The 457,467-nt window shown below is 48.3% G+C and overlaps 2 protein-coding genes and 8 long non-coding RNA genes across 45 annotated transcripts in view; 6 read left to right on the top strand and 4 right to left on the bottom strand.

The window, feature by feature from the left end:
- Positions 1-33,303: 33,303 nt before the first annotated feature.
- On the top strand, positions 33,304-265,921 carry SMAD6 (SMAD family member 6). Of its 28 annotated transcripts, none has more exons than XR_015135382.1 (13): positions 33,304-35,310; positions 43,059-43,115; positions 45,307-45,402; positions 46,853-46,930; positions 180,766-180,920; positions 196,659-196,884; positions 234,636-234,727; positions 236,060-236,146; positions 236,902-236,968; positions 241,976-242,157; positions 261,521-261,654; positions 262,331-262,457; positions 262,558-265,921. XR_015135382.1 is itself a non-coding variant. In XM_086322862.1 (5 exons), exons 1-5 carry the CDS (start codon positions 34,494-34,496, stop codon positions 70,693-70,695), a joined length of 1,092 nt encoding a protein of 363 aa, XP_086178988.1. In that variant the 5' UTR covers positions 33,317-34,493; the 3' UTR covers positions 70,696-87,773. The 28 variants fall into 28 exon arrangements, 7 of the variants coding, with proteins under 7 accessions (XP_086178988.1, XP_086178989.1, XP_086178984.1 ...); XR_015135379.1 differs by having other exon boundaries at positions 262,110-262,457; XR_015135383.1 differs by lacking the exon at positions 241,976-242,157 and adding an exon at positions 197,743-197,932.
- Positions 97,478-101,779, bottom strand: LOC147365308 (uncharacterized). Its single transcript, XR_015135402.1, has 2 exons — positions 101,604-101,779; positions 97,478-97,672 (listed from the first exon to the last, which is right to left on the bottom strand). It is a non-coding gene; the product is annotated as an uncharacterized LOC147365308 (long non-coding RNA).
- Positions 111,303-128,605, bottom strand: LOC147365307 (uncharacterized). Its single transcript, XR_015135401.1, has 2 exons — positions 127,901-128,605; positions 111,303-111,563 (listed from the first exon to the last, which is right to left on the bottom strand). It is a non-coding gene; the product is annotated as an uncharacterized LOC147365307 (long non-coding RNA).
- LOC147365306 (uncharacterized) lies at positions 149,965-154,744 on the top strand. Its single transcript, XR_015135398.1, has 3 exons — positions 149,965-150,123; positions 152,225-152,415; positions 153,256-154,744. It is a non-coding gene; the product is annotated as an uncharacterized LOC147365306 (long non-coding RNA).
- LOC147365305 (uncharacterized) lies at positions 187,817-192,039 on the bottom strand. Its single transcript, XR_015135403.1, has 2 exons — positions 191,914-192,039; positions 187,817-187,988 (listed from the first exon to the last, which is right to left on the bottom strand). It is a non-coding gene; the product is annotated as an uncharacterized LOC147365305 (long non-coding RNA).
- Positions 230,016-233,115, bottom strand: LOC147365304 (uncharacterized). The gene is made up of 3 exons (XR_015135399.1): positions 232,660-233,115; positions 231,889-232,084; positions 230,016-230,637 (listed from the first exon to the last, which is right to left on the bottom strand). It is a non-coding gene; the product is annotated as an uncharacterized LOC147365304 (long non-coding RNA).
- Positions 265,922-278,206: 12,285 nt separating the features above from the next.
- On the top strand, positions 278,207-299,263 carry LOC147365302 (uncharacterized). 4 transcript variants are annotated; one of them, XR_015135374.1, is made up of 3 exons: positions 278,207-278,345; positions 283,482-283,578; positions 299,098-299,263. It is a non-coding gene; the product is annotated as an uncharacterized LOC147365302 (long non-coding RNA). The 4 variants fall into 4 exon arrangements; XR_015135371.1 differs by having other exon boundaries at positions 299,038-299,263; XR_015135372.1 differs by lacking the exon at positions 278,207-278,345 and adding an exon at positions 278,550-279,445 and having other exon boundaries at positions 299,038-299,263.
- A 66,887-nt stretch (positions 299,264-366,150) lies between these two features.
- LOC147365301 (uncharacterized) lies at positions 366,151-367,745 on the top strand. The gene is made up of 2 exons (XR_015135370.1): positions 366,151-366,311; positions 367,100-367,745. It is a non-coding gene; the product is annotated as an uncharacterized LOC147365301 (long non-coding RNA).
- A 2,779-nt stretch (positions 367,746-370,524) lies between these two features.
- On the top strand, positions 370,525-375,163 carry LOC147365300 (uncharacterized). Its single transcript, XR_015135369.1, has 2 exons — positions 370,525-370,932; positions 374,218-375,163. It is a non-coding gene; the product is annotated as an uncharacterized LOC147365300 (long non-coding RNA).
- Positions 375,164-384,610: 9,447 nt separating this feature from the next.
- The window catches only part of SMAD3 (SMAD family member 3), a 126,885-nt gene continuing 54,028 nt past the window's right edge, over positions 384,611-457,467 (top strand). The window contains exons 1-3 of one of the 6 annotated variants that reach the window (XM_086322844.1): positions 403,586-404,643; positions 405,180-405,250; positions 405,605-405,677. In XM_086322844.1, the coding sequence (XP_086178970.1) occupies positions 405,619-405,677 (59 nt within the window). In that variant the 5' untranslated portion in view covers positions 403,586-404,643; positions 405,180-405,250; positions 405,605-405,618. Of the gene's footprint in view, positions 385,372-385,427; positions 403,531-403,585; positions 404,644-405,179; positions 405,251-405,277; positions 405,678-406,851; positions 407,298-454,424; positions 454,549-457,467 lie in introns of those variants that run through there. The other 5 variants (XM_086322842.1, XM_086322847.1, XM_086322845.1 and 2 more) reach the window with 5 other exon arrangements.

Here is a 457,467-nt window from a genome sequence, read left to right as displayed (position 1 = left end):
AGATCTCCTGGAGAAGGAAATGGCAACACACTCCAGTATTCTTGCCTGGAGAATCCTATGGACAGAGGAATCTGGTGGGCTAAAGTCCATGGGGTTGCAAAGGGTTGGACGTGACTGAAGTGACTTAGCATGAACATAGGGGTGCCTGTATCTTTTTGAATTATAGTTTTGTCTGGATATATGCCAAGGAGTAGAATTGCTGGATTATATGGTAATTCTATTTTTAATTTTCTGAGGAACCTCCATACTGTTTTCCAAAGTGCCTGCACTAACTTGTTGTTCAGTTGCTAAGTTGTGTCTGACTCTTTGCGACCCTGTGAACTGCAGCACGCCATGCTTCCCTGTCCTTCACTATCTCCCAGGGCTTGCTCAGACTCATGTCCATTGAGTCAGTGATGCCATCCAACCATCTCATCCTCTGTCATCCCCTTCTCCTCTTGCCCTCAGTCTTTCCCAGCATCAGGGTCTTTTCCAATGAGTAGGCTCTTTGCATCAGGTGGCCAAAGGATTGGAGCGTCAGCTTTAGCATCAGTCCTTCCAGTGTATATTCAGGGTTGATTTCCTTTAGGGTTGACTGGTTGGATCTCCTTGCAGTCCAAGGGACTCTCAAGAGCCTTCTCCAGCACCACAGTTCAAAAGCATCAATTCTTCAGTGCTCAGCCTTCTTTATGGTCCAACTCTCACATCTGTACATGGTTACTGGAAAAACCAGCAGTTTTGACTATACAGATGTTTGTCAACATAGTAATATCTCTGCTTCTTAATGCACTGTCTAGGTTTGTCATAGCTTACATTCCCACAAACGGTGTAGGAGAATTCCCTTTTCTCCACATCTTCTTCAGCATTTGTTATTAGTAGACTTTTTAATGATGGCCATTCTGCCTAGTATGAGGTGATACCTCATAGTTTTGATTTGCATTTCTCTAATAATTAGCGATGTTGAGCATCTTTTCATGTGCCTATTGCCATCTGTATGTCTCCTTTGGAGAAATGTCTATTAAGGTCTTGTGCCCGTTTTTCAGTTGAGCTGCTTGGTTTTCTGTTGTTAAGTTGTATGACCTATTTGTATATTTTGGAGATTAAGTGCTTTTCTGTTGCATCATTTGCAAATATTTTCTCCCATTCTGGTGGTTGTATTTTCATTTTGTTTATGGTTTTCTTTGCTGTGCAAAAGCTGGTAAGTTTGATTAGGTCTCATTTATTTTTGTTTTTATTTCTATTGCTGTGGGACACAAACCTAAGAAAACATTGGTATGATTTATGTCAGAGAATGTTTAAACCCCATTTTATTAATTTATTGGCTGCTCTATGTGGCCTGTGGGATTTTAGTTCCCCAACCAAGAATTGAACCTGGGCCCTCAGCACTGAGAGTGCTGAGTCCTAACCACTGGATCGCCAGGGAATTCCCTTAAATGCTCTTTTAAATAGTAATATTTTTGTCCTCAACTTCTAATTCCAATTATTGACACTTCCACTTGAAAAAAAAATCCAGGAGCTTAATTTACCCTGCCATCTAAAACAACCAAAGAACCAGACAAAGTATCAAAAACAGTGATTCTCAAGATGTTGGCTATAAGTCAGTAGAGGACAGTGATGGAGACCAAATGAGATGAGCTATGATGGCCTCAGCTTACTCCCAGAGAGCAGTTCCATCCACGGCAAAAGGAGGGTGATTCATGCAGAGCCCAGCAGTCATCTTGAGAAGATGCAACTAAGAGTCCAGAGAAGCCAAGGTAGCTAGAATTCACAGGGAAGAATATTAGGGAGGAGAGAGCTTCATAGGGAGAGACAGTCACTGTTTCCTCTAGTATTCAATGTGAGAAAGCTACCCAAGGCCATCAAAGAACCCCCAAGGGTTAGAGAGCAGTACCTGGAGCTCCACAGGGCTCAGGATAGTGCTTGCTTCCAAAAGCCAGAGTGTAAAAGGTCATAAGGAAAGGAAAGTGAAGTCGCTCAGTCGTGTCCGACTCTTTGCGACTCCATGGACCATAACCTACCAGGCTTGTCTGTCCATGGGATTTTCCAGGCAAGAGTACTGGAGTGGGTTGCCATTTCCTTCTCCAGGGGATCTTCCCGACCCAGTGATTGAACCCGGGTCTCCCAAATTGCAGGCAGACGCTTTACCATCTGAGCCACCAGGGAAGCCAAAAGATCATAAGGTGTCCATAACTTGGCATCTGCTAGAGTGCTATGAAAGTTCTTATCTCAGTAGTGGGGACACTTAACCCTAGACTAAATGCTCCTTTTGTCCTGCCTAATGAAGCTTATTGGATAAGGCAATGGCACCCCACCCCAGTACTCTTGCCTGGAAAATCCCATGGACGGAGGAGCCTGGTAGGCTGTAGTCCACGGGGTCACCAAGAGTCGGACACGACTGAGCAACTTCACTTTGACATTTCACTTTCATGCATTGGAGAAGGAAATGGCAACCCACTCCAGTATTCTTGCCTAGAGAATCCCAGGGATGGGGGAGCCTGGTGGGCTGCCATCTACGGGGTTGCACAGAGTCAGACACGACTGAAGCGACTTAGCAGACTTAGCAGCAATGAAGCTTATAATCAAGACCTAGAAGGATCAAACTCTTTCCAAGTAACTTAACCATGTTCCAGAACTAATTTCAAGAATAATTTTAGGAATACAAAAGAATTTTACCCCAAAAGGTAAAAGTCACAATCCTTAATATTTCATCAAAATTACCAGGCATACAAAGAAGGAAAATTAAAAACTCAATGAAGAGAGGGTCATTAATACATAATTGAGAAAAGGTATAAAGACAGGTATTATACCCATATACCATAAGTTCTGAAAGAGATGGGAATACCAGACCACCTGACCTGCCTCTTGAGAAATTTGTATGCAGGTCAGGAAGCAACAGTTAGAACTGGACATGGAACAACAGACTGGTTCCAAATAGGAAAAGGAGTTCGTCAAGGCTGTATATTGTCACCCTGTTTATTTAACTTCTATGCAGAGTACATCATGAGAAACGCTGGACTGGAAGAAACACAAGCTGGAATCAAGATTGCCGGGAGAACTATCAATAACCTCAGATATGCAGATGACACCACCCTTATGGCAGAAAGTGAAGAGGAACTCAAAAGCCTCTTGATGAAAGTGAAAGAGGAGAGTGAAAAAGTTGGCTTAAAGCTCAACATTCAGAAAACAAAGATCATGGCATCCGGTCCCACCACTTCATGGGAAATAGATGGGGAAACAGTGGAAACAGTGTCAGACTTTATTTTTCTGGGCTCCAAAATCACTACAGATGGTGACTGCAGCCATGAAATTAAAAGACGCTTACTCCTTGGAAGGAAAGTTATGACCAATCTAGATAGCATATTCAAAAGCAGAGACATTACTTTGCCAACAAAGGTCCGTCTAGTCCAGGCTATGGTTTTTCCTGTGGTCATGTATGGATGTGAGAGTTGGACTGTGAAGAAGGCTGAGCACCGAAGAATTGATGCTTTTGAACTGTGGTGTTGGAGAAGACTCTTGAGAGTCCCTTGGACTGCAAGGAGATCCAACCAGTCCATTCTGAAGGAGATCAGCCTTGGGATTTCTTTGGAAGGAATGATGCTAAAGCTGAAACTCCAGTACTTTGGCCACCTCATGCGAAGAGTTGACTCATTGGAAAAGACTCTGATGCTGGGAGGGATTGGGGGCAAGAGGAGAAGGGGACGACAGAGGATGAGATGGCTGGATGGCATCACTGACTGGATGGACGTGAGTCTGAGTGAACTCCGGGAGTTGGTGATGGACAGGGAGGCCTGGCGTGCTGCGATTCATGGGGTCACAAAGAGTCGGACACGACTGAGCGACTGATCTGACCGTAAGTTCAAGAAGCTAAGGACTGAACGTGTAAATTAGAGATATATGAGACATAAAAATCAACTTTCTAAAGATGAAAATCACAAAGTGTGAAATGAGAAAAGTACTGGGTAAGATTAAGGAGAGACTGGAAGTTATAGAGGAAAAGAATAGTGAGTTTGAAGACATAGTTAAGGAAACTATCCAAACTGAAACACAGCAAGAAGAAGAATTAAGAATGATAAATGGAACTTCAGTGAACTGTGGGGGCAATTTAAAGAAGCCAAGTATATACCCAACTGAAATTTCTGAAGGAAAAGAGAGAATGAGACTGATAAAAGATTTTTAAAAATAATGCCTGAAGAATTTCCAAATATGATGAAAATCATAAACCCACAGATGCAAGAAGTTCCAGAAAGTCCAGCAATTGAAACATAAAAAAAACTAAACCAAAGCACATGAGAACCAAACTGCTTAAAACTAGTGATTAAGGGAAAAATTTATAAGCAGCCAGAGGAGAAAAAGACATATTACATACAGAGAAACAAAACTAAGGATAACAGCAACTATTTAATTATAAACAATACAAGATAGAAAACAGTAGAACATCTTCAAAGTATCAACAGAATAAAACCACTACCTAGCAAAAACATCTTTCAAAAACAGTGGTAGAAAGACTTTTCACAAAAGTCTTTATGAGTACTTTTAAAGATATATAAAAATAAAAAGAATTCATCACCAGTATATCTGTCCTACAAGAATTTTTAAAGAAAGTCTTTCAAGAGAAGGAAAATGATGCCTGATGGAAACCTAGATCTACATAAAGGATACATAACACTGGAAATGGTAACTATAATTATTACTATTTAATATATTTAAAACATAATTGAATATTAAGAGGAAAAATAATTATAACGTATTATTGAATTTATAGCAAATTTAAATAAAAAATATCTAGCAACAATAGCACAAAGGCTTAGAGGAGACAGATGTAATTATACTGTTACAAGATTTGTATACTCTAAAGTGGTACAGTATTATTTGATGGTAGACTGTGATAAATTAAAGAGTTACACACCAAAGAAACCACTAAAACATCACACAAAGAGTTATAGATAATAAGCTAGCAAAGGCAATAAGATGGAATCATAAAAAGCTATTTAATAACAAAAAAACAGAAAAGGGGGGAAAGGGGGAACAAATAAGAGTTGGAACAATTAGAAAGCAAGTACCAAATGATAGATTGAAACCAACCCTATCAAGAGTCACATTAAATGTGATTAAATGTGAACACCCCAAATGAACCCAGAATGTCAGATTGGATAAGAGAGAAAGAACCCCCCAACCTGTGTTTGTTATCTAAATTACTTTTTATTTAACTTTAACATAAAATATCACTGTTTAAAAATAACAGAAGAAAGACCCAACCATCTGCTGCCTGTAAGAAACCCATTTTAAATATGAAGAAAAAAATAGCTTAAAAGTAAAAGGATAGAAAAATATATACTGGGACTACCCTGGTGGTCCAGTGGTTAAGACTCTGAGCTTCCGCTGCAGGCGACATGGATTTGATCCCTGGTCAGGGAACTAAGATCCGACATGTCATGTGGCCCCCCGCAGAATAAGAAATAACATATATATATATACACCCCATACTAATATTAATCAAAAGAATATTGAAGTGGCTATGTTAATATCAAATAAAGTAGAAATCAGAGCAAAACAAATACCAGGGATAAAGAAGTTCACTTCATAATGATAAAGAGGACAATTCATCACAGTAATGTAACAGTCTTAAATGTTTATCCATCTAATAACCACATTTCAAAATACACGAAGCAAAGAGCAGAACTGCAAGAAGATATAGACAATCCACAATTATAGGCAGATGTCAACACTCCTCTTTCAATAATTCATAGAACAAGTTGACAGAAAATCAGTGATATAGAATGATATAGAAGTTTTTAACAGCACTGCCAACTACCTTGAATGGGCTTCCTAGGTGGCTCCGTGGTAAAGAACCCGCCTGCCAGTGCAGGAGACGCAGGAGACACAGGTTCATCCCTGGGTTGGGAAGATCCCCTGGAGAAGGAAATGGCAACCCACTCCAGTGTTTCTGCCTGGAAATCCCAAGAATAGAGGAGCTTGGTGGCCACGGCCCATGTGGGCAAAAAGATTCCGACATGACTTAGCCACTCAGCACACACACACACAAACTAACTTGCCCTAATTAAAATTTCTAAAACAATATATCCAGCAGCTGCAGAATATAAATTCTTTTGAAGTACATACAGGACATTTATCCAGACACACTACTCATTTAAACAAGTCTCAATGAATTTAAAATGACTCGTCATACCAAGTATGTTCTCTGATTACAGTGGAAGTACAGTTGACCCTTGAAAGACAGGGGTTTGAATTGTGCGGGTCCACTTATAAGTGGATTTTTTTCAATGGTCAGTGCTAAGGTGCTACACAGTCTGTGGTTGGTTGAATCTGCGGATGCAGAATTGTGGATACAGAGGGCTGGCTATAAAGTAATATGTAGATTTTTGACTATGTAGAGGATTGTCACTCCCTAACCCTTGCATTGTTCAAGGGTTAACTGCAATTAGAAATCAACAAAGAAAGATCTCTGGAAAATCCCCAAGTGTTGGAAGCAAAGTAACATACTTCTAAATGAACCGTGGGTCCAAGAAGAAAGCAAAGGTAAATTAAAAACTATTTTGAACGGAATGTAAACGAAAGCACAGTGTATCCAGGTTTGTGGGGTGGATCTAAGGCAGTATGTAGAGGACATTTTATAGCACTAGAATGCCTCTAGTAGGAAGAAAATGTCCCAAATCTATTATTTCAGTGTTTACCTTAAAGAATCAGAAGAGAAGAGCAAATGAAACTCAGAGTAAGTAGAAGAAGGAAAATAATGATTAGAACAAAAACCAATGAAATAAAAACGGAAAAGCAATAGATTAAAAATGACCAATACTAAAAACAAGTATCGCAAATTCTACAGATATTACAGGGATAATAGGGAATGTTATTAATGTGTACAACATGTGACAATACACTTGACAACTTAGATGAAGTGGACAATTTTTTTGGAAGACACAAACTTCCAAAACTCACTCAAGAAGAAATAGACAACCTTAATAACCCAGGATCTATTAAAGACACAATTTGTAGTGAAAAAGCTTCTTACAAAGAAAATTCTAGGCCCAGATGGTTTCACTAAAGAATTCTACCAGACATTTCAGGAAGAAAGCATTTAATTATACACAAATTCTAGAAAACTGAAGAGGAGAGCTTACTTCCTATCCCATTCTATTAGGCTACTATTATTACTCTCTTACAAAAACCAAAGACAATACAAGAAAATTACAGACAAATATTCCTCATGAACATAGATGTAAAAATTAATAGCAAAATTTTAGCAATTGAATGTAGCAGCATATGAAAAGGATAATACATTATGTCGTGGCAGGGGGGTGGGGGTTATCCCAGGAATGCAAGGTTAGTGTACTGTTAAGAAATCAATGTAATTCGTCACATTAACAGACTACAAGTGAAGAATCACATGCTCATTTTAGGAAGTGCAGAAAAATAATTTAGCTAAATCTGCCATCCATTCCTGATAAAAACTCTAAATAAATTAGGAATAGATGGGAACTTCTTGTCCTGATAAAGGGCATCTATGAAAAATATAGCTAACATCTTAATAGTGAAAGATGGGATGCTTCCTCACTAAGGTCCCTAAAACAGGATGAGTTTGTCTGCTCTCACCATTTCTATTCACTATCATCCTAGAGGTTCTAGCTAGTATCGTCAGGCAAGAAACAGAAATAAAAAGCATCCATATTAGAAAGGAAGAATCCAGCTGACTGCAGGACGACAGGTGTTTCCTGGTCTCTGGGAGGTGGCAATGTATGCGTGTGTGTGCACACGCACGCACATATATGTGCAAACAGTGTTGTGTTGGCACATCTAGCACCTTGCTTCTCTGAAATACCCCTTGAGATAGGGGAGCAGAAAAGATTTCACAGACATGACCCATGCAAACCCCACAGTTTCTCTTAGGTCCGTCTTTTTTTTAAAAATTCAAATGGTTTTTTCCCTTAATTTTATTTATGATTTTACCTAATAATATTTGTGTTATTTTAATAAAGAAGGCATGTGCTAGGTAATTTACGCTCAACAAAGCATCACAGTGGAGGAGAAAGGTCTTATTTATGTGATTGCCCGCACCCTGGCCACCAGGATGAGGCCAACACCCAACTGTGAGCAGCAAGGTTCCTGGAGAATGAGCGCAGATTCAGAGCCCGAGCTGGGAGGTGCATGTGAGACTCTGGGCTGGCGACCGAACTCTCCCACACTTTACAGTGGGGATGCGAATCGCCTCATGGCCTCCCACTGGGGATTAGCGAGCTGTGGATAACAGGTGGAAATGCTCTGAGGGGCTGCTCTCTTCTCGTCAACCAGTCGACTGCAAGTCCTCAGCCGACCCGCATGTGTTCTCCTCTTTGTGAGCTGTGAGGGACTTCTCTGGGGTGGGGGGCAGGCTGTTCCACTGTGCAGGCTTTGAGGGCTGCTCCAATAATTTTATGGGAAGGCAATGGCACCCGACTCCAGTACTCCTGCCTGGAAAATCCCATGGACAGAGGAGCCTGGAAGGCTGCAGTCCATGGGGTCGCTGAGGGTCGGACACGACTGAGCAACTTCACTTTCACTTGCACTTTCATGCATTGGAGAAGGAAATGGCAACCCACTCCAGTACTCCTGCCTGGAAAATCCCATGGACAGAGGAGCCTGGTAGGCTACAGTCCATGAGGTCGCTATGAGTCAGACACGACAGCGACTTCACTTTCACTTTTCACTTTCATGCATTGGAAAAGGAAATGGCAACCCACTCCAGTGTTCTTGCCTGGAGAGTCCCAGGGATGGGGGAGCCTGGTGGGCTGCCGTCTATGGGGTTACACAGAGTCGGACATGACTGAAGTGACTTAGCAGCAGCAGCAGCAGCAGTGTAGCCACAGGAGTCCTTATAAGGGGAGGAGGGAGGCAGAAGAGAGTCAGAGGAAGAGAAACAATGAAGGAAGCAGAGTCAGAGTGGAGCGACACCAGAATGTCAGGATCTGCTGTGGCTGTCTTTGAAGATGAAGAGGCCGCCAGCCAAGGAAAACAGGAGGCCTCTAGGAACTAGGAAAGGTGAGGAAGTGAATTCTTCCCCAGCATGCTAAGGAGGAACACAGCCTTGATGACACCTTGATTTTAGAGACCCATGTCAGACTTCCAACCTGCAGAACTGTAGCATAATAACTTGCATCATTTAAAGCCACTAAGTTTGCAGCAATTTGTGATGGGAGCAACAGGAAACTGCTGCCCTGCCAGCTCTCTCCCCTGTACTGGAAACCCCAGCAGATTCAGAGGTACAGGCTCCATATGCCAGGCTTCACGACCACCAGTGCTCTCTGTGCCAACTCTGAGGCCCTGCAGGCCTGGGGGTAATTGGGAAGAGATTCCAGTCAGCTCATGGGGAGGCCAGAGTTCTACCCCGGACCCCAGTGGGGAACAGGCCTGCCAGCTGCTGCATGTGGAAAAGAGCTCTTGCTTTGGAGTCTGAAGGACCTGAATCGAAATTCTGAATTTATACAAAGTGCATAACTGTGGACAAGACACTTAACCTTTTGCTGCCTTAGTTTCCTTCTGTGTAAAATGGGGAGGGTGGTACATGCCTTAGAAGACTGTTGGATTAAATAAGTTCACACAGCTAAAGTGCTTAGAACAGTGCCTGCTGCTGCTGCTGCTGCTGCTAAGTCGCTTCAGTCGTGTCCGACTCTGTGTGACCCCTAGACGGCAGCCCACCAGGCTCCGCCGTCCCTGGGATTCTCCAGGCAAGGATACTGGAGTGGGTTGCCATTTCCTTCTCCAATGCATGAAAGTGAAAAGTGAAAGTGAAGTCGCTCAGTCATGTCCGACTCTTCGAGACCCCATGGACTGCAGGCTCCTCCGTCCATGGGATTTTCCAGGCAAGAGTACTGGAGTGGGTTGCCATTGTCTTCTCCAGAACAGTGCCTGACACCTAATAAATGCTCCAAAAAACATGAGTTATTATTAGTATTATTTTTGTTACAATGACCATGACATAGTTGATGTCTTTAGGTAGTGAACAATCCAGTGGGAAGACACACTTGGGATAATAATAGTATTTATTGGGGCTTCCCTGGTGGTCCAGTGGTTAAGAATCCGCCTTCCAATGCAGGGGGCCCTGATTCAATCCCTGGATGGGGAACTGAGATCCCACAAGCTATGGGGCAACTAAACCACAACTACTGAGCCAGTGTGCCACAGCTAGAGAAGCTGGAACCCTGCGAGGAGGACCCAGAGCAGCAAAAAAAAAAAAAAAAAAAAGTATCTATTAATATCTATAGGGTTGTGGAGAAGATTGAATAAGTTAATACATGTGAAGTGCTTAGACAGTGCCTGGCACCTTAGTAAGGGCTGCAAACATTTGCTGCTTCTCCTCCTACTTTTCCAGAAAAGGAAACATCGAGGGTAAAAGCTGTGAGGTGGGAAAGAGCATGAAATGTTCCAAGATGAGCAAGTAGGTCAGGAGTAAACAAGGGAAGTGTGGCAAGGGACGGTTAGGAAGGCGGGGGTATGGGTCGGTGGAGGCAGCTTCCTGCTGCACATGCATGGCCTTTCATCATCCAGGTTCAGGTTTGCTGACCCCTTTACTGCTCAGAAGCCTACCATGGCTCCCGACTCGGGCCTCAGTCGCCAGGGCACCCGGCGCTCTGCACAGGTTTATTGGATACCTCCTCTTGGTCCACCCGGCCTAGAACTTTGCACAGCCATTTTGGGTTTGAAAACTGGCCCCCCAAAAAGGGGGATCTCTCCGAGGGAGCGAGGGAGTGACCGCGAGGCCCTGCAGAAAGCAGGAGGGCGGTGCTTTCCCGGAGATGTTCCACCTGGCGTCGGCCCCGCCCTAGCCCCGCCCCACCCAGGTCCTGCTCCATCTAACCTCGCCCCTTGCCGGCCTTGCATCCCTCTCTGCACCCCGATCTGGCGAGTGTGGCCGCCTGTCTCCGCTGGCCTGAGTTAGGCTTAGGCTACGGTAGGCATACTAACCCAGGACGGCTGGGCCTGGAGGCAGAATGAGCAGGAGAGGGAGGAAGGCGTGTGGCCAGGTCGCAGCCGGTCCACAGGGCTCCCCACGGGGGCATACTATTAAAGGGCTGGGCCGTGTTGCCTATGGGAACTTGCTGAGCCTCTCTGGGGTGCATTCATTCAGTGAAAGTTTACTATAGACCTGGTCTGTGCCAGGTGCTGGGGACGTGGTAGTGAGCAGGAGCCATGTGGCAGTACAAGCCTTGGTGAAATGTGATCCCTGAAGCCCTGCTTTCTATCCTACTGACCAGGTGACTTTGCACAAGAGACTCAGCTTCTCTATACTTCTTATCCCGATGTGTAATTTGGGAGTAAAACACCCATTTCATGGGGTTGTGACGATTATATGACTGCATACTTACAAAGTTCTAGGAATAGTGCCTATTAAGCTTTCTGATTAAGTGCATAACAAGCTTCATTACTAGCTATTGTTATCTGCACCTTCTTGGAGCTTATATTCACTGACTTTGTCTTATTTTTTTTATAATTCAGGACATTTAAAAAAACTAATATTTTATTTTTGGCTGTGGCAGGTCTTGATTGCTGTGCCGGGGGCCTTCTCTAGTTGTGGTGAGCAGAGGCTACTCTTGGTTTTGATGCTCAGGCCTCTTATTCCAGTGGCTTCTTTTGTTCCAAAGCACAGGCTCAGGAGCATGCAGGCTTTCAGTACTTGGGGAATGTGGGCTCAGTAGTTGTGGCACAGGAGCTTAGTGCTCCATGTCATGTGGAATCTTCCCAGACCAGTTATCAAGCCTGTGTCCCTTGCATTGGTAGGCGGGTTATTAACCACTGGACCACAAGTGAAGTCCACGACTTTATCTTTTTTATTTAAAATTTCCTTTTTCATTAGGAATTATTTGAGACATATTAAAAAAAAAAAGTAGAAACAGTGTCCCCATCACCCTATTTAAGAAATAAAGCATCATAAATACATTCTCTCTGCTCAACTAAAGTCAGAACTTCATATCCCATGCCCTGGAGGCCTCCACTCCCTCCTCTATGCTGCTCATGGTCTGTGAGAGATCCAGATAATACACAATCAGATCCTTCCATAACCCTCTTGAAAACCTCCACTTAGTTAGATAAAATCAAACACATCCCCTTAACATCCAGGCCCTTCGCTTCTGACCCCCCACTGACCCTTCCTGTTTGATCTCTGCCGCCCAAAGTCAAAATTCCCCTTGGCATTTCTTTTCTTTTTTAGAAAAAGATTTATTTCTTTTATTTTTTGGCTGTGCTAGGACTTCATTCGTACATGGGCTTTCTCTAGTTGCGGCAAACAGGGGCTCCTCTTTGATGCAGTGTGCAGGCTTCTCATTGGGGTGGCTTCTCTTGTTGCAGAGCATAGACACCAGGCCCATGAGCTTCAGTGGCTGAGGGGCACGGGCTCAGGAGTATGAGCTTCAGTGGCTGGGGGGGCGGGGGGCGCGCAAGGGCTCAGGAGTATGAGCTTCAGCGGCTGAGGGGCACGGGCTCAGGAGTATGAGCTTCTGTGGCTGAGGGGCATGGGCTCAGCAATTGTAGCTTACAGGCTTAGTTGCTCCGAGGCATGTGGGATCTTCCCAGACCAGGGATACAGCTGGTGTCCCTTGCATTGCAAGGCAGATTCTTAATCACTGGACCACTAGGAAAGCACCCTGTTAGCATTTCTTAAGTGTCCTTGCTCTTTGCATATGTCAGCTCCTCTGCTGGGGGGTTCTGTGTAATCCTTCTTCTCTTTCCTTCTCCGCCTCCAGGAGAAGCAGCATCCTTTAATCTCTCAAGACTCCCCGAGCACTGTCCAACTGGGATGCATGTGTGTGTCTCCCCTCGTCTGTAGGGTCCTTGCGGCAGGTCCATGACTGACTCATTTTCATCTGCTCCTGGTAAAGGAGACCCATACACTGGACTCCACAGTTGTAGTTGAGTGTGTTTGGGGCAACTTGCTAAGGTGCAGCATGGATGGTCATCCAGTGACTCCAGACCATGCTTTTCACTGGGAATTCACAGTCCATCAGCTTTGAAAGCCCTGGGAAGGAATCCAGAGGTCATTAAATGGGGGCCTCATTTTAAAGAACTCCAGCACAGTGTGATTTCCTGCAGTGCCTGGTTTCCCCTACTCCTTCCATCTTCTTTTTGTTTCCCCATTTCCTCTCTTTGAGCTCCTCGTGATGAGTGGATCATCCCTAAGACTGAAGATGTGAGACATTTAGTGACCATGTCATGGATCCAAGATACTTGTAGGTTTTGGGAAACCAAGTGGATACCAAGTCTGGCTCCAGACAATCTAGGAGCAAAGAGGCTGCTTCCAGAGCGGGGGCTCCTGGCCTGTTTTCATAACATCAGGTGTATCTGCAATGCACATTCTCTTCACAGAGAGAGGAGAGCCTGAGTATCCATTGAAAGTAAACGGAGACATGCACTCTGCCTCTAGGGAGGAAGCTGAGTGCCTCGCAGGAGGGTGGGGAGCGTGGGGAGAAGAGGGACACTTGCTTCTGTAGACATTTTGTTCTACGTTCATGTCTGATCTATTTTTTTTTTAATGAAAACATATTGGATGGTAATCAGAAGAGCTGGGTTCCAGTACTGCAAATACCAGTGACCAGCCTGTTCACCTTGGTCTCTCTGAGCCTCACTTTAATAACCACCCAGTTCTCAAGCTCAAAGAGCAGACATAAGGGAGACCTTTGTAAACTAGATGGGGCTGGGTGCACTTAATTATTATTTACTCTGCACTCAGTTCATCTCAATAGACAATCACTGAGGCCTCTCTATTGACCATAGTGTGTGGATCTCTATATACAAGTTTGGGTGTGTATGTCTGGGCATGAGGGTGTGGGTCTGGGTGTGTGTGTGTCTGGACATGTCAGGGTGGGGTCTGAGGTGACTATGAACTTGACCGTTACAGGGTTTCTGCCCCAGGGAGCTCCTGGTGCAGCAGGACAGGTGACCAGGTGAGCAGCTTTCTCTAACACACCTGAACTCTGTCGTTGTTTAGTCTCTAAGTTGTGTCCAGCTCTTTGCGACCCCAAGGACTGTAGTCTGACAGGCTCCTCTGCCCATGGGATTTTTTAGGCAAGAATACTAGAGTGGCTTGCCATTTCCTATTCCAGGGGATCTTCCTGACCCAGGGATCGAACCTGCATCTCCTGTATTGGCAGGTGGAATCTATACCACTGAGCCACCAGGGAAGCCCCTCCTGAATTCTGCTCAGGGCCAAATAAAGAGATGAAAATGTGGGTGCACAGAAGAGGCAACATGGACTCAAACAGGGGCCTTTGTCCTGGCTGTTCCTTCTGCTTGGACTGTTCTTCCTCAGAATCCTTAAGGTCCACCGCCGTGCCTCCTTTGACTCTTTGAGCAAATGTCACCTCCTCAAGGAGGTCTACCTGATAATCCCACTAAAGAGCAATTCCACCCTACACTCCCAAAATCCATCCTGGCATTTTTTTTTTTTTCTTTTAAACCTAAGCCCTTATTTTCAATGACAGTAAATTTATCTATAACGAAACTTACTTAAAGTAGTCTTATGCTTTACTCATTTTTGTTTAATCATCTGTTTCCATCCTTTCCTTCATCAGAATGAAAGCTCCTGGTGTGTCCCTCCCCAGGACCTGGAATGGTATGCTTGGTGCAAAGACGCTCAGTGAGCATTCATGAGTAAGGGTGGTAACAGGGCAGGTGTTCAGGGGTGGGTGGCAGAGACGCCATAGCCTCTGTGGACTAAAGGGGTGCCTCGTGATGTGGGATCTGGGGGCCCTGTGGATGCTGGGGGTAGGATACTCCAGTGGGCACGAGGGAGAAGACATGGCCTGGAGAAAACTTAAGACATTTTGGGAGCCATTCTGTATGTCCCAAATTCCAGCTCAGTGTCCATCTTTTCCCTCTGCCACCCTGAGAATCACAGTCTATGTTATGGGGGAGGGGAGATTCCAGGGCCCAGCTGGTATGTGGGGGAGGTGATGGTGGACCCATTCATGAGAATCAAAGGCAAACCTGGAGGTCCCTTGGCTACGAGAAGGCACCTGTAGGGACATGGGGGGAGGTGCATTTAAAGAGAGAAGGCAACAGAAGTCCCTGAGATGGTGATGGTGGTGGTTGCATTGTAGACTCAGTGAAAGTGGAGATGTTTTTGTGAGTGTTGGTAACAGAGAGCAAGGTCCAGGCAGAGGGCACTCCTGGGACCATGAGCCAGACAAGAGCTTGAGCGTGGACTGAGGACAGGTTGGGAAGGGCCTCAAAGCCAGGGGAAGGAGTCAGGATAGAATCCTGGGAGCCCCAGGGAACACACGAGGATCTGGAGCTGAGACTAGGAGATGGCAAAAGAAGGAAACAATTTTCAAGAAGATTTGCCTCTCAGGGGTCTCTACCACTGTGAGCTGCCCAAAGAGGAAGAGGAGACATGCTCTCTGAGCCTCATAGACAGAGAAGGGAGACAATTCCACTCTCTGGTAGTCCACTCATTGACTCACTCACTTTATCAAGCACTTAATGTGTGCTGGACTCCATACTAGGATTTGGGGATCCCATGAGAAATCAGTCCCAAACTTTGACCCCATGCAAGGGAGAGAATACCCCAGGAGAGAAGGGACAGCTCCAAGGAGGCTATGGTTGTGCCCAACTGGAAGACCAGAGAGAGGGATTCTAGGAACAGGAGGCATCTGAACTGGGCACTAAAGGATGGTCAGGGGCTTGAAATTCATCTGATCAGGAAGAGAAAGCATTTTAATCAGGAGCTCCAAACCAGAGGTTTTAATGCGTACTGTTTCATTTACTTCACCCAGCAACTCTTGGAAGAGGTAGCCGGGGCAGAGGAGGTGCCATATTATAGATAAGGAAGTAAAGATCTAGGGACCAAGCCCAGAGAGGGGAAGTGCCCAGCCCCACCCAAGTCAGCACCCTGAAAACTGCAGAGTTGAGACTGGAACCCAGGGTTTTGGGCTCCCACCTGGGTGCCCATCCTGTGGGTTCACAGCCGCACTGGTTGTTTTGGAGTTGGATTCACGGCTGCTCACTAGTGCTGTGAGTGCTGTAGAGAAGCTGTCAGTCCATCCCCACCCCCAGGATCTTGATCTGCCTCTGCCTGACCCCAGAAAGGATCCAGGACAGGGACCCAAGACCCAGTGCAGGCTCCTCTGCGGTTGGCTGTGGGCCCTGGTGGCTCAGAAGGTAAAGAATCCGCCTGCAATGCAGCACTCAGGTTCAGGTTAGATTCCTCGGTCAGGAAGATCCCCTGGAGGAGGGCATGGCAACCCACTCCAGTATTCCTGCCTGGAGAATCCCCCATGGACAGAGGAGCCTGACGGGCTACAGTCCATGGGTTCCCACAGAGTCGGGCATGACTGAGCAACTGAGAGCAGCAGCACAGCACAGGCGATGGCTAGGATGGAAAGGGATTTGTCCGACTTTGAGTCTGAGGGCTTGGTCCCAGCTGCGCCACACGCTGGCTGTGCAGCTTAGGCAAATCACCTCTGGGCCCTTCAGTTCCTGCCTCGGTCAAATGAGAATGCTGTTCACTCTAGTATTCCCCACATCCAGTCAGTGGAGAAACCGAGGACATAATAGGTGTGACCAGATAAAAGCTAGCTGTTATTATCTTAAGGCACTGGGGGTTGTCTGCACCACGAGAATGACGACAGGAACACTGCTACATTATGCCTCTGCAGGGTGAGTTTCTCTGAGTCCTTAACAAGCCCAGTGCTGAGCACTTGCTGTGTATTAATTCACTGAATGGAGTGTGGATGGGAAAATACTGTGGGTAAAACGATCATCAATATGAATGGTCTGTAAATATGATGATGATGAGGGAGAAGGAGGATAAAGATATCTTTTAAAGCCATGTAATTAACAGGTTCAGAAGTCTTGGCCAGCTCCTGGGGGCTTTGCAGACTCTGTGGCCTGGCCCCTTGACAACTCTGGGCCTTTGCTTCCTTCATCTGAGTGGCTAACGTCCTCAGAGCTCAGGCATCCAGCCTCCAAGCCCCAGGATGAGGTGTTTAGGCCCCAAGCCAGGCCAGCCCCAAGATTCCTATTCTGGGGCAGCCCAGCTACAGCCCCAGGAGGGCCGCCAACAAGGGGCCCAGCAGCTTATCGCTGCGCGGGGACTCTCCAGCGGGCAGACTGTCTCCACTGCTGCTGAGCCAAGCTGATAAAGAGGACAGACCCTTATGTTTACAGTGGCTGGGAGAGTGGGGCCTCCTGGGGGCGGCCCCATCTCCTGTGGGAACAGACTGTCTGTTTGCTGAGATACCATCGCATTCCTGCAGCCCCAGGATGGATGGGGGCGGGCTGGGGTGCGGAGATGGGAGGGGAGGAGGAAATATGACAGCTGCCTGCTCTCTCTCTGTTCCCTGGGGCCCCACGTTGAGAAGGCCGACACTGGGTCTTCTGGTGGGTCTATGGTTTCCCAGCCTGATTGTTAAGCACTTCATTACGGTCAGTGATACCCAACACGGGCACTTCTCTCTACAGTTTATAAAATATTTTCTCAACATTTATCTTTTTTTGGTCTTCCAGAGAACCTTCTATTTAGTTAGTTTGGGGTCATAACGTGTCACAGAAAAAGATGCCTTTCTTTCTAACCAGACTGGAGCAGAGGACCAGTGACATGACCAGACATTGGGGCAGGGGTCCTGCATGACACTCAGCTGACCAGGCCACCCCACAATTAAAGCTACACTTACGTACTGCTTGCTATGGGACAATGACTGTCAAAAGCACTTGAGATGCATTAAGTCATTTAATCTTCACAACAGCCCTCGTGAGATAGGTGCTATCATTATACACTTTACGGTTGAGGAAATCAAGGCATGAGTCACACAGGAAGAAAGTGAGCGGGCTGGGATTTGAACCCCAGCAGCACGACTCCAGCACCCCAAATTTAACCACTGGACTACACTGCCAGCTTCAACTCAGCTCATGATAGTTATTGGGTTGGTCGACAAGTTCATTCAGGTTTTTCCATAAGATGTTATATCTCTCCCATGCTTACAAAGGCAGCAAGTGTTTACAACCACAGAAGCAGGAACTGGCCTTGGAGTTGGGCCTGTGTTCAACTTCCAGCGCTGACACGAATGACCGCGGAGGCTGACCCTCGCCTGTCTCAGTTTCCTTCTCTGGAAAGTGGAAACAAGACCAGCCTAACAGCCTTAACTCTGACCAGGGTGTCAGAGTCATTGTATGTGAAGGGTCTGGGACAGGGTAGATTTTCATTAAATAACTGCTCTTATTACTTTGACAGCTGATGTAGGGAGGTGGCCTGCCCAAAACTGAGACTTCAGAAGAGTATCATTTAAACAAGAGAGACCCGCCACTCAGCCATGGAAGCACAGAGGAGGGGTGACTTCTAGTTGAACAGACCTGGTGGCTTCACAGGATGCAGCATGTTGGGGGGGCCCTGGCTTCAGTTGGACAGCCTTGAGTTCAAATTCCGACATCCAGCCCTTACTCTCTGGGTAGACGTGGGGAATTGCTTAACTTCTTTGTGAAATGAGAACACCAGGAGAACTATCCTCCTAGGGTGGTGAAGAACGGATGAGATTGTTCAGGAAAAGAAGCACTGGGCATGCTGGCAGGAGCGTGCTTGATAAATACTGCTGACATTACTGCTCCTGGCGTGGGAGAGGGGGTGGGAGACAGAGCAACGCTCCCCCCACCAACAATGTCTGTGTCCTAACCTCTGGAACCCTCAACTGTGTATCCTAATCGCTGGAACCTGTGACTGTGTTAGGTCACGTGGCAGAGGGGAATTCAGGTTGCTGGTAGAATTAAGGTTGCTAATCAGATGACCTTGAGATGGGGAATTACCCTGGGTTAGCAGTATGGGCCCAGGGTCATCGCAGGGCAGATGAGTCAGGATAAGTTAGACAATGCTGTGGTAACAAATATCCCCCCAATCCCAGTGGCTTTACTATAACCGTGTTTAGGTACTACCCGATGAGTTATCAGATGCTCTGTTCTTCAAAGTCACTCAACCGTCCAGCTGTAGCAAGTTCCGCGTTGATATGTTTCCATAATGACAGCAGGGAAAAGTGAATATGGCAAATCACACACTGGCTCTTAAATCACCTGCCCAGAAGTATCGCACATCACTTCTGGTCATGTTTTATTGGCCAAAGCAAGTCACATGGACACATTTGCATTCAATTGGGTGGAGACACACAATCCAACTATCTTCCCAGAAAAGAGAGAAATGACTATTTATCAAGTCTTAATACCTATCATCAATGGTATAGTCCAGAGTGGGGCTTGGGTTGAATGCAGTTCAGACATAATTTGTTTGGCATGTTCATTATTTTAAATAATTATATAAAGTTTCCAACATGTATGACATCAAACTATGTCACATACAAGTTCATATAATCTGGCTAAATTTGAAAAGTTGAACTATTGTGATAGTGAGCCCAGCTGTATTAATTAGAATCAGGTTGGGCAGATTATAATAGAAAATGTCAAAAAAACAGTAGTTTAAATAAGATACATGTTTCTTTCTCATATAAAAGGAGCCAGGAGATAAACTGGCAGCTCAGGCCTGGGTAGGTAGATTCAAAAAGCCATCGGGGCTTAGGCTTCCCTGTTCTGTTGTCTTCAGCGCACAGCTCCCATTTGCAAAGGCTGCTTCATAGTCCATGATGGCTTCCAGGGTTCCAGCCATCACATTCACATTCTAGGCCAGAGAAGAACAAGTTGCAGTCACATAGGGGGCCTCCAGATGAGCCAACTGTTTATGCAGCCTTCCCAGAATTCCTGCACAATGCATCTAATTACAACTTATTGTCCAGATAGTTGCATGGCTATACCAAGGGCAAGGGAGGATACAGATGGTCATGTGACTGTGCTCAAGCCAAAGTAGTCCTTCTCTCCCAGGATGAAATTTTCCCAGCTGAAAATAAATCATCTTTCTGCTGTTAAAAACAAAGAGGAAGAATTGGGGTTGCCGTTGGCACTTAACAGTCTCTGCCAGGAGCCTGCAGTCTTGATTGTCTGGAGTGGAATAGCAGATCCTCATTCACACTGGGCCTGAGTGCATCAGTTTCCCACAGACCCCACCACTCCCTGATGGCTCTCCAGTTCTCTGTTACTATTTATCATTGGGCTTGTGTTATTAAGAGGAGAAAGAAATATTTCTTTTATTTTGTTAAAAATCAGAAAGAGCAAAAAATATACCAAGAGAATTATGAGAGTAGAAGTATATTTCTCTGGCGAAGAGAAAAATATTCTTTTTAAAAAAACTAAAAAAAAAATATTAAAAACATTTTTTATTGGCTGCAGTATGCAGTATTTTTGTTTCCTGACCAGGGATTGAATCTGTGCCCCTTGCATTGGGACTGTGGAGTCTTAACCACTGGACGACCATGGGAGTCCTGCGAAAAATATTCTTAGCTGTGTATCATGCAAACAAAGTGTATCAAAAAGAATGCAACTTAATACACTGTTCTGAAACAGCTGACTTGCTTTGTTCACAGCTCCGGCCAGGCGTTTAACTGGTTGTATAGCTCTCTGGGAAGACAGTGGGCCTGCGATCCTCCTGGTTTTGCACAGCTCACCTTCTTTTTGGGAGGAGAACAGCCCCATTTTGTCCAACATCTTTTACCCCTTATTTGGGATGACCCTGCCCTTCTTTGTATTCGGGACTTATTTTGAGCAAGTTCAAAACTGTCTTGTAAAGTTCAAGATCATTATGGCAGGCAAAAATGCAGTGAAATAGCACACCACTGTCAGTTAATTACTAAAAATCCTTTAATAGCTGACATTATTATAAATTATATACCCATTATGACAGGGACAATTGAGCTCTCTGTTTTTTTTTGCCCTGCATTGGAACCCCAAACAATGCCATCTTGTTGGAGAATGACCTGGATGCTCTTGGAAGCAAGTTGGGAGTTTACATGGGCTACCTATGCTGACCACAGCAGCCTGTGGGCCTCTGAGGACACCCTGTTGCTGGGTGGGGATGAGGCAGCTACCTGAAAAAACCTCAAAAACAACCATTTTCCTGTTCTTACCTGCCTCCCCCACTGCTATGGCTGCAAGAGTCTCTTCCCCAGTGAACCTCCCAACTCCTTCTGCTCTGCTGCCCGTTCTTTCCCTGTTCTAGACCTAGCTCAAACAGCCCCTCTCCAGACAGCCTCCCCTGATTCTCCTTCCTAAACCTCCAGGCACATGGTTGGTTGGTTCTTTTTGTTTTTGCTTTTAGGTTGAGCACATAAAGTACACATACTAAATGTAAACCTTGAAGATTTTTTCCCTATGTGTACACTGTGTAGCTCCTCCTGAATCAAGACATGGACTATGGGTCCTCTCTTGACTCAGAAATGTACCTGTGCGTGAGAATTCCCTCTGGAGAGTGACAGATGCAGCCTCTGGCCTAATCCAGAGATGCCAATTCAGTAGATCTCCAGTGGCTCCGGAGTGCAGATGAATAGCACTCAGGTCTTCAAGTAGAGGGGACTTCCCTGGTGGCTCAGTGGCAAAGAATCTGCCTGCAATGCAGGAGACCCGGGTTCAATCCCTGGGTTGAGAAGATCCCCTGGAGGAAGGCATGGCTAACCCATCCACTATCTTGCCTGGAGAATTCCATGGACAGAGGAGCCTTGTGGGCTGCAGTCCATGGGGTTGCACAGAGTCGGACACGACTGAACTGACTAAGCAGCAGGAGCCTCAAGTGGAGTAGGTCTGTAGTCCACCCTGGAGAAACCTACTAGTGCTTGTGGGGGTAGGTCCCCCGTCTTCTTTGTTACCCGCCCTGTCAGATGGGGGCATGTTCTGGTCCCTTGTCTCAGGACCCAGCAAGGTTCTGAACTGAAAGAGGCATCCACAGGGGTGGATCTAGGCTGGGTGCTGCCTGAATCTATGCAATTTGGGAGGCTGGCCCAGAGAAAAAGAATACTCTGATGGGTGCAGGGCCTCGGAAGGGCCTCCTACAAGTTACTTTTACCCCACTTTCAGTCTCCCTCTGGCAGCCACTTAAGAGTTCATGGTCTTAGATGTTGTAAGGGTGAGAAGTTGTCTGCTGGATAAGACAGCTTTCTCCTTCCATCCACAGGAATGGCCACTGGGATGCTCCGCCTTGCTTCAAATTAGAATCACCTGGGGGAGCTTAAAAAACCCACATACCCAGCCCCCCATTAGATATTCTGATTTGATTGGTCTGGGGTAGGGGTTGAGCTTTAGTATTTTTTAAGCTCCCCGGTGATGCCAATGCACAGTCAAGGCTGAGAACCCCTGAGCAGAGGCCTGGCTCTGAATTTTAATCTTTATCTGCTCCAGTTATATACTGAGTACATAGCTTCATAGATACTGTATATAAGTATATAATGTATATATACTTGATATATATATTTATAGTCTTATATATTTATACTCAGTATATATACTTATATATAATCTTTTATGTCTAAAAGTCTATGTATATACTTATATAAAAGATTATATCCATATATAAGAGTTCATATACTAGGAGTATAATTAAAACCAGGTAAATGCATGTCCTCCCACCACCTCCCTTCTGCCTCTCCTGAAGGGGCCAGGACTTCTGACTGTGGTTGATGTCATCCAAGCCAACCTTGTCCCTGGGCTACCTTCAGAGCACCCACTTCCTCCTGGAGACAAATCAACTAATAATATTGGGCATTTGTGAAGCATCTTCTGTTATATTTCTAATCCTCATGGCAACATTGCATTTCAGCAGGAAGGAAACTGAACTGGGGAAACCTTAGTGATTGCCTTCAGAGCCTCATTGGGTAGGGACTGGAGCTGGGATCACACCCAAGCCTTTAGGGTTCCAAAGGCCACGTGCATTTCCCTGGCCAGGCTGCTCCTGGAAGCAGTGCCTGTTTACTGAACACCAGCCACGCCCAGGGCACAGGCCTGGGGCCCACTTACCCATTAGGCATGGCAGACATAGTGCCTAGGGCCCATGGTAATTTTAAGGGGCCTAGAAAATGTTTTAGTTTTCATTTTGTTTGAAATCAGAAGAAAAGAAATAATAACCATAAACACAGTGATGAATCCAGCCTGGATTACATTTGTCAAATGTAGTGTCAATTATATATGCCAAAGCACTTGTAAAATAATTTTTTTTTTTATGGAAGAAGGTACCCATGAAGACAAAAGTGTATAGGGACTGTGGAGGTCACAATGCAGCCCTGTGCAGAGTCCTGGGTCCTGGAAGTTGCTGACCATTGTGTCCCCCAGCCCTTCCCAGAGCACAGCGATGCTAGTGGGGACGGAGGCAAGAAATGTTTATTACACACCCTCTGTACACTGCTCTGGGAAGTAAACAAAAGCAACAAGTGTGCCCCGGTCTGGCTGGGAAGAGATGATGTGCAGACAGGAAGCCAAGAGCAGGACAGGACAGGATGCCGTCTCCCACCGTGGTCAGTTCTTACTTCTATCTCTTCTTCTTTTTTTTTATTGTTATTTGTTTGGGTCTTTGTTGCTGCGGGGGCTCTTCTCTCGTTACGGCAAGCAGAGGCTACTCTCTAGCTGGATTGCCTCCATGTCTTGGCTATTGTAAATAGTACTGCTATGAACACTGGGCTGCATGTGTTTTTTCCAATTAGAGTTTTCATCTTTTCCAAATATATGCCCAGGAATGGGATTGCTGGATTATACAGTAGTTCTACTTTTAGTTTTTTAAGGAACCTCCATACTGTTCTCATAGTGTCTGTACCCATTTACGTTTCCACCCACAGTGCGGGATTCCTTTTCTCCACGCTCTCCCGAACATTTATTATTCATAGATTTTTTCATGAAAGCCATTTGATTGATATTGGTTTTTTGATACAGACTTTGTGGTTGTGATTTGCATTTCTCTAATAATTTACAATGTTGAGCATTTTTTCCTGTGCCGGTTGGCCATCTGGATGATTTCTTCAGTGAAATGTATATTTAGGTCTTCTGACTATTTTTTCATTGGGTTGTTTGTTTTTAGTTACTTAATATCTTGATCTTTTCTTACTGAGGGCTGCCTCATTCTTTTTCAATAGCTAGATGATATACAGTAATTGATTTAACTAGATCCTTTATTGATAACCTTGTTTCCAATCTCTTTGTTATAAAGTCACCTTATGGAGCATAACTCCCACTCTTCCAACTGTGCATTAAATAACTGTATATATACATTATTTCCCTATGTGGAAGCACATGTGTATGTCTGCATATAAAATGGAATCACAGCATCAAGAGGTGCGGGCAGTGTGAGGGAGGGGTTGTTGTTTAGTTGCTAAGTCGTACTCAACTCATTGCATCCCCATGGACTGTAGCCCGCCAGGCTCCTCTGTCCGTGGGATTTTCCAGGCAAGAATACTGGAGTGGGTTGCCATTTCCTTCTCCAGGGGATTGACCCAACCCAGGGATCAAACCTGTGTCTCCTGCACTGGCAGGCAGATGCTTTACCACTGAGCCACCAGGGAAGCCTGTGAGGGAGGGGAAGTTGGGACAACTTCCATGGGGAGTTGAAAGTGGCCATATTTATCTACATTGAATTCCTTCTCCCCAATTTTGGGAGCACCTCCTGGGTGCTGGGCTAGGGGTACAAAGGGGAGGAGCATTCACACTGCTCTTGGGGGCTCTCAGATTGGGACGATCGCTTGCGTTCCTGGGAAGGAGGGCTGTACAGATGCCAGGATAGCGAAAGGGAGGCAGCCACGGGCCTGTCTCTCAGGAGAGAGAGGAAAAAACTGGCAGAAAAGAAGGAAGAGCATTGCAGGCAGGTGAACCAGCCTGTACAAAGGCTGGGTGTCAGTTGGCAGGAAACAGGGGAACTTTAGGGGTGTTCTGGGGCGCAGGCCTTCTCTTGTTCAGGGTCCACGTGATGGGAGGGGAGATGAGAGGGGACGTTCACCTAATCGGGCTCGGAAGTGACTCTTTGCCCTCCTGGGTCATGGGGCTTGAAGGGTTCTCAGTCTGGGAGCCTCAAGATGAGAGAGCAATGCTTGAAACCTTTTTCTGGCTGTGGTGTGGAGGAATGATTGAATAACAAGGACTATCCAGTAATCTCCCAGTCCCTGAGGGGCAGGCTCCTTGCACTAAAGGCCTTTGACCCATAGCAAGGGCCCTATAGAAACAAGCAGCTGAATTATAGTCAAGAACTCAAATGAGCCCTGCTCCCAGGCGTTGTCTCTGAGACGAGGGCTCCTGTATTTGGCTGAAGGCTAAGGAGAGTGAGCATCCTCCACCACGAGGCCTGGGCTCAGGCCGGGGGTCAGGTCTGGGGTCACAGTCCGGTGCTGCTCACAGCGATTGTGACATTCTTTAGGAATCTCTCATCTCTGTTCAAAGAAAAAAAAAAAAGCCCCTTCATTTTGCATACTCTTCCCTGATACATCTAGGTTAGCTTTAATAGTAAAATGGGATACATTGCAAATATAATGTAAAAGTAAATTTCTCCAACCTCTTTGAGTCAAATTAGCCCTTCAGAAAAATCCTTTGACTTCGAGGGATTCAGCTAGTTTGAGAAGGATGGATGAAGGCAATCCAGTTTCACTGCAGCGAAGCTACAGTCCTCACCCAGGTCTCTGTGTCACTACCTCTGGCCCTCTTAACAACCAGGCTTGTTGCTGAATAAGACTTCACTTATTCACGCCTCTGTTCATTCATTCACCTGGTATTTCTGAAGCCTGATAATGTTCAGGGCATTGCCCTCTCCTATGACACTCAGAAGGAGCAAAATAACAGTAGCAGCTCTAAATGCTTTGCATGTATATCAGTCAATACAATGACCCTACAGGGCAGGTACTATTATTATTAAATCCATATTACAGATGAAGAAACTGAAACTTGGAGAGGATAGGTAAAGTGACCGAGGCCACCCTGTAAGCACCAGAGCCAAGATTAAAACCAGGCAGTCTGACCCCAAGGCTGCCCTTTTATCTCCTGTTCTGTATACACTGCACAGTTAGGGTGAGAAGCCTTAGGCACCGGGATAAGGGGCAAAGAGCCCTGGGAGCTAGAAAACCTCAGGTCAACCTCTGACTCCCTCCAAGCAGCCCTGTGATCTTGGACAAATCACTCTCTTTTTCTGGTTCTAGAATCTCCTCTGGCTCCCCTCCCTGTCCTGTTCTGAGCTGTTTAGACTATTTAGATAGTGGAGGGTTAAGGGCAGCACAAGGGGTGTGACCAGCAGCATTGGGAAGGGCAGTTTCTCTAGGTTCCCAGGAGCTGCTGAGTCCCACAGGGTGCCAAGACTTTATTCCTGCCGCAGTTAAGCAGGCCCATTTTATCGATGAGGAAATTGAGTCTCCCAGAGGTTAAATAAAACAACTAACTCCTTGCTTATTTAGCTAATGTGCGTGCTCAGTCGCCGGAGTATGTCTGACTCTTTGCGACCCCATGGACTACAGCCTGCCAGGCTCTGTCCATGGGATTTCCCAGGCAAGCTTACTGGAGTGGGTTGCTGTTTTCTTCTTCACAGAATACTTCCAGCCCAGGGATCAAACCTGCATCTCTTGCGTCTCTGCATTGGCAGGCGATTATTTACCACTGCGCTACCTGGGAAGACAACATCTTCCACATGCTGAGCACCCATTAGGTGCCAGACACCGGACTAAGCCTTTGAATCTTCAAAACAACCTCCCAATATTATTAGTACCAGTTAAGTGTCAGGCCCCCCATCTGTAGTCTCTAATCTGGGAATAATAATAGCACCCAATTGGGGTTTGTTTTAGGAAGTTAAGGAGGTTGCCCATGGTCACACAGCTGAGAGGTAACTGAACAGGATTTGAACCCAGGTCTGTTTGGTTCGACAAAATGATGGTTAAGAACCATTACCCCGTGCTGCCGGCACGGCATTACCCAGTAAAGTCGGCATTTGATTCATAGAGGCTGTGGTAATAATAGGTTCCATAATTGTAGACAGGACCGGGAAAAGTCCTTCTGAGAGAAAGTAAGATGTGAACAAACAAAAAAGCCTAGAAGTAGGTGATATTAGGAATTCGTTAAACTGGTGTTCCCAACATTGCGTGTATTCAGATGGTTATTAGGATGATTCAGGTGATACACAGATTAAACTACCTATTTTTTAATGCATTATGCATATATGTATTTATTTTGTAAGAAATGCTTTATGTTTAAAATTTTTTTGGTCACACCGCACAGCTTGTGGGATCTTAGTTCCCCAACCAGGGAATGAACCTGGGCCCTCGGCAATGAGAGCATGGAGCCCTTACCACTGGACTCCCGGGGATTCCTGATTTTATATATTTGTTTCATTATTATTATTATTTAAAATTTGTATTTATTTTTGGCTGTGCATGCTTTTCTCTAGTTGTGGTGCATGGACTTGCAGTAGCTTCTCTTATTGGGAGCCACAGGCTCCCAATACATGGGCTCTAGGATACATGGGCTCAGCAGTTGCACCTCCCAGGCTCTGGAGCACAGGCTGGGTAGTTGTGGTACATGGATTTAGTTGCTCTGTGGCATGTGGAATCTTCCCGGACGAGGAATCGAACCTGTCTCTTGCATTGGCAGGTAGATTCTTTACTACTGAGACACCAGGGAAGCCCCTATCATTATATATATTTATATTTAAATTTGGCTGACCCAGTTTTTAGTTGTGGCATATGAAATCTCAGTTGTGGGATGTGGGACCTAGTTCCCTGACCAGGGATCAAACCTAGGCCCTCTGCATTGGGAGCGTGGCGTCTTGGCCACTGAACCACCAGGGAAGTCCCTTTATGTATTTATTTTAAAGTCATAAATTTAACTAGCACATTTGTGACTCCATGGCTATTACTGCTTGTGACAAGGCTAAATAAAAGTGGTGAACTGATTTTTAAAATTAAGTAAATAAACGTCAGTAAGGAGTCTACACTGTTCAGATGTTCTCTCACACTCTCAAGTCTGTGTAACAGCAAGTCACACTGGTTCTATCTTCAGATATGTCCAGGATCTGACCTCTTCTCCCCATGCCAGCATGGCCTCTCCTGGGCCATGGTCTCCCAACCAGGCTGCAATCTCTGCCCTGCCATCTGTTCTCCATGTAACTAGGGGGAGCCAGTCAAACAGAAGGCAGATCATGGCCTTCCTCACAGAACCTCCAGGGGCTCCCAGCTCACAGGACAAGCCAAAGACCCACCAATGGCCCAGGTACCCTATAATCTGCATCCCCCCACCCCCCACAGTATTTGTCTCATCTCATTACCTCTTTGGTGGTCCTGGGATATGCAAGGCACGCTCCCACCTCAGGACCTTCACATTTGCTGTTTTCTGAGCAACATTCATCTCCCAGATAGTGTCAGACAGTGTCACCATCAAGACCTTGCTCGAATGTTACCTTCCCAGAGAAGTATCCCCTGACCACTTTCTCTGAACCACATCCACTTTCTCCTGGCATTTGTCTCTTCTTATTTTTAACACTGGCACATTTATCTTCCAAGATGCTGGATACGATTATTTTGTTTATGGCCTATCTGTCCTCCCACTGGACTCCTTGAGCTCAGGAATTTTTGTGTTTTGCTTACTGCAGTATCCCCAGCACCAGGAACATGGCCTGGCACCCAGTAGGAACTAGATGAGTATGTGTCATGTGGGTGAATACATGCCTGTGTGCATTCTTCAAGACAGAAAGGGTCTGCAGCATTCGTCAAAGTCTCAGAAGGGTTATCCATCCCCAAAGGGTACCCATGCTCTCCCACTTGGGACCACGTTGACCAACGAGATTTAACCTTCTAAAGGGGCAGATGATACCACTTAGCCAGTTGTTGTTGGGCCTATAGTTGTTTTCCTGAGAATTAATAAGGGAAGCCTTGATTTATCCATTAGTTTTCTGTGAAGTGGGCTAGGATGACTCAGTCTCCCTGCCAGTCCATCTCACCATAGCAAGAGGCAGCCAGACTCTGTCTCTGACACCTCTGTTCATAAGCAGTAGCCTCTAGAGCCTGGCTCTTCCCACCACCAAGTTCTGCCTTGTATTCTTTTTGCTGTTTCATGCCTTGTGAATTCCTAGCTAATTTGGAAACATCCGGGCTTCCCAGGTGGCACTAGTGGTAAAGAACCCGCTTGCCAATGCACAAGACATAAAAGTTGCAGGTTCGATCCCTGGGTTGGGAAGATCCCCTGGAGGAGGCATGACAACCCACTCCAGTATTCTTGCCTGGAGCATCCCTTGGACAGAGGAGCCTGGTGGGCTATGGTCTGTAGGGTCGCAAAGAGTCAGACACAACAGAAGTGACTTAGCATGCAGAGGCATGGAAACATCCCAAAGGCAAAAGACCGTGTTTCCTTTTTTAGGGCCAGATACTAAGAAGAAGCACACTCAACTCAAGCAGCCCTGGGTTCAAGTCCCATTTCTGTCACTTGTTGGTTGTGTGACCAAAGACAAATTACTTAACCTCTCTGTCTGCTTTAAAAATGATTTTGTAAGAACAGGAACAAAATCTGGGGGGATTTGATGAGATAGTGTAAATAAGTGTTTGGTCCAGATGATCATGAGCATGGAGCTTGGTAAAGCAAGGGGTTTTAAACCAAGCATGTCACAGATATAAAATGCCCACTATGTGACAGGTGTTATGCTAAGGACTGGGGAGAAGAAATGGGGTAAGTGCTGTCCTGTGTGAATTAGCTTCTCTGATGGTACAGACAGAGTGAGAGTAAGAGTGAAGCCGTTCAGTTGTGTCCGACTCTTTGTGACCCCCTGGCCTACCAGGCTCCTCCATCCATGGAATTTTCCAAGCAAAAGTACTGGAGTGGGTTGCCATTTCCTTCTCCAGGGGATCTTCCCGACCCAGCAATTGAACCTGGGTCTTCCACATTGCAGGCAGATGCTTTACCATCTGAGCCACCAGGGAAGCCCGATGGTACAGACAGAGGGGCATCAAATGGCCTGTTTCTGACTCGCCCAGTGGGGCTGTGGGTGGCCTGTGCCTGACAGTTTCCCCATCTCTAACCATGTGGCACTTACATTCCAGAGACAGAGGAGAATTGTCATCAGGTTGTATGAGTTTATTAACTGTGAGAAAACACAGGGTACTTTGGGGGAATATTAGAACAACAGGGAAGGAGCAGATTTGAATCTGAGGGGTCAGAGTTACTTCTTTGTGAGTAACTTTGTGAGTAACCTGACTGTGGAAACCTGAGGAGCGGCAGCTAGGACCCTACATTTCTCCCCTCCCGCACCCCCAGGAAATTTGAGCTTGTTCTCCAGAGGGGCGGTTTAGAAATGTGTCCTTAGGCTGCTGGAGAAGACTCTTGAGAAAGCAAGATCAAACCAGTCAATCCTAAAGGAAATCAACCCTGAAGATTCATTGGGAGGACTGATGCTGAAGCTCCAATACTTTGGCCACCTGACGGGAGGAGCTGGCTCACTGAAGAAGACCTTGATGCTGGGAAAGCTCGAAGGCAAAAGGAGAAGGGGGTGACAGAGGACAAGATAGTTAGATAGCTTCACCAACTCAATGGACATGAATTTGAGCAAATTCTGGAGACAAGTGGAGGACAGAGGAGCCTGGTGTGCTGCAACAGTCCACGGGGTCACAGAGTTGGACACGACTTAGCAACTGAACCACCACCACCTAAGGCTGAAGCTCGGAGGCCCTGACCTCTGGGCACTGCCACATGCAGCCTCTAGTGGTCACAACGCAGGCAGGCGCAGGCCAGGCTGGACGGGCCCTGGAAATCCAAGGACAAGGGCACTGACTGTCACCATCCTTCCCTTCCTGATGTTATCGCTATGGAGATGTGGTCTTCCTGGAATGAGGCATGACTCTGGGACCTCATGTCACTGAACTTTGGTTACCATCTGTTGCACGATTTCTATTCCCATCTTACAGTTGAGAAGCCCAAGGCTTATAGAGCCGAGGGAGGTTAAGCAGGATCAGTACTGAACTCAGGCCTGGCACACTCCAGTTTCCGTGCTCTTTAGGTGTCATCTAGCTGGCACCTGAAGGCACCCCACCCCCAATGCCTCATCTCTGGGTGAGCAGAAGGCAAACTCTGTCCAAATTACTGCCCAGGGAAGAAGGCAGCCCACCCCAGGGAGGTTACTGCTTCAGTCTTTCCTTTGTCTGAGGCCCCAAACACAGACCTGACATCCCTCAGGGTGCTCCCCCAGGAACCCTTCAGAAAGGAATGTCCTGGTACCTCAGGGAGGAATTGGGGAATGGAGGGGGAAGGAGACATGGTTTGACTCCAGGGGTAGGTGTTGAGCATTTGTGGAAGCCCTGAGGGGTAATCTGTCTGCTTGCTGTCCTTTCCCTTCAGCTTCCAGTCACATACATCCCTTCCCCCAAACTGGCTGGGTTGAAATCCAGCCTCTGCCACTAAATACGAGCTTGTACAAGTTACTTTAGGTCTTTGTGCCTCAGTGTCCTTAACTATAAGTTAATGGTTAATAACTATGCCTACCCCCAAAGTGTTGTTAAATGCAGTCTGGGGCCTTACCCCACAATGCTTTGATTCAGCAGGCCACAGTGTGAAAAGCACTGTCCTCAAGGATATGCTCTGGCAATACAGACCCACATCACTTCCTTGCTGTTAGGGTGAGCACACATACCGGCTGATGCTTCTGTGGTAGCATTTTAGCACTTTGAAGACTATCTTCATGTCAATGATTAATTCCTGCTCTTCAGTTTACTTACCTGTGAAATGGAGGTAATAGTATCTACCAGGGCTGTTGTGAGAATGACTAAAATCTCTGTAATGCTTGAAACATGGCCTTGCCCACAGTAAGCGCAAGCTATTGTTGTAATCCACAGTCAAACCAGGATACCCTGATAAAACACTTTACATTAAATTTCTCCTATTTTAAGACGCACTAGTTTCCCCAGGGGCCAGAAGTGACTGAAAAGAGGCCTCAAGGTCCGTTGTCCTCTGTGTTGCTTACACTGGTGTTTTGTTCACTTGTGAAAATTCACTGTTTGCTTGCGATTTGTACACTTTACATGCACTTATCTCACTGGGGCTTCATGGTCCCGTGCAGAACGCAGGACAGGCATCATCATCTCCGTTTTTCAAACCAGAAAATGAGGCCAAGACAGCTATTCTGCCTTGGCTAACGCAGAAGGGGATGCGGGTGAGGAAGCTTCTAAGCCCAGCCCTCCATTCGCCAGAGTAACCGCCTCTCCCAGAGGGCGCAGACTGAACAGTCCAGGTAAAGCTCAGTAAAGGCTGAGCCCGTCCAGCAAACACTGCCCTTCCCCCAGCGCACACTTAAGTCGGGGCGGCCCCGGGGACTTGCACAGCGGCTGCCTCACAAGGCCAGCCCCACACGTGGGAACCCCTGAGCGAGACCCGCGCGCCGGCGCCCCCTTCGCCCCCGCGGGGGAATAGCGCCCAGCCCCGGGCCAATGAGAGTAGCGGAATTTATTTCATTCAGTGCGGGGCCGGGCTCCTGCCCGGAAAGGGGCGGGACGCCACGCCGGGGGCGGTGCCGCCGCGCGCCCGGGAGAGGGCGGTGCCCGCCCCGTGGCCGGGCCAATCGGCGCCGCGCCCGGAGAGGGAGGGGGGACCAGGCCTTTTTTCCCTCCGCGCGGGGCCAATCCCGACTTTACAAGCTTGAACTTTTGCCACCCTCGGACGAGAGAGCGCGCCCGAGGAGGTACCCCGCCGCGCCGGCTCCAGGGGCAAGAGCGGCCTTAACCCTTCCCGCGCCAGGCGGTCCGCTGCTGCCACCGCGCCCCCACCAGCTTGCCCAGGATCAGAAGGGATCTGGGCCCCCAACTCACCCCCATTTCCATGGTGAAACGTCGCTGGGGAAATCACGAGCCCTACCCACATCCCTCTTTGTGGTGCAGAGAATAAACTGGGGAAGGAAAGGGGGTGGAGGAGTCACCCAGCCTCGAGGGGGCCCGGACGGCTGGCGGCCCGCCTAGCTCTGAGGGAAAGACTTGGCGACCGAGAGGAGCCCGAGAGAAGACGTTCCCAGCCTCCACCCCACCCTCCGTAATTCCCTACCTCGAGCAAGCCTAGAGTCCCTCTGCGTGAGGTATCCCACGCCCCCCGGCTGGCCCAGCAGACTACCCCCGACTTTGAGCAGGGGGTGTGGAAACCTCGCGCTACCACGTTAGATCCCACCACCCCAACAAATCAGCCGCCCCCTACTGCCAAAAAACGTAAACCAGGAAAGCACACACGCACACCCATTTTTATTAGCCTTCCCTGGGATGGGGGTTTGTACCAATTCTAAAGTGCAACGTGCGTTTGAAGTTTGTGCACAAGCCAAGGAGAGGCAAAGCGCCCCGTTTGCGTCCGAGTCTCAGTGGGTCCACCAAACTCTCGCACAGCCAGCCTGCCTGTGGTTTGTGCAACCGTGTGTGTGAGTGTGTGTGCGCGCGCGCTCGCATCCGTGCCCGCGGCGCACGCGAGCCAGAGAGCCGGCCGTGGGCGCTGTCAGGCCCTGGGCGGGGGAGGGGGGTGGTGCTGGGGCAAGCGTGGGGCGGGGGCCGGGGCTCGGCCCGCCCCGGGAGCCGGCCCCTTGGAGCCTCGGGCCCTGCAATGGGACGTGTTCTCCTTTAAGAGTTAAGAAACTTGAAACCTTGTTTGCGCAACAATCAGCGCCGCGGAGCCGCCAAAGTGTCTAGACTGGCATATGATGGGAGGCAGCCAATGACTCCGCGGCGCTCCTCCGGGGGCCCTCAGTGTGCGTTTGAGGAGAACAAAAAAGAGAGAGAGAGAGCCGAGTCGGGGAGCGAGCGAGGGAGTCGAGCCGAGAGAAAGAGCCGCCGGGCGCTGCCTCGCCAGACCTCGCCGGGACCGCGGGGCCACCGGGAGGCACTTTTTGTGGAGGGGGAGGGGGGCGACCTCTGCAGCCACAGCGTCCTGGGCGTCCGAGTGGAGCGTGGGGCGGGCTATGACCTCTGCCTCGGTGGATTGCATTTTAATTAAGGATTCCCAGCAGCTCTTTGGGATTTTTACAGTTTCCACTCATGTGTTGACACCGCGTTCAGGAGAAATTCGCTCCAAGTGCATCTAGCGCCTGGGACCTGAGACAGAGTTGGCCTTTCGTGCATGCAATTCCAGGGATTTTGGTTTTGTTTGGGGTTCTTTTTCTTTCTTTCCTTTTTTTTTTTTTCTTTTCTTTTTGCAGGGAGTAAGAAGGAAGCCGAGGCTATCATCAACAAGCCTGCCTTTCGGATCCTGCAGGAAAAACCCATGTAGTGAAGCGCTTGGGTTTTAAAGGCAGGGCTTTCCAGACACATTTGGGGAGTTCAGCTCCAGCGCTTTGTGCTCATGGACCAACCGCGCAACTTTTGAAGGCTCGCCGGCCCATGCGGGGTCTTTCTGGCGGCGCGCCGCCTGCAGTCCCTCTAAAGCGCCGGGGCTGGAGTTGCTGAGCCTCCTGGCCGCCGGGGTCCATGTAGCCGCGGGCCGGGCGCGGACTGCGGATCGGCGTGCGCGCGTTCCACGCCGTCCAGCCCCGGCGAGCTCCCTCATGTTGCAGCCCTGCGGTGCCCCTTCGACGACAGGCTGTGCGCGGTTTGCACGGCGCCCGGCGGCAGAGCTTCATGTGGGGCTGCGGCCCGCGCAGCCGGCGCCTCGCTGAGGAAACGGACCCCCGGTAACCGGAGACCGCCTCCCCCCCCTCCCCCGGCGCCAAAGGATATCGTATGTTCAGGTCCAAACGCTCGGGGCTGGTGCGGCGACTTTGGCGAAGTCGTGTGGTCCCCGACCGGGAGGAAGGCGGCGGCAGCGGCGGCGGCGGTGGCGACGAGGATGGGAGCGTGGGCAGCCGAGCTGAGCCGGCCGCGCGGGCACGAGAAGGCGGAGGCTGCGGCCGCCCCGAGGTCCGCCCGGTAGCCCTGCGGCGGCCCCGGGACGCGGTGGGACAGCGAGGCGCCCAAGGCGCTGGGAGACGCCGGCGCTCAGGGGGCCCCCCGAGGCCCATGTCCGAGCCGGGGGCCGGCTCTGGAGGCTCCTCGCTGGACGTGGGGGAGCCGGGAGGCCAGGGCTGGCTGCCCGAAAGTGACTGCGAGACAGTGACCTGCTGTCTCTTCTCGGAGCGGGACGCCGCCGGAGCTCCCCGAGAAGCCGGCGAACCCCTGGTCGGGGCGGCCCAGGAGCCAGAGGGCGGCGGGCGGAGTCGCGAAGCCCGCTCGCGGCTGCTGCTGCTGGAGCAGGAACTCAAGACGGTCACGTACTCGCTGCTGAAGCGGCTGAAGGAGCGCTCGCTGGACACGCTGCTGGAGGCGGTGGAGTCCCGCGGCGGCGTGCCGGGCGGCTGCGTGCTGGTGCCGCGCGCCGACCTCCGCCTGGGCGGCCAGCCCGCGCCGCCGCAGCTGCTGCTCGGACGCCTCTTCCGCTGGCCCGACCTGCAGCACGCCGTGGAGCTCAAGCCCCTGTGCGGCTGCCACAGCTTCGCCGCCGCCGCCGACGGCCCCACAGTGTGCTGCAACCCCTACCACTTCAGCCGGCTCTGCGGGCCAGGTGAGCACGCCGCGCCCGGCGGGTCCTCGCGGTTCCCCTCCAGCCACCTTCCGTGGCCTTCTCTCTCCCCTTGACACTCGGGAGGGAGGACGAAGCTGCGGGTGTTCCCCTGGGTGCCCCGGGGCGTGGGAGTTCCCAGTGGAGGCGCCTCACCCTGGCAGCAAAACCGGGTAGTGGGTATGTGGGCGCATACATCAAATGGCAACTTCATCTAAGGCTTCAGCAAACTCATACGGGCGCGCTGCCGTCCATCGGGTCGCGAAGAGTCGGACACGACTCGGCGACTAAACAAACTCAGAAAGGTGCACGTTGCACTTTTCTCTGTGCAGCTTCAGGGACTTAAGGCAGACCCCAACTTTGTAGACAGTGGGAGAGAAGGGCAGGTCTAGGAGAGGCCAAAGACACCCCCCCCCCACCCCCCAATTCATTTACCCCTAGTCCGAGCCGCGGCCTGAGGCATTGTGTGCATAATGCCTATACCTGTGGTATACTTTGTTGGATCCAAGTAGATGCAAGTTGTAAATTCTGGTGTAGACCGTTCATGGCTGGAGTCAAAGGTGTTCGTAAATTGTCCCACTTGTTCCTGTCTATACTTTGGAGCAAAGCTTTTGCAGGGTAGCCTTTCTCAGAGTGAAGACCACCGTCTTCTTCAGATTGTTGCCAGCATCCCTTGGGTGTCAAATACCAGGGCCTTCTGTCATCATCATTCTCAATTCTGTGTCCAGCTTTTCTAGAGAATCAGGAGTCCTGGAGGTGTGTAGGTAGGGAAGGAAGCAGGCTATTTTAGTACCTTTGAGAACCGCTCCCCTTCTTTGTTCTGTTCCTGGGATTTTCTGTACACGTGATCTACCCAGTCCTGCTTACCTGAGCAGGCTCTGGATGCTGGAGCAGAGGGGAGGACAGATGGAGACTCCTGCATCCTCACCCCCTTCCCCTTGCACTACAGGGATCACACATTTTAGCCTGTAGCATCGTCTGGGTGTATGCATCTTAGGTGGCATGGAGGGGCGTTTGGGGTAGGGGGGAGAGGGGTGTTCTGCAGGGGTGTTGGGTCTGGGCAGGCCCTGAGTTCTTCCAGTCTGGCCCTTCTGGGGAGAGACAACACCCAGCCTGGGGGCATTTAACAGGGTCGGATCACACAGGTCTCCTGACTCCCGTTGTGGAAGGGAAGGGCGGGGTTGGAAGCACCGCTGTGTCCCAGGTGTCTTGTTTTTGTCTGGGGTGGTGGCTGGAGGGGAAGGACGGTGCTTCAGCAGTTGTTCCTGAAGACAGAGCCCTGAAGGGGGCTGGGGAGAGGCAGCGCTGATCTGATTGCCTGCTCCCCGTGCGGTCATTCGGATTGTCAGGGGCTTGGTCAGTCCCTTATCTGTGGCCCACTGCGGGCCTTTTGTGTTCCTTGTTCCTCTGACTGCTTCCCCTGGAAGTGGATTTTCCCACTCTTCCTCTCTGACTCCTCCCTGCCTCTGAGGAGTAGGACCTAATTGTGGTTGCCCTGTTCCTGGTCCCTTTTTTTCCAGTGGGAAAGAATATGTGGGGTTCCCTCTGCTCTTTCAGAAGGCCCCGCTGGGCATTTTCTTTCTCACCATGTCAGTCTGCTAGGGGATATTTGTTGAGCACTTACTCTGTGCCAGGGACCACGCTGGGTGATGTAGTGGGGAGAGTGGAAATATGAGTAGGATCCATGCCCTCAAGAAACAGAATCTTTGGGTAGGGGTCGGAGGAGAGACGGGACAGAGATGGGGGAAGTAGGGCCAGGCCGGGCGTCTGGGGTGTGCGTGTAACAGGAGCACCTCTAGGAGCCTTGCAGGATGGGTGGTAAAGGGAGATGAGTGTTGAAGGGGAGGAGGAGGGGGCCTGCTGAGAGTTAAAGTACCAAGCAAGTTCAAGTGCGTGGGTGGGAAGAGATGGGATGAAGAGATTGGAGACAGGCAGGACCCACCCTGCCCATACTTTTTGGATAAGTCAACTTGGGTCTTGGTTTGAATCTGGTGAACTTGAGCAGTTTTAAGTTAAAGGGCAAACTGCAGTGGAATGGTTCTGACCCACAGACCTGGTCCTAGGCTCTGTCCTGCCAGTATGACAACTTGACCTTGGAGGGGGAGTAATCTCCCCTCTCTGTCTACCTGTGGGTCAATGGGGTTGGCTTTAGAAAATTCTCAACATCAAGTTCCAGACTCAGCATTGGCACTTGACTCCTCTCCTTGTCCCAGAAGGAGGCGCTGTTGCAGGAGCTGTGCCTGTTCTCCGCTTCTTCACTAGCTCAGCGCTGCACCCGGCCCACCCCCCCACCCCCATTCAAGCCACTCCAGGGGCATTTGAGAGCACTGGTGGTCTGGGAAGAGTGTCCTATAGGCACCAGATTGACCCTTTTGCTTCATCCTCTGCCTGATGGCTTAGGCCACCAGGACTGAGAACTGGGGGTCTGGCGGGGGGTGGGGCGCGGGGGGGCGGTACCGTGCTCTTTGCTGCCCACCCCACCCCCGCCTCCTGGCCGCCAGCCTGACTCCCTGAGCTGGGCGGGTGCATAGCTGGAGCTCAGCCGTGCGCGTCCTGATAAGGAGACTGCTCCTTCCAGGCCCCTGGGGGAGAGGGCTGGGGCACCGGCGCAGGCAGACAGACTGACAGATCTACACACACAGCAGACACACAGAGAGTAGGCTGGAATACACAGCAGGCCAACTGAGGGACACCCACCCGCACCTCACTGCCCCCTAGCACAGGGATCCCTAGTGACAGGCGGTCCCTCTCTGGGCAGTGTGGCTCCCTGCTGCTCAGAGCAAGCGCTGTCCATCCTTCAGCTTGCTTTGGGGCATTGGGACCAGTTTTCCTTGGGCCTCTTTTCTCATCTGTAAAGCCAGGGGGCGAACAGCATCCCTAAGGTCCGATGGGCGGATTCCAGGTTACACAGACCTGCCCTCTCCCTCATGCTTGTCTCAGAAAGTGGGGTCCCCCATACCTAGCTCTGCCCTGGGCTTCCTGCTCCCATGGGACTCAAGCCCTGGCTTTCCCTCGTTCTGGTGTATCTTTCTGTCCCAGGAAAAGCCAGTTCACTGAGCTTGGTGCCTATGTGGACGGAAATGTGGAGAAATACTTTAATCACAGTTCTAACCTGTGTTTATAGAGCTCCTTTCTCCCGAAAGTATCCATTAACTTTGGAATAAATCTCCTGCTCTTTGCTTCACCACTTTTTTTTTTCTGTAATTATATTCAGTAAATTACTATTATCCAAATTGCGCCAGGGAAAGAGACAGAGTTAGGGAGAGAACTTCTGAACAACTGGAGGAGGCCGCCTAGGAAAACACAGGGTTCCCAGGCCAGGACTATAGGAATTAGAATGGGCTAGAAAGTTTTCCTTTTATTTGGCCTGGCATTATCCCTTTGAAATGAGATCAATTTCAAGTTGGGCTTCCAAGCCCCCGCCCCGCCCCTCTGGCGGCCCCTCGGCCTGCCCGCCCTGCTCCTCAGAGCTCCTCCTTGGAGGTGAGGAAGGGGTGATAATGTGCAGTTTGCCTCTTGCTGGCGCCAGCCGGCCGCGCTGTTTATCTGGCTGCCGGGGGAATCTGGGCAATTAGGCTCCGCCGGCCTTAAAGCGCCAAGAGCTTCTTTTCGGCATCTCCCACCCCAGGGCTTGGGGTTGATCCCTCAGGTTCTGGGGGTGGAGGGGACAGGCACCCGAGAGGCCACTCCTCCGGAGGGTGAAAACTGGGAGGCCAAGGGAGGCACGTGAACCTTTCCTAAGAAGATGCTAGGCTGCACAGACGGGGTGGAAGGTAACGTCTCCAGCTGAAACCTTACCAGGCAGTGGGAGAGGCTGTGAACTCTTCTGGCTTTGCAATTAGGGTCTAGATCCCAAAGGCTCAGTACCCCCTGGGGGCTAACCAGAGGCTCGTCTGGGCTGAGCTGAGCTGACCTGAACTGGGCTGAGTGTTAGCCTTCTGATACACTCGGCCCCTGGCTGACTGCTCTCACTTCTGAAGGAAGTTGGAGGAGATTCCTGAAGTTAATGTCTGAGGCTGGCTGTCTGCAGAGGCTGGAGTTTCTGATCTCTTTCTCTCTCTCCTCTCCCCCACTTCCTCCGTCCCTCCCTTCCTCCCTTCCTCCTGCCCATGATCATTTCTTTCCAAGGGGCCTGTAGAGCCCTAAGAGCGCTCCCCTTAAAGTTTAGAGCACAGAAGTTATTATTAGGAAATCAGCACAAATTTTCTAAGTACTAAGGTAGCTTCTAAGAGGGGAGTGTGGACAGAGGGCCTGGAGGCACCTTACACTTCCTCTTCGAACCTTCTGTCCCACCTGAGTTCCCAGCATGGATCTGGGAGGGTCGATGTGTTGGAGGTGCCAGTGAGAGATTTGTGTATAGCAGCATTTGTTCCCTAAGAGCCAAAAAGTGGAAACAACCTAATGTCTGTTGGCTCACAGATGGATAAACAAATTGTGGTATAGCCATCTAGTGGAATAGTATTCAGCCATAAATAAGAATGAAGTATGAGAGGACAACATGGTTGAGCCTGGAAATCAGTATGTTAAATGAAGGAAGCCAGATACAAAAGTCCTCATGTTATAGGAAGCCTTTGGTGTGAAATATCCAGAATAGGCAAACCCATGAGAATAAAAAGTAGATTTGTGGTTGCCTGAGGTTTAGGGATTGGGAGGAATGAATGACTGCGAATGGGGCAGGGTTTCTTTTGGGGTGATGAAAATGTTCTGTAATTAGGTGGTGGTATTGGTCTTATAACTCTGAATGTACTAAGAACCACTGAATTGTATATTTTAAAAGAGTGGATCTTAGGGTATGTGAATGATAACTGTTTTGTTTTTTTTTTAAGTAGCTTAGTGTTGGTCCGAAACTGGCCTCCGCCTTTGTTTAGTTGAAATAGAATAACGTCGGCCTTCCTGTGTGGCCTTGGATGGGCCCTTTACCTGCTTCTACCCCACTTGCCCCATCAGTTAAGAAGTTGAGTTGGGGGGAACCTCTGATATTCTAAATCCCGGTGTCTTGGGGGTGCAGTCTCTTTTTTTACTTGCCTAGGATGGAAGTTAGTGAGGTGCTTCCAGTCTCTGTGCAGATGGTTTTGCTAGAACGGAGGAGGATGGGGTGCCGGTAAAGTCCCTCCTGATAGCTTTGCAATTCCCAGGTCTGTGGACTTGCTTTCTGCCTCACCCATGTGTTAGATGCCCCCAGCCCAGGTGTGTCTGTGGGTGGTATCGTAACTCAAGGCCTAAGTGGCTTCCGTGAGGGGGATCTTCTTGAGTCCCTCTTCCCCTTTCCAGGTCCCAGGTTACAGCCACTGGAAGAGATGCTGGGGTTGATTACAGTGGCTTGACTCCAGCCAGCACAGCCCATTGCTGCCAGATTTCACTTTTGGGGACAGATCTGGGGGCAGATGTCCAGACTTCCTGACCACGTGCAGCCTGGGCCTCAGCCAATCAGGTGTTTGCAAGAGGAACCCTGACACAGGAGTCGGAGGCCTCCTGATAAGTTAGTGGGGAGTGGTGGGAAGGGCATGAGGCTGGGGGTCAGGAAACCTGGCCTCTGGTTCTGCCTCTGCACCAGCTCCCTGTCAGACTCTGAGGGAGTCACTTCTATTCAGGCCTCAGCCTTCTCCTCTGTACAATGGAGCACTGGCTTCAGTTCTCTTTCCCCATGGGTCTCTAGCCCTTCCTGTGTTTTGCTTCTTGTTCTGAGAGTCTAGTCCTCACTTGAGTCTGGTCTTTAGCTCTTCCAAGGTTGGTGGATAAGGGGGCTCCTACTGAAGGAAGCAGTTCCCCTCCCTGAGCCTTGTGTGAGGTCTCCCTTGGGTGACCCTTTGGGCCCTGTACATCCTCTTTCTCCCTCCAGCTTTACCATTAACCTTATCACTGTTGTCTTTGTCCACATTATCCTGAATGCTTTCTGTGCATGGGATGTACCAGACCCAGCTGGGATGAAGGAGTGGAAGACTGAGTGCTGCTTTTTTTTTTTTTTAACATGGACCATTTTAAATCTTTTATGAATTTGTTACACTATTGTTTCTCTCTTGTGTTTTGGTTTTTTGGCCATGAGGCATGTGGGATCTTGGCTACCCAACCAAGAACTGACCCTATGCCCCCCTGCATTGGAAGGCAAAGTCTTAACTACTGGACTGCCAAGGAAGTCCCAACAGGGTACTTCTTGATTGCCTGTCTCATTGGGGTGTAGAGTAGAGGCAGGCCTGGGCTCTGATCCCAGCTCCACCATGATTGTCTGGGGAGGCACTGGAAAAGTCAGTTTTCTCATCTGTGAAATGGGGATGATAATGGTCATCTTTATTTTTGAGAAAGGATGAAATGAAAGTAGGTACCCAATGAGCATGATTAACCACTCTGTACCTAAGGTCCAAAGGAATGAAATACAGTGAATGAAACGGAAAGGCCCCAGCACAGACAGAGACACAGGGTAGGCATTCAGCGAATGTTTGCTTCGCTCCCAGTGGCTAATCCATGATTCAGTTTCCTTCTCCCCAATCCAGTCCACAAAAGATTCCCTGTTTCTGGACTTTGTTGAAGTCATTTCTAGCTGGAAAAGCCGGGTTGGGGAAGAGGTGAAGCTGCCTGCTCCTACAACTAATTGTGCCTTATTATAATTGCGAAAAACACTTATTACCCCTGTGTCATTCCTGATACCTGCCTAATAATAGTTATTACCGCTTTACTACCACTGAGAGTTTGTTTTAGTTTGCGATTTGATGGTGTTTAGTTTCATTTACAGAAAATGAAGGGTCATTTCATTCATGCAAATTGTTACTTAGTTTAGCAAATTGTTACTTCCCAGAAAGCAAGAGGCTAAAGAATTCTTCTGAAGACAAAGTATATGTTTTTAAGGACAAGTATTTTAGGCAAATGAAAGGAAACCCAAAGAAAAATGCCATAGACAATAAGGAATCACACAGGGCCTGAGGTGGGCAGCCATGGAGGCTGTGCTTTGCCCCTTCTCTTTACGGAGGGGGAGACTGAGGCCGAGAGCTAGCGGTGACTGGGGTATGGTCTCCCATCTGGGGAGCTGGGTTTGGCTTTTTGGGTCCTAGCCAGTCGTGCCCGCCTCGCCCTGAAGGACGTTTGCTCTCGTGTAGCTTGTTTGTAAGTGAGCTTCCGTGTCTCTGTGGGCCTCTGCACTCACCCAGTTTTGGCTAGAGTTACCACACTTAGCAAAGGAAACACAGAATGCCCAGTTAAATTTGAGTTTCAGGTAAACAACACGTACTATTTTAGCATAAGTATGTCCCAGATATTGCAGGGGGCATACTTATACTAAAAGTGTATGCCATGTGTATCCAAAATTCAGATTTAACTGAGCAGCCTAGCTCTGATTTTACCTGTACCCGTGTTTCTCTCATTATAATAATAATAGCTGCTGTTTGTCTAGATATTTTTCCGCAGTTCCAAGAACTGTCTTGAGCATTTTACGTACTTTATTTGCTTTTGTCCTCCTGGCAGACCTGGGGAGTCTCTCTGATTACTTTCCCCATTTTAGAGCTGAGGAAACAGGCTCAGAGAGGGCAGGTGGCTTGCCAGCTGTCGCACAGCCAACGGTGACAGAGTGGGGACCGAGCCCAGGTTTGTGGCCTAAGACTGTGGCTTTCCCTGTGCTGCTCCATGGGCTTTGGGCAGCAGAGGTGCTGATTTCCTGGGGGCTGGGTTTATTATTTGAGGAAATCAAATCATCAAAAACATGTAGAACTCCTCTGTGTGGGCTTTCTCCTCCCAGCAGTGACGCATTGACTCCTGTCTTCCAGAATCACCGCCACCGCCCTACTCTCGGCTGTCTCCTCGCGACGAGTACAAGCCACTGGGTAAGTGTGTCCTCCTTCCGACCCTTGGGGAGGTGTGTCCATCCCAGGCTCCCCTGCCTCAGTGGCGGAGAGCCCGAGAGAGCAAGGGGAGGAAGGGATCCCCAGCCTGGTTGCCTTTGAAATGGGGTGGGTGAAGTTTTACAAACACTCCCAGTTGGGCCAGAGCCGACCCAGCCTCTGCAGCGGGCTATTTACATCTAGAAATTCCTCGCTCATCATTAACCTCTCTGTGACCTTTAAACATGAGCCTGTGGGAGATGAATGGGTTTTGACTTCAGCATCTCATTGGAGGTGGCTTAGGGTTTCTGTCTCTTTTCCTCTCCTTCCCTCCCAGCCTTAGGTGGTTCTCCTTTGATGTGTATTAATTAGCACCATGACAAATAGGCTGAGCATGAAGTCACTGTCGAAAGGAGCTATATGTGTCATTCCCCACCCCCACCCCCCACCTTTATTAAGCCAAGAAATTCACCTGGGCAGAAAGAGCAGTTGAAAAGTTTAGAAAGCAAGTGTCTTGGTACACTCAAGCATGGAGGGTACCCCTCAGTGGTAATGTCATTGTTGGCAGGTCCCATTCAGAGGTAGGACGTGTTTTCTGTAAAGCCTTGGGGCTGAATGCTTAGCCCGTATGCTGGGGAAGATGCATATGGTTTTAAAAGTAGAGATGGCTTGTTTTCTGACCCTCCTGGTTCCTCCAGTGGAGAATCCTTGTGTTGGGGTGAGTGAGTATGGCCTTAGTAGCACTGGGAGAGCGACTTGGTGACCCAGGCAGCTCCCATGAGACCTGAGCTTTAAAAGTCAGATGGCGTGGCAGTGATGCTAACACATTCCACCAGTGACCACAAAAAGTGGGTTTTGTTTTGTTTTTGGTAAAGGCCTCTTCCCGGTAGCGTGTGTCAGCACCATCTGGGAGGTCACTTCTGAGTGTCATAAACTTGCAGGCATCCAGTCCAGTTTTCCTTCCAGGCGCCCCCACTGTGGAGACAGAAGTGCCCACTGATTCCCTTTGGGAGTTGGTCCTCCTCTGTCTAGGACGACAGAGGCTGTCCCAGGATGGGGTATGAGTCAGTGCCTTAATGGTGGCAACTTCCTCATTGCTTTTCCTGAAGTATGGTCATCTCGTGGATGGAGGAGCTTGATTTAGTTCTCTGAGGAACTGGAAAGGTCGTCTGGGGGTAGCCTGTCACTTGACAAATAGCTAATCAGGCTGAGGGGCTGGGAAGGCTGCCCAGCTGATAAGCAGTGGGGCTGAGGCAGAAACCCACAGTAGCCCCTGTTCAGCTCAGCAGTATCCCACCCTTCCCTCCCAGGCCTGTCTCAGCATTTTCTGAGTTAACGTAACTGTACTAGTTGCGTAGAAGATCCCTAATTCAAAAGATGGGGGGAAAGAAAAACCAAAACCCTCAAATGTTCTTAGTAGATGTAGCACCTGAGTTTGAGTGTCGAGAACCATTTCTCTGAGGAATCGTGGGTCAGCTGGTGATAAAGCCACAAAAAATCAGGACCCTATCCAGCAAGGTAGAGTGACCATTTGAAGATGAACAGGTGTCCCTGTTAATTTACAAATGGGACCACTGAGATGGAGAAAGAGGAAGTGACGTTTGCTGGTGCTCAGGAGTCAGAAGACGACAGCCCACCATTTGTGTGTGGCTCATGAGCCGAGAATGGTTTTTACTTTTTAAAATGGTTTAAAAAAAATACAAAAAAAAAAAAAAAAAACCCAAAAACCCCACCCAAAGCAGAAGACTCTTGTGGCATGTGAAAGCTATATGAAATTCACATTTCAGCATCCCTAACGGTGTTCTGCTGGAAGCCGGCTGTGTTGTCTGTGGCTGCTGCCCCAGGACCACAGCAGAGGTGGAGAGTTTCAGTGGAGACTGTATGGCTCACAAAGCTGAAAATACTCACTTTGGGCCCCTGGCAAGCAAAGCTGGTGACCCCTGATTTGACTAAGAGTGGAGGTGGGACTCGAACCCTGGGCTCCAGCTTCCAAATGGGGTTCTTCCCTGGGACTTGAGCAGTGACCGAGGTGGGGAGTGTTCTTTTCCTATGGCGGCCTTGGAGGGCCTCACTAGAAGCACCAGATGTGAGGGGTTGGAGAGTGCATGGCAGGGACTTGTAGCTGCAAGGGATGGAAAACACCCATCACCCAACCCCTGGAAAGTTCACAAAGCTGGCTGTGTTGGCTCCACAGTGCTTCACGAAGAAACAGGGTTACAGCCTGGGATGTTACTGCTTCAGACAAGAAGTGGCAACAAGACTTGGGGACGGAACACTTTGGGAAGATTAGGTATGAAAAGCAAAATTGTTTTACGAGGGTCCTACTTAGGCATTAAGGTTATTATCTTTTTTTAAAAAGAGATTTTCCATCTGTCCCTATTTTCCTCCAAACCTGTTTGACCAGCAGATAACTTTCTCAGGCCCTGGTAAATAGTCTGAGTTATTTTTTGTATTATTTTCTTTTCCTTGCATTGTTAGTTTTTCATAAACAAAAAGTCAGTTCACTTCTAAGCTGCTGTGATCACATGAAACCAAAAAACAAAATAAAACCCAGAACACCCAGTCAGCATCTGGCAAGTGGGAAAAGAAAAAGGGAAAAAAAAAAAAATAGAGAAGGCCAAATTGGTTAATGTTTTATCTTCCCGCTCCCCAAGCCATGTGGTAAAAGGAAAAAAATTCCTCCAGGATCGAATGGAATTCTAGCTCGCGAGGGCCTAGGCTAACGGTTTTTGTCTCAGGGTTTCCCCAGCTTGGAGTGGCTCTCCTGAGCCAGTGGGACCAGCTGAGCCACACTATGCTGGGTGAGAAGATAAAAGATGCTCAGGCGTTCCAGGAGAAGCATGCTTTCTGACTCCTGGACAGACCTGTCCCTTAACAGAGACAACACCCCATTGCTGGTGGCAGAGGCGCAGGCCCAGGAAAAACTTCCCAAGTCAGTCTGTCCCGAAAGGCACCGGCTTGTCTCACTAGCAGCTCAGTGTTCAGGAGAAAACGGGCAAAAGAATTTCCCATCTCCCATCTAAATTGCACTGCAGATAAGGGAAAACAAATAGTGTGCACCGTATGAGGTCCTTAAAACTACTTAAACAACAAATGAATGCCTTGAAAAAAGAAAAAAAAACAGTCCAGACGTTGAAAGTTCCTCTGGGAGCAAGCAAGTTTGGATGTGAGAGAGTGGGGGAAGGGAGAGAGAAAACAGTTAATCTGGGAGCAAACGCTTGAGCCCTTAATTAGAGGGGTGTAAGCGGGACAGAGTGAGGATGGCTGGTAACTTGTTAAAACAGAGTTTCCCCAGCTCCAGCGGGAGGAAGGAAGGAAGGAAGGAAGGAAGGAAGCAAGAAGGAACAGCTTCAAGAATTTTAATGGTTGTAATTAAGTACAGCAGCTATGAATTGTTTAGGGGCTTAATTTAACCTTACCCAAGGAGGCTCCAAGTTCCTACTTGCTTGGTCCCCTGAACTTGGGTTATTTCTGTGGTCAGAGCAATTGAAACTTTTTCAGGTGCCAGGGCTGCAGCAGTCAGCATTTTCCACAAGAGTTCCAGGGTTGGCTGGCCTGGTCTCGTGTGATCGTGGGACGGGGAGTGGCAGCAGAAAGTTGTGAGGCACAGGCTGCCCTTTGCAAGCACCCGCATGCCCACATATGCACGCGTGTGCACGCACACACACACACGCATGCTTGAGAAATAAGAGAGGAACACCCCACAGCCAACTAAGTTCTCTTTCTCTTCCCTCCTGCAGATCTATCTGATTCCACATTGTCTTACACTGAAACAGAGGCCGCCAACTCCCTCATCACAGCTCCGGGTGAATTCTCAGGTTGGCATTTCTTTTTCCTTGCATGCTACTGTTATGTTGAATTTAAGGAGGGGGTCCGGTGGCAGGGGCCTGATGGAGGTCTTGTCGTTGTCCCTCCGCCTTTTCTTTTCCCTGGGCCTCCTACCCCTCAAGGAGAAGACGGCCAGTGTGTTCATCACTGGTGTTCTTGGGGTGAAGAACAGTCTGTATGAACGGGGCCTACGGGTGAGAACCTGTCCAGTGTCTGGCAATCCATGCTTTAACCAGTTGTCTCTTGTGGAAATGATAAAAACCCAGCCCAACTCTCCATCCCGATTTTGAAGGGATCCTTTCCCCCAGCTGCCGAGAGGCAGCAAAATGGATGTGTTTGTTTGCATTGTCTTTGTAGGTTTCTCTTATCCCCACCTCTAGGGAAGGACTGATGTGAAGGGTCAGAAGAGGAGAAAGTGGAGTGGGTAGAACATTCATGAAGTCTGAGCAGTGAGGAGTTTTCCAGAGGTTGTGGTTTCCATGTCTCTCTCTGGGCAGTGGATGCTGAGCTAGGAAGCAGAGAGAACTCTGCTGTAGAGCCTCCTCCCACCCCCAGCATTTAAGTGTTGGCCATAGGGTCTTTCCCATTCTGGGGAAGATGTAGATCAAGCTTTCCTTGAGAAATGACAGGTTAGCGGTGAGCCAGGGGTTTCAAGGGCCAGGAGAGACTCAGGTGTCGAGGTTTGTGGGGCCCTTTGGGAGCAGGGTGTGTAGGGGGCACTCTGAGGACAGCTGGGGCTCATGGCCTGGGTCTGCTGCATTGAGTGACAGCCCATTGGGCTGGAGATGCTTCCAGAGTGGGCATGGCTGGATCTCTGCAAGAAGGCCTCTGTCTGCATCTGAACCATCCTTCCCTGACCCCACCCCCATGTCATAATGGCAACAACAGTCATCGTAGCTATTTATTGAGTGTTTACTTCGGGCCATATCCTGTACTCAGGCCCTTTTATGATCATCAACTCACAACAGTAGGAAAGTGACTTGCCCAGGTCACACAGGAGCAGAGCTATCTGCCACCGTGCCTCTGTGCTCCTGACCACGGCTCTGTCCCCCACTTCTCTGTAAAGACTGGATGTACCTCCAATGAACATATTCCACGGACTTCTGTCATTGCTCGTGTACTCTGTCCTTGACTGAAGGGTCTCTTGATGTTGGCTGCTCAGGGCTGCTTGCTCAGTTCCTATGTCCAGAGCCCTTCCCCATCCATTCCATGTTCTGTCACAACCGCGGGAGAGCACAAGAGTGTGTCTATTTGGAAGACAGGGAAACTGGAAGCCAGAGCAGGAAGTGACTTGCGCATGGGCACAGAGGGGCTCATGACACAGCTGGTACTGCGGCCCGGGTCTTCTGGGCCCCACTTGCCTTCTGGTCTCTGGTGGCCCCTCTGACTGGGCCGCTTTGTTTTCACCCCTGCCTTTTGACCCTACTTCTTAAAATGTCTTGCCCTGAAAAACCTAACTAGAGCAGCACAAGAAGTTGTTGTTTTAATCCCTTCTTTGCCCTCTCTGCCTGTGTGGATGGAAGCCACATATATTTTGAAGCAAGAGGCTTAAAAGTATTCCTGAATGCATGATTCCATGTCTGTGCCAACCATCAGAGTGTATTTAATTTGGATGGATTGCACTGGCGTCAGTTGCATGGTCGGATGGATAGTTTTTCAGCATCCCTCCCCTTGTTAATGGTGGAAACTGCGTGTATGGAGGTGCCTTACGGGTTCATGGCATGTTCGCAAACGTCGTCTCTCTTGATCACTGTCATCCCAGAGCTGGCCTGGTGTGCGGCTCAGGCTGGAAGGAGCAGAGCCCAGAGAACCTGCTGGAGGCCCTTCCTTTACCGGGTTCCCGGGAGGGAGCACCCTCTAGAGGCTGGGAGGTCTCTGGAGACCCTGAGGCCGTTCGATCTGGCTGCCTTGGGGCCCAGTGGGCCCGTGTTTGGGGTTCCCACCCAGTTATCCCAGAGCGGTCTTTGGTTCTGACTGGTGGGGTAGCGCTGGTGCCCTTTACTGTGGATGAGGATCACGTGGTTCTCGTGAGCAAGTCTGGCACCCAGCGCCTTGGGATTCTTAGGGGCTGAAGGAACTGGGGAGGACATTTGGGATTTCCTGTTGGGGGGTGATTGGTCTGAGTTGCGGGTGGTCTCAGTAGGCGAGTAGAGCATTCCCTCCAGTGCGATCATCCAAGCCTGCCTCAGGGATGGCACAGGTCTCCTCCCGCTTGGGGGTCTCACGGTTCAGCTTTCCCAGCTTACTCGTGCCGTGGGGACCCCAGGACCAATGGGGTTGGCACTGCCCCTGCATGCTGGGAGCACGCAGAGTTGGGGCTTTGGGTGGCTGTCACCCTGGAGGATAGGCTCAGGCAGGGAGGCCCTGCAGGATGAGAAGAATGGCCAGAGAGGTCTCAGTGGATGGTAAACCAAGACTCATCCTATAAAGATGGGTGCAAAGGGCAGGGCGGGAGGTGAGGTGGGAAAGGTGAGGGCTCCAAGTGGGCAGAATGTGCTGGGCCAGGCCCGTAACGTTCAAGGACAGATGATAAGGATGCTGATGCTGACCTTCATTTATTTAACGTTTGACGTTCACAGTTAGCACTTTGCTAACTGCTGGTTGTTCTCTGTCTCGTTGACTCATTACCACAGCCCAGTGACACAGATGTGACCCCCCGTTTCACAGGTGAGGACACTGAGGCTCGCTGCCAGGCCACTGCCCCAAATTCCCAAACCGGAGGTGGCAGGCTTGGGATGGGAGCCTGAGCCGTGTGACTGCCCAGCTCACGCATCGTGTAGGGCCCACCCAGCTTCCCATGGCAGCGATCCCAGCCTCCTCCCCCAGCCACACCTGGCCAGGTAGAGTGAGCCACCTGTGTGGCTCACTCTAGAGTGAGTCTAGAGTGAGTCAGCCTCTCACTCTAGAGTGGGTCAGCCTGTGCTGATTGAAGCACCAGGGACAGGGCTGGGGCCTGGCAAGAGGCAGCTCCCTAATGGGTGAACCTTGCCAACCACCCAGAGACCAGCTCAGCCACCACCCCAGTCCCCTCTGTCTCTCTGCATCCCAGGGGGCGCCGCTGCCCCTGAGAGCCTGGCCTCTCTCAGCATCCTGGGACCCGTGTCTCTGGAGCAGGGTGTCTGCAGCCCGGGCCGGAGACCGCCCTTGTTTGCACAATGACAATGGCAGCACCCGGCCCGAGCCTGGCTATTTTTATCCAGCTCCAAGGTCTCTCTGCTTCTCTTTCCTGTCCTGTTGTTGAGGCCGCATTAGGGGAACAGGGTGGGGGTTTTGAGGCGCAGTCATAGCTGGGGCATTTGAGGACACATCGGTGGGTGTCGTGGGGGCAGCAGGACACACGTCTGTCTTGGTTCAGCCTTCTGCTGAATGCTTGACACTCTCTCATCTGATCTGTACGTCACCTCCCCATGTTGATACGTGATCCACACCATCGACAACTGAAGCTCATGGGGGCAGGTGACTTCACAAAGATCACCCAGTAAGGGGCCAGAATGTGGAGCTGCCACTGAGTAAAGGACCCTTACACCTAGAGTCTTCAGTGGGATTTAGGAAACACTGAAAGCCTAGATGTCCCTTCTGGCGTGCCTTTAGGTCCTTGACACTCTGGCTTCCTTGCCTGACTGCTGCCCCTTGACTGCCTAAAGCCCCCTCAGGTCATCCTCTTCTTTTCTACAACATCTCCACCCCTTTCCCATTCCCTTGATTTTGATTTAGTTTGGGGAGGAAAGCAAGATTTGCTCTAGTTAAATTCATACTAAAGTGTGAGTGGCTGGTAGGCAACTCTTTTTGGCAACCGAAAAGCAAGATATGTGATAATTCAAAGAAATTGTAAGATAAAGGGCCGCACGGGAATGACCATTCTGAGGGCTGGGTTCTCTGGGCTCTAGGTTAGAAGCACAGAATGAGCAAGACATAAGGAGCTTTTTTGCCCTGGATGAGGAGGGGCAGCCAGGCCAGAGTCGGTGCTGAGTGAACTCTGGGCGTGGACCAAGGCTTGTGGTGATGCGCTGCTTTCGAAGCCAGGCCTGCCTGACTCCAGTGCTTGGGGGCTGGGGTGTGGAGCACTGGTTCTGCAGGAACTAGTGACTCCCCTCTAGGATAGAATATCCCATTCTAGTGCCTACTGGATAACTGTTCAAGTGCTCTATTAAGCACCCACTATACGTGAGTCATGGTGTGAGCTGCCTGTCATGGGCACCAGGCAGTCCTTTGTCTGGTACCTGACTCTGTGTACCAGTATCTCATCTCTTAGAGCATGCTGGTTTCTTAGAGCATGCATCGGTGAGGATGAGCCTCTCATTTTGAAGAGAAGGCCCGGGAAGGAAGAGAGCTATGTAGGACAATGTGGAGAGCTGGAGGTTTAGCTGGATGTGGATGTCTTTTGCCTCCACCAGTCAGACTGTAAGTGCCTCGAGGGCACAGATCATTCTCTAGGACTTGTGCATTCTGCAGATTGGCAGAACAGAGGCTGCCTGTTCTGGACTCAAAGGCTCAGAAAGGTCAGGAGAGTGGCCGAGGGCCACACAGCAAGCATATAGCAGGTGGGGCCAGGTGACAGCTCAGATGGGTCCATGCTGCCTGCCCACCTGCCTCCTTTCCTGTCACTGGTCCCCGAGGAGGTTCCCCTCTGGGGTCAGTGCTGTCTGATATGTGTCAGTGCCTACAGAAGTCAGTAGGGGAGTGAGTTAACGCAATATCGCGTCCTCTGCTGTTTCTGGGCTCGAGCATGCTCGCCTCAGAGGCCCTGGTCCAGCACAGACCCTGGACCTCCTCGTTCTCCAAGGTCCTCAGCTCAGCTCCGTCAGTGTGTGCTGAGCCTCTACAGCAAGGCGGGCTGAAGAGCATGGGCTGCACACCAGCAGGCCCTGGGTTCAAGTCCCGGCTCTGCCATTTCCTAGCTGTAGGACTGGGGGCAGCCATTTAACCACTCTGACCCTCGATTTTCTCACCTATGAAATCAGGGTGGAAAAGACAACGTATCATCTACAGTGAGGATGAAATGAGGTGATGCCAAGTGAGTCAGCCAAGGCTTGGCATACATGTGGTAGGTATGGCTGTTACAATGTGCCAGGCACTGTGCTTGGGCTGGAGACACAGACATAAAAATTACATCATCTCTGCCCTCAAGGCGCTCACAAACTGGTGAAGACACCACTAGTAGTCGTGGAAAGTGGTGTCAGAGGCAGTCAAGAGGGAGAAGGGCTTGATGACTCACTCTTGGTGTGCGAAGTGGCCCGGGAAGACTCTCTGGAGGAGGTGATATCTAAGCTGGGTTTTGCAGGATAAATAGGAGTTTACCAAAGAAACAAGGTTTAGGATTGAGGGATACAGTCCAAGTAGAAGAAATACCAAGTGCAAGGGCCTGGAGGTGTGAAAAACAGTCTGATATTGAGAAACCTAAGGAGGGTAGAGGGTTGGAAAAGAAAGTACCTGATGTTAGTGGGAGATGAGGCATGAGGAGTCAGGGCCTGGGTAATATATATATATTTTTAAAAGACTTTCCTCTGTAGTATACCGAGTATACAGATCGGTGTCCAACTTGGTGAATTTTTACCAACCGATGGCACCTGGGTGACAGGCAGGGCCTGGATAGCGTTGTTGTACATGACTGTGCTCAGCCTTCACATGTGACAGTGCTCAGGGCCTGTGGGTCTCGGGGGCCATGTATTGAGTGAGTTTAAGAAGAGAGAGCAGGAGGGCAAGGGGATCTACTTTTAGTTGGAAAGAGGGTTTCCTTTGGCTTTGGAGAGCAGGAAGGATGTGTTACTAGAGTTTGGGGCAGATGGTGACCTGACTAGTTTGCCTTGGACCTAGATCGGAGGTGCCCTTGGGTGTGGCCCACTCCTGCTCTGCCTACCCCCCAGGTCAGGCACCAGCTTGGACATTTGTGGATGGGGACTGGTGCTGAGCTCCTGGGTCAGGACCAGCTTGCCATTTCCAGTTCCCAAATGGCCCCAGACTCCTTGCCTCCTCTTGGGGCGGGGGTGGGATGCACTCCCCTCTGGTTCCAAAATCAGCAGCATTTGGATCTTAACACCATATCTCTGCCATGGGTTCTTTTGTTTGTTTTTATAATTTTTTTTTTTAAAAGGTTCTAGAAGCTTTTATTTATGGCTGTGCTGAGGCTTTCTCTGGTTGTGACGAACGGGAGCTACTCCCTGGTTGCGGGGAGCAGGCTTCTCCTTGCAGCGGCTTCTTCCGTCGTGGTGCACAGGCTCTGGGGCACACAGGCTTCAGTCGTTGTGGTGCACGGGCTTACGCGCCCCACAGCACGTGGGATCTTCCTGGACCAGGGATCGAAGCTGTGTCCCCGGTACTGGAAGGTGGACTCTTAACCGCTGGACCACCAGGGAGGTCTGTCTGCCATGTTTTCTTCCTGTTATAGCTTTGATCTACAAAAGAAAAAAAAAAAGGCCTTGTTTCCTCCCTAAAGCTTCCCAGGTATCTCACAGAGGAACCCATTCTTCCTGGGCTGGTCGTTTGGGGTTAGAAGAGAAGCAGTGAGGGGGTCAAGGCTGGAGCAACAGAGATGATGCCAGCTGTCCTGGGAGGACCAGGCCGCGTGAGGAGGCCTGGCCAGCATCATTTGCCAAGAAGTGCGTGGGGGTGGTGAGCAGTGCGCCTCTGTGGGTCCCAGGCTTGGCCTTGCCCTTTACCCTTTGCCCTGTGGTGTGAGCTCTTGTAAGCTCCTCTCAGTTTGCTCCGTATACATTGGGTCCATTGGACCACTGATCTCAAGGGCTCCCTGGTACCAGCTCCTGGACCTTGAGGGGTTGTGCAGAGCTGGGACTTCTGGCCTGCAGCATCTTAGCTTCTCATCATTGTCTCATCAGAGTAAAACTATGGACTGGAACAAGGCCACGCAGAAGGAGATGGTTGGTGTCCTGGACTCCCCACCACTCACCACCCTGGCAATCCTAGTCCCAGAGTATGAAAACTTGGGAACTAGAGTTGGGGGTACACTTAATCCGCGATGAATCCAAGGCCCAGAGAAGGCAACTGATTCACCAGAAATCACACAGCTTTTACACCCTCCAGGGTCCCTGACAAAGGACCCCAGGGCTGGCGTTTCCTGACTGTAGGCTTTGGGATGACGAGTCAGTGTATTGAATGCATATTAAGAGCCTGCTGCATGCCGGTGCCGGAGAAGGCAATGGCACCCCACTCCAGTACTCTTGCCTGGAAAATCCCATGGACGGAGGAGTCTGGTGGGCTGCAGTCCATGGGGTCTCGAAGAGTCGGACACGACTGAGCAACTTCACTTTCACTTTTCACTTTCATGCATTGGAGAAGGAAATGGCAACCCACTCCACTGTTCTTGCCTGGAGAATCCCAGGGACGGGGGAGCCTGGTGAGCTGCCGTCTGTCAGGTCTCGCAGAGTTGGACACGACTGAAGTGACTTAGCAGCAGCAGCAGCAGCAGCAGCATGCTGGTGCAGGTGCTCAAAGTGAAGAAAGCCAGGACTTTTCCCTTAGGAGCTGATGGTCTAGAAGGAGAGGCAGATAGCAAGCAGAGAATGGTGAGTGGTGCTAAGCGCTGTGGAGATGTGGACAAGCCTTCGTACCAGCACAGAAACAAGAACGGGGGACTCTCTTGGGGTGGGAATGAGGTGTTCAGGGAAAGCTTCAAGGAGAGAGTGATTCTGAGCTGGGCTTTGTAGGATGACTCAGTGTTCGCCAGGAGGACGATAGGATGGAGACAGCCTGTCAGAAGGAATGAAGAGCTTGTGCAGAAGCAGAGGGATATGCAAATAGCATTGTGTGTTCTGAGTTTATTTGTGGTGGAAGGTTAATACATGAGAGATGGGGAATAGGGTAAGTTGAATCCAAAGATGTCCTGAATCTGGAAGAATGGCTGGAACAGAGGGGTAGTAGTTACTGGGGCTGGGGGACCTCTGGCATATACTTGGAACTGAAGGGGCTCTGGAGCTTGCCTAGCATCCAGCACAGGTCCTAGCCAATAGCCAGAGGTCATTGGCTTAATGACATGAATGAATTGACATGAATGGTCATGGCATAAATGAATGAATGAATGAATGGATTTTTGCCTGGGACAAAGAGAAAAGAGAGAGAAGACATAAAAATAAAGACAGATCGTAACACATTTAATAATCACATTTATGCATCCCAACAGGTCTATGAAGTAGCTACTTATGAGCCAAATTAAAGGACAAGTAACTGTGGCTCAGAGAGATTAACCAACTTCCGAAGGTTACCCAGCTAGAAAGCAGTGGACCTGGGATCAGACCCAGGCGGTCCAGCCCCTTTTGGGTTCCTTGGAGTCTGGCATGGTGTCCTCTCTGCCCCCTGAAAGATATAGGACTCCTCTGGTTGTTGCTCTTCTGGGGCTTCTGTGTTCCTTGGTCTCTGAGGTTCAACGTGAACAGCTGTCATCGGGTTTTAGAGAGCCTCTGCTCGTCAATGGTTGCTGGATGAGTACCTGAGTACATCAGAGAGACGGCGAGTAGTTGAGCTTGTGAGTGGAGGCCGCTGTGCCGAGGGGGAGCCTTGTGGCCGTCCGTCCAGCGCTGTGTGCCTCTGAGCTGGAGGCAGATGGCCCCTGCCCCTCACTCCACCTCTGGTGGCCTGTGTCGCCGGGGGAACCGGCAGGTTTTCTGAGGAGACCTGAAATTCTAGAAAACACACTTGGTTGCATCCAGCCTAATCACAACCATCTGTCTGCCGGGCCGCACGGCTCGCCCTCCTGTCCCCGCTGGCACGCTTTCCTCCGGTGTCTGTAACAATCGGGAGCCGTGCTCGAGAGTTTCCTTGTCAGGGTAGAGCGCCTGTTGCCAAGAGCTCCTTCTTTGATGCAGAAAATATATCCTGAAGGTACTTTGTCAGATGTTTTTATATTAAACATTCTCCGTCCATGGCCCTTGGCCGCCATGGGAAGCAGAGATTCATCGCTTTTCCAGTTGTCCTCTGTGGAAAGAATTCCTGGTGTTCACGGGCCCTTTCCCTGTGCCTTTCCCCCACCCCGCAATCAAGGCCTGGCACCCCCAGCTTGAGAAGGTAAAGCCCGGAGGGGACTGGCACCTCTGCAAAGCCGTGGCTGCCCTGGCCCGAGGGAGGGACGCTACCTTCACCCCGTGGTAGAAGTCTCTGGAAAAACAGAGGTCTCAGGTCTGGAGCAGACATCAAAGGCACTGTCCCAGACTGCAAGGTGAATCATCGCCAAGGCTTTAATTGATCTTTAAAAGGCAAGGGGTAGGCTCAGAGATAGCCTGGAAGCCGTTTTCATCTCAGAGTTGTCCAGGGTAGTGCCAGCTCTGGACAGAGCAGGAAGGGCCTGGGCTGCCTGGCCTTCTGGGCCAGGTTAGGGGAGACGGTGGAGAGTGGGCTCGGTCACACAGTCACACAGCATGAAATCCGGAGGAGAAGGGGCGGGTGGGTGAGGCTGAGCCAGGAGTGCAGCCCTGGGAAGCAGCTGAGTGGGGAGGAGACTTTGCTGGGGGCAGGCACGGTGAGTAGGTGTGATGGGAGAGGGATGGGGGCAGAGTGTGGCCGGTCTGGCTCCAGCTCCAGTCTGCAACCTCTTGGGGGTGAAATGGGGCACCCGACAAGCCCTAAGCGGGGTCTTCCCCCTCCACCCATCTCTGCCCACAGGCTCCCCAGCCCTGTTTTACATCCCGGCCTTCTTTCCCCTCAGCTGCTGTGTGGTCTTCCACAGACTGCTCGTCTGCTCTGGGCCTTAGGTTCTGCCCTGCTGAGCCGAGGGGTATGCAGGGTCCTCCCGGGGCCATCTGCAGGGTCACAGGAAAAGAGGGGACAGTGTTTGCAAAACAAGGCTGCTTTCAGAGGGCAGAGGTTGGGAATGGGGTTTGGGGGGCTTAGCTGTGAGGGCTGTGCCTGGCACCCAGCTCAGGGCCTGGCATACAAAAGGTGTTGGGATTGTTTTGTGATTCATGGGAGCGCTTCCTCCCCGCCCCCCACTGTCCCCTGAGATGGAACAGATTCCACAGAGAGGCTCTGGCTTCACGTCCTGGGACCCTCAGCTCATGTTGTCTGTCTCAGGTCCAAGGAGACCCTATTTGGGTTGAGGGGAGCCTTGTTTCTGGGACTTCTGCTGTTGTTTGACCTGGGAGAGGGGCCAAGGAGGGCAGAGAGAGTCCAGGTACTTGCAGAGACAGACCTGTCTCCTCTGATCTGGCTGCCCAGCTGTGTCTTTAGCTCCTTGCCCTCTTCCTCGCAGGGCAAAGGTCAGGCAGAGCCCCCAGGGCTTTCTTTGAGTCAAAAGTTAATGTCAAATTTCACCCAAGGGCCAGAAGATCCGGGTCCCAGTCCTGACTCTGTCCAACATCTCCTGGTGGTCTCAACCTGCTTCTACTTGACTTCTCTATCTGTAAGATGGGTCAGTTGGTCTCCCACATTGGTTCTCAACCCTCTTTTGCACATTAGTCTCCTGAAGAGTTTTTGAAAAGCTCAGAGCTCACTCTAGAAATGATTGGGGAGGGACTGTGCAACAGGGTTTTAAAAATTCCCCAGGTGATTCTAATATGCAACCAGGGCTAAGATCCCAGAGCTCGACAGACCTAGAAGGGATCTGAAGTGCCTGGGCCATCTTCCCCTCAAGTCTGGAGCCTCGATCACTTGATCACTCCTGGGATGGGCGTGCCTGGCAGCTTTGAGCAGCTGGATCCATTCGTTGGCTGCTCAGCTCTCGTCCCATCAGCTGCCACATGTGATCTGGGGGCCGGCAGCGGGAGAGTGCCAGTGCGTCACGTCTGACCCTCCCTCTGAAAGTCGCCAGGTGCCTGCACGTTGGAATCTCCACACAGCCTGGTGAAGTGGGCATTGTGACCTCCAGTTTTCAGGGGAGATAAACGAGTCTGGGAGATCGTTAATCCGATGCTTAAAGACACTTAGCTAACGGCGAGTGTCACCTCCATGAGGAGGTTGCCTGTTGCATCTTCTGCAGGAAAGTGGGCTCTGTGTGGTTGCTCAGGAAAGCTGGAGGCAGCCCCACCTGAGCCCTGAGTCCCTCTCCTTGTTGCCCTCATGCCTCCCTTGGGTCTGAACAGCTTCACTAAAAAATAAAATAAGCCTCTTAGTACTGCACTGTCCTGCTTCTAGACCTTGGAGTAGGGATGTGGAGTGGGGGGTATGAATGACTGGATGCTCGTAGACCCAAGAGGGCAGAGGTGCAAAGCCCAGGCCTTGGAGCCAGAACAGACCTGCGATTTAAATCACTTAGCCTCCCTTTTACAAGCTCACTTGACTCCACTTGACAAGTAGGCTTTGCAGCCCCTCATGGATGCCACGGAGACCCCACCTATACCATAGGTAGTGAGGCAGCTGGAGCACATTTAGCTTTCTGTAAAGGGTAATTAAATGAATTGGTAACCACATATTAGCAAGAGGGATAGGACTGTGTGAAGCACATACCCAAGGTAGGACCTTCCCAGGAAACCTAGAATCTAATTGGAAAGATTGGGGGGAAAATCACTTCCTAGAGAGGCGGGGAAAATGCTCTTTCCCAAGTGCGCAGTGTAGGCTGAGAGACAGCCGCTGCCCAGGGTGGCTGCTGGGGGTGTGTCGCCGGGCTGGGGGTGGGGAGGGGCAGCCCGGGCCCAGGGGCGTGCTGCACAACCGCACGGCCATGGGAAGATGCTTGTTCTGGGAAGGGAGCAGTCCTGGAGGGGCAGTAAGAAGTGAGGCCCACGGGGAGGGCCTTGAATGCCAATCATGGAAGTCCACAGTTGTCTCTAGGGTGGGCCATGGTTGCCAACCCCAGAAATACTTTTGATTGATGGGTGGATTGACCATTGCTTTAGAGAAAAGGTTTGTATGGCTCTGTCTTGACTTGGAACATCATTGACTAGTTTTCCTATTTTTGAAATTGTTGCAAATGGAAGGAAACACCGAAGGATCTTCCTTTTTCTGTTTTAATTGGGGTATAATCGGCCTATAACATTGTGAAACTTCCCCGGTGGTCCAGTGGTTAAGACTCCAGGCTTCCACTGCATGGGGGCATGGGCTCAATCCCCTGGTCAGGGAACTAAGATCCTGCATGCCGCATGGCAGGGTCAAACGAAACATTGTTTTAGTTTTAGGTGTGCAAGGTAGTGATTTGATACATATGTGTATATATTATGAAATGATTACCGCATAAATTCAGTTAGTCCATCGCCTCATAGTGACAAATGATTTTTACTTTTTCTCATGATGAGAACTTTTAAGATTACTCTTGGGAACTTTCAAATATATAATACTGTATTATTAACTGTAGTCACCATGCTGTACCTTACATCTCCAGGACTTATTTCTCTAATAGCTGCGAGTTTGGACCTCTTGACCTCCTTTATCCACACTCCCCGACCCATTTCTTTGGGAGCCTCCAGACCTGTGGGCTTTTCCTTATTCCGAAAATGGAATGTTTATGAGGCTCACCCATACTGTTGGGAACATCGATGGTCACTCATTCGTTTTGGGTAATAAATACTCTGGGCACAGCCAGGGTTCTGTACTCCTGATGGGTACTACGGCAGTTCCCAGTTTCTGGCTCTTACCTGTGATGTTACGAATAAATATCCTTGGACAGGCCTTCCTGGGGACATAAGGACATGCTTCTCTTGGGTATATACCTGGGAGTGGCCTTGCTGAACTCTCCATCAAATACACTGTCAGCTCTAGTCCACACTCTGCCCGACTGCCGTCCAAGACCAGGACACTCAGTCAGTCACTTCTAAGGGGGTTTTCGTTTGTCCCATCCACTTTACAGATGAGACCAGAGAGAGGGCCAGTGCCCGTCCTGGGCCCCACAGCTCCCAGGTGACAGAGCCGGGTCCAGACTTGGGGTCTCCCCACTCTGTGCCCAGGCCTCTGCCCACATAGGGAGAGAGGGTGCTCAGCCCACCACTCAGATAATCTGACTTCAGGGCCCCTTCCCCACCTCCCTGCTTCCCCTTAGGCAGGATTCTGGCCCCATATCCTTTCTGAAGGCCCTGGGCAGTGCACTCTGGGAAAAACAAAAAGGAGAAAAGAGTGAAAGGAAACCAAACATTGGAAAAGAAGTGTGTTTCCAATAAACTGGGCCTTTCACCAGTAGCCAAAACATTACATTCCTGTACCCCGGGAGCAGCCGGTCGGCTCTGCCTCTCCGGGCTGTAAATTTTGCAGGCACTGGGCTGGGACTCTCGCCTTGTCTGGGGACACAGATGGACAGTGTCCTTGGGGGCTTTGGATCCCTGGGCTTGGTGGGGGGACATGTCACATTTTCATTGGGTTGGCTTGGCCCCCGCGGGCCGGGCAGCCGGGCCCTTCTGAGGGAGCAGTGTGAGAGTTACCGTAAGAGATTTTCCTCGCCTGCCCGCCCCCTCTCTTGCTTGGGTGCTTTGATGGGTTGGAGGTGTTTATAGGCTTGATTCATGACCGAGTTACCAGGGTTTTCCACGGAAATAACTTATTAAAGGGGAGGTGCACACAGCGACATTGAAGTCTGGAGAGGGGCGTGTGCATCAAAGGCACCCGCGGCCCCGCCAGGCAGCCCTCCTTGGCCGGGAGCTCCAGACGAGGGCCAGGAGGGGCAGGGAAGGGGCTGGCCTGGGCTGCGGGAAAAACACTTGGACTTAAGCAAATACTCCCCAGACAAACCCAAATTCAAGTCCCTGGAAAAAAAGGGGGGGATGGAGTGAAAGCCTAGCATCCCTGGGCAACCCTCCGTGGGACCCTCCTGCTCAGATGTGGGGACACATGTGAGTGCCCAGATGACGCATGGTACCCGGACTGACTGCTGTCGTGCCTGCACCTCCCATTGGCCCAGGGCTGGTCCTTGGTAGGACATGCTGAGGCTGTGGGCTTCCTGTTGCCTTTTACCAGGAGAAAGGGTGAGAGGGGTAGAGAGAGTTTTCTCATTCTCCCCCTTCCCGATGGTGCCTCTCCTGTGGTTTAACTGCATCTGATTTGTCCTTTGAGGCTCAGTGGAAGCCTGCCTTTTCCAGGAAGACTTCAGGGATTGTGTAGTTCTGAGTGGCTTCTCTCTTTTCTGAACTTCCTGTAGCTTTCATCCCTACAGCCCTCTGTTGCTCTGGGTTGATTTTGCACTGATTTTGTCTGCTGTTTCCAGCCACACTGTGAATGCCTTCTGGGTAGGGCCTAGGCCTGCCTCTCAAGGGAAACTGATGGTGCTGGTGCTTGTCATTGCCCACCTCGTGCAGGAAGATATGGATCGAAGTCATTTCCTGCAACTCAGTTCTAGCTCTTTGGCAGTAATATTAATAGTAGCCATATGAAAAGTAATAATAATGGCTAAACTTTGAGTATAGCAAAACACGTTTGTTCTTCCTTAAGCTCATTCGGTCCCAGTAAGGGGGCTTCTGTTATGACTTTGCTCTCATTTTTCAGATGAGAAAACGGAGGCTCAGATGGGAGAAGCAGTTTGCCCAGGGGTGGCAAACAAGCTAATAAGCGGCAGCACTGAGGTTTGAACACAAATCCACCTGACTTCAGAGCTTGTGTTCTCGGGCAAGTCACTTTACCTCTCTGGGTCAGAGTAACCCCCACATTGATCAAACTGGTTGGAGAAACAAGACAAGCCCTCGTGAGGCTGAATAGGGTTTGTTTGGTTTGATTTAGTAAGATGCAATCTATGTAGTAAAACTGTTTGAAAGTGTACTGTCCTGTGAAATTTGACAGTCATGTAATATTATCATAACCAAGAGACAGAACATTTCCATCACCCTCAGAAGTTACTTGGTATTTCTTATGGTCAACTCTTACTTCTCTCCCCAGCTGCTGGCAACAACTCATATGTCTTCTGTCTTTCTAGTTTTGCCTTTTCCAGAACATTCTACAGATGTAATCACATTGGAAGTGGCCTTTTGTAACTGTTTCTTTAGCTCAGAATAATGCTTTGAGATTCATTTGTGGTGTTGCATGGATGGATATTTGGATTATTTCCAATGTTTTTGGCTATAAACATTTTGTACTCAGGTTTGAGATTATTGGGTATATGGCTAAAGGTATATTTAACTTTATAAAGAATTGCCACATGGTTTTCCATGGTTTGTACCATTTTACCATCTCACTAGCAGCATAAGAGAGTTCCAGTTACTCTTCATCCTCATCAGCTCTTAGTATGGGCAGTTTATTTTTGAGTTATTGTAATAGATATATGTGGGCTTCCCTGGTGGCTCAGAGGTTAAAGCATCTGCCTGGAATGCAGGAGACCCGGGTTCGATCCCTGGGTCGGGAAGATCCCCTGGAGAAGGAAATGGCAACCCACTCCAGTACTGTTGCCTGGAGAATCCCATGGAGGGAGGAGCCTGGTGGCCTACAATCCATGGGGTCACAGAGAGTCTTAATTCATATTTTTCCTATTGATGAGTGATGTTGAACTTCTTTTCATGTGCTTATTTGCCATCTATGTCTGTGATATAGTGTCTGTTCAGGTCTTTGCACATTTTTTTAATATTGGGTTGATCACTTTATTATTGAGTTTTGAGAGTTCTTTTATATATTGATTATCAGTCCTTTAAAAGATAAGTATTTTGTAAATGTTTTCTCCCAGTCTGTGGCTTATCGTTTCCTTTTCATAATGGAGTCTTTTAAAGAACAGAAGTTTTTAATTTTTGCTGACATCCAGTTGATTAATTGTTTCTTTTCATGTTTTTGTGCTGTATGAAGAGCTCTGCCAGACCTAAGGTCACAAAGGTTTTCTCCTATGTATTCTTCTAAAAGTTTTACATTTAGGTTTGTAATCAATGTTGGATTAACTTTTGTACAAATTGTGAGAGATAAGCGTCTAGTTTTTTTTTTCTTCTTTTTTTTTTGCCTATGGAGGTGCGATTATTCTAGTACCATTTGAGAAGACTTACCCTTTCTCTTTTGAATTATGTTGGCCTTTTCGTGAAAACTCAGTCGATCATTTATGTCTGTTCTCTTTCTGGACTCCATTCTATTTCACTGTCTATGTGCTATCCTTTTACCAGTGCCATACTGGCCGGATTATTGTAGCTTCATTGTGAGTTTTTAAAAATTTTTGTTTGTTTTGGCTGTGCTGGATCTTTGTTGTTGCGTGTGGGCTTTCTCTGGTTGCAGAGAGCAGGGGCTTACTCGTCAGTGTGGTGCCTGGGCCTCTTGGAGCAGGGGCTTCTCTTGTGACGCATGGGCTCTGGGGCACGCGGGCTTCAGTGGTTATAGCTCTGCAGCTCCGGAGCACAAGCTCAGTAGTTGTGGCCACGGGATCTTCCCGGATCAGGGCTCGAACCCACGTCTCCTGCATTGGCAGGCAGGTTCTTTACCACTTAGCCACCAATGAAGCCCCTTAGTAAGTTCTGAAACTGGGTAGCATGCGTCCTCCCACTTTCTTCTTTTTCAGTGTTCTTTTGGCTATTACAAACGATTGCATTTCTATATTAATTTTAGAATCATTTGTTGATTTTCTACAAAATCCCGCTGGGATTTTGGTTGGAATTGCATTGAATCTATACATCAGTTTGGGCAGAATTGACGGCTTGATATTATTGAGTCTTCCAATCAATGAGTAGGGTATATCTCTCCATATATTTGGGTCTTTGATTTGTCTCATTGGTGTTTTATAGCTTTCAAAATATGGATCATACACTTTATTATTAAATTTATGCCCATTTTGTTCACATTTCTCGTTACTATTATAAATTGTAAAGCATTTTCCTATTACTTATTACTAGTATTGAGTTTATGCATTGACCTGGTATGCAGAGAATTTTAATGGCTTTGGTGCTTGGTGCCATGTTGCAGAGGGAGAGTTGCAAAGTGGAGAATTATTTTCTCCTGGGCTCTTTGGAGCATCACCTATGCCCCATGATTTTCCCTGAGATAGTCAAGTGTGAATTTATCCTACCAAGATGCATGTGACACTGAGTTGCCTCAAACTTTGGGCATCAGGGTTCTGTCTATGACATGGAAGGCAGTGGAGAGGACTGAATCAGGCGACCTGGAGAGATCCCTTGCAGTTCTGAGCCTGCTGCTCACTGAAGCCACAGGCTGGGAGCTTTGGAAGAGGACTGAGTCCTTGCTTCAGGGAATCCTGCCCTGACTTCACAGAACGGAGTGGGCAGGGGACTTGCCTGGGGTTGCACAGTAGTTGATGAGTGGACAGGGCTCCTCTTCTCAGACTTGGACGGGGAAAGACAGCCCAGCACGGATATGGGGAGGGAGGGAGAAGCTGGCGAGGCGGCCCTCGCTGCCAGCAGCCAAGAGGCCGCCAGGAGCTGTGACCCTCAGAAGTAGCCAGTTCACGTTTGGCTGTTTTCAGAGTATAAAAGCACCGTGCTTGGAAATGCGGGTTTTGGCTGACCTCGCCTCGAGTGTGGAGTTTAAAGGCCTTTGTAACTCTTTGGTTTGGAACCGGGTCTGGGCACAGAAAAGGGAAAACGCTGGAACCCGTGAGTGTTCATTCCAGTCGCTCTGCCTGTGGGAGACGGAAGCAGCTTCCTCTCGCCTTCATCACTGCAGGCAGCCCCAGATCCTAAAGAGTACCAGCGGGGAGGGATGGGCAGTGGAGGGAATGGGCATCCTCTGCCACAGAGGCCCCTGCCTGGCCTGAATCTAACAGCCCCAGGAGCAGTTAAGCACTTTATCCCCAACAGCTTTAATTTTCATGGCACCTCTCTGAGTTCTCATCCCATTGTACAGATGAGGAAACTGAGGCTCAGAGAGGTTTCACTTAACCTGCCAGCGTCACAGAGTAAAGAAGTTGTGACTCAGACCCAAGTTTTCTCTGAACTCAGAAGCTGGCGTGAGGGGAAAAGCCACTAATGGGCACAAGGTTTCTGCTGGGGTGATGAAGAAGTCCTGGAACCAGATAGTGGTGATGGCTGCATAGCGTTGTAAATGTTCGTAATGGCACTGAATTGTATGTTTAAAACGGTTATAATGGTTAACGGTGATTATGTGTATTTGTAATCTTTCCCCCATCCATGCTGCCTCCCGCATAGCAGACTCCTTGGTGTGTCAGAAAGTGTGGACTTTTGCTGCTGTGCCTTCTGGCTGGTAGGACTGCCCGGAGTCCAGGCAGGAGGGCAGGTGGGGGCTTTGGCCAGTGGCTCGCCATGACTGGGCTGGCCGTTCCATGCCATCCCCTTCTTTAAGAATAGAGAGACACTTAAACCCTGGCGGCATCCCCGAGAAGGTGCTGGGACACTGTCCCAGAGCTCTTGATCCACACAAAAGAGGTGGGACCTGGGTGACCATGGCCTGCCGGCCACCAAAGCCACGCCATAGTCCAGGGCTGGGCTGGAGCCAGAGCCAGAATAGATGGCCTGGTGCCTGCCTGGTTGGCCTCTGATCTCTGTCCCTTGGCACTGCTGAAAGTTATGACTCTTTCCCCCACAAGAGCCTTCCCCTTTGGGAGGAAAATTAGGGAAGGAAGTCAAAACCTTAGAGGCTGACATTTTTTTTAGACACACATAATGAAGGATGTAGGGGGAAATGATGGGAGGTACTTTAGCCAAAACAAACACACGAATAAATAAAAGGGGCTAAATGAAGCAATCTTAATCATTGTTGCACGAGTGAGAGTTAGCTCAGGTTGGCTTCTGAGAAGCAGAGCCTGAGATGGGGATTTGGACACGCTCAGCTTACGAGGTGGTGTGTCCTTGGGAGAAGCGAGTGAGGGAAGTGGGATGGAGCAGTAAGGGTGTGGGCTCAACTGGGGTTTAGCCTCAGCCTGTTCCGCGGGGAGCTCTGGGACGGGCACTGCACCTCAGAGTTGGGCACACCTGGAGGCAGGGGGTCAGCTTTTTGTTCCCATCTCATTGGCTGCGGGTAGGTGTGCACACAGACACGCATGCACACACACTGGGAGGGACTGTAATTGCCTGACCAGGACAGTTCTTCCAGTAAGGGGCATCTGTGAACCATTAGCAGCCCAAACCTCCCAATAGCTGGGGACTAAGGGAATCTGGGCCGGGCGTGTAACAGCATCCTCTCCATAGGTATAGAGGAGTTTATTGTTACTATTCTTGCTACTTTAGCTGTGTGCTTGAAATTTTTCATAGTGAACATTAAAAAAAAAAAATCTGTTCTGGGACAAGGGTCTGAGAAGAAAGGAAGAAAAGGGTAACGTTCCCCCAGTGAGTACTGGCTTTATGCCAAGCATATCACTGCCTTCTTTCACCTGGGTTAATTCCCTGATGCACTTGGAGAAGTTGACTTGGGACATACTTACACTAGAAGTTATTCGTAATTCAAATTTTAAGCAGGCCTCTTGTATTTTACCTGACAGCCCTACCTAGAGCACATGTCTTGTAAGTGGTGGAGCTAAGATTCATCCTCATATGGGACAGACACCAAAGCTTATGTGTTTCAGCCTGGATGGGTACAGCACTAACGAGGATTTTGGAGGCAGTATCTTGCTAGGGCGTCAAAAAGGTCTTCCCTGGGACCTCCCTGGTGGTCCAGTGGTTCAGACTCTGTGCTGCCAATGCAGGGGGCTTGGGTTCGATCCTGGGTTGGGGAACTAAGATTCCAAATGCCACGAAGCATGGCCAAGAGATTTTTTAAAAAGAGAGGTCTTGCCCGACAGCAGAGCCCAGTTAGAATCAATCTGGGCAACTTTGAATAATCTTGATGATGCCTAGGCTGCTTTCATTATTCATGAGTGTGGAAAGGAAGACACAAAGACCGAGAGGGAACCGTGGTCTGGTACCTGGAAAGTACCCAGGGTCCCTGCCCTGGCTTGGGCCCAGGAATGTGCTGGGGTGAGGCAGGGAGTCGGGGCCCCCGTTCATCACCTTCCCAATTCAGCATCCTCCCACGGCTCCCTGCCACCAGCAGGCGGAAGTTCAGCCTGGCACACGGGCCCTGTCCCAGACTGCCAGCATGCTAGGCTCTTTCTCGGCCCCCGAGCCTTTTGCTGCGCCCTTCACTTGGACTGCACTGCCAGGCCGTTTCTGTCCATCGGGCCAGCTCCTCCTATTCCTTCCAAAGATCCAACTCATGTCACTTCCTCTCCGGCGCTTGTCCTGGCCTTCAGGGCAGAGCTGGTCATCCTATCCTTCATTGACTCATGGTGCAGACTCAGTGATAGCAGTTCATGTCTTAGCAGGAATGAGCGAGGGGTCTTCTAGCCCCTCCACTGCTAGCTCGGTACTTCTCCATGTCTGCAGGTCGTGCCTCGCATGGGGAGGAACTTGGTAAGTGGGTACTGAATTGAAGGCAGAAGGAAGGATTTTGATGAGGGAGTGGAGTTCCATCTTTCCTCCCCGTCCCATTGTCCCCAGGAAGGCCCCCCTCTCCTGACCCTCCTCGTCTTGGCTGGTCCCTGAGTTCACGTGCCTGGAGCCTGGGCTCCTTGTAGCCTAAAGGTAAATAGGTTTAAATGACTTGAGGGAGGTAAAAAAAAAAAAAAATGCAAGTGAGCCAGGAAGTTGAGTAGTGCCAGCTCTGGACCTGGGTAGGTGGAAAAAGGCCCCGGTGGCAAACCTGGAGCCTTGGAGCCAGGCCCCAGCCAGCCTGGGCTGAGCCTCCGCTGCCCAGAACTCCCCTCTGGATAAACACGGAAGTGAGGCGCACGGCCTCCCCGCTTTTGAGATGGGCTATGGCCCAGAAGGGGGCGGAGGAGCTGGGGAGGAGGATGGGGAGCCAGGACCCCTCTTAGACGAGGGAGCCCTAAGGCACTTGCTCTTTGAGCATGGGAAGAATGGCTCTGAAAAAAATTGTTGCAAAACACACAGAATATACAATTTACCATTTTAACCATTTTTAAGTGTCTTCTTCGGTGGCATCAGATACATTCACGTTGTTACGCTATGCATCTCCATCCATCCATAGACTGTCTCACAAAAGGAGAATGGCTGTTTTAAAGTCTTGTGTTAAATTTTGTTGAAAATACACACCTAGATGCTGTTTTCGCATCACCGACTGGGGACATGAATAAAACAGCTGCTGGCTCTTAGGGAGCTCTCTTTCTTATGGGACAGCTAGGACCAAGGAGCCAAGGGAGGTGGGCTCCGACGCGTGGTGAGGGCACGACGGGATGTGTGTGGTGGGGCGGACGTTGCTGGTCTTGGACTCTGAACTGGATCCTGGGTGATGGGGCACGTGGGCTACTCGTGGATACCCCTGTTCATGTCTTCCCATGAAAACGGCGGGTGGTGGTGCATGAAACGAGTGCCGTGATGACCCAGGAAGCTCAGAAATAAGGAGAAAAATGACTCTTAGCCACAAGTGCCATGCCTGTTTCCCCCTGGCCTTCAGGAGCTTGTCTCACGGGTGTATTTTCACACTGTTGCAGTGCAATGGCAAAGAAGAGAACATTTTCTGCCCTCCTCCACCTACTGTCATCTTGGAATCGCTTTTCCAATGGCGCACCCCCTCCCACCCCAGGCTTTGGAATGCTTATGAATAACCCTGCTTTCTCCAGGGAGCAGTTCTACTGTTCCCCCTCTGAGGGATGGGGTGGGAGTGGGGTGCTGCTCCATTTGGGGCCAGAGGACAAGCTCGAATGGAGGGGCTGAACTGTAGAAGGAGCAGCCCAGGTGCTTTGGCAGCTTGTGGGGCACCTTCTTTTCTGAGCAAGCTTATGGACGGTGGATGCTGGGACTGTTGGTGCAGCATCTTTGGGCCCTTGCATTGCACTCTCAGGCACCCGCCTCTCGGTCCTGTATCACCTGTGGGGAGCTACGGCCCCTATCTAGCTGCACACAGAATCCAGGTGTGGATTGCTCAACCCAGCAGCCTTCCAGGACACTAGAGATGGCTGGGAAATGTGCAGCTTGATGTGTCCATCTTTCTGGGGCTTCGGATCGTCACTCCCAGGGCCTCCAGGGGAAGAGGGCCTCAGCCAGGCTGTCTGTCTCCCAGTGCAGCTCCTTCATCCTCCGCACAGAGGGATGAAGGTCAGGGGTTAGGGGTCTGCAGTGGCATCATTTGGGTTCACTTAAAACACAGCCATTTGCTTTTGTTTTTCAGAGAAGCATATAGCTCATTAATGGAAAATGTGGAAAGCATAGAAAAGCTCAAAGAGGTAATCCTCCCCCTCTCAGAGATAACTACTGGGAAAGGTTTTGGCTTATTCTGTTTAAATTGTTTTTCTGTTAGAAAACGTAACTTTGTGTCCTGCCTTTCCCCCCTCAGCACTTTTCCTAAACATTGTTTTTGATGGCTGCTTCTGTTCCAGCCTATGGATCTCCCAAGGCTGAGTCACTCGCTCCTCAGCAGGACACCCGGCCTCTCAGGTGGGAAGATGAACCCAGGTGTGTGGAGGGCTCTGCTCACAGGGCAGGCAGTGGTTCTTGCTTCTTCCTCTACTGCTCCTCTGGGCTCTGTTGCTCCCTAACTGGGCCTGGCCCAGGGAGGTGGTCACCCTGAGTGGGTGGTGCTAACCACTCCCTCCTTTGTGCTTGGGCAGCCCCATATACGGATGGCATGCCTTTCTCAGTTCAGTTCAGTTGCTCAGTCGTGTCTGACTCTTTGTGACCCCATGAATAGCAGCAGGCCAGGCCTCCCTGTCCATCACCAACTCCCAGAGTTCACTCAGACTCACGTCCATCGAGTCAGTGATGCCATCCAGCTATCTCATCCTCTGTCATCCCCTTCTCCTCCTGCCCCCAGTCCCTCCCAGCATCAGGGTCTTTTCCAATGAGTCAACTCTTTGCATGAGGTGGCCAAAGTACTGGAGTTTCAGCTTTAGCATCATTCCTTCCAAAGAAATCCCAGGGCTGATCTCCTTCAGAATGGACTGGTTGGATCTCCTTGCAGTCCAAGGGACTCTCAAGAGTCTTCTCCAACACCACAGTTCAAAAGCATCAATTCTTCGGCTCTCAACTTTCTTCACAGTCCAACTCTCACATCCATACACGACCACAGGAAAAACCATAGCCTTGACTAGACGGACCTTTGTTGGCAAAGTAATGTCTCTGCTTTTGAATATGCTATCTAGGTTGGTTATAACTTTCTTTCCAAGGAGTAAGCGTCTTTTAATTTCATGGCTGCAGTCACCATCTGCAGTGATTTTGGAGCCCAAAAAATAAAGTCTGACACTGTTTCCACTGTTTCCCCATCTATTTCCCATGAAGTGATGGGACCGGATGCCATGATCTTAGTTTTCTGAATGTTGAGCTTTAACATTTTTTCACTCTCCACTTTCACTTTCATCAAGAGGCTCTTTAGTTCCTCTTCACTTTCTGCCATAAGGGTGGTGTCCTCTGCATATCTGAGGTTGTTGATATTTCTCCCGGCAATCTTGATTCCAGCTTGTGCTTCCTCCAGCCCAGCGTTTCTCATGATGTACTCTGCATAGAAGTTAAATAAGCAGGGTGACAATATACAGCCTTGATGCACTCCTTTTCAGTGCCTGTCTCAGGTCACCTTATTGGAAGCTTTCTCAGGTAACCCCACCTTGGGGTGGCCAATGGGTGCTTGCCCTCCTCTGTCAACTCCCAGGAAGGAGGAGCCTTTGCACACCCTGCCTAGATCGTGTGTGCTTCCAGAGTGGGCATCGACCCTGCCACGTTTAGCCGCTTTTCTTCCTGACTTTAGGGGAAGGCCTTAGTATTCCTGAGCTATGTACTTCAGGCTGGGTTCCTGAACGTTTTGGTTTCTTTGGAAATGAGAGTGGTTACTAAGGTCCTGTTGGCCTGGTTGTGGTGTAAATGAAGAGAGATAATATATGCCAGGTGCCTAGTATCGTCCTGGGGCCTACTGGGTGTTTGGTAAGTGGAGGGGGTTGTTCTGAGTGACCCCGAGAAATTGTGCTGTCCTGCCGTCTCCCCATTTGCCCGCAGGAATGAGCAGCCCTGGCGGAATGGTTGGCCTCGCCTGTGGTTGACTCAGCCGCAGTTGGATGAACTACACCCCTGTTCCCTGTTCTCCTGCCCACACTCTGGTTGGGGAAACTGAGGCCACCATGAAGTTCCGCCTACACTCGGTGTCTCTTGGCGGATCCCATGAGGGTGGCTTCGGAAACGGCTTTGGAGATTCAGGAACACGCTGGATGCATCAGTTGGTGAGCCAGGGAAATTAGCAGTAACGAGCTCATTTCGATAGCAATGAGCTGAGTCTCCCTCCAGCTGCCAGACATTTATGAGGCTGGCTGGGTGCCGGCGGCCGGAGGCCTCCAATGGCCCTCACCCCTCTGCCTTCCGGCTGGAAAGAATTCGTATTTAAAAAATAACAATAATAAAAAAATGGATCTCCATCTCCTGTGGCCTTCTGGTTCTTTTGGGTCCAGGTGGGGAGATGGTGGATGCCTTTTCCCCGTGAACTCTGTGTGGGGCAGTCAAGACAGGAAAGGGTCCTCTGCAGCCCCAATGCCTGGAGTCTCAGGGGCCTACATAGCATGTCTAGCCAGCCCTCTGGGCAGTAACTTTAATCCCAAGAATGGGACTCAGCCATGATGCTCTCACTGGTTGTCCCTTCCCTAGGGGAAGACTCTGTGGCACCCCCGCTCCATCCCCGCCATGCAGCTGGTGGGTCTCAGGTCATGCCTGGCATTTCTGACCCTCTCCACAGTCGGTGCCCCCTCTGGAACCCCGGCCTTACTTAGGGAAGCCCAGTGGGTTCTTGGGCATGGTATCCTCCGAGCTGCCCACTCAGCCCTCTGTCCCGAGACCTGCCTCTGCTTCTGGCCTTGGGGTGGGGGTGCATTTACTGAGTTCTTACCTGAATCCTCAGCCCTGAGATTTGTTTTCTTGGAGCCCCCCCACCTGGAGATCCTGCATTCCAGAGCTGCTGCCCCTTGATGGTCAGCACGCGGAAGGCCATGCCCTGGCAGCGTGACTTTTCCCTCTGTGGGCCTCAGTTTCCACCTCGGGACGTAACCAGGCTCTGCTCTTCCATGAGTCACCCTGGCTGTAGCAGCTGCCCCGGGAAGGCTGAGCGAATGGGCGGACGCATGCACCAGCCAGAGACCCTGCAGGGCCTACTCCCATGGCATTCTGAGCGTCCCCTGCAGTGAGAATGTAGCAGCTGAGAGTGCCGTTTCTCAGAAGGGTTGGTGGCTCTGCAGTGAGGCAGGTTTTCCCAGCCTCCCACCCCACCCCCTACTCCCAGCCAATGCTGCAGGGTTGACATGGGCTGTGTTCTCTTGGGGTGGCTGGTGGTGGGGCTTAGATGGTGAGCAGGGGGTCTGGCATGGAGTCAGTTTTCGTGTCTGCAAAGTGGGTGTCTTCCTGGAAGGGCTTTGTGTGGCATGGGAGTGATGTACAGTGGCTGTGCAGGGATTGTCCATCTAGCTATCAGTGTCACTGACGTCCTCCTTAGGCAAAGACGCCTACAGACATTAGATGGCTTGTTAGTGAAGGAGCTGGCCCAAGCCCCGCCCCAGCAGCATTTCCTCTTTCTTCCTTTTTGAGCATTTAGAAAACAAGAGAAGCACAGAGGAAAAATAGGTTACCCTTAGCTCTACCACCTGAAAGGAAATTATTATCATCTAACTAGCTTGAAATAGTATTTTTCTTGTCATCCTCTTTCTTAGCAAAAAATGGGAAGTATTATAGAAATCTGCTATATAGGTATATGTACATACTGCCAAGTGAAAAGAAGGGAGTTATTATTAGCAGCTGAACTGAATTAAAAGTATATATAGCCATTTGTAGTGCTCTGTTTTGCTCTTAGCAATATCGAGAACATTGGCTTAATTCAACATATATTCTGTAGGCTTTCTAATGTCTGCTTAGCGTTTTGTGTCATGGATGTACCATATTTCCTTACTAGTATCCTGGTTGTTGCAGTGATTTTTTTTTTTTTTGTAACTCAGAAGCATGGCCTCCTGGTAAGGGCCCTCGTGCACATGTGCACATCACTGGCTATTTCCTTAGAATAAATTCCTAGAAGTGGGACTGCTAGGTCAAAGGCCACGCACTTTTAAGGTCAGAGTGCTCTCCGGAAAGGCTGTACCCATTCTCTCTCCCAGCAGCCGTGAACGAGAGGGCCCGGATCTTGTAACTCACAACCCTTTGCTCTTTCCAAACCACGAGCCCAGAAAGAGTTGAGGGGGGAGGAAAAAAAACCACCGTGCTGGGAGCGACTTCCTGCCAGAGGAAGGGAGGCACTTGGTAAATAGTCCACTCCCAGTGTTTGAGTGGATGCTCTGCGGCCTGCCTTGGGAGCAGAGGAAAGAGCTGAGACCTGTCCATGTCTCAGGTGGCTTCTCCTCCCCCTGGATGGGGTGGATGCTGACCACCTGAAAGGCCACAGGAGCGTGAACGCAGGACGTGTGCCTGGGCTGACCCTGGTGTCTGATGCAGGCGTGTGGACCAGACCGATGGTGAATGTTTGTTGAATAACAGAAAGCAGCTTGCTACCGGCGGAAGCTGGCGTGAGCTCTTTGAAGTAGGGTTTGAGTCTTGTTCACCGCTGGCTACGCCCCTAGCCTAGAACCATGTCCCTTCTCCATAAACTCTGGCTGGGTGAACGAAGGTTCCCAGGGACAGATGCATCCAAGAACTTGTCAGAGGAATGGTCCAGATCTCCACAAGGGAACCGATGACCCATTGTGTGCCCCATACATCCCCTGCCCTGCTCCTGGGTGCTGGAAGGGGCCGGACAGGGAGTCTGGATGCCAGTTTCATGCCCCCCTCCTGTGTGAGCAGGGGCAGTTGCCTCGCTGACTGAGCCTCAGTGCCCGCACCCACCAGCACCAGCACTCAGTGGCATGTGGGATCTTAGCTCCCTAACCCGGTATCGAACCTGTGCCCCCTGCAGTGGAAGCTCGGAGTCTTAACCACTGGACCACCAGGGAAGTCCCTTAGCCTGTTTCTTAAGGGACTAGACTTTGTTCTCAGAGGCACCCTTCTGTGGTCAGGATGTGGGTGAAGAGGCTGTCAGTCGGCAAGACTCTGGCCCCACATATCCAGCCAGATGGGGTCCCCCAGTGACCTCAGGATGGAGGGTACCTACTGTCCCAGCCTGGTCCCTGCCACTGCTTCCTACCCACTGGTCCTCAGGGGAGGGGATATGGAAATGAGGTGATCAGGCCCTTCCCCAGCACCTCCATTTTGAATAAGGTTGTGGATTGTTTATTTGAGAGAAGAGAGGCCCCAGCCAAACATCCTGCTTTTAAAGTCTGGAGCTCCAGCCCCAGGCCATTCAGCCCCACCCTACCACCCAAGAGGCCCTGCTTTTGCAGCACTTTTGCAGCACCCACCCGACTGGCATGCCTTCTGCCCGTCAGCTTGACTCCCCCATCCCCTCCCCACCTCTCATCTCCCTGCCTGGGGCCCACAGTAAAACAGCTTTTGGGGGTCTCTCTTTTCCCTCCTGCTCTGTTCCCTTCCACTCCTTGCCCTAAACTTCCCCTTTGCTCAGGCTAAAAGAAGGGCTTCCTACTCTAGGAGGGACTGTTACTTTAGCAAAAGACTTTCCCATCTTAGATTTGTGTCTTCAAGTTCTGAGTACAAGATCATTTTGTTGGTGAGGACATAAGAAAAGCAAAGCCCTTTGCTCAGGGCACGTGGCCCATCAGCAGCCTAGCGCAGGACAGAGAATCGGGCTGGGAAAGCTGGAACTCCAGTGCAGCCTCTGCCTCCAGCTTCCTGTGTGACCTTGGACAAGTCTCATTCCCTCTCTGGGCCTTAGCTTGCTCCTACACAGTGTGAGTGGATGGTCTCTTGAGTTCCTTTCCACCCCTGCTTCTCTAAGTGAGAATCACGTGACATCAGGTGGGGAGGCCCCTTAGAGTGCCTCCGGAGGCCTGTGGCACCCCGACCCCTCCCTTGCGCCCCACTTCCCGCAGCCAGTTTGGAGCCAGAGACAAAAGCGTACTCTGGGCGGAAGGTGCGGCCAGTGGGGATGTGTGCTGGTGCCTGGCTGGCGGGCTCTGATAAGAGGCCGAGGCTCCCCATGAATCAGCTGGAGGTGCTGGGGGTGGGGGAGATAGGGCAGGCTGGCCCCTCTGGGACCTCATACAGGTGAGAGGTTTCAGGGCACAGGCAGACAGAAAGGGACCCCGGCAGCGGTGCCTCTGTGCTGACTCTTGTCCTGTTTAGTGTTTGCAAGCCTGGGATTTTCTGGCCCCAACAAACCTGGGAGCTTCAAACAGCCACGTGACCCTGAGGCTCTCTCCTGGTCGTGGGACAATGTGTGGGATGGGACGTGTGTGGTTTCTGGAAGTTAAAGGTCTCCCTTCCCGGCGAGCCAGCTCTTTGTTCCACATCCTCAAGGACCCTGACTTCAGCCTATTGTTCCTGCTGCTGACACAGAGGCTCCGAGTTCCTCTCTGGACTTGGGCTGGGGTGGGGGGTTCCTGGTGTTGGCAGTGAGGGCTGGGGGTTGGGATCTGTGCATACCTGCTTGTGAAAAGGCATCCTCTCATTCAGGGAAAACCTCATTTGGGGACACCCTCTTGCTGTGTAGCAGCCTGAGACAGCAACTGCCAGGCTTTTGTGTCTTTTGAGTTTTGTCAAACTGAGGCTTGGCGACTTGTGGCTGCAGCTGATTCCGCGCCCTTGGTGGGCATGATAATTAAACTGCTCGGGTGGCCAGTCAAGGACGAGGTTCAGTGTGACAGTAGCTGATGGCGACATTGTGGAGAGGACTCACTTCTGGATGTGAACGGTGACAACAGCCCACTAGCAAACCCAGCGTGTCCCCCCAGTGCGGCGTCATTTGAGTCACAGTTCATTGTGAGGAGCTGGGTTCTCCAGCGTTGGGAGGAGGATCTCAAAATGCAGAGACCTTGGTTCTGTAGGTTTAGTTTTGTTTTAACATATAAGAAAGGGAAAGGCGTCTTTAAGTCACTTTCAGTGAACGCTATGCAATTGGGCATTTATTACGTCAGTTATTGGTATGACAGTACTAACACAAAATTCTTCTGGCCTGATTTTCAATTTACAAAGAACAACCCAGTTGATCCACTTGATCTTCCGTGAGAAAATCCAGCCAGGAAGACAGAAATTCTTAGCTCCACTTGGCAGGTAGGGATACTGAGGCTTGGCAGGAGTTGCACTTTGCTGAGGGCATGTATCCAGCCAGTGGGGTGTGGACGGGCCCTGGGCCTCTGGCTGCCGAGGCTGGCCCTTGCCGCCACATCTGCCCTTCCCTTGAGAGCTTCTTCTGCCCCTGTAAGCCAGCTCGTCCTTGATTAGGATCCCTTTGGTCAGTGGAAAGTTCTGGCCAGATGCCTCAGCTCCCCTGTGGGGAATCCAGCCTGCCCATGCCAGCTGCTCTTTGAGGAACCCTGTCCTCATTTTCTTGTTCCTTGGGAGTGGGAGAGTTTCATGGTCAGGACTGGGGATGCTGTTGACAGAGCCCACTGGGCCAACGATACCGCCTCATCTGCCCACATTGCTTCTTCACCTGAAGAGTATATTCATAGGTGGTTAAGTCCAGATTACTTTCCCTTGGCAATGGGGTTCCCCCCTACTCATATATACTTAGTAGAAGTTGAAAAGTGAGCAGCGTAAACTTGATAGAGGTCAAATGAAACACCCAACCTTAGGATGCAAGGCGAACGCAGGTGGCTTGGGGATCATAAGACGTTGGGGTTATCGGTGGAGGCTCCAGCCACCTTTTCCTCAGGGGGCTGAGTGCAGCCACTTGTTCTGTGTAGGAACCACTAACTCACCCTTCTCACCCCTGCAGAGATGGCCTAGAGTTTCCCCTGAGAGTCCTTTGGGTTCTGCAGGATCACACAGCTGCCCCCGTCTCCTAAGTTGCCCCACTGCAGCCAGCCCCCTCCCCGAATCCTGCCTGAGCTACATAAATCACCCTAAGAGCACATTCCTTGGGGGATTTGTAAAATAATCAAAATATTTGGGGGAAAGACCTTAAGATTACTTATGGCTATTAGTGCGATCCATATATTTTGGCACCAAGCATGGCTTAATTGAAAAAATCTGTGCACTTGGTGATTTCTTTCTTTCCATCTTTTTTTTTTCTTTTTTCATAAGGAGTAGGTCCAGAGAAAAAGACTGGTTGAGGGAAAAAAAAAAAACAGGGAGGAATTGAATATCAAAAGGGTTTGTGTAGAGGCGCTGTTTACAGAATTTTGGAAAATATAATGCTAAATGGAAAGTAAGCCCTGCCTATATAGTCCGGAATTATTAATAGAACGGAGTTACCAGGCACATAATGAACCTTTTAAGAGACCTGGGACAACTTTCCCCATTGCAAAACAAGTTTCCTTCGAATAGCACCATTCACGCAGCTAAGGGCATTGGGTTACAACAATAAATAAAAATGAACAGCGCCCTGAGAAATTCAAGGAATGCACCAACGATTCAGTGATTTAGTATGAGAAAACACTACTTAAACATTTAATTGAATCGCATACTTTCATCTTTAAAACGCCAGCGTTTGAACCGCCACCTGAATCTCTCTCTTCGCTTCATTAGATGGCAAGGCTCCTGGGGGAGGGGTCGCGCTCCCGCCCCTTCACAGGTTTTTCCCTTCCCTGCTGTGCCCTAACTCGCTTTTGCCCGAGATCATCAGGAAAAGGCAACTGGATGGGAGTTTCCTGGTAAAGCTATAGAGAGAGGCCTGTGTGTGGGATGTGCTTTTTCACAAGCTTTATTTGCGAGGACTTGGTCTTAGCTTTGGGCTCCCCAGATGGCAGAGTGGTATAGAATCTGCCTGCAATGCAGGAGATGAGGGTTCCATCCCTGGGTCTGGAAGATCCCCTGAGGACGTCATGGCAACCCACTCCAGTGTTCTTGCCTGGAAAATCCTGTGGGCAGAAGAGCCTGGTGGGCTACAGTCCATGGGGTCACAAAGAGTCGGACACGACTGAGCAACTGAAACAGTGACAATAAGAAGGAGGTCTTAGCTTTGGAGCCCTGTCCGTCACTGCCCCTCCCCAGAGGCTGTTTCCGCCTCTGTCTAATGAGGGGCTTGGATCCGAGCCTCTGATTCGAGGCTTTGTCATGGTACGCATGGTACATGGTACACCAGTACTGTGCCTGGTGCCCAGTCTGACTCAGTAGCTTCCCCGCCTGCCCACGTTGTGCCTTTGATTAAGACTTTCTGGAGTAGGCGCGCCTGAAAGCCCTTCCAGGTGTAGGAAGCCCAAGGGCAGGGACACAGTGACGACAGGGCTCCTCCTGGGGCCAGGCCTGCTGCACGCGGCCTCCCTGGATCCTCAGGTCTAGAGACTTTGTGGTTTGAACTTCGGGGTGGGCTGGGCCGATGCTGGGAGGCCTGGACCCGGGTGACGTCCTGGAGTCAAGTCTGTGTGTGTGGACAGTGGTTCCAAGGTGCCGGGTCGGCAGAGCCGGCCGGGGCCTGCTGACAGACTGGGTTTGGCATCCAGGAGAGCGAGGGGAGACCCTGGGTCTGCAGCACGTTTTGCAGACCTGGCCGGGGGCTGTCAGTCAGGGTTTTAGTGTGTTCACATCGTGCACACCGGCGATCACTGCCTCAAACGTTCAGCGTGGCCGAGGCTCCCGGGCTCTCCTTAAACATTCACCAGTGGCTCTTTACTGACGGCTTGCCGTGTTCAGACCATGCTCTGAGCCGCTGTGCGGGACACAGGGTCAGGGGAGGCTGGCTTTGCTCACCCCTGCCCTTGATGAGCTCGTAATCTTTTTCATGCTAAGACAGAAGAGCCGTGTGACCTTAGGTAAGTCAGCTCGCAGTAAGACTTGTGACCTTTATCTTGACACCTAGGAAACCCCCCAGTACCAAATACTTGTTTTTTGTGTGAGCATCTTCTTGGACTGTTCTATATCTTATCTCCCACCTAGACTGGGGCCTGGTCAGGACAAGGATGAGTGTTCCATGTGACGGCCACCCAGTGAACGAGCCATCTCTCATGTTCATTCTGGTCCATTTACTGGCACCTCCCTGCAGCCCGGCCTGTGCCTGATGCCAGGATGCAGAGCAGAGAAGACCCAACCCTGGTTCCCACAGCACTTCTTGTCTCTCTAGTAACTTGGGCCTGGGAACAGCTGCTGTAGCTGTGATTTGTTTGGTGCTAAGGCAAGGTTTTCTTCTTTTGAGGGGTCCCGAAAGCAGACCGTGAGATAGGAATTTGAGTGCATGGTTTATTGGAGCAGGGGGTTGACCCAGGAAATAGCAGTGGAGAGTGGGGAAGGGATGGGGTGGGAGAAGCCAGGGCAGGGAGCATTGTATGAAGCCAGTTAGCTCTGTGGATGCTCGGAGTGGAATCCTCCTGGGGACTTTGGGAAACAACATGTAGTTCTTCACCTCAGGGTTATCCCAACTGAGCAGGGGGACCAGTCCATCACTCCTGGGGTGTTCATTCCTGCTACTTCGAGCTCTCAAGCAGAGGAAGCCCACAGCAACCTCTCAGGAGTGTCCTGGGACAAAAGCAGGTCCTGGTGTTTAGAAGTTGACCTGTGCACTGAACTGGTGCAGGCTGAGGGGGACATGGACAGAACACCAGCAGTGTTCATGGGCAGCCTCCATGTATCAGGCCACTGGTGGCCCCGGGACCCCACCCTTGGCCGAAGTTTGTTCTCAGCAAAGGAGAGCCTGACAAGCCCCTACCCTTTGCAGGGCCAACACTGAGACAGGCCCTGGGTTTGAGGTTCTCTGGGTGAAAGTGCTTTGCACACTGTTGAGTTCTATTCTGCGGGAGAGGGTGGGAGGATGGGGGAGCAGGGGTTGGAGGATGATGGTGGATCAGGTGATTAGGTGATCATAGCTCTGCATAGAGGGCTCAGACCACCTTACTCCAAAATCAGAAGACAGGGCCAGTCGGTACCCTATGGTCTTGGGGAAGCTACTGAACCCACCTTGCCAGCTTACCATGAGCCTGGAGTGGGAGCCAGTACAGCGCTCAGCCTGTTGCCCAGGATAAAGATGCTCAAGAAAAGGCCACTCCCACGCCCATCCCTCACAGACTGAGAGCTTGTGCAGCCCTTCCAGCGTGCTGGACCATGGCCAGTGGGAAGGGTTCTGTCACTGCCTCTTTCACAATAGGAAACTGAGGCTCGTAAGAACTAAGACTGAACCTGGTCACCGAGCCCCCTGGGTCACAGCGTTTTCCTGATGTGACAGGTGTGCGTCGAGGTCAAAGCAAACCACAAAGCCAACCTGGGAGCGGGGAGGAGATGGGCCAGCTACACGCTCTGGCCGCCGCGCTCACCTGTCTCAGGCAGGTCTTGGCATCAACATATTGCATTGGCCAAAAAGTTCATTTGGGTTTTTTGTAACATCATATGGAAAACCCCAAATGAACTTTTTGGTCAACCCAACATTTAGGCTCCCTGGGACTTGAGCCCCTGATCTGTGCACCCTGCCTTCTCAGTGTCTTGACCGTGCTGGGCATGGAGCAGGTTTTTAGTGCCAGAGGGGCTTTGGCGGTCAGCCAACCAAACCTTTGTTTTGTTGGGAAGAGGAAACAGTCCCAGAGACACCAGTGACTTCCCCGAGACACAGTGACTTATTGACGAGCAGAACCGCAGCCAGGCCCCGGATGGCTGGCGTGCTTTCTTCCTACGCCTTCCGTAGGAAGCGGCTGTGTAAAGTCCGTTTTATTATAGTTGCTTATAAACATAATAGAAATCCTTTACATTTAGTGGTGCCTTTAAGAAAAAAAAAAGCAGTTTACAACCCAGCTTTTCACTTGCTTCTTAGGAAACCCATTGAGGGACAAACAGGCATTGCCCGTTTGCAGGCTGTAATAACTGAGGCTCAGCAAGCCTGCCAGGGTCTTGAGTCCCCCACGGCACTGATCTTTCAGCCGTACATGGATTTTAGTGGGTCAGTGTTGGAAGTCTTGGCTGGGAAGTGCTCTCCCCACTTTCTCACAGATTATAGACATTTTGGGGTGGAGGGATTTGGGGAGGAAACCCCGGGCTGGTGTCCAGAAGGAGTTCAAGGCCACCTCTGGCCTGGCTTGCTGTGTCACTATAGGGAGTCCCCTCACCTCTGTGCTTGGAATTCTTTACACTTGGCTAGGTGGTCACATCACCCTCAGTACTCACAGTTTGATGGTAGCAGGCATGTAATTTAAAAGCCACATACAGAACTCTTTATTATAAAGATCTGAATAGATTGCTCTGGGATCCCAGTGGGGGTTGCCTAGGCGAGTGCAGGAGGGCTTCATGGAGGAGGTGACCTTTCGCCCTGGCTGGGGATAGTGAGGGACACTCCAGGGAGGACTACAAGGGGATGCCAGTGGCCTTTGCCAAAGGCGTACCACATGCACTGTGGTATTTTCATACATTGTCTTGTTGAATTCTTACAACACACTGCCCTGGGAAGGTTGTTTAATCATTGCCATTTGGCAGATGAGGTCATGGAGCCCCAGAGAGGGCGGGGAGCTAGTTGGGGGCCACATGAAGCAGGTTGTAAAGCCCCTTTGTCTTCTTTCTACCTCTCTGAACATTGCCACAAAGGCCCTGAGGCCCCGATCAGACTTTCTCAGCACTTTCAGGATCTGAGGTCTGCAGAAGGTGCTGAGGTTCAAATGGTGTGCCCAGGTGGGGAGTGGCAATCCAGTGTCCACCGCAGTGCAAGCAGCCTACCCAGCCTGCCCATGTGTCATCCCAGCTGTGGGATCTGGGCAGAGTTGAACCTTCTGTGAGTCAGGCATCCATCTACAAGGAGCCCCTGGGGCTCCTCCCTGCCCCCAGACCCCTCAGCACTGCCCCTCGGGTGCCTTCTCTCCACCTCTGCTGTCCTGCTGCCTTGGCTCCCTCCAGGTGCCTCCAGCATACACCAGGGGTGAGCATGTTGCCTCTGCATACCTGCTCCCCTCTCAGCTCTCTGGGCGGCCTTTTTTTTTAAAGGGTCCTGCGTTATGGGTGTGAAACATCGGGGTCACTCAGCTCAAGATATTTTTGTACAGATGGGGTAGCCCCAGCTCTCAGAAGGGAAGTGACTCGCTCAAAGTCACACTGCATTAGGGGCTGGGCCAGAACTCCTGGTGAGGCCTGGCCGGAGTGTCTGTTGGGGATTCTGCAGCCCTCCGCCACGGTAGGATGGCTCACGGGATTTGGTACACACTGCCCACCTTTTATGACTCTGGTGCCTCACCCTAAACAGCCTCGTGAACTTGAGAAGGAAACTTAGAACATTTTCCTCCTCTTGATGCAAGGGCTTCATTGGTCTTTTGGAGATTTGTGGGGACAGGGTGTTGCTGAGGGAAAAAGCCCCAGCCAGGTGATGCTTCCTGGCACTGCCTGCCTTCACCATCAGAGGGCCCAAAAGGCAGCATGCAGGGTGCTTAGGGATTCAAGCTCTGGGGTCAAATGTCACAGTCACCGTGGGTGGTCACGGGCTCATTTGTCCTCCTGTATAATAGTGGGGATAATGGGAGCCCTACCTCAGGGGCCTGATTTAATAACAGGCCTGTAGGAAGAGCTCCATGAATGGGTCATATTGTTATCTGGTCCTTGGAGACAAGGAGGGCACTTCTCATCCCTCCCTCTGTCTCCATCTGACTCTCTTGTGTTCTCTGAACTCGCTCACTCTTACTGACTGGCCTCTTGCTTGTGCTGTCTTTAAATCAAGGCAGGGGTCAAGTTCAGAGTCATACTTGCAAAAAGGTCGGAGTTTGCCAGGCTCCAGGTGACCCTGCCTGAGGCGTTGCCTCATTGCACTGCTCAGAGAGTTGGCTGCAGTTTGCAGTATGCAGGGGTTCACACCCACTTCTTCCCTGGCTGTGCTCCCCTAGCACAGGAACACACACACACAGTTCATGCAAATCCTCACGAAAGCACCGCTGGTGGCACGTGGGAGGAGCTCAGTAAATGCATGTGCCCGTTTTATTTTCTGTCCCTTGGTGGTAGTGTTACCAGGCGGGCACTCTGTGCTAAGCATTAGAGGGTTGAGCAGAATAAGTGCCTACTAGCTGTTCTTGCCTGGAGAATCCCAGGGACTGGGGAGCCTGGTGGGCTGCCGTCTATGGGGTCGCACAGAGTCGGACACGACTAAAGCGACTTAGCAGCAGCAGCAGCTGTTCAGCACAGAGTTGGGCATTTTTAATAAAGTGTTTTCCCATGATTCTTGTAAGCACTGGGAGTGGGGGCAGTATAGTTCATCAACCCCCATTTTACAGGTGGGTTCACTAAGGCTCAGAGAAAAGGCACATGTCCACTTAAGGCAGCAGTGCAGGGGTTAAAAGTCCATTTAATGATACAGATGCACTTATTTACAAAATAGAAACAGTCTCACAGATATACAAAGCAAACTTATGGTTACCGAAGGAGAAAGAGGGGGGAGGATAAATTAAGAACTGGGGATAAACAGATACATACTGCTATATGTAAAATAGACAAAAACAAGGATCTGATGTATAGCACAGGGATCTTGTAATAACCTATAATGGAAAAGGATCTGAAAAAGTGTGTGTGTGGGAATCACTTTGCTGTATGCCTGAAACATTGTAAATCAACTGTACTTCAATTTAAAAAAAAGAAACTCTTGTTAAAAAGATGATCTCATAAAATAAAGTCCATTTAAGACAAGAGGGCACAAAGGACAGGGTGAGCCTTATGGCTGCCTTCAGAGGCAGCAGTGAGGCGCTGGGGGAGGGAAGGGGAGCCCTGTGGTCTGGGGGCGCCGTGTGTCTCACCTTGTCCAGAAGAGAAGGCTTCCGTTGGAGCTTGGGATAGGCTGCTTTGTCCTTGTGCTTCGGCCCTCCTCTGCTGTTTGCTTGCTGTGTGACCTTAGGCAAGTGTCTTTCCCTCTCTGGGTCTATAAGGACTGCTCGCTCATTCACTCTATTTTTGAATTTTCTGGAAACTCGGGCAGCTAATCAAATGTGTTGGTTCTAGTGCTGTCCTTACTTTTCAAAAACTCCTTAGGACTGTGGGGGGGGTCATGGCCCAGCTCTGAGGGTGACCTTCATGTTGAGGAGTCATCATCAGGCTGGGAAGCTGTCAGAAAGTTCCCGTTTGCTCACAGGATGGTCCCAAACATGCCCGCGTGGATTCCCAGGCCCCTGCAGCGTGCAGGACCGCACTTCCCAGAGTCCCCGCCTGCCCTGAAATGAACAAACCATGGTCCATGACTGTTACTGGTCCTCAGTTTCCCCCTTTTGTACCAGGAGAGGGGACAGCGTGGATCCGCACTTTTCACACTTTTTCAGGTGCTGCTCTAAAGCATGAGGGAAGGAGTAGCTGTCCTTTTGCCTGTTTTAGATCCTGAGATTAACAGTAAGATTCTATATGGGAGACAAAGGGCAGTGAATGTTCCATTGCTAAAGAAGGATACAAGCATTAAGAACCGAGTAGATGATACCTTCTGGCTCAAGTCCATTGTGATGAGAATATTATTTTGCTAAGGTCATCCTTGGATGACCCCAGGGCCCTATGATCGCCACCGGAGCCTTCTGCTCACCTGCAGAAATGGCCTTACCTGGGCTCCAGGTGGAAGAACCCACAGCATGTCCCCGGACTTTGTGGGTACTCTGTGGCTGACAGGGTGCTCACCGCTGACCTCCTAGCACTAGTCCGGGTGAGGCAGCTGCTGTTGCCACTGCCATTTTAGGGATGAGGAACTGAGGCTCGGGGCAGGAAGAGCCTGCCTGAGGTGAGAGGCTGGGCCATCACAGTGGGGGCCGGGTGGTAATGTCCCGCTCAAGGGCCAGGCTGGGCTTGGCCCCCACCTCTGCATGGGGCTTCCAGCCAGCAGAACCCACAGTGGGGTTAAACAGAAAGGCCTCCTGGAGGAAGGAAAAGATTCCCAGAGTTCTGTGCTTCAAGCCATTTTGGTTAAAAAAAACCTAATTAGAGGTGACAATGGTGGCTTTGTCTGTGTGCTCACGTTTTCCTCCCTCTTCCCCACACCTCCCCCTTCTCTGTCCCTCATTTGTTATATCCATGGGAAAACTAGGTAACGTTATAATTACTGAAAATATTGTGGGTCCGTGGAAGCTAGGGGGTGGGGCCCCATGCCTGGGAGTGCAGGAGGCCCTTTTAAAAAAAAAAAAATTTTTTTTTTTTAGGCTTTATTTTTTTCCTTTCGTTTGGAAATGGAGCCCTTTGCAGTCATGCTGTCACAGTTAAAATAAGGTTTAAATTACAGGCCAGCCCGTGGCTTTTCCCCTTTCTTTCAGAATTTTTGCCAACTTGCAATTTACTTAATGAAATCCTGCTATTCCGTTTAACGGGGATATTTTTTGCAGATGTTGATTTAACTTAGCTTTGCAAAATATGTGAACTGTACCGTTTCTTTTCCTATTTTTAACGGTTTCAGGATTCTAGTTCAGCAACTCCGCCGGCTCTGCCATGCCAACCATGGTGTTTACTCCCAGCCCTTGAAAATATTTGTTTTCCATTGCGCTGGCTGCCCTCCCCTCCATCCCACATGCCCACAGAGGGGAGGGGTCCCATACACAGCAAATTCTTCCAGAGGCAACTCAGTCAGGTTCAGTCATGGGTGGAACTGGACTAAAGGGACACCAGAGTTTCTTACAGTCCAGCCCCCTTGTTTTGAGGGAATGGATGCTCAGAGTGGGGAGGTGACTTGCCTAAAGTCACACAGCAAATTAGGAGCATGGTGGCTTGAGGCATAAGCTGGGTCCTGTGGACAGAGGTGAGAGTGGGGGGGTCAGGGTGTTTTTGCCTTGTGGCTATTTTGGCTGGTTCTTCTCTTTAGGAAGAGATCTGCCCCCTCCCCCTCACTTCTGGGGCGGGGGTGGTTTGGGCTTGACTCTCATGTGCCAAGGGAAGTTCGGCTTCATATTTACCTGAGGTGGCTATAGCTAGTATAGGCATACCCTGAGAGTTCTGAGACTTGATGCTGTGGGGAAGGGCTTCTGCTACTTGGCTGTCTTCTGTGACCTGGGTAAATTGTTTCCTCTCCCTAAGCCTCAGTTTCCCCATGTGTACAGTGTAGGTGAGAGTCCTCGTCCCTGTCAGGATCTAATGGAGGAGGCCAGTGTGAGAAGCTCTGGCCTGAAGCCCAGCAGGTGTTCAGGGAATGCTTTTACAACATCCTCACACACTGCCAACTTGGGTCCCCACGGGAGGACACAGGAAGAGAGGTGTGACATGCGAGTGAACCGGGGGTCTGTGGGTACCAGGATCTGGGTCAGATATAGTAGGACACACCCCTTCTCTTCAGTGTGGGAACCCCCCCACCCCCGCCGCCCCCAGCCACCCTTTCTTTAATGAGGACTCACCCAGAATGACAAGGACTCCCATGGTGTCAGGAGAGAGTGGGCAGATTATTTTACTGAGTGGGGGCAGAGGCTCAGACTGGCAGGGGACTTGCCAGGGGCAGAGCTCAAACCCAGGGCATCACTCTTGCTGGCTCCTGTGGTGATGGGGTCGGAGGGTCAGGCCCTGAGGATGGGTCTCTCTCTGAGTCCCTGGGTTGGGGGCTGGTACATCTTGACCCTGGCCCCTTTCAGGGTCTTGCCCCCCGTCTCTTGGAGGGCTCGCCTGGCTCCAGCCTTCTGGAGTGGGCTAAAGGAGATTCTGGAGGTGGGGCCAGCCGGGAGCGTGGGGGCAGCGATTCAGTGCTGGAAGGCGCCTGGCTGGGCCTGCCCCGATCGCCGCATTCCGCACACACGCCCTAGATGCTGGAATGTCCACTGAGCTGCGAAGGAAGTGCTGGCAGAACAACAGAGCCGCGGGCGGGCGGAACGCGATGGGCCCCGGGCACTGGGGATCGGGCCCGCTGCAGACGTGGAGATGGCCGGGCTAGGGCCAGGGATGGAGGGACGGCCTCCTTGGCAGGCTAGGTGACCTCAGGGAGCAGTTTCCCATGGCCTCGAGGGGCTGGTTTCTGGTGAGGCTGACGGAGAGGACCAGGGACCCTCCTTGAAGCCAAGTCCACATTATACAAACCCCATTTATATAAAGTGGTTGTTGTCTTTGTGTATGTCTGCGGGTGGAGGTGGTGGGAAGGGAAGGGTGACTGGAACTTTTGTTGCCTGAAGAATTCATCACATGGATCCTTGTATATTCATGACCCTTGGTTCCTTAACACTCTCCTTTTTATTACTAAATATAAAGTAGCATGTCATCACACAAGCAATGTAGTTATAGCCTCTTTTTATAACACTGAAAATATACTGGCAAAGCAGAAGTCTCCCTCTCTTTCCCTGCGACTTTCCTTCTGAGGGTTAACCGCAGCAGGGTGAAAACAGCAACGAGACAAGGTAGATTAAAAAATAACAGCACGGCAAATCCGGACACTGGTGACAATCACAAAAGCATCACGGAAGCGTTCAGACTATTTTCATAAATCCAGCTACATGCTCAGTTTCCAGGAGAGACATAGCTAAACAAAATCATATAGGGAGGTTGAAACTGAAGAGAATTGGTGGAGGCGGGTGGGATAGGGAAGATAATCTAAGTCAGTGCTAAACAGAGAGAAAGCAAGTGCAGCAATGTTAACACAAGGTAATATAATTCCAGGCAAAAGAGCATTAGAAGGAACAAAGAGGCAAACTTTACAAAGATCAAGGGTTGGCAGACTTTGCCGTAAAGGGCTAGATAAACATTGTCGGCTTTGCAGGCTGTTCTGTCTCTGTCCCACTGCCGAGCTCTGCCGCTGTGGCATGCACACACACAGACACACACACACCACAATGCTCCTGGCATACACACACACACACACACACACCACAATGCTCGTGATTATGTTCCAGTAAAACTTCAGTACCCCAAACAAGTGGCAGGCCACATTTGGCATTTGCTGACCCCTGACATAGGTCAAAGCTGAAATGGCCAGAAAGATATAATAATCAAGAGTCTTTATACACTTAGCAACATAGTTTTGAAATCTCTAATAAATCAGAAGATGGATAGAGCTTCCCTGATGGCTCAGTGGTAAAGAATCCACCTGCCAAGCAGAAGATGAAGGTTCGGTCCCTGGGTTCGATCCCCTGGAGAAGGAAATGGCAACCCACTCCAGCATTCTTGCCTGGAGAATTCCATGGACAGAGGAGCCTGGGGGGGCTACAATCCATGGGGTCACAAAGAGTTGGACATGACTTAGCAACTAAACAAGAACAGCAACACAAAAGATAGGCAGAAATAAAAAGGGAATTTGACAGACCTCCAGAAGAATGGGAGTTTGTAACATGGCGCTTTCCGAAGTTGACAGATTCAGGAGACGAGTGAGAGAGAGAGGATTTTATGAAGACCACTGCAAACATTTTGCACTGTGTGCGTTTGTGTATTTCCTGGTGCTTGTCCCATTGTCCTATGCCAGGACCCTGTTCCTCCTCCAGGTTGTTTAGAGTGGTCTGTCTTGTCTCGAAATGGACTTGATGGGTCAAGATAAGGTTGAAAAAGCTCTGCCTCTTCAGCATTATGTGCTGCCACAGTTGTGGAAGCCCCACCTACAAAATCCACCTGTCTCCCAGTGTTAAACACACCCAGTTGTAGGCAGGGTCCCCGCCCTGAATGAGCTAATAGTCAGTGGGATGAAGGGATGTATGCCCTGACTCTCCTTGCCCACCCCCTTCCTGTGGCTCCTTGTGCCCCCAACACCCACGGGCACAGCCCTCACCGATGCCTACAGACTGTCTTTTCTCCATGAGCCCTTCCGTATTCTGTGATCTGGCCTCAGAAGGCTGCTCTTGCCTTGACTTTTGCCCATGTGCCTTTCCCAGCCCAGCCCTCAGCCTCAAAGGTCCACTCCACCCCTTCCACTCCTCCGTGGTCCCCCTCAGCATCCTTCTGAATGAATTTGATGGCCCAGCCTTCTTTGCCTCGCTGCCCCTCACTTAGGTTCTTGGTGGTCATGTCCTTTCTTCCCCAGGCTTGGAGTTTTGAGGGCAGAGGTGCACCCGGTCCCCTGACCCCCGGGAGACCCGCCTTGTGCCCTGTGGGGGCTCTGAGCAGTGACTGGATATGGAAAGGGGCGTCCATGGAGAGAGAGCCTCCCTGCCTCTTGCACGCCCCCTGGGAGCAGAGGTTAGACTGTGTGCTTGTGAGTCCCACCAACACCCCTTCACCATTGGGTGACCTTGGATGAGTCAGGAGGCCTCAATTTCCTCAGTGTCCAGCGAACAGGCGATTAATAATATTCCCCCCTACCGCCCGCCCACCCACCCAGAGTTGTTGTGGGAACTAGATGCCTGCCATGGGGTGAGCTGGCAGGATGTGTCAGCTCCTGGCACAGTCATTCCCTATCCCACGATTCTTTGTCCTGGATGCTCTTGATCCCATTTCACAGATAGGGAGCCTGAGGCCCAGAGAGGCTAAGGCCATTCATACCTGACACATAGCTAGTAAGTGGCAGAACTGGGATTCGAGCTGAGGCCCCTGACGCAGGATCCCACGAGGAGGTGCATGCTGTCCCCAGGGCCTGTGCTCAAACACGCCCAGATGCACTGAGTCAGGGCCATCCGCGGTGGCTCCAGAGTGTCGCCTTCCCGGCTGGTCTCCCGGCCTGGCGCTGGGGCCACCACATCTGTCTAATGCTAGGAAGTCGATTCGGTTTGGTCTCCTTCCTGCCCCTGTCATCCGTCCCCTGGGGAAGCCAGCTCTGTCACTACCATGCCAGGCTGCTGAACCCTCTCCTCATGGGATCGTGACATATCAGCCAGAAAGGGGCCTCTTAAATCTTGTGAAAAACATAGATTCCTGGGCTCCACCCAGGACCCATGAATCAGAATCTCCAGGGGCGGGGCCTGGGAATCTGGACAGAAGGGCCCAAAGCAGGGGAAACACTGGTTCTTTTAACCCTTTTATCTTTCAGTTAAAGAAGCTGGGCTTAAGAGAGGAGTCTGTGTTGCAGGGAGGGTCAGAGAGCCTGGGGGCCTGAAAAGCCTTCTCTGGACCCTTACCTGGGCCACAGCTGCTGCCCCTTCCCAGCGCTGGTGCCCTCCACAGCCCTCCCCTCCCCTGGCCCCAGCCCCAGCCCTTAGCCTCGGACCTCTAGGAACCCTGCGCAATGGAAGTGGTTGCGAATGGGTGTGCAGAGACCTTCTGGAAACTCAGGCTCTGCTTGGAGACTTCCTGTGTCTTACAATGTTATCTTCAGAATAGGAAACTTTGCCCCATTTTTGCAACGCACATCCTTTGCCTGAGAGTCTGTGGTGGTGCCGGCCAGCCGGGGCGGGTCACTTCGCAGGCAGAGGCAGGGAGTCGTTCTGACAGCCATGCGAGGAAGACCTCTTTGCCTGCTACCCACAAGAACAAACAAACAGACCCTTTTGCAAAAATAATTCCTGTTGGCCAGACTCATCAGGAGATTTGTTCCTTGAGCCCAGTGATACTGAGGAGCAAGTTGTTCCTTAGAGACAGGCTCCCTAGCCACGAGGCCCAGCTCTGCTGCCTAACCTCTGGCAAGTGATTTCTGCTCTCTCAGCCTCAGTTTCCTCTTCCGTAAAGGGAGGAGGTTGGGCTGGATAAGTTCTGGCGCTAACAGTGAACAGCTCCCCAGGTATCCTTTTGATTCCTCTACTTCCTCGGAGTTTCTCTTTGAAATCAGCATGCTTTTGCTGTTAGACAGTATGTTCTGGAGTACCCTGTAATTTTCCAAGTTTCCACCAATCCAAGACAGGCATGCCCCTCCTCACCCTCAACTCGGAGACATTCACATGACCCATTGGGGTGGTGGGTGGATTTCCCGAGTGACAGGTTCCATTTTGAACTGGGAGCAGGGAAATGCCCCTTGGAACTTAAAGGGAGCAGACTTTCTGCGGGCTTGCAGTTAGTTACACGCCCGGTCCAGAGCTCACTTCCTATGGGCCAGCTGCAGAGAATGTTTATGCAGTTTCTTTTATTCCCCTCAGACTGGAAGTCTTAAGGAGGACTCTTGGTTTGAGGGAAAAAAATGTGTGTGTGTAGCCCACTAAATAACTTGGAACTGACCAGAAGGACTGATGTTTACAGAAACTAGAGCCTCTCTGATTTCCTTTGACACACACTCCTTGCCACAGGACTGATGATTCCTGCTTTCAGGGAGTCCGGGTTGGTGCACCCTTGCACACAGTAGGCATGACGTGAGCGTGAGAGAGGAGCCCCACCTCCTGGGCAAATGCTGTTCTTGCCTCTCCGTGGCACTTCTGTTGGCTGAACCCCAAACCCACAATGAGTGGTTCTTGAAAACATCCTTCCCACTCTTTCCCCTCAGGGAATTGCTTTCAGGGTTTCAGGGTGGGGCCCTGCATATTCCAGGCCTGGGCAGGGCAGCTCTCGTGGCTGGGTGGGAGCAGTCGGGAGCGGGGGTGCCTTGGAAAGGTAGAGATGGTCAGACTCTGGCATGAGTGACCTGCTAGGATCCGGTTCTTGGTGGGTCTCTGTAAGTAAGTGAGTCGGTCTGCCTGTTTGATGGTAAAGACCACGAGGAGGGAGAGGGTCAAACCTCGAGGATGCCCAGATTCCAAACATGTGGGTGAAGATCCTTCTGGCCAAACTGTGGGTCAACTACAGAACCCATGGTGACCATGGCAGGACGTCCATCTGGGGGCAGATGCAGGCATATGGCAAGCCCCAGCCTTCATTGTTTTGTTGGTCTTACCTGATAGCAATATGTGAAGCCCAAGGAAGGGGTGCAGGAGTGCAAAGGGATTGGTAGGGACAGGGAGAAAAGCATCCCCCAGTGCACCTGGCTTCCCCACCCTGCAAGACACAGGATGCATCTTCCCCATGGGACACGGGCGAGAGGCCCTGCTAGCCTAAGGGGCACCTCTGAGGCTGGCTTCATCACCCAGTGGGTGCTCCAGAGTCTTGGTGATCCAGAAGATGTCAGGAACGTGCAGAGGACCGGAGCCGCGGGGTGGTGGTCTTAGGATGGGGGGCGGCGGCTCTGGATCTAGGAGGTGGGGGGTGGAGGGAGAGTCTTTCAGCCTCAAAGTTGAGCCTGAGGTCAGTGCCCCTTGGGGGGCGGGCTGGGGGGAGGCTCTGCCTTCCCCTGGGGTCCCTAGGCAGGCAGGCTATGGGGTAGCGCCAGGACAGGGGCACCCTGGGGAGGCTGGCGGCTCCAGGTCTCCCTGGCACGGCTCCAGCCCCCACGTGCCCAGAGACACAGGCGGTTGCTCCTGACTCGGTGGCCTTGGGGACCCGCCCGGCCGGAACCTGCCATTCCCCCGTCAGTGCCGCCTCCCTGACTTGGCAGGGCCATCTCCTCGAGCTGGAGCAGCCCTCGGTATTTCCAGCTTGGCCCTCTGCCCACCTTGCTGGGGCCTCGCAGTCTGTCCTCCCGGGCCAGGACCAACACACCCTCTCAGCTTGACGGCTTCCCAGCCGTGCCCGGGCCTCTTCCTGCCACCCCCGACTCCCTGAGCCGAATCTTTGGTCCCCTCACCTAGCCTGCCTCTCAGAAACCATCAGTGTCCACCCTCTACCCCCATCCCCCGGAGGTGAAATGCACTTCCTCCCAGGGAGAAATGTGGGGCCTGGCTCACTTAGAAATCACCGAGGAAGCCATAAACATCCTGGGTTCCCCTGCTGCAGTTGACGCCCGAGGGGTTTCCACGTGGGGTGGGGCCCCTGCCCACCCGCTCTCACGTGGAAACGCCCCAGTTGGCTGCGTCCCCTGGCCACACGCCCTAGGAAAAGCTGCTTCTTTCAGATGGGCACGGAGATAATTGGGTGGCACGTTGGTTTGCGGGAGCCAAGGGCTCCCTCTCCTTCCTGGGCGGCCGCTGAGCGACCTGGGGGTGCTAGAAGTATAGCCCCCCAAGTGGCTTCTTTTCCAGATGCACAGAAGGGGAGCACTGAAAACCCAGAGGCTCACCAGTTCAGGCCATTGAGGGGTGGGTGATTGGAAAGGTTAGCGTCTGGGAACCAAACTTTGTGATGTTCTAGAACCACAGATGATGCTAACTGGATAACGTTTCCCGTTAGAGGTCATTTGGAGATGTGCTTTAGTGCACAGATAAGAGTGATTTGTAATTGGTATGCCCATTGTTTATACAGCGCTAGTAGAATAAACAGTTCTCCTGAGCCTTATTTATATTTTGCATTTGTTTATCAAAACTTTTTTTTTTAACTTCAACCCAGCTGCTTTCGGAATTATTACAAACTCTGGATTTATGGGTCCTGATTAGTGATACTTTATGTATGTGTAGGAGAATTTATTTTGGCAGCATGCATGTTTTATCCAAGAGCTTCAGTGCATAGGGTAAGGGAAGCCGAAAGTGTCCCTTCCTCCCCAGAACGTCAATGCTGTAAGAAGGCTTGGGAGACAAATGTTTGTCTTATCTGATCAAAATCATGGAGTAGATAAAGCATGAGATTTCAAAGTGCCTTCCTAGACTAAACCCTGAGGGCTTGAGTTCGCAGAGCTTAACTGGGACACTGTGGGTGAGGCTGACTCCTGGGGGATGTGTATGTGGCCAGTGGAGGATAGAGGAGACGAGGTGACCAAAGGATACTTGGCAGCAGTTTCCAGCAACAACAGATATTTCTCCTTTATTTATGACCTGATATCTTGTCATTGTTCAGTTGCTGTCACATCCAACCCTTTGTGACGCAGTGGCCTGCCGCACACCAGGCTTCCCTGTCCTTCACTATCTCCTGGGGTTTGCTCAGACACACGTCTATGGAGTCAGTGATGCTATCTAGCCATCTCATCCTCTGCCACACTCTTTCCCTTTTGCCTTCAATCTTTCCCAGCATCAGGGTCTTTTCCAATGAGTTAGCTTTTCGCATCAGGTGACCAAAGTATTGGAGCTTCAGCTTCGGCATCAGTCCTTCCAATGAATATTCAGGACTGATTTCCTTTATGATGGACTGGTTGGATGTCCTTGCAGTCCAAGGGACTCTCACGTGCCTTCTCCAACACCACAGTTCAAAAGCATCAATTCTTAAGCGCTCAGCTTTCTTTATAGTCCAACTCTCACGTCCATACATGACTACTGGAAAAACCATAGCTTTGACTATACGGACCTTTGTTGGCATAGTGATGTCCTTACTTTTTTAATATGCTGTCTAGGTTTGTCATAGCTTTCCTTTCAAGGAGAAAGCGTCTTTTAATTTCATGGCTAACCTGATGTGTACTCTCTATCCTTTTTGTCCTTCACTGGTCTTACAGCTTACCTTTGACATTCACCCACTAGCATTGGCATCAACCCTTCAGCGTGACTTCTAATCAGGAATTAATGGTGCCACTTAGCCCAAGGCTTTGGCACTGGTCTCAGGAGAGCTTTGCTCTGATTTCACAATTGAACCTCACTGTTACAGGGGACTACATTTCACACTGAGGTTGGTCACCTTGTTCTGTTGATCCCCATTTTTCTTGAGGTGTTTGTCTGTATAAAGACCTCCCAAAGACTTGACCCAAAGAGGGGCTCACACTTCTATCCTCTTCCTCACGCCTGAACTCACCCGAACCACTTGAATAAACCTGAACACAGCTGTAGCCTCTCCTGCCCTCTGCTCACCCAGCTCCCATCATTTTTCTTCATCATTTAACCTTTTCCTGAGGCTAAAGCGAACAGGTGAAGTTAGAAGCACCACCTTCCCCCTACCTACACATACACACACACACGTGTGCATGCACACACACACGTTGAGGGGGATGTTGTAGCCCCATTTTACAGATGGGAAACTGAGGCACGTTGTGCTTTTGTACGCAGGTAGGGTAGACACTCTGGGATGGAGTTGGAAAAGGAGACTTCTGGGTGTTTGGGTTTTCTGCTGTTATTTTTAACTCTGGGATGAAGCATCCTTTCTTGCAGTTATGGCCACGACACAGGGCTGGGATGTTGTGAGACTCTTGATGTAACTGAAAGGGCCTGGCCTGTGAGTTCCTGACCAGGGAGGAAGTGGTTAGGTGGCCAAGAATGCAACCTGCACCTCCCAGATTAATTAATAATTGAGCGCTGGCCCCTGGCCAGAAGGAGCCAGGAGAGATACAGTGAACCGAGAGTGGTTAACTGCAGTGGGGGAAGGAAAAGTTTGACTTTGCCTGTGGCTAAAAGGGAAATTCACAATGGCCGTGATTTATGAGCTGAATTACTTCGGATCCTCCTTTGTGGGCCCAACTCGGGCCTGCACTCCAGGAATGCAGAGCCAGTTGTGCCCACGGGGAAGGGAGGTGGGAGGAGTCGGGGGTCAGGCGCCAGCCTCAGTGGAGGAGGTGTGGGTCAAACCCCTAGGAGAGGACCAGGAGAGAGGCTGGCTAACCGCCTGTTGGAAAGTGTGTAGGCTAGAAGCTGAGTGCCCATCAGGTCACCCTCTGCAAGAAGGATGGGAGGAAAAGTGGGTATGGAGTCTGGTTCTCCTGGGTTCAAATTCTGGCTGATTGGCTTTGTGACCTTGAGCCCAGGGCTTAACTTCAGTGACCCTCCACTGCCTCCACTGTAAGATTCTGCCCACCTCCTAGAGTTGTTCTTGGGGTTAAATGAGATGAGGTGTGGGGACAGATGGTCACTAAGAGCCCCTGAATTCCCATGGGATGAATGGAGGCCTCAGTATTGACCCAGCAATGGCAGGGTCATTACTTAGCAAAGTTCCGCTAATGTGTGCTGGGCCCGTGCATGTCAGGTGTGTGCCACTTGGTAAAGCAGACACGATTACCCAACCTCCTTCCCCCACTAGAGTTGCTTCAGACTTCAGATTCAGGAAAGGCACTCCTTCCCCGCCCTTGTCTGGCGGGTCCCTGTGGCTGCAAACAGCCCTATGGAGGAGGAAGAAGTAGTTCTAGAAGGCACTTGGGTGTTGCCATCTGTTGGGTTCAGCCCAGGTATCTACCTGGGCTCTTTGCCTTTCATAGATGACGTTAAGAATTATGAACTGGGAACTTCCCTGGTGGTTCAGTGGCTAAGACTCCAAGCTCCCAGTGTTGGGACCCAGGTTCAGTCCATGGTCAGGGAACTAGATCCCACATCCTGAAATCAAGAGTTTACATGCTGCAACTAAAGATCCACATGTCAACAAATATTGAAGATCCTGTGTGCTGCAACAAGAGCAGGCACAGGCAAATACGTAAAGATAAGTATTTTAAAAAGGATTAGGAATTGGATCATGGCAAACAAGCCTTGTACCCCTCTCTACTGAAAAGTTAGCCTTGGGAATAGGAGACCAAACAGAAGCACAGTTGACAGTTGTGACATGGCTCCCACATTTTGCTGCATTGACTTGAGTCGTGCAGCTCATGCGCCTATGTGTATCTGGACATAGACTAAAGAATTACTCTGAGGGACTTACTGAGCCGATGGCTCACTTTCCCAAGATGCTTGGCTGACAGTGGAACTGACAGTGGGAGGAGCACCTTTGGCCTCCAGAGACAGGGATGAACCCTGATCCTCCTTCCTCATTAACCCTGTGGGCAGTCACCCAGCCTCTCTGAACTTTATATGCCATAACCTAAAAAGGGGTCCTTTATGAATGGACTTGGAGAATTGGAAAACCCTCCACAGTTAGATGGAGAAGGCGATGGCACCCCACTCCAGTACTCTTGCCTGGAAAATCCCATGGATGGAAGAGCCTGGTGGGCTGCAGTCCATGGGGTCGCGAAGAGTCGGACACAACTGAGCGGCTTCACTTTCACTTTTCACTTTCCTACATTGGAGAAAGAAATGGCAACCCACTCCAGTGTTCTTGCCTGGAGAATCCCAGGGATGGGGGAGCCCGGTGGGCTGCTGTCTATGGGGTCGCACAGAGTCGGACACGACTGAAGCGACAGCAGCAGCAGCAGCCACAGTTAGAAACAGCATCCTACCATCACCACTGACTGGGGTAGACCCAACTTCTTGACTTGGGCTATAGGAGCTGTAAGAGCCAAGCTTGGCTGCCTCCTTCTGCTTTGGAAACTGACCCTGGACTTGGGATTGAGGCATGGGATGCAAGTCTATGGGTCTGTGTCCACCTGCAGGCCTGCTGTGATGGACAGTTGCCTGACTTGCTCCTCCTCCGCACCTCTAGCCCCATATCAAACAAGCCATGCCTTTCGAGGCAGCTTGGAGCTTGGGCAGGGACGGCGCCCAGCAGCTCCAGCTGCGCACAGTAGCGCGACTGCAAACAGGAGACCGACTAGCAGGGATGAGCTTCTGCCAAGTCCTAGGTCATTTTGCAACATTTTTGTAAGGAACCTTTAAATCTCATGTTACTGTGTTCTTTACAGCAAATATTAATATTTAATTGTGGCTTAATGATCTCTCCAGTCAATATTAGCTTTTTGCTTATTATAAAGCATCCTTGTTTGCTCCAGAAATGTGTAAGAATGATCCAGGCAAGCCTCACTTTCAGAAAATCCAGTATGTAGGACCCTGTCTTCACTAAAATTAGGTACCTTTGTGTTTAAAGAGAAGGTTTCAATGCAAGAATTATTTGGAAATTGAATGCCTCTGCCCCTGGGACTTTAATTTGGGGGTGTTTATCCCAAAGTGTTAGTTGCTCAGTCATGTCCAACTCCTTTCAACCCCATGACTGTAGGCTGCCAGGCTTCTCTGTCCATGGAATTCTCCAGGCAAGAATACTGGAGTGGGTAGCCATTCCCTTCTCCAGGAAAGCTTTCTAACCCAGGAATCTAACCTGGGTCTCCTGCATTGCAGGCAGATTCTTTACCATCTGAGCCACCCAAAACGCATCCCAAAGCATTTCTTTAATGTAAATAAGGCATATTTGACTTGCAGAGGTCACACGATACTGGCTCATGGGTAAATAACAACAAGCTGGTGTTAGATGAGGCATATCTTTGAGAGCTTTGCAAATAAGAAAATCAGCTCCCATCCTGTTCTTTGGCATTTCCATGGAGAGCCGTGCTCCCTGTTCCATTCACCCTCGCAGACCTAGCAAGCCTGAGAAATTAAGTCCACCCCATTGCCAAACAAGATGACTGTAGGCTTTAGGTGATTTTATTTTATTGAAACAAGCGTGGCACATAGCAAGCTCATCTGGTGTTCCATTGGCTGGGTTGCGTCATGAAGATCAGCAAGTAGGGATGTCGCTTCTCCCTCCCCGGCTCCGTGCCCTGGCTTCTAGACCTCCGTGGTGTCATCTGTTCAGTGGGAATGGCGTGGCTGCTGCCTTTTTTCCAACCTGGGGAAAATCCAATGATTTCCCGAGTGCCCGCCCAGCCCTCAGATGCGCAATTCCAGTCATCTGTTATTGACAGTGTCTTGGTCAGGAGGCAGGGTGCCTGGTCCCAGGGTGGGAAGGGCAGAGCCCAGGTGAAACCTCATCCCCGGCCAGCCTGCTTGCAGGTGGGTGAGGTGGAGACACACGCCCTCCTGATGAGGGCATCAAAGAGCATCATGGAGGAGGGGCTGAGTGGTTCAGACCCAGGGACTCAGGAAGGCTTTTCAAAGGAGGTGACACTGGGGCCTTGGTAGTTGAGTAAGAGTCTGATGTACTTTGGGGAATGGAGGAAGAATCTCACTTTCATCAAGGGCCAGTTACTGTCGTTAGGGCTGTCATGAACCCGCCCCCCAACTTGACCCCTTGGAGTGAGTTACACTGGCTTCATGGGTGTTCAGGGATGTGTGCCCCACTCAGGGCCTTGTGCAGAGAAGGGGCCTCTGCTCAGTTTAAGGCTCCGCTTTCACTACTGAAATTCTGGATACATTTTGAACAAGGAACCCTGCCTTTTCATTTTGAACTGGGCCCCCCAGTCCTGTAGCTGGCCTCGACACTCAGAGGTGTAGTCACCTGCTCACTGTAACACAGTCGTTAGGATCTGCACTCGTTCACCTCTCTGCTGCCTGTGGTCTCACGGAATTTTCCAGATCAAGAGAGAGTAGACAAACTACACATGGGGGGCGGGGGCGGGGGGAGGTGGCGGGGGAGGTGTTCAAGGCACAGGGAGCTAAAGGATCCTCCTCACAGGGGACGGTGGAGCCAGGGATTTGAGGGGCCTGGGTTGTTGGGGCCTCCCCTGATTACCCCCTGGGATGTTTCTGCAGCAGCATAGGTTCCTGCCTCAGAGACAAGTTGATTGAGGGCAATTTTAAGGTACTTTGCTTTTATGGCTTTACATTCGGTCCAGGTAGAAGTCTGAGGCAGGAGGTTTGCCAATAAAACTCATATTGTATTTGGGAAATAAAAGAGAAATGGAGGTGCCCTGAATTCCCCCGACAGGGCAGGAGCGTGTCCCCAAATGGGCTTCCTTGAAGCACATTGCCGATTACCAGAGACCGCTTCCCCCCACTTCTGACGCCTGCGCAGGCTGTCCCCATCTGAACCCCCAAAGGGCCGACTTTGTTCTCTGTATTCTCAGATTCAACAGGGAAGTCAAGGTGGGGTTGAGTCAGTGAACTTTGGTACCTGAAGGCTCTGGTGAAAACCCACTCTCCCCCAAGACAGGAACCCCAAAGAGCAGCCAGGGACCTGGCTCCTGTGAGAATCCAGGAGTTCAGCCATCAGCAAGGCTGACTCGCAGGCAGGGAGGACGGGGGGCCCCTTCCCTCTCACAACTGCTGCCTCTCTCCTGGGGATCCAGGTACCCAGCTTCAACATTGTACACACACAGTGCTTTTTTAGAATCTTTGCAGGGTTAAGATGAAGAGCCAGGCTTTCCCACCCCAGGGGGTCTCTGGCTAAGGAAACAAACAAACTTACTCAGAATCCTAACTTTGTGATAAAACAAAAGACGACCTGGAATGAGAGCAAAGTTCAGAGCCTTTTGTTGCAGAAACTGGTTCCTTCTGGAAAACGTGGGGCTGATTTTATAAGCTGCTTATCACCAGCTCTCCCCTCCCCTTGGAGACTGAAGCTTTTCACCGTCCTTCCCTCCAGGACACAGGGAACCAGAATTCTCCCACCTAGACTCGAATTTCTGCCTGAAGTCGGAGAGGTTCTCCCGCCCAGCCTCCTTGCTGTTGTTTTTCAGTCACTAAGTCGCACCCAACTCTTTGTCACCCCATGGACTGCAGCCCACCAGACTTCCTTGTCTTTCACTATCTCTTGGAGTTTACTTAAATTCATGTCCATTTAGTCAGTGATGGCATCCAACCATCTCATCCTCTGTTGCCCCCTTCTCGTCTTGCCCTCAATCTTTCCCAGCACCAGGGTCTTTTCCAATGAGTCGGCTCTTTGCATCAGGTGGTCAGAGTATTGGAGCTTCAGCTTCAGCATCAGTCCTTCCAGTGAATATTCAGGATTGATTTCCTTTAGGGTTGACTGGTTTGATCTCCTTGCTGCCTCTTTGGCGTCTTGTCTTTTCCAGCGTAGGGTGTTGGGGCTTCGTTTAGGACCGTCAGGCCGGGCCAGGTAGGCCTGCCAGTGTTTCTGGGGTACAGTCTGATGCTCAGCTCTGATGGAGAGTGATCTGATCGCAGCCTCAGTGTGGCTCTCAGAGCTGGGCCTGCCTGCAGAATGTTTTTAAGAAGGAAGCTTGGACCACAAAGCACCAAGGCCTGGGGAGAAAAGCCACAGCCCCCGGGCCCAGCGAACCTGAGAAAAGCTTACAGGGACAGCAGGGCGAGAAGGATGCTGATGGAAGTGATAGGTCCTGGTGGGCTCCGGGGATACTACGTGTGGAGGAGACCCTGAGCAGGCCTGTGTAGTAGGGCCCAAAGGAGAGCTTGTTTTATGCCAGGGTTGCAAGAGGAGCTCATCTTTTCAGGATCCATTCGCATACTGCAGGAGATTAAATAACAGAAACCTTACCCATCTCAGCCCAGGCCGCCACCTGGTTCTGCTGGAGACATGGGAGCGAGCAGGCAGGGGTCAGGGTGCCAGGGGTGAAGGAATCCCGCTGGGTCCAGCAGGACTGTTCTTAGAGACCAGTGACAGCTCGGCAGGCTGACCACTGACAGCGCATACTCCCTCTAAACCCTTCAGGGTGGCGCTCCCTGGGCCTCCCAGAAGAGCAGAGGCAGCGCGCAGGGCCCAGCAGAGAGAAGCAGGCTTGGGGTCAGGCCATCCGGTCAGGATTCCCACGCGGCCTTGCTCTGTGGCCTCTGTGACTTGGGGTCTGTCCTCAGAGAATGGGGGTGATCCTGCCTCCTGAACTGGGTGCAGAGCAGAGAGCGCCCGGCACCCCCCACACCCTCCAATTACTCAGCCAGGGTCAGCAGCCCTTTGCTGAGGTCACCCTCCATTACTGCAGTGTATGTAGAACACGCTCCTTGTGTCAAGGAAAGGAGATGGGAGTCCGTGGGAGAAGCTGTCCTGAAACACTGGAAAAATACATGTTTGCAGGACTGCATTGGGGTCTATAGATAGTTGTTAGAAGGCATGGTTTTTGAAAACCCCCAAAAGGTGGGCAGTGTCTACTGGGGCCTCCATATTGCCACATCTAAAGACGACTTTGAACATCCAGTCCTTATAGAGCCGCCAAGTGCCGGCTTGGAGTGGACATGGATGGGCTGTTACAACACAGACTCTGTGCCATTACCCTGCAGGCCTCTGGGGTTTTGCAGCTCATAGGTTGTAACCACGAGAGAGTAATGCCAAGTCTCCAGTCTCCACATAGACGTGAGCTTGGATCCCAGATTGGCAGCTTCCTAGCTGAGGACTCTGGACTCACTACCTGACTGTTAGACCTCAGCTGCTTCTAAAAATGGGAATTACTAAGAGAATGAACAGTATGATGAGACAGTGCATTTAAAGTGCTTCATACTCTGCTTAGCATTGGGTAAAAGTTCATTAGATGTTGGCTGGTATATCATCATCATTATCACTACTATTACTACTGGCTGGTTTATCGTTGTTACTACTGGTGCTCCTCTTCTCAGCATTTCCCCCTGATTCTCAACTCCACTGGCACATTACCTGACCTAATATGAATACCCTTATGAACTATACAGACTGAATCAATCTATTCAATAATTTATACAATATAGAGATAAGATATACAGTGGTAATAATACTAGTGAAAAAAAATAGCTGTTAACTTACAGAGTGCTTATTTTGAACCAGGCATTATTTTGCACTTGAAATTAATCCCAGCAGCCCGAGGCAGTAAGCGCTGATTGCATCCCCATTTTACAGTTTAGGAAACTGAGGCCCAGGTAGTGAAATCACTTACCCAAGATTTCACTGCTGGTGAGTGGCAGGGCTGAGATTCACACACATAGGCCGCTTTGTTCCTGGACCCTGTGCAGGAGACACCCAACTGGTCCTAGCTGCCAGTCTATTGTGAGTTTCTCCTGTAACCCTGGCCAGTTCCTTTCCCTCTTGGGGCCTCAGTTTTGCATCTGCAGAATCCTGAATTGTGGCCACACGGACCACGAATTTCCTGGACTCCCTCCTCCTGTTGTCATTTTCCCTTTGCCTGCTTCACTGCTGTCCAGGGGGTAACCCCCAGCCCTCCTGCCCTCAGCAGAGCGGCTAGTCAACTGTCTGGAAAGTGGTGGCCAAACAGTCCTTGGCCCAGAAACCAGCGGCTGAATGAGCCCCCAAGGTGGACCCCGTGAAGGCGGCGGTGGTGGCCAGACCGCCCGTGATGTAATGACCGATTAGGAACTTCCTCTTGGAAGCCTGGCTTCCTCCAGGGGCCAAAGGTGCGGGAGTTGAGGTGGGGGCGGGGAGGGGCGGGTGGGAGCGAATAAGAGGAAACTCCTGTCAGCTGGGCCCTGCTTTTGGAAAGCTTTCAGCGGAGCGGCTCGTTCTAAGCTGTTGACCATTAACATGGCCCTGTGCACATTCCTTCTCTGCTTTTACTACCGGATCCCAGTGAATAAAGGACGGGTCTCCCCCTCCCTTAACGAAGGAAAAAAAAAGAGCCTCTAATTAATGCTGCATCTTTAGACTTGCTGCAAAACCTGAAGCCATTTCTGCAGCTTAAAATGACAAAGGAAGGTTAAGTGGAAACTTCTTTTTACCCCTTTAGTTTGATAACAAAAACTACTTATCTAATGGGCAAACAAGGCTTTTAAAGGGGTGTTAGGTTAACCAGATGCAGGGCCACGTAATTACTCCCAGGCCTGGGAGCCTCAGATGAAAAAGCTCCTGGTTGGATGGGAACTTAAAAGCCGCGGGCATAACATGGGACAGAAGAAAGGAGTTTTCCAGGAGGGCAGGCGGCCCCAACAGGGCTCTGTGCAAAGGGGATTGGAAAAGCCAGCCCTAGGCTCCTCCTTGGCTCTGCCACCAAATTGCTGGGTGACCCTGGGCAAGACACTTAGCTTCTGTGAGCCTCCCTTCCCAGCTCTCGGTGGGGTCTGCCCTGGTTTCATTGTTCATTTAAGGTGTGGCTGGGCCAGCCCCCGGAAAGGCAGGGAGGCTGCTGTGGCCCAAGGGGGTGTGAAGCAGCAGCCAAAGCTTTGAACGTGGAGGAGCCTGAGCAGCCCAGCTAGGCCCTGGAGACTGGGGGACTCGGGGCCAGCTTCCTGTGAATGCCCTGAGCCTTCACATTTCCCTTCCTTGGAGTCTAAGCCATCCGGAGACTTTAATCTGGGCACTTCTGTGGTTCGCGTCCCAGGGTGGGCAAGTCCAGGGCAGTCTGGCGCGGTGGAAAGGGGAAGTCACGAGGGAAACAGGCTGCATTGCGTGTGTTCAGGCTTTTGGAGTGTGCGGCCCACGGCGGAGCACACAGGAACGTTCCTGCCCTTTGTTTTGACAGAAAGCTGCTGATTCAAAGAAGCTAAAGGCTTTCCTTGGGATTTCAGCTTTCCTCGCCTTCCCCAGACTACAGTGGGCCCCATAGGTGCCCCAGCATCCCCACAAAATTACACATTGGGCTTGCAGGACCCTCACTTGGTCAAGAGGCCCAGAGGAAGGAATGCCAGCCATTGGAGGGGCTGGCTGCAGTGCAGGGGAGAGGACCTCCCGCTGGGCCAGTCTCCTCCTGTCCATGACAGGCATCCACCACCCTCTGGTGGCAGGAATGTGGGCGCCACCCAGAGGCCAGGCCACCCTTGTCCGGCCTGTCCCCTGGGCCCCCTGGGAGCCCTGCTGAGACCACTTTTAGGACAAGCCACAGAGGGCTGGCCTTTGTTGTCATCCTTTCAAGGCGTCGTACCTACGATGAATTGCACAGCTCTTTAGCGCATAGGTCATGATTTTTGACAGTGTGTATACCCGAGTTCCTGCTGTTCAAGATAGCAAACATTTCCAGCATCCCAGAAAGTTTCCTCATCCCCATGGGTTACTCCCCAGAGGTAATCCCTGTTCTGATTTCTGTCACTTTACTTCATTTTGTCTACTTAAGAATTTCGTATCAGCAGAAACAGCACATCTTTTGGGTCTGGCTTCTTTCACTCAGCCAGACGCATCTGAGATTCACCCACGTTGGGGCGTGTTTCAGCAGTTTATTACTTTTTACTGGTGAATCGTGTTCCACTATAGTGCGTTCATGCTCAGTTGTATCTGACTCTTTAAAACCCTATGGATTGTAGCCCGCCAGGCTCCTCTGTCCACAGGATTTTCTCAGCGAGAATACTGGAGTGGGTTGCTATTTCCTCCTCCTGGGGATCTTCCTAACCCACGGATCCAACCTGAGTCTCTTGCGTCTCCTGCATTGGCAGGTGGGAATTTACCACTGTACCACCTGGGAAGCCCTCTTGTACTGAATGGATGTGCCTTATTTTTGTTGATCCATTATCATAGCCTGTTTGGGCTGTGATCACAATGATACCCTAAATTGGGTAGCCTAAATAATACATATTTATTTCTCACAGTTCTGGAGTCTGGGAAATCCAAGGTCAAGATGCTTGCTGGTAGATCTGGTGTCTAGTGAGAGCCATTTCCTGGTTCATAAATGGTTGTATTCTTGCTATAGTCTCACACAGTAGAGGGAGGGGGCTTTCTGGGGTCTCTTTTCTGATCTGTTCATGAGCTCCTCACGTCCCAAGGACCCTACCTTCTAATACTGTCACATGAGGGATTAGCATTTTCAACCTGAACTTGGGGAGGGACACACATGAGCATTTAGTCCACTAACATCCATCCTCCTGCTGATGGACATCTGAGCTGCTTTCCAGGTTTGGGTGATTACGGTTAGAGCTGCTGTGAACATTCATGAAGTCATAGATGTGTAGAGCTCACTGTGCAGAGGGGAAGACTGAGGCCGGGAGAAGAGAGAGCGCCTGCAGATCGGGGCCAGGAGAGAGGACACCTGGCTGCAGGACTCCTGGCCCCCGGTCTGGTGCTGCTCCTCCAAGTCCGCCCCAGACATCACGCCAGCCCGCGCCTCTCCTCTCCCCCTCCCCCCGGAACCCTTCCAGCCGGGACCCAGAGTCTGGCTGGGAACTAGGCCAGGCCCTGAGCAGGGGGTAGCGAGCAGGAGTTTCGGTCAGAGAGCGGTCATCTTTGATGTTGTTCACTCGGGTCTGACTCCCCGGTATTTATTTGCAATTAAGGAGCTGGTTCCTAATTAGGCTGATGGCGGGACCACAGCCTTGGAGCCATGAGAAGAAAAAGATCTTCTGCAAGAGGCTGTCCCCTCATATCCTGAGAGGCAGCTCAGGCTGCAGATGAGAGGCATGATGGGTGGAGTGGAGCTCTGCGTCTGAGGGGAGTGGAGAGGGGACCCTGGGTTTGGGGGCGCCTGCCTGCTCATTCTCAGAGAGCGTTGTCAGCTTGTGAACACGCAGCATTAGATGTGAATACACGTGTGTGTGTAAACAGAGCCGCAGGAGCACTCATCTGTGTTCCTCATGTTCAGCTATTCATCGCTTCACTTTGATTTCTTCACTTAATGAGCACCTTTTTGCACTTCAGGTACCAGGCTGGGAGCTAAACCTTAACATTGGTAAAGTGCTTTACAATTTGCAAAGGCCTCTGCTGTCCGTTGTCCTGTTGTAACCCCCCATGGTGGTGATCCTGGGTCATGACCCCCAACACCCGTAAGGAGCCCTGGCCTTTGAAGGGTTAGGCCAGCATGGGGACAGATAAACAGCTGCTTCTTTCTGCTCCAAATTGATCTGCTGCTGGAGTTGCCAGAAAGTTCAAAGAGGGACTGTGTAATTGAGGTACTCAATTATGAACAAGTCCATTTTACAGATGGGGAGATTGAGGCTTGGGGACATTTGGTGACTTGTTCATGGCCACATATCTAGTCTGTGGTGAGAGTTAGGTCTGTCTCACTCGGAAACCTTTTGGATCATGGGACAAGCATTGGTTAGAATTCTGGGGTCTCTAGTTCTGGTCCCACTTCTGCCACCCACTGCTGTATGTCCTTGGGCAAGTCACCTGGTACCCCCCAACCCCCGGGCACCATCTTTGGGGCACAAGGACACTGGGCTCAGTTGATGGTTCCCACAGGCCACTCTCAGGACTGAGTTTTCACTGGTCTATGGTGAAAAAAACAAGAAAATTTCTTACAATGTAAATATATTTTTAGATTTTCTGATTTGATTTTTTAAATACTCTATTTTTTGAGAATCAAATTATACTTTCTTTTGTGCTAGTGACAGTAGATGGTCTTGGGGTTTTTAATCAGTCTGTATGTGACAAAATAAAATTGTAGTGACCTTGTAATATTCCCACCCCACCCCCATTAAACAGTGTATTGGTTTGTGAAATTCCAGAGTATTGGGGCTCCCTGGATGAAATAGTGCCGTGGGACCCTCAAGCTCTGGAGCCCAGAGACCCTGAGAGCTAGGAGGAGACGAGGAGGCCTCAGGCATGGTGACAGGCTTACCTGCTGGGCTGCTGTCTCAGGATCAAACCTGAGACCCTAGACCTTGCCCAGCACCTTTCAGGCCTGAGGCCATCAGCCCCACCTACTGGGAAGGATTCCAGTAAGGGGTAGTGTGACGGCAGTGTGCCCACACTTGGCATATATTCTGTTTCCTTCCTCCTTCCCTTGCAGGGTGTTCCAAGAGCACCCTGGGGATACACGCAGACTTGGGACAGATGCAGAGAGGACTAAGACCCACCCCTTCCTCCTTGAGAGTTGAGGCCAGCCAGGGATGCTGACCAACAGCACAAACACCTGCTCAGGCCAAGAGCAAGGCTGCATTTGAGGCTCTAGGCACACAGGAGGGAGAGGTCAGAGAGGGCTTCCCAGGGGCGGCAGTCCATCCCTTGGAATTTGGAAGACCTGGCCCAGAGCCCAGGCTTGATGAGGTGTTACTGCTCATCCAGAGGCCACAGGAGGTGAGGCCCGGACTAGGCGGTGTCCCTGAGCACCACGGCTGGGGCCCAGGGCAACTCAGGGGCTGGGTGGTTTATCCCCATGCATAGGGTTCCATCCCCCGTGAGGAGCACCGACTGGAACAAGACCCGAGACACAGGTGTTGATCAGGGTTGGGGCGTGGTTAGATGATGAGGGCACAGTTGGTTTGGCTTGGCTGGGGTTGGAGGTGCTGAGAGGAGGGGGACAGGAAGGCCCACTTGGCCTTGAATTAAAAGCCTTTTAGGAGCTGCGAGGGAAGAAGTGCCCCACCCCTGGGGTCCCATTACTCTTCTCTCTGTTAAACTGCTTCTTAAGCTTTTATGAGTGGCTACACCCTGGGGCAGAGCTGCCCCTTTATGACTAGGGTGGCCCCTCTGTGCTTATCTGTAGAGGCGGACAGCAGTGCTCCCTCCCTCAGTAGGACTGTGTGAGTCTTCAGGGGATGAAGGCCTTTCGTTTGTGACTCACCAGCTTGTGGGTAAGCACTTCTAGGACTCACAGACCACGAGAGCTGTCATGGTTGCAGATAGGGAAACTGAGGCTCTGAGAAGGTGGGGGGCCTGTCTGGAGTATGGAGAAGAGCTCCCCTCGAGAGTGTGGCCTGGCACTGATGCCAGCCCCAGCACTCTTGAGCGTGTGCCCTTGGCCGGTTATGGCACCTCCCGGGGCCTCAGTTTCCACACCCGTGGACAAGGCTGGTAGCAGGTGCACCAAGGCCGTCGTGAGGAAGTCACCTGGCTTACGGAGGGCACTCAGAGGTGCCCGCTGCCTGTGTTGTTGTGCAGCGTTCTCCAGGCATGCTTCTTTGCCTCTGCACCTCTGTGCCTGGTGCACTGACGGAGTTCTCACCTAACGAGAAGGTTGGTTTCGGAGTTTCACAGCCAGGCTGGGACGGTGCTGCTTCTCTGCATCTTGAGAGCTCTCAGACCAGTGCCAGATGGATGGATGGAGAGAGGGACAAGGGCGTGGGGTACTCCTGGCGGCCCTCCTGCTGGGACTGGCCTAGTGCCCACTGGTTGAGGGGCAGGTCAGCTGAGAGCAGGGGGGCCTGTTTCCCCCACTCTGACCACAGCTAGAACCATGAGGGGTCTGCGTAGGGACCATGAGACAAAGTATACATCCTCAGGGGCTAGCCTGGGGCCCTGTGGCTGGGACCTTAATGCCACCCTTTGAGGCTGTGCCTAGCCCCAGGCCACAGCAGAGCAAGCAGCCTAACAGGAAGCCCTTAGGTGCACAGTTCCCTGCTGGGGGCGCCTCCCAGAACATAAGGGAATGTCAGGAGCTCGGTCACCCTGCTGCTCCGTCTAGGCGGGACTGGACTGAAGGCCGACAGAGCTGACCTCACCCAGGCTCCTGAATGAAGTTGTTGGCAGTGCTTTCTCCCTCAGGTGTGACTGGACTTTGCTCTGTTTCTCTGGGAGGAGCTGAGCCATAAAGGGCCTCACTGTGTCCTCATCAGGCCTCCAGCAGACCTTCTCCCCCTGCCGAAGCCCCAGCCGGGGGCCTGAGTGGGAACACTTCACCCCACCGGGCGGTCTGCTTCTCAGAGCGGTGAGCTCAAAGGAGAGCCCAGGCGTCGAAATGCTTCAGAATCTGAGGCCGGCCACGCCTGAGGGCAGGAAGGAGGGGGCTGCCCTTCAAGACGGGGCCCTTGCTATACCTGGAAATTGTTAAATTCACGCAGACGCATAGAGGTGCTCCCAGCTGGAGTGAAAAGGGATTCCAGTCTTCATCCAGGCCACATCTTTGCTGTCACTGGGGAAAGTGGGGTCTGGAGAGGAGCAGCTGGGAAACTGGAGCCCTTGAGGAGCATCTCCTTTCCCACTTAGAGACCCTTCATTTCTATGTCTCACAGAAGCGGCTGCAGTTCTGGTGAAGACCTGCACTTCCTGCCAAGAGAGCCAACCTGAGGGGCTGGGGTGGGGGCTGCTGGGAGACTCTGCATCACGCTCAAGGCTGAGGCTGGGAGCCATCAGCATTGAGCAGCAGTGATTCCCAGCTGCAAGAGATACTGGGGGCCATGTCCCCCACCCCACCCTATCCTGCCTTCTGATGCCTGAGTCCCCTCCAAGGGGTGATTTACACCCCTCCATTGCCTCACCCTGGTAGCTCACACAGTAAAGAATCCACCTACAATGCAGGAGACCTGGGTTCAAGTCCTGGGTCCGGAAGATCCCTTGGAGAAGGGAATAGCAACCTACTCCAGTATTCTTGCCTGGAGAATCACATGGACACGGAAGCCTGGCGGGCTATAGTCCACAGGGTCACAAGGAGTCGGAAATGACTGAGCGACTAACTTGCACTTCACCCCACTCTGTTCAAGTCGAGGCTTGGACTGACTGGGTTCAAATCCTGGTGGTGCCACCCGCTAGCTGGGTGGCCTTGGGCTGCCAAGTCTCAGATCCTCATCTGTAAAATGAGAAGGTGGCCTCCTCGCCATTTCAGGAGGACCCAGAGAATCACGTGTGGAGTGAGGCCTGCAGAGCACAGCACCCAGAACAATGTAGGTGCTCACCGTTCAGCCCCTCCCTTGGGTGTGTGGGTGTGTGTCCCTCTTCCGCAGGCTTGTAAAACTCTATGGGCCGGAGCCGGGTGTGGCTCGTGTTTGGGTGCCCGTGGCACCTGGCACAGTTAGGTGCCCTGCCTTTGTGTGTGTTTGTGGGTGGGGCTGGGCGAGGGGGCCTGCAGGTTAAGTTTGAGGAGAGCCTGGCCCGCAGTAGACGCTACGCATGTCTGTGGGGTGCTAGAAGCTCCACGCACCTCCCCTTTCTCCCCGGGCCAGGCAGCCATACCACCTCCGCTGCCCGGGAATAACAGCTGCGTGCCCTGTGCTTGCCCCGCAGACGCCAGCATGTCTCCGGACGCCACCAAGCCGAGCCACTGGTGCAGCGTGGCCTACTGGGAGCACCGGACGCGGGTGGGCCGCCTCTACGCGGTGTACGACCAGGCCGTCAGCATCTTCTACGACCTACCTCAGGGCAGCGGCTTCTGCCTGGGCCAGCTCAACCTGGAGCAGCGCAGCGAGTCGGTGCGGCGCACGCGCAGCAAGATCGGCTTCGGCATCCTGCTCAGCAAGGAGCCTGACGGCGTGTGGGCCTACAACCGCGGCGAGCACCCCATCTTCGTCAACTCCCCGACGCTGGACGCGCCCGGCGGCCGCGCCCTGGTGGTCCGCAAGGTGCCTCCCGGCTACTCCATCAAGGTGTTCGACTTCGAGCGCTCCGGCCTGCTCCAGCACGGCCCCGAGCCCGACGCCGCCGACGGCCCCTACGACCCCAACAGCGTCCGCATCAGCTTCGCCAAGGGCTGGGGGCCCTGCTACTCCCGGCAGTTCATCACCTCCTGCCCCTGCTGGCTCGAGATCCTTCTCAACAACCACAGATAGCGCCCCCGCCACCTGCCCCGCCGCCGGGGGGGGCCCCGTGCCCAGAGACACAGCCCCCACGGACGAACCCCCCCCCCAGATATCATCTACCTAGATTTAATATAAAGTTTTATATATTATATGGAAATATATATTATACTTGTAATTATGGAGTCATTTTTACAATGTAATTATTTATGTATGGTGCAATGTGTGTATATGGACAAAACAAGAAAGACGCACTTTGGCTTATAATACAGATATATTTTCTTTCTCTTCCTCCTTCCTCTTTATGTTTTTTTTTTTTTTCTTTAAAGAAAATGATACAGCAGAGCCAGGTGGAAAAGCCTGGGTTTGGTGTCTGGTTTCTGAAATATTAATGCCCAGACAAAAAGCTAATACCAGTCACTCGTTGATAATAAAGTATTCGCATTATAGTTTTTTTTTTTTTTTTTAACTGTCTTCTTTTTAACAAAGAGGGATGTGCAGGGTTTCCGTGGGTTTCTGACCAGTCAGGCATTTGAAACTTGATTTCAGTCTTTTAGCGGTTAAAGAATAGAGGGAATTACATTGAAAAGGAAGGAAGGACCTATGTTTGTTCTTAAGACCAGAGAAGGTTCTGTTGTTCCTTCCCTCCCTTGGCTGTGGGGTGTCCACAGGATTCAGGAGAAGGAGGGGGAGTTTGTGGCCCATCCATCCTGGGTAAGTGCTTCCAATCTGATGGGGAGGCTCATGCTCTGGCTTACGCCAGCTCTCAGTCTGATGTCCATATCTCCCATCTCTGAACTGTCTGCAAGCTAGAAGACTAATTCTCACCACTTTGGGGAAATGATCTGTGGAAGAAAGACTGAGATGGTGGGTGTTGGACCCACTTAATGGCCTTGTGGAAGCTCCCTGAGCCCCAGGGTGAAACTCCCTTTTAGGACCTAAATAAGCTACCCTCTGATCCCTCACCAAGGAGGTCAGAACCTGCCCATCTGGGGCTGTCCTCATGATTGATGCAAAGGCAGGTGGTTTCTTTCTTCTCTATAAAAGGGAAAAAGTTAAAGGTTCTGGAAGGGTAAATGACTAGCTCATGAAACTGACCAAGGTTAGAACTTACATCTAATTGTAGGACCAGAGCCATATTAAATCAGTTTCCTCTCTTGAGAAAACTCAAAAAAAGAAGGCCTTCTTGGCCAAATAACTAGGGAATGTTACATTGTATATCTTCTTTCTTGGAGATTTACATTAGCCTATTAAATGCTCTGAGAAGTCCTGTGTATTATCTATTGCTGCGTAATAAATTATCCCAAAACTTGGCAGCTTGAAACAACTACCATTTATTATCACACAGTTTCTGTGCTCAGGAATGTGGGAGCAGCTTAGCTGGGTGGTTCTGATTCAGGGTCTCTTGAGGCTGCAATCAAGCTGTCGGCCAGGGCTGCAGTCATCTGAGGCTTAACTGGGCCTGGAGGACCCACTTCCAAGCCTGCTCACGTGGCTGTTGGCTGGAGGCCTCGGTTCCTCACCACGTAGGCCTCTCCATTGGGCTACTCATGACGTGGCTTGCCCGAGAGCAACTGATCCAAAAGAGAGAGACCAAGTGTGAGGCTGCTGTCTTTCCTAACCTTATCTCAGAAGCGTCATTCCATCACTTCTGCCATGTTCTATTGGTCACACAAATCATTCTTGCTACAGGGTGTGTGTGTGTTGGCGGCGGGTGTGTGTGGGGGGCGGGGGGAAGTGTTGCTACACTAGAGTGTGAATGCCCGGAGGTGGGAATCATGGCCACCACATCCTCCAAGAACTACACTATTTTTACTTCATTTCCCAAAGTTCTATGCCAGTGGACTCCTTTCCACCCCTCTAATTCTGTCTCGGACCCAGGTCAGCCAGCCCAGTCCCTTTCACTCCACTCTGCCACCCCAGACCCGAGCTTCCCAGGAGTCCCCCCTTCCTCTGCTGTCCCCGCTGTCCAGGCCTTGGTCCTCCTGGGGCACAGTGAGCAGAACTGTGCTCTGTTGGGAGGATGGGTTCGGAATCACTGTCTGTCTGCTTTTCAAGTCAGTGATTACCGACATGAACTGTCTGTGAGTCCTTACTACCCGTGGAGCGAGAACCTCTGTGAGGGTGTTCTTGGCCAGTCCCCCTTTCCAGATGGAGAAATGGAAGCTTATGGGAATACTGTCCTGTGCCCAAGCTCCCTGGGGGACAGGACATGTCTCTGTCTCAGATGCAGGCTGGGCGTCCTGTCCAACGTCCTCTCGTGCTGGTTGTGACTGGCTTTGCTGGAGTGGGCCTACCCCCTGGGGACCACCCTTGAGTCTGGAGGGCTGAACTCTGGGGACCCAGGGGCCTCAACCTTGCAGCAGTCTTGCTCCCAGGCCTGCCCACTGCCCAGGCTGAGAACCTCCCTGAGCTCCTTGGAAGGCCTCAAATGCTGCAGAGAGGCCTCACGGCTGCCTTTCTTCGCAGGGGTCTGAGGCTGCAATTCTGGTCCCTCAGTTCACAGGGGGAAACCGAGTCCCAGACAGGACAGGCTGAGTTGCTGAGGTCACAAGTGACAGCAGGACCTCCATCCTCCCCCTTTCCCAGTCGTGGTGCTGGCAGAAACTTTGTGGTTTCCCCAGACCACCCAGGGATTGGTGACTCAGGCTCCAGAAGACACTTTCTAAACAAGGCCCTGTCTCTGGAGAGCCTGGTGGGAGCCGGGTCCTTGCAGGCTCTGGGAAGTGCGGTGGGTGGGGTTTACTGCCCCCAGGCCCAGGCCTAGGATGGGGACAGAGGGGGAATGGATTTCCTGCTATTGGCTAGATTTGTGGAGAGGGGTTAGTCCCTCCTCTGCCCCTCTCTCTCTACTGCACAGCCCACCCCTACGTCCTGTCTCTTCCCTGCCTTAGTCTCTGAAAGTGTCTGGGTGTGAGAGTGTGGAAGGATGGATCTATGAGCCAGAGAAGTACAGCTTGGTGAGTGAGGAGTCCTAGAAATCTTGTGTTCAGGCTTCAGCTGAGAAAACGCAAGGCTCAGAGAGAGCTATGAGGAGCCCAAGGTCACACAGCAAGTTCGGGGCAGAACTGAGCCTGAACCCCAGGTCTCAGAACGCCTGATCTGGCTGCTTCCTCAATGTCTGAACACAGATTCCCTCATTACTCCAGAGAGTGTGCACACACCTCTGTTCACTTCTGGGAACTCCCCCCATCCCTTCCCACTATCTGTTCCGGAAGCTTCCATCCCACACATTTCAGAGGGCTTCATTGTTCCGGCTGTCTTTGGCTGTAACTGCCTTGTTCTAATCCAGACTCTGCCACTTACCACATAAAGTGATCTGAGGCATGTTATTTAACCTCTCTGTGCCCGAGTTTCCTCATCAGAATTACAAGAGTATTTCCATCCTAGGATTGTCAGGAAGATTACATGAATTAATGCCTGTTATGCAATGGCAGCCCACTCCAGTACTCTTGCCTGGCAAATCCCATGGACGGAGGAGCCTGGTGGGCTGCAGTCCATGGGGTCGCTATGATTCAGACACAACTGAGTGACTTCACTTTCACTTTTCACTTTCATGCATTGGAAAAGGAAATGGCAACCCACTCCAGTGTTCTTGCCTGGAGAATCGCAGGGACAGGGGAGCCTGGTGGGCTGCCGTCTATGGGGTCACACAGAGCCGGACACGACTGAAGCGACTTAGCAGCAGTCCAGGATGCCAGGGCCTCCACCAACAGCTGCTGTGGCCTCTTGAATAGGCCTCCTTCCCTCTCCCACCCCTTTCAATCCACTCCTCACCCAGAGTCATGGTCTGCACCCAGATCTTTTTTTAACAAATAATTAATTTATTTGTTTTTGGCTGTGCTGGATCTTCATTGCTGCTCAGGCTTTTTTCTAGTTGCGGGGAGCAGGGGCTGCTCTCTAGTGGCAGTGCACAGGCTTTTCGTTTCAGTAGCTTCTCTTGTAGCAGAGTGTGGGCTCTAGGGCACGTGGGCTTCCGTGGCAGCTCCTGGGCTCTAGAGCACAGGCTCAGTAGCTGTGGTGCATGGGCTTCGTTGTTTCGCGGCAATGTGGGTTTTCCCCGATTAGGGGTTGGATCCATGTCTTCTGCATCGGCAGGCGGATTCTTTACCACTGAGCCACCAGGGAAACCCCGGCACCCAAATCTGACAGTGAACCTCCTCCATGTGATGGTGACCTCTCCGATGACTGCCTGTGTCTTTAGGATATAGAACTGCCTTTGAGAGGACCTAGCCCTGCCCTGAGTCTTCTTGGTCCAGTACCATCTAATGCCACACTCCAGACCTCTCTGTCCCCGCTAGGCCTTTGCCCAAACTGCCCCCTGCTCCTGACCATGCCCTGGCCTGCCCAGTGCAAGATCTGACCATGCTGCTGTCCCCTCTCTCCTCCCTAGGAGTCTCCTGGAAGCCAGAGATGTCTTATGACCTTGGTCTAGCCCAGTGCCGGACACAGAGGATGGGCTTTCTGGATGTTTGTGGAGTGAAAGGGTCATGGGAGTACTAGATGTGGGCGTGTTTTATAAACTGCAGGAATGAGCAGGCATCCAGAGGGGGGTATGTTTATTAGTACCATGCGTCTCCATGACAACCCCAGCTGACTTTTTCTAGGCCTCTAAGAACCTTCACGCCCTCCACTAGCCTCAAGCCCCAGTCCTATAGTCTTATTTTACCCTCTTGGGGCTGTGGTAGCAAGAATTCCTGATTTGAGAGGGGGCATCCCTTTAATGACTTAGAATACAGAATCAGAAAATGTCTAGTTCTATTACTGTCATAGAACTGAAGCTCAGAGAGGTCAGGCTGCTAACCAGGGTCACACAGCAAGGCAATGGCCAATGGAGGCCAAACCCTTGACCTGGGGCTCCTTTCAGAGTTGAGCTCTCAGAGATGCTGTAAAGGCTTCTGAGAAACCTGCATTAGTCTGACCAAAGCAGAGGAGAGGCAAGAAGGTTAGTGGTAGAGATCATTTTTTGGTTGTGTTTGTTTTTAATTGTGGTTAAAAAAAAGAACATATATAGTGTAAAAGTGACCAGTTGAACCATTTTGCAGTGGCATTAAGTACATTTGCACTGTTGCACAATCATCACCACCAACCCTCCCCAGAACTTTTTCATCTTTTCTATGTTTTTGTGGTTAGTGTTATTATTGTGGTAAAATACACATAGCAGAAACTTTGCAATTTTAACCATTTTTCAGTGTGTGGTTCTGTGGCATTAAGAATATTCTCCTTGTTGTGTTCCCTATGCTTTTTAATAAAAGGCAAATGAAGACAAAGTTTTACAATTCTTCACCCTGAGATTGAGGGTTTTGCTGACTTCCGGCAGCCTGGATAACCCAGAGGAAGCTGTGTGTCACCTTGGCCTGGGTGGGCTCGGTGGAGGATACTGGGAAAAGGGGAGTCCAGTGAAGGCTGACTGTCACCGGGAATATGAGTTGAAACAGCCTCTCAGCCTTGCTGTTTTCAATGCAGGTCATAGTGAGGCTAGTGGAGTGTAGATGAAATACCTAGAATTTCTGAGTGTGAGACCAGGAGCTCATGGGCTGAGCAGAGGATACAGATGGTTTTTAATGTGACCTCCTTGACTCCCTGGGGGCACTGTGGGAGACCTGGCTGAATGGCGCTAGGAAAGGCCCCTCCCTGGGCTTTAATTTCCCCTCAAAAATGAAAGGTCTAAACCAGATGTCTTGATGATGCCGTCTGGAGGAGCCCAGGGCTTCTAGAGATTGTTTGCTGCCCACCCCAAAACCTAAGGTGGACTTTCTCTTTTAAAAATTTCATATATTTGTTGATCTTCGGCCGTGCTGGGACTTTTTTGCTGTGCCAGCTTTTCTCTAGTTGCAGTGAGCAGGGGCTACTCTTCTTTGTGGTGTGCCGGCTTCTCATTGCAGTGGCTTCTCTTCTCACGGAGCCCAGGCTCTAGAGCACAGGCTCAGTAGCTGTAATACACCGGCTCGGTTGCTCCAGAGCACGTGGGGTCTTCCTGGACAAGGGATCGAACCTGTCTCCTGCTTTGGCAGGTGGATTCTTTACCACTGAGCCACCCAGGGAAGCCCTAGGGTGGGCTTTCATATTGGATCTGCTGAGAGGAGCTGGGGCGCTTGCTAGTAATAGAACCCTTACTTTGTTTAGCAATAACCATAACAGTTTTCATTTATTAAGGGACTTGTTATTAATATATACTAAAGTGTTAGTCACTCTGTCATATCTGACTCTTTGTGACACCATGGACTATAGCCTTCCAGGCTCCTCTGTCCATGGAATTCTCCAGGCAAGAATACTGGAGTGGGTTGCCATTCCCTTCTTCGGGGGATCTTCCCCACCCAGGGGTCAAACCTGGGTCTCCTCATTGCAGGCAGATTCTTTACCATCTGAGTGTTCTATACTAGGCACTTTGTATTATCTCATTTAATCCTTATCCCTGATTTATAGATGAGGCTCAGGGAAGTTAAGCAGGGTCACATAGCTAGTAAGTATCAGATGGAAGATTCCCACCCAGATCTCTGGTTCCAGAGCTGGTGTTCCTACCTACCCACCCCCACCCCCCTCATCCTTCGAATGAATGGTGCACTTCTGAACTTGACTGAGCTCACAAGCTTTGGAGGCGACTCCCGGGGCTCCAGGCCCAGCTCTGCCTCCAGCTAAGTGACTTCGGATAAGTTATTTAAGGATTCTGTGCCTCAGTTTCCTCATTTGTTAGCATGGACACCTTCTAGGATGGTTAGGAAGATGAAATTAAATGGGTTTCTATTTGTGAAGCGGTTAGAATAGGACCTGCTTATAGTCCCATTTAGCATTTGTTGAATTTTTAAAATACTATATTTATTGCCAGCTTTTGGGGGTCGGTTTTGCTTGAACCAGCACATTAATTGGGAATGTTTATTGATTGTAGTTTCACTTTCTAGTTCTCATCTCTGAGCAATGAACAAAATGGGGCTTTAGGAATGCCTAGGAAAACATGCATATAAACAACACTGCATACATGCACGCGGTCCAAGTCGGCTTTCCTTAACACTGCGAACCAAACACATCTATTCATGAGTTTTTGTAGAGAAGGGGGGAAAAAAGATCTTCTCTGTTGGCCATAGAATGTTGGCTAAGCTCCTTAAATTGTCTAAAATGGGCAGCATTTTGGTGCTTTCTGAGCATGTGTACTGGAAGCAGATCCTTCGGAAGTGGCAACCCTACCCCCACCTCGTTCCCACTTCGCTCTCCTCGTCCACCCGTGGAGCGACGATGCTTGCCGTTCCTGGCCCTCATGACAGCTCTTTTGACTCTTTAAGAATCCCCAGCTTTGTGCTGCCCAACATATAATGTCAATACACGTCAAAAACCACATCGGATCCCCAGAAAGCCGAGTGGCGCCTTGGTGACAGGCCTCGGCTGGCTCCCAAGCTCTCCGCACTCTGGGGCTCCGGGGCTGAGGTCTGACCCTTGGGCCCCTTGGCCCCATCTGGGCGCACAGCCCAGGTCTCTGCCAGGCCCTGGCTGTGCTGAGGGGTGTCCCTGCCACGACTTGCAGGGAGGAAGAAACAGCTTGAGCCACACAAGGATTTTTAAACTGAGGAATTAGTCTGCATATTTGGGATCCCATTCTATCCAAGTCTGAGGCTGTAGAGTCCCAGGGGTCTTCCACTCAGGGAGGGCTCTGGCCGGCCTGGCCCTAGCTTAAGCAGGCGATGTCATCAAACATCCCCTGGGACAATTTCTAAACCTCAGGGGTGGGCTCCCAAGTGACCAGGATAAGCCAAAGGCCTTTGAGGTAAGTCTGTTCTGGAATTTGTCATGGTTAGGGTGAGAAGAGCCACGAAAACCATCTCTGAATGAGAGATTTTGCCACCTTCTTGGTCAAGCCTTCTGTCTGAACTGCAGTTGCTGAGGAATTTGGGCCGGTTTTGCAGAGAAGTGGAAAGCTTTGATGTTTGAATCCTGGCTCCACCATTTTCCACTCTCTCTGAACTTTTCATCTGTTTCCTCTGGGCTGTGGTTTTCTCATACATAAAATGAGAATGATATCCTCTATCACGTAGGGACCAAATGAGAAAGCTTGTAGTGTGGGGAGATAATTCTCCATGGGACTCTCTAAGAATCTTGGCAGCAAAGGCACAGACTGCTTGTATTCCAGACTCTTTCTTCAAGGATATACGACAACCAAGAGCCTTAGAGATAGTGTCTCCCTCTGGTGCAAAGGACAGGCATTTAACTAACCCTTATAAAAGATTTGGGTTCCCAAGCTTAGGATTCTGCTCCTATAAAGCACTCTACTGGGTGTGAATTTGTCACTCGCCCCTCTTTGCACCACAAGAAAACCAATGCAGACATGCTGCCAGCAGTGCCCTGAGTACTGGAAACCCGTCGTCTCTGAACCAGGAGTCTCGTGTCTTCTGTCAGCATCCAGGAAACAGGGCAAGCTAACTTATTGTCTTACAAATTGGGTAAAGTCTCAGATCCTTTGATAGACTTTGACAGTGATGCAGGAGGGATCTTGAGAGAGACATGGCTTTCTGGATAAGGAAAGAGGAGGGTCTTACAAGCCAGTTAATGGAATTTTGAGGAAGTCCATGGAACTCAGTAGCAAATATATTGATCAAGATTTATGGCCAATCGGGCAATAAAGTGAAGTGAAGTCGCTCAGTCCTGTCCGACTCTGCGACCCCATGGACTGTAGCCTACCAGGCTTCTCCGTCCATGGGATTTTCCAGGCAAGAATACTGGAGTGGGGTGCCATTGCCTTCTCCAGGGGATCTTCCTGACCCAGGGATCGAACCCAGGTCTCCCGCAATGCAAGCAGATGCTTTACCCTCTGAGCAATAGATGTCCCTATATTTTATTGCCTTTTATCGAAGAGAGTTTCTCACTAGAATTTCTCCTGGGGGATGGAGGTTGTTCTTGCCTTTTAGGTAGCAGTTATGGAGATGGGTACTTACACTGAGAAAGGAGAGAAATTCACCACTGACATGGACAGGAAACCGAGGGATCCTTAGAACTTCAGCTGGTTCGCTTGAGACAAGAGGGTGGGACAGTCACGCTCCTTAGGGAAGAATGATGACTCAGCCCCTCATCCAGTGTGTCCTACTGACTTTAGATCCAGGCAGAGGTGACAGTCGGGAGTCTATAAGTGGGTCCTGGCTGCTCTAAGGTAATTTTGACTTTCTTGGGGAAATTTCCCGGAGACAAAATCCAGGAGGAAACCATAGGTGGAGAATGGACTGGTATCGGGGCTCTTACTACTGCAGGTTGGGTTTGTCCTGATGGGGTCCACTGGGCGGCGGCATCTACTCCGCATCAGTGTGCCAGCTCTGCGAATGGGCACAGCCACTGTGCTCAGTGGGCAGAATGACTGTTCTCATAGCTCCAGCCAACAGTCCTCTTGATGGAGTTTGTTATAGTTTTGTTGTCTCTTGGATCTAACCAATGACCTGGCTGTTTAATTTGTCACTAGGAGAACTACAAACTGGCAAATTAAAGACACCTCTCTGCTGCTGCTAGGTCACTTCAGTCGTGTCTGACTCTGTGCAACCCCATAGACGACAGCCCACCAGGCTCCCCCGTCCCTGGGATTCTCCAGGCAAGAACACTGGAGTGGGTTGCCATTTCCTTCTCCAATGCATGAAAGTGAAAAGTGAAAGTGAAGTCGCTCAGTCGTATCCGACTCTTAGCGACCCCATGGACTGCAGCCTACCAGGCTCCTCCATCCATGGGATTTTCCAGGCAAGAGTACTGGAGTGGGGTGCCATTGCCTTCTCCAAAAGACACCTCTCTATAGGGTCATAAACTGTTGCCACTAATTGAGGCTGCTGATTGAACTTTGTTGGTCATTCCTGCAGACACCTGTTGGAAATGGTCTGTTCTCTTATGAGACTGACTGGCATGCCTGCCCTAGCCAGCCTGCCCCCTGTAGCTGCCTGAACCTATCCCCTACCAGACATGACTACCCTCAGAGACCTGAGCAAGGAAAGGATGGCATGTTTCTACACAGTCCGCCAAGCCTGAGACTGCTGCCCAAAGTTGACCTGTAAGCATGAACCGTGGCTGCTTATGGGAGATTGACTGCTTCAGACCTCTGACCCCGTCTTGGGGCTGTGGATGTATGCTTCCATGCTGTTGACACATTTTTAAGTTATGTTGTCACTGGCAGTCAGATCAGCCAATTCCAGCCACAGCATTTTGGCCCCGAAGCTGATCTGGGTCATGTTTTCACATTCAGGGCCATTTGCAGTTTAACAACGGTGCAAACTTACTGCAGAAGACACTTGACAATGGGCTGCTGGTCAAAGTGTTCATGACCGTCCCTGCTCCCTGCTGTTCACAGGGATGGTCTAGGTTGGGTCAACATTCCCAACTTTCTCTCCCTCCCCTCTTCTTGGTCCACACACCTGAATAAGGCAGCTTGGTTGTTGATTGTGACTGTCCCCAGAAAGGGATCACCCAACTCTGGGTCACCTCCTGGGTAATAACCAGGATGAAAACGGTTGGGGAGTGGATTTATGGAGATTCTGCCCTAACCATTCCTGGGCCAACGACTTAGTTTCCCTGAATGGCCAGCCTAGTGAATGCACCCTATGCTTGGTAGTCTTGACCAAAAGGGGATTCCGATGGAGTTCTCGTTAGTTTTTATTAAAGTCCCTTGCCACTCAGTGTACCTGGCCCTTCTGGGTGAAAGGTTTGGGTACAAGTAAAGGGTGAGTGTGGAAAAGATAGATACTGGGAGAGAACACACAGCTTTTGTGGCAGTGGAGGAAAAGCAGCAACCCAGCACCTGGGAAGGGAACACCTTGCCTATCAGGACCTTCTTCACAATGGGCAGCACCCCGTGCAGCTGCCACATTGGTGCGCATGCCTTAAATGCACTGCTGGATTAGCTATCTACCACCAAATAGCACTGACCATGATTTGATCACTATTTCTCTTAACCTTCGCAAACCAAGAAGTTATGGGAAACAGCATGAGATATCCCCTATTCCTGCACCTCCCATGCAGAACACCTGTCAGCACCTTGGAATGTCTGCCTCACCCAGCTCCCATCACTCAGGCATCTGGTGGAACTGATGGTGTTGACAAATAGGACGGGTTGGACTGACTAGTTTGGGGAGATAGTCTTTCTAAAAACAGTGGAGTTTGTTACACAGCAGTAAGTAACTGATACCATCAGCTCTCTTGCTTCACGCTCCCAGCAGTGCTTTAGCGTCTGTGGGATGATGCCTGTTTTATAGATGAGAAGCAAAAACTCTGAGAGGTGAAGTGATTGCCTGAAGGTCATACAGCCACGTGGTGGTGCTGGGTTGTGACTGAGTCTGCCTGACTCTTATTCCAGTGCTCATTAGCTTTCCCTCATCTAAGGTGCTGGGATGCTTTCATGAACCTCGAAGACCGTGGCTTATAGAATTTCATGCCTCTCAGCCAGTGCCCTAACTCTGAACACCATGGTTGGGAGGCTGAGAAGGCTGGGGAAGCATAAAGCAGCCAAAGGGCTTCCTACCACCTTCTCTCTACAAGGGAGTGGTCTCAGTTTCTTTATCTATGAAATGGGTCTAATACTTGTTTTCACAGAGTGGTTGCAAGGAATAAATGAACTTGGAAGCAGGAAAGTGTTTTGGAAAACAAGATGGGAACTGTTGCAAGCACTGATGTGGTCTGAGACATGACCTAGAAGAGAATAAGGGCTTGATAGAGGGCTGGGAGGACTTCCCTGGTGGCTCAGTGGTAAAGAATCCGCCTGCAAGACAGGAGACCTGGATTCAATCCCTAGATCAGGACGATCCCCTGGAGGAGGAAATGGCTACCCACTCCAGTGTTCTTGCCTGGAGAATTCCACGGACAGAGGAGCCTGGTGGGCCACAGTTCACGGGGTCACACAGAGTCAGACTTGACTGAAGGGGCTAAACAGCAACAGCAGCGGCACCAGCAACAGAGGGCTGGGAGGGAAAGACAGCAGAGCAGAGAGGGCCAGTCAGACACACACACTGGCCCAGGGTTCTTTTATCAACTGTTGTTTGTCTGCTCCGATACCACCTGCCTTCCTGGCCCTTAAACCTGGCCACTCCTTTGGGTTAAGCAGGAGACTTAACCTTTAGGGCAGTGGTATGGTACTGACATAGACCGAGTCCCCCTCCCACTAACGGAATACTCACACTGGACTCTCACGCTAGCCCTTTCTACAGATATGGCTGTCCTCTTTTATAGATATGGAAGAATGAGGCTAGCAAGAGCTCAGTGCTTTGCCTGAAGTCTCACAGGAAATAAGGCATAGAGCTAGGGTTCGACTGAGATCACTCCTGCTTCAAAATCTGCTGGCCTTTGGGCTCCGAGGTTTTTGTATCCTAGGCTTTCAGCCCCAGAGCAGCCAAGCGCACCGAGACTGGGACCAGGGCAAAGGGGCTCAGAATCCTCCCCGGTGGGTGGTGTCTCACAGTGAGTGGAGTCCAGTGCTCGCTTGTTCGAGGACAGACTTCCAGGCTTAGAAGGGGCAGCCCGGGACCACCTTGGCTCCATCACACGATCTTTCTGTGGCATCACCATCACCCTCTCGTAGCGGATCCCTCCACCAGCCTCTAGGAACTCTGTTTGTTCCCCTCTCTATGCTGTGCCCAGATGGATCTTCCTAAAATGCAGCTTAGTAAGTTGTTCCTCTGCAAAAAGCTATCCTTTGGCTGCCCATCAAAGTCCAAGCCCCTTACGGGATGTATCAGGCCCTTCTCAGTCCCCTCACCCTCCCAAGTCTGAACCAACCATGTTCCCTAAATAGGCCAAACTGATTTGTGACTCCAAACCTTTGCTAATTTTTGAAAAAATATTTATTATGTATTATTTGGCTGCACTGGGTCTTAGTTGTGGCACACAGGATCTTTAGTTGCGGCATGTGTGGGATCTAGTTCCCTGACCAGACCTCGAACCCCCCAGCCCCCTGCATTGGAAGCGTGGAGACTTAGCCACTGGGTCACCAGGGAGGTCCCTCCAGCCCCTGCTTATGCCGTTCCCTCTTCTAGATGCCTTTCACCCACTCTGGTGCTTCATTGTCAAACTCCTTTCCTTTAAAGTTTGGAATATCTTAAAAGTACTTAACACATTAGGAGATAAGCACATGTGTTATGAATGGCATGGTGAGGATTGTCTTCTCCCATCCAGGCGCCCTTGGGTCACCTATTTGTTGAGTGCTTTTGTGTACAGAAGGTATTACTGGAGGGCTGGGGGCGTCTTCAGGTGGTGATGGCACAGTGTCTGTGGCTGCTACACTTTGCGGAATCTCCTAGAAAGGACTTCCCTGGTGACTCAGACAGTAAACAATCTGCCTGCATTGCAGGAGACATGAGTTCGATTCTTGGGTCAGGAAGATCCCCTGGAGAAGGGAAAGGCTACTCCAGTGTTCTTGCCTGGAGATTTCCATGGACAGAGGAACCTGGTGGGCTACAGTCCATAGGATCACAGAGTCAGACATAAGTAAGCGACTCACTTTCACTTCTAGAAAGGAGGTTTTGCTTTATGAGTGGTGCCTAGGAAACCAAGGAGATGGACGAGTGTAGTGGGGAGGAGAGACAATAGCTCCACCTTCAGCTCTCACTACAGAGCAGAACAGATTCCAGATGGCTGAGACTGCAAAATGTGAAAACAAACCATGAAATAACTAGAATAAAATGTTCATGATTTTAATCTGTGGATGGGAAGGGTCTCTAAGCACCAGCAGTCATGGAAGAAATTATAAAGAAAAAGATGTATGTATATGTTTGTGTGCTTGAGATTGGAAACTTCTGTATATCAAAACATCCCATAAATAGAATTAAAATAACAACACATATGTAAAGAGCCCTGGCAAATCAAAAAGAAAAAAATTAAGAACCTCAATAGGAAAAAAAAAATGCACAGTGGACATGAAAAGAAAATTGATGAAGGGGAAAAAATGTGACTAAGTTTATGTTTATATTTGAAAGTAAGTGTCTAAAAATATGTTTAACTTCTTTAGAAAACAAAACCTCAATTGAAACTGCAAGATGTTATTTTTCACTTATCACCTTGGCCAGACTATAAAAAAAATAGCCCTCAACGGGGCTGAGATGGAGTGAGGTAAATAAGATGAATGTACTTCTGTGCTGACGGGCCAACAAACGGGGCGGGGGAGCAGTTTTCAGGAAATCAGTTTCTCAGTATGGATCAAAAGCCTTAAAAATGTTATGCCCTCTGTGCCAGCAGTTCTGCCTCTGGGGATTTTTCCTGAGAAATATTCATTTGGTACGGCAGCAAAAATTTTAAAAGTCTAACTGTCTAATATAAGGAATTACAGAAATGATGGCACATCTATGTGACAAAATTTTATGCAGCTTTTAAAACTCACGTTTAATTTTTTTTTTATGTTTAATTGTTACGGCAATTGTGCCTGAGAAAATGGGAGGGAAGATCAAAGTGAGCTGGGGGAGTTTTTTCTTTCCAATTTCTATTTTTCTGAACTATTTATCCTACCATCTGCATGTGTTATAAAGAAAAATATCATGTTTTAGAATCTTTTCAATTATTTGGAAAATTTATGATATAATGACAAATGGGAAAAAAAAAACCTAGTGATAAATCTATACATATGTAAAGTACTTCATTTCCATATGTACATAAATAATACAGTAAGCACTGAAATTCCATCCCTGACACATATATATCAATATTGTGATATTAATGCATAAACATGTATATAAAATATATCCAGTGAATATTTCTGGGTTGTGGAGTTAGGGGTAGTTTTAGCATTTGTTTTTTAAAAAATACTTTCCCATGTTTTTTAAATTTTCTACAATGAGCATGCATTATCTTTATTATATTATATTAAACTTTATTATAAATTATAATTATAAAACCAGACTCTCCACTATAAACATTGAACCACAAGGGATTTGGTGTTTAGTCTTAATTAAACATTTCTATCTGCCAGTATTCTGCTTAGTTGAAATTTGTATTAAATGACAATAAATGAAATTTACATTTTTACCCCCATTTTTTGGCGGTGCCCCATGGCATGTGGGATCTTAGTTCCCAGACCAGGGCTGGAACCCGCACCCCCTACATTGGAAGGGCAGAGTCTTAACCACTGGACTGCCAGGGAAGTCTGAACCTTACATTTGTATAGTGTACTTCACCTCTCAACTATCTCCCTTGACCTCTATAGTACCTCTGCAAAGTCCTGGGAAAACTTCACAAGACATAAAGGGAAAAGTGTACACACACACACACACACACACACACTCACACACAGCTGAGCCACAGTCTCGATGGCTCCAATCTCGTATAAGCCCCACACTGTGGCTTTAGGTGGCCGGGCCACAGCACAGCTTTCTAACTGGGCTCCCTGGCCTTGCTGCCATCTGTCAGGTCCAGGTGGGAGTTAGCAGGGTAGGAGGGGAAGAGAGGCGCATGCCCGCAGTTCCCAGAGAGGTGATGGGGCGCATTTCCTCTCTCACTTGGCTTTCAGAGAAGACTTTTCGGCTGCTCTCCCTGGAAGACCCCACCCTGATCAATGAGGCTGCTGTCCCTCTGGATGCCGCACAGACCCGCCCTTCTCAGCTCAACAGTGGGGTTGGCAAAAAAAGGACATTTCCTTGGAAGAACAGAAGACCATGCTTCCAGGGAAACTGCTTTCCATTCTCTCAGTCATTAGGTTCATGTGTGATGGGTTTCTGGGGTGCCTGGGATACCGACAGTTCTGTGAGCCTCAGCACCAAAACCCTAGTTCACAGATAGACTGAGACACCTTTGAGGGAGAGGGGACACAGGTCAAGCAGGGTTAGGGGGCAACATTGCATTAGACATGTTGTTGCTACACACTGGAGGCCATGCCATAAAAGAGAGTTTAGAAAGAGAATAATAATGTGGATGATGAGGAGGAAGTAACTGTTATTTATTGAGCACTATCTATTATGTGCCATCTATAATCTCATTTAATTATCCCATCATCCCTGTGAAATAGGTAATGTTATGTCCAATTTACAGATGGTGAAACTGAGGGAGGTAAAGTAACCTCCAGATACTCAGCAAGTAAATGGCAGAGCTGGAATTCAAATCTAGGTGTTTCTTCCTCGTAAACTAATGTCCAGAATTTACCTGGCATATAGTATTCTCAATGGAGTTGTTTGAAATGGATGGACTTAAGGAATATCTTCTGAAGGCGAAATCATGGCTCAGGTGCTTTTTACATGATATCTCATTTAATCTCCACAACAGCCTTTGTGGGGTATGTGTAATTGTTCAGTTCAGTTCAGTTCAGTTCAGTCGCTCAGTCGTGTCCGACTCTTTGCGACCCCATGAATCGCAGCATGCCAGGCCTCCCTGTCCATCACTAACTCCCGGAGTTCACCCAGACTCACGTCCATCGAGTCAGTGATGCCATCCAGCCATCTCATCCTCTGTCATCCCCTTCTCCTCCTGCCCCCAATCCCTCCCAGCATCAGAGTCTTTTCCAGTGAGTCAACTCTTCGCATGAGGTGGCCAAAGTTTCAGCTTTAGCATCATTCCTTCCAAAGAAATCCCAAGGCTGATCTCCTTCAGAATGGACTGGTTGGAGAAAACTGAGGCTCAGAGGTTTGTCGAAGGTCAAACTGAGCCAAATAAAGGCCTTTTTTAGGGAAGCACTCGTGGGGAGAATCAATCAGGAACAACCTAGACCCAGGGGCCAGAAAGGACTAGGGAATGGGGTGGGGCAGGGGGAGCTGGTAACTGGATGCTGTCTTCACCCACAGGAGGCAGTAGAGGGTCCATGGGTAACTATGATTTAGGACAAGCCACCCTGGCCTCAATTTCTTCATCTGAAAAATGGAACCACCAATATCTAGTATATTTGGGCTTCCTAGATGGCGCTAGTAGTAAAGAACTTGCCTGCCAACACAAGAGACTCAAGAGATGTGAGTTTGATCCCTGGGTCGGGAAGATTTCCTGGAGGAGAGCCTGGCAACCCACTCCATATTCTTGCCTGGAGAATCTCATGGACAGAGGAGCCTGGTAGGCTACAGCCCTTGTGGTAACAAAGAGTTGGACATGACTGAGCGACTGAGCACACATATTACCTACTATATAGAACCGTCAAGAGGATTAAGTGAGATAATGCACATGACTTGCTGAGAGCAATGCCGAGCTCACAGAGAATGGCAGACAAATGTGAGACCCTGCTCCTTCCACCCACGTCCCTTCCCCTTCTCTGTTGGTCTCTGTCAGCTGGCCAATACTCCTGGTATCTGGAAGACCACTTTGGCACACCAGCTACTGGTCCCTGTCCCAGACCCAGCACCAGTGTGTCATCAGGGTTTATGGACTGAGACCCAGCTGAGCTGCTCCCTGGCTATTTGACCCTGTGTGGCTTATTTACTATACTCCCCAGGTGGCTCAGAGGTAAACAATCTGCTTGCCAATACAGGAGATGCAGGAGAGGAGGGTTCGATCCCTGGGTCGGGAATATCCCCTAGAGGAGGAAATGGCAACCCACTCTAGTATTCTTGCCTGGAAAGTTCCACGGACAGAGGAGCCTTGTGGGCTGAAGTCCACGGGGTTGCAAAGAGTCAGACACGACTGAGCGACTGAGCACCCACCACCCAGCTTATTTACTCCCTCTGGCCGTCAGTCTGGGCTCTCAGGATTGCCGGGGGCAGGGAATGCTGCCTGGACCATCTCTGGGGCCCCGCCATACCCACGTGAGCCACTCAGCGCCCCCACACTGGGTCTCCCCCCACAGCCTGAACCTCCTCCGCCCTGACCCTGCATACGGAGGCTCTGGAGGCCGAGCCAGCTACCTACTCCCCAGGGACCGTCCTAGAGGCTCCCTTCCCTACCCGTGCCAGCTGACAGACCAATCCTTCTTTCTCCCACAGCCTCTGGAAGGGGCCCTCCCACTCCAGCAGGGGACAGGAAAGTGACTCAGTCCCTACAGCCCCCTCCTCAGACTCACACTTACAGTCTTGCTTTGGAAAAAGGGTGGTTTTCGTTTCTTCTTTTTTTTTTTCTTTTCCTTCAAGTGCTCTTGCTCTTCTGTCCCTGGGCTGTCTCTCCCGCGGGCCTCTGTGGTCTGGGCCAGGAGTCTGTGGCCAGCCCTTCTCCATTGGCTCCCGGTGGAGGGTCTCGCCATCAGGGCGGGCTGTGTGGCCCTACTGTGCGTGGTGGGAAAGAGGCTGGTCTCTGGAGGCCCCGGCTGGCCCCCTATTATATTGGCTTCTATTAAACTGAAACACATAGCACGTCTATTACACAATAAACCACAGCTATTTCATGGATCAAATTAAGTTTTATTTGGGCAAATTACAACCTTTCCTACAGTCGTGCCTTTGTGAGGCCATTCCTTTTTAATAAAAGCAAGCATTTCTGGGGCTAGCCCTCCTGGACCAGAGCTCCATGGTGGGTTGGGGGCTCCGGCCAGGGCTGGCAAGGGTGTATGTGTGTGTGTGATGGGAATTCTTGGGGCCCCTCTTGGGAATGGATTTGTCCACCTTCTCCCCCTGCCTCTCCATCCTGAGGTTGCCATGGAAGTCTGCAGAGAACTTCTCATTAAACAAGAAAAAAAGCAGCAGCAGCAACAGGAGGAAAGCATTTCCCGGAATCCGGGAGGAAGCGTGAGTCACCAGGCCTGCTAAGTGAGCCCTGCGTGGCCACTGCAGTGCCTGCCCAGGAGGCCTGGGGAGCAGGGCCAGCCGTCAGGACTGCGCCAGGCCTGCCCGCATAGACATGCCCACTGCCCAAGCTGACGCAGGCTCCAGGAATGCAAACAAAGCTGGGTGGAGGGGCCTTCTGAGGGCCAGGGCGCCGGGCCAGGCAGGAGGGAACCGGCCTGGAGGAGAGGCCTGCAGAGGGGCCTCAGGCCCCTGACGAGCCCCCCTCTGGTGTCCTTGGAGCCCCGGCTGCTGGAAAGATACCCCTCCTGGTGTGACTGCCCTGGCACTGCCTCTGGCCTGGCCTCCAAACTACTCCTTTTGGGGTAGGGACAGGAGTTCCCCTAGGTCAGAGGGTTTCCAAATTGGTCCCTGGATCAGTGGCACTGCATCACCTGGGGACTGGTCAGAAATGCAGAGTCTCAGGCCCCCACCCCAGCCCTGGTAGATCAGAAACACTGTGGGTAGAGGCCAGAGAGCTGAGGTTTAACAAGCCCTCCCAGGCGACTCTGATGTGCGCTCAGGTTTGAGGACCGCTGCACTTCATTTTCTCCAAGTCAGCTTCAAACCCACATCTGCTGGTTATTTATTGACCAAATTAAGAGGTAATGCTTAAGGAGCGCCTTCTGTGTGCCAGACCCCAGGCTAACCGCTTGACGCATGCTTGCTCATTCACTCCCCACGTCAACCCCGTGACATCATCTTCTGTGATCATTTCTCCATCTTACAGGTGCCATAAGTACTGCTTTTTAGCCAGAAGCCAGTGTTCTGGGACCTTGTAGGTGATGGGAGATCCTGGACTCAACTCAGATTTGGCCCATATTGATTAACTGGTTTACAGAGTCCTATCCAACTCTTTGTGACCCCATGGATGTAGCCCCCCAGGCTCCTCTGTCCATGGGATTTTCCAGGCAAGAATACTGGAGTGGGTTTACGAGGCTGACCTTTCCCTGTGTAACTTTTCTTAAATGCCTTTCAGAGACTATGCTGCCTCCTGAGAGGTGGTGGTGGAGAGAGCTCTCATTCCAGAACTGGGAGGGATCAGGCAGGTGGAGCCTGAGAGGCAGGGTCCTGTAGTGTCTTGTTTCTCCAAATGTGGTCCCTGGGCCAGCAGGGATCAACATTACCCAGGAGACGGTTAGAAATTCGAAATCTAGGGCCTTGCCCCAGACCTGCTGAATGCAAATCTGCATTTTAATAACATCCTTATGGTTTGTGTGCACATTCAGGTTGGAGAAGCGGGGTGAGGCACACAGACGTGTCCCCCAGCCTTGTCCTGCCACATAGAGGGACAGGGTAACAGGATCTGGGATCTGCACCAGCCTCAGCCCAGCTCCCATGGTCTCAGCTCCCCTGTTAGCACAAGCATCCCCTGAAGACCCTGGAGGGAGCCTCCAGCCCTTAAAACCCACAGGCAAACTAATACAGTGGGAGGGACTCTCCCTCTGATGAGCCCTCTTCCCAGAGTTGAGGGTCTTAACTCCTTCACCCTTTCCTCCTAGAACATGCATGTGTGTGTGCTCAGTGCTGTCTGACTCTTTGTGACCCCAAGGACTGTAGCCCCTCAAGCTCCTCTGTCCATGTAATTTTCCAGGCAAGAATACTAAAGCGGGTTGCCATTTCCTCTTCTGGGGGATCTTCCTGACCCAGGAATCAAACCCACGTCTCCCATGTCTCCTGTATTGGCTGATGGATTCTTTACTGCTGAGCCACCCAGGAAGAATATGCACTCTGTGTTCAAACCCAGACTTCACCACTTACTCTGATTATTGTTGCAAACTTCTAGTTCCTTGGTTTTCCTTTTCCATGAAATAAAGTGAAAGTGAAGTCACTCAGTCATGTCTGACTCTTTGCGACCCCATGGACTATAGCCTACAAGGTGCCTCCATCCGTGGAATTTTCCAGGCAAGAGTACTGGTATGGGTTGCCATTTCCTCCTCCAGGGGATCTTCCCGACCCAGGAATCTAACCTGGGTTTCCTGCATTGCAAACAGGTGCTTTTACCGTCTGAACCACCAGGGAATAGGGTAACAATATTTCATGGATCATACATTTTTGTTGTGCAGGTTAAATCTATGAATACACATCAGGTACTAGGAACGGCGCCTGGCACATCACTACACAAACATTAGCTACTTGCTTTCAGCCTGCCTTCCCTCCCTCCTTTGGCTGGCCCTTGGGCTGGGGTGGGATATAAAGAAGGCGGGACTGACTTGTGAGGCCCCAGAAGTGCAGTGACCAACCCAAGGCCCCAGTTAGTGAAGGATGGAGCTAGAGCTGGAGGGGGTGTTCTTGGCCAGCCTGCCCTCATGACCCCATGCTTCTGCCTCTACTACAGCTCAAGCCAGTCCCTCGAGGAGACAGAGGGATCCAGAAGGTCAGAACTGGCAGAGGATTGGGAAGCAGATGGGTCCTAGGAATGTGGTTCTAGGCTCTTTCATCAGAATCTCAGTTTCCCCTGGTGGTACCTCGCTCTTGCAAGGAGCAGGGAGAGTCTTCTTCTTTTTTTTTTTTCTTAAATTAATGAATTTTTGACTGCTCTGGGACTTCGTTGCTGTATGCCAGCTTTCTCTAGTTGTGGCAAGCCAAGGCTCCTTTCTACCTGCAGTGTGCGGGCTTCCCACTGCAGTGGCTTCTCCTGTTGCAGAGCACAGGCTGTAGAGTGCAGGCTTGGTAGCTGTGGCACATGGGCCCAGTTGCCCCGTGGCATGTGGAATCTTCTCAGTCCAGGGATGGGGCCTGTGTCCCCTGCATTGGCAGGCGGATTCTTAAACCCTAGACCACCAGGCCAGTCCCAGAGTGGGTCTTCTGTGTGGACCTGCACGGAGGTTAGCTGCTCCTGGCTTTGCACCCCATCTCACCACAGTTGCCCTGTATGCCTTGACTGGAAGGCAGGCCTTTGGCAGATGTGTTAAGACCCCAATAGTGGGGCTTCTGGTTTCAACACGCATGTATAAAAGGAGTTGGAAGATGTCCCTCTCATCCTCACAGCAGGAAAAAGCTGAACAAACTGAAAGTCAACAACTTGTAGATCCATCAGAGAATTGAGGTCCCAGGGCAGACTGCGGCTCTAAAATCTGGAGAGACAGGTGAATATAGAGGATCACAGCTAAGATCAACTTACCTAAGCAGAAGCCGCCAAAGCCAGTAACTATTACGAACACTTGAATGGTAATGTTTTTAATTAAAAAAAATGTAAATTGAAGTATAGTTGATTTACAATGTTGTGTTAGTTGGTAGTGTATGGCAAAGTGATTCAGTTACATAGATACATATATATGTATATATATTTTTCATATCCCTTTTTCAAGATTTTTTTTATTTTTAAAATTTTATTGAAATATTGCTGATTTACAAATTTAAGTTCTGCTGTACAGCAAAGTGATTCAGTTATACACACATATACATATGTATGTCCTTTTTAATGCCCTTCTCGTTTATAGTTTATCACAGGATATAGAATATACTGCAGTTCCCTGTGCTTACGGTAGGACCTTGCTGTTTATCCATTCTATGTATAATGGTTTGCATCTGCCAGCTCCAACCTTCCACTCCACCCCTCCCCAAGCTCCTCCCCCCCGGCAACCATACGTTGTTTTCTGTTTGTGAGTCTGTTTCTTTGTAGATAAATGCATTTGCATGTATTTTATATTCTGCCTTAAGTGATATTATATGGTATTTGTCTTTCTCTAACTTACTTCACTTAGCATGATGATCTCTGGACTCATCCATGTTGCTGCAAATGGCATTATTTCCTTCTTTTCTGTGGCTGAGTAGCATTCCATTTGTATATATGTGCCACATCTTCTTTATCCCTTCATTGGTTGATGGGCATTTTAGGTTGGTTGCATATCTTGGCTATTGTGAACAGTGCTGCTCTGAGCATTGGGGTGCATATGTCTTTCTGAATTATAAATTTGTCTGGATATATGCCTAGGTGTGGGATTGCTGGGTCATATGGTGATTCTTTTTTTAGTTTCTGAGGAACCTACATACTGTTTTCCACAGTGGCGGCACCAACTTACATTCCCACCAACAGTGTAGGAGGGTTCCCTTTTTCTCCATTTGTAGACTTTTAAATGCTGGCCTTTCTCATCTGTGTGAAGGGGTATCTCATTGCAGTTTTCATTTGCATTTCTCTAATAATTACCAACGTTGAGTATCTTTTCATGATTGTTTGACCATCTATACATCTTCTTTGGAGAAATGTCTATCTAGATCATCTGCCCATATTTCTTTCCTTTTTTAAAGTTAATTTTTGTTGGAATATAGTTGCTTTACAATGGTGTGTTAGTTTCTGCTGTACAGCAAAGTGAATCAGTTATACATATACTTATCTCCACTCTTTTTCAGATTTCCTTCCCATTTAGGTTAGCACAGATCATTGAGCAGGGTTCCCTGTGCTAACCAGTAGGTTCTCATTAGTTATCTATTTTATACATAGTAGTGTATATGTAGGAGAAGGCAATGGCACCCCACTCCAGTACTCTTGCCTGGAAAATCCCATGGACAGAGGAGCCTGGTAGGCTGCAGTCCATGGGGTCGCGAAGAGTTGGATACGACTGAGCGACTTCACTTTCACTTTTCACTTTCACGCATTGGAGAAGGAAATGGCAACCCACTCCCGTGTTCTTGCCTGGAGAATCCCAGGGACGGGGGAGCCTGGTGGGCTGCCGTCTATGGGGTCGAACAGAGTCGGACACGACTGAAGCGACTCAGCAGCAGCAGCAGCAGTGTAAATGTATAGTGCCTATCCTAGTTTCCCAGTTTGTCCCACCCCAAACGCTTCCAGGTTCACGTGGAAAAGATCAGAGAAAAATACCCTCTTTTGGGCAGGGGAAATAAACACTTTAAAATATGCCGTGACAAAGGCCTACCCCTCAGGAGAAACATACATTACCAGAGCCTTGTCTGACCTAGAGGAAGGGCAGTTAAATAATTGCAGCCCTCTTTAGCCTTACTGTCTCATTTAAGAGGAGAAATAAAGGCTAAGATATACTTAAAAAGGTCGCAGCCCAGGGACTCAGATCGACTGAAAATCAGAGATTTAGTGATAAGAATATAGTCTGTTTCCCCTTCCCAACATCTTACTGCTAATATAACAGATCATCAGTATTATAATTGATTACAACTGAAAAAGCTGCAAGACACAGCCTCTTTTTAAGAAGGAGTTCTTAGGGAAGCTCAAAGATAACAGGGGAGGAAAACACACACAGGTCAGCTCCTAACCAAATTAACATAAAGCCCTACACTAAAAGCCTCATTACCTAAGTTCCTATAACCTGATATATCATATCTGGTTTTCAACAAAAAATTAAATGGCATGCAAGAAGACAAGAGAAAACAGTCTAAAGAGACAGGCAAGTGTTAGAACCAGACTCAGATATCACAAAGAGTTATGGAAGTAATCAGATAGAGGTTTTAAAATATTGATGACTTTGGTTAGTATTCCAATGGAAAAAAGTAAATAACATGCAAGACTACATGGAGAATGTAAACAAAGAGGTGGAAATTCTAAGAAAATATCCAAAGGAAATCTGAGAAATGAAAACCATTGTACCAAAATAAAGAAAGTCTTTGATGGGCTCATCAATAGACTGGACATGGCCAAGGCAAGAATCACTGAACATGAAGATATGTCCTTATAAACTCCCCAAACTGAAATGCAAACAGAAAAAAGAATAGAAAAAAAAACAAAAACAAAAACTGTGGGACAATTGGAGAAGGAAATGGCAACCCACTCCAGTGTTCTTGTCTGGAGAATCCCAGGGACGGAGAAGCCTGGTAGGCTGCAGTCCATGGGGTCGCACAGAGTCGGACACGACTGAAGCGACTTGGCGGTGGCGGCGGGTGGGACAATTACAAAAGGTGTAACATATGCATATAACTTCCCTGGTGGCTCAGAGGTTAAAGCCTCTGCCTGGGATGCGGGAGACCCGGGTTCGATCCCTGGGTCGGGAAGATCCCCTGGAGAAGGAAATGGCAACCCACTCCAGTACTCTTGCCTGGAGAATCCCATGGAGGGAGGAACCTGGTAGGCTACAGTCCATGGGGTCGCAACATGATTGAGCGACTTCACTCACTTACTTATGCATAAAGGGAACACCAGAAGGAGAAGAAAGAAAAGAAGAGAAATTTTTGAAGTAGTAATGGTTGGGAATTTTCCAAAATTAATGTCAGACACGAAATCATAGATCTAGTAAGCTTGGGGAATACCAAGTAAGCAAAATATAAAAGTATCTATACCTAAGCAAACCTTGTTCAAACTGCAGAAAACCAAAGAGAAAGATAAAATCCCAAAAGAAACCAGAGGGAAAATACACTTTATCCACAGGTGGGTAAAGGTAAGAATTACATCAGGAAACCATGCAAACAAGAAGGGAATGGAGTGGAGATTTTAAAGTATTGAAAGAAAAAAAAGGCATCAACCTGGAATTTGGTATTCAGAAAAATTATACTTCAAGAGAGAAAAGTAAAATTTCTCAAAGAAACAAAAACTGAGGGAATTTGTCACCAGCAGGCCCGCCCTCAAAGGTATGTGAAAAGAAGTTCTTCAGAGAGGAGGAAAATAGGTAAGAAACTCAGATCTGCATAAGCAAAGGAAGAATATCAGAGAAGGAATAATGAAGGTAGAAATCTTTTATTTTCTTATTGTCAATTGATCTAATAGACAACTGTTCAAAGTAAAAATAGCAAAAATAATAGCAAAAACCGAGCAATATAAGTATCGGGTGATTATAGTATATGGATAAGTAAAATAAATACCAGCAATGTTATAAGGGATAGGAAGAAAAATTGGAAATACCCTACTATAAGGGATCATGAAGCAATATAGTTATTGAAAGTAGACTATAAATTCTAATCTATAGATTATATAGACTATAGATTATAACTATAGATTAGTTGTAAATGTATATTGTAAACTCTAGGGCAACAACTAAAAGGGTTTTTTAAAAGAAATTTTAATTGATGTGCTAAGAGCAGGGAGAAATGGAATCATATAGAACCAGATGAAGCAAGAGAAGAAGAGGAAGATTAAAAAAAGAAACAAGTGTAACAAATAGAAAACAATTATAAACATGGTACATATTAATCCAATTACAGTAGTAATTACCTTAAATATGAATGGTATAAATATACCAATAAAAAACAGAGACTATCAGAGGCATAACTAAATGCGACTCAACTATCTGTTGTCTATAAGAAGCCCATTTTGTTTTTGTTAATTTCCACTGGAGTATAGTTACTTTAGAGTGTTGTGTTAGTCTCTTGCTGTACAGCAAAGTGAATCAGTCATATGTGTACATACATCCACTCTTTTTTCGATTTCCTTCCTATTTAGGTCACCATAGTGCATTGAGTTTGAACATTCTCTGGCATTGCCTTTCTTTGGGATTGGAATGAAAACTGACCTTTTCCAGTCCTGTGGCCACTGCTGAGTTTTCCAAATTTGCTGACATGTTGAGTGCAGCACTTTCACAGCAGCATCTTTTAGGATTTGAAATAGCTCAACTGGAATTCCATCACCTCCACTAGCTTTGTGCGTAGTGATGCTTCCTAAGGCCCACCTGACTTCACTTTCCAGGATGTCTGGCTCTAGGTGAGTGATCATACCATTGTGATTATCTGGGTCATGAAGATCTTTTTTGTATAGTTCTTCTGTGTATTCTTGCCACCTCTTCTTAATATCTTCTGCTTCTGTTAGGTCCATACCATTTCTGTCATTTATTGTGCCCATCTTTGCATGAAATGTTCCCTTGGTAACTCTAATTTTCTTGAGATCTCTAATCTTTCTCATTCTATTGTTTTCCTCTATTTCTTTGCATTGATCACTGAGAAAGGCTTTCTTATCTCTCCTTAATTTGGAACTCTGCATTCAAATGGGACTATCTTTCCTTTTCTCTTTTGCCTTTAGCTTCTCCTCTTTTCTCAGCTATTTGTAAGGCCTCCTCAGACAACCATTTTGCCTTTTTGCATTTCTTTTTCTTGGGGATGGTCTTGATTGCTGCCTCTTGTACAATGTCACGAACCTCTGTCCATAGTTCTTCAGGCACTCTGTCTATCAGATCTAATCCCTTGAATATATTTGTTACTCCCACTATATATCATAAGGGATTTGATTTAAGTCATACCTGAATGGTCTAGTGGTTTTCTCTACTTTCCTCAATGTAAGTCTGAATTTTCAATAAGGAGTTCATGATCTGAGCCATAGTCAGCTCCTGGTCTTGTTTTTGCTGACTATATAGAGCTTCTCCATCTTTGACTGCAAAGAATGTAATCAATCTGATTTCGGTATTGACTATCTGGTGATGTCCATGTGTGGAGTCTTTTCTTGTGTTGTTGGAAGAAGGTGTTTGCTCTGACCACTGCATTCTCTTGGCAAAACTCTGTTAGCCTTTGCCCTGCTTCATTCTGTACTCCAAGGCCAAATTCCTACTTTTGCATTCCAGTCCCCTATGATGAAAAGGACATCTTTTTTGGGTGTTAGTTCTAGAAGGCCTTGTAGATCTTCATAGAATCGTTCAACTTCAACTTCCTCAGCATTACTGGTTGGGGCATAGGCTTGGATTACTGTGCTCTTGAATGGTTTGCCTTGGAAACAGAGATCATTCTGTTGTTTTTGAAATTGCACCCAAGTACTGCATTTTGGACTCTTAACTAGGAGGGCTACTCCATTTCTTCTAAGGAATTCTTGCCCACAGTAGTAGATATAATGGTCATCTGAATTAAATTCGCCCATTCCAGTCCATTTTAGTTCACTGATTCCTAAAATGTCAATGTTCTCTTTTGCCATCTCCTGTTTGACCACTTCCAATTTACCCTGATTCATGGACCTAACATTCCAGGTTCTTATGCAATATTGTTCTTTACAGCATTGAACTTTGCTTACATCACCAGTCACATCCACAACTGGGGTTGTTTTTGTTTTGGCTCCGTCTCTTCATTTTTTCTGGAGTTATTTCACCACTGATCTCCAGTAGCATATTGGGCACCTACTGACCTGGGGAGTTCATCTTTCAGGAGACTGTGTGGATCACAACAAACTGTGGAAAATTCTTAAAGAGATGGGAATACCAGACCACCTTACCTGCCTCCTGAGAAATCTGTATGCAGGTCAAGAAACAACAGTTAGAACTGGACATAGAACAACAGACTGGTTCCAAATTGGAAAAGGAGTACGTCAAGGCTGTACATCGTCACCCTGCTTCTTTAACTTATATGCAGATTACATCATGCGAAATGCCAGGCTGGATGAAGCACAAGCTGGAATCAAGATTGCTGGGAGAAATATCAATGGCCTCAGATACTCAGATGACACCACCCTTATGGCAGAAAGTGAAGAAGAACTAAAGAGCCTCTTGATGAAAGTGAAAGAGAGGGAAAAAGCTGGCTTAAAACTCAACATTCAAAAAACTAAGATCATGGCATCTGGTCCCATCACTTCATGGCAAATAGATGGGGAAACAATGGAAACAGTGACAGACTTTATTTTGGGGGGCTCCAAAATCACTGCAGATGGTGACTCTAGCTATGAAATTAAAAGATGCTTACTTATTGGAAGAAACACTATGACCAACCTAGAGAGCATATTAAAATCAGAGACATTACTTTACCAACAAAGATGCGTCTAGTTAAAGCTATGGTTTTTCTAGTGGTCATGTATGGATGTGAGAGTTGGACCATAAAGAAAATTGAGCGCCGAAGAATTGATGCTTTTGAACTGTGGTGTTGGAGAAGACTCTTGAGAGTCCCTTGGACTCTCCTAATTCATCCTAATCTCCTAATTCATTCCACACCCCCTCAGGGAGCAGGTGCGTGGGCTTCTGACTGGTTGGGGTACAATGTGAGGCTGACTCAGCTCAGCTGAATTCAGGGACACAAGATGGGAAGAATTCCCCAGATGGAGCGTTTGGAGATGTCCCAAAGCTGGGGGTCCATTCCAAGCTGAGAACACAGCCTGAGCGAGGCTTGGAGGGTGGCTAAAGCAGTGTGCTTGAGGCATGGTGAGCAGGCTAGATTGGATCATGGACCCCAGAGATGGTCAGGGTGCAGAAGTCACTTGGCCCAGTCATCTTGACATAGAGATGAGGAAACCGAGGCCCAGGAAACCTCCCATTTGTCACACTGCTAGATTTACTTCCATCCTGGGACCTCACTGAACTTGGAGAATGAGACTTTTGATTAGCAAGAAGGATAATTTAGCGACGATAAGGGATGGATTCTTACTGATTGATGAATGTGTGTCAGGCACTGCTGTGAGGGCTTAACAGGGGATATGCAATTTTATCTTCACAAGTAAACCTGTGAGTTAGAAACTATTATCTCCATTTTAGAGTTGAGGAAACTGAGGCACAGAGTGGTTATTAATGAGTCCTCAATGCTTTCAGGACTTCAGCAGATACCTCTCACTGCCTCGTCCACATCCACCCAGGCATTTCTCCTTTGCCGTCTCAGCAGCTGCTCTGTTCCTCTAACCACCTGTCCCACCACTGCAGCTTCAGGAAAGGCCAGCTCCAGGGGAGCCACCCATGGTGGCTCACCTCTCCTGCAAGAGATTGTTTCAGGGATACACATAAGATGTCTTCTGGCCTGTTAGAGGTGGAGGGAAGTTTGGGGAATTCTGGAAGGAGTTCCTTGATTATAAAAAGGAGAGAATGAGAGAGAGAGAGACAGAAGAGACAGAGAGACCCATGGAATATACCGTGGCCCCTCTTCCACTTCTGAACATTGTGGTGTCTGCATGTGATGTTGGAATGATGGCAACGACTTTAGGTCCATGAGGAGACAATTCTGACACGCAAGATGGCAGAGCAAAGGCAGGAATTAATGGAGACGCTGAAGATGTGGATGAGCTGCTGAATTTACTAACCCAAGATGGGCTTCCTCCCATTTTCTTGACATAGGGGAGCTCACATCTCCTATTTGCTAAGCCAGTTGCATCACTGTTTTCTGCTCCTTATAGCTGAAAGCATTTTTGTTGGTGGAAGGATGAACCCCAGATCTCCTCAAATGTCATTCAAGACTCAGCCTCCTGGCATCCCATTTCTTGTCAGCATCTGCTCCTCTAGCCGGAGTTGAAGGCTGGCTAATCCCAGGATGGGCCGTGCTCTCTGGGGCCTTGGGGTCTTTGTATTTTCTGTTTCCTCTGCTGTGGTGCCCTCCCACATGCCGGTTTTACACACTCCCTCTTCTCTCCTGAACCTGTGGCTGTAGCACCCTCTGTGCAGAGTCCCACAGCACCGGCTGCATGATGATGATGAGCACCGCTCTCACCACCCAAGTTTTCCTGTGTCAGTATCTGTCCATTTTCCTGGACTGAGCTCTGGACTGAGAGCAAGCCCTGGCCGCGTCTGTTTCTGGGCCCTTGTCACAGGGCCCGGCGTAACACACATACCTTCTAAGTGGCTGTGGGATAAATAAGGGTGTGGGAGCTCTCTGGGTACCCCAGAGCTCCTGAGGGGGCCTGCAGACATCAGCAATATTAACAGTGATCGTCAGTGAGCTGCCAGATGTTCCATACACATTGTCTCCTATGCTCTTTGTGGGACTGCCGGTCTTCTTTTACAGATGAGGAAACTGAAGCACAGAGGGCTAAAGTGAGGTGTTCAGAGCCGGGATTTAAATGTGAGTTTTCAGCAAAGTGAAAAAAGATATACATAGAATTACCCATGTATGATTGTGTATGGGAGCATTGAGTGTGTGTGATTGAGTATATGTGTGTGTGTTTAATTGCCTTAGGATAGTATGAATATTGGCCATTGACTTCCAGTTTTCCCAATATTTTAAATTTTGTTTCAGAAGCATAATGGGGGAAATTTTTAAAATATATAACCAAAGGTTTAGAGAATTAACTTTAGGCTGGGCTGTGTGCCTGGAGGACTTCATTTTCTTAAAGATTCTGTGGTGGAGCAGGAAACCCACTTCACTCTGTGTTCCTGAGATGCGATCTGAACCGTGCAGTATCAAGATTTCCTGATCCCCTGTGCTCTAATCTATACTCTCATGAATTGGGGGAATTTTTATTTGTTTTTTTCCTCCTTCCCTCCCTCCCTCCCCTGCTTATTCCTTTCTCTTTTTCTTCCTTCCTTCCTTTTTTTTTCTTTTTGCCAGAAAGTAAGGATAAAGAATAAGCAGTGTTTGCATTTTTCTAGCACGACTTACATTTTTCCTACTTAGAAAAGGTTAAGTCATTAGGTCATTGGCATGTGGATAGGGAGATAGGAGGAAACTCAGTTCCAAAATTCCACCTCCTTTCTTTCTTATTTACATGAAACTTTGTGCTGAAGTCTTCTCAGGGGCCCAAGCACGAGCACACAAACAAGATCAGGTCATAACCATTCTGTTCTCTGCCCCTCGCCCAGCTGGACCCTGGGTGGAGCCCCAGGACAAAGCTCTGGGGGGGCTCTGGGCAGCAGATCCAGCCCACCCCAGGAGGGAGGCCCCGCTGCCCTGCTCAGGCTCAGAGGAGGAGAGAAGCCGCTGGACTGAGTAGCCAGGCTCCCCCCGCTCCAGCCCAGCAGAGAGTCTGTGCTCAGAGAGGGGAGGCCCCAGTCCCCGCCTCCAGGAGATGGGGCTGTTGTGAGAACCCAGTGGGAGGACGCGGGGGCCCAGTGGGAGAGAGGACCAGGCTGGGCCAGGAGCTCGGGCAGTGTGGGCTGAACGCAGTCCACAGCCTGGGTGGGGGGAGCTTTTGCAAGTCAAAAGGCATGTGTTTTGAGAACCCTTCACCCTGCTCTTGGCTTAGGGCTCTCACAGCCCTGTGAACCACTTCTCACAGCACTGGTGTTCTCCTCATCCTGTGTTGCAGTCACATGAAGCCCTAGCACCCCTTTCTGCTTCCCCCTGGGCTGGCCACCGGTAGCTGCCTGTCTATGCCATCTTTTTTTTTTTTAATTTATTTGCTTATTATTCAATTTATTTTTGGCTCAGTAGGTGTGGTGCACAGGCTTAGTTGCCCTGTGGCATATGGAATCCTCCAGGACCAGGGATCAAACCCATGTCTCTTGGATTGGCAGATGGATTCCCAGCCATTGGACCACCAGGGAAATCCTGTCTATGCTATTCTGAGGCAGCCTGAGGGTCAGATGAAGAGACTGCAGGGCAGTGGGAAGAACTCTTGATTTGATCAGAAGCCATGAATGTCTCACAGGCCTGCCATGAAGCTGCCCTTACCACCTCGGACCTCAGCCGCCACCCTCCCGGATGGGACATCTGGCCTAAATGTCAGGAGGGGCCTTCTTAGCTCTGCAGTCTCAAGGGAAGGGCTGGGGCAGCTGGAGGGAGGCTGGCAGGGAGCTGAGCCCTCTCTTGTTGGCTCCCGCCCCATCCGGCCCAGCTCCCAGACAGGGTTCGAGGCAGTGGCGGCTACTGGGTAACACAGACCAGATGCAGCCCTTTCCTCGGCCATGCTCAGCGGCCTTCCTCCTCCAAGGCCTTGGGGATATTTGAAACCCCGTGGAGTTTGGCATCAGAGTCTGGAGTGGAAACCACAGCTCCATTACGTGAGCACATATGATCTCCCTGGGAGAAGAGACGCAACCGGCCTCAGAGCATGAGAGACGAGTTGGAGGTTGCTAGCCTCAGAGGACACTTAGGACGGTGTCTGGGACCCCAGGGAGGTGAAGTCCAGGGCACTCGGGGCAGATCCTGGTGTGACCTCAGAGTGGCAGGCTGCCTGATACCAGGGGATGGAGCAAAGGCCAGGGCCCCTTAGAGCGGAGCCTTGAGCCCCGAATGAGAGCTGGACGTCCACCAAGGAACCATTCTATCTCCCCCGCCCCAGTGGATTGCACATTTTGAAAGCTTTGTGTTTGCCACACAAATCATTGAGGAGAGAAAAATTCCACTGAAAGGGAATGACCTCCCCATCCCCTCCCCCAGGGCAGAACAAGCAACTATGTCTGCACGAATTAGTGAGAGATGATTTCAAAGTCACTGCCAGTTAAGATATTCCAGCTTCTGCCACTGCCTAGTTGGGTAACTTTGGACCAATAATTTTGTTTTCTTTTTTCCTTTTTCTCTTTTTAGCCTCAAGGCATGTAGGATCTTAGTTCCCCAACCAGAGATAGAACCTGCGCCCCCTGCAGTGGAAGCACAGAGTCTAAATCACTGGACCACCAGGGAAGTCCTTGGCTAATAATTTAGTATCTCCAGCCTCAGATTCTCATTTCCCAGTAGAAATACTGAGCCTCACCTTGGGGTGGGGGTGGGAGGCTCTTAAATACGCATGAAAGGTCCCAGCAGAGGCTCACAGAGGCAGGTTGGTGTTACCCTCAGATGACATAGATTAAATCCTCATATCCCATATCTAATAATCCAAGATCATCATAATTGTTCGTCAGCAATGTGGTCAACAAAAATAATGGAGACACCCCCTGGGGGTGGAGTGGTCAGGCTGAGGCGTCCAGTCGGCTGGCCTGAGAGTAGCACCTCCCAGCTGGAGTGACAGTCAAGGGCCGGCACTTTGAATGCTGCTGCTGCTCTGCAGTCATGACCCTTATGGGCAGAAACCAGGGCTGAGGCCGTCTCTGCTGGCCCTTCCTCAGGTTCTTTCTCTCCAGGGGTGGAAGCTCAGGCAGGGCCCTGGGTCCCTCAGCTTTGGTTCTGCTCAGGGTCCACTCATCTGGGCTGCTTTAGTCTGGCTTTTTCTGTGTGGTGCAGAGTTGACCTGCTAGATCACTTAGTAACCTCAGTTTCCTCCTCTATGAAATGGGAGCAGCAGGCACATCAGTTCCCTGGCCAGGTGTTGTGAAGGATAGGGAGAGTGGTCAGTGGGTCTGGTTGGGTGGAGAGACCTCAGGCTTCAGGGCACCAAGGAGCAGGAATGCAGAGCAGTCAGCTCTCCTCAGGGGCCAACTCCTAGGAGAAGGTACAACCCCTGGCATGGGGTCTGGAAGTGGGTGGGGCAGATTCTCAGTAAATCTAAGATTTGTGGAAGGAAAGAGATTGGATTTGTTAATGGGCTTTGAAATAGGCCACCTGGGCCCAGTACTGCAGGTGTTTCTACCCTTGCCCAACCGTGCCCTTCCTCATCCTCGTTCGCATCCATCTCTTCATTCATGCAGCTTACTTATCCCACAAACACTTCTCGGGCACTCTCTCTGTGTCCTGCGCTGGGATACAGCACAGAGTGTGGTGCTGGCCCTCATGGGGCTCCCACTATACTTGGGGGGCAAGACCTTAAACAGATAGCCGGGGGGCTTCCCTGGCGGTCCAGTCGTTAAGACTTCGCCTTCCAATGCAGAGGGTACAGGTTTGATCCCTGGTTGGGGAGTTAAGATCCCACAGGCCTTGTGGCCACAAAACCAAAAAAACATAAAACAGAAGCAATATTTTAACAAATTCAGTAAAGACTTTTAAAAATGGTCCACATCAATAAAATCCTTAAAAAGAGATCAAATAGCTGGATGCATTAGTACAAAGATTACAGCACTTACCAGGAACCAGGAAGAAAGAGATGGGCTATTGCCAAGTTCACAGCAAAGACCAACTCCCCCTGAAGGCCAGGACTTGCTGCAAGCCTGGCAGGGCCCTAAGCCCTTGATATTGACTCACGGGATCCTTGCCACATCCCTATGGGATGGGAGCCATCACTACCTCCATTTACAGAAGGGGAAACTGAGCAGAGCCCAAATCTCAATTGTTCCTTTCATTTTGTGCCCTAGGAGGGCAGGCTTCCTTCTTCCTTTTTCTGCAAATGAGGAGACTGAGACTTTGGCCAGAGTAAAAAGTGTTTTTCAAGGTCACAGATAGGAATGGCTGAGTTCTCCGGTCCTTCTCCTTCCAATGTCCAATCAATCTAGGACAGAATTTTTAGCCCAGTGAAGAGAAATCATCCCTCAAGGAATGAACACGTGATTTAGTTGTAGAGACAGACATTGTGGAAGATTAATTGTATTCATAGTCCCACAGTTCTTCACCCCTCCCAGTATCCACCTCTTCTACCCAGTAAGTCTGCAATGCCCTCCACCCCAGGATGGAATGTTCTGCCCAGTCTTTGATGCTGGGCTCAGTTCTGTGACTTGCTTTGGCTGATAGGATGTTAGCCCATGTGGTGCAGAGGCTTGACAAAGCACTTGCAGTTTCCTCTTCTGCCGTGGTCATGAGAACATGCCAGCTAGCTTGCTGAGTGACGAAGGCATGTGGCCCATCATCACAGCCAAGGCCATGGTAGGTCAGCAGCTGACCCCAGCCAGAATCAGCGGAGCTAACTGAATGAACCAACTCATGAGGTAAGAGAGTGTTTGCCACTGAGGCTCCGGGTTGTTTGTTGCGTGGCATTACGAGGCAGTCCGCGACAGATGCAGATGTGTATGCAGCCCGTGTGGCTGTAGATGCCGGTGCTAAGGGCTCTGCTGGAGTCTGCACAAAGCAGGAGCAGAATAGTTAATTCTGAGCCTAGAGGTCAGGGCATGAGTCATAGAAGAGTATGAGTGAATCTCCAAGAAGTAAGATGGTGTCATAGGCAGATAAAGCAGGCATAGGCACAAGGTGTACAGTTATAAGGCGTGTTTGGGGAAGGGCAAGTCAGCCACCCAGTGTGGCCAGTACATGTTGGGCAATGTGGGAAGTGAGCCTGGACTGCTCCATCAAGGAGCCCAATGGTGGCAAATCCTGAGTGCCACGGTCTCTAAGTGGGCAACAGGGAGCCATGGAAGGCTGACAAATTGTGAGGGAGTACAGCGGATTGAATGTTTGTGTCCCCTCGAAATTCACATGTTGAAGGACTTCCATGATGGTCCAGTGGGTTAATCTGCCTTACAATGCAGGGGATGCCAGTTCGATCCCTGGTTGGGGAACTAAGATCCCACATGCCGTAGGGCAACTAAGCCCTATCTGCAACTACTGAGCCCACGCATCACAAGTGGAGAGTTTGTGCCTCTCAGTGAAAGACCCTGCAGGACACAGTGAAGATACTGTGTACCGCAACTGAGACCTGATGCAGCGCCCCCTAAAAGTCATACGTTGAAATCCTCACCCCACAATGTGATCGTATCAGGAGGTGGAGCCTTGGGAGGTGATTAGGTCAGGCGGGGTGAGCCTTCACGAATGAGATTGGTGACTTTTAAAAGAGACCCCAGAGAATTCTCTTGCTCTCTTTCTGCCATGTGGGGACACGACAGGAAGCTGGCCATCTGTAACCCTGAAGAAAGCTGTCACTGGAACCCAGTCTCACCGGCACCCTGATCTTCCACCCTCCAGAACCCTGAGACGTAGTTTACTTCTGTTGTTTTGAAGGCGTGCCGTCTATGATACTTTGTTACAGCAGCTCAAACTCAGACAGGGAGCTTGATACCTGTTCTGCCCCTCTGTTGCCAGGTCCTCTGTATTTGGTCCACCCTTTGTGTCCCCCACCTCCCTGCCCTGATCCTGACCTTCTCTCAGTAGGGCTCTTGCTCATTCTCTACATGGAACCCGGGACTGACCCCCAACAGTCCTTCCCTAGAGAAAGGATAATCAGAACTTGCATCGCCCCAGAGCCTTTCCCAGCATTAAAGTCAAGGGACTCGGTTCTGAGGCTCCTCTAGGACAGGCCTTTGCAGCTGGGGAGGCCATGACCTCTGGAGTCTGAGACTACCTGCGGGCCAAACCGCGTCATCATGGACTGAGGGCACGACGCTGGGGAGCCCTGTCCCCTCCCAGAGCTTCCCTAGCCCCCGCTGCCTTGAATCCTCACTGCACCTTGGGATGCTGGTATCCCTGAGCCGTAGAGGCTCAGAGAAGTGTAGCGATCTTCCCAGGGTTGCAGAGCAAGATGGGGGCCAGGCAGCATGGGACCCAGGCTTTCTGTCCGAGTGCCACGTCCTTCTGGGACTCCTTCCTGAAATTTTGTGAGGTAGGATGGTACCTTCTCTCCAAAGGCAGTTGCCAAGAATTTCTCCCTACTGAATACATACTGTGCTTCTCCCAGCAGGAGGAGGACCTGTTTTCCCTCCCCTTGACTGCCCCTGTGACTTTCTTTGAAAAGAGAACACAGTAGAAGTAACTCTCCAGTTCCAGCTCTAGCCTTCAATGGCCTAGGCCTTCTGCTTTCTCTCTCTCTTTTCAAAAAAAATTTTTAAAGAATATTTTGTTATGGACCATTTTTTTAAGGTCTTTATTGAATTTTTAAACAATATTGCTTCTGTTTTATGTTTTGGTGTTTTGGTTGTGAAGCATGTGGGATCTTAGTTTCCCTACCAGGGATTGAACCTGCACCCGCTGCATTGGAAGGTGAAGTCCTGACTGCTGAACAGCCAGGGAAGCCCCCTCTCTGTGTTTTGGAGTCCAGCGGCCTTGCATGGCAACCTGAGCAGACAAGAGTGTCAGGAGCCATGTGGGAAGAGAGGCCACATGTGGAGCGGAGCTGAGGTGCCCCAGCACAGGCCTGAGAGGGAGGCCTCGTGGCTGAGATCCCAGCTGAAATCACCAGGCTGACGCCACAGGAAGCAGGAGATACCCCCAGCTGACCTATGGACCCTTAGAACTCGTAAAGCAGTTATTTCAAGCCACTAAGTTCTGGGCTGGTTTGTTACATGGCAGAGATAACGGAAACAGGTGGCCTTGTGGATGCTTGGGTTCCGTAAGTCCCTGGGACCTCTAACCCCCTCCAGGGCCCTGAGCCCTGGTTGCCATGGTTCCCAGGCAGATGGCGAGAACTCCTCCTGTTTTCCTCATTTTAATGAAGGTGAGGGGAGTTGTACGGTTCCCCCACATCCCACTTCAAGGCATGCCTATCACAAGCTAACAGAGTTCCTATGATAAGAATGACAAGCTAAGAACTTGAACTCTGCAGTCAGACTCCTGGATTTAAGTCCAATCTCTACCAGTTTCTAGCTGTGTGACCTTGGGCAATTTACTTATTCTCTCTGTGCCTTGGTTTTTTCATCTTCATTTTATAGTGAGGTTAATACTCGTGCCTATCCCATAGAGTTCCTGTGAGGATTAAATGAGATAATATATATAAACTCTGAAAATAGTGCTTGACTCATTGTAAGCCCTCAATAAATATCATCTATTGTTTCAGTACTATTAGTATTACTAGGTTGCAGGGCTCTGAGCTGGATATTTCAGTGTTCTGGAGATGTATAGCTGACATCTAAACAGGAAAGTTATAATACAGAAGGATAAAAGTAAAAATAAGAATATGGTCATATCTGGGAGGGGTTTATTTTATCTTGGATTTAGGAAGTCTTCCTGAGGAAGGTGACAATTGAGCTGGGTTTTAAAAAGTTTTAAAGGAGTTTTCTGGCTGTATCGATTAAGTTTACACTTGGCCCTAAATGAAAACAAACACAAAAATAACAGTGACTCAAACATGATAGAAGCTTGTGTCTGATTCAAGTTGAAATCTGGTGGTGGGAGGCCCAGGGCTCATAAGTTTCTCCATGGTGAAAGGCACCCAGGTTCTTCCTATTTTCTTGTTCCACATGCTTGTCCTCAAGCCTTCACATGCCTCCTGGTACAAGGTGGCTGCCAGAGCTCCAGCAGCCGTGTTTTTAAGGACACTCCTAGAAGTTGTACAGTGCACTTAGAAGCCATTGTCAAGGCTCAATCCCATGGCCCAGCTAACTGCAAGGGAGGCTGAGAAACATGTTCTTTATTTTGGGTGGCCATATGCCCAGTTAGCTAACACTCGGGGGTTCCATTTCTAAGGAGGCTTGAGGAATAGACACTGGAGGTCACAACTGGCCAAGTTTGCCACATAGAGGACAGATGACAGGAAAGGACTCCCACTAGAAGGAACAGCATATGCAGAGGTCTGTGTACATGAAACACGTGGCTGGTTCTGCCGCCCCAAGATCTTCCAGGATCTTCCTCCTTCTCTCCTGAGGCTTTCACTGCTTCAACCTGGCTGCTTCCATGGACTTGCCTTTAGACCAGCTTCTCGCCAGGCAGACACGTCTCACTCCCAGCTCTCCTGTTGCTCTGGAGGCTCCCTCCTACCCAGTGCCTCCACGGGAGAAACTGCGATGCCCAGAGGAGCTTGTGGTCACTGAAGAGACAGAGTTGTGAGTGGTGGGGCCTCAGGGAGAAGGACCTGGGCCCAGACAGCTGGGCCGGGTGGCTGAAAGGGGCCCCAGGCCAGGGAATGCTGTAAACCAAGGCCAGGAGGTGGCTCTTAAGGCACTTAGGGGGCCGTTGAGGAGAGCTGTCCCTGCTGGTCCTGGGGGCCTGAGGCCTGATGGGCTGGGTGCTTGGGGGAGGAGAGCCTGTGGACCCCCCAGTCATGTCTCACAGAAGTGCTGGTCGCGGTAGACTGGGGCCATGGGGTCCGTGCTGTGGAAGAAGACTGGACGCCAGAGAGGATGGGATCTGGGAGTGGGGAAGGGGAAGCACGGGCCCTACCCTGAGCCCCCTCTGGGCCTGGAGGCAGAGTGGGAGATGTACCCAGCACAGGCCGTGGTGTGAAACTCCAGTTCTGCCCTGGACATGCTGGGTTGCTAGAAGCCTCTGTTTCCCCATCTGTAAAGTGGCTGGCTGGCTGCTTCTCAAGGGCATGCTGAGGGTTCCAGATGATGGAAGGACCGGTGTGAGAGCTCAGGTGCTGCGCACAGTGCCTGTTACCATGGAGATTTCTGAACGAAGGACCTCTCACAGGCACAGGGTTTCAACAAAGCAGGATTTCCTGGTCTCCAGGACCCATTTGGAACCTTAGCTTCTCAGGCAGCCGCCTTGGACCACCTCTGCACCCGTGCCCTCAACTCCCAGCCTTTCATAGCCTCTGGCTCCAGAAAGCCTTGGGTCAAAGTCTGGAATGTAAACGTGAGCCGCAGCCCAGGCCTCACTACCTGGCCATATTCCATGAGCCTGGAGACTCAGGCAGAGGAGACCTGGTGGCTAGAAAACCCCAGTGCTAGAGGGAATACTCACCCAGCGAGGACTCATCACTCACACGCCCACAGGGACTAGGACAGTGGCTTAGGGGGTGGCATGCAGTCTCTTTCATACTGGAGAGCGTGTGCCTAATCAGCTCAAAGGAAGTGTTTTTATATACCCCCCTACTCAAAGCACTGGCCCTGAAAGGCAGGACTGAAGACTGGAGACTTTGTGATCTGGATTCCCAATCACCAGTGTCTGCTCTGTAATGTATTAGGGGATAGGGAGGCTTTTATTTTTTTTTACAAACCAATAAAATCAGCCCAGCGTGGAAGAGAGCAGTGCCCATCTGCTTTGCTTCTGTGATGGAGGTGGGGTGAGAGTCCTGGGTCTGACCAGGGGGGAGGAACCCAGAACAGGCAAGAGATGACCGTTGTTCTCTTTGCCTGGTGTTGTCCCCTTGCGGGAAGCTGCTCCCCATCATCATCGGCCCCAGGTTTCCTACAGGATTGGCCATATTGACTCTCCCCAGGTGGGGATCACCTGACCCAGGCTGAGCCAATCTCTGATTTGTGCAAAGAATTTGGAATCAGAACCAAAAGACTTCAGCTGAGGCTGGCTGTCTTCGCATCTAGAGGCCAGGAGCTATTGACTGCTGGGCTTTCTGCTACTGGTTGGAATGGTGGACAGAGCCAGGGGCTGCAAGGAAGAGGAAGGGACAGAGGAGAGCAGCAAGGTAAGAGGAGGGGAGCCCTGCTGGGCTGGAGCCCTGACGGCACCCTTTCCTGAGACCCACTGGGTCCTGGTCGAGGATTCCAGAAGGTACCCCAGGCACCTTTCTGTAACTTCCACGCCCCTCCCCCAATATCTTCCTTTTCTTGTTGTATTTTTTTAATATTTATTTTAATTCTGGCTGCTCTGGGTCTTTGTTGCTGCATGCGGGCCTTTCTCTAGTTGCGGCAAGTGGGGGCTACTCTGCAGTTGCTGTGCGCGGGCTTCTCATTGTGGTGGCCGCTCTTGTTGCAGAGCATGGGTTCTAAAGCTCAGAACCCATGGTGTGAGTTGCAGCTCATGGGCTTAGTTGCCCTGTGGTATGTGGAATCTTCCCAGACCAGGGATTGAACCCGTGTCCTCTCCATTGGCAGGTGGATTCTAACCACTGGACCCACCAGGGAAATCCTTGCTGTAGCTAGTTTAGGCAAGTTTGTGCTGCTACTAAAATAATCCCAACTGATATGAAGAAAAGCACAATAAGACCTATTTTTCCATGACTGCCACTTACTGAGCCAGCTGCGTTGTTTCACTGTGTCCTTATAATGACTTTACATGGTAGGTAATGTATTGTTTCCATTTGGCAGATGAGAACATTGAGGCCCAGAGAGGCTCAGCAATGTGTCCAGGGTCACACAGCTGACAGGAATGAATCTGGGCTGGCTGATTCTAGAGGCTGAGTAGGAGTCTTCCTGTGCACTTCCCTTCCCTGCTAGAAGGGGTTGCAATCAAAAGCCACTGGGGGTTCTGTTGAGCCTTGTACGGAGCCTGTGATTCTCTGTTCCACTAAGTAGGTTTGTACATCTTGAAAAACAGTCAAGCTGGTGGGGGTTTAAATTTTCAGTACTGGGCTAGAGGTGGCCTCCTGAGGGAACTCAGCCAGGGCCTGGCCGAGCCCCCAGTCTAGGCTGGATGAGGATGCTGCCATCATGTCCTGCCACGGCTTTGAGCCCCATCTCTGAGTCACGGGCTGACCAGCCTCGGGCAGATGGTCCCCCCCCCGCAAGACCTAAGTCACCCCCTCTAGGAGGCCTTTTCCTGTGGCTTTAATCGTCTTCTGTTCTCCCTGATACTCATTTTGTCATGGCCCCCACTCAGAACCCTTGGCTGGGTTCCTCTGCTGAAGACTCATGCAGGACAAAGCTGATACCTGGGATAAGCTCGGCCCCTGCCCTCACCCCAGGTGAGGAAGGGGGCGGGAGACAGAGAGAGAAGACCCAGCACTGCCTGGGCTGTGAGAACCCAGTAAATTCTGGAAGAAATAGCACTTGGCAGCTCCTTCAGGAGACTCAGGGAGCACTCTCAGGGATGGGCCTGGCTGGGTGCAGACAGGCGGAGAGAGACAGAGACCAGCTGTCCCTTCCCTTAAAAAAATCTTGAAAATTTGCTCATTTGAATTCTATGTATGTATAGTTTTCAAAGTTAAGTGAGACACATGATGTATTTTATATCCATCTATCTATATCTATCTATCCGCAGGTAACAGATATCCTTCCAAATGAACAGTCACTGGACCACCAGGGAAGTTCCCTAGATAAAGAATTCTAAGTAAAAGGAAAGGCATCCTCACTTAAGTCCAGAGCAGAAAAGGCTCATGGTCCAGCCCATGACTGTTTCCCATGTTTGCCCAGGTAGAGTGGAGCCCAAGGGCAGTGGTGGAGGAGCTAGTGCCTGTGGCCTCTGGGCTTTCCTCTGTCTGGAGTCCCTTTGCCGGAGGTGAATTTACCCAGAGCTAAAGCAATATCAGCCTCAGAGCCCCTCACTCACAGCAGCCCTTCCAAGACTCTGTAACCAACGCTCAAGTCACTCAGTCATGTCTGACTCTTTTGTGACACCATGGACTGTAGCCTGCCAGGCTCCTCTTTCCATGGGATTTCCCAGGCAAGAAGACTGGAATGGAATACTGGAGCCATTTCCTCCTCCAGGGGATCCTCCCCACCCAGGGATTGAACCCAGGCCTCCTGTGTCTCCAGCATTGCAGGCAGATTCTTTACCACGGAGCCATCGGGAAAGCCCTCTGTAACCAATACTATATTCCTAATTTGGTATTCTTATTCTTCAAACAGCCCTTGAGCTGTAGAAGCCTCAGGCCCTCACACCGGAACCCTCTCGACTCCAGCTCGGCTCTTTCCCTATGGATTTTAGTCACCTTGAGTCCCCAGCACCCAGCCTGCTCCTGGCCAATCATGCAGAACAGGTTGTGGAGTGAATCAATGAGGAAAGCAGAGGAACGGAACTTGTCCAAGGTCACTCTGAGGTCAGTAACAGAGCTGAGACCAGAGCCCGGGTCTCTACTCCCTGTGTGCAGGGCCCTGCCCACCTCACCAGGTGACACCTTGGCCTGAGTTTTGCCCTCATGACATCCAGGAGGTGCTGGGAGCATAAACAGGGTTGTGCTGTGACCTTGAGTCACTGGAAGGAGACCCAGCTGAGGGAAGACACCCAGGCTGCCCAGTGCATGGAGCTGCAAGGCTGGCATCTGTGTTCCTGACCCTCTGCCCGCTGTCCTCTTAGGGTCCTTGTAGCCAAGCATCCTGAGAGCCACCCTCTGGGCAAGCCCATCCCCTGAGTCCTCTCCCTCTCCAGGTCCTACAAGCCATGTTGAGTTTCTGTCACTTCTGGGGCAGCCTTGAGGGGGTTGCTGACAGGCCGAACAGATGATAAACATAGCCACATGTGTTCCCTACTCAGATTGTATGGTGTTGAATGAAAACAGCAGCTTAGACAACAAGATGATCCCCTTTTGGGGAAAATAAGTCCATATTGATATGTGGGTATTCATGTGAGTGCAAATCTAGAAAAACACCCACAAAGTTAACAAAAGTGATCTCCAGGTAGCAGAATCCTAGTGGGTTTCTTCTGAATTTTAGCTTTTCTGTGGTTTCTAATTTTTCTATCATCATCAGGTATTACTTGTGGAGAGGCAGCATAGTGCAATGTTTAAGAGTCAAATAGGGCTTGCATCCTAGCCCTCGCTCATTTTTAGCTGTGTGTGTGTGGGGGAGAGACGGAGGCAGGTCACTTGACATCTTGAGCTTTAGGCTATTCATCTACACGATGAAGTGGAATTGAACATTAAGCGCTTGACTTATTACAGTGGAAAAACCTGGTGGACCTCAGCAGTGATAGAATTTAACACCACCAGTAACGGGGCAAACCCACCTGAGAAGCACACAGCACCGAGGTTCCTGGATCCAGTCTTGAGGAAACGTCAGACACATCAAATTGTGTGACATGCAGCAAGGCACCTGAACTGGATTTTCAAAACGTGCCAGTTGGATGAAAGAAGGGAAGAAAGAAAAAGTCTGGAAAACTATTCTAGATTAAAGGGGATGAGAAAGGTGATCCTTGATTGGGTTGTGAGTAGGATGGGGACGCTACGAAGGGCATTATTCAGACAGTTGAACAAATTTGCATATAGAGAGGACACTAGATGATAGTATAACAATGTTAAATTTCCTGAGTGTCATCACTGTATAAGGATGTTACAGGGAAACATCCTTATTCTAAAGAGAGATTTGCTGAAATACTTAGAGGAAGAATACCATGATGAATATACCATGCTGTCTGTAACTAACTCTTCAATGGTTCAGAGATAAAGTCTGTGTAGCAAAACTGAATTAAATATAATGCTCAGCACTGGGTGGATCTCAGTCCTGACAAGCCACTACTCCATCTTGCCTAGGGTTGCCTCTCCAATCCCTCCCCTGAGCCCCCTTTCTCCTACTCCTCCCCATAGGGGAGGCTCTGGGAGAACAACAGGAGTCAGGAAACAGCCATCTCCCTGAGATTCAAGCCTTCTCCAGACTCACGCTCCTAACAGCCTCTGCCCACTCGCCCTGGGCCCTCCTTATTACAGACACACATGGGTTATCTTCCTCCTCCAATCTGCTTGCATAGTTCTCTTGGCTTAGAAAGCCATCCTGCCCTTTCCAGTCAGTAAAATCCCACTTATCCTTTAAAGAATGCCCACACATGTGCTCAAAGGCCTACCTCTCTCCCAGCCCAAGAAAGAAGCATGGTTTCCTGGAATGGCTCTTGGGCTGTTATCCCACTCTGTGATGCTAAGGTCGGTTGATCACCTCCATGAGCCTGGGAGCTCCAATTCACAGGGAACAGGTTGCAATCACCCATGTCTGTAACATATCCTGAGCCATAGTAGACAATCTGCATGTGTTTATTGCCCAAGGGTTAGGTGCCAGTATGAATCTATGAATTGGGTGCTATTTGGAGAGGGAGAGGGGGAGAGGGAGAGGCTGCATGGGGTCTTAGAGCACATGGGATCTTTAGTTGTGGCATGCAGGATATTTTTTAGTTGCGGCATGTGGGAACTTTGATCTTTGTTGTGACACGTGAACTCTTAATTGCAGCTTGTGGAATCTAGTTCCCTGGTCAAAGACCAAACCTCGGCCCTCTGCATTGGGAGTGTGGAGTCTTAGTCACTGGATGACCAGGGAAACCCCCTTGGAGACTAGTTAAAAATACACATTGGTATGTTCAAGTAATAGAATACTTATGCAGGTATCAAAAGAATGACTTGGATTGGTATGGAATAATCCCAGATGTAACAGGAAGTGAATGCAGTGAACTAGTTCTTATTCGTGTAAGAATAAAAAGCGTGTAAGAATAAAAGCGTGTGTCCTTGTAGTAGCAAAGATTGCCTCAGGAAGAGGGGAAGCGGGGCTGGGAGGATGGGGAGGGAGGGAGAGTTCTTGAGTTTGTGCCTTGCATATGTGAACCTAGGTGTAACAAATTACATGATTTAGATTTATAGTAGAGCACGCTCTGTCTGAGGGAGCCTGAGAAAATCCTAGGAGTTGGGTGCTGAGGAAAAAGAGAAGCAGGTGGACGTTGCCCCTGGGTGGAGGAGGCGTCTGGTCTCTTGCCTGTGGCTCTTGCTAGAGGACCCAGACTGTGAGCCGCATGGCAGCAGAGAAGGGCACTAGCCTCCCAGAATCCTCAGCGCCACAGGCATCTCTCACATATTGGAGTCCCGTCCTCTGGGCCCTGCAGCGTCTCGTGCCACCCTCTTCCACAGAAATGCCCTGCCTCCACTTTTCACACGCAGAGTCATACTCAGCCCTCAGGGCCCTACCCAGTGCCTGTCTCTGCCAGTGATCCCCTTACCCCCATATCAGAGGCCTCCTTCTTGCCATCTTGCTCACCAAGGCGCCTTTGCTCCAAAGGCCTCAGGGCTGAGTGGGCCCAAGTAGGAGAGCAGGAGAAGGAGGGGAGGGTGTTTAGAGGATTCTGGCCCCACTGGCCTTTCTCGGGCCCAAGACCACCTGCTGCCCAAGCCCTTTGCTCGTTCATGTGTTGGGCAAAGGACTGCCTACTCCAAGCCCATGCTCCCCTTTCATTACCTGAGGAGCAGTGAGAATGTCATGCCTCCTGGGACCCCTTTGCACAGGGAAGGGATTGGAACTTGGATATCACAGGATGCATGGTTAAAGGAATGTGCTTCCTTGGTGGCTCAGTGGTAAAGAATCCACCTGCAATGCAGGAGCTGCAGGAGATGCCGGTTCGATCTCTGGGTCTGGAAGATCCCCTGGAGAAGAGAATGGCTACCCACTCCAGTATCCTTGCCTGGAGAATTCCATGGACAGAGGAGCCTGGTGGGCTACAGTCCATGGGGTTGCTGAGAGTCGGATATGACTGAAGTGACTTATCGTGTAAGCACATGTTTAAAAGAAAGTTATTCTACCATTTGTTAAAATGGTTAAAACAATAACGAAGGAAGGCTTTATTCAGGACTATTGCGATAGATGTTGACTTCACAATAGCAGGGAGAGATCAGGCTCAACTGTAGATACAGCAAACACAGCGAGGCTTAGAGCCAACAAGAGGATGAGGGGTCAGTGGATGGAAAATGACTAAGAGGAGCCATCAAGGGTAGGGGCGATTCTTACTAAACCAACTTAACAGGACACCTGCTTAAAGCAGGCAAGGTGGTCAGGTATCGAGGGTGGGGGATTCTCCACCCTCCCCCTGGGCGGGGCAAGCCAAAGACAAGACCCAAAGACAAGACCTACTTGAAAAGAGGAGCCTGTCTGAAGTTTGATCAAGGAGAGAGTGTTTGTCACATGTTATAAGATCTTGGGAAAATTCCCCTTTTTATAGTGAGGAAACAGAGGAGGCTCAGAGCAGTCATTTGGGCGTTCTGCTTTAGTTTACCTTCCCCCGCCCCGCCAGAGGCTCAGCCCCGAGACTCCTGCTGCCTCTGCCCCTGGCCCGCACGCTGTGGGTGAAAGGGCCTGGGCTCCAGCCCCACTGTGACTGCTGACTCAGTGCTGTGTAACCCTGGTTTAGTCTGGCCCATCTCTGGGCCTCTCAGTGTGACCCAAGAACAAAGCCACCAGAGTCCTCTGGCCAAGCCCTGGGAGCTCAGGGGAGCCGGGTGGTCCAGGACTGGGCTGGGCAAGGCAGTAATTAGCTGAGAGCTCCTCTGGAATGTTAAGTACCCAGCCCTGGAATGCAGCTCCTGCCGGCTGCAAATACCCCCCACCATCAGATAGGCCCCATAGTGAAGATAAAAATCAGGGTCGTCAGGCACACCACCCCACCACCACCAGGCACACTTCTCAGGCTTCTCCCAGGGTTGGGGTTCCCTCCATCTTGGGGCTTGCTTGGAACAAGTTTTTGCAGATGTGTTGTTGTTCAGTCATTCAGTTGTGTCCGATTCTTTGAGATCCCATAGACTGCAGCACACCTTCTTTTCACTATCACTCGGAGTTTGCTCAAACTCATGTCCATCAAGCTGGTGATGCCATCCAGCCGTCTCATCCTCTGTCATCCCCTTCTCCTTCCCTCAATCTTTCCCAGCATCAGGGTGTTTTCTAGTGAGTCAGCTCTTCACATCAGGTGGCCAAAGTATTGGAGCTTCAGCGTCAGTCCTTGCAATGAATATTCAGGGTTGATTTCTTTGGATTGACTGGTTTGATCTCCTTGCTGTCCAAGGGACTCTTAGATGTGGTAGGGGCTTCTAAGATGACCCCTGCCTCCTGGTACTAATGCCCCTGTAAAATCCCCTCTCCTTCCATGTGGGCTAGCCACAGGGAAGGCTTCTGACAAACCAAAGGCAGCAAAGTGATGGAACGTCACTTCTGATATGAGGTTACAAAAGGATCACGCCTTTCATCTGAGACACACTTTTGCTCTCTCTGTGGGAAGCCAGTTGCCATGTTGTGAGCTGCCCAACAGAGAGGCCCATGCAGCTGGGCTCTGGTCAATAGCCAGAGGGACGAGCAAGGCCAGCAAGGAACTGAGGTCTGCAGTCCAGCTACACACGAGGCGCCAACTCCTGCCAACAAGCCCATCAGTGAGCTTGGTTGCAGACGCATTCCCCAGGTGAGCTCAGATGACTGCAGCCTGTGAGGAACCAGGAGGCAGAGGGCCAGCTAGACTCGGCCCAGGCTCCTGACCCACAGAAACTGGCTTGCCCAAGGGTCACAGACCCTTGGGACTGCCAGGTCCAGGATTAGAACCAAGGTTTTCCAACTCTCAGCCCCGTGTGCTGGGCCCTAGGCCAGTGGTTCTCAAACTTTAGTTTGCCTCAGAATCATCTGGAGGGCTTGTGAAAACCCAGACAGCTGGACCCTACTCTGAGTTTCTGGTTCTGTAGGCCTGGGTGGGGCCGAGAATGTGAATTTCTGACAAATTTCAAGTGGTGCTGATATGGCTGGTGGAGGGCCACACTTTGAGAACCAGTGCTTTAGCGTGTCTCCCACTTCACTCTCCTGATGGGTCCCCATAAGCATAGACCAAGGGCAGTTTGCCACATCCTGAGTGCCTATCTGGGCCCCATTTCTTCTGAGGGAGTGGGGTGTGGGTTGAAAGAACCACAGAGGGCCATGCCCTCTCTTGTTCATCTTTGCAGCTATTTCTGACCCGTAACACCCATAGATGCATATGACATTCCAGGATTTTATAAGGTAACATTTTTGGAAAAAGATAATTTCTTTTTATAAAAACCATACCAAAAGTATTTTATTTTGTTCGGGAATAGTTGTGTTAAGGAAACTACCAATAGGATGTCGATAGGAAGTGAGATCGTTCTCTCAGCTGTAATGTTTTCTGTTTCCATGTTTTGCCACTAGGGGCTGATTTTATCCATTACTGTATTTTATCTTTGGGGCACTAAAGTTTCTATCTATCTATCATCTTTATTTGATTTTAAAATACTTATTTATTTGGCTGCACCAGACCTTTGTTGTGGTATGTGGGATCAGGTCCCGTCCATTGAGAGTGCAGAGTATTAGCCACTGGACCACCAGGGACGTCCCTAGAATGTCTATCTTGAAAGCTGATGCCTTGAATATTAGCTAATTGGTGGATCTGTTTTTATAGATATACATTCATATGTGGATGTGGATTCAAATACAGATACAGCTGCAGAGATATAGATACAGATGAAGATGTAGCAGTGATGTTCCCTAAGGGGAAAGGACATGCTCCCTCCCTCCTTCCCCCTCCACCCAAGTTGCGGGGGGAGCCAACTTGGACACATCAACATATCAGAGCAGCAAGGTGGAAGGGGCCTGGGTGCCTGGGCAAGCTCATGGACTAGTATCACCATTCCAGTCCTAGACAATCTACCCCTAGGTCATCATAGGAGAGAGAAGTCAACTGTATTCTGCCATGGCTCTCATCCATCACACGCACATGTCCCCCAGCAGACTACAAGCTCCTTAAGAGTACGGCCAGAGATTCCCTCTTTTGTCCCACAGCTCCCAGAACAGGGCCTAACACATTTCTGCTCTGGTTCTGCCCCTTAGTAGCAGGTGACCCAGGGCAAATGACTTCCCTGGCCTCCTTCCTCTTCTACAAAATGGCTAAATAACATTCTCATAAGATTCTCATCAAGCTTAGTGAGATGATGTGCATGAAACACTTAGCCCTGTACACCTAATAGGAGATAAATAAATGGTGGATATTATCAGCTATAAGTGTTCAGAAATCACATCATCCCCTCCCACCCTGTTTTTAAAAAATATTAATTTTTATTTCTGTATTTGGCTGTGCTCAGTCTTAGTTGCAGCATGTGAACTCTTAGTTGCAGCATGTAGGGTCTAGTTCCCTGACCAGGGATTGGTCCCCGGCCCCCTGCTTTGGGAACACAGAGTCTTAGCCATTGGTCCACCAGGGAAGTCCCCTCCCACCCTTCTTTGCTCCCCTCCCAAACCATTGCTCCCAACTTCCCTTAAGGTAACATCTAACCCCCCTACCATGGCCCCTAAGACCCTTTATGATCTAATCCTGACCACCTCTCTAGTCTTCTCACACATATTGTGAACTCTACAGCCAGACAGAGTTGCTCTGGCATCCTGTCTTTTCCAGGGACTTGTCCTAAAGGTCAGAGTGAAAGGTGTGAGATGTGCTAAGTACAAATGACCCTGGAAAATTCCTTAAATGCCCATAGGTACAGTCATCCGATCCCATCACTTCATGGGAAATAGATGGGGAAACAGTGTCAGATTTTATTTTTTGGGGCTCCAAAATCACTGCAGATGGTGACTGTAGCCATGAAATTAAAAGACGCTTACTCCTTGGAAGGAAAGTTATGACCAACCTAGATAGCATATTCAAAAGCAGAGACATTACTTTGCCAACAAAGGTTCATCTAGTCAAGGCTATGGTTTTTCCTGTGGTCATGTATGGATGTGAGAGTTGGACTGTGAAGAAGGCTGAGCGCCGAAGAATTGATGCTTTTGAACTGTGGTGTTGGAGAAGACTCTGGAGAGTCCCTTGGACTGCAAGGAGATCCAATCAGTCCATTCTGAAGGAAATCAGCCCTGGGATTTCTTTGGAAGGGATGATGCTGAAGCTGAAACTCCAGTACTTTGGCCACCTCATGCGAAGAGCTGACTCATTGGAAAAGACTGATGCTGGGAGGGATTGAGGGCAGGAGGAGAAGGGGACGACAGAGGCTGGATGGCATCACTGACTCGATGGACATGAGCCTGAGTGAACTCCGGGAGTTGGTGATGGACAGGGAGGCCTGGCGTGCTGCGATTCATGGGGTCGCGAAGAGTCGGACACGACTGAGCGACTGAACTGAACTGAACTGAACAGTATCCAGACCTAGAACTTCTCAGTGAGAAAAGCCCAAAACAGGTTTCCTCCAGTGTAGGGAAAGGTGGCTTTATCTTCAGTTGAGCATCAGATAACATAGCTGGCTTATGTTTATGGGCCTCATGAGACCCAAAATATGTGTCTTTCATTAGTTTCACATTCAAAATGAAACATTCATTGATTCTCCTTCTGTACTCCCAGTTCTTATAACATGCACTGCCTCTTACCTCCAAGCCTTTGGACATGCTGTTCCTTCCACCACCCTACCCTTCCTGTCACCAGCTCCACTTGGCCTGGCCAATCCTCATTCCTCTTTCAAACCTCTATGCAAGTGCCACTCCCTCAGGGAAGCCTTCCCTAACTACCCACCCACCTCCTCTCTGGGCAAGCAGAGTACCCTGAAACTCCTCTGTTCTGTGCAGCACGCCTCCCACTATACAGTCAGCCCTCCCCCTATCTGTGGCGTCTCCATCTGCAATTCAATCAACCCTGGATGGAAAGTATTTGGGAAGAAAAATCCAGAAAGTTCTAAAAAGCAAAACTTGAATTTGCTGCTGGCTGGGCAACTATTTACATAGCATTTACATTATATTTACAACTATTTACATGTCATTTACTCAGCATTGTATTAGGTACTATAAGTAATCTAGACATGACTTAAAGTATACAGGAGAATGGAGGAGGAAATGGCAACCGGCTCCAGTATTCTTGCCTGGGAAATCCCATGGACAGAGGAGCCTGGCTGGCTACAGTCCATGGGGTGGCAAAAGAGACAGGACTTAATGACTAAACAACAATACCGGAAGATTCCGGTTTGTTATATGTAAATACTATCCTACCTTAAATAAGGCACTTAAGCACCTCTGGATTTCTGTAACAGCGGGGATTCTGGAACCCATGGCCCCGGCCTCCCCACGGGTGCGATGATTGTACATTTCTGCATGATGGCTTGTGGGTCTTTCCTACCAAGTTCTTCCTTCTCTTCTGTTTAATTCTAGGTCCCCGGCGCCTAGCACAGAAATTGGCGGACAAGCGGTGCCCACTACGCGCTCATGGAATGAGCTGGCCCATGAGGGAACTGTGGCCATGGTGAGGGATTCCTTTGCCTGCATCCGCCAGCATCCTGGGGAGGGCAGGAAGGGGGCAGGGAGCGCTGCGGGGGCCTCTCCGCCCCGTCGTCCTCCCAGACCCTTTCCCTGCCCAACAGGGCGCCACTGGCCTGTCCCACACCCTCTCTGCCGCCTGCCCAGTGACCTAATTATTGTTTTTTCTTCCAGCCCCGCGGAGGGGAAAACAGAAATTCCTGGTGGATGACACAGGCCCGGCGGCCGCCTGAGAGCCGAGCACGGGACCGGCTGGGCCGGCTTCGCCCGCCCTGAACCCGCCGCCCGCCCCGCCACCAGGGCCGCGGGAACCCGTCATCAGCCTAAGTACAGAGCGGGCGGCGGGGCGGGCGGCCGGGAAATTGCCGGTTCCCGCTGACCCGCGGGGCCTGCGGGCGCCCGGAGTCTGGGGGCCCGGGGCGGGCAGGCAGGGGGAGCCTGGGGGGCACGAGTGAGCATCCCGGCTGGGCTGGCGCGTCCTCACCGTCCGCCACCCGGCCGGCCCCGGGAAGGGGAAGGATGGGGATCGCAGGGGCTGCGCTCGGGCCCCAGGGGGTGGCGGGAGGCGCCGGCGCGGGGGCGGGAGGGGAGGAATTCGGGCGGCTAGGCCCTGGGTGCGGCCCCGGCGCGAGGCCAGGGCCCCGTGGCGCACAGCGCAACCCAGAGTGTGCGCTTGTGTGTGGGGGCGGGGTGTTACCACCCCTTCCCTTTCTGGTCGCTAACCCCAACTCTTACAAGGAACACTGGGCTCGCGGCCAGACTCATGGGGTCGTGCATTCCCACCCCGATGGACTGCTTCATTTGCCGTGTGTCATCTGTGGGCCCTTGATGCTGGAGGGAGCCTCAGTTCCCCCATCTCTGAAATGGGTTAACAACTAGGGATGGCTACGAGGTGCGCGGTTCCACCCTCTTCTCTCCGCGTAGCAGATATGAGCTGCTCCACTGTCTTTCGATTATTAGGGGACAAGGCACTCGGTCTCTCAGAGCCTTCCCTCAACTAATAGGAATTGAACTCCTACCCTGGGCCAAGTGTGTCTTAGGCTTTGGGGTTATAGTGATGAGTAAGAGGGACAAAATCTTACATTCTCAGTGGAGACAAACAACAAGTAAATAATACATGGATATTCACATCAGATAAGGTAATCCTTCAGGTGGTGACAGGTGCTACTATAATGGGCTTCAGAGAGTAAGAAGAATGGTTCTGTTTAGGCTCAGTGGTCCTAGAACGAATGTCTTCGTGTGCAAGTGCCCTTTGAGCTGAGATCTGAGTGAAGAGGGAGGCACTGATCTAGGGGAAGGCTTTTTGGATAAAGCAAACAGCAGGTGCAAAGGCCCAGACTCCCCTACTCGCTCCTTGTTGGCAGAATCCACCTCTCAGGTTCCTGGGCTCCCCAAGCATAAAATCACTCCCTTTTTGTCCCTCAGTCCGCAGGCAGGAAGCATAAAGAACAGATCTGGAGTCCAACAGATCTAGTTTTAAATCCTGGCCCCACTACTCACAGCTGTGTGACTTTACATAAGTCACTTAACCTCTCTGAGCGGTAGTTCTTCGATCTGTCAAATGAGGAGAAAAATGATGTGTTCTTTACAGGCTTGTATGTGGGCTCAGTGAGGTAACCCTGACATGTGGCAAGCCCAGACTTGGGCGTACCTATGTGCTTGAATGAATGATCTGTGGGATCCCTCGAAAAACCTCAGTTTTCTTCATCTGAAAATTGGGTCTTTCTCTGACTTGGGCTGGTCTTTTCTTGGTCTTGGTGGTAATGGGGAGATGTGGTAAAACTGTGAACGACGTGGGCAAACTCTTGGGGACAGTGCCTAGCTGTGGTCTGGTGTTGGTCACCTTCTGAGACTCAGAGCCTTATTTGCAGAGAGAGAAGCCACCCACAGCTCCCCCACCCATATTATCCAAAGCCTACCCAGGCCTTGGATATTCAGTGGGGTTCAGAGAGGAAACCTCCAACAGGTCTAGGTCAGAGCAAAGCTATGGCATTGGCCAAGTTTGTATTTGACGTCATCACCCTCTTCCCTCTCCCTATATCCCTGTATAAATTTGTCCTTCCTTTGGGAAGAACAGAAGCTCAGTCATACCTGAGGGAAGATTTCAGTCTTTGGAGATCGTTCTGCTACATTCTCTTATTTGACATGTGGGAATCTGAAGCCCAGAGGGGGCAAGAGCTGGCTAGAGAACACAGCAGTCCTGAGGTATGAGAACTCATACCAGCAGACGTTTGATCCAGAGTTGTTTTCTTCACTGTACATCATGGACAAATTCCACCCCTTTTACAGAAGGAAGAAACTGAGGCCCAGGGTGGTGATATGCATTAGCAGAGGCTTCCCAGACCAGCAAGGGGCAGTGAGGAATGGAGAATGTATTCCAGGCAGGGGTGGAAGGAGGTGGGAATTTTCGTGGACCCATCACATCATTCCCAGGCCCATCTGTTTTGAAGATAATCTTTCAGACTCCCTAAGGGAAAAGTCATTTGGGGAGATCTGTGGCCATTGCTTCCTCTTCTTACCCAGGAATCCTAAATTCCCTATCTTGAAGGGTCAGTCCAGCAGGTACCCAGGTGCACACTGGTACCCTTGTCCTTCCGGCTCCACCGAGAGCCAGCTGTGATGGCTGAGTCCCGCAGTGCCTGGAGGCAACCATGGTCAGCGTGGGCATCACCACACCCTGCCCAGTGGCTCTTGACTGCTGTTGTGGCCCGTGGGAGCTTTATCTCAGAACGTAAACACGGCAGCTGGCTCTGACAACGAGCCCCTCCTGGCCTGCGGTTTTGCCACCACCTGCTCCAAGTGGTTGCTTTTCATTCCTTCGTTCATTCGCTCAGGGCCTATCAAGTGCCGGCCTCTGCTCCGCATAGTCAAGGTAGAACAGTAAACGAGACTGTGACTCTTGGGCCTCTGGAGGTCACATTCTAGGGTAGGGGACAGGCAATTCACAAATGTGCACAAAAATATTAGGGCAGATGGAGGTGAAAGGTGAGGGGTCAGTGAGGGATGGGGTGCTCTTTTTGATTGGGAAATGAAGCAGAGGCCCCAAAGACGTGGGGGAGGTGCCACGTGGCTGTCCGAGGCAGGAGCAGTTCTGAAGGTGGGAGCTGAAGGCGGGAAGGCCAGTGAGGCAGGAGCCCGGCTGGCATTCTCAGGGCACATCAAGGAAGGCAGTGTGGCTGGAGTGAGTGGGGTTGGGGAAGGGTGAGGGGACCGGACTGCATTCTTTCTGGCTCTGAGTTGCCGCATTTCTTCTGTGTCTGTCTGGAATTGCAGCTGTGCCCTCCCAGCGCAGCCCGGACATCCCAGGAGCTGATTACAGAGCAGGCTGTCTGAGCTGCCCCTTTGCTTCCCCTCTCTTTTGGCTCTCTCCACCCTTGCACCCCCTTCACCTGTTCTACAAAGCAGGATTAAAAGGAGTTTGGAGTCTGAAATCTCTGGATTCCAGACTAGGCTCCATGACTTAGTGATTGTGTGAGCCTGGTGAGTGAGTTAAACTCTCTGAACCTTGGCTTCTGTGTCTGTAAAATGGTCCTAAACATACACACTGCCTAAATAGCTATGAAAGCTAAGTGTTCACCCACCCCCTGACCCAGTGGGGGTGCTCCTTGGTACTGTGCCACCAAGAGAGGTGAATGTGCCTGCCCAAAAGGCACAGGGCAGGGTGATCCTGGGAGCTGGTTACAATAGCCCTGAAATGGAATCAACTCCGGTGTCCATCAGCAGAAGGAAGGACAGCAACATAAAGAAACCATGGACAGACAGATGCAGCAATGTGAACGATACTGACATGCTGTTGAGTGAAAGAAGCCAGGTGTAAAGAGTAAGTTATTCCATTAGTAAGAAGTTCAAGGACAGGTAAAGCTGATCTATGGTGAGAGAGGCTGTCATAGCGGTTGTCTTTGGGGGTTGTGGACTGAAAGGGGGCTTGAGGGGAACCTCCGGCGTGTTGGAACTTGTTTGTCTTGGTCTGGTTGTCACATAGGTTTTTGTTTTGGGGGCTGCCTTGGGTCTCCATGACTGCGTGCGGGCTTTCTCTAGTTGCAGCCAGCAGAGGCTACTCGCTGGCTGTGGCGCTAGGGCTTCTCGCTATGGTTGGGGCAGAGCATGGGTTCTGGGAGCCCCGGCTTCCGCAGTTGTGGCGTACGGGCTTCGTTGCCCTGTGGCACGTGGGATCTTTGCGGCCCAGGGATTGAACCGGTGTCCTGTGCGTTGGCAGGTAGGTTCTTAACCACTGGACTACCAGGGAAGTCCCATCATGTGGGTTTATATGCATGTCAAAGTTCATTGAACTTGAGCTCCGTGAACGACTTGAGATTCATGTGTGTCGTCCTATGTATATTTCAATTAAAAGGTAAAAAGTATACCACCTGGAAAGCTGGTGAAGAGTAAAGGAGATGGAGAATGTAGTTGTGCCTGTATCAGAACTGGCACCTGGGGACATTCTCTGCTTCTCAGCACCACTCTGACAGGCAAGGACTGCCTTCCAGCACTGACGTTCTGCTGTGGTGGGGGTGGTGGTCAGTTGCTTGTGTCCAGCTCTTTGCAACCCTATGGACCATAGCCAGCCAGGCTTCTCTGTTCGTGGGAGTTCCCCAGCAAGAACACTGGAGTGGGTTGCCATGCCCTCCTCTAGGGGATCTTCCTGGCCTAGGGATTGAACCCACATCTTCTGCATTGGCAGGTGGATTCTTTACGGCTGAGGCACTGGGGAAGCCTGATGTCCTGCCATAGACCAAGCCTTAGCCAGGATCAGATGATGCTGTTAGAAATGAGGGACGAAAGGGGACTGGGTCTTTTTTTCTCATAGATTTGCCTCATCTTAAATGTGGTAATTCACTGTGGTGCTCAGATCCCCAGCCTGGTGTGCAACGAGGACCCTGAAGTGGGGAGCACTCGGCTTTCCTGGTGGGGGGCCAGTGAGATGGCATTGAGAGTGACGCTTCTATGTGTAGATGGGCAAGTTTCCTCAGAGAGAGCCTTGAGCACCCCAGGCCCACCGTGCAATGGAGGGGCAGAGCCCACTCCCACCTCTCATTGACCCGCATCCAAAATGCCCCAGGACCAACTGGCTGGAGACCGCTGTGCCACTTCAGCCTGTTCCAAAGTCACTGTCCCGGTCCCAGAGAGGGGAGTGGCGTCTCCAAAGCGCACAGGAAGTTTGCAGCAGAGCAATCAAGGCCGTGGGTGGGTGGGAGAATGAGAGGCTCAGGGCTTGGGTTGCCAGCCAAGCTTTTCCCTTATGCCCAAGGGGGCATGGCTGGGGGTTGTGTTCCCCTTGATCTGAAGAGGGAGGGCAGCCATAGTTGTAACCAGGGAAATACCTGACATGACAGGGGCTTCTCTGCCAGGTACTGTGGAGGGTGAACCCAGCCCTTCAGCTCTCTGAGCTCCTCCAGGACAGGAGCTAGGGCTGTCTCGTTCACTGCTGGGCCCCGGTGCCTGGCACACACGTGAGACAGTAGATGTTTGAGGGAAGAATAAATGAATGCGTGAGGAAAGACTGCCAAAGCAGGCATGTTGATGCCAGGGAGGGAAGGGCTCATTCTGGTGCACAGGGATGTGAGTGTGTGTGTGTATAGGGAGGGGGTGATGCAGGAAAGGTGTGTGTGTTGGGGAGGGGGTGATGCAGGGAGGGTGTGTATATGTGTCTGTGTGTGTGTGTGTGTGTAGGGAGGGGGTGATGCAGGGAGGGTGTGTGTGTGGGGGTGGAGGGGGTGATGCAGGGAGGGTGTGTGTGTGTGTGTGTGTGCGTGCACGCGTGCGGGTAGAGGGTCACCTGGGCTGAGCCTGTGTGGTTGCAGGGGTTTCAGAAGGAGCTGCTGAAGGTGGGGAAAGACAGGAGGACTCTCTTGCAATCCAAACACCCCGAAACTCGGGTTCTTCCTTTATAAACCAGAGGCCCCTGTGAAGCTGTTGGGGCCGGGGCGGGGGAGGTCCCTGCATCCAGAAAAGGCAGCGCCTTGGTCCAAGATGCAGAAAACCTGGGTTCCCACCCTCCACTGGACTCCCAGCAGGCAAAACTGGAGAGGCAGTCCTCCTCCGGGGGAGTGGAGGCAGCCCAGGCCTCTCCCTCTGGGCACGCTGGCCCTTGGACAGGGACTCTCCCTTGGGACTCTTTTCCCTGGGAGGCCTTGGAGGACCTGTAGCTCACCCCTTGGAGAGAGCCAAAGGTCTGCCCTGGGTCACTCAGAGAGGAGAAGCAGAGCAGAGACTGGCTTTCAGGCTGGGGTTTCCAGCCTCCACTGTCTACCATGTGTAAGGGCCTTATTCAGATCAGTCAGCACAGTGCAGGTAGCCCCACCCAGAACCCCACACTCTCTTCAGTTAAACTGGGAGCCCAGTGTCCCCGTGCAGGAGCAGGGCCCCTCCTGTGGGGGCCTCTTCTCTGAGAGTGCTTGCAGCCTGTACCTGCTCACCTGCCAGGCTCAGGATGAGGTGAGGGCTGCCTTCAGAGAAGCCTGTTCTCAGGGCCTTGGTTACGGTGTCTTCTGATCCCCAGGGCAGGGCCCGTTCTCCTCCACCAGATCCAAGACTTAGGTCTCAGTTCTCTAGCCCTTGGGCACTGAAGCTCACCCAGGGGAGCCCAGGGCTGGCTAGGATGGCTCACATACCTCCTACTGCAGGCCAGGGCCCTCTGTAGACCTGGGGTGCCGGCCTGGGTCAGGTCTGGCTGGGGTAGATCTTCCAGCACCCTCTTCCTGGAAGCTTCTGTGGTCGTGTCTTTCTGGTTGCTGTGTCATCCTAGACCCCAGCATAGAGTGGGGTTTTGTGATATTGAAAGAGGTGACTTGGAATGCCATTTGAGAGGCTCTAGGAAGAGATCCCAGGCCCTCCACTCCACCATCCCCCTAACTCCCTGGGAGTCACAGTCTAGAATTCCACCGAGAGAGGCACATGCCTTGACATTCTCTTCATGAGAGTAAATCACAGGATTGGTTTATTCTGCTCTTGGGCCCAGAGGCCTCAGGAACTTCTGAGAGCCAAACTGAAGATATGGGTGGGGAGAGGTCTGCTAGCCTGTTCTTCAGCCTCTAGAAGAGAAAAGCTGAGATCCCAGGGAGGGGTGGACCTCTGGAGACAGGCTTGGGCTGCAGGGGCCCTTGGGGCTGGCGAGAACAGCAGGGCCTGTCTGGGAGGGAGCCTCTGACAGACGCTTTATCAGGCTCTGTCGCCGGCGTTATCTGTGGCTTCTCAGCAGAGAAAGAGCCACGGTCCTCAGCCACCCTCAGACCACTCCAGGGCTGGAACAAAGCAGCCGAGTCAGCTGGCGGCCCCATGGCTCCACTGTTAGACCGTGGACTGTGCAGCCCTGGGGCCCACGTGGGGTATTCGGGGGGGGGGTGGCTGGCTGGCTTGGCGACGGCCCGTCTGCTGGGACTCCTCCGCCAAGTCCCCACTGCCGCAGGGACCACCTCCCTGGAGCCTGTCTGCAGAATGGGGATGGGGCACCAGGTCACCCCAGCCCCTGCAGGGCCTGGCTGAAAATGTCAGCCACAAAGGACAGGACACAGGGCGGCCTGTCCAGGAACAAGGGCCAAGTGTTGGCGTGGGATGATGTCCGGGGCTGAGCTGGTCAAATGTTTACTTGGAATGGTTCCAAGTGGGCACCCTCCAGCCACGGGGGCAGCTGGCGTCTGGCATTGGGCCCTCCTCTACCCACCACCATGGGGCAAGACAAAAGTTCAGATCCATCCCAGATGGGCTCGAATCCAAAAGTGCTTAGAGGGGGCTGCCAGAATAGGCCTTGGCATTGTCACTCCCTCCTGGTCCCTACCCATTTTGGGGGAGAGAAATTTCTGGGAGGCCAGTTTCAATTGTTTTCCTTCTGGAAGCACCTGTTGCTCTGGCTTCCTGCAGGGCTGCCATGTATGGTTGGGCAGGTTGGGCACTGCAAAAGGACACCTTGCCACTGAAGTAAATGGACCTGAAACCTTGCAACTGGCCATGAGCTGCATCAGCCCAGAGGGTGCTTTTCTGCAACTGTCTGCTAGGAGGGGGCACCTTTGTGTGCTGAGCATTGGAGACATTAAGAAGACAACATGATTCTCTTGGTAGGACTAGCTCATAGTCTGTTACAGATGGGGTTGCCTGATATAATACAGGATGCCCAGTTGGATTTGAATTTCAGATAACAACAAATACTTTTTAAAATGTATAATTGTGTCCTGTGCAATTTTATAATGTTTGAGTGTCATGGGTGAATGCTCTCTGAGTGTCTGCATGTACTGGGCCCTGTGCTCCGTCGTCCCCGACTCTTTGTAACCCCGTGGACTGACTGTAGCCCACCAGGCTTCTCTGTCCATGGAATTTCCCAGGCAAGAATAATGGAGTGGGTTGCCATTTCCTCTTCCAGAGGATCTGCCTAACCCAGGGATCAAACTTGCATCTCCTGCATTGGCAGGCAGATTCTTCACCACTGTGCCACCTAGGATCCTCTCTGAAGTCTGGTTAAGTCAGACCTTCCCTCCAGTCTCCCTTAGCACATAGGGGCCTGGGGGTCATGAAGGAGACTGTGGGAGGCTGAAGAGAGGCCAGTGTGTCTGGAGAGGAGCTGGAGAGGCAGCAGCGGTGAGATGGAGTGTGGACTCAGAGGCCGGGGTTCTCTGAGTGAGATGGGGCCACAGGAGGGTTTGAGCAGGGACCTCACATTGTAACAGGCTCCCTCTGCTGGTGGTGTTGAGAATAGGCTGGAGGGGCCTGACCGAAGCAGGCTGGCCTGTGAGGAGATTGCATCCATGCAACGGCTGGCTGCGGGGCAGTGATTTTGGAGCTAGAGAAAAATGGCTGATTCTGGATGTAGGAACTTTTTGTCATGGAAAATGTCAAACACATACAGAAGTAGCAAGGATTATGCAAGGAGCTCCCATGGCCCCATCACCCACTTTAACCATCATCAGCTCACAGCCAATTTTGTTTCATACAGACTTTTCACCCCTCTTGACAACTGGATTATTTTGAAACAAATCCCAGATATCATGTTATTTCATCCATAAATATGTCAGTATATTATATCACTGAAAGATAAGGCCTGGGTATATTTTGAAGCAGGAACTACTAGGAATTTGCCCCCAGACCTCAAGCTATTAAGAGAGAGGAGGCCCCTGACCTCATGAAATCCATGGCTCAGCAGTCAGTTCCCTGGTCGTAGGACCATCTCTCTAAGCTTTCTCGTGCTTTCCTCCTTAGGCCTCCTGTCTCCCGCCCTCCCATCTGCGCGCATTCCTAGAGCAATGCTCCTCAGGCTGGGGCCTGGGGACACTGGCATGGACTCACTTTTGGAAGTTCCTGCCTGCTCCCCAGACCTCACAGCAGCCCGAAGCCTCCCCTCTCTCTGATCTCTTGAGAACAGGACGGTGCTGTGTCTGCAGCTGAGGTTCCCGAGGCCCTCACAGATGGTCACTCCCCGCAAACTGAGGAAAGGCAGGCACCCCTGGTGAATGTGAGGGAAGCGCCGGGAAGTCACAGGGTGAGAGACAGACAGGGACACAGATTCAGACGTCAGAACCCCTTGAAAGTTCAGAGAGGCTTTTTGCTCGCAGAAGGCCACCCCCTCCAGGAAGCCCCCGGGCTTATCTCCAGTGTGCTGGGAGACCCTGCAGGGGTTCCTTCCCCTCTCAGGGTCTGGTCGTGCAGGGCTTCTGCCTTCTCCCGTCCTCTCAGATTCGGCTTCCTCTAAGTCCCCCAGATGGGGGGAGTTGAGGAGCAAAGGTAGACGGGCGCAGGCTGCTGGGAACGTGCTAACCTTGGACCCAGCCACCCACACTCTAAACTCTGTGGCAGGCATAGTATCCCCGCTTTCCAGAAGAGGAAAGTGAGGGGCAGAGAAATAGACACCCGACTGGGATCCCCTGGTTTGTGGGCAGTACAACCAGGACTTGAGTCTAAGGCCAAATGCTCAGCGTGCTGCCCAGGTGCCCCCATGGTTTTTGAGGTCCCACCCCCAGGCAGAGCCCTCCTCAGTAGGCCGAGTTTCACCAGTGCGACCCAGATTCTAGCCACTCTGCCACCTCAGAACCTCCTAAAGCCTGTGCTCCTCTTAGCCTCCTCAGGGTGACGCTGGGAGGCTGACTGACCTTCCTATTCCAATCACCTTCGTTCCCCAAGCCCTGTCTAGGGCTGGGCTTCATGGACACCAGATACACCAACATGTTTCTCTCATTTCATCCTCACAGCAACTGAGTGAGGTATTACGCCCATTTTACAGATGTGGAAACTGATGCCCAGAGAGGAGCAGTGACCTGCCTGAAGCCACACAGCCCCACTCTGGTGGAGACAGGACTGAGACCAGAGTTCTCTGACTCCCTGCACTCCATCCACTACACTGCAAGAAACTGGCTCAAAACACCTAACCCAGTGCCGTTTGGCTGTCCTGGCTTCTGGCAGCCTTTTGTTTTCTTCCCCAAACAACTCCTTTGTCTTAGTTTCACCTAGGTAGGAACACTTGATCTTTCTAATAATTGTGGGAGAAGGTATGATGATTGGTCTTTATAGGTGAAGTGCCACACACGCCTCCAGGGACATTGTGTTTCGAAACTTCCTGAAAGTTCCCCAAAGCTTGAGTTACTCCCTAGAGCTGCCCACAGATGCTTACGTTCTTCTAGCTCCCCCTACAGCCTTTCAACAACATCGACTCACCCTGCAAAACTTTCTGCAAAGTTTTCTTTCCCCTTTAAGTCAACACCTCCCACGGTTACCACATCTGGACCTTCTCCTCAAAAGTTTGGACCCACCGTGTCCCTCCTTGCTCCCCATGTTCAACAATAGTCAAAGCACTTTTGCCTTTTGTAACTCCATCTTCAAGAAACTAGGATTTGGTACAGGCTTAAACTAGGGAGGCTGTCAAGCGTGAGAATCACAAAAGCGTGTCTGGGTTTCCATCAACCTGAGAGCTCTTTGTGGGAGAGATCTGTGTCCTCCAATCAGATTACACTAACAGTCTTTCAGGGAAGGCACATCGTCTCCCCCAGAGTCCCCAAGCCCCGGGTCAAGGCCCCTGTGGAGCAATGATGATGGCAGTGAGTGGGGAGAGGTGGCTCTGGGCTCTGCTCACCACCAAGCCTGTGGGGAGCACTGCATGTCTAGTAGAAGGATGGAGCCTCTGCTTCCTGAGGTTCAGGCAGGACATAGGGAGGACGGGAAAGACCCGGTGGGGAGGCAGCTTTGGGTTCGCTCTGTGTACCCGCCTATCTCAGAACCCAGGGGAACTTGGACTTAGGCCTCAGTGAGACTGAGTCCTCCCAAGAGTGAGCGTGTTTGGGTTGAAGCTACTGTTCCTGGAGGCAGTAGCTGAGGACTCGGCATTCACTGTAGGGAGGGGCAGGGTCCAGAGAGGGAGGGACAGTAGAGGTCAGCTGATGTCCGAGTCCCTGTGATCTTGGGGCCTCCACCCGGGATGTCTCGCTGCCCCTGGTCACCCCGCTCAGGGCTCCCATAGGCCCCCCAGCCCCTCACACAGGCACACTCCTGCTCTCACCCACTCTTCTTTCTGGGCTCTCTTTGCCCACTCATCCATCCGACTTTCAATCAACATTCAACTGATCATCTACCAAGTGCCAGGTTTTTGTTTGTTGGGGGCAGAATTTACTGAGGTACAATTTACATATTGTAAACTCATCCCTTTTTATTGTGTGAGGTTTGACAAATGTTCAACAGTGGTGTAAACACCACCATAATCAAGCTATTGAATATTTCCATCAGTATTTCCTTCCTGCTCCTTTGTCACCAGCACTTCCTCCTCCTCCCAGCCCCTGATCTATTTTTTGTCCCTATAGTTTTGCCTTTTCCAGAATGCCATGTAAATGGAATCACGCAGCAGGCAACCTTTTGAATCTGTCTCCTTTTACTCAGCATAAAAGCTTACGGGAGTCATTTGAGTTCTTCCGTGTATTTGTTCTTGGTTCCTTTTTTATTGCCCAGTGAGTTTTATTTCCGTATGAATTGTATAGATTCAGAGTTGTATATGTGTAGGTAATTTATTGGGGCTTCCTCAGTGGCTCGGCAGTAAAGAATCAGCCTGAGATGTAAGAGATGCAGAAGATTCAGGTTTGATCCCTGGATTGGGAAGATCCTTTGGAGAAGGAAATGACAACCCACTCCAGTATTCCTGCCTGGAAAACCCCATGGACAGAGGAGCCTGGCGGGCTACAGTCCATGGAGTCATAAAGAATCAGACACGACTGAAGTGACAGAGCACACAGGCGATTTATGCATCTACTCATCGGTTAATGAGCATTTGGATTGTGTCCCGTATTTGGCAATTACGAATAATGCCGATGCAAACGTTCATGTATAGGTTTTTGTGCAAAAAGGAATTTTTATTTTTCTGGGGACGATACCTCGAAGTGGGAGTACTGAGTCGTAAGTGTATGTTTAGCGTTACAGGAATCTGCCAAACTGTTATCTGGAATGGCTGTACTATTTTCAAAATAATAATAACCTTCTCAAGTCTAAACTCTAACTTGAACATCTTGAACAAATGCCAGCAGGAATTCTGTTCCTAACTGAAAGCATCTCTCTTTTGGGAAAATGTAAGTCGCAGAGAGTTGGACACGACTGAGAGACTGAACTGAACTGAGCTGACTGAACTGAAGTTTCCATTTCTCTAGGTAAGTATCCAGAAGTGGGACTGTTGGATCCTATGTGGATTAAGTTTGTCATAAGAAGCTCCCAGACTATACACTACCGCTAGTAATGTTCAGGTTTCAGTTGTTCCACATCCTGACCAAGTGCCAGGTTGTTGTTTTTTTTAATGTTTCATTATGAAAATTTCCAACATCTAAGAAAGTAGAAAGAACAGTACTTTACTGAACCTCCACTTACTCATCAGCAGCCTTCAGCAACTACCTCCTTATCAGCCTTGGATCGTGTTTCCTCACCCCACCCACCATGACCCAATTATTTTTGAAGCAAATCCCAGATGTCATACCATTTTATTCATAAATATTCAATGTTACCTTTCCATGGTACCATTATCACATCTAAAACATGCCATTATCCCAGTTAATATATAGCCAGTCAGGGCTCACATTTTTCTGATTGTCTCCTGAATGTCATACTTAATTTTTTTTTTTTTTTTTGCAACTTAGGTGTTTGAATCAGAAAGCAAATAAGGTCTTCACATTGTGATTGGTTCACATGTCTTTAAATTACTTTGCTAGGAAGTCACTTGGGATAGTTCTTCTCTTTGTGGTTATGTCACTAATTCAATGTATATATTTATTTGCTTCACTTTACTTTCATCTTTTATGAATTTATTTAAAATTTTATCTATAGTTACAAAGTCTATGATACAGAATATATTTACAAAGGTATAACTTTCATTTGTGCCCTCCTCATCCCATTCCCCCTTCCTCTAATTATTAATTTGAAAAAAATTATGCTTTATCCTTCAGTTAGGTTCAGTTCAGTTGCTCAGTCGTATCTGACTCTCTGTGACCCATGGACTGCAGCACGCCAGGCTTCCCTGTCCTTTACTAACTCCCAGAGCTTGCTCAAACTTACGTCCATCAAGTCAGTGATGCCATCCAACCATCTCATCCTCTGTCGTCTCCTTCTTCTCCTGCCTTCAATCTTTTCCATCATCAGGATCTTTTCCAATACATCACCTCTTTGCATCAGGTGGCCAAAGTATTGGAGCTTCAGCTTCAGCATCAGTCCTTCTAATGAATATTCAGGACTGATTTCCTTTAGGATTGACTGGTTTGATCTCCTTGCAGTCCAAGGGACTCTCAAGAGTCTTCTCCAACACCGCAGTTCAAAAGCATCAATTCTTCGGCACTCAGCTTTCTTTATGGTCCAACTCTCACATTCATACATGACTACTGGAAAAACTATAGCTTTGACTAGATGGACCTTTGTCAACAAAGTAATGTCTCTGCTTTTTAATATGCTATCTAGGTTTGTCATAGTTTTTCTTCCAAGGAGCAAGAGTCTTTTAATTTCATGGCTGCAGTCACCATCTGCAGTGATTTTGGAGCCCAAGAAAATACAGTTTCTCACTGTTTCCATTGTTTCCCCATCTATTTGCCATGAAGTGGTGGGACCGGATGCCATGATCTTCGTTTTTTGGATGTTGCGTTTTAAACCAGCTTTTTCACTCTCCTCTTTCACTTTCATCAAAAGGCTCTTTAGTTCCTCTTCGCTTTCTGCCATAAGTGTGGTGTCATCTGCATATCTGAGCTTTATCCTTCCATTGATTTATATACGTGTACACACATATGTGTGTATAGGTATATAAAATACTTCAATATACACATATATTCACATCCCTCCCTTCTTTTGTTAGTTAAGTGTGAGTACACAGCCACACTCTCCCCTACCTTGTTTGATTCACCTTACATCTTGCCCTGCAGTATCTCCCACAGTGGCCTGTTGAGAGCTCCTCTGTTCTTTATCATCAGAGGCCTCCTCTGTGTTGATAACCACAGTCCCCTGCTTATGGACATTTTCCTCTTTCCAGCCCTTTGCTGTTACAAATAGAGTTGTAGTAAAAAGCCTTGTACTTCCATCTTTCGGCATACCAGTTGGAGTGTATTCCCAGCAGTGGAATTCCCAAGTCACAGCTTGAACATAAATGGTGATTTTGCTAGCTTTTGCCCAGTTCCCCTGCAAACAGATTGTACCATTTTGCGTTCCCATCAGCTGCACAGGGCTTGTTTCCCCATAGCTTCCAGAGCAGAATGTGTTGCCAAACTTTCGAATTTTTGCCAGTCGGATAGGTAGGAAATGGTATCTCTGAGTCATTTTGATTTGCATTTCTTTTGCTTGATTGAGGTTGATCATCGTTTCATATGACTAAGGGCCATTTGGATTTCTTTTTCTGTGAACTGTCTGGCAATATTTTTAGCCCATTTTTCTAGGAGGTTGTTGGTTTATTCCTTTTCTACTTTTAGAGGCTCTTTATAAATAATAGACATTAATCCCTTGAAATTTATAAATTAATATAAATTAATTATAGGACTTCCCTGTAGCTCAAATGGTAAAGAATCTGCCTGCAATGCAGGAGACCAGAGTTCGATCCCTAGGTTGGGAAGATCCTCTGGAGAAGGGAACTCCAATCCACTCCAGTATTCTTGCCTGGTGAATTCCATGGACAGAGAAGCCTGGTGGGCTACAGTCCATGGGATCGCAAAGAGCTGGACTGAGCAACTAACACACACAATCCCTTGAAAAGACCCTGATGCTGGGAAACACTGAGGGCAGGAGGATGAGATGGTTGGATGGCATCATCGACTCAATGGACATGAGTTTGAGCAAACTCGGGAGATAGTGAAAGGCAGGAGAGCCTGGCATGCTGCAGTCCATGGGGTCACAAAGAGTTGGACGTGACAGAGTGACTGAACAGCAATCCCTTGTCTGTGATAAAGGTTCAGGTATTTTCTTCACTTGGTCACTGGCCTCATTTGCTCATTCATTCATCCATCAGTCTCAAGCCACCAGATCCTGGGGATGCAGCAGTTGTGAACAGAGTGGCCCTGAGTGGGTCCTTGTGACACCCGAGCCAGAACCTTGGGCTGATCCCAGCCAGTCCTTTCCCGGGCTGTCCCTTCTGCCTCCTGACCTTTCTCCTGCCGTACAGTTACAACCCTTCCTGAGTCCTGCCTGCTCAGACCCTCAGCCCCTCCCAATCTGCACTCAGTGGGAGTCAGAAATGGAACCGATCATCTGTCTGTCTCCCCTGACATGTCTGATACCTGATGAGGGAGCGAGTGAAGAAAGAACAAATCAGTGAATGACTCTTAGGAGAATGACATAGACTCAGTCCAGGAAGCCAAGGGCTTGGTTTGGCTGCAGTTCTTGTCCCTAGTTTACTCCTTCCTGGAGTAGTGGTGGTGTGTGCTGGCCCGGGGGATATCTCTTTCTCAGTCTTAATCCTGTTGACTTTCTTGCTTTGCTTCCTGTTAATATTTGTTTGGCTGCACCAGGTCTTCTTTGCGCCACACAGGATCCTTAGCTGTGGCATGCAAACTCTTAGTAGCAGCATGTCGGGTCTAGTTCCCTGACCAGGGATCCATCCCGGGCCCCCTGAATTGGGAACAGGAGTCCTAGCCCCTGAACCATCAGGGAAGTCCTCCTGTTGACTTTCAAATGGAAGTTTATGAGCCATCTGCTCAGGTCCAGCTGCTGAGGTACCCACTCCCTCCTCCCTCGCCTTGACCACATCACCCTGCTCTCTAAGCCTCCGTTTCCTTACATGTAAGATGAGGAAGGTGAACTTGTTGGCTTCTAGGACCCTTCTGCCTGGGGTGGGTTCTTAAGCCCAATCTGGGCGCTTTCTTTACTGGGATGCTGGAGGCGCCCTCTGGTGGCCAATATTGGCCATGCAGCCCAGAAATGGACTTGGCAACCTGCATGGCCTTCCGAGTGGGTTTATGTGTGTGTGTGTAAGTGTCCCTTTGTATTGGAATGATACACGGGATGTGTGACAGGCTCATGATACATTCAGTTCAGAGCTTTACTAGATCTCTGATGAAAATGCAGAGAGAGGTGAGACCATTTAAAGGAAATGCAAAAGCTGGCAAAAACTTACTGGCCTCTGCTGGGGACACCTAGGATTGCAGAATGCCTTGGGGCATCTATCTCACTCTTACACATTGAGAACATTACTCCTGTGCTCAAAATCTCATCCTTGTTCCTCTGCAGAACAAGTAGATATCAAACTCCTGAGCAAGGGCATTTAGGGCCTTCAGAAGCTGATCCCTGCTTGTTACCTATGGCCCCATGTTCCACTCTTGTCCTTCTTTCCTGCCCCACTGCAGGCAGGCTACCTGCCCCATTCCCATCTCCTAGTCTCTGCTCATGCTGGTTCTTCCCCCCAGAGTGTCTTAGTCACCTTAGTCACCACACCATCTTTCAAGACTTGGCTAAATGCAACCTCCTCTAGGAAGACCTCCTGGGTTTTTCCACTTGGGTCTGAGCTCTCTTTCCACTGAACTCCCCAGTAACTACATCTGTCTCCTGGTATACAGACAATTAGTGTTTATCTAGGTAACTCGGGTTGAAGATGTCCAGTTGAGTAGCTCCTCCTATAGGATTGATCCCATGTCTGCTCCTTATCTGAGTCCTTCTAAACACTGAACCTTCCCCACTGGCATACAAGCTGCAGAGCCCTGACTCCCATCCTGTCTTGCATCTCCTCTGAGCGCTTGGCTTTAGCCCAAAGAGTCTTCTCTTGTGGAAGGAGGTCTGGTGGTCGAGGAGAAAGATGCTAGCCTTGGGCCAGACTCCTGTTGGCCCTGCCCTTCAGAAGGCAGATGGCTGCCCAGCACACAGGCTCTAGCTGCTGAGCTGTGTGTGGGAGGCTCGTGTCTGGGTGCCCAGAATAAAGCATCAGATCCATGTCAGTGCCTGGCTCTTTCCTTCAAGGACAGAAGTCATAACTGGAGCCATTGCAGGCAGATTCTTTACTGTCTGAACCACCAGGGAAGCCCACGGTGTTCGTCCCTCAGTCGTGTCTGACTCTTTGTGACACTATGGACTGTAGTCTACTAGGCTCCTCTGTCCATGGAATTCTCCTGGCAAGAATACTGGAATGGTAGCCATTCCCTTCTCTGGAGGATCTTCTCGACCCAGGGATTAAAGCTGGGTCTCCCACATTGCAGGCAGACTCGTTACTGACTGAGCCACCAGGGAAGCCCCCTGGCACTAATCTTCCTGATTAACTGTGGAAGTCTGCTTTTGTTGGTTTGTTGCGCTAACATGAGATTCTCATATAATCCATTTGTAGATGAGGAAACAGAGGATCAGAGAGGCTGAGTAACTTGCTCAAGGTCACAGAACTCTGAGTATGAATGCTCAGTCTCTGATTTCCAGGTACCTCCAAATCCTGGCAGTTCCTGGAATGTTCTGCTGTCACTGTCTTGCACATAGTAGGTGCCTGATGAATTCCTGGATAATAAAGCACAGACATAATGTCTGTATAACTATCCCTTTCTGGTAGTATTCCAGTCTGCCTCAGGCCTCTGTGTGTGGGAAGAGCCCCAGAACTGGGATTGTCCAACAGGGGGCGTGGCTCTGGGGCTGAAGGGATAGTGATGCCTGGGTCCCAGGAGAAGGGAATTCCCTGCATCTGGGTTTTAGGGGGAACAGGTCCTGGGCTTGACACACATTGGCACCTGCTGGCCCACTGGGTGTGCTGGAAAGCTGTGTGTGCTGGGCTGCAGGGGGTCCCTCTCTCTCAGTTTTAATACTACTGACTATCGAACTGAAGTTTGAGAGCCGTCTGCTCATGTCCAGCTGTTGAGGTGGTCTTCCCTCCCCTTGACCACATCATCCTCTTCTCTGAGCCTCAGTTTTCCTACGTGTAAAATCGTCTTTAAGACCCAGAGTGGAGCTGCTGAAGCCGTCGATCAGTTATGTTCCCCAGGTAGAAATCTGAAAGGACCCTTGACATGGCCACTGTACTGGCTCCCTGATGCTCCTGTCCCCAGCCTGGCCTGGAGGATGGCCCCAGGGGCCGTAGCTGGAGAGAAGGAGAATTGGGGCCGCTGGAAACCCAGGAGAGAAGCTGATTGGCCCAACCCGCAGGTGTCTTCTTCTGGTCCAATCAGCTATGGCCAGGGGGTGGAGCCACATGCCGTCTATTCAGCAGGGCCTTGGAGCCTGATTTCTGAACTGTAGGTGCCCATTGTGGTTCAAGCGCACTGGCAGGGCAGGTGAGGGAGTGCAGGGTGTTGGTGGCTTTCTCTTGCTGACTGTGTCAGTGTGACACAGCTGGTGGCTCCACGGGGCCAGGAGCTGGACTTGAAAGGCTCTATGCCTACCTGATGGCCAATCCCCAGGACAGGAACTTGGGGATCTGTCTTCCCGTTAGCTTGGGACCCCAAGTAGGCAGGGAGCACTGAGGTTAAACAGCCCTGCATGTAGTCTTGGGTTTGGGTCCAGCTCTTCTACTCTCTTGAGCAAGTCGCTTCTCTCCTCTGGCCTCAGTTCCCTCATCTGCCCAGTGGGTGTCATCATGAGCTGGTGGGGAAGAGACTGTGTGGTATGGAGGTTTGGGGCTCAGTGTTCAAGCTGACTTGAATCCAGTTTCTCCAGTTACTTGATCTGTGACCTTGGGAAAGTTACTCAATCTTGTATAGCCTCAATTTTCCCATCTATAAAATGGGGATGAAGAATCTCTCTCTTTGATTCTTCAAATGGTAATGTGAGACTGCTATATTTAAAATAGATAGCCAACAAGAACCTAATGTATAACACATGGAACTCTGCTCAGTGTTATGTGTGGCAGCCTGGATGGGAGAGGGGTTTGGGGGAGAGTGGATACATGTATATATGTGTATGGTTGAATCCCTTCGCTGTTCACCTGAAACCATCACAACATTGTTAGCCAGCTATACCAATACAAAATAAAAAGTTTTTGAAAAGGCAATGTGCTATGTACCAGCTGGGGTACACTCACTCATCTCTTATCCTCTCCTCTTTCCTGGCTCCAGTCCTCACAGCTCCCTGGCTAATGAGCCAAGCAGTGATGGAGTCAGGCCCACAGTGGGGATTCAACCATACAAGAAGAGTGATGTTGTGCTGCAGACCTCTTGCCTGGGTGGCCTCAACCTTGTCCAGTGTTTATGGAGTACTTCCTTCCTGGCAGGTAAGTCCTGTCCCTGAGGGGTTCTCAGGCACTCCTGCACAGGGCAGGCTGCATCCTTCTTTGTGAAGGCTCACTGCAGGCTTGAGAAGAGCCTGTCTTGGATGTCTGGACATCTGGATATCAATCCAGTCTTTGCCGTTCAATCCCTGTGTGGCCCCCCACACTAAATAAAGATTCCATGAGCTGGGGAGGGAGGAGACTCATAGGAGAAGTGAGAAGAGAAGACAGATATCCCAGTTAGGTCTGGGGAGTCCAGGCATGGAAAGGCCTTGGCCTCTGGGGCAGATGAGGAGCTGGGAGGGGCCTGGACCTCCTTGTGCCATGACAGGTGCTGGAGTGGAAGCAGAAGTCACTCGGTGGGTATGCCCAGGCAGGTGGGCCTGATGTGTCCTCACAGAGCTCCCAGGAGCAGTGGAAGGCCTCTGTGTGCCCACAAATATTTCCACAGCCTGGAGAGGTGTGGACCCAGCAGCATGCATCTGATAGGCACAGGAGTGTGGTATAGGTGAGGTACAGAAGGTGGGAGGACCCAGAGAGGCTGAGGGAGGCCCAGAGGGAGGCCATGTATGGTCCATGGACACCAGTGTCTGATGTCCAGACCTCTTGGGTGAGGACAGCAAGGCAGGTCCCCAAGAACTGAATCTGCCTCGTGTTCCCCCTCCTCTGCCTCAGCACCGCATAATTACCACCCCAACTCAAGAACTGAGATGTAGTCTTGACTAAGATGACCTGTCCTCCATCCAAGTGACATGAGGGCTCAAAATAGAAATACAATTCAGTTAGATAAGGAAAGTTCTGTTTATCGTGTACCTTGGTTTGTAGTCTTTGTACCTGCCACCCAAGGATAAAGGGGACGTGATACAGGTTCGTACAGGTGGGAAGAGGTGGCTTGCAAAGATAAACCAACATCAGTCTTTACATCTGTAAGGCTGGGCCACAAAACTCCCACAGATTACCAGGGTAAAGATTTGTGATTCATGTCTTTGCCCCAGTCAAGATGCCATTAATTCTGGGGGCACATGAAGACTCAACAAGGACTCCCCTGCTGGTCCAGTGGTTAGGGCTTTGCCTTCCAATGAAGAGAGTGTGGGTTCGACCCCTGGTCAGGGAGCTCAGATCCCACATGCTTCATGGCCAAAAATAACGAAAAAACCAGTAGCAATATTGTAACAAATTCAACAAAGACTTTAAAAATGGCCACATTAAAAAAAAATCTGAAAAAAAAAAAAAAAAGACTGAACAAAATACTCATACCAAATGAAACTGGGGTTAGAAGACAGATTTCAAGATACAGGATGAAAAAATATATAAGGAATATTTGATGTATAAGAAGAAATGACTACATGTAGCTAAATCTAAATGGATGATGATGTGATAATAATTTGTAATTTTTAAAGTAGGAATTCTTGAAACAAAGCCATTCTATAAGGGAAAACTTACTAAGTCAGAAATGAAATCATCTGCAGTGTCCAGTGGGGTGGCTTTTTACGTTTAAATTCATTAAAATTAAATACAATCAAATATTCAGTTCTTCAGTTGCACTAGCCACTTTTCACGTGTTTCATGGCCACACATGGGTAGTAGCTGCTGTACTGGACATTGGGTATAGAACATTTCCAATATTGCAGAAAATTCTTTTGGACATCATTGGTCTAAACTATTAGCAAATCCTTGGAAAGGAGAGGATGTTTTAGAGAGTAGAGAATAAAAGTGTTCTGAAGATCTTCTAGGATTTCGCTGGTGGTCCAGTGGTTAAGAATCCACTTGCCAATGCAGGGGACACAGGCTTCATTCCTGCTCTGGGACAGTTCCACATGTCACAGGGCAGCTAAGCCTGTGCGCCGTAACTACTGAAGCCCATGAGCCCGAGAGCCTGTGCTCCTAGAGCCACTGCATGAGAAGCCCACGCACTGCAAGTGGAGAGTAGCCCCCACCAGCAGCAACTAGAGAAAGGCCTGGGCTTAGCGATGGAGACCCAGCGCAGCCATATACAAAAGAGCTCTTTTAAAAGGCCAGGGGAGAAGTAAACGGGCAAAACCAGCAGCAAAACTGAAAAGCAGAGTAGAAGTTCTGAATAAGCAAATGATGACAGTGGTGAAGCAATTTGACATAAGGAATAAAGAGAAAGTTGACCAAGCCAGGGAGAGGGAGAAAAAAATATAATCAGTAGTAAATATGAAACTAGCTGGGAGAAATAAAACCAAGTTCATTAACTACTAAAATAGCTGTAATCTGGGGGAATTCCCCTATCAGAAGTCAAAGATGTCATTTCCAATAGCTATATATAGAGAAATTCCCTGGGATATAACACCTAAAATGCTCAATAAATTTTTAAAAATACTTTTCAAAGACATAGCTTCAGTTCACTTCAGTCGCTCAGTCGTGTCCGACTCTTCACGACCCCATGAATCGCAGTACACCAGGCCTCCCTGTCCATCACTATCTCCCAGAGTTCACCCAAACTCATGTCCATCGAGTCGGTGATGCCATCCAGCTATCTCATCCTCTGTCGTCCCCTTCTCCTCCTGCCCCCAATCCCTCCCAGCATCAGAGTCTTTTCCAATGAGTCAACTCTTCACATGAGGTGGCCAAAGTATTGGAGTTTCAGCTTTAGCATCAGTCCTTCCAAAGAACACCCAGGACTGATCTCCTTAGATGACAGAAAATAAGGGAAATGTCAAAGTTCAGAAGCATCAGGAAATCTTGAATCCAGAGAGGTTTTGGAGCCAATGTATCTGCCTATCTCTGGTGATGCAAAGTCTGGCTTTAACAGGCTACACGGCTTAGGGAAGAGAAGATAATTCTTGGGACCCAACCAAAGTGAGAAAGCAAGCTCCTGCATAAACCTAGGATCCCAAAGGGCTAGAAAACTAGGAAAAATGATATCTACAGAGATTTGTCTGCCTCTGTCTTCACTGGGGTTGGAGCAGAGGAAAGAAGAGTCTTCCCTGAGAGTCTCCAGGACAAGACCAGTTTCAAGGGTGTATGGCGCCAGCATCACGCTGCCCATATTGTTCCCTGTGCTCCCCTCCTCCAAAAAAACTAACTAAAAACATGCATTTTAAAGTGTTCCCCAGACGCCTGACGAAGTAATTGCAAATGCTCCCTGGAGAACACACTTTAAATCTAGGCTTCAAAGAATTCACACAGATAAACTTCTGAGGAACAGAAGGTCATACTAAAAAAGTCATTAAATAGAAGCTACATGAAATGAGAGTCAGCAGAAACAACACTGCTGAATCAGACCAACAACAACCAAAGATATTAGAATTATCTGTTACAAAGTATGAAGTAATTATGTGTAGTTTGCTAAAGAAATTAGACATGATTGAATCTATGACCAAAGAATGGGAGTAGCAAAAGTGATCAGATGAATCTGAAAAAGAACCAAATAGAACCTCTAGAAGTGACAGATATAATTGAAATTAAAACCCAATGTTTACTACAACATTGTAAATCAACTATAACTGGATAAAATACATTTTTAAAAGAAACCCAATGGATGGCAGACTAGTCCCGGGAAAGATGGAGTAAATATACTCTACCTGTCTCCTATGGAATGCAGTTATAAGCCCTGGATAGAATGTATGGACCAACTATTTGAGGACTTAAAAGGTAAGTGAAAAAAGTGAAAGTCACTCAGTCGTGCCCGACTCTGCGACCCCATGGACTGTAGCCCACCAGGCTCCTCTGTCCTTGGGGGTTCTCCAGGCAAGAATACTGGAGTGGGTTGCCATTTCCTTCTCCAGGGGATCTTCCCAACACAGAGATCAAACTCAGGTCTCCCACATTGTAGGCAGATTCTTTACTGTCTGAGCCACCAGGAAAGCCCCAAATATTTATTTTATTGGGCCATACCGGGTCTTAGTTGCAGCGTGTGGGATCTAGTTTCCTGACCAGGGATCAATCCCCAGGCCCCAAACATTAGGAGTGCAGAGTCTTAGCCACTGGACCAAAGGGAAGTCCCAAGGTAATTGGTATCCAATAGATTAGAGAAGGAAACAAGAGTTTGAAGTACAAGTGAACTGGGGTGAGTATCTCATTTTTCTTCCCTCCAGTGTTGCCTGGCCTGCACTCAGAGGCAGACTGGAAGGGTGTACCAGGTACAGACAGAAGAGCTTCAAGATAGAGCTCTCTTTCTGGCCAGAGGAGTAGGAAAGGGCCTCCTAAGGATATGAGGGAGAGTTTTCCTGTTTGTTTTTTTTTCATTTTTCTCCCAAGGTCTCCCATCCTAGCCTCCAGGCAGTCTTGCAGTGGTGGTAGTGGCAATGGTGACGACACCATCAGTCAAGAGGGTACCTAAAATTCTGAGAGAAGGAAAACCTTCTCTCTACCAGAAGACCTGTGAACACAAGTGAAAGGAGTGAAAATGAAAGCCGCTTAGTTGTGTCCGACTCTTTGTGACCCCGTGGACTATACAGTCCATGGAATTCTCCAGGCCAGAATACTGGAGTGGGTAGCCTTTCCCTGCGCCAGAGGATCTTCCCAACCCAGGGATCAAACCCAGGTCTCCCGCACTGCAGATGGGTTCTTTACCAGCTGAGCTGCCAGGGAAGCCCAAGAATGCTGGAGTGGGTAGCCTATCCCTTCTCCAGGGGATCTTCCGGACCCAGGAATCGAACCGGGGTCTCCTGCATTGCAGGTGGATTCTTTACCGACTGAGCCATCAGGGAAGACCTCGGGCAAACTGTTTTTGCTTCCCGTCACCCCTACTCTCTGTCCTCCCATTGCTTCGCCCCAGACACAGATGCCGTTATAGTACATAGCAGAACTGGGAACCTAAAGTCCCAGATTTCTGGCTGGGGGATGAGGAAGGAAGCCCCCACGGATTTAGAAAGTGTTGGGTGATTGAGAGAAGAGAGCACAAGATAGTGACCCTGTAACTTTGTGTATGAACTTCTGGGATCACCTCCAAACTGTGGATGCGTGGAAATGATCCTCAACAGAATGTGAAAGGTTTTGAGAACTGAACCATGGGGCAGACTGCCACCCAGGTCGCAGACGGGTCACTGATGTTGCACATGTAGGACACACTTGAGCAACACTGCAAAAGGCTTGGAAAACTCAACCGATATTGGAAGCAGAGCCCAGAAAGGGGGTTGAAATGTATGGCCTGAATCTAGTCTAGATCAATTATATGTATATAATATTACAATATATATTTATATTATATGTTATAAATATTATATATTTTATATAATATATATACACATACATATATATGTATATGTGTACCAACATTCTCCTTAATAAACAAAACCCAGAGTCACATAACATGATATGTAAAATGTCCAGAATACAATCTAAAATGACTTAGGATATATAGAATGAGAAAAATTTCAATTCTCAGTTAAAAGGCAATCAATAAATATGAACCCTGAGAAAAGACAGATGTTGAAATTATCACACAAGGACTTTAAAGTATCTACTATAAGAAGTAAGGGGGACGTCCCTGGTGGTACAGTGGATATGAATCTGCCTGCCAATGCAGGGGACACAGGTTCGATCCCTGGTCTGGAAAGATACCACAAGCCCGTAGAGCAGCTGGGCCTGTGTGCAGCAACTGCTGAGCCCCAGTGCTGCAACAATTGAAGCCTGGGCTCCTAGAGCCTGTGTTCCGCAATGAGGAGTGGCCCCTGCTCACTACAAATAGAGAAAGCCCACATGCAGCAATGAAAACTGGGCACAACCAAAAATAATAAAAATCACAGAAGGAAGGGCGAGCACTCTTGAGTGAAAAGATAGACCGTCTCAACAAAGAAATAGAAGATACGAAGAGGAGCCAAATGGAAATTACAGGACTGAAAAATTCAATGACCAAAAATTTTAAATAACTGGATGGATGGGCCTAAAGATTATCATCCTAAGTGAAGTAAGTGAGAAAGAGAAAGAGAAATACCATTGTGCTATCACTTATACATGAAATCTAAAATACGACACAAACGAACATAGCTACAAAACAGAAGCTGACTCACAGGCTTGTAGTTGCCGAGGGGGAGGGAGAGAGGAGAGGGTAAGAATGGGATTTGGGGTTAGCAGATTCAAACTGTTACGTATAGATAAGCAACAAGGTCTTGCTCTACAGCACTGGAAAGTATATTCAATATCCTGTGATAAACCATAATGGAAAAGAATATGAAAAAAATATATGTATAACTAGGTCACTTTGCTATACAGCATGAATTAACATTATTTTTTTTTTAAACAACTTAGTCTTTTATTTGCCCAAGGCCAGCTGTTGCAGGCATTGAGGCCCCTAGACTTCCAGAAGGGATGGGAGTGGGGGAGTCACCCTGCCTCCCAGGTGCTGCCTGCCCCATCCTGCTTCCTGCAGGAGATGGAAGAGTAGAGAAAGTGTGCCCTTGCACCATCAAGATCTCAATTGTGTGTGTGTGTCAGTTGCTCAGTCGTATCCGACTCTTGCGACCCCATGGACTGTAGTTCACCAGGCTCCTCTGTCCAAGGGATTCTCCAGGCAAGAGTACTGGAGAGGGTTGCCATTTCCTTCTCCATGAATTAACATTATAAGTCAACTATACTTCAGTAAACTTTAAAAAATAAAATAACTAGATGGGCTCAATAGCAGCAGAATAGAGATGACAGAAAAGTTAGTGATCTTGAAGATATATCAATAGAAATTGTTCAATCTGAACAACGAGAAAAAAGATTGAAAAAATTGAACAGAGTCTCAGGAACCTATGTTCAGTTCAGTTCAGTCGCTCAGTTGTGTCCGACTCGTTGCGACCCCATGGACTGCAGCATGTCTGGCCTCCCTGTCCATCACCAACTCCCGGAGCTCACTCAAACTCACATCCATCGAGTCCGTGATGCCATCCAATCATCTCATCCTCTGTTGTCCCCTTCTCCTCCTGCCTTTTGTCTTTCCCCGCATCAGTGTCTTTCCCATTGAGTCAGTTCTGCTCATCAGGAGGCCAAGTATTGGAGCTTCAGCATCAGTCCTTCCAATGAATATTCAGCCCTGATTTCCTTTAGGATGGACTGGTTTGATCTCCTTGCAGTCCAAGGGACTCTCAAGAGTCTTCTCCAAGATGCATGGACCACAAGAACCTATGGAACAATACCAAAAAGTCAAACATTCATGTCATTTTTCAGTCCTAGAAAGAGTGGAGAAAGAGTGCAGTTCAGGAAGTAATAATTGAAAAATACTTGCTGAATATTTTGCAAATGTTTAGGTTTAAGAAACTCAACAAATCTCAAACAGGGTAAACTCAAAGAAATCACCTCCTAGATATATGAGAATCAAAGTTCTTTAAAAACAAAGAAAAATATCTTGAAATTAGAGAGAAAAGCACATTATCTATAGCAGCCCATTTATTTGACTGTTGATATCTTATCAGAAACCGTATGGACAAAAAGGAAGTAAAACAACTGTTTTTAAAAATTGAGGCATAGTTAATTTACAGTGTAGTACTTTCAAGTGTGTAGCAAAGCGATTCAGTTGTACGTGTGTGTATATTATTTTTCAGATACTTTTCCGTAATAGGTTATCATAAGATATTAAGTATAGTTCCCTGTGCTGTACAGTAGGTCCTTGCTGTTTACCTATTTTATATATTGTAGTGTGTATATGTTAATCCCAGACTCCTAATGTATCTCTTTCCCCCTACCCCGCTATCCCCTTTGGTAGCCATAAATTTGTTTTCTATGTCTGTGAGTCTATTTCAGTTTTGTAAATAAGTCCATTTGTATCATTTTTGAAGTGCTGAAAGAGATGAACCACTAACCCAGCTTATCCAGTGAAAACATCCTTTAGGAATGAACATAAAAATATCCTGAGATGAAGACAAATTGAGTCTTTGTTGCCATCACACCTGTTCTGAAATAGACACTAAAGGCAGTTCTTCAGGTGGAAGGGGAGGTGATGCCACAGGGAAACCTGGAGCATCAGGAGTGAAGGATGAATGGCAGAAATGAGAACTATCTGGGTAAATAGACTGTTCACTTTCTCTTGAGTTATCTGAAATATGATTGACAGTTGAAAGCAAAAACTATGGCATTGGTAGTGGAAGTTTTCAGTGTAGATCTATTATATGAGTTATAAAGGAAGGAGGGTAAAGAGACTTCTATGGTGGTGAGATTTCTACATTCGATTTAAGGTGGTAAATAAAGTATTTCTTCCTATTGTCTTCTAAGTAGACAATAAAAAGTTAAGTATGTATATTGCAATCACAAAAAAATTTATCTAAGAATACAGTAAAAATACAAGAAATAAACTAAAATGAAATACAAAAAACAGTTTAACCAAGGAAAGAAGGAAAGGGAGACAGATGAACACAAAAACAGAGCGAACAAAAAATAAAATAATTAAACAACAGAACTAGGTCCAAACATATCAATAATACCATTAAATCGAAATGGACTAAACATACCAATTAGTGAAATGATCAAAATGGATTTAAAAAGATACAATATGCTGTATATAATTATGATATAGATGGGTTAAAAGATTGAAATATGTGTACTAAAAACCACTGAACAATATTCTTTAAATGGGTAACTATATGATATGTGAAATATATTTCAATAAAGCTCTTAAAAATATTGAGATATACCATGGAAACACCAAGCAAAAGAAAGCTGGAGTGGCTATATTAATATCAAAATGGGCTTCAAAGCAAAGCAAATTACTAGGGATAAAGAGACACATTACATGACAATAAAGAGGCCAGTTCACCAGGAGGACACAGAAATCCTAAATGTGCATGCATATGATAACAGGACTCCAAAATGCATGAAGGAAAAATTGATCAAGCTGAAAGGAGAAATGGAAACTCCAAATGGAAATTTGGAAACTTCAGCTTTCCTCTCTCAGTAATTAATAGAGCAGATAAATAGAAAATGGCAAGGATATAGAAGAACTGAGCCATAAATCAGCTGGATTTAATTGAGGTTTATAGACCATTCCATCAAAATCCAGCTGAAAATAGTCTTTCCAAGTGTGCAAAGAATCTCCACTAAGAAAGACTGTATCTTGGGTCATAAAACAAGTCTTAACAAATGGATATTGAAATCATACCAAGTATGTTATTTGATTAAAATGAAATTAAACTAGAAATTTATAGCAGAACAATAACTGGAAAATCTCTAAAACTTGGAACTTAACACACTTTTAAATAACTCGTGGGTCAAAAAGAAAGTCTCGTGGGAAATTAGAAAATTTTCTGAGCTGAATGAAAATAAAACATACCAAAATTTGTGAAATGCAGTTTAAGCATTGCTTAGAGGAAAATTGATAGTATTAAATGATTATATTTTTTAAAATCTCAAATATCTAAGCGTTCACCTTCAGAAACTAAAATAAGAGAAATATAAACCTAAAGCAAGCAGAAGGAAGGAAATAATGAAGAGCAGAATTTAGTGAAACTGTAAACAGAACAATAGAGAAAGATCAGTGTAACAAAAACTTGCTCTTTGAAAAACTGAATAAAATTGATCAAACTTTAGGTCGACCGACTAGGAAAACATATATTACCAGTATCAGGAATGAAAGATGAATTATCACAATAGACCTCACATGCATTAAAATGGTAATAAGGAAATAATAATACAAACAACTCTACAGAATAGACAACTTAGATGAAATGAGTGAAATCCTTGAAAGTCACACACTACGAAAAACTCATCCAAGAAGAAAGAGGTAACATGAATAGTCCTATATTTATTAAAGAAACTGAATTTATAGTTGAATGCCATCTGAAAAATAAACTCCAGAACCAGATTTCACTGGCAAATTCTACCAAGTGTTTAAAGAAGACATTAAACTGATCTTTTCACATATGCTATCTTCCAGAAAACATATGAAAGGGGAATACTTCCCAACTCATTTTTTAAACAACCAATATGCTATGTTCTTTATTATTAGTAATTCACTAATTTTTGGCTGTGCTGGATCTTCACTGCTGCACAACCTTTTCTCTAACTGCAAAGGGCACGGGCTACTCTCTGGTTACAGTGTACGGGCTGCTAATTGCAGTGGCTTCTCTTGCAGAGACAGGCTCCAGAGCACACAGGCTTCAGTAGCTGCGGCTTCAGGGCTCTCGAGCACAGGCTCAGTAGTTGCGCAGTATGAGCTTAGTTGCCCATGGCATATGGGATCTTCCCAGACCAAGGATTGAACCCATGTTTCCTGCACTGGCAGGCAGATGCTTTACCACTGAGCCACCAGGGAAGCCCCCAACTCAATTTTTGAGACTAACTTTATTTTGATGCCAAAACCAGACAAAGACAATACAAGAAAAAGAAAACTACAGGTCAGTATCCCTCAACATAGATACAGAAATCCTCGACAAAATGTTTCCTAATTGAATCCAGCAATATGTAAAAAATAAGTGGGTCTCATCTCAGGAATGCAAGGCATTGAAGATCAATCAATGTAATTTACTATGTTAACAGTCCAAAGATGAAGAACCACATGAGCCTATCATTTAGAAAAAACATTAAATTAAATTCAACATCCAGTCATGAGCATCCATAAAGTACTTTTATAACATCCACAAAAGCTCTCATAAACTAGGAACGGGAGACTTCCTTAAACTGATAAAGGGCATATACAAAACAACCTGTATCATACCCAGTGGTAAAGACTGAATGCTTCAGGAGCAAGACAAGGATATTCGTTCTCATCATTCCTATTTAACCTTGTCCTGAAACACCTAGTCAGTACCTTAAGTCAAAACAAGAAAACAGAAGGCAGACAGGTTGGAAAGGAAGAAATAAAACTATTACATTGGCAGATGACATTTCTATGCAGAAAATCCCAAGGAATCTACAAAAACATCTAGTGCTTGTAAGAGATTTTAGCAATGCTGCAGGATACAAGATCAGCCCACAAAAAATCAATCATATTTTTACATACCAGCAGTGAACAATTGGAAACTGACATTTAAAAAACTGTACTTACAAAAAACCAAAAAACAAAAAACTGTACTTACAACAGTACCCCCCAAATGAAATAATTAGGTATAAATCTTACAAAATACTTGCAGGATCTGTGTTGAGACTGCCCCCTTTAAGGGACTTTCCTGGAAGTCTTGTGCAACATCTGCCCTCACATGGCACTGACTGTGTCACACGGGTCCCCATGGCAAGGGTGCAAGGGAGGCTGGGAAATGCTCCACAAGGACTTCATTAATTTTCACTGTTAGGATCCTGAGGGGGTTCCAAGACCACATAGGCAGAGGCTGGCAGCTTCCTCTGGGTACTTTTGGGAATGTTGTCTGTCTCAGAGTAGGTAAGAGCGATCACTAGGAAGGACATTTTTTTAGATATCTGGCTGAATGGACATGGAGAGCAGCTTCCAGTAACAGAGCTGAGGGCATGAATGTCAGATGGGCAATCAGGGGAGAGAAGAAAGAGCTGCCTGGAGGAGGAGTCACTGAGGCCTCGCGGCAGTAAGTGCTGGCTGGGCCAGGGCCCCCAGTCCACGCCCACTAAGTCCATCGTCACAACCCCTCCTAAGGAAAATGTCCCGTGCCCCCAGGTAACCTCATTCTGTCCTGGGTTACCTTGTGCCACCCTTTGCCCTGGTCTCAGCTGATTGGACTCAAGCTTGGCACCTAACCCAGGAGCAGCCAGTTCACGGGAGGGTCTTGCTCAAAAAATTGTCTAGCCATTCAGATTCCCTGGTCCAACTGTATGGAAAGAACTTGCAGGTGGGAGCAGAACAGACATACACACTGGAGCACTGGGGGCCAGGTCTTGTCCTGGATTCCTGTGGTCTCTCAGCAGTTTGGACCAGGGCACTCCAACTCAGATCTTCATGAACTTCCCTCCTGGCTCCTGGTACGGTCATCCCCACCACCAACCCTCTCCTTCAGAGCTGGAGGGCCTCAGCTGCTTGCAACAAACATACCAGCCCTCAGTTGTTTTAAATCAAGGTCCTCAAGCACTTCCTATAGAAATTCAGTAGATTTCAATAATAGAATCAAAGTTGAGCTTTTGAGAGTTCGTTCTGGGGAGCGTGAAACATCTGACATTGTTGTAAATATTCTTGCACATTCATTTAAAAAGTTCAGCATCAAAGACAGAATTCTTTGTGCTTGCAAGGATGAATATAAATTTTAGTAGAACACAGCAGCATGGTAAAAACAATATTCATATCCAATTAGGAAATTCATGGAGCAGAAATGAACTTGGAATCGGTGTGGTACAAATATAATTGAAACTTGGGATAAAACAAGCTGTGATGGAATATCAATTGAAGTGGAAACTGTAGTCATTTGTATGTACATATGCATACATAAAGAGTAATTACACTACAATACTTTTTTGGCATGGGTATTTAATATAAGACGTATTTCAATCTGATCACAGGGCCAGGACTAGGAAAGGAGAGGTACAAAGTTTAAGGGGGGCTTCCCAGGTGCCTCTAGCGGTGAAGAACCTGCCTTCCAGTGCATAAGAGACATAAGACAGGCGGCGTCAACCCCTGGGTTGGGAAGATCCCCAGGAGGAGGGCATGGCAACCCACTCCAGTATTCTTGCCTGGAGAATCCCATGGACAGAGGAGCCTGGCGGGTTACGGTCCACAGGGTTACCAACAAAGAGTTGGACACGACTGAAGTGACTGAAGCACAGAACAAAGTTTAAGGGGTAGCAAAAAACTCAATAATCGAGACAAATAGCACTTTTCTACATGTATTTTAAAAATAAAAATTAATGCAAAAACCATGATAAGTAAAATATCCAAATTTTACAGATAGGATCTGTATTATTGATTTTCTTTCTGCCTCAGGTTCCCGCATTACTTGGCAGAGCCTTGCAAAGCAGTAAGTTTTCTCATTTGCTGCTTGTCATCAGTCAAATTTTTCAACTGTTTGAGCCTTTGAAGAATTACTTTGTAAATCATTTTAAGTGTTTACAATGGAATTGAACATTTTGTAAATGAATCCTCTAAATTTTGTTCAAAAGCAATTGAAAACCTTTAGTCAGAGTGTTCAACAAGCCTGCCAAAATAAACTTTAACTTTTATCAAAATTAAGGTACTGTAAGCCAAGCTTTCATCAAATTTCAGTTATTTCACACTGGAAAACATTTTCACATATCTCTCAAAAGCAAGGGAGTTGCTGAACAAATTAAGTAACTAGAGCATGAATGGTGGCCAAGATTTAATTTAGAGATTCTCAGATTTTTCTTTAGAATGCCTTCATTTGTGGGAAGACTCTTTTGATGGATTTCCTACTTAAATTGAGAAAATTTATATTTTGTACTTGGATTGAAGAGAAGACAGAAGTTTATGGTTTTGCAGCATTTATAACTGGCAAAATATTAAAAAGAATTATAAAGTCAACTTATATGAGAGTTTTATCTTTGCATAACATTTGTTAAATGTATTCTAAATGGAAATACACTATCTGTGAAAATGTTGGGGCTGAAATAGTTAATCATTCCCACCTAAATAAATTAGAATTGAAAATATCCTCCATTTAGCAGAATCTTCTCTAAGCTTATCAGGTACCTCTGCAGAAAAAAAAAAAAAAGCAACCAACTATATTCTTATTAAGAATATTGTAATTTATAGAGAAAAGAGGCCATGAAGTGTGTTAACAACTTCTTTTTTACAGTTCTTAACCACTGGACCATCAGGGAAGTCCCAGGGAATCCCAGTTTTGAAAGTACATGATGCGATCAGGAGGGCAGATGGATCAGCACTTTGTAAAACCCCAAACCCAGCTAAACTAGGATGGGGGAGACTTGTGGTATCCAGAATTGTGACTGAATGATTCCCCGTGAATTCAGACAATGAACCTGCCGTGGGTTTGCTGCAGGAACCCTTCAAGGAACAATTGAACAGAGTGACCACTGAGGGTGGGCTGGGGCCACCCTCCCACCTGGGCCATCCACTGCCCAGCTCCCCAGCATGGGGCTCCCCAACCCTCCAGTCTTCCCTGGTCTCAGCTGGGAGGGAAAGGTGACCTTGCTGGCTGCAGCTAGGCTGCAGAGGGAGGCTTTGAGGGGACAGTGGCAGATGGCAGCTGCACACTTGACTGTGCTGGAATGCTGTGTGCATGGAGGAGCCTTAGTTACCAAGTGCCCAGCTCCACAGACTCTGCACACACCCACACGTGCACATCCCTCCTCCCTAAACGTCCTTCCATGTGTGGTAGGAAGAAAAATGGCCCCCAACGATGTTCACATCCCCACTGCAGAACCTGTGAGTACCTTACTTACCTGGCAGAAAGGGACTCTGGATATGTGGTTAGGGATCTTGAGATGGGAAGGTGGTCCTGCGTTACCCAAATGGACCTAACATAGCCACAGGGTCCTTACAGAGGAAAGAAGGAGACAGGAGAGAGGTTTTTCGGTTGGCTTTGGAGATGGAGGAAGAGGCTGCAAGCCAAAGAGGGCAGGCATTTCCATTCTGGAAAATGGGAAGGACAAGGAAGCAGATTCTCTTGTAGCATTCTTCAAAGGACAGAGCCCTACCAACCCATCGTGGACTTCTGACCTCCAGAACTATAGAATAAGTAGTTTGTTAGTGGTAAGCCACTGTGGTATAAACCATTAAATGTTTTAATAAACCTTTTATAGTCAGCATCCAGATCAGGAAACAGAATTTTGCCAGCCCCCCCAGAACATCAGTCATTCACAAATCACCTTCCTGATTTTTGACTCATCCACATACCACTACATGCCACCTCTGGAGTTTTCCTTACAACTGTTAACATTTTTCTTTAAATATTTACACTCCTTAAATATTTAAATATTTACTTAATGAAATCTATCTGAAAAGAAACTTTCTATCGCTTTGTGGAGTGTTAAAACTATTATAATGACCCAGTATTTATGGCAAGAATTTTATTTGAAAGCCAGTATAAAAATAATTGTTACCCACTTCCAGCTAGACCATTCTACCTGCTGGAGGCTCTGGACCTGATGGCTGCTTTCTGTGTGTTAAAAACGGTGGTTTATCAGGAGAATTTGAGAGGTGTTGAGGACTGATGCACACCAAGCCCAGGCTTTCACTTATATCCAGTCATAAAGATTGAAAGAAACTAGCTAATACCATTTAATGACAAATCTGCGTCTGCTCCCTCACTTATGTCCCAGGTCACCAGCATTTACCTCCACCTCATAAAAGAGCAGAGGGCTTGTTTCTGACTCCTCTCAGAGTGAGCTGCAACTCACTGGCTGTGCAAGCCCAGGTGAGTGACTTAGCTTGTCTAGGCCCTAGTTTCTTTACCAGCAAGGAGTGAAAACACAGCTGATTCTTGTTATTCGGGGTAGTCATGTTCTGTAAAGTAGCTTGGAACACTGAAATAGCATGTGTGTGTGTGTGTGTGTGTGTGCGCGCGTGCTCAGTCGCTTGGAACACTGAATTAGCGTGTGTGTGTGTGTGTGCGCGTGCGCGCTCAATCACTTAGCTGTATCTGACTCTTTGCAACCCTATGGACTATAGACTGCCGGGCTCCTCTGTCCATGAGATTTTCCAGGCAAAAATACTGGAGCAGGTTGCCATTCCCTTCTCCAGGGGATCTTCCTGCCCCAGGGATTGAACCTGCATCTCCTGCATTGGGAGATGGATTCTTTACCACTGAGTCACCTGGGAAGCCTTTTGTGAACCTCTGATCACATTTTTTTCAGTTGATCAAACTTAACCTTGTTTTATGTGTATTTCTGCTCAGATACATTGCTTGATATATATTGTTCATTCAAAATTGACGCAACTGCTCTAACACACCTGTTTTCTCTGTAATGCACATCACAACTTTCTTGCAGTTAGAGAGCACTTCAGCACGATGTTTGGGGCCATTTGAAAGAGCTAAATCACTCACAAAAAGCACAAAATTGTGAAGAGCCCTGCACTAGATGGATCACGGAAAGGACATGTTAACAGTGTGAGCTGAAACAGGAGGGTGGAGCATCGGTCGGCTTGCTGGACTTCAGCTGGGAATTTGCACGTGGGGCCACTCTTCGAATGTCCACCAGTGACCCGGAAGGCATGGTAAGCATTGATGGGGGTTATATATTTCTTTTTCCCCCTCTTTTATTTGTAAATATTTATTTTTTAATTGAGGGATAATTGCTTATAGAATTTTGTTTTTTTTTTCTGTCAAACCTCAACATGAATCAGCCATAGGTATACATATATTGCCTCCCTTTTGAACCTCCCTCGCATCTCCCTCCCCATCCCACCCCTCTAGGTTGATACAGAGCCCTTGTTTGGGTTTCTGGAGACATACAGCAAATTCCTGTTGGCTATCTATTTTACATATGGGAATGTAAGTTTCCACGTTAGCCTCTCCACACATCTCACCCTCTCCTCCTCTCTCCCTGTGTCTATTCTCTGTGTCTGTTTCTCCACTGCTGCTGCTGCTAAGTCACTTCAGTCGTGTCCGACTCTGTGCGACCCCATAGATGGCAGCCCACCAGGCTCTGCCATCCCTGGGATTCTCCAGGCAAGAACACTGGAGTGGGTCCTGCAAATAAATTCTTCAGTACCATGTATGTGCACTAGTATACGATATTTATCTTTCTCTTTCTGACTCACTTCAGTCTGTATAATAGGCTCTAGGTTCATCCACCTCATTAGAATTGACTCATACATGTTCCTTTCTTATGGCTGCGTAATATTCCATTGTGTATATGTACCACAGCTTCTTTATCCATTCATCTGTTGATGGAGATCTAGGTTGCTTCCATGTTCTAGCTATTGTAAATAGTGCTGCAATGAATAATGGGATACATTTGTCTTTTCAATTTTGGTTTCCTCAGCATATATGCCTAGGAGTGTGGTTGCTGGGTCATATGGTGCTTTTATTCCTAGTTTTTTAAGGAATCTCCATACTGTTTTCCGTTGTAGCTGTATCAATTTACATTCCCACCAACAGTGCGGGAGCGGTCCCTTTTCTCCACACTACAAAGTACATTTCATTGAGCAGGAGCTTTGGCAAATCCGTGATCCATGAGCAAAGAGGATGGAGGGCAGCACCACCTGCCCTGGATCATCACGAGTGTTAACAAGGTGACAGGCCTCCAGCAGCTTCCCCATGGTAGGTCCTCACCCCAGGGAATCTTAAAGCTTGTTGTTTGTTGTGCACTGGTCCTGTGGCTTTAGCGCCTCAGACTCAGGGCAGGGAGGTACCTGCTTTCACAGTGGGGCTTCTCTGAGGCCAGGTGACAGGATGCCCAGGGAAGCCCTGCACTGAGCTGGCACTGCAAGGCTTTGCTGGATTTTCCTGTCGTACCGTTAGTTCAGCCTGAGCAGCCCGTGGGTATGCCTGCTCCTGTGCTGGGGTGGCCGAGGATGGCCAGCGAGAGGGATGAGCTGGACCCCAAGAGTGAGGGCCTCCATAAATTTTGTGCTCTGGACATCTTGCCCCTCAACCTGGTACTGGCCATGGCACCTACCTGGAAGGGTTTTCTGGAAAAGCTGGTTGAGGCCAGGTGGTGGAGGAAAGCTGGGTTTGCAGATGAGTTTTATGTTCAGGGTGATAGGGAACTATGGAGGTTTGTGGAGTGGGCCCATGATGGGGATGAAATGCATTTTCTGAAGGTAGTTCTGGCGGTAGCATGGAAGAGGGGGGCTGGAGACAAGGGTTGGGGAGCCTGCTTAGTGGGAGGGAAAGGCCAAGGGAAGGCAGCTGCTGAGGTCTCCTGTGTCTTTCGAAGCCTCATATTTTTCCCTGAATGGTGGCTTCCGGGAGCCCCCTGATGAGGGTGGGATCAATGAATGCCGTGAGCCTGCTTGTCTCCCTGGGGCTTCATCTGCTAAAGCTGCCAAGCATGCAGACCTCCCCGGAGCTTGACAGTCATTCGTGTTTGCTGAATTTTTCATTAAGAAAAATGGTCACCGAAGAGTGGTGGGTGAGTGAAGTTTCACCAGCACTCCTTGGGGTGCGAACCAGCCAAACCCAGTGGGGGTACTTCCCTCCACAGTCTCCCACTGCAGGTGTGCGCTGGCCACATGTGTGCGTGTGTGCATAGCACCCCTGAGGGCACATATGTATGTGCACACCTGTCAACGCTGGCAGATGGATTGATTCTAAGTGCGTAACACACATAGAAATACTGTGTACCACACCCACAGGCTGACATGACACAGCGCATCTCAGGGCTTCAGAGCCTGAAACTTACCAGGGAGTTATTAATCCTCAATTTTTCTCATCTGTAAAATGCAGATAAAAGTAGAGCCTCTCTCAGATATCTGGTGGGGTTTCCCAGGGGGTGCTAGTGGTAAAGAGCTGACCTGCTAATGTAGGAGACATAAGGGACTCCAGTTTGATCCCTGGGTTGGGAAGATCCCCTGGAGCAGGAAATGGTAACCCACTCCAGTATTCTTGCCTGGAGAATCCCATGGACAGAAGAGCCTGGTGGGCTACAGTCCATGGGGTTGCAAAGAGTCGGACACGACTGAAGCTACTTAGCACCCACGCATGCACAGATATCTGCTACAAGGTTTGAGGGGATTATCCACATACAGTGTTAAGCATGGTGGCCTGGCCCATGGTAAGTGCACCATCAGTGGCAACTGTTAGCATTTCTCATTATGCTGGTAAGGACTCCTACACTTGTGGGGAAGGACTTAATGGGAGGACCTGTGGTTATCTTAGCAGCTTTTGACCACCTTTTTAAAAATATTACTTTAAAAAATTATTTATTTGTTTTTGGCTGTGCTGGGTCTTCATTGCTCCTTTGCTTGAGCTTTCTCTGGTTGCAGTGCACAGGCTTCTCATTGCAGTGGCTTCTTTTTTGCAGAGCACAGGCTCTAGGCCCACGGGCTCAGTAGTTGTGGCAACTAGCAACACAGGCTAGTTGCTCCAAGGCATGTGGGATTTTCTCAGACCAGGGACTGAACCCGTGTTCCCTGCATTGGCAGGCAGATTCCTATCCACTTGACCACTTACTTTTAAACTGTGCGCAGTGGACTGTCAGTTTCTCACTTTGGAAACAGTAGATCTCTCATGTTAGGGGGGTGAGAATAAACTTTCATTATAAAATCCTTCAGAGAGAGGCGAAGGAAGCAGGGCTGAAAGATGAAGGGGAAGCCCAGTGAGGGGGCTGTGTCTGGTTGCAGCCCATCCTAAGGCCAGCTGCAGCTCTGTGGGCCCCTCTTAAACTGTGTTCATGGCCTTCCAGCAGATTCCATTTCCTGATTAAGTAGCTTTAGTTGGATTCTGTTACCTGTAGCCTCTAGTCAAAGCTATGGTTTTTCCAGTGGTCATGTATGGATGTGAGAGTTGGACCATAAAGAAATTAAGTGCTGAAGAATTGATGCTTCTGAACTGTGGTATTGGAGAAGATTCTTGACAGTCCCTTGGACAGCAAGGAGATCCAACCAGTATCAGTCCTGACTATTCATTGGAAGGACTGATACTGACGCTGAAACTCCAATACTTTGGCCACCTGATGCTAAGAACTAACTTATTTGAAAAGATCCTTATGCTGGGAAAGATTGAAGGCAGGAGAAGGGGATAACAGAGGATGAGATGGTTGGATGGCATCACCAACTCGATGGACATGAGTTTGAGTAAGCTCTGGGAGTTGGTGATGGACAGGGAGGCCTGGCATGCTGCGGACCATGGGGTTACAAAGAGTCAGACACGACTGAGCAACTGAACTGACTGACCTATAGCCAAAAGACGTGGCTCCTCCCTTCTCACAGCGCAACCCAGTGTGCAGAGATAGGAGGTGAGCAAGAAACAGCTGCCCCTCTGGAAGTGCTGGGGTGAGGGACTTGGAGCCTTGCTTGGCTGGGGGTGGGGTGGGAAGGGGTTTCTCCATAGAAATGTCCCCTGACGTGAGCAAGGGAAGAGGAGATGGCAGTCACAGTAGGGGACACAGCTCGTCAGATACCCGAAAGGGAGCCTGGCACTGTCTATACAGAACATCATATCTGTGTCTTTATCGGGATCACAAACATTAATAGTCCCTGCTGCCTCTCCCCTCCCGTGTTTGTGGTGGAAACAGTGATGTTGTCTCATTTCTAGGGGCAGAGCCCAAGGTTAAGACAGTCCTGCTGTTCCTTCCAGCAGATTCCTGGAGTACACAGAACCTGGCTGAGGTGATGCTCAAGCAGCCGTCTGAGGCTGTGGAGAGAGGGGAGGAGGGGCCGCCTGTGTCCTCTCAGAGGCGATGATGACAAGGACAGCTGGCTCTGGAGGCAACCGAAGGCTTCCCAAATGGGAGTGGGGTGGCGAAAGCACCGAGGGGAGCACTGGAGCTGGCAGAGGGAGCTGGGACTGCAGTACCCCAGAGGGAGGCTCTGGGAGAGCCTTTCCGGGCACTCAGGGCCTCTAGTGAGGGCACGAGGATGGCACTTGGCCTGGGGGAGCTGTGGTGGTCTTGCAGGAACACAGTGACCCACCCCAAGGCGGCACACCTGACCCTAATTTAAAATTGTTAATCTCTCAATCGTGTCCTACAACCCCATGGACTGTAGCCCACCAGGCTCCTCTGTTCATGGGATTTCCCAGGTAAGAATTCTGTAGTGGGTTGCCATTCCCTTCTCCAGGGGATCTTCCTGACCCAGGGATCCAACCTGGGTCTCTCACATTACAGGCAGATTCTTTACCATCCGAGTCACCAAAAATATGTATATCTGTATGTTAGACAGAAAGAGGGAGAAGGCGAGCGATAGCTTTGTGTACCAAGTGCGTAGCACCATCTCCTTTCATTCTTTCAGCCATCCTGTGAGGTAAGTATCCTTGTCCTCATTTTTCAGATGAAGGACCAAGACTCAGGCAGGTGATGCCACCTGCCGAGGTCACAGTTAGTGACCACAGAGCTGCCATGTTGTTACTGAGCAGGGGCTTGCGTGCCTGAGGTGCGGAAAGCTGAACTCTGACCGCAGGTGCTTGCGGTGAAGTGGTTTATTTGCCAGGCGCCAAGCCAGGAGAATGGGCAGCTCATGCTCTGAAGACCCAGACTCCTCCATGGCTTTCAGGCTAGGGTTTTTAAAGACGGTGTGAGGGGTGGGGGTCTTAGGATGCATGATCAGCACGTGGGCCTTCTTCTGATTCACTGGGGTGAGGTTATGGGAATCACAGTCTACTGGTTCGAACCAGTCTAGGGTCCAGGGCTTGTGGTCAGCATGAAGTACCATCCTCCACCTGGGTGGGGGTCTTAGTTTCTATAGAACACAGATATGAATCAGATTGTTGTCTATATCCCTTCAGGAGGAACTAGGGGGCCTGTGATTCTGTTGTCCTAATAGTTAACTCCTTGAGTCTGCTCTTTGGAACTCAGGGAAGCCTAAGAGACTAAAGTCTAATTCTACAAACATGGAGTGGGACACAGAGGGGGCTTTTGAACCCAGGAGGGCCCTGAAGGGTGCTGCTCAGGTTTCAGTCCCCTCTTCTCTTTGATATTCTTCAATCCTGAAGGGGTAGGAAAAGAAAGATAATAAAGTTTTGGATGGAGAGATTAATTAAAGTTTCAAAATTATAGTAAAACCACTCCAGTCCCACCCTCATCTTGCCAGCAGACCTGCTGAAACTCAGCCTGTGCTGCAGAGAGGAGCCTGTGCCCCGAGCAGCCAGGAGAAGCCTGTTAAATACTTACACGCCTTCTTTATGAGCTCAGCATCCTGGCCCCAGCCCCATAGTATTAGTATCCTCACGATTCCCCACTCCTTTCCCAGACCCTGTTCACTCCTTGTTTACACATACTTGTAGTAAGTGGAGTGGCGGAAAGAGCAGAGATCAGTCAGAAGTCTTAAGGCAAGTCTGTTAGCATCTCTCTGCCTCTCTTCCCGCATCAGGAAAATTGAGATAAAAATATTGCTTCAGCACTGAGGTTTTCCCTCCGGTTAGAGGGTCATAAAGGTCGTGGTATCCTTAATAGGACATTTTTACATGCTCAGTTCCATAATACAAAGGCACATCTGTGGAAGAAAATATAACTATATATCATGTCTGCAGGATAGTATATCTTTTTTAAAAGAGACATTGAACTTAAAATCAAGAAACCGTTTCTCTCTTTTTAAATTAGTATAGTTGCCTTACACTGCTGTGTTAGTTTCTGTTGTATATTGAAGTGAATCGACCGTATGTATACATACACTCCTGCGTCTTGGACTTCCCTCCCACCACCCCATCCCACCCGTCCAGGTCACCACAGAGCCCTGATCTGAGCTCCCTGTGCCATCAGCAGGCTCTCATTAGCTATTTATTATAAACCTGGCAGTAGTAAAATGCCTACCTTTGAATTATTTTCTTGTGCCCTGGGAAAGTCTCACTATATGATGTTTTAGACAGGACCCCTGGGTCCAGCTCATCCCACAGGTGCCTGTTTGAGAACCACTGGGGTAGATGGGGACTTCCCTGGTGGTCCAGTGGGTTCAATCCCTGGTCAGGGAACTCCATCTCGTGTGTTGCGATTAAGATCTGGTGCAGTCAAATAAATAAATAAAAATACTGGAGTTCCCAGGTGGCACAGTGGTAAAGAATCTGCCTGCCAATTCAGAAGATGCTGGAGATGTGAGTTTGATCCCTGGGTCAGGAAGATCCCCTGGAGGAGGAAATGGCAACCCACTCCAGTGTTCTTGGCTGGGAAATCTCATGGATAGAGGAGCCTTGGGGGGCTACAGTCCACAGCGTCGCAGAGTCGGACACGACTGAGTGAGCATGCTTGCATGAGCTGGAGATAGGAGACTAGTCCTTGCCTGTCCAGTCGCCTTGCTGTGTGATTTTGGACAAGTCACTCACCTGTTCTGGGCTTCTGTTTCTCCTGGATGCAATAAGGGGGTGAGGGTACACTAGAGACCATCTGAGGTCCTTTCCAGTTCCCGCCTTCAAGGATGGCGTCGGTTCCTCCATCTCAGTGTCACGTTCAGGATCCCACCGTCCAGGGGCAGATGTGAACCCATCTTTTCCTCCAGTTCCCCATCTGTGCATCTGTTCTGCCCCGTGGGAAACCATACAAGAGGGTCTTGGGCCAAGGAAAGGCTGCTCTTTCCCCTCAACAGAGACCCCGTCTTCCCAGTCCAGGGCCTTAAGCCCCCAAACAATTGTCTGAAGGGGATCCAGGCTATTAAAGTAATTTACATAGTAATTAACAAGGTTCCATTAGCTGATTCCTGGAGCCAGAACGCTCTGCCTCCATTTCCCTTTAGGGGTCCACGGTCCCGGGCTGGGACTAAGGTTTGCTGGGGTTTGACTGGTGGAGCAGTGAGGGGAAGAATTTTCCATGCTCACGTGTCTCAGCTCCACACCCAGGGAAGAGAAACAATGACGATGCAAGAGCCCCAGCTGGCTGGGTAATGAGGTCTGGGGCGAAGGGATGCCTCGTGAGCACGTACGGCCTGAAACCCCAGAAAGAAAGGCAACCACAAGTCTCCTAGCCATGTGTCTGCTCTGCAGCCCAGGACCTAACCCCTCTCAGAGCTCCTTTTTCAAGATGACACACAATTTCTCATGTCCTTCTGGGCCTCCTGACAACAAATTTTATGTGTGACCACAGTAAGGTGCAAAACTTCCCTGGTTACCCTTTGAGCCTCTCAGCAACCCTGTGAGGCAGATGTTATCTTCTCCATTGTGGGGATGAAGACACCTATGCCCAGAGAGGTGAGGTAACTTGTCCAGAGTCACACAGCCTGAAATAGCAGAGTGGGATGAGAACCTGGGTCCTCAGACATAATCCAGCTCCTGCAACTTGGCCAGTGGTTTCAAAACAACTCTGTGGAGCCCTGGGGGACTCTCAGAATGGTTTGCCTCCGGATAAGGGGTCGCTGGGAGGACTGGCAATTCTACCCATGTGTTCCCCCAGTTCAACTGGGACAATATTTACATGTTGGACATCTAGATGGGATTTTGTTTGGATTCCATAGCTAGAAAAGCTTTGAAAACCACCAAACTTCTAGAAATGTCCCAGGAAGGCACCTATCACAGGGTCACTCTCTTGAACACCTCTTGCCATGGAGCTGTGTGATGTGGCAGAATGGCTCTCTGAGGTTCTGGTGTGGGGCCCCAGACTCCTGGTCTTGGTCTCTCCATCAGGCTCCCTGCAGGTTAAGCCCAGGACCCACTGCCTGCCCAGCCCCTCCTGCTCCCTCCTCCTCCCACGGGGCCTGACTGGCCTCTCTCACCAACCCCCCCACCCCCAGCAACCTTCTCCCTGCTCTATAAGAGCTTCTCTTTGGCTCCAGTGTTTCTATGGCCAACCGAGGAAAAAGAAACATCAAAGATGGGGAAGGACAATGGTTCTGGGGTTTCTACCTGTTTCAAATGATTTTCCTACACTTGTCACTCAGCAAACATTCTAGAGCCATGAAAGCCAGCATCTGAGGATAAAAAAAGGTACATGAGGGGACTTCCCTCTTGGTCCAGTAGTTGAGACTCCACGCTTCCAATGTAGGGGGCCTGGGTTTCATCCCTGGTCAGGGAACTTAGCCTGCACATTGCAACTAAGACCCAGGGCAGCCCAATAAATTTTTTAAAAAGGTACGAAAGCCCAAACCTTGCCCTCAGAGAGCTATGGGGAAGACATAGTGCAGACTTGTCATAGTGGTTCCCCAGGGACAAGGCGCTGGAGAGGTGCAGGACTGGAGTGTCCCAGACCCCCCGTGGAGGGGGCGACTCCTGGTGGGAGAGCGTGGCGGATGTCGAGGAAGAAGAAGCCTGGAGAAGCCTGAGCTCTTTGAAGGTGGAGGAGGAGTTGGCTGTGGGGGAGGGAGGGGAGCACCGTCTCACTAGAGGGGGCGGCACGTGTTGGGGCTCGAGGCAGGCAAACTGAGGGCCTCTTGTGTGGTTTCACCTCTGTGTGTGATGCGGAGTGGAGGAGAGGGGCCTGGGGCGATGAGGGGGCCACCTGGTCAAGGTGCTGAGGGAGGGGCCGAGGCCCTCAGGCTGTGGCCCACTCGCTTCTGTAGTTCTGCAGGACCCCTGTGCTCAGGGCTTCCAAGGGGTCACTTAGGGCCGTGGCCACCAGGGAACTCGTAACCCAGGGGCTCCCCACCTTGGTGCCCGACTGCCCCTGGGCGCTGGGCCTGACCTCCTGAGCCTTGCTCCCGGCTAGAGGCGGGTCCAGTTGGATGTGTCACGGCTGCTCTCCTGAGACCTGGGGACGAAGCGGGAAGGTCATCACTAGGGAGACAGCGGCTCCCCTTTGTGGGCCTCGATCCCTCCTGCTATGCAATAATGGGGTTGTCACGAATAATGGCCAAAGCCCCTTCTGGCCTGGATTCCTCCTTTCAGACAAGGAAAAGTGTTCAGTTTGGCTCCCCCCAAGAAGTGGAGCACCAAATGGGATTTGAGTGCAGGTAGGGGGAGGAGGGCACGGCAACCCACTCCAGTATCGTGCCTGGAGAATCCCGTGGACAGAGGAGCCTGGCGGGCTGCAGTCCATGGGTCGCAGAGTTGGGCAAGACTGAGCACACACATGCACACAGGTTATTTGGGAGGTGATCTCAGGAAGCACCAGTGGGGTCGTAAGAGGGGGAAGGGAAGGAGAGAACACGGGGTGCTTGATGAGCAGAGGATCCTGTGGGTAGTCAGGGCTCCAGTAACGCACACCTGCAGAGTTGTCCTGGTGAAGGGGATGGGACGTGGGCTCTTTATCCCCCACTCCTGTCTCTTGTAGAGGGCTGCTCCTGCACTCCTGACCTGCCCCACCCGTCGATGCTGCATCCTTCTGCAGCCAGAGGGGGCCTTCGGGCAGAGAGTGGCAGAGGCTGCGAGAAGAAGCCACTGACATGATGGCCATGGCGCACAGCAGGACAACACTCACGTGGACAGTGTGTTCTGCAGAAACCAAGACCTAAAGGGACTGAAGTGACCTCCTGGATCCCACTGTGAGTTAGGCTGGACCGAGGGTGCTTTCTGCCACACATCCCTCCCTCCACCACCTCCCTGTGGTCAGGTCTGTGACTCATCCTTGCCCCTCGTCCTTCACATGGTTTAATAAGAAAACTTTGGTGGCAGATACAACAGTACCTTGAAAAACATAGATTGGTGTAAATCTATGAAACTTTGGAGCCCGTCTCTGAAAAAGCCCCTCTCAGAAAAAGACCTTCTCTCCGTCTTTGCATCCCCGTCTCTGCACGTGGTAGGTCCTTTGTACACAAAGGATGAGCTGAAGTTTGGGTCATTTGTGTAGAACGGGGTGATGCTTATGTCTTTATGACTGTCAGTTCCCAGTTTGAAAAATAGTCATGGGATGTCAGCATGCTAACATCCTAGGCTCATCGTATTAGATGTTCAGCAGGATGCGTGGCACCTAGGGGCTCAACAGCAGTCTGGACTGCTGAAGAACAGATAGAAAGTCACATAAGCTGTTACCCCAAAGGAAGGGGTGGTCACTGTGCGAGCTGGCAAGAAACATCATGAGTAGGACCATCATGAGCCCAAGGATCACGTTTCATGCCCCCCCCCAACCCCTGCAGGACACCCTCGCCTCCCCAAACCCACCCAACTGCAAGTCTGAGGTTAGGGGTCAGGGTGCCCCCTCCCAGCTGCACATTCTCGCATCCCTGAAGCTCTGAGTCAGGTTTCCCGCCTCCTGCGATTTCACAGCTCCCCGCCGGCCAAGCTGTTTTGCAGACCCAAGTTGGTAATGACAGATTCTTCTCTCCTGGCCCTCCACTGGTGAAACCACGGAAAGTATTTGAAACACGCAGCCCCGGGAATGTGCAAGCTTCCATTCGCTGGGCTTGGCAAGGACCAACAGTTTCTCAGCCAGCACTTTTGACTAAGACTTGAACGGCTCAGGTTTCCCAGGAGCTCCTCAGCTCAGTTTTTCAACAGCATTTATACCTTTTTTTTTCCCCCCTCCTTCAGCACATTAACCCTAAAGTAGGTTCTGGATCCTCCAATCCCTGGAAGCATGGCTTTCTCTGTTAGAGGCGCGGTTGTGGATGGGCCACAGGAGAGCTGGCCTCGGCCTGGGAGGGGAATCTCCTGCCCACCAGGGCTGCTTGGGCCTGGACAGCGTGAATCAGAGGGTTCTCTGCTGAAAGGGATCCCTGGAGGACTTCCAGATTTTCTGCCTCCAGAGAGATCTGGTTAACCTATTCCAGGCCTCTGTAACTTTGATTTTAAAATATCCTCCCCTGGGGTTGAAGGAAGGGAGAGAGGGTGGAAAGATCACAGAATGTGGACCTAGATACACCTACGTGTCAACGGCACATCTGCTCCCTTTGGAGTTACATCATCTGCAAAATGGCAGTAATAATAACCATCTCAGGTTATGGTGAGGTTTATTTATTTTTAAAATTTATAGATTTTGGCTGTGCTGGGTCTTCGTTGTGGCATGTGGGCTCTCTAGGTAGGACGCACAGCCTTAGTTTCCCCGCGGGGTGTGGGATCTTAGTTCCCAGATCAGGGATCGAACCCCAGTCCCCTGCATTGGAAGGCGGATTCTTAACCGCTGGACCACCAGGGAAGTCCCTATCATGAGGTTTAAAGGGCAGCACAGGAAAGCACCTAGTGTAATTCCTGCACACAGTAGGTGCACAGCACTTTCCTCTCTTCCTTGTTCTTGGTCACTGATTTTACAATCTCATCACAAAGTTGTTTGGTGAATGAATGGAGGTCTTGATCCATCTAAACACCCCCTTCTCCCCTCAAGGCCATGGAACAAGTATTTCTTAAGCATCAGTTCTGTACAAAGAGCAGAAATGGGCTTTGTGGTGACACCCCGATACCTAAGCCCAGTCCCTGTTATAAAGGAATTTCTGGTCTAGGGAGGGAGCTGGCACCACTTGGGAAATGGCAGGTAGATAAAATGCTGTCTACAGGAGAAATAGTCTCAGTGATTTTGCTCACATGTTTACGTATATTCACCCATTCCTGCAACAAGCGTTTGCTATAGGAAGAGGGCTGGCCACCCTTGACCCTGGTGGTGGTTCTGGGGGCTTCTAAAGCAAGCTCTTCCCACTCTACCTGCCTGGTTCTATTTGCTGTGATGGGATACTTGAAAGTGCTCTGGAAATCCAAGGGCGTACTGTTCCCTTTGCCAAGAACACCCTTCCCATTCACCCACCCTGTCCTGAGAAGCCCTCTCTGACTCCCTGAGGCATGTTTATCCGCTGTCTCTGAGCCCCCACCCCCAGCACTTTAGTCATAACAGGGGTATTGCCCCCTCCACACTGTGCTTTGAGGGCCTGTTTCCGAGTCTGCTTTTGAGACGATAGCACGAAAGCACCAGGTACTGAAAGGGAAAACGGGGTGCCGAGGTTGGGCTCCCTAAAAGCAGAGCCCGAGATGGGGATTTGGACACACACAGCTTTTTTTTTACATCCTTAAGAAAGAGCTTTTATTATTTATCATCATTTTATTTTCATAGCTAGAAAAAATGTTGGTAAATGACTATAGGAAATATGTTGTATACATCTGTGTGGGTGTAGGAAAATGCATTGCCCACAATACACAGATATTTTTATCCACTTAGGGCAATCATTTCAAGTCTTTTTTTAGTTTTATTGGAGTATAGTTCATTTACAATGTCATGTTAGTTTCAGATATACAGCTAAGTGATTTAGTTATACACGTATGGGCAGACAAGCCTGGCAGGCTACAGTCCACGGGGCTGCAAAGAGGCAGACACGACTGAGCGACTGAGCATAGCACGTACGTACATTCATTCTTTTTTAGATCCTTTTCTTATATAGGTTATCATAGAATACTGAGCAGCGTTCCTTGTGCTTGTGTTCCAAATCCTTGTTGGTTATTGATCCTGTGTATAGTAGTGTGTATATGTTCATATACATATTCCTTATTTATCACTCCCCTCTGTGTTTCCCCGTTGGTAATCATGTTTGTTTTTGATATCTGTTTAAGTCTGTTTCTGTTTTGTAAATGAGTTCATTTGTATCAATATTCAAAAATCAGATTACATATGAGGGATATCATATATTTATCTTTCCCTGTCTGATTTACTGCACATAGTGTGATAAACTGTAGGCTTATCCATGATGCAGCAAGTGGCATTGTTTCGTTCTCTTTATGGCTGAGGAATATTCCATTGCGTGTGTGTGTGTGTGTGAACACACACCACATCTTCCTTATCCATTCATCTGTTGATGGACATTTGGGTTACTTCCACATCCTGGCTATTGTAAATAGTGCTAGTATGAACACTGGGGTGCATGTATCTTTTTGAATTGAGTTTTCTTCAGATATATGCCCAGGCGTGGGCTTGCTGGTAGCTCTGTTTTTAGTGTTTTTTACTTGGCATACTGTTTTCCATAGTGGCTGCACCAATATGCATTCCCACCAGCAGTGCAGAGAGGCTCCCTTCTCTCCACACCCTTGCCAGCATTTATTGTGTGTAGACTTTTTGCTGATGGCTATTCTGACCGGTCGGACATGACTGAGCGACATCACTTTCACTTTTCACTTTCATGCATTGGAGAAGGAAATGGCAACCCACTCCAGTGTTCTTGCTTGGAGAATCCCAGGGACGGGGCAGCCTGGCGGGCTGCCGTCTATGGGGTCGCACAGAGTCGGACACGACTGAAGTGACTTAGCAGCAGCAGCAGCAGCATTCTGACCTGTGTGGGGTGGTACCTCATTGTAGTTTTGATTTGCTTTTCTCTGATAATTAGTGATGTTAAGCATCTCTTCATGTGCTTTTTGGCCACCTGTATGTCTTCTTCGGAGGATTGTCTAGTTAGCTCTTCTGTCCGTGTTTTGATGCGGTTGTTTGGACACCCCGCTAATTAGGGGTTGTGCTCATGGGAGAAGGGAGTGGGGGAGCAGGATGGGGCAGCAAGAGTGTGGGCTAGCTGGAGTCCAGCCTCAGCCTGGCCCTCAGGGAGCTCTGGAGTGGGAACTACACCTCAGAGTGTGACACTCAACCCTTTCGGTCAAGGGGGCCAGTCTCTACCCCTGAGTCATGTAGTCTGATGTCAGAGGGGCAGGTGGGGGTGACCTCCCAAGTGAGGTGGCTCCTCTTTGGCCAAAGGCAATTCTCTGTGGAGGAGGGCGGCTGTAGCTGCCAACATTCCTAGCAGTTGGGGGGGGGCACCCGCAGGGTTCTGGGTGGGGGAAGGGAGGGAAAGGATCAGGAGGGAGCATCAAGATCTCCACCAGAGCTTTCCAAAACAATGTACAGGTTCTGTGCACCTGTCCCCCATCTTTGTCATTTGTTAAAAGGACTCACAGGCAAGGAAAGAGATGCACACCCCTGGGTGGGGGCAGGGCCAGCATCCCTGGGAGCTCTGGGCATGGGGAGGGGCCTGAGGGGGGCCGCAGGGAGACGATGGATCCTGGCTCATGACCACTCACCTCGCCTGGTGCCCCACTGCCCTTTATGCACCGGTGGCCCTGACCTTCCCCTGCAGACCCAGGCCCAAGGGGTCTTCCCATCGTCAGTGTACCCTCTGCACTTGACTGCAGACCAAGCAGGCTGTGAGGAATTGCTTTGTCTCCCTGAGCCCACTGTAAATTCTTTTTTTAAAAAAGTACTTATTTATTGGCTGTGTCAGGTCTTAGCGGCGATGCACGGACTCTCTAGCTGCGGTGCGTGGTCCAGAAGGCGCACAAGCTCAGTAGTTGTACTGCATGGGCTTAGTTGCCCACATATGGGATCTTATTTCCCCCAACCAGGGAGTCCCCTGCGTTGCGAAGTGGATTCTTAGCCACTTTGCAATTCACACCAGGGAAGTTGGTGTGAATTCTTAAAAGCAAAGGCTTCATCTTATTTTGATTTTCCAAGTGTCTGTCTCAGTGCCCTGGGATTTACTAGGTGACCCATCAGTATTATTGAGTAAATAACCTAGGTCGATGCCTTGGTGTTTCTATGAGGCAATGAAAGGGCCTGGACCCCTTCCGATGGCATTTTGGCCAAGGATGCTCTCGTGTTCAGGCGAGAGGCCTGGGCTGTCCTTGCTCTTCCCACAGCTGCACCCTGAGCCCCAGACAGGGCTGCAGCCTCCACTCGGCCCCGCCCGCGTGCTGGGTGGCAGCCTTGGGCGAGGGTGGCCCGTGGGACATGGTGAGGATGGGGCGTCCCCGCTGGCCTGGCGTACAGCCTCCTCGGCCTTCATTTATGTGCCATCTGACTCCATCCCTCAAAGCCCGCGTCTGGCCTTGGTCGGTGCAGGTAATGATGATATAGGCTCATTTATGCAAGATTATCCTTTTATCACATTTCCAGGCTCATTTATGAGGCTCATGTTTCTCCCCGAGGGCATCATCAAGCAAGTTAAGTTGTACTATTTCCCTCCCGCAGAGAACTGGCGGGGGCCTCCCTCGTTGACGGATGAGGCCCGCTGCCTTTGCCAAATAGGGTCGGCGTGATGGATCTTTTACTTGTGAATATTATAGCTGGAAATTAGCATGTTTATTGAGGTAGAATGTGTTTGTTTACATTCCACTACCCATGGCATTACCTCTTATGACCTGACTTATTTAGTTGAGGATAAGCACAAATGATCCACATTTTGGCACCCACAAAAAAATTAATGAACTTCCAGATATAGAATTCAGCCTTAAGTAAACACACCAGCGGGGTGGGTGGAGGCAGAGGACTGCGGAGGGCTTTGGGGGTTTGGGCGGTGAGCATGGTGGAGCATCTGGTACTCGAGGGATGGGGGGCAGTGGGTTCAAGTATCCTGTGTGGTGCACAGGGCTGGCACCCAGCCTGGCTGCCCAGTAGGGGTGATTTCTGAGGATGGAGAAGGAGGAGAGAGGCAGAGGACCAGGATCGTGAGAATTCCTGGGGATTCTCCTGAGCTACCTCTTTTTAAAAAAAATATTGTATTTTTATTTAGTTTTGGCTGCACTGGGTCTTCATTGCTGTCTGCAGGGTTTCTCTAGTCGTGGAGAGCGAGGGCCAGTCTCTAGTTGGCTTCTCATGGTGGTGGCTTCTCATGGTGGTGGCTTCTCTTGCTGCAGAGCACAGTCTCTAGGGCACAGGCTCAGTAGCTGTGGCGCATGGGCTTCGTTGCCCTGTGGCATGTGGGATCTTCCTGAGCAGGGATCTAACCTGTGTCCCCTGCATTGGCAGGCAGATTCTTAACCACTGGGCCACCAGGGAAATCCTGAGCTACCCCTGATTGTCTTGATGCAGGAGTGAGAAGGAAGGCCCAAGTGTGGGGACTCAGGGAGGGGAGAGAGTATGCTTGGCTAGGATGATGAAGACCCAGGTGAGTGATGATAGGTCCCAAGAGGCCAAGTTATCTCCTGGGAGTCTGCTCCCCTCCAAACACATCCACCTGTGACAGCTTTGAATCCCAACTTCTGTCCCCACCCCTCGCTGCTGGTAGTCCAAACAATCTGAGATGCAAGCACTCAGTAACTCCAAAACCCTCTTGTTTTATTTGTTAAGTTTTTGGCCACACCACCTGGGCATGTGGGATCTTAGTTCCCTGGCCAGGAGTTGAACCTGCGTCCCCTGCATTGGAAGCACAGAATCTTAACCTCTGGGCCACTATGGAAGTCCCCCCTCCTGTTTCAGAGAACTGGAAGGACTTGGCCAAGGCCTTAGAGGCAGAGCGAAACCAGGAGCCTCGCTCCCAACACCACTGCTGCCTTCCTGTGCCTTTAAGCCTGATCCCTGTCTTGTAAGATGGCCCAGAGAGTGTATTCTCTGGGGTGTTTCTTCATGGACCTAGGAAAGCTTTGTCCTCTGTGCCTGGCCAGCAGAGGCCTCAATTTCCACCCTGGAAACCAGCTACCTTTGCAGTTTAAATCACTTTAAAGAGCAGTTGTTCCTGGGGTGGGGAGGGGTCTTGTTATTGGTCATTGCCTCCCGGGGTACAGAAGTGACCTAGGAGAGACAGAGGGAGACAGGAGGGTGCATGGTTGAGGCCCAGAGCCCCCAAACAGTATGACTGAGAGCCCCAGGAACAAACTTTCCCACTTACATAAAAATTTTCCAAGTAAGCAAAGCCATTCTCTCTGTCCCCCGACCCTAAACCCTGAACATAAAGAGGGCAGAGGCAGGATGTCCTGTCTGGACCTCAGAAGCAGACAGACCTGGCTTCTAATTCTGGTCCTACCTCTTCCTAGTTCTGTGACCATTGTGACCTTGGATGAGTCCTTTGATCCCTGTGGTCTCCATTTCCCCAGCTAGAAAATGGGGCAGGGGGATTATAACACTCACTTGTCAGTGTCTCTGTAAGATTAAATGAAGAAAAGTATCCGCTGTGCTTAGCACACAGTACTTGGTAACTGTCAATGAACTAGTGGGCATTAGTATCATTATTTTCCTTCCCAAACGAGGTGCTGTCACCTCCTGTGGCCTTCCAACACGTGAGGATTGGTGGAAGGGATTGAAAGAGATAGGGAGAGTGAGATCAATTTTCCCCACACTCCCCACCCCTTTCCTCTCGTTGGGTTCTAATGTGCGTGTGTGAGCCCTTCCCATGAGGCCCGTGGAGTGCCCACATGGTGGAGTGGGTCAGCACGAAGAGCCAGACTAGAGTTTGATCCATTTCAGCCTCAAATCTCCTGGCTCTCTGGGGAAGCTCAGTGGTTCTAGACCTCAGTCTCCTCATCTGTGAAATGGGGCCAGCCTCACTGCTAACCTGGGAAGCAGCTGAGTCCACAAGTAATTTGTCTCTGAATCACCAGCACCCGGCAATGTCAGGCATGCAAGAGTTGTTCAGTGATGACGAGATGATGGGCAAATAGACTGGATGCTAAAATCAGGTTCCAGAAAACTTTCTATAAAGGGCCAGGTAGTAAATATTTTAAGGTTTGCAAGTCATGCAAGCCCTATTGCAACTACCCGACTCTGTCTCTATGATGCAAAAGCAGCATTATACAAGGTGTAAACAAATGAGTGTGTCTGTGGTCCAATAAGACTTTACTTATAAAGTCAGGTGGTGGCTGGATTTGGCCACAGTCTTGACCTCTGTGTTGTGAGGCCATGGTCTTTGGACTCAGTTGGGCTCAATTCCCGGCACCTCCACTCTTTAGCTGTGTGGCCTTAGGCAAGCGACTTACCCTCTCTGAGCCTCCGTTTCCTCTGTGAAATGGAGGACACTGGCTTGTGCTTTTTCGGCATTCCCCTCAGTGTGCCTACTAGGGCTGGCCTCAGAGAAGGAGCTCAAGAAAGACTTGCAGGATGGCTAAAAAAATGGTCTCTGAAAATCATCACAACTCCTGATAAGTGTATAGTAAGTCCCCTACATACAAAGCTTCAAGTTGCAAAGTTTCAAAGATGCAAATGTGCATTTGCATGTCCAATCAGGTAAATTAGTTCACATGTCTGGCATACATTTGGCCTGTGAGTGCATCCTTAACAAGTGTTTGTGCTTTTGTGTACTTTACTGTATAGTACTGAATAGAGTTCTTTGCTAGTGGCAAAGAACCCATCTGCCAAACCACAAGAGACTTGGGTTTGATCTCTGGGTTGAGAAGATCCCCTGAAGGTGGGCATGGCAACCCACTGCAGCATTCTTGCCTGGAGAATCCCATGGATAGAGGAGTCTGGTGAGCTAGTGTCTATGGGGTCGCAAAGCGTCAGACACGACTGAAGCGACGTAGCGTGCGTGCGTGCACTGTATAGAGTACAGCATCCGTTTTTCAAGCCCAGAACATCCAGAAACAGGAATAAAAGCAGCAGTGATATAGCTGGTATTGCTAAGAAGCACCAGCTGTTATTACTGTACTACTATACTTTTTAGGGTACTGTACTATAAGATTAAAAATGTTTCCTTTATTTTGTGTGTTTTATATGTATTATTTGTGTGCAAAGCATTATAAATCTATTATAGTACAGTACTATATAGCCATTTGTGTTGGGTATCTAGGCTAACTTTTTCGACTTATGAACGCACTCTCGGAATGGAACTCATTCGTATATAGGGGATTTACTGTACTGCACTTTTGACTCACAGTGCATTTCACGTCCGTCTCATTTCCTCCCCTCCCCTCCTATAGAATGGATATAGTAGTAGTAGTATTGTTATACTCACTTTACAGATGAAAAAAACCAGTGTCTAGAGAGACTTAGAGACTTTCCAAAGGTCCATTTGGGATGCCATAACAAAATGCCATAGACTGGGTGGCTTATAAACAACAGAAATTCATATCTCACAGTTCTGGAGGATGGAAAGTTCAAGATCAAGGTGCAAATTAGGCGTTTGATAAGAGCCCACTTCCTCACAGGAGGCTGTCTTTTCACTGTAACCTCACACGGCAGAAGGGGCTGGAGGCCTCTTGCCTAAGGCCACTCATCTCATTTATGAGAACTCTGCCCTAAATACCTCCCAAAGGCCCCACCTTCTAACACCAAAACATTGACCGTTAGGCTTCAACATATGAATTTTGGGGAGACTCAAAGATTCAGTCTATAACAGTCAAACAAGTGAGGGACAAGAACAGGGATTTAAACCAGGTATTTCGGCAGCAAATCCTTGCATTTTCCACTACGCCAGAGCTGTCATAAATAAACCTCCTCCCCAGGCTACAATCAGCAAATGGACTGGCTGCACAGGAGCTTGAGAAGTGTGTAGACTAGGGCCTATCTCTCTGTGAGAAGGGGTTATTACTTATCTCCTCAGATTTTGAGACTTACAGGCTAGAAATATGGGGTTCTTGGCTCTGTAGTGGAGATCCTGAACTGGGTAAGCAGACTGGGACTGGAGTCATTGTTTCAGTCTGAGGGGCCCCTCTTGGTGCAGAAAGGGGGTGAGCAGGCAGTTCTCACCTGCTAAGATCAAGCTTTTAACATTCTGAGAGAGAAAGAAACCCTGTATTAGGTGAGGAATAGACTTTGGCAGCAAGTAACCATGATCCCTCAAAACTAAGAGTTAGCAAAAATAAAAGCAAAACAAAAGATAAGGCTTGTTTTTTTTTTCTCATGTGCTATGAACCACCAGGGTGGTTAGGGCTGGGGCAGCAACTCCACAATGGAGTTGCTTTATCTTTAGTTGCATTATCTAGAAGTTGCATCTTTCTTTCTGCTCTGCAAGTGGCTTCTCCTCTTAAGGTCACCTCATGGTTGCAAGATGGCTGCTGGAGTTCCAGCCATCCAGGGCACATTCGAGGTGGGGAGGAGAGGGGTGGAAAGGGTGCTTGCCAGCTGAGTCAACTCCTTTTTAAAGGAGATATCCTGGGAGAGGAAGACTGCCATCCAAGAAGAAAGCAACTTTGGCTTTCATCTCATTAACCAGAATTTGTCACGGACTAGCCCTAGCTATAAGGGAAAGGGTGGATATAGTACTTTGCTGCTCCAATCAGGGCTGTGCTAGCCAGGAAGAAGGGGAGAATGGATTTACGGTGGTAAGCCTCAGTCTTTGCCTCCTTCCCCTATTTGCCATCTGAGTAAACTAAGGCCCAGGGATGGAAGGAAGTTGCCCAACATTGCGCAGAAAGCTAGGGCATGCCTGAAACCAGACCCCAAAGTTCCTGACTTGGCAACAGATGCTTCTTCCACTGCTTCTGCTGCTTCACTCTGTAGCCACACCTGTTCATGAATACTAAGGTTATTATTATTTATCGAGCGTTAACTATGTGCAAGGCACTATGCTGAAGGCTTTCCAGGCTGGTTCCATGAAGTCTGCTATCAATCGTTGAGGTGGGAATTTCTGTTATTCCCATTTTACAGAGGAAGAACCTGAGGCTCAGCTAAGTGAGGTGACTGCTCCAGGTCCCAGAATTTCTAAGTGTTGGAGTGGGCTTGAATATCAGGTTCCTGACCCTGACCATGAGCAGTTCAATGTGTGTGATTGAAATGACGCAGCAGCAAGACTCCCACTAACCGAGGGGGTTCTGGTTCCCCACCCACCTGGCCAGCCTCCATCTCTGCAGCGCCTCATTCCAGCCAATTACTCCTAATGGAGTGATATGAAATGGAACTAACTTGGGGAAATATCTGTATACTTTAATTAAATCAGTTTGCAATTAGCCATCTGAGTAATGAGGCTAAGGTGTTTTATCTCCCTGTGCGCCAGTGGGCCAGGGGAGCTAGAAGGCAGGGGGATTTTGCGCGAATAGCGTGGTCCTAGAGACAAACTCCTTAGGGGTATGGAGGCAGGTGTTGGAAGCCCCAGGAGAGGATTTGGCCCAAATTTACTATGATTAAATAAATACAGCACCTCAGAGAGGAGCTACTAATTTGTGGGACTAAATTTTTAATGGCTACAGCCGGGTTTTCTTATTAAAGAAATACCAGGGCCTTTAATCCAAACACCTCATGGCAAAAGGCTAAAAATTACACATGTGTGCCGTATGACCCCCAAGTCCCCAGACGTGGTAAATGCCTGGCTGGACAGGCTGGCTGTTGTCCAGCAAGTCTTGCTTAAGGCCTCCAGGGGCAGGGCTGGGACCAGGGTAGGGTGGGTGAGGCCTTTTCATTGGGTAGAAAATTTAAATGGGTGTCCAAATATTCAATCATTTTAATGCAGTATATCTTTTAAATAATCAAAAAGAATGCAAAAAAAAAAAAAAGGATAAACGAAATTACACAGTTTAAATAAAGATGGGGTTAATATCAATGCTGTGCCATCCTGAGCCATTTCAGAGTCTGGAGCCAAGGAGACAATCAATAATACTGTTGTCTTTTGTTAAAATTTTGAGATTTGGGGGACTTTCCTGGTGGGTCAGTGGTTAAGATTCCGTGTTTACACTGCAGCGGGGGCATGTGTTCGATCCCTGGCTAGGGAACTAAGATCCTGTATGCCACATGGGACAGCAAAAAAAAAAAAAAAGAAAAGTTGAGATTTTGTTCATTAATGGACTTTTTTTTGCATTGATTTTGACTTTTTAAAATATTGCCTTAAAATATTATATATCACGTTTATTATGGTTTTCGATGCCTCCTTAAATTGTATTCCCAGAGGCTAGGGCCTCAGTCTCCTGAACCTAGTCCCGGCCCTGTCAGCTGGGTTGTTCCTCAGAGTTTGAGTTTTATTTGGTAAAATGGTCATTCTGTGTGCTATTCCAGGTCTCAGCTGGGTTCTTAGGACCTCTAAGTGGCAGACTTTATAGGTGTCTGAGACACGGGTATCACTTGGCACCCTAGACCATTAAAGCCAAGAGCAGCCTCATGATGGCTACAGTAAAACCCAGAGACCAGAAGCAACTGGCCTGAGGTCACCCAGCCGCTTAGTGGCAGAGCTGGAACTCAGTTTCCTGATTCCCTCCAGGGCTTTTCTACTCATCAGAGGAGAGGAGAGCCTTTAAGATGACCCAGGTTGGGACTTCCCTGGCAGTCCAGTGGTTAGGACTTTGCCTTCCAATGCAGGGGAGTATGGGTTTGATTCCTGGTCAGGGAGCTAAGATACCACATGCCTCATGGCCAGAAAGTCAAAACATAAAACAGAAGCAATATGGTAACAAATTGAATAAAGACTTTGCAAATGGTCCACATTAAAAAAAAAAAAAGGATGATCCAGGGTGAAAGCCATTGCAAAGCCATCCTCCACAATGGGAGGCCCAAAAGCAGAATGGCTGTCTGGGGAGGCCTTACAAATAGCTGTGAAAGGAGAGAAGCGAAAAGCAAAGGAGAGAAGGAAAGATATAAGCATCTGAATGCAGAGTTCCAAAGAATAGCAAGGAAAGATAAGAAAGCTTTCTTCAGCGATCAATGCAAAGAAATAGAGGAAAACAACAGAATGGGAAAGACTAGAGATCTCTTCAAGAAAATTAGAGATACCAAGGGAACATTTCATGCAAAGATGGGCTTGATAAAGGACAGAAATGGTATGGACCTAACAGAAGCAGAAGATATTAAGAAGAGATGGCAAGAATACACAGAAGAACTGTACAAAAAAATCTTCATGACCAAGATAATCACGATGGTGTGATCACTGACCGAGAGCCAGACATCCTGGAGTGTGAAGTCAAGTGGGCCTTAGAAAGCATCACTATGAACAAAGCTAGTGGAGGTGATGGAATTCCAGTTGAGTTCTTTCAAATCCTGAAAGATGATGCTGTGAAAGTGCTGCACTCAATATGCCAGCAAATTTGGAAAACTCAGCAGTGGCCACAGGACTGGAAAAGGTCGGTTTTCATTCCAATCCCAAAGAAAGGCAATGCCAAAGAATGCTCAAACTACTGCACAATTGCACTCATCTCACACGCTAGTAAAGTAATGCTCAAAATTCTCCAAGACAGGCTTCAGCAATATGTGAACCGTGAACGTCCTGATGTTCAAGCTGGTTTTAGAAAAGGCAGAGGAACCAGAGATCAAACTGCCAACATCTGCTGGATCATGGAAAAAGCAAGAGAGTTCCAGAAAAACATCTATTTCTGCTTTATTGACTATGCCAAAGCCTTTGACTGTGTGGATCACAATAAACTGTGGAAAATTCTGAATGAGATGGGAATACCAGACCACCTGATCTGCCTCTTGAGAAATTTGTATGCAGGTCAGGAAGCAACAGTTAGAACTGGACATGGAACAACAGACTGGTTCCAAATTGGAAAAGGAGTACGTCAAGGCTGTATATTGTCACCCTGCTTATTTAACTTACATGCAGAGTACATCATGAGAAAGGCTGGACTGGAAGAAACACAAGCTGGAATCAAGATTGCCGGGAGAAATATCAATAACCTCAGATATGCAGATGACACCACCCTTATGGCAGAAAGTGAAGAGGAACTAAAGGGCCTCTTGATGAAAGTGAAAGAGGAGAGTAAAAAAGTTGGCTTAAAGCTCAACATTCAGAAAACTAAGATCATGGCATCCGGTCTCACCACTTCATGGGAAATAGATGGGGAAACAGTGGAAACAGTGTCAGACTTTATTTTCTGGGCTCCAAAATCACTACAGATGGTGACTGCAGCCATGAAATTAAAAGACGCTTACTCCTTGGAAGGAAAGTTATGACCAATCTAGATAGCATATTCAAAAGCAGAGACATCACTTTGCCAACAAAGGTGCGTCTAGTCAAGGCTATGGTTTTTCCTGTGGTCATGTATGGATGAGAGTTGGACTGTGAAGAAGGCTGAGCGCTGAAGAATTGATGCTTTTGAATTGTGGTGTTGGAGAAGACTCTGGAGAGTCCCTTGGACTGCAGGGAGATCCAACCAGTCCATTCTAAAGGAGATCAGCCCTGGGATTTCTTTGGAAGAGAAGATGCTAAAGCTGAAACTCCAGTACTTTGGCCACCTCATGCGAAGAGTTGACTCATTGGAAAAGACTCTGATGCTGGGAGGGATTGGGGGCAGGAGGAGAAGGGGACGACAGAGGATGAGATGGCTGGATGGCATCACTGACTCGATGGACGTGAGTCTGGGTGAACTCCGGGAGTTGGTGATGGACAGGGAGGCCTGGCGTGCTGCGATTCATGGGGTCGCGAAGAGTTGGACAGGACTGAGCGACTGAACTGAACTGAACTGAACTGAATAACGTGACCCAGGGTGGATGGTGTTGACTGGCTGACCCAGTCCCCACACACAACCCCTTCCCTCCCCCAGCGACTAGTGCAGAGGTGACCACGTGACCCAGTTCTGGCCATCAAGACCCAGAAGTCATTGGGTGGGGCTAAAGGGGACAGGCCCAGCTGATGGCCCTTTGGCCTTTTCTTTGCCTGTTTCCCTTCCCCTTTCATGTCTTGAACTGGCTTTCTGTGTCTGGAGGTGAACAGCTGCTCCATGACCTTGAGGACAAGAGCCGTGTGCTAACAATGGCAGAGCAGAAAGACAAGAGGAGTCTGGATCCCTAGGCCACCTTAACCCTCCGTTCCACTCCTGGGCTGCCTGCTACATCCCTTTTCTGATGAGTTGAAATTAATGCTCTCTGCCCAAGCCAGGATTAGCGAGACTTCCGGACAGTCACTCTTTTTCTTCTTAAATTTTTGGCTGTGCTGGGTCTTCATTGCTGCATGGGCTTTTCTCCAATTGCGATGAGCGGGGGCTACTCTCTAGCTGTAGGGTGTGGACTTCTCATTGCGGTGACTTCTGTTTTGCAGAGGATGGGCTCCAGGGCATGCAGGCTTCAGTAGTTGCAGTTCCCAGGCTCTGGAGCACAGCCTGAGTAGTTGTGATTCACAGGCTTCGTTGCTCCATGGCATGTGGGATCTTCCCAGACCAGGGATCGAACTCATGTTCTCTGCATTGGCAGGCAGATTCTTTACCACTGAGACACCAGGGAAACCCGATGCTCAGTCTTGAATGCAGCTCCATCACCCACAGCGACAAAAGAAGCTTTTGGTGAAATTCATTTGATATTCACGTGGCTCACTCCCTGCTTCATTTAGGTCCTTGCTTCCTGTAGCCTCCTCAGAGAAGCCTTCCCCGACCACCTGATCTCCCATCACTCTCTTTTCCTTTGTCCTGCACTATTTTTTAATGGCCCTTATCAATCATTACCTGACATTATATTATGTAATTATTTGTTTTTGCCTCCCCCGTTGGCATTAGTTCTGTGCAGGCCAGGTTCTTCTGCCTTGTGTCATGGCACTATCCCCAGTGCCTAGAACAGTGATTGGTACATAGTAGGTCCTCAATCAATATTGTTGAATGGGGCCTTCCTCGGTGATCCAGCTGCTAAGACGCCACACTCCCAATGCAGGGAGCCTGGGGTTCGATCTCTGGTCGGGGAACTAGATCCCATATGTGGCAACCAAGACCTGGTGCAGCCAAATAAATAAAGTAAATAAATATTTAAAAAACATTGTTGAGTGAATGGACCTACTCTGAGCCAGTCAGGCTGTGACCTTTTACCAGCTCCTGTGAAAGCAAGTCAACTTGGTCTCTGGAATTAGGATTTCCGCTTCTTCTCAGGCTCAGCCTCTTAGAACCCAGTGTGAATTCCTATTATCGACTGCTGGACACCCTGGATCCCAACCATCTTGCTCCTGGACTCTGCAGCTGCCAGACCTGCCTCATGGGATACCCACCCCATCCATACCCAGTGGTGGCTGGGCACCCTCTCTCGCGTCCTTCTTCATCCTCACTCTCCATGTCATTGTCCTTGAGGGGTCCCAGGCAGTGACGACATTGTGTGAGGACTGGCTTTCCTGTTGACAGTACATCAAAAGCCATTGCCTTCTGGTTCAGATTTCCAAGATGGAGCCTGCCTCAAAGAAAACAAAATAATGGGTTTGGTGTGCCAGACCCCATTAACTGGCTGCCTGAACTAATCAACGACAGAAATTCAAGGAAATTGCTAGAGCAAATTGAGACACCAGATTATTTGGGTCTCTTGATTGAGATTGGAAGAATAATTGTTTGAGGGTTCATTAATAAGCTTTGTTTACTAACCCTCAGATCCTGTTTTGATATCCCTGCCTCAGTTACTGGGGGTAGGCCCGCTCTGAAAGAGTAGTTCTGACATTGTTTTTGATCGGAGCCTTGGAGCACCTCCTTTCATTTTATAAATGAAGAAAATGAGGGGGGAAGGAGCTCCCCAAGGTCCCCAGAGATTAGAGACTTAATGCCTCGGTGCTTCTGAGAAAACCAGCAGGAGATTCAAGGAGTGTCAGAGGAAGTGCTTCTGACACGGACCATCAGTGCACCCTGAAGGGATGTGAAGAGCTGAATCTCTTCATTGGTTAAGGAAGCCCGTGGACAAATATGGTGAAAGGGGGAAGCATGTCACTCTCTCCAAGCACCCGAGTCTTCCTTGGAAGGTAAAATGGATCCACATAGGCACCCTCTTCCGTCAAGGATTCGTCTTTACCTCTAGTTACTGAGAACACCATGGAGTCAAAGTTTTACAGAGAATCCCCGTGTGTGAAGGACAATCTGGAGAACCTTCCATGAGCCCTGGAGAGGAGACTGGAATTGCCCAATTCTCTAGCTGCCCGGGCTGGAGTCCTGGTCTCCCGAGTCCCCAGTCAGGATCCTGTTCCTGACCCCACTCTGCCCAGTCCAGCTCATAGCTGCTGCTAAGTCGCTTCAGTCGTGTCCGACCCTGTGTGACCCCATAGACGGCAGCCCACCAGGCTTCCCCGTCCCTGGGATTCTCCAGGCAAGAACACTGGAGTGGGTTGCCATTGCCTTCTCTGCCAGCTCATGGCACCAGGGTATCAATCAGTGAGGGTCAGACCAGATGGCCGTCCCTGTGGGTGCCCCCCAGTTCCTAGGGGAGTCAGGGAACACGGTATGGAACAGTGAGTGGGGGAACCAGAAGAAGCAAGGACAATGATGGCTTGGTGTAGTCAGGGAGGTTTTCTCAAAGAGGAGGGGAGGCTCTGCCTGTGAAGAAAGAGCAGAATTTATGGACAGAGGGGTGTTCATTATCCATGGAAAGCAGTGGATGTATGACAGGTGTTCAGGGAAAATTCATTCTTTCTGCACAGTTTGTGGGGAGCCTTTATTATGTGCCAGGTTTTTTACTTTTCCATTTTTTTAAATCCTCACAATGACCTTGTGAAGGAGGCAGTAGTGGATATCGTTAGTTATTAGGTTATGTGCTCAGTCATGTCTGACTCTTTGCAACCCCGTAGACTGTAGCCCGCCAGGCTCCTCTGTCCATGGGATTCCCCAGGCTGGAGTACCGGAGTGGCTTCCCAGCCCAGGGATGGAATCCACGTCTCTTGCTTCTCCTGCATTGGCAGGCGGATTCTTTACCTCTGTGCCACCTGGGAAGCCCAGATACTGCAGGTGTGAACGTAAAACGGATGTGGTCTTTCCCCTCACAGTTGCCCATCAGGGACTAGCTCTGTCCTGGTTTCCTTCTGAAGCTCAGTCTAGAAGCTTACTCATGTCAAATGACTGGAGCATCCCGACCGTCCTGGTCACTCACCCGAGTCCGTAGTGCGCCCGGCACCATCACCGTGTTTACCACACTTGCACGGATCCCACCTAAGTTGGCACTAGTTCTCTTAGCAGCTACACCCCATCTTTAGTAAAGAATCTGTGTATTATTGAAACCATGGAGAACATCAACAGGAAAAGTGAAGTGAAAGTGAAAGTCACTCGGTTGTGTCCGACTCTTTGAGACCCCATGGACTGTAACCTGCCAGGCTCCTCTGTCCATGGGGATTCTCCAGGCAAGAATACTGGTGTGGGTTGCTATGCCCTCCTCCAGGGCATCTTCCCAACCCAGGGATGGAACCCAGGTCTCCCGCATTGCAGGTGGATTCTTTACCGACTGAGCCACCAGGAAAGCCCCTGTTGTCAAACTAAGTATTTCCCATCTTATGCTTCTCCAACTGACAGGTTAAATTTAAATGGAAGACTTTATATTTTTGTCTGTTAAATGTCACCATAATGCATCCAGTCTATTTTTCATAGCCTATTAAATATTTTTTCCAAACTATATTTGTCACCGCTTCTGCAATGCCTTGGAAATGTGGAAAGTCTGCTTTGAAGAGTCTTCATTCAAGGCAGTAAAATGCAGAATAGAGCAGAGATAAAGATTTCACTAGAGACCTCCTTCCAATCAGTTGCTCCATATTCTTTGTGTGGGGTTGATTAACCAGCTGTGAATCTGCATATCTAAATCTTCATCTTGCTCCCTCTTTCCATTTTGTTCAAAGCCTAACAAGAGAGACTTACAAAATGTTTTGTAGAAATCAAAATACGTTATTTGCAAAGCATCCCATCAGAAGGGAAATCCGGTGAGCTTGGCAGGGCTTTTCCTAGTGAATGTCCATTAATTTCTAGTGGTCGCCAATTCTTTTTCTTTTTTTTCCTAACTGCTTGTAAACTAGAGGAATGCTATCAGTTGTAAAAGGAAGTTCTACAAAGGGAAGCAACAGCTTTGCAGATCAGGGATGACAGGATTTCTAGTGTAGCTGAAACCCAGCTTCCCCGACATGGGCAGCAGGAGGAAGTGAAGACATGGAAGATACTAGCAAAGGAAGCTACATCAAGGTGAAATTTCCAAAGAACAAAACCACAAGAGGTTTTCCATGGGAGCAGGATTTAAAAACCGAAACTGGGAAAAGATAGTAGAAACAGAATGAGCTGGAACATTTGATCTCAACTCGGAATCCCGCCCATCCAGGACTGCTAGAACTCTTGTGTGCAGGGTACACACAAGAAGACCTCATGCAGCCCTGTTGAGCTGGAGCTCCCGTTACCTGGGAGCTAATGGTACCAGAGGGAACGTGATAGCAACCCGATGTGGGGTCATCTTCAGGAGCAGTTCCCTTTGCAGTCACGGAAAGGAGCTGGCTTTTAAGTACAGACGTGCCTCCTCAAGTTCTGGTTGATTGCCACCTAGCCACCTTGCTTGCAAATCTCACTACAGCCACCAGAGGCGGTATTTGCCTTATTGATAAGAGGTTGGGAGGGGACGATAGAGGATGAGATGGCTGGATGGCATCACTGACTTAATGGACATGAGTCTGAGTGAACTCCGGGAGCCCTGGCATGCTGCGATTCATGGGGTCGCAAAGAGTCGGACACGACTGAGCGACTGAACTGAGCTGACCTGAACTGGGTTTTTCCAAAACATGCCACCTGGTGGCTGCTATTGGAATCACAAGACCCGTGTTTCGGGTTAGGACCAGTGTTTTGGGTAAGCGTTGGTAAGGATAAATGCAAAGGATAAAAGATTCCATTTACAAGCAAGCGTGCCAACTTACTTTAGTGTTTGTAAAGTCACAGTTGTTATGAATAATTCCAGGTGGTGAGAAATCGCTTGTGGAGGGGAAACAGAAAAGACCAATGGAAAGACACATAATAGGCATATTTATGTGTGTTGGGGATAGATGGAGGGGGTTGTCCAGACAAGACAGAAGACAAGAGGGAGAGAATTAGAAGGAAAGGAAAGTGGACCAACTTAATGAGATTGGAGGAGTTCCTGACGTGCCTTAGACCTCAGTTAATCCTGTTACTCTTAAGGATCTCCCTCACTTTACCATTTAATTTAATTTAACTTAATTTAATTCAACAAGCCTGTATTGAACACAGAAGTGCTTCACAAGATGTGGGCAATCCTGAGTGATCAGGAAGAGCTGTCCTCACTTCTTTCTCAAGCGGCTCAAAAGAGTTTAGCCCCTGAATTCTGTGACATGCTTAGGGTTTGGGGGAAGATGTCTTCCTGCTTCATACATTAAAAAAATTTTTTTTCTTAATTGAGTAAAACACATACGACATAAGATTTACTCCTTTAACCATTTTTGAGTGTATAGTCAGTAATTTTAAGCACATTCACATTGTGTGCAACCATTATCACTTCAGAACTTTACTCGTCTTCCCAGAGTGAACTTCAGTAACTATTAAATGCTAACTCCCCATTCCCCCTTCTTCCCCTCCCCTGGTGACCGCCATTCTACTTTACGTCTCCATGATTTTGACTGTTCTAGGTACATCATATAAGTGGAATCATACAGTGTGTGTGTGTGTGTGTGTTTGTGTGACTGGCTTACAGTCACAAAGTCTCCAAGGTGCATTTATGTTATAATTTGTGCCAGAGTTTCCTCCCTTTTTGAGGCTGAATAATATTCCACTGTATGGATACACCCCATCTTGTTTGCCCACTCATCCCTTGATGGACACTCGGGTTGTTTCCGCCTTTTGGCCATTGTGAGCAGTGAGCTGTGAACACGGGCATGCAAGTATCTGCGTTCAGTTCTTTCAGATATTAATATAACCAGAAGTGAAACTGCTGCATCGCGTGGCAGTTCTGTTTTCAAATTTTTGAGAAACCATCATACTGTTTCTACCATACCTCATGTTTTTGTGTGTGTGAGGAAATGCCACCCCAACTTAAGCCAAACACAGAGTCCCCCAACAAATGAGAATTGGAGAATTCCTGAGGTGGAACTTTATCACCAGGTGGGAAGGAAGGGCTTGTGTTTTTCCAAATTCACCTCTTGCTTCCTTCCCTGGTAACCCCTTCCCTGGACTCGCCTAGCACCCACATATTTAAGCCAAATTTCAAATCCACCAAGGCTGGAATGGAGAAGAACCCTGACTTTCTCAGTGGATTGAAAGGGGTAGGGGCCCAGTTAGTGAGTTGGAGGGTGATGCCCGCTGTCCATGTGCAGCCTTATCCTCTTGACCTTGGGGAATTTGGGGTCCAGGCTGAGGTCTCATCAGAAACAGAAGGAGAATCAAGCCTCAGTGTTGAAGAGAAGACTCACAAGACTATCATCTTCCCTCCCAGCGCCTGCCCTGCCTCTGAGGACAGCTCCCCTTGGAGCAAAAAAAAAGCAAACAAGAGAGCCCAGTCCCACCGTTACTCCACGTGTCGTGCAGAGGGCAGCCTGACATAGAGGAAAGGCAGCCTTGGGATTGGAGAAACCTGTTTGAATCCTTCTGGCGCTTACCGGTCATATAACCTCAGATGTGTTCCTCAGTTTTAGTGAGACACATTTCAGAGTTGCCAAGGCCAGCGATGAGCACACTGGCATCTTCAGTCCCTTCACTGTAGTTAAGATGGCATGGCATGGCGCGTGTCGAGTGCCAAGCACAGCACCCAGAGTGTAAGGGTTCCCCGGACATTCCCTACCTGCCTTCAGCACCGATCTTGTCTCAGTTACTGACTTTGATCATGTTCCTCCTGAGTTTTCATCTCTCTAACCTACCATGGCCAGCCTTCTGGGACTGTTCTCACCAAAAAGGGCTCCATCTTTGATTGTTTCCAGTTGAATTCTTGGTCCAACTGGTCTTCTCCAGATGAGCTCAGACACATACCTCTCAGGCCCCCAATTCAATCAATACATATGGGGAAGGAGCGGGAGGGGCACTGCCCCGTCCTGGAGCTAATGCCAAAACAGGGCAAGTGCTCGTCACTATCTCATCTGACGACCGGCTCTGAATGAGGGGAGGTTGCCCAGTCCCGACCTTGTCTGGCTTTTGTTAAATTGTGTTACAGCCTTAACGTTACTTAACTGTAGAGGACTTTGGGATGTGTGTGTGTATGAGTCTGTGGGTTAATAGCAATTTGTGATAGATGCCTTTGGCGCCCACATACTCAATAACACCCACACTCACAAAAAAAAAAAAAAAAGAAGGGGGAGGGGAGTTGTTTTTATGGGAGATAACATAACTGCTTGCAATTTGGCTATTCATTGTATCTTTGGCATTTTATGTACTGCATTAGCGGAGGCAATTTCATGCATATGGATATAATGCATTAAGTGGAGGCATTTAAATATAGTGAAACTAATTTTATGATGATTAGTTGAAGGAAAACATTGCATTCGTATCATCTATATAGAAGCCAATTTGCATGAAAATGCCCAAAGTTGCTATGCCAACATTTTCTGTGCTGCTGGTCGGGGTCGTCTCCAAGTCAAGACTTTGTATTAAAAATCGGTCTCCAGTGCCCATGTCTTTAATTCATTGCAAGCTGTAGGCCATTTGCTCACAAAGCGCTCGCAGTAAAACAAATGAATAGCTAAAATACTCATTTGCATGATTCCCATTTGAAAACGATTCCCCTGAAATTAAAAAAGCGTGTTACTCGGTTGTGAAGATGGATGGGCCAGTGAGGCGGGCAATTAATATTTTCGGCGTTCTCTTTAAAGCCCTCCCAAGACTAGGAACAGCACATGCCAGACAAATTGGGCCCCACAACAGTTTCAGGGCCTCGGCGGCAGCAGCTTGCTTCCACTGTCTCCCCTTTATTGTCTCACTTACATTATGCAGTAATTAAAACTATTTACCATTCCTACTTATCCGCCATCTGCTACCGCGGGAGGTTCCTCTTCTTTAGAAAGCTTCTTAAAGAGCAGCAAGAAGAAGGCGAAGGTTTGGCCCTGACTGCAGGAAGGGGCTTTGGGGGTTTGTCCTCTCCTCCTGGCCGTGTCCACCTGTCCCTCCGTGAAAGGAATGAAGGAATGACGGGGGAGGTAGTGTAGTGATGCTGAGTTTCTGAGCGAGTTGGTCTGGGTGGTGGGACTCTACTAGAGCACAGCTTTCTTCCTCTTTTGGGGGGAGTCCTGGCTTAGATCTGGGGCAATTCATATGTCTAGGGGGAGCCTAAGCCTGGAACTTTTCACCAATAATGACTGCAAAGATCTGTTTTTTTTTTTTGGCTAAGCCGTACAGTATGTGGGATCTTAGTTCCCCAGCCAGGGATCACATCTGTGGCCCCTGCTTTGGAAGCACAGAGTCCTAATCACTGGACCACCTGGAAAGTCCTAAGGTCTGGAGGTTTTGGCCACTTGATTGGGGTCTGGGGCAAAGCCACTAACTATAGTTGTTCAAGTTGTTTATTGCACAAGTGTGCTCAGCCCATGAGGCTGTAAAGGCTGACGTCCTCCTGTGGTCCCTGTGCCAATCTGGGGACCTATGGAGCCATGTATATGCCAAGGGGGTGCCTTCTTCAAATTCACACAAAGACACTATGATCTCACTGCGCTTCATCTGAGAGAAGCCATTTTCTTTAACATTTATTTTTAATTTAAATTTATTTATTTTGGCTATGTAGCATGTGGGATCTTAGTTCCCTGACCAGGGATTGAACCCGTGCCCCCTTAATTGGAAGGGTAGCGTCTTAACCACTGGGTCACCAGGGAAGTCCCAAGAGAAGCCATTTTGAAAGCAACCAAGTTGCTGCCTCTTTTGTGCGGTGCCTCGCAGACTGGTTCAAGCACAGGACCTGCTTAGCACCTGTTTGCAGAGGTTGAGCTAGGATGTCCAAAGAGCAGCCTACTCTATGAGCATTTACATTTCGTCCAGGGCCCACCCCCGACAGAGCAGCACAGACAGAGAAACCAAACTGGGGAGGAAACGGGAACGACTCGCTCAGCAGGATGAAGTGGGCCCTGGAGCCTGCAGACTCTCAACCAGCGGCTGCCCCGGGAGGACAGGGTCTGAATGGAGAACACCTTCCGCTGCTCTCCTGAGCCCGCCTGGAGCTGGGCATGTAGCAGGTTTTCCGAAGTACTTGTTGAGTTAAGCCGACAGTGAGGCTATCTGTCTTGACGTCACCGCCCAATCATGATGCCTGCTCTGAAGCTTCATCCCACAGGCCCTCTCAGCTCACATCTCGCCTTCTTAATGGTCTTTTCCTGGAACGTAACCAAAGGGTTTGGATTAGCCCAGAACCCCGCCCCTTGGCTGTGACTTTTCTGGCTTCATTACTCCCCGGAGGCTGTGGGGCCACGCACATAGCACATGCATCTACCCTGGGCCTGGAAACCCCGCCCCATCTTTTCCTGTCCTGTAACTTCACCTCCGCTGTCTGGCCCTCTGGGACCTGGGGCCTTGCCTGCCCAGGTCCACAGAGATAGCTCTCTTGGCCTTCACCAGCTTACGTATTAATAGGTTGGCACTTGGCATGGCTATCACATCCTCCCTCTCCAGGTGACCCTGGAAGCTCTTAGAATTGGGCAGATCAGAAAGCATGCCTGGCCACTTGTAAGTGGGAGCTTCCCTGGTGGCTCAGATGGTAATCTGCCTGTGATGCGGGAGACCTGGGTTCGATCCCTGAGTCAGGAAGATCCCCTGAAGATGGCAATGGCAACCCACTCCAGTATTCTTGGGCTCCCCTGGTGGCTCAGATGGTAAAGAATCTGCCTGCAACGTGGGAGACTTGGATTCAGTCTCTGGGTTGGGAAGATCCCCTGAAGAAGGCAATTGGCAACCCACCCGTGTTCTTGCCTGGAGAATTCCATGGACAGAGGAGCTTGGCATAGGGCTGCATAGGATCAGATACGACTGAGTGACTAACACATTCACTTTTTTCACTTTGTTGATGCTTTACTGACAATGTTGGTTTGGGTTCTACCAGGAAAGGTCAGTTTCAAACCAGAGCTTTGTCCAGTCAATGTGTGGACTGTCACTGAAGGCAGTGAGTTCCCCATGTCATTGTCACTAAAGATACGATTGCATCTGGGAGTCACATGACAGAGTCTCCACCCCCAACACAAAGACCCCTGCCAGGGACTAGGAGCTCCCCTGCTGTCTAGACTAACCAGGAACTCATGCTCACTAACGGACAGAGAAAGAAACTTGGTGGATGATGTGGCCCATACAGTTCAAGTACATAAATACCTATGTGGTGAAAAGGCCAGACTTAACCTAGAGGATGATTCTCTCTAAGCCTTGGCCACAGTCAGAAGGGGAACCAGGGGTGCCTTTCAAATGCTGTCATATCAGCAGCTGTTTATACCACAGATAGAAAGCATGTTTCCTGCCCAAGCCTCAGCCACCTATGGACCAGCCAAGGAGCCCAAGGCAGTCAGTGTGCAAGAAAGGGCACTGACCTTGGAGTCAGCAGCCCTGGGTTGGACTCTTTTCTTGGCCATCAGTTGCCTTACCTGAGAGTGGTCATCCAAACTCTGCCAGTCTTGGTTTTCTCCTCCATTAAATAAGGTTTCACAGCTGTCTGTCAAGTTGACAGGTTGTCCTGAGTCCATCAGTTAACATTGTATTTTAGCGCTTAGTCTGTATCCTCAGAGCAGGTGTGTGCTCCCCCTGGAGCAGGTGGAAGCATCTTTGTACACAGGAGAAGCTCTGTAGACATAAGTATATGAGATGTCAGTTGCCCTTAGCTTGCATCTGAGCATCGCCCAGCTCTGCAATACAGAGTCGGGCACTTGAAAGACAGGACCAGCCCTTGTGGAGGAAGGACAATACAGTTATATCCTAACATTGCTAAGGCCCCACTCTGTTCCCAGGCCCTGTGCTACGCCCTTCGCATGAGTGACCTCCTTCCAATTCGTACATCTTTATTCTAATGGGAAAATTGAAACTCAGAGGTTTTGGGTTGAGTCCCAGAGGCCAGTGCTCTTCCTTACTTGCTGTGTGACTTTGGGCAGGTCACTTGCCCTCTCTGAGCCTCCATCGCCCCATTTCTAGCCCACAACTGCTGCAATTCCCCACCCCACACAGCCTTGCAAATCCCCCACTGGCTGCTACACTGCATGTCCTGGCAAATCATAATTGTTACTGTGGGCTTTGCTATTAAGATGTGAGTTAGAAAGAAACATTCCTAGTTGCTGAAGTAGACATCAATAAAAGTAGACCAGGAAACAAGACGGGGCGGGGGCGGGCAGAAAATGCAAAATCAATCCCAGGGAGACCTTCACCTGCTTCGAATTTGGAGGGCATGGCCAGAGGAGAAGGAGGAGGAAAAACCAGCTCCCCACTTAGTAATCACCACTAAAGATCAACACTGGACCAAAATAGAATCCCACGTAGGAAACGATCCTGCTTCACAGCCCCGGAAAAAAATTTTTTAACATAGAGATGCCATTTAAAGCAGAAAAAATATTTGTATGTAAAAGGAAATATTTTAGGTAGGAGTTGAATACCAAATGATTTTGGGTCTCTGCGGGGAGTAATGAGGCGTAGCAAACACACAATTCTATATGCATGTAATATTATCATCGCACGCCTCGGAAAGCTTTTAAATCACAGAAATGCAGTTAGGGACCATTGTACAAAATAAACATCCCACTTGGTGTGTTGCCTGCCCTAAGTTCCTTGATCTAGAGCGGCACTGCCAGATTTTTACAGCCCCATAAATTAACATGGTGCTGATTTGATTGAGCTAAATTAATAAGACTTGTGCTTTGTTGCAAAATAACTATTACAGTATGTTGTGGGGACGCGCTGCCGATAAGGAAATTGCTGCCTTTAACAATCCCACTGAAGTTTCATGGAGGATTTCAAAACCGATTTTAATTAAAACAAAAGCCGATGTGTGGCAATAATGTGGGTGTTAAGGAGAGAAAATGCAAAATGTCTTTTTAAATCCATTTTAATATGTCTTAAGGACTGGATGATCGATGTGGTAAGAGCTGGCGGCTGACACCACACTGGTACCCAGCCTGTGCTGCCTGCTTCAGCGACAGTGGCACCTCGGGCCCACCCTCAGGCTGGGTGCTGGTTCTCCACTTCCGGCTCAGGGCTCAGCTCCTGAGCTGGGGCTCCCGTGGGGAGGACTTCCTTTGCAGGTGCTTTCTTAGACCTTGGTAGAGTCCTGTTCTCCTGGCCACTCCGGACTGGAGCTGAGAGCTGCAGGGTCATAGCCTCCAGGCCTGGCTCTGGCCCTGAAGATCGGGTTGCATCCTGTTCCCCCCTCCCCACTCCTGTAACCAGCTGCCTGGGTGCTACCAAGCAGAAGGTGCTGAGGAGTGGGGCTTTGAAATAAGAAACAGCTGGAGTGTGGTAGCATGAGGTCGGACAAGTGCGTGAAATTACCAGGCCAGGGAGGCCAGGCAGGGCACCTGCAGACAGGGCAGCTGGGGCCCAGGAGGCTCAAAACTGGAGCCACTGGGGACCTTGGGGGCAGAGGAGACTCTGAATCAAGGTAGGGAGCGTGGCTGATGTGGGGGCAGGAGTGAGAGTCGGCTAGACAAGCTCTATAAGTCTCAACCTCCCATTACCTCAGTTTTGTCAGCTGTAAAATGGGGATAATGATAGAATTTACCTCACCCAGCTGCCGTGAGGGTTAAATGAGGTTGGTACCTGGCACACAAATGCCTGAAAATGTTAGTCGTTGATATAGAAAAAACAACAATAACAATACTAGCTTCCTTTTTAGGGCTTCCCTGGTAGCTCAGTCTGTAAAGAATCTGTCTGCAGTGCAGGAGACCTGGGTTTGATCCCTGGTCAGGAAGATACCCTGGAGAAGGAAATGGCAAACCACTCCAACTTCCCTAGTGGCTCAGATGGTAAAGAGTCTACCTGCAATTCAGGAGACCTGGGTTCAATTCCTGGGTTGGGAAGATCCCCTGGAGGAGGGCATGGCAACCAACTCCAGTATTTTTGCCTGGAGAATCCCATGGACAGAGGAGCCTGGTGGGCTACAGTTCATGGGATTGCAAGAGTCAGATATGACTTAGCAACTAAACCACCACCACCTCACCACAGCTTCCTTTTTACTTGTCATGTTTTTAGTCAGAGATAATCAGCCCCTGACCTGGGGGTCTTGATATGCGATCTACACAATGCTAACATACAGAAGAGGCAACCACATTTGGAGGCCCTGTGATGTCCTGGGTGCCTGTTCTGAGCAGCGTGTTCACGTGTGCTGTCTCATCGTTCTTCTCAACTGCAGGGAGGCTTGGAGGTGAAGAGATACGCAGCTGTGTCACATGGTGTCATAAGTGGTGGAATGAGATGACCCCAAAGCCCTGCTCTGATTACCAGGTCAGTAGCCTTCAACCTTTGAAAAAAAATGACCCAGTATATATACACACACTAATAACTAAAGTAGAATTTTTACAAAATAATACTCTTAATTCAGAGGATGCACGTAATGTTTTTATTCTATTTCCTTTGTAAAAGAAATTGTTCATGACACTAAATTCTTGGCAGCCCACATTTACAACTCAACCTGCAGCGCAGAAAATGCTGCACACACGCGTTACCATGGGGGAGATTTTCTACGTGTTGTCTCATTCAACCATCCCACCCACTCCGGGAGTGAATGGTGGTGTGCCCATTTTATAGATGAGGACCTGAGGCTGAGGAAGGAGGGGTGATTTAGTCCCAGCCCTGACCACGCAGCCTGTGATTGCTCTGTGTGTTGGCTGCCCCCATACCACACGTCCACAGGGGAAGAGCCCTGTCTCCTGGCTCCCTCCGAGAGTCCACCCGGCACCTGACACCGAGCAGCCCCCAGTGACTGTTCATTGCATAAATGGATGGGTAGTGGGGCCAGGGCACCATTTCCCTTGGGGGCTCAGCCTCCCTCCTTGAGAAGGGGCTTCCTGTGTCTCCCCAGAAGCAGAACTGGCTTGACCTCAGAGGCCTCTCCAGGTCAGAGGTTGCAGCTGAGAGAACTGGAAACACTTTGAGGGAGAGAAGAGAGCTGGGCCCTCACAGGGGGCTGTTGCAGCCCACCACCTGGGGGCCTGTGAGGAGTGGTGGGAGCCTCCCTAGTGTAGGAGCAAGGTGTGACCCTTCAGAGGAGGCAGACAGGAAAGTTTATGGAAGAGCAGAGAACTCAGTTGTCTCCAGGAGCCCGTGGGGAGGAGGGGTCACGTCCACATCGTTATAGGATGGAGGCTGAAGAGGCCTCATCCGCTTCTGAGGGGACAGTTCCAAGGCAGGAGCAGCAGCCTCCACTGGATGTTTGCCCTTAAACACTGAGGGAGCTTGGTCTACCCATTGACTCCACCGGCCAGGATTGAGACTGAACCACAGAATCGTAAAGATGCAGACATTGTCTGGGTCTGGTGGAGGCCCAGGGGAGGGGGTGGAGTGGGGAGTGGGTGGCAGAAGTGTGTCCTAAGTGCTGGGAGTCAGCTACAGGCGGGGGGCAGATGCATCAGAGCCGTGTCTCACAGCCCCTGGGAAGAAGACGGAAAGAAGAATGAACTGCGAGTGGACAAGGCCTCCTAAGGGGCTATCCAGGCCTCCGGGCCCAAGGCTCCTTCCCCACAGGGAAATTTTCACCTCCCTTTGCCAGGGACACTAGTTCCTTGGCTGTTTCTTCCTTGGGTTTTATCCTGAAGAGGCTGTTCTGTTTTGTTGCAGATTCCCTTTGCCCCAGCACCAAAGCAGAGGAGACCCAGAAGGATAAGCCAGAGCATTGGAGAGCTGGGTTCCCACCCCAACAATAAGGTAAGAGCACCCCATCTGTACCCTCACCACACCATGGCTGCCTCATTCTGAGGCCTCAAACATACCTATGCTGCATGCTCAGTCATGTCTGACTCTTTGTGACCCCATGGACTGTAGCCCACCAGGCTCCTCTGTCCATGGGGATCCTCCAGGCAAGAATACTGGAGTGGGCTGCCATTTCCTTCTCCAGGGGATCTTCCTGACCCAGGGATCGAACCTGAGTCTCCTGCATTGGCTGGTGGATTCTTAACCACTGAGCCACCTGAAACAAACCTATACCAGTGGACTTTGGGGTCCAGGGTCGTTTCCTTTCATTCGCCTCATAGCAGAATGATGAATCTCGCCATTTTGAAGTCAGAATACCTGAATCTAAATCCCACCTCAGCTCTTTCCTGGTTGGGCAACATTGGGCGAATGATTTCAGCCTCTGAACCTTAGTTTATCCACCTTGGGATAATAATAGTCCTTACCTTCCTTTTGAAGGAATGATGCTAAAGCTGAAACTCCAGTACTTTGGCCACCTCATGCGAAGAGCTGACTCATTGGAAAAAACTCTGATGCTGGGAGGGATTGGGGGCAGGAGGAGAAGGGGATGACAGAGGATGAGATGGCTGGATGGCATCACTGACTCGATGGATGTGAGTCTGAGTGAACTCCAGGAGTTGGTGATGGACAGTGAGGCCTGGCGTGCTGCGATTTATGGGGTCGCAAAGAGTCGGACACAACTGAGTGACTGAACTGAACTTACCCTACAGGGCTGTTGTGAGGATTAAATGACGCCGTGCAGATGAAGCAATGGCACCTACCAAGCACTGACAAGAGGTAGAATTCCCATTTTTATTTTCTTCATCCCTCACATGTACAGTGATGAGGGTCTCAGTAAGATTCATACTGGGGCCTGGAGTTGGGGCTGAGATAAAGTCCTACATAAGGCAAGCGCCTGCCTTCAAGCAGCTGAGTGCCAGGGAACCAGAGAGATGGTGAAAAGCTGAAGAAGCCCTGCTCTGGGATACTGCTCACGTGGCTGCAGGGTGTGGCTGGGTTTCCTCATGGGCGGGGTGACTTACATGGATGGTTGTGGTCTGGGGACTTGGGAGGTGGCAACCCCCGCCTCCCCCTGCTGCCTGTTGAACAGTGCTTGCTTGCTTTCTTGTAAAACATGTTATTTATTTCTTCATTTGGCTCACTGGGTCTTAGTTGTGGCACGCGGGATTTTAGCTGCAGCATTGTGGGAACTCTTCTGGCTGTGCCCTGAGAACTCTTAGTTGTGGCATGTGGGATCTAGTTTCCTGACCAGGGGTTGGACCTGGCACCCTCCACTGGGAGTGCGGAGTCTTAGCCACTGGTTCACCAGGGAAGTCCCCAGCCCTTGTTTTCTGCTTTCTGCTGCGCTCTAGAACCCTAGAGACTCACACCCAGGTCTTCAGCCTCCAGATCAGTGCTTCCCCTAAGAAGCCAAGAAACCAAGCTCCTCGGTCTCCTTCTTGCTGCTGCACCCATTTGCCAGCCCAGACAGCGCAATAGAAGGAACCCCATGCCTATCAAGTCGGTGCTCTTCTCCTGTAGCTGCGGAGACTGAGGACTGGTCGGGAAATTAGCTCGGGCCCTGCAGGGACGCCATCAGACCCCACTGGGACCCAGTCCCCTGACTCCCAGACTGGGGCTCCTTCCGCCAGCTCACAGCACCCCCTGTGCCCCTCTGCCTGCTGCACTGGGAGGGTTGGAGGGCAGAGGAGCAGGCACCCTCCTGACCAGGCACACTCACTGTGCCCAGGCCTGACATTAATGGGATTTTCCTATTTTATTATCTCATGTTTCCTTATCCCGCATTCCCATTTGGACCCCATTTATCAATCCTCCCATTTCCTGCACTTTAAGCAATTAATTTATTATCGCTTTTAACTTTTTGAGTTGGAGCCACTCTTTCAGTTGCTCTAGTGAATCACTCTCACTTTTAGATTTTTGGCATTTTATATCTGAGGTTCTAGTATTGTTTTTTAATCCAGTTGATTTTATTATGCATAAACTCAATGTTTTCAGATCCTGATTTCTCTTATTTGTTTTTAAGAATATTCGTCATCTTATTCTCAACTTTGACCTTTGGTGATTCTCTTATCCTTCCTTTATTATGTGACTTTATTCTTCATTTTCGCTCCTCATACTCCCTTTTTGCAATCCTCTTTGCCTGAGGATAGGTGTTTACACCAGGAAGCAAGATGAATAGATGATGAGTTTGAAGGGTCCAACCCACACTTAGAGATGGTTGGATGCCTTGCACCAGCACCCCCCAACCCCCCACCCCGCCACTGTCTTTGTGGTTGTCCATCTGGCATGGCCACTTAAGGAATACACTTCAGATCCTTTATCCAGGGAGTCTCACAATCAACTCTCCCCAGGCCACAGTTCTCAATGTGGTGACAGGGCTGGTTCATTGGAATCAAGTCGCCATTCACGTCCGCTGAGCCTTAAGAAGAGCTGTGCCTCTTACACCTGCGATTTTCAGTTATGTCGAGTCCAGGATCACATGTCAACAGTGTGATGCTTGTTGATGGTACCTCCTGATATCAGTCAGTCTTTTACTTCTTTCTCCCTTCTTGACCCCAGTCCAACCTGTCACTATATTTCACCTTGACCACCATAACAGCCTCAAGACCTCTCATCCAACGCTATTTTGTCTCTAACCCTTCTTCAAACAATTATTGTTGTTGTTTAGTCACCAAGTCATGTCTGACTCTTTGTGACCCCATAGACTGCAGCACGCCAGTCTTCCCTGTCCTTCAGTATCTCACCAGAGTTTGCTTAGACTCATGTTCATTGAACTGGTGATGCCATCCAACCATCTCATCCTCTATCGCCCCCTTCTCCTCCCACCCTCAATCTTTCCCAGCATCAGGGGCTTTTCAAATGAGTCAGCTCTTCGCATCAGGTGGCCAAAGTATTGGAGCTTCAACTTCAGCATCAGTCCTTCCAAAGAATATTCAGGGTTGATCTCCTTTATGATTTACTGGTTTGGTCTCTTTGCTGTCCAAGGGACTCTCAAGAGTCTTCTTTAGCCCCACAACTCCAAAGTATCAATTCTTCAGCGCTCAGCCTTCTTTATGGTCCAACTTTTACATCTGTACATGACTACTGGAAAAATCATAGCTTCGACTATATGGACCTTTGTCAGCAAAGAACAGACACAGCCATATTTCCTGGAGTGACATGTGATTGTGTCATCATCCTGCTTAAAAGCTTCCAAAGACCTTGGGAGGTTTGGATGATCAAGACCGTCCTACCTTGGGAACACAGACCAATTACTCAGGTGCATGGACCGGGCTCATGTTCAGTGGGTAAGGAACCCTCACCATCTTTAGGAGGATTTTTTGCACAACAGCCACCACCCCATCACCTCACCACCCACTGGACTGAACCATTCCACTTCTTGTTTTGGTCACTTTAATTGAGAAAACAAACTAATCTAGAGTTGTGGGAAAAGCACATAGCAGATTCTATTGCTAGTAATGTGGCAGGCTGGGTTATTTAGACCAATGTTCATGGTAGAAACAACCAGAAATGTTGAATAAAATGAAAACTATTTTCTTAACAGCATTAAAGGCTGACAAGATGGTAAGAAGCTACAAGGCCAAAAACTGTGAGAGCACCGAAGCTCCTTGTACCCTGTGGGTATTTGCCCAACAAGCAAACTTGAGTTTCAGTCTTGACATGACCGAGGGTATTTGGGGAAAGAAGGTAAAGCCCAGGGCCAGCAAAGGTGGTGAATCTGATAGGATGTCCTTCCTCATAAAGATTGGACTCCAACGGGAAACCCTCAGGGGAAGTGTGAACCAGAGGAAGACTGCCTCACCCCTTGCACACCCAGGGACAGTAAGAAAAGTTGCCTTGATTCTGGGCAGGGCAGGAGCGGAAAGAGCCATTCTTGAAAAGTAGATTTGCAGCCCAAGTTTGTATTACCTGAATGGTCAGAATAACTATGCTGCTGCTGCTGCTAAGTCGCTTCAGTCGTGTCCGACTCTGTGGGTTGCCATTGCCTTCTCCTGTCAGAATAACTATAGCCATGAACTTAATTCACTATCTTGGATCAGTACTGCCTTTATGGTACCTGACAGAAGTAAGCACAGATCTTTTCATTCCAAACCTCATGTTTTGCCAATATCCTGATTGCAAGCACATAGGAGACCCTGAGCCAGAACTAACCATCTGAGTTGTTCTCAAATTCATGTCACACAGAAACTACGCATCAATAAATGTCTGCTGTTGAGTTTGAGGATGATTTGTTACACAACAAGAGATAACTAACACACACCACTGATATGCAGGGTAGCCAAGCTGCATTTCCTCTCTGGGTCTCACCAGCATGGTGGAGAAATTGGACTAGGTTATGAATGGCAAATATATTTCATCCTGCCATAGAAATGTCAATCAGTTGGTGCAGTGTGAAGGATGCTGAGACTCACATTTATGTCAGGGTGACTGAGTACATTAGTTGGCTGGAGGAGAGTAGCAGCTGGTTTGCCATGTGTACTCCGCCCTAGACTAAAGGATCTCTCAAACCTACAATCCTTAGTGTAGAAGTGACAAAAGCAGCCAGTTTCCTATCCTCCCAAGTCCTGTGTCTGAAATCACTTGAGTAAGAAGCACTGGCCAGGACTCTGGAAATGAACCTGAGATCAAATCTTATCTGTCACTTAACAGTTATATGACCTTTAGTGACTTAATTCATCTCTCTAAGCCCCAGCTTCCTCACCTATAAAATGGAGATTTTATCAAGGATTGAATGAAATTTATGGCAGCTAGTCAATCTGTTCATCTGAGTCATTGGCTCACACACCATGAGCCCATCCTTGAGCTAGTGCTGTCTCCAGGGATATAGAGGAGCAGCTCAGAGTCCCTGCCTTCAAAGAACCTGCTGTCTACTTGAGGAGAGAAGTCTTGGCCACGACCTACTATGAGAGAACCTTCCAAGCCAGTGCAAGCACAGTGACTCATGGTCTGGAATGGCTGCATATGTTCTAGTAGTTCTCAAAGTGTGGTCCCCAGACTGTCAGCATCACCTGGGAACTTATTAGAAATTCAGATTCTCAGACCACACTCAGACCTATGGAATCAAACACCCTAGGGGTGGGGCCCAGCGATCTGTCAATCTGTGTTGTAACAAGCCCCCTTGGTTATTCTGATACATACTCAAGTTTGAAAACCCCTGCTCTAGGGGTTCGTGAGACAGAGGGACCAGGAGAGGACTAATGGAGGGTCTGGAATTTGAATTTTATTCATTCATTTCTTTGTTTACTGGCTGTGCTGGGTCTTCATGGTTGCTTGCAGCCTGTCTCTAGTTGTGGGGGGTGGGGCCTACTCTGTAGCTGTGGTGGGCTTCTCATTGCCGTGGCTTCTCTAGAGCGTGGGCTCTAGGCATATGCGTTTAGTTCCCCTGAGGCACGTGGGATCTTCCCGGACCAGGGATCCGAGTGGTGTACCCTACATGGCAAGGTGGATTCTGAATCACTGGACCACCAGGAAAGCCCAGATCTGAATTTGAATCCTTAGGAATGATTAGTATTTGAATAGAGGTGGAAGGACAAACGTGGGTTCAGGCAAGGACAAATGGCATGACCAAAGGCAAGGAGATGGGACAACTTGGGACATTCTGGGCCTGGGGTCGGGGGAAGAGCTGGACAGAACAGAGAACAGATGTTGGAAAGAGCAGGAGCTTGGGTCGGGCAGGTGGGGCCTCAAGCGCCAAACGAGGAGCTTGGCCTTGACCGAGCAGGCCAAGGCAGTCCTTGCAGGTTTTTGAGCAGGAGAGTAACAACAGTCTGTCCCCTCTTTTAGACCCACAGGCCAGGTCTCACTGAGCTCTTGACGCAGAGCAGTGCGTCCATCCATCAGTGTCCTCTAAAGCCAAAGACCCTGCTTCCAGGAGGCAGTGAGAGAGGAGCTGGCCTGCAGCAGCAGCTACGTGCTCCCTCCTGCAGAGGGCCTCCCGCGCCCCAGCCTAACGTGGGCCTTTGCAGGTATTGAATTATGAATGGAAGTTGCCCAGAAGTAATTGAGAACATTATTGCCCCCAACACATGTGTCCTCTGCAAGGCTGCAACAATAGATTTTGTTGCTTCAACTCTCCAGGGTTGATATAAATTAGAGCTCTCACAGTAACAGCGGGGACAGGGAACCTGTGGAGAGGGAATCCCATCCGAAAGACCTAAAAGGGAGAGACCCCTCAACTGTGTGCGTTGGTTACCCTCAACTTTTCCTTTCGCTTGATCTATTCCACCCGTCCCTATTAAATAACTAATTATTTAACATCTTTTAAAGCTTTGTTATATATTAGAACAGGCAGGACACAAATGAGTGCTTTTAATAATATAAAAGCCCATTAGCTTCATTTACTGTTAATGTTAAAATAAACATGAGGCAATTTAGATATACTATTCCAATTTCACGGAAACTTTGATGTTTTTCTTCTCTAGTCACATAATTAAGGGAAAAACTACTAATGATATTAAGTTTGTACAGTGTTAATGACAGAAACAGGCACAAGCTGAAATTGCAGCCATTAATATGAAAAAATAAAATATTTAACAGGGGAGATAGATGAGTGCAATTTTAATAAACCAAAATGAAGAAAATTAATTTTAGAAAGTTCCACAGTCTTTCACATGCTACCATTACACAAGCCATCTAATGTATTATTTTTGTGGTCTGGATTATTTATCGATGGTCCAGAGGAATGCCCTGGTTTTTGCGTATTGCTTTGTGGATGATGAAGAATTTGCCTTTATTTGTTTAATTTTTTTTTTTCCTTTCCCCTTTGCTTTACCACCAGTCCCCAGATGGAAAAGGCTTTATTTACAGCGTGTGCTTTGACAGACAGACCTTACCAGCAACCCGTAGGTGGAATGCAAGGGGCCATCATGTAACCTCCTGAGAGGGTCTATCAGTGACTGCTGACCTTCAGGGCCTGGGTGGTTCCAGGGGCTGAAGTGTTGAGATTGCCCCACAGGTGACAGTTGGTGTCACAAGGGCTCCTTGTGCCGGGCAAGGCACCCACTGTTCCAACTCCAGCTTTCCTCTCTGGATCTGGATCTTGCCACTTAGAGTGTTAAATGGTGTCCTCCCCAAATTCGTGTCCACCTGGGACCCAGAATGTGACCTATTCAGAAATAGGGTCTTTGTAGAAGTGTAATTGGGCTTTCCAGGTGACTTAGTGATAAAGAATCCACCTACCATGCAGGAGACAGGGATTTGATCCCTGGATCAGGAAGATCCCCTGGAGGAGGAAATGGCAACCACTCTAGTATCCTTGCCTGGGAAATGTCAAGGACAGAGGAGCCTGGGGGGCTAGAGGCCATGGGGTCACAAAGAGTCAGAAGACTTAGCTACTAGAATACCTTCAGAAGTGTGATTAAGGTGGGGGTTGAGATGGAGGTGGGCCCTAGATCCAAAGAGAGACAGAACAGACACCAGAGACACAGGAGAAGGCCAGGAGAAGACACGGCAGAGACTGGAGGCATACTGCCACAAGCCAAGAAACCACTGGGCCACCAGGGCTGGAAGAGACAAGGCAGGTTCTCCCCTAGGACCTTCAGAGGGACCGTGGCCCTGCTGACACCTTGATCTCAGACGCCTCCGCAACTGTGAGAGTAAGTGTCTGGTGTCTTAGGCCACTAGGTTTGAGGTTATTTCTTATAACAACCCTAGGAAATCAATACACCGCTGAAGAGCAACTCCATGGAAGTCAGCACCCCGACCCATCTCATGGAGGCCACAGAGGGTCCAGGGACAGGAGGGTGCTTTAGATCAACCTCATCAGTCTCCAAACAGTGGGGCCCCACACTAGGCCCCGTGGGGGAACACAGCTAAGACAGGACTGTGGCTGTACAGATGTCGGGTCAGTTATAGGACCTGGAGAGGATGTTATTTTCTCTCATGACAGGAAATCTGAGGAAGGGCAGCACCCTGGTTTTTCATGGCAGTGTTGTAGCGCTGTTGTCCAGGATGCAGGCACTCTCCATTTGTATCCGTTCTTAGGCTGTTGTCTCAGGTCCTAACCCACCTTCTGCTTTATGACACAAGTTGAAGGCCACCAGCCCCACTTCTGCTTTGCCAGCTGCTCCCTGCCAGTGTCGGTCAATAGGGGACACTAGAGGGAGCCCTTGGGGCTGTTAATACCTTCCCGAGGGCTTCCTGCTCCCGCCAGCTTCCCTCCGTCTTGGTCTCTTCACCACACAGAGGCCATTCCTCGGAAGGCTGAATGAATTGCTGTTCTTCCCACTCTCACAGACACAGCATCATTGCGTCTTCTCTTCAGAAGCTGGGTCCAGGCCCCAGTGGACTTGTCCTTTGAGCTCAGAGACACCTGCACCAGCCACACAGCAGCCCCTTCCCAGAGGTCGGCATTTCAGCGCCACGCACCCCTCCTCTAAGTGTTACTGATTCCAGCCTCTTTCCTATGTTCTCTCAACCCTAAAACTAGTATCTGGCTACCTTTCTTTTTACCCTTTCTGTTACCTGATTAACATCTTCTACACCTAGTGAGCAATTATTCACCATAAATTCTCCCTAACATAACTGGTATGATTCCCACCTCCTACCAGGACCCTGCCTGATAACAAATCTTTCTGCCTTCCCACCCCCAATATGTAGGTGATATCACTCCTCAGGGTGACAGGGTGGCTGAAGCAATGCCAGTTGACAAGTACTGATGAGCATTCCCAGAGGCAGAAGAGTACCTTTTTCCTTTTGTCCCCTTCCCATGTGTTTTTAAGCAGAGGCAAACTTCCCCTCATATTTCCTTGGCCAGAATTAGATCACATGACCCCATCTCAGCCAATACCAGAGAGAGGAATAGAATACTGTGATTGGTGTAAGCCAATCAGGCTTCATCTCCCTGGAGCTGCACTGTGATGCCAGTTGCTCTCACTGAGGTGGCCAGGCAGTAAAGGAGCAGCTGAACAAAAGTTGGGCTCTAAGCAAGAAAGAAAACGGAGAGTGGGGGAAGGGGGAGATGGGTACAATCAGCACGGACTGCTCCATCATCCCACCATCCAGTGGGAGATGCTGGCAATCACAGGTCTGGATGTTAGGTGCTGAGCAGGGTGCTGGGCCTCAGAGAGCAGGTGGGGTATGAACTGAGACATGAAGGATGAGGTGGGCTTTATCAGGTAGCAAGTAAGACAGAACTTTCCAGACAAAAGTTACGGTCCTTGCAAAGGCACATGGAAATGGGGAGAATATGGCACAACTGGGAACAATATTTTTGGATGTGATTTAATGGGAACAATGTTTTTGGATGTGATTTGAACGCAAGGGGACAAAGGGGAATGGTGAGTGACGTGGCCTTCCAGGTCAGCAGGAATGGAGCGGGCAAGGTCTGGTAGGGTACCTGGAGGCATGAGGTGTGTGGCTACAGTACCTGCTTCAGGCCAGGAGAGGGTGGAGCCAGGGCTGCAGGTCTGGAAAAAGGGTCTGTGGGAGATGCGTGCTGTGAGGGCAGGGAACCAAATGGACCCACAGCTCCTGTCTCCAAGCCTGGTGGGCCACTGACCCAGAGAGGCCCTTCTCTTCTCTTCCCCTTTTCTCCACACAGGCATGGCCTTTGTTGTTATAACTGAACAGAGTCCAAAGAAGGAAAAAAGGCAGGCCCTGACCACAAGGAGTTCAAAGCTTAGGTTTGTTTTTTTTTCTTCAGTTTTTTTTTTTTTTTTAACTGTGGTAAAATGTGCATAACATACAATTTATTGTTTTAACCACTTTTAAGTATACAGTTCAGTGACGTATAGTCCCATTGCACAACCATAACCACCATCTGTCTTCAGAATTCATCTTCCCAGATTGAAGCTCTGTGCCCACCAAACAGTGACTCCCATCCCTGTCCCCTTCTAGCCCCTGGCATCCTACATTACACTTTTCTTTTTGGCCTTTGTTGCTGCACAGGGTGTTCCTTTAGTTGCAGTGGTAGCGGCTGCTCCCTGGTTGCCACCCACAGGCTTCTCATCGCGGTGGCTTCTCTGGCTGCGGAGCCCGGGGTCTAGGTGAGCCGGCTCAGTAGTCGTGGCGCGTGGACTTAGCTGCCTCTCGGCAAGTGGGATCTCTCCAGACCAGGGACTGAACGCATGTTCTCGGCGTTGGCAGGCGGATTCTTAACCACTGGACCACCAGCGAAGCCCGTATTATACTTTTGTCTTTATGTATTTGACTATTCTATATACCTCATATCTATAGGTATTTGCCTTTTTGTGTCTTATTTCACTTATGTCTTCAAGTTCCATTCATGTTGTAGCACATACAAGGCGGAACGATATTCTGTTGTGTGTGTATATATATACACTACATTTTGTGTATCCATTCATTTCCACCCTTTGGCTAATGTGAGTAATGCTGCAGTGAGTGTGGGTGCGTAAATATCTGAGCTCCTGCTTTCACTTCTTTTTCTTTAAACTTATTTCATGTACTTGGCTGCTCTGGGTTTTAGTTGTGGCATACAGGATCTTTAGTTGCAGCATTGTGGGAAATCTTTTCGTTTTCCATGAACAGCCGTAAGGAGGAAGCAGGGAACGTGCGGATGGCAGAGGACTATGTGAGGTGTGAAGGATGCTTCAGATCCAGGAGGACAGGACATCCAGGAGGCAGGGACCTCAGGGGGAAGTCTGGCCTCGGTTACTGCCGGGTCGGGGGATGGCCAGTCGTGGGTGTCGGGGGCCAGAGGGGAAGGCCATGGATTCCCCAGTGGGGCCTGGACCTGGGCATCTGTCCCCGTTGAATGATATTCCCACCTGACTTTACCCAGCTCACAGCCGTTCTCTGCGGCCTGGCTGTCCTTGGTCCCTCTCCATCCCTCTTCTGCAGTGATATTCCCTAGGCCCTGTCTGGAGTCTGTATACACCAGGAAGGAAGAGATGATGGGTGAAAGGCTAGTTATTAGCCCCACTGAACAGACAAGGACACTGAAAGGGGAGCTGGATCTCATTTCACAGAGGTGCTGCCCAGGCCAGGTTTTCATGATGCTCGTGAGCTCTGCCCCTCATCCCTGCCCCTGAGGGAGGGACCACCTGCGTCAGTTATCTGCTGCACACATCCTGCACAGTGACCATCCCACACTCCCACTCTGAGCACTCCCTCATTGGGCCAGGCCAACTGCTTGTGGCTTCTCAAATGAAACTCCCCATGGAGAGAGGAGGCAAGGATTTTCCTCATGCCCACAAATTACAGGAAATAATTGATTATGGGAATTAATGCATTAATATGCATTAATAATAGGAGGTACTGGAGAAGGAAATGGCAGCCCACTCCAGTATTCTTGCCTGGGAAATCCCATGGACAGAGGAGCCTGGAGGGCTACATTCCATGGGGTTGCAAAGAGTTGGAAACAACTGAGGGACTAAACAACGACAGTAGAAGATATTTATGTAAATTACTTTCACTTGCATGTCTGTAACTACTTGTTTGGGGGGCTCTGCGTGCGAGGGAGAGGGTGTAAGAGAGAGTGACACCTGCCAGGCAGCTCAGACGGTGGGTACAGAGTCATCTGTTTCCTTCACTCCACCGTCTATGAATCAGGCTCTCACCTGGAGAGCAGGACCTCAGTGGCATTCAGTGAGGCATTTAAGCTGTAACGTATAACAGTGTGGCCGCCCTGTCCCTGATAGTCACCAAGATTGACCCACAGGTCAAAGGGAAACGCGTTAACCAGTTTAACTGTCTGGAAATCCAGCATGATGGACATCCCAAGGTATCTTATTACCAGCTCACTGTGGCTCACTTTCAGTTCAGTTCAGTCACTCAGTCATGTCCAACTCTTTGCGACCCCATGGACTGCAGCGTGCCAGGCTTCCCTGTCCATCACCAACTCCTGGAGCTTGCTCAAACTCATGTCCATTGAGTCGGTGATGCCATCCAACCATCTCATCCTCTGTCGTCCCCTTCTCCTCCCACCTTCAATCTTTCCCAGCATCAGGATCTTTTCAAATGAGTCAGTTCTTCACATCAGGTGGCCAAAGGATTGGAGTTTCAGCTTCAGCATCAGTCCTTCCAATGAATATTCAGGACTGATCTTCTTTAGGATTGACTGGTTTGATCTCCTTGCAGTCCAAGGGACTCTCAGGGGTCTTCTCCAACACCACAGTTCAAAAGCATCAATTCTTCTGTGATCAGCTTTCTTTATAGTCCAACTCTCAGAGTCATACATGACTCAACATTTATTAACATTTAAATTTTTATAAAGTTAATTCTTGTGTGGGAATGATGCCATGAACGCAGGCCTGGGACAAGGATTCAGAGTTGTGCTGTTAGTGACATGTTCAAAGCCTCCAAGACCCGAACCATTTGGTGTATTTCAAGACACTGCTACTGAAGCAGTCTTATTAAGCTGTGTAGGGGAGGTGGGGCAAAGAGGACTTTGAGACATGACAAAGGGGTGAAGGGGCTGTGAGGGGTGTGCTGACAGAGAGCCCCAGGTGATGCGTCCAAAGATTGGCCTCTCTTTTTGCTGCAGGAAGAGGGACCCCTTCCAGGGCCCAAGTGTGGCTCTTGTCTAACACTTGGACATGAATTATCTGAGGAGACACACATGCTGATAAAGCAAGGGACTCTATTGGGAAGGGGCACCTGGGTGGAGAGCCGCAGGGTAAGGGGACCCAGCAGAGCAGCTTTGCCACGTGGTCATAGTCTTGTGTTTCATGGTAATAGAGTTAGTTTCCAGGTTGTCTCTGGCCAAGCGCTCTGACTCAGGGTCCTTCCCGGTGGCAAGAGCATCACTCAGCCAAGATGGCTTCCAGAGAGGAGGATTCTGGGAGGTTGGTAGGACATATGGACTGGAGTCTCCTCTCTCCTTTTGACTTTTCCCGATTTCTTCTGCTCGGTGGTGGCTTGTTAGTTCTACGTTTCTTACCAGGAGCTCCTGTTGTAAGATAACTCATGCAGGTGGCTACTGTAGAGTCTGGCCAGGGAGGGCGGTTTCAGTCAGTGGTTCCCCTCATATTTTCAGGCTATTGCTAACTTGTGGTGTCATCCACAGAAAGACACTTCATCCCCGTTGGGTCTCGATTTCTTTAGTAAACACTGTCAGTGCTCCCTGGCCCCAAACATCCCCTGGGAGTATTGTGATCCTATCTACTTACTGTTCCTCTGTACCAAGGTTTCTCAGCCTTGACACTCTTAGCATTTGGGGCTGAACAAACCTTTGCGTGGGGGCTGTCCTGTGAACCAGAGGTAAATTAGCAGCATCCCTGGCTTTCAGATGCCAGTAGCCTCTTCTTAGCCTTCTACCCCAGATGTGACAACCAAAAATGTCTCCAGACATTGCCTGGTGGCCCTGGGGCAGTATCACCCTGTTGAGAACCACCAATCTATACATGGATGTGGGCTCTAGGTACTGCCTCATTCATTTTTCAGATACTGTGCAGCAGCTCCCCTGTGCCAGGCACTGTGGGTAAAAAGTGCATTCTTTACAGTGCTTCTCATGCAGTTCGTGGTGCAGCAGGAGAGGCAGGTCCCTGGGGAGGTGATGGCCAAAGAGTCTTTGAGTGGCCCCTGTGCCTTGAAGCTCCTTCTTGCGTCTGAGTCTTGCAGTGCCCACTCAAGGTTCACCTCCTCCTGGAAGCCTACCACTGCCAAAGTGAGCTCTACCTCCTGGGACCTCTCCCAGCCCATTGCCCACCCGATTTAGGGACTGAGTTTTCTGTTGTTAGCCATGTCCTCAGCCCAGATCCATGGCAAGAGAAAAATGCCTGAGTACAGGAGTCAAGTGTAATCGATCTTGCAATGCTTGGCTAGAGGCAAACCCAGTGAGGGCTTGTTCACGGACCTACTGAGTGACCATGGGCAGAGACAAGGGATCTCTGACTCTATGACCCAAAGCAGAGCCCACTTGGTATAAGGAAGTGGAGAATGGAAACTGACATCTAGCATTGACTATGTGGGAGCACATAACATGTTATCCATCTTCATCTTCAGGGTAAACTCTGGAGCCTTTGTTATAACCTCACCTGACAGATGAGCAATGTAGGCTCAGAGATGTGACGCTGCTTACTCAAGGTCACACAGGTAGTAGGAGCTGAACTGGGACTCAGACATCTATCTGTGTGCTTCCAAAGTCCGTGTCTGTCAACTATCCCGTGAACTGGTCTCAGGAAATCTACATTTCTGGCTGTGCTGTGTGAGTCAGTGTGAAACCAAGATTTATTGAACTAAATTTTGAGGTCATCTTGTCCAACTCCTTGCTCTTACTGCTGGTTAACTGAGATGGAAGGAGCAAAGAAATGACTTGCCCGAGGATGTGGTAGGGCCAGGACCAGATCCTGAGTCGAGGTGACATTAAGTCCCAGTCCCTTTCCTCTGCCAGACTCAGTAGAGCGAGAAAGCCCCTAGACTTGGGTAATCAGGAAGAAGCCACCCTAGAAGGAAGATCCTTGCCATAGGCGGTGAAGGGAAACCTACCATGCCTCAGGCAGGAAACACACCACCTCACGTAATCCTCCCAACAGCCCTATGGATCATCTGCATTTAACAAGGTTAGGAAGAAATTGTGAAAGTCTTTGTAATGAGCCAAGAAAGATTGCTTGATGCCTTGCAAGGCTCCTTTCTGGGTGATCTGTTCATTTTATCGTCTTTGGGCATTTTTTACAATTCTAGAAGTTGTAGCAAACTGATAATACTGCAAATAATTCTTGTCCAGAGATGCAAATAAATTTTGCCTGTTGGAATGCAAATGACTATTGCCCCGAGGATATTGACCAGTTTTGCAACTGCTTATAAATTCATTTCAGATTGCTTTAGGTTTGTAAGGTCTTTGAATTCTCCTTTGAACCAGTATTTAACACCTTTCTGCTTCCCTCATTAATTAGGTAAATAAAATCTTTTTGACGTTTGTCCATGTTTACATTTGTATTAAAGTGGTTATTTTATGTTTTAAGAATTATCCCTGAACACTGATGACAAAATGTAAGTAACTTGCCCAGGGTCACAGCTTGTAAGAGCTACAGTGCAATTCAAAACCTTACTTCTGCTACCCACCTCCCATAGCCAGCTTTACACCTCTCCTTCTTTTTTAAAAAAATTATTTGGCTGCACTGGGTCTCAGGTGGGCACTCAGATCTTTAGTTGCGGCAGGCGAGATCTAGTTACCTGACCAGGGATCAAAGCTGGACCCTCTTCACTGAGAACATGGAGTCATAATCACTGGACTGTCAGGTAAACCCCCCACCTTTCCTTCCTACAGCTCCTGGGTTATAAGGTACAGCTGTGTGGTGCCTTTAACTTCTTGGACCTTCAGTTTCCTCCGTTGGCAGCTGAGGATCTAAAACCTTCGAAGCTTACTATAATTAGTCAAACAGAGTCACATGTATGGAAGCACCCTGAGAAAGACGAAAGCCAAGAAAGTGTATGCTACTAAGGAGGCCTGTGGGCTCTGGACTTCGAATTAGAAGGTCTGAGGGTAGGTAGATTCTGGCTCCTCCACTTGGCAGCCCTCTGACCTTTTTCAAGTCATTCGGTCCTGTCTTTGACCATCCAGCCCCTGGACTGTCAAATGGTCCTGCCCTTACAGAGGTGTTGCGAGGATGGAGGGAGATGATGGATGGCAAGTGTGTTATACATTAAGTGCCATAGAGAGGTTGAGCCTTAGTTTGAGTGTGACTGCCATTGAGGTTGTTTGCACTCTGACCACTCTAGATGGGATGGATGGGGAAGTTTGAATCTGAGACTTCTCTGGGGACAAATTGGCACTGCTTGGAGGAGGGGAGTGGGAGGATGGGGACTTGGAGTGGGGGTGGGCCCCCACCTCCAGCTCTCTGCCCCTCAAACTCCTCTCTGCATCTGTAGCCAAAGTCAGCCTTGGGTGTGGAGTGCACCTATCAGGAGGCACTTTCCCAATGCAAGTTGGACAGGGATACATTTTCCCAGGCCCTTCAGACACCTGTTGGGCTAGTGCAGGTGTTCCACTATAAGATCATTCACAGAACTCTCGCATCAGCTTACAGGCACTACTCAGTTTACTTCTAGCTACTTGAGGCTTGTGGAGCCCCGTCTACCTGGCTGTTTCCCCAAGATGACTTTTCAGCAGGTGTGAGCTTCGTCCAGCTCAGCCAGCTAAATGACCGTGGAGCTCCTACTTGGTCTGATGTGAAGAGCAGAAGGAAGGCCCAGTCTCCCACCCTCCCCTCCACTGGGACAGAACATCACAGAACCTCAGGGTCAAAGGCAGGCTGAGATTTTCCAGTCCAAAAGCCTCTAAATCTGGCTTAGTTTATCAGAATCACCTGAGAGGCTTTTAAAATCCAAAATTTGAAGACCCAGGCCCTCTAAATCAGAATCTGAAAAGGCAAGTCATGGCAAGCTTTATTTTTAAAACCTCTCTAGCAGCCTGCTTTAAAAAGACTTTTCCAAAGCAATATTCTTTCTCTGAGCAAGGAGGAGCCTTTGACCCAGGGATGTGAAGTCAAGTGTCAAGGTCACCCAGACTACCTGCATCCCCTTTTGGATCCATTGTTCCAAAGGGACAGGTTCTTAGGAGGCTGGCATTTTCTCTGAGTGAAGCTGCTTGCAGGAGCTGCTGTAGGGGCTGTGGAATGGGGAAGGAGCTCTTTGTCGATTCCAGAGCGGATCTGGCTGTGAACAAATGAGGAAGTGCTTTAGTGTAAGCCTGGCTGAATGGATAATTAAACAGACAGCAAAATGGAATGCTGTTCCCCATCCCTCCCGGGAGCCAGCTGGGGGGGATAATACACTTTCCTGTTGTCAGAAGGCACAGGAGGAAAAACAACTGGGCCTGGCCGTTGGCTATTTAACAATATTGCTTTTGTAAACAAGTTGAAAAATCCAATAACTGTTAAACTTATGGCATGTCTTTAAAAGCCTGTGCCTGTATTCCCCATAAATGAATGAGCGTTTCGACTGAAGGTGTTCTGATTAAACAGTCCATGTCCCCAGGGGAACGAGGTCATCCTCTGGAAGAAGGATCTGCTCCCTTCCAGTGACCTCAGGACTGGAGGTAGGGGTGGTGAGCTTGGGGTGCAAGTGTGTTACAGCCCAAAACTCCCCTCCTCTTCCTGTGCTCGACCACTAGCGGTGAAGTGAAAATGTTAGTTGCTTAGTCGTGTCTGACTCTTTGTAACCCCCATAGACTGTAGCCCACCAGGGTCCTCTGTGCATGGGATTCTCCAGGCAAGAATACTAGAGTGGGTAGTCATTCCCTTCTCCAGTGGATCTTCCCGATCCAGGGATCAAACTGGGGTCTCCTGCATTGCAGGCGGATTCTTTACCGTCTGAGCGACTAGAGAAGCTCGACCACTAGAGGTGCCTCTGAAAAACAATCCAGCACCAAGTCAAGGAAGCAAACGCTTAAGATAGAACCGCAGCAGTGAGTGCCCCACCCCCACCACAGGGGCCCCGTGAACCAGAGCTTCAGACCGGAAAGAGGAAGGCTATTCAGTTCACCCACAGAGAAACCGTTTGGTGTTGGAACCAACAGAAGAGTAGATAGTTCCAGGCCCAGAGGAGCTCACAGCTTTGATGGGGAATGGATGGACACACAAACACACTCTGAAAAGGACACAAAGAGGAGAGAGTCAAGGGATGAGTGAATGGAACAGGCAGTGTAGGGGGAAGGTGCTTGGGGGCTGGGGGTCTTTATGGAGGAATCGCAGAGACTCAGGGCTGGACAGGACTCCAAAAGCCACTTGATCCACCAGCCGGCTCCCGCTCTCTACCTCCCTTCGCCATGCGCCTGGAGTTGGGCCACAGTTCACAGATGAGAGCACAGTCCTTGACAAGGCTCTCACTCCAGACACCAGCGGAAGTTCAAGGGTTCCCAGGGCCCCCCTTACTCCGACCAGCTGGCTACAGATTCAGGAGTTCCTATGACCACCCTCAGGTTGATAATTTGATAGGAAGACTCACATAGAAAGAGCTCAGAAAAGTGCTGTATTTATGATTACAGGTTTTTTTTTTTTTTTTTTTTTTTTGTGGTAAGATACACATACCCAGGAGCTTCCCTGGTAAAGAATGATAAGAATGGTAAAGAATGATAAAGAATCTGCCTGCAATGTGGGAGACCTGGGTTCCATCCCTGGGTTGGATAGATCCCCTGGAGAAGGGCATGGCAACCCACTCCAGTATCCTTGCCTGGAGAATTCCATGGACAGAGGAGCCTGGTGAGCTATAGTCCATGGGGTCACAAAGAGTTGAACACAACTGAGCGACTAACATACATACCCTAGAAGTTAGCATCATAACCAGATTTTTAAAATTAATTATTATTTTTGGATGCGTCAGGTCTCAGTTGCAGCGTGCTGGGTCTTGCCGTTGTGATGCACAGGCTTTTCTCTAGTTGTCATGTGGTAGTTGGAGCACTGTGGCATGTGGGAGCTTAGTTCCTTGACCAGAGATCGAACAAAAGTCCCCTGCATGGGAAGGCATATTCTTAACTACTGTACCACCAGGGAAGTCCCTGTAACTGTTTTTAAATGTACAGTGTAGTAAAGTACATTTGCATTGTTATGCAGTCCATCTCTAGAATTCTTTTCACATTGCAAGACTCAAACTCTGTACCTATTAAAAACTAACTCCTCATTCCTCCCTTTGACCCAGGCCCTGGTCAGCTCTGCCTCTATGCATTTGATTACCCTAGATACCTCATGGAATTGTTAAGTGGTTTTCTTTTTTTTTTGATGATTTTAATTTTATTATAGCAAAAGTTTACAAATCTGAGCAAGCCAAAGGGAGAGACACACAGGTGAGGTCTGGGAGGGTTCCAGATGCAGAACTGCTGCGCTCCTCAGGGATGTGTTACCCTGTGCGTGGAAGGGCCACAAACTCAGAGCGTACTACCAACCAGGGCAGTTCACTGAGCTTGGTGTCCAGAGTTTTTGTTGAGGCTTCACTATGCAGGCGTGATTGGTAAAACCACTGGCTACATGATTGAGCTCCATCTCCATGCCGCACCACCCCACCAGATCAGGCTGATATCACAGACGCAAAGCCTCAATCCTCCAATCACAGGCTTGGTTGTTCTGATCTAGTCAGCCCTAACCCTGAGCCATTTCATTGGCATAAATACAGGGAGAACAATCGTGAATCATCTCATTAGCATAAACTAAGCAGGTGTGGTCTGAGGGTCCTTCTGTGAATAATGGAGACATCCCATCACTGGGGAGGAGACACCCCGTCACTGGAAACTCCAAGGGGGTTAGGATTACCTCCCAGGGACAGGGGTCAGAGGGCAGCCAAATTCTTTGTGACACATCATCTCAACATTGCTGTTTTTATCCCATGGCTCCCAGAGGTTTTCCCAGAAGACCGCTGGCCAATGGGTTCAGTGTGAACAGCCTGGGGACCCAGTTCTGGGTCCAGTCTAGTCGTTTAGCTCCACGTGGCCTTGGGTGAATTACTTAATCTCTCTGCAACACGTCAGCTCTGTGAGGGCAGAGGTGTTTGTCTTGTTCACTGATGAATCCCCAGGCTTGCCTGCAACAGAGTCTGATGGGTACAAAGTTAGTGCTCAATGTCTGTTGAATGAACGAATGAACATACTTCAGTCACTTTACTTGAACCATGAGGACTGTTGCCAGAGTCCAATGTAGGAGGGTCTTTGGGGAGCTGTGAGGCCTCAGGCAAGGTTGAGGGGCAGTTACTCTTAGATTACCATAGCTATGGGGGGGCCAGAATAGCCCATCCTAGGTAACAGGTGCAGTCTTATTAGAGGGGCTTTCTAGAAATCTCATTTTTGAGATTGACTGAAGGAAGTGCAAGGGAGGGAATAGGGTCCTGTAACCTTCACAGGGGACATGGGGGTGTTTTTTTAATAGCTCACCAGGCCCCTCTGCCTCAGCCCCTCTTCTGAAAAGGCCTTAGTTCCCTGGAAAATGCGTGGGAACGTCAACCTGCTTTTTCTCTTAAGGGACAAGAAGGATTAGGAAATCTTGTTATTTCCTGATATTTGCTAGGTTTTTTGTTTGTGTGTGTGTGTGTGTGTGTGTGTGTGTGTGCCGTTACTTACCCCTTCAGGTCTCTGTTTGGCAGATAAGGATGCTGCAGTTCAGAGGTCAGGCCCCATAGGGATCTGTGGGAGGGTGTCCACGACTCTGGGTCCTGAACCTGGGGCTGGGCTGGGGTGAGGTGAGCAGAGCCCCTGTAGTGGCCTGAAGAGTGGCCCCCCAAAGATATGCCCACATCCAGGAACTGTCAATGGACCTGATTTGAGAAAAATGATCTTTGCAGATGTAATTAAGGATCATCCTGGAGTAAGCTGAGGTCATCCCGGACTACCCAGGTGGATCCTAAATACAAGCCAAGTGTCCTTGTAAGAGACACAGCAGAGACGGTGAGGTTGCGGGGAGGGGATGGAGAGGAGAAGGGCATGTGCGGACAGAGACAGGAGGGATGTGGCCGCAAGTCAAGGAACAGCTGGAGCCACTGGATGGAGGGAGAGTGAAGAAAGCTTCTCCCCTAGATTGCTCAGGGGGAGTGTGCCCTGGGAGACACCTTGGCTGGGCTTCTGGCCTCCAGAACTGTGGGAGAATCCATTTCTGTTGTGTTAAGCCAGCAGGTTTGTTTTAGCAGGCCTAGAAGACAAACACAGAGATTCTGAATGGTACCCTGCACTTCCCATGGCCTCCCCTCAGGACCAGGAGGGAAACTGAGGCTGGCACCCAGGCAGAGGGGACAGGGAGAGGCTGAGGCAGATGTTCACGACAGCCCAGCCCATAGGCTTCTCCCACTTCTTGCTGGTGGGAGAAGGCCCAAGGCCTCTGGTGTCTACCCTCCTCTGTAAAGGGAAGAGACTCCCTCTTGAGTCATCTAAGCCACTCACCGTGAGCCTTGTCTCTTTTGCCTGTGATTGGTTAAGAGGTGGGCATGTGACCCAGTCCTGACCAATGAGATGTGAAAGGTTTCTTGACTTCTATAAAAGAGATGTATGGGACTAGCCAGGGCTTCCCTGGTGGGCTCAGCAGTAAAGAATCTGCCTGCCACTGCGGGAGGTGCAGGTTCCCTGCCTGATCCGGGAAGATCCCCTGGAGCAGGGAATGGCAACCCACTCCGGTATTCTCACCTGAGAAACCCCATGGACAGAGGACCCTGGAGGGCTACAGTCCATAGGGTTGCAAAGAGTTGGACGTGACTTAGCGACCAAACAACAACAATGGGAGCGGACAGTCCCTCATTCTCTTATGAATCTGTCAGGAGTGGACGGGGGCCAAGTAGCCACCTTGTGACCATGATGACAGTGAGCTGGCTCGCTGAGGATGGCCTAGGGCAAAGGGAGAAAGGAAAGGACCTGACTCCTGATGCTGTTGTCTGGCAGTGATTAACTGGGCCTGGTCTTGCCCTTGGACTTCTTGGAGTGGTGCTAATAAATCTTGTTGAGCTTGTTTGAGTCAGAGATTTTTGCACTTGCAGCCAAAGTATCTCCACTCAGTACAAACAGTTTTCAAATGTTTTGTCAAATCTCATAGTGAAAACATTTTACATTGGACCCCAGTCATGTAGAAAACTGAAACAGTTCATAGGATACTATGTGAACACATTCAGCTATTCTTTTTTATTTTTGTCTGCTTATTTAATTGCTGGTCACAGTCTAATTCATTGATTTTGTGACCAACAGTCATGATACACAACTTGAAAACCGCTACTCTGAAAACACACAGAAATAGGTGCCAGAAAGAGAGAGACAGAGTTATAGTCAAACAACCCCAGGGAGGCCACATCACACAGACCTGGCCTCAGGCCCGAGATGTTGCAGATGTTATCAAGGTAGCTCGGGCATCAGGAAGGCGATGGAGAGGGAGAAGCAGGGAGAGAGATGGACGGGAAGAACCAAGCAGACAAGAGCCACTCACCCGCAGACGCCAGGGAAGGGCGGAGAAAGAGACAGGTGAAATCAAGTGGAAAACACAGAGGTCCAGGGACGGGGAGTTGGAGACAGAGAGACAGGAGATTGGCAACGTGTTGCTGGGGCAGAAACACACACAGGCTGGGAAATGGAGATTCTGAGACTGAGACTAGAGATGCTTTGCTGCAAATGTTACTGAGAAGCTGGAGCCGGGCCTGTGTGAGGGCAGTGGTCCTGCTGGAGAGAGCCTGCTTTTGGGGATCGTCATTTATGGGCTCTTTGGCCTTGGCGGAGGTCACGTGGCCTCCCTCGGCCTCTGCTTCCTCCTCTGAGAAATGGGGCTAACATTCCCTTTCACACGAGCGTGGAGGTCACAGTGGGCACTGTCCTCTTGAACCCCTGCCCTTGACCAGACGGAGAGTCTGCAGCTGCCAGGTCCCCTAGACGGCTCCAGTGTCCCCCCACCCCCGCAGCCCCTCCCCGACTCCTCTGCCCAAAGAGGGAAACCCATTTCCCAGGGAACAGCTGTGTTCCCTCCACAAACAAATGTTCCCTTAAAACGCTGCTGAGGAAGAGCGGATGGTAATGAGCGCACATCTGGCCCATCGGCACACTTTCGTTTTGGCAGCTCCAGAGCCCGCCAAGTGACTATTCCCTAATGTTCACCACGTCCTGGCACCTGCTATTCCCAATCAGGCTTGTACCACTGCGCCTCAATTAGGAGCAGATGCGGGCTGAGTGAACGGAGAGGGAGAAACCCCTTCCCCAGCATCCTGCCGCTCTGCTCGAAAGCCCGGGGAGAGGCCTGGGAACCAGCAAGGGCACTGCCTCTGCCTTCGCTCTTCCCCCTCTCCCTCCCTCCTTTCCTTCCTCCTTCCCTTCCTTACTTCTTTAGCTCAACCAGCTACCTGTGCTGTGGCCTTTGGGGATGCAGATCCGAATGGCACATCCTTGCCCTCAATTTGCCCTCAAGGTCCTAGACAGACAAGCTCCTCCCTGTAATCGGGGTGCTGGGTTGTTGTTGACAAACTTGTTTTGCGCGAACCACATAGTCAGTATTTGGCTTTGCAGGCCACACAGTCCATGGCACAACTCTTCTACTCTGCGGTCTGTCACAAAAACAGCCATGGACAGTACATCAGTGAACGAGCATGCATACATGCGTGCTAAGTCGCTGCGGTCGTGTCCGACTCTTTGTGATCCCATGGACTGTAGCCCGCCAGGCTCCTCTATCCATGGGATTCTCCAGGCAAGAATACTGGAGTGGGTTGCCGTGCCCTCCTCCAGGGGATCTTCCCCACCCAGGGATCGAACCTGAGTCTCTTACATCTCCTGCATTGGCAGGCGGTTTCTTTACCACTAGTGCCGCCTGGGAAGCCCTGTGAATGAGCATAGCTATGTTCTAATAACATTTGATTTATACAAATGCTGGCAGGCTGGATTTAGTGCCTGGGTCATAATTTGCTGACCCCTGTTATACCCTAAAGTCAGGTAGTCACATCTTGAGACATCTGCCTTTATTGTCCCTTCCATCCATGCATTACATGAGCCCCACCTCCTTCCCCCCAGCTGCTGAGGGGCACAATCGATTGGACCAGGGTGACACCTGACCCAAGCTGGACCAATCAGAGTCTCTCTCTCAATTTAGCAATGAGGCTGACAGGGTCAGCTTGCCTCTGGAGCTGGTCTCACTGGAGCGGAAGTGTAGCATCTCATGTCTGTTCCCTGGACGGAAAAGCAGAAAAGGCTGGGCTCCGGGCATGTGGATGAAGCAGCGCACGTGGAGCAGGCTGCCTGGGGTGCCGCTGCCCTTCCGGATGGACAGCATGCCTTCCTGAGCCCTGACCACACCCCTGCCCTCAGTTCCCAGCAGCCCCCCTGGATCCTTATCATGATGCCTGCCTTTCTGAGTTTGGCAGCTTAGATCGGTACCTGCTTCTCCTAACCAAGCAAAGCATCCTGAACCACTTTCTCCTTCTGAAAGCCACTCAGGCTCGTTTTGGACATTTGTGCCAGGCCTTGGTAGACACAGATAGGAATGGGTCATGTCCTTGCCCTCTAGCAGCGGATGGGTAGGCAGTCCATCCAGAGGACATTCCTGCTCCTCACCCTAGCACAGCCCACAGCGGACTGATCAGGGCCACCTCATCTGCCAGGGAGCGAGGGGCAGGGGTGGGAGATGGAGGAATCTGAGAGCCTTGGTTGCAGAGGGGCCATTGTAGGCTTTGAAGAATGAGTTGCCTGTCATCGGGCAGAAAAATAAGAGGTGATGGCATGAAGGGAGAGCATCATTTTCCAAAGCATTTCTGTGGGACACCAACTCTAGGAGTTTTATTGTATCCTCTCTTCCGTTCCTCCCTACCCAGAGACCTACACTTCTTTCTGGGTGATAATTGGCCCTTAAAATTACTCAGCCTTCCAGGCTGTCTTGCAGCTAGGGTGCTCGTGTGACATGCTTCTGGCAGATGAGATGTAGCAGAAGTCTGCTGAGGGAGCTTCTGGGATATAAAGGTTCTGCTCCCCTCTTCTCTTTGCCTCTTCCTGCCTGGAACGTAACTGTGCTGTCTGAAAGGGCTGCAGTCGTTTTGCCGCCATGGAGGTGGAAGATACCTGTGGGGGATGGCAGAGCGGGAGGCTAGAAGGAGCCTGGGTCCCAGGGCCACGTCTGAGCCACTACATCAGCTCTGGACTGCCCATCTCTGCTGGTTCCTGGCTGCTACTGAGGGGCCGTTTCTCTGCCTGCAGTTCTGCACATTCTTAACTAATGCATTGTTTTACGGTAAAAGGAGACTGTGGGCCAATTAAGTGTGAGCACACCAGTTTCCACTTTCAGAGATTAAAAACAATAGATTATTAAACCTCCAAGAAGTCTTAAAGGTGGTTGTCTAACTCAGTGCTTCCCAAAATATCTGTTCACCAACATCCCCTGTCCCCACCCTTTCTGCGACACCAATGAACGCCCCATGGAATACACTTCGGGAAACAAGCTATAGAGAAAATAATTTGGGCTTTGGAGTTGAGGAAGATCTGGGTTGAATGCTGTGTCTGAGCCAGAGATTCCTACTCCATAGGATGAGGGAGGGCCATATAGATTAAAGGTAGTCCAGGTAAGCGCCTGCGCTATTCTTGGTTCCTGCTCCGTCATCAGCAGTTCTCATTAACAGTGGATCATATTTCTGAAAGAAACTGGCATTAGAGACAGAAGATCCTGGCTTGTGGAATAGTTCTACCATTTTCTTTTGAGGTCCTGGGCAAGTGACTTCACTTCTCAGGGCCTCTGTGTTCTGAACTATTAAGTAGAGAATATAATGTCCTCTTGGGGAAATGGAGGTGTGTGAAAAGGTCTGGTGCAGAAGCCTCACCCAGTGTCAGAGGCACGTCTGAGCTGAGCTCTGTCCACCAGGCCCCGTGGACCTCTGTCGCCACCCCGACTCCAGAAGGCTATATACACTGAGCACTTTGGGGCAGTAAGTCAGGCAGGGTGGCTTTGGTAGTTTCATTCTGCTGGGGGTCTGCCTCGCCTCCCAGCCCACCTCTCCATCTTCCTCCAGGGTCACCACTGGGCCCCCAGGGGGCTCTCTGGGGCAGACCTCCGCTCCAGGCCACTCGGACACCTTGTCGCCCAAGCCTGCAGGGCTCGCTGCAGCTCCCGGCCTTTGTCCAGCTGGGTTCCCTGGGTCACAAGGTATGAGCCACAGATGTGGGGTGGAGTTTTGATGCTGTCTTGGGGAGCCTTGGGGAAATCACTGCCCCTCAGAACCTCAGTTTCCTCCTCTGAAAAAAGAGGGCTTTGCAATGTATGGGCTTGAAAATGGAGGGGAGGAGCTGTTAAGATTTGCTTCGCTGGGCTGTAAGGAAGACCGGGAAGCAAACCGTGAGTGTGTGAAATTGATGGCTTGCGCGATACTGGTGAGCCACTCCCACTGTCCTTTGTCATCCTGCTTCTCTCTTGAGACCTTTCCTTGTCTTTAGGCGCCCTCTCCCCGCTCCAGAGCCCAGCACTTTGCTCTCTCTTGAACATTTACGGTGTGCTAACTGCTAACAGCTGCTTTCCCTTCACTCACAACCCCAAGGCCCCCAGACCCGCACCTCCACCCACCCGGAGCATCTTCCCATGGCTCTGTGTCTTCACCCCTGCAGGGCCTGCACAGAGACCCGGCCGCACTCTTCCCACGGGAGGCCTTTCCATCCTCACCGTCTCCGTCAGGCCCCGAGCCCTGCGTGTGTTTTCTCTCTGTAATGCTCCCTGGTGCTCTATGGTGTGTGTACCACATGCTCATCACTGCTGGGGGCTGGGCTCTCCCTGTTGCCCCCGTTCTGCCCGCAGCTGGACGAGGCAGCCGCCCTCTCACTCATCACAGGTGGAAACCCAAGTCGGAGCCTGCAGGTTCCTGACCACCCAGCAGTGGGGGCTGGGCTCACCTTCGATCCTGACTCTTGCCCCAGCACTTTCTGCTCAGGGCTGCCCACTTGGGACTTCTGATAAAGGTATGTTTCCCAGTTGGTTATTTTCAAGGGAAAAGTCTCATGTTTGGGGCAGGGAGGGATTGACAGGGGAGAGGGGTGATGGACTTTGTTTTCTTCCCAGGAAGAGAATGAAGGAGGCCGAGGGAGCAGACCCAGCTCTGAGGAAGCAGACACCCAGTGAATCCTAAAAGGAATCAACCCTGATTATTCATTGGAAGGACTGACTGATGCTGTAGATGAAGCTTTGATACTTTGGCCACCTGGTACAAAGAGCCGACTCATTGGAAAAGTCCCTGATGCTGGGAAAGATTGAAGGCAGGAGGAGAAGGGGATGACAGAGGACAAGATGGTTGGATGTCATCACTGACTCAATGGAAATGAGTTTGAGCAGGCTCTGGGAGCTGGTGATAAACAGGGAGGCCTGGCGTGCTGCATTCCATGGGGTTGCAAAGAGTCTGACATGACTGAGCGACTGAACAACAATCAGGCCCCCGGAGCCTGTCCCCAGGCATGGCCAGCTCTCCCGAGACCTCCCCTGCTGTGTCCTGCAGCCCCACCCAGGAAGGAAGGCTCTGTGGCCTCCTGTGCAGCATGGAGGGCCCTTCAGGAAGGCCAACAGCAGAGAAGACAGGGAACTGGTGGGAGAAGGACCTTTTCTGGAGCCCCACCCCAGCCTCTCTTCCCTCTGGATGTTAGAGCCAGAGGCCCAGCCACCATCACCACTCACCCTGGGCCATCTGCTTTGGCCCCAGACCCTGGGCAGGACGGGCCTGCAGGCTGCCCACGCATCCATGTCTCATGTGTGAGGGCTGGGCAGCGAGAGATGGTTCCCAAAGACCCGCAGCTGCCAGACCAACTTCCCCACGTCAGCAACCCCTGAGGCGAGGCCCTCAAGTCACTGCTCGGGGTTGGGGTGTCAACCTGGCACCCCCGCTCCCCTCTAAAGCTCAGAACTGCCCTTCCCAGAAGATGCTTCCCTGCCGGATTTGAATAGTAAGATTTGCAAGATGGAAGTGAAGTCCAGAGTTGGGGGTTGTGCCAGACATGTGGAAGTCTGCCACTGGCCCCAGAGTGTCCTGGCTCCCCTCCTGTCCCACGTCCAGCCTGTCTTCCTGATCGCTGCAACCTCCAGCGGTCCCCAGGCCACCACCCGGCACCGTGGCAGGGCAGCAGCCTCCTCAGACCTCTCCCCGCGCTCTCTCCATGGCCCCACTTCACCAATCTCCCCACAGGCTTGAACCCAAGTGTTAAGGATGTACAGGGAGACTGAGGGGCAGAGCTGACCTGTGGCTCCTCCCAGAGAGACCGTGGGGTGTAGTGGCCAGAATACAAACAGGCTATCACAGCCCGTCACTGACCCGCCTGTGGGAGCTCAGCCGAGTCCTCCATCCCTTGCCACTGTTGCCGCGTTGATGTTTCGGATGGTGGTGATTCTCTACAGGGTGTTTGTGAGGGTTTGAGAGCGTGTTCTAAAGCTCCTGGTTGTGGAAGGTGCCCCTTAAATGAGCAGTGAGATTACCCCTCGTGTGAACATTCATATTACTTGTTTTTCTAAAACGTATGCCCTTTTCACCTGAATGTACATTCGAATGTACATTTTAAAAATCTACATCCTGAATGTACATTTAAAAAAATAAAGAAAAATGAAGCTTTAACTTCAAATATCTGCTGTACCCCACCCCCCAGCTCCTAGGGCCTGGCCCCTATCAGAGGAGCCCATTTGGTGTCTGTGGCTGCTCTGAGGCCTCCTCTACACTTGGGGTCCAGAAACCTCTCAGTTCTTTGTTTTCCTAAATGAAGGTCAACCTGAATCTACGTGCCTCCTAAACCTGTTTATAAAGGCCAATTTTGTGTATTTCTGTAGCGCCCTATTTTCCACCCCTTTCGTGGATGCTATAGGACGTCTGATCATATGGTGTGTGGGGAAGGAGAGTAGGGTCTGGCCTGTCGTCTGGGCTCTGGCTGTTGACTTTGTCTCTGCCCCCTGCTCTGCAGATGACTCTGCGGTCTTTCTTCTCTGTCCTCTGCTGCATGGGGCTGGCGGCACTCACAGCTGCTGAAGACCCTGTCCAGCCCCCTGACTCCCACCACCAGCCCATCAAGGCCCTGCCCACATGCGGAGCAGGCATAGGACACCACCTTTTACAAACCCCTCCTCTCCTTTCCCAGTGGAAGAGGCACCCACCTCTTCCATGGAGAGGCACCCACCATTCTCTATGTACTGGGTTCAGTTCAATTCAGTCGCTCAGTCACGTCTGACTCTGCGACCCCATGGACTGCAGCACGCCAGGCCTCCCTGTTCATCACCAACTCCTGGAGCTTGCTCAAACTCCTGTCTATCAAGTCGGTGATGCCATCCAACCATCTCATCCTCTGTCGTCCCCTTCTCCTTCAATCTTTCCCAGCATCAGGGTCTTTTCCAATGAGTCGGGTCTTCACATCAGGTGGCCAAAGTATTGGAGCTTCCTCTTCAGCATCAGTCCTTCCAATGAATATTCAGGACTGATTTCCTTTAGGATGGACTGGTTTGGTTTCCTTGCAGTCCAAGGGACCTTTTTTTTTTTTTTTTCTGTTTCAGAAAATTATAGAATTTTATTTTTATTTTATTTTTAATATAAATTTATTTATTTTAATTGGAGGCTAATTACTTTACAATATTGTATTGGTTTTGCCATACATCAACATGAATCCACCACAGGTGTACACGTGCTCCCCATCCTGAACCCCCCTCCTCATCCCATCCCTCTGGGTCATCCCAGTGCACCAGCCCCAAGCATCCTGTATCATGCATCGAACCTGGACTGGCCATCTGTTTCACATATGATATTATACACGTTTCAATGCCATTCTCCCATATCATCCCACCCTCACCCTCTCCCACAGAGTCCAAAAGACTGTTCTAAACATCTGTGTCTCTTTTGCTGTCTTGCATACAGAGTTATCGTTACCATCTTTTTAAATTCCATATATATTCATTAGTATACTGTATTGGCAGAGAAGGCAATGGCACCCTGCTCCAGTACTCTTGCCTGGAAAATCCCATGGATGGAGGAGCCTGGTAGGCTGCAGTCCATGGGGTTGCTAAGAGTCAGACATGACTGAGTGACTTCCCTTTCAATTTTTACTTTCATGCATTGGAGAAGGAAATGGCAACCCACTCCATGTTCTTGCCTGGAGAATCCCAGGGACAGGGGAGCATGGTGGGCTGCCGTCTATGGGGTCGCACAGAGTCGGACACGACTGAAGCGACTTAGCAGCAGCAGCAGCAGCATACTGTATTGGTATTTTTCTTTCTGGCTTACTTCATTCTGTATAATAGGCTCCAGTTTCATCCACCTCATTAGAACTGATTCAAATGTATTCTTTTTAATGGCTGAGTAATACTCCATTGTGTAAATGTACCACAGCTTTCTTATCCATTCGTCTGCTGATGGACATCTAGGTTGCTTCCATGTCCTGGCTATTATAAACAGTGCTGCAATGAACATTGGGGTACACGTGTCTCTTTCAATTCTGGTTTCCTCGGTGTGTATGCCCAGCAGTGGGATTGCTGGGTCGTATGGCAGTTCTATTTCCAGTTTTTTAAGGAATCTCCACACTGTTCTCCATAGTGGCTGTACTAGTTTGCATTCCCACCAACAGTGTAAGAGGGTTCCCTTTTCTCCACACCCTCTCCAGCATTTATTGCTTGTAGACTTTTGGATAGCAGCCATTCTGACCAGCGTGAGATGGTACCTCATTGTGGTTTTGATCTGCGTTTCTCTGATCAAGGGACTCTCAAGAGTCTTCTCCAACATCACCGTTCAAAAGCATCAATTCTTCAATGCTCAGCTTTCTTTATGGTCCAACTCACATTCATACATGACTACTGTAAAAACCATAGCTTTGACCAGATGGACCTTTGTTGGCAAAATAATGTCTCTGTTTTTTTAATATGCTGTCTAGGTTGGTCATAGCTTTTCTTCCAAGGAGCAAGCATCTTTTAATTTCATGGCTGCAGTCACCATCTGCAGTGATTTTGGAGCCCCCAAAATAAAGTCTCTCACTGTCTCCATTGTTTCCCCATCTCTTTGCTGTGAAGTGATGGGACCAGAAGTGATGGGACAGAGTGCCTGAAGAACTATAGATTGAGGTTTGTGACATTATACACTAGGCAGTGACCAAGACCGTCCCCAAGAAAAAGAAATGCAAAAAGGCAAAACGGTTGTCTGAGGAGGCCTTACAAATGTACTGGGTTACTGCCTCTCTGATCCTCAAGGCAGTGTAGCCCCAAGGCTCTCTCCCCGCTCCCCCTGGGAAAAGCCAGGTCCACCCCTTGGATGGACCAAACCTGAAAACAGCCCCTGAAACATACAGAGGCTGTAACTCTGCCTTCCTTTTCCTGACCCTGGGACTCAAAGTCGTGAACTCTCCTTCCTGGGGAGATGGTGAGAGATGCTATCACTTTCTTCCATCACAAAAGTACGATGCTAACTTTTTTCAATAGATGACATGTAACCTAAACTTCCAAGGCCCCTGGGGCCCACCTACCTGCCCGGACTCCTGCTTTCTGGCAAAGGAGCCAGTTCCCGGCTAGCCGGTGCCCAGCCACTTAAGATGGGCTTAGCTCAGACCAGGATTTGCTTTCTGTGATGGTAAGAGTGAGTGTGTACCTGTTGTTCCTATAAACATCACACCCAGGGAAAGGGGTGAGAAGAAACCACAAAGGTTCAGAACCCTGAAGGCTTTGGAAAACCCACTAAAAGTGAGCCCACAGGTGGCTTGTGGTCGTAAAATTTATCATCCACTTGATAGATTATCTATACTTGGTAGTGACTAAATGATTTATCATTCAGACTGAGATGCTTGAGTGTGTGGTGTGTGTGTGTGAGAGAGAGAGGGAGAAAGAAAGGTCATTAGTGACAATGCCAGGCATCAGGTGTAAATCAGGCTTTTTCTAGACAGCCTTGGACATGTGGGTCACCCATTAAGTGGAAACTGGGATCTATTTTTTTTATCTCATTAGCTCCTGTGAAAGTCTGGGCAAGTTTCTGGTCTCCAATGCAGAAACAAAATGAACTTGGGAGTAGGGAAGTGATGACCCCAAGGCCAAGCAGACCGTTAGGGGCAGCTTTGGGCCTTCCATCTAGGCTCCAGCCTCTACAGCCTTTGTCACAGGTCCAGCACCTCATCATACCGGTTTTCCGCTCCCTATCTGTCCAGAGAACCTTCAAGGAGTCCAATCCTAAGGGCAGTTTCCAGCATTAGGGCCAGAAAAGGACACTTCTGGAACTTTGAAGACAGAGGACACAGGTATTTTTATGGTTTAGATAAAGAGAAACAATGGCCTGAGACAGGGGACCGAATAAGACGACCTTTGAGGACATCTAAATCTGGGAAACAGTAGCAAAATCCCAGACCCAACCTGGTGCTCAGGTGCCGCATTGTACTACAAAAACCACAAGAGGGCGCCCTCGCACCAACGAAGAGCTGCCTTAAACCGTTCTCCCACAGCTACTGAGCCAAGAAAGGCCTATCACTTTTTGTTACTTGTTTGTTTTCGCTTTTAATATTTTTCATTTTGAAGCAATGTCCTATATAAACCAAAGTTGCAAATACTTTTTAAAAAAAGTCGTTTTTCCCCCTGAACCATTAAGAATAAGTTGCTGAAATGATTCCCTAAGTCCATCAAATTCTTTTTAAAGATTTTTTTTTTGATGTGGGCCGCATTTTAAAGTCTATTGAATTCGTTACAATACTGCTTCTGTTTTATGTTTTGAGTTTTTGGCTGCTGAGGCATGTGGGATCTTAGTTCCCGAGCCAGGGATCGAATATGCACCCCCTGCGTTGGAAGGTGAAGTCTTAGCCACAGGACTGCCAGGGAAGTCTGAGTGTGTATTTCTTACAAACAAAGACATACTCTAACCACACTATAGCCATCAAAATCAGAAAATTAACACAGAAACATCGCTACCACCTAATCTGCAGCCGCCTTTCATGTTTTGCCATGGCGTTCTTCGTAGCAAAATATTCAGAACAGAAGCATGCTTGCAATTAGTTGTCAAGTCTCTCCTATTTCTTTGACTTTTAGGACCGCCAGGCTTCTAGAGGATGTCCGTCCATCAGGGGTTGTCTAATGTTTCCCATGACTAGATTCGGGTCCTGCGTCTTTGGCAGGAATTCCATAGCACTCGTCTATGATGCTATCTTCTCATTGCCTCCTACCAGGTAGGAGGATGGGATAGGATTCAATTTGTCTAATTCATGATGACATTCACTTTGATTCCTTGATTAGGATGGTGTCTGCGAGACTTCTCCACTGCAATATTATTCTTTTGCCATCTGTAATTGGTAAGTATTTTGGGGGAGATACTTTGATATCTTGTAACTGGACTGTTCAATTCTATTATTATTTTAAATAATTTTATTTATTTATTTTGGCTGTGCTGGGTCTTCGTTACTGTGCAAGCTTTTCTCCAGTTGTGGAAACTGGGGGCTACTCCCTAGTTGCAGTGAGAGGGCTTCTCCTTGCAGAGGCTTCTCTGGTTGCAGACACGGGCTCACGGGCTCTAGGGTGCACGGGCTTCCATAGCTGCAGCTCCCAGACTCTAGAGCGCAGGCTCAGCAGTTGTGGTGCAGGGGCTTAGTTGCTCCACAGCATGTGGTTTCCTCCCAGATCAGGGATCAAACCCAAGTCTCCTGCATTGGCAGGGAACTCTCCACCACTGAGCCACTGGGGAAGCCCTATTCGTTTATTTACTGAGTATGGAGTCAGTGTTTGTTATTCTGGTCAGTGGGTTATAATCTGTTACCAACATTATATACATTGGTACTGAAATTGTCACAGATTGGCCTAGTGGGAGTCCCTGCAGGGTGGCCCGTGTGTCCTTCCGGCAGGTCCCCATCATTCTCAGAGCGCTTCCTTGCTCCCTAGCACCACAAGATGGTTCAGGCTCATCTGGTACTTTCTCAGACCCAGTTCATCTCTCCAAGGAGCACTGGGTCCCAAAGTGGAGAATGGTATTCAGAAGCCAAGACCTGGGTGCTGGGTGTACTTGTGGCCGTTGGAATGCTGCTGCTCCCAGGCCCTTTCCGTGGCTGGAGCTATGGTAGGGAACAGCTGTCCTGTACCACGGTAGGGAATATGTGTGTGTTTCTACACATTATGTCAATATACACCTGCGTACATTCATCCATCTATCTATCCATCCACCCATCCGTCTGTGAGTTTAATCAAAACTTCCCATTCCACTCACCAGCACAATTTCGTCTAGTGCTCTCCCTTTTCATAGTTGTAACTCCCTTTTCTGATGGTGAGGAAACTACTCCCATTATCTATAATATTCTTCTCTATGTAACCAGTCTCCCCCTCTGCCATCTCCTACCACCATTGCCCCCTCGTCCCTCCCAGGCCTTGGCACCCTTCTGCAGGCCCCTGCAGCCACCTTCCTCCACAGTATGCCATCCTCCCCTGCTCACCAGGCTGCCCCTCCGTGGGGGCACCCCTCTCACCTCACGTGGTCTTCAGCACTCTGTGCAGCCACCACCCTCACACCACACAGGCTCACCTCTCTCTCTGGGCTACCCCTGTCCCCGACCCCAAGGAGACACCTGTTCCGCAGCTCCACCTGATGGCCTTTGAACTACTGAGGAGGGGCAGAGGAGAGGGGTAAGGAGGAAGAGCTACTTTGATACCTAATTGACTGTTCTCTTTTACAATATCCTGTTTTTGTTTCATGATTATAATCTCATCTTGTATATTTTATTTCAGAGGGTAGTAATGATAGCTTTTGCTTGTTTTGCAGTTTCTTCTAACCTCAGAGTCTGATTCCTTCAATTTTTGTTTGTTTAGTAGAGAGAGGTCTTTCAAGTCAGGGACTCTCTTTAGTGTCTGAGAATCCCCGGCCACAGACTCACGTGTCATGGTAAGGAATTGACCAGCTTCCTGGAGGCTCTGAGAGCTCATCAAATATGAGAATCCCTGTGGGTGAGCCACTGGGTCATTTGGTTGGGGAACTCCTGATGTCTGGACCTTTAAGCCACTCTTCTTCAGCAGCTTAGATTCTGCAGAAAAGACTTTTCCAGTCTCTTCCTGGAAGAGGAAGCCTGGCTGCCAGGGCTCCAGGGCTAAGGGGAGCTGAGGGCTAGGGTGGGGGATGTTGGCATCATAGGATACACTCTCTCAGTTCTACAGCAGGTGGTGAGTACCCTGCCCTCCCCTCTTGCTGGTGCTCACCAGGTGGCGCTAGAGGTAAAGAACCCACCTGCCATGCAGGAAATAAGAGCGGTGGGTTGGATCCGTGGGTGGGGAAGATCCCCTGGAGCAGGAAATGGCAACCCACTCTAATATTCTTGCCTGGAGAATCCCATGGGCAGAGAAGCCTGGCAGGCTACCGTCCACGGGGTCACAAACAGTCATCCACAACTGAAGCAACTTAGCATGCACTATTAAGAGACCCTCTGATGTTACCTCTTCAAGAAAATAACCCAGCTGTTCCGATGTGGAGACAGAGAAGCCGGGTCTGTCTTTTTCTCAGACTTGCCATCAGTTCTCCTATGTTGGCCCTCTTTTCTCTGTTTCTCCAGGGCTTCCAGAGCCTCCAGGTCCTAAGCCTCCTAGAGATTCTGCCGTGCAAGCTGTGTTGGCGCCTGGCTTTCCCCACTTCTGTTACCATTCCATTTTCTTGGATTTCTATCTTCCAGTGTTTTGTGGCCACTGTTTTTTTTTCCTCCTGTCCTTCTAATCTTTGTATTTTTTTTTTTTTTAAAGTCATCCTTTCTGGTTTTTGTGGTGAGGACTGAAGGGGCAGCAGAAAGAGACATGAGTGTCTAACCTGCCATGATGACTCACTCCCCTTCCTCGCCCCTACAACGGACTGACATTTAGGTCATCATCTGTTTCCACCTCACCTCCCCCACTGTTCTGTGAGACTTTAGCTGGACACCCAGGAGAAGCTCAGTACACCTCTGATAGACAGATTTGTCCTTCCTGCAAAGGATTTGGCCAAGAGGGCGCCTGTGACATCTTGCCACCCATCATTCATTCAGCACTCCACAAATTAGAGTACCCGTACGAGGGTGTCAACCCCAAGGACCTGTTGATCCCATCCTATGCCCTAAAGATTCTTCAACCAGTTTCAGACTGTTCCTGAACCCTGGGCAACCCCTCTCAAGGGCAGGGTGATGCCAAAGAACGGGCCCGGCTTTGCAGTGGCCTGAGTGCATTAGCTTCCAGCCCTGAGGCTCCCTCGCATACCCTTGAGACTTCTAATGGCCATGCCTACAAATGTAAGATGGGGGTGATGAGAGCTTTTCTCCTGCTTCCAGATGTTTTTCAGCACCTGTGAGCTTGAGTGGGGCCATGTATCTAATGTAAGAGTCTCATTCTTGTGGCCCTGTTTTTTCTGCTGTGCCCCTTTCAACCGCCTTGACGTCTCTCCGCCTCCTTGATGATTTGTCAGCTAAAGTGATGTGTGTGCCTTCTGAGCTTGATTGTACGATCACTGATACAAGGCCTTCCAGAGCCTTCTGCCTCTGCTGCCACGGTTGGTAGTATTTCCAGTAGTGGTTGCTGTATCGGTCTGGGTCACGGAGTGAGAGCAAGAGTGAACTGGAGCAACCTGCCAAACTGCAGAGTCGAAAGTGAGCAACAAACCTGGTGTAGGCCGCGGACAGGCGAGGGGCTCCTTGTTACTGTCGCATAACCTAGCTTCCCTGACTGATACACCTCGCAGTGTTATGAGGATTATTTAGCAATGTATGTGAGTATGCACAGGCTCTGCCTGGCACTCAGCAAGTACTCAAAAATGTGATCTCCTTGCTGACTCAAGGAGAGCTAAGGGGGAGCATATGATTCAGGCAGCCTATTCCATATCCAGCTACAAGAAGCAAAGTATGCCAATTCAGTGTATTGAGCCAGTACTGTGGGGCAGGCCTGGGGCCAGTGCTCATATGAAGACAGGGAGTCTGGTTGGGGTCTTAGACACAGGGAACCAGCTCATGTGACAGTGACATGAGGTCATAGAAGTAGTTCTGGCACTTTGAGGGTGCTGGCCCCCTTGGATACTCCAGCGAGTTCTGTGGGCCTCCTTTCTGGGAAGTCATGAGCCTCTGTACACCTCTACCCCACATTTTGCATATACTTTCTGAAGGGTTCCAGGCCCAGGTCAAAATGCCTATACAGGGAAGCCCAGAGGCTTCTGTAGCTAATGGGCATCTGGCCACGTGTGACCTCGGGAAGGCTCTTTACGCAGGAGCCACTGAGGCTAAGACCCCAGGTCTCTGTCCCCAGAAACTCTCTGACTAGCCATGGGGGAGAAAACCTACCACCCAGTTAAAGAGTGGTGCCCCCTGGGGACATTGGGTTTTGGGGAGAATTAAAAGGTGAGAGGACTGGAAAAGGTCAGTTTTCATTCCAATCCCAAAGAAGGGCAATGCCAAAGAATGCTCAAACTACTGCACAATTGCACTCATCTCACACGCTAGGAAAGTAATGCTCAAAATTCTCCAAGCCAGGCTTCAGCAATATGTGAACCGTGAACTTCCAGATGTTCAAGCTGGTTTCAGGAAAGGCAGAGGAACCAGAAATCAAATTGCCAACATCCGCTGGATCATGGAAAAAGCAAGAGTTCCAGAAAAACATCTATTTCTGCTTTATTGACTACACCAAAGCCTTTGACTGTGTGGATCACAATAAACTGTGGAAAATTCTGAAAGAGATGGGAATACCAGACCACCTGACCTGCCTCTTGAGAAACCTGTATACAGGTCAGGAAGCAACAGTTAGAACTGGACATGGATCAACAGACTGGTTCCAAATAGGAAAAGGAGTACATCAAGGCTGTATATTGTCACCCTGCTTATTTAACTTACATGCAGAGTACATCATGAGAAAGGCTGGACTGGAAGAAGCACAAGCTGGAATCAAGATTGCCAGGAGAAATATCAATAACCTCAGATATGCAGATGACACCACCCTTATGGCAGAAAGTGAAGAGGAACTAAAGAGCCTCTTGATGAAAGTGAAAGTGGAGAGTGAAAAAGTTGGCTTAAAGCTCAACATTCAGAAAATGAAGATCATGGCATCCGGTCCCATCACTTCATGGGAAATAGATGGGGAAACAGTGGAAACAGTGTCAGACTTTATTTTTCTGGGCTCCAAAATCACTACAGATGGTGACCGCAGCCATGAAATTAAAAGACGCTTACTCCTTGGAAGGAAAGTTATGACCAACCTAGATAGCATATTCAAAAGCAGGGACATTACTTTGCCAACAAAGGTTCGTCTAGTCAAGGCTATGGTTTTTCCTGTGGTCATGTATAGATGTGAGAGTTGGACTGTGAAGAAAGCTGAGCGCCGAAGAATTGATGCTTTTGAAATGTGGTATTGGAGAAGACTCTTGAGAGTCCCTTGGACTGCAAGGAGATCCAACCAGTCCATTCTGAAGGAGATCAGTCCTGAGTGTTCTTTGGAAGGAATGATGCTGAAGCTGAAACTCCAGTACTTTGGCCACCTCATGAGAAGAGCTGACTCATTGGAAAAGACTCTGATGCTGGGAGGGATTGGGGGCAGGAGGAGAAGGGGACAACAGAGGATGAGATGGCTGGATGGCATCACTGACTTGATGGACGTGAGTCTGAGTGAACTCCGGGAGTTGGTGATGGACAGGGAGGCCTGGTGTGCTGCAATTCATGGGGTCGCAAAGAGTCAGACACGACTGAGCGACTGAACTGAACTGAAAGGTGAGAACTAAGCGGGGCCAGTGCATGGGGAAGCATCCCCGACTTTACTTGTCAATCTGAAAGCTCTTGAGTCTGCATATGCTCAGTTAGATGCTGGCTGAGGAGTTGGCACAGCAACTGCCAAGAACCCCACTCCACAGGGGTAGAGGCCGAGGCCCAGGGAGGGGAGCAATATGCTCAATTCAGTTCAATTGGACAAACCTTTCCTGACTAGCCCTGTGGCAGGCGCCAGGTGTCTGAGCATCACCAGACCAGACATGTAAGTGGTAAATTGATAAGAGGGATGAGGGTGGAGCTAGGGATGAGAGGGTTCCTGCTTCCAGCCCCGAACCCCCCACAGTAGTCCCTCTGGGAGGAAGGGAGGCTCCCACGGAATCAAAGATGGGCCAAGGGAAAGTGTTTGTGGCTGGAGGACCAGAAGTGAGAGCACAGAGATGGGCCACGTGTGGACAAGAGAGGGCATGTGAGGACACAGGGCAGATTGCAGGAATCGCTGGGTGGTGGAAGATGGGCAGGGCCCCCAGCAGGACGGTGGTGGCTGCAGAGGCCAGAGCGTGCAGCAGTCCTAGCATCTGGCCCGGAGGGCTCAGATAGGGCCTCCCCACTTCTCCCCCAGCCAGGGCCGTGGCCAGGAGCTTGCATTTTGTTCTATATCTCATTCTTGTGGCCCTGTTTTTTTCTGCAGTGCCCCTTTCAAACACCTTGATGTCTCTCCTCCTTCTGGTATCATCATGAACAGAGAATAGGACCTGGAGTTAGGTGCAGGCTTCACCACTAACTGGCCATGTGACTTTGGGCCTCAGTTTCTTCATCTGTAAAATGGGGGTCGTACAAGCACTCACCCTGCCTACCCCACAGGAGCCCTAGAAAGCTGAAATATGAAAGTCCTTTCCAAATGTGGCAATCCTTTAAGAACATAAGTTTATTTCAGAGTTAAATCTTGCTCTTCCAAGGGAACTAGGCAGAGCAGATGATTTTATCCCCATTTCATAGATGAGGAAACTGAGTCACAGAGAGATTAAGTGATGTACCCACAGTGCCACAAGCAGTGAGTGGCAGAGCCAGGGTCACAATCCTGTGAGTCTGAATCTAGTCTATGCTTCACCAGGCTTTCTCTACAAAACCCCCATGAAGAGAAAATCCCTCTGGAGTCCACCCAACAGGAACAGACTTCTCTAGGCCTCAGGGTCCACTGTTCTGGGAGCAAATGAGCAGGTAATCTGACATCACACCTTATCAGATGAACAAACAGGAGGATGAGCCTCTAATCATCCTGACACTGGAATTTAGGGACAGAGTGAAGCCCATAATGAGCTGAAGCTGGAATCTGACAAGGTGTGGCATAAATAGTTAACTTGGCTGCACATCCTAACAGGGTCAGGCCCTTGCCGATCACAAAAGGGACTCTGCTCTCAGTTCCATGTGCCAGGGAGCTGGGTGACTCATGGTGCCCTTGGCCTGTGGTTATTGAATATGTCATCTCTCCATATGCTCCCCAAACTCAGCCCCTGTGCAGCCACCTGTGACTAAGCCCTGCCTTAGTCAACAAGCAAGTCAACATGCTGGGGACATTTGGTGGGTGAAAGCTGTCGAGGATATCGGGGGGCTGTGTGTTTTTTCTGGCACCAGCATCAGGGTGACTAAGAGAGGCATGCATAACCATAGGAACAACCCCTCCCACTTATTCGGTCTCAACAATCTTCAGAATGTTTTTGTACACATGATCTTGCTGATGCCTGCTGCTGGGAGGGCAGAACTATTCACTCTGGGACTTAAAGAGTACATAGATAACAGACCCCCTGCTCTTAGGCCTCACTCCGCTGGTCCCTTGCTCATGGCAGACATCATTAATCAATCACATCACTCTTTGCAGTTCAGAGTCTTTCTCTACACAGCTCTTCAAGTAGTCGCTACCAATCAATTGATGATCGCCACTCCTGATGCAGTGGAGGCAGGTCAGTTACCTACACAGCTGGGTGACCTGGGGCAATTCTTGTCAGTTTTCCCATCTGAAGAGCAGGAAGATAGACTAGAAGTCCTGTGTTTCTGTTCATTGATCTCTCTTCCTTCTCTGCTTCCTGCAACACGAGGGAGCTCTGTCTCTTGTTGCCTCTGAAAGGACTCCCTTTACAGGTCTTCTCTCCGGGCTCCAGTATGTTGTGGCAGCTTGCCAGCATGCTCTTCCTGAATTTCTCAGCTCGAGGACTTCTGAAAGTCTTCTGCAACCTTCCCAAGACAGTCCCCTCCAGAGTGTCCATGATCTTGCCCTTCTAATCATCTCCAAACTCGATTTCCAAACTCCTCTGCACTCCCCTTAGGTCTCAGCCAAGGTGAACATATGTTTTCCCCACGTGGCCCACACTATCCCACCTGAGCCTTTGCCCATGTGGCTCCCTCCTCCTGGGGTGCCTGCCTTCACCTTCTCTCCATATCAACTTCTCAAAGCCTTTTCTGTCATTAACTAAGGTCACCTTAGTTAATGCTTCCGCCTCTTTGCTGACATCATGATTCCCCACAATAGGGGGTGCTCTCTGCCTCCTCTATACTCTAGTGCATCGTTTGTTTGTTTTTTTCCCTTATTCTCTTTCCACAGGCCTATCCCTGCCCCTGCCTCCACCTTCTGACTCACGTAGGAAATTCCAGGTGACTCACAGCCAGCACTCTGCAACAAACAGGAGTAGCACCTGGTCTGTCCTCCTTCCGTCCAAACAGAAGTCATGTGGAAGGCATTTTCTTTCTTTTTTTAAAAAACTTATTTATTTATTTATGGCTGTGCTGGGCCATCATTGGTGCTCATGAACTTTCTCCAGTTGAGGCAAGTGGGGGCTCCTCTTCAATGCGGTGCAGGGGCTTCTCATCATGGTGGCTTCTCGTTGCAGAACATGGGCTCTAGGCATGCAGGCTTCGGGAGATGTGGTACGTGAGCTCAGGAGCTGCAGCGCGTGGGCTTCTCACTGGAAGGGGGTCACGGGCTCTAGAGTGCAGGCTCAGTAGTGTGGATGCAGGGGCTTTGTCACCCCGTGTCATGTGGGATCTTCCTAAACCAGGGATTGAACCTGCGTCCGCTGCGTTAGCAGGTGGATTCCTATCCACTGCACCACCAGGGAAGTCCCAGAAGACGTTTTCTGAGACCTGTTACGTGCAGAGTGCTGGGGGGCCACTGGGGCGCTCGGTGTCCTTGGCTGTTCTTTCCCCCTAGGGAGGGCTACCGGCATGTGAGGGGCAGCTTTGGCTCTGAAGGGAGATTGCCTTTGCACCCTGATGGAGTGGGCAGGGAGAAGAGGAAGACAGGCCAAGCAGGGATAAGGGTCTCCCCTCTTCTTCCCCCTCTCCAGGAACTCATTCTCTGTGCTTACTCACTGAACACTTCCTGGCACACATCGTGGACCTCATCTCTGCCCTAATTGAGGGGACGAGACACTCACAAGCCTCTGTGCTTATGCTCAGGCTATTTCACCATTTGGACTACCCTTCCATTCCCTCCCCATGCCCCTGTCTGGATTCTCTCAGTGCAGTACCACCTCCTCCAGGAAGGCCTCCCTGATTGCCTCCTGCCCGGCCTTGGAAATGATCTCTGTCCACAGACTCCCTTAGTCCTTTATAACCATGCCTCTCCTGGAGTGTTCATCCAGCCCCCTCACCTTGCCTGCTCAGGTGACACCCGCCCCTCCTAGTTCAGGGAGGTCTTTGAAGCCAGGATATCTTTCTGAATCTGACTGTTCTGGACCTAGACATGCTGACGGATAGGTACTCACAAAGATCTGTCCCTCAGAATGAACAACAAGCGTCCGGCAGTTAGTGGAGATTCAGGAGTATAAGTGTCTGGATGCTCTTTTCTGAGAGGCTGTCTAACCCTGGCGCCGTCTCCTGAGGAAAAGGGCCTGGAGAGCAGGTCAGGCCTCAAGGCACAGCTGACGAAGGTTAGGACCCTCCCCCAGCCTCCACGGACTCAATACCTGCATGCCAAATCCAAGGGAGTGATAATAAAAATCAAACTCTCCTTGAGGTGTGCCTAGGCCTGGACCCAGGCTTCCCCACGACTGGCCTCACCTGTGAGGCTGCTCCACCTGAGCAGGGGTGGCTCAAGAGGCCTGGTTCAGTCAGAAGGGCGGCATGGGCCTGTGTGGACGGACAGAGGTGGCCTGCGCTCAGGCCCTGGCTGTGTCTCGGAGAAGCTGCTGACTGTAGGTAAGTGGCTTAGTCTCCCTGGCTTCCATCTCTGTATTAAAATGGTGCTAGGGAATCACATGGAGAAGGCAATGGCACCCCACTCCAGTACTCTTGCCTGGAATATCCCATGGATGGAGGAGCCTGGTAGGCTGCAGTCCATGGGGTCGCTAAGAGTCGGACACGACTGAGCGACTTCACTTTCACTTTTCTCTTTCGTGCATTGGAGAAGGAAATGGCAACCCACTCCAGTGTTCTTGCCTGGAGAATCCCAGGGACGGCGGAGCCTGGTGGGCTATGCTGTCTATGGGGTCGCATAGAGTCGGACACGACTGAAGTGATGTAGCAGGGAATCACAGAAGACAAAGTATGATTCCACTTACATGAGGTGCCTGGAGGTGGCACGTGCAGAGACAGAGTACAGCCGTGGTTTCCAGGGGCTGGGGGAGGGGACAGGGGGTGGGTGTTTAACAGCCACAGAATTTCAGTTTTGCGAGATTAAAGAATTTTAGAGATCTGATGCACAGCAATGTGAATGCTCTGGACACCACAGAATTGTACATTTTAAAATGTTTAAGATGGTAAACTAGTGTACCTAAAGTGTTTTTTTAATCTAGGAAAAAAAAAACAAAACGGGGCCAGCAAGAGCTCTTACTTCATGGGGTTGCTGTGAGAATTAAATGAGATGGTCGCCCCCATTGCTGTGCACCATGTGTGAAGTGAAAAGGACGCTTAATAAATCCTGCTCCTCCTTCCTATCCCTTTTCCTGAGAGGCCCGGGCTTTGGGCCTGCAGCCGCAGTGACTATTAGATGCAGCTCTAGGGGCTGGAACTGCCCGTGGGGTCAGGGCTGCGATGGGAGGTGGTGAGCTTTCCAGCAGAGGCGGCATGCGAGTGACGTCAGCGCCCCAGTGCTGCTGTAGGGGTGGCCTCTGAGCTCCTTCTCTACCAGGGATTTGAACGGAGTCTGAGCCGTGTCCCACCACCATCTTCAGTGGCTGTGCTCACATCCTGGTCACTCTGCCCTGACAGCTACATCCTGTCCAGACCAGGTCCCGAGCACAGGCCACGGGCCTCCCTGGGCAAGGCCCCCGCCCCGCAGGAGTGTCAGGTGGGTTCAGGTGAGCAACAGAGCAACCAACTGCTGCCTTTATCATTTTACAATGGGCCTGAAGTCCCAGGATGGGGGCGGGTTAGACCTCCCTTTCCTGAGCCCTGTCTTGCTATGTGAGAGGCTGTGAGAACAGCACCTCTTCCGTGGGGTCAGGGTGAGAGTAAGTGGCAGATGCATGAAAGTGCTTGGAACATAGTGAAGCCTCAACAAACACTAATTTATATAAATTGTTAGTTTTTGAGTGTTTAGTAACTGTGCATAAAGGTGGGGGGTGCCCTGATGCCATCTTCCTGGGCTGAGGTGCCTTCTGCACTCTACTGCTCTTACCCCCTACACCCCCACCCACCACCACCATCAAAGCAGGGTCAAGAGGCCCAAAGACCAGCTCTCCGGGGTCCCCAAAGGACCCTATGCCCTCAGCCAGTCCTCCGTCCCCACACAGAGGTCTGGAAAGAGGCAGGGGCACCCAGGACCCGTGTCTTCAGCTCAGGGCCCTCAGCCCAAGGAGAGGCCCCTCAAAGCCTATTCCCCATGCGGGGTCTTTGTCTCTGCGCACTCTTCCAGCTCACTCCATTTCCCAGGCTCTAGGGGAGTTCACCCAACCGTAGAAGTGCTCAGTAAAGAGGAAACCTCGCCAGTTGTCAGCAGGCAATTTAGAAGTGATGAATTCCTGGGAGCAGTATTGGAAAACACATCCCAGGACAGCCTGGGGTTTCACCTGGCAGGGCAGAGGGAAGAACATCGTGGAAATCAATTCTCTTAACTTCATGTGAGCCCTCCAAGAGAGGAGGCCGGAGGCCGTGGCCCCGACGGGGTTAGGGTTCCAGTGAGACTGAAGGTGGGAGGAATCCAGATGGTTTTCTGTTTGCGTGATGACCATAGTAATTATACAGTAACAACAAGAATCATCATAATTTTTAAAAAGAGCTAATAATTACTGTGCACTTGTTGTGGGTTGCAACATTGTTCAAAGTGCTTTGACCTTGATTACCTTTCTCAATCTTTACCATCACAATAGTAGGCATTGTAATTATGCCATTTTATAGAGGGCGAGACTGAGGTTCAAAGAAGGGAAACTGAAGCCACAAAGCCAAGTGGGGGGAGGTTGAGATTCAAGTCTACATCTCAGCCCTTCTACAGACCCAGTGGGCACAGAATATGACCCTCTGGCTGGGACACTGCTCGTGGGGATCATGTAACCAATGTGTGCAAAGGCACCCAGCAAACTATAAACAGTGTTCTTTTAAAAAAATATTATTTATCTGGTTGCTTCGGGTCTTAGTTGCAGCATGCAGAATCTTTTGTTGTGGTGCATGGACTTGCTAGTTTTGGTGAATGGGCTCAGCAAACTGTGGTGCCTGGGCTTAGTGACCCCGTGGCATGGCATTTGGGATCTTAGTTCCCTGTCCAAGGATTGTACCCGCATCCCCTGCCTGGCAAGGTGAATTCTCAACCACTGGACCACCAGGGAAGTCCCTAAATAGGGTTATTAATAAAATAACAGCCTCCCTTGCTAAATGATCTCAGAAGACAAAGCCAACCCTCTTTTCATTCAAGGACAGTGAGCAGGGTCACACCTTCCTAGAGGAGGCCAAGGGAGAGGCTGTTGCATTGAGAACAGCTTTAAAGCAGAAGAAGCAGGCAGAGCTGAACCCTGTCTGGACTCAGTGAGACCAGTCAGCATTGCTTTGATCTGGACAGCAGTGATTTGATCTAGTTAGATTTAGCCAGTGGGTGCTCTTTGCAACCGTATGGACTATAGCCAGCCAAGTTCCTCTGTCCATGGGATTCTCCAGGCAAGAATACTGGAGTGGGTTGCTATGCCCTCCTCCAGGGGATCTTTCTGACCCAGGAATTGAACCCAAGTCTCTTACATTTCCTGCATTGGCAGGTGGGTTCTTTACCACTAGCGCCACCTGGGAAGCCCCAGCTTTAGCCAGTACCTACTTTAAAAGGTCTCCATTGGTGTGATCCCATCAGATCATATTAGAACCAGTTTTCATCCTGATCATGTCAGAGTCAGAATTAGCTGGAACCTGCTTGGATTGGTTAGAGGTGGTTTAAGTCTGTTGTGACGGGTCTGAAGTAGCAGACCATGACTGTCTGTCATGGTCATAACCTCTGGCCCTGGATTTTCAACAACGCAAGCAGCTTTAGGAACATATTAGAGGTTGATGTGCAGTGGGAGGAGTTGTGGGGACATGGGTAGGCAGGTGGAGGTGGGAGGGCCTGGAAGGCCGAGCTGGAGAGCGGATGATGTCACATCCACAGTCACGCCACACGTAACCCTCCAGAGCACTGCACAGACCACACGCCTGTAAATCAATTAGCCTCTTGCCCAGTGATTAATGGGAGGGAAGTTTTCATCACTTGTTGTGGATAAATTATTGCATATGGAAGCACATCTTTGATTTTTATGGGTTCTTGCTGGAGCATGGAATTTCTTGGAGGAGGTTCCCTGAGGAACGCGGAGTCCCTGTAGGGCCCTCCCTTCCCCCTTAACACGCGCACATCCAGCTCCCTGCTTCCTCTCCCCCACCCTCTCCTTGTATCTTCCCAGACCTAAGGGTTCATCAGAGCCCAAGAGTAAGAGGGTCTGGGGGAGGCAGGGTTCACAAGGCCCAGGACCAGTTGTGCTTTGTAAACAAGTGTGATGGAGATGGTAGAGCTGAGAGCCTCACTTGCTGCCCCAAACCAGACATGATGCTCATAGTCCAGGTCAGCCTAAGGACAGGGAGGGGCTAGGCCATACAAGGGTTTTCCTAAGAAGCCTACAAAGCCATGGGCGGCTCCAGAAATGAGTCCCAAGTAGAAATCCAGATGGTCAGGAGATCTAGGGAAGATCTTCCAGAATGCACATGGGGGCCAGGGGCTTCCCTGGTGGCCCAGTGGTGAAGAATCTGCCTGCCAATGCAGGAGACATGAGTTTGATCCCTGGCCCGGGAAGATCCCCCATGCTGCAGAGCAACTAAGTCTGTGCGCCACGACAATTGATATTGAGCCTGTGCACTCGAGCAGAGCCGCAGCCACTGAGCCCACGCACTCTAGAGCCTGTGCTCCCCAACGAGACACCACCACAGTGGGAAGCCTGTGTACCACAAATAGGGAAAAGCCCACACAGCAGTGAAGATGCAAACCATAAATAAATAAGATTATTTCTTAAGGAAAGATTATCAGAAACAGATTCACAGACTTTGAGAATGAGCATATAGTTGTCGGGGGGAAGGATAGTGGGAAGGGGTAGTGAGGGAGTTTGGGATGGACATGTACACACTGCTGTATTTAAAATGGATAACCAACAAAGACCTACTGTGTAGTACATGGAACTCTGCTTAGTGTTGTGTGGCAGCCTGGATGGGAGTGGAGCTTGGGGGAGAATGGATACATTTATATGTACAGATGAGTCCCTTTGCTGTTCATCTGAAACCGTCGCAACATTGTTTATTAATCAGCTATACTCAAATACAAAATAAAGTTTAAAAAAAAGAGTTTATTCCTTAAAAAAAAAAAAGAATGCACATGGGCTAGACCCTTATTTTCCTCAGAGGCCTGAAGTAGGAGGAACTTGCATCAGGCCACATCACTGGGACCAGAGGCTGCTCCATCCCCCAGTTGGAGCAGGCCTCCCGCATTAAGTGATATCTGTCTCTAGGGCTCTTCCATCTGGCCTGCCCACACCTGGAGCATGAACATGCAGCTCTCAACCCTTACCTGGTGGGCAATGGGATCATATCACCCTGGTTTGGGAGCACAGTCTCTGTAGGCTCTGGAAGCTGATGGACCTGGATCTGAGTCTCTGACCCTGCTTTACTAGCTGAGTGACCTTGGGCAAGAGTCCTCACCTCTCTGAGACTCAGTTTACGGTCTACAAAATGAGGATAATACTAGAAGTCAGCTCATGGGGTGGGGAAGTTTAAACAAACTAATACACAAAATTTATGGCACAGCGCCTGGCCATTCACCCAGAGGTAGATTGGTAATACAATTGTTAGCATTTTCAGTAACAGTTATTCTTTTCATTGAGTCCTTGCTCTTGGTCACAGAGGCACTGGAGGAGGACTCTGAAGGCCTGGCTTAGAGGACCTGCTCAGCACTGTCTCACTCCATGTGTGGCCTCAGTTTACCCATCTGTGAAGTCAGGTAAGTACTTCCACTCTGCCTGTGTTTCCAAGGTGGTTGCAGAATTCAAGAGATGTCTAAGTGCTGAAAACTAACTATTCTGGTAGACTCAGAGGTGACCATCCACTTCCCCGTCCAGGTTGCTGCCAGGAGTAGGGCCAGTGGTCAGATGGTCTCCAACTGTCAGTGCCTTCAACTGGTCTCAGCTGCAGAGACTTGCCCGGTTCAAGGTCACATCCTCCTCAGGGGCAGGTTGCAGCCAGGAGCGGAGCAAGCTGGGGGCATAAAGACCAGCCACATGGGTCCACCTGGGACAGTCTGATGGGTACTGGCCGAGCCTTCATCATCAGACCTGCACTGCGGTTGCCTGCTCTCTGCCTGCTCTCCTTCCGTTTTCTTTCACACATGTTGAGCCTTCATAACATCTTTTTTTTTTAATCTGAAATGTAGCTGATATACAATAGAAGTTACAGGTGTACAACATAGTAATTCATAATTTTTAAGTTATACTCCATTTATAGTTATTCTATAATACTGGGTATATTCCCTATGTTGTGCAGTATATTCTTGTAGCTTCCTCTATACAAAATATTTTGTTTCTTAGTCCCCTACCCTTTTATTTTTCCCTCCCTTCTTTCTTCCACCCACTGGTAACCCCTAGTTTTTTCTCTATATCTAAGTCTTTCTCTTTTGTTATATTCACTAGTTTGTCGTATTTTTTAAATTCCACACATAAGTGATATATAACTGTTTATTTTTGTCCAATTTATTTCATAGTAATAGCATAATACCCCCCAAGCCTACCTATGTTGCTGCAAATGGCAACATTTTTTTCATTTTTATGGTTGAGTAGTAGTCCATTGTGTGTGTGCATATACATATTATATATATATATATATGTCACATCTTTATTCATTCATCTGTTGATGAACACGGGTTGTTTCAGTATCTTGGCAATTTTAAGCAATACTGCTATGGACATTGGGGTGCATGTATCTTTTCAAATTAGTGTTTTCAGGGTTTGTTTTTTTTTTTTTAAATATATACCCAGGAGTGGAATTGCTGGGCTATATGGTAGTTCTCTTTTTAGTTCTTTGAGGAACCTCCATACTGTGTTCTGCAGTGGCTGCACCAGTTTTCATTCCCACCAACGGTGTGCAAGGGTTCCCTCTTCCCCACATCCTCACGGTTTGTTGTTTGTGTTCTTTTTGATGGTCAGCATTCTGACAGAGGTGAGATGATAACTCACTGTGGTTTTGATTTGCATTTTGCTGATGATTATCAATGTTGAGCATCTTCTCATGTGCCTATTCGCCTTCTGCATGTTCTCTTTGGAAAAATGTTCAGGTCTTCTGCCCATTTTCTCAATGAAGTTGTTTGTTTTTTTTGATGATGGGTTGTATGAACTATGTACATATTTTGAATATTAACCCCTTATTGGTCATATCATTTGCAAATATTTTCTCCCATTCAGTAGGCCATCTTTCATTTTGTTAATGGTCTTCATAACATCTTGCATAACACTGACCTCTGCTACTCAAATGAGAAAAATTGAGATGATATAGCAAATTTAGGAAAGTGATTATGCTGATTGTAATTTTTTTCCTTGCTATTAACATGACTACATAGTACTGATACCAGATTGTAGGGTTTAAAAAAGTATATTAACTTGGGGAGCAAACAAAAGAGCAAACAAAAGAAGCTACGCATCTTCAAAATCTAAGTCTGGGGTCACCGACAGGTCCCAAATCACTCAAGCATGCTCCTGCCTGTGCCTCTAGCCAAGATGCCAGATCACGGGGGAATTAGCTGACTGCTGACCTCAGCCTAGCAGCATACTGGGCTCCCTGGGCCCTGGCCATGTATGAAATAGCTGATGGCTTGCTGATGGCCCTTCCTGGGCCCTTGGCCCCTCTGTAGATTAAGCTGTAGGTGGGTGTGCCCACAATGAAATTCTCAGAGAATTTAAAGAGGAAGGGCTGGTAAGGACAAGCCAACCTTCAGCACCTGCCCCTTAGCTCCCTTCCTCCTGTCCCACCAGAGGGGGTCAGGAGTGGGTCAACAGTGCCCCCCAAGACGAGCTGTGAGCCCCTGCATCATCACTTCTGGACTAATTGCCACCCTACCCGCCCACCAGGTGCCTGCCTGTGTGTCTCCCTGGCTCTGGGGCTGCTACTAAAGACATGTTGCAGCAGCTTTACGAAGCATGGCTCAGAACAATTTTACACCCCATTTGATTTATGTTCTGGGATTCGCTCCTCTCTGAGGCTCCCTCCCCCTGGAAGGAAGTGTATGTCATCCAACCTGGCTCTCCTGCGCTCCCACAGAGCCAGCGCCTGGGCCAGGAGGGGCCAGGCTGGGGCAGACCCTAGGTCCTGAGTGAGCAGTGCTGTGACCTGGCGCTTCCTTCTGGACTTTCTCTCCAGGGGTCCCCGACCCAGGACATCTGTGACTGAGACCTTCACAGGTGGCCTCAGTTATGACCAAAGACTCCAGAGCAGGGAAAGTCCTTGGGGGATAGGTGAACAACCTTTCCATCTTCCCTCAAGGCCCTTCCAAAGGTCCCATCACCAGTGTGTGTGGCAGGCACCTGCCTGCCTTCTAGCGGTGGCGAGGGCAGGGTTGGCGTGGGGAGTCACCAGGCCAGCTGTGAGCCAGTCTTCCTGGCAGCATGACCTGCTTCACTGGACTCTTTGTCCAGGCAGTGACGTTGACCTTGACTGAGGAATGGTAAGATAAGAACCCATTTGGGCTGCCACCTCCTTTATTGCAACAGGAGGGGAGGGCAGGCTCAGAGAAGGACAATGATTTCCTGAAAGGCACACAGCCAGTGGGAGAGTCAGTGCTGGAACTCTGGCTTTACAACTCCAGGATTTCATCACCTTCACCCTAAGAGGCAAGATCATTTACAGTCACAGCCTCTCATCCCTTCAGTCTTGAATGAATGCCTCCCAAGAGCCAGGCTTGGTGTTCAAAGAGCTTCCAGGTTGGTAAACACATCTCTGGACTTGGATGTCTGCACGGGGAAGGATAGAAATACCTGCTTTGGGTACCCTTCTGGACTTTATCCTATGTTCCTGCTGTTCCTTGAAAGGGCACCAGTAAATTTAAGTGTTTCCTCCAATTCTGTGAGCCGTTATAGCAAATTATTGATGATGGGGAGAGGATCATGGGAATCCCTGATTTGTAGCCAAGTCAGACAGAACTGCAGGTCACCTGGACACCCATCACTTGTGGTTAACGTTGGAAGTAGGGGCAGTCTTGTGGGACTGAGCCCTTAAAATGCAGGGCCTGCATTAACTCCAGGTAGTTAATGTCATAATTGAGTTAAATTGTAGTCCACACAGTCGGTGTCCACAGAAAATTGGAGAATTTCTCCGTGTGGAAAATCCGCACTTTGTGTCAAGAGTATTGTGAGTAGAGAAACTGTTTTTCTTTCACAGAGTGCCCTTGTTTGTGATGACCATGACAGTTTTGAGGGGTACTTGTCAGGCAGACTGCAGGAGGTCCCCTTGCTGGGATTTGCCTACTGTTTTTCTCACGATTAGACTGGGGTGATGGGTTTCAGGAAGGTGGCATAGGTAAAGTGCTGTTTTCGTTGCTCCATACCATCAACGTGATTTACTGTAGTTGATGTTGGCCTTGACCACCTGGCTGAGGCAGTGCTGGGGAGGTTTCTCCACTGGAGAGTCATTCATTTCCCCACCCACCCCTTCCACAGTGTACTCTTTGGAAGAAAGTCTGTATGTGCAGCGCACACATAAACAGTGGGGAGCTGTGAGCCCTCTTCTTTAGAGCGGAGGATCTACGTAATTTATTTTAAAGCAACTTCCAGACATCCTATCATTTCAATCATAAATACTTCAGTACATGTCTCTAACAGATACAGCCTTGAAAATCACACAAATAGCTATATTACCACTATGCCAACCTACACCACTGATAGTGATTCTTCAGTATCATTTAATACCTGGGCCATATTTCATCTTCTCTAATTGTCTAAAAAATATCTCTATGGTTGGTTTATTCAAGTCAGGATCCAAACAATATTCACCCATCGTATTTGGCTAACATGCTGTTTAATGGATTTCCATCTGTAAAGGTTTTCCCTCCTTTTTTTGGGTGTGTGTATGTTGGGGGTGGGGGTTGTGCCTCTTATTTCCTGAAGAGTTAGGGTCAGTTTTCCTAGAGAATTTTCTACGTTCTGGTCTTGGCTGATTGCTGTTTCATAGTTTTATTTGACATGTCCTCTGGCCTCTGCACTTCTGGGAAATCTGTCGTTATGTCAGAAGTTTGATCAGATTTGGGCTCATTATTTTGGCAAGAACATATCAGAGGTGGTGCATCTGACCAGGACACATAAATGTCCAGATATCCCTCTTTTCTTGGAGTGAGAGTGATCAGGGGTTGGCGTGTTGTCAACATTTCTCCTCATGGGCTTAGAGCTGCTAAATAGCCTCTACATACATCCCTTTGCTTCTTAAAGAAAGAGGTCAGTTTCTATTACTTGCAACCAAAACTCTGATAGATAAGTCCAAAGTACCCAGTTTGGTGCTGGAAAATGCCTGATTAAGTGCCTAACCCTGAGGTGGGAAGCTGGGAGAGGACTTTGGAGCCAGAACTGTCAGAGTTGAGGTCCTGTCTCTATGATCTGAGCAGGTTTCCTCAATTCCATCATCCGTAAAATGGGATGCTGCTGCTGATAGCAAAGTCTAGCTCACAGGTTATAATCAGAATTAAAGTACTTAATGTTTGCAAAGCCTTTAAAACAATACCAAGCACACAGTAAGCATGTAATTGTTAACTGATATAAGAATACCACTAATTTTTTATTTTATCTTATCTACTAGTTCTGTTTCTTTCCTACTGCCACATCTTAACCTTATGTAATGTCACCCATTCCCATGGCTTTGGCTATCATGTTCCCTAATACCTCAATGCCAAGAACTAACTTGACTGAAAATAGTCCGCTTTGATATAATAGCCTTGTTTTTTCCCTCGGGGATTCAGGGAACCTACAATAAATGCAAGCACTAAGACATACCTCAGTTTCAGAATTGATAAAGAGGCGGATGGGTGGGATTTGTGCATAGAACTGAGAGAATAAGAAATATTCTAACAACTTCCTAAGCTACACTAACCAAAACAACTCTACCCTGGAACTTAGGGACATCTTAGTTGTGACTCTTCCTCTTGATTAGCTTGATTTGCATAAAGCTCTGTGACCTAGTGACAAAAATATGTGAAAAGGGACCTGGGCTTTCTGCTGAGTGCTCTGGCTGCTGGAAACTCGATCCTATCAGGACTGGGAGCTAGATTTGTCCCTGCCACCCTCGGGGAACATCCGTAATGAAAAAAGAGCTCACTCTTAGATAAAAGAGGTCAGTAGACAGGGTCTCTGCCTTAAGTCCACCAAGATGAAGCTGAGAGAGCAGCCCAAGGTCTGGGTCATTGAGCGGCTGTTCCCAGGTACAAATCTGAAGGGTTTGGACACATTTTACTCTTGTATTGTAATTGCCATTAGGGAGCTCGTTAGGAATTCCGATGTGAGGGCATGTGGAGAGAGGTCCATGGGTAAGATATGGAAGAGCTGTTCTCAGCTTCCTGGTGGCAGCTCTCTAGCACTATCACTCCACACAGGGATTCCCTGAAGGACAGTGGTGAAGGGACATCCTCTGTCCTCTGTCCCTGAGAGTCTCCAGGCAAGAATACAGGAGTGGGTTGCCATTCCCTTCTCCAGGGGATCTTCCCAACCCAGGGATCAAACCCACATCTCCTTTATTGGCAGGTGAATTCTTTACCACTAAGCCATCAGATGGAGAAGGCAATGGCACCCCACTCCAGTACTCTTGCCTGGAAAATCCCATGGATGGAGGAGCCTGGTAGGCTGCAGTCCATGGGGTCGCTAAGAGTCGGACATGACTGAGCGACTTCACTTTCACTTTTCACTTTCATGCATTGGAGAAGGAAATGGCAACTCACTCCAGTATTCTTGCCTGGAGAATCCCAGGGACGGGGGAGCCTGGTGGGCTGCCGTCTATGGGGTCGCACAGAGTCGGACACGACTGAAGCGACTTAGCAGCAGCAGCAGCAGCAAGCCATCAGGAAAGCCCCTTGAGCAGGACACCTGGATGTTTATCTTGCCTGGAGGGAAAGATGGCTAGGGATTTGGATCTATGTTCATTCATGGACATGGCTAATGGTTTGGTCAGGGACTTGGAAAGAATACAGTTGGAAATTTGATGACAAGAATGTCTGAGAAAGAGATATTTGAGTGGGCCTCTCCAAGTGGGCTCAGAAGTGAAGATATCTGAAAGCCAAGTGAGTGCTCATCAAAGAGCAATCTCAGCACAGAATAATCTTAATTATCAGGTTGACCCATTCTGTGTATGTCAACGGCTCATAAACAAAATAGCCATGACAGCATGGATGGAGATTTTGCATTGACCTAGCAAATGGGCTTTCACTCGCCAAGACCAATCTGGTTGTAGTCACTTCTGAATACCCATACTACCTACAAGAGCAGAGGCCAACACAGCTCTGAATATGGTACCACTACTTGGAGAGACCAGCCAAACGCCCGGTGGCAGATCAGTTATGCTGAAATGCTTCCATCTGGGGAGTACTTCTTTTTCTTCTTCTCGGGAGATATGAATATTCTGGATATGGGTTTGTCTTCCCTGCCCGCAATGTTTCTGCCCCTATCCGCAGACTTACCAAATATCTTTTTTACTATCATGGTATTTCACAGAGCACTGCTTCTGACCAGGAAACTCATTTCACAGCTAATGAAGTGCATCCATAGGCTTTTGCTCAGAGAAGTAGCTGGTCTTACCATGTTCTCCATCATTCTAAAGCATCAAACTGGCAAGACAGGGGGGATACTATTTGGAAATCTGGACCTGGAGTCAGACAAACCTGAGTACTCATTTTGCCTTTGACATGTACAGTTGTGTAGATTGGGTAAGCTACATGTCTGTTTTCAGATAAAGTAGAGTGAACACTAAAAATATGGTAGCTATGATTATCACTCTCTTCTTGGCTTGTTCTCACTGCTATAGTATATTGTCATCACTCTTAACAAATAGCTATAGGTCCTCCCAAAGATTCATCATAGTGATGCTCATCAGTTCAGTTCAGTTCAGTTGTTCAGTCGTGTCCGACTCTTTGCAACCCCATGAATCGCAGCACGCCAGGCCTCCCTGTCCATCACCAACTCCCGGAGTTCACCCAGACTCAAGTCCATCGAGTCAGTGATGCCATCCAGCCATCTCATCCTCTGTTGTCCCCTTCTCCTCCTGCCCCCAATCCCTCCCAGCATCAGAGTCTTTTCCAATGAGTCAGCTCTTCGCATGAGGTGGCCAAAGTACTGGAGTTTCAGCTTTAGCATCATTCCCTCCAAAGAAATCCCAGGGCTGATCTCCTTCAGAATGGACTGGTTGGATCTCCTTGCAGTCCAAGGGACTCTCAAGAGTCTTCTCCAATACCATAGTTCAAAAGCATCAATTCTTCAGCGCTCAGCCTTCTTCACAGTCCAACTCTCACATCCATACATGACCACAGGAAAAACCATAGCTTTGACTAGATGGACCTTTGTTGGCAAAGTAATGTCTCTGCTTTTGAATATGCTATCTAGGTTGGTCATAACTTTCCTTCCAAGGAGTAAGCGCATAGTAATAAGGAATTAGAGACTACCTAAATATCTGTTGAGAATTGTTTACAAAATTACTATATATCAGTTGAATAAAATACTCTATAGCTATTAATCTTCTGTTGCTGTTGTTTAGTCACTAAGTTGTGTCTGACACTTTGCAACCCCCCTGGACTGTGGCCCACCAGGCTCCTCTGTCCATGGGATTTCTCAGACAAGAATATTGGAATGGGTTGCCCTTTCCTTCTCTAGGGGATTTTCCTGATCCAGGGATCGAACCCGCATGGTTAGAGGTGTACTTATTAAATAGATATTCATGATACACTATTAAGTGAAAAAGGCAAGTTATAAAATAATATATGCTGGATGATTTCATTTGAGTATTTTTTAAAAGCTATATATCATGCATAAAAGTAATGCTTGAATTATATTAAGTATAATAGATTTATTTATTATCTCAAGGAAATGGAAAGTTGGTTGAATTTCATTTCCCCCTTTTTCTTGTCTATATTTTCTAAATTTGTTTTTGGGACTGTGCATTGCATTTATAGTGTAGAAAAAAGAACCCTCCCACCCCCCAAAAAAACCAGTGTTCTGAATGTAGAGCAGCAGAGGAAGAGACCAGGTGAACTTTGCGTGCTCCATCCTAGACAGGCTTCTCCTACATCTGAGAGGATGCTGGCTGACTGGTCGGAAGGAGACTTCAGCCACATCATTTCTGTAACCTCCAGGGCACAGCCCTGCTTTGGCATGACTCCATCCTTTCTCTGGCAGCCCCTGGCTCCCCATAGTGACTGGGAGAGATTTTTCTTAACTCTGTCCACTGATAGGATAGGAGAAGGTCACAGCAGTTGCCTCTGGGACCAAGACCAGATGTGCCCTGTTCAGGACACCAGACAGGAATGTGGCTGCCTGGGAGAAACGGGCCTGGATCCAGCACTGGACTGCGTGTATTGGCTGAGGTTCACAAAGGCGCAGGACTTCAGTCTGGCAGCTTGAAAATATTTTTCAATGGAGCCCCAGTATTTGACGGGAGAAACAATAATATTCCTTCTCTGGATGTCAAACATCCGGATAAATAGAAGCCTTTTTTTCCACCTTCACTCTTCCCCAAGTGTTACAAAGGATGCTCTGACATAGGTTTTTGGAAGGGACTCACCTTGCTAGGGTGAAGGCCAACTCGAGCCACAGGGAATGCTTATTTTTAAAGGAGAGGGAACCATGTGGCCCATCACAGGTTTGCTCAGAGGGCCTGGCTTCCTCAGGAGCGAGGGCGTGGGCTGGCAGGACCTGCCTTCTTGACCGGGGAGGACTCAGAGAGGGTGATGGGTGTACAAGCCCCTTCCCTGGCAGGAGGCTAGGGCAGGACAGGGCAGGGCTGGGGAGGGGTCTGGCAGGGAATGTGTCCCACCCAGAGCTGGGCCGTGGGTGCAGCCAGAGTCGGGGGGCTGTGTAGTGGTCAGGAGATGAGAGGGAGATTGAGGACAGACATTAGCTGAAGACCTCCCATCATGTTCACTGAGCTGGAACCCAGGCACGACCCAGCCACAGAAAGTCAATCTCACCCAGCAGCTGGGCAAATGCAATGGGCTTGGCTAAACTCAGAAACTAAATGAAGACATTCCTAACGAGTCTTCCCCCAAATATGACCGGCATTTGGGGTATCCAGTGGGGAATTTATGGAAAAGAAGATAGAGAGAAAACACTTAAACATTTCTCAAGCTGAAAAATGAATCAGGAAAACAGTCTCAACTCCTTGGGTTCTGTTGAGCAAACTCTTAACTCTGTTTAGCCAGTGACCCCTGGGCTGGGCTTTCTCTCCCCTAACTCACTGCTTATCTCCACATCACAGGCACAGCCTGCTTCCTGACCCAGGGTCACTTTGCCTGTATATCTGAACCCCTCCCTGGGGCCAGGATAAAAATACCTCCTTCCAACCCTTCATCCTGGTCCAGCTCATCCTGAGCCAGCAGGCAGTCTGTGGGGCAGACCCACTGATCTGCCTTTTCCTCTGATGAGACATGGAGACCCTACCCATCTCAGAGTCAGGCCTTTACTCGGTAATAATCACACCTTTACAGGGAGGACCAGCACTCACTCGAGTACGCTTCTATCACAGAGGCTCGAACTGAGGGCTCAGCTGCCTTGGTTTGATTGTATAAACTTGAGCCACCTCATCAGGAGTTTTTGGAAAATCTAGTACAGGGCTTCCCTGGTTGTATAGACTGGATTCAGCCACCCCACCCCCACCCCCAGGCTTATATGGAAATTCTGACTCCTCTGCCAAGACTCCAATCCTGGAGCCCTCTTGATTCCATTGTCTGTCTGCCACTTCCTCTTCACCTTCATTACCTCTCCCTGGTCAAACCACCTTTCTCTCTACTGGATTACTACGATAGCCTCCTTCCTCTTTCCACTCTGGTCTCATCCAGCCTCCTCACTGCACACACAGTTCCCTGGCTTAAAGCTCTTCCCTGGTCCTCCCCTGCACTCCGGCTCCTCAGAAAACCACCCAGGATCCCCAGCCAATGACCCTGACCTCTGTCCTTGCTCACAGCTCGTCTTTACCCAGAGTCCTCTGTGCCACGGTGTGCCGCACTGGCCTTCTCTCTGAACCCACAACTTTCCTGTTTCGCGGCTACCCCGGCACTGTTCTCACTGCCTGGAACACCTTCTCCTCACTAGGCTCTTTCATCAAGTCTAGATCTTAGAGAGGCTTTCTCTGACCATCCGAGCCGATGAAGCCCCTCATGGCATTCTCCTCTTCCCCTGTGGCACTTGCTGTCCTTGACGGTGGGTCTGTGTGCCTTCACTTGCTGAATGTCTACCTTGGCCACTGCACCATGTGTTCCTTTAGGGCAAAAAGTATGTCTGCACTATTCATCCCGGTCTGGTATCTCCCGTGTAATAGACGCTCAGAAATATTTCCTGAGTGAGTGAGTAGGTAAAGGAAAGAGAGAGACTGGGATGTAGTCAGCAAAGGGGCCCAGGAGGCAAAGGGTGTCCCTGGAGTCGGATGATCCTTGACTGGCGTCCTAACTATGTGATGTGGGGCAAAAAGGACTTAACCTCACTGAACCTCAGTTTCCTCATCTGTAAAATAATGATTATAATCATTTCCTTGCTGTGTAGGTTTTTTAAAAAATTAATTAATTTATTTTACTTTATGATATTGGTTTTGCCATACATTGACTTGAATCCGCCACGAGTGTACATGTGTTCCCCATCCTGAAGCCCCCTCCCACCTCCTTCCCCATCCCATCCTTTTGGGTCATCCCAGTGCACCAGCCCCGAGCATTCTGTATCCTGCATCAAACCTGGACTGGCGATTCATTTCACATATGATATTTTACATGTTTCAATGCCATTCTCCCATATCATCCTGCCCTCGCCCTCTCCCACAGAGTCCAAAAGACTGTTCAATACATCTGTGTCTCTACTGCTGTCTCGCATACAGGGTTATCATTACCGTCTTTCTAAATTCCATATATATGCATTAGTATACTGTATTGGTGTTTTTCTTTCTGGCTTACTTCACTCTGTATAATAGGCTCCACTTTCATCCACCTCATTAGGATGGATTCAAATGTATTCTTGTTAATGGTTGAGTAATATTCCATTGTGTATATGTACCACAGCTTTCTTATCCATTCATCTGCTGATGGACATCTAGGTTGCTTCCATGTTCTGTCTATTATAAACAGTGCTGTGATGAACATTGGGGTACACGTGTCTCTTTCGATTCTGGTTTCCTCAGTGTGTATGCCCAGCAGTGGGATTGCTGGGTTGTATGGCAGTTCTATTTTCCAGTTTTTTAAGGACTCTCCACACTGTTATTCGTAGTGGCTGTACTAGTTTGCATTCCCACCAACAGTGTCAGGGGGTTCCCTTTTCTCCACACCCTCTCCAGCACAAAACTTATTGCTTGTAGACTTTTGGATAGCAGCCATTCTGACCAGCGTGAGATGGTACCTCATTGTGGTTTTGATTTGCATTTCTCAAATAATGATATCTTTTCATGTGTTTGTTAGCCATCTGTATGTCTTCTTTGGAGAAATGTCTGTTTAGTTCTTTGGCCCACTTTTTGATTGGGTCTTTTATTTTTCTGGAATTGAGCTGTAGGAGTTGATTGTATATTTTTGAGATTAGTTGTTTGTCAGTTGCTTCATTTGCTATTATTTTCTCCCATTCTGAAGGCTGTCTTTTCACCTTGCTTATAGTTTCCTTTGTTGTGCAGAAGCTTTTAATTTTAACTAGGTCCCATTTGTTTATTTTTGCTTTTATTCCCAATATTCTGGGAGGTGGATCATAGAGGATCCTGCTGTGATGTATGTTGGAGAGTGTTTTGCCTATGTTTTCCTCTAGGAGTTTAATAGTTTCTGGTCTTACATTTAGATCTTTAATCCATTTTGAGTTTATTTTTGTGTATGGTTTTAGCAACTGTTCCAGTTTCATTCTTTTACTAGTGGTTGACCAGTTTTCCCAGCACCACTTGTTAAAGAGATTGTCTTTTCTCCTTGTATATTCTTGCCTCCTTTGTCAAAGATAAGGTGTCCATAGGTGTGTGGATTTATCTCTGGGCTTTCTATTTTATTGCATTGATCTATATTTCTGTCTTTGTGCCAGTACCATACTGTCTTGATGACTGTGGCTTTGTAGTAGAGCCTGAAGTCAGGCAGGTTGATTCCTCCAGTTCCATTCTTTTCTCAAGATTGCTTTGGCTATTTGAGGTTTTTTGTATTTCCATACAAATTGTGAAATTATTTGTTCTAGTTCTCTGAAAAGTACCATTGGTAGCTTGATAGGGATTTCATTGAATCTATTGCTTTGGGTAATATCCTCATTTTCACTATATTGATTCTTCCGATCCATGAACATGGTATATTTCTCCATCTATTTGTGTCCTCTTTGATTTCTTTCACCAGTGTTTTATAGTTTTCTATATATAGGTCTTTTGTTTCTTTAGGTAGATATATTCCTAAATATTTTATTCTTTTCGTTGCAATGGTGAATGGAATTGTTTCCTTAATTTCTCTTTCTGATTTCTCATTGTTAGTGTATAGGAATGCAAGGGATTTCTGTGTGTTAATTTTATATCCTGCAACTTTACTATATTCATTGATTAGCTCTAGTAATTTTCTGGTGAAGTCTTTAGGGTTTTCTATGTAGAGGATCATGTCATCTGCAAAGAGTGAGAGTTTTACTTCTTTTTTTCCAATCTGGATTCCTTTTATTTCTTTTTCTGCTCTGATTGCTGTGTCCAAAACCTCCAAAACTATGTTGAATAGTACTGGTGAAAGTGGGCACCCTTGTCTTGTTCCTGACTTTAGGGGAAATGCTTTCAATTTTTCACCATTGAGGATAATGTTTGCCGAGTGTTTGTCATATATAGCTTTTATTATGTTGAGGTATGTTCCTCTATTCCTGCTTTCTGGAGGGTTTTATCATAAATAGATATTGAATTTTGTCAAAGGCTTTCTCTGCATCGACTGAGATGATCATATGGTTTTTATATTTCAATTTGTTAATGTGGTGTATTACGTTGATTGATTTGTGAATATTGAAGAATCCTTGCATCCCTGAGATAAAGCCCACTTGGTCATGATGTATGATCTTTTTAATATGTTGTTGGATTCTGTTTGCTAGAATTTTGTTAAGGATTTTTGCATCTATGTTCATCAGTGATATTGGCCTGTAGTTTTCTTTTTTTGTGGCATCTTTGTCAGGTTTTGGTATTAGGGTGATGGTGGCCTCATAAAATGAGTTTGGAAGTTTATCTTCCTCTGCAATTTTCTGGAAGAGTTTGAGTAGGATAGGTGTTAGCTCTTCTCTAAATTTTTAGTAGAATTCAGCTGTGAAGCGTCTGGTCCTGGGCTTTTGTTTGTTGGAAGAGTTCTGATTACAGTTTCAATTTCTGTGCTTGTGATGGGTCTGTTAAGATTTTCTATTTCTTCCTGGTTCAATTTTGGAAAGTTGTACTTTTCTAAGAATTTGTCCATTTCTTCCAAGTTGTCCATTTTATTTGCATATAGTTGCTTTGCTGAGTAGTTTTGAAAGTTAATGTATTTAGAGAGTCTGATGCAAATGCCTGGCAATAAACAGGCCTATTTATCCAAAAGACCCCACACATTGAAAGTATGTGTGCGTGCATGCTCAGTCACTTCAGTTGTGTCCGACTCTTTGCGATCCTATGGACTGTGGCCTGCCAGGCTCCTCTCTCCATGGGATTTTCTAGGCAAGAATAGTGGAGTGGTTTGCCATGCCCTCTTCCAGGGGATTTTCCCCACCCAGGGACTGAACTGGAATCACCTGCATTTGCAGGCAGATTCTTTACCTACTGAGCCACCTGGGCAGCCCTATTGGAAGTATATGTATATATAAATAGGTAGACAGCAAGGGCCTACTGTATAGCACAGGGGACTGTATTCAATATCTTGTAATAATAGACAAGAATCTGAAAAAGAATATATATATGTATATGAAACTGAATTACTTTTCTATGTAACTGAAACATTGTAAATCAACTATACTTCAATTAAAACAAAAGAAAATATTGAGTGGGCCAGACCTGAGCCAGGGCCAAGGGGCTCCACAGTCTCTGCACTCAAGGAAGATGACATTTAGAGGTTCTGTAAATCTCAGCTATTCATAGTAATAGTCCTACTGCTATTACTACTAATAAACAGAATGTTAGGAAATTCTCTAGCCAGAGTGAATGAGCCAAGCCCCATGGAAGCCCGCCTGGGAAAACCAGGATATGAGAGAAGGGAACAGGGTGTGAAGAAAAAATACAGGAGCGAGTGTGTGGTTTACTATAAATCGTCCTTTGATCTTTCTTTCATAGTTGGCTTAGATTTTCCATTTAACCGGATTAAAGAATTCTGTGACTAAAGTATTCATTCACTGAATGGATATTTGTGTGTGTGTGTACCTATGTATATAAATTCAGGAGGGAGAGATTCAGAGGTGAAATTGATGTAGTCTTTGCCCTCAAGAGGCTTACAGAGGAACATGATATGCACAAAATATCCTAACACAAGGTTGACTTAGAAGAGACAGAGAGGAAGGCCAATGGAGATTCAGACAGAAGCAATAGGCTTCATGGGGAGGTGGCACTTGAATAGACTTAAAGACACATGAGTGAGAGAAGGAAGGAAGAAGCATGATACAGGGAGAGAAATACAGAACGTGAAGTCAGATGACCTGTTTTCAAACCCTGGCTTACAATTTGCACCTACAAAAGTTGGTTTCCCTGACCCTCAGTTTTCTCATCTGTGAAATGGGGATAATACTTCCACATTATTGTGATTGTTTTGTGTGATCATCTTCACATACACCCACACACTGGTTTCCGTAGAGAGGTCAGAGTCATGGGGCTGAGAAACACCTCCTGAGGTTCCGATGAGTTCACCAGTGAGCTCGTCCTCACTGCTCTCCTCCCTGCAGGGGACACTCAATTCCTTAGGCCTGGAAGGCATGTGGTAAATGATGATGTTTGGAGAAGGTGATGGCAGTGGTGCCACATCCTGCCACTTAATCCACCTGAGATAGAAACAGCTCTTCCCGAAATCCCAATCCACTCCCATTCCCAGAGGGAGGCCTTTCAGGAACTCTGGGCTGGGCCCAGCATCCAAGCCAGCTTGAGCCACGAGCCCAGGTTTCAAAGATCCTAAAGGGCTGAAGTCGGGCATGGCAGAGACCAGCCGGCTCTTCACCCAACCTGTTCCCTCGTCTTCCTGGGCTCACAGCAGACTCCATCCTTGTAGCTGGGTGAGGCCATGCAGCATAGCTGTAATCAATGCCAAGTGATACATGTGTCTTCTTTCCAGATCTGACCAATAAAACTCTTCTGTACTCTTTCCCTGGGTCGTCTGATGGTGATCCCCCAGCATGAATTTGGAAGCTGCTTTAAAGATGACATAGCTGCCACCAGCCGAAGTCTCTGACTGCCTGGAGGATGGCCCCGTCCCCACTCACCACCCTTGAACTCCAATTAGAACCGCCCTGAACTGTTAGATGAGACATGAAATAAACTTCCTTTGTGTTTATCTATTATACGTTGGGGCCTATTTTCTACAGCAGCAGTGTCTTACTAATACACCAGCGTAGGGTCTCTCCTACCTGAGGAGGACCAAAGCAGGAAGGGCTGAAGGAGCAGCTCTCCATCGACGTCCTTGAAGAAGGCAGGATGTTGTGACCATGGTGCCTGCATATGAAGTGCAACCTCTGTGGGGTGTAAATGGAGTTGAGGGTTAGGAGTCAGGCAAAGTAAGGTCAGACATAAAGGGGGGTGGGTCACAGGGGCTATTGAAAGCAGTGTGGTTGAGCCTAGCTTGTTCCCATGAGTTGAGATGATTTGAAGGTTGCAGCCATTGCTCTTGTAGTTGGGTCTGCCTCACCCCTGGCTTATACCTCCTGCCCTGGCCCCAACCCCTGCCTCAAGCCCAGGGCTTGGTCACTGGGATCCCCTGTTATCCCCCTGGGCCCTGACTGGTACCCAGTGTGCAGCCTCATGGTCCAATCTGTTTTCCAGATGAGGAAAAGCAGACCCAGAAAAATGAAGGGACTAATTCATAAAACCCAGATTGATCTTTCCACCTGGCCTTGGCCAGCGAGCACAATTTCCAGCAAAGTCCTGCCTCTTTAATGCCCTGGCCAGAGTCTCCCCAAAGGACGGCTTCTGGCAAGCTGGATTTCCAAGCCTGGCCATTGAGAATGAAAAGGAGCTGGTTTCTTCTGGTCCCAAAGATAAACAAGCTGGTCAGTTTTCTGTCGGTCCCAAGGCAGCTCTCTCCTGCCCTGGAGCCAGGCAGACACTGGGCAGTCTGTGTGCAGGGCCGAGGCTGCAGCACCCACCGGCTTGTAACAGCTTCGCAACTTCTCGGAGGGAGCTGGCATCCACTCAGACCGCTCGGGAGGGAGGAGAGGACGCTGAAGACAGAACTGTGCTTCTCGTAAAGGTCTGTCCTAAAAATAAAGACAGAGTTAACCTAGCGAGGGTCTGCAGGGATGTTGGTCTGAATAGAGAAGTGGATTAATCTGAATTCTCCAGTTAAACAGAGCTAATAGAATATACATGTTATAGATATCTATATGCAAATGGTCTTCTTGTTTCTTATTTCTTTGGCTGTTATGGGTCTTAGTTGCAGCACCTGGGATCTCTAATCTTTGGTGTGGCATATGGAATCTTATATTTGAAGCATCCAGGATCTAGTTCCCTAACCAGGGATCAAACCTGGGGCCTCCTGCATTGGGAGCTTAGAGTCTTAGCCACTGTAGCCCCAGGGAAGTCCCTACATACATATGTTTATACAACATATTCATGTAGATATATATAACGTATACTTTGACTATGTAATATACCTGGGCTTCCCAGGTGGCGCTAGTGGTAAAGAACCTGCCTGCCAATGTAGGAGACGCAGGTTCCTGGGTTGGGAACATCCCCTGGAGAAGGAAATGGCAACCCACTCCAGTATTCTTGCCTGGGGAATCCCGTGGACAGAGGAGCCTGGCGAGTTATAGTCCATGGGATCATAAAGAGTCGGACACGACTGAAGCAACTTAGCACTATGTCGTTACATGTAGATACAGAACATCTATGTGTATGCCTGGTAGCTAGCTGGTAAAGGATCTGCCTGCAGTGAAGGAGACCCCGGTTTGATTCTGAGTTGGGAAGATCCGCTGGAAAAGGGATAGGCTACCCACTCCAGTATTCTTGGGCTTCCCTGGTGGCTTAGCTGGTAAAGAATTTGCCTGCAGTGTGGGAGACCTGGGTTGGATCCCTGGGTTGGGAAGATCCCCTAGAGAAGGGAACAGCTACCCACTCCAGTATTTTGGACTGGAGAATTCCATGGACTGTATAGTCCATGGGGGTCACAAAGAGTCAGACACAACTGAGCAACTTTCACTTTCACTTCACTCACTTCATAAACATATAGCTTACATAGATATATACACACTGATATACATATACAACTATACATATGTATAATAAGGAATTGGTTCATGCGGTATGGAAGCTGAGAAATCCCATGATCTGCAGTCAGCAAGCTGGAGACCCTGGAAATCCCATGGTATAATTCCAGTCTAAAAGGTTTGAGAACTGAGAGAGAGCCAGTGGTATAAGCATGAGTTTGAGTTCAAAGGCAGGAGAAGATCAATGTCACACTTAAAAAAAAAAAAAAAAAATATATATATATAGTAGAAACCAATCACAATATTGTAAAGCAATTATCCTCCAATTAAAAATACATTTTTAAGAGGATTAAAAATAAATTTTTAAGAAGATAATTGCTTTACGATATTATGTTGGTTCCTGCCATACATCTATATGATTGAGCCTATGTACCCCACCACTTGAACCTTCCTCCTACCTCTCACCCCATCTCGCCCCTCTAGGTTATCACAGAGCACCAGTTTTGTTTTTTTAAATGAACTTATTTATTTTAATTGGAGGCTAATTACTTTACAATATTGTGGTGGTTTTTGCCACACATTGACATGAATCAGCCATGGGTGTACATGTGTCCCCCATCCCGAACCCCCCTTCCACCTCCCTCCCCATCCCATCCCTCTGGGTTGTCCAGCGCACTGGCTTTGAGTGTCCTGGTTCATGCATCAAACTTGGACTGGTGATCTATTTCACATATGGTAATATACATGTTTCAATGCTGTTCTCTCAAATTATCCCACCCTTGCCTTCTCCCACGGAGTCCAAAAGTCTGTTCTTTATATCTGTGTTTCTTTCGCTGTCTCACATATAGGGTCATCATTACCATCTTTCTAAATTCCATATGTATGTGTTAATATACTATACTGGTACTTTTCTTTCTGGCTTACTTCACTCTGTATAATAGGCTCCAGTTTCATCCACCTCATTAGAACTTATTTAAATGTGTTCTTTTTAATAGCTGAGCAATATTCCATTGTGTATATGTACCACAGCTTTCTTATCTATTCATCTGCTGATGAACATCTAGGTTGCTTCCATGTCCTGACTATTGTAAACAGTGCTGTGATGAACATTGGTGTCTCTTTCAATTCTGGTTTCCTCAGTGTATATGCCCACCAGTGGGATTGCTGTGTCATATGGCAGTTCTGTTTCCAGTTTTTTAAGGAATCTCCACACTGTTCTCCATAGTGGCTGTAGTAGTTTTCATTTGCACCAACAGTGTAAAAGTGGAGAGGGTTCCCTTTCCTCCACACCCTCTCCAGCATTTATTGTTTGTAGACTTTTTGATCGGAGAAGGCAGTGGCACCCCACTCCAGTACTCTTGCCTGGAAAATCCCATGGATGGAGGAGCCTGGTAGGCTGCAGTCCATGGGGTCGCGAAGAGTCGGACACGACTGAGCGACTTCACTTTCACTTTTCACCTTCATGTATTGGAGAAGGAAATGGCAACCCACTCCAGTGTTCTTGCCTGGAGAATCCCAGGGATGGGGGAGCCTGGTGGGCTGCCGTCTATGGGGTCGCACAGAGTTGGACACGACTGAAGCGACTTAGCAGCAGTAGCAGCAGCAGACTTTTTGATAGCAGCCATTCTGATCAGCGTGAGATGGTACCTCATTGTGGTTTTGAGTTGCATTTCTCTGATAATGAGTGATGTTGAGCATCTTTTCATGTGTTTGTTAGCCATCTGTATGAAAGAGCACCAGTTTGAGTTGCCTGAGTCATACAGCCAATTCCCACTGGCTGTCTATTCTACATTCAGTTCAGCCGCTCCGTCTTTGCAACCCCATGGACTGCAGCCCGCCAGGTTTCCCTGTCCATCACTGACTCCTGGAGCTTACTCAGACTCATGTCCATAGAGTCGGTGATGCCAGCCAACCATCTCATCCTCTGTCGGCCCCTTCTGTTTCCATGCTACTCTCTCCATTTGTCCCAGCCTCTCCTTCCCTCACTGTGTCTACAAGTTTGTTCTCTGTGTCTGCATCTCCATTGCTGCCCTGCAGGTAGGTTCATCAGTACCATTTTTCTAGATTGCATATGTATGCATTAATATATGGTATTTGTTTTTCTCTTTTTGACTTACTTCACTCTGTATAACATGCTCTAGGTTCATCCATCTTAATAGAACGGACTCAAATACATTCCTTTTTATGGCTAAGTAACATTCCATTGTATAGTCCTACTTAAATACAGGCAGAGAGAGCAAATTCTCCCTTAGTCTGCCTTTTTGTTCTATTCAGGTCTCCCAGGGATTGGATGAGGTCCACACACGTTGAGGAGGGCTTTACAAGTTGTACTCATTCAAATGGTAATCGCATCTGGAAATACCCTCAACAGAATAATGTTTAACCAAATATCTGGCACCCCCGTGGCCTGGTCAAGCTGAGACATAAAATTAACATCATAAGAAGGGATGGAACCACACAGAGGTTCCTGACTAGGGTTAACCAGACTAACCAAAGGGTGCAAAGCAAGCCTTCTCCTAAGGAGATCTGCTTGCCAATAAGATCAAAGTTTTCAGCTTCTGATCAATCTATGAGGTTAAGGAAGGTTCTGAGGAACCAACAACTAGATGCAAATCTAGTTAAACAACAGAAAGAACATATTGATTTTTGTACCTGGAAATTTTAGAAGTGTGAGGTTCAGACAAAGCTTCATCCAGTGGTTCAAATATGGCACTAAGAATCCAGTTTCTTTCTGTCTCTCTTCTCTGCCTTCCATGGAATCATTGGGTTGTCTGAATTAGCAAGAAAGAACTACAGGCTGTCTACTGAAATTTGAATTTCAGATTAACAATGAATTTTTTTTTTAGTATAAATATGTCTCATGCAACATTTGGGACCTATTTATACTAAAAATTATTTGTTGTTTATCTGAAATTCAAATTCCTCAGGGTGTCTTATATTTTATCAGACAACCCTATCCTAAGCCTTGTCTCTCTGTCTCCCACCCCCCGCCCCAGCTTTGTTTGGTAGCTCCTATAAATAAGAGGGGACCGTTCTTTTCCAGAGCCTTAAGCAAACACCTCCTTGTATCTTCTTGGCCTGAAATGCCTGTTTCTGAACCAGTTTCTTTTCTGTGGCTGGGGAATAAGATAAACTGATGGGCTTAGTGAGGAGGCTGGAGATCTTTTGGGAAAGGAGAAGAGGAAAACAGATGTTTTGGTGGCACCCAACAGATATCTGCTACATTGGACTTTCCAGTTATCAGTCACAGAATCCAAACTCCTCAAGTTTGGATGGGAGCCTACGGGTCACTTAGTCCAACCTGTGTTGTGATGCCTGAACCTGCCCCCCCTCCCATAATATTCTAGTCTTTATGTTCATATCTCTATTGACAGGGAACTCACTTTCCTCCATGGAGCTCCTTCCATCAACAGCCTTGCCTGTTGGAAAGTTCTAGCTGAAATCTTTCTTTTCTTGCATATTCCATTCATTGATTTCAGTGCTAACTAAAGGTATTTACAGGATGATTTTCTTTCTTTTGGCTGTGCTGTGTCTTCATTGCTTTGCAGGCTTTTCTCTTGCCGAGACCACAAGCTACTCTTCATTGCAGCACTCAGGCTTCTCATTGCAGGGGCTTCTGTTGTTGGGGAGCATGGGCTCTTGGGCGCGTGGGCTTCAGTACTTGCAGCACATGGGCTCAGTAGTTACGGTTCCTGGGCCCTAGAGGACAGGCTCAATAGTTGTGGCTCAGGGACTAGTTGCTCTGCAGCATGTGAGATCTTTCTGAACCATGGATCGACCCCACGTCTCCTGCATTAACAGGCAGATTATTTACCACTGAACCACCAGGGAAGCCCTACAGGGCAATTTTCTAAACCAACTTGGAATGAATGAGTACCTAGTATGCACCATGCACTTGGCTGTGAGCTTTCACATTTCATCTCATTTCATTCTCCCAACACCCTGGAAAGCTAGTCCTTTCTGATGGATACAGAAACTTGCAAATTAAGCCCCTTGCCCTGATCACACAGCTAGTGGCCTAGCTGGATTTGATCACAACTTAGCCCTGGTGTGCCCAGAGGAAACTTAGCCCTGGTGTCCCACCCACCTGCCCCTCCATGAGGATGAGGAACCTGCAGCCTTTCACATACTTGATGACAGAGTCGCAGTTCCCTTGTTCTCTTAGGGCCTTGTTTTCAGGGACTCTCACTCCTTAAAGCTGGTATCCCAGGCAGAACATGCTGCTCAGATGTGGTCAAGGGTGAAAGAGTTGCAGAGGAGGAGATGCAAGTAGTCCAGAGAGCTTCATATACAAACCATTCATTGGTTGCTTCCATTCACTTGTCAACAGAAGCTGAGTGCCTGGTGTGTGTACACACTCTGTGAGGCATGGAGGATGAGGACAGAAAGAGTGAAAAAAGAGAGGGAAAGTGAGAGAGAAGATACAGTCTACAGCAGGAAGGAGCTCATGGCCTAGAATGGGAAACAGATGTGAAATCAACAATTACAATAAAATGTGATATATACATACTTGACTGGATCAGCATGGATAGAACGCTATGGCTCTGGTCATGGGAAGTCAAGGGGAAAGGCGCCTTCCAGGCAGGAGGAAGAGCCTAGGCAAAGCACAGGATGGTGAGTTCCTGCCTCAGAAGGTGAAGGGAGACCCTAGATGGGAAAGTACTTGGTTGAAAGACCACTGTGTACATAAACCAGTGGGATTCTAACAATACAAAGGAGCTTTATTCCTGGCCTGGGCCTGCCTTCTTGAAAGCCCATACTGCTTCTGCAGGAAACTCTCTCCATGCATTTTGATAAATTGGAGATTTATTCCCACAGAGGAAACTGGGTTTTGGCATTTAAAAACATCATAAATGGGCCAAGGACACAGGCAGTTCACACAAAAGGAAGTATGGTTAGTAAACAAACATGAGGAAACACAGTCAACCTGGCCAGTAATCAAAGAAATGCAAATTGAAACCACTGAGGTGCACATTTCCACTGATTAAATGAACAGTCATGGCCAAAAGGTTCAGATGGTTCTGCTTCATCCTGGTGAGTTCTGGGGGAAAGGAGTGCCTCCCACATGGTGGGAGGCGTGACCAGCTGCAAGATCTTCAGGGCTCAGTACAAACTGAAAATGCACGGTCTCTGGTTCAAAAATTATTAATAATTTTAAGACAGCAGTAGCAGAGCATTAAACCAAATGCTGGACCCTACCAAGTCTTTGTTGGATGTTGTATGAATGAGTACAGCCCTCTTACGGGAGAAGAGCTGTCCCTTCTCCTGCCCAGTGTCAGTCCCCTTACCTGTGTTTCCAACCTCATCCTCTCCGATCTGCTCAGGGACCTTATTGTCTCTTGTCACTTCTCCCTTGAAATTCATTCTCTTGCTAGTGACCAAGTTTTCTGACTAGTGTTCAACATACACACAAGCCCTCCTTATGAAAATAAAACACATAAATAAAAACCATACCTCAGGCTTCCACCCCACTTCCTCCAGCTACTCTCCCAGGCCCTTGTCTCAGCCATGCTTCTAGAAAGGTCTGTGTGGACATGCTCTCTCTGTGTCCTTATTTCCCATTCATTTATCCAGGCTGTTTTTCCCTCCATCATTACAGGTCTTGCCAAGGTTGCCATTGATTGCGAGTCATTTGCTAGGACCTTTTGGCATCGTTGGACACTGGTGACCACTCTCCCCTTCCTCTACCCCTCTTCCCTTGGCTTCCGTGACATCATGTCCTCCTGGCTTTCCGCCCATGTTCCCTTCAGTCTCCTTAGCCAGCTGTCTCCCTCCATCTGAAAGTGAAAGTTCCCCACTTACCTGGTCTAGACTTTGCTCACCCTCAACCTTTCTCTTTGGGCAAGCTCATCCATACCTGTGGCTTTAGTCACCATCTGTGTGTGGATGACTCATAAGTTCATGGCTGTAAACCAAACTCTGTTCTGAGTCTCAGACCCACGGTCCAGCTGCTCACTTGACAGATCCTCTTACTTCTCTCAAAAACACCTTGAACTCCTTATGTATAATGTCACCTAATACTGGTCCTCTTTCATTTTTTTCTGGATCTGTGAAGGGCACCACACTGCCGTTCATCCTATTCCGAACACCAGAAATCAAGCAGTTGCCCCTCAGATACCCTTCTCCTTCCTCTTCCCCACACATCTTAAATCAACTACCAAGTCTTGTCAATCCTACCTCCACAATATTCCCTAAATGTGTCCACTTAAACTCCATTACTCTCCCTATTCACATTATCTAAGCAATTGTCATCCTTCAGCTTGACCACCACAACAGCTGCTTGTTGGTACCACCATCCCTTCTCAAAGTCCTTCCCCCTATGTACTACACCCAACGTGAGTGTTTCAAAGTCCACACCCAGTTCAGGGGTCCCAGGCTCTCAGTATAAATACCAACACCTTTCTGATGGTTCACAGGCCCTGCCTGGTCTTGCCTCAGGCTCTCCCAGTTATTTGAGCTCAAGCCTTTGTGGTTTCCTTAGGTCTGCCAAAAGGCATTTGTACATGCTACTCTCTCTGTCTAGAATGTTCTTTCTTCTCTTTCATTCAAATTAGCTCCTAGTCATCCTTACTCCCCAAATCAATCACTTTTCCCTTAGGAAATCCTTCCATTAACCACCAAGCAAAGTAGGACTCTACCATAAAATACTTTTATAGCTTCATGTCTCTCTCTTTAGTAATGCTTAGCATGGTTATAATTTTATCCATCTGTGTGATAACCTGATCAAGTCTGTCTCCCTAACTAGAGGGTAGGACTCATGAGTGTAGATTGTATGTTCTTCTTCACTATTGCATCCCCAGTGATTAATCAGTGTCTGATCAGAAGAAAGTGCTCAATAAATATTTGGTGAATGAATGAATGGAAATCCATTTAACAATATATTTTAAGAACTATGGAAATGTTCATGTTTTGATCCAATAATGTCACTTGTAGGAATTTATCCCAAAGAAGTAATCAAACAGAGAGAACACTTTTTATACATGAAGATATTACCACATTTTTTCTTAGTAGAACATTTTTAAAAGACATGTAGATGTCCATCTGTATGAGAAATGTCATAGAATAGTAGACCCACAAAATAAACAACACGGTCATTTGAAAACAATTGTGAAGACTAAGTAGCAATATGGAAAACAGTTTTCAATGTTACAATTGCTTTTCAAAAGCTGAATGCAAAATTGCAGTTTTACAACTATGTAAAAATGTTTTATGCATGCAGACAAGTACCAGATGGGAACAAGGGAAAATAAATGAGTTGATTTGTCAGAAAAAGTGGATCATGATTGAATTTTCCATTTCATTTTGATTCCTCTTAGTGTAGTTATATTGTTTTTGCTCAAATAATACTTTAATGTATTCTGTGAGTTTCATCTACAATCACAGGCTGAATGAAATGGCCATGTTAAGCTGAGGCTCCATCAAAGCACAAAAGCCTAATAAATAGCGTTGCTTTAGAACAGCCTATTAACTACTATTAAAATAGATCCCATGATTATACCTAATGTTCGTAATATTTTGTGTGTGGACATGTGTTCTGTTTCCCTCGGGTAAGTACATAGGAGTAGGTGAGATGTACTGTACGGCAGGTGTGTGTCTAACTCTTAATGTTACCTGTTTATTTCTGGCTCCGCTGGGTCTTTGCTGCTGCTTGGGGTTTCTCTAGTTGTGGTGAGCAGGGGGCTACCCTCTGGTTGCAGTTCTCGGGCTTCTCTTGTTGGGGAGCATGGCCTGTAGGGCATGCAGGTTTTCACTAGTTGCAACACGCTGGCATGGCACAAGGGCTCAGTTAGCTGCGGCTCCCTGGCTTTAGCAGGCTCAACGGTTTTGGCGCATTGGCTTAATTGCTCCGTGGCATGTGGGATCTTCCTGAACCAAGGATCAAACCCGTATCTCCTGCATTGGCAGGTGGATTCTTTACCGCTGAGCCACCAGGGAAGCCCGGATGTGTGTTTAATGTTTATTTTCCCCAGTTTACTGTGAACCAGTTGTTGTTATTTTATTTAAAAATAATAATTGTATATATTTAAGGTGTATAGCATGATGACTTGATAAACATATACATATTTTTAAAACTATTGAATTATAGCTGATTTCCAATGCTGTGTTAATTTTTGCTGTACAGCAAAGTGATTCGGTTATACACACATGCTGCTGCTGCTGCTGCTAAGTTGCTTCAGTCGTGTCCAACTCTGTGCGACCCCATGGACTGCGGCCCACCAGGCTTCCTCGTCCCTGGGATTCTCCAGGCAAGAACACTGGAGTGGGTTGCCATTTCCTCCTCCCATGCATGAAAGTGAAAAGTGAAAGTGAAGTCGCTCAGTCGTGTCCAACTCTGGCGACCCCATGGACTGCAGCCCACCAGGCCCCTCCATCCATGGGATTTTCTAGGCAAAAGTACTGGAGTGGGGTGCCATTGCCTTCTTCGTTATACACACATATGTGTATATATATATTCTTTTCATGTTCTTTTCCATTATGGTTTATCACAAGATATAGAATACAGTTGCCTATGCTATACAGTAGGACCTTGTTATCTATCCATCCTATGGATAATAGCTTGCATCTGCTAATCCCAAGCTCCCAGTCTTTCTCCCACCCCAATCCTCTCCCCCTGGGCAACCACAAGTCTGTTCTTTATGTCTGTGAGTCTGCTTTTGTTTTGTAGATAAATTCATCTGTGCCGTATTCTAGATTCCACATATAAGTGCGTGCAGGCATGCTAAGTTGTTTCAGCCGTGACCAACTCTGTGTGACCAATGGACTGTAGCCTGCCAGCCTCCTCTGCCCATGGGATTCTCCAGGCCAGAATACTGGAGTGGATTGCCATGCCCTCCTCCAGCACATATAAGTGATATCATATGATATTTGTCTTTCTTTTTCTGACTTACTTCCCTTAGTATGATAATCTCTAAATCCATGTTGCTGCAAATGACATTATTTTGTTCTTTTTTATGGCTTAGTACTATTCCATTGTGCATATAGACTTCATCTTTTTTATCCATTCATCTGTCTGTAGACATTTAGGTTGCTTCCATGTGAACGTTGCTGCTGTGAACACAGGATGGTATATATGTACATACCAAAATGATTACTGCAGTCAAGCTAGTTAACATATCATCTCATTACATAATTACCTTTCTTTTGTTGTGACTAGAGTACCTAACGGAGAAAGCAATGGCACCCCACTCCAGTACTCTTGCCTAGAAAATCCCATGGACAGAGGAGCCTGGTAGGCTGCAGTCCATGGGGTCGCTAGAGTCGGACACGACTGAGCGACTTCACTTTCACTTTTCACTTTCATGCATTGGAGAAGGAAATGGCAACCCACTCCAGTGTTCTTGCCTGGAGAATCCCAGGGATGGGGGAGCCTGGTGGGCCGCAGTCCATGGGGTCGCACAGAGTCGGACACGACTGAAGCGACTTAGCAGCAGCAGAGTACCTAAAACCTACTTTTTTGGCAAATTTCCAGTATTTAAGACATTATTATTAACTATAGTCATCATCATGCTGTACATTAGCTCTCTTGAATTTTTCATGATATAACTGTAACTTTGTATACTTTGACCAACATATCCCCATTTCCCCTACCTCCCTGCCCACTGTTCTACCATCTGTGTCTATGAGTTTGACTCTTAGATTCAGTATATAAGTGAGATCTTGCAGTGTTTGTCTTTCTATGCTTATGTTTCACTTAATATAATGTCTCCCAGGTTCATCCATGTTGTCACAAATGACCGAAAAAGCTGAATGATATCCCTGTGTGTGAGTGTGTGTGTGAGCGTGTGTGTGTGTGTAATCTTTATCCATTCATCTGTTGGTTCACACTTAGGTTGATTCCCTATCTTGGATATTGTGAGTGATGCTACAATGAATATGAGAATGCATAGCGCTTCAAGTTTCTGGCTTCACTTTTTTTTGGTATGTACTCAGAGGTGGGATTGCTGGATCATAATATTAGTTCTATTTTTAATTTTTTGGGGGGGAGACCTCCCATAGTGTTTTTCATCATTTAGATTCCCATCAACAATGTATGAGCGTTCCCTTTTCTCCACACCCTCACAAACATTTATTTTTTGATAATGGCCATTCTAATAGTAGTGAGGTGATACCTCACTATAGTTTTGGTTTTCATTTCCCTAATGATTAGTGATGTTGAACATCTTTTCATATACCTGCTGGATATTTGGATACCTTCTTTTGAGAAATGTGTATTCAGGTTCTTTGCCCATTTTAAAATCAGGACATTTATTTCTTGCTGTTGAGTTGATTGAGTTCCTTATATATTTTAAATATTAACCTCTTATCTGACATATGGTTTACAAATGTTTTCTCCCCTTCTGTAGGTTGTCTTTTCACTTTATTGGTTCTTTCATTTTCTGTACTGCAGGTTATTAGTTTGATGAGATCCCACTTCTCTATTTTTGCTTTTGTTGCCTGTGTTTTTGGGTCATATCCCCCCAAAAATCTGCCCAGGCCAATATCAAAAAGCTTTCCCTATGTTTCCTTCTAGTAGTTTTAACATTTCAGGACTTACATTTAAGTATGTATTACATTTTGAGTTGATTTTTGTATATGGAGTGAGATGGGATAAAATAGGGAACAATTTCATTCTTTTGCACATGGATGGCCGGCTTTCCCAACACCCTACAGTTCTTTCTTAAAGAACTGTCCTTTCCTCATTGTGTGCTCTTGGCATCTTTGTCAATGCCAGCTGACCACAGATTTATTTCTGGGGTCTGTAGTATGTTCCACTGGTCTATGTATCTCTTTTCATGTGTTTTGATTACTATCGTGTTGTGTTATATTTTGAAATCAGGTAGTATGATGCCTTCAACTTTGTTCTTTTTGCTCAAGATTGCTATGGCTATTCACAATCTTTGGTGGTTCCATATCAATTTTAAGATTTTTTTTTATATTTTTTGTGGGAAAATGCCATTAGAATTATGTTTGTATTACATTGATTCTATAGATTGCTTTGGGTAATATGAACATTCTAACTATATTCATTTTTCTAATCCATGAACATGGGAATCTTATAATTTATTTTTGTCTTTAGTTTCTTTTTTAAAAGTTCTATGGTTTTCAGGTATAGATACCTTACCTCCTTGGTTAAATTTATTGTAAAGTATTGTTGATGCTATTGTCAACAGGATTGTTTTCTGTTTCTATTTTCTTAATTTCTTTTTTGTATTGTTCCTTAATTAGTATATGGCCTTCCCTTGTGGCTCAGCTGGTCAAGAATCTGCCTGCAATGCAGGAGACTGGGGTTTGATCCCTGGGTTGGGAAGATCCTCTAGAGAAGAAAAAGGCTAACCACTCCAGTATTCTGGCCTGGAGAACTGCATGGACTGTTTAGTTCATGGAGTTGCAAAGAGTCAGACACGACTGAGTGAATTTCACTTTCACTTTAATTAGTATATAAAAATGAATTTTGATTTTATGTCCTGTTAGTTCAGTTCAGTCGCTCAGTCATGTTCAACTCTTTGTGACCCCATGGACTGCAGCATGCCAGGCTTCCCTGTCCATCACCAACTCCTGGAGCTTGCTCAAACTCATGTCATTGAGTCAGTGATGCCATCCAACCATCTCATCCTCTGTAGTCCCCTTCTCCTCCTGCCTTCAATCTTTGCCAGCATTAGTGTCTTTTCCAATGAGTCAGCTCTTCGCATCAGGTGGCCAAAGTATTGGAGTTTCAGCTTCAGCATCAGTCCTTCCAATGAATATTCAGGACTGATTTCCTTGAGGATTGACGGGTTTGATCTCCTTGCACTCCAAGGGATTCTCAAGAGTCTTCTCCAACACCACAGTTCAAGAGCATCGATTTTCCTTATGCTCAGCTTTCCTTATGGTCCAACTCTCACATCCATACATGACTTCTGGAAAAACCATAGCTTTGACTAGACAGACCTTTGTTGGCAAAGTAATGTCTCTGCTTTTTTTTTTTTTTCCAATATTTCTTTTTTAATTTATTTTTTTATTGAAGGATAATTGCTTTACAGAATTTTGTTGTTTTCTGTCAAACCTCAACCTGAATCAGCCATAAGTATACATATATCAGCTCCCTTTTGAACTTCCCTCGCATCTCCCTCCCCACCCTAGTCTCCTAGGTTGATACAGAGCCCCTGTTTGAGTTTCCTGAGCCATACAGCAAATTCCCATTGGCTATCTATTTTACATATGGTAGTGTAAGTTTCCATGTTAGTCACTCCATACATCTCACCCTCTCCTCCTCTCTTCCCATGTCCATCAGTCTATTCTCTATGTCTGTTTCTCCATTGCTGCCTTGTAAGTAAATTCTTTAGTGCCATTTTTCCAGATCCTGTATATATGCGTTAGAATACGATATTTATCATTCTCTTTCTGACTCACTTCACTCTGTATAATAGGTTCTAGGTTAATCCATCTTATTATACTGACTCAAAGGTGTTCCTTTTTATGGCTGAGTAATACTCCATTGTGTATATGTACCACAACTTCTCTATCCATTCATCTGTTGATGAGCACCTAGGTTGCTTCCATGTTCTAGCTGTTGTAAATAGTGCTGCAGTGAACAATGGGATACATGTGTCTTTTTCAATTTTGGTTTCCTCAGGGTATATGCCTAGGAGTGGGGTTGTTGGGTCATATGGTGGTTTTATTCCTAGTTTTTTAAGGAATCTCCATACCGTCTTCCATAGTGGCTGTATCAATTTACATTCTCACCAACAGTGTAAGAGTGTTCCCTTTTCTCCACACCCTCTCCAGCATTTATTGTTTGTAGACTTTTTGATGAGGGCCATTCTGACAGATGTGAGGTGATAGCTCATTGTAGTTTTGATTTGCATTTCTCTAACAATGAGTGATGTTGAGCATCTTTTCATGTGTTTGTTAGCCATCTGTATGTCTTCTTTGGAGAAATGTCTGTTTAGGTCTTTCCCCACTTTTTGATTGGGTTGTTTTTCTGATATTGAGTTGTATGAGCTGCTTGTATATTTTGGAAATTAATCCTTTGTCAGTTGTTTCATTTCCTATTAATTTCTCGCATTCCGAGGGTTGTCTTTTCACCTTGCCTATAGTTTCCTTTGCTGTGCAAAAGCTTTTGAGTTTAATCAGGTCCCACTTGTTTACTTTTGTTTTTATTTCCATTATTCTACGAGGTGGATCATAGAGGACCTTGCTTTGGTTTATGTCATTGAGTGTTCTGCCTATGTTTTTCTCTAAGAGTTTTATCGTTTCTGGACTTACATTCAGGTCTTTAATCCATTTTGAGTTTATCTTTGTGTATGGTGTTAGGAAGTGTTCTAGTTTCATCTTTTACATGTAGCTGTCTAGTTTTCCCAGCACCATTTATTGAAGAGGCTGTCTTTGCCCCATTGTATTTTCTTGATGAGTCAGGCCAAATGTTTGTCAATTTTGTTTATCTTCTCAAAGAAGCAGCTTTTAGTTTTATTACTGTTTACTATTGTTTCTTTCATTTCTTTTTCATTTATTTCTACTCAGATCTTTATGATTTATTTCCTTCTACTAATTTTGGGATTTTTTGTTGTTCTTCTTCTTTTTCCAGTTGCTTTAGGTGTAAAGTTAGGCTATTTAGTGCTTTTCTTGTTTCTTGAGGTAGGATTGTATTGCTATAAACTTCCCTGTTCAGTTCAGTTCAGTCACTCAGTCGTGTCTGACTCTTTGCGACTCCATGAACTGCAGCACGCCAGGCCTCCCTGTCCATCACCAACTCCTGGAGTCCACCCAAACTCACGTCCATCGAGTTGGTGATGCCATCCAACCATCTCATCCTCTGTAGTCCCCTTCTCCTGACATCAACCTTTCCCAGCATCAGGGTCTTTTCCAATGAGTCAGCTCTTTGCATCAGGTGGCCTAAGTATTGGAGTTTCAACTTCAACATCAGTCCTTCCAATGAACATCCAGGACTGATCTCCTTTAGGATGGACTAGTTGGATCTCCTGGCAGTCCGAGGGACTCTCAAGAGTCTTCTCCAACATCACAGTTCAAAAGCATCAATTCTTCAGCGCTCAGCTTTCTTCACAGTCCAAGTCTCACATCCTTACATGACCACTGGAAAAACCATAGCCTTGACTAGACACACCTTTGTTGGCAAAGTAATGTCTCTGCTTTTCAATATGCTGTCTAGGTTGGTCATAACTTTCCTTCCAAGGAGTAAGCATCTTTTAATTTTATGGCTGCAATGACCATCTGCAGTGATTTTGGAGCCCAGAAAAATAAAGTCAGCCACTGTTTCCACTGTTTCCCCATCTATTTCCCATGAAGTGGTGGGACCGGATGCCATGATCTTCATTTTCTGAATGTTGAGCTTTAAGCCAACTTTTTCACTCTCCTCTTTCACTTTCATCAAGAGGCTTTTTAGTTCTTCTTCACTTTCTGCCATAAGGGTGGTGTCATCTGCATATCTGAGGTTATTGATATTTCTCCCAGCAATCTTGATTCCAGCTTGTGCTTCTTTCAGCCCAGCGTTTCTCATGATGTACTCTGCATAGAAGTTGAATAAGCAGGGTGACAATATACAGCCTTGACATACTCCTTTTCCTATTTGGAACCAGTCTGTTGTTCCATGTCCAGTTCTGACTGTTGCTTCCTCACCTGCATATAGGTTTCTCAAGAGGCAGGTCAGGTGGTCTGGTATTCCCATCTCTTTCAGAATTTTCCACAGTTTATTGTGATCCACACAGTCAAAGGCTTTGGCATAGTCAATAAAGCAGAAATAGATGTTTTTCTGGAACTCTTGTTTTTTCAATGATCCAGCAGATGTTGTCAATTTGATCTCTGGTTCCTCTGGATTTTCTAAATCCAGCTTGGACATGGGGAATTTCTCGGTTCATGTACGAAGCCTCATGTTGGAGCCTCACTTGGAGAATTTTGAGCATTACTTTGCTAGCATGTGAGATGAGTGCAATTGTGTGGTAGTTTGAACATTCTTTGGCATTGCCTTTCTTTGGGATTGGAATGAAAACTGACCTTTTCCAGTCCTGTGGCCACTGCTGAGTTTTCCAAATTTGCTGGCATATTGAGTGCAGCACTTTCGCAGCATCATCTTTTAGGATTTGAAATAGCTCAAGTGGAATTCCATCACCTCCACTAGCTTTGTTTGCTTCCTAAGGCCCACTTGACTTCACATTCCAGGATGTCTGTCTCTAGGTGAGTGATCACACCATCATGGTTATCTGGGTCATTATGATCTTTTTTGTATAGTTCTTCTGTGTATTCTTGCCACCTCTTCTTAATGTCTTCTGCTTCTGTTAGGTCCATACCTTTTCTGTCCTTTAGTGTGCCCATCTTTGCATGACGTGTTCCCTTGGTATCTCTAATTTTCTTGAAGAGATCTCTAGTCTTTCCCATTTTACTGTCTTCCTCTATTTTTTTGAATTGATCACTGAGGAAGGCTTTCTTATCTCTCCTTTCTATTCTTTGGAACTCTGCATTGAAATGGGTATATCTTTCCTTTTCTCCTTTGCCTTTCACTTCTCTTCTTTTCTCAGCTATTTGTAAGGCCTCCTCAGACAACCATTTTGCCTTACTGCATTTCTTTTTCTTGGGGATGATCTTGATCACCGCCTCCTGTACAGTGTCACGAACATCTGTCCATAGTTCTTCATGCACGTGTCTATCAGATCTAATCCCCTGAATCTGTTTGTCACTTCCACTGTATAAGCGTAAGGGGTTTAATTTAGGTCATACCTGAGTGGTCTAGCGCTTTTCCCTAATTTCTTCAATTTATGTCTGAGTTTGGCAATAAGTTTATATCCTGTAACTTTACTGAATTCACTTATTGTAACTTTACTGATTTCATTATTAAATTATTGGGCTTCCCTGGAGGCTCAGATGGTAAAGAATCCACCTGCAATGCAGGAGACTTGGGTTCGATCCCTGGGTCGGGAAGATTCCCTGGAGGAGGGCATGGCAACCCATTCCAGTATTCTTGCCTGGAGAGTCCCATGGACAGAGGAGCCTGGTGGGCTACAGTCCATGGGGTTGCAAAGAGTCGAGAACGGCTAAGTGACTAAGCACAACATTTTTCTTGGTGGAGTCTTCAGGGTTTTCTATATATATATATAATATGTCATCTGCAAAAAGAGAAAAATTTACTTCTTCCTTTCCAGTTTGAACGTCTTTTCTTTCTTTCTCTTGCCAAATTGCTCTGACTAGGACTTCCAACATTGTGTTAAATAGAAGTGGCGAGAATGACCTTCCTTGTCTTGTTCCTGATCTTATAAGAAAAGCTTTTAGCTTTTCACCACTATGATGTTCATCATGGGCTTGTCATATTATGTCATTTATGTCATATTATGTCATTTAATATGTTGAGGTACATTCCTTCTATACCTAATTTCTTGAGAATTTTTTTTTATAAAAGAATGTTGAATTTGTCAAATGCTTTTTCTCCATCTATTGCAATGATCTTGATTTTTATTCTTTATTCTATTAATATGATTTATCACATCTATTGATTTGTATCTGTTGAACCATCCCTGCATCTCAGGGATAAATCCCATTTGATCATGGTATATTATTTTTTTAATGTGATATTTAGTTTCTTTTGTTAGTATTTTGTTGAGTATTTTTGCATCTATGTTCATAAGGGATATCAGCCTGTAATTTTCTTTCCTTATAGTGTCCTTGTCTGGTTTGGGTGTAATAGTAATGATCTCATAAAAAGAAAGTTCTTCCACATTTTAAATTTTTTGACAGTTTGGAAATTGGCATTAACTCTTCTTTAAATGTTTGGTAGAATTCACCAAAAAAGTTGTCTGGTCCTAAATTTTTCTCTGTTGGGAGGTTTTTGACTACTGATTCAACCTCCTTACTCATTATTGGTCTGTTCAAATTTTCTGTTTCTTCATGATTCAGTCATGGTAGGTTGTATGTTTCTAGGAATTTATCCATTTCTTCTAGGTTATGTAAATTATTGGTGTATAAATGTTTATGGTTGTATTTACTCTTTGAGGAACTGTTAAACTTCTAGAGTGCTTTACCATATTACCTTCCTACCAACAGTGTATGAGTGTTAGTGGAATATAGATGTTCCACATTTTTGCCAACATGTGGTGTGGTCAGTCTTTTAATTTTAGCCAATCTAAAGGGTGTGCTTTATTGACTATGCCAAAGCCTTTGACTGTGTGGATCACAATAAACTGTGGAAAATTCTGAAAGAGATGGGAATACCAGACCACCTGACCTGCCTCTTGAGAAACCTATATGCAGGTCAGGAAGCAACAGTCAGAACTGGACATGGAACAACAGACTGGGTCCAAATAGGAAAAGGAGTACATCAAGGCTGTATACTGTCACCCTGCTTATTTAACTTCTATGCAGAGTACATCATGAGAAACGCTGGGCTGGAAGAAGCACAAGCTGGAATCAAGATTGCCAGGAGAAATATCAATAACCTCAGATATGCAGATGACACCACCCTTATGGCAGAAAGTGAAGAAGAACTAAAAAGCCTCTTGATGAAAGTGAAAGAGGAGAGTGAAAAAGTTGCCTTAAAGTTCAACATTCAGAAAACAAAGATCATGGCATCTGTTCCCATTGCTTCATGGCAAATAGATGGGGAAACAGTGTCAGACTTTATTTTTCTGGGTTCCAAAATCACTGCAGATGGTGACTTCAGCCATGAAATTAAAAGACGCTTACTCCTTGGAAGAAAAGTTATGACCAAACTAGACAGCATATTCAAAAGCAGAGACATTACTTTGCCAACAAAGGTCCATCTAGTCAAGGCTATGGTTTTTCCAGTAGTCATGCATGGATGTGAGAGTTGGACTGTGAAGAAAGCTGAGCGCCGAAGAATTGATGCTTTTGAACTGTGGTGCTGGAGAAGACTCTTGAGAGTTCCTTGGACTGCAAGGAGATCAAACCAGTCCATCCTAAAGGAGATCAGTCCTGAATATTCATTGGAAGGACTGATGCTGAAGCTGAAACTCCAATACTTAGGCCACCTGATGCGAAGAGCTGACTCATTGGAAAAGACCCTGATGCTGGGAAAGATTGAGGGCGGGTAGAGAAGGGGACAACAGAAGATGAGATGGTTGGATGGCATCACCAACTCAACGGACATGAGTTTGAGTAAACTCCGGAAGTTGGTGATGGACAGGGAGGCCTGGCGTGCTGTAGTCCATGGGGTTGAAAAGAGTCAGACACGACTGAGCAACTGAACTGAACTGAAAGGATTTGTAGTAGTATCTCACTGTAATTTGGATATACATTTCTCTACTGATTAATGATACTTATTTGATATCTCTGTGTAACTATGTGTCTGTTCAGATTTTTGCCACTTTAAAAATTGAGCTATTTTTAATATTGAATTATAAGAGATATTTATATATTCTGAATAGTCCTTTATCAGGTATATTTTGCAAATATTTTCTCCCAGTCTATAGTTTACCTTTTATAACTTTATAACATGATCATTTGGAGAGAAATTTTAAAATTTTTAATGAGATTGATCAATTTTTAATTTTATCATCTGTGCTTTTTTAGCCCACGGTCAGTCACCAAGATTTTTTTCCTCTGTTTTATAGAAGTTCTATAGTTCTAGTTCTTACATTTAGGTTTATGACCCATTTAGAGTCAGGTTTTGTATTTGGTATGAAGTAAGGGTCAAGGATCCTTTTTTTTTTTTTTTTTGATGGATATTCAGTTGTTCCAGCACTACTTGTTGAAAATATCCTTTCCTCATTGAATTGCTTTGACATTGTTGTCAAAAATCAATTGACCTGGGGAAAGAATAGGGTTGGGTGTTTTTTTTAAATATGGTACTGGGACAAGTAAATATCCAGGAGCAAAAGAATAAAGTTGGAACTCTACTGCATACATATACAACAACTGAAATTGGAACATACACTTATATGGAAAAACGAAAACTTTTAAATCTCCTAGAAGACAACATAGCAATAAATCCTCATTACTTTTGGCTAGGCAATAGTATCATTAGTCATTAAGGAAATGAAAGTCAAGATGCAATAAGATACCGCTTCACACCCACTAGAATGACCACAGTATAAAAAGATGGACAATAACAAGCGCAGGTGAAGTGGAGAAAGAGCTCTCGTGCACTCCTACTGGAAGTGTCAAATGAGGCAACTGCTTTCAAAAACGGTTTGGCAGTTTCTCAACAGGTTAAACACAGAGTTATCATATGACTCAGTAATTCTATTCCTAGGTTTAGACCCAAGAGAAATGAAAGCATAAAATGTCGTACATGAATGTTAATAGCATTATTCATAATATCCTTCAAAGTGGAAACCGTCCACATGTCCACCAGTGATGAAGAGATAAGTAAAATGGGTATATCCATGCAATGTAATGTTATTGGGCAATAAAAAGGAATGAAGTGCTGATACATGCAGCAATATGGATGAACCTTGAAAGCATTAAATGAAAGAAATCAGTCACAAAAGATCACATATTATATGACTTCGCGTATATCAGATGCCGAACAGGCAAATCTATGGAGATGGGAAATAGTTTCGTGGTTGCTTAGTGGCATTGAGTGTTTGTGGAGGAGAATAGGGAATGACAGCTAATGGGTATGGAATTTCTTCTAGGAGGGAATGAAAATACTCTATAAATAGATTGCGGTGATGGTTACACAACTGTGAATACACTGAAAACTACTGAATTATACACTTTAAGTGGGTAAATTATATGATGTGTGAATTATGTCTTCATAGGACTGTTTGAAAAATCAATGTACCACATATACGTGTGAGTCTATTTTTGGGTTCTCTGTTCTGTTGCAATGAGCTATTTGTCTTGACACCAATACCACACTGTCTTGAGTACTGTAACTTTATATATTTGGAAATTAACTAATATAATTTCAACAACTTTTTCTTTTATGAACTTGTTCAGGCTATCATAGGTATGTCTTAGAATCAGTTTATCATTTCCTACAAAAAAGCCAACTGAGTTTTTTTTGTTTTTTTTTTTTTGCTGTATGATATTTCTTATATGTGGATTCTAAAAAAATAATACAAATGAATCTATATACAAAACAAAAACAGATTCATAGACAAACAAATTTTGGTTACCAAAGGGGAAAGGGAGGTGAGGAAGAACAATTTAAGAGTGTGTAGTTAACAGATACAAACTATATAAAATAAATAAGCAACAAGAATTCACTGCATAGCATAGGGAATTATACCTAATATCTTGTAATAACCTATGATGGAATATAAACTGCAAAAAAATAAAAAACCCAAAACAAATCACTATGCTGTATGCCTGAAACTAACACATTGTAAATCAACTATACTTCAATAAAATAAAAAAAAATTTTTTTGCATCCTATTTCTGCTCACTTTGAATGAAACAAATGTTTCTTACCAAAATTTAGCCACTTATTTCTTCATGAAACAGTTCCCTACTTCTTGTATTTTATTAGATTCCAGAGTTCTGAAAGAAATTGAGCTGGAAAAGTTTTGCCAGCTTTGTCATTGATTTAGTGAGGTGTCAGTGTTCTGGGCTTGCCCCATAGCTCAGCTGGTAACGAATCTGCCTGCAATGCAGGAGACCTGGGTTTGATCCTTGGGGTGGGAAGATCCCCTAGAGAAAGGAAAGGCTACCCACTCCAGTATTCTGGCCTGGAGAATTCCAAGGACTGTATAGTCCATGGGGTCGCAAAGAGTTGGACATGACTTTCACTTTCAGTGTTTTGAAGTTTCTCATCCTGCCATTTTCCTCCCTTAATACATAAATGGAACAAATATTATTTATTGTCTATATATTAATAAATATGCCACAGAAATACATTTTTATATTCTTAATAAATGCACAGTAGCTTTCTTATAATTTTTCCCATTATACTACATGAACACATTTAAAATTTCCACTTTAAATTATAACTTCGCATTCTCTGAGCAACTTTGAATAGAAAATGTTTCCCTTTTTTGGCTTATTTTCATTGAATTCATTTCCAATAGTGGAATTCTCATTAAGAGAGAGTAAATTTTAAATACAGTTTTCAAATATTGGTCTAACAGCATTTAATACCTGAAAGCAGAAGTTATTTCTATTTAAACCATATTTTCTAGTGTGATTAATTGAAGGTTTGTATCTTTTTATAGTAGAGTTTTCCTTCTTTCTCATTTTCTGTCTTAATTGATTAGTAATTTTAAAAAAATTTATTTATTTTTTATTGAAGGATAATTGCTTTACAGAATTTTGCTGTTTTCTGTCAAGCCTCAACATGAATCACATAGGTATACATATATCCCCTCCCTTTTACAGCTCCCTCCCATCTCCCTCCCCATCCCACCCCTCTAGGTTGATACAGAGCCCCTGTTTGAGTTTCCTGAGCCAAACAGCAAATTCCCATTGGCTCTCTGGCTATCCATTTTGCATATGGTAATGTAAGTGTCCATGTTAGTCTCTCCATACATCTCACCCTCTCCTCCCCTCTCCTCATGTCCATCAGTCTATTCTCTATGTCTGTTTCTCCATTGTCCAACTGAGGTTTTAACTAGAATGGCATTGAACCTGTAGATCAGCTTCAGGAAATTCACACCTAATGATGCTGAGTCTTCTGATCTCTGAGGAGCTGTATGTATCTCCACTTATTTTAGTTGTCTTTAATTTCTCTCAGTTTTTGGCATTAAGTCTTGCACAGCTTTTGTCAAATTTATCCCTAAGTATTTCTTATTTTTGATAACACACCATTTTTAAAGAATTATATCAGCAAAAATACTGCCAGTTCAGGCTGAAAGGGACAAAGACAGTAAAAAAAATGAAAAGAAGTTTTTGCACTCCTAGAATTCTGCTGGTAGGGAGCAGGCTGATAAAACGGCTCAGCACAAATATGTGCTTCCTTTCATTATTTTGACTGATACTTTTATAGTTGACTAATACTTTATAATTGACCAATTTTTTTATTGAAGTATAGTTGAATTTACAATGTTGTGTTAATTTCTGATGTACAGCAAAGTGATTCAATTATACATACAGACACACATATATACACATATATGTGTATATACACATTCTTTTAATATGTTCTTTTATATTATGGTTTATCATGGGATAGTGAATATAGATCTCTGTACTATACAGCGGCACCTTGCTGTTTATCCATCCTATATGTAATAGCTTACATCTGCTAACCCCAACCTCCCACTCCACCCCTCCCTCTTGGCAACCACAAGTCTGTTCGCTATGTCCGTGAGTCTGTTGCTGTTTCATAAATAGGTTCATTTTTGTTATATTTTAGATTCCACACATAGGTGATATGGTATTTGTTTTTCTGACTTACTTCACTTAGTATAGTATAATAATCTCTAGTTGCATCAATGTTGCTGCATATAGCATTGTTTTGTTCTTTCTTACGGCTGAGTAGTATTCCACTGTGTGTATATCTTACGTCTTTATCCATTCATCTGTTGATGGACATTTAGATCGCTTCCGTGTCTTGGCTATTGTGAATAGCGCTGCTATGAACATTGGGCTGCATGTATCTTTTTGAGTTATAGTTTAGTTTGGATATATGCCCAGGAGTAAGATTGCTGGCTCATAGTGTAATTCTATTTTTAGTTTTCTGAACAAACTCCATACTGTTTTCCATAGTGGCTATACCAGCTTACATTCCCACCAACAGTGTAGAGGGATCAGGAAGGGTAGATTCTTGACATCTAGTTGGAGAAAGCGTAGCAACACTTTCACCTGAAGTTTATTTGGAAAGTAGAAAATGATCATAGTGAACTGGGTATTTGGGCTAAGGAGATTTCCACCCAGATTGTTGAAGGTGCCGCCTGGTTTCTTGCTGCTTTTAGCAAAATGCTAGAGGAGAGAGATAAGCTAAAGGAAAGACTTTTTAAACAGGAGAGATAGGACTTGCTGTTTATGAAGATCCCCACCTCTCCAGATAGGAAATTATGTTAAAATTTTTTAAGAAATAAATTCTGAGCAAAGATCCAGGAATCTCTCAGGAAATCATGGTCTAAAGATGAAGCTGAGGGATTTCCCTGGTGGCCCAGCAGTCAAGACTCCACATTCCCCATGCAGGATGCCTGGGTTTAAACCCTGGTCAGGGAATTAGATCCTACATACTGCAACTAAGACCTGGTACAGCTAAATAAAAATAAAATAAAAAATAAATTTTAAAACCTGAAGCTGAAGGGAGATATGACCATGAAACCCTCTGTTAACCCTTCAGGAAGGTCAAAGGTGGTGCCTGAAAGTACTATTCTGTCACACTGTACCTCTAAAGACTCACCAGAAATGTGTGACTCACCAGAAATGTCACGAGTGGGACAAGATTCTGGAAGAGGTGACAGGTGACGCCAAGAGGGATGTATGGAATGCTAAGAATTTACAGGAACTGCCAAGAGAGTAGAGTTTGTGGCTGAGAACATGGACTACGGTTTAAATCCTAGTTCTGCCACTTACTGGCTACCTGACACTGGGACATGATATTTGTCTTTGCCCCTTGATTTTCCTCAGCAGTAAGATGGGGATCATGGTACATCCAGCAGAGACTTGCTGTGGGGTTTAATTGGCTTAACACATGTAGGCACCAAGACGCATGCCTGATATATGTGGGAGTGCAGGCTAAGTCACTTCAGGCAGGTCTGACTCTTTGTGACCCTATGGCTATAGTCCCCTAGGCTCCTCTGTCCATAGAGACTGTGACAAGTAAGTGAGTTATTATAAGATGTAATGGAAAAACCTGAACTTTTTGGCCTCCCCAATATTTAGGGAAGGAGAAGTGAAAAAGCTGTACTTTTTACAGCAAAGCTGAATGTGGCCTAAATTATAATTTGGGTGACAAAAGAAAACTATAGCCTTAATATATTGTCAGAGGCTATAGAGGCTCTCCCAAGGTGTTTAGACATAGCAAAGACCCAGGGGCCAATGTGAGAGTGGGTCCTTGAGCTGTTAATTTGCAAGTGCCAAACCAGTGACACAAAGAGGTGAAAAGTGGAAAGGAGAGAGAGATTTGCTATGGTCTAAGAACACTTAGCATCGGATAATCAGAGCTAGAAGAGAGCTTTATGAATTTGTCCAATAGTATAGATTTTGTCAGAGGAAGAAGCTCGGAGAGGAAGCCACACAGCTACTCGTGGCAGAATTCGACCCAGCGCTGAGAAACCCACAGTTTCCTGGTGCCTCCAATACAGAGTGGGCATCAGTACCACCACCCTCTCTGTACCAGTCTGGGCAGGGCCTAGTCAGAAATGACTGGTACTCATTGTAAGATAAGGGCTGAAATAAAAATAAATGTTAATTCTATTTTTTACACTTTTAACTAGCATCTATTAAACACTTGCTACATGCTAATCACAACTGCATGAGGAGAAACCATTTTTGACCAAGAAAAATTTTTACAGTTTCATATAGATCAACCTAATACATTATTTATCAACCTAATACATTATTTAATTATGATAAAACACTATAAAGTGTATACTATTATTAGCCTGATTTTATAGATGAGACAGAGGCACAGAGAGATTGACTTATCCAAGGTCACACAGCTGGTAAGTGATGGAGCCAGTTTATAATTTCAGGAGGCCTGATTTCAGAGCCCATGCTGTGAACCCCTTTTCCAGACACCAATATGAATGTGCCCACAGTCTCAGGGCACTGGTCGGGCACCTGGGCCCTACCCTGACCCCCTGGAGTTAGGAAACCAGCTTCCCTTGGGGAATTAAATCAGCCCAACCTCCTGGGGCCTATTCAGAAAAAGCACATGTTGGCCCAGCCTTGTGATCTCATGCCGGCAGGGTTTTGAGACAATGGAACAACTTTCAGCACCAGGCATCACCGTGGAGACAATGTGCTTCTCCAAACACCAACCCCCAGAATAACAAACACGGCTGACTTCCACAGCATCAAAGTCTAAATATTGAAGTGGAGCATCCGTGCCTTACCACGTGTGGTGATCTTTTAGTGGAAAAAAGTCGGCAGTTCCTATTGTCTTGGATTCCCCAGGGGGAAGATCTGAAGCTGTTTCTCTAGCTCTGCAAGACTTCTGCTGCCTCTCTAGAGACCCCAGTCAGAAAGAGGGCTTGTTTGATGTAAGCCAGGCTGGGAGACCCCTCCACATTCCATTGTGATCCTTACTGACCTAGAGCAAAATAAAAAAGTCAGGACTATATGGAGAATTTTTCCTAAAGCTAGAAGTCGTCAAGTTGCAGAACCCTATGTATGCTGCTCAGCATCCTTTTTGTGGCTCTTGTACTCTGCTACTCTATCCATTTCTCTGCACTCACTGGCTGCCTCCTCTTATGTGTACCCTGCATCCCACAGGCGCTCATCATGGCTTTTCCAGCCCCAACTCTGCTTCAGTCTCCACTGCTCACTGCCTTGTCCTCTCAATATTTCTTTGCTCACTGTTTCTAGAGAGAATCTGATTAACTTCATGCTTCTTTTACACCAGACCATGTCATGCATTGCTGGCCAGCCCACCAGCCAGCTGCCTTTGGGCCAGATGGCTAACACTGGTTCAATCAGCTGGCATGGCCCAAAACACAATTGCTCTTTGAGCAGGTAGCAATAGTAGGCCAGTTCCCCTTGAAAAGGGCTTAAAGAGCAGGTTTAATGATTGATATGGCTGGCATGAAGTCCAATTCAGAGATTTCACACCGAAGTTGAATTTGCAATTCTCCACTTTGGAAGGTTTTGGAGTCATGGAATGGGAAGGTCCACCTGAAACATACTAGGGACTCCAGAGCATTCTGGCTCTGGGAGATGTAGCCAGGGAAGGACTCACACCAAATGGTCAGGATTTAACCCAAGAGGGTAGTTGCTGAGACAGAAAGGAAGACACAGATTCAGACATAATTTGGAAGAAAATAAATAAGTGTTGGTGAAAAATTGGGTATCGGGAATGAACAAGAAGTTAGACAGATGGTAGCATCAGTCACTGAGCCAGAACATAGAACATAGTTTGGGGAGATGAAGGAGAAATGGTCAGAAATGACTTGCTGAGATGTGAGACATCCTGCTGGGTTTACCAACAGGAAGCTGGCTGTTTAAGTGTAAAGTTTAGAAGTCTGAGTGAGGTACTTCAGCATGTTGGTGGTTCAAACCATGGAGAGGATGATTTCACCCTGGGAGAAGTGGAGTGCATAACTGATGCTTGACAAACATTTGTTGGAGAAATGAATGAGCTGGCTGTGTCTTGGGATCTACTCATGTTTCACTCCTTTCCAGGTGACAGAGTAACTCGCGGAGACCTTGCACTGGAAAAGCAAAATGGTGAATGGAAAGAACGTGGGCTTTGAAGGCAACATCAAGTTTAATGGCAGATTGAAACTTACTAGTTGTGTGCCTTTGGGCTTCATCCTTAACCTCTTATAGCTTTAGTTTCTTCATCTCAAAATGGGTATAATGATTATTACCTCATCAGGCTGTCGAGAGGATTAAATAAGACAGCAAGATTAGGGCTTCAGGCACAGGTTTTGGTACATATAGTTGGCACTCAACAGAGGTCTCAGACTCCTGCCTCCCCCAAAGGAAGCTTTGAAATACCAAAGACCATTCTGCTGCCGCTGCTGCTAGGTTGCTTCAGTCGTGTCCGACCCTGTGCGACTCCATAGACGGCAGCCCACCTAACAGAAATTCCGAGGATGTCATTCCCTTAGCCAGTGATGTCTCAAAAACACCCACTGATAATCTAAATAATCTCATTTGGAGCTAATGTTAGGAGCCTACAACTGGACTTTTCTGGTGGTACAGTGGTTAAGAATTCGCCTGCCAGGGCAGGGGACACAGGTTCAATCCCTGGTCTGGGAAGATCCTAAGCCCATGCGCCGTAACTACTTCACACCCGTGCTCCACAAGAGAAGCCACCACAGGGAGAAGCCTGGGCACCGCAGCACAGAGCAGCCCCTGCTGCTGTAGCTAGAGAAAACCCGTCCACAGCAAGAGACCCAGTACAACCCGAAATAAATAAGTAGCTTTGAAAAAAGAAATTTTTAATTAAGGAAGTCTACATCTGAGGCCTGGATCAAAAGCCCTCCTGTTCCCCACTCCTGCCTCCTGCATGGGTCCTCTGTGACAGGCCATGCCCGCTCACGTGGTCATACTCTCCTGTGGACGCTTCCCACTTTGAGGACTCCCACAGGATCTCCCCCAGCCCCAGCCCCAGCCCCAGGGAGCCTTCCTCGCACTGCCAGCAGCTGCCCAGGCCCTTGTCACACTCCAGCGTGTGTGCCCAGTTTCCTAGTCACTGACAGCTTCCCCTGAGCTGAGAGCTCCCATTCTGGCCCATATATCAGGCCTACACAGGAAAGGGTGTTCCATTCATTTATTCAGTACTTGAACATGAATTTACTTCAAGTCATATGATTTTTTTCAAAGAAAGTTATAGAACTTTGTTGGGAGAAATAGAGCAAGATCAATGGCAAGCCCACCCATACCAGGCTAGAAGATTAAAAATAGGAAGGCGACACTTTTCCTTGAATTTCTATATAGATTTAGTGCACTACCTATTAACGCTCCCAAAGGATAATTTACAAGAGCTTGAGACCTAGACAACATATTAAAAAGAAGAGACATTACTTAGCCAACAAAGGTGCGTCTAGTCAAGGCTATGGTTTTTCCAGTAGTCATGTATGGATGTGAGAGTTGGACTGTGAAGAAAGCTGAGTGCCAAAGAATTGATGCTTTTGAACTGTGGTGTTGGAGAAGACTCTTGAAAGTCCCTTGGACTGCAAGGATATCCAACCAGTCCATCCTAAAGGAGGTCAGTCCTGAGTGTTCACTGGAAGGGGTTGAAGTTGAAACTCCAATACTTTGGCCACCTGATGCGAAGACCCGACTCATTGGAAAAGACCCTGATGCTGGGAAAGATTGAAGGTGGGAGGAGAAGGGGACGACAGAGGATGAGATGGTTGGATGGCATCACCGACTCAATGGACATGAGTTTGGGTAAACTCTGGGAGTTGGTGATGGACAGGGAGGCCTGGTATGCTGCAGTCCATGGGGTCACAAAGAGTCGGACATGACTGAGCAACTGAACTGAGAAATGAATAGTGATGTTCAGTTACCGAGATTAATGGTTAAAAGGACTGAAGCCTCTTTTTAAAGGGTATGATAGTAAATTTAACTTACCAGATTTCATAACATATTACAAAGAGACAATAATCCGAACCATATGGTAACAATGGGAAAAAAATATCAGTGGAAGGAATTAAACGATCCAAAATTAATTCAGTATATAGTAAAACTAGAAATAATCCAACAGTGAAGAAAATATTTGCCATATAATAAATGTGTGGGAAAGAACTATAATTAATACAGAGTAAAGTTATACCTTATACTATTTTCTGAAATAAAGTGCAGACTACATTTTGTGCACATCTGAAAAACAATCCATAAGACAAGAAGGTATAATCCCACATTTATCATATTGGAAGAGAACCCATCACTGACGACAACAAAGATTTTCAAGTTAAAAAATAGGAATGTTTTATTAAAGAAAATATAGACAATTAATTGCAAAAGGAAAATAGCCTGGAAAAGATAAACCACTGATACATCTAAAATATATTAATTTTTGCTTTTTCACAAAAAGTTAAATCAGTGCCCAGATTCCAGTCAGTAAGCAACAAAAGAGATGAGCACACAGTTTACACAGGAAGTACAGATGGTAAATCAAAACATGAAAAAGTACATAACTCTACCAGAAATGAGAGAAATGCAAACAATCAGCTATGAGCTATCAGCACATGCTTATCAAACTAATCAAAATACAGTGGCAAAACCCTGTGTTGGTAGAGCCAGGAAACAGGCCAGATAGTATAGAGACCTTCAGGGCAGGGACTCTGCAGCCACGTTGCTGTAACACCAACTCATCCATGGGCCACTTCTGAAACCTTCCACGAGTGACTTCACCTCTCTGTGCCTTGGCTTCCTCATCTGGCAAATGAGGTTTTGTTGTTGTTTAGTCACTAAGTCATGTCTGACTCTTTTGTGACCCCATGGACAGTAGCCCACCAGGCTCCTCTGTCCATGGGATTTCCCAGGCAAGAATATTGCAGTAGGTTGCCATTTCCTTCTCTAGGGGATCTTCCCCACCCAGGGATCGAACCCAAGTCTTCTGCATTGGCAAGTGGATTCTTTAACACTGAGCCACCAGAGAAGCCAATGTATGTATAAGGAGCTTGGAACAGTGCCTGGCACATGGTAAAAACTGTATACAGGTTACAGTTACTATCTATAGACGGGGTGCCTTTCCCAGCGAGTTCTCTCAGTTGCGGTAGAAAGGGCATGGACTCTGGAGCCAAAAAGATCATTCATTCAACAGCTATTTACTAAGTGCCAGATCCAGGTGCAAACCTCAGTTCCGTTAATTATGAGTATTGATGGATTAATTTTGGCTTTACCGGGTCTTCACTGTGGCGCACAGGCTCTTTGTTGTTGTACGCCAGCTTTCTCTAGTTGAAGCAAACGGGCTGCTCTCTAGTTGCCGCAGTTTCTCTTACAGAGGAACGCGGGCTTGGTCATTGTGGTGTATGGCCTTAATTGCCCCCACGGCACGCGGAATCTTGGTTCCTGGATCAGGATCAAACCAGTGGCCCCTGAATTGGCAGGCAGATTCTTAACCACTAGACCACTAGGAAAGTCCTCCATTAATTATTAGTGATGTCACATTGTGAAAATCACTTAGGAATATTGAATCTCAGTTTCTTCCATCTGTAAAATGGAGTAACAAAATCTGCTTAGTCTGGCTTTAGGGGAATGACATATTGCATAAGAAAGTAGATAAGATGGGGCTTGGCATGCAGAAATCCTTAATCCATCCTTAATTCCTCACTTCTCCCCCTAGAACTTCAGTCCAGCCCCTATCTATGGTCATGGAGTTTGCTCTCAGCTACCTGCCAATTAGACTAGATTAAGATTTCAGATGGCCCCAAATACATGAATCAGAATAACAGCACCAAGCCATAAAATTTGGTGTTTTGATGTGCCACAAAGCCTCCTTGTATGCTGCAAATGCAATTGGTTGTTTCTGTATTTACTCTCCCATTCTTGCTTGCTTTTTTGGTTCCCCCGTTTACTACTGGCCTTTTTCCAGTAGTTTAGCCAGCCTGGTGGGTGATCTCAGACCACTGCCAAACCTTCCCCATGACACAGGGGCCATAAAGACTTCAGATTTCTCCCTCCTCAGGACTATTTGCATTCCCCCCCTTCCCACTTGGGGAGCAAGAACTCCTGGAGACTGAAAGCTGGCACCGAAACAGCACTCAGTAAATATTTGTGGAATGCAAGAATGAATGGATACATGAAAACTCTGCATGATAGAATTTCAGCTGTGATGGGAGACGGGAGAGAGGGCTGTCTTTAATGCAGAGACAGTGACCAGAATTCCTCAGATTGCCCTATGTGGGTAGAGGGTCGATACTGAAAATGTTTAACACGCAGACCAGCATAAGTACCAACAGTGCACCGGCAGACCCCTGCTGGGGTTAAGCATCACCTCTTTGCTTGTGGGCTACTAGAGGCCCCGGGCTTCCAAAGGCAAGGGCTGAGGAGAGGGTGGGAGGTCTAGGGCCTCCAGCAGCTTGTATTCACCGACAGGTATAAAAGTACTTTGGGCTCCCCAGGTGGCTCAGTGGTACAGAATCCACCCGCCAGTGCAGGAGACATGGGTTCATTCCCTAGGTTGGGAAGATCCCCTGGTGGATGAAATGGTAACCCACTTCAGTATTCTTGCCTGGAAAGTCCCATGGACAGAAGAGCCTGGTGGGCGATAGTCCATGGGTTTGCAAAAGAGTAGGACACAACTTAGCGATTAAACAGCAAATAAAAGTGCTTCAGTGTCCCAACAACCAACACGCTGTATCACACACACATGGATAGAACCCAGGCTCAGTTAGAAGGCTGTATAGTAATCAAGAGACTTCAGCCACCCACTTCCGTGGGCCCCGGTTTCCCATCTATAAAAGAAAAGTCAGACTTTTTGTCACATTTATTTATTTGGCTGCATTGGGTCCTAGCTGTGGCACTTGGGATCTTCACTGTGGCATGAATGATCTTTCCTTGCAGCTTGTGGGCTCTAGAGCACGTGGGCTCAGTACTTGCAGAGCGCGGGCTTAGTTGCCCTGAGGCAAATGGGATCTTAGTTCCCCACCCAAGGATTGAATCCACATCTCCAGCTTTGGAAGGTGGATTCTGAACCTCTGGACCACGAGGAAAGTCTCAAAGTCAGACTTTCTAACCTTTCTGATCCACTCCCCTCTGATGGCCTTGATTTCAAAACCAATTTGTAAAAGGCCGTGGTATAATAGAGGAAAACGGATGCTCAGAGGCTGAAAAACCCAGTTCAAATCCCAGCTGTTACTTACTATGTGACCTGGGTCCAAATCAATGAAATTTTCTGAACCTTCACTTTTCATTAATTCAACCAGTATTTAATGAGCACTTTTTCTGTGCCCCATTGTGAGGACACTCTGGTGAACAAGACCTGGTCTTTGCCATCCTGAAACTCACTGTCTGTTTAAGGCTCCTTGGATGCAAGTGACAGAAACCAACTCAAGCCAGCTTATGCAAAGCCAGAATATGTTATAAGGATGTAGGAGAATCTGGGGACCAGAGGGTAGGAAGCACCACCAACCACACTATAGCTCCCAGCATACCTGCTGCATTGTTGGTTCTCTCTCCTCCAAGACCTGATTCCTGTAAGCCTTGGTTAATATGACATTCTAATTCCAAACCTCTTGAAGAATCTGATCATCACAGCTTGGGTCATGTGTCCACTCTCAGTCCGATCTTCTGTGACAGTGGGCCTGGGCAAATCAATACAAACATAGCCTCAGGGACTCGCTCATACAGCTGGGGGAGGGGTCCAAGTCCCAAAGAAAGAGGGGCTTGTGGATCCTGGAGTCTACTCCACAGCCTCATAGGGTGGTTGTGAAATTAAATGAAATTCCACAGAAAGTGGCCTGTGTACAGCCAGGGCATGGACGCAGCGCTGTGACACCTGGCCCTGGTCATAGCTGGTGCTTAACTGCGAGGAATTACTGATAATGATAATATCTTTCATGTCTCTGGCTGCTTTGTGTTCATTTTCTCGGTGACTGCTTCCCTTTGCTTTGATCTCAGACCCCACCTGACTGAGCTGGCTCGTAAGTTAGCTGGTCACGCATAGGGCCCAGGCTGACCCTACCCACAGCTCAACATTTGGCCCCCACACCTGGTGGGTACCTGAGATGCTAAATGAATGAATGAGTGAGTAAGTGAATGTTCTCCCACCCAGCCCTCAGTGGTCCGGGAGGGCCAGATGGATGGCTGAGGCAAGCGGGCGGTGCGGGGTTGGGGGAGGTGTCTTTGGAATTTGTCTCCTTTCCACCCGGTCTTTGTTGGAGGACCTTTCTTTCTCCCTGTGCTTAGTAGTATCCTTAGGACCAGGAGTTCAGCTCCTCTTAGGAATTCTAGGAGGGATCAAGGGCTGGGTTCAGGTCTTCCCCCGCAAGTGTAATTTGTGGAATTACATGGAACCCCTGACTTCACCTCTCGTTACTGAAAGCATTACCTCTTGTTACTGACTTCACCTCTCATTGGGCCTCAGTTTCCCCAGGGGCAAAATGTATGGTTGGGGATGTAAGGACTGGCTGAGGTTGGAGATGAGAAATGGCTTCCCTGAGGCCAGCCTGGAAGGGAAGATTGGTGGGGCCTTCCGCCCAGCTGCTCCGTGCCCTCAGGAGCACCTCAGCCGCTGGCCCATGATGGATGACTTCACCGGCTGTGTGGCTGAAACCCGAGCCCTCTCACTAGGAGCTGAGCAGGAAGTTTTTTTCCTGCTGTGGGAGCTTTTGTTCTACTAGCCTTGATCGTTGGGCAGAGGAATTTCCAGCCGGCTGACGTCAGCCCAGACTCTGGCCAAGCCCCTCAGACCTGCAGGGGGCCTGAGGAGGGGCCGTGGGCAGGTCAGAAGGTGCAGAGCTTCAGGCACCAGGAGGCCTCCCTCCTCTCTTCAGAAGCGTTGACTGGGGTCGGCTCCCCATCCATCACTCAGGAGGAAAGCCCAGGAAAACTCATTCACCCTGAGAGTAGATAGAAAGGTGGGTGAACAGTAGATTCTATTTCTGGTCCAACTGCTTACTGCTAGCTCAGTGCCTTGGACTAGACACTTGACTTCATTGGTACTCAACTGCCTCATCTATAAAATGGGAATAATACTCCCTCAGACCCCCTGGTAAAGAAGAAAGAAGAAAATCGCTCAGTTGTGTCCAACTCTGTGACCCCATGGACTGTAGCTTACCAAGCTCCTCTGTCCATGGGATTTTCCAGGCAAGAGTACTGGAGTGGGTTGCCATTTCCTTCTCCAGAGGATCTTCTGGACACAGGAATCGAACCCAGGTCTCCTGCATTGTAGGCAGACACGTTATCATCTGAGCCACCAGAGAAGACCCCCTGGTAGTGGGTATTAAATGTAAAGCATTTAAAACTTCCTGGTACATAATAAATGCTCAGTAAAGACGAGCAACAATTTTTATTATTATTATCTCTCCAGTGGAGAGGAAAGGAGATGCCATGTGAGGGCACCTAGTAAAGGGGCCAGTTCAAAAACAGAGGCTCCCTTTGCTAAAAGAGCAGCACGCTTTTCTGCTGTGTGAATCCAGCTGTGCGTTCCTTCCCAGGATCTCAAGCCTCTGCAAAGGTGACTGCATTAATTTTCACAACAAAAGTGAATTGTCCCATAGTTCTAGAGGCTAGAAGTCCGAAACCCAAGTATCAGCAGAGTTGGTTCTGGGGGCTGGGAGGGAAGGATTGTCCCAGGCCTCTTTGCTTGGTGTGTGGTTGGCTGTCTTTCCTCTGTATCTCTTCACCTAGTCTTCTCTCTGTGTGTATCTATGTCCAGATCTCCTTTTATTAGGACACCAGTCATATCAGACTACTGCCCACCCTCAAAGACCTCATTTTAATGATTACCTCTGCAAGGTCTCCATCTCTGGATAGGGTCACATTCTGAGGTACTGGGGATTTGGACTTCAGCATATGGATTTTGGGGGTGTACAGTTCAACCCCAAAGAATGACCTAGGGGGAAAACATGATGCTTAACTGAAAGGTGGTTTTCATATCTTTCCACACCAGAAGGGATGAGAGAATTTGGAGCAGAAAGGTCTTCTTGAAGTCTGTCAAACCCTCCCTGGGACATGGCTATTAATTCTAGTAGTGTCAAGCCTTAATAGCATCAGAACCTCGTTGTGGAGCCCAGAGGATTAAGTTACTTATTTTCTACTCTAAACTTCCTGCTCTCCATTTCTAATTTCATCTGCCAAAATTCAGTGTGGAATCCAAGATTTGCCCAAGAAAGCTCTGCCATCCTCACTTCCCTTGGCAACAGAGTTGGGTAAAAGGAACACTGACTAGGGAGTCGATGGACCTCGATTCTAGTTTATGTGCTTGCGATGTGACCTTGGGCATGTGACCTCCCCTCTCTGAGCCCCACTCTCCTCAGCTGTGAAATTGTGTGTGTGTTCATGCAGATATAGGTAGCTGGAGGCAGAGGGGTCAGACTGCGACTGTGAACGGGACTAAGTGAAAGTGAAGTTGCTCTCTGGGGCCCCATGGACTGTAGCCCACCAGGCTCCTCTGTCCATGGGATTTCCCAGGCAAGAATACTGGAGTGGGTTGCCATTTCCTTCTCCAGGGGATCTTCCCAACCCAGGGATCAAACCCGGGTCTCCCGCATTGAGGGCAGATGCTTTACCATCTGAGCCACCAGGGAAGCCCGACTTAGCTATGGGATACCGTTGTAACTGGGGCTGCAGTGGGACAAAGCTGGCACGTCTTCCTTGAGTGTCAGTTTAACATAGACTGGGACTTTAAAACTCCAGAACACACAAGTGTATCACAGAGGAGCATGCGAAGCCATGTGGATTTTTAACTATAAGGCTTTAGAAAAACTAGAGAAACTCTTGGCTTGTGGCTGTTTTTCTGTGTTCCACTTTGACCCCTAACACCTGGGGTAGGACCGCTTTCCATGTGCCAATAGGGGTCCTTCATGGGAAAAATTTGAGATTCTTTGCACAAGGTGTTGGCAAAAATGTTCCAACTTAGAGTCCATGTGTTTTGGGGTCTGAACTCATGCGAGCACGCTGAGAACCCCAGGGCATCTTTCGTTCATGGCCTAGTTTGAGCTGCCTCTCCACTGTGCGCTTGAAGGCCAGGCCAGGGTGAGAGGTCTATGCCAAGTCAGAAAAGCCGTGGCTGGAAGGAGAGGTGCAGTAGCAGAGGATCTGGTAGCAGAGGAAGTGGAATTAACCGCTGGAGGAAGCAGCCTCTGGCAGCTGTGTGGGGAACTATCTCGGGGCTTCCCCGTGTTCAAGTTCCTCTGATGGTCAAGTGGCAGGAATTTGAAAGTGAGAGTCCGCCTTTCCCTCAAGCTTCGCCCTCTCAACTCTCTTGTACAACAAAGCTTCTTTAAAAAAATTTTTTTTTATTTTTAAAAATTGAGGTTTAGTTGATTTACAATGTTGTATTTGTTTCTGGTATACAGTAAAGTGATTCAGTTATATATATAAAAATATATACATATAATTTTTCAGATTCTTTTCCATTATAGGTTATTATAAGATATTGATTCTAATTCCCTGTGCTAGGTAGTAGTTCCTTTGTTTATCTATTTTATGTATAGTAGTGTGTATCTGTTAATCTTGAACTCCTAAAGATAGAGCTACCATATGATCCAGCAGGCCCACTCCCGGGCATATATCTGAAAAAGATGAAAACTCTAATTCAAAAAGATACATACACCCCCCAGTGTTCATGGCAGCACTATCTACAGTAGCCAAGACATGGAAGCAACCTAAATGTCCATCAACAGATGAATGGCTAAAGAAGATATGGTATATATACAATGGGATATCACTTAGCCATTAAAAAGAATGAAATAATGCCATTTGCAGCAACATGCTTGGGCCTAAAGTTTATCATACTAAGTGAAATAAGTCAGGTACAGAAAGACAAATACCACATGCCATCACTTATATGTGGAATCTAAAAAAATGATAGAAGTGAACTTATTTACAAAACAGAAATAGAAAACAGACCTGAAAAGCAGACTTACGGTTACCGAAGGGAAAATGATTGCAGAGGGATAAATGCGGAGTTTGAGATTAACAGATGCATACGACTGTATATTGAATAGATCCACACAGTGAAGCTTCCTGAAGGGGGACTCTGCACTCACCTCCCACTCCCTTCTCTGGCTTCTGCCCCAGCCCCACCTACACTTGCTCTTGATGAGGTCCTGAGTGCCTCCTGGTCGCTAATGACAGTTTGCCCTCTTCCATCCTCACCTCACCAGCCTCCTGGCAGGACACTCCAGCTTTGGGGTCACTGCCCGCCCTGGGCTTTTTCCCTTCGTCTCCAGCTACCCCTTCTCCATCATCCCTGCAGCATCGTCTCTCTCAGAGCCTGCCTTCTTCTATACACCCTCCCTGTGCCTCCTCACCTACTCCTGCAGCTCAGTCCTTCTCCATCTCTAAACTCTTCATCTCAGGTCCGGAATTCTCCTGAAGCTTCTGACCTGGCCACCTGGGTATCCCCCAGGTATCCCCTGGGGCCTGCACATCAGCAGGTCTCAAATGGAGTCATCACCTCCTCCCGCACCCTGTCCTTCCACCTGTGTTCCAAGCTCCAAAACCACCTGGGGGGCTACCCATGGTACCTCCTTCTCTCCCTTCCTTTTCTCATTTTATCTGTAGATGAACTGCTTGGCTTCTGTTCAGCTCATAACCACATTCACCTCCTTGAGGCCAGGGTTTGCTAATTGTACCCCTCGGCATCTGTCACAGGGCGGGGCAGAGCTGGGCCCACTGTACGACCTCAATAAATACGTGTGATCTGAAACTTCCTCAGCAGTTAAGGCTTCTTCCAAAGCAGGCAGAGTGGGTACAATCCCTGATCAGGGAGCTAAGATCCCACATGCCTCGTGGTCAAAAAACCAAGTCATAAAACAGAAGCAATATTGTAACAAATTCAATCAAGACTTTAAACATGGTCCACATCAAAACAAAAACAAACAAACAAACAATGTGTATGATTAGACCCTGAAGGGAGGTGAAGCCCAGCTTCTGGAGACCCCTTTCTCCAACATTCTGGGAAGACCCAGCAGTGGGCATGGGAAAGAGCGATGCAGAGACCCGGGATGTCTGCCTTTGCTCTGTCTGTCACTAATTACCTGTGTTGTTCCATCTATGAGGGGAGGCCTGCAGGGAGCTCACAGGGCAGTGTGTGGTGGAGGAACAGACTAGGAGTAGGGACAGACAGTCCTGCTCTGCCTTGGGCCAGCCTGGCCAGGAGACTCACCTGCCTCACAAGGCAGGAAGCAGGTAAGCCCTCCATGATGCATTCCACAGAGCAAAGAAACAGCGTGAAGAAACAGCACAGCGAGGAAACCCAGCCCCTCCTGCAAGCTCCCCTGCTGCTCTAGAACTCAGTCCCCTGCCCAAGTGACTGTCCTGTGTGATCTGCCAGCCAGCGTCCCCATCTGCCCCCTCCCCCGTGATACACGAGTAAGAATTGGTTTGTCCAGCTGGCTTGCAAGCTGCTCAGGGATTGTTTCCCTGAGACCAACCGATTCTAGATGGCCTGATAAATGCGACTTTTTAAACTGAAAGCCAAGGACCCTTGTGAGGATTCTCCTGGGAGCCCTGGTGTGAGTAACCACCTCCAGCATCCCTCCTAGATGAATCTCCGATTCCACATCTGGAGCCATCCAGTTTGCTCTGGTAGGCGGTGCTTTGCGGTGAACAGCCCTGGCTATGGAGCAGTGGTTCTTAACAGGGAGGGAAGTCTCACAATGCCTGAAGACACTTAGGTTGGTCACACCTTGGGTGAGGGTGGAGGTGCCCCTGATATCGAGGGGCCTGGGTTGCTACTAAACCTCTCCAATGCACAGGACAGACCCCCTTGACAGAAAATTACCAGAAGTCTCTGTCGCAACATGTCAATGGTGCCAAGGCTGAGAAAGCTTCAAGTCAGACTGCTTGGCTCAACTGCCGGCTCCACCTGGAGCAACCTATCTGCCTTCCGGCTGTCTCAGTTTCCTCAACTTTAAAGTGAGTATAATAGGGAGCTCACTGGCGGTCCAGGGGTTAGGACTTGGCACTTCGGCTGCCATGGCCCCGGTTCAACCTTTGGTCTGGGAACTAAGATCCTGCAAGCTGTGAAGGGCAGCCAAAAGAATAAAAATAAAATGGGTATAATATCCATATTTACCAATAGGGTTGTTGTAAAAACTAAATGATCTAACTTGCATAAAGCACTTAGAACCATGCTTGTTGTACAGTAAAACATTCAGGAAAGGTTGATTTTTACTGTTGATATTTGGGGGGATGATCTGGGCCTTAATTTCGTAGCTTTTCAAACCAGTGTGGATGCTAGTCCATTCAGATATAGTAACATTTGCATCTTGTTATCACATGTGATGGAATCAGGAATTTCCATGTCACCTTGGCCTTTGACAAAGGCACAGTGCCCTTCCTGGGGTCAGCTTGCTGAGACATGTCTCTGAGACTTGGAGGGGCAAGGAGCCTGGTCATCCACCTGATGGACTTAGCGCCTCACCTTCCAGGGCTTGCTTCCCTGTCAGCCTCTGCAGACTCAGATCCCAAAGCTGCCGGTCCCCACCTGGCAGAGTCCCAGGCTGCTCTGACTCCGCCTTTGCTGGGGGCCCAGATCTGGGCTCCCTGCCCACTCTCTGGCTAGCACTGTGGCCTCTGCTCACCCCAGGATTGCTGCTGGCTGTCTGAGGGGCCTCAGGTGACTTTCTGTCCAGCGAGGCACTAGCAGACACTGGGGAGTAGTACCTTCCTGTCATACTAGTTTGCAGGTATACCTGACCTATTCCTGGAATCTTCTAAACACTGAAAAAACAATGGTAGCAGTGGTGGAAGATTGTGAGAATGAAAAGAGATTCCCAAATCTGTGAATTAGAAATACATTCAGCGTATTTTTATGTATATAAAATTGTGGTGAAATATATTGGTTAAATATAATTCTCTCCCTCCCCCACACAACAGGCCTTAAGTATTCAAGGATAAGGGTTGGTAGCGGAGGCAAGGAGAAAAAAAGAATATTTAAAAAATCTAGAATTTATATAAAAGGCAAACCAATACTTTCATGGAAAGATTAGCTAGACTTTCCTTTTAAGGAAAAGGATCTGTCTTCAAAAGGAAGAGATTAAAATGCGCTATTGCTTTGGGAACAATCAGCTTTAAAAAGGATCCCCAGAGGAACCAACTCCTGGGACGCTCATGGTCGGAGGGTCAGCCAGCATTCTCCCCGCCGGCTGCAGCTCTCAAATGCTTGCCAGTCAAGTTTAGGGACTGACACATAGTCCTTCTCCAAACCTGCTCCTCTATTGGACAGACAGACAGGAGGGCGCAGGACTGATCATAAAAAAACTGGTGTTTTTCTTGCAAACTGATTCTTCTTCTTTTTAGGGAAATGGGCATTTGAAGAAGCTTCTCTCACCTCATTTGATTCTGATAACAGGCTAAGTGCCCATTTTCTCACAAGCAAACCATTAGTGTGATGTTAAAGATGCAGTCATCCGCTACATGATAAACTGATGCTCTGTTTTATCAGACTGGGGTTTCAGACTAGCTGGGAGAGAGAAGTGGTTTCAGTTTCCTCCATGAGATCATGGTTTTGAAGGTCCTAAGACATTGGCCTTAGTGGGGTCAGGATGCTAGAACTTAGGCTGGCTCTTTAAACTGTAGGATAACAGTACTAAAGACTGCTTTATTCATTTACTACTTCATTCATTCAGAGAATATTTATGGAGCATCTTCTCTGTGCTCCTAAGCATTCTACAGGCACTGGGGTTACAACAGAGAATAAAATAGAAGAAGTCCTACCCTCGTGGAGCTAATATTTTAGTGGAGAGAGGAGACAGAGTATGTTGGGAAGAGATGATACCTTTTGGGGAGATCTTGAAAGGCCTCACTGAGATGCTGATGTTTGAACAAAGACCTGATCGGTGAGAGGATTCTCTACAGATAGATAACTGGGCAAAGAGTGCTCCAGGCAATACAAACAGCCAGTGCAAAGGCTCTGAGCTGGAAAAGTGAAAGTCGTTCAGTCATGTCCGTGGGCTTTGCGACCCCATGGGCTATACACAGTCCATGGAATTCTCCAGGCCAGAATACTGGAGTGGGTAGCCTGTCCCTTCTCCAGGGGATCTTCCCAACGCAGGTCTCCCACATTAAAGGTGGATTTTTTTACCAGATGAGCCACAAGGGAAACCCAAGAATACTGAAGTGGGTAGCCTATCCCTTCTCCAGGGGATCTTCCTGATCCAGGAATCGAACCAGGGTCTCCTGTATTCAGGCAGATTCTTTACCAACTGAGCTATCAGGGAAGCCCCCCTGAGGTGGGGATGGGGAGTGAAGCCAGATGTGTTTGGAAAACCAAGGGTCGAGCAGGGCAGGGTGGAAGGTCAGGGCCAAGGAGCAGTGGGAGGGTGGGGCAGACCACACAGGACCTCCTGGGCAGTGTGAGCCCTTGGGATTTTTCTCCGACTGAGACGAGAAGCCCGTGGAGAGTGTCAAGGAGAGGCATGACACCACCCACTTTATGAGCCGCCTCATTGGGTGATCTTTTCTCAGTTGTGTTATTAGTCCCATCTTTTCTTCTTAATGCTACACATGTATTTGAAAGGTCAAAAGTTTAAGAAGACTAAACATATTGGCAAGGATATAGAAGAACTGAAAGTCCCAAACTCTTCTGGTAGGAATACAAAAGGAAGCAACCATTTTAGATCACAGAATATGCTGATGTTCTCAGTCACTCAGTGGTGGCTGACTCCTTGCGACCCCATGGATTGTAGCCTGCCAGGCTCCTCTGTCCATGGAATTTTCCAGGCAGGAATACTGGAGTGGGTTGCCTCATCTTAAAGGTGAGGAGACTGAAAGGTTAAGAAAATAAGAGGAGACTGAAAGGTTAAGAAAATTGCCCACATGTGCATAGCATGAGCAGCCAGGATTCTAAGCTGGATTCTTCTTCCTTCTTTTTTTATTTTTAACTTATTTTATACTGGAGCATAGCTGATTAAGAGTTATGGTAGTTTCAGGTGGACAGCAAAAGGACTCGGTCATACATATTGCTGCTGTTGGTCAGGCGCTAAGTCATGCCCGCCTCTTTGTACCTCATGGACTGCAGCACGCCAGGCTTTCCTGTCCCTTACTACCTCCCAGAGTTTTCTCAAACTCATGTCCATTGATTCAGTGATGCCATCTAACCATCTCATCCTCTGTCACCCCCTTCTCCTCTTGCCTTCAATCTTTGCCAACATCAGGGTCTTTTCCAATGAGTTGGCTCTTCACATCAGGTGACCAAAGTATTACAGCTTCAGCATCAGTCCTTCCAATGAATACTCAGGGTTGATTTCCTTTAGGATTGACTGGTTTGATCTTCTTGCTGTCCAAGGGACTGTCAAGAGTCTTCTCCAACACCACAATTTGAAAGCATCAGTTCTTCGGCACTCAGCCTTCTTTATGGTCCACCTCTCGTATCCATACATGACTACTGGAAAAACCATAGCCTTGACTACATACCATGTATCCACCCCGCCCCCCCATACTCCCCTCCCATCCAGGTTGCCACATAACGTTCAGCAGAGTTCCCTGTGCTATACTGGAGGACCTCATTGGTTTTTCATTTTAAATATTTCACTGTGTACATGTTAATCCCTAACTCTCTCCATTCTTCCCTGCTAACAACCATAAATTCATTCTCTAAGTCTGGGTGAACTCTTCCTTCTCAGCCAGGGCTCTTTCCTCTCTAGTGTGTAAACCTTTGCTCCTGCCTGAGAGCTGGGAAAGGGGCAGACAGGGCTGACTCTTCCTGCATGTGGATTGCTGGGGGGATCTGGACCTGCTCTATGGCATCATTTGAGAGCATGTACAGAGAGTGCTCTGGAAACAATCAAGTATTGCACATATGGCGAGCACTGTAGTAACTAAGAAGTTCCTGATGAGTCTTCTTGATCCTATGTTCCTCATGCCGGATGGTCTTCATTTCAGCATTGGGCTGAGCACTGCTGCTAGCTGTTATTCACCTAGGCAAGTTCCAGCTCCTGTTTCCATCTTCCCCACCACTCATATGTGGATCTGCTGGTTTCACCTCCAGGTTCAACCTTGCCTTGGTTCGCAGATCCATCAGCCTATATAAGGAAGCACACTCCTTGGAAGGAAAGTTATGACTAACCTAGATAGCATATTCAAAAGCAGAGACCTTATTTTGTCAGCAAAGGTCCGTCTAGTCAAGGCTATGGTTTTTCCAGTGGTTATGTATGGATGTGAGAGTTGGACTATAAAGAAAGTTGAGCACTGAAGAATTGATGCTTTTGAACTATGGTGTTGGAGAAGACTCCTGAGAGTCCCTTGGACTGCAAGGAGATCCAACCAGTCCATCCTAAAGGAGATCAGTCCTGGGTGTTCTTCGGAAGGACTGATGTTGAAGCTGAAACTCCAATACTTCGGCCACTTGATGAGAAGAGCTGACTCATTTGAAAAAACCCTGATGCTGGGAAAGATTGAGGCAGGAGGAGAAGGGGATGACAGAGGATGAGATGGTTGGATGGCATCACCAACTCGATGGACGTGAGTTTGGGTGGACTCCAGGAGTTGGTGATGGATGGGGAGGCCTGGCGTGCTGAGGTTCATGGGGTTGCAAGGAGTCGGACACGACTGAGTGACTGGACTGAACTGATACAACTGGGTATCAGATCACCCATGCTATCAGATATCCCAGCACTGTGTCTGGCACACAGAAGGTGCCACATACCCATCTTGACCCAAGATGACCCAGTCATCTTGACCATTGGGCCTTGCCCTCCTGCGTATCCCACTGCATCTGGGTCTGCCCTGTACATCCAATGAGGGCTGGGGGCTGCCCCCAGGCCTTCCCTGGCTCAAGGCCACTGGGTCCTTACCGTAAGTAAACAACCAGCCTCAACACATCCAGGAAACAGGCTTGTGTAAGGAATGTGAAGGGCACAGTTGTAGTTTGGGAGTCTCATCTCTGATTCTGCTTGTTTCCCAGCAGGCTTGCAGGGGAGGGGTGGTGGTGGCAGCTGACCCAGTGGAAGGAAAGCCCTGTGAACCCGGAAAAGAGTGCCTGTCTTTCTCACAGGTCAGCTCCTCATAATATCATCCCCAGAGGGATTTTTCTTCCCCATGTAGATTTTACAGAAAGTAGATGAACTTATAATGGCAGACACCGGGTGGTCATCGTTTTGAAGACCTTCAGTATCCCCTCACTCATACCCTCAAAGCAAAAGACATAGAGATGCAAAATCAGAAGAAAAGAAAGAAAGAAAAGACTGTAAAAGTTAAACAAAACCACCCACAAATAGCCTGGAAAGAAAAAAAGAACGACTGTAGCATATCATGGCAATTGTGGACACTTTGGCAGCTGAGCCAGCAATGACTCATTCCTAGACTCTGGTTGCATAATCCTCCCCAGCCCAGGCAGGAGAATGAAACTAGGAGACTAATGCAGTGACATTTAGTAGCAGAAAGGAAGCCCACACAACATTTGTGCAAGGCCATCCAAAAATAGCGGGCTCCTCCAAGCTTGGGTTTGGAAACTATGCATTTCACTTGAAATGCCTGAGTTGTGGCACATTTTTCTTGGACCACCCACACCATAATCCAGTTCAATTGAGCAAATATTTATTGCAGGCCTACTGTGTGCCAAAGGTTGTAAGTAAAGTTGCTCAGTCGTGTCCGACTCTTTGGAACCCCATGGACTGTACCCACCAGGCTCCTCCGTCCATGGGACTCTCCAGGCAAGAATACTGGAGTGGGTTGCCATTTCCTTCTCCAGGGAATCTTCCCAACCCAGAGACTGAACCCAGGTCTCCCACGTTGCAGGCAGACGCTTTAACCTCTGAGCCACCAGGGAAGCCTGCCCAAGGTTGTAGGGGTGGGAAATTCAGGGATGTGGGAGACTGGATGAGGAGAATGTAAAGGAGGAATAAATGGGTTTTGGAGCCAGAGGGTGATGGAGTCAAACCCTGGCATGGTTCCTTGGTCCCTTACCAGCTCCAAACCTTGCTTTCCTTGTCTTTGAAGTGGGATACAGCCTCATTAAATTGAGTGAGGCATCAATGAGTTGAGGTATGTAAGTCACCAGAGTGCTGATGAGCAGTAGGGCTTCATCAATGGCAGCTGCTCTTGCACCCTCTGGAAGAATCCTCAGTGTGTGTGTGTGTGTGTGTGTGTGTGTGTATACACATGTGTGCATTGCAGTACTAAAAGTGTCTGCCACTGGAGAAGCATAAAGACATAAAAGGGGCTCAATGAAAGGAGCTCTCAAATCTGGCTGGGGTTGGTCAGGGGGTCCAGCAGTGAGGACGAGGCCTTTGAACTGAGCTTTGATTCGTTTAAACTGAACTGAACTGCCAGAGTGAACAGTGGCAGGTTTTTTCCTTCAGTGCTCCGTGGGTGTCCACCCTGGTGCCAGGCCCTGAGGGTACAAGGACAAAGGAACACATCTATCATCAATTTTTAATAACTGTAACAATAAATTAAATGTAATAAAAATGGAAATAATAATACAGGGAAGTGGTTTGGCATAACAATTGTTGGTGTGGGTTCTGAAAACAGGTTCCCTGTGTACATATCTCAGCTCTTTCGCTTCCAGTTGTGTGGCTCGAGCAAGTTATTCTCTGCCTCAGTTTCCTTTTCTATCAAAGTGAAAGTGAAGTCGCTCAGTCGTGTCCGACTCTTTGTGACCCCATGGACTGTAGCCCACCAGGCTCCTCAGTCCATGGGATTTTCCAGGCAAGAGTACTGGAGTGGGTTGTCATTTCCTTCTCCAGGGGATCTTCCCAATCCAGGGATCGAACCCGGGTCTCCCGCACTGCAGGCAGACGCTTTACCATCTGAGCCACCAGGGAAGCCCTTTTCTATCAAATGGGGGTGCAAAGAGCAACTCCTGTATAGGGTTGTAAAAATTAAACTGAAACAATGCTTGGAAAGCACTTAACATAGTGCCTAGACCATAAGAAGAGGGTGATAACGGTAAGCTATTGCCATCTTCGTCACCGCCATCACCACCGTCTTTGTCACCATCACTCATCTCTGAAGAGAGTGTGGTGCAGAGTCCTCCAGGAGCAGAGGGAGACTCGCAGAGTCAGGGAATGCCAGAGACAGGAAGTGAGTTTTAAAGGACAGGCAGGCATTTGCCAGGAGGATTCTGGAAGGAAGAAGTATTCCAGGCAGAGGGATGATACGAGAAAAAACCATGAATGTGCAGGAGATAAATGTTTAGGAAACAGGAAACGACTTGGGCAGAAAGCCAGGCTAAGAGGATGACCTCAACAGGGGGAGAGAGGGCAGGCGGGAAGGGAGTGAAAATCCTTCCTTTCCTGGCTCAGGTCAGGCGGTCAGGAAGCTTGTGCCTGGATGGGAGCACCGGCTCACTCAGAGCCCTTGGCATCTTTCCAGGAGATGTCAGACACAGGCTCACTGAGAAGGCAGCCAGGGTTACTGTCCCATTTTCACTGCAAATACTAGCCCTTAGGTCGCTTGTAGCTCTTTGCATGAGGAAATCTCAAGATACATTCATCTTAGAATTCAGCCAGGAAAAAGTATTGATGAAAATGATTTCTAACTTGTATTGGGAGTTGACAACGTGGAAGGCTCTGAGCCCTTCACAGGTGTAAATTAGTCCATTTAATTTCTCACAACGATCATATGAGGTAGGCACTGCTATTTGGCCTGTTTTGTAAGGAGAGGGATGACTCACAAAGAAGTGAACTAATTTGCCAAAGCAACACAACTATTACTACCAGACCTTGTGCTCCTCACTCCTTTGTATATGGAAACCTCTTTTCCTTTTTGCATTTCTCTCTCTCTCTCTAAAAAATATTCATTTGGCTCTGATGGGTCTTAGTTGCGTTGTACGGGATCTTTCATTGTGACGCAGGGCCTCTCTAGTTAGGGTAGGCTTAGTTGCTCCGCAGCTTGTGGGATCTTAGTTCCCTGACCAGGGATCTAAGGGAACCTGTGTCCCCTGCCTTGCAAGCCTGATTCTTAACCACTGGACCACCAGGGCTTTTCATTGTATTTCTCTTGTTGCGTTGGCTACCAGGAGCCTCAGCTAAGTTTTGTGATAAAGTGTAGTATCTGCTTTAGGCCAGAGTTTCCTGCATAGTTATTTTTTTTTCCTTTAAGGCCCTCTAGTCTCCAGGTCCAAGTGACCTATCCAGGTTTTCTTCTCATTACATTCTTCTTTGTAATTTGTGCTCCTGCTACTCTGGACTCCTCACTTTTTTCAGGCTTGCTTTTCACGCTGTCATTCCTCCATGCCTCTGTTCATGCCAGTCCTCCTACTTAGAATGACTTTCTCTTGCTCTGTTTTTATTTTTAATGATGTGGAAGTTTTATAATTTAGTGAGTGAAAAGAGTAAGTTACAAATCTACATGTATAGAAATACAGTAGGTTCCAATCTTTAGTAAATAACCATCAGAACATATGTATGAAAACAACCCCAGAGAGATATGCATTAAAATGACATATCTGAATAGGGGAACAACAAATTATTTTATATTTTTGCTTGATGATCTCTATCTTCTGAATGGTCACAGAAAATACATATATCACTGAAGTTGTGACTTTTAAGAAAATTGTACATTTTTATTTTTTAAAAGTCTTAATTAGCATTTCAATGAATTTTAACTGTACAGTTCTATGGCATTAAGCACACTCGCATTGTTCAACTGTCTGGGATGACTTTTTTTTTTTTTTGCTTTTAACATATATATTAAAAGCATTTAAAGCTCGCAAGTGGATTTTATTTACAATGTTATGTTTAATTTCTGTTGTATAGCGGAGTGATTCAGATATATATATATATCTATCTCATGTATCCTTTTCCATTCCATGATGGTTTGTCATAGAATGTAAAATATAGTTCCCTGTGCTATACGGTAGGACCTTGTTGTTTATACAGCACATATATAATAGTTTGCATCTGCTAACCCCAAACTCCCAACTTCCCTCCCCCTTCCCCTCCCCCTTGGAAGCCACAAATCTGTTCTCTATAATTGTTTTTGTTTCGTAAATATGTTCATCCATGTATTTTAGATTCCACATATAAGTGGTATCACATGGCATTGTCTTTCTCTTTCTGACTTACTTTGCTTAGTATGATAATCTCTAGGTCCATCCATGTTTCTGCAAATGGCATTATTTCATTCTTTTTTACGACTGAGTAATGTTGCATTGTATATATAGATATATATGTAGCACATCACCTTTATCTATTCATCTGTTGATAGACATCTAGGTTGCTTCCATGTCTTAACTATTGTAAATAGTGCTTTTATGAACAGAGAGGGGCATGTATCTTTTTGAATTACAATTTTGTCTGGGTATAGGCCCAGAAGGGAGATTGCTGGATCATCAGTTCAGTTCAGCTCAGTCGTGTCCAACTCTTTGTGACCCCATAAATCACAGCACGCCAGGCCTCCCTGTCCATCACCAACTCCCAAAGTTCACTCAGACTCACGTCCATTGAGTCAGTGATGCCATCCAGCCATCTCATCCTCTGTCGTCCCCTTCTCCTCCTGCCCCCAATCCCTCCCAGCATCAGAGTCTTTTCCAATGAGTCAACTCTTCGCATGAGGTGGCCAAAGTATTGGAGTTTCAGCTTTAGCATCAGTCCTTCCAATGATCATATGGCAACTCTATTTTTAGTTTTTTTGAGGAACTGTTAACTGTTTTCCGTAGTGGCTGCACTAATTTACACCCCACCATCACTATAAGAGGTCTCCCATCTGGAATGACTTTCTAACTTCTTTCTCAGCCACACATACTCTTTCTCCAGGACTAGAGCAATGTTCACCTTCTATTTAAAGCTCTCCCCATCTCCCCTGACACTGCCTGCAGAAAAGATGGCTCCCTCCTCTCCACTTCCTCATTGTAGGGACCTCTGTGTGTCCCTCATGTCATTCTGTGGCAGTGGTCAAGCGAACAGGCTCTAGAGCCTTCATATCCTATATTTGACACTGCTAGCTGTGTAATCTAGGGCAAGTCACTTAACCTATCCGTGCCTTGCTTTCCTCACCTTTAAAAATAGACATTAGTCCCATTTCACAGATGAGAAAATCAAAGCTTATAAAGGTTAACAAGTTTACCCAGGATCTCAAAGCTCATAAGTGGTAGAGTGCATTTAAAGCCCTAGAGTACATACACTGAGTCTGCTTCCCTAAATAATAACACTGCCATTTATTGATCACATATTATGTGGCAGGCTCTATGCTAGGCACTTGATATAATAACCTGCTGAATCCTTACAACTAGTCTCATGAGAAAGGTTGCTATTATCCCACTTTACAGATGCAGAAACCAAGGCCCAGAAAGGTGGTGTCATTTGCCCGAATCCCTCAGCAAGTAAGGATTTAGTGACTATAAATAATGCCTTCTTTTTTACCACATTATGCAAAGATGATCGATTTCTAAAGTATACAACTCAGGACTAAGATGAGGGGGTGCAAATTTTACTCGGGCTTCAAGAGTTCAAAAAAGGGGGTTCAGTGAGGACTTAAGAATGTGCAGAAGCCTTCACAGAAGAGGGGGATGGTGCTGAGCCATAAAGGCTGGTAGTGGAGGGCCTGTCCTACCTTGGGTCCATAGTGAGGCTGTGGTCCTTGTAACTAGTCAGCTCCCAGTTAAGACTTGTGAAGTGAAAATGGGGTCTGGGCCTGGGTCTCCTACCTGGGAGAGGAGGCTGAAAGCCAGTGCCCCACTGGAGATGGCCAGTAGTAAAGATGAGCTCCATTCAGGAGACACCAAATTAGAGTGAGGGGGGCCCTAGGGTCTGGAACCAGGGGTACACCTAGCAGGCATCTGACCAGGTGGCCAGGTGTGGGGACAGGGGGACCATGGGAAGATCCCATATGAGACTCTCAAGGGGCCTCCCTCTTGACATCACAAGGCTTCTTTCCTGAAAGTCACAGCCCCTCTGCCAGCCTGGCATGCCCCTCTGCCAGCCTTTATGACTGAGCTCTCCAACAGCATGGGATAAAAAGAGGCATTCCAGAGCTGAGAGGTGAGCAAGTGTGCAATAGAGAGAGACCGAAAGATGCAGACAGAGGGGACAATTTAGGCAGAGTCCAGAACACGCATGGGGAGAGGCACTTTGGAAGCAGCTGTTTGTTTACAATGGAGGCCTCCTGGGAAGTCAGTGTTATCTCTTCTGAAAGCCAGTCCTCCAGGCCCTGCTTGTCAAAGCTTTGCTGGTTTTGTTCAGGTTGTAGGCTGGAAAGAGATGTGGCCGCCCTTCTGAGGAAGTGCTTGGTAACTCGAATCCCTGCAGAACAAAGCCTGGCCTGCTCACATGCTGTCCCCTCTGTCTTTTCTAGGGGCCACTCATTGGGCCCCACATTCTGCTAGCTCTACAGCTGGCCCTGTGTGTTTATTTTCCAAAAGGAAGAGGGTTGACCATGAATACCAGCAAGTACTTTTACAACTTTTTGAGCATAACTCTGTTCTAAGGCTGGCTTCAGCTCCTTCTGACAGCAATTTCATGAACGAGATATGATTATTAACACATTTTAAAGAATCTTTGGTCACACAGCTAATAACTGGCCAAGCTGGGATTTGAACCCAGGCCCACTTGACTCCAAATCTGTTGCTCCAGAGTCCTCCCTGGGGGTTGTGTGGGGTATAAGGTGAGGTATCGTCTTTACTGGCTTCATCCCCAAATACACGCAGTTGTGATTTACCCCATCATTCTCTTTGTACTTTTAAACAATATTTATTTATTCATTTATTGGCTGTGTCATGTCTTAGTCTTGGCACGGGGCCTCTCTAGTTGCGACACGCACACTCAGCAGTTGAGACGCTCAGGCTTATTTGCCCTGCTGCATGTGGGATCTTAGTTCCCTGACCAGGAATGAAACCCACATCCCCTGCATTGGAAGGCAAATTCTTAACCACTGGACCCCCGGGGAAGTTCTTGTACTTTTTAAAATTGAAGCATAGTTAATTTACAAGGCTACAGTGTTAGTTTCAGGTGTAAAGCAACTCAGTTTTATATATATTTATATGTGTGTGTGCATATGTTATATATTCTTTTTCAGATTATTTTTCATTATAGGTTATTATCATGATTATAGTTCCCTGTGCTATTCAGGAGGTCCTTATTGTTAACCTATTTTATACTTTTGTCTTTTAAGCAACAAACTTGACCAAATCTAGAGACACGGAGAAGCCAAAAAATAGATGAATTCAATAGCATGTGTTGACAGGGTGTTATGGGGACTCTGAGAAGGTACCTGATCCAGATTGAGGGGAGGATTTTAGAGCTGTCTGAAAGGATGGAACGTTAAGATGAAACGAAGGGTGAGTAAGAGTTAACCAAGCAGAGAAAGGGGAAATGGATTTAGGCAGAGATAAGAGTTTGTTCAGGACAGCGGTCTGGTCGAAGAGGAGAGTTTGGGAGCCTTGGCATAGATGAGGTTTGAGGCCAGGAGACTGGCGAGATGACCTAGGGAGTGAGTGATATCACTTTACCCATCCTCTGAAGAGGGGCGACGAGTAAATCTTTCTCATAAGGTTGTTGTGGGGTAGAATGGATGACACAGGGTGGGAAACATCTGATCAGTGTCCAGTTCCAGTGGGAGCATGTCAGGCTCCAGCAGAAGCAAGGGGGCCAACCAGACAGGAGCTGGAGTCAAATGAACACAAGGCAGGCAGGGTCTGGGTTTTGTCTCGACGGGGCTGGGATGTCTAGGCTTCCTTCTAGCTGGGTGCTGGCTGCATGGAGGAGTCATCGGTCAGACAGCCTGGATTAAAGGATCAGGGTCCAGAGGGCTCCTGGGAATCTGATCTCTGCAGACGGCAACCCATTCTCCCAAGGGTGGGGGTTAAGGGCCCACCATTAATAATCTGCATGTAGTTTACCTTTCCCAAGGTCTCTGCTGCTGCCCAGAGTGACCCTCCCTCCCTGAGCCTTCCTGTACCAATCTGTAATAGCTAAGTATCAAGCCCCAGGCACCTCAAGCTGTCAGGCTACGCATCTCACATTCATCATCCCTTTTCATCCCCACAATACAAGAAAGATTCTCCTGTTAGCCCACTTAAGAGAATAGGGGTAAAGTGCCACACTCACACCCTAGGTCACCCCATCCAGCCCATGGCTTTATATATCATCTATATTGCGAACTTCCAAATTTCTCTCATCAATCAGATCTATCTTCTGAAATCCAGGCTCATACATTCAACTGTCTTCTGAGAAGTCTCGCAAAATACGTCTAAGAGTGAAACTCTTGATGTTCACTGCCCCAACCTGTGTCAGGGGTTGGGTGACAGTCTTCTGGGAAGACAGGGAAGGGGAAACTGTGAAGGGATGTTTCACTTCCCTCGGGACCTCAGAATGAAGGACCCCCAGTGAGGAAGAAAGGTAAAGTGAGGCCGGGGTCTCCCAACCTTTGAGGGAATCTGGGGCAGAGAAACCTAATGGAGGGACTGTGCAAAGAGGGAGAACCAGAGAAATCAAGGAGTTAAAACAGAATAGGGCAAGAAAAGACAGCCCAGCTCTGCAGATGTTTTCCGTGGAGGAAGTGCACGCTCAATGCGCCACTGGGCACAACCATCTACTCTCCAACAGGCATGCGCAGCTGGGCCCACTGCCCAGGGGCACCTGCACCCATGTTCACTTGTGCGACCCTGGTGCTTGTGACCCTGCCTGACTGGCTGCAGAGCACCCCACCTCCCTGCAGACTCCATGACTCTGGGGTCTCTGCAGCACCAGCACTGGCATCACAGATGGCCATGCTCCACGCGACAAAAAGCTATCTGCTGGCCAGGACCCTGGGGACCTCTGACTTGTTGGGGGAAGAGGGTGCCTCTCTCCATCCTCCAGACTCCAAAGGGCAGAGGGTCTGCTTGCTTCTCCCCTGGGTGAAGTACATGTGCGCAGAGCTGGGGGAGAGCGGCAGCCTGGACGGAGGCTGGGCCACCGGTCCACTGTCTCTCACTTGCTGTGTGACCTCAGACAGGTTACTCACCATCTCAGATGTTACTGTTGTTCAGTCACTAAGTTATGTCCAGCTCTCTTGTGACCCCATGGACTGCAGCATTCCAGGCTTCCGTGTCCTTCACCATTTCTCCCTGAGTTTGCTCAAACTCATGTCCACTGAGTGGATGATGCCATCCAACCATCTTATTCTCTGTCGCCCCTTCTCCTCCTGCCCTCAGTCTTTCCCAGCATCAGGGTCTTTTCCAATGAATCAGCTCTTCCCATCAGTTGGCCTAAGTACTGGAGCTTTAGTGTCAGTCCCTCCAATGAGTATTCAGGGTTGATTTCCTTTAGGATTGACTGCTTTGATCTCCTTGCTGTCCAAGGGACTCAGAGTGCGCAGTGTTAGATAAAACGACCCCTGCCAGTCCCCCAGGACAGGGCTTGTATCTTCTTTATTGGTTCCATGGTCCCTGAACTGAGAGCAGGAGAGTACATTCAGTTTAAGAGCGCTCGTCTCTACTGTAATGTGTTCCTGTTGGGGTATGTGTATGTGTGTTATTTGAACCAGATGTTCTCATTCCATGTGCAAAGTTATAAATGGCCCCCATTGTCCTGCAGCTGGGGGCACAGAGCAGAGATTTTACACGCAGGCCAAATGTGTCTTAAGGTTCTGTTGAACTCCAAGCTCGAGGGACCAAACTGCGACCCTCTTGGCCAAAGTCAAGCTCCCTCCAAGTTCTGTTTCCCAAAAACCTCCCTGTACCTTTGAGGACCAATGATGTCCCTGAATTATGGATCTGTCCCAACAGCCTTCATGAGAACAGCTGAGCCTCAACGTCAGAGCCGGAGGGAGTGAAGAGAAGGTGCGGGAGTCAGAGTGGACCTGAGTGTGGTCCGGTTCTAAAGGCGGGGTCTGCGTGGTGACAGGGGCGGGGGGGCAGTGGGAGGGGAATAGGTTTTCAGAGCTTTGGATGGAAGCCATCTGAAAAACAGTGCACTTCACAGCTTTGCCTGCATCTGATGCTTGTCAGTGCCTCTCCAGTGCTGGGCATTGTCCAGTATAAGGGGTACTGTTAAGCTCACTGCTACGGACACAAGAGGGGCTCAGCTCAGTTGGAACCTCCCGAGAAGCCTAAGGAAAACCTCCCAGATTTGTCTGAAGGTAAAGTTCAGAGAAGTTAAACAGCTTGCCCAAGGGCACACAGCTGGTTGGAGGGTCTGCCCAACAGGGATTAAAACCCTCTGTTTTCAGTGCCTGGGCTTTTCCCATAGTACTCTGGAGGGTTCAGTTAGGGCTCTAACTTGCCAGGGCACTTGGAGCCCACCACCTAACCTCTCTCTGGAGGTGGCTTATTTTCTCATCTGGACAGAAGCATGATGAAGCTACCTGCCTTGCATACCCCCCAGGGAGGTGCAGAGGACCGAGAAGCAAGGGGAGTGCTCGCAGCATCACAAGGTGTGAACACGAATGGGGGGCAGGGAGGGGCTCCTGTCAGTGCTGAGACTGAGGAGGGTTGGGGAGCCCTGTCTGAGGGGAGATTCTGGAAGGCCTGGCTGTCCACTTAACTTCCCTTCCAACTCCCTCAGGCCACAGTCTCCCCGGACCCCCTTCCTTCAGATCTGATCACACTTGACACCTGGTTTGCATCAAGAGGGAGCCTCTCATGGAGAACTCACCTCTCCCGGTGACATAGGGCTTTACAGCTTACCAAGGATTTCCCCGCACTTTTTATCTTGATCTCGCCATACCTCCCTGAGGTGAGTGGGAAAGGCTTTACTATCCCAACTTTCAGCTGCATGGATAGAGACCCTGCAGACCGCAGCCCTTTTTAGAGGCAGATAATGAGGCCCAGAGAGGAGAAGCCACTTACCCAGGGCCACACAGCTTATGAACCGCAGAGCAGGACAAGAAATAAACTCTTTCAGCTCATGGGTGGCGTTCTTCTTCCTAATACCCAGGATGTCCAGAACCCTCCGGACCTCCCCTAGAAGTTGCCTCTAAAAACAAACTCCTGCACAGCGTTTCCCCCAACATCTGTCTTTCTCTCGTGAAGGTCGGGGCAAGATGAGGCAAGAAACAAGATTGTGCCATGATTCTGACCCTGCTTCTCCTGAGGGTGACAGGAGGGGAGGAGGCTGCTGGAGGGAACCGTGAGGGATGTGGCCGCAGCTGACCTTCAGTTCCCATGATGCCCTGCGGCCCCGTGGTCGGGGGTGTGGCTACCCCGTGTTCTCCTTTTTCATCTCCTTCTCTAGCCCTGGCCTGTGGTTATTGATGACCGCACCACTCCTCCGTGGCTGCAAGAACCCTCTTCAGCAAGAATCCACTTAATTACAATCGCAGGGCAGAAAAAGTGACTCAGACATAAAAAAAAAAAAAAAAAACCTAGCAGCCAGAAAGAAGGGTAAAACAAATTGAGTTTTATCAATAGATCCCTCCATTACCCAGAAAATTTCATTACCCTGTACCTCCCACTCCTTGAGCTTTCTGCTAAAGAGCATATTGGCTGAAGCATACATTTCTGAAGTCTGGCCTGAGAGGAGTAGAAGGGGAAAACCCCAAATAATTAGAAATGCAAGAGACCTCTTTCAGAGAAATGCAAGAGGTCTTACTGAAGTTTAACTTCCCCAGGATAGATTTGGGAAGGATGCGGGGGTGGGGGGCGGAGGACAGGAAGGGGAGGAATTAAGTAACAGGCTGAGGTCCATCCTGAAGCAAATATTCTGTGGATGAGCCATATAAATAAATGTTAAGTGTCTAAGAGTTTATCAAGAAAAACACAGCAGAATTTTAACCAGTAACTCAAATGGGCGCTGCTTTAATTCCACAGTTATGTGCCAGTTGGGTCTTGGGTCCTAGCAGGGAGAGGATGTCCTTACTGTCTAACCCAGTTGAGAAATTCCTCTTCCACTTTGTAATTTGAAATCTTAATAATTCACCTCTTCCTTCCTCTCTGCTTCCCATCCCCCAAGTTAGCCATATGTGTGAAGGCTTTCATAACCAACTCATCGTGTCAATGCTGTATGAGGGATGTGAGCTAAGAGTCCTTTGGAGTAAGTAGGCAACCATCTTCAGCCCAATCTTCCTCCTCAACATGACCACTGACGTGACTCCCTGTTGCCTTTAAGAAAAAGCTAATAGGGACCCAAGTTATCTCTCCATCTTTATCTCTATTAACTTCACATCTTATACCATCAGCCCCAGCCAAACTACCTTGGCATTAGCCTTGACTACTTTCCCACCTATTTGTTCAAATTCTCCTCTAAACTTATGAGGGCTGGGCAAAAAGATAAACAGTCTCAACGAAATCCTGTTTCTTCCCCTGAACATAGTGATATGTTCCTGCTGGGCCTGCAACACGATTCTCTGGGGTACTTTTTTTTTTTTTTGCTGTGCTGGGTCTTAGTTTCAGCTTGCGGAATCTTCAGTCTTTGTTTTGGCATGTGGGATCCAGTTTCCTGACCAGGGATGGAACCTGGACCCCCTGCATTGGGAGCACAGAGTCTTAGCTACTGGACTACCAGGAAAGTCCCTCTGGGGTACTTTTTTGATGATATATAATTATAAGTATAGTTAATCTAATCTATTAATATCATCTGTATGTATCATTTCTTCAACCATACAGTAAAAATACTGAATTTTCTGTGTAAACGAATGAATGAATTTGCAATTAGCCCTTCACACACATTGCATGGCAAGGCGGGAACAGAATGATTTGCTCAAGGCATCTGCAGTACAATGTTCCACACACAGAAAAGGAAACTGTCATAAGAATCTATTAGTAGCCTAGAGGTTAGCTCATTTAACTGAGCAACTCCATTAGGGGTTGTTAGCACATCAAAGCAGTGTTTATTGAACCTGGAAAAGTGTCAAATTGTGCTCTGGTTCTGCAAACCTCTCTCAAGGTAGGTGATAACATCTGCTTTATTTTCAGGAGAAAAATAGTTTCCTTTCCCTGAACACACAATATCTTTGTTCCTTCTGTTGACTAAGATGTCAAGCTGCCTTGAGTTATTTAAAGAGACAGAAAACGTCTTTGTTCCTCAGTGATATTCCCTTTGGATTCCTTTCACTGACGATAAACAGCTTCACTATTATAAGATGTCTCTGCTTGCTTTTAAAAGGACAGCACTCTATCCACCTCCACTCCATTTTTCTGGTTGCTGTCTTTATGTGGAGTTGCTCTGGTCGCTTTAAAGTCATTTCTCTGGATATCACACTTCTTTAATGTTGATATAAAAGACCCCAAGCTTCCTGTCCTCTACCTCCTCCTACTTTTTTAGGGCTAATAACTCCATTTTGCAAACATGCCATTTAAGCCCCAGCAGTTGGAACCCAGGAATACAGCTGCTTCGCTGAAACAGATAAATGGGGTGGCTGCCCTGGTTGCCATGGAGACAAAAGCCCACTTCCTAGGATAATGAGGGCCATATCTGGGAGCCTCAGACCCTTGCCCCTTCCCCCTTACTGAGGCCTCTTGCTTTCTGTTCAAATAGAAATGAAGAAAGAATAGCTTCTACTTCTGACTTTGTGGGGGTGGCTCTCAGAGGTGAGCAGAGAGGGGGAAGAGCTAACAGACATGTCTAGCCTAGTGGGTAGGGCCCTAGGCTGGGGGCCTGCAGGCCCAGGCTTAAATGCCGACTCAACCAGCTGTTTGGTGACCATAAACAAGTCCCCTTCTCTTTTCCGAGCCTCAGTTTCTCCAGCTATAAACTGAGGGAGGTTCATTACCTGTCTTGACTTGGTTTGCCCCAGAAGCTGAACTTGGGTCAAAGATTCAAATGTAAGTAGTTCCTGGAAACTCAGACCGAGGGGTGTGGAAATGAGACTGAGGGAAGGGAGCCAATACACGGTGTGCTGTTGAGCCGGCCATCACCATGGCAACTGGGCCTCCATCCAGTTGGGCAGTTCTGGGAGACAGAATTGGAGCAGACCACAGAGTTCTCCTGCCCCAGCTGGGGATTAACCCACCACATCTGCATCTCTCTTTATAGAGGGCTGTTTCCAGAAGCGTTTGTTCATGGCCACCTCGGACTTTGCCCCACACTGGCCCACCATGCTTGCACATACTGGAAGGAAGCAGCCTTGAGTGTCAGGGATAGTGCCTGCAAAGGCAGAGGTAAGACACTGATAACATCTCTGTAATAATTGACCTGCAACTCTTCCCTCAGCCCTGAAAAGCTGTAGGCATACACATGGGCAAAGCAGGGGAATTTAAGGCCTTGGTGTGCTGTGCAGAGTGCAAGGACTGCATCTTTTGCACTCAGTGACACCCCTCCCCCATGATTCTAGGACCTCTGGACGGTTCTCAGAAGCTGAGACCAGAGTTCATCTCTAACTGGTCAGAAAGGTGAGCTCATCCCCTGGCCAGAGGAGGAGGTGATGGTCTTGCAGTCTCCATCCCACCTTCTTCCTAACCCCTATCCCCACCCCAGTCTCCAGAGCTTTTCGTGGTCTTCTGAAATACTTTATCTTCCAACACAAACCCTCAAGTGCTGTCAGGCTTTCTCCTCCTCTGCCTCTACACGGGCCATTCCTACAGATGCCCTGAGAGTACCTTTCCCTGAATTGAATTTGAGGCCCAACCCAAACTTCACCTCATCCAGGAAGTGCTTGACCATCCCAGGGCTGGAAAGCTCCCTCTTCTTTGAAAATCTGTTGTCTCTGACATCATCTAATCTGATCACACAGGACTCTGGCATTTCACAGTGACACATCTCACCATCTTCTAAAGAACATTCTTCTTTCCACCATTTAGCTGTCTATCTGCCAGTACCGGGCTTGTGTTTGAGAGACAGGAAATAACTGAAATAAAGAGTGAGTCAATCAGTTCAGTTCAGCAAGTATTGACTGGGAATTTCAGTATACAGATGCTGTCAAAGGTGCGATGTTGTTGTTCGTTTGCTCAGCGTGTCCAACTCTTTGTGGCCCCGTGGACTGCACCACTCCAAGCTTCCCTGTCCTTCACCATCTCCTGGAGTTTGCTTGAACTCATGTCCACTGAGTCAGTGATGCCATCCAACCCTCTCATCCTCTGTTGGCTCTTCTCCTCCTGCTCTCAATCTTTCCCAGCATCACGGTCTTTTCCAATGAGTCGGCTCTTCCCAGCAGATGGCCAAAGTATTGGAGTTTCAGCTTCAGCATCAGTCCTCCCAATAAATACTCAGGGTTGATTTCATTTAGGATTGACTGATTTGATCTCTTTTGAAGTCCAAGGGACCCTGAAGAATCTTCTCCAGCACCCCAGTTCGAAAGCGTCAGTTCTTCAGTGCTCAGCCTTGTTTGTGGTCCAACTCGCACATCTGTACATGACTACTGGAAAAACCATAGTTTTGACTATATGGACCTTTGTTGGCAAACTGATGTCTCTGCTTTTTAATCTGCTGTCTACATTGTCATAGCTTTCCTTCCAAGGGGAAAGTATCTTTTAATTTCATGGATGCAGTCACCATCATGCAGCAGTGGGGTGACTCAAAAAAGATGTCATGTGACTGTGCAAGATAATAGTCAGAATGTGCAAGGATGGCCCTTGGAGATCACCAAGTCCAATCCTCTCCCTTCACAGATAGGGAATCATAGAAGGAAGTTGACTTGCCTCAAGTCACATAGCTGATGAGTAGTTTTACATATGTTTATTCACCACAGGGGGTCCTAGATTTTCTTTTTATCATTTGTGTGAGTTCAGACAATCTTACTTTTCTTTGCCTTTCCCCCCCCACTTTGAAGAAAAATGGAATTTAACGGCTTCTCTTTCTGAAGAGAAGGGGCAAAGAATAAAAATATCAGTTATATAATAGTCATTTGCCTTAGTCATGCAGCCCTGCCAGAGTGCTGTTGGAACAGAAAGATGATTAAGTTAAACACGGCATATTTATTCCCCTGCGGTCACCCTAATTGGCTTTGCCACAGTAATTGATTTGACAGGTTATTTTTACTGAGAACGAGCTGGGTTCCTCTGCTGGCTAGCAGATTTGCTGTTGTTCTCAAAGTCCAGGGTGGCAAGGGTCCAGATGCCCAGATGTGCAGATGTGGGCTGCTTTCCCCTTGAGGATGGGTAGGGGGATTCCCCAGCTAAACCTTGGGGGAATTGAACTCCCAGTGTACAAGTGTGAGAGATTTTAGGGGGTTTCCCGGGAAAGAAATGGGTAGAGAAGCTCAGTGTGATGCTTCAAGGCATCAAATGGAGGGATCTAGGAAAAATGGAAAGTGACATGCGTCTATGTTAAAGACTCCATCGTGAGGGCAGAGGAGCAGGGGACCACTTTTTGCCTCTGGAGCTTTCTGTACTTTTTGTCTGTTTCAAACAGCAACCCCTTCCCACCTCTGCAAATGGCTGCACAGAGTACAGAGAAGCAGCATTCCCCGGTAGACTGCAGCACCAGCCACCTACACAGCCTTCTCTATTTTTGCACACAGCTCAGGGCCTCCCCCTGTGGGCTGGCAAATGCTCAGAAACCCATGGGAGGTCTCCAGGGTGAGAGGGGACCCTTGAAGGAGCTGGCACCTGCCATGAAGTAGGGCCATTTCAGTCACCAAGTGACCTTGGATATTATCTCACCTTTGAATTTCAGAGTCCTAGCCATCCATCCACACAGCGTAACCATAGTCTGCCCCATCCCCTCACTAGTCTGTGATGTGAGTAATCACAAGTGATAATTACTGAGCACATAAAAACGTCCCGAGCTCTGGACTCACACTTCCATACACCATCACATGTTGTCTGCTTAGTGCGATGCGGAAGGTGCTATTATTACTGTTCTTCCTTAGAGGCACGGAAATCGAGGTTCAGAAAAGTAACACTTTCATGGGCACACACCCATAAAGTGGTAGAACTCAGGCAGGCTGACCCCAGCCTTGTCTTTTAACACCGTACTACTACATTCCGTATTCTACACCAGCAAAAAATAATTTGAATTTACAGTGGCTGAGGGCCATAGTCACGCAAGAAGGTTACCATATCCAGACTAGCATAATGCTATGGCAAGAACAAGTGAAAAATGTATCTCCGCCGCTTGCTAGTTTTCTAATTCCTGGGGCATCTGTCCTCCTCTTCTGTGAAATGGGTATGACAATATCCACACCAGGCGGCTGTTCTCAGGAGTGTAGGATGGCTCACAGAAGGGACCTGGCACCGGGCTTAATATACAGTAAGTGCTCAATACATGGCAGCTCCTTTCCTCCCTTCTCCTTAATCCGAAAGCTGAGCCAAGAGAAGCCCCCTCTACCCCAACCCTCCTGGAATGCGGGCATTTCCTCTGTGCATTTGCCTTTGAACCATGGCACAGTATGGGACACTAGAGCAGGGAGTGACGGGTGGCAGTGGCTCCCCAAGCCCACCCAGCAGCCTGCGGGGATCTGAGCTGCATCTGAGCCTGGCATCCACACAGCATCCCGGCAGGCCAGGGAGGAGGCCCGTGCTGGAGCAGGCTGAGGAAGTGAGGTCACAGCCTCTGACAGCAATTCGGAAGTTGGGAGAGGACTGCCAGGCCCTACCAGTCGAGGGGCCTTCACAGAGCAGTATATTGGTTCGGCTGGAATTTCAGGCAGGAATGTTTAGCAGACAGTGGTGGGGCAAGTGTACATTCCAGAGGCTGAGGTTAACACTTTGCTGAGGAGTTTCCCTGCTGTCAGCCTCCAGCCTCGAGCAGGGCCTTCCTGGGAGTGGGAGGGGGAGGCACCTCTTGGATTGGAACAGGGCCAAGGGGGCCTGGGAGGCAGTTTCTCCCAGGTCCAGGGGAAACCGGAGGTGCACTTCATGTGCCGGGCACTTTATACACATGTGGCTGCTTTATGGTTCCAGCTGGATTCAATATGCAAACAGAAGTCAACTTCATTTTTTTTCCCCCTGTCCTTTTTAGACTATTCTCTTTCTTTCCATCCCTAAATAAAACCTTAGGTCTTATAGCTTTTTCTGGGCCTTTTTAGTCTCCAAGAGAGTTTCGTTTCAGTAAATTGAAAATCTGGTCTGGTATAATGTCAAAACTCCAAGCTCCAGTTCCTCAAAAAACTGAAAATAAAAGTACCATATGATCCAGCAATGCAACTGCTGAGTACGTATCCAAAGAAAATGAAAGCACCAACTTGAAAAGATATATGCACCCTACCATTCATCACAGCATCATTTACAGTAGCCAAGATATGACAGCAACCTAATTATCCATCAAAGGTCAGTGGATAAAGATGTGGTACATATATACGATGGAATACTGCTGCTGCTGCTAAGTCCCTTCAGTCGTGCCCGACTCTGTGCGACCCCATAGACAGCAGCCCAGCAGGCTCCCTCGTCCCTGGGACTCTCCAGGCAAGAACACTGGAGTGGGTTGCCATTTCCTTCTCCAATGCATGAAAGTGAAAAGTGAAAGTGAAGTCGCTCAGTCGTGTCTGACTCTCAGCGACCCCAAGGACTGCAGCCTACCAGGCTCCTCTGTCCATGGGATTTTCCAGGCAAGAGTACTGGAGTGGGGTGCCATTGCCTTCTCCCATAAAAAGAATGAAATTCTTCCATTTGCAACAATGTGGATGGATCATAAGAAAAGTATTATGCTTAGTGAATTAAGTCAGACAGTGAAAGACAAATACTCTATTATCACTTGTATGTGGAATCTAAAAAAAAATAATAAATGAATGCATATAACGAAACAGAAACAGAGTCACAGATACAGACAACAAGCTGGTCATTTTCAGTGGGGAGAGGGAAGGTGGGAGGGACAAGATGGGGTAGTGGATTAAGAGGTGGAAACTAGCATGTATAAGATAAATAACCTACAAGGATATATTGTACAACACAGGGAATGTAGCCAATATTTTAAAATAACTGTAAATGGAGTATAGCTCTTAAAAATTGTGAATTACTATGTTATACACTTGAAACATATAATACTTATGTTAACTATATATTAATTTTAAAAAGATGTAGTGTATATATGTAGAATGGAATATTACTCAGCCATGAGAAAGAAGGAAATCCTCCTATCACCCTGGGGGTGCTGGCAGAACGTTCTACAATCTCTTAGCTTGTCCCAGACACATGGCCCAGCCCTTGCTTTATGATGTGAGGGTTCTCGGCACCTATTGTGTTATGTCAGGCCTCTGGGATGATGACTGAGAAAGACAGCAAGTGCCCCATTGTAGCGCTTGTTAGGAGAGTTTCCTGGTATGAAGATTATGATGGAAGCATGCCTGTTTCTTGAGTACTATGGGCCAGCACAGTACTAAGCAGCATTATTTCATAGTGATTCCCATCTGGGGCTTCCCAGGTGGTTCCGTGGTAAATAATCCTCCTGCCAATGCAGGAGATGCAAGTTCAATCCCTGGGTTGGGAAGATCCCCTGGAGAAGGAAGTGGCAACACACTCTAGTGTTCTTGCCTGAAAAATCCCATGAAGAGAGGAGCCTGGTGGGCTATAGTCCAGAGGGTTTAATCCATGAGTCACCTGCATTAAGTGCACACGTCTTTTTTAAATGTATTTTTATTGAAGTGTAGTTGAATTACCATGTTGTGCCAATTTCTGCTGTACAGCAAAGTGACTCCGTTATGCATTTATATACATATACATTCTTTTTTCATGTTCGTTTCCATTCTGGCTTATCACAGGATACTGAATATAGCTACCTGTGGTATACAGTAGGACCTTGTTGTTTATCCATTCTATACATACCAGTTTGCATCTGCTAATCTCAAGCTCCCAATTCAACCCTCTTCCACCCCTATGAACCTTGGCAGCCACCCTTCTATTCTTTATGTCCATGATTCTCTTTCTGTTTCATAGATAGGTTCATCTGTGTCATGTTTTAGATTCTACATATAAGTGATATCATATAGTATTTGTCTTTCTCTTTCTGACTTACTTCACTTAGCATGATAATCTCTAGTTGTATCCATGTTGCTGCAAACAACATTATTTCATTCTTTCTTATGGCTGAGTAATATTTAATTGTATATATATACACCATATTTTCTTTATCTGTTCATTGGTTGATGGGCCTATGGGTTGTTTCCATGTCCTGGCTATTGTGAACAGTGCTATAAGTATAAGAGGGCATATATATTTTTGAACTATGGTTTTGTCTGGATGTATGCCCAGGGGTAGTGTTGCTGGATCATATGGTAACTCTAGTTTTCTGAAGAACCTACATACTGTTTTCCATATACCAACTTACATTCCCGCCAACAGTGTAAGAGGGCTCCCTTTTCTGCACACTCTCTCCAACATTTGTTACTTGTAGACTTTGTAACAATGGAGTTTCTGACCAGCATGAGTTGGTACCTCATTGTAGTTTTGATTTGCATGCCTCTAATAATTGGCAATGCTAAGCATCTTTTCATGTAAGTGCACATGTCTTAAATGTACAACTTGATGCATTTTAAAAGTGAACATGCCTGGGTCATCATCACTGGGATAGAGGAACTCGAGAAATCTCCTCAAACCATGTCATAGCCAGTCTCTGCCCAGAGTACCACTAGTTTGAACTCTATCACATAAATTCATTTTGCTTCTTTTTGATCTTCATATGAATGACATGCAATATATCCTGTCTCATACCTGATTTGCTTCACCTGTATGATTCACCTGTAAGATTGTTGTGTATAGCAGGACTTCTTTCTTTTACTATTGTGTAGTATTTCATTGTGTGGCTCCACCATAATTTATCCATTCTACTGATGATGGACATTTGGGCTCTTGAGAATACTGTGAATATATAACATTCTTGTACATGACTTTTGACGGACTTAATCATTCATTTCTGCTTGGTATATGATCAGGGATAGGATTTCTGGAGGATGTTTATCTTCATTCAGTACTAAATAGCATCAAACAGTTTGGTTACACCAGTTTACATTCCCACCAGCAATGCACGGGTGTTCTGGTTGATTCACATTCTTGATAATACGTGGTGTCATCAGTCTTTAAAATTATATTCATCCTGATGAGTGTGTAGAGGTATGGCATTCTATTTTAATTTGCATTTTCCTAAAAATGAATGTTGAACATCTTTTTATATGTCTAGTGGCCTTTAGATAGCCTCTTTTCTAAAGAACCTATTTTTTCAAGTTAGAATTTGTAATAATTGAATTGTCTTTTATAGATTTGTAGCAGCTTATTATGAATTTTGAATTTGGTCCTTAGATATATGTATCGCAAATATTTTTTCCTACTCTCTGTGTTGCTTTTAAATTGCTTTTTAATTGTGTTGCTTTTTCGTTTCTTGTCTCTTCACGCAGTTCTCAATTTTAACGCAGTCCAAATTGTCAATTTGTTTATAGTTAGTCCTTTTTGTGTCCTAAGAAGTCTTTGCCTACCGCCAGGTCCTGAAGATATTCTCCTAGATTTTCCAATAGAAGCCTTATTATTTCTCATGCACATCTTCACACTGCAATTTCTTGTATATATATCAAAGCAAATATGATATTCTTTTGTATATTTTTCAATTCAGTTCAGTTCAGTTCAGTCGCTCAGTTGTGTCTGACTCTTTGCGACCCCATGAATCGCAGCACACCAGGCCTCCCTGTCCATCACCAACTCCTGGAGTTCACTCAAACTCATGTCCATTGAGTCGGTGATGCCATCCAACCATCTCATCCTCTGTCGTCCCCTTCTCCTCCTGCCCCCAATCCCTCCCAGCATCAGAGTCTAGTTAGTTTTATATAAATAATATATAATAACATATTATAACATAGTAATATAATAACCCTGGTGGCTCAGTGGTAAAGAATCCGCCTGCCAATGCAAGAGATACAGATTCGATCCCTGGATTGGAAAGATCCTTTGGAGAAGGAAATGGCAACACACTCTAGTATTCTTGCCTGGGAAATCCCATAGACAGAGGAGCCTAGCAGGCTACAGTCCACGAGGTCGCAAAAGAGTTGGACATGACTTGGTGACTAAACAATAACAGCAAATACGATAACATTCTACAATTTCCTCTTTGCACTGAATAGTACATTTAGGAGATTAATCTTCGTTGCTATGTGTAGCTTTCACTCATTGCCTTTCACTGGAGCAAACTTAATTACACTGTATACATATAACGCCATCTGTTTACCCTTTCTTCTACTTACGGATGTTCGGTTCCCTCCAGCATTCATCACCACAAGTCATGCTCCTGTGAACCCACATGCAGGTGCCTCCTTGCGTGAGAGTGTCTGTAGGGTGCTTGCCTTCCCGATGAAGCTGTGGTTTTAGAGCTATGGAGACTCAGCGCTCAGGACTGCTGAGGAACAGGACTGAGGAGACAGATGGGTGAGTGGACGCAGGGGCTGCAGGGTGGGGCCAGGTAGTCCCGGCTCTGGGCCCCTACCTGTTTCAGCCAGAACAGATTTGCTTTCATGCGTTAGGATTTGCAGTTCTGTTAACACTTTTTGTTTGAAAAATGGATTCTGCTTTAAAAAACAAAAACAGCATGAAAACTGAGTGAAAGTATCGTTCACAAAGTGTTACAGGCGCCACTGGGCTGTGTGAACCGCAAGGCGGTAGTGGGTTCCCCCTCCAGCCCAAGCCAGTCTGCCCCTCTGCTGCCTTGCTCTGCACTGTCCATAGACTTCTCACGCAGCCCCCCTTTTCTTCTCTGCAGCTAGACTCTGTGTCTGTATCTTCCGTGTCCAGTGCAGTAAGCGTTTGGTGATGGATCGACTCGTGGATAAACTTTTGAATAACTTACCACCATGGTCATCTCATACTAGTACATTTTACAGTACACAAACGAAACACTTTTATTTTCTTATTTTTTAAAAAATTGTTATTTGGGGAACTTTCCTGGTGGTCTAGTGGTTAAGACTTCACCTTCCAGTACAGGAGGTGTGGGTTCAATCCCTGGCTATGGAGCTAAAATCCCACATGCCTCATGGCCAAAAAACTGAAACAATATTATAACAAATTCAATAAGGACTATTAAAAAAAAAAGAAATGTGTTTAAAAAAATTAAACATTCTTATTTTATGTTGGAGTATAGTTGATTTACGATGTTGTGTGTTTCAAGTATATAGCAAAGTGATTCAGTTACTTATACACGTATATCCATTCTTTTTCAGATTCTTTGTTCATATAGGACAAAAATATCTGTCTTTCCCTTCAAATCAACCTGGAGCTTTCAGGATTACCAGCTTCACAGAGATGAATACTGAGGCTCAGGGAGGTGAAGAAACTTGAGGTCACATGACTGGGAGGTGGCAGATTTGAAACCTGGACCCAGGCCTTTGAATCCTGGCATTGGGCCCGTTCCACGAGTGTGTGTGGCCTGAAAACACAGCCTTAATCCAGACATCAGTTAATAAGTAACCTGTGCGTTACCCTCCGCAGTTTCCGAGTACTCTCCACAGCCCTTCTGTAGGTGGATGCACCCCACCTTTTTTCAAAGACAGGGAGACTAGTGGTAAGAGGGTGGAAGTATCTCACCCAAGGCCGAACACTGTGGAGCAACTAAGCTGTGTTCACCGCCCAGCTCTGCTTCCCCGACCCGCTCTGCTCCTTCCCTCACCTTCACTCCTGGTGCAGGGCCCGGAGGCATCTGGGGACAGGCCGGCTTCTCGGCAGCCCTCCAAGTCCAGCCTCCTGCAGCCTAAAGGCCTCACCCTCCCTGGCAGGCCCAGGAAACGGGTTGGCTCTGAGCGGCTGAGCAGCCCCTCCCGTGAGGCCTGGAGTTGTTTTTCTTATCTAAATAAACTCTGCACAAACATGGCCGCATTACTCATGAGTAAGTTATTTGCAATAGCGTGTTCCACAGATGGGGAAATTAGTTCACACTGGAACCACGTCTTAACCTGGTAAATGAATGGGCAAGAGGAAAGAGTTTTAGACCTAGGTCACAGCAGCAGCAGCAGCAGCAGTGGAATTCAAAACCTACTCTTTTGAGCATGCCCCCTCCATCTCAAGCCTGGGGAACACTTCTGCACCTGGTCCTACACCCTGTGGGCCCCATGAAGGATGGGCAGCACTAATCTGTGCCCAGGGAAGAGGGCCAGTGAGCTCCAAGGGCCCAGGACCCTGTCTCCCATCGTGTCCACCTTTTCCTGCCAGCTTCTTCTTTTTTTCAAGTTATTTCTTTAAAAAAATATTTTATTATTCTTATTGTTATTTTATTCATTTTTTTTTCTTTTGGCTGTGCCATGCAGCATGTGGGATCTTTGTTCCCCAACCAGGAATCGAACCCATGCCCCCTGCATTGGAAGCACAGAATCTTAACCACTGGACTGCCAGGGAAGTCCCACCAGCTTCTTAAGGGAAGAGGGTAGGAAAGCTTTGCTTTATCCTCAGGCCTTTTGTGAAATTGAACTGAAATCAGTTCAATTCAGTCACTCAGTCATGTCCAACTCTTCGAGACCCCATGGACTGCAGCAGGCCAGGCCTCCCTGTCCATCACCAACTCCTGGAGCGAGCTCAAACTCATGTTCATCGAGTCGGTGATGCCATCCAACCATCTCATCCTCTGTTGTCCCCTTTTCCTCTTGCCTTCAATCTTTCCCAGCATCAGGGTCTTTTCCAGTGAGTCAGTTCTTCTTATCAGGTGGCCAAAGTTTTGGAGTTTCAGCTTCAGCATCAGTCCTTCCAATGAATATTCAGGACTGATTTCCTTTACCATTGACTGGTTTGATCTCCTTGCAGTCCAAGGGAGACTCTCAAGAATCTTCTCCAACACCACAGTTCAAAAGCATCAATTCTTTGGTGCTCAGCTTTCTTTATAGTCCAACTTTCACATCCATACATGACTACTGGAAAAATCATAGCTTTAACTAGATAGACCTTTGTTGGCAAAGTAATATCTCTGCTTTTTAATATGCTGTCTAAGTTGGTCATAGGTTTTCCTCCAAGGAGCAAGCAGTCACCATCTGAAGTGATTTTGGAGCCCAAGAAAATACAGTATGTCACTTTTTCCATTGTTTCCCTATCTATTTGCCATGAAGTGGTGGGACCAGATTCCATGATCTTTGTTTTTTGAATGTTGACTTTTAAGCCAACTTTTTCACTCTCCTCTTTCAACATCATCAAGAGGCTCTTTAGTTCCTCTTCACTTTCTGCCATAAGGGTGGTGTCATCTGCATATCTGAGGTTATTGATGTTTCTCCCGACAATCTTGATTCTAGCTTGTGCTTCATCCAGCTCAGCATTTGTCATGATGTACTCTGCATATAAGTTAAATAAGCAGAGTGACAATATACAGCCTTGATGTACTCCTTTCCCAATTTGGAACCAGTCCGCTGTTCCGTGTCCAGTTCTAACTGTTACTTCTTGACCTGCACACAGATTTCTCAGGAGGCAGGTAAGGTGGCCTGGTAGTCCCATCTCTTTAAGAATTTTCCACTGTTTGTTGTGCTCCACACAGTCAAAGGTTCTGGCATAGTCAATAAAGCAGAAGTAGATGTTTTTCTGGAACTCTCTTGCTTTTTCTATGATCCAATGGATGTTGGCAATTGGATCTCCAGTTTCTCTGCCTTTTCTAAATCCAGCTTGAACATCTGGAGGTTCACGTACTGTTGAAGCCTTGCTTGGAGAATTTTGAGCATTACTTTGTTAGCATGTGAGATGTGTGTAATTGTGTGGTAGATGAACATTCTTTGGCATTGCTTTTCTTTGGGATTGAAATGAAAACTGACCTTTTCCAGTCCTGTGGCCACTGCTGAGTTTTCCAAATTTGTTGACATATTAAGTGCAGCACTTTCACAGCATCATCTTTTAGGATTTGAAATAGCTCAACTGGAACTCCATCACCTCCACTAGATTTGTTTGTAGTGATGCTTACTAAGGCCCACTTGACTTTGCACTCCAGGATGTCTGTCTCTAGGTGAGTGATCATGGTTATCTGGGTCAGGAAGATCTTTTTTGCATAGTTCTGATTATTCGTGCCACCTCTTCTTAATATCTTCTGCTTCTGTTAGGTCCATACCATTTCTGTCCTTTATTGTGTCCATCTTTGCATGAAATGTTCCCTTGGTGTCTCTAATTTTATTGGAGAGATCTCTAGTCTTTCCCATTCTATTGTTTCCTCTATTTCTTTGCATTGATCACTGAGGAAGACTTTCTTATTTCTCCTTTTTATTCTTTGGAACTCTGCATTCAAATATATATCTTTGACATAAAAGGTATATCTTTCCTTATCTCCTTTGCCTTTAGCTTCTCTTCTTTTCTCAGCTATTTGTAAGGCCTCCTCAGACAACCATTTTGCATTATTGCATTTCTTTTTCTTGGGGATGGTATTGATCAGCACCTCCTGTACAATGTCGCAATCCTCCGTCCATAGTTCTTCAGGCACATTGTCTATCAAATCTAATCCCTTGAATATTTGTTGCGTCCACTGTAAAATCGTAAGGGATTTGATTTAGGTCATACCTGAATGGTCTAGTGGTTTTCCCTACTTTCTTCAATTTAAATCTGATTTTTGCTGTGAGAAATTCGTGATCTGAGCCACAACATCTGGTTTAACTAAACTCCTTCAGCTTCTGGAGCTGGTTCTTTCACAGGAAGACCCTGGGATCAGGGGAGGGAGGGGCTCAGGAGCTGTTATGTAAATGAGGATACAGTGCCTGGCAAATCACCTTTGTTGTTATGACTGTCCCAGGTACTCAAGTGTGGGAAAGAGAGAAGATGCTGAAAGTTGGCTTATGTTGGCCCACCACCAAGTGTGTGCTGTGTGTGTGCTAAGTCGGTTCAGTCGTGTCTGACTGTTTGCCACCCTATGGACTGTAGCCTGCCAGGCTTCCCTGCCCATGGGATTCTCTGGGCAAGAATACTGGAGTGGGTTGCCACGCCTTCCTCCAGGGGATCTTCCTGACCCAGGGATTGAACCTGCGTCTCTTATCTCTCTTGCATTGGCAGGCAGGTTCTTTACTACTAGTGCCACCTGGGAAGGCCTTCACATCTACTCTGTCAGGTGAGTTCATTACCTCATTTTGTAGTGAGGGCCTGAATCTCAGAGGAGCTCTGTGATGTGCTCAAGGTAGATGGGGAGTGGATCATAAACCTTGGACAGTGGGGTTTGCATTTGCAGAGGAGCCTTGGACATAAGGTCTTAATAGAATTCCTGGAGATGCTGGGAAAGGAACCTTAGTCCTTGACTCCTAGTTCAAGAAATCCTGGTTTCAGCAGAATGTTTCTCAGGTGCTGCTTCTAGTCCCAGACTGGAGTATATTGGTCCCACGGAACATGGGAACTACATTTGACTTCTCTCCAGGACTCTGGACTGTGGTACCCGGGCTGTGTGGTCACAGGAACCCCTTCGTCCTCTTTACCAGCTTCAGAATGATGGGCCCTAGGTTGGAGAGGCTGTGGCTATTGCATGGTGTGGTCCTTGTCCTGGGGGCCTTTTCTCATTGCCTTGCATGAGGACAGGGCTGGGACGAGACCCTGAGACACCCTGAGAGATTCAGTCTCCACATACCACATTCCGGCAAAAATAGTCTAAACTTGATAATGTGCCTCCCATCCATGTGTGCTAAACTCAAGTAGCTTTTTCTAGAGATTCTGCTTTTAAAATCCTGCGTGAATGCAAGAAAGTTGAATTTTTCTCCTTGGCTGCAAGAGGGGCAGGAGGGGGAGGGTGCTTTGCAGTGGCCTTAAGCCCCTTCTTGCTCTGCCTCCTGAGTTCCCCTATCTGCCAAGAGGGTCTTACACATAGTGGGTGCTCAACCCCCATATTCTGAATTGAATGATGTATGCTCACTTCCCAAAGAGAACTAAGTCTAAGCTATACTGTGTGAGGTGTGGGCAGAGAGTCTGTGCCAGCCTAGCTGGGGCATACACGTGCACACACACACCTACACACACATGCACGGGGAGGAGGCATAGGAGGACAATGTGTGTGGTCTCATCCACCCTCCTTAGCTCCAGCTTAAAGGGACAGCAAAATTAAAACATGTTGTTCCCTCTCCTAATTAATATCTGAGTCCAAGGGTCTTCTTTGGAGGTCCAATGGTTAAGACTTTGCCTTCCAGTGCAGTGGGTAAGGGTTCAATCCCTAGTCAGAGAACTAAGATCCCATATGCCTTGCCACCAAAAATCCAAAACATAAATCAGAAGCAATATTGTAACAAGTTCAATAAAGACTTCAAAAAAAAGTATCCAAGTCTGGGATCCCCACACTTACCCAGGTGCTAACTGAGCCCTGATGCTGACTGTCCTTTACGGACAAGTTTCTCACAGAAGGATCAACTGCTAGCCCTGAACTGAATGGCTAGAACGCTGGGTCTGGAACCCACAGCTTCACAGAAGACGCAGTTCCATAAAGGGGTTTTAGAGTTTCCTGATGCAGCCCCAGGCAGATGCATGATATGGGTATGCTTTCCTACTTAAAACCAGCTCTGCTTAAAAAATAACATTGGAGGCAAAAATACACTTAATGAAGCTGTGACACACCGCAAAACCACGGCCAGTGGGGTTTGAGTTTGAGAGGGAGTGTATAATTGTGTGTGTTTTAGACATTAAGGTAATGTGGCCTCACTTGGAAAAATCTGAGGGGAGTAGAGAGCGACCTGTAGAAATATGAGTCCATGCTGGTCGGGAGTTTACCTCCACCCTTGCTAGCTAAACTGTAGGATAGTTAGTGTTTGTGTACGCTCATTATTTTCCTTCATTCCATCAAATATTTATGGGAAGACTGCTTTGTGTCAGGCAGTATCCTAGACACTTGGTGACATACCTGTTAATTAGACAGATGAGTTCTGATCTGTGTATTCAAGTCAATGGGAACAGCACTTGTCTTTTCTGGCTCTTGAATTAACCTACCTGCTACCCAAGGGCAGGAGGCCAGGCTCTTCTGGAGGCATTTTTTCCACGCATCATCCTAAACAAAGGTGCCTACGATGGAAGCTGAGGCATGGGGCCCAGCAGGCTGACAAATGCACGCCCTTTCCATCTTTCACCCCCTCTCCTTGGCTTCTCTCCTGGGCCTCCTGGGCGGCCTTGGCAGGAAGGGGCCCCGAGAGTTTAGTTGTTGATTGAAGCTGACAAGGAGTCGAGGTGTTTTCCTCCCACAGTCATTTGCATCGAGTTAGGGGATTCCCAGAGACCAGAGGATGCGTCTTTATCAGTGAATTAGAAGGTCAGAGCTAGAAGAGGCACAGAGGCAAACAGGCTCCAACTGGAGGAACGGCAGCTCCATGGCAGAGTTTAAAGAAGGATCCCAAGGCAGAAAAGAACTCAGAAAGCCATTCTGCCATGACGTCTGCCATGCGTGCAAACAAGGGTGTTTGAGTCTTGTATTTAAACCCAAGGCCACTCCAATCCCTTCCTTTAACAGACGAGGAAACTGAGACTGGGGATGTAAATAATAATACAATACAATACAAGCTAGAGCAGGTCCATTGATAGAACCAAACTCTCCACCATTCCCAACCCCAGCACTCCAGTCAGTCAGTTCTTCTGCCACCTAACCAGGTTTCAAGCCCTTCACAGAGAATTCCTCCGCAAGTCACAACCATTCTTTTCATCTGTGGGTGGGGCTGGTCCAGATCAGAAGTTGACGATGATAATGCATGCTGCTCCTATGTTCCTTTTGGCCCCTGACATTTCCTAGTAATTGTTTGGGGACAGTAAAATACAGTGCAATGGAAGATGAATCCATACCAGGAACTACAGGATTGTGGGCCAGGTTGCCTGGATTTTAGCAATTAGCACCTCAAGCCAATCTTCACGTAAATCCTCCCATGCATTCCCTACAGATTGGCTTCTGACATCCCCTGACCCAGTGGCCAAACGAGCATGGGGCTGAGAGTCTGCAGTTTAAGTCAGGATTCTACATTTTAGTTATGAGACCATGGGCACATCATTTAATCTTTCTGGGCCTCAATTGCCTGACTATTCATTCAATTCATCACCAAACTTTTATTGAGTACTTTCAGTGGGCTCAAGCACAGGTGTTGGGGTGAGAAAAATATGACAAGGTCTTTGATCTTCAAGGCGTTTAAAATCTACTATAATGAATTAATTATTAAGATGGGTGCAAAAGTAATTGTTGAAATCTGCTGCTTGATATTGGGATACTTTCTTAAATAAGTGTGATTATGTTATACATCCTTTTAATGCACATTTCTTTCATTTTTTTTTTGCTAATGACTTATTATTTGCTGTTTATATTTATTTTAGACTAGGTAAATGATATTAGACAAAAAGCAAATTCTAGCAATTTTCTTATTTGAGTTCAAAATGTTTTGTAAAGCAGCAGAGACAACTCACAACATCAACAACGCATTTGGCTCAGGAACTGCTAATGGATGTACAGTGCAGTGGTGGTTCGAGAAGTTTTGCAAAGGAGACAAGAGTCTTGAAGATGAGGAGCACAGTGGCTGGCCATCAGAAGGTGACAACATCGACCATTCTCTGGTTGTTCAGCCTTTGAAGCAAATTCAGTTCAGTTCAGTCGCTCAGTCGTGTCCGAACCTTTGCGGCCCCATGGACTGCAGCACGCCAGGCCTCCCTGTCCAAATTAGAAAGGTGAAAAAGCTTGATGAGTGGGTGCCTCACGAGCTGACCACAAATCAAAAAAAAAAAAAAAATCGTCATTCTTAAGTGTCATCTTCTCTTATTCTACACAACAACAACAAACCATTTCTTGATGGATCGTGATGCGAGGCAAAAAGTGGATTTTATATGACAACTGGCAATGACCAGCTTAGTAGTTGGACCAAGAAGAAGCTCCAAAGTACTTTCCAAAGCCAAACTTGCACTGAAAAAAAGGTGATGGTCACTGTATGGTGGTCTGCTGCCGGTCTGATCCACTACAGCTTTCTGAATGCCAGTGAAACCATTACTTCTGAGACGTATGCTCAGCAAATCTATGAGATGTACCAAAAACTGCAATGCCTGAAGCCAGCACTGGTCAACAAAAATGGCCCAATTCTTCTCCACAACGACGTCCAATGGCATGTCACACAACCAACGCTTCAAAGTTGAATGAAATGGACTATGAAGCTTTGCCTCATCCACCATATTCACCCGACCTCTTGCCAACCGACTACCACTTCTTCAAGTATCTCGGTAACTTTCTGCAGGGAAAACGCTTCCGCAACCAGCAGGAGGCAGAAAATGCTCTCCAAGAGTTCACTGAATTCCGAAGCAGGGATTTTTATACTACAGGAATAAATCAACTTATTTCTCATTGGCGAAAATGTGTTGCTTGTAATGGTTTCTGTTTTGATTCATAAAGATGTGTCTGACCCATAATAACTTAAAATTCACGGTCCAAAACCACAATAACTTTTCCACAATATTTTAACAATAACCTTTAATAAATAAACAGATAAATGCATGAATAAGCCCTAAGTATGAGCATAGAGGTCTGAACAGGATAGAGGAGGAAAGGCTTCATGAAGTGGGTGCTGCTCCAACCTAGACTTGGATGGAAGGAGTGTTCAGCTAGTTGAAGGGGTGGGATGTGGAGATGGGAGGGATGGAGAGGACACCAAAGTCAAGAAGGAGTGGTGTAAGCAAAGACACTGTGGTGGAAAGGCCCAGGGATGTTTGTGATGTGCCTGGAGAAAGGATGTGATGTGGGTGAAGCAAGCGAGTTGAGGCTGCAGACAGACTGGCCCCATCACTCAGCGCCTTCACTCCATATGAAGTGGATTCTGTTCTCTAGAAGTGTGCTGTCCAACAGGGGAGCCACACATGGCTACTGAGTGCTTGAAATGTGACCAGTCCAAACTGAGATGCAAGCATAAAGCACACAACAGATTTCAAACACTGCACACAAAAAAAGAATATAGAGATAATTTTTATAGTGTTTACATGTTAAAATGATATACTGGATATGCTGGGTTGCGTGCATGCTACGTCGCTTCAGTCATGTTAAACTCTTTGCCACCCCATGGACTACAGCCCACTGGGGCTCCTCTGTCCATGGGATTTCCCAGGCAAGAATACTAGAGTGGATTGTCATTTCCTCCTCCAGGGGATCTTCCTGACCTGGAGATTGAACCCCCATCTTCTGTGTCTCCTGCATTTCAGGCAGATTCTTTACCACCAAGCCCTGTGTTGGGTTACATCAAATACATTAACTTCACCTGTTTATTTTTCCTTTTTAAAAAATAACATAGCCTCAATAACATTTAAAATTACATAGGTCACTCGCATATATTTCTACTGGACAGCACTGCTATAGACAATTGAAAGCATTCTTTGTAAATTACCGAAAGCATTTGTTTACAAAGCAGGGAAATGTAGATGCAATTTACACTTCTGCAATGCTCACTCTGGCTGCAAGTAGAGAAGGAAGACAATTAGAAAATTATTGTAATAATTGGTGGTGGGCAGTGATAGGGGCCTGAATTAGGATGGAGGCTGGGTGATGGGAGGCAGATCCTATAGGGTCTGGTGGCAGATTGGATATAGGGGTGAAAGAGGGGAGGAGTTCCTGGGTGATTGGAGACAATGGTGATGCCCCTGAGGACGGAGGGCTGAGAAGCAGGTTCACGGAGGAAGCTGACGAGCTCAGTTCTGAACATGAACTTGAGATGACTGTGGGCCTCTAATTCCAGGTGACAGTTTGAGACTTGAGCTCAGGAGAGGGGTTGGGTTGGATATTTAGATTTTGGGGCCAGTTTTTAAAGATCAGGCAAGACTCAAGCAGAATAAGATCACCCAGGATTGTTGTTTTTGTTTAGTTGCTAAGTCATGTCCCTCTCTTTGAGACCCCATGGACTGCAGGACACCACTCCTGTCCTCCACTACTTCCCAGAGTTTGCTCAAACTCATGTCCATTGAGTGAGTGATGCTATCTACCATCTCATCCCTTCCTGTCCCCTTCTCCTTTTGCCTTCAGTCTTTCCCAGAATCAGGGTCTTTTCCAACATCAGGGTTACACAGGGAGAGAAGTCAAAGGAAAGAAGCAAGTGCCTGGCCCCGGGGAACACCAGCACCTATGGGAGGGCAGGGGGAAAAGATTGAAAAGCGTTTCCTCGTATTGCCTGCCAATAACACCGCCCTGTGATTCCTCTGCCCTGTACTCGGAGATCTTTCAGTAGAGACCCTTTTTCACTTTTTGATTTCAGAAGAAAACAAAAAATGTCACAGCAAAAGCTGAAGCTCTCTTGAGTGGAGCTATTGATGACTAAGTCAGATGACAAGAAAAATTGTGCCCCAGATTCAGTCTCACTTTATAAAGCTGTTAGGATGAGGATAAGCTGGTACAGTAGCGTTTCAGGGGGCCATTTGGTAATGACTCCATAAGTAGCCATTCTCCTTCTAGGGACCTACTGTAAGAAAATAATCAGAGAGACACACAAATGCATATGTACAAAAGTGTTTACAGCATCACTTTTATAATGCTGAATAAAACTGGGAGCTACTTAAATGTCCACTTGGGGAAAACTGGCTTCATACATTATGATAGACCCATGTGACAGGCTGCTCCACATGCATTCAAAATAGTGGAGTAATAGAAAAAGATGTTCATGATATATTGAGTGACAAATCAGGGGGTTGCTGTGTGATTATCTCTAGTCTGTGGTCATTGTTTGTCCTCATCATGGTTAAGAACAAGGACTGTCCAGCAGGTATCGTGGCTTGTCCGAGCAAGGCCAGTTTCTGAATGTCACCTCATCATGTCTCAGTGTCCTCTTCTGGAAAGAGGAGGGTAATGACACCAGCCACAGGCAGCTGCAGAAACTAAATGAGTTAATCTCATTCATGTGAAGCACTGAGAGCAAGGCCTAGCATTCGTGAGACGTCAGTATGTGTTAGCCTTTATTATTACTTTTAAAGACGTCTTTATTGAGCTGTAATTCACTTATACCATTCACCCACTTAGAAATGAATGAGCCAGTGGGGTTTAATATATTCAAAGAGCTGTGCAACCATCACAATAGTCAACTTTAGAATATTTTCATTCCCCCAGAAAGAAACTCTGGACCCCTTGGAAGGCACTCCCACCCCACCCTCTACCAGGCCCCCAGCAACCTGTGATCTACCTCTGCCACTGTAGATTGGCCTATTCTGGGCAGTTCAGAGAAATGGAATCCTAGAGTATGTGGGCTTTAAAACAGCAACAGCAGCCTAACTCATGTCTTGAAGCTGGTGTCCCTCCCTCTGGTCAGACTGAATTGCTTGGGAGAGGGACAGCTTTTCCCGTTTTATTCCTTCAAGGTCTGAGTCAACCGCAGGAGGTTTGTTTCCAGATGCTGGGGTGTATCTAAGGGACAGAATATTCTAGATATATGTGTGTTGTTTTGAGAAATGAGGACTCTGTTTCTCTTTTAACATGGCCCATGTTTGACTACACAAAAGCACTAACAGACCACCCTACCACTGCCCCAAGCATCAGTCACACTCTTAGACCGGAGCAGACAGTCCAAACCACCCCTGCCTCATTCCCTCCAGGGTCCACATTCCCTGCCCTGGATAAACCCAACTGTGCTTTCACCCTGCACATTGCTGTCTTTCTTTAAAATCTTTGTTTAAATTGAGGTGTAACTTTGATATAGTATCTTCCATTCACTTATAGTGTAAAAATAGCTTGCCAATATATTAAAAAGTAATTTAAGGGCATACAGTCTCACTGCTCTTCTAGAACTGTATTTTTATTTCAGCACACCACTCCTTGCTGGTTGTTCATATGCACCTGTGCTTTTAAAAATAAATGCAATTATATGAGCCAACCATTGCTGCTTTAGGGCCACATTGTAAACTGAACTCTGGACTGAGGGAAATCCTGGGCCTGAGCCAAGGCCACATTTGTGACTCTTATTATCCCAGAAAATAGGAAAGAGAAAACATAGTGACCTCTGCAAATATACACTCATACACGGTACAAAGACAAAGACACAGAAACACATGAACCCAGGGGGAAAAGTCACACCACACATATCCATTTCACTTAAACATATGGGCCTGGGCTCTGTGAAATAATGTGATCTGAACAAGACAGATCTCAGAGGCATGGGTGGACAGAGACATTCAGCACACACACACCTGAATCTCAACAACACCTGTGTAAACACAGAGTGATCAACACACCAGCACGTACACAGGTGGTATAATCAGGTACACACACACACACACACACAACTGTACACCTACCAGGATCCTCTCCTGGCCCGACTCCCAGGCCTACCATTTCTGGACACTGGGAAGGAGCTTCTTCAGGAAAAGAGCTCTGTGAACCCTGCCCTGGGCTCCAGCCGCCTGCCCACAGGCCCATCCTGTCCTCCTTCGAAGCCCTGGCCCTGTGCCTCAGTCTGTACCCAGCGGCGGGTAGCAATGCCTACCCCCGAGTCCAGTCCCCCACCCCAAATCTCCTCCTGTCAGACCTGGCCTCTCACCTTATCTTCCTCGGACCCAACACCCAAATCTTACACTCCACTTCCCTACACCCAGCTCCTTCTGTTCCAGCTCCCTTCTCCCAGGGACTGTCTGTAATCAACCCTAGGAACCTTACTCTGGGGGCTCTGGAGACAGAGGGTCCATGCTGGGCTGGCAGTCAGGGGTCAGCCATCCAGTTTGGACAATAGCAACTTAAATTCTTCAGTCTGTGGTCCGTCCTCAGCAACAACAGGAACCATTTTTGGGGACTGAGAATTTCAAACAAGATGCTATCCTAGAAGTCTCTGCCCAGAGCCTGGCCTAGAGCAGACCTGCAAAGGATATTGGTCCCCGCACCCTCAGCTGTCAGGTGGGGGCAATGTCCGAGCTGCGGGTTCCTAGGGGTGGCCCTGGGGCAGGCATTTTAAATAATTTTGACTGGGTTCTCCAATTATGAGAAAGCACCATCACTGGTTGGAAGGTGCTGGGAAGCAAAGGCTCTGTCCTGGTTTATTTTGTGGTGGTTTAGATGTTTTGTCTTTTTACTGATTGACTGACTGGATGTGCCATGCAAGATCTTAGCTCCCTGACCAGGGAATTGGCGCCCTCTGCACTGTGGAGTCTTAACCACTGGACCATCAGGGAAGTCCCAAAGACTGACTTTTGAGCGAACTAGAGAATAGTCAGGCTACTGACTACCCTGTGCTGAGTACATTGTACTATTGCAGCTTACGTGCAGAGAGTGAGGTTAACAGATTCCTCGGCACCACGAAGTACTTCATCGTTACAGACCCATGGATGTATTTATTTTCCCCCTCTAGTCTCCCCTCCAATTCCTATACGCTTACCCTCAAACACCTATTCTATTGTGTTCAATGTGTATTTTTTCTATTTTTTAATTATGATAAAATATAGGTAACAAAATATCATTTTAACCATTTTGAAGTATACAGTTCTGTGACATGGTTGTACAATCATCATTACCATCCATTTCCAAAATTTTTTCATCTCCCATCTCAAATGCTGTACCCATTAATTCCCTTCCTCCCCCAGCCCCTGGCAACCACCATTCTACTTTCTGTCTCAAAGAATTTGACAGTTCTACATACTTAGTGTAAATGGAATCATATGGTGTTTGTCCTTTTGTGACTGGCTTATTTCACCTAGCACAGGGTCTTCAAGGTCCATGCTCACTGTAGCATGTGACAGGGGTTCTTTCGTTTTTAAGGCTGAATAATATTCTATTATACGTATAGACCATATTTTGTTAATGCATTCATCCATCAATAGACACTAAAGTTACATCCACCTCTTGACTATCACATAATGCTGCTATGGACATGGCTGTACAAATATCTGTGGAATCTCTGCTTTCACTTCTTTTGGGGTATACACTCAGAAGTGAAATCGCTGGATGAATTGGTAATTCCATGTTTACTTTTGTGAGGAACCACCATACCGTTTTCCACAACACTGCCCAAGGGTCCTAATTTCTCCATATCCTCACCTGCACTTACTATTTTCTCCTTTTTAAGAGTAGCCATCCTAAAGGGTGTGAAGTGATTCAGTATGTATCTTTTTGTTTATATGACTTCTTTCAAAATATATAGTTGTTTTGTGCCAATGTAACTTTTTACACAAGTAACACAGCATTATTTCTTTTATTTTCTGTGTTGCTATCTTCACCTTGAACTGTTTTTAAGATACAGCCATTTTTTCTCCTGTACACAGAACTCATTGCTTCTAATTTGTGCATAGTACTCTACACTGAGCACCAACTATATCCAAGTGTATTGAAAATGTTCTGAGTGCTTGTAGAAAGCTCTCTGCATGTGTTATTTGCTTCCTTACAGCAATCTGAAGAGGTAGATTATTATTATTCCCATTCTATAAGGAAACTGATGCACAGAGTTAAGGGACTCGCCTCAAGTCACACAGCTGGAAAGAGGAGACTAGACATTTTAACTCAGGTCCATTTGGTACCACAAAGAGAACTCACACGTGTTAAGTGCTAAAGAAAGAGGGCTAGCTGCACACAGAGGCTCCCTCTCAGGTGAGGGCATTCTGCTGAAAGTTCTAGTCCTCACTAGATCCTGACTCATCTCCAGGTTGTGAATCACCTGCCTTCACCAGATGTCACTTTATGTCTGTGTAAAATGAACACAGGAACAATTTTCTTGCTCTTTCAAGATTTACCCCTTACTGATTGAACGCCCTTTAGCTAACAGAAAAATCATCAGAATTGAAGGCAGGTGTTTGTTTCTTTCCAGTGTTTCACCCGGGAGCCATGCCAAACACATGAAAATCTTTTGGCGAATCTGCTTGTGAGGCTCCTCCCCCATAGGACTAACTATTCCCAGAAAAACAGAGGCGCTGCCTCCGGCCCCATCCCACCTCTCTTGAACTTCGTGCTTAACTCGATGAAAAATTAACTGGGCTGATGTTTCCTTTCCAAGGACAGCCTCTGCAGAAGCTGGCCTGGCCGGGCCCCAGGAGCACAGGCACTAGAGCAGAGTTCCTCTCCACCCAGAGCCGCCCACCCACTCACCTGCCAAAGTCAGGGAGTACATGGGGTTCTCGGGCACCCAGAGGAATCTGCTCCTTAGCCCTCCTCACTGTTTTATGAAACTGGACTGATTTCTGTAACTCTTCTAGTGGAGAAACTGAGGCCAGAGGAGAAACGCCCAGACAAGGCACTTGCTGGCCTCACACGTGGAGCCAGCCCTGTTTTCTGCATGCAGCAGCTGTCCCACAGAGACCAGCAAAGAAAATGCAGGACAGCAAGCTTCAGCCACACTGACTGCTGACTAGTCACTGCCTCCTTTCAGGAAAACGAGAAGGCTGACCGGGGGGCCCTTCACACGTCATGATTCAGAGGCTCGGGGACATGCCAGGCCCTTCCACTACCTGCAAAACTCAGATCTCTCTTAGGCTCCTCACCTTCATAGTGTACATTACACTTCACCACACATGGCTTCTGCACTGAAGGATAAGAACTGTGTGCTTCATTCTTACAGCTGAGAGAATAGATGCTTGGTGGGGTGAAGGGCTAAGTAGGGAGAGCCAAGACTAAAAGCCAGGTCAGTCATTGATGAAGCTTGAGGTCTTTTTGCCGGATGCCTCTCAACAGTGGGACCTGCCTGATGCAATGTTCAGGTTAATATGAATGGTTTACACAAGGGCCCGTTTCTCACAGGCACACACTTCCTACCCCTTGGTGCTTCTTTAGGTTGTGAGGCTAGGGCACTTAGTCTTTCATTTCAGCATTTTCAGAAATGAGTAGGACGGCACACGGAGGTGCTCTGTAGATGTGCATGTCTAACTGAACCCTGCTCCCCACTTTGCACCCTTCTCCATGGCACTAACAGCGGCCCCAAGGTGTGGCTCTATTCCTTTAGAGTATTGATGGTTGGCGAAGCTTTTCACGTCGGACTCCCACAACCACCCTAACAGACTGCGAGGAAAGCTATCTCTAGCCCATTTTCCAGGTGAGCAAACATTTCTTCTAGTATCACAATAGTGCACCTGTGTAAAGAACTTTGGTTTTGCAGAGCTCCATCTGGGATGTCACCTTCTACCTCTGCAACTCTAGAAGGCAGCTAGCTGGGTGCAGTGTGGGCTGAGGCCTCAGAAATCACTGGTTTGTATCCTAACTCTGCAGCTAGAGCTCTCCAGTATTATAATCTCTGGGCCTCAGGTACTTCAGCTGTAAATGGGAGATCAGGGACATCTAGTTCAAGAGTCACTGTGAAGATGAAATCAGAGGGCAGCACTTTCTTCATTCTACCTGGAATGAAGAAAGCCATCGATAAAAGTCTATTGCCTTCCTCCCTTCTCTTTTTCCATGAGAGCCAGAGGAAGGGAATGAAACCAGATTATAGTGGCTGCTGGTTAGTTCCGAGCACCGGCCAGGAGTGGGGAGCAGGTCATTAAGCCCCATTTGGGGTTCAGGGGACTCTCCTTTAAGGTCCAAGCAGGCAGGGAATTAGGAGGGGAACCCTGGGCTCAGCCCCAGCAGCTGACAGGCTTGCCAGAGCTCTTTCTCTCCTTCCAGGCAGGGACCCCTGCAGCTTCTGGGCTGACTTGTGGATTAGGCCACACCTCACAGGGCTCTGTAACTCCCCACCCGCTAGAGGGTTTGCGGATCACTTCTTTCTCACCAAGGGAGTTTCCTGCTGTTAAAAACAAACAAAGGCTAAGAGGTCTGGTAGGGGAGGGGCTGCAGGAGAAAGGCCCTGGGGGCCTGGGGTAACTGCTGACTACCGCAGAGTGAGCGGTCTGTGGGTAGACGCCCCTGAATTGTGCTGGCGGAGAGAAAAGCCCCAGAGCACCCCCGATATCCTGGTGTTCCTTTGCTTCCCACCGAAGCTAACGTGGAATATATAAGGTCCCCAAAGACTGCCCTTTTGCTCCACTTCTTGCGAGTTCACAGCTTTGAAAACAAAACTCTCTCTCCTATTTACTGGCTGTTGAATTTCGGATACTTTGTTTCCCATAGGATTCCAGCATCCTGTAATGAAACTTTTCCTCTACAGATAAGTTCTAAGGCTCCCCCATTCATTTCTTCCTGAGCTTAACGAATGACTCTGAGGCCCATTTTCTGCGGGGCACTTGATTCCCAAAGGCCCAAGGGACCCCTGACTCCAGCTATTATCCGGGGAGTCACTGGGGTCCCCAAATCGGCACTTCTGGGAGCCTCTCCCTAATCCCTAATCCCGGGGGCTCTAAACTGGAACGGTCACACTGGTGCGAGAATAAAAACAGACCCCCGAGTCCCCGGCGCCGCCACGGCCCCTGACCGGGATCCGCGCGCCAGCGTCGTGGTGCGCGCCCCGACTTCCTGGGCCTCAACCTTCCGCGAATCCTCCCTCGAGCCGGGGTCCTCCCAGGAGCGCACCGCCTGCCTGTGGCCAGCCCGCTCTCGTCCGTTCGTGCGAGTCTAACCCTCGGGCCCGCCACTCCAGCTGAGTTTCCTGAGTGTGGGTTCCGAGAGCGGACGCCACGACCCGAGCCCGGCCCTCCAGCCAGGGGCCCTTCTCGCCGCTCCGTTCCCACGACTTCCTCCCGGCGTCCGCTGGACTTCAGGTCGGGGCCGCGCGGGGTCCTGCGCGCTCCAGCCCTGGCGGCCGCTGTCCCAGGTCGCCCACGTGGGAGTGCTCCGCGTCGGGCGGGGGGAAGGCCAGGAGCCCTCCCGGAGGCGGAGTGGGGGGGCGCGGGCAAGGCGCCCGCAGGAGGAGGCGGCAGGGCGCGGGGGAGGAGGCGGGGAGCCCCAGCGGCAAGGGGGCGGTGACAGCGCTTGGAAAGGAGGCTGCACGCGGATTTGCATGAAACACAGACTGGGAGCGGGCGGGAGTAGGAGCGCGGCGCACGCCCCGGGCCGGCCCAGCTAGCGAGCGAGCTGGGAAGGAGGAGGGCAGCGGGGAGGCGAGGCTGCCGAGGCGGAGGGATCTGCGCATCAAAGCGAGCGAGGCGAGCAAAGTTTGGCTGGGGGTTGGACTTTCCTTCCTGGAGGCGGCACCCAAACAGCCACCCCGTGCGGAAACCCAAACTTTCTTCTGCCACTCCGGTCCCCGCGGCCGCCGCCTCCGCCCCGCGTCCCTGGCCTTCCCGATCCCGCTTCGCTACTGCCTGCCCGCCGCCCCGCCGTCCTTCTCCCCGCCGTGGGAGACGCCCGGGGCGCAGGGCCGCGCGCCGAGCCCCGCCGGCTGCAGCGCCGCGGCCGGGCCCGGAGAACCAGCAAGTTCGCCGAAAGTTGAAGCGAAGTTTGGGCGGCCGCGGCCGGCCCGGGCTGAGCTCCTCGCTGCGCCCCCGGCGTCCCGCCGCGCCCAGCCCCGCCGGGGGCGCTCCTCGCAGCTCGCGCGCCCTCCCCAACCATGTCGTCCATCCTGCCTTTCACTCCCCCGATCGTGAAGCGCCTGCTGGGCTGGAAAAAGGGCGAGCAGAACGGGCAGGAGGAGAAGTGGTGCGAGAAGGCAGTCAAGAGTTTGGTCAAGAAGCTCAAGAAGACGGGGCAGCTGGACGAGCTGGAGAAAGCCATCACCACGCAGAACGTCAACACCAAGTGCATCACCATCCCCAGGTGGGGGCTGGAGGGACCTTGGGGCGCGCCCGCCCAGCCGCATAGCGTGGCGGGGCCGGCCTGGTGGGATTGGAGCAGGAGGGATTGTGTGCGTGTGTGTGTATATACGAGGGGTGGGAACGCAGGCAGGAAGCGGGTGAGGGGGACCCCAAACAAAACCTTTTCTAGAATTGCAAAGATTCAGAGCCTGGGACTTCCACGCGGCACTCGCTCTCCCAGACCCCGCATTGGCTTTTCACCTCCGGGAAAGGGGGTGCTGCAGGATGGCCCCCCCACACCCCGGGGAGCTGCGGGATAGAACTTGAGGCCCGCTTTGTTCGGCTCCGCGGGCCCGAGCCCCTCCTCCGCCGCCGCCTCCCGCCCCCGCGGCCCGCGCTCGGAGAGGTGGTGGTGTTTCTCCCTTTCTTTTCTTCATTCCTGTCCCCCCACTTCTTTCCTTCTCGACAGGAATGCAGTCCGTACAGCTGGGGCTGTGGGTGAGGAGCGGGAGCCTCGTGATTGACAGATTCCTTCTTCGTTCTCTCTTTGCCTTCGGGATTAGCATTTTTATCGAGTATTTTTAGATTCGGTTGTGCCAGTCTCCCGCCCCCTCCGCACACACGCACTTTAGTTGCAGTGCAGTGCTCTGACTTTCAAATGAGAGAGATAAGTGGCGGAGAGTGGGGTCTTCTCCCCCGCCTCCCCCGACTGTTTTTTGCCCTTCTTTCAGTCTGAGATTGCGGGTGGGTGCCGAAAGGAGGGGGGTTTGTAGCCGAGGAGATAACAAAACGCACCCCAAAGTGGGCCTCGCATCGGCCCTCGCATTCCTACGGAGCCCTCCTTCCCAAAGCGCTTTGCCATCTGTCTGGACCTCCTTTATCCTCCACTTCGCGCTAGCTAGGTCTGGCAGGAGCTCACAGATGGCTGATAGAAGGGGTCAGTGACTTCTCTCCACTCCCCACGGCCTTCTCTTAGCTTAGCTGCGCCTGGCTGGAAATTGGGATGTGTTGAGGGGGGAGGTATCCTAGCTTTCTGTGTCTCCCTCTTAGCCTCCTTTGAACGTCTTAATTGTGTACTGAGTTTGTGTGTGTGAGTAGGGGTCCCTGGCTGTGGAGGAATGAGCAGAGGGTCCCCGGGGCCAGAGCTCCACATAAATTGTCCCTCTTGATGCCGGGCCAGAAGTGGACTCCGTCCTTGGCCACCTGCTCGGGGCAGCTGTACGCCGGCCGCCAGCCGTGTCAGGCAGGCACAAAGCAACATCTGTCCACGGAAACCCAGAGCCGGCCTCCTCTGGAAATAAATGCCACATATGGTGGGAGTGCTGACTTGAAAAATAATAATTTTTTTTTTCAAAACTGGGTGGATCCAGTCAATAAAGCGGGAAGGAAGGTGGTGTGCTGTCTGGGAAGTGTGTTCTGGTGTATGATGGGGAGCCAGAATTGACTTCAGAGGAGGTGGTGTGATGTGATGGTCAGGGAGTCCTAGGTCCTGGTCTCAGCCCCGGTTCTTCCTTCTTTATTACTTTAGGTGAGGGGTAGGGAGTAGGGTAAATGAATGTCATACTTCTCCCTCCTGGGGAGAACCTACGTTCTTACCTGCCTGAGGGTGCTGAGGACAAGTGCTTTTTTATGTTTTGAGACAGAAAAAAAAAAATCAGTATCCAGTATAAAACAAACAGCTGCATGAATTGTTTCACAGTTTACAAAGGACTTTGGTATGCTTTTAGGAGATCAAGAAAAAGAAACTGCTGGAAAATAGATAAGGCAATTAATTAGGCCTAAGACTGATCCTATTTTCAAAGTTGAGAAAACTCTGGAGGAGAGAGGTGAAAAGGCTTGGCATAGCAAAACATGCCATTCTGACCAAATGTGCCCTTTCTGCTTACCATGGCTCCTCTTCACTTTGAAGGGTCTGAATACATTCTTTGCTGATGGCTACAGGGGTGGGCCCTGGGACCTTTGGTAGTAAGGTTGCCAGCATTCTTTGGGCTGGTGACAGCCTGGAGGAGAGGCCTGGCTCCCCCTTGCCTTAGTAGGAGTTTGCCCTCTGGGAAAGCATAGCTGTGGCCTGCCTTTTCCTCTTCCAGTGTTTTCCGCAGCCTGGGGCATATGGACACTTTTGATGTTCCTGAGAGTTCAAGTTAACTCAGCCTTCCCATGGCTCTGTGAGGACTGAGCCATCTTCTACCTGTCTGGCAAGGACCTAATGCTGAGGCACATTTTTTTTCCATCTTTTTCAGTTAGGGAAACCCCGTTACTTGGGTGGATCCAGACAAAGTGGATTTCCATCCTTGGATTTTGTGCCCATGCCTCTGGGTCACCTTGTCTCCCTTGGCAACAGCGCCTGCTGTTTTGCTCGTGGGCAGAAAACTAAAGGCCATGTCTTGGGGAGGTGGCTAGCTGGCCTCACACGGGTGATAGCGGTGTGTCTCTGAGTCCCATAGGTTGTGGGGTTGCTTGTCAAATTGTCTGCTCTCTCCTCACAGCTTTTTATAATGAGGTCTTTGGAAAACTGACAAAGGGAAATGTTTCACCTAGCTATCCCACTGTGGGTGTGCGGTGGGGCCCTGGGTGCTTAAAAGTACCCTACAAGATCTGGACTTCACAGTGTAAGCAACCCTTTGTCTAAGGAGATTTTCTCCAGCTTGTTTTGGCTAATACAAGGTCATGAGCCGCAGCAGCACTGTTTAGCAGTTAGAGCTGTGTATTGGAGCCCACCAGACTGCATGTGTTCTTCTGTTACTCCGGCTCTAACTTATCTCAGTGATCAAGAGAGCTGGAGTGATACAGGCTTACTGGTTTCAAGAATGTCAAAGAGACTGGTGCCAAAGCAGTGGTAAGAGCCTGATTTAGATACACCAGTAGAGGGGCTATCAGGATTCTCTGAGGTCTGGCAGGATGGTCAGAACTTTGATGAGTTGTGTAATAGCATCCTCCCTGTCATCTACTATCCTTCTTGAGTACCTGAGTCCAGCTGCAGGTATCTTCCTGGCCAGTTTATAAAAATAGAGTGATAGCATTTGCCAACGAGAGGCAGAGAAGGTGTGTGTATGTTCTATCAGGGAGAAGGAGCCAGGCACACTTAAAAATGACTTTTCTGATGGACACAGATAATTTGTATTTCTACCAATGGGACCCATGCTGTGGCCCACTTGTTGAGGGCTGGACCAAGCTTAAGACCTTATTTGTTTGGAAGGAAATTCAGGCTTTCTTGTGTTGGAGCACCAAGTCCAGAGGAAAGTGGCGGACTCGAACCAAACATAAGGTCTGACACATACCTTTCTGTGCATCTGTTCTTTTGGTGTGGCCTCCTCCTGCTATCTGCCTGGACTTTGCCAGGCTGGTCTCACCGTAACATTTCTTTCTCAGGCTTCTGGGGACAGACCAGGGGTGCAAGAGTGGTAGCTTTAACACCCTCTCCATTTCAGCATCTCCTGTCCTCTTTGCTCTCAGTTGCAGCTCAGAGCACCATTCTTGTGTGGCCCATTGGAACCCAACTCACTTGCAAGCACCCATCCTCTCCTTTCTCTTGTTAAGCTCGATTAGAGGAGTTCTGCACCAAGGCAGGAAAGAGAAGGAGTCTGCAGGACACTGGGTAGTGGATGTGGGGCTGGCTTAGAGCTATGGCTGAATGTTAGGAGCCAAGGAGCCACTTGACCTTCAAACTTAGGAGCCATTTGGAACCTTCGAACTTGCTCCTTGCACCCAGGAGTTGAATGATTGGGCTCAGTATGTGTTGAAGACCGTCCCTTGCTCACAGTTCCTAATCAAATGTTACAGGATGGGATTTTGTGGATTCATAGGTATTGGCCCCTCCCATGTCTGAGTCAGTATTCAGGGAAGTGGGGGAGGATGTGGAGATAAACTTGAGATGGTCCCTGCCTATGACAAGCTTACACTTGAGTAAGGAAAACATCAACAGGACATTATTTGTGTCTATTTCTTTCTTATTCCCAGCCATCAGGAGGAATATGAGCTCTAGTATGGAGTGATATTTTTGGGGGGCGAGGGGGATTATGATATGTTTTTTAAATATTTAGAGGTCACTATGTTAGATAACAAAGTAAGCATGGCCATCTGTTTTCCCCAGAAAAAAAGCACAGAATTCAGGTCCTAAATCTTGTTGTTTTAATACCTGGATGGATTTAGCAGTTCACTTGATGTCTCAGAGCCTTCTTGTTGGCACCTGTAAAATCGGGATGAGGTAAAGCCTGTGTAAGTGTTTTGTAAACCAGAAAGTTTGACAGATGTGTTTTATATTTAGATGTCTCTGTGTATCATCCATTCATTACTAAATTATTCAGTCATTTATGAAATACCTACTATGATGAGCAGGGCAGGGCACCTGTTCTCAAGGGCCCCCCTGTCTAGAGTGGGAGACAGACTTGCCCAAAATATAGGCCATGAGCTGCAGCCAAAGGATGTACAAAATGCCCAGGGATGTGGGGGACAGACCATTACTTCTCTGGGAAGAGGTGGGGAAAGGAGGGAGGGGTCAATGCAAGGTGGAAAACCAAGAGGACAGGAGTTATAATCCAGAGGAGGAGGTTTCTGGACCGTAGTACAGTCATGGGAACTTTTGGGTTCTGGTGTTAGTTGCCTACAGGACTGAGAATGTCTTTATCTTCCTCTTGTTCCTAAATGGAGTGCTGCTATGAATATGTACCCTCCTAGTCTGCACCAGAAGACCAGCGACTTGGGTTCAGTATTTTATGCCACTGTAAAGTGTTCTCCCTTTGAAATAAAAAAGGAGTTAGTATGGCAAACCTGAAATTCAAGTTTCCTTGGTGGAAACGGTGACTTGGGATGTATTAGCTCAGAATATAACAGACCGCGGCGATAAGAAGTGGGCAACTTGGAGGTGATGGTGGATGCTCAGAATTTTTGAGTTTTGGTGTACCGTAACTTTTCATTTCTCTGGTTAACACTTGCCAAAAAATAAATCTTTTAAACCTGAATTTCTACAGAGACGTAAGAGCCTTTAATAATGTATTTTTAAAAGTCTTTGCAAGGATATAAAGGTTTAAATGACAATTCTAATAATAGAAAAAGCCAGTGAATACAGTAGTCGGTTCCTTCTGATGAGAAATGGAAGCAGCTGACGGTATAGAGAGACTGGCTTGAGCTTATCACATCAGGAATCCAATTAAAATGAGTTTTTGAAAAATAAATATTGGTTCAATAATGTAAATTGTAATTGCTATGTTATTCTAATGGAAATAAAATTAACACGATTTAATGGACTGAGCGACCATTAATTTTCACTTGTTAACTTATGGGGAGATTTCTAAATGCCATTGTTTGCACAATGCAGCCGTGTCTCTGTACGAGCTCCTTTAGGAAATAAATAGGACCAAGAAGTGCCGGCTTTATTTATTGAAGTATAGTTGATCTACAGTGTTGTGTTAGTTTCAAGTGTACAGCAAAGTGATTCAGTCTTATATATGTCTATCCTTCTTCAGACTCCTTTCCCTTACAGTTTATTACAAAATATTGCATACAGTTCCATGTGCAAGACAGTAGGTCCTGGTTGCTTATCTGTTTTATATATTGTAATGTGTATCTGTTAATCCCAGATTCCTCATGTATCCCTCCCTCCCCTTCCCCCTTTGGTAGGCACAGGTTTGTTGTCTAGGTCTGTGGGTCTATTTTTGTTTTCTGTGTAAGTTCATTTGTATCGTGCTTTTAGACCACATGCAAAAGTGATATCATATGATATTTATCTTTCTCTGGCTCACTTCAGTTAGTCCGGTAACCTCTAGGTCTATCAACGTTGCAAGCGGTGCTTGCTTTAAGACTTGAAGTCTGACTTTATTCCCTCATCTATTTTCCCACCTTATTTACCCCTCCCCCAGCCTCTGGTAAGCGCAGTTAAGTTCTTGAAAGTGGAATGCCGCTTTTTCAATCAACAAAGCTCATGAATAGTTCTAATTAACTTTTGTCCTTGTCTCCTTTGATGTATTGACCTATTTAAAAAAAAAAGAATTCGCCCTGCCCCCTTCCCAGATCCACATCTGGTTTTACAGTCTGCCCAGAAAGGCTGCTGATGCAGGGCCTGGGAGGTTTAGCAGCCTTTTGCAGACACGAATGTCCCCTGCAGTGGTGGATGGGACTAGTTCTTCCCCAGGAGGGCTGGGCATCATCTATTGACCATTGACAGGTTCCTGGGCCACGGAGCCTTCAATCTTCAGGTGCCGTGGTTTCTGGAAACAGTTGGAAGTTGCCATAGTAAACCTACCTTGCAGAAGTTTGGTTTCTAATTTTACCGAATTCCAGATTTTAAAACAAAGATCCAAGAGCACTTGTCCAGTTCATGCGTGCTGCCTTAGCGCACCTAACAGGTGCCAAAACCTGTTTCCGGTAGCAGGAACACACCAGTGCACGAGGCAGATGCCGTATCCTGCCCTATTGTAGCCTCGGGTCCACTGGCTGCTGAACACTGGTCCTTTGGAATTGTAAGAATCATGCGTGTGTTCACTCTGCTTAACTTGTAAATACTGTTTTCTTAATGCCAGAGAACCAAATTCCCCAAGCCCTGCAGTTTATTGAGTCCTGATGAGAGAGAGAGAGAGAGAGAGAGAGTGTGTAACGTTACTCTTTGTTTTGACTTAATTAACAGTTTTAGAAATAACAAATCTAGAGCACAAGTCACACTATCCGTTGTGATTATCTGAGGCCTCTGCTGTAAACAGCAGCCTGCCACCGTGGCACACTGCTGCAGGGTGTTTTGACAGAGAGACTCGGCTTAAAATGAAAACACAGTAGAAGCCTATTAATTAAGAAGTTTGTCTAATTCTGGACTAGGCTGAAGTTTGTTTAGCAGGCCTTTTCTCCCCATAAATGCTGTCAAGAAAAATTAGTCATGAACAAACTTTTGGGAGTCATTTTGGAGGCAGGAGTCAACAGACCTGGGTAAGTTCTAGATTTTAACTCTGTTTCTAATTAGCTGTGTGACCTGGGCCAAGTCACTGACCGTCTCTGGTCCTCAGATGTTCACAACTGGGAAATGGGCTACCTGAGCTGTATCAGAGATTCTAACTCTAAAGTGGTTTCTATGCAAGCATCTTAGAAGCATCCCTTTGCATGCATCCGCTTGATCACTAAACCACAGATCTTTCTTAATTATTAATGTCCTAAGTCCCTGTTAGTCTCATGCCAATGAATTTCCCTAGTTGAAAGTAAGAAAACTATAATTCAGCTTTTAATTTTAGTTGTTTCCCCCTCTCTGTCCTCCCTGCCTCTCCTTTGCCCTGTGAGTCTAAATCAGTGAAATTTAACTACAAAGGAATATAAAAATAACTGAATACAAGGATAACACCATGAAGGCTGAATGTTTTGAGATGCAGTGAGCAGTTTTTCTTTTGTTGCTATTTTTGGCTATCCTCAGAGCAGGAAGTTTACTTAAACTAATGACCACAATTGCCTAAAAATGGTTAAATGTGAGAGGTAGGCATTATAGAGGATACCTGTGGAAAATGTTTGCTCATATGTCAGAGTTTACCCAGGAAGCTTTCTTTATTTATTTTCAAGCATCTATATAAAGAAAGGCTATACTTGATTGCGTAAGCATGCGCCTCTTGTTGCGGGGTGGGCATGGAGGTTACAAGTTGAAACCCCAGCTAAGAAATGAAAAGTGAGTTTCCCCCGAAATAATAGTACTTTTTCTGTATCACACCGGCTCTCCGTGCTTACATCTGGCAGGTTTTTCTCCTGACAGCTTTGTTGGGAGTTTAGGACTGGGGTATTGTTTAAGAAACCTTGGGTCAAGGTTTGCCTTTGAATTCTATGGCATTATCAGTCTTTTGGCTTTCCCCACTCACGCTCGCATCACAGACCGCCAGGCCTAGTTGTAGCTCTGGGGTGTCACCTTTTTTTTCTTTTTCTTTGAGACTGGGCTTTTGAAAATAGTAATGCTTTTTGGGTGTGTGTTTTTTAAAGGTCTGTTTTTACGGCTGTCACAGCTCAAAAATGCCAAAAGGCATTTTTTCCTTAAAAAATCACCTCTGGGCTAAGCCCAAATGTGGAGTAATGGATCCAGAAAGGACTTTTTGAATAGTTACAAGTGGCTGAAAGCAGGCCCTGGTGATGGAAGCTGGGTTTTTCCTTTTGTTTCAAATGTTCCCCATTGTAAATTCTCTCACACCCTCGTTGAATTCAGGCTCAAGGTGAGTCTTGTTTCTCTGTGTGCCTGGAAGGGCAGGGTGAGTGACCTTATTTTGTCCCCCCTTAAGATGTTGTATGTACCCTTTTATCTCTACCCAAAGATTCTTAAAATGTTGCCTGGGGAGCAGGGGTTCAGGGCGTGAGTAGGCTGGAAGACCACAGTCATCAAGCATGAACAAAGGGCTCTGGAGTCTGACAAACCTGGGTTTGAGTTGGCCAGTTACTGACCATGTGGCAGCCTTGGGGACATCTGCTTCCATTGATGAAGCTCCACTTTTCCTCATCTGTGTAATGGGCATGGGCCTGCCTGCCTCCTGTAAATCAACACAGGATATAAGAGAGAGCATGCACTTGGCTGGTATTTGTGGCTCACAGCACATAGTAGGTGCTTTCTAAACATTCACTTTTCCCCTTTCAAGGACGGAGGTGGGGTTGACTGATGGTGTTGGTAGATTCCAGTAAGGGATCCTGGCCCCTCCACTCGTTCTCGGGGCTCACTGGAGACCCCCTGTGGATGCAGTAAAAGAATCTGCCTCCAGCTCATATTCACCAAGAGGCCACAGTCTCACTGATTGCTGATGCAGGGCTTGGCAGGCTATTCAAAGAGAAACAATTCGTATTCTTAGGTGATTCTCCCCTCCCCACTCCTGTCCTCCATCATCATTTTTAAAACTGTTTGGCTGACTAAAAATAATAGTATTGAAAACAAACTTTGATGAATCAGTTCTCCTGGCGTGGGGGGTGGGTGTAAGATCCTGAAGAAGAAATGCCGTGACTCACGGGCCTGTCACCGATAGCCTGCCCATCCATGTGTGGAAGTGTCTGTTGTTTACTCTTGCTGGTGTGTTTTTGAGGCCTGGTTGGAAGGCAGTTCTGGCTCCAGGCACCCCCTCACCAGTTGCTTGGTTGTCAGGTGAGAATGTTCAGTCCCGGAAGCTCATGGCTCCAAAATGACCCAGACATGGACGGTGGTACCTTTGGCTGCCCTCTAGGTGTGTCAGGGGGCTCACACTTAGTGCACCATCCTTTGCACATCCTTCTGGATGTGGTCCTTTCCACGGGGTAGAGCTGTGGGCCCAGGGATGGCCCGTGTAGAGCCTGCACTTCCTTGTTTCAGATGGTATACTGGGTCTCGACCCTTCCGTTCCCAGCCCCCGTGATCTTGAGCCTGCTTCCAGGTCCCAGGTGGGCTCTTCCCCAGGTCCATCTGCCTAAGGAAGGGAGACTGTGTTGACCCTGGGCTGATGACGTGGGTCATGCTGGGAGATGGAGAAATTGGATGAAATTCAGCCTTGGGGTGTCTGCACGAGTGTACAGGAAGCCCCTCTAAGTGGGGGGTGATGACAGGAATGGACTGGGATTCAGGGTCAGTTCTCCTGGAATTCTCTCACCAGTTCCACTGTGAAACCCAAGGGGTCAGAGAACTCTACATTCAAACCTGGGCTCCCAGGTTGTCTTAAGGTCCTTGTCAATATGATAGAACATATTCTGTCTGTCGGTCTGTTACCTTGATTCTCTCTTTTATATATGACATATTATATGTGCAACTGCATAGTTCCTCCCGCTCTCAGACCGTTTGATGGTGGAGGCAGTCCTGTTTTTCTGGCCATCCTCTCAGTGGGCTTCCCTGGTGGCTCAAATGGTAAAGAATCTGCGTGCAGTGTGGGAGACCCGGGTTCAATCTCTGGGTTGGGAAGATCCCCTGGAGAAAGGAATGGCAAGCCACTCCAGTATTCTTGCCATTCCAGAATCCCATGAACAGAGGAACCTGGTGGGCTATAGTCCATGGCTTTGCAAAGAATCAGACATGACGGAACGACTAATACTTTTTCTCTGTTATAGAGCCACAACTGAGGCCCCACTCAGGTGGCACCATTATATGGAAGATTGTGGGTGTTTCTATAGGCAGGATTGATTTCCCTCACCTTGAACTCAGATCACAGTGAATGAAGTGCAGGTCAGGGATGGGTGGTGTGTATGGCAGCTGCCTATCCGAAAGGCAGAGTGAAGAGCCCAACCCCCGCTAGAGCAGTTGGTTGGTGGCTTCATTTATTGGGCATTGACTTTGTGCTGGGCCTCAGGAGAGAGAGAGGTGCGGAGATAAAGCCCTGTCTCTGAACTGTGCAGAGGCTAAAAGGGACAGTGACTGCAGCTACAGTGGGCTCATGGGAAAGACACTTCCAGGTTGAATAAAGCAGTGTTGGGGATCCCAGAGAAAGAGCAGCTTGTTTCTGAGGGACTCAGAAGGCTTCACAGAAGAGATGATGCTCCAGCGAGACTTTGAAGGGTGGATAGGAGTGTGGGAGTGAAGGGAAGGCTGAGTGCAGCACTGGCCAGACAGAGCGTGGAAGGGCCTGGCGTCTGGGGCGGGGAGGCCAGAACGTGGAAGAGGGCGTGGCCAGAGAGGCGTCTGAGAAGGAGGTTGCCAAGGGTTTCATTCGGCCAAGCTTAGTGTTTGGACCTTGCTCCGTAAAGCACCCTACGGGAGTGGCAGGGCAGGAGCCACCGTTCCAGTCGCGTTTCCTCGCCTCCCCCAGCCCGTGGCTGGTAAGAGCAAGTTTTCTGCCTGAGTTATCCAGGTCAGAGTCATAATCCCTTACACCACCATGTGGACAGCTTTAGGCTATGTCTGGACCAGGGTGAAAATAGTGTTTTGTTCGCCGGCAGGAGAGAAGACGGGTTGTACAGCCAGGAGGGCTCTGGGAGCCCAAGTGTTCAGGTAATTAGCCAGTGAGTCATGCCAGCCTCTTGACATGGATTCCTTGGGAAATTAAGCAGAGTGTCGCTGGGCTCCATGCAGAGGCCTGTTCTCCCCAAGCAACGGCCCCGACGTCAGATCCCAGCCTCTCTTTGGGTTTCCCTGTGCCTGGCATGGTGTCTTTGTGTGGAATGTCTCTGGTCAGTGTTTTAAATTTCTTCATTGACGATCGTCTAGGTCGGGCTTTCCAGTTCCAGACCACACTGCAATCAGTAAAAATGCCTAAGTTCTCTACTTCAGACTCATCAGATGCTCTCATGTATTAAAAACAGATTACATTCCTTAGTAAGAGAGTGAAATGGGGTAAGTTCATATATTTCATCACAAGGGCAAGCAGAAATCTTGGTAACCATGCATACAATTTACCTCATCTGTTCAGGGTCAGCTTTTTTGTTGTTGCTGTTAATTGAAGTTTATAGGTTTTTAGAAGTTAAAAGTTTTGTGTCCATGGACAGGTTCTTAGTTCATGGACCATTTTTGAGAACCCTGATAGAGACCTGTTGCTGAAATGGCAGCCTGCTGCGATGGAGCTCTCTGGGCTTGCATTCAGGAGACCCAGGTTCAAATCCCTGCCTTCCCCCTTCCTGCTTTGGTGACTCTAGACCAGTCACCTGATTTTTTTTGAGCCTCCCTTTCCTCATCAGTAAAATGAGAAACACGATGCCTCCTTTGATAGGATGGTGGTTGTTTATGTAGATGAGCTATGTATTAATGAATGGCGCTAGTGGTAAAGAACTCGCCTGCCAGTGCAGGAGACATAAGAGACCTGGGTTTGATCCCTGGGTCGGGAAAATCCCCTGGAGAAGGACATGGCAACCCACTCCAGTATTCTTGCCAGGAGAATCCTGTGGGTGGAGGAGCCTGGCGGGCTGTAGTCCATGGGGTCATAAAGAGTCGGATACAACCGAAGCAACTTAGCATAGCATAGCATACGTATTGAAAGATCTTTGCAGACTATAAAGTATTACGCAGTGTTACTCATTCTTTCTTTCTTTTTTAAAAAAATATTGATTGACTGATTGATTTGGCTGCACCAGGTCTTAGTTGTGGCATGCGAACTCTTCCTTGTGGCGTGTCAGATCTAGCTCCCTGACCAGGGATCAAACCCAGGCCGCCTGCATTGGGAGCGTGGAGTCTTAGCCACTGGACCACCAGGAAAGTCCCCACTCATTATTCCTTTATGAAGCGCAGGTCTATAGTATTGTTAAAAACCCTTCCTCACAGAGATGGAGTTAAGGCTTCCAAGTTCACACGTACATTTTCACAGAGACCTTAGAGAAAAACCTTAATGATGCACAGAATTCAACAGGAGTATGATCTTAGGGCGTGCGTACCATTAGTGGGGGTTGGGGGGGAGGAGGGGCATGGGTCTGGTTCCAGAAGCTTAGGTGAGTTGGTGCTTATGGTCTTGTCTGAGGATTTGGGTCAGTCGTGCTGAAATGTGGCGGATCACCTGAGCTGTCTCACTGGGAGTGATTCTGGTACATGCAGCGTGGACTGGGTGCTGACTATGTGCCAGACACCAAGGTGGGCCATTCATCAGTTGGTTGATCTTCTTTACCCATCTTCTGGGAAGGATGAGTTCCCAGTGTTTATAGAAGAGGAGGCTCAGGCTTTGAGGAGTCAGCAGCAGCCTAGCAATCTGAGTTCAGGCCTCTCATTCCCAGCTGTCTGGCCCAGGGCTCCCCAAAAAGGGGCTACTGTTCTCCTTTTTATAAGAAAACCCATGAAATTGCTTAGCAAAGTTGCTGTAGGTCTCATGATAAGAGATGGAGCTGGATTTGCCTCTGAAGCTCTGTCCTTTTTAGAATCTAGGGTGACCAAAGAATTCGTTAAATGCTAAGGACACTTCTAAGAGTGAAAAGGGGGCAGTGCTGTTATCAGTGATGGCCAGAAACTGATGTCAACCTGGACTATCTAGGCAAACCTGGAGAGGTAGTGCCACCCTCTAAGCCACCCTGCCTCTGTGCCAGTGATCACGATACCTGGCCAGAGTAACTGGGAGGGTCCATCAATCGCTTCCTCTGCCACTGCTAAAGTGTCAGGCAGGGACTGTCTAGATCGTTTACTACTGTTCTGAGTGAGGTGACTTGTCTAAGATCATTCAGTAAGTTGGCAATGTAACATAATTTAAAACTGGATGAGACCTTAGAGATAATCTACAATAGTCAAATTAACACTAGCGCTTACTTAGCTGCAGTGGGAGCTGGGGAACCTTTGGCTTCACTGATGGCCACTCTGAAGGGAAGGACAAGAAGCAGGAGGTGGAGATGGGGGTGTGTCCAGGGGACGTTGGGGTGGCAGCGAGGGGGTGGTAGGGTGTTCACTTGGCTCTAGAACATATGCATCCTCATCAAGACATGTCCCTTTGGAAAGCAGGAGATGCCCCCAGGTCCAGTGCAGCTGAGATGGGATTTCATGTCCAGGAGTGAAGTCTTCTGTGAGCTGACTTCTCCTGCTTCCTGCTCCATTTTCATTAAGGTTTCCAAGATACTACTGGCTGGGAGCTGTGGGGGTTTAGTGGATCAGTCTTCTGCTGAAGAGTTTTGGAAGGCTTTGGGGAAGGAATTAAAAATAAGAGCAAGCATACCTTTTCTTTCTCTTTGATGGTGGTAAATGCATGGAATGTACCAGGGTGCGTGGCCCTAAGTAACCCTGTCTGCCAGTGGAATCTCATGGAGAACATGGGAAGACTTTGCATCTTTCACTCCTGCCTCGTGTTCACAGGCTTCGTTTCTGTGATCATCCAAGCCTCATTCTTCCTCTCTTGCCCCAGATAATCTGTTGGAAGCCTAGAGAGGGGGCTTGAGTTCTCTATTCCCTCCAACCAGACTGTTTTGCTGTGGGCAAGGCCCTGTCTGATGAGCTCCAAGGAGAGCAGCTGGAGTGTTGAAGAGGACCAGTTACAGGCTGAGAGAAGCCAAGTGTAAATTCAAACCGAACTTAGCACTTGCTTGGAGAACTTCAGCTGATACTGTGCCCCTCTAGTCAACACCCTTTGTGGCTGCACTGTTTCTTATAAATAGAACAACATGCATTTCCCTTTTTTTTCTTTTTTACCCCACAGACACAAGCAGGCATGTGTGTGGGTGAGGATGGGCCGGGAATATTAATTATTTATGTTCCAGTTCATTGGAGAGTCAGCGTGGGAACTAGGCCCTGGGCTTCATGGAGATGACTAGGCCATCGTGTGGGTAAGACTGGAATCCGCTTTTGTGTTTCCTGAATTCAAGCTGTCCTCACCATCACCACCCTCTCCTCAGCCGAGGCCCCCGCTTTCTCATGCCTGGATTCTGCAGTAAGCCAGCCAGCTCCTTTGCTCTCCGATCTACTCCATATTGTGATCAGGGGCCAGACTCACTGTCTGAGGATGCTTGGGCTGCAAGTAACCTGAAACTCAGCTAACAGCTTCACCACTTAGAGGAGGGGGCTTATTACCGCCTCTAAGACGTCTGGAGGCAGGGTGGTGTCAGGCACCTGCAGGACTTGGGAGCCTTCCGTCTTTCTGCTCTGCCATCTCCAGCTTTCATGATCCACTGACGATCACAGCTGTTCCAGGTGTTCCCCTCTTTACACGGTTGCATCCAACAGCAGGAAAGGCTGCTTCTCCTTGGGGGTCTCTTTATCCAGGAAGGAAACCTTTCCCAGAACCCCTCTTGGATCTCACTGGCCAGTATTGTGTTCCATGCAGCCAGTGGCAGAAATTAGACTGTAACAAGTCCCTCAAAGTCAAAGACCCAGGCTGTTTCCTTGGCTCACTGTGGTACTCAGTACCTGCTCTTGTTGTTCAGTAACTCAGTTGTGTCTGACTTTTTGACCCCACGGACCGCAGCATGCCAGGCTTCCCTGTCCATCACCAACTCCTGGAGCTTGCTCAAACTCACGCCTATTGAGTTGGTGATGCCATCAAACCATCTCATCCTCTGTTGCCCCGTTCTCCTCCTGCCCTCAATCTTTCCCAGCATCAGGGTCTTTTCCGATGAGTTGGCTCTTCGCCTCAGGTGGAAAAAGTGTTGGAGCTTCAGTATCAGTCCTTCCAATGAATATTCAGGGTTGATTTCCTTACTGAATTCTATGAACAGTAATACCTGCTGGGCATTTGGTAAAAGTCAATTAATACTTGATTGGTGTTTTCCTTCTTCTCTGAGACTCCTGAACACTTGGCTTGTTGATGTCTTGAACGATGTCTTGCTGAGTTTAGCGGTCCCATTGGTAACCCAATCAGAGGGCTAGATTTTGCCCTCATGGAGCTTACAGTCGAGATGGAGAGACCATTATCTGTGTTCAGAACATCCACCTGTGTGGGTTGTAGCAGTCTGCTGTGGGACAGCTTAGGAACGGGTGTGAAATTGGGGTTCAGGGGAGCAAATAGAAGTGAGACTCACTGAGGGGACCAGCAGAGCCTCTGAACACTGTATCTGAGGACTATATACTTTCTGACTTAAGTCAGGTCTTTCAAGCAGTTCAGATTTCTATCTCCGCCCCTTTACCAGTCGTGTTTTCCTGTTGACGAAATGAAGATTAAAAATTTGCCCTTGAGTATGGAGTGGGGGTGGGGTACAAAGTTAAGAGCCTCCTGCCCCCAGGGGAAATTTTCTAAAGGTTCTTGTGGTATTCTAGCTTCAAAACCCTGTGAAATTTAATTGCATGTTTAGCGTCTTTGTGCGTCTAACTGGCTTTGAAGTTGCTGGAAACTTTCTCTGAAAGCATGTAGACGAAGAAATAAGAATTCTATAAATGTTCAGTGGTTAAAAACAAAGTGCTGGCCGATTTATAGAATCTGAGGGTCCTCTTCTGATGGAACATTCGGCAGACACAGCATACCCAGGAGGAGTTCTGTCACAGTCAGCTAACAACTGGCTTCAGGTCTGCAAAGCCTTTTTCATTCCAATTCAGAGAAAACAGAGTCTGTCCCAAGGCCTCAAAGTTTATTTTCCTGTTGATCTAGGAGCCGGGACCCTCGCCCAGGGAACATCTTAAAGCTAATTAAAGATACTTGTTTGAGGTTTTGCCTCTTTTTCTTGCTTGATTGAAAGAGTTGCAGTTTTGACTTTTCTTTTTCTTTTTAAAGGAGAATCTACCCCCACTACTCCTCCAGGAGGTGGGGGTGGGGGGATTGCATGGTTCAGCACATGCATGACATGTTGCCCTCCTGCCTGCTTTGCGAGAACCTGCCCCCCCCGCCCACCCCAGAGTGGCATTTTTGAGCACAGGGCAGGCACCAAGGCAGCTACTCTCCTTAAAAATTCTTGAGTCTTTAGGAGTAGTGGCCAGGGGAGCCTGGCCGTGAAAGCCAACAAAGTGGTTCCAGGGTGAGGCTGGCTCTGTTTGACCAGCTGGAGCTCTGAAGTTAATGGTCCAAGGTCCCCACTCAGAAGGAGGGTCAGCATGTGGGGAGATGGAGGCCCTGACAGCCATTCCAGGGGGCCCCCTGACCCTTTGTTTAACCACGACTGTGGACCAGTGGTCTCAGATGTTTACCATCGCCTGTTTATAAGAGGGAAGTGTGGTCATATTTCTATCTCTTTTGTGGGCTACACGGTTGCCTTACTGAGGCTCATGTGGGAAGTGGTTACCGTTCAGAGGAGGGTGAAATAACAGTGCTCACAAAGGGACTTTGATCCCAGAATCTTTTTGAATGTCACCTTTTGGCCACTCTGTTTTTTTATTTTTTGCCTATCAGCCTTAACTTTGTTTATGAGAAAATCAAACCACAGGCTGGACCTCGTTCTACCCTGCTGGGTATCACAGTTCAGAATTGCAGTACTTGTCCTCTGCCTGGGTTTCACTGGGGAGCTGACTTCCAGATCTGTAGTTCTGCACAGCTAGAGACCCTCAGCTTCAGCTGTTCACTGGACGTCTGTATCTGAACATCCCAGAAATGCCTGGAATTGAACAATGACTATTGCTGTCTATACTCCTTCCACGACCTCCACAGGTCTTCACCGTCATCATTGCTGAAGCTCCAGGGTCAATGAAGGGCTGAATAAGCCTGAGAACAGACACACATGCACAGGAGGGAACCGCAGTCTCGTCATCCTGTTTCTCCAGTGAGGTTGAGGGCCCTCGGCTACTCTTTGATGCAACTTGGCTTTCTGACTTCAGGAAAGTTCACTTGGCTTCTCTGAGTACTGGTCTTTGCATCTAGAAAATGACAAGTCCAAGAGAGAATCTCAAAGGTCCATATCACTTCTAATATTTCATGACACTTCTTTGCCCTCTCTCCCTTGACTTCTTGCTTTTCACTTAATTGCTGCCAGGTCTTAATTTTGGCATGTAGGATCTAGCTCCCTGACCGGGGATGGAACCTGGACCCCCTGCATTGAGAGCGTGGAGTCTTAGTCACTGGACCACCAGGGAAGTCCCCTCACTCTTTTCTTGATGCACATATTTTCCGGGGGGATAAATCTAATTTTTTGTCCAATGCTTTACCTTCAGAGGTGGCCCGCTCCTTACATTAATTGTTACAATGGTGACTTAACACGTCAGATAGTTACTGAGTATCTTCAGCTGGTGGCGGTGCTGTCAGACACTGTGGTCCAGGGGCTGTAACTGGTCTGTAGATTTGGATAGTTGCGTATACTCCTGCTGCCTGGAGCTGCCAGGCTTGTGTTGAAACAAGGCTCACCTGATGAAGATCTGTTCCCTATGCTAGGGGAAGGCAGCTTGTAGGCAGAGAGGAATTCTCATTTCACCCAAAGCACAGGCTTCCTGTGCTTCTAGCCACCGGCTGCATGCGTTGCAGGCGTGGTGCCGTAAAAATACAGGAAGGAAGGGAAACGTGTTCACAGGTTGGTTAGAGATTTTGAAACTAACAATCAACTCTCTCTTATCCACAAGAAACCAGAATCCACTGCTGCTTTTCAGGCTCTCAGACCCGCAGCTCAACAGAGCGCTCTTTCAAAACTTGGGTAGACTCTTTTTTCTAAAGGTTTTTTTCACAAACTCCAGCCAGCCAGCAAATATATTCTTTGAGGATTATGATTTGACCGGCATGCTCAGGAATCTTTAAAGAGAAGAACCATCTTTGCTCTCAGCTGTTTTAAGGCCAGCGAAGAGACAGAGCCTCCCAGAGATGCAGTGATGAGGGGCTGGCCGCTAAAAGCACACAAGAAGTAAACAGTGGCCATTCCTGTGACCTCGCTTTTGTTGGGGGTCTGTTACCCCAGGACCTCCTGGTTGGTGTCCCGGAGAGAGAACTAGAGGTGGAAGACCCGGGTTCTAGGCCTGTCCCATTGTGAACCAGCTTCATGACCTTGGGTGAGTCACTTTGCTACCTGGGCCCCTGGTTTCCTCCTTGACAAACCAAAGGCATTGGCTTAGCAGGATTTTTAAAGTTTCTGTACCTTAAACGTTCTAATTCTGAAGTTTGCATTCAAAGAAATGACCAACTCTGTTACTCATTTGGGGAGTTTCAAGATCACTGTACCATCGCTCCGGGCGCTGGAGATGGGGGCCTTGCCGTTGAAGACAGGATGAAAAGAGTTTTGAGGTGCAGGAGTAAGCTGTGGCAGCTGGGACTCCTGCTTCCTCATGATTCACATTTGGTGCTTAGGCTCAACATGGAAGATTCTCAACCTTGGTCGCTTATAAAAATTCCAATACCTAGACCACGCCTCAAACCAATTCAGAATTTCTACAGGTGGGCCCTGGGAATCAGGATTTTTAAAGTTCTCTGGTGTGTAGCCAGGATTGAGAATCAACAGTCCTAGATTTTTTTTTTAACATTTATTTTTTGGCTACACTGGATCTTCTTGTGGAGTGCGAGCTCGGTAGTCCAGGCATGCGGGCTTAGTTGCCTGTGGCATGTGGAATCTAGTTCGCTGACCAGGGATCAAACCCACATACCCTGCATTGGAAGGCAGATTCCTAACCACTGAACCACCAGGGAAACCCCAGCTCTAGATCTTAAGTAAAGCTGTGGTTCAGTGTTTCGGGCATCTCTTCTCGGGGAAAAGTGATAGTGGTTGGTTTAAAAAGAAAAAGCACATGTACACAGAAAAAAGTTCTAGAAGCATGTTGATTGGGTAATCACAGCTGCCGATGGTGGATAGTTGCCTGAGGTTTGGAGCCTCAGTTTTCTCCTATCTCTGGGTCAGTGGTTTCTCAAACATCTCTGAAGGAGTGGAACCATCTGTAGTTGGTTATTTCTGCTTGGGAAACTCAGAGTACTAAGGTGGGGCGAGGGGCGGTGGCAAGAGCAGAGGCGGAGCAGGAATGGATTAAACAGACCATTACACACACCCACACTTCTTCTGTGAAACCAAGTGAGAGGCCTCAGCCAGTGCTGGCATACCTTAGTGTTACCTTGGCAGTGCCCTGGTGGGTGCTGGGGGCTGTGAAAGTGTGTCCCGTGGTGGTTCCAGTGCCTTGGTGGGTGTTCTTTCCCCTCAGCTGCAGCATCTAAACACTCCTGTTTATGCCCAGTCATTCATAGTTCCTTGCGGGCACTCCATCTCTACTGCCGAAGGAATCTGAGGGGCTGTCCAGGTCAGACTTTAACGGGAAAGCACAGCTCAGTTCTAATTTTCAGGCAGAGAAGAGGGCATTTTGTGATGGTGGTGGGATTGCAAAGGTGATGACTTATTGGGTGTGAAATGAGCTTCAGGAGGGAGGAGACCTGGTCAGTACTGATGAACCCTGAAGGGTCTTGCAAATAGGGGAGTGGGGTTCAAGAGCTTTTTCAGTGACAGGGTTTGAGTTGTGGGTGTAGACACAGATGCCAGATGGAGGTTGCTGTTTCTCAGGCAAGAATCCATCAGTCACTTAAATTTATGGAGCAAGGTGCTCAGAGAAATGGCAAATATGGCCACTGCCCTCAGACAGCTTACCATCTGACTTGGGGTTTGATTGCACAAGTATGGGATAGTATTGGGTGGGCCAAAATGTTCATTGAGGTGTTTCCATAGTATCTTACAGGGGAACTTGAAGGAACATTTGGGCAACCCAATCTGAAGGCCTTCTGTGTTTCAGGAACGTGGTGAGGACGCAGGGGCCCAGAGGGAGGGGCAGTGGAGGTGCGGGTGGGGCAGATCAGGTCCAGTCAAGGATGTGAGCTAACGAAAAGGAAACTCCTGGGCCTGTCTCCCTGCTTCTAACATGTTGATTGTCTTTGGGGAGCAGCCCCGAGGGGCACCCCCGTGCTAGTAAGAAGGACTGTGTACTCTTGCCCCCCTCAAAATTCTCTGCTTTCAGGAGTCAATTTTCCTCTAGCTTTTTCCTTCTCCTGCAAGAGAGAGGTGGTCTTTGCCAGCCCCCTGCTTTGATGATTACCATCTGCCCACCTTGATTTCCTGCCTAGTTTCAGCTGGAACTCCTTTCCTTTCTATCCCAGAAATACCATGTAAGATGATTGTTCTTGGTTCCAGTAGCCACCTGGCACCCTCTCAGCGGTGGCTGTGGTTCAGGTATGGATGGGAATGATTATCTGTGCATCAGCAAACTCAAGTTTGTCCTGCGAGTGAGTTGTGTGATCATTGGTAAATACAGGACTGGCTTTGTTAGGCCCTGACTGGGGCCAAGGCTATTATTTCTCTGTGGGTAATTATTTCAGGCTTCACGGTTATGAACTGAGCATAATCGAGGGCAGATAAGAAAGCCATATATAGAGCAAAGTACATATTTCTTAAGGTGGGCGGCAGAGGCTTTATATATATGTGTGTGTGTTGGTGTATGTGTGTTTAAAAAAAGACCTATATTTTTTTTTCTGGGCAGTAGAACTTAAGTTTCCAGTAAACATCTCCTCCCTTTTTTACTTTACCTTTTAATTTGGTGTTTATGGTCTCTGTGCTTTGAAATTGTTTTGCTATGATGCCAGCTCTGCTGGGAGAGGGGGTTGGGGCGGAGCAAGCCAGGCCCTTGGGAAGCCATGGTTTCTATCAAAGTTCTTAGAGTTCCTCTGGCCCAGCTGATCGACAGCTCAGCAGTGATTCCTGGAGCTCATCTAGAAGAGTAAAAACAGAGACCTGGAGCTCGAGGTGGGAGCGGCTATGCGTTTATTCGTTTCTCTCCCTTTATCGCAGGAGGCTTCATGCAGTGTCATTCTGGTCCGGGGTCTGTTTTCTCTGTTGCCCCTTTGCCTGTGTGGATGTTCTGCTCGGGTGGTCAGAGGTGTCCAGTGCCCCAGTGGTACTCAGTTGCCTCAGTCCGGTCTGACTCTTAGCACCCTGTGGACTGTAACCCACCAGGCTCGTCTGTCCATGTGATTCCCCAGTCTAGAATAACGGAATGGGCTGCTATTTCCTTCTTCAGTGGATCTTCCTGACCTAGGGGTCGAACCTGGGTCTCCTGCATTGCAGGCAGATTCTTCACCACTGAGCCATCAGGGAAGCCCCAGCCTAGAACTAATTCTCTGAGACTATGGCTTGGAGGCGGGCCACACATGAGGGTTAGCTCTTGCTAAGTGGGAGCTGTCTCACCCGGTAGGCTTGGTGGATCTCATGTTCTTTGATTTACCTGTCAGCTGGGGTTAGGGCAGTGGGGCGGGCAGGGGCTGGGGAAGCCCACCAGGGAAACCCCGGGATGGAGGCCAGGTGGAATGCATCGATGAGTGTGAGTGAGCATCCGTGAAGGAGCGGAGGGGGCAGAGCTGGGGAGAAACCCACAAGAGCAGCAGAGCTATGGGGCTGCGTGGTGGGAGCAGGCTCGAAGGAAACACACGCGGTATTTTGCTGCTTTTTCACACGTTGTAGTTGGGCACAGCTTTAGGAAGGCTGTTTCAGAACCCGCCCCACCTCCACAAACCAGGGAGCAGCTGTTCTGGGGGGGGTGGTGGAGGGGACTGGCACCCACTGCGGCTCACACCTGGGGTCTATCAGCACCCAGAAGCACATGGTATGGACCAGGTCGCTCAAACCTCTGTTGGGCATCCTTGTGTAACAGAGAGCGCTCAGTGAACTGAGAAGGCCAAGCCCTTCCCCAGGGACCCTCAGCACTCGGCCCCACAGAGCTCCCGGGAAACCCCAGGAAACTCTGTGACCCACAGCACGGTCCTGAGCGTGAACAAGCCAACAACTTTCTCTTGCAAGGTAGGTGTTTTTGTTTTTGTTTTCCTTGGGGAGATGGCTGCTTTTGTTTTGTTTTTGTGTTTCTAAAGACACCAGATTAGAAGCCCCTGAAAGATAAGAGAAACACCCCAAAAACCCATACCCTCTTCCTTCCTGGTCAGCTCTGCCTGCCCAGCCATGCTTGCTCCCCGGCTGTTTTTTCAATGCGCTATCCTTTTTCCCGCTTTTTCCTTTCTGTGAGCTCCTTGGTGATTCTGAAGAGCAAGAAAGGCAGCCAAGCGTCCTCTAGCCGTTACCTTCATCTCCCCGTTCCTGCGGGGAGGACGGGGAGTTTGCACTTTCTCACTGTCTTCCTTCACAGCAGCCCTGGGACGGGGGGCGGCAGAGACGTGGTCTCACCCGTCTTCTAGGTGACAGGGACCATCTGAGTGTTCATGTGGCCCTTCCTCCTCTGCTTTGACAGGGTCATTCTCTTGCTGCACCGCGTGGCCTCAAACGTCAGTGCACAGGTGTGTGTGCTCACGAGGTTTCTCAGTGCATCCCGCCAACGACAATGGACTCTCTTTCCAGCTGCTGTCACTGGGAAGGGGAGACACCACCACCAGGACATTAAAAAAAAAAAAAACTATTTATTTATGGATGTGCTGGGTCTTCATTGCTGCACACAGGCTTTCACTAGTTGCGGCAAGCAGGAGCTACTCTCTAGTTTCAGTACGTGGGCTTCTCATTGCAGCGGCTTCTCTTGTTGCGGAGCATAAGCCCTAGGGTGTGCAGGCTTCAGCAGTTGTGGTGCATGGGCTTGGTTCCCCCACAGCCTGTGGGATTTGCCCAGATGAGGGATGGAAGTGGCATCCTCCACCTTGCAAGGCAGACTCCTCACCACTGGACCACCAGGGAAGCCCCACATGGCCTTTGATGTACTGTATTTTACAGTTTACACAGAGCTCTCATAGACCTGATCTCATTTTATCTCTGTGTCACATACCTGATTTTATTTCATCTCTGTGACAATCTGTGGAAGTCGATGCTGGTCCAGATGAACAAACGGAGGCCTGGAGATGCTGAGTGACTTGGCTCAGGGCCCCGCATCTGGTCATCAGGCCAGTGGGAAGCGGGTAGCAGCAGTGGATGGGGAAGTGAGAATCCCGCGGGGGCGGTGGGTGGTGAAACCAGCAGTTGGAGGCATTGGGTTTTGCTGTTCTTGCCTCTGAAGCCGCACAGGGTCGTGGTTCCTGCCCTGCCCTGTGTGGAAGCCTGGACCCACGTGTGAGGAGGAGGCACACTCAGACCGAGGCAGGGCCACCCCGAGGGAGTGGGGACAGGCTGCTTGGGTCAGACTGAGAGAGGCTGACTCTGCAGGGTATGTGCAGGAAGGCAGCACTTGAGAGTGGGGCACCTCTCCTGGGGTGGTAGGAAGGCCCGGAGTCTGGAGCCTGGCAGGTTTGCTGACAGTCCCAACTTAGGCTCTTAGGATAGTCACTTTAGCACTTTGACCCGAACTTGGGGGGTACTCTGTCTGTCCTTTAGAAGCATGGGCCATCGACTGGGTCTACACAGGAGTGACTCCCCTGGTAAATTGACTTGATAGGTATCTAGTCCAGCCCCTTTCACAGATGGAAACTGAGGCTCTGAGAGGCACAGGGACTTGCCCCAGCTCACAGTGGATGAGGGGCAAAGCTGGAGATGGTGCCGAGTCTCTTGATCCTGTGTGGGTGTTTTGTTTGCTTGTGCTTTGCCTGAACTTGGGGTAGCTTTTCTTGTTAGTTTACACCCTGGCCAAACAGCCCTGTCCCTGAGGAGTTACTTGCCTTATGACGTAGAGTCAGCCAGCTCCCAGGGATGAAGGTGAGAGGTCTCTGATGTCCGTTTCTTGGGACGAGGAGAATGGATAGGAGGATAGGGCAGGGCAGTAAAGACTTTCTGATGCTTGCTCCAGGTGAGCTGTTGTAAGCTTAGTCCTGGTTTTCCAAGTATTCTTGATGGTAAGCATGGTTCTGACGCTGAGATGTTCCACTCAGAGTTTTCAAGAGTAGATGTACATTTCTCGTAAAGCCCTTGATGCTTCTCTCTGTTGCGTTCCCCACCCCACCCCACCCCCATTTCCCTAGGGCTTTAAATCATCTTTGGCTTGGGGTTGAAAGTAACCCATTATAGCGGTGAGCCTCGTGGTCCATCCTGTGCAGTGCTGTCAGGCTAAAATATTATAAACAGACCACCAAACTGTGTTTGGTCCAAGGCCAAGAACCTCCCTCCCCACTTGAGCATTTGATTGTCTGCCGCAGTGTTCAGCCTTGAGTTCAATGCAGGAATCCAGCATAATTTCTTATATTGTTACCATCTGGTTTTGTGGAGCCTTGCTTTTGATTTTAATTGTGCTCTTTGGGAGAGAAAAGCCCTACAAATGCTGGGAAAATAAGATACCCGCCCCCCACCCCGTTCCCCAGGCGCACACACATTGCTGCCCTTGTGTTTGGTGGATGTGGCTTGAACAGAATCCTTTTGCATTTTAGAACATCTTCTTTCATTACTCCTGCCCTCCCAGCAGTCTCTGGACCCTGGTCTCCTCTAAAGGGATTTCTCGAATGGGTCCCGGGTTTCTGACCTGAGGTGGGAGCTGCCTCCATGGTAATGAGGGTTGAAGGTGGTTTGGGCAGTTGTCCAGTGTGACCCGCTCTGCCCCGGAGACCAGCTTTGTGATGATATGTTACGTGACCTCTTTAACAAGTGAGTCACTCACCCCCAGATAACCACCGGTACTTTCAGGGGGAACTGCTAGTATCATTGTGGCTGTGGCCATGGTTTCTCTAAGAGAAGGTGTTTTTAGAAATGAAGGTAAAGGGTTTGTTCTCCTTAGATTGTTGTCATGGACTCCTGGCTCCCCAACCTTTTCCTTATGAAGGAAAGAGTTGTTTCTCTTTTTCTTTCTTTCTTTCTTTTCCTTGTTTTCTCTTAAACCATGTGCTTAGGACCAGTTTTTAAATATTAGTCATTGATAATAAATAGCTGACAGTCTTCTCACATTTTTGGAAGACAAGCTTCACCTTGTTACCTCTTTTCATTTTTCCCTACTACCTTCCAGAGTTGTCCGTCGGCATAAGCGTTTTTATGTAGCTGTAATCAGAGTATATTAGTCATCCAACCAGGAAAGCAGGAACACCATCAAGTACCTACCTCAAAGGGAATTTAATATGGGCCTTCATTATGCAGGTGATAAAGAAGCCAAGAAGCCAAACATGGGAAGGGGAGGCGACCTAGAGCTCAGTGGCAGGAAAGCTGCTTCTAGGCTGGAGGGACAAAGGGAAGAGGTGTTCTGTCCAGAGCCCAAGGTCAAGGGTCACTGGTGGGCCACCTATCTAGAACAGATGCAGCTGCTTCTAGAAATGCCCACCCAAGGCAGAAACGGGGAGAGGGGAGAAACACCCCAGCTGCTCCCTGCCTCCCACCCTCCACCCTCCCATGAGTTGTGTTGTTGTCCAAACTCCCCAGTTGCCCCCTGTTGTTAGGGATCAGCCCTGGGGATACAGAGCAGAGGACTGGAGGATGAGAAACGGATCAGAGGACACAGAGCATCTGGACCAGCCTAGGGAGCCAGCCTCCTGTCCTAATTTGATGTTGTCTTAAGCATTTCCCCATGGTCTTCATAATTACACATTATCTCAAGTGGATATGCCAGAGTTAACCATTCCTCAGCTGTTCGGAGAGAGCTTAAATGCATGATAAATCAGCAGTTCTCAAAGTGTGGTCACCAGCCAGCAAGTCTCCACATCTTGTTGGGGATGAAGAGTATCAGGCTTTACCAAGCAAGACCTCCCAACTCAGAACCCCTGGGGTGTGGCCCAGAAGTCTGTGTTTCCTCTGAAAGATGCTGACACACGTTAAAACTGGAGAGCCACTGTTACAGGTGATGCTGCACCCCATTAAAGGTGGGGACAGGATACCGAGGGTACTGTTGGTCCAGGGTCTTTATCCAGAGCTGTGTGGTGTGACAAAAAAGGCCCCAGACTCCAGGGCTGTTCACCTCTTGGGTCAAGCCTTCTCTTGCCCTTAAGCTCCTGGGTGATTCATTTCTCATTTGTTCAACAGCTAAAAATATGAAATCTTATCATTGGCGGTGTTCTGAGGATTCAATAACGGGCATGATGTTTCCTATATGTTGGGTCTTCTAGAGCTTTAGGGAGGGAAATGTGGCAATAGCAGCCGGCATCTGGGCCATAGGAAGTTGGCCCTGGCCCTAGTACCTGAGGGTTGTGGTCCGAAAGTCAGTGATGAGCACTGGGAGGCTGAAAGGGAGCTTTAAGGCAGTAGGAATCTTGGACTGAGAGTTCCGTATCTATAGTCAAGATCCCTTCCCTGCCCTTTTTATTAGAGGTGGTGCTCTGACCCTGTGACCACTGTTTTGTCCCTCTTTTTTTGTTCACCACTTGGTGTCATGGAAAGGACCCTCAGGACCCCGGCTTCCTGAGCTGGCTGTGTCTTCTTGGGCATGTCACTTAACCTTTCTGAGCCGCGCTTTTCTTGTCTGTAAAGCCTCTATGCTCGCTGACCATGGTGCAGATCAGGTGGGGTGACAGATGTGGAATCTGGCTTGAACCTTAGTGGGCCCCTTGAGTATGCAGCTTTAGGGTTCACATCTCCACTGGGCCCTTCGTCCGCCTTGCTATCTCCATAAGCCTCATACTCTGTTCCCAACGCAGGAGGGGCTTCCTTTAGCGAAGGCAGGCAATCTGGGTGGATCCTCATTCTAACCGTGACCTGTAGGAAGGTACCAGGCCAGGGTCTTCCACACATTTTAGTCTTTCGGTCCTCCCAGCAGCCCTACCAAGGACCAAGACTTCCAAGAAGTAGCTGAGGCCCAGATAGCTTAAGAGGAAGGATGTAAACAAAGCCGGTCCTGAGGGCACAGACGGAGGCCCACTTGGCCCCAGAGCCATCTGCAGCATTGCTGTTGCTAAGAAGGGAAAGAGGAACTGGGTAAGGGCTCCTGCTGGCTTCTGATGATGTTTCACGCCCACAAGTGTCGTGGGTGCAGTTGAGGAGCCAATCAGGGCCGGTGGGGAGGCTGGCTGCCCAACAGAAACCCGGGCAGCCAGGTTCCCACCTCACCGCTCCTGGCAGCACCTGTGAGAGGCCTCTTGGGCCAGTGCGAGGACCAGCCGCCGTCCTTCTGCACACCCAGACGCCTTCCTCACTTGACGGCTGAAGAAGCTGGGGCTCCGAGCAGTCGAATGGGTTGTCTGAGGGTGGGTATCTGAGCCCCGTTCGCATCCTTTCTGGTCCAGGGCTCTTGGCATGGTTCCAGGGTGTTCCCCAGATCCAGGCATAGCCACCACTTGGCCGTTTTCCAGATCCTTTTCCAGCTGTTCTGTGGGGGGTCCACAGGTGGTCAGTGGGTCTGTGTGAGATGACCAGCGTGGGGTGATCTGTATGTGACAGGTCCAGCGAATCAGCCTAAGGCTGGGGCAGGTCAGAAGACGCGTCCTCCTCCAACCAGCAAACATTATCCTCTTGTTTGGGTTGTAGCTAGAAGTGACATCAGGTTGGGATGTGAAGGCTCTAAGAGGGGAGCACCCACTGCTTCCGTTCATCCCACACTTGGGGGTCAGCCGGGGCTGTCTTCCCACCTGGTGATTCCCCCCGGGCAGGGCTGAGGGCATCTGCCTAGCCTCCTCCTAAGATAGACTCAGCACTAAACAATCTTACTCTTCCAGCTCTGCTCAGAATCGCTGCCCTGAGGACAAGGCTGTGCCAGGGCAGGGTGTGATAACACGGAACCGGGCCTGCTCGGGCAGGTCCTGAGGACGCTAAATAACTGTGCTGGAGGCAGGACCTGAACTTTTAACGCAATAGATGCACATCATTTCTAATATAGCCCAGATGGTCTGAGGATCGTAATTACCTCAGGTCTGCGTCACAGGCATTTAGGGAAGCAGGTGGGCTGCACTCATCTAGGTAAGGATGCTGCCCAATACCTTTATAACAGGTGTCTCAGCGAAGCCTTTCCAGTAACTCGAGTTTATTTAAAACTCTTTAAATAAATCCTTTATTTAAAGTTGCAGGTTGCAACTGACTTGATGTTCTAGAACCTTTGGAGTCGGTCACTCTTTTTTTCTTTCTTTTTCTGGCCTTCAGTGCACTTGAGTTTTTACCCACCTCTGCTACCAGTCTCTAGGAGGACACCAGGGCTGCCTGGAGGGTGTCTGGAAAATGCTTCCACGTGTCTACTCTTCACACCCTACTCACAGAAAACTTCATTTCTGATGCTTCTGATCACTGTATGTATGTGTGTGTGTGTGTGTGTTGGGGTGCGGTATGGTGATCTCCCCACACCCAGCTGGACAGTAACAGTTTCAGGCAATTCTGACCCTCTCTACCTGCAGGTAGCGTCAGATCCCACAGATAAGAGCTCAGTCTCACCCTCCCCCACCTCAGACAACAGTTACAAGTCCAGGTTGACACCTGTGCTTCTCACCTACCAGCTGTTAATCAGAGCTTTCCCCCACACCCTCCTAGGGTTCAGTTAATTTGCTGGAGCGGCTCACAGGAAAACATCTTCTGGTTTATTGTAAGAGGGTATAACTCGAGAACAAGCGCATGGAAGAGATGCACAGGGCAAGTATATGGGAAGGCACTCGGAGCATCCGTGCTCTGGATGCACAGCTCTCTGCTCATTTCCATGTGTTTACCAACCTGCAAGCTTTCTGAACCCAGTCCTTGTGGGTTTTTATGGAGGTTTCATTATGAAGACTTGATTGATTAAATTATTGACCATTGGTGATTGGGGTTGGGGGCAGAGTTAAGGGGCTGAGGCTGAAAGTTCCTACCTTCTAATCATAAGGTTGGTTTCCCTGGCAACAAGCCCCTCATTCATAGAGGCTTTCCATAAACTCAGGTGTTGTAGAAAGGAGCTTGTTATGAATAACTGGAAGATACCTGTTTCATCTTTACTGTTCTGAAGCTATTCCAAGAACTGGGAAGCCCATGATAGTCCTGAGTTTGAACCAGAGCTTGTTTGAGATACAGAAAGTGATGTCATTCTAAGAAACATCAACCACCAAAGAATCTCATCATATACTTTCTTATTCATGTGACTTCTCTGTGCTAGCCAATCACTTACCCTGAAAATGATGACATACAAGGAAAGATCAGGCAGCCCACGGTGCCTTTTCCCTCTTCATCAGTAAGCAGCCAGGGGGAATGTTGGTAGAATGTGCACATATCAAGAAGTGAAGTGAAAACAGCTGAGTTAGTTTATGCAGTGGTGCTGTTGCTCTGGTTAGTCATACGATGTGTGGTGGGTATTATGTATGCTTAGTGGCAAAGAGTCTGCCTGCCAATGCAGGAGACGCAAGAGATGTGGATTGGATCCCTGGGTTGGGAAGATCTCCTGGAGGAGGAAATGGCGACCCACTCAGTGTTCTTGCCTGGAAAATTCCATGGACAGAGGAGCCTGGTGGGCTATAGTTCATGGGGGTTGCGAAGAGTCAGGCACGAATGAGCATACAGCACCAAGCTACGAAATACAAACAGTGTGATTTTGATGATTTCACATACTAGTTAAGTGTTCTTTTGTTTGTATTCAAAACTTGGCATTGCACAATGTAAACATGAATGGCAAAATTCATGCCAATAATTTAAAATTGTAATTTTTCTTGACTTAGGATGGTATTAAATAGCAAAAACAAGCCAAAACCCATTATCACAAGTCCAGAGAGAGACACTGGAAGAAAGGGGAAATATTTTACATTTAATACCATTTCTTCCTGCTTTCTGCTCTGAGGTCTCTACATTTTCATTTTGCTTAGAGTCCTACAAATTATGTGGCTGACGCTGGATGACTCCTGGGGCTGGGGGCCTCAGACTGATCTTATACACACAGGTCCTTTGCTAGATTCACTCTGTTCCAGGTTGTAGAACCAAGAAACAACTTATGGATAAGTGAACATTGGCACTTGCGCTAAAGATTCCAGGCTGTTCCAGGTGATGGTGGGTCTGTCGTCGATGGACCTCACAGCTGAGAATTCTCAGAGGCTACAAAGATACCCTTGTTGGAGGTGTTTTGGGAGCGTGCTGTGCATTCACTCTTGTGAATTATTAAGCATCCCAGTGCAGGGGCTTGAGCCAGCAATGGCTAAGAGAGAGGCCCCAGTTAGGATTCCACCTCTGGCTTGGTCTCCTAGGGCAAGTTGTTTCTTCCTGTGTCAGTCTCCTCATTGGACAATCCTTAGTCTCTCAGTTACAATGTAGTTGTGAAGAGTGTGAGCTACCTGGAGGTGGAATTCTTGGGTCAAATCGCATCTTCATGTCATAACTAGCTGCAGGACCTTGGGCAGGTTGTTCAAGCCTCCTGGCTTGTTACGATTTCCCCATCTGTAAAATGGTATGAAATGAACTCAGGGAAAGGAACTAACATCAGGACTGGTACATTGTGTTGAATAAATGATAGCAGTGGTCATGATGGTGAAAAATAATCAATCCTTCGAGGTTCTAGGACCAAAGAAGTAGCATTTGGGACCCCAGTCTTCAAGGTCTACCTGGAGAGGGTCTGGGAGGAGGAGTGCCTGGGAAGCCTGACTCCTAAGTAGCTCTGCAGACTGTTTTAGAAGTTTATCAGAATGAGAGAAACATTGTCGTGCTTGGAGTTGGAAGATCTGGGTCCTTGTCCTTCCACCCTCTGTCGTCCTGAGTCACTTGACTTCTGACAGTCCTTTCCCCACCAAGCCTCCCTTCATTTATCTGTGAAATGGGTCTGCCTGCCTTCCATGGCGTTTGAGATGACATGGGTAGAAATCTTCCTTTAGCTTAGACTCGGGGTGCTGTGTGAACTCCCTGGTGAGTTCTCAGTCTTGGTTGAAACGTTGCTCACTAGTATCGGGAGATGAGCATCAGCTACTTTGCGTGGGCAAAGTCCTTGATCTCTGAGATCAGAGATGGACGATGAACTGTCCCAGGAGCAGGTTAAAAAAGAAGGAAGGAGGGAGGGAAAAGAAAGCAAACCAGCAGAATTTGGAATTGTCCCCTGAACCACAATGGCAGGTTTCAGGGACTCGAGAAGGGGTGCAGCCCAGCTTTGTTGGCGAGAAACGTCAGATGCTGGGACGAGAAAGGCCTCTCTTACTGGAGCAGGGTTTCTCACCAGCCCCTGCCTGTTAAGCTCCGGTAGCTTTGTCACTCCCGGCTAACAGCTTGGCAGCACAGAGGCGAACCACAGAGTACATTTGAGGCCCAGATCTGCTCATTTCGAGGGTGGGGCCGCATTTTTCTCCTGCCACAGCGAGCTAATTAAAGAAAACAAGCTATGGGAGTTGGGAGAGGACTGGCCACAGAGCACTTGGGGAGAGTTGCTTGGGTTGTGGAGGCCTCTACAGCCCCTGGAAGACAGGTGAAGCAGGCATCCAGGCCCCTGCGTGTCCCTAAGGGAGCTCTGAGGACCCACTGGGAGGCTGGATGTGGACAGTAGGGGGGCTTGTGTGGGATGGGAGAGTGACCTTGGTCTGTGAGGTTACCAGCTGGGAGAAGGTCAAGCTACCCATGAAGGTGGGACAGGGTTCTGAAATGCTTCCAAGTGTGCACTTGTGCCCCAAAACTTGTGCCCAGAACAACTTAGTTCTAGGACTATTAGGCAGTCATTGTGCTTCATTCCATCCCATCTCACTTCCCTAGCAGCCATTAATCTCTTTTCTCTTAATTAATTAATTTATTTTTGGCTGCACTGGGTCTTCATTGCTTTGTACAGGCCTTCTCTAGTTGTGGCGAGCAGGGTCTACGCTACTGTTTGTCTTGGGATCTTTCTTTGCAGAGCATGGGCTCTAGGCATGCAGGCTTCGGTAGCTGCAGCCTACGAGCCCTAGAATGTGGGCTGAGTAGTTGTGGTGCATGGGCTGAGTTGCCCTGCAGCATGTGGGATCTTCCCGGACCAGGGATCAAACCCATTTCCTCAGCTGACAGGCAGATTCTTAGCCACGGCACCGCCCAGGAAGTCCCAGTCTGCTTTCTCTCTCTGTGAATTGCCCTCTTCTGGACAGTTCCTGTGAATGGAATCATGCAACACGTGGCTGGGTCTGTGAGTAACAGTAATTCACATCTCTGTAGCACTTTTGATTCTGGTACCAGCACTAGGGGAAGTGGGGGCGACTTCTATATTCCTGAAGTGAAGTGACAGTCCAGGAGGTGGCTGTTCAAAGTCGCAGGGCTGGGAAGTAGGGTGAGGGCTCAGGGCTTCTGTCTCCAGACGCAGCACACTGATTACGAGGAGGGAAAGGCAAACATCAGTCCCACTGACTTGGAACAAACCCTGTCCTCCAGGATGAGAGCCGACTCCTAATAGCCACACGCTGTTTTATGGAGAAGGTCTATTGCCGAAACAGTGATGGTGTCAATTGAATTATGTTTCAAGCATACCAGGGAAACCGTTTCAAGGAATCCTGTTGTGAGTCATTTTGAAAAATGAAGAATTACACTACATCCCCAGCAATGTTTTATTTTGGTACATTCAAGGAGCAAAACGGCTTAGAAGAGGCCCCCACTGTTTTGCAAGGTTGTGTTGTTGGCGCCTAAGGATGGTTTACTCCTCAGTTGCTCAGAGGAGTGGTTCACATGTCCTGGAGAGCTGGGGGAAGTCGCAGCACGTGGGTGCAACGTTTTGCTTCGCTTATTCAAAGAAGCTGGGGCCTGGGTGGTGCCTCGGGAGGCATCCAGGTCAGAGATTCTCAAGCGAGCCCTGCTGTGAGAAACTTGAGCCTTCAGGAAGGCTGAAGATAATGAAGCTTCTGTTAACTGAGCACTTAGTATGTGCCCGGGACCTTATCTAGATCATCTTATTTAATTATTACTGCTAATACTGCTGAAGTTCATGAATAGTTTCCTTGCCCATTAATTCAAAACATATTCCTTTATACAGTGGAATATTTTTTCAACCAAGCAATGAAGTACATACTGCACCAGGGGTGAACCTTGAAAACAGTATACTGAGGGCAAGAAGCCAGACACAAAGGCCATGTGTTGATGATTCCATAGACATGAACTGCCCAGAATAGGTCAGTTCCTAGGGACTGAAAGTAGATTTAATGGTTGCCAGGGGGTTGAGATGGGGTGGAATGGGGTATAATGACTGTCTAATGGGTACAGGCTTTCCTTTCAGTTCAGTCCAGTCGCTCAGTCGTGTCTGACTCTTTGCGACCCCATGAATCGCAGCACGCCAGGCCTCCCTGTCCATCACCAACTCCTGGAGTTCACTCAGACTCACGTCCATCGAGTTGGTGATGCCATCCAGCCATCTCATCCTCTGTCGTCCCCTTCTCCTCCTGCCCCCAATCCCTCCCAGGACCAGAGTCTTTTCCAATGAATCAACTCTTCGCATGAGGTGGCCAAAGTACTGGAGTTTCGTCTTTAGCATCATTCCTTCCAAAGAAATCCCAGGGCTGATCTCCTTCAGAATGGACTGGTTGGATCTCCTTGCAGTCCAGGGGACTCTCAAGAGTCTTCTCCAACACCACAGTTCAAAAGCATCAATTCTTTGGCGCTCAGCCTTCTTCACAGTCCAACTCTCACATCCGTACATGACCACAGGAAAAACCATAGCCTTGACTAGACGGACCTTTGTTGGCAAAGGAATGTCTCTGCTTTTGAATATGCTATCTAGGTTGGTCATAACTTTCCTTCCAAGGAGTAAACGTCTTTTAATTTCATGGCTTTCCTTTAGGGGTGATCAAAATGTTCTAGAACTAAATAAAAGTGGTGGTTGCACAACATTCTGTATGAATTAAATGCCATTGGATTGTGCCCCTTAAAATGGTTAAAGTGGCAACTTTTTAGGTTATGTGCATTTTATCACAGTGTATATTTTATTTTTCTTTTACAATCAATCCTTATTGGAGTAGAGCTGCTTTACAGTGTTGTGCTAGTTTGGACTGTTGTTGTCGTCAGTTGCTCAGTCATGTCCACCTCTTTGTGACCCCATGGACTCAGCACGCCAGGCTTCCCTGTCCTTCACTATCCCCTGGAGCTTGCTCAAACTCATGTCCATTGAGTCAGTGATGCCATCCAACCATCTCATCCTCTGCTGCCTTCTCCTTTTGCCCTCAATCTTTCCCAGCATAAGTCAGGGTCTTTTCCTATGAGTCAGCTCTTCACGTCAGATGGCCAAAGTATTGGACACTGTACAGCAAAGTAAATCAGCTGTATGTCTCTGTCCTCTTTTTTGGATTTCTTTCCATTTAGTTCACCACAGAGCACAGAATAAGGTTCCGTGTGCTATAGAGTAGCTTCTCATTAGTTATCCATGTTATGTATAGTGTCAACGGTGTATATATGTCAGTACTAATCTCCAAATTTATCCCACCCCACCCTTCCCCCTTTGTGTCCATACATTTGTTCTCTCTGTCTCTGTTTTTGTTTTGCAAATAAGATCATCTATACCATTTTTCTAGATTCCACATATATATGCTAATATATGATATTTATTTTTCTCTTTCTGACTTACTTCAGTCTGCATTACAATCTCTGGTTCTATCCACATCTCTACAAATGACCCAGTCTGGTTCCTTTTTACCACTGAGTAATATTCCATTGCATATACACACCACATCTTCTTTGTCCATTCCTCTGTTGATGGGCATTTAGGTTGCTTCCATGTCCTGGCCATTGTGAATACTGCTGCAATGAACATTGGGGTGCAGGTGTCATTTTGAATTATGATTTTCTCTGGGTATATGTCCAGTAGATCACAATATGTATTTTAATAAATATATTTTCCTTATGGTGGCCCTGTCACTAACTTGGGTTCAGGTATGCTGTGTTGAGTGAGAGAGAAAGGGAGGAGTCATTGGTGTGTGCATTGCGACTGAAGCAGACTTGAGGCTTTCTGAACCAGGCTTCACCTTTAGGAGAAAAAAGAGACCCAGAGAGGGATAGTAAGTCGCCGAAGGGCTCAGAGCTGGGGTATGGATTCTGGCCTTCTCACTTTCTGTTAGGAAAATCGCAATGGAAATGTGCTTTTTTTTTTTTAAAGCTTCTTTGTGTCACTGGATAAATGCCCAGCTACAGAGGTTCGCCTCTGCTCCACTTGCTGTTTTGCACGTGCCTTAGGTAATACCTGGGAAAACTGTGTCTCACGCTGGTGGAGCAGCCCCTGGACTGACTCAGCTGTCAGGAGAGCCTCAGACCTGGGTCGTCCAGAACAATTCCAGTTGTGCTGCTCAGTCCTGGCACTGAGCAAAAGGAACCAATAAAGTGTGAACACAAGACGTTTGCTGTTTGATAGACTTACCGCGTGACATTGCTTCTTCTTTTCTTTTCTTTTTGACTGTGAACATCTGACACTACAGGAAATAAGAAACTTTCCAGTACCTAATTTGTGCTCACTCTACTTTCAAACCCTCTTGGCTGCAGCACAGGGTAAATGAAACTGTAGCTTATAGTAATATTTACGTATGGGAGTCAATGAGCTGTTTAAATGCTTGGATGTCAGAAAAGATTTCAAATTTAGCAAGCCCCCTAGCTCTCCCACCCTCTGGTTATGCAGTAGACAGGCCTGCCTACTCTCGTAGGTCAGGCTCTAGCCTCCTGTCCTGGTTGGTGGCAAGACAGTGATGAAGGTGATGCCATTTAAAAGAGACTGAGCTTTAATGAAATTAAATATATATTTGATCCTTGGGAGAAGGTGAATCAGGTTCCAGAATCTTGACAGTTAGACTATTAGGAAGATCCATGGACAAGGAATGACGGGACCCGAGTTTTATTAGTCACGTGACCTTAGCAAAATGGTCTAACGTTTCTAAGTTGGGGCTTCCTCCTCTTGGAACGTGAATAATATCCTAGCTTCTTCCACGTCCTGGGGTTGCTGTGAGCATCTGAGTGAGGTGATGGATGTGAAAGTGCTGCGTTAGCTGTCGAGGTGCTTACTGAAGCGCTTTATGAAGCCAGCGGGTAGAAAGACCGAAGGAATAAAGCACCAATGCAGACTGGTTTGTGTTGGGAGCTGAGGAATAGAATTGGTTTTCACTTTCAGGGAAGCAGCACTTGGCATGCATGGTTATTTATTTCTGCCATCAGATCAGCAGGGCTCTTGAGGCCCCTGCTCTGTCAAAGGCAGTGTGAGGAAAACCCAGTTCCTGCCCTCCAGGAGTCCACAGTTTAATTGTGTTTTCATGGGTCACCTGGAAGGTGAGCAGTTGAGAAGGGAGTGCAGGTGACCCAATGCAGCCCCCAGGCCCCCCCCCCCCCCCCCCCACCGCCCCAGCTGTGCTATTCAAGTCAAAGTCCTGGGGCGGGAAATGCGTGTGTGTTTGTGTGTGTGTAAGATGAGTCAGATTTGCCCACTGTTTTTTCCCTTTTGAAACTCGTTATGCTCACACACACACAGCAGTCATCCACTTGCTCAGAAATGTGCGAAAACCACATAAAATGTGCAAAATGTGGCTCTATTGAAAGTTTGCCCACCACCCACCTTCTCTGGAGCCAGGATGGATTTGTAAAGGTTCAGCTCTTTCCTCATATGCAGGAACTTTGTGTCTGCCCCAGCTGCCAGCTCCAGGCCCGCCCAGGCTGACTGCGGGTGGGATATGGACGGGGTCAAGGCCGCGGGCAGATCTATTAGACAGGTGAGTTCTGACCCTGTTGGTGGTCCTGGTTGGTCTGTAGCAGGAGGTGACCTAGGACTGGGCTGGCCAGATGCCCTGCATTTCTGTAGACAGGGTACTTGGGGCCTGTTGCTTGATATTTAAAGTCCTCCAGGGACCGCCGTTTCATGGGTTGACCTTGTGTCTGTCTCTCTGCCCCCACCAAGATGAGTCTCCTCGTAGCATGCCCCTGACCAGCCTGCTGTCTGCACACCCAGTTTACATTCCCCTCTGTTGCATTTCCCTTGACTGTCCCAGTTTGCTGTGACCATCTCCTCTTTAAATGGTCTCCTGACTCACTCCTTGTACATAATCATTATTTTCGAATGTATGAGCTGGGCCCTTCTTTGGGGTAGGTGCCCTCTCTGTGTGTCCTTCATCCTCCCAAACGTGGTTGCCACCTTCCTTTGCGCAGGTGCCGTTGTCTTGGGCTCATGTTTTATACTTTGCCCACTTCCTGCCGCCCTGTGAAAGAGGAGTGGACATTTCGACAGGGCTTCGGTCCAAGCACACAGCCTCCATGGGATTCATTTTATTATTTTTAAAATGTTATTTATTTTTATTTATTTGGTTGGGCCAGGTCTTAGTTTAGCACGTGGGATCTTTAGTTGTGGCACATGGGATCTAGTTCCCTGACTAGGGATCGAACCCATGCCCCGTGCATTGGGAGTGCAGAGTCTTAGCCCCCCCCGGGACTTCCTTTATACCACACACACACACACACACACACACACACACTGTGGTTAGTGAGAGCCACCTGCCTACACTGAAGGTGACCATGGTCATCAGGAGAGAGCAAGGGATGGGAGAGTTTTTCAAAACTGTAGAGCACTATACAGACAGGAGCTGTTAATGGCCTGTGGATGGGCTCTTAGCTGCTGTGACCTGACAAGCAAGGGCCCCAAGAGAGAGCTGGTATATGCCACTTCCCTGGAGTCTAGGAATACAGAGTTTCACTCACCCTCCCTGGGCTCCATGTTTCTCAGCTCCATGACTCTTTCCAGCCCTGACCCTGCTGGTCATGGCACTGTGTCAGGGAGGGGCAGCAGGTGCCAACTCCCCACTCATGTTTGGTGGGAACTTGGCTGAGATAATCAGGAGGGTTCCCTCCAACCATTAGCGCTTGTGCGTTGGCCATGTCCGCTCTGATGTCACCTTGAGAGCCCACCCTGAACCTCTTTCTTTTTTCTCTTGGGCTTCCCTGGTGGCTCAGATGGTAAAGAATCTGCCCACAATGCGGGACACCTGGGTTCGATTCCTGGGTTGGGAAGATCCCCTGGAGAAGGGAACAGCTCTCCACTCCAGTATTCTTGCCTGGAGAATTCCGTGGCCAGAGGAGCCTGGTGGGCTATAGTCTATGGGGTTGCAGAGTCGGACATGCCATAAGCACTCGCTTTAACTGTTAGGAGAGGCCCTTTGCAGTATTTAAGGTGGCTGAATTATTTCACCCTTTCTAGTCGTGTTGACATTTAAAGATGGTGGGGGGTGATAGTACAGAAGGAGTGACAAGAACCCTGGAGGAGAGGAAGAGGCTAGCTGCTGAGAACGTGTGTGTAACGGGTCCAGACTTGCAGAAGTGCCTGCTTCAGCTGGTTTTGTGGGGGTGGCATTGAAAAGCAGGAAGATAGATAAGATCAGATTTCAGGATTTTCACCCTCCCCCAACTTTTGATGGCTGTGAGCTTTTCCAGGGCAGGGACTGAGTATTTTTCAACTTTTCTTTCCCATGTGCCTGGCACAATACTTGGTGTTTCAGCATATTCAGTGAATAGTTTGAATGAATGACTTTCCATGTCTCATCTTCACAGCAGTGTCAGTGAATATATAAAGCCATGGTTGTTAGTAGATCTGATGGGTTCAGAAATACTAAGCGACATGTCTGATTATAAAAGAAGATGGAGCTTCTAGGAAGAAAGAATTGCCCTCTGACGCTGTCCTCCTTGTCCCCGTCCTTCTGCATTTTGTGGTCACTCTTCAGTATTCTGGAATTCAGGAACATCTCTGACTAGAAAGGAGTAAAGGCTCTGTTTTCCTCGGTTCCTAGAGGGGACTGTAATGTGTCTTGCACATGCAGTGATAAAAAATCCATAGCAGTTGTGAGCAGTGCCCTTTTCGCAGTTGATTTCCCCTCTGTTCTGGCAGGTGCTGCAGGCAGATAACCTTGGCAGGGGACTTGGCAGAACGGCATAGTTTACACCGGATTGCTGTATCCGTGCTATCTTGTTAGTACCTTTCCTCGATGGTCATTGTCACATGAGAAAGTACTTCCTCTGTGGGCTTCCCTTCACGGAGACCTGTGGGCGTAGATAAATTTGTAAACTGCATTGCATGAGTGAGGCCATTTCTGTTAAGAGCTGGGGTCTTGCTGAAAGTCTTCTCGGAGAATAGCCTGCTGTTCCCAGGAACCTTTCAATGGGCTCCTAAGGCCCAGCTCTTGCCCCACTTTTGGCACAGACGCCTGCTTCTTGTTTGAAGGTCTTGTTGGAGAGGACAGGGTGTGTGGGGTCCCACGTGCAGACTTTGAGAGTTAGATCCTCCGGGATGTCCCAGTGGATGCCTTTCCTGATCTGCTTCCTGTTTTCTCCCAGAGGGGTCTCTGTATCACTGGCCGCAGCTCGCTCCCACCCACCTGCGCCCTGCTGCCTCGATCCTATGGCTGGGACCCCAAAGAGTGAGCCCTGGGCCCAGAGCTGTCGTCTCAGTTCTGCTCTGTGACCTTGGGCAAGTGATTAGATTTCTCTGACTCTCGGTTTGGTCCTCTGAAGATGAAAAGTTTGGTCAGGATGCCCTCCAAAGTCCCTACCCTCCCTGTTCTTCCCCTGGGGAGGGAGGTGCTGCTTGTGTCTTGAGGTTGGAGGGGAGGTTGGGCAAAGCCGTGGTTCATGTCCGTGAGCACAGCGGAGACTCTGGACCTTGACCTGCAGGCAGCAAGTCCAGGATGCCGAGACGCTGCTGAGGTGCGGGGTGAGCAGAGCCTCTCCGGGAAGCGAGTGGTATTATTCAGCCCTGTGGAATGCCGAGGCATGGCTGGGCTCGGGCAGGGCTGCCGAGAGCCTGGTGGTGGTAACTGTGGGCAGAATTTCATGGCCTTGGAGAATGGCTACTGTATATACCAGTGATAAATATTAGTCACCCTGGCAGCTGAAGGAGTTTCCTGCGCAGCGTTTTTGACACTTCCAGAAAAGGGAAGCCTTCCTCTCTGACAGGGCATGGGAGGGAGGAATGGACATGCGTCTTTGGGCTCAGGTGCCAAGAAACTCCCTGATTCTGATGCTCTGGCTGGGGATGCCATGGGATTTTCCACCCATGGTGAGCCGCCTCTGCCTGAAGCTGCATAGGGCTTGTGAACATCCCTTGAGATCTCTCCTGGGCCTCTCGGGGCCTTGCTTGAGCACACTCCAAATCCGAGCCTTGCTTTGCCCTCCTTCCCCGCACCCTCTCTGCCATCTGCTCAGCCTCCTTTCTCATGAAAGGACCACCATCCCGTGAGTTGCCTGAACCAGACCCCAAAAGGAGTCATCCTTACGCTCCCCCCGCCACTCCCCTCCCCAGTAAATCACCAAGGCCTACCAGTCCTGCCTTTAAAATGTCAACATCTGTCTGATCTCCCATCTCGACTGTGGCTTCCTCATCCGAATCAGGGTCTCTCTGGCCTAGCCTTCCTCCCAGCTGGTCCCTCTGCCTACATCCACCTCTCCCCAGGGCCATTCTCCACGCAGCCAGAGTGAACTCTAAAAAACGTGCATCCTGTCACCTGGTACTTCTGCTGAAAATCACTCAGGGGCTTCCTGTGGCCTTGAGGGTGAGGGTGCGAATCCCTAATGAGGCTGTGGAGTCTGGCCGAAGCCTGCCTGTCCAACCACTATTTCCAGTTGGGCTTGCATCCCCACTCTGGCCTTCTTAAATTTCCTTCCTTAGGGCCTTTGTAAGGGCTGTGCCTTCTGCATGGAGTACTCTTCCCCACCATTTTCAGCTGGCAAATGTGAATCAGGTCTCAGCTTATCTATCCTCTCCTAAGAGAGCCCTCCACCTCCACCCCACCCCCCATTTCCTTATACCTCCTGCCACGCTGTTCCATGGCATGTGGTTCTTGTCACTCAGAGACCGTCCCTCGGTTTGTAGCTTTAATTCTGTGTGCTTATTTGTTTACTGTCTGTCTTCCCCTCAAGGGCAGGGGCCAACTCTTTTATTCTCCACTATGCCCAGGGCCCAGGACCAAAGAGCCCTGTAAATATTTGCAGAGCCCAGTAAATATATGCATGGTAGGTGGAGGACATGTCTGCTTGTGCTTCCATTGCCTCAGCACCCTGATTCTCTTGGCATCTGTCCCCTACTCTCTGGTCCCCACTGAGTGGCCTGTGAGCACTGGGCTTTCCCTGGCTTTGCTCCTCTGGCATCAAAACTTATCAGTCCCACGTCTCAGTCTTTTGCAAGGTGACACTTCATCTGATTACCTAATTCACACTAAGGTGTTAATGGCGCTAATGACATAGTGTTTATTACCCCAGGGGATGCAAAATGATGGTATCAAAACATATCATTCCCTGGTGGTTTAAAAAGCTCCTGGGAGTCCAAGTAGAGGCTCTGACAAGGCCCCATGTGTGCATCTGGCTTCTGTCTGCTTCTGCAGGTCCCCACACCTCAGTCATCTCACTTCCTTCCTCCCAGGTACCTGGCACAGTACCTGTCAGGGGCAGGTCCTGCAGAAATATTTACTACGTGAATTTAACAGAAGTTGATTTTCATGACTCACACTTTAACCAAGGCTTTTGGTGTCATTAGTCAGTCTTTAGGCCCTGGATGCCAGAGGAATGACAAATGGTGGGAATTTCAAGCACGATGACCATGACTGTGCCAGACCAGGAAAGAGGCAGCTTTATCTGAGTAGAAAGCAGGTGGCCTTTCAAAGCTCTTAAATCCACATCTCTCCTCCTGCCACACCAGCCACGTCACTTTAGCCGCGTGTCCTTCTCCCCAGAATGAGGTTTATCTACTCTTGGCTTCCCAAGGTGCCAGAGGAGGTGGAAGTCGTGTGATCGTATCCACCTGCTCATCTGATGCCGTTTGTGATCATCTGCAGGTTGAGGCCAATGAGGCAACCAAGGGCTAGAAATCATCCCTGATGTGAGAGAATTTCTCCCGTGGCCCTTCCTGCCCCTCTGAGCCCCGCCAAGGTCATGTTGGTTTGTGTAGCCCAGTCACTGACCATCTGGCTGCCGTGGTTACTGCAAGACGGGCCTCCTTCCCTCCGCTCCAGCCCCGCCCCATGGGCGCCTTTTCCACGTGTCATGTGGATGTAGCCTGTGAAAACAGGAAGGGAGGAGCCATTGGGTTTTGTTGTAAGAAAATCCTCCTTTTTGATTTGTTTCAGGGCTGGGTGCAAAGAGAGTGGAAACTGTTATTTAAAATGAGTGAGTGATTAGTTTTGGGAAGGGAGGAGGATCTGGCCTGAGGCTTCTTCGACACTGACTCCTGGGTGGATGAAGCTTCTCCCTTACCTGGATGATGAAGCTCTGCACAGCACTCTCCCTGTAGCCTCCTCTCCCACACCCTTGGGTCTGCTCTCCTGCTCCCCCAGGGTAGTCTTTCTATGGGACAAGTCTTGCCCTGGCACTCCCTGCTTAGAAGCCATCCTAGCACCCAGAGCCTTAGGATGCTTCAGCTTGTCCCTCGGGGTCTGCATGGCACCTCCTATGTCTCCTCACTCAGCCTTGCCTTTGGTGGCTCTGGTAAGGAGCTTTCCCACTTGGCAGCTGAAATCACTCTGAGGTTCCATATTTGCCACAAATGTCAGAGATTCACATGGACACTCAGGTGACGCATATCAAGTACAACCGCGATCCTGGGAGAGACCTGTGAAGATAATTCGAATTCCCGGTGATCACTCTTTGCCCATCAAGGCTGAGAATTCTCTGCGATCCTGGGAGAGACCTTTGAAGATCATTGGAATTCCCAGTGATCACTCTTTGCCCATCAAGGCTGAGAATTCTCACTCTGACTTGAGTACTGCATGCCTGCCCCACCCTTCCCCAGGCTATTTCTTGCCTCTTTGCCTCGCCTCATGCCCATGGAATGTCCCAAACCTATTCAGCTAGCTTCCTTCACAATGTAATTCCATCTTGGTCTCCTTCAGGAAGCAGCCTACTGGCGTCCCCTCCTCCTAGCCATTGCTAAGTGTCCTCCGCCTGCCCTCTCACCCCCTCTACCGCCACAGCTGCCGAGCACACCTAAATCTTAGTAGAAAATCATGTTTCTAGGTTTTTATTTTATTTTTAGCCTAAACAGTGAGCCCCCTGAGGGCAAAGGCTCTGTGGGGCTGGTCTCTGGGTCGCCGAGGCTGGCGGGGTGCTGGCATTCGGGTCATTCTGCACATCACTGCTCAGGACTGCAGGGCAGTCTTGCCTTGTGTGAGCTCTGTTCCCTGGACTGCACTGGTTCTAAACTGAGCTTTTGGCCCTTGCTTATGCCTTGTGGCTTATGACTTAATATATTGAAACAGATCGTTGTGCTTTTTTTCATTTGAGAAGAAGGAAAAACTGAAAATCTAGAGGTTTCAATGATCTGGAGGTTGAGATAAAAATTATGAAGATCATAGAAGGTATTACTTCTTATGACTACTACATAAAGTCGGACTTGTATGATTGTAGGGTATCCTTTTTGGTAGGTTCCAGCATCTTTTTGGTGATGGTTTTTTTCAGCAGTTAGTTTTGATTTGGATGTTTTCGTCAGAGGACGTGAGCTTGCGCTGAAGGTCCCAAACTTATTTTCCATGGATCGGTCTTTGTCTCACGGACAACCTTTGGGTTCTTCTCGAAGGCAGGGGGATCAGTTCAAATTCACCCTCGAGTCCTCTCAGCCTAACACCATGCCAGGTGGAGAGTAGTCACTTAATAAAGCTTGTCAAATGAAGGCTTGGGGTGAATCTGCACATTGGGTTTTTTTTGATGCTTGGTGATTAGAAAATTTTCATGGCTTGCTGGTTTGTAAGACATGATTTCCACTGTAAATTCTTTGTGTGGGGGAATGTTTTTTATGCAGAGTGCTTGCCTGGACTGAAAAATGCTTTATGGTAGCAGTTGTGAAAAATTGAGTCCTTTTGCTCTGATGGAAGCTGGGTGACCCTGTGCAAGTTGCTGGAACCCTCTGGGACTCGTGACCCTCATCTGTAAAATGGGTGGGAGGGGGCAGTGGGCCACGTGGCTTCCAAGAGCTTCCTGCTGCCCTGCTCATGTCATCCTCCCATCCTCCTCTTTGGCACGTGGACACAGACCGTGTCCCCAAGGGTTCGTGCACAGAGCTGGAATTCTCCCTGGCCTCTTTGACTGCTTTCCAGCGGATGGAATGCCTCCTTTCTCAGTAGCGGAGGGAAATGTTATGTGGGGTTAGGAAAGCAAGCCAAGAGCCCTCGAATAATTAAAACACACACGCATACAAAGAGGAGCGGGAGGGGGAGAAACACGCCTCATGGACAGGGGATGAGTAAAACCCAATGGACTGAGAAAGCCCCAGTGCTGAACTTCACATGACCCTGCTTGCTGCCTGCTGTTGGGACACCCGCGTGCCCCCTGCGCACGGCTGGCCTTTGATGTCAGTGGCCCCACAGGAAGCAGCGCTGCCATCAGCCTGGCAGAGCATGTGAAGCCTGCCCCCCTACCCCAACCCCCACAGCCCAGTTGCCACCACCCGTGTCTCTAGAAAACAAGCAGCTGCGGCTCCCAGGTTGGTCGGACTGAGATACCCACCCTGTGCTCGCAAAACAAAAACCTCAACCCACTAGTGATGTCCATGTAAGAAAGAGAAGACCAGGAAGGATTTCTGCTTTTTAGTCCTTCTCTGCTGAGACTAGATTTCCTGTAGGAATGATGTTACCCTATGCTTCCTGAACTCTCCCAGTTTACCCATTTATGACTGAACTTGATCATTGCTTGGGTGTATATCCATAAGACCTTGGGGGAATAAGAATAAATAAAGGATTGTCTCTGCCCTTGGACTTAGATTCAGTTAGGGGAGGAGACTTGTAAACATGCAGAGGTCTGTGGGGCCCTAATCAGGTTATATGCAATGTGTATGCAATGGGACATCAAGAGAGTTACCTCCTCTGCTGGAGGAGGGAGGGTCAGCAATGCCCGGCTAGGTGTCCCAGGACCCCAGCCCACTGCAGGCTGTGTCAGAGGGTTTGGCTTAAGTGGACAGTGGGTTTGGCCAAACACAATTGCATGTATATATAAACGGTGGTGGAAAACTAAGAGTCCCTTGGGCTGACGGCTTCCTGGGTGACAGTGTTTCCCTTCTGGTATGGTCGTGAAGCTTCAGGGATCTTTCCCTGCTCTTGCAGAAGGGAAAAGGACCACATTTGTTGTTACACATACAGCCCCACTGCTGACGTGCATTGAGAGTCTGCGGACTAGACCTGTGAGCTCTGTCTGCCCTTGAGCAGCTGCCTTCTAGAGGGGAGGTACACTACAGTTGTGTAGCCTCATTCAATAATTACATAACAGTTAACTCTATAGGAGCCACCTTTTTGTGAAGTACACTTTTTATTTTGGAATAATTGTAGACTTACAGAAAAATTGCAGAGATAACATGGGAGTCCCCATGTACCTGGCACCCAGATTTTCCTGATGTTGACAGCTTACGTTGTCACAGTACTTCTGTCAAAATTAAGAAACCAGCATCAGTGAGTTACTGTTAATACAACTCCTGACTTTATTTAACCAACCTTAAAAAAGAACTTTTAAAAAGTTTTATTAGCATATAATTCATATATCATGAAATTTACTCTTTTAAGATATACAATTCATTGGTTTTAGTGGATTAACACTTCTGTAACCATTGTGTGTATGTGTGTGCGCTCAATCACGTCCGACTCTGCGACCCCATGGACTATAGCCCACCAGGCTCCTCTGTCCATGGGATTTGTACAGGCAAGGATATTGGAGCGGGTTGCCAGTTCCTACTCCAGGGGATCTTCCTGATCAGGGATTGAACCCATGTTTCTTGCATCTCTTGCATTGGCAGGCAGATTCTTTACCACTGCGCCACCTGGGATGCCCTCTATAACCATTACTGCTGTCCAATTTCAGAATATATTTATTAACCCTAAGAGAAACTTCATACCCATCTGCAGCTACTGCTCATCTACCCTCCACCCCCTTGCTCTGGAAACCTGATCTACTTTCTATCTCTATGGATTTGCCTGTTTGGGGCATTGCATACAATGGAGTCGTACAGTATTGGTCTTTCGTGACTGGCATCTTTCACTGAGCATAGTGTTGGCAAGGCTCATGTCGTGGCATGTATCAGTCCTTCATTCCTTTTTATGGTCAAATAATATTAGATGATATGGCTGTATCCACATTTTGTTTGTCCATTTGTCAGTTGATAAACATTTGGGTTGTTTCTCCTTTTTGGCTATTACGAATATTACTGCTGTACAAGTTTTTGTATGGTTGTGTTTTGATTTCTCTTGGGTATATCTCTAGGTGTAGAATTACTGGGTCATTTATCACTTTACCTTTAACTCTTTGAGGAACTGGCTTCTATTCCAAAGTGGGGGTATATTACAAATCCCACCAGCAGTGTTCGAGGGTTCCAGTTTCTCCCAACACTTGTCGTTGTCTGTTTTATTTTCGATATTCTACTGGGTGTGCAGTGGTATCACCCTGTGGTTTTGGTTTGCATTTCTCTGATGACTAACGACACTGAGCATCATTTCATATGCTCATTGGCCATTTGTCTGTCTGCTTTAGAGAAATATCTGTTCAGATCCTTTGCCCACTTTTTAATTTAGGTCGTCTTTCTCTTGTTGAGCTTTAAGGGTTCTTCGTGTATTCTGGATACAAATTCCCCTTTCAGATAGATGGTTAGCAAATGTTTTCTCCCATTCCTTGAATTGTCTCACTTTCCTGATGGTGTCCTTTGAAACAAAAAGGTTCTAATTTTGATGACGCTAAATGTATTTATTATTTTGTTGCTCTTGCTTTTGGTGTCATATCTAAGAAACCATTATCTCACCCTAAGGTCACAAAGATTTACTCCCTTGTTTTCTTCTAAGAGCTCTGTAATTTTAGCTTATATATTTAGATCTTTGATTTATTTTAATTTAATTTTTGTTTATGATATGAGATAGGTGTCCAAATTCCTTCTTTTGTATATGGATATACAGTTGTTCAAGCACTATTTGAAAAGACTATTATTTCCCTACTGGCTGGTCTTGGCATCTTTATAAAAAATCAGTGATTAAGAATACATATATATACCTATGGCTGATTCATGTTGTATGGCAGAAATCATCACACTATTGTAAAGTAATTTTCCTCCAATTACAAGTAAAATTAAATTTAAAAAATCAGTGATCATAAATGTAAAGGTTTATTTTTGGACTCTCAGTTCTATTCCATTGGTCTATGTGTTCATCCTCATGCCAGCCTTGATTGCTGCAGCTTTGTAATACTAATCAAGTTTAAAAAAACGTTTTTAATCATTTACCTTGTTCCAAAAAAGAATTTGAGATAAGTCTCAAGTACAGTGAACAAAAAAGGATTGAGATAGGGAAATCAGGGGAAGAGGAGAAAAGGATTGGAAAATAAGATGAGATCAAAGGTAATGTTAGTACACAGTATTGTGTATTATAAAGGTTTGTGGGATTGTTAGATGTAGCTTGCAAATTTGGCTCTGAGCCTCCTATCAGCTGAAGGTAAAATGGAAATGTGACCTCTGAACAGAGTAACATATGTGCCATGGGATTTAAAGAAAAAAGTTTTTTTCCTCCCCTAAGGAGGAATCCAATATTTTCAGGGGCTTCAACGTGAGAGACTTTCCCCTGTGGGTCCTAGGGCCAGAGATTCTTGAGCATATAATTGTTTCAGTTGTGTTCTGTCTCTTTGGACTGATAACATTTTTTTTTAATAATCCATCTTTTTTTTTTTTTTCTGACTGCACGAGGCAGCCTGTCGGATCTTAGTTCCCTGACCAGGGTTCGAACCCAAGGCCCCTGCAGTGGAAGTGTGGTGTCCTAACCGCTGGACGACCAGGGAATTCCCCTGATAGCTTCTTGAAGGCAGGAACTGTGTCTTCCCTCACATCCCCCCATCATGCCTAGGAAGGGACATGGGGGGGTACTTTAAAAAAATGTTGATTGAATGCTTTCTAAAATTCTGAATGTGTATTCCCTGCTTCAGTGACACTTCTGCAATCAGGTTAGGATTTTGAGGCTCATTTGGAGGTAGAGAAGTGAAGTGCTTGCTCGCCCTTCTGGCTGTGTTTTAGGAGTTATTTACTGCCATTAGCTCCTTGAGAGCTGGCCAGGTAGTGATGAGTGCTGGGTGGCTTTGCTCTGAGACACGGCAGTGACCTAGAAGGGAGGCAGCATTGCTTCACCCACCTTGGAGCCCACCCACCTTTCCACCTCCTGCGTGCTGGACCATCCTTTCTGTTCACTCTGACATGCCTTCCTGCTTCCCTGCCTAATGGAAAAATCCAGCATGTGTGAGGGAGGTCCTGGCCCAAACTGGACAGCTTCTCCTAGAATTGGGGCCACCACCACCTGTGGTTGTGCTTGGCACAGGCCTGGTCACTCTACAAAGAGGCCCACCCAGACAGGCTCCCTCACGGGGCAAAGAAGCAAACTGCCTTTAACTGACTACATGTGTCATGTTGGGTGGCCTGCTCCATCTCATCCCTAATAAAGGGCTTTACTATTTGTTGGTAACATTCTTTTTTTTAAAAAAGAGAGATTTGAACACCAGCCTCTAGGGGAGGTTACTGTTTCACCGTTTACAGATGGGGAAATGGAGGCTCGGCGTGTGTAAGCTACTTGTTCTAAGTCACACAGCTAGTAACGTGTCAAGAGATGACTCCAGCCCAGGGAATCCTGGCTTTGATTTCACCTGTCCTTCCTTTTCTACTTGCTGGCCCCCATTCTTGATCTAATTTAGGGAGTGTAAGAGGCCAGCACTCTTTCTGCTTTGGGTATCTTTGAACAGGTAAGAGCAGTTTCCTTTAAAGTTACATTTGCCTCCATGGGGTTGGGTGTCAAAAAGCAGCCCCCCAGGGATCACCCTCTGCACCTCTTGGCCCTTGGCCAGCAGTGGCCTTGTAATAATGTAAGAATGTAGACATCTGATTACTGCCTGGGACTTACAGAGACTGTTTCGCTCCTGCTGTCTTGTCTGAGCCTGACCACAGCGAGGGAGACAGGGTGGGCGCTGTCTCCCCCACTGTGCGTACGCGGATGCTGAGTTGCCTGGGGTCACCAGGTGGTCATGGGCAGAGGTGGGCTGAGAAACCCGTGTCTGACTCCTGACCCAGTACTCTCAAATGTGTGTCGGGTCGAACCAGCAAGCTGAGAATTTATGTTGCTCTGGGGGCTGTGGGCACCTCCAGGAGTGCCTTGGCACTTTACTCACATGATGAGATGAAAGAAAGTCTCTTCTCTCCAGAAGTAAAGTCTCACTTACACTCGTGGATTTCTCTGTATCCTTCCAGCCCCTCACGATATTCTCAGAAGAGAGCAAGCAGAGTGGAATCAGGTTGCAGACAGAATGTGGCCTTGCTCCAGAATCTGTTAGGATGGGAACATGATGCTGGCCAACAACCACCAAAACAAGTTGTTTTGGCCCACCTGGGAGGTCATTTGGCTCCCGTGTCCTTCTCCTTAGGTCTCCAAACCTCCTGTGTGCTGAGACCTGTGCCAGTCACCAGCAAATCCAACAGGAAAACTCTGTGACCCTTTGGGGGCATTTACCCTTTGGGGGCATTTTTGTCCTAGTCTTTACCAAGCCTCTGACCCCAGGTGACAGACATGTGTCCTCTGAGTCACAATTTTCTCATCAGTGTAGTGGGGATGAAGATGTCTGGCAGTCTGTGTTCAGGAGTGATGTTGAGGCTGAGATAAGGTTTAATGACATGGACTCACTCATTCATTCATTCAGCATATCTTATTGATCGCTTCCCCTCAGCCAGGCTCTGAATTCTGTGGTGAACAAAGAGAGTCCTTGCCTTGAGACAAGGCACCTGCAGTCTGGGGAACCCACCAATCACAGATGTCACATTGTAGACCTTGGGGGCCATGAATGAGGACAGGGAGAGGGCCTGAGCACTGTAGGCAAGGAGACCTGATTCTGTTTGTGGAAGGAGTGGTGGTCAGGGAAGGCTTCCTGGAGGAAGTGACATTTGATCTGAAGTGTAAACGGTGAGTAAGGGTCACCACGGGAAGAGGTGATTTATGAGCAGCCTGGACAGAGGGAAGAGCAAGTGCAGAAGCCTTGAGGAAGGAGGAACATTTAACAACAGAGAGAAGTTTGCCTGGAGGGCTGTGGACGTGGATCTCTAGCATCTCCTATTTGATTTCCTTCAGGGGGTCTTTTTGGAGCAGCTGCTAGGGGCTAAGTTCATCACAGGTGCTGGCGCCATCAGGGCATGATAATTGATGTAAGGGCCTGGAAGGCACTTCCGGGACATCCTGCCCTAGGATACCGATTCATCCCTTGCCATGCGAGGGGAAATCTTACCCACAGAGTACCAGGTGACCAGGCCAGGGACATATGCTTTGAGTATCAGACCCATCCTGGCATGGTGGGGATAAACATAGCGCCCATCTCATGGGGTTGTGTGGCTACTGCTGTGATCATAAGTGGGTCATGCAAGTGCGGGGCTGCGGGAGCATGCAGGAAAAGGGGGCTGCTGTGATGAAGATGGTGGTTATTCCTAGCAGTCCTGTGAGTAGTCTTGAAAGTAGGTGCCATAGGAAATCAGAAGTGAAGAAGTCACTGGTGCTGGGAGTGCTCTTCAGAGCCCGAGGGAGCGGGAAGGCCCGAGAGGAGGGAGTTCTAGGTAGGCGCTCACAAGCCGAGACAGGAGAGCCGAGGAGCAAGAAATGAGGAAGACCTCTGGTGTTATCCATTCGACATGGAGGAAATGGACACGTGTTCAGTGAGCTGAGCAGATGGCTTCTCACCCATGGGGAAGTGACCCAGGCAGCTAGCTTTTTACTTCATGGTTGGAGAAGCATCTTATGACTAGATATGATGGCATGTCCAATTTTGAAGGCAAAGGTCAGGAGGTAAGAAAGCAGATAAATGCAATGTTTATCTCAAAAAAACTTGTAAACTGCTCGGAAATCCCCATGCTCACTTCCTCCAGGAAGCTGTTCTGGGCTCCCCCACCCAGTCCTCCTGGGCCCTCCACCTCCTCAACCCCCAGATACACCCTGTGTGAAAGTGTCTTTGCCTCTCCACGTGGAAGGTTGGCTTCTTGAGGTCTAGGGCCATGACTGGTCTGTCTTATAGAGCCATTGGGGTGACTCATAATCCTTTTCGGATGCATAAGGTTTCTGGAGGCCTCACAGGCTGAAAACACTGATTAGGAGACCAATTAGGGTCTTTTGATCTAAAATCCAGACTCTTTCTTGCCACCCAGCCTCACTCAGGTGGTGACCCTGGGTTCTGGCAGAAGGAGCTAATGGGCAGGGTTTTTTTTTTTTTTTTGGTCAGACCTGAAAGTCAGGAAAGAGCCCCTGGCAGACCCAGCAGGGCCCTCAGATCTTGACAGCTCGGCTCCTTCATTTCACAGAGGAGGAAGCCATGTGCCCCAAAGCAGAAGTGGTAGTGGGGCTACCCTCAGGGTCAGGCCGTGGTTCCCTGAGCCCCAGCCCCGTGCAGACCTCACTGCACAGAGTGGCTGTCCCCTTCTGATCATTAGGAAGTCACCAGGTCCCCAAATGGGTTAGAGCAGGTGGTGCGGGGCGTGAGACTCTGGTGGGTGTGGGGATGTTTCCCTTCCTTCTGGGAAGCCCTCCAAGCTCATGTGAAAGAGATGGGTTTATTTAGCACAGATTTTCAAGCCTTCTTTTTTTTTTTTTTTTCAGTTGTGATTGCTTCATTTCTTTATTGTTGTTCATTCACTAAGTCATGTCTGACTCTTTGTGACCCCATGGACTGCAGCACACCAGGCTTCCCTGTCCTTCACCATCTCCTAGAGTTTGCTCAAACTCATGTCCATTGAGTCGGTGATGCCATCCAACCATCTCACCCTCTGTCACCCATTTCTCCTCCTGCTCTCAATCTTTCCCAGCATCAGGGTCTTTTCCAGTGAGTCAGCTCTTTGCATCATGTGGCCAAAATTTTGGACCTTAAGCGTTAGCATCAGTTCTTCCAATGAATATTCTGGGTTGATTTCTTTTAGGATTGATTGGTTTGATCTCCTTGCTGTCCATGGAACTCTCAAGAGTCTTCTCCAGCACCACAGTTTGAAAGTATCATTTCTTCAGCACTCAGCCTTCTTTATGGTCCAACTCTCACATCTGTACCTGACCACTGGAAAAACCATAGCTTTGACCAGACGGACCTTTGTTGACCAAGTAATGTCTCTGCTTTTTAATACTCTGTCTAGGTTTGTCATAGCTTTCCTTCCAAGGAGCAAGAGTCCTTTAATTTTGTGGCAGCAGGCACCATCCGCAGTGATTTTGGAGCCCAAGAAAATAAAATCTGTCACTGTTTCCACTTTTTCTCCATGTGTTTCCCGTGAAGTGATGGGACCAGATGCCATAATCTTCTTTTTTGGAATGTTGAGTTTTAGACCAGTTTTTTCACTCTCCCCTGTCAGCTTCATCAAGAGGCTCTTTATTTCCTCTTTGCCTTCTGCCATTAAAGTGGTATCATCTGCATATCAGAGGTTGTTGATATTTTTCCCTACAGTCTTGATTTCAGCTTGTGAGTTGAAGCCTGGCATTTCACATTTTAATAATGATCATTTTAAACATTTATCTTTATTTGTTTATTTGGCTCTCCTGTGTCTTAGTTGTGGCACTCAAGATCTTTGATCTTCACTGTGGCATGCGAACTCTTAGTTGCAGCATGCAGAATCTAGTTCCTGGACCAGGGATTGAACCCAGGCCCTCCTGCATTGGGAGCGTGGAGTCTCAGCCACTGGACCACCAGGGAGGTTCCTCAAACCTTCTTTAGAGACTCTTGTTTGCTTTAAAATGCCTAGAGACATGATCATGTAATGATGTTTTAGTGATAGCACAGAAGGCATATAATGCCAAGCACAACCCAGAGATCATTTATTGCAAGAACTCCTTATTAAGAGTCTGAAATGCATTATTTCACATGCTTGTGGTGGGTGCTGACCATGCGCCTGGCACAGTGCAGGGTGCCCGCTACCCCCCAGCAAGGGGAGAGGGACACATAACATACCACCCCACATAGGGATTGCAGTGGGGACCCAGGGAGGGGCTGTCCAGCCTGGCTGAGAGGACCAGGGGCGAGAGTGAAAAATACAGATGGAGCTTCCCTCTTTAGAGCGCGTTCCTTACCAGAATTAGAATAAAGCGAATCTCAGATGTTTTCTGTAAATAAATGGCAGTTTTGAGTGAGGGAGGGCTGGGGCCAGTGAACTTTGGTCCAAAGATATCTTACTTTTAGACTACATTAGAATTAGGACCTGCAGTCTATGGGATCACTAAGAGTCAGACACGACTGAGCGTCTTCACTTTGACTTTCTTGCATTGAGAAGGAAATGGCAACCCGCTCCAGTGTTCTTGCCTGGAGAATCCCAGGGACAGGGGAGCCTCGTGGGCTTTTGTCTATGGGGTCGCACAGAGTCGGACATGACTGAAGCGACTTAGCAGCAGCAGTAGCAGCAGCAGCAGAGTTAGGAAGGGGGAGTCAATTTGTCACAAAGAACCCACCCCTCGCCGCAAAGAAAAAAATAAAAGAGATCTGCTTAGACAGTGCCCTTCTCTAGGAGATTTTTCATCCAACCTAGGATGTAAAAGAGCAGTTTCAAACAGCCAGGTAAGACTATGTGCTCTCTCCCTGTGATGTGGGGGTACTGAGTGCAGAATACCTCATGGGATAAAAATGCTAGTTTCCTAAGCTGTCTTTTAAGATACCACCCCACATGCCACCTGCTCAGTGGTGCCTTCCTCAGGAGCCCCGACCCGCTGAGGTCTGCCCTTTCTCTGAGATGCACAGCATTTCTTCACTGGGTACCCCTTGAACCCAGGGCCATGCATCTCCCATCACACCACGCACAAAGGGGGCCTGGGCTGACGAGCAGTGAGCACCAGTGACTGTTGATGGAGCTCCTGTCATGGGCCCCATAAAGCGGGCAGCTGGGTGGATGCGTGTGGAGTTGGGGCGAGGGCTGAGCTGAGATGCATGTTTGTGAGGCATTATGGTATGGATGAAGCCAGGTTGGGGAGGGTGCGAGGGTGGGTCGAGAAGGAGGCCAGCACCTGAGGGACAGCTACCTTCAGGGCACAGGGAGAGCGAGGCAAAGCAAGACACTGAGGACGCGGGAGGTGCGAGTGGTGAGGCCCTGCAGCGAGAGGAAGGGAGCAGCGCAGTTGGATGCAGCGGCGGAGCCAGGATGCGAAGGGGTGCAAAGCTCGTGTTTTGGAGTTTGTGACTCAGTGGTCACTAGTGGCCTTGGTCAGGGCAGTCGTGGTGGTAGCTGGGGGCCGGGCCCACACAGTAAGTCCTAGAGTGAATAGAGGTGAGGAAGGGGAAACAGAGGGCATGGGTCACTGCTGCTACCACTCACCAGTGCTGGCAGGACAGCCACCAGGTGGGAGCTGGGTGGGGACCTGGAGTGCCCCACGGGAGGGGAGAGCCTTGAGTACGTTCCCGTGGTTAGGGAGGTACACAGAAGGCAGTCCAAGCTGTACTCAGACTTGCCAAAAGCAGCCTTAAAGCTCAAACCAGCGCGCACTTAAGGGAGTGGAGCAAATGGATTGTTTTGTAAGAAGTTTGTAGTCCAAAGGCAAAATGGCCCAAGGTTACTTCTGAAAGTAAAAAGTCAAGGCAAGTTGGACTTTTCTAGTTATTTCAAAGGGTCAAGACTTTGGATTAGTGAGCCTTTTGTGTCTGTCGCACCAGGAATTTGTTGTTGTTGCTGCTGTTGCTTCTTTTTGTCAGTACCAGCTACGTGCCCTCAAGTACACAGGGTACTTTATGGGGGAAAGAAAAATGTATCGAATAGACCTTGCCCTGAGGGAGGCATGAGATAGAGCCCCTGGCAGCCCAGATGGACCTGTGGTGACTTGGAGCTGGCCAGGGGTTGTCAAGGATACAGTCTTTTTTTTTTTTTTCCCTGCTGTGCTGGGTCTTTTTGTTGCATGTGGGATTTTCTAGTTGGCAGCGAGTGGGGGCTATTCTCTAACTTTAGTGCTCGGGCTTCTGGGCTTCTCCTTGCAGTGGCTTCGCTCGTTAGGGAGCGTGGACTCTAGGGCACACCAACTCAGCAGTTGTGGCACACAGGCTTAGTTGCCCCGTGGCATGTGGGGTCTTAGTTCCCAGACCAGGGATCGAGTCCACATCCCCTGCATTGGCAGGTGGACCCTCAACTGCTGGGCCACCAGGAAAGTTGTGGGATATCAGTTCTAGAGGTATTCCATGCTACCTCTTTGGATACAAGAGTGACTCCCTGTATGTATCCAACTCACCTTGACCGTATCAGGCACGGCCTGTGTCCTGGTGACATAAGTGTCTGAAGGGGAGGCCTGTTGGAACGTCCACATTTCGGATAATTGACATCCTGGGGCGAGACTAGGACCTGCCGCAGGGTGTGTGGGAGGGGGCCGGAGGTGGGATGGGGCCTGGATCGTGCAGGCCAAGGAAGGTGCAGAGGCTTTCTTAGGCTTGGTGGCAGCTTTGGGACTTGAACGCCAACCTGCCCTTAGGGAAACTGCATTTTGCTGTAGTTAGACAGCCTTGAACTCCCACCCAATGGGCTGGGCCTCCTGTCTCACCCGCTTTCAGATGGCATCTGTCATGTAGTGAATAACGTTGGAGGACTCGAGTGGCCGCGTCTGTGCAGAGGCTGCGCGGCTTCCTGCAGCCCGGCCCCCTGGGTCCTGGCTGCGGGGTGGGAGGGCAGCTGGCCGGCCGGCCCCACTGAGTCACACTCTGGCGTGGGGCCCGGCGGGGATTTCCACGCGGCCCGTGTTGTCTTCTCCTGTTTCCTGTCGGGCTCTGACGCAGGCTGCCTGCCAGTGGGTGCGGGGGTACTCCCGCCCGCACCGTGACCCTGACCCCGCCTTCCCCTCACCTTCCCCGGGCCCTGTGGGCGGCTCTCCCTCCGTCCCTCCCTGGGGCCCGTGGCCCCAGCAGGGTGTGCCCGGGGCTGGGTGGGCAGCTCCCTCGAGGGCCCCAGGGAGGCTGCACGTGGGCTGGGGGCGGCTGCCCATCAGGATGGAAGGTTTTGCTGAGAGAGCTTGCTCATGGGGCAGTTTGTACTGGGCGTTGAGGGTTATAAAAACCCAGCTTGGCCTAAAACGCCCTCTCTATCTGCTGACAAGAACATTGGTGAAGAAAACAAAACGTTCAAGCCAGGCATTTACACACTTAAAGGAATGGTTCCAATAGTGTATCTGATTTTTCTTTTGGGGTTTTTCTAAACTATCCATGTGTCTCTCTGTCTAGATGTCAGCTTCTGGTGCCTCCATTTCTTGATGTAAGAATATTCTGCTTAAAAAAAATCTCCACTGATGGGACCTCTATATATTCAAGCATTTTTCCTCCTGAACCTACTGCTTCCTGTGTACTGTGCTAGGCAGTTTACAGACGTTATCTGATTTCATTCTTATCGCTACAAAGGCTATGTTATATAACAGGGTGGCCACCACCCACGGGTTGCTATTTAAATATCTGGTGCACTTGTACGAAGTTGCTTCAGTGTCCGACTCTTTGGAACCCTATAGATGGTAGCCCACCAGGCTCCTCTGTCTTTGGGATTCTCTAGGGATACTGGAGGTGGGTTGCCGTGCCCTCCTCCAGGAAATCTTCCCGACCCAGGGACCAAACCCAGGTCTCATATGCCTCCTGCATTTGCAAAATATCAGGTAATTAAAATTTAGAATCCAGTTCCTCAGTCACAGTGGCCACATTTCTGAGCCTCAGTAGCCACGGGTGGCTAGTGGCTACCACATTGAACAGCCCAGAGCAAGACTTTTTCATCCTTACAGAAAATTCTAGGCCTAATCTGGGGTCCGATTTATAGATGAGAAAACTGAGTCTCATTCAAGGTTAAGTTGACTTGTTCACTTGTAGTCAGAGCTGGAGTTTTAATCCAAATCTGCCTATCCCAGGAGCTCTGCACTTTTTTTTATTTTTCTTTAAAAGTGTGTTTATGGTTCATATTTCAGTGCAGTCACATGGCAGTCCTTTGTTGAATGAACACATGAGACATTTCCATTTTACAAACCAGGAAACTGAATGTTATTTTTTTCCTTCTTAGGAAAGAGAAACTGACCTGCAGCTTCAGGGACTCTTCAGGTAGCCCTGAAGGGGTGCTGTGAGGGTCTGTCCTTCCCTGGACACCATCCAGCTTCTACTGGTTTTCTCCCCAGAGTTTGGGAGTGAGCAAGTTAGGTCTGCTTTCCTCGCAGGAATCCTTAGGTCTATTTCCTATGTGAGGATTTATGGCTGTTGGTGACCTCTTGGGAATTTTTGCTTTTTGTTAGCTCTGAAAGAAGTCTCGGGAAATACAGACTCATTTCATAGCCCCAGATCCTAAGGTCCAAAGAGGTGAGGGCGGTTCGTGGGTTATGCAGCCAGCTGGGAGTTGAGTGGAACTGATTCTCAAGCCAGGATTTATCAGATAATCTTAAAGTAATCACTTCATGGGCAAGAACTGTTTTTTCATGAAGAGGAACACACTGCAGTGACTTTCCTGAGGTCTGAGATACACAGTATGGTGAGGTAGAGAATAACAGGGCTTTCGAGATGCACAGACCAGGGTTCAAATCCTGGCCATGCCACTCAGAAGTTATGGGGCTTTAGGCAAGGACTTCAACTTTCCTTGTTTGTTTGTTTTTAGGTGTTTTTTGCTTTTAAATCAATTTTGTTGAAGTATAGTTGATTTGCAGTGTTCTGTTAATTTCTGCTGTACAGCAAAGTGATTCTGTTGTGCATATATCTGTTTTTCATATTCTTTTCCATTATGATTGATCACAGGATATTGAATATATTTCCCTGTGCTATACAGTAGGATGTTGCTGTTTATCCATTCTATGTATACTAGTTTGCATCTGCTGATCTCAAACTCCCAGTCCGTCCCTCCACCAACCCCCCTCAGCAGCCACACATCTGTTCTCTGTCTGTGAGTCCGTTTCTGTCTCATAGATAGGTTCATTTGCATCATATTTTAGATTCCACATAGAACGACTTGAACTTCCTGAGCCTCTGTTTCTTCATCTGTAAATTTGGGATAAAATAGCTCGCCAGAATTGTTTTAAAAAATGAAGTTGACAAGATGTAATGCCAATCCATGACATATTACAACTGCTCATTAAATGGTAGCCATTAATAGCATGATGATGTCATCACCTCCTTCTAGCATTTAAATTTTATAGCTTCGTGGCTAGCACATAAGGTGCTCAGATACATGCCACAGAGTTGGGGCATGGGATAGACTTATTCTGAAACAGTCTTTTAGTTACATTTTCAAATAAGATACTCAATGTTTTTTTGCAACCCTTGGACTTCTGTTTAGGTCACAGACCTCTAAATTGAAAGTGATAAGTCCAACTTCTCACCTGGAAAGGTTTAGTATCAATATCCCAGGGAGCCCAGAAAGTCTAGAAACAGAGGGGAAATAGCATACCCTGTTTTCTAACTTTTTGGATACCCTATGGAATAAGACTGAAACCAATCACTGGAAAATAGGTTGTAGTCAATTTTATTTGTTCCTGGGAAAGAAGCATTGCCAGCGGCTGTCCTGGGGTGGTGAGGCTGACCGGCCACCTCTGCACGTCACCACGCTTGTTGATCTGTCTAGTGAGGATTCCCTTCATGGTCTGGGCCTGAGTGGCTAAGGGATCCTTAGTCTTAAAAATGTCTTGTCTTCAGAGAAAACAGAGTTGTTGAGAAAGAAGAGTGGATAGATACTCTAGAAATATTTTCACAGGGAATTGGAAAAAGAAAGGTTTCTGGTTATCCTTGGTTAATGAGAATATTTGTGAATCAGAATGTCCCATACATAGTATCACAGTTGATCAGGGCCTCACCTGTGACCATGTCTGACTGGAAATTAACCCATGGCTAAAGGGGAAGTTTTCGCTTTTGATTTCCGCTTTCAAAGATACACTTGCAGGTGTGACCTAGGAGCACCTTGAAAAAATGCACAGCTCTGTGCCCAGTGGAGGTGCGTCTGGAGGGCCTGGGAGCAAAGATGTGCCAGCCGGGGAAGAGCTGGTGGACAGAAGATGGCCCTGACCTTGGTCATTTACCTGGGAGCTGGGCCTGGCCTGACCCATTCAGAAACTTCATGTTGTCAGCCTGAAGTCAAGACTGCGGGCTCCCACTAACTAGTAAGAAGCTAAGGCACAAATCAAACCACTAGTTTATTTGTTGAAAAGTGGAACCACTATGAGGTTCTAAGCAGGGCGTTCTCTCCTTGTGGGCACCCCACCCAGGAAGCCAAATGGTCAGGGCATGGGTGGATCAGGATAAGGGAAAGCGGGAGTCATGGGAAGCAGATTGGTTGAACGGCCTAGGGCCCTGGGGGCCGGGTGCATCTCTGTGTGCTGGGCAGGCCCCTCCCTGCTGGATGGTGCTTGCCTGGGCAGCCCTTGCAGCTGCTTTTGCCCACCACCCACCGTTCTTTAGGGATTAAGAGCCACTCCAGTCTGTGTACAGAGAGCCCCTTCAAGGTGACGCTGCCAGGATTCACGATGTCTCCTAGTGGGATTAGCCTGCAGGGCATTTGTTTTTCCACTTCCCGGTCCTAATGAATGTATGAACCCCTGACCTCTCTGTTCCTGCCCTAGCCAGCAATCAGTCCTGTGACCTGGCCTCAGGCCCACTCTACCAGCCCACTGTGTTAAGTGAGTAGGGACAGGATGATAAGAATTAACCACCTTTTCTAACTTTTTCTACTTCCTCGGGTCTTCTTACTTGAATAACTCAACAGAGACATCTGTGATGGCTTGTGTCCAGAGTGCGTGGTATTTATTTTTGATTTGAAATATGAAAAGCATTTTTTAAAGACAACTGACTCTCTGAGTCATGCCCAGGGGAGCAAACGGCCTGAAATGTGAGCCGGTGCTTGCTGGAGGGGGATAACAGGAGAGCCTGCTGCTGACTTGACTGGCGCTGGGGTTAGGTCATTGCTCGGATGAAGTGCGCTGACCATAAGAGCAACATGTGGGCTAGAGCCGCTGGCGGCGGAGTAATTTATTGCAGCCGCTTGCCTAACCAGGAACCCCACACACTGGGTTCCCACAGGATGGGGCCACTGCATGGAAACCCACACATGGGCCCCTGTTGAGCAAGTGCGCTTGTGTCAGAATGATTATATGTGGCAGGGTGGGTTCTGTGTAGGGGCATCTGTCACTGAGCAGTGTGCGTTGGACAGGCAGCCCCGGGTTTCCCGGGCTTGTGTGGTTTTCTTTTTTTCATTTTGGTGGGTCCACTCTCACCAGCAGTGTGGTTGTTGCTGTTAATATTATTTTATTTCTTGGCCATGCTTCACAGCATGTAGGATTTTATTTCCCTGACCAAGGATTGAACCCAGGTCCCCTGCGTTGGGAGTGTGAAGTCTTAAGCCATTGGACCACCAGGGAATCCCCCACAGTGTGGTTTAAAAATGTGTGTAACTCCCACTTGTCCAGCTCTGTATCTTCACAGTCTTCTTTGCGTCTCAGCATACCCTGAGAGGGAGGTCAGGTCTGCTGTTTTTATGCTTATTTTTTAAAAAAATATTGTGTGTTGGGACTATAGTTGATTTACCATGATGAATTAGTTTCTGCTGTATAGCAAAGTCATTCAGTTATAGCAGTACATATATAAATTTTTCACATTGTTTTCCATTATTGTTTGGGGTTCGTGGGTGCAATCCATTGTATCTAGAATGCGTAAGCAACAAGGCTCTACTGTATAGCACAGTGAACTGGATTCAATATCTGGTGATAAACCGTCATGGGAAAGAATGATGCTCACTTTATGGATGACGGATTGAGGGAGGAGTTGTAACCCGTCATGGAGAGTGGGACACGGCCAGAGCACTGTGCCCAGGCCCCAGGCTGCTGGGAATCCGGGGCCTCCAGGCTCCTGGCCAGCTCCTAAAGATGTGGATTTGCTGGTCGCTTCCTAGACTTGTAGTGAAAGTCCTGGGGTGTGCTCTGGGAATTTGTACTGAAACATGCTTCCTGGTGATTCTTACGAATCTTTGCTCTAACGTGGTCCAGGGTCTCAGCCCACTTAACCTCACACCTCCTCAGACAATGAGGAGTAACTCCTGCTGCTGCTGCTGCTAAGTCGCTTCAGTCATATCCGACTCTGTGCAACCCCATAGACGGCCCCCACCAGGCTTCCCCGTCCCTGGGATTCTCCAGGCAAGAACACTGGACTGGGTTGCCATTTCCTTCTCCAGTGTGTGAAAGTGAAGAGTCAAAGTGAAGTCGCTCAGTCGTATCTGACTCTTCGCGACCCCACGGACTGCAGCCTACCAGGCTCCTCCGTCCATGGGATTTTCCAGGCAAGAGTACTGGAGTGGCTTGCCATTGCCTTCTCCGCTATCACTACTGAACTCATCTTAATTTTGTGTTCTGTGTTTGCGCCAGTCTCCTCTCATGGTACGCCAGCTCCCGGGGAACAGGCTCCTTCCCTGTTTGTCCTGGACAGTGCCTGGCACACAGTAGGTTCTCAGTAAGTATTTGACAGTTTTTCTCAGCTGCAGGGCCGGCGTGGGAGAGCTCAGGCGATGGTCTGACGGGACGGGTTCAGGTTTGCCTTCCGTGGGAATCGTGTGGCCTTGCCGAGCCTTGGCATCCTCATCCTTGGAATGAGGGGCCATCAGCCTCCCCTCCAGCTCCCTCCCCACACAGGCCCACACACTCAGGACGGCCCTGTGGGAGGTGGGCATTCAACAGAGGGCAGCTTGCCCTGTGGCTCCCGTGTGTCTTGGCGTGAGCAGTGGGGTCATTGTGGCGGTCACTTTTTCCGCTGCCATCGAATGCTGTCCGTTGAGCTCGCAGACAGACAAGGTGTAGGGCTGGACTCTGTGCCATTGGCTAAACACTGGCCGCCTCAGGCCTCACATCAAGACCAGACACCAGCATAAACCCAGGTGTCCCCAGCTGAGGGTGCTCCCCAGAGCCAGGTTCGTGAATGGGTGAGTAAATATTTGCCCTGTCTGAGGTCGGATATGAACTGTCTCCCAGGCGTTGTTTTTTCTCTGTCTCCTCCCTCTCTGCCTGCTACCCCTTCCCCCTTTAAAAAAAAGGAAACCCAGAGGTTGAAAGGCTAAGTGTCAGGTTTGACACAGCCAACCATTGGCATGTCCTCCAGGCCTGTCTGAGCCCTGCTCCTCCTGCAGGCACATCCTCCTCCATGAAGCCCTCCCAAACTGCCAGGCCCACCGTCATCTTTCCCTGCCACCTGCAAACCACTTCTGCCCTTGAGCTCGGATGGTTTAGACAAGGAGCGGCCTGTTGGCTCATCCTCCGTCTGCTTCCTCCCCTTTGCCGACAGTACTTGCTTGCTGGGTATTTCTTGCATTGTCCTTCATTTTTCAGGTTCTTTGTACCCTGTTGAGTGAGTTCATTCAGACAGGACTGTAGCTCCTGCACCTTTAAAGCTGTTCCTTTGCCTTGTTTCTGCCTCCATCTCCTCACATACACATCTAACAAACCACGCTTATGATCAGCCTGGGCCTTCCCCCTGATCCCTGATGCCAAAGAAACATCATATGTAGGGCTGAGGTGGACAGCCAGAGCCCAGAGGACAGGTGACCTGGGAGTGGCAGGGAGGTGATTTTTTTTTTTTTTAAGTCTTTGTTGAATTCGTTACGATTTAAAATTTTTTATTAATTTATTTTATTTTTGACTGTGCTGGGTCCTCAGTGCTGCTCGGGCCTTTGTCTAATTGCAGCAAGTGGGGGCTCCTCTCTAGTCGTGGTGTGCAGACTTGTTGCAGAGCACAGGCTCAAGGGCATGAGGGCTTCAATGGTTGTGGCACGTGGGCTCAGTAGTTATAGCTCCCAAGCTCTAGAGCACAGGTGCAGTAGCTATGGTGCCTGACTCCAGTTGCTCCGAGGAATGTGGAATCCTCCCGGACCAGGGATCGAACCTGGGTCTCCTATGTTGGCAGATGTACTCTCCACCACTGAGTGAGCGCCCAGGGAAGCCCTGAATTTGTTACAGCATCGCTTCTGTTTTTGTTTTTTGGCCAGGCAGCATGTGGAAGTTTAGTTCTGTGACCAAGGATCAAACCTACACCCCCTGCCTTTGAAGGTGAAGTCTTAACCACCGGACCACCAGGGAAGTCCCGGGGAGGCGATTTTTAATGGGGTTGAGTTTATGAAACTTGGGGCTGTTCAGCCTTGCTAATGAGTTCCTCTGAAAAAGCAAAACAACCTCATCAGGCCCTGTACTGCTTACCAGTTCCTTGTTCCCAGGCTCCCACCTGCACCCTGGCCAGGAAGTTCAGAGGCAATAAGCTAGAATCTACCTTCCCTATCACTCACCCCTTTTACAAGGTGATTCATTCTGAGCTAACCCAGCCCAGGCCAAATGCAGGTAGGGTTGTACGTGGACTCACTCGGTGGTGTGTCATTTCTGCCTTGCTGGGAAATCCTTAGGTGGTGGGGATGGGAGGCAGAGCATGGGGGTGGAAGGCAGAGCACTGTGAGGCTGGAGCTTTTCCAGGATGTGTGTGGTGGAGAGGGATGCCACTGGAACAAGGAGTGGGGCCTGCATGGCCTGGGGTCCCGGCTGTTGTCCCTGACCATCTAGTAGCCCTGGGCAGAGCGCTCAATGTTTTTGAGCTTCAGTTTTGTTGTCTGTGAAATGTGGCTCCTGTAAGGATTAAATGAGCTGGGTGTATTTTTACCCACCGACATGGTTCCTGGTGCAGTGACTGATCTTGTCTGAAATCTTAAGACTTTATTCATCAGGTCCCTAAGAGCATTTCGGTACGCACCTTGAACACTACAGTGTTAAGTGCTCTGGGGAAAAGAAAGCACTAACAGGGGTCCAGAAGAAATTGGAGGCTATGTAGGGGGAGACTAGTGCCCACAGCACTAACTCCCGATTGCTTAGAACCCTGGGGCAGTGCTCTGACAGCAGTAGAGTACACGTCACAGATGGGGTTTGAAATCTATTAGCCATGTTAAGACATGAAAGGAGAAAAGGTGAAATTCAGTTAAATAATATATTTTATTTAATACAGAGTATCCAGAAGCATTAACATTTCAGCATGTACTCAATATAAACATTTTTAATGAGACATTTTACATCCTTTGAAAAGATCATACTGAATGTTTGAAGTTAGCTTGTTCTCTCCACTCACAGTACCTGTCACTCCTGGCTGGCCACATGGCTAGTGTATATAGGTATGTATGGCTGGTGGTTGCCATATTGGACAGCACAGCTCAAGGATTTGTTTGGTCAACTAATAGAATCTGCACTTAGAAAAAGGAATATTTACTTTATTTAATTATGGTCTTTGTTGTGGCACACGGATTCTTTGGTTACAGCATGCAGGATTTAGTTCCCCGACCAGGAATTGAACCTGGGCCCCCTGCATTGGGAGTGTGGAGTCTTAGCCACTGGACCCCCAGGGAAGTCCCAGTATCTGCATGTTGGAGGGGGAGATTTGTATTCACAGGGCCTGTGACTCACTGTGACAGCCAGTGAGGAGCAGAGTGGAGCTAGCGCTCGGGTCTCCTCTCCACTGGAAGCAGGAGACACTTGAATTCGGTGAGTGTCTGCTGTGTCCCGGCGCTGTCCTAGACGCTCAGCCCTTGTTGTTCTGTTGAACTTTCAGTGGTAGATGGATAGCATGTGTATTTTTACACAGGAAGTAGCAGAGGCCCAGAGAGGCCAAGCAACTTACTCAAGGCTTCTCAGTCAGAGCTGGAGTTGGAATTTGGACCAGGGCTTGCTGATTCCAGAGCCATCCATTCACCTGTCTGTTTCCCTCTGTATAGAGAAAGAAAATCTGCACACAGCATAGCAGTCAGGCCAAGTGCTCAAAGAAAGCTACAGGGCACAAGAGGGGCGCCATGGCTGGCCTGTTCAACGAGGGCTTCGGGACATAGGTTCAGAAGGCCTGGGGCTGCTTTGTTAGGTGATGTGTGTGTAATACACATTCCTTCTAATCCCAGGTTCTTAAACCAGTGGGGGATGGGGCTGGTGATAGTAGAGGTTGGGGGTGGGGAGCCCACGATGGGCAGTCACTGTAGAGGCCAGCACGCCGGGCCCTGCTCCCGCTGCCACCTGGGAATGTCGGGCACTTCAAGAGGCTCTGAGCAGCTGAGACTTTCTGTTTGGAGAAACCCCAAGAATGTGGGGAGGCTGGGATTGGGCAAGTTCTTGAATGCATGTGTGCCTTCATGCCCTCACTCACTCAGCAAATATTTATTGAGTACGTGCTCTGAGCTGGAATTACTATGTGTTACCTTTTCCCTGGAAGATCCAGCCCATCAGCCTGTTTAGACCCCATGGCGATCCTCTGAAGTACTGAGTTATCCCATTTCACAGTGCGATGAGCTGAGGCTCCAAGAGGAGAGATCTCGTGCGGGATGGCTACTGAATGGAGGACACAGGCCCTCAGAACTGAGGGGTTTGGGTTTTGTGTGTTTGACTTTCTGTCTGCCTGTCTGTCTAGCCAGCAGGCAGTCGTTGAGCTCCTATATGCTGTGCATTGAGCTGTGTTTCCAGATTTCTTGGGTCTGGTGTGCAGTGTCTTGTTTTCTATCTGAGAGCAATCACGAAGCTACCAGATGTTGAGTAGTGGCCGACGTCTGCTGTGTGCCAGGCGTGGTCACCATCAACCTCAGGGATTCCTCCCAGTGCTGATGGGAAGAGAAGGCCACTGAGACGCAGAGACACGGCACTTTCTGAGGTCCTACACCTCGGGAGGAGCTGGGATTTCAATCCCGGCTGGTCTCTCTAGAGCCCCGATTCAGCCCCTACACCACACTACCTCTCTGTTACCAGGGTCCAGGACTGATCCCAAAGTGAAGCCCAGCTTCCCCTGTTCCTTCTTGTGCCACCTTGTCTGGTCTTCTGTTTTCCCAGCTGTAAAGTTGGGGCAGGAACAGCCAGTCCATCCTCTGCAGAAGGAGATGCTGCTGCTTTCAGAGTCTGCCTGGCTAAGAAAGCTGTATTACACGAGAGGTGCAGTGTGTGAGAGCCCCACCAGAGCAGGCCTTTGTCCCTCCTGTCTGCCCTCTTCCCTCCTGATGACTGGCAACTTCAGAGTGTGGTCCTCCTGGAGCACCACCGAGCTGCAGGGAGCCTGGTCCACACTGCTGGCCGTCTGAGAGGTTCCATCCTTTAGAGATGTGGAAGACCGGAAGGTGTTGAGCCAACTGTTCACTTTGTAGGGAGGGGCTGGAGGAGCCAAGTCCTAGAGACACCAGCCTTTAGACTTTACATCAGAGACACTTGAGCATGGGTCTCCTTCCCTGTCTGAGCAGCACCTTCCCGGGCTGGCCCCAGCTTAGCCTCACAGTACCTCTCGGCAAGTGAATCCTGAGGATTAAACCACTTGATATGTGAATGTGTCTCTCCCCACTGCCCCTGCCAGGGGGCTTGGAGAGGAACCACCTCACCATCTACCCTTTCCTGAGATAGACAGTCAAGGAACATTTACACCTCATGGCATGGCGTTTAGCCCCCAGGAATCTGCATGCCCCTCCACAGGCAACGCAGAGGGGATCAGCACTGGAGCAGGAGGGATGCAGGGGAAAGAAGCCAGGGGAGAGCCCAGCTCAGGTCCCTGCACCTGCATTTACCTGCTGTGTGAACTTGGGGCAAAGCCCCAGTGACTATATGGAGGTTGGTGGTTACACCAAGAGGCCTTAGTGGTGGCCCTTGCAGAAGGTCTGTGTGAATCAGGTAACAGTATAGAGTAACCCGGAAGCATGTGCCTTCAATGTCATACAGGCTTTTTAAAAATCCTTAACCAGCTGCTGACCCCCTCCAGTCATACTCTGCTGCTGCTAAGTCACTTCAGTCGTGTCCGACTCTGTGCGACCCCATAGACAGCAGCCCACCAGGCTCCTCTGTCCCTGGGATTCTCCAGGTAAGAACACTGGAGTGGGTTGCCATTTCCTTCTCCAACGCATGCATGCATGCTAAGTCGCTTCAGTCGTGTCTGACTCTGTGCAAACCCATAGATGGCAGCCCACCAGGCTCCTCTGTCCCTAGGATTCTTCAGGCAAGAATACTTGTGGGTTGCCATTTCCTTTTCCAAAATCATTACTCTAAGACAGCCCTTTTATTTTCTCTCCTTCCAATGAAGTCCACCTTGATTTGGGCAAAAGTCAGCCTCCCTGTAACTTTCACTGCACCTGAGAAAAGCCCATCAGTGAGTCTTCTGGCCTGGGGGGGTGGGGAGGGGGCCTTCTGCTGTGTCCCCTGGGACTTCTCTCTGCAGAGCATCATCAGCTTCCTCATCTGTTCCTTCTCTGACCTATGTTTTAAACTTCCTCACCCTCTGGTCCCTCCCATTTAAATGCTGTGCAGCTTGTTGATGGCCCAGTCCAGTGTCACACCCAGGACAAGACTTAACAGCCCAGCCCAAGTAGCAGAGATCATAGCCACCCTGCCCTAAGGTCTTTGCCTCCCTCCCGGCAGGCCCTGCGACAGTCTGACTTCATGGAAGGGTGAATGAAGTGGCCTTTGCTGAGCTGCTGGTGGGATCAGGGACAGCCCTCCCAGACCTCTTATCTTCTTGCAGGAGAAATCCCATGTCACATTCAGCCCATCTGAACGCTTCCAGGCTTATAGCTGCCATCTTCCACACTCCAGCTTGTTTGCCCCAGATGCCAATATTATGTTGCTGTTAGTTTTTTTTTTTTTTTCCCATGAAAACTTAATTGGAATTTTAATGTACTTTTGGAGGGGTGGGCTGCATTTCCATTTGCCTCTAAAAACAATGAGAAGGAAAACAAAGTGGAATCTTACAGCCAGAAATTATGAAGCCAAATCTGAAATTAATTTACAAAGTCATTAGTATTTTCCATTTGTGAACCCCATACCAAATGTGAGTGCAGTTCCTTGTGATTAAGTACAAATTAGAAAATTAGAAGAGAGTTAGAAGGACTTTCAGGGACAAACATACAAAACTAGCAGAAGCAGATGGGTGTGTGTGTTGGTGGGGGAGTGGTGTTGGGAGGGATGGGTGTGACAACCAGGACTTGCTCTGGTTTTCACTCGTCTGAGTTTGGGAGAGCAAAACATATTCCCCAGAAGAGAGCCCTTTCCAACAACTTTAAAACTGGCAGGGATCATTGGGATGATCTGTTCTAACCTTCTATTTTCTGAATGAGGCGACTGAGAGACTCAGGGATGGTGAGAGACTTGCTTGAGGTCACACAGCCGGGAACGCCAGCGCTGAGACCAGAGCCTGGACGCCAGTACTCTGCCTCTGCCTCCTGGGAGCATGTGCTTCCGCCTCCTGTGCACCTGATCTGGGCTCTCATCTAATGCGGCACCTTGTTAGAGTAGAGGGAAGGGAACCCTCCGTCCAGGGCCACCCTGTTCGTGCACTTGGGTCAGATTGCTGCTGCATACTGCATGCCATGCTGCTGCAAGGGAGAACACAGTGGTTTCTCTCTCCCTTGAAGGAGCCTGGTTATTCCCCCGAGCTCACTCCAGGCCAAGCTCCGGCCCTACATGTTAGAATCTGCTGATCTGGGAGTGAAGTCAGCCTGTGGTTAATTAGCAGGGAATGTGTTTCAGGGTTTCGAAGTTTGTAGCAGGACCTCTTCCTGTGCCTCCCTAAGCTTGGATGAACTGGGGCTTTTTTTTTGGCTGTGCCTGTTCTTAGTTATGGCATATGGGATCTTCTGCCTTCATTGTGACACGTGGGACCTTTATACTTCTTTAGTTGCAGCATTCAAACTCTTTATTTGTAGCACGTAGGATCTTGTTTCCCAACCAAGGGTCGAACCCGGGCCCCCTGCATCTGGAGCATGGAGTCTTAGCTGCTGGAGCACTTCAGGAACTTCCCTGAACTGGGGCTTTGAGATGTCCCTGAGTCACCAGAGACTTTGTGAATGCTGTCCCCCTGACCTGTTTGAAGTGAAGCCCTGTGATGTCATCTCCCCTGGCCCCACTCCCTCACATGTGTGTGTTACTTACACATGCAGACCCCGAATTGACAGAGCAGCTCTAAGAAAAGCCACTTGTGAGAGTTCCCCTGTCTCTTCGTTGTTTTCCTTACTAACTGGATGTCTTAAAGGGTGGAAGGGACCCTTCCTTCAAGGTGCCCAGCTCTTTCCTGGGTGGGCGCTCAACCCCGCCCCAGCCTCTTGGGCTTCCTCTCCTCCCCTGACACCTCTAGGGTACTGTGGGGGCTGTGAGAACACAAAAGGCACGACTCCTGCTGTCAAAGAATCTCAAATCTAGGTGCCGGGAGAAACTGTATTTACCCGGAGTTGTTAAGGACCATTGTGTCGATGATAAATATTTGCCTGTGATCTTGCCAGGTCCCATTCTAAGAGCTGTAGGTGTGTTCTTACACCCAGCCCTCAGAGCGATCATGTGAGATGGAGCCACGATTCTTTATTTTACAGAGGAGGACCCTGAGGTTTAAAGAGGTGATGGTAGATGAGCCTTCCAAGCCATCTGCCCTTCAGAACCTCCCAGTGTCGCCCTGGGGAAGATGTGTCCCCAGAAGATGGCGCTGTCCTAGGAGCGTGAGTGTGGGGAGATCCCGGGGATGGAGCTGGCACCGTTGTGGAGCTGCAGAGACAAGACAGCAGGGAAGGGCTGTGTTTGGGAAAGGTTCCTTGTCCCATGGCTTGGTGATCTGGGCTCTGACCCTGTGAGGGTGACACGTAGGTTGGTAGGGGAGAGAGGGGGACTCCACAGAGAATAACCCCAACTGAGGGTAAGAAAGATGGGGCACTTGAATATCTCTTACCCCTGAGCCCGGCCTGCCTTTCTCCACTCTCCTTGCTGAATGCCTGACCTTGGACCAGTGATTGGCCCCTCGGAAGTTCAGTTTCCTCCTCTTGAAAGGAAGGGGGTCACAATAGCCTTCTTTGTTGTTAAACTTTAGATGATCTGATACCCCAGACTTCTTGCAAAGTACCAGACACCAAGTAGGCCATCTCTCAATAATAGTTTTCATGTTTAAAAAAGAAAACAAAAAATTTTTTCTCCTATGATAACAAAAATTTCAGAAGGCAGAGACAAGTTAATATGTTGTGTATATACTCTCAGGCCAAGAATTTGCAAAGTATTTACATACCAGAGGACTTTGATTTTTTCAGCTGGCTCTGTGCTGATTCAGACACCCTCTCCAAGTGGCCAGAGGTGACTCCTTGCCTTGGTCTATTGTTGTTGGGGTTTTGTGAGTGTGTTTTCATGATACAAAAATTGGAAACATACAAGCTACAGGTATACTATATCTTGCTTATGAACCTTCCACTGGATATAACGAGTGTTGATATTTTTCCATGTTTACTTCAGATACCTGTAATGTCTTATTTCTTTATTAAAAAACAAAAACAAAACCCTAAAGCTACTCTGCTAAAGGCTTCCTGTTAGCCCACCCCGCTCCTATTCTTCTCCCTTCTCCTTCTCATAGGTGTTTACTCGTGAATTTGGTGTGTGTCCTTCCCAGCCAGGACTTTGTAGTGTTTTGTTTGTAAAGCCGAGTAACTCTGTTGGAATGTGTTTGAACCACCAAAAGATCAGCATTTGGAAGAAGAAGACTGAATACCTAAGGCGAGGGAAACAGCTTCAGAGAGAGAGCAAGTCTGCCCGCCCCCGAATCGTTATTTATATTAAATTCCAAAATTACAAATCCTTTGCCTTGGATTTAAAACTTGACCCTGCCTCCATGCTTAATTGCAAATAAATTCGAACTTGTGCCATCTGGAGCTCCCAGGGTCATCTGGACCTTTCATGTGAGTAAATACATTCTGGAGTCTATTATTAGAGTAGGTTTTTTGACTTTTTTCTTTAATGCTTCCTCTCACCAACCACCACCCCCCCCATCACAACTGTAATGTATACTTATTGTAGAGAATTCAGAACATACGGGGAAGGAAAGATGAAAATTGCCCATTGCTCTGCTCATTTGACCACCCCCCACCCATAGAATTGTGTCCTTCTCTGTCTTTTACCCACCCCTACAAGGGTAGAAAATTGGAAGTCGCTGGGTCCCCCAAGTAGGGCCAGCACCATGGACTCAGGGTTTCCTAGTGAGTAATGGTCCATCCTCCACTTACAATAGGGTCTGTGTCCCAAGGTGAGAGAAGCAGTCACCTGCACTAGGTCAGGTCAGTGACCTGATTGGGAATGGAAAGCCATCTCCTGGTGGCTGAAGATGTGTTTCTATCATATCTCTCTTTATGCTGAAGTCTGATCCTTCATGGATCCTGGCCCTGATCCAGGCATGATGACAAAGCATCCAGCAAAGGGGAGAGGCCCCTCTTTCTCTTCAGGGAAACAGGGAGGTAGCCACAGACAATGGCTGGACCTTTGACCACCTTTCCTGAAAATGTCTTGGACGTTTTTCATTTTAGCACTTCAAACTGGACATGAGTCGTTTTAATACCTCGGCCGTTTTCTGTGTGTTATAAACCATTCTTGACTTCTTCCTTGTTTGTGTTTTTAAACAAATTACTTTGATTAGCATCTGCTGCTCTTTGTGCAATTTATAACAAAACTTGCCTCAGTTTTTGTTTGCTTGCTTCCCTTTGTTTGGTACTGATTTTAGCTTCTGCCATGTTGGAATTTTCTTTTGTGCCATTATTGCCACCAAGTCCAGTTTTCCTTTGCATATCTGAATTATTAGATGTTTTGTCCATCAGTTTTTATCAATGACTTTCATTGCCTACAGTTTTCACTGCTTCCAGTTTTATTTCGTGCTGAACTTTTTACTCTGGAGCCTATTTTTTCCCCTGGGTTGATTTTTGCAGTTTTTCAATGTTGCCAATTTACTTTTTTTTTTAGCAAATTAACGTGTTTGTGATGATAGCCATTACCATTGATTATGTTGTTCAGTTGCTAAGTCATGTCCAACTCTTTGCAACCCCATGGACTGCAGCCCACTAGGCTTCTCTGTCCTTCATATCTCCCAGAGTTTGTCCAAACTCGTGTCCATTGAGTCGGTGATGCCATCCAACCATCTTATCTTCTGTCACCCCCTTCTCCTTCTGCCTTCAGTCTTTCCCAGCTTCAGAATCTTTTCCAGTGAGTCAGCTCTTTGGGATTGATTATTTCTGTCTAATTTTTCATGGTCATTTGGTCAGAGTGCCTGTGGGAATTGGAGTGATGGGTCCAAAAGTCTTCTTTCTTGAAGAGTTTGAAACAAGCTTACAAACTATGACTCTCGCTCTTGGTTTCTCCCTTCTGGATATCACTAAAGCTTTCCTCTTGGCAGTAGAGAACATGAAAGCTATTAGGGATATAGGAGAACTAGGAAGGGCTGTGTTGTGTTTCTCACCACATTCCTCACCTTCTGCTCTGTGACCTCCCAAGTTCACCAGCGCCTATTGCCTGCTCGGATGGGGCAGCTCCAGGCTGGTATGCTGGGAAGCACAGTAGATGGGGGTCAGGCGCCCCACCCCGGGACAAGTCCCCTCTAAGTCTCCTCTGTGGGC

The sequence above is a fragment of the Bos grunniens genome, chromosome 10 (genome assembly GCF_055505025.1).
Source record: "Bos grunniens cultivar Pamir isolate PY7600 chromosome 10, Bosgru_T2T1.0, whole genome shotgun sequence".
NCBI classification, from domain to species: Eukaryota; Metazoa; Chordata; class Mammalia; order Artiodactyla; family Bovidae; genus Bos; species Bos grunniens.
Note: the sequence above shows the minus strand (reverse complement) of the source record. Positions and strands in the feature narration are given on the sequence as shown.

Coding starts and splice junctions, on each gene's coding strand:
- SMAD6 (XM_086322858.1), top strand. CDS start 34,494: ATGTTCAGGTCCAAACGCTCGGGGCTGGTGCGGCGACTTTGGCGAAGT. Junction 35,311..43,058: donor CAGCCGGCTCTGCGGGCCAG/GTGAGCACGCCG, acceptor CCTGTCTTCCAG/AATCACCGCCACCGCCCTAC. Junction 46,931..109,480: donor AGCTCCGGGTGAATTCTCAG/GTTGGCATTTCT, acceptor CTTGCCCCGCAG/ACGCCAGCATGTCTCCGGAC.